The 576716-nt window shown below is 43.6% G+C and overlaps 7 protein-coding genes across 17 annotated transcripts; 3 read left to right on the top strand and 4 right to left on the bottom strand.

The window, feature by feature from the left end:
* The first annotated feature begins 213415 nt into the window (after window positions 1-213415).
* On the top strand, window positions 213416-370059 carry LCORL (ligand dependent nuclear receptor corepressor like). Of its 7 annotated transcripts, none has more exons than XM_074992541.1 (8): window positions 213416-213572; window positions 282220-282285; window positions 306831-306910; window positions 307143-307272; window positions 326523-326777; window positions 334254-334344; window positions 344784-349642; window positions 369176-369310. In XM_074992541.1, the coding sequence occupies exons 1-8, from the start codon at window positions 213416-213418 to the stop codon at window positions 369178-369180; spliced, it is 5643 nt and encodes a 1880-aa protein (XP_074848642.1). In that variant the 3' UTR covers window positions 369181-369310. The 7 variants fall into 7 exon arrangements, with proteins under 7 accessions (XP_074848642.1, XP_074848641.1, XP_074848648.1 ...); XM_074992540.1 differs by lacking the exon at window positions 369176-369310 and adding an exon at window positions 349887-350083; XM_074992542.1 differs by lacking the exons at window positions 213416-213572; window positions 369176-369310 and adding exons at window positions 247770-248809; window positions 349887-350083.
* A 5147-nt stretch (window positions 370060-375206) lies between these two features.
* NCAPG (non-SMC condensin I complex subunit G) lies at window positions 375207-417736 on the bottom strand. 3 transcript variants are annotated; one of them, XM_074991753.1, is made up of 22 exons: window positions 417553-417736; window positions 417124-417236; window positions 414449-414658; window positions 413071-413299; window positions 412155-412300; window positions 410889-410973; window positions 409133-409325; window positions 403508-403657; window positions 399517-399657; window positions 398529-398652; window positions 397036-397125; window positions 396685-396864; window positions 396065-396175; window positions 388724-388843; window positions 386890-387129; window positions 385418-385599; window positions 382917-383091; window positions 382363-382524; window positions 379229-379373; window positions 378118-378210; window positions 376427-376505; window positions 375207-375545 (listed from the first exon to the last, which is right to left on the bottom strand). In XM_074991753.1, exons 2-22 carry the CDS (start codon window positions 417232-417234, stop codon window positions 375419-375421), a joined length of 3093 nt encoding a protein of 1030 aa, XP_074847854.1. In that variant the 5' UTR covers window positions 417235-417236; window positions 417553-417736; the 3' UTR covers window positions 375207-375418. The 3 variants fall into 3 exon arrangements, with proteins under 3 accessions (XP_074847854.1, XP_074847855.1, XP_074847856.1); XM_074991754.1 differs by having other exon boundaries at window positions 414449-414655; XM_074991755.1 differs by lacking the exons at window positions 413071-413299; window positions 417124-417236; window positions 417553-417736 and having other exon boundaries at window positions 375209-375545; window positions 414449-414525.
* Window positions 417737-434092: 16356 nt separating this feature from the next.
* Window positions 434093-501583, top strand: FAM184B (family with sequence similarity 184 member B). The gene is made up of 18 exons (XM_074992538.1): window positions 434093-434227; window positions 466310-467080; window positions 468624-468759; window positions 468868-469010; window positions 470379-470585; window positions 476654-476764; window positions 478394-478531; window positions 482492-482598; window positions 483174-483309; window positions 485024-485236; window positions 486447-486600; window positions 489417-489529; window positions 491657-491847; window positions 496001-496144; window positions 498536-498653; window positions 499154-499258; window positions 500107-500309; window positions 501462-501583. Exons 1-18 carry the CDS (start codon window positions 434093-434095, stop codon window positions 501550-501552), a joined length of 3216 nt encoding a protein of 1071 aa, XP_074848639.1. The 3' UTR covers window positions 501553-501583.
* A 5342-nt stretch (window positions 501584-506925) lies between these two features.
* On the bottom strand, window positions 506926-510282 carry MED28 (mediator complex subunit 28). The gene is made up of 4 exons (XM_074992539.1): window positions 510087-510282; window positions 509821-509887; window positions 507679-507791; window positions 506926-507297 (listed from the first exon to the last, which is right to left on the bottom strand). Exons 1-4 carry the CDS (start codon window positions 510249-510251, stop codon window positions 507100-507102), a joined length of 543 nt encoding a protein of 180 aa, XP_074848640.1. The 5' UTR covers window positions 510252-510282; the 3' UTR covers window positions 506926-507099.
* Window positions 510283-510971: 689 nt separating this feature from the next.
* Window positions 510972-537271, bottom strand: LAP3 (leucine aminopeptidase 3). 3 transcript variants are annotated; one of them, XM_074991750.1, is made up of 14 exons: window positions 536997-537116; window positions 536548-536697; window positions 535172-535287; window positions 534779-534833; window positions 532878-532983; window positions 529309-529468; window positions 526478-526642; window positions 525478-525636; window positions 523950-524074; window positions 519853-519941; window positions 517361-517463; window positions 514201-514280; window positions 513442-513554; window positions 510972-512171 (listed from the first exon to the last, which is right to left on the bottom strand). In XM_074991750.1, the coding sequence occupies exons 2-14, from the start codon at window positions 536578-536580 to the stop codon at window positions 511976-511978; spliced, it is 1500 nt and encodes a 499-aa protein (XP_074847851.1). In that variant the 5' UTR covers window positions 536581-536697; window positions 536997-537116; the 3' UTR covers window positions 510972-511975. The 3 variants fall into 3 exon arrangements, with proteins under 3 accessions (XP_074847851.1, XP_074847850.1, XP_074847852.1); XM_074991749.1 differs by lacking the exon at window positions 536548-536697 and having other exon boundaries at window positions 510973-512171; window positions 536997-537271; XM_074991751.1 differs by lacking the exons at window positions 535172-535287; window positions 536548-536697 and having other exon boundaries at window positions 510973-512171; window positions 536997-537263.
* Window positions 537272-540867: 3596 nt separating this feature from the next.
* On the bottom strand, window positions 540868-550215 carry CLRN2 (clarin 2). Its single transcript, XM_074991748.1, has 3 exons — window positions 549738-550215; window positions 541811-541990; window positions 540868-541348 (listed from the first exon to the last, which is right to left on the bottom strand). The coding sequence occupies exons 1-3, from the start codon at window positions 549988-549990 to the stop codon at window positions 541083-541085; spliced, it is 699 nt and encodes a 232-aa protein (XP_074847849.1). The 5' UTR covers window positions 549991-550215; the 3' UTR covers window positions 540868-541082.
* Window positions 550216-552424: 2209 nt separating this feature from the next.
* QDPR (quinoid dihydropteridine reductase) lies at window positions 552425-567053 on the top strand. Its single transcript, XM_074991747.1, has 7 exons — window positions 552425-552601; window positions 553006-553098; window positions 554977-555073; window positions 557800-557940; window positions 560786-560894; window positions 562898-562981; window positions 566508-567053. The coding sequence occupies exons 1-7, from the start codon at window positions 552461-552463 to the stop codon at window positions 566611-566613; spliced, it is 771 nt and encodes a 256-aa protein (XP_074847848.1). The 5' UTR covers window positions 552425-552460; the 3' UTR covers window positions 566614-567053.
* The last annotated feature ends 9663 nt before the right edge of the window (window positions 567054-576716 follow it).

The raw sequence follows: 576716 nt of genomic DNA, 5'->3' as shown, positions 1-576716 counted from the left end.
AATTAAAATGCAAAAGTCTGAGCTATATTATACAGTTTTACCTATGCATAAATTACAGTTTGCTCAAAAAATACTATGGAACAGTCTATAAAAGCATATTTAAGTTTAAAGATCAAAGAAAGTCCAGGCAGATTTCCTACAGCTCAAATTTTAACACTGATCCTTGGGTATCTTTTTTCACAATTCCATTTTATTTGAATTTTCAGTGTCAGAGAACTCTGTCATCCATTCAAGTGAACACTGCAGTGAACATAGCTCAAGCTTTCTAAAATGTTTTGGGTTAATTTTTCCATATAAGTGTCAACGGATCTTTCTTTAGGCATTTTGTGAGCCCTCCTTTGTCAAATGAACTGTGAAAACATGATTACAAATTACTGCAAGTATATGCTAAAAACAATTTCTGCTAATTTTACTAATCCTAACACTTAAACAAACCTGATTATTGAAAAATATTCGTGATTCTCACTCATTGGTGTTTTCCTTTTTTGTTTCACAGTCATATTGGAATTGTATCAACAACTCCATTTTCGACAAGATCAGATAAACTACAGCCCTAAAAGCAAGTTATAATATATATTCTTAGTTATTTTATTAAACTACCAAATATTTGACTTTTCCTCCTTCATATGGATTTTTTTATATTTACCTAAACCTCTGGAATGGTACTACAAGAATATATTGTATAGTCCTTGCGGACTTGGCAGACAACGAGGCACCCCAAGACCCTCCAGGGCCTTCGAGAAACCAGCCAGAGGGCTCCCAGGAGCCACCCTGAGGCACCAAGCAGTGGCCCCCACCTGGACCAGGCACAAGATGCAGGCCCTGTTGGACCTGTGGGGTGAGGAGGAGACCCTCTTTGACCCCAAGGACAAGTGTGGCAATGTTGCCGCCTACACCTGGATGGACACCACTCTTGCAGAACAGGGCCACCCTGCCTGCATCATGGAGCTGGTCCGGGCAAAGGTTAAAGAACTTTGTCAGGGCTCAGCCCAGGCCTGGGGCGCAGCCCAACACTCTGGGGAAGGACCTGCCACCTGCCCCTACTAAAAGGAACTTGGCGACATTCTGCAGTGGGGGGACACATTAAACATTACACCGTGCTGTGTTGACACAGTGCTGGAACCCCACCCCACCCCGCCAAAGCTCTGGGAGGAGGAGGAGAAAGAGGAAGCGGAGAAGGCCTCTGTGTCCCCATCCCTGCCAGAGCTGGAGGCAAACACAGCCTCAGAGGAGAGTGGAAGCCTAGTGATCATCATGGAGTCAATCCCCACCGGCCAGGCCACCTCCTGAGCATCATTAGTGCAGGGTGAGGGTCCCTCTGGAGGGGTGGACACAGATGAGGCATGCTGTGAGCATCACCTGGCCAGCTTGGGCAGGACCTCGTGCTGCAGTTCTGACATGTGGGACCACATGCAAGGTAGCGTGAGCCACCTGGACGCAGCAGGTAGCCCCCAGTATGGGCACCAGCCTGCTGCCAGCCTCCTGGGAGGCCAGACAAGCCCCAGACCCTCAGGGGAGGGGCCCAGCCGGCACCTGCCATGGCTGAAAGTGGGCTAACCACAAGGGCACTGGTGTGACTCCAGACACACTGCGGAGTGCAGCTCCTGGCACCCAGGCATGCCTGCAGGCAAGAGACAGCTCCCACTCCTGCTCCTGGACACATGGATTGTCTGAAGCTGAATTTTGATCATTTGTTTGGAAAGGGTAAGTGATGTTGTTTGAAATTTTGAACTTATGGCACGTGTAAAGATATTATATATGCAAATTCCTTAGCCATATATTCACAGCTGGTGCTCCATCAAGCAAAACGCACTCAACCATATACACAGTTTTTTTAAACATAAAGCTGGGCCATCACTAGCAAGAGTTCCTACACAATGGCTATTTGTACATTGCCAAGAACTGTCAGCAAAAGATATGCAAATTGTGCAATGCATTTGCGCATCTTTTACTGATAGGTCTGTTGGGAGAGGCTTTTCCAACATTTGGCCCCTTACACACAGGGCCAAATGGTGGAAAAAAACCCTCTATCCGAAACATCCCTTCTCCCTCATGGAAGGAGGTAGACAGGGATGTTGACAGAATGCTCCTGACTGGCAGATCTTCTCTGACAGATCTGCAGTCTGGACATGGATTCTGTTGACAAAACTTTTACTGGTAGAAGTTTTGTTGACAGAAGCCTGCAATCTAGACATAGCCCATGTGTGGAGAGAACTGGTCTATGTTTGTCACTGTACAGATGAAGTCGTCTTTGCTACAACAAGCAGATCAAAGGAACGATGTCTCTTTTTCACAAAACAGAAATATTGCCATAACCAACTCAAATCACAGACTACAGATGTATTACTATTCGCTATTCCTTATTAGAGCCAAATGGTGCTTTTATTTACATTGGGGTAAATCAGAAATAATTCAATTGAAATCACTGTATTATTCACAGTATCCTGAGATCAGAATCAGGCACACCAGTTTTCAACATCTTTTATATGATTTTTTTTCCTCTTGCAACAATTGAAATACTATGTTGTATATCAGTAATAAGTAACTATTTAATTGAGAACTATGCCCCCTACTTGTTCTTTGCTGCTCTCATTTAATTTATGTGCTTCTTGGGTGGAAGGCAGGATCCCCATGCACATTCCCCTACTCTCAACAACTATGAATCCTGAAAATCCATTAGAGCATAATTTATGACCTACTGTTCAGTGAATATGATCAATAATACTGTGAAGACTGAATTCCTGCAAACAGCATTTGTAAACCTGAAATTCACTACAGGTTATATCACTTTGGCTAGATCCTCACTTCAGCAAGATATTTATGCACATATCTAACTTTATGCATATAAACAATCCCATTGAAGTAACAAGGATCAATGACATGTTTATTGAAATCTGAGGGAGTGTTCACATTCTTAAACTTTGGCACATTCTTAAAACTGTTCTGGAATCAAAGCCCTATTAGAGCACAAGTGGTAGTATGCAAGAAAACACATCTGTAGAAGTCATAAAATAAACACAATAGCTTCCAGCAAGAATGCGTTACAGATTTAACCCCCAGTATTGTTTGAATTGTGAAACAACATTCTCAGTTTTGACTTTTCCAATCTGTTCTATTAGAAACATGATAAAAGCTTGAAATTCTGACAGCAATCAGCAGCTTGGCTTTGCAGAGTGCTGTTTTTTGAAAGCCCATATTCCATATGTTTTTATTACGCCTCTCTCTCTCTCTTTCAATTACACTGAAATTTCAGTATGGGTGACAGAAGGGAGGATTGCTGACTTATTCTACATGTATTCTGACAGCTTTGAGTACAGACTAACTAAAAAGGATCAGTAATTAAAGAAATGCAGGAAAAATCTGGGTATGGTTTCCACTTCCTGTTATGAATCATATATTTATTGGGTCACACTATGTTTATATTTGTTGTGGTTTACAGCAATAATTGTTACTATTTTTGGTGGTCTTGTAAGATGCTTGGTACACATCACACAGTAAAACAGGCCTTGCCAGGAGATTTGTCAGATCTAAGTACAAGATACACCGTGAGCCTTATACCTTATAAAGGATGTGTTCTTTCTTCTGCTTAGCTTTTGCTTGTTTTAAATTATATCAATTCACTTTCCTACATTTCACTTTCCCTTAAATGAAAAAATCATTGTAGATGGCAATTGACTAGGGAGAGCTAGAGTTTGTGGGTCTTCCATTGGAAGAAATAATCCTACAGCAGAGGACATCTACCTGTGCTTTTACAACTATCAGAGAGATCATTCTTTGTCTCGATCTCAAACAGAGGGGATCAGCTGGTCTGGAGCAGAAGATCCTGGCTTCTATCCTGTTGATAGCTGTAAAGTACTGCACAGTAGAACTGATGATTGTGAAGCTTCATGTGGCCGTGGAATTATTAAAATTGGCATGTTATTGCTGGATATTAATGCCTTTGAACTCAGTGTTCTACAGAGCAAGTTGTGACTAACTTTGGAGAGTTATACACAACACTGCTTTCATCAGAAAGTCAGATCTGTTGAAGTGTTTATGATCATGTTCCACTCCACATCTATGCTACAGTGAGTCGTCGACAGAAGTTACTATCAGAAGAGATTTTCTGACAAAAATTCTGTCAAAGTGCATCCACACACAAAAACGGATCATAAAAGCAAACCACTGTGTCAATAGAGGGTGTCTGGACTTCCCAGAACAGCTGACCTGAAGCACAGCAGACAGGGCTGCTCAGTGACTTAAAAGCCATGTCTATCAACAGAGTGCCCACAAAAGCATCTACTCAACCCCCCTGCCCATTACCCCCATGCCCCTGGCTCCAATCCACTTTGCCAGGCTCAATTACTTCAGCACCATGACATGATAACAAACATTAAACCTCTGGTAGTCCCCTTTTTTTTTTTTTTTTTTTTGCAATTTCTGCAGTCTTCTTCTTCCATGGGACATTTGGAAAGCAATGGATAGGAAGTTATATTAAATCTTGAGATCTAAAAGCCATTCTAATGTTTCTGGGATAGCTAGTGGATCTCCCTAGCACAGCCACTGTAAGAATGAATAGGGGAGTCATCCATCAATGTCATATCATACCATTTGAACCTCACCACAGTCACAATGTGGTGACTTTTTTTCCCATTTGTGGAGGAAATATCCACATCTTCTATGTGTTGTCCAAAAGCAATTGAATGCAGTCCACTGTCTATAGTGAAGGCAGAATCCCAAACATCTTTCATTCATTAGATCTTCAAAATCAGTTCTTTGCCTGGGACACCAGAAGCATCCCACAATGCAAGCCAGTGAGTGCTGCTGTCCATTCCATTCACTTGTAGAGTTGACATGGGGACGGAGAAGGGCTTCCTGGATTTGGGTTGGGAGACTGGCAGTGGATTGAGGCCTTACTGTCTTGGCTGGTCCATGTCAAATAATCGAGGCTGCTACCCTATTTTTAAATCTATTCGGCCCTGCTCATTGTCATTTATGTGTATTGTATGCCCACTCATTCCCTCTCTTTTACCTTATTAATTCCTTATTTAATTATTTATGTGCTGGATTACTGGTTAATACTCATCAGACTGATCATGGAAATTGTTTAAATTTGTTTATAAATTGCTTTATTAATTGTTAAATCATGTACATTCATTTCCCCATTGGCTTGTATTATAACTGATTTTCAATAGTAATCAACTGCCACATCAAATTCAAAATTCAATCAGTGTACATAGTTTTCACTCAGGTCCGGTGGCAAGAAGGCTGGAGCCTACCATTTTTATGGAATTCTCCCCTGCTGAGCAGGAGGAGTGGTATAGACCTTTTACCTTATATGGTATATTTCTGGAATTTTCCACATATTCAGGAGGACTCATAAATTATGTATGAGAGGAAAGTATAAAAGACCGATGCTGGTTACATTTGGACTTACTTGTTGCTGCGGCTTCCTTGAGACCAGCCCAGGATACAAACTTACTGGACAAGACTTTTCTTTAAAAAAAGCGCACTTGAAATCACTGAAGAGGAGCTTGACAGTGATTGTCATCCTTTGCTGACAAGAACCTGCAGCTGGCTGCTGCGGCGTTTGTGCTGCTGCAGAAAGCGGCGCCTCCTCGCAGTGCTGACAGCACTGTTGTTTGCTGGCGCCGTTCACTTACCTGCTGCACCTGACACGGCGTTTTGCGCCTGAGCAACTACTACATACCTGATAAATAAAGGCAAAAGCTCTGTTCTTGTGGCCCCTTCAGGCCGAAGAATATATCCTTTAAAATTGATTAGGCCCTTATGGCAAATTGTTTGTATTATTAGGCACTTAAGGCATTATTGTTTTTCTTTGTTATGGTATAGTTAGAATTTAGATAGGGACTAGCTAGTTCAGTAAGTTAAGATAGGTTAAGATAGGAGTAATTAATTAAAAGGCCAATGTAATATATAATTTCTATTGTATTTGCTAAACCTAACTAGCGAAACGGCTATCAACCTGACACAGGGTCAGCAACCCTGTGATCAGAAGACAAAAAGACAAACGGTATACAGGGTTAGCATCCTGAATATCCTCTGGGTAATACCAGATCCAAGGCCTTTGTGCCTTATTTAGAAGCCCTTGGGCCAAATTTAAAGGCAAAAGCCTACATAAAATTCTCTCCATTTTAGTTTTTTATTTAAAAACAGGGAAAAATAATTTAGAAATAATTTAAAGGTTAAGCAATACAGATATTCACAAGAACAGAATAAGAAAGTGAAATGGCCTATGCCCAACAAATTGTAAGTTTAATAAATTAATTGTAAGCATTTATATTTAAATAGGAGATTTATTATAGCTTTCTTTACTCGTATTTGTTGTATTTTCTGTTATTGCTTATGTAGTTTTTGTTAATTAATAAACCGTAGATTCGTTTACACAATTGGTTGTTTTTGTTGTGCTTCTCATTCACTTTTAACCCTGAGCCCCCGCTGAACGGGTGAGCAGAGTGCAGAGAAGTTTTTGAGGAGGGACGTGCTCCATGGTGCATCTGGCTTTCTATTAAGCCACAACACTCAGAGGATCCCCTTTTCAATAAGGTTACTGGAGGTTTTCCCCCAACAGTCCAGAGCATCCAGGATATTGTAGTACTCCTGGATCATAGAATCATAGGATCATAGACTACTAGGACTGGAAGGGACCTCGAGAGGCCATCGAGTCCAGCCCCCTGCCCCAATGGCAGGAGCAAGTACTGTCTAAACCATCCCTAACAGACATCTATCTAACCTGTTCTTAAATATCTCCAGCGATGGAGATTCCACAACCTCCCTTGGCAATTTAGTCCACAGTTTGACCACCCTGACAGTTAGGAACTTTTTCCTAACGTCCAACCTAAACCTCCCTGTAGTAAGTCAGTATGGCCTCCTGCTGACTCAGAGGCAGAGGAGGCTGCGCAGAGGCCCTGGTGGCTGGGCCCGGAGCCAGAACACCAGGGCTAGAAGGGCCAAGGGCAAGGCTCAGGACCCATTAAAGCCTGGGCCTCCAGGCAGGGAGGAGGCGCCTGCACGAGCTCCCCAGCGCCAGGGGCACAGGGCCTGTCGCCTCCCGTCCAGGCCGGAGGAGCAAGCCCCCAGCGGCCCCGAGCAACCACGGATCCAGATGCCCCAGGGGGACTATCTGGACTTCCCAGACCTGCCAGGACCCTCACACTGGCGGAGACCCCTCGCCTTGAAGGAAGCCCCGGACGCGGCCAGACTGGCGAGGGTGAGCGACCACAAGGCCCCCGGAGTGGCCTGCCCCAGAGTCCCGGCGGACCCCTGCATCCCTCAGGCCCAGGATCACCTCGGGCCCACCGTGCTACCGCCGCCCAACTATCCCAATGTTATCGACATGAGCGACTGGCCAGAGCCCCTGAAGGTGGACGATTTGGAGGAGACCGACCCCGCAGGACCCCCTGTCCAGATGGACTGGGACCTTCCCCCAGGGGAGGTAGAGGTAGGAAGTGGCCCGGGGAACGACGCTCCCGAACCGATGGCAGTGTGTTGCGGCCTGGATCCCCACTGCCGTGGTCACGTGTGAGCAACCCCCAGGGCCCCAGGCCGGGTCGCAGTGGAGTGGGAGGGCCTGCAACCCCCTACCCCCCTCCTTGACAGGGCCAGCCCATGCTGTGCCTGTACTCAAACCCTTGTGCTGTTGCCCCGCCCCAAACTGAGGGCTGGGCCTGTACTGTGTTACCATTGTGAACTGCTGCCCCTCCCTAGGATGAGGGCTGGGCCGGGATTGTTATACAATTGTGGACTGCTGCCCGTCCTGAACTGAGGGCTGGGCCTGTGTTGTATTACCGGTGAATTGCTGCCCCGCCCCGAACTGAGGGCTGGGCCGGTGTTATAACCCTTTTTTGGTTGCCGCCCCGCCCTAGGCCAAGGGCTGGGCGTCCCAGGAATCCTACACTCCCTTGCTGCAGTTTAAGCCCATTGCCTCTTGTTCTATCATCAGAGGCCAAGAAGAACAAGTTTTCTCCCTCCTCCTTATGAGACCCTTTTAGATACCTGAAAACCGCTATCATGTCTCACCTCAGTCTTCTCTTTTCCAAACTGAACAAGCCCAGTTCTTTCAGCCTTTCTTCATAGGTCACATTCTCTCGACCTTTAATCATTCTTGTCACTTTTTTCTGGACCCTCTCTAATTTCTCCGTATCTTTCTTGAACTGCAGTGACCCTATCCTCCAAAGCAGTTGCAACCCCTCCCAGCTTGGTATCATCTGCAAACTTAATAAGCTTACTTTCTATGCCAATATCTAAATTGTTGATGAAGATATTGAACAGAACCGGTCCTAACACAGACCATTGCAGAACTCCACTTGTTATACTTTTCCAGCAGGATTGAGAACCATTAAGGACTACTCTCTGGGTACGGTTATCCAGCCAGTTATGCACCCACCTTATAGCAGCCTCATCTAAATAGTATTTGCCTAGTTTTTTTATAAGAATATCATGCGAGACCATATCACATCTTATCTGGTTGCATCTTATCTGGTTGCCGTCATATCAGCATTGGTTTGAAAAAGGCACTAACAATCCTGCCTCGTGCATTGAGTTCAGTGTCAAGGAGATCAGCGTGGGAGCTGTTGCACCAAACTGGTGCGCAATACACTACTGTTGGCAAGACCAATGTTCAAATCATGATTGAATTACATCTCCAGGGTGTAGCAGTGAATGTCTGGGTGATGTGTACTTGTAGTAACCTTCTTTTTGATATTGCCAAGGTGTTGGCAATAGCAAAGCATCTGATCAAAGGTAGCCTGCAGTTAACCTGAACTGTGATGAAGGCAGACCACAAAAGTCCATTTTCAGCTGTCCTTTGACCTCCTGGTTAGTCAAATGGAATGGAGAGGCGAGCAATTTTGGAGTGCTGGTTTTCAGCTACAAAAGCTTTGACATACATCTCAAGTGTCTGGAGTTCACTGTTCATGACTTTTTCTGCAGCCTTCAGATAGGGTGCTTGTGTTACTAGTGCAATGTCATCTGCATAGATGAATTTACAGCATGATGTGCCTGGAATGTTGCTGGAACGGAGACTGAATAGTGCAGGAGCTAAAACAGATCCTTATGAGACAAGCCGACACCCATGCATACAGGGCAGGGAGAACAGAGGGGACAAAGTGAGGGCACCTAACTTCAGCAATTAAAATATAGGGGAGCACATGATCCCACAGGCTTCTTCCTCCCCTGTCCCTTGTGTTTGGGAGGCTGTTGTTTGATCTCCACGATTTGCTGGCAGACACACCCAAGTATACAGTGGATCTTTGGTTGCTTAGTGTGTTAGTGATGACTCTGACAGTTGATGGGAAAACTACACCATACAATATATTCAGAAAAAAGGTCAATGCATTCTGCGATTTCTTTTAATATTCACTGGTAACTGGATTTTATACTGTTGGTGGAGTCCAGCACTTGGTAATACCAGTTCCAACTGGTTCTAAATCTGACCTGTTCTTAAGGGACAAATTACTCCATTATTGGCTATAACCTTTGAAAGAGGAACTGCTCCAAAAAATGAATAGCAGTGGCTTAGAAGGGAGACTCAGTGGTAACTTTTGGGGCCTGTGGCCTCTTTTCTGGTCTTCAAAATGGCTAAGATTTTGGCTAACTTCCACTGTTGGTATTATGCCAGAAGAGTGGGTGTTTCTGAAGAAGTCTACCAGGTACATTTTTACCTTCAGATCATGGTTATTAGGAATTCTGGATTTATTCCATCCATTCCTGATACTTTCCCAGACTTAGTGTTATAGACTCCCTTGCCCACTGCATGCACTCAGTTGATGCATTTTGAGTGTCCTTTGTTCTCCTTATTTCAGGGTAGTTTTTTTTCCCTTGAATGGTCCCTGGAATCTCTGGAGGTTCTTGTCTCCGTTGGTGGATGAGGCAGATAGTATGCAGGATGGGCCCTTGAATTCCCCCTCCCAGATTATATTCCGTAATGGCCAGCTGCTAATGGATCTTTCTTGCTATGCTTTGTTCATCAGCTGCTATTGATGCTCTACTCTAGGTGCTGTTCTAGGCTTCATAGCTCTATGACACTAACACAACCCAGTCTTATCACACAATAACAGTAGATAGAGAGCTCTAGAGAGAGACTCACTCAGTAGTGACCAATCAGCAGGCAAAAAATATGTATCAGCGGGAGGCTAGAGCTTAGTCTCTACAATGCTAAAGAGCCTTTCCTTTGGGTTTCTCACCAAAATACATGGGATGAAGGATAGTGGCTGGACTTTGAGGAAGAATATGCATCTGCAAGGTTGAGGGAGGAGTCTGATATTTTTGCATGTAGATGTTTTGGTGGTTTCAGGGCCCAGTTTATCGACCTGCAGCACTAGCTAACTCATCCTCACAAAGGATTCTCTCCGACTAACCTGCCTTTCAAACCCCTTCTTCCTTCTGCCTGATCAAATATTCTTTCTGAATATCCTAACATCATCCAGCTCAAGTATCAGAGAAGTAGCCCTGTTAGTCTGTAGCTTGCATCTGATGAAGCGGGTCTTTGCTCACAAAAGCTTATGCTCCAAAATATCTGTTAGTCTATAAGGTTCCACAAGTCTTCTTGTTATCATCCAGATCAGTTAGTATTCTGGCTGTAGGAGGCAGAACTTCCTCGTAGCTTTCACCACTGAAATTTACCCTTCTGCATTTCTACTCAGTCCTTAAACTCTGCAAAGCCACTAGCATCACGGAGCTGGGAAGCAAAACCTCTTCAGTATTATCACACTACATTTTATACTCCTCCTGAGCAGGACTGTAGCTCCAATGTGGGAACGTTTTGATGTTTCCAGTGAAAGCATGGCAGCAGCCTTGCATTTCTCACCTATCTGCCACTTTCAAAGTTGGTGGCAACTACCTAATTAATATAATTTGATCAAAGGTATCAAGCCATTCATATCTGTATTTTCTAACATGACTTATAGGGGAAATCTGGAGGCCTGCAATAGTGTGCTTGGAACCATCTGATTTTTATTTCTTTATAATTTTGATGGATAACAGCAATATTTAGTTTGATTTTTTATTTGTATTCATTTAAATTTTCACAGTTTCAGGAAATTATGGGGGAGTCAGACAAAGGGGGTATCAGGCAATAATTAGTTAATGACTAGACTAGACAAGTTAAGATTCAAAAAGTTAAAGTTTTAAAACTGATGAAACATAAACCGTCAATATCAGACATCAAAATGTATATAGTAAGTGGCCTTCAATCAAACTGTAGTAGGTCCTGATGTAGAATTATTTCTACTTTACCTATCAGTAAACTTCAGTTATTACTCACGGAAATATTTTTGTTGGGTTGTGTGTGTGTGTGTGTGTGTAAAAATGTACAGCCTCTACAAAATTCATGGTCAATTTTTGTCAACTTCATAGGGGTTTAAAAATAATAAATGTTATGATTTAAGTTATTTAAATCTGAAATTTCACAGTGTTATAACTGTAGCAGTCCTGACCCAAAAAAGGAGTTGGGGGGAGGTCACAAGGTTATTGTAGTGGACATTGTGGTCTTCTGCCCTAATTTCAGAGCTGCTGCAGGTAACTGTGCTGCCTTCAAAGCTGGGCAGCTAGAGAGGGGGCTGCTGGACAAGAATTCCAGCTCTTAAGGCAGAGCCGCTACTAGCAACAGCACAGAAGTAAGGATGATATGGTATAATATTGCCAACCTTATTTCTACACTACTGCCTGAAGAGCTGGTCCCTCAGTCAGCAGCTACCACTCTTCAGCTGCCCAAAGCAATTCCACTTTGGGTCGGGACCCCCAGTATGGGTAATGCTGGTCTCACCCATGACATTTGTATGATATAAAGTAAAAAGACACAAAAAGCACAGACTGCACAATGGGAGGCAAAATTTTGTGATCTGTAATGCATTTTTCTTTGCCATGAATTTGATAGGGCAGGGCTGTACTAATGATTAGTGTTGATAGCATCTTAGTATTAAGTTGTTGTCTTGCTACATTATCAATCTGACCTGATAGGTTAATCAGAAGTTCAGTACTTTGTGCTGGTGTTGGCACTTGCAAAGTCCCAAGAAATCTCTTTCACCTTATATCCAAGTATTACACCATGTAGTTGGTTCTCTGGCTACAGGTCCACCCCAGAAGATTCCTGCAATAATTTGCCATGGGACAAGAACTACACCTGTTTCCCACTAGCTCTGAAGAGGAGGTTTGTGGATTCAGAAGCATTAAAATACTAATGAAAATCAGACATTGTCAGTGTACGGAACAGTCCATTAGTCCAAATAATGCATTGTGAATTAGTCATTTTGGAGGTACCATTATTTCCTGCCATTTGTGCATACTAAATAACAGTCACTGATTCATATTGTTTTATTCACTGGGTACTTCTGACTTCTGTGGTACGATGGCTGTGATTATAGGACAGAGAAAAAGAGGTCAAACTCATGTGAGACTTTGTGATTAAAATTCAGTAACTGAATAAATGTATGCAGGCCTGCTGACGGTGGGGGGAAGGGGCAGGAAGAGGAATAAAGGGGGCAGCTGTCCCAGGGCCCAGGGATTCAAAGGGGGCCAGAGCTCCTGACCACAGCTGCTGCTTCTACGGCAGTGGTAGTGGCCAGAGTTCCTGACCATTTAAATCTATATTGGAGTGCCAAGCAGCCCACTCCATGCAGCTCTGTGGGATGTGGATATGTTCTAGGCAGTGCAGATGGGTAGCTGCCCCTGGTCTTGGCTTTTCTGCCTGAGGCTCCACCCTTTCCAGAAGCACAGGGCTAGCCCCCCCATATCTTGCCCAGGGGCCCCCACAGACTGTCAGTTCCTCTCAGCAAATTTATGGATGACGCTAAACAAGAGGGAGAGGTTGATACGCTGGAGAATAGGGATAAGGTTCAGAGAGACATAAACAAATTGGAAGATTGTGACAAAAGAAGTTCAACAAGGACGCCTGCAGAGTCCTGCACCTAAGATGGAGAACTGCCTCTATTATAATATGAAAGCTTAGATTCCAGAGTATGTTTCTGCAGCAGTTGCTAATTTATACTGTTAATTTAAAAATAAATGGACTAAGATGAATGAGCAATGTTCATATAGTGTCAACACTAACACAATCCAGAGTCTTATCTCACACTAGCATAAAACAGTAATAACTCTCTAGAAGTTAATGGGACAAACTGATATAAAACTGACATAAGACCCAAGAATAAGTGGTAGGCAAAATAAAACTGTTGGAAGGAAGTTTCAGCATTACACATGAAGTATAAGAGATGTCCATGCTAACATCACCAAACACAGTACCATTAACAAAAACCTTGTAGTATTATTCTATTTTTAGCCAGGACCAGAAGATTGACATATATGAGCTAAGAGAGTCCAAACAGAAGTTATTGAACTCTAGGAATAAATTGTCAATGAGTCTAGTGGGAGACTTTAAACAAACATTGATGATTATTTTCTGTATTGTAAGATTCACTAAAACTGATATTCATGCACAAGATCTACCAAAAGTGATGCTGGTGCCCAAGTGATCTACAGATGAACAGGATGTCTGAAAGCAAATGATCCCCTTTTATGCTGTTCATTTTGATCAGCGAGGCTCTGATTGAACGGTCACTGAAGTCAACAGAAACACTAGCTGGCTTCAGTGGCCTTTGGACCAAGCCTGAAGTCAGTAAAAAATAATATTAGAAAAATATACCACATGGTGATCTTAAACCAGACAATACCCAGTCACTGTGTGTACTGCTATGCAAGTCTATGAGGCTAACGATGACACAATGAGAAAATTCCCCCCATGCATACAGATAAATGTCTGAGAACAAAAAGAAGTGCTCCAACAAGGATTTACTGATAGCTGCAGTATACACATTAAATTAGTTCTCACTAATCTTATTAACACAGTTGCAAGTTTATGGCACTTCTAAGTTATATGTTGTTCATTTTGATTTGCTATAACACTGTGTTCAGATTTACAGCCATCTAATATCATGCTAAACACTCTTCAAATGTATAGTCATTTGTGTGCATTGTATGCTTTGCTCTTGATTATGCAGCTGCTTTAATAGCAGATTTTTACAGTGCTAACTGAGGTTACCAATTTATGAAGATAATAATTGCATATTAATGTTAAGGTGTAGTAACATTCTAGTATAGTGAAAGCGTGAGTCATGTTTGCCCTCTTGATCCTATTGTATTTAACTAGTGTTAATAGGTTATTATGAGAGGGTGGGCAATTCAATAAAAGGCTTTCCTCTGCCATGTTCCTGCATGATGACATGATCATATTATGGTGAATAGGAATTATATGGGTTACATTCTACTTTATTTATAATGGTGAAAATCCAGGATACATCAGTTTGCTACAATGATGGTAAAGGTTGAACCTGTCTAGTCTGGCTCCCTGGGGACCTGATCAGTGCGGAACATGAGACTTTGCCAGATCAGGGGAGGTCACTATTGTCTAGCAGCATTACCTTCACTTTCCCCACTTACCAGGCAATGGGCAGGGTGAAATTTCATAAGGGGTGATGCAGCATGATTGGCTGCTGGGTCTCCGGCTCACCCATCTCATTCAAAAAATGTTGAAATGCATTAGGTTTTATGTATGTGTATTCCCATTAATATGCCAATTAACACAGATTTTACATTCTGCGTATTTTTCTTACACCTGCAGAAAGAAGGTTTGTTTGCGTATGAACATAACCAAAATTTCTGTCACTTTAGATTACATTAGATGGGTTGGCGGTCCTTGCTAATTCCACGGACAAAAAGTGAGGCCTGACGTAAAAAGTTTGCTCATCCCTGCCCTAGAGCACAAAGTTAGCAGCAAAAGCAATTATTCTGTTTCTGTTAATTTGTAGTTCTGCTCTCAAGACACTTGTGTAAATCCAGACAAACCCCAATTGTAGTTAGCTGGTGGCATCTGGTCTTTAGAACATGCAGAGTTTGGTAGTACAGCATGTAATGAGCACTGCCACCTGTGGCATGTTATGATCAGACTCAAGTCTGATATGTGTTAAAAGATATGAGCTGCGTCTACACGTGCCGGCTACTTTGAAGCAGCCATGCCAACTTCGAAATAGAACCCGCCACGTCTACACGTGGTGAGCGCTATTTCGAAGTTGAAATCGACGTAAGGCGGCGAGACGTCGAAGTCTCTATGCCCATCAGGAGATGGGAATAGCGCCCTACTTCGACATTGAACATCGAAGTAGGGCACGTGTAGCCAATCCACATCCCACAACATCGCAAGAGCAGGGTCTGCCATGGTGGCCATCAGCTGAGGGGTTGAGAGATGCTCTCTCCAGCCCCTGAGCTCTATGGTCGCCGCGTGCAGCAGCCCCTTAAAGCTCCCCGCCCCCTGCGTTCCTGTGCAGGAAGCTGAGAGTGCATGCAGGCGGCAGCACAGCCAAGCGGCCGGCCTGCACGTCTCTGCAGCCCCAACCCACCACCCCCGCAGTGATGGCCACTCAGCAGCCCCCCAAGCGCCCCCAGGGCACCCCCCGCCAAGGGGAGCCAGGGCTCCCAGCCAGCCAGCCAGCCGGGGAAGAGGCAGTGGGGCCCCTCCCGGAGGGAGGCCGAGATCCGGGACCTGCTGGGGCTCTGGGGCAAGGAGGAGGTGTTCCAGGTAATGGGGAGCAAGAGGCAGAACGCGGATGCGTTTGCTCAGCTGGCTGAGGGCCTGGCTGCCCAGGGTCACCCTGCCCACTGTCCTGACCACGTCAGGAGTAAGGTCAAGGAGCTGCGGCAGGGTTACGCCCGGGCCTGGGATGTGGCCAGCCTATCTGGGGCCGCCCCCGCCACTTGCCCCTTTTACAGGCAGCTCAGGTCCATCCTGGGCCCCCAGTACACCTCCTCCCCCCCCAGCCACTCTTGACACCTCGGCCAATGAGCCCCAGCAGGCCCCGGAGATGGAGTCCACCCTGGAGGCAAGCCCTGTATCGCAGGGCCCCCCCCAGCAGCCCACCCCTGGGATGCCAGAGGAGGAGGAGGGGGAATCCTCCTCCAGCGATGGGGGGCTGCGGATCGCTATCCCATCCCACAGCTCCAGCAGGGCATCCTCCCAGAGGGTGTCCCCTGACCGTGGGAGCGGACCGTCAGGTATGTACCCTGCCCGGTGCACACCCCCGGGGTTAAGGGGCAGGGACAAGAGACAAGACCAGGGCCCTCCACATGCCCAGATGACCATGGCCCCAAGGACAGCAGAGGCATGTCCCTCAGAAGAGTGCATCAGCCCCTGTCCCCCAGCAGGACAGCGCCATGCCCCATCCCTGGGGATGGGGGGAGTGGAACCTAGGGTCCCCCGGGGGGTGGTGAGACACCCATCAGCAGCAGCAGCACCTCCTGGGGACGGGGATGGGGAACCAGCAGCAGAGGGGTGGGGGGACAAGGGCCACGGGTCGGGGCCCACTCTAACGGCTGTCTCCACTCTTCTTCCCCCCGTGTTCTGCAGCTGCACCATCGGAGGGCCCGGAGAGCACCGGCGAGGTGTCTGTGGTCCCAGAGAGCCCACTGGGGCCATCCCAGCAGGCCAGCCCCTCAGCAGAGCACCGACCAGCCCCAGGATGGGGCCGACGGCGGAGCCACCACCAGAGGACAGCCATGGACTCCCAGCTGCTTGCGACCCTCTGGCATCAGCTGGAGGTGTCGGAGTGGCACCTGCAGGTTGACGAGCGGCGGCTGGAGCTCCAGAAGCGAGCGCTGGCCTGGCGCCAGGAGGCATGGGGGGCCTTCATGCACACATTCGAGTGCATAGCGGAATACCTGGCCCCCCCATGCCACACCGCCCCCCGCTCTGCCCGCTATCCCACCGCTGTCCGCCACCCTGGGGCCTGCCGCCGACGGGGACCTGGGGCCTGCAGACACCCGCCGGCCGTATCTGCTGGTTCACCTGACCCCCACCCAGCCTCGGCCAGGGCTCCGGCCGAGGCAAGGGTCGCGTCCTCCAACCCCGGGCGCTGGACAGTAGGGGATGCAGGGCCGAGGACATACCGCCCCCCCTTTGTACATATCCCCCATTATTTGTATGTAGTTTGTGTTGGACCCCTGTTCTCTTATGGTACCTGCCCCCCCATGTAAATAGTTCCCCCCTTTTGTTCTATATATATATATATTGTTGTATTGAATAAGACATTTCACTGTTTGCTTTCAAAAAACAGGTCCATTTATTTGCAAGAAAAGTAGGGGGGTGGTGTGCTCTTGAGTGCTCTGTGGTGTGGGCGTGGGGGCAGGGAGTGTTGTGGAGGATGGGGGGGTGCAGTGGGTGGCCTGTCAGCATTCACCCTGCGGCCTGGTTGAAATGGGCCCACAGGGCCTCCTGGACCTGGATCCCCTCGGGATCCACCTGGTGACTGGGGGCAGTGGGTGGTTGCACATCAGCCCTGCCAGCCTCTACAGCCCAGCCCTGGAAGCATGCCTCTCCCTTGCTCTCCACCAGGTTGTGGAGTGTGCTGCACGCACCCACAACCTGGGGGATGTTGGTGGGGCCTGCATCCAGGCGGGTGAGGAGACACCTCCAGCGCCCTTTGAGGCAGCCAAAAGTGCGCTTAACCACCTGGTGCTCATGGTTCAAGTGCTTGTTGAACCATTCCTGTCTGGCTGTGACATGGCCCATGTAAGGGTGCATGAGCCAGGGCCGGAGTGGGTACGCCGCGTCTGCAACGACGCAGAGGGGCATGGTGGTGTCCCCCACAGGGATCTCCCACTGGGGGATGTAGGTCCCCGCCTCCAGCCAGCGGCACAGGCCTGAATTTCTGAATACCCGGGCGTCGTGGGTGCTGCCAGGCCAGCCAACATAAATGTCCAGGAAGCGGCCCTGGCTGTCCACCAAGGCCTGGAGGACCACCGAATGGTAGCCCTTCCTGTTGAGGAAGCGTCCTCCACTGTGCTCCGGGGCACGGATGGGGATATGGGTCCCATCCAGAGCCCCAAAGCAATTTTGGGAAGCCCAGGCTGGCAAACCCCGCGATGGCAGCATCCAGGTCCCCAAGCCGCACAAGCCTGTGGAGGAGGAGGGCATTGATTGCGTGGACAACCTGCAGGGGAAGGACATGAGAGAGCACCAGTGAGGGGTGTGCAGGGTGTGTCTGGCCCTCCACCGCAGGGCTCCCCCCTCCCAGGTCTCCCCCTCCCAGGGCTTCCCCCCACTGGGTCCTCTTACCTCCATGAGGACAGCCCCGACAGTGGCCTTGCCCACACCAAACTGCTGCCCTACTGATCAGTAGCTGTCTGGAGTGGCCAGCTTCCAGACAGCGATGCCGACCCGTTTCTCGACAATGAGGGCACATAGCATGGAGGTGTCCTGGTGCCATAAGGCAGGGGTGAGCCACTGGCAGAGCTCCAGGAATGTCTGCCTGCTCATGCAGAAATTCTGGAGCCAGTGGTCGTCGTCCCACTCTCCAAGCACCAGCCACTCCCACCAGTTGGTGCTCGTGGGGTAGCTCCACAGCCGGCAGCATGTGTAGCGGGTGGGGGTCGGAGGGCAGCAAGGTCTGGAGCTGCTTCCTCCTCCTCTGGGGGAAGCTCCTCTTCCGCGAATAAAAGGTGGTCAGCTGCCTCCTGCATAGCATTGAGCAGGGCAAGCACTGCTCCTGCAGGGGCAGGTGTTTGGACCTCTGGCTGCTGCTGCTGCTGCTGCTGCTGCTGCTGCTGCTGCTGGGGGTCCATACTGCTTCAACGAGGTGTGCATGCCTGTGGCTCTGCAGACCGTGTGCTGTGCAGGCTGAGTGTGTCTGGGACGGGCCCTTTAAGGGAGCGGCTTGCTGTTGCCCTGGAAGTGCTAGTCCGCCCTGTGACCCTGTCTGCAGCTGTTCCTGACACCCTTATTTCAATGTGGGCCGCTCTGGCGTGTAGACGCTCCCCTGCAGCGCCTACTTCGATGTAGTGCTGCCCATCGTCGACATTGAACATCAACAGCACCAGCCCTGGAGGACGTGTGGATGCTATTCATCGAAATAGCTTATTTCGATTTCACTACATAGGGTTTCGCTACATTTCCCTATTTCGATGTAGCATCCCCATGTAGACATAGCTATGGGGTGCAACTACAGTAGCCCCTTGTTTTGAAATTAATTTTGAAAGGGGGCCCAATTTCAGAAGAGGCTGGGGAGCATCTACACGCCCAACAGCCTCTTTTGAAATTGTTTTTGGTGAATAGGTGCACAAATTTTGAAACCGCTCTTCCTATCTGGGAAATTTCGAAATAGGGCATGTATAGATGCTCCAGTCCCGCAATTTCGAAATTATTGGTCCGCCATGGCAGCGGCTTCAGGGAGCATGGAGATGCACTAGCAAGCCCTGGCGGGGCTCTGTGGTCCCTGGGCCAACCCCTTAACGCCACCCAGCCCCATAAACCCTGTGCAGGAAGCTGACAGTGTGCCCAGGGCCAGAGGAGTATGAGCTCTGCCTGGCAAACAGTCCAATAGCCCAGACAGACACACCACACAGCCCACCATCTGGATGACGAGTCCCCCCACACTCCAGGGACCCCCAGGAGGCCCCCACCTCCCAGCCCAAGGGGTCACCTGAAGAGAGCCAGGTCCAGAAGAGGAGGGACCCCTCCTGGACAGAGGCCAAGGTAAAAGACCTCCTTGGCCTCTGGGCAGAGGAGGAGGTGCTGCTCCATAGCACCGGGCAACCCTGCAACACAGCTGCCTTCAAGTGGCTGTCACTGGGGCTGCAGAGGCAGGGACACCCCCAGTGCACAGTTGTTCAGGTCTGATCAAAGGTCAAGGAGCTGAGGCCGTCCTATAGCCAGGCCAGGGACACCCACAGGTGATCGGGGGCAGGGGCCGGCCAGAAGTACATGCATTACCAGATATTGGAACAGCTCCTTGGCCTGAGGGATGTCCCCGAGCCGTCGGTGGTGGTCAACACAGGTGGGCCTGAGGCCAGCTGGGAGATGGACCCGCACGACCAGCCGGGACCATCAAGCCAGACCATACCAGTGGAGCCAGGGAGAGACTCAGAGGCAGGGGTGCTGCTCGTGATCTCTGTCAGCTCCGGTACCTTCAGCCAGGACCCCTCAAGGCCGGTGTCCCTGGACCTGTTCTCCAGAGCCCCAGATAGGCAATGGGTGGATCAGGTGGCCCGGGGAGTGGTGGGCCTATCCCACAGTCCCTTGCCCCGTCCCAGACCCAGGCACGGTGCCATCCAGCACCCACACCCATAGGCAGCACCCCAGCCCTCCCTACCGGGAAGGGATGCAAAGGCCAGGCCGCAGCCAGCGGTCACCCCACAGATGCAGTCCCAACAGGCACATGGGAGCCCCAGTGGGGGGAGGCACGCCTTGGAGGATGGTCCAGGGATGGGGGGGTTCGAGCCCCCAGGCCTGGGTAACAGCACTGAAGGGTGGCCTCTCTCCCCCTTGTGTCTCTACAGCATCATCCTCTGGGGGCTGGACCACACCCGCACCACCATCCAATGGCGCTGGAGAACCTTCCTCCCCATCGCCCAGGCTGCCACCTGCCCAGCCCCAGAGGGCCCGACGGCACCACTGTTATGACCCTCAGGAGGTGGCGGAGGACCACACTCCAGCCATCCAGGAGCAGACCACCGTGCTCCAGAAGTGGCTGCAGATGGAACAGGAGAACAGGACCTGGTGGAGGGAGGTCTGGGATGAGGCAGCTGCAGCCCTCAGATGGCTAGGCCCCCTGCCAGCCCCCCACCACCACCCTCGAACCCACTCCTGCCACCCCCGAACCCACTCCTGCTGTCCCCGAACTCACCACCCTTATCCAACGCACCCTCACCCCGTCTGCCTGGCTCGCCCTGGGCCACTGGCTGATTGTCAGTACAAGCCAGGGGGATGCTCTTCTCCCCTGACCCTCCCAGCACCCTGTCCCCCTGCCTCACCCAGCCCACCTGTCCCCTAGCCCCTGGCTGATCCTACCTCCCCGTCCTGCCAGCCCCCTCCCAGCCCCAACAGGGCCTCCGCACCGGGGCAACATGGGCCCCTGTACCCACCAGAGCTGCGTCTACATGTGCACGCTACTTCGAAGTAGCGGCACTAACTTCGAAATAGCGCCCGTCACGTCTACACGCGTCGGGCGCTATTTCGAAGTTGAAATCGACGTTAGGCGGCGAGACGTCGAAGTCGCTAACCCCATGAGGGGATGGGAATAGCGCCCTACTTCGACGTTCAACATCGAAGTAGGGACGTGTAGACGATCCGCGTCCCGCAACATCGAAATAGCGGGGTCCTCCATGGCGGCCATCAGCTGGGGGGTTGAGAGATACTCTCTCTCCAGCCCTTGCGGGGCTCTGTGGTCACCGTGGGCAGCAGCCCTTAGCCCAGGGCTTCTGGCTGCTGCTGCTGCAGCTGGGGGTCCGTGCTGCATATACAGGGTCTGCAACTAGTTGTTGGCTCTGTGTATCTTGCACTGTTTAATGAAAGTGTGTCTGGGAGGGGCCCTTTAAGGGAGCGACTTGCTGTTGAGTCCGCCCCGTGACCCTGTCTGCAGCTGTGCCTGGCTCCCTTATTTCGATGTGTGCTACTTTGGCGTGTAGACGTTCCCTCGCTGTGCCTATTTCGATGTTGGGCTGAGCAACGTCGAAGTTGAACATCGACGTTGCCAGCCCTGGAGGACGTGTAGACGTTATTCATCGAAATAGCCTATTTCGATGTCGCAACATCGAAATAAGCTATTTCGAAGTTGGGTGCACGTGTAGACGTAGCCCAGGTGTCTCGCCCCCCACCCTCATGGGGGATGAGGCCTGCCCGTTCCTGTAGCCCGGGCCATGGCAGCGTGCCCCCCCCCCGCATTGTATATAGTCCTCCCCTGTTCTCTCCCATATTTAGCTCCCAGTTAGGAAGACCCCACATCATATTTACCAGGGCTGTTTATTTACATGTATATAGTTGGGTCCCAGTTATTAAACCCTTTTTTGTGCACCCCAGTGTCCCCTGTGTGTGGGGGGAGCCATGCTGCAGGATGGGTGTGAGCTGGAATGCCAGATGGAGGTCAGTGTGGCTCCCACTCGAAGGCCTCCCAGAAGGCTTCCCAGACCCTAACCCCGTCGCAATGTGCTTGATGGCACAGGGCCATGGGCGGCTGCTCATAGCCAGAGCCATGGTCTGCAGCCCACCCTGGCATGTAGCACTCATGCTTGCCCTCCACTATGCTGTGCAGAGCACAACAGGCCACAACCACCCTGGGGACATTGGGCAGGCTGACGTCCAGCCATGCATTCAGGCATCAGACACGCCCCTTGAGGCATCCGACGGCCCACTCTACAGTGTTGCGGGCATGGTTCAGGAGGTTGTTAAAAGTATTCTGGCTGGCAGTGGTGTGCCTAGTGTAGGGGCACATCAGCCACAGCTGCAAAGGGTACGCCCCATTGGCCACTATACATGGTGGCATCATTGTGTTTCCCACAGGGAGTTCCTGGGCAGGGATGTAGGTGCCCTCCTCCATGTGTCGCCCCAGCCAGGAGTTGTGTAGTACCTGGGCATTGTGGGCTCATCCAGACCAGCCCACACAGAAGTCACAGAACCGGAGCCGGGCATCAACAAGCTCTTAGAGCACCACCGAGTGGTACCCCTTGCGGTTTATGTAATATCCCACTCTGTGGTCCAGGGTGTGGATAGCTGTGTGTGTGCCATCAAGTGCACCAAAGCAGTTTGGGAAACCAAGGGCTGCAAATCCCACCATAGCATCATCCAATGAGGCAGATGGCCCTGCACATGATGATGCGATTGATGGCCTAAACTACCTGTGGAAGGGGAGCACCGACATGTGGGGCCTGCACATCGGGGGCCCCCTGTTCCCTCCCCCTTCCCCTGCAGGCCTCCCACCCAGGAGCCCTCTGCTCCCCCTTCCCGGGGTGGGTGTGAGGCCCTGGTCTGACTTACCTCCAGGAAGACAGCTCCGATGGTGGCCTTGCCCACCCCAAATTGGTGCCCCACTGAACGGTGGCTGTCCGGGGTGATAAGCTTCCAGAGGACAATCCCCACACACTTCTCGACTGGGAGCGAGGGCTGCATGAAGGTGTCCACATGCTACAGGGTGGGTGTGAGCCATTGACACAGCTCCATGAGTGTCTGCTTTGTCATCCTAAAGTTCTCGAGCCACCTTTCATTGTCCCACTGGCCAAGAACCAGCCTCTCACACCAGTCCCCGTTGCTGGGGTGGCTCCAGAGGCACCATGGGGGATGGGAGATGGGGAGTGGCAGTTGCCCCATCGCCAGGGCCTGCAGGACCCCAGTGGGGGGTAGGTGGGTCCCAGGGCATCCCCCACACCCAGGATGGCAATCACCACCTGGGTCCCTTTTTGGGTGTAGGCATCGGCCTTCATCAGCTGCTGTTGCTCCATTCTCCTCCTATTCTTGGAGCACGGTCCATGCAGTGCTGTGTACTGCTCTGCAGTGCTCTGTGTGTGCAGGGTGGGTGTGTTTGGGAGGGGCCCTTTAAGGTGGCTCCTGGCTGTGGGACCTGGAAGGGCTTGTTGGCCATGTTACCCCATGCATGGTGTTTCCTAGCTGCTCATTTCGAAAGAGCCCGCGTTCCTGTGTGGACGCTCCCTTTAGAAGCTTGGGATGGGGTAGTTCTTTCGAAACAGCGGATCCATACAGCGGTCCATTTTGTGTGTGTAGCCACGCTATTTCAAAATGCCTTATTTCAATTTTGATTTTTGATGTTCCCCCTTTCGAAATTTCTTTGTAGTATAGACACAGGCCAGGAGACTCAATTCTCCATTGAAGACTCTGCATGCATGAGGTATTCAGGAAAAGGTCCCTTGGCCATCTGTCATAACTAGACACAATCCACCTGTGGGGAATGGTTGCAGAGAGCTTAATGTTACACCGCCCACTCCTATTATGCTACTCATTCCAGTCTGTAGCACCTAGAATCAACTGTGGCAAAGCTGCTGGGAAATCTAATAGCATGAGCCCTGATGATTTCTCCCTCTCTCTCTCTCTTTCTCTCTCTATCTCTCTCCTTGGCTCCAAGGTCAATTTATCAAAGGTCTCAAGCCATCTACATTTCAAGACGTCAAGTGCCAAGTTTTAAACCTGAGTAGGAAAGATGTGAAATGCCAGCAGAGGATGGCCAAACACAGATTACTATCTTCTCAGCAATTATGCCGAGATAAAGTATGTTCCACACTGGAGAGTAACTGATGATAAGACAGTTGGCAGCAAATGCCGGTTAGAGAAAGATGCCGTTTTTCTGTGTGGTCAGTTGATTGTTTCCTGTGAAAAAAGCTCTGTTGATCTCTATCACTAGTGGGCCCAACATCTACTTTATTGGCTCCCACCATCCATAAGAAGATCTGTTTCCCCATGTGAGCTCTAATAGCTTGGCAGGAAGACCCAACTCACAGTCTTATTGCTAAAGCTAATAAGTCCCTGGTAGAAGGACTTGTAATATTTTTAACTATAGGATATTGCTCTTTTACTCCCACCCCCCAAAAAATTACATCCACCTAACGTAGGCATTCATTATGATTTAGTTCAAAATCCAAGTCTCATAAATACATACACACGTGCATATGTGGAGCGTTTATCACAAACAGTAACTTAAGTAGCCCACATAAATCTTTTCCGAGTAATAATAGTGGCATTAACAGCAGTGTGGTAAATAAAAAATTAAGATTTTCATTCCACCAGTCTCTTATTTGTCTTTAAGGTGGCATGAAATACAATTTAAGTTGTTCACAATAACATATCTTAATTGATAGACCTCTTCCTTGTGTTTTGTTCCAGAAAATTAATGTTTGTATTTAATATCATGCTGTCATTATCTCGTTTCCTCTGCAAAGAAAGAAGCTGTCAGCCTTGTGCAGGTGCAGAGGACCAGCTGGATACACAATTCCCCTCCTTTATATCCCCCTCCTCCTTCATACTGAGCACTAGTTATTACGCAAAATTACATGGTGACATATATAAGACTTTCTTAGACTGCACAACTGCTTTTTAACAAAATTTGGGATTTGCATCTCAATTAAATTAAACTCTTAGAGGTATTTTATGTATATTATGGAAAAAACAGCCTTCTCTTTCTTGGAATTAAATATCTGTTTTCAGTGCAGGTTAACTTATCTGATGTAGAATAGGAAAACATAATTAATTAAGTGCAAGAAAAACATATTGTTGCTTGTACTTTTCTGTTTGTAATCAACTGGGAAGCTGGTAACCTAGAAACTAGATGAATTTGGATGTTAGTTACCTGAAGACTATGGGGATGGGTTTGTTGCTCAGAGGGCATTTTAACACAATGCACGCTGAAAACAGGCATTTTTAACACAATACACAGCTGAAAAAAGGTGTACCACAGGTAACACTGCTAGCTGTGAACAGAAACCAAACATCTTACAAAGCGCATATGGCACTATTTCTCAATGAAGTCACAGGGCACAAAAACACTGGTATATTCAGTCTAAAGCTCAAATTATGGAGAACTGCTCCACTATTTTCAAAGGCTAACAAGACATGCAACATCATATTTAGGGTAATATTCAGTCATGGTGATCCAATGACACAAGACTGGACACCTAGGTTCTGTTGGTAGCAGAGCTACTGTACATGCACTGACATGGACCCCTTTAATCTCGAGAGATGGTGGTTAGCAGTGGTGGTGAGGATCTATGGGCAGTGTTTGAGTCTGCAGCTTATCTCGTGACTTATCCATCCAATATTGGATTTGCATGGTTGATTGCAATAGCCACATGTTAGTCTATTTCCAAATTCTTGAATCTGAGAGTTTTTCCTTCTAAGATAAATTTCTTTTGTGTGGCTTGCACATATACTATCGAAGGATGATGTGCCCTGTCACAGCAATCATCACCAGGTACTTCAATCTGATGATGTAGATTACCAGGATTTTGGATCGATGTTGAATTTTTTCCTGGTATTTTTGCACGCATCCTTGAATCTTAGCTTTGGTCTTCCTCTTGTTCTCAACCAACATGACAGTTCACCAAAGAGGATTTCTTTGGGAAGACATTCGTCACTCATTCTTCTCACATGACTAAGCCATCATAGTCTTCTGCTGCTGAGGATCACTATGAGGCTGGGTATGCCGGATCTTGACAGGACATCTGCATTTGAAACTTTATCTTGCCAGATGATATTCATAATTCTGAGGAGGCAGAGAAAATGGAAGCTGTTCAATTTTTTTGTCCTGCTTCGAGTAGGTGGTCCATACCTCCGAACCATATAGCAGGATACTCTGTACACGTGCCCTGTACAGTAGTATCTTTGTTTTCACTGTCGGTTTAGGATTGTTCCATGCTCGTTTTGTAAGTCTGGCAAAAATAGTAGCTGCCTTCCCGATTCTGATGTTCAGTTCTTTGTCCATGGATAGGTTTGTGGTGACAGTAGATCCAAGGTAACAGAACCGTTGAACCACATCTAATGGGCTGTTATCCAGAATGACATTGGGTTGCTGCAGTATACCTCGAGTGAATACAACAGTTTTCTTCATGCTTATATCAAGAGAAAATAACTTGCAGGCTCTGGATAGAGAATCCATCAGCAACTGTAGTGTGTCTTCTTTATGAGCGATGACAGCTGCATCATCTGCAAAGAGGCATTCCCTAATGAGGACTTTTTTGACCTTAGTTTTGGCCTTGAGTCTTGCCAGGTTGTAGAGAGTCATTGGATCTTGTATGGAGAAATACATCACTGTGTGGGTTTTGAAATGTGCAATTACACCTACACTGCAATAAAACACCATGGCACTGAGCCTCAAAATGTGGGTCTATTGACTCAAACTCCTGGGGTTTGGGCTGCATGTCCATAAATAGTATAGGTATTTAGGCCTGGGCTGGAGCCGAGGCTCTGAAACCCCGTAAGAGAACAGAGTCTCAGAGCCCATGAAGGAATGTCTTCACTGCTGTTTTTAGCACCCCCAGTTCATGTGCTCGTAGATTAAGGTCAGAAATAACAAATGCAATCATTTAGTTTGATTCTCTGCCCATAGCAGGCCACAGACCCTTGGCTACCCACTTCTGGCTCAGTTACAGACATCCTCAAATCATAGTTTGAAGACTTCAAGTTATAGGGAATCCACCATTTACACTAGTTTAAACCCACAAATGACCCATGCCCCATGCTACAGATGACGCAACCCCCACCTACCCCCCCACACATGGGTCTCTGCCAATCTGACCAAAGGTAAAATTCCTTCTTGACCCCAAATATGGCTATATGTTAGGCCCTGAACATACAGGCAAGACACCTGGGAAAGAATTCACTGTAGTAACTAGTCCTTCCCCTCCAGTGTCCCACACCCAGCTATTGGGAATTTTTGCTACTGACAGTTGCAGACAAGCTATATGCCATTGCAACAAGCCTCATCACACCTTCCCCTCCATAAACTTATTAAGCTCAGACTTAAACCCAGGTAGGTTTTGTTGCCCCCACTGGTTCCCTTGGAAGGCTGTTCCAGAACTTTCTCCATGTGATGGTTAGAAACCTTTGCCTAACTTCAACCCTAAATTTGTTCATGGTGAGTTTATAGCCAATGTTTCTTGTCTCTACATTGGTGCTTAATTTAAATAACTCCTCTCGCATCCTCGGTATTTATCCCTCTGATGGATTTATAGACAGCTCTCTTATCTCCCCTCAGTTTTCTTTTGGTTAGGCTAAACAAGCCAAGCTCTTTGACACTGCTCTCACAACATAGGTTTTCCATTCTTTGGATCATCCTAGCAGCCCTGTGAACCCAAGTCAATCAATTTAGGCTTTTTAGACAGTACTAGGTGTTTTCATTACTGTGTAGATATACACACACTCATTTAATAACTCTATGCCTCAGTTTCCCTATTGACTTAATTGAGTTAATGCAGTTAATGCTAACCATTTCCTGAACTCCAAAATATCAGAATTAAGGAGTGTAGTAAAGAAACTCAAACTTCTGAAACTATGGACATGCACAGCTAAAGCATCTGCGGCCTGATAGCATTTCATGGAAATTCAAGACCTCTGACAGGCATTTATCTATCTTTTTAATCATCCCAAAAGTTTGTTATGCAGAGTTAAGGCTGCCAAGTGGTGGCCTGTTCTCTGTCAATCATGATGAATGCAAGAATATTTCCCTTAGTGGTACTGTGACCATGCCAGTGCTGGTCTTCTTCACTGCCATACTCAGGCCACCCAACACAGGCATATTTTACCGATTCCTGATTAGCAAGATAGCATGCTTACTTATGGTCATTATTCCCCTCGCTTCATCAAGGACACAACTCAAAGTTTTTTGAAATTGCTAGAGAATCTGTTCCCACTTCCTGTCAGACCTTAAAATGTTGGGAGAGTGTATATTGTAGTCTTCTGCGTGGAGCTTTTGCAGTGGATCTAGAAGTGTGTTGAGGAGGAAGAGCGAGGCCAGCAGTAGTGATAGAGCCAGCCTGGAGCCCATCACAATAATCTTGGCTCCCTGGAAGCTGGGCAGGTGAGCTAAATACAGCCTCCCAAAAAAGTCTCCCACTCATGCAACCAGAAGTCTTGGAGCTCCATCTGAGATGCTGGGTGTTTCTACCATCACTAATGGTGCAGAGGTGGCATTTCTTCCTACTCCACATGGCAGAGTCTGAATTCGTCACTTCTCTTCCTTCAATTGCTGCTGGAGTTTCTGAGGACAAAGTAAGTAAAGAAGAAAGGGCTGGGAGGATTTCACAGAGCGGATAAAGACTTCCTGGTTTACATTTTATTTCTGTGTTGAATGATACCCAATCATCTTTGTTAAAGGAGAAATACTGAACAAATATGGAATTAACTCAGGATTTATGTTATTACATCATTATCATTATTACATCAGTTTAAAAATAAAATTAAATGTTGGTAATGGCCAAATACCATTCATATCAACATCTTCTTAACTGGGTATAGGAAGCCATATAACAAAAGCCACCTGCACATTTGTCACTACTTCAGTATCCTTGCTGGTACCAGTAATGTCCATCAAACAGACCAGTAACTGAACTGGCCACTGAGTGGAATTCCATTCACATTAAGAAGTGAAAGAAAATTGTTTCAGAGAATTTAGCAGCCAGCAGGGATGCAAGACTAGGATCTATAAAATAATGGTAGTTGTGGGCGTATTACAAGAGAATCTAGAGCCCTGAGATTGGAGTCCAACTGCCTGCTTTGCTGTCCATGCACATAGGCCTGGTCTAGTCCTAACCTTGAAGCTGACATAACTATGTCACTAAGTTCACAACTTTGAATACTGTAGCTATGCCTACCTAACCACCGTTGTAGCCATGGTTGGACTAAGAGGAAAATCCTTCTGTTGACTTAGCTACTGCCACTTGGGGTGAGGTGAGGATCCACAACAATGGAAAATCCACTTAGATGGTACCGCTATAGCATCATAACTATGCCACTGGAGTAGTGCCCAAGGCTACATCTACACTAGCCCCAAACTTCGAAATGGCCACACAAATGGCCATTTCGAAGTTTACTAATGAAGCGCTGAAATGCATATTCAGCGCTTCATTAGCATGCGGGCGGCCGCGGCACTTTGAAATTGACACGCCTTGCCGCGGCACGGCTCGTCCCGATGGGGCTCCTTTTCGAAAGGACCCCGCCTACTTCAAAGTCCCCTTATTCCCATCAGCTCATGGGAATAAGGGGACTTCGAAGTAGGTGGGGTCCTTTCGAAAAGGAGCTCCGTCGGGACGAGCCGCACGGCAGCGAGGCGCATCAATTTCGAAGTGCCGCGGCCGCCCGCATGCTAATGAAGCGCTGAATATGCATTTCAGAGCTTCATTAGTAAACTTCGAAATGGTCATTTGCGTGGCTATTTCGAAGTTTGGGGCTAGTGTAGACACGGCCCAAAAGTGTAGACAAACCATGTGAGACAAGTAACAGAGAGGAAGCCATGCTAGTCTATACACTATCAAAACAAAACAACTCTTCTGGTCTGGCTATGGTCTGAAGAAGTGGGTCTGTCCCACGAAAGCTCACCTAATAAACTATTTTGCTAGTCTTTAAAGTGCTACTTGACTGCTTTTTGTTTTCATATGAGACAAGTCCCACTTCAAAGTTTGCCGACAGAATAGAAAAGGCAGATAAAGTGAGAGAGAGGGAATTTGTTTTTCCTCTTTTTTTTTTTTCATATAAAGAACAATGACATTAAGTGACTTGCCTAGTATCAGACAGGAAGTATGTCACAGACAAGAACTGAGCCCTAAATGCCTGAGGTCTAGTGCTATGCTTTTAGCCATGATGACATCCTTCCTCTCAACTATTGTAGTTTTTTAAATGTACTGTTCATATAGCACCCAAAATTGTGCAAGTCATTAGACAGGTCAAAATCACAGGTAGCAAGAAAGACTGCATCCTTAAAAAGGAGAGAGAGGTATAAAGTTTAGGAAACATTTGACTCTAGGTAATTGGGAGAAAAAGAACTGTGCGGCGTTTAGCAATCATTGAGTGAGGGGAGTTTCATAGCAGTATCTCAGTGGCATACAGTGCATTGAGCCCAATACTTGATTGGTTATAAAAATCACTAACCAACAAGGCTGTGCTGCTCAAGGACATGGCATTCATCAAGGTAACCCTTAGTTATTAAGGAAGAAAGAAGTGGTTCACTTTGGAATAAGCATTTGGTTTAGACAAAGCAATTCTCCTTTGATTTACAAGGTTAGCATCTTTCTGAGAAGTTAATTGACAACACTTTCATGATACAGAGCTGGAACATAATTAGAAGTGTGTGGGAGGGGTCAATAGGCTTTTCCAGACTCTGAACAGTCAACGATGCCATCTTTCTGAAAACTAACTGCCTACTCTCTGGGTGATCAAGGGATGAAGCCTGTGTTAGAGGTCAGGGGATTAACAGGTGCTTAAGGGAGGGAGTATAGCTAAATTGAAGTGGCAGCTGCCATGGCAACAAGGAAAGATACAAAAAGTACATTATTAAGTAATATAATATGGCTCTAACTCACAGTCATTCCCAGTCTAGGGACTCAGGGACATACAATTTGTCCAAGCAAATCAGACCAGCAGTAGCCAGATTTCCCAGTGCTGCAGATGAAGTAGGGAAATAAACATATTGAATCTACGTGCAATGCTGTCATTGTCTCATAAATATTAGTGGATGTCAGGCAAGGTTCCTTGGAGAAATAGTGATTTTGGTGCACACAGTCACCACCATCGTTTGCTCTTGTTCCCAGTCTAGAGTGGTTCTCACACTTTTGTATTGGTAACCCATTTCAAACAACAAGCCCAAGAGTGTGCCCCCTCCACTCTTATAAAAATTGAAAACACACTTTTTTTATATTTAACACTATTATAAATGCTGGAGACAAAGTGAGGCTTTGAGATGGGGACTGATGGCTCATGATCCCCCACATAGTAAGCTCGTGACACTCTGAGAGGTTGTGGCCACTGTTTGAGAACCCCAGCTGTAGTATCTTTCTTTTGTATGTGGACTGTCAGTTTAAAAATGATGACCCAAGTCTCTTCAACTTTCTCTCAATCAAACTCTCTTTTTATTCGCTCTGCTTATTCATTTTCTCCCACTATCTTCCCTAAATTCAGTCGAATTGTCACAAGCCAACTTGTCTCCTTTCTTATACCCACTTCATTTGCCTCATTTTCTCTCACACATCATTTGTCCCCTAAGTCTCACCTCAGTGTTCACTCCTTCATTGCCTTCCACCTTTTCTCTCTTTTGTTACTCTTCTGAGGCTCCCACTTCCCTCTTCTTTCTTACCTCTCGCTTCAGTTTCTCTCTCTCCCCCTCCCTCTCTCCACTGCCATACACGTGCTCTTCTCTTTTCCCCAAATTAAAATGCTACGTTGTTTTCTCCAGGTTCACCAGTTTCACTGGTGTCTGCTTGAAAAAAGTGGTCCACTTCTTTCCAGGATTAAAGGCGTGACAGGACTGTAACTTTCCCAGGCCTGAGGAAGATCTTCAGTAGTCCTATCCCTGATGGAAAACAATAGCCCATGTACATCTGAAGTCATTATTTAATGATCAATATCACAGAAGGTTCAACTGTTTCTTTAGCAATAAGTGATGCAGCCAGAAGAGAAAGCTGTAGGAAGAACTTTGCTGAGCACACAATAAGGCCACAATTATGCGTGGAGAGACCTACGTTTATTTCAAAGCAGCCTGATCTCTGCTTGTATTGCAGAGCCTCTGATATTCCATTGAACTGGGCCCTCCTGAAACCTGAATCTCTTTCCAGTCATCTTGCTATATCAAACAGGTGGGAGTGCCATTGTGGGAGGGATAATACAAACATACAGTAAATAACAGCCCTATCCCCAAAATTTGCTTTGCTCAAAGAAATATATAGTGATAAAAGACCCCACATTTAAGCTTTTAGTGACATTTTCCTTAGCTGCAGTGCACATAAAACTATGAAATTCACACTAAATTAATGAACTTTGGACCAGATGACAATCTCAGACAATATGAGTATAAATCCTGGGCAACTGCAAGAAATCAGTGACAATACTCTGAATTTACACCCAAGAATGTGGCCCCATTATGGGTAAAAACAAGGTGTTTGTTTCTGTTAATCTTTCAAATACAGATAATGCTGTTACAATTTTATTACATGTTTTAATAACAACACTGATACTTACTTTGGTATTATTTTGTCGCTACATGATGCAAATTGTGGATCTGAAATTAGTCCCTGAAAGCAAAGTTTTGCTATTTCAATGGGATAATTTCTTGTAGCATTCTCCTACATAATACACTGAATAATAGTATATGTGTGTAGTAGCAACTAAGACTATGTTTTGTAAATTTTCATGTTTTTCAAATGTAACTAATGCTAATAACCTGGGGGAGGTTCTCTGGTATTATAAAGCATCAGGATAACTGCACCCATATTTCTCCTTAGGGCTAAGCAAAGGCACCTGCTCCAGCCATTTTATTTCCGGGTGGAGAGACCCATCTCACTTCTGTGGAGCCAGGGTTTTCTCCAAGCTGCACAATTCCCTGCCTTAACTTTGCTAGTCCCACCACAGACAGTTTGCCCAAGCACATGTGTGAGCTTTCTCTGTGATGATGGTTAGCAGGTGTAGTTGCTGTAGTTATCAATACTACATATTTCTTTTGATCCAAGTCTAATTTTATTGTTAAGGTAAAAGTGAAAAAAAACATTAAAATGATAAAAGAACCTATATGAATGCTAAAAAGCTCACCAGAACTAACAGCAACTCTAACATGGATTCTGCCAGACACAGTCTTTCAAATCCTACCCTAAGGATTGGCACCAGCTGGGGACCAGCGGCCTTATCCATTTGCTGTTCAGTAAGGCTCTGAGTGAATTTAAAATCAGACTCTTTATCTATTAACTTTAGTTTTCTCTGCTGGTCTTAAGAAAATGCCATCGGAACCAATACCATATGCACCTCTTTGAAAGGGTGACATTTCTGGGTGTGTTACAACTTGAGTGAACTTGCCTAATCACCCTCTGCAGTTCTCCTATTTAATCTTCCCATGGAAATATATACAATTCCTCAATAACATACACAATCCCATTTTTCATACAGTGGATCCAAAAAGCATTAACCCTTTGTCAATTAAGTTTAATTTAATCCAATAATACCACTCTCTATCAAAAACCTACTGACCACTACACTTACCTGCATGCTTCTAGCTTCCTTACTGCACACACCACATAATCCATCACTTACAGTCAAGCCCTGAAATACGATTGCATTTGCTCTGATCCTACTGACAGAGACCGAAAACTACAAGATCTCTACCAAACATCATAAACCTTACTTACACACTGGGAGAAGTAAAAAAACAAATTGACAGGGCCAGACGAATGCCCCGAAACCAACTACTCCAAGATAGGCCCAAAAAAAACCAATAACAGAACACCACACATTATTACCTATAGCCCCCAACTCAAACCACTACAATGCATTGTTAAAGACCTACGACCTATCCTAAATCATGATGCCACATGATGAGTAGAAGGCTCTAGGTGACAGGCCTGTTCTCTCCTAGGCTGTGTCTACACGGACACAAATCTTCAAAATAGCCATATTTCGAAGATTACTAATGAGGCGCTGAATTGAATGGTCAGCACCTCATTAACATTAGGACACTTCTGGCCGCAGCGCAGCTACACGAGCTCCTTTACAAAAGGACCCTGCACCTTTCGAAATCCCCTTATTCCAATCAGTGATCAGGATAAGGGGATTTCAAAAGGTGCAGGGTCCTTTTGAAAAGGAACCCTGTGTAGCCACGCTGAGCCGGGTGCTTTCGAAAGCAGTGCTTTCAAAGTGCCACAGCCGGAAGCATCCTAATGCTAATGAGGCGCTGAATATTCAATTCAGTGCCTCATTAGTAATCTTAGAAATGGCCATTAGCATGGTTATTTCGAAGATTTGTGCCCATGTAGACACACCCCTATAGAAAAACCTCCTAACCTTATGAGGATTCTCACCAGCAACCGCAGGGTATACCACACTAATACTAATCCTGGAACTTTTCTTTGCAACAAGCCCCATTGCCAACTTTGTCCACATATCTATTCTGGAGATGCCATCACTGGACCAAACCATGTTAATTGCAGAATCATTGACACATTCTCCTGTTCCTCATCTATCATATATGCCATCTTGTGCCAACAATATCAACATACTTTGTATATAGGACAGACTGCAAACACTCTCCATCAAAGAATGAATGGACATAGAGCAGACATCAAACATCTGCAAATACACAAACCTGTCAGCCAGCACTTTAATGGAGTGGGCCATTCTGGTAAAGACCTGAGAGTTTGGGTTCTACAGAAAAGAGACTTTAACAGCCATCTACAGGGTGAATGTTCAGAACTAGCATTCATATTCAAATTCAACACATTAACATGTGGTTTGAACAGAGACAACAATTACCTGACCCGTTACAAGGACTCTTTTACATACTTTGATGTTTGAGCTAACACTTACTTCTCCATCCCTCACCCCACCCTCTTGCTCTTCTATCTGATTTTCCAACAACAACAATTTTTCTGATTTGTCAACCTTGATAACTATTTTTGTAACTCTGTGCTTTATAAATTGAGTCTGTTCTGGTAAGGCTATAGATCTGAAGAAGTGGGTCTGTCCCATGATAGCGCATCACCTAATATATTATTTTGTTAGTCTTTAAAGTGCTACATGACTGCTACTTTGTTTTAATTCAGTGAAGTGCACTGAGTATGTTCCAGAGAATTGTAAGTCTTTCACAAAAAAGTAGGTTGGCCATAAACACTTAGGCCATGTTTACACTTGGGAAAAACTTCGAAATGGTCATGCTAATGGCCAAATGGAAGAATACTAATAAGGTGTTGAAATGAATATTCAGTGCCTCATTAGCATGTTGCCAGCTGTGGCACTTCGAAAGTACAGTGTTTCACTCGTGCGCAACTCATCTACTTGGAGGTCCTTTCAAAAGGACCTTGAAAACTTTGAAATCCCCTTATTTCTATCAGTGTCATGAGTAGCACTGTGACTTTTCCATGCTGAGAAATGTCAGAGCAGCATGGTAATCTGTTCCCCTCTCTCTACATCAGCTGATAGGAATAAGGGGATTTCAATGTTTGCAGGGTCCTTTCAAAAAGGACCTCTGTGTAGATGAGACGCACACGAGCGAAACGCAGCACTTTTGAAGTGCCGCGACCAACAGCATGCTAATGAGACGCTGAATATTCATTTCAGTGCCTTATTAGTATTCTTCGATTTGGCTATTAGCACGGCCATTTCAAAGTTTTTCCTAAGTGTAGACGTAGCCTTAGTTGTGGATATCTCCAATGTTGAGGAGTCCCCAGCTGACACAGAATTGACAGAGCTGATTTCTCCATGTTCCTGCCTGCAGCTCTCGATACAGGGAGTGAAGTTACTGGAGCACAATAAAGTCTTACAGCCCCTAGTTGGAAAGCAAATCTTTTTAGAACCATTACCAGTTGGTAAACATCGGAGTAGTGCAGCCCGCGTACTGGGACCGAGCAACAACACACAGACCATTATTATTGGGCCTAATGAAACCAAGAGCTGGATGTGAACATGTGATTAAGAAGTTAAAAGTTTTGCAATAGTAAGGCCTTCACCATCCACTCACCACTAAAACCATTTTCTGAGGCTATATTTGCATTGTCAATTACATTGGTATAACTTTAGGCACTCAGCAGTGTGAATAAAACGTTCTCTCCTTTCCTTCCCACTCCATTAAATGACATAAATTACAGCAAGTTAAGCCCCCATGTACAGAGTATTATGTCAACAGAAGCGCTTGTCTCACTGCCATAGCTACCGCCATGCATTGGGGGTATGTTAATTAAGTCAACAGGAGAATTTTCTCCCACAGACTTAGAGTGGCAACACCATCAGAACTTGTAAGCTCTCTAGTGAGCCATAACTTGAGTTTGTGTCCATGTGAGCATTTCTCTTAACTGCTCATTTACCGATACTTCAGTATTATGTCTAACAGACCAACCAAGCCATTTCAAGTATTTAGCACCTCTTCTAATGTCTTTACCAAAGTATATGTCTACACTACCAAGTTTTCTCCACCAAACTTCTGTCAAAACCCACAAGTCAATAAAATAAAAATTGCCAGAGGATGGTCACACTTGCTCCCTCTGTCAACAGATCATGTCCACACTGGAGGCACCATCATCAACAGTGTGAGCAATGCACTGTATGTACCTCACAGGCTGCGTCTACACGTGCACGCTACTTCGAAGTAGCGGCAGTAACTTCGAAATAGCGCCCGTCACGTCTACACGTGTCGGGCGCTATTTCGAAGTTGAAATCAATGTTAGGCGGCGAGACGTCGAAGTCGCTAACCCCATGAGGGGATGGGAATAGCGCCCTACTTCGACGTTCAACATCGAAGTAGGGACGTGTAGACGATCCGCGTCCCGCAACATCGAAATAGCGGGGTCCTCCATGGCGGCCATCAGCTGGGGGGTTGAGAGATACTCTCTCTCCAGCCCTTGCGGGGCTCTGTGGTCACCGTGGGCAGCAGCCCTTAGCCCAGGGCTTCTGGCTGCTGCTGCTGCAGCTGGGGGTCCGTGCTGCATATACAGGGTCTGCAACTAGTTGTTGGCTCTGTGTATCTTGCACTGTTTAATGAAAGTGTGTCTGGGAGGGGCCCTTTAAGGGAGCGACTTGCTGTTGAGTCCGCCCCGTGACCCTGTCTGCAGCTGTGCCTGGCTCCCTTATTTCGATGTGTGCTACTTTGGCGTGTAGACGTTCCCTCGCTGTGCCTATTTCGATGTTGGGCTGAGCAACGTCGAAGTTGAACATCGACGTTGCCAGCCCTGGAGGACGTGTAGACGTTATTCATCGAAATAGACTATTTCGATGTCGCAACATCGAAATAAGCTATTTCGAAGTTGGGTGCACGTGTAGACGTAGCCACAGTGCAGTGCTGTAGGAAGGCAGAGCTGGTCTCTGAGCATTTTGGGCTTCCTGACAGGTTTTCCACAGTCACCTCAACTGCCGGGCGTGGCGTCATGAGTAGCACTGTCACCTTTCCATGCTGCAGAATATCAGAGCAGTATGGTAATCTGTTCCCCTCTCTCTGCAGCAGCAGTCCACCTGCTGCTCTGTTCCTAGTGCAGGGCAGAACAGGAACAGACCGATAATTTGCTCTTTGTTCCCCAGAGGGAGCAGTGCACTCAGCTGCCAGTTACTTCCATATCTGCTGGGCAACAAAGATCAAAACATTGAGCAGAGCCATCAGGGCAGGCATTATGACATACTGGTGGAAGCCAGTTCTGTCAACAAAACAAACAGCAGAGTCTACACTGGCTCTTTGTAAATGATCATGGGAGGGGAAAAGAAAAAAGTCTCGCAGAGAAGTGGAAGATTTTTGTCACTGTAACTGGGCTTTTTGTACACTGCACTACAAAAGGGAGCCAGGGGGTGAGGGAGTCTAATACCACAGTCCCTATGGTGCTGAGTGTTGAATGCCCTAGGACCTGCCCCTTCTGCCGTTGGCTCTGCCCTTTCTGGGGCATGAAGATGGGTCCCCCTCCCACCTCGTTACAGGGCACTCAGCATCTCTTGGCGGAGCTGAGCATGCAGTATTAATGCCTACAATATCTTCAAATCGAAACATTTTGTAAAATGTATGTGATCCTCCATTGTGTTGTATGGCCATATTTTCTATAGATCTATTTTCACAAATCCCATATTATATTTCCTTTAGTGCTGGAAAGTCCCTATTAAAGTAATTGATTTGGGGATGTGGCTGGTTTGTTTTTGTTTGCAGGGGATGTTAAATGTTCAGGCTTAAAACTACTACTGCTGTATTATTATTTGAAAACAGAGGATTCTGTCCTTGACCTCAGCCCAAAGGCTGAAGCATCCATATGTTTTCATTATTGATGGAAGACAGGTTAGTCCCTGACCTAATACTCTCTTCCTGACTAACCAGAAATCATGGGCAGCCCAACAAAGAGCTTTGAATTGGAGATATGGTTCAGTGGCTGTCTAACTTATTTCATGGGTTAATATGGGCAGCCAAACAATAACTATCCCTTGCTTTAGGAAGTTGAACATTCTAGAAGCCTCTACAGCTTACCTTCAGCACCCTTATCTTTACTTCCCTTCCCAGGTATCTGAAGTCATTTCATTTACATAGAATTTTTATTGTATTGAATTGCTTTCCCCTTTATAATCAGTAGGAATTCCCCTTCATGCTTTGACCACTATGAGTATCCTTATTGTGAAGTCAATTTTCTTGGCACACAAGGGCTGCGTCTACACGTGCACGCTACTTCGAAGTAGCGGCAGTAACTTCGAAATAGCGCCCGTCACGTCTACACGTGTTGGGCGCTATTTCGAAGTTGAAATCGACGTTAGGCAGCGAGACGTCGAAGTCGCTAACCCCATGAGCGGATGGGAATAGTGCCCTACTTCGACGTTCAACATCGAAGTAGGGACGTGTAGACGATCCGCGTCCCGCAACATCGAAATAGCGGGGTCCTCCATGGCGGCCATCAGCTGGGGGGTTGAGAGATACTCTCTCTCCAGCCCTTGCGGGGCTCTGTGGTCACCGTGGGCAGCAGCCCTTAGCCCAGGGCTTCTGGCTGCTGCTGCTGCAGCTGGGGGTCCGTGCTGCATATACAGGGTCTGCAACTAGTTGTTGGCTCTGTGTATCTTGCACTGTTTAATGAAAGTGTGTCTGGGAGGGGCCCTTTAAGGGAGCGACTTGCTGTTGAGTCCGCCCCGTGACCCTGTCTGCAGCTGTGCCTGGCTCCCTTATTTCGATGTGTGCTACTTTGACGTGTAGACGTTCCCTCGCGGCGCCTATTTCGATGTCGGGCTGCGCAACGTCGAAGTTGAACATCGACGTTGCCAGCCCTGGAGGACGTGTAGACGTTATTCATCGAAATAGCCTATTTCGATGTCGCAACATCGAAATAAGCTATTTCGATGTTGGGTGCACGTGTAGACGTAGCCAAGATGTAATATAAATCCTAATTTCGTTATCTGTGCCATCAATGTCTTGGCCCATGTTCCTCATGTGAGATGATTTCCTTCTGATCATTTCTTTTCATTGCTCAATGCATGGGCATTTGTTGGGCCACTAAAGTCTAGTATGTTCTTCCCATCATCACCTCCTTACTCCTCTTGAGAGCAACACACAGGCTAGATGACTAAATGTCTATACTGCAGTCCCCACAAAGCATTCTCAACAGATCAGCTTTTTATAGCATATTGAACAAGACAAAATCAAGGACACTGCCAGAGAGAACAATGTAGAATAAAACATATATGGGGCAGTCACTAAAAGCTGATCTGAAAGTGAATTTAAAAAAAATCCTTTAAGAATATGTGCATTTAAAGTTACTGTACTGTATTAAAAGTTTAATTCAAAGCAAATTATTTTTAAAATCTACTGGCGTGCATTTGAAGACAAATATAATCTCTAGTGTGTTCAACACTTCCTTGTATATGTATTTTCCCTTTCTATTCACTCCTACCCTTCCATCCCCCATCTCTCTCTCTCTCTCTCTCTCTCTCTCTCTCTCTTTGTTCTCTTTCATTCCCCAAGTCTTGGAGTAGATTATACACACAATAGTTAGGATAAAATTACTTCATAAAGCGATTGCAAACTGACACGTTAAAAATAGGAACACTGCCAACTTATTCACAATTAATACAACCTACAGTTAACCAAATGTTTTCTTCAAGTTAACAAAGAAATCTATTACATTCAAGGTTTTTATCAGTAAATATTTTTGTAGCTGAGTTTCACACTGCAAGCTTCATATAGTGTCAAAGGGGTAGCCATGTTAGTCTGTAACTTCACAAATAACAAGCAGTACCATAGCATCTTAGAGACTAACAAATTCATTAGGTCATGAGCTTTTGTAGTTAACACCCACTTCTTCATATGATTGGAGCAGAAAAACTGAATCCAGAGTTTATATAGCAGGATGGAAGCAGTGGGGGGAAGGGGAAAGGAAGGGGATAAAAAAGTTTACCTGTCACTAGTAGGCCCAGTTAATGAAGCAAATTAAGTAGGATATGACCTATTCCTGCAAATATCAAAAGTGGAGAAATTGACCTTGTAATGCATAAGATAGTTGAGAGCTCTATGCAGGCCTAGGTTAAATGTGTCAAATTTCCAAATGAATTTCAATTGTGATGTCTCCCTCTGTAATCTTGCAATACAATCTTTTGTAGAAGAAAGGCTATTTTTAAATCCATTATTCAGTGTTCAAGGAGGTTAACGTGTTCCTCTATAGATTTATGAATATTCCAGTTCCTGATGTCAGATTTATGTTCATTCATCCTTTGATGCAGAGATGGTCAGGTTTGTCTAATGTTTGTCCAATATGCATGACAGAGACGCATTGCTGGATGTGCAGGCGTACGAGCCCAGTAGTGTCACTGTTGCGTTTAGGTCCTCTGATGGTGTCGCTTGTGTAGGTATGTGGACAGAGTTGGCAACAGTGCTTATTGAAGGGATAGGTTCCTGGCTTAGTGCTGCTGGTGAGTTTTTCTTGAGGTTGGGTGACTGTCTGTAGGAGAGGACTGGCCTGTCACCAATAGGGTGACATATTTGCATCCTACTTAATTTTCTTCAGCAAGTGGTCCTACTAGTGACAGCTGCAGAGTTGTAGCTGTGTTAGTCTGTATCTTCACAAAAACAAAACAGTAGTCATGTAGCACTTCAGACTAACAAAATAATTTATTAGGTGATGAGCTGTTGTGGGACAGACCCACTTCTTCAGATCTGGATATTACTACTAGTGACAGGTAACCACTCTCTCCCTGCTGTATAATAAATTTGTTAGTCTCTGAGGTGCCACAGGACCGCTACTTATTTGCTGAGAAAATGTACAATAACAGCCCAAGATTGGTGGTCCTCCACTTATAAGGTACATCAAACCTGCCAAAAAGACAACTTCTGTTTTACCACACTGGCTAACAAGAAGTTAGAAAAGCAAATAACTTCACATACGCCAGTTCCTTTGTACCACCACTTGAACGACTGCTTATAGGGATGAGTGGCTATCAAAGCCAGTGTCTCCAATTAAAGATTCTTCTGCTCCCAGAGGGACTAGCCACACATCCAGGTCAATATATGACTCATATCTTACCCAGAAATCACACTGTTACCAGGTTTATTTATAAAAAGAAAGACAGAAAATTGGTCAAAGGAATCAAACACATACAACTGCTAAGTTCTTGGTTCAGGCTTGAAGAACTGATGAAGTAAATTGCTGGCTTATGTCAAATCTCTGGTTACTTCCAAATCATTTGAAATACTTTTGCCCCTTTATTAACATCCTCCATTAGTATAAGTTTATAGAGAGGAGGCTTGAGCTGTAGAGAAGTTGAAGCAGGAAAGGGGCACTGAGATGGTCTCAGGTCTTTTTATATCTTCTGCCACGTGGAGGGAATCCCATTGTCTTTACGATGGAAAAGTACTGTAACATCATGGAGTTTGGAGTCACATGGGTAACGCACATGTCTACAAATAGTTTTCCTAGTCAAAGCAGAAACCATTACACACATTCTAGGAAAGTCCATTCAGTATAGATGAGCATCTTCTATGCTCTATTGTGAGTTAAGCAGCCTTTTGATGGGCCACTTGACTTGAATAATTCCTTCCCCCCATATGCTGGCCAACTGCTTCACTGTTGCTACTCAGAATCAAACACATTAAAGTACATTACACTGAAATACAAGTGAAAAAATAATCAGAACTCGTCACTTCAAATACACCAATGACATATGCATAAACTCACAATGCTTAGCATGGATGAATGTTGGTAGCATCATATATTGGCATGTAGAAACCTAAAGAGTAATAAGAAAATATTTTAAAAATACTTTAGAAGCAAGAGAAAGAACAAGGAAAGGGTAGGCCCATTGCTCAATGAAGATGGAAAAAACAATAACAGAAAATGTGGAAATGACAGAGATGCTTAATAACTTCTTTGTTTTGGTTATCACCAAGAATGTGGATGGTGATTGGATGCCTCCAATGCTGGAGAAAAGCAGGTAGGTTCAGAATTTAAATTAGGAAAAGAATGAGTAAAAATTAGAAAAGTTAGCTGTTTTCAGATCAGGGCCTGATGAAATGCCTCCAAGAATATTCAAGGAACTGATGAGGAGGTCTCTGCACCACTAGCTAGCATCCTTGAAAAAGCGATGGAAGATAGAAGAGATTCTAGAGGACTAGAAAAGGGCAAATACAGTGCTCATCTATAAAAAGGGAAATAATGACAACCCAGGAAACTAGACCAGTCAGCTTAATTTCTGCGCCACCAAAGATAACGGAACAAAATAATTAAGGAATCCATCTGCAAATATCTGAAAGACAATAAGGTGGTAAGTGTCAGCATGGAGTTGTAAAGGACAAATCATGTCAAACAACCTGATAGCTTTCTTTGATAACAAACCTTGTAGCTAAGAGATAAGTGGTAGATGTGATATACCTAGACTTTAGAAAACCATTTGATGCAGTTTCGTATGACCTGTGATGGGGTGTACTGAGGATGATGTACTTGAGCCCTCTGCTGGAAGCTTGAGGCATGGCCCCATCCTGAGACCATAGAAAAGTCCTCCAAAGATGCTAGAGTGGCAGTCAGCAGAATCAGGAGCCAGGAAGACCTATCAAAAGGAGCTGCAATAGCATAGCCAGCTCAGGGTGGCTGGGGACTTTGCCAGGAAAAACCTACCTTGGAGAGCTCCATGTGGGAAGCTGACCAGCACTGTGGACTGCCAGTAGGGCCCTGAGAAAGTCAAGGACTCTCTTGAGGGCCATAGATCCCCAAGGAAATGGCAAGAACCCAGCAGGCCCACAGGGAAGTGGTCCACGGAAGTAGTAGCTGTAAATCTGGAAATGACCTATAACTGCTACCTAGAGGGTCCTTGGGCTAGGGTCTGGAACTCAGAGTGGGACTAGGCCCCCAAAACTCATCCCAAACTTCACTCCTTTCTCTTCCCACAAGATTCTGCAGAAGGGAGAGGATGGGGTCTGGGTGTGACAGACGGGATGGGGCTCAGACCATGCCTTGCTGGGAAAGAGCAAACAGAGGTGGCATTTCCTCAGGAGAATCAGTTACATAGCTTCCCTTTGCTTCTAGGAGGTTGCCTCAACAAACTAGGAGGTTGCCTCAACATTGGTGTCCTGGGACATGGGGAGGGAGAGGAAGTAGAGGCTGGAGACTCAACCAGAGGGCTGGAACTATAAGGGCCATGCAGCAATGACCCAAACACTGTATCTGGGAGGGAGAGCCGTGGAGACAACACTTGGTAGGACACCTTTCCATGCCAGGTCCAGGTTTCTGGCCATATTTAGTTACCATAGGATCCTTATTATTCTGTGTAACCCAGACAAGACTGATACCACAAATGGAAACCTGGAAGAAGCAGGGGAAGCTATGTAACTGATTCCCCTGAGGGAATCCCACCTCTGTTTGCTCTTTCCCAGCAAGGCATGGTCTGAGCCCCATACCGTCTGTCACACCCAGACCCCATCCTCTCCCTTCTGCAGGATCTTGTGGGAAGAGAATGTAGCACTCTCCTGGCAAATGAGGGGGGCAGGGGTGTCAAACACATGATGACAATGAGAGCCCCAGCCCTGCCCTGCCCTGCTCTGCTCTGCTCTGACCAGAAGCCATGCTGCCATGCCCACCCCCTACCCCCATTTTTGCAAATGCAGAAGCTTGCACTGCTGCAGGAGCTACTATTTGCAGCCACTGTCTCTAACATGGTTTCAAAGCAGAAGTAAAAAAGCAAGCCCCAATTTGTTCCTTACCATGTCAGTGAGCAAACCATATCAAGCTGCTCCCTTAAGATCTTTGTGCTGTACCTGCTGCATCATGGTTGCTGAAAAGTGTAACTTTTGCCTTGGACATATCACTTCCCTACTGTGTTGGACAGACACTCTCTCATGAGATTACCCTGTGTGGTTTACAATGTATGTTCTCTAATGTTTGACCTTCAGTTTTTTGTTTCAGTGGGTGCAACAATCAGCTCTTTGTCCACTCCACCAGCTCCTATGGATGTTTGGCTAGAATAGATCTGAAAGTGAATATGGACTCAGGATAACATGTTCCTTGAGCAAATGCAATCCACCCTCATTGACAGGGTGCAACTAAATTCACGGAGGAGAATGGCACTGCAGAAGAGTAGGATGAGTGTGAGGAGAAGTGAATGGAACATGAGAAGAGGAGAGAGTTCAGGGACTGCAAAGCCAAGACTTAGGAGGAGATATTGAAGCTTGAGGGCAGCAACTAGAGCTGCTGAGGTGCCTGGCAGGGGCACAGGAGAGGCAAATGGAGCACAGCGCCCTCCTCCAGCCCATGTGAACCATATGCCCACCTCACCATGTTCCATAGACTCCTGTTCCTAGTGCCCTAGAATGGGAGTGGAGGGTGTCAATCCCCAGGGATGTTACCTAAAAAAGAAAGCTGACGTACCCACTCCTGTGACTGCTGAACAGGAGGAATTGAAAAATGTTGCTTGCCCTTGATCACCCCCTCCCCTGCCCTGAAGCTCATGCCCTAAACTCCTTTACTATCGTCTTTCCTGTGTTCCCTAAATAAAAAAATTCCACCTTACTCTCAGATATTATGCAGCACACAGTCAGCTGCCACAATGATGGGAATGTTGTTTTCACTGAGGTCTAACCAGATTAATAAACTCTGAAACCTTCTCTTTAGATGGTCAAAAGCACATTTCTGCCAACATACTGCACGTGCTCAGCCTGTACAGTAGAACCCCAACTTACAAGGAGGTTGCATTCTCACAATCTCCCATGCAAATCAAATTTCAGGCAACTTAGGGGAGCAAGGAAACTGACCAGAGCACCAGCCCTGGCCACTTTCCTGGCTCCAGCAAGTGGATGGGGAGTCAGGAAGCAGGTGACAGTCTGGCTCTCAGCTCCCCTCCACTTGCAGAGGTGGGAAACTGACCAGGGCAGCTGGAGCTACTGCCCTGGTCAGTTTCCCTGCTCCTGTCAGTGGCAGCAGCTGAGAGCCTGACTCTTGGATGCTGCCGGTGCCAGGAGCAGCTGCCACCCTGGCAGGAGTAGGGAAATGGTTCCTGTCAGGGGTGGGGTGAGTCAGGCTGCCATCTCTGACGAGTGCAGTTTCTCCCGGGGAAACCTCTCCTGCCAGTGGCAGCAGCCAAGTCAGCTGCTGCCCTTACAGGAGCTGGGAAAATGACCAGAGCAGCAACACTGGTCAGTTTCCCCACTCCTCTGAGTGGCAGGAAGTTGGTGCCAGGTGCCAGCTCCCCACCACTCAGAGCCATTTTAACCTGAGATATGTGCAACTCGAGTGTGCATATCTCAGGGGTCTACTGTAGTCTCCTAGTGTAACTATTAGCATCTCAATGTCTCCAATGGTAACTTTCTGGTGGAGGAAGAACATTCCGTCCTTCAGCTTTCTGAAGAGAATGGAGTTCCTAAAGATGCATCATTGCAGTGAAACAGACTTTGTGATCCCCTAGTGCCTGAAACACCATCAAGAAGTAACCTTTTGGCTTATGTGTTCAGTGGCAAGCTGGTCAGGTGCCAAGACAGGGACATGTATTCCATATGTTGCACCTCCACAGTTAGGGAACCCTATTGTGGCAAAGCCATCCACTATGTCCAGCATATTTCCCACAGTCATTGTCCTTCCTCGAAGAAGAGTATTGATTGCCTTGTCTACTTGAATCACAGAAGCCCCCTCTGTAGATTTACCTATTTTACCAATTTACCATATTCAATCTGACCTAAACACGTAGTGTAGACATACCCTAAGGGACAGACTGATGAGCAAGTTTTTATTCATCCAGGTCAAGTAATTAGAAAACCAGTATGATTCAGGAACATTTACTACACTGATATGTACTGAACTTCAAAGATAGCATGATAGTGTAAATTCTGTTAATGATGGGACTAGAAAACCTACAGAAGGAGCTGTGGTGGAAAGCAAAACTCTATTCCAATGTCAAACTATTAGGTGAGGGCATATGTAGTTTACCTTACCTGCTCAACTACAGGTTGAATCTCTCTAATCCAGAACTCTCTCATCTGGCAACCTCCGTAATCCAGCATGATTTTAGTTAGCCAGGTGAACACTTTACATGGGTGTGGCCAAGTTTCCCGTGGTACCCTAAAGTTTGTTTATACCTATCAGTCCTGGCTCACTGTGTTCTGTGCTGTTATTTAGCTGCAATTTACTCCTAAATATCTTCTAAGAGGCCAGTAAGTAGTGCAAGTGTTAGTAACGCTGCTAGAAAATATTCATCTCCCACCATCTGGAAAATTCTCTCGTTTGGTACCCTTGGGTGTTGGACAAGAGAGGATCAACCTGTAATAGCCAAACTGGCAATATTTTAAAGATCTTAATGAGAACGCTTCTCTTCTACCTTGTTCCATGGTAGAATCTTTTCAGCCACCCCATATCCGGTTCAGAAATTTGACTTACTGGAAGAAGCTCTGCAACTGACTATGTATAGAGACTACATGACACTTTCTAAGAAGGCATAATGACACCGAAAGTTTTAATCCCCAAAATGCCTGCCAATAATTTCAGCTGTTGTGTATAACTCCCACTTCAAAAGACAGATATCTGGATCTCTTTTGTTTTCCCAATCTCTGTAATTCTGTCCAACTCTCTTTTTTTCATAGCTTTCAACTCTCTCCATCTCTTGCTATTAAAACTGAGTAATTATAATACATATGACGATCACTTCAGCCTTTTTTATTTGCTCATAGAAGCAGATTCTAATTCATCTGTTATTTGAAACTAAACAATTTCCTTCCAATTTTCTGTATACTGTAGAAATAGAACAGAGAGTTCTCAGATACTTGATATCTGAAATTCCAACTGTGTTGGTTAGTTGCACTTGGCATCAGAAACTAGGATATTGTTTCTGATCTTGAATTATAAGAGTATAACACTTAAGAGGGCTTTAAGAGGCCTCTGGATCTTTCAAACTCTTGAGGAAAAGAAGATGGTAGAGAAAGGTAGCAAAAAAGTGGTATTTAAGTAACTTCAGAAAAAAAATAAACTTTTATCATTCTTCATCTCAGAGACCTCATCCTGGGCATGCTTTCTAGAAAAGCTTTGAATGGACTTCCCTGTTCCATAGAAGTTACAAGAGAATGTGGTAGAGGATGACTATCTGTCTTTTTTGCTCATGAAGTCAATGCATACTGTCGGTATCCATTTACAATGAAATATAAAACTTGCCGTTTGTCACATGTTAGTAAACATGACCTTACTTTTTACAAAGTTTCAAGGAATATACTGCAAATAGTAGAATTAGCTATGCTTGTCATATCATCCTTGTCTTTCTCGGTGCCTAATTCAATATCTATGTTGCACCATGATAACTTCTGTAGTATTTGCCCATTATGACCACTATTAAAATCTAGTTATAAACTTCTTCCCATAGTGGGGACTGTTTTATGAGTAACTGATCAACCATATGAGAACAGGGGTCACAGTCTGTTCCAGAGAAAATAAGTTTCCTTTCTCATGCTTCTAGAACTGAAGCTGGGTAAATAATGCTGTCCACAAGCAGGGTTGCAGTTAATATTCCCCCACCCCCAATAGCATGATCCTGTTCAGCTGATTGAGATGTATTCACTCCAAGGTTCAGCAAAGAAACACACAGAAAGTTCTTTTTTGCTGTTTAAACTCAGTACCCAGCCCAAGCTAGGGCAGCTAATGATCCAAATTCGGTGATTAATTCTGGTTATATATTAACTGAGGTACATTGGGCATATGCTAAGAAGATGTTATAATTGCCTAGAGCTGTGTCTACACGTGCACGCTACTTCGAAGTAGCGGCACCAACTTCGAAATAGCGCCCGTCGCATCTACACGCATCGGGCGCTATTTCAAAGTTAACTTCGACGTTAGGCGGCGAGACGTCGAAGTCGCTAACCTCATGAGGAGATAGGAATAGCGCCCTACTTCGACGTTGAACGTCGAAGTAGGGACCGTGTAGACGATCCGCGTCCCGCAACGTCGAAATTGCTGGGTCCTCCATGGCGGCCATCAGCTGGGGGGTTGAGAGATGCTCTCTCTCCAGCCCCTGCGGGGCTCTATGGTCACCGTGAGCAGCAGCCCTTAGCCCAGGGCTTCTGGCTGCTTCTGCGGCAGCTGGGGATCTATGCTGCAGGCACAGGGTCTGCAACCAGTTGTCAGCTCTGTGTATCTTGTGTTGTTTAGTGCAACTGTGTCTGGGAGGGGCCCTTTAAGGGAGCGGCTTGCTGTTGAGTCCGCCCTGTGACCCTGTCTGCAGCTGTGCCTGGCATCCCTATTTCGATGTGTGCTACTTTGACGTGTAGACGTACCCTCTCAGCGCCTATTTCGATGTTGGGCTGAGCAACGTCGAAGTTGAACATCGACGTTGCCGGCCCTGGAGGACGTGTAGACGTTATTCATCGAAATAGACTATTTTGATGTCGCAACATCGAAATAAGCTATTTCGATGTTGGCTGCACGTGTAGACGTAGCCTAGATGTCTTTGTTTTTTTTTCCTGAGCAGCATGGAGAAATGCAAGGAGTAGAGAGAAGAGCCCATATGAAAGGCAAATCTCAGGATTTTCAATTCCTTATTGAATGAGAAATGGCTTATAGGTTTATGTTACATGCACTGAATTTACCAGGATATAACTAGTGGACAAAGCAAATAAAATTCAGCCATATCAACTAAATACACAATTGGCATAAGTACAGATTAATGAGAAAGGCTATACCATGGTACAGTTTATTATATTTTCTAGAACAGTGACCCTAACTAATTTCCATCTGAAAATGATCTTTACCACAGCAACATAAATGTGTAGCAGATGTCAATGTTTTGCTCTCATATGTGTTTTACTTTTCTGGCATCCAATTCCTGTACTCAGATGGCACCCTTTCAACTCCATTCATGTGTTTCAGTAGGTCATATTTTGTGAAACCTCTAACAACTAATTAAAGTTTTATTTCAGACCTTTAATAGCACAATCAATAATTTAGGGAGCAAAGAAAACATGTTCTGGGAAAGCATTAGCACAAGCTTCACAGAAGCTATCTCACTCCTTCTAACCATACTTAATTTCAGCACAGTGGTTGGAGAGGAAACAGAACATGACTATATACTGTACTACTCATGTTGTAGTGTCAGTGTGGTATTTTCCTTGAATACCTCTAAATAGCTTCCTTACTAGAGCAATAAGCAATTACTACGAAAACAAATCTGTAGCAAAGAAAAATGGAACAGGATCAAAATCATGCGCTGAAAATGTTATTTCATTCCATCACATCTCGAAGCACCACTTTAAATGAAAAGCTAACCTTAGAGAAATGGTAAAACACCTCAGAATTCCTGTTAAAATTAAGAAGGGTTAGTAATCTTTAAAATGTAATTTCCATGCATCATTTCTATGACTCAGGGGCCAGTTCATATTTGGGAGTTGCTGAAATATTTGTACTACCCTCTGACTGCCAGGTAAACAATGTGGAAGGAATTTTACACAAGGCGAAAACTACAGGAGCATTTATATGTGCTTTTGTGGCTGGAAAATGCAAACTGCCAGAGGGCATTCTTTAAACAGTCCCTATGACAAAGACAATTAATTGGATCAAGAGAAAAGAGGGGCAGAAATGTAGTCATTGGAATGGGGATGGGGTAGACTACATCACGCAAAATAGCCCATTCCTGCCTGAAATGGCCTTGTCTTTTAAGAAAAAAAGCAATCAAAAAAATAAAAAAGACCCTCCTAATAGGGATAAGTAAACTGCCACAACACTAAAAAGCAAAATGTATGTTTTACTCAGGACTAGACTGTGACAACTTGCCTGAGCATGAGAGAACCAGACTCCTTCCTGGATTCAAAAGGGCTTCTCCAGTGTTAGGTTCAGATGCATAAGAATAACCAGAGCTACTTACCTGCTTGCTCCCTTTCTGGAGTAGGTAGAAAAAGCAGCACAGGGGAAGGAGAAGTAAATTACTGTTGACTTACACTAGCAGCAAACTACTTACTACCTGTAGGAAGCAGCAAGGAGCTGTAATTTAGAGATGTCTCTCTGAATCCCACTATCTTTCAGGGTAATTCCTGGTCTGGTGCAATTTACACAAGCGATCCATCCCTTGTTACTGCTGTGTCCAGGCCCACCAATGCAGCAGGGGAGGAGGATACAAGGGGACAGGTGGGACAGGACCCAGAACTTCAAAAGGGCCTGTGGTTCCTGGCTGTCGCTACTGCAGAAGCAGCAGCATTCAGAGTGCCGTGTCTTTTAAATTGCTGCTGGAACACCATGCAGTGCGCTCTGAGCCATTTTGAAGGCTAGGTGGGCCGACACGGCACACTCTAGGTGGTGCTTAGGGCTAGCTGCCTCATCCCTGACCTTTTATACAAGGCCAGGCCCCTTCTGGAAGCACAGTGCCACCTCCCCGGCACACACTTTGCCCAGTGGCCCAACATATCTGTGGTTCCCCCAACAGAGTCTCAATCTAAAGTCACAATCGAGCTAAGAATTAACTTTCAGAAAAACTTTCATTTACAGAGTGGTTCAAGAGAAGTTTGTCACGTGGCTGGGGACCCACTGGAATCCGTGATTTGGATTCTAATCCCAAACCTGAGGACATAATGGCCATCATGGCCTTAGCAGCCAAATTGTTCCTTTAGCTACCCCTTCCTAGCAATGAAATCAGATTTCTTCCCCAGTCAAACAGCATATAAGGTGATTTGACCCTCGGGAGTGAAACTGGGAGCCTCACTGAGCATGAAGGTCCTAATACTGAGGTATTATCTTCTGATACATGATCATCAGTCACCTCAGGAACAATTTACCTGAGGTCAAGGCCTGAGTCTCTTCACATTAGCTTCACTTCAGCCTCACTCCTTCTGTACAACTTTTCTTACTCCTTTTTCTTTGTAATCTATCTCTCTCCCTTCAATGTCCTCTCCTTTTTCTTGGTTTCTCAGTTTAGATAGTGCCCTCCCAACAAAAATCCACCCTGCTTTTTTTTTAAAGGAACTCGTGATGTTTGCTGGCCATCACAGAGTGCACTCTGTGTGTTACATCCCTTCCCCTCTAGCACTTTGCCTGTCTTGCCTGTTTGGATTGTAAGTCGTTCAGGGTAGAGACTGCTACTCTGTACAATGCCTAATACAATGGGCCCCAGGTCTCAGGAGAAACCAGAATACAAATAATCTGATTTGAATTCCAGAGCTCAGTCAAGAGAAAGGGAAAAGTGCAATGGATTGGATGACAGGATGGTTTGGCACTAACAGCAATTGTGCTTGCAAGATAAGTTTCCTAGATCCAATACACTTGACCATAACTGGGGATGAAGAAGTCCTACTCTGTCTTTATCCCACTGTTCGAGGAGAGAGAAAGGAGGAATTCCTTCATCCTGAAAGTTAAAATAAGGCAACTTTACCATCAGCCAGACTGGCAACCATCTTTTTCCCCATCCATGTTTGTGCAAGAGAATTACTCCGGCTTGTCATTGAGCTGCTATGTGACACGGGATTTGGACAGTCTGAAAAACTGGAAGTCACATAATAGAGATCATCTGCATGAAATGTAATGAAAGGAGATATGCCAGCCATCACCACTTGCAATACAAACTGAAAGCTTTCTAGGTAAGGCCTCTGTTTTTACTTACCTTACAAGGTTCACATACTCAAGGGCAGATAAGTGTTATGCCTGTGAATGTTATCTAATGTATGTTTTGGTACACAGAGATGGAATAAGTTTATAATGTACCCTGAGCTGTGTAAACAATTGCACATTTTAAAGCATAACCGCTGTTCCAAAGTCCTACTAAATTGCCACCTTCTAATATTTGTTCTTGTTCTATCGTTTTCTCTTTTTCTAGACACAGGAGTTTAGTAATTTTCTAGACTCGTCATGTAAGCTTGCATAGAAGACACCCTGCATAGTACCACGTAAGACTTTAATAAACCAATTATTCTTAAACTTATATCTTGGAAACCCTTTAGTTATTCATGCATAGTCCTGTTGCTGAAGCAAGAGGGGTGATCAGCAGATCTGAAGCATTAAGCGGACACTGCTAGTGCTGGATGCTTATGAGAGCTGCTACATAAAGGGGTGATCAAGAAAAGGATAAAAAATGAAGGGGCCCTGACAGATAATCAGAAATGGTGATAGTCTGGTTATGCTTGTTCTTTCTTTTTCTTCCTCTTAAACATCATTCTTTATCAATCTAATTCCTTTTTCAGCCCACAGGTGATTTTTATCTTTTTCAAGTTGGAGAAAATTCACAGTGAATATATGTATAAAAATATTCCCTGCTTTACAGAAGTTTTACACTTGCACAGCTTGGTGTCTGAAGTGAGAAATGTGAGTCCTGACTATTTGGTAGAATTCACTGAAATCTAATGAATAAGAAAAAGCCTTGTTTGATGTAACATTTAGTCTTTTAGCACTTCTTCCTCTCCTGATGAACTTTGTCATTTCCAGCACACTCTATTTCAGGGATGAGCAGGGATTACTGAAGAAGCAACGATGTAGTTACTTAGCAGAACATTCAGAAAAGCCAAGCTCTTAATGAGTATTACTATTATAGTTATTGTTTGTATTATCGGAGCACCAATGGGCTCTCGTCATGATCCAGGAGTACATTATGCTCGGTGCCACACCACATAAATCTGAATGTTCACATAGAGCTAAATTATGATGACTAGTCACAGCTCTGTATTTGGGGCATATGTAGCCACACTAATACAGTGGGAGGAAGTGGAAGGCAATCCTCCTAAAGATGCCTCCTGGCTCCCTGGCTGTGCCAGGGTGGGAAGTAGTAGTCACCATCCTTTGAAGGCATAGTATATTACCCACCCCTTAAAGCTGGCCAGGGCTACGTCTACACGTGCACGCTACATCGAAATAGCTAATTTCGAAGTAGCGACATCGAAATAGCCTATTTCGATGAATAACGTCTACACGTCCTCCAGGGCTGGCAACGTCGATGTTCAACTTCGACGTTGCTCAGCCCAACATCGAAATAGGCGCAGCAAGGGAACGTCTACACGCCAAAGTAGCACACATCGAAATAAGGGAGCCAGGCACAGCTGCAGACAGGGTCACGGGGCGGACTCAACAGCAAGTCGCTCCCTTAAAGGGCCCCTCCCAGACACACTTTCATTAAACAGTGCAAGATACACAGAGCCAACAACTAGTTGCAGACCCTGTATATGCAGCACGGACCCCCAGCTGCAGCAGCAGCAGCCAGAAGCCCTGGGCTAAGGGCTGCTGCCCACGGTGACCACAGAGCCCCGCAAGGGCTGGAGAGAGAGTATCTCTCAACCCCCCAGCTGATGGCCGCCATGGAGGACCCCGCTATTTCGATGTTGCGGGACGTGGATCGTCTACACGTCCCTACTTCGATGTTGAACGTCGAAGTAGGGCGCTATTCCCATCCCCTCATGGGGTTAGCGACTTCGACGTCTCGCCGCCTAACGTCGATTTCAACTTCGAAATAGCGCCCAACATGTGTAGCCGCGACGGGCACTATTTCGAAGTTACTGCCGCTACTTCGAAGTAGCGTGCACGTGTAGACGCAGCCCAGCTGTGCTAGGCAAACCCATGCTAACATCGACTACCCCATCCCCCTTCAATAAGTTGCTCCCAAGAGGAGTCACTTAACAGAAATTACTGCTTTCCTGCAGTTGCATGGGGGTTGAAACACGGAGGTATACACATCTTGTAGAAGTGGAAGGGAACTTGAGAGGTCAATGAGTCTAGTCCCCTGCACTCACAACAGGACCTATCACCATCCCCAACATTTAAAAAAAAAGTTATTTTTAAGTCTAAGCCCTACCCCAGACCCTTGAGAGGCCCCCTCAAGGGCCGGACTCATAACACCAGGTGTACAAGGCCAATGCTCAAACCACTGAGCCATCCCCTCTCATAACTGATTGGACCCCAGTTCTTTTTTTATCATGCTACATAAAGTGCAGAAGCAGGTATAATAGGAGAGTATAATAGGCCAAGGAAGGCACTGCCTTCCCTGTCATCGCCACTGACCCACCACTGGACAACTGACTTGCAGTGTCCCCAATTCCATGAGAACCCCACTACTGTCTCCACTCCCTAAAGTCCCCGCCACTCATCATGTTGCTCCTCCTAAGCACAGGGGACTGAGGAGTGGCTTGGAGAGCCAGCAGACTGCTGCTGGAGTTGGTAGCTCAGCAGCAAGAGAAGCAGGGCCTTCAGGGCAGGAGACGCTGGCACTTGGGGAGACTTCCAGGTCTTCTTGGCACAGGGATGAGCTCAGTTTGAGGGAAGGCTGTCAGCTCAACCAGGCATGGAGCTGGCCTGATGCTAAGAGACTAGGGGAGAAGCTCAGTCTGGTCCTGGGAGAGTGGGGAGCGGGGGTAGCAGCTCAGCTGAGTGTGGTATGTGGGTGGGAAGGCCAGGGCTCCTCTGGTGTGGGAGTCCTGAGAGTTTTTCCTTTTATGGAGGGAAGGGGGCTTGGTATTCAGGGACCAAGTCCATAGGTGGAAGGGGCAGGGACAGCAGCCTTGCTTCTCCGAAGCATTCATGAGATCCTCCATTTTGGTTTCCTTGCACTTCAAGAAATGCAGTCAAATGTGGCTGTTAATTTAAGTGCAAAGGTGACGTCTTTGCTATCATCAGGATCATTAACAAACCACTGAGAATTCAGTGTGTTATTTTATCTATTTGCTCACTGATAGCTGGCTGAGCTAGTAGTACTAGAACAGCAGAGCCAGCAGCCTCTGTGGGCCCCTGGGCAAGGTGAAGGTGGCAGCTCTGCACTCCCAGAAGGGGCAGAGCCGAGGCTGGAAGGGATGCAGCCTAAGGCAGACAGCCCTCAGCACTGCCCACTGCACAGTCTGCCCCCATCACCCCCGCCCAGCCCTTAGCACTGCTGGAAGGCACAATGCTCCAGCTGGGATTTAAAGGTCCTAGGGCTCTGGCTGCGGCCATTACTACTGCAGTAGCAGGGGCGGCTAGAGCCCTGGACCATTTGAGTCACCAGGCTCCAGGCAAATTGCCCTTTTTGCTCCCTTTTTGCTCTTCCCTCTGCCCCCCACCCCAGTCAGTGGGTCTGTATGAGAATGTACAACATTCTATAGATTACATTCTATAACTCATGAATAGGACAGACTACCAAAAGGAGGCTGCCAGGCAACTCTCCAATACTACATTCTACAAGCCTCTGTCCCAGGATCCCACTGAGGAATACACAAAGAAACTACAGCCTCTGCTTAAGACCCTCCCTATAAAAACACAGGAACAAATCTACACAGACACACCCTTTGAACTCACACCAGGTTTATTCTATCTTCTACGCAAGATACATAAACCTGGTAATCCCGGACATTCCATCATCTCAGGTATTGGCACCCTCACCACAGGATTGTCTGGATATGTGGATTCTCTACTTAGACCCTATGCTACCAGCACTCCCAGCTTTCTTCAAGATACCACTGACTTCCTCAGGAAACTACAGTCCATTGATGACCTTCCTGAAAACACCATCCTGGTCACCATGGATGTAGAGGCCCTTTGCACCAATATCCCACATGAAGATGGACTCCAAGCTGTTAGGAACATTATCCCTGATGAGACCGAGGCACAAATAGTGGTGAAGTTTTGTGACTTTGTCTCACCCACAACTATTTCAAATTTGAGGACAAATTATACCTTCAAATCAGTGGCACTGTTATGGGCACCTGCATGGCTCCACAGTCTACCAATATTTTTATGGCTGACCTGGAACAACGCTTTCTCAGTTCTCGTCCCCTAGCACCCCTCCTCCACCTGCACCACATTGCTGACATCGTCATCATCTGGACCCATAGGAAGGAGGCTCTTGAAGAGTTCCACTGTGATTTCAACAGTTTCCACCCCACCATCAACCTTAGCCTGGACCAGTCCACACTACTGTGCAGATAAGTGATGGTTACATAAATACTACCCTATACCAAAAACCCATGGACCGCTATGCTTATCTACACGTCTACAGCTTCCATCCAGGGCACACTACATGATCCATTGTATACAGCCAGGCACTAAGGTACAACTGTATTTGCTGTGATCCATCAGACAGAGACAAACATCTATAAGACCTTTACCAAGCCTTCCTCAAACTACAATACCCACCTAAGGAAGTGAAGAAACAGATTGACAGAGCCAGATGGGTACCCAGAGGCCACCTGCTACAAGACAGGCTTCACAAGGAAAACAAGAGAACACCACTGGCCATCACATAGAACCTAAGGCCTCTCCAATGCATCATCCGTCATCTGCAACCCATCCTGGACAATGATCCTTCATTCTCACAGACCTTGGGAGGCAGGCCTGTCCTCACCTACAGACAGCCTGCCAACCTTCAACAAATTCTCAGTAGCAACTATATATCACAACACAGGAGCTCTAAACCTGGAACCAATTCCTGCAACAAACCTCACTGCCAACTCTGCTCACATATTTACACCAGTGATATCATCACAGGACCTACCATCAGAGGTTCCTTTATCTGCACATCTACTAATATAATATGCCATCATGTGCCAGCAATGGCCCACTACAATCTACATTGGCCAAACTGGACAGTCTGTACATAAAAGACTAAATGGACATAAATCAGACATCAGGAACGGTAATGTACAGAAGTCTGTGGGAGAGCACTTCAAGCTCCCTGGACACTCAGTAACAGATTTAAAAGTAGCAGTCCTAAAACAAAGAAATTTCAAAAATCAGATGGAGACAGAAATCTCTGAACTGCAATTTATTTACAAATTTGACTCCATCAACCAAGGATTAAACAGAGACTGGGAGTGGCTCGCACCTTACAAAAGCAGCTTCTCAGACCTGGATGTTAATATCTCCCCATTAGACTCTGACAATGTGCCTGTCTGATCTCACTTATTTTTAACTTTTTTGACACATACTACTGATAATGGGCCATTTCCACCTTGCTGAATAGACCTTGTCAGCTCTGGCCCTCCCTTTTACTGGGACCCCACTCTTTACATACCCCTCTGAAAACACCCCCCACTCACGCATCTGATGAAGCGGGTCTTTGCCCACAAAAGCTTATGCTCCAAAATATCTGTTAGTCTCTAAGTTGCCACAGGACTTCTTGTTGTTCTCAAAGATACTTACTAACACAGTTATCTCTCTGATTCTATGACTAGTTGTTTTGCCTTTAGGGTTTTACCATTAACTAGAATATATTAAATTAAGATATATTCAGCATTCAATCTGCTTGTTTTAGATTAGGTCAGAAGTAAGGGATAATGTACTTAGTACTATCAAAACAAAAAAGCAGTCAAGTAGCACTTTAAAGAGTCTTTAAAGTGCTACTTGACTGCTTTTTCGTTTTGATAGTATATAGACTAGCACAGCTCCCTCTCTGGTACTTAGTAGTGTTTGCTTTAATAGCAGTTTGTTGGTAGAGAGATATATTTTGAGGTGTAGCGGTAAGTAGAATTAAATGGATACAGTTGCTTCTTGGCCTGAGCAATTAATCAATATATAGGGACTTGCCTGGTTGTTATAGCTAGGAAGAGAAATTCTCTCTTTAGTGCAATCTTATTTATTCACAAAGAATGTCCTCAGAGGCCTACTTCCCCAGCAACAGTAGGGACAACTCAGAGTAAGTTTCATTTCCAAGCATGCCACAGCCTTTCCAGTCAGTCCTGTGCCCAGAGACATTCTGTCCTACTCCCTCTCAAGCCATGATTTCCATTCCTTCTTTCACTGTCTGCTCTGTTGGTCCTTTTCTTGGCTTTCTAATGCTTTTCACTTTCTGATAATACACAGACACAGAGCCGTAACCATGCAGTGCCCTAATCCCTGTACTGGTAATCAGTCATCTGGGAAACACCTCAGGCCAGAGAGCTTATCTTCTCCTCCTGCCTTACTGTTTTAGCCTGTGTTTTGTATGGTGGCTTCTATTCTTTCAATTATCACAAAACTAAGAGGCATTTCATTTGTCCCTGACATAGCCTGAGTGAAGGGTACTTCGCACACCCATAGGTTTTTACCAGCTATGTGGTTGATGTGCATCATCAGTCAGACCCACTGACTGGAATTTAGGTCCCCAGGGCAGAAATTAATGTGCTCCCAGTGTTCCCCTCCCTCTGGCAGGGCCACAAGATGCTACCCCAACCCGGAGAATGCCACACAATCTCTATTGCCAGAGGAGCCCAGTGCTGGCCTAGCCCCAGTCCCCCACTTTCCCTGTATCCAACCTACCTGCTCTGTCTAAGGAAAGCAAAAACCGTGTCTCTTGATTGTGGGTGTGGAGTGCCTTTTTACCACGAGCAGGGTCTGGTGTGTAGCAGGAGGATTGAACACTCCCAGAGCCCAGAGCAAACCTGCACTTGTGGCTCAGGGTTAGGTCAGTTTAAGTGCATCATTCTGGACTGTGGATATTTTTCCCATGCAAGTGACGCAGTTATTCCAATCTAATTTCCTCGTGCAGACCTGGCCTGTGGCACTCTGCCCCTTGTATTCTGGCAAAACTCCCCCTGAATTGAATGAGACAGGACTAGATGCTATTTGTCTGCAACAACAAAATAACCTGCGTGAAAATCTTTCTGTTAATGCACTGTTTGGATTTTCATTTTTCTCATCAGAAATAGTTGTAACTTATGTGTTAGAAATCAACTTTAGTTTCTAATATTTTATAAAGCCCATATTTCCATACACAAAATAGTTACAGTGTTTCACTACAACAATCCCATGATGTCACTGGTTGCAGAAGGAGATACATATTGGAGAGGTTTTTTTTCGATTACTGCAGGCAGACTCCAGGGACATAATACGCAATAGGGAGCATACTTGGGTGCTCGCTCAAGAAAACTCTTCAGTTATGGGCTGCTGGCAAGGATCAAAAGGCAAGTTAGCTATCCTTAGTGGTTGGAGGTTTACATCAACTCAAATTCAGAAAAGGTAATACACTGCAAACAAAGTAAAATGAAGGAAATGCAACAATGCCAGAGTTGGTCTTTGCTATTGAAAGGAGACAAGCTCTTTTGTTAAGAAACCAGTCTTGAGCCCCCTTGCACCCACGTAGATAGGGTGGTACATCTGAATATTTAGCAACCTTTTCTTTTTTAACAAATATTTTAGCAAGGCTAATATCATATGCTTGATGTGCCATTAACCATACATTTCAAGGAAAAGTACCTGATCTTTAACTCATGCTGTCTAATTCCTCTCTTCCTTGTTACCCATGTTTTTTCCAAATACTTAATCTGCATGATCTACACAAAGTCAGGGGAAGATCTTTATCTGCTTCCTCATACTCAAACAATTCTTTACGCTGTTATTGCTCTAACTAAATTGGGTAGCTGCTGTAACTGATGGTCTCAATTTAACTGTCATGGTGACGCTATAAAAAACATTTATTAGAAAATGAAAGTTAAGGAAAAACCCTGGGGACTATCATTTAAAACAAGTTAAATGTTTCTCCTGATTTCCCCAAACACTCAATCTGTTTCATTGACACTACATGCTGAGAACAAAGATAATCAACAATAGGCCTGTCTCCCATTGAATAAAACTGATGCACCACTAGCCACACAGGACAGATTCTATTGCCACCCAGACAATTAGCGGAGTGCCCACAGTGCAATAACAGCGTAAAGCTGGCAGCATGTGCACATCCTCACATGCCTCAGTGCACGTAGGCGGAGGGAAAAAATTAGAAGGAACATTGCTCACTATCTTATTTACAGCAAAAGCTAAAACTGAGGTCAAAAATTTTGACTCTTGGTCAGTGAAAAATTTTGCATTTTATAGCCAATATTTTCAAAAATGTGCTCAAAATGTGCATTTGTTTTTACTAACTACAATAAAAAGAAGAAATTTTTCCCCCTTCAGATTACAAGCAGTGTTGTCAAGTCTCGTGATGTTCCCGTGAGACTCATGATAATTATTCCTTAAAGCCCCACCTCCAAGAGGTAAGTGTGATGGGAATGATATTAGTTTTCATTCATAAAGAGAAGTAGTTTATGTTTCTAGCTCTGGAGAAAGCTTCCAAATGTGACCCCAGAGCACCCTAAATGCTCAAAAAGCAGAAAGCAAATAACAGCACCAAGTCTATTACTTTGTATAATTTTAAACCCATGATTTTAAAGCCAGTCTCATTATTTTCTTGGTGCCTGACTCATGTTTTTTGAACATTTTGGATTGGCAATACTGGGCAAATGCCTTTTGGCAAAGGAGACAATGGATTACAGGATGCTTCAGCTGCCTGACAAAATCAGCTTTTTCACATTACTCTGCTGCTCAGCCATCATTGATCACCACTGCACGTTCTTCAGTATTGTTTTGCACATGATAAGGAAACACGTTTCCTTTCCTCCTGGGAAAAAATTTGGGACAATTGATTACCAGGAACATGGCAGTGACTAATCAATGCAAGGATTCTGTGATTCAGTTCACAATCAGCACCTTCCGCTCCCACTGAAAGAAAAAGCCAATGAATTTTTATTTTAACTAACAATATGGGTTGTTAGCTTGGCTTTTGTTTTTAATTTTGTTTTGGATTTAATTTGTTACTCCATATTTCTTCTATTGCTAATGTAGAATTGTATCTGAACTAATATTTGATTCTTTCTAATAGTCATGTAAGATTTTGTTTGCAGTTGCCATCTTGGTTCCCAGGATATTAAAGAGACAAAGAGGGTGAGGTAATAAAATTTGAGCAAATTTACCTTTAACAGACCCAAAGAATAACTCCCTGTCAGATTGAAAGCTTATCTCCTTCACAAGCAGAAGATGGTCCAATAAAACATTAATTCACCCAGTTGGCCTCTCATTGAAGATTTTGATATTTATCTGGTCTAACACTGCAACGCAATTTCTCTGTAGTGAGCTTCTGATATTTTACTTTAGTTAAAAACAGATTTTCTGATTTTTTTTCTTATCAGCAGTGGGGCCAATAAAGGAAGGGCCTCTGGCTGAATGGGCTGTGGCAGCCAGCCCTCAACTCTCACCGGACTATGGCGTGCCCCCATACTCTCCAGCCCTCAATGCTTCCTGGAGTTCAGTGCTCCAGCAGCGATTTAAAGGAGTAGTTGCCCCCTTTGCTCCTCCCCCTTCGGCAGGCCTGCTTATCAGCCAAAAAGACAAAATTCAGTGAATTCTCAGCTTCACTGGAGATATTTATTATTTTTTCTCTAAAGGACAGAGGAAGCATCCCTGTATACATAGTCATGAACTTTGTATATTAGTGGATAGGATGATCAGAAATGTGATTAGTATAAAATATACACTTCTTAATTGTTCAGGTTTTCCTTTTCTATAAGCAGTTGAATAAATTGTTCCATTATGTATGAAACCATCTCTCATACAGAATGGAACAACTCCTCTTTGCAGTGGTTTGCACTGTCCATCAATACGCCTTTAAGATGTAGGATGACCTGAATAGTAAGGGTTCCACACCTCAACTTGCTCAGCACTTCCTAAATGTCACTCTACTCTTACTATGTCTTATGAAGACAATGACAGCCTCAAGAACCTCCCAGTACTTTACAAGAATTGCTCCCTACATTCCTGGGGGTCTGACTGCTCATGGTATATCCTGTAGCATCTTAATATAGCAAGTATTCTTCCTGGATTACACAGACATCTACAATGATAAGAACTGCAACAGGGGGCTGCAGAATTAAGCATCTAATCTTGTAAGTCTTCCCTGTTCTCTGATATTAGAGACTGTTGCTATCTGGGACTCTACTGAACAGCTAGGAGAACCCTATCAGGTGGAATAGCATTTTGTGAATCAACCATCTGCATTTCAGTCAGATACCTGCCAGAGGAGAGAATTTTTTTCTGGGTATTCTCATACACACCTATAGGTCCCCCTGCAATGTCAATTTCTTCCAGTTCAGCTCTTCCCACTCATCTGCCCAAGCACCACGCAGGCTGCCAGCTCCTCAAAAACAGGATGGTACTACACTACCACCAGATACTGTTTACATATGTTGTGGTTTAGTGTGTGACTTGATGCCTTTCACTTTCATTCCTTCAGCAAACTTTCAGCAGCTGGAAATCAGACTAAGGGTGGTAATAAGAGAGGAATGCCAAGTGACAGTCTGAACCCTTTTGTTCAATCCTTTAATGAGACTATGTTAAATTTTGTACCAAGCATACTGTGCAAGGTATCATAGAACTGGAAAGGACATTGAGAGAACAACTATTCCAGTCCCCTGCACTCATGGCAGGACTACATACTGAATCTAGATTACCTCTGACAGGTGTTTCTCAAACCTTCTCTTAAAAATTTCCAGTGACAAAGATTCCACAACTTCTATGGGCAATTTATCCCATTTATCATTTGAAAACTCCTAGTTGTTAATCATTCTTGTCCTGGACAAATGTGCAGCAACATTGTAGGTAAAGCCATTAGAGTCCATTGTATGATATTATTAGGAAATGTTCCACTAGGTTCTGGAGGATAGTCATAAACATGTTCCCCAGAGACAAAAAGTGAGCCAATGTCTCAGCCAGGCGCCAACAGGATCTAAGTGACCTCCACCTGATTAAGAGGTCACTCTTCATAAGAGGAGAGAGAGGGAGTTACATTTTGACAAAGAAGCAGTTTATGGTTCCTGGCCATGCCCATTTTATCTCCTGAAGTTCAGCTGAAGATGCTTGCTGTATAAGAGAAAAAATTTTAAGGAGGAGGGGGCACGTGTATGCTGTCTATGCATAGTATTATCAACATCTGAGGAACAAAGAAAGCAGCCTTGGATTAGATGGAGCTGCTGACTGAAATAGGTTCAGCCAGTGAGACTGCTGGAACATGTGGTGAGAATGACCTTTGTTTGGTATTTACATAGCTCTTTAAATTAGGTATTTGTTGTCTTTTACATTTTTATGTCTTTGTAACCAATTCTGACTTTTATGCCTCATTACTTGTAGTCACTTAAAATCTATTTTGCTGTAGTTACTAATTTGTGTTGTTGTTTTATCTAAACCAATGTAGTTGGGTTGATGTGTTTGGGAAATGCTATCTGGGCTAAGATTTGTACATATAATTTTCTAGTAATAAAATGATGGGCTGTATATGAGATTGTATTGTCCAGGAGGATGCTGGGCAGTCCAGGATGCACATTTCTGAAGGAAAGTCTGGGACTCAGAGTTTGCTGGTGCTGCCTTGTAATGTGTCTATGGTGCTCATACAGTCTACCTAATAGTGATTTATATACAGGAGGCTGTTTGGGAGCAAACCAAAAGTGATTGCTTTCAAAGTGAAGCAGGGTAAAAGATGTCACATGCTGGGAAATTGAGGGGACACAGATGTCCATTAGTCCGGACTGTACCAGAGATAACGTCCTCTCTAGGAAATTGCAACTAGTTCAGTGATATCTGGAGGTCTCACAAGGGTATCACCTTCATCATAATTGCAAGGTTAAAGCAAACATTGTCTCAGTGGCAAAATATTATTCATTGTAGTCTCAATCCCACTGTGGCAAACACTTTTTATTGGTGATCAATTTTCTTACAAGAGTTGGAAGGAGAAAATTCTTGTCTTAGTTCATAAAAATTAACCTTTGTGACTGGGTGTATGATTGCTACTTAATCCTTTATGACCTGATACAAAGCCCAGTTCAGCCAATGGAAGTCCTTCCATTGACTTCAATGGGCATTGAATCAGGCCCCTTGTTTAATTGTATGGTAGGAAACTGCTCTGAGTTGGCAAAACCATACTTCACAAATTGGATTTTGTTTTGTTTGTTTTTGCAGATGATGCATGTATTTAGATTAATCAAAATAAAAAACTAATGGGAAATTTCAGAGGTAACTAATAAAGCTAGTTAAATATAGAGCTGCCAATGGTTGGGTAAAATGAATGAACTGCCTTATTCATACACTTTCCTGCATTTTAAATTTGCTGGAACCACTCATATGAAGACTTGAATTGTTGTCAGTTGCTAAGTGGAAACCTCTGCCTATCTCAGAGACTGGAAGAATGGAGCCAAGCTCTCACAAAGAACGTAAGCAGTGTCCTTCTGCATTTAGAAGTTCTCCAAACACTGATATTGAACTCCAGTTCAGCTCTGGTTCAGCTCCAGAGCTGATGCTCTTACCAGCATGACACAGTTAGGCCAGAGGGCTGTAGTAAGAGTGGGAAAAGGCAGCCCTGGAAAGGGAAAAGGCACACTCCCATATTAACTAGGGAATCAATTTATTGCAGATCAATCAGGATCAGCTAAAAATGATTATCCAAGACAGAATATGACCAGATGAGACAGGGATACCTTGGACCAACTAGGTTTAGCGGATTCCATATCAGGACTGCCTGAGACCTTTTTCAAACCCTCCCCTTCTTGGAAGAAAGGGGAGGAGGAGAAAGAGAGAGAGAGACCCACCCAAGCAGCTACTAAGCTGGAGCCAGCAGGGGAATGAATAGCTTCAGAAGCAGAAACTGAGCTCCCTGTTCCCAAGGAAGGCAATGAGCCTGAACATCTACTAATGGGAAGACTGCCTGGACATGGCACATAGTGGGTGCTTTAGCCAAGGCGCAGCTCACAAGTGAGGGGAGAAGTTCCCAGGCTGGCAAGGGGAAGAAGGGCCCTTGCCACAGATGGTGCCAGGGATGGGGTAACTGCTATGAGGCTTCTTAGTGAACCATCCCAAGGCAGGTTTAAATTACCCTCTTTTTAAAGCAAAAAGAGAAAAAAAAGAAGACGTATTAAAGACACTGGTACAAGCCACCATGGTGCAACAGGAGGCTACCGGGTACAGGTGGCTGACCAGCAGGAGTTGGTATTGCTACAAAGAGAAACAAACCAACTTCTGATAAGCCAGGCAGCCCAGGATCAAGCCACCCTGCAAGAGGTAATGAACCAGGTGAAGGCCCTGTCCTCTCAGACACATGACCCAGACAGGATGTGGCCTCTCTGGACCAGTAGTCACTTGCAAAATAAGACAGTGGAGGACAATGTAGAGATGTAGTTTCTTGCCTTCAAAAGGATGGCCCTATGAGAGGCCTGGCCCCGAGCCCAGTGGGCCAGCATTCTTGTTCCTTTCCTACATGGGAAACCCAGCAGGTCTGTTTTGACATGCCAGAGGAAGTGGCTACCTCAGCTTCAGGCTGTGATCCTGGTGAGATCTGGGGTGATGGCAGCTGTGAGGACCCAAAGGTTTCATGTGTGGAAATACTGGATCAGTAAAACACCAAGGTCCCAGCTGTTTGACCTGATCCCTTTGGCCTGGAAGTGGCTGCACCCTGAGACCCATAGCCCAGAGAAGATATTTGAAATCATTATCCTTGACAGGTATATAAAAGGGCCACTATCAGACAAGCAAGGATGGGTTAGCAAGAATGACCCCTCTTCCTACAATGAGTTAGTTGCCTTTGTAGAGAGACACTTAATGGCCAAGGAACTTTCTCAGAGCATTGGGGAAGAGATGTATCAGAACAAGAGGCCAGCCGTTGCTCTAAGCGTCTGACTTCCCAAAACATTGGAAAGAACTAAATCAGGGAGGAAGGAGATTGAAGAGCAGCCTAAGGATGTGAAGGAGGTTGGAGACGGAAGGAGAGAGAGTCATGGAATAAGGCTCAACATCCTGAAGAATATGGTGATGCCCCAGACAAGATATAAGTGTTAAACATGTGGGGAAATAGGGCATATAGTGGCACAATACCTAATACAGAACAGCCCATGCAATGTGACCTTGAGGTCATGAGAGATCCCTGTGACCTGATAAACTGATAGGCATTGTGACAGTCTCCAATGAGTATACCAGTGCAGTTAAAATTAATGGTGTAGAGACCACCGCATTAGTAGACTCTGGGAGTGCAGTCATGCTGATCTCAGGGAAACAAGAGAGGCAGGACCAGCTGTCCCAAGTCATGTGCACAGGAATATCCTGTGTACACAAGGATGTTGCCTATTTCCCAGCCATCCCCATAAGGATAGAAGTCCAAGGGAATATCACAAAGATGATGGCATGGATGGGCCTAAAGCTCCCATATGTGGTTGTCATAGGATGAGACTTCCTAAGGCTTAGTGGCCTACTTCTCACAGACAGGGAAGAAGAAGGTAGCTCCCTTCCAATCTTTCATGAATTTGCCCACAACTTGCTCTCTATGCGTGGGAAGCCATGAAAGACTAGGCAGGAAAGGAGGGCAAACAAGAGGCTGGGCATGAGAATCTTGACCCAGAACTTAAAACATGTGCTTGAAGGGATGGAAGCAAGACCAGCTGTTAGGAGGGCAACACAGGTGGTAGGTGAGCCAGAGGCAGGACTCAGGTTCTCAAGGCTCCCCAAGAGGAAAGCAGAAATAAGTCCCCTTGAACTCACCTGGTGCTCACTCAAGAATTTTGGGCAAGATCAAGCTAATGATCTGATATATAATATCTGAAGGTAAGTAATTGAGGTAAATTGGGTCCCAGTGGAAGGAAGGACCAAGGGCCCTAGGCCATATTACGTAATTAAGAGGGATCTGCTATATAGAGTATTTTGCCTACAGGAGCAAGTAGTACAACTCTTGGTGCCCTGAAAACATCAAAGAGCAATATTGCATTTCGTTCACAGCCATTTTGTTTGAGGGACATTTAGGGGTAGATGAAACTCTTGACCAGATTCTATGGATATGCTTTTGGCTGAGAATCTCTAAGGAGGTTCGACGATATTGTGCATCCTGCCCCCACTGTCAACTTGCTTGCTTGGATAGTGCTGACAATCGACAGATCTTATCTTCTGTGATGCCACTGGTGTGCAACTAAAGCAATCTTTGGTCAGCAGAGTTGATTGCAGATATCACATAAAAACTTGTCAACTGCAGGAATTGTATGTTCTCTTGGAATCCTGTTTTTCCTGTAGTGTCTAGATGTGCTGTCTCAAACCTGTGCTCTCTCTCTCTCTAGTGTACGTGTCTCAGTTCTTGTTGAGCATGTACTTCGGATGCAAGAGAGGATAGCCCAAGTCCTCCCCCACCCCCTCCCCCCATAGCACAGGAACGCTTGGAGAAGGCGCAAGAGGCCAAACAGAAGCATTACAATCTGGAAATTCCACATGGGAGATCGGGTAATGGTGTTAGTAATAATGACAGAGAACAAGCTCCTGTCTAGGTGGCCCTTATGAAATAACTGAAGCCACTGTAGAGGTTGACTGTAAGGTTCAACAACGTGATCACTGGAAGATCAGACCTATCATATCAATTTGTGGAAACCCTAGCAAGACAGGGAAATGGAGTTGGTCACCTTGGGGATGCCAAGCCAAGAAGAAAACTATCAGAGACAGTTACTATCTCCTGAGTTGACCCATGACCAATGAGCAGAATGTAGCTCCCAGAGTCTACTAATGTCACTCAGAGTGAAGAATCTTCTTCAAAAAAGGCGTGTTTCTAGTGGGGCCCTACAGGGATTGTTTTTTGACCTTACATTATTTAATATTTTTATCAGTGACCCTGAAGCAAATATAGTAGTAGTAGTAGTAGCATCCTTCAGTCTACGTAGACTATGGATCGCACCCTTTGTAGTTCCGTTTGGCATCCTCATTTGCAGCGTCGGCTGTGACTGTGAAGACCCACACGAGAGTGACAGTCCTTGCTACATCTGTTGCATATGTAATGGGTGTCTGGCAGGTCCTTGCTGTGCTTTCTGTGGGCTCACTTCTCCTTTGCTAGCTGTGTGATCGTCAACTCACCCTTCTGAATGCCCTTGTATGTTGTATGTTCCTGCCTCCATCTGCTGCGATCATCTGCCAGCTCCTCCCAGCTGTCTGGCTTGATGTCTACTTCCCTGAGGTCTCTCTTGCAAACATCTTTGTAGTGCAGCTGGGGGCGTCTGGGAGGTCTTTTGCCAGAGGCCAGCTTGCCATACAGGATGTCTTTTGGGATCCTTCCATCATTCATCTTGTGGACGTGGCCAAACCAGCGGAGCCGCTGCTGCCTGAGGAGGGTGTGCATAGTTGGGATTCCAGCTTGCTCGAGGACGGTAGTGTTGGACACTTTGTCCTTCCATGATATTCCAAGGATGCGCCTGAGGCAGCATAAGTGGAAGACGTTCATCCTCTTTTCCTGGCAGGCATACAGGGTCCAAGTCTCGCTGCCATAAAGGAGGGTGCTGAGGATGCAGGCTCTGTAGATTTGCATTTTGGTGTGAGTGTACAGCTTGTTGTTTTTCCACACTCTCTCATTGAGTCTGGACAGAATTGTGGCTGCTTTACCGATCTTCCTATTTAGCTCAGTCTCCAAGGACAGGGTGTCAGTGATGGTGGAACCAAGGTAAACGAACTCGTGGACAACCTCTAATGTATAGTTGTCAATGCTGATTGATGGAGAAACAGCAACATCCTGAGCAAGTACATTTGTCTTCTTTAGGCTGATGGAGAGCCCAAAGTCCTTGCATGCTTTGGAGAACCGATCCAGCAGCTTCTGAAGCTGGTCTTCTGTGTGTGACACATCAGCAGCGTCATCTGCGACCAGCATATCTCTGATGAGGACTTCCCGCACCTTAGATTTAGCTTTCAGCCTTGCAAGATTAAACAGTTTCCCATCAGATCTTGTGTGCAAAAAGATGCCCTCTGTTGAAGATCCAAAGGCGTGTTTAAGGAGGAGTGCAAAGAAGATCCCAAACAGTGTCGGAGCAAGCATGCATCCTTGTTTGACGCCACTCCTGATGCAGAAAGTATCCAATAATGTGCCATTGTATTGGACGGTTCCTCTCATGTCTTCGTGGAAAGACTGGATCATCTTGAGTAACCGTGGCGGACATCCTGTTTTGTGGAGCAGTTTGAACAGTCCATCCCTGCTGACCAAGTCGAAGGCCTTGGTTAGGTCGATGAAGGCAATATAGAGTGGCTTCCTCTGCTCCCTGCACTTCTCCTGCAGCTGCCTCAAAGAGAAGACCATGTCAACGGTAGATCTCTCTGCACGGAATCCGCACTGTGATTCAGGATACACCCTCTCAGCAATCTTCTGGAGTCTGCTGAGGATGATGCGAGCGAACAGTTTACCAGTGATGCTTAGGAGGGAGATTCCACGGTAATTGTTGCAGTCACTTCTGTCTCCTTTGTTCTTATACAAAGTTATGATGTTAGCGTCGCACATGTCCTGTGGAACCTCTCCCTGTCTCCAGCACAGGCACAGTAGCTCATGTAGGGGTTCCAGGAGAGTGTCCGTGGCACACTTGATTACCTCTGGTGGTATACCATCCTGGCCCAGAGCCTTTCCTACTGCAATGTTGTCGGTGGCTTTCTTCAGTTCATCCACAGCTGGTTGCTGGTCCAGTTCGTCCATTACTGGTAAGAGTTCGACGGCATCGAGGGCTGAGTCGACCACAATGTTCTTGCGTGAGTACAGCTCGGAGTAGTGCTCGACCCAGCGCTCAGTCTGTTTGGCTTTGTCAGTGATCACTTCACCAAATTTGGATTTCAGAGGTGCCATCTTGTTCTGGGTGGGTCCTAATGCCTTCTTGATGCTCTCGTACATTCCCCTGAGGGAAGCAAATATAATCTAAAAACTATCAGTAATGACACAAAAATAGGGGGACTGGTAAATAATGAAGATGATAGGTCACTGATTCAGTGCAGTCTGGATTTCATGGTAAATGGGGTGCAAGCACATAGTATTACAGTTAACCATGCTAAAATGCAATGTATACATTTATGAAGGAAGAATGTAGGTCATAACTAGAGGATGAGGCACTCTATCCTGGGAAGCAGTGAAACTGAAAAAGATTTCAGAACTGTGGTGAATAATCAGCTGAACAGAAGCTCCCAGAGTTGGTGTTGTGGCTGAAATAGCCAATGTAATCCTGAGATGCATGAGCAGAGGAGTCTTAAGTAGGAGTAGAGGTTACTTTACTGTGGTAAGTGGCACTCTTGTGACCACTGGTGAAATACTGCAGGCAACTTTAGTGATCACAATTCAAGAAGGATTTTGATAAATTGGAGAAGATTCAGAGAAGAGCCAGGAAAATCATCATCACTATAAGAGATGTTTTCTAATCTTAGAGACGCAAGAGTTCAATCTATTCATCTTAGCAATGAGTCTGTGACTTGATTACAAGCTGTAAGTATGTACATAAGAACTGAACATTTAAATAATGGGCTCTTCAGTATAACAGAGAAGGTATAACATGGTCCAATGGCGAGAAATATAAGCTATATGAATTCCGAATGGAAATACAGCATACGTTTTTGATAGTGAAAGTAATTAACTGTTGGAACAATTTACCAAGGGTCACAGTTGATACTCTATCACTGAGAATTTTTAAACCAAAATTGAATAACCTTTCTAAAAGATCTGCTCTGGGAATTATTTTGGGGAAGTTCTATGGTTTATGTTACACAGGCAGTTAGACTAGATGATTGCAAGGGTTCCTTCCGGCCTTGGAATCTATGACTGAGAAGGCTTTGAGAAGAACAAAGTTTAGGAGATAGACAGTGTCGCTGTGGGGGTGCAAAGAGACAAAGTGTCATTCCTGGAAAGAGATAGTCTTGAATGATGATACTGGAAGGCTCTATTCTGTTGGAATGGCATGTAGTGAAGGAGTCTGTCTGATGTGAAGGGAGGTTGGCCTGGTTCCCAGCTGTGCCACCCTCACTCTATGTTCCCCAAATTGTCAAAGCATTGACTGAGGTTTCTGAACACACTGAACCAAGGATTAGTGGGAGAATCTGAGATCATGAGAATTGTTTACATAGCTCTAATGGGTAATAGTTACCGGATCCCATGCAGGTCACTGCCTATTCAAATTATTTCTAAGACTTTTGCATTTCTTTATGTTAATATGAAACATACTGTAATTTTAACAATTGCTAACAATTGTTAACAAAGCCAAGCTGCTTGCTAATACCATGCACAACATCATCTATGGATAACACATTGCTGAATACCAAGGCTTTAATGTGTTAGACCAGAGGCCAAAGAACTATCTCCATGGCAACTTCATAAGAAGTTTCTCCACTACCACAGTTGGGTATACTGTTGAATCAGAACGCATTTCAGCAGAAGTTTTTCTAAGATTCTCAAATACTTCAGTTTACCAACATTTTTATCTTAGCTATAGAATGAAGAAAATGTGTCAAAGATAGAAGTCTGAATGAAAAGACTGACTTTATAAAGTTTAAGTATTCACATATCTTTTGAACTTATCCAAGTGTTACTCTGAGTGGATATAGGCTGATTCATAGTTTTGCCTCAGAGTCATGCCATTTGCTGTAAACATTGATTTAATTTGTTATTTGTGTTTTATTTGCACCTATAGATTTCACTCAGCAACTGGTGCCCTAGTGGAGGGCTCAGCAACCTTTATCACCTCATGGCACGTGTCCATACTCATTCTAATTTCACAGCACACCCTATATGTATAACCCAATCCCCTCCCCTTGTCCTCCAGAGACAAGCATCCCCTGCCCCTGTAGAACTCAATGCCTGTGCCCTGGAAAGGGTGGAGCCAAGGGCAGAAGGAACATGGCTTAGGGTGGTCAGCCCAAGCCCCGCCCCCACCAACATGATCTCTCAGAGCTGCATGCAGAGTGGCAGCACAATGCTGTGCAGCATTTCAAAGGGTCCAGACCTCCTTCTGCCACTGATGTTAAAGTAGCAATGGTGGTGGCCAGAGCTCTGGGGGTCCCTTTGAAATAACAGGACCGGGGCAACTACCCCCTTTGCCCGTCCTTGTCGAGGGGCCTGGTTCTGGCAACAGCTAATTATTTTAATATGCAACAGCAATACTGCCTGGAAATCAAGTCAAGCATCAAATAATATTAAACTCCAACTGGAACCTTACTACTTCCTATCACTGATCATAGTGATCATTATATTTATTTCCTTTTCCTCCCATGATCTCTTGAGGTTCAACTGTCAAATGAGGACAATGTCATTAAAAACATGAGGCACCAATGACTGACTACAAGTAAAATCTCTTGTGTCAATGAGGTTTCCATTTAGTTTAAAAGCAGGAAGATTGAATGTAACATTACCGAAGCTTTTAATCATTCCTCTTGAGATTTTCATCTGCAGGGATCCTGTAGTGAGGCTGCTGATTTTGAAAAGGATTGAACTATTTCTTACCTGGATTGAACAGCAGAATCCTCACAGCAAGAAGTCAGAATTAGACACTTTAAATAAAATAAACAAAAGTCTTTAATCTTTTTTCATTCGCAGTAACTGCAGCAGGGCCAAATTGCAGACCCGGTGAATTCAGAGGTAACACAAATGGCATACCTGGGTTCAGTATTGGGCCACAAATATCATCCAACCAAACAAGTATCAGTTCAACCTTTTAGATCATAATCCTCACCTCAGATGACCGACTTTCTCATTACTCATGTTCCTTGCTCCTGTTTTCTAAAAAGAATTAGTATAAATTGTAATAATTTATGATTGTTTCTGAACTTGCTCTACTTAAATTTCTAATAAGGGATTTAGTTAAGCAAAAGTTCCTTCTCCTTCTACTTTCCTACCTAATCTAAAACACATCAATCAAGCATTGCCAGCTCTGAATCCAAGATGAAAGTTTTTTTGCTGAAAGAAGAAACTACTTAATCTAAGAGATTACAGAAGAACCCATCACCTCCTCCTCAACACTGTCTACCAATGCCTAATCTTCTCCATGAGCACTCATTTTTCTTCACTTGCACATGGCACTGGAAAGATTTTTGATAAGATCAGTTCTACTGTTGTCACTTGCAGTTCCCTTTTAAGGTCTCTGAAATAATTTATCCTATCAAACCAGGCCATCATTCAATTTTAGAAGAACTATAATCTATGAAGATTCTTCCACATGCCTTAGAATAATTCGGTACCCTTATTGCTGTGTTGCTACCCAAGTATCCATACACCATGTTTTTCCTCTATATGGACAATAATAGTGACCCCTTTTCCTTCCTGTCCCTACTACCAGCTACATTAACTTTTTTTTTTACCTTAGTTACTTTGTTCTTTTAACTGCCTGAATAGGACTGGGATTTTCAAAAGTATAAAGCATAAGGAACCTTTCACTGATTTTCACTGAGCAATAAACACTTCCCCTAGGTTCTTCTGAAAATCCCAGCCCAGAACTGTGTTCTGGCAGCTCAGTGTTCTAATTTTTAACTCTTTGCAATGTTGTTGTAGCTGGGAAACATAATACACAATATATACATACATATAATACATAATACATAATAATATATTTTAATGGACCAAATTCTGTTTGTGGGAGATGCAAGCTTTTGAAGAGAAGACCACCTCTTTTTTACTTAAAAGCTTGTCTCTTTCACCAGCAGAAATTGCTACAATAAAAGATATTTATTTTGCCCTACTTATCTGCAGTTTTAATGCCAGTAAAATAAGTTATATGTGTCTAAAATGTTGGTTCTCTGTGCTGTCAAAGCACAATTTCTTATGCACTTAGTATATAGCCTCCTCACTTGTTGTCTCCTACTATGAAGTCCCCTCTACCATCATTCCTTCCATTGGACTGTTCTTGAGGTTATTTCCATTTCTGTACACCTGATGTGAACAAAGTACATAAATTTGCACTGTTCATTTCTGACAGCAGAACCGTTTCACTCCAATGCATTTTCAACATAAGCATTCATCTTCCTTTTCATCCAGGAGATCTGTATGAGTCTTTGGCAGAATCACATCTCAAAGGTGTCAATGTCCTTCATGTCAGCTGCATAAATCCCAGTGTTTCTGCTCAATTTTATACATTCATGATGATAACTACCCTTTATATAATGAACCTTTGGTCCTCCATAAACAAGCTGATGAGGTGAAAGAGCACTGTGATATAAGCTGTAGTGTTTAGTGTTTCTTAAGCAAGCAACTGAAGTACCTATTCAAAACTTTTAAGAGAATCACCACTAGGTGACAAATGCTTCATTTCCACATAATTTTAGAAATTTTAGTTATGCATTGGTCGTTGAGGAAGATAGACTGAGTAGTTTATGCCACAAGATGATCAGCGCACAAATAAATTGAAAAAGTTTTTTCCCTTTGTGATCAGACTAGTGAGTAGATTGGCCTTAGCACATGCTTAGATTTTTTTACTAAGCTTAATCAATTTTTTTCAGAAATGTATCTACCACTTTACATAGTTGCTACGACAACATTTTGCTGCAAGCTTGAAAACAATACACAAATTACTATGAAGTGGATTAAGACAGATCAAAAAAATTAAAAAATACAATTCAAATAGTGATCCATATTATGATTAAAACATCGAGAAAGTGCTTAGACTTGGAGCTGTTTCATTTCTGCTTTAATCTCTCTCGTTGCTCAGTAAAGCCTTCAGTAATTCCGAAATGCACTTCATCATTTGAATGATTGTAAATCACACACCAAATACGGTAAAAAGAGCATTTCCAAGTGCCCTTGTAATTCTTAAATCATATGCTTAACATTCTCAGCTTCTGTGTTTGGTGAGTAGTGTTCAATGTACAAATTTGTTAAAAATATCTTGGCAATGTTTTTGAAAAGCCACAAAATAATTAATAAAATATAGGATCACATTTTATCTAATAAATGCTATTATACATACTGAAAACAGTACCTCGTTGTGAAATAGCAAAGAGTGAACACTTCAGTTCTTATTGAACATTAAAGAACTCAGGGATAGACAATCATCAGCTACAAAAGAATTCCCGCTGTAGGTATTGTGAGGTATTTGTTGCTTATTTGTATTTTGATCTTTATAATCTTTCCCAAGGGTATGTAATTTTTCAGTATTGACCTATAACATTTTTCAGAATGCTGTTGTATTCATACTTCTCTTTAAATATTGTACAAAATATATGAGTAATAAGGAAGATAGCATCTACTTTAATACACTTCTGGTGCCTGGAGTGACCCTGAAGATTTGATTCATCATTTTACCTGACAGATCTGTATTTCTGAATCGCTGTGATTTTTAGCTGTTCTTGACTCCCACCTCCTACTTTGTGCTTGTGTGTTCTTTAGCTTGAATTGGATCATGAATAGTTCTCTTAGTAATCAGAAATTTGTAAAAGTAAAATCTGTGCTCCAACATAAGGAACCAGAGATAAAATAGCAAAAAGTCCAGTTGTTGGTTGCTTTGTATAAGTGAGTCTGCTCATCCTGACAGAAGCAAGATATCTTGGTCCACTTGTGGGGTAGCTGAGTGATGCCTTCAGTTATAAAAGTCCCCTATGAAGTGGCAGTTTGTTGTCAAAGAGGGCTATTTCTTAGGTGATTTCTCTATAGGCTCATATGGAGCATGTTGTTTTGGGAGTATAGCCACAGCCCAGGGAGGCAAGATTAGGCAATCTGATAAGGAATGAGGGAGTTTGTTTAAAGCTCCTGAAAACTGCTGGGAATTGTTTTTAAAAGGTGCCTCCATTTTCCAAGGGACTGTCACTGAATTAAATGTGCATGAGGGAACAGCTGTTTATCAGAAGCAATAGTGCCGGATTATATTAAAGCTGTATTCTACTTTTCATATGTATGTCTTCATGAGGTAACTGTCTACAATACAGATATATGCTAAGATGACTGATGCCCGATAGCAAATAGGTTAGATAGCACAACATTAATCTCCAACTTCGGAAAAACAAGTTTGCCATGGAGTGTAAGGAGTTGAGGCTTGATTCACAAAGGCACTGAAGCAGCCATGGCAAACGTAAACACCACTGACATTCTAAGACAGAACCACTGCTCAGTTGCTGCCTAATGCTGTAGAAACATAAAAAGCCCCCCATGATTCTGCTGGTAGGCATGAGAAAAGATGTCTCAATATCGATGTCCCCCTCCACAAAAATTTTCATAGAACTCTAGTGCAAGCCAAAACCTCAACAGGCTTCTCAAACTAGGTGTGCTCCCATCTATCTGGCCTCAAGTACTCAATACAGTCAGGGTCATACCTGGAAATTTTGGTGCCCTATGCAATGTCCTACAAGGGGTGGCAGCCCCTCTGTGGAGGTGTGTGGGGGAGGTCCCCCCATTGTGGGGGTTGGGCTGTGCTCAGGGCCATGGGGATAGGAGCTGGGGTCGGGGCAGGCAGGCAGCAGGGATAAGGCCTGTGCCCACATTCACCAGAACAACCTGGCCCCATCTCACTCCACTCCCCCAGCTCCCAGCTGTGTCTCTCAGGGGAGGATGTTTAAATGAAGGGGTGGGTTTGCCCCCTGCACTCAACAGCTGTGAGAAGTGGATCCACTGCAAGTGAGTGCAGGAGGGCCAACCCCTATTACCAGTACCACCTACCCCCACCACCAGCCCTGGACAACGCTAGTCCCCTGAGCTTCATCATTTGTGGAAAAGGGTGAAATGGGATGAGGTGCAGATGAACTGCAAGGTGTCCCAGATTCTGTATCCCTCTGCAGCCAGTCTTGGGTGACTTTCAAAATAAAAGGCATCATTTCTGCACTATGGAGGCTTGCACAAGAGAACAACACTTCAAAAAGAAAGTAAACTAAAGGCATTATTTTATGATGTGATGAATATGCTTATTTCCAGTTGAAGTCAGTAGGAGTTGATGGCACTCACTTCAAGAGCTCAACTTTGAAATGAACTATCTCAAAGGAAACTATATCCAGGCAAAACTAAAGTTCATATGCCTCATCCTTTTTTTTGCTTTTTGCTGGTGATACATAATACCAAAAGAACAATGAGACAGAAATACATTTACTAACATTCAAATGCAAGAGTTTAGCCAGTGAGAAATAATGCAATATTTTAGTTGTTTTACATCCCTGCAGCTAACACACATTCTTGAAAGATGATTTATCTGTCATGACAGAGGTGAGCAAACTTTTTATGTCAGGCCCCACTTTTCATCCCTGTAATTAGCAAGCCCCCCGCCCCCACCTGTATAATGTAATCCAAACTAACAAAATTTTGGAAGTAGGCCCCACAGTCGGAGGTCGCCCCCTCTGCCAGCCTCCTCTCCCTAGTTTTGTAAATGGCCATTTTGGCCACAGCCAGGAGGAGACTCACGAGGAGGTCCCGCGACTTCATGGGGCCACAGATAGGGTGTGAGAGGATAAGGAGATGTGGGGAAAAGTGCAGCCAGAACCTCAGGAGGAGGTTCTGGAGGAGCCAGCAGAGGGGCTGCAGCCTGGCGCACTCGACGTAAATGTGCGCCAGGGTCTCCCTCTTGCCGCAAAAGGTACACGTGTCCAGGGTAGGGTTGAACCGCGCCAGGTACACGCCTGTGCTCACCGCTCCATGAAGGATTCTCCAGCTGATGTCCCCGGCGGGCCGCGGAACCAAGGTGGAATAGAGGCTGGCCCACCGGGGCTCCCCACCCTCTGAAGATGTTAGGAGGTCCCACCATTTGTGGTCGGGGTGGGACACGAGGGTGGGGTGGGGCCAGGAGAGGGGAGGCAGAAGTAAAAACAGAGCTGAGACAGGCTGACAATCAAAGTGGGAGCAGCTGAGGAGCAGGCTATCTTAAATCAATTAGGGCCAGCTGATCCTACCTGGAGTGACCTTTATAAGCCCTCTTCCACGGCGGGCAAGGGGAGGGTGGTTATGTAGAGTTTAGGAGGTGAGTGAGGAGAAGGAAGGAGACTTAGAGGAACACCCAAGACCACAAAAGAGGAGAGGAGCCTCGGTAACCTGGGGGCCGGACTGCCCCAATCCAGGGGGGCCTGGAGCTCCCCCAGATACTTTGAGGAACTGGTCAGCTGGAGGAGCCAAACAAAGGAGGGGACTTGCTGCCACAGCTACCACTAGAGGAAGGAGGTACCAGGAGGAATTGTCTGGGGGAAGGGGCCCAGGGAGAGGAGCTGCATGGGCAAGGGTGAAGGGAGTCAGCCCTCGCAGGTAGCGGCCATCCAGGGCCAGAACCTGGAATGAGTGGGTGGGGACTGGGTTCCCCCCCCCCACAAGCTGCATCCTGTCCCGACAAGGGTAATGGGGTTCGTATGGTGGGGCCAGCAGACTAAACAGAGGACCTGGGGTCCAGGAATGAGACTGACTCTGCCACAATACACACACATAAAAAAATAACATTTTTAATGAGATGGATGAGAGTGAGACCCAACAGTCAATCATGCTGTGCCCCACCTTTATGAAATTTCATGGGCCCCTGGGGGAGCTGCCCCCCCAAAGGGGTCCACCCCCCACTTTGCTCACCCCTGTGTTATGGAATGTTTAAAAACAGCACTTCTCAATGTCATGAGGGCAATAAAGCTGTTAATACTAATTTTGTTCATGTACCCGTAAAAATGTAACATTGTAAGAAAGTTAAAGGTTTGATGTATGCAAGAAGAAACACAACTGTTTGGACCTCATCTTTCCATTAAAAACCCCACACTTTACTAATGCTTGGAAGTAAATATGAACTAATAATGCTGCCTAATTACAATTATTTTCTTTAACATACATACAGATATTTTCTTTAACACTTATCATAAAAGTAACAGAGATATAGCTGTGTTAGTCTGTGTTCTATTGAAATGAAAAAACAGTCATGTAGCATGGAGTCCCTAAAGTGCTCCATGACTGCTTCTTTTGTTTTGATATATCACAAAAGAAAGACCATCAGGGTTTAATTTTTGCTTTGCTAAGACTCATGTTGAATTAATTGTGGAGTTTTAGAGAGTGCAGACATACAGGTCTGATCTGATAGGCCCTAAGGGCACCACTTGAAAAGAAAAAAGACAAACTTTCCTCTTCCTTCCCCAACTAGGAACACAATCAACAGCAGACTTACAGGATGGACAGGTTAGACTGTATTGTCTAGATACAGTCCTTAACATCTCTGTGAATACATAGCTCCCATTAGGAGCAATTACAGGTCTGATGAACTCTAAAGACTAGGCCTCTAAGGCCTTGCCTACATTTTGAGCGCCAACTGAAATAAGTTGAGAAACCATTTTAATAACATCTATGCTACCCTCTATCATAAACACTCTCACTTGGTATTAACAATGCCATATTTCAGAGATTCAGTGATTCCAACACCAGACAGGACCATTGTGATTTTGTCTGACCTCTTACAAAAGACAGACCACAGAACTTCCTCTGAAGCAATTTCTAGAGCAATTTTGTTTAAACTAATAAAATATAATTTTTGCAAAAAATAAAATATTTACCTTGGATTAATAGTATTCTATTTCCAAGCTAGAGGAATTTAATTGATCAGTTTCTAAATCAACTTAACTAGATCCCTGCTGAAAAGGTGTTTAGACCAGCCCTAAGACTTGCTGGTTCTTTGCATCCAGGTATCTCTTTAAGGGTAGTCTACCTGAGAGGGTTTTATGGCAAAATTGGGCTTTTTTTTGCAGAACACATGGCGCATCTACATGCAAACTGTGCTTTGACAGCCTGCTGACAAAACTTGGCACATCCGCCACCAGCATTATACCTGTCTGCATTCAGATATAATGCCTGTTTGGACAATTTTCTGTTGACAAAACAGCTGGGTAGATGCTCTGGGGCCCGTTTGTTGACAGACAGGGTCTCCAGTTCACCAGGCAGCCCTGTTTGCAGAGCTTTGGTCAGCTGTTCTGTCAAGAGAGGGCCAGGCAGTCTGACTGCTCATTGTTGACAGAGCAGATTGCTCTTCTGATCTGCTTTTATGTATAGACGCAATCTGTCAGCAGAAGTTTTGCCGGAAAGTCCCTTCCAACACTCACTTCCAACGAAGGCTATGTCTACACTAGAGAGTTTTGCTGACCAAAATGGCATTTTGTCGACAAACCCTGGGGAGCATCCAGATTCCCAAGGCATTCTGTCAACAGTAAATTGACAGAATGTTGCACTTTTATCAACAGCTGTATCACGCTCCTGATGAGGCATGCTGCCTCTGTCGACAGAAAGCCGGTCTGGACACACCGAGAGGCCCTCTGTCAATAGAAAGGGCTTCCAGGACACTGAGAAGCCCTGTCTGCTGTGCTTCCAGTCGGCCATCTTGCCAGTAGAGCAGCCAGGCAATCTGGCCACTCTGGCTACAAAGCAGATCGCTTTTTCAATCTGCTTGGCAGTTTAGCTCCAATCTGTTGACAGAAGTTTGGGTGGAAGATACCGTCTGACAAAAACTTCTGTTGATGAATCACTGTAATCTAGACATAGCCTCTGTGAACACTGTGAATGGTGACCATATTTCCTAAAGTTAAAACAAGACACAACTGCTGCACTGCCTTCCCCAGCACAGCCAGGAAGGTCTGTTGAGTTGTCGGGCCCCTGAGCGAGGTGCAGGGGGCAGCCCCGTGCTCCTGGAATGGGCAGGGCTTCAGGAAGAAGGGGCAGAGTTGGGGCTAGCTTCCTCCCATAGCCCTTCAGAACAGCCCGGAGCTCCGGCTCAATTTAAAGGGCCTGGGGCTGCAGCCATCCTTTAGAATTGTCAGCCGTCAGGTCAGTTGTCCTCTCTTCCCTTCCCTGTCAGCAGGCCTATGTATGGCTTGCGCCCCACTCCCACTGCCTAGGGCTGGGGCTGACCCCATCATGAGCACCATATGCCATGCCACTTGTAGCTGGGGGTGAGACTTGGGATGAGCAGCCAACCCCAGCCCCCTGCAGCTGGGACTGACCCTACCTCAATCACTACACTGCTCATGGCTGGTGCTGAACCACCCAGAGATCCATGCCAGCTGGGGCTGTCACTGAGCCCTGCTGCTCAGCACCTTTTGCTGCTGCTCCCTCCCAATGGTCCTTTCCACCCCCATCATAGCAGGGCTGTCCACAGGGTTTATGGGGCCTATGCAGGAGTATTAAATGGTGCCCCCTGACCCTAGTGTATCACAGGGGTACAGCACCTAGATAAAATCTGCTTGGGGAAAAGTTGCTCCATCCCACCCCACCTGCTCACCCACTCCACAGGGAGGGCCCCTTGGCTGCTGGCCAGAGCCAGACCCTGCAGCCTGTGCAGGGAGAGAGTGAGGCCAGTAAGTGGAGTGAACCCACTGTGACACATAGCCACACTTCTGTAGGATGACCAAAACAGAACTTAACAACAGGCCTTTCTCAGCCAAAATAGCATATATGGTGTCAATGACCTTGTAACTTACCACAATTTGCCCTAACTGCAAGTTCGTTTCTTTTTCCCTTACTGCTAGTGCGTCTATTTCCCCATGGGCTTATAGCTTGAGTAATCATTTCCATGAGTGCAAAGTGGCTGTAAAATGGTCCCAACCTGACTGGGCAGTGATTCACACCCATTTTGCTCTGAAGTAAATGATCACACAAAATTTCGTGTCGTGGTGAATCACCTCCAGGGACTTCGAAATAACAGATATTTTTTAAAATGAGAGTAACTCTTTGGGATCTGTGGTTAACCCCATCCTGGAGTGAACATGTAATGTGAAATTTTATCCCACGGAAGCTGAAAGGAGATTTCACCCACAGAAACTAATTTTATTCTTTGTCATGCAACAAACCTGTTTTCACTAGGTCTGCACTCTTTCTGTTAATCAGTCTTCCACTCATACCCGTAGAAATTCTACCCATGGAACAAATGAAAGCAGTGTATGCAACACAGAGCACCACCATGCTAGGAAGAGATTTTTACCCTAGTCAGGAAGTATTGCAAATGATCACGTTACTATAGTTTAGAGTCATTTTCATTAGCTTTTTGTACCAGATAAGATAATGGCTGATAGGAAAAATATCATAAAAATAGAACGAATGAAGTTTCCTATATGCTGCAACCCCACATGCTAGCTTCATATTGATAACATTCAGGAAAGTCAATGGATACAAAAAAGGTGTGTTTTTTTTAAAATCTGGGCACCTTGTATTTTAAATTCAATGTCATGAAAATATGTGTAAGCTGAGGTCTCTGACCTTTATTTTACTAAGAATAGCAAATCAAATGCAAAAACTGTAATGCCTGATTGCTTTGGCCTTGTCAAACAGTGCATAAGCTCTGAAATTCAGTATGTGTACATATGCATCAATTCCAGGAAATGTTATCTTTGAATACCATCTGAATGATAAGTTACGCAGATTGTTCACAAATGGGATTTTCTATTTTTTTTGTTTTTAAACAAGTGAAATTTCTGAACCATTGTAATCTTAACTTAGCTTCAGTCTCGTTTCTTTGACTGGCAGCTGTAAAAATGTCATGGCGACCTTGAAAACAACTGGTATATGAACAGAGGAGAAGAGCAAAGACCCTGAAATACCGTAATAGCTGCGTCTACACGCGCACGCTACTTCGAACTAGCGGCACCAACTTCGAAATAGCGCCCGTCGCGTCTACACACGTCGGGCGCTATTTCGAAGTTAACTTCGACGTTAGGCGGCGAGACGTCGAAGTCGCTAACCTCATGAGGAGATAGGAATAGCGCCCTACTTCGACGTTGAACGTCGAAGTAGGGACCGTGTAGACGATCCGCGTCCCGCAATGTCGAAATTGCTGGGTCCTCCATGGCGGCCATCAGCTGGGGGGTTGAGAGATGCTCTCTCTCCAGCCCCTGCGGGGCTCTATGGTCACCGTGGGCAGCAGCCCTTAGCCCAGGGCTTCTGGCTGCTTCTGCGGCAGCTGGGGATCTATGCTGCAGGCACAGGGTCTGCAACCAGTTGTCAGCTCTGTGTATCTTGTGTTGTTTAGTGCAACTGTGTCTGGGAGGGGCCCTTTAAGGGAGCGGCTGGCTGTTGAGTCCGCCCTGTGACCCTGTCTGCAGCTGTGCCTGGCATCCCTATTTCAATGTGTGCTACTTTGACGTGTAGACGTTCCCTTGCTGCGCCTATTTCGATGTTGGGCTGAGCAACGTCGAAGTTGAACATTGACGTTGCTGGCCCTGGAGGACGTGTAGACGTTATTCATCGAAATAGACTATTTCAATGTCGCAACATCGAAATAAGCTATTTCGATGTTGGCTGCACGTGTAGACGTAGCCAATAAGTTCTACTTGGAATTTGGTCCCTTTAATGGTGTCTATTTACCTTTTTTGCTCTAAGTGCCACAGGCAGAGAGTTAGATTTCCTTTTAACCCTCTCTCAACCTGATAGCCTAAAGACGTAGCAGGAGAGTCAAGTGTTGCAAGGACAAATGAAGGAAGTGTTGAACAAGGTTAATGTCAGGAGGGCCATTCGGGTGCAGTAAAGAATAGGTATCAGGCCAGAGGTAGTGTAGTGAATGTCAAAGTGTTTCAGGTATGTAAGTACTATTTTGCTATCATCCTAGCACGCTGTATGACGTACAGAATCAATCTCCTTCTCCCACTTCAGATGCCTCTTCAAAATCTGCTTGTCCCCCAACAAATCCCTAGCAATTACCTTCATTTTCATATTAACCAAGTAAGATAACTTTTAAAAGGTACCAAAGTAATGCAATACCATCTTTTCATGTTATGTGAAGAACTACCTTTGTGGGCATCCTCTTTCTCACCATCATGCACACATTATAGCTAACCTAGGTTGTTAACTCCTTGAGGCTGGGAATATACAGGTTGATCCTCTCTAATCTGTCATCTTTGGGACCTGACCAGTGCCAGATGAGACAATTTGCTGGACCACAGGAGGAGGGCAGGAGATCAGTGTGAGGACATGGATGTTTGCAGGGAGAGGATGGGAGAGGGGATTCCAGTGAAAGGGCAGGGGTGTTAATGGAGAGGGGTATCCCAGCACAAGGACAAGCGGGTGTCAGGGTGAGGACTCAGTTTCATGTCAGTTCACTCAGTTTACAGGATCCTGGTCTCTGTCTGGGTTCCTGGACATGGCGGGATGGCTACATCTACTCTACAGAGTTCTTTCCAAAGAACTACTTTTGAAAGAGTGTGTTCACACATGAAAAAGTGGGTCAAAAGAGTGATCCACTCTTTCAAAAGAGAGCATCCACGCAGCCTCAGAAGAATGGCCCAGGGATCAAAAATTCAGGCACCATGAGAATTGTTATTCCAAAAAAGAGCCTGCAGAGTGTCTACACACATTTTCTTTCGAAAAAATCTTTCGAAAGAAGGCACTCTTCCTGAAACAGGAAAAGACGAGCAATTCCGAAAGGAGTGTCACATTCTTTTGATTTACGTTTGAAAGACCATTTTTTGCGTGTAGATGCTCCATGGGATCTTTCAAAATAGCCCCCTTCTTTTGAAAAATCTTTCAGGAAACTTGCTGGTGTAGACATGGCCGGAGAGGCACTATGAACTTGCCCACTCTAAGGCTGTGGCTACACTAGGAAGTAATTTCAAAAGCATTTTCGAAAGAAGGGGCAATTTCAAAACGAGAAGCTGAATGACTACAAACAAAATACTCATTTCAAAATCAACTTCAAAATAAAAAGGCAGTCATTTCGAAAGCATTGTTACCCTGCCAACTCGGGAACAATGTCTCAATTTGATGTCGATTTCAAAATGAAAAGTGTGTAGCCACTCCCCGGCCACCATGTCGAAATCACAAGTCCTCCATGGCATCGGCCCCTCTGGAGCACAGACACCCTGGCCAGCACTAAGGGCTCTATGGCTGTCTGCTCCAGCTGCCTTAAAGCTGCAGGGTCACAGAAACCCTGTTAGGAAGCTGAGAGTGTGCTGGCGGCCATGGGAGCACGTGCTCACAGCTGCACACTCTCTAGCCCCACCCTGAATACCAGAAAATCAGACAGCCAGAGCCGTGGCCAGCAGGCAAGACCCCCGGGAGCCCCAGGGATCCAAAGGAACCAGGAGGCAGGGCTTCCCAGGACCCCGGGCAGCTGCCAAAGAGGAGGGTGTCCTGTGGCTGGAGGCCAAGGCCTGGGACCTGCTGGCCATCTGGAGGGGATGAGGACATCCTGCTCAGGATGGAGGGATGGAAGCGGAATGCAGCCACTTTCACCCGGCTGGTCAACACCCTGGCTGCAAGGGGCCACCTCCCACCCCCAGACCTCCAACCAGGTGTGGTCTAAAGTGAAAGAGCTGCACCAGAGGTATGTGAGGGCTAGAGACTCAGCCAGGCAGTTGGGGGCAGTGCCTGCCACCTGCCCCTAAGTTGAGGAATTGCACCAGCTCCTCAGCCCCAGGGAGGCTGGACCACTGGAACAGACCCTGGACACAGCCAAGCCAGAGAGGGAGGGCAAGGAGCCAGAGCCAAGATCCTCTGCAGCACTGCTGACCCCACACCTGGAGCTGCTGGCCAGTGACTGGGACAATGACAGTGAGGGCAAGAACAAGGGAACCCTATATATCATCATGCCATTGGAGGGCATGAGCTAGGCCACCTCCGCACAGGCCTCCCCGAGGGACCCTCAGGTAGGACCGCGTGTGGGGCACCCTGGGCATGCGGCGGGGGGGACGTCCCCACTGCTGCTGACACAGACCCAGGCCCATGGCCAGCAGGCATGGGCCAGGGGCCCTGGGATGTCTGTGGTTGCCATCAGGGAGGGGCCCATGTGTGGGTGTCCCTACTCAGGGCCATGGACAGCCATGCGGGGCACATAGCTGGGGATGGCAGTGCGGACTGAACCAGCCCCACAAATGGCCCAGCATGGACAGACCCCCACAGCAGCTGGGAAGCCCCAGGGGCTTCCCCCCGCCAACAGGCGGGGAGGGACAGTGATAGGGTTGTGGCCACCAGTCAATGGTACCTGGTCACATGATTGACAAGGTGCTGCTCTCTTCCCTTATGTCTTTGCAGCCTCGACATCCGTGGGCCACCCCAGCCCTCTTGACGTGCCAGGGGGCCTTGCAGTGGCCAGTGAAGGGGAAGAAGCAACTCCCCCCCCCAGGACCAGGAGCCATGCTGGGTGGGACCACCACCTCAGCCAGGCCAACGACCTAGCAGCAGCCCACACAGCCATGCGATGGGAGTGAAAGTGCCTGCTGATCTCTCTCTCCTGAAATCTCTGAGCTGCAATTTATTTGCAAATTTGACTCCATTAACGAAGGATTAAAAAGAGACTGGCAGTGGCTCCCACTTACAAAAGCAGCTTCTCTCCCCTGGGTGTTAACATCTCCCCATTAGACTCTGACAATGGGTCATATCCCCCTGTCTGATCTGCTTGTTTTTTACTCTTTTGATAGTACTATTGATAATGGGCTTCTTCCACCTTGCTGAATAGACTTTGTCAGCTCTGGCCCTCCCTTTTACTGGGACCCCACTCTTTAAATACCCCTCTGAAACCACCCCCCCACTTACACACTGATGCATCTGATGAAGCAGGTCTTTGCCCACGAAAGCTTATGCTCCAAAATATGTTCATCTATAAGGTGCCACAGGACTTCTTGTTGTTCTCAGTGCTACAGACTAACATGGCTACCTCTCTGATAATTGCTGCAGCTATGGCTCTCCATGGAGCAGGTAGCCTGGGACTGGGTCTAATCCAGGGTCTAGTCAACCCTAGTCCAGGCTGTCACCACCCGTCTGACCCAACCGCCCCCTCCATGGATGGAATTTCCTGTGCTTCAGCCCCTGCCACCCCAGCTCTTGCCCCTCGCAATGCCCCTCCCACCCTTGCTGTCCTGCTCCCACCCTGCATGACTGCAGCTGAAAGGAAGGAGCACGTGAGGTGGCTGCAGGAGGGTGCACCCAGCCTGGCCCTGGTTCCACCACCTCCCTCCCCACCAGTCTGAGGCCATGGCACCCCTACCTAGTGGTGCTTCCAGCTCTGTCCCAGCCTCATGGGGGACCCCAGACCCAGGGCAGTCATGGCTCCCATCCCCCTACCCATATGAACAAGTGAGGCCACACTGCCCCCCGCTTGTAAATAGTTTGCTCCCCCCACCCCCTTTTGTAAATAGTTGGAGGCTTGTTTGGGTTTGAACATTTAAGGGTTAACTTTATTGGACAGTGTCAGTGTTGTGCATTGGGTGGGGATGGTAAGGGATGTGTGTGCGTGTGGGGGTGCTGGTGGAGCAGAGGTGAGGATGGGGGGGTAGGCTGGGGCTGAGTCACAGGGGGCCTTGACAAAGGCCCCCTGGAGGGCCACCCCCACATGCACCCCATCCCAGTGCACCTAGTCGCATGGGACTGCATCCAGCTGCTCATAGTGCAGCACAGCCTCACGCACCATGAAGACCATGGGCTTGCTGTCCATGAGACTCTGGAGAGCACAGAGTGTGCCCACAACCGCAGGCACACTGCGGAGGCCCACATCCAGGCACATCAGAATGCCCACTCCACTGTGTTCCTGGCCTGGTTGAGCCAGGCATTGTAGCAGTCCTGGCTCTCATCGGTGTGGCCCATGGAGGGGCGCATTAGCCAGACCTGCAAGGGGCAGGCCATGTCGGTGACTATGCACGAGGGCATAGTCATGTCCCTCACTGGGAGCCCCTGTGGGGAGACATAGGTGCCCTCAGCCATCCGATCCGAGCCATGAGTTATGCAGGATGTGGGCATTGTGGGTCCTACCCAGCCAGCCCACGCAAATGTCTGTAAAATATCGTCTGGCATCCATAAGGGCCTGGAGGATGACTGAATGCTAGCCCTTCCGATTTATGTACCATCCATGGCTATGTGGTAGGGCCCAGACAGCAACGTGGGTACTGTCCAATGCGCCAAAACAGTTGGGAAATCCCAGCTGCTGGAACCCGACCATGGTGGTGTCCACATCTACCAAGCAGAAGAGCTGGTGCAGGAGGATCCGTTTGATGGCGTCAATGACCTGCACAGGGTGGAGGGCACAGGCACCCACGAGCGTGCGGTGGCATGCGGGGGGACTGCCTTGCTGGGACACCCTCTCCGGGACCCATTGTGGGTGCATGATCCCAGCTGCATTACTTCTAGAAGGACACACCCGATGGTGTCCTTCCCCATCCTAAATTGGTGGCCGACCGAGCGGTTGCTGTCCAGGCTGGCCAGCTTCCGCATGGCAATGCCCACCCTTTTCTCCAGGGGGAGCGCAGGCCACATGCAGATGTCCTGGTTGTGAAGTGCTGGTGCCAGCCACTGGCACAGCCCCATGAAGGTGGCCTGTGTCATCCTAAATTGCGGAGCCACTGCTTATCATTCCAGGCCTCCAGGATTATGATGTCCTATCATTCCACACTGGTGGGGTACCACTAAAGGTGACAGTGGATGTGAGGAAGGGGGTGCTCCAGATGCATCATGGGGGGGGGTGCCTGCAGGTAGCATGGAGCCTGAAGTGGCATGCTTCCAGGACAGCCATCAGGCTGGACATGCTGTCCAGGGTGTCTTTGTCTGGGAGGTGCTGCAGGTCCATACTGGGCTGCGGTGTTTGGGCTTAGTAAGGCTCTGCTGGTGCTGAGCTGGAGGTTGCATGCTGCAAGCAGCAAGCAGCCTGAGCCCTCAGCATGTGCATGGTGGGGGTTGCGTTTGGGAGGGCTTCCAGGAAGAGCTTGTCAGCCATTTGACCCTTCCTGTGCCTTTTCCTGCACTATAAGGCTCTGTGCTGCATAGCCACTCCTTTTCGAGAGGACAGGGGGGTCTCTTTGATGTTTTGTGTGTAGTTACTTCATATCGAAATGACTCTGTTCGGGATTACTCCTTTCGATGTGCTTGCTAGTGTAGCCACAGCTTAAGTGTTCAAAACTCAAACATCAGCCCTTCAAAAAGAGTTTGGCTTCTTGAAATCACAGATAAAAAGACACTTGGTGATCTTTTTATTTGGTGTCTGGTGCTTGAGGCCTTTGGCTGAACTAGGAGCATATTTTGTAGTTTTTCCCTACAAACTGCAAGACTTAAACTCTTCCTTTAAACAAAAGGAAAAGAAAAAGACTGGGCTTCTTTTCTAATACCATGCACCAACAAACAAGAATATCTACTAAGCCAGAACAATCACATTAGCAGCATATGAGGCATCAGGTAGTGGAGTTCCTATATCCGGTTTAATTCTGACAACATTGCTGGGGCTTTTCAATTATCAGGAGACCTGTGATCAAACCAGGAAAGATGGCATCGCTGACATCTCAACAGTTTCACAAAATGAATGAATAGTTTCACAGCTGACACCTATGAAAGGGACAGCTCTGTACACACCTACTCAGGAGCCACCTGGACATAACAGCAGTGGCATAGAGTTATCAGAAAGAAGCCACTCTAGCCCCTTGGTGCAGCTGGTTGTGGAGGTAGAGGGGCCACAGCAGATTTTAAATCTGGGGGCAGCAAGCAGGTCCAGGGGATGCATATGGGGGGGACAGTGTAGGGGCCAGTAGGAGGGTCTGGGAGATGGACAAACTGCCTCAACCCCCTATAATAGCCCACTAGGAGGATTTTGGATTTGCATTGGGCCTAAGGTAAGTTGAATGTTCACGTAGCCTGAGGAAGACTTTGGCTTCACAGATCATGACAGACAGAGGCTACGGAGTTTGTGATTTTTTGGCGTGTGACTAGTCAGATCCTCAGTTTGGCGCTGACAGCCCCAGTCAATCTGTCATCGTTTAAATAACCCTTTACAGGGAACTTCTGTGTATTCAATTACAGTAATTCTAAATGTCACTATCAATATTTATTATGTAGTTGTAGCTCTTAGAACTACAATTTCCCCATCTTTTCTTCATTACGGCAAAGTGAATTTCACGAGACATAAATGATTCACTTAGTGGACAGCATTTGCCCAGACTGTCACTCAGCAAAATAACTGAAACAAAGTATATTGCTGTTAAAACTGACCATGAGAGAATTTCCCCAGTTTTCCAGACAGCTGGTTCCCTCAGCTGAGAGGTTCCCTCATACGTGCTGTCTGTTCTACATTTAGAAATGCTCTGACTTACACTTACTACTGCCTCTGCTATCCCATATGACCCCCACTCTGTCAGATTAGCCTAGCTGTAATTACTAGGGCTGTCTGTACTGCCACCTTACTGCACTGCAACTTACTGGCTCAGAGGCATGAAAAAATACACACACACATACACACCCCACAAACACAGCAAGTGACAGCACTAAAAAGTGCCAGTGAATTCAGGCTCCCAGCATTGTTAGCTACTCCCCTCATGGAGGTCGTTTACCTAGAACACCAGGAGAGCACTTTAAATTGCTGCCTTGGCTGTGCTTTAATTTTAGAAGTGTAGACAAAGCGTAGCAAAAAACTACACCTCCGGGCCAGGCAAATATATCTAAGCACAGCAGCTGCAAAGCAAAAGACCTGTAAACTCATTAAAAAGTTTTCTGCCAGTGCAAGAAAAGAGAAGAAAGGAACAAAGGAGAAGGCCAGGATGGGAGACAGATGAGCCAGGGATAGAGCTGGGACAAAGAGACCAAGAAGGCAACATGAAAGACAGAAAAAGGAGGTGTGAGGTAGAAGAAAAGAGGATAAAAGGATACTTGGAAAGAAAGGAAGATAAAGAGCCTGGGAGGTTAGATGAGAAAGAATTCATAATTTGATAGAAGAGAGGAAAAGAGTTTTTTCCTGTTTTCTGAGTTTCCATCTTTGACATCTTATCTCCTCCTGCCTTTCTTCAGTCCCCTCTTGTTTTGGGGGGAAATCAAGCCATTAGCAAATCTATGTAAAGAAGTGCATGAAAAGTCCAGGCTTTTCTTTTTCTTTTTTTTTTTTTTTCAGAACAATCCAGACATTTTATTTTATTAGCAAATTCATCAATTTTGCAGTTTTTGCATCAAAAACTAGAGACAGTCACAAATTAACCTTTGCTCAGACAGTGGGCCAGTTTGCCCAAAACAAGGTTGCTTCTGTAAACCTACAGATATCTGGTAACATTTTCAGCAAAAATTAGGCCATTTTCTAGCTTGTAATGACATACTCAAAACACTGATTTCTTGAAATTCATAGCTAATAGAAATCTTACATTTATGCATTTCTTATAATCAATTCTTCATACATAGCATCTCTACACACTGAAGTTCCATAAAGCTTCTGGGGGTTTAAGAAGTCACTGCATTTCCTGCCTTCTGAAAGGTCTTCATAACTTCCATGTTAGTAAGCTGAGCTCTTGTCTTGCTTTCCCCTCAGCTGCGATTGGCAAAGTCTCTGTGGACGTCTATGACTTAATTAAGGCTGTTTTATTTTATTTTTCCAAAAAAAGTTACTGATTTAGAAGCCCATGTCCTATTCTGTTCTAAATCAATTCTGCTTATGCTCCTAAATTACTTGTGCTTTTGATTTTCTCTATTGTGGCATAGTAATTGTCATTCTGGATCAGATCAGTGCTACAATTGTGTAGTATCCATCTTTTGATATTGGTCATTGCTGATGCTTCAAAGGAATATGCATCCCTCATCCCTCATAACAAACAATTACATAACAAGGTGCTCAGACAGGAATTTTCCTCCTAACTCCACTTAGTGGCCGATATATGGTTTGAAACATAAGGATAATATAGCCTATAAACATGCTTAGCTACCATATTTTCTATGTATTCTTTTTATTCATAAAAATACTTAATCCTATGAAACTATTTGCCTCAGTACAATCATGTGGCAGTGAGTTAATGTGCATAAATTAATGTGCTGTGTAAACAAGTATTTTTTATCATGTTTAGTTTTGTTGCCTTTTTACTTTCATTCAGCAACAACCCCTTGGTTTGTTTGTTTACTATAAGAACACTATTTTCTGTCATATTAGTTCATATGCAGTACCTTTGGTCATCTAACTTCATACTTATATAGCTGGCATTACTGTAGCATCTGATCACATCACCATCTTAAACAGTAACAGAGAGGGAGCCGTGCTAGTCTATATACTATCAAGACAAAAAAACAGTCAAGTGGCACTTTAAAGACTAACAAAACAATTTATTAGGTGAGCTTTCGTGGGACAGACCCACTTCTTCAGACCATAGCCATACCAGAACAGACTCAATATTTAAGGCACAGAGAACCAAAAACAGTAATCAAGGTTGACAAATCAGAAAAAAATGATCAAGGTGAGCAAATCAGAGAGTGGAGGGATAGAAGTAGGGGAAAGTCAAGAATTAGATTAAGCCCAGTATGCAAATGAGCCCCTATAGTGACTCAGAAAATTCTCATCCCAGTTCAAACCACATGTTAATGCGCTGAATTTGAATATAAAAGACAGCTCAGCTGTCTCCCTTTGAATAGTGGTGCAAAATTTTTTCTTCAGTAACACACAAACTCTTAAGTCATTTACAGAATGGCCCACTCCATTAAAATGTTGACTAACCGGTTTGTGGATCTGGAGTGTTTTTATGTCTGTTTTGTGCCCATTAACTCTTTGCCTAAGGGAGTTAGAAGTCTTCATATTTGGCACATTAATACGTGGTTTAAACTGGGATCGGAATTTTCTGAGTCACTATAGGGGCTCGTTTGCATACTGGGCTTAATCTAATTCTTGACCTTCCCCCCCTTCTACACCTCTACTCTCTGATTTGCTCACCTTGATAATTTTTTTCTGATCTGTCAACCTTGATTACTGTTTTTGGTTCTCTGTGCCTTAAATATTGAGTCTGTTCTGGTCTGGCTGTGGTCTGAAGAAGTGGGTCTGTCCCACGAAAGCTCACCTAATAAATTATTTTGTTAGTCTTTAAAGTGCTACTTGACTGCTTTCTTGTTTTGACACCATCTTAAATGTATTCATCTACATCCTTTGAGCTAGAAAATACTATTATTCCTATTTTGTAGGTGGAGAGCAAAGCACAAACACTAAAGCCTTATTCTCTCTAAAAACAGTGAATCCTCAACATGAGTTTGTGAGTGAATGGGGAGTTTTGCATGGGGTTCTCCAAGTGAAGGAGGAGTGATTATGGGACACTTGGGGTAAGTGGTTGTCTGTAGCATGTCTGTTTGCGGTGTCCTTGCTGCTTGCCTGAAGCATACTGGGTGCGTCTACACTAGCCAGCTACTTCAAAGTAGCTGGCATAACATCAAACTAGTATGCGTCGCATCTACACGTGCCGTGAGCTATTTCAAGTTGAAATCAATGTTAGGCAGCGAGACGTCAAAATCGCTATTCCTATCCGAAGATGGGAATAGCGCCCTACTTCAACATTCAATGTTGAAATAGGGTGTGTGTAGACAATCCGAGTCACACTACATCGAAATAGCGGCATCCTCCATGGCGGCCTTCAGCTGAGGGGTTGCGAGACACTCTGTCCAGCCCCTGCAGGGCTCTATGGTCGCCACGTGCAGCAGCCCTTAGCCCAGGGCTTCTGGCTGCTGCTGCTGCTGCTGCAGCTGGGGGTCCATGCTGTGTGCACGGGGTCTGCAACTGGTTGTCAGCTCTGTGGATCTTGTGCTGTGCAGGGCGAGTGTGTCTGGGAGGGGCCCTTTAAGGGAGCAGCTTGGGGCTTTGCTGGCCCCTTATTTCGACGGGGAGCGCTTGTGTGTGTGGACACTCCGCATTTCCTTCCGGGGCAGCTCCTTTTGATGTTCTTCATCACTACTTCGACGTTGAACGTCGATGGCACCAGCCCTGGAGGACGTGTAGATGATACGCATCGAAGTAGCCTATTTCGATGTTCTTACGTCGAAATAGGCTGCTTTGACATAGTGTGCTAGTGTAGACGTAGCCACTGTGTGCTGAGATGGTGTTTGTCTGGAGGCCCATGTGCTGAGCCGGTTGTTGGACGGACCGTGTGCTGAGCCTAGTTGTTGGAAGCTGTGAGCTGATTAACAGAGGCTTTGAAACCTAACCTTTTGTTCATTCATCAAGCATTGGCTAGGGGCTGGGCCTATCAGGAAGGCCAGGACTATATAAAGCCTGCAAGTAAGTGACCAGGAAGCTCAGTGAACAGGAGGAGCTAACAGGGAGTTTTGGGGGAATTTAGAGGGGGAGTTTGGAAGGGCCTAAATATGTTTGGCATTCTTTAAAACTTCTGTGAAACTGAATTAAAACCCAAACCACCTTATTTAACTAAAAGCCCTATAACAAATCTAATTAAGCTAATTATCCTTAGGAGAGAATACAGGTAGAAGCATTCTGTATTATTCTGTTTATTGCACCCAAGGTAGCATGTATCATTACCTGCCCTACGGACAGGTGGCAGTTGTGTGCATTCAATGCAAGGAGCTCCTGGCCCTCAGAGACTGCATGCAGACTTCAGACCCAGGGTGGCTGAATTGGAAGAGTCAAGGGAGGCAGAGAGGTACAAAGATGAGGCTTTCTGGGACACCACAGAACAGTCCCACCTCCAATCAGACAGCCCCTGTGCTACTGAGGTGGGTAAAAGGCTCAGGGAAGGAAAACACTCAATTGGAGCAGAGGGAAATGATCCCAGAGTTGGGACCCTCTTTCTGGATGATGTTGTGGGATCCTCTCACTCTGAGATTACCTCTCAGTGGGAGGGAACACCAGTCATTAGGAAAAGACAGGTGTTAGTAATGGTGGCTGAAATCACTGGAAACATCGACATCTGAGTCTGTGATGACTGGGAGAGCCATATAGTGACTTGCCTGCCTGGTGTGACGGTTGCGGATCTTTTGCAATATTTAGATAGACGTATGTATTCTGCTGGGGAGGAGCCAGTGATTGTGGTACATGTAAGTACCAGTGACATAGAGAAGGATAGGAGAGGCCCCAGAGTCCAAATTTAGGATTCTAGGAAAGAGATTGAAATCCAGGACCTCAATGGTAGCATTCTCTGAAAAACATTCAGTTCCATTCATAGGCACAGGTAGACAGGCAGAATTGCAGAGTCTCAATGTGTGGATAAGATGATGATGTATGGAGGAGGGGGGTAGTTTTATTAGGAAATGGGGAAACTTTTGGGGAAGGGGGAGCTTATACAGAAAGGATAGGCTTCACCTAAACAAAGCAGAATATGAAGAGCTTCTAAAAGATATCACAAAACTAAGTGATTGAACAACAAAATGGCAAACGAAATTTAATATTGCTAAGTGCAAAGTCATGCACATTGGAAAAATAATCCCAAGTATACATGCAAAATGATGGGGACTAAATTAGCCATAACCACTCAAGAGTAAGATCTTGGCATAATTGTAAATAGTTTTCTGAAAACATCCATTCAATGTGCTGCAGAAATCAAAAAGTAAACAGAATGTTAGGAATCATTAAAAAAGGCATAAAGAACAAGACAAAGAGTATCTTATTCTATATTAATATCTATATAAATCCATGGTATGCCCACATCTTGAATGCTGCACACAGTTGTGGTCACCTCATCACGTAAAAGTTATATTAGCATTGGAAACGAGTCAGAAAAGGGCAACAAAAATGACTAGGCAAATGCCAAAAATGGATGATAGAAGAGGGATCATTCAATGATGACCTGTTTTGTTCATTCCCTCTGGGGCATCTGGCTCTGGACACTGTTGGAAGACAGGCTACTGGGCTAGATGGACTTTTGGTCTGACCCAGTATGGACATGTCTATGTTCTTACGTGAACTTAAGTTAACCAGTAAGGCAAAATCTACATGAAGAGGAGGTAGTTTGCACACAAGTTAAATGTTAGGATCCACCAGTCTTTAATTCCATCTCATGTTAAACATACAAGTTTTCTTGTCTTCAGTCAGATTTTGCCTTACAAAGCAAAACATTGTTTTGGGTAGTAAAGACAATGCCTCAGCGTTTTGGGCCTCCTACTTTCCAGGCTAGCCTCCGAACATCTTCTCATGTCAGCCTCTCTTCTCATGTCAGCATGGCTACATCTACACTAGGGGAAAACTTTGAAATGGCCGTGCTAAAGGCCAAATCAGAAACTACTAATGAGGCTGATAAGAATAAGGGGATTTCAACGTTTGCAAGGTCCTTTCGAAAAGGACCCCTGTGTAGATGAGCTGCACACAAGCGAAACATGGCGCTTTCAAGGTGCCACAGCTGGCTGCATGCTGACAAGGTGCTCAATATTCATTTCAGCACCTCATTAGTATTCTCTGATTTGGCCTTAGCATGGCCATTTTGAAGTTTTCCCCTAGTGTAGATGTAGCCCATTTGTTTATTGTTTTTATCTATATAAATGGTCATAATTTATTTTGTCACAGTTCCTAGCAAATTCTTTCCATGTCTGCAATCAATGCATTTTGATATATTTTAAAAGGCAGACAAGCCAGAATACCCATTATTATTACAGGAGTAAAATATTATTCTCAAAATCTAAATAAAATATTTCTCATCCATACTCTGACAGATAAGACAGAAGACCCAGCACAAATGGAACCAGTGGAAAAGACAATAAATGAGATGTACTGAAGGCCAGACAAAAGCCCACAGAGTGATGGCGCACCAAAGAAGGATGTAAGGGGGGATTCCTCTTCATAAGAATGTGTCTGGATTAGAAAAAGTGACCTACATTAACTCTTGTTAGCAAACCCCAAAGCAGTTTACATCACATTTCCTACCCTAGACAAGAGTTGGAAGAAGAGCAGTTACCCGCTTCTGTTTTGTTGTACACGTACCGCACACCCATAAAGAGTTATAAAGAATGAAGCTCTCTTCTGGTTTTTAATTAAGGAAAGTGAAATAAAATACCTTTATCCTGGGGCTTTTCTCAAAGTCCAACATGTCCAGTGTAGCATGTGCATCAGCAAGCCTGGAAGCAAACTACGCTGCTATTTGGTGATGTGTATTATGCACTTGAACTATTAAACATTTATTGAATCACTTATTGATAAAACCATCCCTTAATGATCAGATTATTCATTTACCAGTCTTTGTGCATCCACACAACTTAGGCCCTGACTCTGCCATCCTTACTCACATTAGGTAGTTCTCGGGCAACTATTCAAAATACCTCTAGCAAAGTTGGGTAGTACTTATGAATAAGGGTGCTAGAACTGGATTGTTATTGTTCATTGTACAGATTTAAACACATGAAGTGAAGCTAAACAGATATACAAGGAGTATTTTTATTGTCTGAAGAGTCATATAATGTACTACAAGTTGAGCCTCTTGAATCTAGAACTCTCTCGTCTGGCAAACTCCGTAATCTGGCATAATTTTAGTAAGCCAGACGACCTCTTATCATGCGTGTGACCAAGTTTCCCGTGGTCCCATTAAGTTTGTTTACAGCCACCAGTCCTGGCTCTCAGTGTTCTGTGCCGTTCCTTAGTTGTAGTTTACCCCCAAAATGTCTTCCAAGAGCCCAGGAAGCAGTGGATGTGTTGGTAATGTGCTAGAAAATATTGACCGTCTGTCCTCCAGCAAATTCTCTCATCTGGACCTGGTCCGGTTCCTAGGGTGCCGGAAGCTAGAGTGCCACTGTACATAGCAGTTTCATTTTGGGGTGAAGTATCTGTTGATGGGTCTACTGAGATTTCAGGGCATAGTGGGCAGTCAAGAGCTCTCGCATAGAGTTGCTCAATATTTCGTGCAAATTCTGAACCTGAGTTTTGAAGAAAAAAGGAATTCACAGTGTTCTGGGAGAAGAATACTTTGATCTCACCTTCATTGCTCCCTCTGTAATTAATAAAAATGCAGACCAAACTGCACAGGATTTTTCAGACAGAAGGACAGCATTTTTGTTATATGAACAAGAGCTGAACATCATATGGCCCTCTTGTTTAAATTGCAGCAAACCAGAAGAACATGACATGATGTGAGAACAGAGAACTGATATGGTGATCATGTTTTCCTGTGCCAAATATGGGACACCTGGTAAAACTGCTTGGACTTCAGTGACTTCAGTGGAAATCAACCAGACCTATGCAATACAAACATTCAAAATAGCATTGTTAACTGAGCACCCATTAAAAAGACAACTACATTTTTATAACTAATAGATTTAAAAGTTTTAAAAAAATTGTAAATGAACTGAAGTTAGCCAGAAGTTTATAATGGAAAATGCTATGTGCTCATGGTTCTAATACAAAAGTTTTCTTCTTGTCTTGCACTAAGGTGTATATGACATTACAAAGTCAACATTTACCAGCTGTAACCATGTACGTGCCACAGGGAGCTGGGAACAGGGCTGCAGCCCTGCAGGGCCCCAAGCTGTGGGCAGCTGGGAACGGAGCTATAGCCCCATGGGCATAGCTCTGAGCTGCCCCTTGCCACAGGGAGCAGGGAAAAGGGTTGTAGTCTTGGCTGGGCTAGGGGCTCCCTGGCTGCAGAAGGCAGCTGCCCCACAAGTGGTTCCCTAACTACAAGGATGCCTGCCCTGCACCACAGCAGGGATGGGGCTACCTCTCCGCAGGAGTGCCCCTAGCTGAAAGGGCAACTGCCGCAAATAGGGGTACCAGGTCCCCTTAAAATCTTAAACAAGAAGTGAGTGGGGGACACATGCTAACCCCCACCCCCGCCCCAACATGCCCTGTGTTACTATATGGCAGGGGCTCAAGCTCCCTCTCCTGCTGCTGCCTGCACACCTGGCTGGTCAGTACATGCTACATGTGCTCTCTGACCAGCACCCAGTATCTGCAACTGCTGCTTTGCTGAACTGGGGGAAGGGCAGCTCAGCAGGGGGTGTGAATATGGGACAATTAGCCCTTTTGTTAAAATAAGTCAGGATGCCGTCCTGATTCCTGAAATATGGATTGGTCCCAGAGAAAACGGGATGGATGGTCATGCTAGATCTACATGCATCTTAACAAATTTTAAGGAAATTGTCAGTGAGCCATTCAAAAAGAAAATTTAATTTGTCACCTTAGCCTTATGCAGATCAGTTTGTCTTTGAAGTTGTGGTGAATTGCGGGGGGGGGAGGTAACTCCATTTTCTGGACATTCAAGCCATTCATTTAGCTAAAGTCTTTTCTCAGTGGTTGTTAATTCTTTAGATCTAACCCTAAGTGCCTTGCCTGTAAGAAGGTCTGCTGATGCGGGGGGCGGGGACAAAGGGGGCAGTTGCTGACAGGCCCCTTTAAATGCCGTGCTCTGTCACTCTGTGTGGTTGTACACCCAGGTGTGGGACTAAGTGCTGACTGTCCTAAACCTCACCCCTTCTGCTGTTGGGCATACCCCTTCTGGGAGTGCAGAGGTGGGCCCCCCTCCCTCTTCGCAGCAAGGCCCACAATGGCTATGAGCCCCGCAGCCTGCAAGGGTTAGAACAGACAGTGGGGTGCTAGAGAATCCACAGGAGTGCCAAGGAAGCAGGAAATGAGTTGGCAGGAGGCCAAGAGAACCAATGAAAACAGAATAGCTGTGTCTACACGTGCACGCTACTTCGAAGTAGCGGCACTAACTTCGAAATAGCGCCCGTCGCGGCTACACGTGTTGGGCGCTATTTCGAAGTTAACTTCGACGTTAGGCGGCGAGACGTCGAAGTCGCTAACCTCATGAGGGGATCGGAATAGCGCCCTACTTCGACGTTCAACGTCGAAGTAGGGACCGTGTAGACGATCCGCGTCCCGCAACGTCGAAATTGCCGGGTCCTCCATGGCGGCCATCAGCTGAGGGGTTGAGAGACGCTCTCTCTCCAGCCCCTGCGGGGCTCTATGGTCACCGTGGGCAGCAGCCCTTAGCCCACGGCTTCTGGCTGCTGCTGCGGCAGCTGGGGATCTATGCTGCAGGCACAGGGTCTGCAACCAGTTGTCGGCTCTGTGGATCTTGTGTTGTTTAGTGCAAGTGTGTCTGGGAGGGGCCCTTTAAGGGAGTGGCTGGCTGTTGAGTCCGCCCTGTGACCCTGTCTGCAGCTGTGCCTGGCACCCTTATTTCGATGTGTGCTACTTTGGCGTGTAGACGTTCCCCCGCAGCGCCTATTTCGATGTGGTGCTGCGCAACGTCGAAGTTGAACATCGACGTTGCCAGCCGTGGAGGACGTGTAGACGTTATTCATCGAAATAGCCTATTTCGATGTTGCTACATCGAAAGAAGCTATTTCGATGTTGGCTTCACGTGTAGACGTAGCCAATATGTGCTTTTGATTTGGAAGTAGCAGCCTTCCTGTTCTAATTCTGTGGCTGGTACAGAGACCCTGAAAGGACTGGTGAGGAGCCAAGCATGGAGAATCCAGAAATAACCATGCTGAGGGAAGGACTAAACCTTGAAACTACCACTAAGTGTTTAGAACAAGGAATGTTTACTCAGATGCAATCCGGTTTTTGTGTTTAGTTAGGGTTTGTTGGACCTCTCTGTGCTGAGCACACATAACAGACTGTAATGGACTAGCACTCACCAGATCCACATTGCAAACAGTGTGTAAATCTAAACTTTAATTTCAACCCATTAAACAGATGAGATTAACTATGTAATTCAGATTCCAGTTCAGTTTCTGATCCTCTTCCACTCCCCTCAACTTACAAAGTGTTTTGTGTTTCTGAATTAGGAAGATGTGTTAGGAATATCACTGTTTCTCATTTTTTCAGAAATTCCTTATGAAATAATATAACATCTTTATAGTTCAGAAGATTATTGTTACTTTGTTTATTTGCTTTTGAGGTTGTCTCACTCATATCCCTTCTTCTAAATCATTGACATTATCAGTCAGAAATGCAAACACAAGTGTGTTAAATATGGTCAACCAATTCTTTACATATCTGAATGGAATGGATTAGAATTTAAAATATTTAAATATATTTTGAAACTTGCTTTGGAAATTATTAATCTTGCAAAACCAGAGGAGCAGTTCATTGGTTCTGAGCCAGTTGGGCCAATTTAGGTCGACTTTTTAAATAGTATTCCATGTGTTAGAAATGTGGCTAAAAATAATGCTGAAATATTTCAAGTCCTGGTCACTTTACAAGTCAGTTGCAGCCCACCAGGATTGTTCTGGAGTATCCCAAAAATAAAGATTAGTCTTTAATTAAGGATTATGGCATGAAATGAATCCTCCAAGATTACATCCAACCAAAATTGGCAATAGTTGGATTGTTCCTCCAAAAATTCCCCCATTTGGAGGGAGGATATTTTTAAAAACCTCCAAACTTATACATTGCCATTTTTGGCTAAATCTTGTGCTCTTCACTCTCATGAGCTGAGCATGAAAAAGGGGACTGCAAAGTCAAGCCTTTTATTTTTGGCTGTTGAGTTATTGGGTTAAAGCTAAGGGGGATTTAAGCTGCTTCTTACTACAGCAGCACATTTCTGTTACACATCATTCTGTCTTTAGCTTAACATCTGATGACAACTGGCAATAAGACAATTAAGGAGATGTTGTAGCTGATTTGAACTATAAATACTCTATTAAATGGAAAAAACTTGGTGTTAACTATTCAACTGTAATGTTGCATTAAGCACTCAAAATCAGGAAATGGCAAAGTTAAAGCTAAATCTCATCCTTTCTCCTGTCCTGTGGTATATGTGCACTGCAATAAAACCTTTAATTACATGATTTATCTTTGTAATATCATCCTTTTTTCTGGACTCTTAGATACATGCATGGGGCACCTTGTAATATTTTTTCATTTTATATTTTCTTAAATGGTCATAAAGTTGTGGGACACTATCCAAAAATATTATACAATCAACATCACAGTGTGGAAGGAAAATGGTTCTTTCACCCACTGATGAAACTTTTGAACCAGCACCTTATCCCACGCTTCCCCTCATGGTTGGTACCTGCTCATCAGAAATATCTACAAAGATATCTCATTATTCATCTATCATTTCATTGTTTCCTTGGTCTTTCTGCATCATCTGTCTTGTGCTATATGCGCGTTGTGAGCTATTTAGAGCAGAGGCTGTCTTTTTGTTCTGTTTTTGTACAGAACCTGGCATCCTGGTATCCCTGTCCATGGCCAGGGCTTCTAAGCACTGTGGTAATACAAATAAATGTTCCTAATTACCAGTTAGATACACTAATCAACTTCTTTCAATACAAGTGCATTTTCCATGCTTTATATTTTACATGGAGCTTATTAATTTTTAACAGTCATGCTTAAGGGCAGGGCAAGAGCTGGTTTCTCCAAATCAGTAGGAAAGAGACATTGACTTCCAAAGGGATGAGTTTGCCTCTGTATGAACATTTCAACACAATTTAGGTATTTTAGGTACTAGAGACAGCTGGTGAGGGTGCCTTTGGGGGAGATACTGTCCACTTGCCCCTCTGCAGCCTCCCTTTGCTCCAAGTCCCCCTTGTTCCACCCCACCTGCTGCTTCTGGTGAGTGCAGGAGGTGGTCCCATCCCTCCCCTGGAGCGGTGCACCCTGATGGTAAGTGCACATGATCCCTTGTGCACCTCCATGCACCACCCTTGTTAGATACCTATATACGGCCACACTGCCATGACGCATAACCACCTGATAGTCTTTATGTGCTGCTACTTACAGCACCCTAGTGAGGAAGGGACATGCTCTGGTCTCCATTTTACTCAGGGGAGCTAAAGCACAGAAAATGTACGCAACTTACCCTGTAAGCCTGTGGCTGAGCAAGGAGTGGAATTGGGGACCACCACGTAACCGTTCTTCCCCTCCAGTAGTTCACTGAATTGAAACAATCAAAGTTATTAAAAGCAAAACAGGTTCCCAAAGAAATACCAGCCCACAATCCCCATCACTGTGGCATTATTTATTTCTATGCACCTTCCAAGGGGAAAAAATGGTGCGGCAGTCCATCCACAGTTCTCTGAATCCAGACTACTCTGCTTTAATGGTAAGTTATGGCCCTGTGTCAAGAATGCAAGACTATCAAGTAGATGAGGCTACATAAATCTTAACCCATTAGAGATGCTCAGCACTCATTAAACTGCCACATGTGTGCCATAATATTCAGTGGCTTCTACACCATTCCAAAGTTAGCATCATTAGCTGTCCTGTGCTGAATGGTTCTTTTGTCTTTGTTAGGTCTAGCAGAAATTCTAAAGTGAGACTCGAGGAAAATTGTCATTAGGCAAATGCAAATTTAAATAGCTGTTTTTAAATTTTGTAAATGAAACACATGATAACTATAGGGGACATTCTCCCTCCCCAAAATTCTGTTTGGTTCTCCTGGAAGTTTGGATAGCATTTAAACAGACTAATGAAGAGAATAAGTTGATTCAAAGACATGGTGTCTTTGAACCAAGGGTAGACGCCTCAGAAGGGATGGACAATGAGAGACAATTTTATACTCATTCAGTTTTGCAGTCGTGAAGGTGACTGTCCCTGGTTATTCTTTAATCAGGCCTTATGCTCTGATACCCAACATTCTCTTGGGAGTTGCTGTACATTAAGGGCTTAATATAATATTTTAAGATTGGTGATCTTGCATCTGTGGTTAACATATTTTATTCTCTGTTGAAAATGAGCTAGAATGTAATATTGCTACTAGTTTTTAGCAGTAATGTCTCCACATTTTATACTTGTGTGTGGTGTTTGTCCCTCTCTGTTGCTGACAATTGTAATCACAGTGGGTGACTCTAGCTCCCAATTTGAAGGGGTTAAAATATGGCACATACAAGTATCTTTCAACAATGGATAAAGAAAATGCCAAGTGCCATGAAAGCAACAAAGTTTTATTCAAAACTGTGGAAACAGAAAAAGACTTTTTAAAAGGCAAACTATCATTCTAGACTCCTGCTTGGTTATATTTTCAAAATGTCTTGCAGGATCGTTTTTCTTTCATGCGCCTTCTAAATATGTCTCCCATCACCAGCTTCCATCCTCTTCCACAGATAGTTCAGGCTCCTCCCGCTCCTTCACAAAGCTCTTCACAAGCTATCCTATACCTCCACCTCCACTGTCTTCACTCTGACTACACTGTATCTCAGCTTGTCTTCCAACTACTTCCATTTTCTTCTCTAAGCTTTGCATCTTCTTTCATCCCCCCAATACACTTGGACCTGCTTCACAATTAATGCACACTCTTACAGTATGTTGATGGGTTTCAGGATAAAGCCCTAACATGAATTCCAAGAATGGATCCCATAATATATAAGGTCTTTATTGATAAGTACCTTGTTTATCAAACATTAATTTTCTGAAAACTGTACAAGCCACATGAGTCTGTTTGGATGGTTACCAGCTACAATGTTTCTTTGGTGTGTCTTGTAAGTAATGTTGGTGCTGGCATACTACTACTGCTACTTAACGCTTGAACTCTGAGTGGAGCATCGGTCGAGTCTCCTCAACTCCACTGTCTCGGGACAAAACTTCTAGCTGACTCCAGGAGTACACCAGTTGTTGTCTTTGATGGACTATGCTGGATGATGGCATAGCTGGAGATAAATGGATACTGTAAAAGGGTGTGATGATTCAGGCATGGACTCAGCATCCTGCCACTCAAATCACCACCAGTGCATATTAAATGGGACCTGGCAAAAAAAAAAAGGAAGTGACGTTTGGGTAGGGGAGGGATCGAATTATGGTTTAGTGCTCTAACAATTTAATTACAGTTATGTCTGATCTCTGAAGGTTTTCACTATGCAAACAATGATCTTAACATGACATTTCCCATCATCTCTACCTGTTTCTTACAGGCGCCTGATCAGTTAATGAACTGATACAAGTGTATTTCACTTAACAGGAAATAACGTGTCCAACATGTGCTGTCATATTACATCAGGAATTGTAAGAGGCAGTGATTTCTTAGTATTTGGTTGGTAATTTACTCCTGACTTCCAGCAACAGTGTATTGTTCATATACATTTAAAGAACACAAAATACACTTGATTTACTCTCTACGCTGGGGGGAGGTCAGTTGTTCCTATTGGAAGTCAATAGGCATCTTTCCATTTTCTTCAGGAAAGAAGCTTTACCCTACAATGAAATTTATCTTTAAATTCAAATAAACCAAAGCCTGTTGTTGTGATATTGACCCATTGTCTAAAAGAGTGGTGATTTCTACTGAAAAGCACAGAAGAGATTATATGGGACTTTCCTGAACAGTATAAGAAATCTTCTGACTATACAAACATCATAATAAATATGATTCTCTGTGAAAAGAGTAAATTAACCTGAATCAGGTTTCCTAGCGGCACAATTTAGAACAATAAAGACATCTGGCTCAGTAAATAGTGAGTTGTTTAATTTAACTGAAAGGTGCATGAGATCAGGGTAACAGTTTTATCTAAGTAAAACAAGAGGGATCTGTTTCTACCACAAAGATTAAAAAGTACCATATGCTTAAAATGTTCAGGTTTTCTCTTTTAAAATATTTTTTTATGAAATTCTCACATGCAACAGTAAAAGGCCTGAGATACGAGAACTGAAGGTCTGCATTCTCAATGCACTTTCTATTACAGAACTTCAAAGTACGCAGAAATAAAAAAAAGATTTTAGAGAAATTTCCCCAAAACTGAAGTTTTTCAGCCCCATGTCCTGTTCTCCTCCCTGCCCCATGATAAAAATTACAAATAACAGTTTCAAATAAAAATGTGAGTTTGAGACTCCATAAGTTTAGGTCCAAACACGGATCTTCAAAATGAAATTTTGAAATGTTTTCTCACAAATGATAGTACTGTTAAGTAAAACCTTGTGAAAAATCAGAATTTTTACAGTCTGAGACTATGTTTCAGAAGATGCCCAAAAATCAGGTTTCTAATTTCCTGACCATAGGAACTACTAGAGACAGAGTCAGATGTTCAGGCAAGGATCAAATTCCAGGGTGTCTAAAGTTTCTCATTAAAGAAATGCTGTGCCCCAGTATTCAGCAGGCTTTAGTTATTTATTGCGGAGTTGCAGTTTGGTGTGGGAAATAAAGAGAAGCAGTGCAAATGTCAGGCACAGCAAACAAAATATAAACAATATCAAGTGAAAACCCCAGTTGTCAGCATTAAATTGTGCTTTATACTTTTTTAGCACATAGAATAATAATCAAGTTGTAGAAGAAGTAGCCTTTCCACAGCGTCCCACTGGTTTAACACAAGCAATTTTAGTTCCTCAATAGAGCAACTTTGAATATTCTCAGAACATATCAACATGGATGCAGTTCTTAAAAAAGAAAAGTTTCCAGTATGCCTAAAGTTCTTAGCACACCTGTGGGCCTGTGATTTTTTTTAGAGCCTTTCTAAAGTTTTAGGGGTGGTAGTTTGTTATCCACCGGTTTTAAATCTGTTATATTCTCCTTCAGGTAAATAAGCATGTTAATTAGTGTCAGAAAGTAACATGTTTCAGTGCCATTCCCAGGCCAGTAGACACCTCTGATTTTCAATGCTATTGCTCTGCCCTTCCAGTGTGATGAGAGGTAACAATAGCTCCTCAGCAGAGCAGCTGGCTCAGCTCAGGCAGCCCTAATAACATTGTTGCACCAACTTAAGTGACACCGCTCTCCATATCAGCAAGTGTAAGGCAGGTAGTCCCCAGCAATAGTCAAGATTCATGGATGGGCAAGAGGTGAGAGGTCAATTAGTATTAAAAAGCAGTGTGGTCCAATGGTCACAGTTCTCACAGGACTCAGGGGATTTGCTGTGGGTCAAGAGGCCTCTAGCATGAAGGCTGTTAGTCAGGGGGTGGTTATTCAGTGCACTGATATGCAGCCATTCAGGACCTGTGAATCTGGGCCGTATTCCAGAGTTCTGCGAGCAAGTTAATCTGGGGTCTATCGGAGAGCAGCATTAAAACACAAGCAGATTTTAAAAACAAAACTTTGGTTATTTGATATTTCAAGTATAATGGCCACAAAAAAAAAAAAAGTTGGCAAAATTTCCTACCCTCAGCACTCCAACCCTTCAGGCACTCAGGGGTTGGGGGGAGATGCTAACAGGGGTCAGCGGCCACAGCTCCAGAAAAGGCTGGGCCCTTGTGTGGAAAAGGCGGGACTGGGAGGGCGAGCATCCCCAAGCCTCTTAGGGGTACGTAAACACACCCTTGGGACAGTTAGCCCCTGGCCCCTCTTCCTCTGTGGAAAGCGCCAACATTTCTCTCCTCCCTTCCCCGCTGGAGCTCAGAGCTTCCAGCCTGGCCTCCCCCTCTTCCCCCCGCACTGAGCTGGTGGCATGGCTGGAGCACGCCCAGCCCCAATCCTGGACAAGTTGTCAGGTGGTGGACACAGAACACCAAGTGGGTAGTGGAACCCAATACCAGGAAGAGGGGTGGTGTGGCACACCCCTGGGGACACACTGCAGCCCCCACTCAGCCCACCCGCTGCCCCCCTGCCTCACTGGCATAAAGAGAACAGCAGAGAGCAGGGGTCTGGAGAGAGAGCATGAGCAAGGCTGTTTGGGAAACTGAGATTTTGAATAAACAATATCATCCAAAACACAGGAGTTGGTGGCAATGAGGGACTTCAACTGCATAAGCAGCTGCCGAGAGAACGCAGATTATCCAACGCGTTCTTAGAATATATCAGAGACAACTTATGACTATAAAAGTTGGAGAAAGTGAACAGGGAAAAAGGCTACTCTGGGTTGACACTGGCACACAGGGAGGAACTGGTTGAGAAGCTGAAGGTAGAAAGCAGCTTGGGTGAAAGCAATCATGAAGTGGAAGAAGGAAAATCAGCAGAAAAGACAGTAAACTTCAGAAGGCAGATTTTAGCAAACTCGGAGAATAGGTAGGTAAAATCCCATGGGAAGCAAGTCTAAGGTAAAAAAGAGTTGAGGCCATTTGGCAGTTTTCCTAAGGAAACTTTATTAAGGGTATAAGAGCAAACTATACCAATGGCCGTCCAGGAGACTGACCAGCGGCAGGGCCATACGTCAAGAAAGATGTAGCAAAATTGGATGAAGTTCAGAGGACAGCAACAAAAATGATTAAATGTTTAGAAAACATGATGTGTCAGGAAAGACTGAAATAATTGGGTTTGGGTAGTCTGGAGTAGAGAAGACAGAGAAGACATAAATCTTCATATACTTGAAAGGTTGTAAAGAGAATGACATTGAGAACAGGATGGCTAGTAATGGGCTTAAACTGCAGAGTGTTTGGAAAAGCAGAGCCTTCCTGTGGCTATGATACCCAGTGCCCATGGCAAGAGGCCTACTAACTGCTAGTTGGGTGGGTGCCACTGAGGATCTGACCTCTTCTCCTTCGAACCCTGTGATCAGTCTTTCCCTGTGTGTAACATGAGCTAACATGAGAAGGAAGTGCTTAAAAACCAGATGTTGAGCAACCAATGAGAGTCAGTGAACACCCCCTGCCATGGCCCCGGCTGCTGATCCCACTGCCACTGGAGCTCTCTAGCCTGGGAACATCGGTGGTCCTGCTGGACCTCGGATGTTGCCAGACCAGAGAGTCCATGTTTAGGGAGGTGCAGCCTGCATACCTGTGCAACCACAGTGAAAGTCATAATTTTCATAGTAAGTCAATATTGCTAAGTCCTCAACACTATTCTCTTTGCTTTCAAACATGCCTGAGAAGAGCAGTGTTCAAAATGTTCCCAGAGTACCACAGGTGGAACTTTCAGGGAGGTGAGCAGCCACTCACAGTGGACTGGGTTGATCTTCAGAGCATGATTCTTCTTTTCATTCCTTAAGTGCTTTAATGAACAGGGGCTGGGAAGGCTACCAAGTTTTCACATATTTCAGAGCTGCTGAGCACGTAGCAGCATATGTTGTGTACTAATTAAGATGAGATATATTCCAATATAGCATGAATCTGTGCAAAAAAAAATTTTTAATGTATTTGTTGTAAAATGTAATATTTAATACATCACCAGAACAGATCTTATGAAGGGGAAAGAACAGTTCACTATGGTGACTAGCATAGTTAGTGTGGGGCATTGTGGGACAGCTGTTGGAGGACAGATAGGTCTGGCATAAGTAATGCAATGTCTACACATGCAGTGTGTTGATTTAAGTACATAAACCATGGCACTTTGTTTTGCTCTGCTGCCCTACAACTCCTGCTGCCGTGGGGAGTGGAAGGGACACCAATCGCTACTGCTGCCCCACACAAGCCCTCCCCTTGGTAATCCCCGAGGCCACATCCCTCATGGGATGGGCTGACATGATGAGTCAAGGGCAGGGCAATGGCAGGAAGAGGCAGACCCTCCTCCCCTAACCTGTGGGTACTCCCTGGGCCGGGTGGCAAAACTGCTCCAGCCAGGGATAGACCACAGGCCATGAGTTTGATATTCCTGCTCTAGACCAGGCATGTTAAACCCACTGAGGTCCACAAAGAAAATGTACTTCGATTGACAAGTTGCAATTATTCAATATACATTATGTTTTAGGTATATTTTATAATATTTTTCTGGTCTTGTTTGAATACAATACAATAATTTTAATTGAGAATTTCATAATATGAATTTTATTATTTTGTAATTTGATTAATAGTTCATAAAATGTGTTGTGTAAAATTATTTGCTCATATATAATATTCTTTCATTTAAATATAAATTTAAGGTACTCCATACCCCAGCTGGCTCCCAGATCCAGGGTTACTGAGGTTCCCCAGCTCGGATGACCCCCTGGACTGGAGCTGCTGGCGGGGCTCCCAGCCTCATAACTGCTCCGTTTCCCCTGGCCCTGGCTAGGTCCCTGGGGCTAGAGCTGCCAGCAGGGATCCATGCCCCAGCTGGCTCCCAGGCCTGGGACAACAAAAAATAGCAGTGGGGCTGCATGTTTGACATGCTTGCTCTAGACCATGCTCAGACAGTTCAGTGGCGAAGTTTTAACGGAGGTCAAATTATGCGGCTGTAGTTGTGTTGAATTCTGAATGCAGACTTGTGACTGTTCAATAGTCAGATGAGCTTTGCGAATGGATAATGCATCCCCAGTTCAAAATACAGCAGCCTGTCTGCTCAGCAACAAGGCAGATAGGGAGATGGATGAGGCTTTCACTGCAGATCAATACAACAGAAATTACACTGATACTTCAGACCTAGACTGTGACCCTTACAGTTAGTGCTCATGCTCAGAGGCCACAGTTTGATTTTCTGCTACTGGGCAGCAGTGTTCCTGTAACCTGTGGGGTTCGGCAGTCACCCACGACTGATTCAAATGTACACAGATGATTAGCAGAGCACCCACAGCTGTGAACTTGTGTTTCCACTGGTGATGCACATCCACACATGCCTCAGTACACATAACATTTATTCTGCACATGGATGGAAAAAAATTGAGGGAAAATTGCTGGGCAGCTGTTAACCTCTCAATAAATTAGAATGCTGCTTTGGTACCTTGTGGGAATGGTGAGCTAGATCTCTGACCTCTGTGCAGCCTATATACACAGCTCTGCCAGCTCTCAAGGGCCACAAAATCTGCTTAACTGACAGTTCTCCTGGAGTGAAGCTGCTCTAAGGCATGCCGGGGTCTGAACTGATCCCCAACTGGCCCAGGACCAGGGTGGACAGGCAGTGAAGGTTGTAAATCTGCCTATTTTCCTCTCTAGGGTCTCACGCTGACTGTAGTTCAGCCAGACTTCACTTAGACATATTATGTTTCCTGAAGGAAAGAGCTCTCTTGTCCCCTCCTCAGGCTGTACACCAAAATAACTATTGGCTTCAGATGAGCTGCTTCAGATTTACATCAGGGTAAATTCGAGGTGAATCAGGCCACTTACCCCCAAAATGGGTAAACTTAATGGGCCCAGTTTATGGGTCTATCAAACTGCCCCCCTCCACAAGAATAGTGTTCTGGGGGTACAGAGTATCTTGGGACCCAGATACTCATTCCAGAGCACCACCTGGTACACCTGGGGGGCAGGGGATGGGAATAGCAAAGATAATTAAGGTCTGGTTTACACTACGATATCATGCCAAAGCAAGACAGCATACAACTTAGATGTGCATGTGTCTAAAATTGGTCTCCCACCTCTGTAAACAGCTGTTATGACACAGTCACACAACCTCCCAGTGACAGGGAAGCTGTCCTGCACTGGTAGAAAAAGGGTTAAAAAAGCCATTAGAGAGTGTTGTCCTGGGAACCAATTGGGAGGTAAAGATTGTGGCAACCAATCAGAACCTAGGAGGGCTGTATAAAGGAGATGGCTGCCCATGGAGGGAGAGGGACTTAGTTGCTTGCTAGAGTTGGGTACCATGGACAGAGAAGGGCTGGGGAATGGCAGGGTGAACCCTGGGAGCTCTGGTTAGGCAAGCCCCAGGCTGCAGAGCTTGAGACAAGGCTCGAGTGTAGTAGGGTAACAAACAAACAGGCAGCCAAGTCAGTGGAAGGCAGAATATCCAACCCCTTGCCAATGATGAGCAGCCATTTCAGACTCCAGTTGGCCGCTCAGGTAAAGAGCTAGATTAAGCCCTTAAGTGGATCACTGGGGCAAGGTGGGTATAGTGGGACTTGGGGTTTCCTGAGCACGGAAGACCCCAGAGTGAGGCATCAGCAGGTGCAACGCAAACCAGAAGAGGGCACTCTGCAGGCTGGACAAGCTAATTCCCATGTGAGCAGCAGGAGATGCTGTGGCGGTAAGTTGCCCTGTCACACTCCCTCAGCGGTGTAGTGCCACAGTTCCTGTACTTACACTTAACATAAGCAATTCAGTGGTTACACATGTAGTGTGTTGGCCTAACTGTCCTCCAGCAGCTATCCCACAATGCCGCACACTAACTTTGCCAGTCATCATTGTGAACTGTTCTTTTCCCTTCCCAAATCTGTCCTATTAATGTATTAGAAATTAAATTTTTAATATTTTAAATGTATTGGGTTGTGCACTGATTTGCGTTATATTTGGAATATAACTCATCTTCATTAGTTCACGATATATGCTCAGCAGTTCTGAAAGCAATTGCCAATGACTGCACTGCTTCAGGATCCACTCATCAATAGGACACCTCCTCCTGGTTGCTCTGTAGAGTCCCCCCTCACAGGTCCAATGCTCTCTTCTGTTGGTTCTTCTCCCTGTGGTCTCTTTCTCTGGGACTTGGGTGCTTCTTTGTAACTCAGCCCTCCAGCCATGAAGGCGCCCGCTCTTCCTCTTCCAGGATATCAGAGGATCACCGTACAAAATGGCAGCTTTGGCTCCACTAAGATTGCCAGTAGTCTAATCACACAAACCCAAACACCCTTGCCCCATCCTCACTAAGGCTATGCCACTGCCCCACCCCTTATCCAAAGCTAAGACTTTGCTCATTCCATCCTCCATCCATTCTCCCCCACCCTCACTCACTTATACTATGATAGGGCCAGGGGTTGAAGTTCAGGCTCTGAGCTTGGATTGAGAGGTTCAGAGTGTGGAAATAGGCTCAGAGCTGGAGTGTGAGATACAGGATGCGGGTTCAAGGCTGGGGAGGGGAGTTGGAATGCAGAAAGGGGTTTGGGGTGCTGGCTGCAGGACAGACATGGAGCAGGAGGTTGAGGTGTGGCAGGAAGTTTGGATAGAGGAGATTGAGGTGTAGGAGGGAGTGAGGGGTGCAGGCTCCAGCTGGATGGTACTTTGGATGTCTTCTGATCAATGATGTAGTGAGGGTAATGCACTCCCATGGGTGCTACAGAATCATTCCTTTGGCCATGGATAGTGCATCAAGATCCCTGCACCCACTCCAGGGGATGCAGGGACATGCCAACCACTTTCAGGAGCCGCACTAGGCCAGGGCATGCAGGTCCTCTGCCTTATCCTAGCTGTACTGTCAGACTTTTAGCAGTTTTAAATCTCCCAGACTGGATTCAGTAGACTCCAGGAGAGTAAGCCTGAGCCGAGAAAATTCATGGCAAAGCCAGGAAGGATGGAACCCTTGTCTTCACTGCCCTGAGAATACCTCCAGGGGCTAGTAGAAGGAAACAAGATTTGCCCTCTACTTCAGCTTCCAGTCCTGGGATACATCTCTAGCACTGCTGGCCTGCTCACTCCCAGGCCATGTTACTCTTCCCCTGTTCTGCTTCCTACCTTTTTTTACTTCTCAGCTCTACCTTCTGACTCCATTCTCCCACATTTCCCAGACTGAATGGTCCAAACTCCCTCCTTCCAGGTAGTAACTACAGGCTGCATGACTCCATAGTCCCAAACCACCTTCCACCTCGCAGGGACTGGCTGCAAGCTATTTGCCCTGATGCCTTTTTCTGCTCTTACCTTCCTATCTTTATACCAGCCCCAAACATTCCTTCTCAGCTGGGCTCCATCTCCAGTCAGCCCTTCCATCCATGGCTCCGTCTGGTGCAGACTTGCAAGTTAATTACTCCCCTTGTCAGCCTCATTAACCCTATGAAGTCTGTGTGAATGCCCTATGGCATGCACAGTGTCACAAAACTCACAGGATCAATCACAAATGAGATGAGTAGGGGTGTTGACAGTGTTATATTTCAACATGTAGCACAATCACCATACAATTCCTATCAGGTCACAAAAGAGCAAGGTGAAGCATGATCTTTCATAGCTTTCCTGGGCTGTACAGCTGCATGTGGAGCTCTTCTAATAGCCCTGGAAGTTCCAGATGGCTGGTGCATCTCTACCCTAGTGGAAATCTTTCTGTTTTTGCTTCACAGATATTATACAGGACACAGCAAGTGATGGGATATTTTTCTCACTGCCCTCCAGTCGTGTGAGTAACCAATGCCAGAGAGTCTTCAAACAACCAAAAGCACATTTGACAGTCATTCTGCACCAGCTGAACTGGGAGTTAGCCATTGTAGGGTATGCCCAATGGTAATGGTCTAAAGAGTCCTGTGATTTTTAAGATGACAGAGTATGCACCTTCCCCAGCCAGTCAATGTTAATGTTAGTGAAATGCCCCTGGCAATCTACGAGTGCTTGCAATACCATAGAAAAGTAGCTCGCTCTTTTGTTTGGTGTACCCAGTGGCAAGGTGATGGGGTGCCAAATTAGTGATATGCATGCCACCTATAGCTCCACTGCCGTCAGGGCCCCCTAACTGCAGAGCCATTCACTGTGTCCTTCACATTGTCAAGAGTCACAGTCCTGCATAACAGGAGGTAATTAATGGCTATGCATGCTTGCATGACAACAACTCCAAATTGATTCCTGACTGATAGCAATCTGACTTTCCAAGTTTCCACAGAGTGACTGCCACTCGCTTCTCTCCCATGCAGCTTTCCTTTTGGTGTCCCGGCAGCCGAAGGCTGCAATGAGCTCAGTACACAGATCAGGAATGTGGCCTTATGCATCAGAAAATTCTGCATCCATTTCTCACAATCCCAAACCTGATCCTACCAGTTAGTGCTTCTTTTGCAGGCCCAGAAGTGACAAACCTCCATCTGCAGCTGCCCTGAGAGTACCACAAACGGCTTTGGACTGGTTCTTGCCATGTCCCACTGCAAACTGTCCTCTGAGTAATTGTCATGTTCCCCACTTGTGCCGTTCTTTTTGTGGCTCTGCAAATACTCCAGGATCAGGTATCTTGTGCTTGCAATGCTCCTGGAAATAATACAGAGCTATGCAGGCTCCATGCTTCTGTCAGAGATGGCAGAAAGCAAAGACAGCCATATTGGTTTGTGGGATTTTCAAGTGTGTAAGTTATTGGATGCAGATAATAGTATGGGATGGAAACACTTGCAAACTGGTATGTTGACCCTAGGTTCCAAGTCAACATTCATCACTCATTTAGTCCCCTTTATGCATCGCCAAAATTTCCCAGAGGACAATGTGCTGGACCAGGGGTGGGTAAAATACAGCCTGTAGGCTGGATCTGGCCTGCCCAGACCATTCAGCTGATTAACAAAGCAGCCAGCAGCAAGTGTTCACCTGCACTTCCCCTTACCTTGCTTTCTCCTGCAGCCTAGCTGCTCCCAAGACATTCCTTGCATCTGTACAGACGGGAAGGGAGGGGAGAGCTGATGGTCGGATGTTCCCCTGCACCCCATCTCTGCAGAGCAGGGATCAAGGAGAGGGACATACACACATCACAGCTGCTCCAGTCTGAGATAAGTGCTTGTCTTAAGAGGCAGCGAGCTGTTCCGAAGATTTCTCCAGCAGGCCTTTCCCTCTCTCACACACACCCACACAGAGAGTCTACCACACCTCCATATACCCCGTCGCTGCAAAGCAAGGGAGGAGGAAGACAACAGAGCAGGACATATTTCTCTGTCTTAGAGACAGCACGTAGCATCATTCAAAAACTTACCCAGCAGTATCCAGCACACACATTCCCTGTGTCAGACACCCACCCACACATTCTGTCTAATACCTAGTTTGTGCCACACACATAGTCTGGGCCACACCCACTCCCTGTGCCACATACACAAAATCTGTGTCACAAAGTCTCTCTCTCAGTCTCTCGGATGGAGACAGACACACACACACACACACTCTCTATCTCTGTCCTCCACTCCTGTCCCTTCTGCCTGAGGTCCTGCCCCTTCTGAGGCCCTGGAGCCAGCCCCTGATGACTTACTAAAATTTGCAGAGTGGCCACAGCTCCAGGGGGATGCAGATGGTGGGGTGAGGCTGGGGCCACAGCTGGGGATAGGTCTGGAGACAGGAGAGGGGCCGAGCCTGGCAAAGGGATGGCAACATAACCGCATCTGGGCTGCAGTGGGGCTGGCAAGCAAACAGGCCCGTAGCTGGTGTGGCTCTGATCTCAGCTTCAGCACCAAGAATAGAGCAGTGGCCGAGGATGGGAGCTGGCACCTGGCAAGTTGCAGAGCCATAGAAAAACTGGGGATAGGTGCAGAGTTGCGAGTCATGCAGGGCTGATGCTGACGTGTAGCTGGGGGTTGGGACTGTAGCAGAGCTGGGCACAGGGAGGCGGTACTCCATCCCCACCCCCACAGGGGCTGACCTAGGCTTGACAGCACCACCCATCCAGTGTTCCTCCACAACTGCCTACGGAGGCATGTCCCACTGTTTAGGGGCCTCTGGGGTAGGCTCATCGGACAAAATGTGGAGCATTTTTTTGCAAATCCCCTTCTCGCACACCAATGTGCTGCTGTTATTTGTGCCTTCCCCACTTAGAAGCTGCTGTGCATATATTGTAGTACAGTGAATCCCAGCCATAAGCTAGACATACCTTGAACCTCCAGATAAAAGAGACCAAGCTAACTCTGCTGAAGTCAGTGATGAGTGCTGACTGCAATGGAGCTACCACAGGGATGAATTTACAATCCTGAGACAGCTTCAATGCACCTTAAATTTATGGCTATTGATTAAACTTTACCTATGACAAAACAACACTTAGCTTTGAGTTAAGATGCCCAGGTAAATGAAGTGTTAATATGAGTATAAAGGAAACAAGCTATGAATGCAGTTCTCTTTGTTATAACACCTGGGAATTCTACCTTAATAATCATTAGCATTAGCCAGGGTGTTTATCAGATACCTCATGTGTACTCAATCCTTGTCTCCCTCAAAAAGATTTCCTGGTGCTAATTAAGATATAAAAGCCAGTAGGGATTAACATCAGAAAATCCCAGCCTCCTAATGCCAAGAGATTTGAGACCTTGTAGATTCTCTCTACGCACTAGCTGAGGCTGCCAGTTTCATGTTCCAATGACAGTTGCCTCTTGCCCCTTTTTGGCTTGGATCTCAATGACAAAAACACACCGAGAGGGGATGTGTTAAAACTGGATGGTGCAGAATTTGATTCATATCTGTGAAGTTTCCTGTCCTTCCCACATATACAGCTCATATACAGAGGGGTCCTTTTTGAAAGGACCCCACAAACATAGAAATTCCTTTATTCCTATCAGCTGATAGAAATAAGGGGATTTCAATGTTGGCGGCGTCCTTTTGAAGAGACCCCCATGTAAACAAGCAGCGCGTGAGCAAAATGCAGCCCTTTCGAAGTGCCATGGCTGGTGGCACGCTAGTGAGGCACTGAATATTCATTTTAGCACCTCATTAGTATTCTTCGATTTGGCCATTAGTATGGCCATTTCGAAGTTTTTTCCAAGTGTAGACATGGCCATACTGTTCACATACAAATATCAGGTAGTACAGGCATCGAGGAAACTGCTCTGGGATTTCCCTTATTGTTGCAGGACACAATCGGTATTGCTTGGTCCTATGAATTTGTCAGCACTGTGATGCTATCCTGTTTCTTAGAAATTCATACATTTCTTATCAAGGTGGAAGAGAAGGTTCTGTTCAAGGCCTCAAGGTGGGGAAAAGGAGAGGAAGGAGCTAAGAGTGAGGACAGTACTGTGTTAACAGCCATGATACTGATATAAAAACCTAATTAGATGGAACAGGGTGGTAGAGACCCTGGCTTAGATGGAGAAAGGACAGAAGGAGAAGCTGCCCTTCTGTAGTAAGGCAAAGTTGCCTCCCTCAGAGCCTGAGAGGGAGGGACCATTACAGAACCCACCCGGAGGGCAGAGCAAAACCAGCCCTCCTCCCCCTCCCCACCCCAGTGTCCCAGACCAGGAGGGAGGGGAATGGGACCATAGCCCTCCCACCTTTCACCAGGGCAGATACTATCCCATCTTCCTCCTCTTCCCTGGGAGGCACCATCTCCTGGCCAAGACAATGGGGAGCCCAGCCAGGGTGCCCAGGAACTTGTGGGAGCTGTGCAGATGCTCCCTCTGCCCATGGTGAGAGGAGGGTGAGAGCAGCCGCCCTACTCCCCCATGCAACCCAGGGCAGATGGAGGTGGAAGGGCCAAGACTCTGCACCAGTTCACCTCAGCTGCCAATTTGGCTCTACCCCCAACCCATCTCCAGCCAGGGGTGTGGACCTCGGAGCTGCAGCCCAGCCATGGTGAAAGTCACACAGACAGCTGTGGAGAGCCACCACAGAGCAGTGAAGGGTATGCCACTGTGGCTCTCCACCACTGTCCACGTGGCTCTCCTTGTGGCTGGGCTAGTCTGGGATTTCCCAACCTAGAGTGGCACAGGCAGCTGTGTGGAGATGGTCCAGAGCCTCCAAGTGCCTTGGGCAAGAACGTGGGGATGTTGAGCAAGTGCTGCTGTTTGCTCCACTCCACCCAGAGAGATGGCCTCTGGAGGAAGAAGATGGGTGCAGGGAAGGCCCTTGAGGGGAAAGTGAAGGGGCCTCAGAGAGAAGAAGAATGGCAGGACCTTGAGGAGGTGAGGGACCCAGTCACCCCTTTTGGGAAGGTTCTGGACATCCTGCACTCAACCTCCATGCCAGAAGCACAGGGGAAGAATAGGAAGTATAAAAAGGGCCGTTTACTGAGTGGGTGCTGGGCTAGGAAGGACATAAATGTCTTCAGCCTTCTGCGCAATCAAATGCTGAGCCATACAGTGCCCTGCCACAGAAGACTTCAAGAGTGGTGAGGAATTGCCAGAGCTGCTGCCACCCAGCTACACAGCAGCAGCTGAGAGCTCACTGGTGATGGAGCCCTGTTGATGGCGTGTGGTAGGAAGTAGCCCAAGGGAACCAAACATTGGCTAGGTTGTGCTGCCAGGAAGCAAGGCAGTAAATTTTGGTTGTTTCCCTGGTGACACAGGGTTGGGACTACCCATCACATTATGACTTGGGGGGAGTAAGGTGGGACTGCTCCCTCTACCCTCTGTTGCCAAACTCCTACTGTTTAGGGCAGTAACCAACTTATCTGAAGCCCAAAGGCAGGCTTATAGACAGTTTATATACTATCTGCCTCAAGAAGCTGTGGCCCCAGGTCGTTTACTGCTCTGCCTTGCTCAGAGGGTCTGAGTCCAGACAGTTGTTTGCTGTCTGCCTTAGCCAAAAGTCTCTAAGCTAGAGGGTGATGACTTTTCTTGTTACCCAAAAGGCCAGAAACCATAGAGCTGCTGTCAGCTGTGAAGAGACAGTGACCTCCCTTGGAGCTAGAGAGGAAGAGGCCATTATACACTCTGAGAAGATAGAGATCAAAAGGAAGACATAAATTGTCACTACTGTCCGGACAAGTTGTAAACAATAATCATTGCTATGTTAATTGTTTCTAATTTAATAAAAACATATGCTGATCTTTCTTAAAGACGCAAATCTGGAGATGAGAGGTGATAATGAAGAAAAGGAATATCGTTGGTCTTTTTCCGTTGTAGGCAGGTGTTCAGAGCTCTGAGTCCATGCATTTCCATCTAACATTGCTCAAGTGGTAGAAAGGGAAAGATGAAGCCCCTGAGTGACCTATGCAAATCATATAGGCATTAGAGGTTTACGAAATATTTTAAAAGAATAACACCAAAAAAAGAATGGTCCAGGGTATTTCCAAGAAGCACCCCTCATCTGTAAACCTTTTGGTAGTCAGTTTTTACATGTTCTCTTTGTTTTGGATTTTTAAACATATTACAATGACTTGATTCAGTAGTATCATTTTTTTCATTCTCCAGATTAGAAAGTAAATGTTAATGCAGTAATAAATTGTCATATCCATTTGTAAGGGTTTCCCATTACTGCACACAATTTCTGCTGTAATTTGCAGTTTCACATATGCCAATATCCTGATTTATAGGTCACTATAAAGCAAGTGCCCCCCCCAAAGCATTGTTTTTAATCAGCTGTTGCTGGGGAGAGATTGACAGATAAGTTACAGATGCTGCTTGAAGAAGATGAGGGTGCAAATCATTTGAACCTCGGTGCCATTTTCCTGCAATCTTCCTCAGCAGGATGCAAAAGATTCCATTCAAGAGACATGTGTTGTCCAATGTAATATGGCATGAAGTATGATTTGAGCAATATGTTTGATGACTAATTGCACCTAGATATTATGGTAATATGCACACATGTCAAATAGATCAAATTTGGCACAATAATCTTGCATCAAAATGACATGTCAAAATAAACTAATATGCAAACCTGATGCTGGCTGCATTATTTTAAATAAATATGTATATCAAGACTTAAGGGACAACTACAAGGGCGATCATTAGTTGCTTTTGGAGCCTAATTTTTCCAGGCTTACAGTAGTGTAGCTCTACTGAAATCAGTTGGAGTAACAGTTGAGAGGCAAGACTATTGGTTCCCTAGTGGAGTGTTTTGTGTGTGTGTGTGTGTGTAGTTCTTCCTTATCATTATATAAAAACCTCTTGTACGTACATATAATAGTTTAGAAAACAAATAGGACTCTGGCATACTGATTTACAAAAGAACTACAGTTCTGAAGCAGATTTACTCATTGCTTTAATCAAATAAGTACAATAGGAAATAGCTCAGACATGGGGAATCTCTGATTTCTTCAGAACATACTGTACAAGTACAATTTCCAGATGGTTAGGGCAGCAAACGTGAGGGTGCAGAGAAACACCAATTATGCATTATTTCAGTTAAAATAATTCAGATGGTACAGCAACAGTTAAGATGATGGACTAAACCCGGTATTAAATATTACTCCCAAACTAGAAAATATATAGCAGTTAAAAATCTATTTCTTTAAGATTTATAATAGACCTGAAAGGTGAAAGGACATGGTAAAGGATAGAACTGAGCACCCTGTATACTGTATGGGTTTCTGTTTTCAGCAGCAATTAAACAAAGAGTATAATCAGCAGAAAGCATGGATAAAGATCAACTGCTGACAGAAGGCAGCCCTTAGGAACATCCTGGAAGAGTAAAATAATAACTCTAGGGAACAGAGCATAGCTTAATTATATTGAAAGATAAATTAAGTCAACAAGACTCTGTTTGATATGACTGAAAAGTGAAGTAACTTGGACATTTAAATTCTAGATTATGGAGTAAAGAAATTCTGAAACAGGTCCTCAAATATTTATCTGCATCAGTCCATTGAAATCAGTGGGGCTACATTGATTTACGCAATCTGAGAATCCAGACTTCTAGATGTTTAATTGAGAGCAGGTCAGGCCCAGTTTTACCATTCTTTCTCACACTGAGCACAAATTATTTTTCATGTAACTCCATTAATTCCAATCAGTTTGCAGAGTAAGGTACTCCTCAGAATGAGTAAGAATTTCAAAGCTGGGCTCTTAAAGTTTGGGAGAAATTTAGAAGAGATGAAAAAAAAGAGCTTGAAAAGCTTCAGGTGCTGTGTGTCTGAATACAACCTACCTCTCTTTCTGTTGTCAGTCACTCAAGAATATAAGTGAAGAAGAATGGACTCAACACTAGAGCACTACCTCACAGCTAGGCATGGCATAACAGGGTCTCCACCCTGGCATCTCTGGCTGATGGTCACTCCTGTGCCGCGGTGGTCTCTTTTCTCATTTGATACAGCCCTCCAGACAGCAGATCTCATCTTTTTCAGGCTAACAAATTACAAAAAAGTTACAAAAAAGGCCTACCATACTCACAAAAAGACCTAGGGCATGAACTCTGGACCACATAGTCCCTACACCTTTCTTTCAGTGCTCTCCATTGTCCTTGTTCCCTTCTCCAGTGTCATGTCACCTCAACAGTGGCTTGAGATTGAATCTGAAAAACGACCGCTGCTGCTGGATGTACATCCCAGATGCAATTTCGTGCTAGCATACTTGCTACTAGTTCATCTGACATGAGAGCCATAAAATTAGATTTTATTCTCAGTGTCATAATTCCAAATCTTGCTACGCAGTATGCTATCCCTGTCCTTCCTATTTGTTCTATTTTGGATGCATGTATATATACTTAACAAGACTGACTGCGCTTTTCAATTATATTCTGGTATACTTCATTATTAATTCTTAACATAAGATGATATCACATGCCACTTCCCTATCCTTACACTCCCTACACCTGCAGGCACCAGTCACAATGATAACTACTGCCTTTTTTATTTACCCTTAAGTTTATAAAATAAATCTAAATCCATGTCTGAATGTGCGACTTGCTATTCATAACGAATTTTCCCATGACTAAAAGTTTTGCAGTCATATAACTTTTCCTGGTCTTTCAAATCCTACATTCATGTATTCACTCAAACAGCACATGGAAATTTAGCATTGTGTGCAATAATTTACCTATCAAATTCACAATAATCCTCATATATTTATCTGATGCTTTCATCATTAAAATTCTCATTAACTTTGACCCAGTAATTTAGGTCCAGCAGTTTTACTCGTAGTGCAACTGGTGTTTCACTAGAAGCTATCTATAGCATGCATACAGATGTTATAAAAATAAACTGCATGCAATTCATAGTGCCTGGCTTTGTATTAAGTTTTTTAAGTTCTGATTTTGATGCTGACCCAAGAGCTTGGCAGTCATACTCAATATCCAATCTCATTAAGGCTCTATATACCATCAACAATGTTTTTTTACCTGCCTCAGTTAGTCCCAATAAAAAATTTAAGCAAGTTAATCCTTCCTGTACACTTATCTATTGCATACTCTGTATGATCTTTGCACAATAATTTAGCATCATATGCCACATCTAGGAAGTTAAACCCTTTAACGGTATCTACTGGTGTACCTGACAGATACAGTTTACATTTGTCTGTTACTTTTCTTTGTGTAACGATCAGGCTTTGGGTTTTGGCAGTAGAGAATTTGAAATCCCATGCACTTCCCCAGTCAGAGGTCTCTTGTAATGCTTTATCTGCCTCAGTAGTCCTGCTTTTAATCCACAGAGCACCCGCAGCTGTGAATAGAAGGACACATACCCCAGCACTTAGTCATGTCAGAAGATCATTAATCATCATATTAAATGAAGTCAGGCTGATAACGCTTCCCTATGGTGTACTATTTTAATATTTATATTTGACAGAATTGTCTAACCTGTAACCAGCATGGTCCTGTTACTCAAAAAGTCTCTAATCTACTTGTATATTCTTACCCTTATCACTCCTTCCACTTCCATCTCTCTCTCTCTCTTTCGGCAAATCACCCTGCTCCTCTCCCTGCAGGGACTTTGCTTCCTTAAAATGCACCCAAATAGATTAACTGGTGTCTTAGGTTCATCTGATCTCCTTTAGCTGGGAAGAAGTTGATGGTAGAGTCTACACGCTGTACAGACAGGCACCTGGCTGCTAGTACCGCCTTGCCCATAACTTGTCCTCTGCAGGTGGAATCAGTGCCATAGGATGGCCTGGGTGAAATACAGAGGGAGCTAAGAAAGATCATTGAGAAGAAGGGGTTGGAAGGTGTCCAGGGCAATTGGAGAACATGGATATAGAGAACAGTGGCCCCCTGCTGTGATTTGGAGCAAGAGATTATAATGAAGATCCTGAAGTGCCTGAGGGTCTGGGGAATCTCTAGGCCCTTGCAGAATATTCAGCTGTGTGAGAGATATCTGAGGAGTGAAGGAGAGCAAATGTGAGCAAAGAAAGGAATTGGGGCATGCCAAACTAAGGCTTTAGCAAGGGAAGAGGGGATTGGAAGTGTACCTGGGTAGGACCAATGGTGGGATTGAGCTGCTCAAGAGAGCTTTAGTAAAGAGAACTTTCTTGTTAGAAGAATAAGTAGAACTGGGAGCAGCTGTGGCAGCTCTAAGGGGCTGCAAGTCTGCAGGCAACCCCAAGGAAATGTGGACTGGTGACTTTAGGTAACCCAGATGGGAGATTACCAAGCGAACAATCTACTGCTGAGGAGCCTGAAATATCATTTCAGGGGAGCTGCACAAAGCATTTCTGGATGTGGCTCAGGAAGGAATGTGGCTGGCAATGAAGGAACTTCTATCTAGTCATGTTTGGTGGTCAGAGCTGCGCTCAAAAATGAGTGTTGCACAAAGACATAGTCAGTCTGCCCAATGATAGAACTACTATTTCTCTGGCCTTTCTGAAACTGGCAGTCCCAGACTGATCATAGGAGAGAATTGCAGTGTGTATTACACACTGTTATATTCCTCACATCACCCCTTTCCACTCATAATTTCACAACATGTCTCACAGAAACTCACTTTTGCATAAACATTTTATTCACCATGTTTCCTAACCAGAGAGACTTGTTTCAGATCATAGACTCACTTTGTACCAAGAGAGCTGGAAGGCATTCTGAGGGGTATTGATACTGAACACTTTAAATCTTTAAATCTTCTGTGTACCATCCCCAAGGAAACAGGACAGTGGAGAAACTGAATGTGACTCTGAAGAAGCATGTACTTCACATATAGGAGGAATGTTGGGATATACTTTTACCTATCATGTCTGTTTATGATATTTAGAGTACACCTCTTGAAAGTCTTGGAGAGATCCCATCCTTTAAACACTTCAGAGGACCTATGAGATATAAGTTGTCTGTGATGACAGAAGTGCATCCCACCTCTTTGCCAACTGATGTGAAATATATGAGTTTCAACAAGCATAAGTATCCAAGACTCCAGGTGTTCTAGCCTGGAAAACAGTGTCTGTTAGGTAAGGTTCAAGAAGTGTTCTCAGTACTCATGCCATGACCTTGTGGGATGCAGGGTACAGAGCATGGTGAGTAACATTGTTAATCAGCAAGATATATTGCCTACTTAAAGGGGAAGAAATAGGGAACAGAATGCTCTTTCTGCATACGATTACATCATATGGCCAACTGGGGAAGTTGTGCCTCATTAGAAGCATCTACCCCTTGAGATGAATTAAAGATATAACCTACACCCTTGGGATTAGATTTTACGTCAAGTAAGAGACCAGTGAACTTTTAGGGAGAAGGGAAGGAAATGTGATGACTGGTGTGTGTTGCCTTCCTGCTGCCTGCTCATGTTTTGCTTTTGGGTTCCTGCTCCATGAATTCAATATTCTTGTCCAAGGCCCTGTGTGTACATAACACTGGGTGTGTGCACATATCTGCTGTTCAGACTCTTATAAGACTGTTGCTAACCTAATATATTCATAGTTATCACATGCTTTGATTGACTGTCTACCTGTGTGTCTTGCCTGTTTTTGTGTGGAGTTTGGATTACTATTTTGGGGTGAGTAGGATGTATCACACACTATCTATGGCCATTTTTAGCTCAGTCGTATGGAGCCACGTCACCAAGGAGGGGAAATATCAGAAACACCCTGGTTTTCCCCCTTAGAGGGTGGACACAACCACCAACTCTTGCACTGCACATGCCATGGAGGGGTAGTGCAGGAGCAATTCATGTAATCACAGTGTGTGACTGTGCCTAGTCCATTTTCAGACTGTGTATGGCAGACTTCTTAAGGACCCATGTACAACTCCACAGCACATTCCTATCTAGTATTGTTATGAGTTATTCTGAATTTTGAGTAGACTGTTCTACCATAATATAGACATTACATGTTTGGGTTCAACTGCAAGCAGAGGCTCCACGGGGATGAAAGCAACAGTAACTCCTCTGCACTGAGCAGAATTGCCTTGAGCTCCTTGCATGCCATTCTCTTAGGGCTAGATACTGTAAATGACCCTCCTCTGGTAAGAAGGAAAGGCTTAGCAGTATAAATTGTTATTAGGTTTAGGGAACTAGTCCCCTGTTTACTAATGCATTGGTTTGAGTCTATACAGGGCAACTTCCTTTGGTCAGTATTGAAAAATTTGAATAACTTTATCCATAAAGATATTTATGTGAGAAATTGTTTACCCGAGCAGACTCTACAAGACAAACATTTGAACTACTTAAAGCTTTTTCCTCTCTTAAACGCTACTTATGTGTTTGATTTTCATTTCAAAGCACGTACATTATGAAAGAAAATATATCTCAGCAGGTTTCTTACACAATATGTTGATTACAATTTTACAGTTTTAATTTTAGACCAAGAGAAATGTCCCTGGCTTAATGCCAGAGCCTTCCACAACTGTCAGCTATTAGTACAGAATCTGCATATCTATGCGGGTTAAAAAGGCTAAACTTCGGGCACATTAACTTGCTTTCTTAATTATGGAAAAGACGACAATTGGTCTCTAGAGGCTGATAACTTTCTTAATGTAGTGGTCAATTGCGGAAGAACTTTGTACATGAAAGCTTATGGGTGATGAGGCACGCACCCGCCCCCCGCATGTCTAATGAGCCAGGAACAAGCCTCAGGGAAGAGCTATCAAACAAAATAAGCAGTGGAATTGTAGCAGAACAATTTGTGGACAGAGATAAGAGGAAGGGCACGAACATGCAACAATCTTGTATGATGAGATGTGGTAGACACATAAGCAGGGTTAAAGAACAAGAAGTAACAAAACCAATAACAGATCAATAACTGACAGGTAAGGAAATAGCGTAAATGGTAATGAGTGACCCAATGGAACTGTATAATGAGGCAGAAAAACTGTATATAACCAACACAGAAACCAATGCAATTTAGACCTCACTGATGGGCCCTGGCACCGGTGCCTCGGAAGACTAAAGAACTCCCACTTGTCCACAGCTAACTGTGGTCCTCAGCTTGCAGAGGGGATGTAAGATGCCGCTGTCCTATCATGCTTTTGCTTTTTGGTTAAAGTTTATTGCTAAAGATGGTGAGTGCAATAAACTGCTTGTGGTTAACAGATATCTTGTCAGCGTGTTTTGTACTCAGAGAAGCCAGTGTCAAACCTGAGATAACTTTTGACTGCAATACCTAACATTACTACAGGCCTTTGTCCTGCAAGATGCTGAGGGACCTCAACTCCCTATTGAAATAACTGCTTATAAATAAGGTTTCTTTTTTCACATATGTTCAAACTTTTAATTAATCTTAATTAAAGCAGGTAATTAGAACACCAGTATGAAATGGCAGTATAGGAACGGTTGATTACAATCAGTAATAATTAAACATTACATCAGAAATGCATTAAAAAGGTTGTGTTCATATTATATTTATAAGTAGCAATACTATGAAATATACAGCAGAATAGAAAGAACTAAGAAAGGTTCTCTGCCTGAGAGCTGATGATTCTCCCCACATGAAATTATTCACATTAAAAACACATAAATAAACTAGTCCAGATTTCTAATCTGCGCCTCTTGCAGTTTATGATCAGTCTGTTACTGACTTTGCTTTCAATACTTTCTTGTTCTTGGGTTTTATTTTGTTTTAGTTTTTCCTGATTAAGAACTGTGGCTGGTAACTGAAATAATTTTTTCTCTTATATTATGATTTTCAGCTTCTTTTCCATTGAGAAGATGATAATTTTATAGTCTGTGGGTGGTTAATTTGATACTGCACTTCTCTATTGTTATGTCTTTTCAGAATGATTTCTTGACATAGAGAGACTTCTGGAGACCAATCAAAAATATCTGATTTTGAACATCTGTTTTACATATAATGTTGTTTTTGATGTTGCACCGTTTTCATTTTCTGATCTCAAGTCCCAGCTCTCCACCCTTACACCCATTAGTAATTCTTTCTTCAGCGTGTAGTCCCATCAGAGTCAGTGGCTATGTCTACACTACAGAGTTCTGTTGACAGAAGTCACTGTTGACAGATATTTCCCAACAGAACCTCTGCCTACAGAGCATGTCCACACCTCCTAGGGACTGCCCCTGCAGATGCCCTCTGTCGACAGAGCAGCCAGACTGCCCAGCCCTCTGTCAACAAAATAGCCAACAGAAGCTCTGCAAACAGGGCTGCCTGTTGAGCCGGAAGCCCTCTCTGTCAACAGAGGAACCCCCTCAGAGTATCTACACTATTTTTCTGTTTACAGAATCTGTCTAATGAGGTGCCTCAAACTTTCAAGACATAACTGTGCCAGGAAAAAGATTGTGTTCTGTTGACAGATTCTAGACAGAACACATTTCTAGTGTGGATGTTCCCTGGTTTTGTCAAAAGAAGGCCTCTTCTTTGTAGTATAGATGCAGCTACTAAGAATTACTCATGTGAGTAAAGATTGTAGGATTGGCTCCTATTTTCGTTTAATATTTAGAAGCTAATTCCTGAGGTTTGCCTGAATAAGGATGCAACAAATAGAATATGAACTTGAAATGTATTGAAAAGTTGCAAGATAATTTCAGGGCCTGCTTTTAAGAAATGCTGAGCATCACCAGCTATAGCAGAAATGGATATTATGGGTGCTCAACTCCTTGGGAAACAAGACCCTTTGAGATGCACAATTCACTGAATATGTGTTTTATTAAGTTAAATCTGTAAATATGATAAAAACTCAGGGAAAAAGTGAATGCTATAAATCCAGCCGATCATGTGAGATGCTCAGAACCTCTCTCCACAAGCTGCTGTGCATCCTGGACTCATATTAAAATCAATGTTAATCAAGGGCACTCAGCACTGCAGAATCAGGCCATTTAGTAGGATTCAAATGAGATCACACGTAATAATTGTTTTGTATCAGGAATGAAATGAATGATTGTGTGTATGCATCCATGCGTAGAGAGGTGCATACATTCACCTACACAAAAGCAAATCTCATTATCTTTGTTAGAAAAGGCAGCATCTGTCCAAACACCTTCTCTGCTGAAGCATCACAGTCCTTGTCTCCTTTTATGTGAAGGTGAAGGGCACAAAGGCATTCCTAATGCTGACAGGGAAAAAAAAACTGCTCATGAAAATAAGCTGAGCTAAAGGATCTAGAAGAAGGATACTTCAACATTAAAATGGTACATATTTGCTTCTCATGCATTTTAGCAGCAAGTGAATGAAACACAAGCACCAGCCACCGGAGTGTAGAGAAGGAACAGATCAAGAGCTTTTCGTGTGGAAAGATTTCATTAAGCCGAGGGAACACTATTTTCCAAATTCTGCTGAGCCACAGAATGTGGAGGAAATACAATTTAAGCGAAAGAGTAGGTATATATTACCCACTGAACTACTGCCACGGCTTTCATTACTCAAGGTTTTCTTAAGGGGAAAAAAAAAGCACTAGTTTGTTGAAGGACAAAAGAAGCACTCTGATATAGAAGAAAACATGACATATCTCTCTCATACTAAAATATGGCTTAGATTTATAAAGAATCCTTAATGCAAAGCCATTGGCACATTGGTTTAGAATTGCTAACACTATTAACCTCCTTTCCCTCGGTGCAAATAATAAGAAAACAAGACAAAGGCCAAGGTTTTAGTAAAAATGTTTCAAATAAAAGTTTTATGTACAAGTTTCTATTTTACAAGGCATATTCTGTGATCGAAAATAACGGCTTTTCTTTGTCATCATTTATTCTCATTGGCATTTCTAAGGATCCTTACACCATAGTTCTCCTTGTGTCCCCAGACACAATCTAGACATCACCCATCCTGTAAGAGAAACAACGGGGGCCTAGTCATCTCCCCAGCACAGTTCCACTCTGCCCTTGTCATGAGACACAATGAATAGCCCTCCAGATGGGTAGGATTCACAGAAAAAGGAGGGGAAATGGCAGTGTAAGGGGATGAATTGTCTCTCCCACCCCACACTAAATCCTATGGCTATTGATGTCAAAAAGTAGTATTGTATGCCTTCCATAGAGCCCCTCCACTCAAGGGAGCTCACTTTAAGAGGAGGTTTCCTGCAGCCAAAAGAAGAGCTGTGCTCCCATGGAATGAGTAGGAGCTACAGGAGCTGAGCTAAAGAAATGACAGAGAGTGAGAATTAAGAAGGATTTGCTAGGTTTGAGATCAGAACTGATGCAACACCTCAGTAAGAATTGGGGAAAGGTTTGTGATAGTACCCTCACAGAGCTGTCTTCCCCAGGCAGACTCCCATGGGTAGTTCTACAAAAGGAGAGTGCTGAAGCTCTGGAATGGGTTACAAGGGAGGTGGTCGAATCTCCTTCCCTTGAGGTTTTTAAGTCCCAGCTTGATGAAGCCCTGGCTGAGATGATTTAGTTGGGATAGGTACTGTTTTGAGCAGGGGATTGAACTTGATGACCTTGTGAGGTCTCTTCTGATCCTATGATTCTATGATCCTAAGTGATAATGGAATAGATTTCTATTTTTTGGATTACTTTAATTGTGTTTCATTTTAAGAGCCCTATCACTAGTTCATATTGTCAAGATTTTGAGGGGAATGATGGGAATAGAAACACTGAGGCAACCAAAGGGTACTAACCTGGAAACCTTTGAAATCAATGGGACAACTTGCAAGAGTAAATATCAAACCTCATGGAAAGGAAGATTTGCTGCTTAATAAGTAAACTATACTAGCATTTGTGTCACTTCAAAACAAAAGTCTGGTACTGAACCACATTTGTCTTCCCTAAGACATATCTATTTGTTTTTTGTACCCTCAAATCATCCTATAATGACTCTTTTGAGATGCTCTCCTTTCAGCACCATCTGCTGCTAGCAAAAGCAAGCACACACAATATACCTTCTACAAGCTTCCCTATATATCTGATCCTTTTTCATGGTAAAAGGACAAATTATGTAGTGCATAAACAATATCAATCAACTTCAAATGGGGAAAAATTCACAGTCTTCTGAATTTAATCTCACAGATTCCTGAATGTTAACTGAAGAGGATACGAATTACCTAGGGTAGCAATGTGTATTACAGGTATGGAAATCAGCTGTATGTTTTTCTCAAAAAAAAATCCAAGATACTGTCCTCATTTTACTTCTCTTAATATCCATTGGAAAATATCTGGCACAATTAATAATCCCCCCTATAGACTCATAGCAAGATTTCATTTCTCCCATCCTTACTCATGTTAAATGACATCTTACTATTTAAATAGTGTCAATGATATGAAAGGGGTAATTTATGAAGAAAGGTATTCAGCAAGAGTAAGGGTGGCAAAAGATGACCCATTTAATGCACTTATTTAGCAAGTAACCTGCTCTCAATGAAATCTATGGCAAAATGATTCCAATGGGAGCACAGCCTGGCTTTGTTTGTTTACTTCAAACTTGTGGACCTGGCTTAGAAAAGTAGTCACTTTATTCTGCATACTTTGGTCACAGTTTAGCTGTTTGTCTCTAATATGTCATATCTGCTTCACATAGCAGTGAAGCTGCAGAGATCGTCCACTGAAAAGACATGCAAGAATAAAAGCTGCTTTGAAATTGGTTGCTATTGATACAAAAGAAAACCCCAATACTCTCTAGATAGTTCATATTTAGCTGTATACTAGCTTAAAATTAGTTTTTCTCTGGGGACTAAATTTTCCCCTCAGATAATTATGCACTGCCCCAAATTACTATAACCAGGAATATATGTGTCTGAGAGCAGAATTTGGAAATGGGTATATTGGGTCAAGTAATACCATGGGGGTACTAGCCAGTGTGTCATGATCTGTGAAACTGGACTCAATGGGCCTATGTTTCCTGGAGGAGCTATTATTGACGGGATACCAGGAAAACAGGGGATATGAGGAATTAGGCTGGAACAGGTTTTAATAAAGTTCTACTTGTTCAGCTTAACCTGCATTCAGTTTCATTCTTTGCTAATGAAACATGGTGGCTGCATCCAAGTTGAGTGTTATTTGCAGTGCAGTAGCTGGCAGCGTGAGCCGTGGAATATGGGGTGAAATCCCTGGAGCCCTGGATTTTGCAGCACCCCAGGGTGGATTTTTTCAACATCTTCATTAATGATCTGGATGATGGTTTGAGTTGCTCCCTCAGCAAGTTTACAGGTGACACTAAGCTGAGAGGATTGATAGATAGGATGCAGGGTAGAGAAATGGTCCAGAGTGACTTAGATGAGGTGGAGGATTGGGTCAAAAAAAATGATGAGGTTCAAAAAGAACAAGTGCGGAGTCCTGCATTTAGGATGGAAGAGCCCCATTCTCTTCTACAGGCTGGGGACTGAGAAAGTTCTGCAGAGAAGGACCTGGGGATTACAATAGACAAGAAGCTGTATAGGATTCAACAGTTTGCCCTTGTTCCCAATAAAGCTATAGCCATATTGGCCTGTATTAGTAGGAGCATTACCAGCAGATCAAGGGAAGTGATTATTTCCCTCAATTCAACAATAGTGAGGTCACATCATGAGTATCTTGTCCAGTTTTGGGGATCTTACTACAGAAAGACTGAGGACAATTTGGGGAAAGTCCAGCATAAGGCAATGAATATGTTTAGAGGGACGGGACACATGATATGAAAAGAGGCTAAGGGAACTAGTCTTACTTACTCTGAAGAAAAGGAGAGTGAGGGGGCATGTGATAGCAGCCTTCCAATACCTGAAGGTGGAGGGAGGAGTTCCAGAGGGCATGGAGCTAGGTTGTTCTCAGTAGTGACAAATGACAGAAGAAGGATCAATGGTCTCAAGTTGCAGTGGGGACATTTAGGTTGGGATATTAGGAAAAACTATTTCAATAGGAGGGTGCTTAAGTACTGGAATGAGATGTCTAGGGAAAAAGTAGAATCTCCATCCTTAAAGGTTTTTAAAGCCAGGCTTGACAAATCTCTGTCTGGGATGATATAGTTGGCTATGTTCCTGCTTTGAGCAGGGAGTTGAACTAGATGACCACCTGAGATCTTTTCCAACCCTAATTTATGACTCTATGAACTGAAATTTGTGATGGTGGATGCTTAGCACCTCTTGAGGAATATAGCCATACAAACCATAGAGACCACAGATCTTATCAAGATGCTACAATAGAATTGTATCATTGAAATACAAGAAGCAAAAAGGAGAAATCCCATGGAAAATTGAGACAATTTTAAAACCATATGGGGATGTTTTCAAAAGTGATGGTTGCCTCTAAGGACAGAATCACATTATGAGGACAAAGAGCTACTGTCCCTGACTCATTGAGTAAGGATATCATGCAAAAAATATGTGCCTCACATCTAGGCACTAACAGACATTTTAGAAAGGCTCAAGAGTGCCTTACTGGCCAGGGAGTGAATATACAACTCCTCTCCTTGATAAAAGGGACATGTGATAGCTGTCAACAGAAAGAGGATGTGTTACCACAAGCTGCCCACCTGATCATGAGAAAAGCTGGGAGCATATATATTTCCCTTCAGTGAAAAGCTGTACTTGATGAGAGTGAACTACTATTCGAACTTCTGCTGCTCTGCCCGATACAAAAGCAAGCCAGTGACAGGCGAAATGAAGGTCCACTTTGCAAAATATGGCATTCCATACACTTCATTCACCAATAATATGCCCCAGTTTGCCTCAGACGAATTCAAACAATTTTCATATAGATGGAAGTTTGACCACTACAATTCTTCCTTGGCATATTCACAGAATAAAGGTAAACAGGAGTTAGCTGTGAGAACATCTCCTTAGTAGCATTAAACCCATTATTAGCATTTCTGGCACACCAAATACACCATCCCAAGGATGCCAAAACAATCCAGTGCACGCACGGAATAGACAAAGAAACAAAACCCTGTTACCGGAGCAGAGGGAAGCTGAGGGACAGCTTGCTGCAGCAGGAAGAAAAGAGAGATGGCTGAAAAGTGATGGCCAACCATGAGTGAAAAAAAGGCAGCAAAGGAGATAGGCACTCCTGAGGCTCCAACCACTAGAGTTACCAGAAGGAGTGGACTAAAGAAGATGCGAGGAATGCAGTGACACCAGGACCATACGAGGTGATTATGCATGAGGGAGAAGTGAAGTGAAGGAACAGAGGACCCAGAGATCCCTACTGAACTGAGACAGAGCACTATACATAGGCCAGCCCCTCAGGGAGACTGCCTAGAGAAACAGTTTGTGAAACTCTGAGGCAGGTGATAGGGGCACAGAGATGCGCTCAGTATACTAGCCTGTTGAGGAAACACAGCTATCTCAAAGACTGTGTAACTAGTGGAGTCTGCGGTAAAGATGAGCCACTAACTCAGCTACGTGCTAGCAACCTCTAGCCAAAGATACTCACCGTGGTTCTGGACACCAGTTATTTATTTTTAAAGTTTAAAGTGTTTGTAGAACAGGAAAGAAGTATCGTGCACACTCAGAAGCCGCATCTTCCAAGCAGGGACTATGATTGACAGGACACCAGGAAAACAGGGAATAGGCTGGAAGCAGTGCAGCCACATGGACAGAGCAGTACACAGGACTAAATAAAGTTCCATTTGTTCAGTTAACTTGGCTTCAGTTTCACTCTTTGCTACTGAAACAGCCTAACAAGAGGATGATGGGAAGATGATGGGATATGCCTGTACCTCTGATAAAGCTCGGGATAGAATTGTGCCTCTTCTTTCTGAGCATCTTAGCATGCAAACAAACTGCACACATCTCTACTCCCTTTCATGCAGCCCCTTACCACCTCTCTGCAGGAAGACAACTCCTTGAGTGGGATAGATCAAATACATGGCTTTTGTCTTTTCCTGACTTCTTTGAGGTGACTTGCAATCTCAGAGTGATGGGAGGGAACAAATGCAGATACTGCTTACTGTGTCTGGACCTGGTGGGGTGAGGGTCATAAACCAGGAATGAGCTCCTTGCCACCTCCTCTTGTTGCCTATGACTGGGTGTCTACCTGACAAGTGAAACCAACCAATTAACCTACAGCATGCACCTGGTGGAGAGCAAACAACTGGCCTAATGGCTGATGAAGCCCAGTGTCAGGAGAATAGGTTTATAAGAGAAGAGGTTGAAAGCAGAAGAAAGATTGCATGAGTTCTGTAGTCATACCCTAAAGACCAGGGGTAGTTGGCTAAGTACATGGAGGAATTCTAGGGGGATGGTAAGCCTAGATCCTGTGTTGGACTATAGACTCTGGCAAGATGCTGAGAGAGGGAAGTAGCCACCAGGAGTGCAGAGGGCTCCAGTGGTAACCCTGACATGGGCTAGAAGATAGGGAAACTAGGTAGGAAAGGGTCCAGGGAAACAGCCACAAGGTTAAAGCTTGATCAGATTGTGTTTGCTGAGCGTAGGGTCTCTGGGCTGGAGCCTGGACAAGTGGGCTGGCCTGGGTTCCTCTACCAGCCATCAAAAAGTTGGCTCAGACTAAGTAGTGGATGACGTGATGTCCTGAGATAGTTTTTTTCAGTGGAACTTTGATACTTCATAAGGGGAGAACTATAGTGACCTAGCTGGAGGACCAAGTCAGGAAGATGGGTCACTCTAGCTACGTCTACACGTGAAGCCTACATCGAAGTAGCTTATTTCGATGTGGCGACATCGAAATAGGCTATTTTGATTAATAACATCTACACGTCCTCCAGGGATGGCAACGTCGACTTTCAACATCGACGTTGCGCAGCACCACATCGAAATAGGCGCTGCGAGGGAACGTCTACACGCCAAAGTAGCACACATCGAAATAAGGGTGCCAGGCACAGCTACAGACAGGGTCACAGGGCGAACTCAACAGCAAGCCGCTCCCTTAAAGGGCCCCTCCCAGACACAGTTGCACTAAACAACACAAGATCCACAGAGCCGACAACTGGTTGCAGACCCTGTGCATGCAGCATGGATCCCCAGCTGCAGCAGCAGCATCCAGAAGCTCTGGGCTAAGGGCTGCTGCCCACGGTGACCATAGAGCCCCGCAGGGGCTGGAGAGAGAGAGCGTCTCTCAACCCCTCAGCTGATGGCCACCATGGCGGACCCAGCTATTTCGATGTTGCGGGACGCAGATCGTCTACACGTGCCCTACTTCGACGTTCAACTTCGAAGTAGAGCGCTATTCCCATCCCCTCATGGGGTTAGCGGCTTCGACGTCTCGCCGCCTAACGTTGATGTTAACATCGAAATAACGCCCAACACGTGTAGCCGTGACGGGCGCTATTTCGAAGTTAGTGCCGCTACTTCGAAGTAGCGTGCACGTGTAGACGCGGCTCCTGAGTCCAGAAAGAGAGATATCACAGAACAAGCAACTGAAGAAATGGGCTCCAGACTAGTCGAGCATTAGTCCCCAAGTGAGCCAAAAGCAGTTGCGCCAGCTGTGAATAGTAAACCTATGACACTGCCAAAGCACCTGCACACAAGCCACAGACAATCTGGCCCTTTATTGTTAGTGGGACTTCTGTGTACATTTTTTTTTTGCTCCTCTAATTATTCACTGTTTTTCACTATCTTGTTTTATATCCTCTGATTCTCTTCTCCTTACCAGTTAAAACTGCCAAAATAAAAGACACTAGGAAACATTTCACACAAAGTTATGCATTTACAGTAAATTATACATTTACTGTACAGTACAGTTTTTAGCATAGGTGGAAATGATGTACTTTATAGTTACAGTCAAGAACATCAACAGATTGTAATACAATCTGTCAAGCATTCTCAGGAGGGGAAAATTGGCAATTTAGTGCGTTGACAAACTGTACTCAAGCATCTGGAATATTACAGTACAAGTGGATTTTATATGATCTGACTAGTTGAAGCAATTTATTATAATGACTTTTATAATGAGCTTGCCTGTATAACAAACTTATGTTCATATTGACTCCATAGTACTTAGTACATGCATCTCTCTCGTTAATAGCATCCCTCATCTATTTTACAAATATTACACTATTACGTATTATCACTAATCCTTACACCTATGATACAGCCAGACAAAGATAAGACAGGACAACATCTGATCAAGCTAAACAGCAGCATCACTATACTTCATACATGTCTAGTGCTGGTACGATGCTATAAGAATGGTCCCTAAGCAAAACATTTTGTGTCATTTTCTGCCCCATTGGCAAATCAAACGGAACAGTTGTTTTTCTCTCTGAAGAGGAAGAATGACATATTGAACAATCTGACAAAAATAAAAAGGCTGTCAAGAGCATAACGTAAAGGAAAAAGGAATGTCTTCTTCTCTCCATCACTCTGAGCCTGGACCATTAAGACAAACTAACCCAATAAGGAGAAATCATAGAAACCACATATGTGCTATTTAATTGTTGAAAGCACCAGCTACTTATGCTCAACCTGAAGTGAAGATTTTCAATATAGTATTCTAAAACAATGCGCATCTCTTGCAAAAGACATTACTAAGCTGCTCCTAAGATTATTTTTCAGTCAGCAGTTACTCAAAAAAAAAGAATGCTGTGGTTTTTTCAAATGATATCAATATTAATGGAAGGCAATTCACAGAGCTTACATTTGATGAAAAAAAAGTCCCAAAGTAGGACTCCCTTCAGAGATTAGAAAATATGGAAATGTACAGTTAAAGTCATGCAATCAACTTCAAATCTTCACTGATCACTGAGCCCTGTAAACCCATTGCACCTTCTGTTTAAGACGGAGACTGGAGACATATGTTGGAGGTTTCAAGAAGGACTTCAAGAAATGTGCAATATGTGGTTGTGAAGACCTTCAATACACATTTCATGTGGGTAGTTTGATAAGCAATGCAGCCCCTCACTGGATGTGAGCTGGGATCTCTGGAGCCATAGATTCAAGGTTTTGAATGGCAGGACTTTGGACCAACAGCATTTGGATCCATTAATATGTGATCATCCTCACAGCTTATAGATGCAGTCAGCCATGGGACTGGGGAGCAGGTAAAAGCACTGGTAAAAGAAGGAGCCAGCTACTCAGCTACTTGCCAATCCAATGTCACAGCACCTTGCCCAGTCATGCCAGCTGCTTTCACTTGGCCAACAGCAGCTGAGTCATGAAACTGAGAACTAGCTTCAGGCTGCAGGCACACTGAGAAAGAATAGATACATTTCTTCTCCCCCTCAGTCATGGGCAATAAAAAAAAATCATGCAATCATGCAAAAGTCCATGACTTTTACTAAAAATGTACATGACAAAATGAGGTACTCAGCAGAGGCTGCTGTGTCTGGACAGCTGCGGGTGCCCACTCTGGGAACTGGGGACCCATAGCACCTACAGGGGCTTGAGTTCCAGCATCCCCCACTACCTGCAGTGGCCCAAAGCTCTGGGAGGTGGCCAACACTTGATAAGACTGAAGACTTTGATCAGGCCACACTTTGGCAGGGCCCAAGGCACAGCCTCAGTCATCCTATGGATGGGTCCCAAGGCAGCCCAGGGAATTAACTGAAGGGAAGGGCCTGGCATGGGGTGCAGGCAAAGGTTTGGACAAGGTAGTGGGAGCTGGAGTGATTTGGCAACTTGCTCCTCTCTGTTCTCACTTTTCTCTCTCAGCCCATTGCGCTTCGCTTCACTGCAGCAGCAGGAAGCAAAGTGCCCCAGCCTCAGGGCAATACACTTCCCACCAACACAGGGAAGCAGAGTGCAGCAGGCTGAGAGAGGGCAGCAGGGCAAAGCAGAGCAAGCTGCCAGGCCGTTCCAATCACATCGCCACAGTGAATATGACAGAGGGGGCTGACCCCTGCTGCTGCCCCGTGCCAGGCCTCCCAGTAATCCTCCAGCTCACATTGCTCGGGGGTGAGAGCTTCAGCAAGGGGGCAGGGCAGAGGCAGAAAGGGGCAAGTGGAGCAGGGGCAGGGCTTGGGAGAAGGGGTGGATTGGGGGCAGGGCAGGGCTGGAACAGAGGCAGGACAGGGACAGGGCTTGTGGTGGGAAGTTTCCCTGAGTTCAACGCCTGGAGCACCTGGGTCTTTGCTTCAGGCCCCCACTCTCCTAGGGGTGGCCTTGCCTCTGGTAATCAAAGGGAGACAGAGATATATCGTCTGTCAGTCTGCACAGCCTAGCTGGAACTGGCAGGGCCATGTCCATGACAGTACATGAAGGGGAGGTTTTATCTGATTGCTATTCTCTACAGCCCTGCAGCACTCTTTGCCTACACTCACCACACACACACCCCACACTCTCTTGTGTTGGTCTAAACTACACAATTTCCACTACGCAGAGTGCAGCTAAAGTTGACATATTTGCCATGTTGTCTTCTGCTCTGTAAGGTCAATGTGGGCTGCTCTTCCATTGGCTCTGGCTACTCTTCTCACCCTGGTGGAGTCAAGAGAAGAAAGTGCAGGGGTTGATTTATTGCATCTAATCAAATGTGGTAAATCGACGGCTGGTGGATCGACAGCTGCCGTGTAAATCCACCATGCAGTGGAGACAAACCCTGAGACATCTCAGCTAACCTTTCATCCACAATCTTCCCACAAAAGCACCACCTTCCAGAATTGCAAAATAAATAAAAAGTCTAGATGAGGACCAAGGATGGAGATGGAGGTCTTCATGTCTTGGAGAAAAAAGGAAGAGGACTAGAATGAAGGACCCTCAGGGATCTGAGACCAGAAGAATTGGGAGAAGAATGATCCTCAGGCTTCTGGAAACAGGAGGGTTATCTTGGTGAAGTGGGCCAAAGAGAGGAGAAAAAGACTTTCAGGGTTTGAAAAATGAGTGTGGAGGAGGGAGAAAATGGCTCGAAGAAGTGAGATGGCTCGGAAAGCTGTTTTCTGCTCAGTTCTTCTTAAAATCTCATAACTGAAGCATGTCTCACATATAGATCTATAGATACACATACACACGCTTCCAGCTGGACAGACTAAAAGACCGACACAATCTGTTATGTTCAATTATGCTCTTGCACAAAAGAGTACAGAACATTCCAGTTCTCCCTTGCACTCATTGTTCTCCTTTCTTCATATGTAGTTCTTCACTTTCTTGGTTGAAAAGACTGATTTATAAAAGCATTCATAAAGAAGGACATTTTTATGTTTTGAGTACTCTCCAGTCAATAGAGATTAGAATAATGTTTTCCTTTTAACACAGAAGCCAAGCAAGTGCTCCAGCCTTGCTGCCTCATGTCCCTGGCCATAACTATTCAGTTAGCTTTTTCCTGAAAGAACAGAATCATTTCTAACATACAGAATGCTGTGAGCGGCTTGCAGGTATTTAACCACTACATTATGTACCTTAGCTATTGTACCACTCACGTTATCAAAGAATCTGAGTACTCAGAATCTTTAATATAGTTATTCTCACCACATGCCATGTGACACAGTGAAGTACTGATAGTCCCACTTGACAAATGAGAAACTGAGGTGAAGAAAAGATGAGGGCTGGATTTACAAAAAGTATTTAAGTTCCTAAAACTGCAAACCAGCACCTAGTGAGATAAGCAAAGTAGGCTCCTAAATCTGATTCAATTTCAGCACCTAATAACTCGGTAAAGTTTTTCCTATATGATTTGTCAGTTCACATAGGGACCCATAGGTTCCAAGGCCAAAAGGCAACATCATAATAATCTAGTCTGATTTCCCACATGTCAGGCTATAGAGATTTCCAGCATAATTCTGGAGTGTCTTTCAGAAAAAACTTCCAGTCTTGATTTAAAAATTCTCAGTGACAGGGACTCCACCACGATCCCTGATGAGTTGTTCCAATGGTTGATTATTTTAATTGTTATAAGTTTTCTACTCGTTTCCAATTAAAGTTCTCTATCTTCACTTCCACCTCTGATGCTGACAAGCCAAATGCCACCTCAGGTTAGAGCTAAAAGACAGTTAATTTGAGTGTGCATGCCAAAGAAGTGGTAAGTGCTAGAATGCATTCAGACTAGCTCACTGACGTGCTAATGGGGATCAAAAGAGGTGCTAATAATCTGAAGAAGTGGGTCTGTCCCATGAAAGTTCATCACCTAATAAATTATTTTGTTAATCTTTAAAGTGCTACCTGACCACTTGTTTGTTTTAGCTGGAACTAGTTGTCTGTTATTAAATCACATTTGCATTGCATATACACCTGTAATTACATTTACAATAGCTACACTCTGGTAATTAAATAACCCTAGATCACTGGTTCTCAAGCAGCAGTCTTTTACAGGTGGGTGGTGAAGCTTGGGGCTGCCCCCATCCCACAGCAGAAAGCATGTGCTGGCACTCTAGCCCCTCAGTACCCCCTTACTCACACTCAAGGGTGGTCTGGGAGCACAAGCTTACCACTAAGGGCAGGGGGGCAGTCCTGAGCCCCAGGGCCAGACCAATTTGCAGGAGAAATAAAAGTGGCTCTGTGTGCTGCCGCTCCCCCACCCCTGCTAGGGGGCATGCAGCACAGGCAACTGCTCATGGGAGGGTTTCCCTGCTGCTCCAATAGGAGCAGTGGAGGTCACTTCCTGAGAGTGGCATGGACTGCAAGCCAAGTAAGCGCCACCCCCCGCTGCCCTCATGGACAGCCCCTGACCCCAGGGCCTTCACATGCAGCCTTTCTGCTCAGCTCCCCCAGCCCTTGCCAGATCTTGCACCCCTTCCAACCCAGCTTTCTCAACACAGTTGGCTCCTGCCCCCCCCCTTGCTCAGACCCCTGCACCCTCAGCTCCCTCCTGTCCAGGCATCCACCCTTAGCCCCCTCCTGCCCAGACCCCTGCACTCCCAGCCTCTGCCTGCCCCGACTGCCACCCCAACCCCTCTTGTCCAGACCCCTGTACCCGAGCCCCTGCCAGCCCAGGCCCCCACCCCAATCACTCTCCTGGCCAGACCTCTGCATCCCCAGCCCCTTCCTACCCAGACTCCCACACCACCAAACTTACCCTGCCCAGATGCCACCCCAAGCCCTCTGCTCCATCCTCCCTCCTGCCCTAACCCTGCACCTCCATCCTATCCGATTCCCCAGCAGCTCCCTCCCACATACTGAACTCATTTTGTCCCCACCACAGTGCCTGGAGGGGGGGCAAAAAACCTAGTAACCCCAGAAGAGTTAATCTGACATGTACGGTGCCCTGAACCATGGTTCTCCCTCACCTGCGCAAGGGGAATGTTGTGTCTTGGTCAGGGGTCACATCAGTGAGGGTTGGGGTTCTTTTATTGGTTTTTTGCTTCTAACATTTCAGTGAACCTCAAATGATTTTCCTCTGGGTCAGTGACCCTCAACCCAAAAAAGATTTCCCACCCCGCCATAAAAAGACAACGTTGAAACCTTTTGTTTTGGACATAAATGAATACTGTGCTAACATGGTAAAGTTAAAGTTCAAGTTTAATGACTGACTTACGCTCCAGTAGCCTAATATGAATAATTTAGTATTTAAGATATTTAGAGACAAGCAGATGCATTTTATCATTGAGGGTAGTTGGCTGGTGGGCTACGGAAAGGTTAGTGTTTATTAGGGTGGGCCTCAGGCCAAAAAGTTAGAGAACCACTGACTTAGTCAAAGGTGTGTTAGTGAAAGATTGCAGCCAAGTGTTATCTCAAGAAAACTAAGGAAGGATTGTTTGCTGTTCTATTACTTTTTACTTAGTGCATCTCCCTGTGACTTAACTCACCAAATGTGAATCAAACTTTGGAAAGTCTCACGAAGGACTTAATGGCCGTAACAGGAAATGCTAATTTCAAAGGGGGCGTGGAAGAGTTAAGCTTACCATATGACTTTCACTTTGTAAAAGCTACATGTATGGGTTCATAGAATGATCCTTCACCTCTGAACTGCTTGGACAATCACAGGGGAGCAAGGAGATGGAAGACAAATTTGCAGAGCCATTGTGGATGAACCTGAGAGCAAGGGCAGTATGTTTGTAGAAACATTGGTGTTGCCCAAAACCAGGGATGTCCTCAGGAGGGTGCGGGGCCTGGAGCAATCCCCCTTCCCCACTGCCCTAGGTGTGGGGGGCTGGGGCATCCCCCCACCACTGGCCCGGCCCCTGCTCCAACCCTTCTTCAAGCCCTGCCGTGCTCTGCCCCGTTGCCCTTTCCCCAAGCAATGCAAGCAGAGGGAATATGGGGGCCTTGTGCAGTGGCAGCTGGGGTTGCCACACTACTCCATACTTGCCCCATGGGTGGCAGGAATTGGAGTGGCCCGGAACCCTGCTCTACTCTGCCCAGCCCTGCCATGTTGCATTCCTGGGCCACTGCCATGGAGAAGTGGGGCACCATTGTCTTAGAGAGTGGCTTCATGAGGTGGGATATAGCAGATTCACGGCCCACATGGTGAGTGCAGAGGGGTGACACCAGCTGATGCCTCACCAAGCCCCCTTCATGCCCCAGAAACCACAAGATGTGCTTTGGCACCTTATAAAGTAACAGATATTGTGGAGCCTAAGTTTTCATGGGCAAAGACCTGCGTCATCAGATGCATGAGTAGGAGTCAGGGATTAGAGGTGCTCCTCTGAACCCCCCACCCCACTCAAGCATTTGATGAAGCGGGTCTTTGTCCAAGAAAGATTATGCTCCGAAATATCTGCTAGTCTATAAGGTGCCACAGGACTTCTTGTTGTTTTTGGAGATACAGGCTAACACAGCTACCTCCTTTATACTTTATACCCCAGGTCACTCCCATCCATAGGATAGATGGGATGGCTGCCATAGGACCCCCAAAAGCATGGGACCTGGAGCAGCTGCCCTGATTTGTCCTATGGATAGGATGGCTCTGCCCAGAACTCCCAGAGCCCACATCCTTTCCCCACTCAAACTCCCTCCCCAATCCTACAGCCCCTTGGTGGATCGAGTTCTTTGTAGGGATAACATGGTAAGATGCTCAGTTTATTTGGTATGTAGTTGGCCAGCTGTTCTGTGCAATTGGAAGAATGCCAAGGATGTTAGGGTGAAGAGGCACTTTCTATAAGTCTAGGAAAAAGATGGCAAATCAAGTTGAGCATTAGAGATAGAATATGGTAGGCCAGTGCCCCATTTCCCCTCAGTCTACGCCTGTATATTTGCAGCCATGGGTGGTGGGTGAAGCTGCTGACTGGGGAGGCAATCTCCCCAGCCTATGGCCCTGCCCATATTGCACCCTTGCTCTGCCCATATCCTGCTCCCCTGCCCCACTATCTTCCCATTGTCTTCCTCTTCCCTGTGCTCACACATTCCAGACAAATCCCCAAACCCAAACATAGCAAGTGATATTTGGGAAAAAAAAACTCTTCTAAAATTTCTTTCTAAAGAAGATGGAGAATGTTTTCCACTGCATGCCAGATTGTGAAGACTGGCCAAGGCAAAAGGTACTTAATTAAAAGCACTACATTTGGGAATAAAAACGTTAGTCACCCTTTTTTTTTATATACCTGGAAGTTCGTCAGAGATTTATGTGCAAAGACTCTGTAGAAAGGGCAAATCAGTTGTCCATCTGAATACAATATTAAATACTGTGGAATACATGATGTAGCCCTTCTCTGATTTAGACTTTCTTTCACAATATTTCTAAGCTGATTTTATATTTTAAATATATTCAAATTCTTCATAAAAATTAATTCCAGCTTACTGCATATTTAAACTAATTAAAACAAAGACATTGTTTAAAATAAATTAAACAGTCAGAGCAGTTTAGGTGTTGATAATGAAGTTCAACACTTTTTGAAAAGGGGAACACTATTTAATTTTGTGCGATTTTTTTGTAACAAAATGTGTTATAAAATTTCACTATATGTTAAAATATGTTTCCAAAGATTTTAGGCACATCAAAGGATTTTATATCTCAGTAAGGCACTGATTTTGTGGAGGGGTCTCTGAAAACTAGTTCATCAAATAGTCAGAAGTAAAAGGGGAAACTCATTTGTCCAGCTAGCTGGAAAAAAAGTAATGTTGTCCATGTAAGGGCTGTCTTCAACAGGGAGGGTGAAGGAAGGGTAAGGAAGGATAGAAGTGACAGGGAGGCTTTGGAAGCAAATTTTTGTACTATCATAATTGAAATAAAAAAAAATACTTTAAATCAGGATGGTCTTTCAATGAATTTGTTTTTAAAAAATGTGTCTGCAAATCCAAGCGTGTAAGACTAAAGATGAATACTCAGATTGTACATATAAATATCTATGCAAGGACTTTTTAGAGATGTGATTTTATTAAACTTCAGCCACAAACTAATGAAATATGTAAAGCACATTTTAAACTAAGGTTCTGGACACTTAGTAATATACAACTGTTTTTGTCAGTAAATGCAGGGTTGGTACCTGTCTGTTACATGACTTAATTACCCAATTAATGCCTCTTTTACAGGTTCTGTGTTATGTTAGTAGGTCTGACAAGCCAGAAGCCTTTTTCACTTTTAAGTTAACACATCCACTTTTGGGAAAGTCTAGGTTTGTCTCCTTAGACCTACATAATCTACACTGTATATTTTTAAAATGTTTCTAGTCCTTCTACCTTCAAGTGTAAATCACTTCGGTAATTTCTGTAGATTTACTGAGAATAAAGCATATTCTTGTCAACCTCTGTAGCAAGTAGGCATTTTATCATGTGTATAAAATGAATACATGCATCATATATATACACAGTCTGTGAAGTTTTATTGTGTAATTCTGGGCAAAACAGCTAAACCGTTATGAAATTCTATAATAATTTTGCAGTTTTGAAGTGTTTTACTCAGCTGCTTGTACGCTGCACCCCTCAAGCACTAGAAGGCATGGGGGGAATCAGGAATTAACACTTCTCTGGGCAGAGTAACTAGATGAAGATTTCTGAGGAGAAGTCTGAGGAGTCTGCAGGGAAGCATGCGGCTTGCTCATCAGCAGCCTCAAGTAGATGCTTACTTCACACACAGAGAACACGTTTACAGATCAGTGAAGTGGAAGAGCCTTCTATGAATCCCAGCAGAGGAACAGGGATAACACATCACTGTCACCTCCCTCTCCCCTTTTTGGCCACTATAAGCCATACTTATGTGAACTTCACACGGTGTTCCCTGTCAACTGAGCACTTGGGCAGCTCTCCAGGAGAGATTCAAATGCCATTCAGATGATTAACAGAGGCCCAACAGCAGTGCCAGCCATCAGCATGTGTTTCTAGTGGTAGTGCACATCTGCACATGCCACAGGGCACAAAACAAAATTTATTCTGCACTTGAATGGAAAATAATAGTGGGAACATTGCCTGTTTGCTATTGTACTGCCTTCCGTGGCTTCTGTGGATTGAAGCATGGAGGATCTCTTAAAGTAGTGCTTGTACACATAAAAAAAGATATGTGCTTGATGTTTAGAGGACATCTTTGTTTCTTGCAACATGAACCACTTGGTTTATTTCCTTAAGATTTGTATCATCATATCAAGGTTTTACAGTAGTTATATTATTGCCTCCTTCAATGTCTGAATAAAGGAGCTTGTTAGCAGCTGTGAAATTCTTGTAAATCTAATCCTAAATTTTTTGTACAATGCTCAAGAGAATTGCTTTAAATTGAAATATGCAGACTTTGTAACCACAAACCCCATTGTCTACTCAATTATAAAACCTGACATCCAAGAAAAAAAATGTGTGTAAGCATTTGTCACAAAAATTAAAATGCTTTTGGAAGGAAAGATCCTTTGCATAAATCCATATAACCCAGGAGAATAAAGCAATCCATATTTTGTAAGCTGTGTGACAGCACCAGCTATATTCTTCCTGAAGTTTTTTATTATTATTTTTAAATAAAGCTTTTGTTTGAGGGGAAAAAGGTAACATGGCAGTATAAAGTATTTTGTAACATTTATTAAATGCTCTAGAAAAGTGAGATTATTTAAAGATAATATAATAAAAAATATTTATTTACTTCTTTAAAAATATGGGCCGGATCATTAATGTGAAAAAGTCAGTGCAGCTCTTTTGAGGTAATAATCTCAAAATCTTTACATTTTTGATAAATTGGTTTTATAAATTTGATAAATTTTTGATAAATTGGCTGTCATGAAACATATGGAACACATTTTCAAATGATTCTGCAACAGTCACATTCTAGCTAAAGTGTATGCAAAGTCTCTCATTTTTATATGGAAACAATAGCATAATGTATTAAACAGGTATCAGAGATGTGGAAAAGACTCACTTTCTTGTAACACTGAACAAAGAGTGTTATTAGACTATTAAGAAGGGAAAACAGTCTTATATGTAAAATTATACACTCTTTAGATGTCTACTTTGCTGTGGAGCTTCTATACAAAACCTTCCTTAGTTCCCATCCTATTGTTTTCTTGATACATTTTAAAGAAATGACACGTCCTCACACCTTCACCCAACCATCTTCCATGCAAAAATTTCTGACAATAATTACTATTAATTCTACTATTATAAAGTCAGACAAGTCAGCAGCTTTGCTAATCATCAAGATCTGGGAATATTCTGGTTTTCAGTAGGATTTTGCCATCTGATTTACTCAAATTATCAAAGCCCAAAATGCAGACTACTCTTCATTAGGTTTTAAGCTCCTTTCAACATGATCCAACTCCTTTCTTCCCTGTGCTTGTGGTAGTCTGAGTACTATTGCAGCTTGAGTCAGATGATAATTCAACTGTCTTCAGGATATTCTTTTGCAATGTCTACTGGATAATATTCTGGATATAAAAGATTCTTTGAGCCGTCTCTTTCTGATCATTCTGCATGTCTCTCACCATTCTACCTTCCACATTAGGTCCTGCTTTTTGCTGGGCCACCAAATATGGTTCATTTTCAGTATTTTTTACATCCTGGCAGGATTGTGGAACTACAGTATGATTGCCCTACATTCAGTTTCTGTGAATTCCCTGCTTATTGAGTAGAAGGTGCATGGTAAATGGGGGATCCCTAAAATAAAGTGGCCAACCACAACTAAAAGACACGCATACAATTGCAGCTGGGCATCAGTATTAATGTCTATTTTCATTACTGCTAATGTTGAAGGCAGAGGTGGCAGACTTCTGAAGACAGCACCCACAGATGCATTTATATCACTGTGAGGCTCTGAAGAAGCTTGGTATTCAATGGTAGGGGTTTAAGATAAGATATCACCCACAACTGTAAACGCCCCGATGCATATTTTGCAATCTGTTTAAATCTCCCCAAACCTGTGAGCAATCCTACATTTTCAGGTCACTAATCTAAGGCCTTTATTAATAATGCCCGGAAGCCAGTCACAACTTGAAATTATCAGTATGTTGCAAATTTGTTAAGAATTTCTTATATGCCCCTATATGCACCAAACTGTCTTGCTCTAGTTGGGTATATCTGGCTTTGGAGTCTGAAAGCTGTCTCAAACACTGCAACAGGCTTCTTCGTTGCTGTGTTAAGTGCAGTAGCACCCCATTGAGATCACAGTTGCTGGCATCTGCTGAAACAGCTGTAGAGTAGGAAACATCACAAAATGCCAGTACTGCGGATGTGGTCAATTAAAATTGCATTCCTGAGCTTAATATAGATCTACACAGTTTGTGTACAGCACTTCATAAAGCACTTGGCCTTTTGAGGACAGGTTAGATACGCATTTTCACTAAACTTTTATTGAGGAACTGCATCAGTTCTGATACAATCTAAGGTTGTGGCATTTCAGCTATGCCTTTACTTTTATCTACCTTCACATACACTTCCTTTAGAAATTATACATTGCAGGAGCCAAGATTTGTTATAGAATATATTTTTCCCTGTTTAGCTATACACCAGATCACTCAGATGTCTTCAGCCTCATTTTGGATTTGCATTCTGTTCTTCCTCAAACACCACATACATTAAAATGTCATACATGTCAGTTTGCACTCTTATCAAAACTTGCAGAATCTAGCTAATTTCCCTTTGAAATATGTGTGAGGTACTAGTAATGTTGAATGGCAGGCCATGAAAATACTATCTTCTCAATGATGGTGCTGGTCAGTGTTAGAGTCACGACACATATACTGGATGGATCATGACCTTTTTCCAGTAGACCAATTTTTCTGTTTCTAGAGTCCTACTACTGTGTTGTAAAAGCTGTTAGCTTGACACTGTCAAGATGGAGTGGAACTTACCAGAATCCCCACATTGTACCTGCTGGGGAGAATACTATTGCATCCTAGATCCACACACTTTAAGCACGGACATGATCATCTGCCCATCTATTCTGACCTTTTGTATACAACAGGGTAAGCCATTTATCCATGTATTAAGCTCAATAATATGTGTTTGACTAAAGCATAAACTTGTGTTAGGCTAATGCATACCTCCCCGAAGGACATCAAGACCTGAGCTGAAGACATCAAGAGCTGGCAAATCCACAACTTCCCTGGTAACTCCTATCTATGGTTAATCATCCTCACTGTTAAAAAATTGTTCTTTATTTCTAATTTGAATGTGTCTATTTTTGGCCTTTAGTCATTGATTCTTGTTATGTCTTTCTCCAATAGACTAAAAAGCCCATTAGCACTTGATATTTTGTCCTAATGGAGGTATTTATACACTATAATCAATTCACCTCTTAATTTTTTTTGATAAACTAAGCGAATTGAGCTCTTTTGTCCTCCTATTATAAGACATTTTCTTCAGTCCTTGAATCATTTTTGTGGCTCTTTTCTGCACTTTCTCCAATTTTTCAACATCCTTTCTAAAACAATGGATACCAGAGTGGTACACAGTACAAGTTGAACCTCTCTAGTCTGGAAACATCAGTAATCCAGCATGATTTTAGTTAGCTGGATGACCACTTATCATGGGTTTGGCCAAGTTTCCCATGATCCCGTGAAGTTTGTTTACAGACACCAGTCCTGGCTCTCAGTGTTCTGTGCTGTTATTTAGCTGTAATTACCCCTAAATGTTTTCTAAGAGCCCAGTACGCAGTGCAAGTATTGATTATGCTTATAGTTACATGGTTGTAACTGTCAGCTGCCCATATTAAATGTATTTGTGCAATGGTCATTGGTCCCTAGAAAACCACCAATTTTCAATCTAGTGATTAATTTATATTTATCAGTCATAATGAGGTCCAAAATAGAATTACTTCCTGTGGGGTGCAAAACCAATCTATCATCTATGAGCTTTAGAAGTGCTAATGATGGTTTGCTACTAGCTAGATGAGACTTCCAAGATATATCTTCTTCATAACAAGGCAGGTTTTCTCTCCACACAATATATTCTGGTGCTTAAGGAATAACATCTCATTCACCTAATAATCAGGTCACTTATATTACGGGGGCTCAGCAGCTGGGAACTGCAGTGGCCCAGCACCTCTGAAAATCAGAGAACTTTTATTGAGATGCCTACATATGGGTATTCAAGGCAGTAGTTATTAGATTGCTCATTTTGAGTCTCTGAAGTTCTGCAAGATAAGCACCATCCCATTCTACAAAGGAAAACTGTATGCTTGCCAGTCACTCTTAAATTCATTGTGTTATGTCCATTTCTCAGAAGGAGAGTCTGTTGATAGATTTTTATTTCAGTAACACTACTATAAATCTGGAGTTAATCAACTGCCTTCAGTGAAATTATTCCAGGATTACAGTAAAGCAACTGAGATCAAAATGTGGTCCTTTTTCTGTATACGTGCTAAGAATTATATATGACAAGTGGATTTTTCAAACGTGACTTGAAAAACTCCAGTAAATATACTCAAGAAGAGTCATGTTTTGATGAGAAGGCATCTTCTTTCCCAGCTAACTGCGAAAGAACTTTAAAAGAAGTGTTATACAAAGTCTTGCAGTTGTACAGCTTGTACTTTCCCCTAGTGAGTGAATCTATTGAGTACAAAAATTTCTCACATCTTCCATTGACTTGTCTAATTCCACTGGTGACAGAAAAAGAGCCTGCTTAGTCCAACATTGTTAGGGGTTTGAAAGATGAAAATGATGTGTACAGAAAAAGGTAGGGTAGATTATTAAACCATGTACATGTACATTTTACATTTAATTATTATTTAATTTACATTTAATTGATTATTAAACCAAGTGTACATTTTACATTTAAAATTTTTCTGTTTGAGAAATTAGTAAATTTATTTTAATTTGTGTGTGTGTAGCCATTCTTTGTCATTAGTTTAAATATAACCAGAGTTTAAAAGCATTCATTAATCAGTACAGAAAAAACAGACAGCAGAACTATTCTCCCTTTAGTTCAGTACATAGCAAAAGAAACCTGAGGGAAGTCAATGGAGCTACTCAATGTAAAACTGGTAATAGTGCAAAGAGAATCAGACCCTCCCATTTATAGACACATACAAAACTAGAAGTTACTAATAGGCATTCCTCACATTGTTTTATTTTGATTTCATAGTTCTGAGAACTGTTTTTAGCAGTCAGCATTGATGTAAGGGCTTGCTCATCATTTTCAGGAAAGTACAAAGAGTACTTTTTCTTTCTTCGCTGCAAACTCCCTGCCAAAATGTACAAATGAGCTGGCCAAAAAGGGTGATCTCACGCAAGATGGGAACTTTTATTTGTTTTTTAACTAAAAGTGGATACTGTGCACAGTTCTCCTCCCTGGCATATTTTATGCTGAGTATGCTTGACAAAACATATGATGGAGACCCCACATATTTGTTTTCCAGACTTCTATCTGCCTAAATATAGGTGTTAAGTTGCTCTCAGTGAAACAGCAACTCTTCGGAAACAACACAATTAAACTGCATGACCTATTTCTAAATTTTCTGCACACCCTACTTTATTTCAGTTAGCATTTAGTTTTATAAATAAAATGCACCTCTCCTCTCACCCAAGGAAAAGAGGTAAACAGAAACCAAGATTTATTATATTACAAAGATCCCCGCCCACACACACACATATTATTTTGCTTGCTCACCATCTAAATTAATTTGTACCCAAGCGTCACCATTAGGAGGACCTGATGAATTCTTGTCCTAATACCAGCTATTAATACTTCATTTTTCATCAGCTCTTTGCCATGGACTCTTGATGGTATAACTCTCCTACAGAGTGTAGTCTGTCAAAAAAGAGAAGTTTTTGCCTGGTAATAAATATAAACAAAATTGTAAACCTTTATACTTACTATTGTAAACAGATTACCTAGAATTCTCATTAGTCCAGTTGTCAGGCTGAGATAAATTGGAGGTATGGGATACTCCTGTCCAGACAATATGATACAGTTTTTATCAAGGTTTTTCAAAGCCTGTTTTAAGGATTCCTCAAACAGATATTCCCTATAAAAAAGAAGAGTCGTTAATTTGAATTTATAAGAAAGATCATGCAGGAATACATGCTCTCCTCACAACAGCCAAGTTGCTAGTATCTCATGGGTGGAAAGATGGACAGAATACAACCCCCTGACATTTATTTTATGGGAGCAGAAGCAGAGGCAACTAGTGCAGGGATTTCAGTGGGGATGCCAGCCATTTACTCCTATCCTACCCCCTTCCCACCCATTGTCCACTCCCTCCCAGCCCATGCTCCATCCATGTTCCACCACTCCCTGCCCTTGCTCCACCTATGCCCTTCCCCGATCCCTCCCCCCAGGGTAGCCTACCATAGATATTTCATTTATGGACAAAATGGGGAAAATTTACAGACAGACACATTTTGTCTGACATGATTTTTGTATTATATGAAGATGACAGAAATGGCCAAAGGAGAAATGTAATTGTTATCATTTGCACGTCACAATAATACTCTGTCACTAAATTTACAGATGGTTGGCAACCTCTGCCTCCACCCGCCTCTTGCTGAAGAAGCACTATGCCACTTTGTGGAAGTGCAGTAAGCTCACAATGCTCTTGGGCCATGCTGCCCTGGGGGAGAGATGGGACTACCCCTGCACTCCCCAAAAGCAGCCCAGTGCTGAGGGTGAGTGAAGGGGAGGGGACAAACATGGGGTTACAGGTGGCTCCCTGTGCATCTCCCACACATCATCTCCTTATGGGAGGCTAAGTCACAATAAGTGGGGGGGTTCTATGTTTTGTTTTAACAGGTAGGGACAAACGTTGAGAATTTGAAAGTGGAAGAGAGATTGGGTGAAAGTGATCATGAAATGGTAAAAGTTCATGATTCTTAAAGAATGGTGGGGAGGGGAGGGAAAAGCAAAATAAAGACAACGAAAACATTTTCAAGGCTACAAGAGCAAACTATTCCACTGCTTAGGAAAGACAGGGCATATGGTAAGAGACCACTCTGGCTTAACTAGAAGATCCTGAGTGATCTAAAAATCAAAGAGGAGTACTACGAAAAGCGAAAACTAGGTAAAAGTACAGTGGATGAATTCAAACAAATAAAAATGCATGCAGGGGCAAAATTAGAAAGGCCCAGGCACAAAACGAGCTCAAATTAGCTAGCGATATAACAGATAACTAGAAAGCATTCTAAAATGTACTAGAAGCAAGAGGAAGACCAAGGACAGGGTAGGACCAATACTCTGTGAAGAAGGAAAACTAATAACTCAACTTTTTTTAAGTGCATCAGAAGCAATAACCCTGATACATAAACTCCTTCCCAAAACCTTAAGCAGGTGGCGGGGGGTGGGCGGGGGAGGTTAGATGGAGAAGAAGCTTGGGCTCCAGTCATTCTAGGCACTATCGATATTTCTGCAAACCTGCCATCCCTGAACCAAGGAAAATACAGCCCAGTCAGTTTAACTTCTGTTCCAGGAAAGACCATGGAGCAAATTACTAAGGAATCTATTTGCAAACATTCAGAGGATAATAAGGTAATAAGGTAATAAGTAACAGGCAGCATGAATTTGTAAAGAACAAATCATGTCAAACTAACCCAACAGCTATCTTTGGTAGGATAACTAGCCTTGTGGAAAAGGGGAAAGAAATAAATACGGTATACCTTGACTAGGAAAATACAATCTAGATGGGGCTATTATAAAATAGTTAATGATGTAGAGTCATACTGACAGGGTATAATAACTGGGGTTCTGCAGAGAAGAGTTTTGGATCCAGTTTTGTTCAATATTTTCGTTAACAATTTAGAATATGACATAAAGAGTATGCTTATAAAGTTTACAGATGATACCAAGATGGGAGGGGTTGCAAGTGCTGTGGAGAACAGAATTATAATTCAAAATTACCTGAACAAAGTGGACAAACTGGAGAAATGGTGTGAAGAAAACAGGATGAAATTCTACATGGAGAAATACAAAGTACTCCACTTGGGAAGGAATAATAAGTTGCACACACACAAAATGGGAAATAATTCTTTAGGAAGGAAGACAAAAGGAAGGGCTGTCAGGGTTATAGTGGACCACAAGCTAAATTTGAGTCAACAAAGCAGACACAAATCTAATATGTAGTAACTGGAGTATTGTAAGCAAGAAGGAGAAGTAATTCTTCTGCTTTACTCTGCACCGGTTAGGCTTGAAATGGAGTACTGTGACCAGTAATGGGCACTGCTGTTCTGGAAAGATGGGGACAAATTTGAGAAGGTCTAGAGAAGAACAACAAAAATGATTAAAGGTCTAGAAAATGTGACCTTAAGGCAGATTAAAAGAAGCTGGTTATAGTCCAGAAAAGAGAAGACTGATGGGGGACATGATAACAGCTTTTGAGTACCTTAAAGATTTTTACAAGGAGGAAGGAGAAAATAATTCTCCTTATCCTCTGATGATAGCACAAAAAGCAATGGGTTTAAACTGGAGAAAGCGGGGTTTAGGTTAGATATTAGGAAAAAAAATCTGAGTATCAGGGTGATTAAGCATTGGGATATACTGCATAGGGATGTTATGGAATCCTTTAGACAAACATCTAGGTCTAGGTGGTATATGGTCCAGCCATGAATGCAGGGGAATGGACTTTATGATCTCCTGAGGTTCCTTCAGGTTCTATCATTTACATCCTATAGAAACAGCAACGAAGGGTCCTGTGGCACCTTATAGACTAACAGAAAAGTTTTGAGCATGAGCTTTCGTGAGCACAGACTCACTTCATCAGATGCTGACGGGACCCTTCGTTGCTGTTACAGATCCAGACTAACACGGCTACCCCTCCGATTCTATAGAAAGATATACACTTCACTTTTGCCACTGGTCAGCGACGATCCTACTGAAACATGCTAACTTAATCCCTAGTCCTACAAATGAATCAATGGCTAGCTGCTCTGAGCCACTTTCTACTGAGTTTTCCAGTAGCATTGACCACTCTTAGAAGTCAGGATGCTGGGCTAGACTAAACTTTGGCCTGACCCTTTGTGGCCATTCTTATTACCCACTGTCTTCTGTACAAGTGTTTTTGGTACAATTTAATTGGTGCTGCTGTCCGCCACTGTGATATGGACAAATAATCTAAGCAGTGTATGTGAAATCATCCAGTGGGGACTGGCCACCAGCTATTGCATACCTGTGAGTGCAGGATGAGGGGGAAGTAGAGAAGAAGAAGATTGACTCTCCCTTTGTGCCTCCTCCTTTGCACACCTTTTCTCCTTTGGTGGAGTTTCTTAACTCATTTGGAATGAGTGTCATCTTCTCCTACAGAGGTCCAGAGAGGGTCTTTTTTCCTGTTTCTGAAGAACTTCTCGAAGAAAAAGGTTCCCTGTTTCTTTCTCAGTTTTCTATCTTCCTTCCCTAATATCCCTTTTCCTGTAAAGATCCTCCTGAACTCCACAAGGCAGAGGCTCTTGCCTGAAGGCAGCATTCCTACAATGCTTGGAAAATGCAAATGGGTGACGAGTTGTTGAACCAGGTGTTCCGGATCAGTGCATCAGAGATTCACAGACGGGATTAGCCAGAAATCATCTTCTGACCAAAGCACAGATGAACTTTTTGTCCTGTGGCACCTTACAGACCAGCAGATATTTTGGAGCATAGGCTTCCATCATCTGATGAAGCAGGTCTTTGCCCACGAAAACTTATGCTTCAAAATATCTGTTGGTCGATAAGGTGCCACAGAACTTCCTGTTGTTTTTGAAGGTACAGGCTAACTCGGCTACCCCTCTGGCACTTGACAAACTTTTTGTCTGCCAAAAATGTTTGTGAAGGCAAAAGTCCCACATAACAATTGTGAGTGAAGGAATAAGGAAAGGATTCTTCATTCAACAAGATCAGCCTGCCTACTTAAATATTTGTTGTTAAATGAGGATCGTACAATTCCTGGAGGCCCCTTCTTCCTGAAAAATTTCAAGGGCCGCACTTCTACATGCTGTTTAGGAGTCTGGAAGAGTGTCTTCTGGACTCCAAATCATGGACACTCAAATCACTTCCAGAGAAAGTGGCATGTGTAGAAACAGCCAGTTTCTTTCCCTGCTTTATTTGGCATTGGGCCATGTATCAGAGATAGTTTAATCAGAAACAGCATATTCTTTTTGCTAACACAGGTTACAATTCTGAGTAACACTTACTAGAGAGTGGTCCTATTTCCTTCATTGGCTGTCTGTGCATGAGTGCTATTAATATGAATCATGGTTGTGGAATCAGGCCATGATCAATGATGTAAAAATGTATGCCAAGCAGCTAGAGGCAATTTGAACTTTCTAAACAAATGACTGAGCTTATACTGCAGAAGAAAGGGTTCTTGTTTTCCACAAAGCTAGAAAAGAATAAATATTACAATATTTTAAATTGTGATGGTTAAAACTAGTTTTCTTTTTATTTTGACACCTCTGGATTTTTCATACAAAATGCCAAATATTGTCACGTGTCCCAAATTCAATGGAAGATTTTCCATTGGCTTCAAGGTCAGAATTTATACAATGATACACTCTTCAGTTCCATACAGTCTTTAATGCCCTTGATCTCCAATGAAGATGTTGAATGCTCACACATTCCATCTTTTGCTTAATTTCACTCTTATGAGGAATCACATTGAAATAAAAGGGCAACTAATGTTAGTAAAGCTAAGCATTCATAAGCATTTGCAGAATAGGGGGGCCTTTGTGAAAAGCTCTCTTACAAGTATTTTCATTGTAACATCTCCTCCCTCAAAGCCAGCAGAGGAGGGCAAAATTGGATATTGTGGGCCAGATTCTAGACTCAGTGACACCAAGAGGCAAAAGGCTCTGCAGCGGCCAAAGGGAAAGGGAAAGATCAAAATCTCCAATCAGATTCCAGTGTGCTTTTGCTTGAATTTTCCTGTCCCTTTCCTTGGATAAATAAGACTGCTCTGAGTCTGGGTTGCCATAGTTTCTGGTTTCCTTAGTAACCCCACTGAGTGCATTCATGAGTTTGTTATCTGTAGGAAAGGGCGTGTGGGGTTCTAAAATAGAACACAGACCTCTCAACCTCACACACTGAACAATCTTTGATACATTAATCAACCTCCCCCCACCATAATTTCACTTGAAATCAGCAGAAACAGCTATGGCTAGGTGCAAAATAATCTATGACAACAACAACAACAAAATCAGGCATCTTCTGTCTAAGGATAATTTGGGATTTCATGGATAAAACTTGGAAGTTGCAAAGTAAAAAGCATGTTTATATTTTCTTCAGGATGTGAGTTTGGAATGGAGAACTTTGGCAAGAATGCCTCTTTTCTGAAGTTCTGGTCTGTAAACGTTGTGTGAGGATTAGAAAGAAAGTGGTTACTCCACTCGAGCGGCAAGGTCAGGCACAGTACCTCCAAGCACATTCAATGGAGTGATTGGCAGTTACAAAACCAAGTAAGCATAGGCTTTTGAAAAATCTCTTAATCTCAAGGAGGCTTAAGATTCATGTGGGGAGACACCAACACAATACCATCTGTTTGAAAGTTTTGTTTCCTGCATATAATACATGCAAAAGCTTATTTACAGCATTTGAGTACTAAAGTACAATGAGCACTTTTGAGTTGTATTTCAATAAGTGTGACAACATGAACGTAACGTAGTACTGCAATATAGAATGAATACTTTTTAGTGGTTTGTCTGCTTTACATTTTCATTTGTATATCTTTTACTGAAGAGATTAGTTTCTGAATAGCTCAGTCACCCCGTTTGTAGTATAGAGAGAAGTAAAATTGCCAAGAAATTAGTTGGGTCTAACGTCAAGAATCCAAAACCATGAGGATTTAATTTATTACCAGAAATCTACTAGCTATTGAATAAGCTTGGATATTGAACAATCAAGTTAATCCCTATTCTCAATAAAAGTCTCCAATAATTTGATTTTTTGTGACTTTTGTTTTTTCATGATTCCCATCACCGCTATAAACAGCCCCTACTGTACTACTGGTTGGTATTTCAGCCTGATTCTCTATTGCCTTGAATTTTATATAATCAACTTACTGCTCTGCACAGTGAGGCAGCATCTGCACTAGAAGTCTGTTCAGAAAATCAGGCCCTCTTCTAAAAGAACTAGCAGAGCGTCCACACACAAATGTACTCTTTCAAATTCCTTTTGAAAGAACACTGCACTTCTGCCAGAGGCCCTCTTTCTCTCCCAAATGAGGAAGCGTACTTTTTTCTGGAAGAGTCTTTTGGAAAAAAGCATGGGTAAATGCTCTGGGGGCCCTTTGTTCAAAACAGCGATCCTCAAGGTGCCAGATTTTTCAGTCCCAGGCCCGTTCTTTTGAAAGACAGGAGGCTGTGCAGACACTCTGTTTAGAAAGTATCGGAGGGGTGGCCGTGTTAGTCTGGATCTGTAACAGCAACGAAGGGTCCTGTGGCACCTTATAGACTAACAGAAACATTTTGAGCATGAGCCTTCGTGAACACAGACTCACTTCTTCAGATGCTGGGATTTCCAAGACCAGCACCTGAAGAAACGAGTCTGTGCTCACGAAGCTCATGCTCAAAACTTTTCTGTTAGTCCATAAGGTGCCACAGGACCCTTCTCTTTAGAAAGAGCAGATTGCTCTTTTGGTCTGCATTGGGTTCCCAGGCAGGTTCTGGCACTCCTGTTGGAGTACTTCAAAAGAGAGAGGCCACACAGCCTGGAGTGCTCCTTCAAAAGACTGGGGATGGAAACACCATGGACGGGTTGGCATGGCCAGCAAGCCCTTCCAGGAGCTCAGGCCAGGCGTGCCCTTAAATGGAACTTTTTTTGTGTGTGGACATTCTCCTTGACTTTGTTGGGACTTACATAGAGTCTTTACTGGTTTCAGCAGTGTTTGGGAAGAAGGCAATGCTGTGGAGATGAGAGTAAGAGATACTGTAGGAATGCAGGGAACTATAGACTGGTTAGCCTTACCTCAATCCCTGGGGAGAAAAAATGGCAGGGATCCTCAAAGAATCTATTTTGAAGCACTCTGAAGAGGGGAAAGTGATCAAAAGTAGTCAACATGGATTCACCAGGGGCAAGTCCTGCCTGACCAATATCATTCGCTTCTATGACGAGGTAACAGGCTCTGTGGACATGGGAAGTCAGTGGATGTAATATATCTTGACTTCAGCAAAGCTTTTGATACAGTCTCCCACAACATTCTTGTCCATAAGTTAAGGAAATATGGATTGGATCATTGGAGTATAAGATGGATAGAAAGCTGGCTTGATGGTTGGGCCCAAAGGGTAACGGTCAATGGCTCAATATCTGGATGGCGGTCGGTTTCAAGCAGAGTGCCGCAAGGCTCGGTTCTGGGGCCAGTGTTGTTCAACATCTTTATTATGACCTGGCTGAGGGACTGGATTGCACCCTCAGCAAGTTTGCAGTTGACACAAAACTAGGGGGAGAGGTAGACACATTGGAGGATAGAGAGAGAATCCACAGTGACCTGGATAAATTGGAGGACTGTGCCAAAAGAAATCTGATGCGGTGCAACAAGGAAAAGTGTAGAGTCCTGCACCTGGGGCAAAAGAATCCCAAGCATTTTTATAGGCTGGGGACTGACTGGCTCAGCAGCAGTATGATGGAAAGAGACCTAGTGGTTATGACGGATGAAAGGCTGGATATGAGTAAACAGTGTGCTCTTGTTGCCAAGAAAGCTAACGGCATACTAGAGTGCATTAGGAGGAGCATTTTGAGCAGATCTAGAGAAGTAGTTGTTCCCCTCTATTTGGCACTGGTGAGGCCACATCTGGAATATTGTGTCCAGTTTTGGGCCCTCCAGTGTAAAAAGGATGTGGATTTGCTGGAGCAGGTTCAGTGGAGGGCAACAAAAATGATTAAGGGGCTGGAGCACAAGACCTATGAGGATAGGCTGAGGGATTTGGGTTTGTTTAGTTTGCAGAAGAGAAGACTTATGGGTAATTTAGTAGCAGCCTTCATCTTCCTGAAGCGGAGCTCTAAAGAGGAGAGTGAGAAACTGTTCTCAGTGGTGTCAGATGGCAGAACAAGGAGTAAGGGTCCAAAGTTGGAGAGGGAGAGGTGTACGTTTGATATTAGGAAAAACTACTTCACCAGGAGGGTGGTGAAGCATTGGAATGCTTTGCCTAGAGAGGTGGTGGATTCTCCATCCCTCGAGGTTTTTAAGTCTTGGCTTGACAAGGTCCTGGCTGGGCCGACTTAGTGGGGGTTGATCCTGCTTGAAGCAGGGGGCTGGACTAGATGACCTCCTGAGGTCCCTTCCAGCCCTATGATTCTGTGATTCTGTGAATGCTTTAAAAAAACTATCTACAGTATATTATCCATATTTGGTGGCCATGAAAATTAAGTTTCGGCTTATTTGTAATAGAGACTTTCTGATAAAGATTGGTCTCTGTGGCTACGTCTACATGTGTATGCTACATCGAAATAGCTTATTTCGATGTAGCGACATCAAAATAAGCTATTTCTATGAATAACGTCTACACGTCCTCCAGGGCTGGTGCCGTCGACGTTCAACTTCGACGTTGGGCAGCACCACATTGAAGTAGGCGCTGCGGGGGAGCGTCTACACGCCAAAGTAGCACACATCGAAATAAGGGTGCCAGGAACAGCTGCAGACAGGATCACAGGGCGGACTAGCACTTCCGGGGCAACAGCTAGCCGCTCCTTTAAAGGGCCCCTCCCAGACATACACAGCCTGCACAGCACGCGGTTTGCACAGCCATAGGCACGCACACCTCGGTGACGCAGTCATGGACCCCCAGCAGCAGCAGCAGCAGCCAGAGGTCCACCCATCCGCCCCTGTAGAAGCAGTGCTCGCCCTGCTCAATGCCATGCAGGAGGCAGCTGATCATATTCTAGCCACAGAAGAGGAGCTGCCCCCAGGGGACGAGGAAGCAACCCCAGACCCTGCAGCCTCCCCCCCGCCGCTGCACACGCCGCCGGCTGTGGAGCTACCCCACAAGCACTGACTGGTGGGAGCGGCTGGTGCTCGGAGAGTGGGACGATGACCGCTGGCTCCAGAACTTTTGGATGAGCCGGCTGACATTTCTGGAGCTATGCGGTGGCTCACCCCTGCACTGAGGCACCGAGACACCGCTATGCGGCATGCCCTTAGCGTGGAGAAACGGGTCGGCATCACTGTCTGGAAGCTGGCCACTCCAGACAGCTACTGATCTGTGGGCCAGCAGTTTGGCATGAGCAAGGCCGCCGTCGGGGCTGTCCTCATGGAGGTAAGAGGACCCACGGGGAGGGGGAGGCAGCCCTGGCAGGGGAGGGGAGCCCTGGCAGGGGAGGGGAGCCCTGGCAGGCGGGGGAGGGGATTCCTGGCAAGGGAGGGCCAAACACACCCTGCACACCCCTCATTGGTGCTCTCCCATGTCCTTCCCCTCCAGGTCATCCAAGCCATCAATGCCCTGCTCCTCCACAGGCTTGTGCGGCTTGGGGACCCGGATGCCGCCATCGCGGGCTTTGCCACCCTGGGCTTCCCCAATTGCTTCGGGGCTCTGGATGGGACCCATATCCCCGTCCGTGTCCCGGAGCACAGTGGAGGACACTTCTTAAACAGGAAGGGCTACCACTCAGTGGTCCTCCAGGCCTTGGTGGACAGCCGGGGCCGTTTCTTGGACATTTATGTGGGCTGGCCTGGCAGCACCCACGACGCCCAGGTATTCCGGAACTCAGGCCTGTGCTGCCGGCTGGAGGCAGGGACCTACATCCCCCAGCGGGAGATCCCTGTGGGGGACACCACCATGCCCCTCTGCGTCATCGCAGACGCGGCATACCCCCTCCGGCCCTGGCTCATGCACCCTTACACGGGCCATCTGTCAGCCAGCCCGGAGCACTTCAACATGTGCCTGAACCACGCGCGCCAGGTGGTTGAGCGCACATTTGGCTGCCTCAAAGGGCGCTGGAGGTGTCTCCTCACCTGCCTTGATGCGGGCCCCACCAACATCCCCCAGACTGTGGGCGCGTGCAGCGCCCTCCACAACCTGGTCGAGAGCAAGGGGGAGGCATTCTTTCAGGGTTGGGCTGTGGAGGCTGGCAGGGCCAATGTGCAGCCACCTGCTGCCCCCAGTCGCCAGGTGGACCCCGAAGGGATCCGGGTCCAGGGGACCCTGCAGGCTCATTTCGACGAGGCCACGGGGTGAACTCTGGCAGGCCCCCCACTGCACCCCCCCATCCTCCACCACACTCCCTGCCCCTACGCCCACACCACAGAGCACCCAAGAGCACACTCCCCCACTTTTCTTGTAAATAAAAATAGATGTTCATGAAACCAGAAAACATTGAACTCTTATTATTATTATATATTATTTACAACCAATATAAATATTATATATATTATATGGATGATAAGGGAAAAAAAGGGTAAGACAAGGAAGGGGAGAACTATTTACATGGCGGGGGCAGGTATCACAAAATAACAGGGGTTTAATACAAACGATATACAAAACACAAGTAAAAGGGGATATGTACAAGGGGGGGGCACGTACTGGGCCCTGCACCCCCTAATGTCCAGAGCTGGGGGTGGGCGGCCACGACCCGCGCCTCAGCCTCAGCCCTGGCCAGGGCTGGCTGGGGGCTGGGCGGACCGGTAGGTATGGCCGGCGGGTGTCAGCAGGCCCCAGGTCCCCCTCGGCGGAGGGCCCCTCGGTGGCAGACGGCGGTGCGACGGTGGGTGGAGCAGCGGGTGGAGTAGCGGGTGGAGCGGCGGGTGGAGCAGGCAGGGCAGGCAGAACGGCGGCCGGCGCAGCATGGGGGGCCAGGTAGTCCGCAATGTGCTCGAAGGTGCGCATAAAGGCCCCCCATGCCTCCTGGCGCCAGGCCAGTGCCCACTCCTGCAGGTGGAGCTGCTGCTCCTCTACCCACAGGCACTGCTCCGAGACCTCCAGCTGCCGCCGGAGGATTGCCAGCAGCTGGGGGTCCGTCGCCATCCATGGGTGGTGCTGGGTTCACCGTCGTCCCCGCCCTGGGGCTGGTCAGTGCTCTGCTGAGGGGCTGGCCTGGAGTGATGGCTCCAGTGGGCTCTCTGGGACCCCTGACACCTCGCCGGTGCTCTCCGGTCCCTTCGATGGTGCAGCTGCAGAACACATGGGGGGAAGAAGAGTGGAGACAGCCATTAGTGTGGCCCCCGAGCTGTGGCCCTTGTCCCACCACCCCTCTGCTGCTGGTTCCCCATCCCCGTCCCCAGGAGATGCTGCTGCTGCTGATGGGTGTCCCACCCCCTCCCCCCAGGGGACCCTAGGTTCCGGTCCCCCCATCCCCAGGGATGGGGCATGGCACTGTAGTGCTGGGTGACAGGGAGTGATGCACTCTTCTGAGGGACATGCCACTGCTGTCCTTGAGGCCAGGGTCATCTGGGCATGTGGAGGGCCCTGGTCATGTCTGTTGCCCCCACCCCTCAACCCCGTGGGTGTGCACCAGGGGGCTACATACCTGATGGTCCGCTCCCACAGTCGGGGGACACCGGGTGGGCGGATGCCCTGCTGGAGCTCCAGGACGGGATGGCAATCCGGAGCCCCCCATCGCTGGAGGAGGATCCCCCCCCACCTCCAGTCCCCCAGGGGTGGGCTCCTGGGGGGGCCTCTGGGGTGCGGGCTTGCCTCCGGGGCCTGCTGGGGCTCATCGGCCAAGGTATCAAGAGTGGCCAGAGGGGAGGAGGTGTGCCGGGGACCCAGGATTTCCCTGAGCTCCCTGCAAAAGGGGCAAGTGACGGGGGCGGCCCCAGATCAGCTGGCCGCATCCCGGGCCCGGGCGTAACCCTGCCGCAGCTCCTTCACTTTACTCCTGATGTGGTCAGGAGTGCGGGCAGGGTGACCCCAGGCGGCCAGGCCCTTGGCCAGCCGAGCGAATGCGTCTGCATTCCGCCTCTTGCTCCCCATCACCTGGAGCACCTCCTCCTCACTCCAGAGCCCCAGCAGGTCCCGAAGCTCGGCCTCCATCCAGGAGGGGCCCCGCTGCCACTTCCCGGACTGGCTGCCAGCCTGCGAGCCCTGGCTCCCCTTGGGGGGCGTGCCCTGGGGTCGCTTGGGGGGCTGGCGGGCGGCCATCGCAGCGGGGGGGTGTCTCTTGGCTGCTGTGAGACATGCAGGCCGGCCACGTGGCTGTGCTGCCACCTGCACACTCTCTCAGCTTCCTGCACAGGAAGGCAGGGGGCGGGGACCTTTAAGGGGCCGCTGCACGCAGCGACCATCGAGCTCAGGGGCTGGAGAGAGCGTCTCTCAACCCCTCAGCTGATGGCTGACATGGCGGACCTCTCTATTTCGATGTTGCAGGATGCGCATCGGCTACACGTGCCCTACTTCGACGTTCAACGTCGAAGTAGGGCGCTATTCCCATCTCCTGATGGGGATAGTGGCTTCGACGTCTTGCCACCTTACATCGATGTCAACTTCGAAACAGCGCTCGCCACATGTAGTCGTGGCGGGCGCTATTTCGAAGTTGGCGCAGCTACTTCGAAATAGCCGGCACGTGTAGCCGTGGCTTGTGTGACCTTCCTGAGTGCAGACTCCTCTGGAGAAGTTTCCTTTTCATATATAAACAGTTCAGAATAGCCAATCTGTCTGTAATTTGCACAGCTAGTGTCTATGTACCAATATGGATTGAGAGGGAATTTGTTTTAGTGTCAAAAAAATTTGTTGGTATAGAATATACTATAGAAATATTGCAGTTGTATAGAAAAGGGTAATTGTATATTGTTGTCTTAACTTTAAAAGAAGTAAGTTTGCTTGGGATGTGAATGTTTATACTCCCGTGAACTCTTATTTAACCAAGATTGAGTTGGTGTTCCTGTTTTGAAATCCTTCATGTTTCTCATGGCCTTTTTCCAATACTAACTTTCAGGGTTCATATATAAAAAGCAGTGAATATTCTATAGTGGACAAAAATTATACACCTTAATGCTCTTCACTGGTTAATAACATGCCTTCATGATAACAAACCATAGCCTTTTCTTACCATACCTATGTATAAAAGAATATACATTAAATAGCTGCTGTGTATGTTGTGATCAAATGGATGCTACAGAACTATATGGAAATGTCAAGAAATAAGTACTCTTTTCTTAAATTGAATCTTTCACCTATGTACAATAATTACTCTGTAAACAACTCTTCTTTAAAAATGCACTTTGACATCTGAATAAATGCTGCATTGAGATGGCTCATGGGATTAGTAGAGGGATTATGATACTACAGCAACCTCTAGATCTGATACAACAATCATCTCTAGATCCTATGTTCAAGTACATCTCAAGTTGTTAACAAATGTTATTACCATCTCATAGACATTAATAACCAGTTAGAGGGTAAAGGTGGTGAGGTAATATATTTTATTGGATTTAGTTCCATTGGTGAGAGAGTCAAGCTTACAAGCCACACAGAGCTCTTCTTCAGGTCTGGGAAATTCTCTAAGCATCACAGTAAATGCAATAAGGAATATGTGGTGTAGCATAAGTAGTTAGTACACATTCGAGGAGACTCTGCAAGGTAAAGTGGATTACTGCAAAAAAAAAGTTAGGAAGTATAGCAAGAGACCAATATGGCTTAACAAGGAGATCTTGGATGTTCTAAAAATCAAAATGGAGTCCTACAAGAAGAGGAAACTTGGTCAAGTTACAAAGAATGAATATAAACAAATAACACAAGTATGTAGGAGTGAAATTGGAAAAGTAAAAGCACAAAATGAGCTTAAACTACCTAGAGACATTAAAGATAACAAGAAAACATTCCATAAATACATTAGATGTGAGATTAAAACCAAGGACAGAGTAGGCCAATTGCTCAATGAAGAAAGAAAAGAAAAGAAAGGCTGTGTCTGCAATTGCAAGCTCTGTCAAAAGATTTTTTGAAAGAAGGGGGGAATTTCAAAAGATGCCTCGGAGTGTCTGCACACAAAAAGCCTTCTTTTGAAAGTAAATCAAAAGAATGTGGCACTCCTTTCAAAAGAGCTCTTCCTCTCCCATTTCAGGAAGAGCACCTTCTTTCTAAAGAAAACGTGTAGACAATCTGAAGGCCCTTTTCTGTGAAAGAGCAGGGCCTCATGGGATTTTTCGATCCCTGGCCCATTCTTTTGAAAGAGCAGGGGCTGTGTGGATGTTCTCTTTCAAAAGAGCACAACATTCTTTTGACCTGCTTTTTTATGTGTGGACACACCTCTTTTGAAAGAAGTTCTTTCAGAAGAGATCTTCCAGAAGGGCTTCTTTTGAAAGATCTCTGTATCCTTACAGAACACGTGGAAATGGCAGAAGTGGTTAATGACTCTTTTGTTTAGGTTTTCACTAAGCAGGTTAATGGTGATTGGATGCCTATCAGTAGCCGTGTCTACACATGTCCCTCCCTTTCAGAAGGGGCATGTTAATGACACACTTCTGAACAGGTTAATAAGGCACTGGCATGCATATTCAGCACCTCATTAGCATAATGGTGGCCAGTCGCACTTCAGAAGTGCTGCTTGTGAAACGTAGAGTGGATGTATAGACGTGGGCACTTCAAAATAAGCTCTACACTTCGAAATTCCCTTATTCCCGGAACAAATTGGGAATAAGGAAATTTTGAAAAGTGGCGCTTATTTCAAAGTGCCCAGGTCTATACAGCCAGTCTGTGTTTCGAAAGCAGCACTTTCGAAGCATGACTGGCCACCATTGTGTTAATGAGGCACTGAATATGCATGGCAGTGCCTCATTAACCTGTTTCAAAGTACCTCATTAATATGCCCCTTCCAATAGGGAGGGGCATGTGCAGAAACAGCCATAGAGAATGCTGGAGAAAATGATAGAGGAGAGCTGATAGAAGAGATATCTGAGCCATTAGTTATCATATTTGAAAAGGCATGGAAGATGGGTGAGATTCCGGTAGACTGATAAAGGGCACATGTAGTGCCCACCTATAAAAAAGGAAATAAGAACAATCCGGGAAACTACAAACCAGTCAGCTTATTTTCTGTGACAGGAAAAATCATGGAGCAAATTATTAAGGAATCTATTTGCAAACATCTAGAAGATAATAAAGTGATAAGTAGTGGTCAGTATGGATTTGAACAGAACAGCCGTGTCTACACGTGCACACTGCTTCGAAGTAGCGGCACTAACTTCGAAATAGCGCCCGTCACGGCTACACGTGTTGGGCGCTATTTCAATGTTAACATCAACGTTAGGCAGCGAGACGTCGAAGCCGCTAACCCCATGAGGGGATGGGAATAGCGCCCTACTTCGAAGTTGAACATCGAAGTAGGGCACGTGTAGACAATCCGCGTCCCGCAACATCGAAATAGTGGGGTCCGCCATGGTGGCCATCAGCTGAGGGGTTGAGAGGCGCGCTCTCTCCAGCCCCTGCGGGGCTCTATGGTCACCGTGGGCAGCAGCCCTTAGCCCAGGGCTTCTGGTTGCTGCTGCGCCAGCTGGGGATCCATGCTGCATGCACAGGGTCTGCAACCAGTTGTCGGCTCTGTGGATCTTGTGTTGTTTAGTGCAACTGTGTCTGGGAGGGGCCCTTTAAGGGAGCGGCTTGCTGTTGAGTCCGCCCTGTGACCCTGTCTGCAGCTGTGCCTGGCACCCTTATTTCGATGTGTGCTACTTTGGCGTGTAGACGTTCCCTCGCAGCGCCTATTTCGATGTGGTGCTGCGCAACGTCGATGTTGAACGTAGACGTTGCCAGCCCTGGAGGACGTGTAGACGTTATTCATCGAAATAGCCTATTTCGATGTCACTACATCGAAATAAGCTACTTCGATGTAGGCTTCACATGTAGACGTAGCTAACGTGTCAAACCAGCCTGATATCTTTCTTTGCTAGAATAAACAGCCTTGTGGCTAAGGGGGAAGCAGTTGATGTGGTAGACCCCAACATTAGTAGAGCATTTGATACTGCCTCACATAACCTTCTTATAAATACACTAGGGATATACCACCTAGAGGTGCTACTATAAGATGGGCACATAACTGGTTGGATAACCATTCACAGAGAGTAGTTATCAGTGGTTCACATTCATGGCAGAAGAGCATAACAACTTGGGTTCCACAGGGATCAGTTTGGGGACTGGTTCTGTTCAATGTCTTCATCATTTAAATAAAGTTTACAGATGATACCAAGCTGGAAGGAGTTGTAAGTGCTTTGGATGAAAGATGGTAATTCAGAATGATCTGAACAAACCAGGGCAATGATCTTATGTAAAGAGGTTGAAATTCAGTGAGAACAAATACAATGTCCTCCACGTAGGAAGGAACAATCACTTTCAGACGTACAAAATGGGAAATGACTGTCTGAGAAGGAGTACTGCAGAAAGGGATCTACGGGTTACAAACAACAAACATAGAAAGACATGCAGCAGGACACATCTGCCCTTTCTGTGAGGGAAGCAGGAAAGGGAAGAGATGAGGCCACAGCATGTTTACAGATTTGTGTATGTTCAGGTATCATAGAAGCCCTGCCATGTAATGTGCTATGCTATGGGTGATGAAGTTCTGCAGGGCTAAACTGTACGGGAACAGGAGCGGAATGCATTAGGTGCCTGTGGGAGTCTGCAGGGCTGGATGGAGAAAAGGCAGGTGTGGAATTCAGCAGGTGCTGACTGGGGACAGGATGGTGGTGAAAATGTGTTGGCAGTGGATGCATGGAAAACAGTTGTTGGAATGGGTTGCAGAAGGGCCATTCACAGGGCTGCTTCATTTGCAGTGCTAGCAGCACCAGGAGCATGTCAGTTTGATCTCCATAATGTTTAAGAGCTGCTCCATGGCTTCATTCCAGCATTCAATGTTCTCCTTTGGAGTCAGAGACCATGTGAGAACTTAGTGAAATTTTAACAAGAGTCTGCTTATTCAACCCCATGTAGTTCTTTGGCAATGGGTTTGCCTTCAAATTACTCTTGTCAAAAGAAAAGAACTATTATGTTTATGAGGCAGCACTGAATAAATGCATTAACAATAACTCTAAGAAAATCCCCACTTCTGTGTAGGTAATTAAGTTTGTTACACTAATTGCAAACCATTCAAATAACAAATCTGAGCAGAGGACTGAAAAAAAAAAGACTAACCACGTCCTTAGAAAGCTATGTCCAATGGGCCTGATCCTGAGCCCACTGAAGAAAATGGACGCTGGATCAGGCACAGTCGCTAGTTATACCCAAGGGCAACGTGTGGGCATACAAGGGGCACATGCCCCCACTGCCATGGGCAGCAGCTGCAAGGGGCCGACCAGCAGCCAGCAGGGGGCAGGCAGGAGAGGAAGGGAGAAGCTAGCAATTTGGTCTGCCACCTGCAGTAGGACTCACAGCTTTCATTTCATAACAACTAAATTACTAATCTTTGTGGTTACTGAGGAACTCTGGAAAATGTTACCCAAGTGTATCTGAAAAGCTCATAACCAAATAAAAAGAACCCAAACACTTTTTTTTATATAAAATCTGATCGTTTTCAAACAAATCTCACAATTTTTGAGAGCAGATCTATCTTTCAATGCCTGGGGTTGGCAATATTCCTACTATTTTTCTCAGAAGAAAATAGGTCCCACTGCTTATTTCTCATTCCTCTTGAGCTGACAGTGACAATCAATATACAGTAAATGCTTTCATATCCAGCAGCCCTTGGACTGGGAGGTTGCTGGATATTCAAATATTCTGTATAATAGAGATGTATACCTAGCAATGCATAACACTAAAGAAAAACAAGAGTAGATGTTGAGAATCAAACAAAAATGTACACAGAGTATTTTGTTTACCAACAACAGTAGTATTGTACACTTTAAACTTATACTGTATTTTCTGTATTTATTTGTATTTACTTTCACTATACTGTACTTATGGAAAACATAACTAAAATCTATTTATGGTTAAAATGCTGGTTATTTGAGGGTTCCGGATGATAGAATGCTGGATATGAAAGAGTTTACTGTACATGGTAGTAGTCTGATCCTGAATTTTTTTATGGGATTGGCATTAGTAGACCTTTTGTCCACGTAAAGGATGCCTTGTAGAATTGGATTTACTTCTTCCCTTTTATTTCATTTGTTTGCACAATGGCAGTTGCCTACAGTCACACACTGCAACTGTGCTAATTAATTCAAAAACTATTTTTTCTCTCACTAATTTCAGCTTTTGAAAGCCTCTTCTTACAAATACAAAATTCCCAACAGGCCTTTAGGGCTTCCAAAAGATGTCATTTTTTATGCACTTCTGGTGGATCACAGTTGGGGATTGTATATTTCAGTGTTATAAAATCAGGAATCTGACAATATTTTCAGGATAGATAAGGGATTACCACAACTTGCTGTATGGTATTTCTTCCAAGAGTTCTCTCAATATACTGTTAATTATTTCTAGACTGTGAACTGACTGCTTTATAGAGAAGGTGTGAGGATTATATTTTCCCTTTGAGAAAAAAAACAATTTTTCAGTAGCACAAGAAAGTAAATGCACAAGCCTTTCACCCCTAGAAAAATATATATTTCAGGACAGTTTTGATACAGTTATCAGCAAAGAGCTATCCCCTCTCTTCTAAACAGTTGTCTGTGCACCTGTCATATAGGACTTAATATAGACTAACAGGTTCTATTCTCTGCCATCATATGCTGCCTGTTTCAGAGTACAGCAAAAGCAGTTTCTGTAACACTTTCTGTTTTAAAAGGTTGCATGCAAATTCCAGCTGTTCATAAGCAATCATTTTTACATGCAAGAAGTTGCTGCTTTATATGTATTTAAGGCCTCTTTGTACTTATTTAAAATTTGAAACACCATGAATCCAATAATTGTTAATTATATTGCTTTAGTATTCAGTTTATTTCTAAGTACTTTATTACACACTTCAACATGTAAACAGTGGACATTTAAGACAAATTTCATAAGCCATGTGGGCCAGGCTGGGTAGTCAGTTTGAGCTCTGGCCAGAGGTACAAGAGAGGAAGGAACCTGTCCATAGAGAGAGAAGTGGAGGTGCTCTGCAGAGCTCGACACTATTGCATAGTAAAATGCCAAGTACTTGCACGCAGCACCCTGAATACTTCAGCTCTCATTTTACCCCCGTAAGTCCACATTCAGGAAAGTCCATCAACTCATGCTTATTTTTAAGCGTATGCCCCAACTGCATGTTTCTGAAAGTTAAGCGTGTCCTCATGTACCGTTCCTGAAGAGGGATGTTTTCGTGAACAGGAGCTGTAAGGAATGCAGTTTATGAGGCAAACACCAGTGTGACCATCTGATAGCCCTAACTCATGTGGGCTATCAGTCCATATTATGCCTCTCTAAATAGAAATTTATATCCACTGACTAGAAATGATCATTACATAAATTTGAACACATGTTGGTGTTTTATTTGCCTGAGTTGGGGATTAACACATTAGTGACAGGTGGTGAAGTAGCAAGTTGAGTAATGCAGGTCACCCCAGACAATTTCCAATAAAACATCTACCTCTCCTCTCCCCTGCATCATTCCTATACACATGCACCATTGACTACAGTTACACTGCAGCGCTCTGTTAAGAGAAGTCACATTCAGAAGAGATTTCTTGACAAAACTTCTGTTGACAGAGTGCAGCCACACACAAAAGCCAATCGGAAGAGTGCTCCGCTCTCTCAACAGACTGGCCAGACTACCCGGCTGTTCTCTCAACAAAAAAGGCATCCAGAAGCACAGCAGACAGGGCTGCCCATTGTTCTGGATGCCCTGCCTGTCCAGAGAACACCTACCCCCGAGCTTCCCCACAGCTTTTTTATCAACGGGATCTGTCGCCAGCAGCATTATGCCTCATGGCCGAGAGGCTGAAAGCTGCCAGACAAAGTGCTGAGTTTTGTCAACAAAGTGTTCACAAAACGCATTTTGTGTGTGGATATTCCACCAGTTTTGTCGAGAAAACTGGGGATTTGTCAGAAAAACTCACTAGGGTATCCATGGCCATTGTGTTTTGTTTATGCCTCATTTTAAACAAAATAACTTTTAGAACATTATTTTCAGAGGTTGGGACCTGTTTCACCTCCTGTGCAATGAGAGTACCAAGGGAATGAAAAATGCTGCCATGGTCATTTGACTGCTTTGAAGTCAATTTGTTAACCTATGTGCGCTAATCTATCTCAAACCGGACTATTGTCAATATTCCTAATCCCTGAGTTGCTCTCCGGCAGCTGTCATTGTCTTCATTTGTAAAAAGAACCTTCTTCATTAATGTTTTCCTTTGTTCCTGATAAAAAGCAGGGATTCAAAAACGGAGCATACTGTGTGATATTCGTCTGATGAATTATCTCATTTTTGCATTATAATGTAATTATTATAATGTGCACAGCTATCTGCTAAACTACGTGTATTTCATACCGCTCCTTTACCTGGCCACACCTGTCCTGCACACTCATCCAACTCTCCTGGAACTTATGCCTAAGGTTATAGATCTGTGCTGTTTTAACCAACTGAAATATATCTTTGTCCCCCACACATATGGATCAGGTAAAAAGTACAGCTTAAAATTACTTTAATTTGTGATTGGCAATGTTTACTACTGGACCAGTTTTTAACCTTAAGGTTTCATAACTCAGCATTAACTAGAACTATCCAGTTTACTCTGTGAGACAGCTGAGATTTCAGGCTGTTCTGTGACCTGAAAAGCTGTGGTATCTGTCCCTGCTGGGTTATGAGATTCCCCCTTATAATCAAAACATGCTGATGTATAGAAAAGCTACTTCTGACACTTTTCAGGTTTCATGTTGAGGCATGAGAGAGGTCTAGTGACTTAGGCACAAGACAAGTGCCCAACAACACTGGATGCTACTCTTGGCTCTGCCACTGACGCTGTGTGACCCTGATCAAGCCCCTTCCCCTCTCTGTACCAGTTTCTTCTCCTACGAAATGGGATATTAGAGCTTTTCCTCCCTTTCAGAGAGTGTTTGTAGGTACTTTTCTTCTTTCCATCTCATAATACAAAATTAGTGAAACTGAAAGGTGGCAATTCAAAACTGATGAAAGAAAATAGTTTTTCAAACTGTCCATAATTAGCCAGTGAAACTTATTGCCACAGGACATCAAGAACTTAGCAAGATTCACAAAGGGGTCAGGATAGCCTGGTACCTGGTTTTCAATCTGAAAATCTGGACAAAAATGGGACTTGACAGTGTCCGTTCACATATATTGACTAATATACCCAAAAAACAGCTACTGCAGGTGAAGGAGTGGGGAGGTACTATGTCATCACCGGCCCTTACTCAGCCACCACTACCTCCTTCCTGAATCAGGCAGTTGCAGCTCCCAGCCCTGGCTCTGCAGGCCAGTCCCTCCTAATTTGAAGGGGGAGCAGGAGAGGGGAAAAGATGACTGACAAGGATAGAGGCTTTGGAAGAAAAGGGTGGGGAAGGGGTGGAGGGAAAATTTGGGGCAAGGGTGAGACTCCACGAGAAAGCAGTGGGTTCCCAGGCAGGTTCTGGCACTCCTGTTGGAGTTCTTTGAAAGAGCATCCACACAGCCTTGAGTGCTCTTTCGAAAGACTGGGGCTGGAAACACCACGGATGGGGTCGCATGGCCAGAAAGCCTTTCTGGGAGCTACAGCCAGCTGCTCCCTTAAAGGGCCCTGCCCAAACAGACCCTCCCTGCACATGCTGCTGAGGCCTGCCTTGCTGCACACAGCACAGCAGAGCCTGTCTGAGGTCTTGAAGCTCACAGCCAAGGACCATGAACTGACAGAAGCCCCAGACCCACATGCTCCCTGGCTGGGCTGCTGGCCACCATTGTTGTGGCCACCCTCCATCCAGCACCTCTGGAGCTACCTGAACAGCTCTGACAGCTGGGACCAGCTGGTCCTGGGTGAGCGTGACGACGTGGAGTAGCTGCAGAACAGTGGCTGCACACAGGAGAAAACAGTCCAGGAGCTCCTCAGCTGGCTTGCCCCCACTCTCCATTGCCAGGACACCCACATGTTGCTCTCCCTGACCCAGGAGAGGTGCCTGGACATAGCCATTAAGAAGCTGGCCACTCCGGACAGCTACTGCTCCATGGGGAAACAGGTTGGGGTGGGCAGGTCAACCACTGGGCCATCATCCTCAAGGTAAGGCACGCTCAGCTCACAGGCCTGGCACGGGGAGTGGGAAGGGGGCTGCTGGGCAAGGGGGACCCTTGGGATGAGGGATGGGTGTGTGAGGGGTAGGGCAGGTAGGCATAGTCCTGGGAGACCATGATGTCCCACCCTGATACAGGCTCACTACCTGAGGGGCAGCCCACCAGGGAGACGTGGGAGGTTCAGGGAGAGGTGGCGGCAGGTGGCACATGGGGGTGCCCGCATGGGTGGTATGTGAGCTGTGTGAAGCCTGGCTCTCCCCAGCCTCCCTACCCCACATGGATGCAGCTCACAGCACTGTCCACAGGAGCTGGTGCTGACCTTCACCTGTGTGCCTGCATGCCAGGGGTGCATCCCTCAGTGGTGTTTGCAGGGTTGTGCTATCACCTGGGTGCTGGCACACTCACAGCTCTGGCAGGGGTGGACAGCTTACTCCCAGCTGTGGCAGGGTGGGCACCCCACTCCCACCCTTGGGGTGTGCAATGTGCTTAGCACTTACCAGACAGTCCCTCAGTGATGTCAGGGGGCACCCGGCTGGAGGTTGCCTGACTGGAGGTCCCTGAAGGCACAGCAATGACAGGGCCCCAGCAGAGAACCCCTCATCCACCAGGGCCTCTGGATATAGCCCCAGCCATCTAGAGTGAGTTGTGGGTCTCAACTACTCCTGGGCCATCTCCTCCACCACCTCTGGCACAGGTAGGTTCTCCTGGGCTGCTGTCTCAACAGGGCTGTGGGGGAGGCAGCTGTCCTCACCTGCAAAGAGGCTGTACAGCTCTAGTAGTGGGGGCAGGTGGTCACCCCTTTCCCCAAGCACCTGGCAGCATTCCTAGACCATGCATACCCCTGCAGAAGCTCTTTCACCTTGAAGCGGACCTGGTCCAAGGTGTGGCAGGGGTGTCCATGGACTGCCAGGCCAGTGGCCAACCGGCTGTAGGCAGTGGCCTTCTGCCTCCTTCCCACTGTTGCCCACAGGCTGTCCTCATCTTTTCACAGAGTGAGGAGGTCCAGCATCTTGGCCTTGCTCCATGAAGGTGCCCTCTGCCTGGCAGCTGGGACAGGCTCTGGGGTCCCTCTGAGGGCTCTGTTGGGGAGACCGTGGGGGTCACATGGTGGCTGACCCTCAGCCATGGTGTATGCGGTGTGAGGGCATTTAGTGCTGGGCTTGTGTACTCCTTGCTAGCATGCTCTCAGCTTCCTGCCTTGAAGCTTTAAGGTGGCTGGAAGCGGGAAGCATAGAGCTCTGGGGGCACTAGCCAGGGCGTCTTCAGGCTTCAGGTGTCCAGCGCCAGGAGAACTGCCCTTTCAAAAGAGTGGCCTGTGTAGCATCAACACACATGTTCTTTCAAAAGTGTATTTCGAAGGAAGGCGCTGTTCCTGCAATGGGAGGGGAAGAGTGCTTTTGAAAGGAGTGTAACATTCTGTTGAAATTACTTTTGATATAACGTGTTTTCTGCATAGACTCTCCATGGAATGTTTTGAAAGAGTCCTTTCTTCTGAAAAATATTTCAAAAGGACTTGCTAGTTTAGGCACAGCCTAAGGGGGTATGTGATAGAGGCGTAAAAATCATGACAGGTTTGCAGAAAGTGAATAAGGACAAGTTATTTACTTGTTCCCGTAACATAAAAACTAGGGGTCACCACATGAAATGAATAGATAGCAGGTTTAAAACAAAAAAAAGGAAGCATTTCTTCACACAGTCATCTGTGGAACTCCTTGCCAGAGGATATTGTGAAGACCAGGACTTTATCTGGGTTCAAAAAAGAATTACAGAGATTCATGGTGGTTAGGTCCATCGACACTCTGATGGGTAAGAATAGTGTCCCTGCCTGGTGGTCACTCCCTCTAGGGCAGGGATCTGCAACCAAAATAGCAAGAAGAGACATTTTTTCAAATTTAGTTACACAATCAATAGTTCAAGAGCTGCAATATATGTGAATATAAAACAGTCCTTAATAAATAATATCAAACCAAACCTTTTGTAACCCGCATTTTAAGAACAGCGCGCGCACACACGCGCACACACACACACACACACACACACTAATTTTTACCAGTTAGAAAGTTTAAGTTACTTTCACCCCTGGATTGGAGAGCAAATGAGGAAAAGAAAAAGACTGAGCCTGGGGATAGGCTCTTAAGCAGGAAGGAGCAATGTTTGCATCAACCCTTCATACACACACACACACCATTCTCAGGCTCTACCCCTGTTGGTCCACAAACCTGCACCCCATCTCCAGGCTTTACCTGCCTCAGCCCCCAAACCTAACTCCCATACCCAAGCTTTACGCCATCCCCAGGATTAACCCCTCTCAGCCCCAAACCTGCCTCCCCCCATCTCCAGGCTTAACCCTTGTCAGCCTCAAACCTGCCCCCCCCATTCCCATGCTTTACCCCTCTCAATACCAAATCTGCCCCCCACCCCCAGGATTAACTAGCCACAGCCAACGAGTTCCTCCAGCTGCATGCATGCTCCTCACCCTTCTTGCAGAAGATGTTGTACAACTTGAATTGCAGGTGGCTGTTGTACTGGTGTGTGCAATCATGCTGGGCCAGCAGGAGGTGGTCTACTCAGTTAGCTCTGCACTGCCACTGCTAACCCGCCTCCCCCCCCCCGCCGCCTTCTTCTCCTCTTCCTCCTTATCAGCAGGGCTGTACGGCTCCATCGGGGCAGACGCAGCCACCCCTTTCCCCAGCTCTCCTGCAGGCTGAGCATTTCCCCTCCCTGCAGTGCTGGCAGCTCCCTGCTCTGCCGCCACTGAAATAATGGAACTAAATTTAATTGGTTTAATGGACAGATCCCTTCTGCTGCCCTGCCAGCCATTAAACCAATTAAATTTAGTTCTACTGTTTCAGCAGCAGCAGGGCAGGAGGCCACAAATGGAGTCAGTGGTGGCAGCATCCAGAGCCACAAATGACTCCTTGAAGAGCCACATGCAGCTCTGGAGCTGTAAGTTGCCAACCCCTTCTTTAGGGCATCTGGCATTGGCCACTGTTAAAAGACAGGAAATCAGGCTAGATGGACCTTTGGTCTGTCCAAGTATGGCTGGTCTTACGATCTTAACTCTAGGTTAGATATTTATTGGAGTAATAAGACCTTCTCGACTCATAACAGTTATATGCTTAAAAAGTCTTATTTCAGGTTTTAAACCAATCTGTAACTCCAAGGGCTTGTCTACACTAGCTCCCTACTTCGAAGGGAGGATGGTAAGTAGGGTGTTGGGAATTTATTAATGAAGTGCTGTGCTGCATATGCAGCACTTCATTAAGCAAATTCCCCCCACGACAACTCCAAAGTGTTAAACCTCAAAGTGCCTGCTTGTGTGCAGCTGCGGCTAACCCGCCAGTACTTTGAAGTGCCTGGGCAGCTTTGAAGTCCCCTTACTCCTCCAAATTTTGCTCCCTTCGAAGTAGGGAAATAGTGTAGACACAGCCCTAGAGTTTAGGATGACACTTTACTGTGAGACAAATGATGCCACGTCCACCTAGCTGGGTTTCTTTCACCTTTCTTTGAAGCAATTGGTGCTGGCAGCTGTTAGAGATAAGGTAGATCATGACCTGATCTGACCGTGACCTGATCCACTAGGGCATTTTCCATGTTTTGGTGTTATTAATAGCAGACGGTTGCAGAAAAAAAGGTTATTCCATAACCACACATGCAATACGTGCTGGATTTTTTCTTTATTGGTGTAAATACATTTAAATCAACACTGCTGGACATAACACTTAACACATATTTCCCACAGCAAAGAGAAGTATCTTGGTGACTTTTTCATTGTTCTAATTCAAAGCTTCTGTAGAACAACTTCTTTTTAACTCTGCTCTCAAATGACTCTTCTACCATGAACTCCTTGAAAAAAGCCATCTTTATTTTCTTACAAATAAAAAAAAGTGACTTTTCAATTGCTATAAAGGCCACCACTCAAAACTGACAACAGTGAACTCTCATCTAATAAAGATCACTTCTACACTGGTTCCCTAGGTAACCAAGACATGGGCTCAGAAATGGACTGCAAAAACTGAAAGAAAAATGGAAGGCTAGTCTACTTTTTGTGTTTTATCATTTTAAAATATGTTGTGGTCATTGGGTGGCCCAGGAAATTATTTAATGGGGATAGAAATCTGTTTATCTGTGTACCACTATTCTGAATCTAAAACAGATCAGTAGTGACTAATACCATGACTAATGACAGGCCTGTGTGGAGCACAAAGGGTGACCAGATGTCCTGATTTTGTAGGGAGAGTGCTGATATTTGGGGCTTTGTCTTATATAGGTATTTATTACCTCTCTCTTTCCTGATTTTTTCACGCTTGCTATCTGCTCATCCTAGAAACATGTAATGGTCTCAGTCCAGTCTCTTGTGATCAAGTAGCCAAATCACCGAAATTGCCATAATTATTGGAAATAACTTCCATACATGTTGGCAATCTGAGACAGGGAAAGGACAGAATGGGTGTGGAGTCTTGCTCAGACTCCTGCTCAGTTTGAGGTACATTGGCAATGTTATGCTAAGAAGCAGCACAAATAATGAACCATAACAATTTACCAGTCCTACAATTCCCTCTGCCAAAAATAAGAAAACAATAGCTTGTGCAGATGAAAAGGGCCGGGGATCGGGGGCTGTAGAAATCCCAAAGCCTGCAATGCTGAGGCCCCATCTAGAATTAGAACTAGTTTTTTGGCCCTTTGAGATAATTATGGGATTTCACTGGAAGGTGCAGGTGCCCAGTACCACTAAAAATCACACCACTTGTTTTGATGACTGATTATGGATTAGTTTCCCAGTTTTAGCTACCTGAGTTCAGGAAATCTGGCCACAGTGACTATTTTACTTAAACAGAAATGTAAGACCCAAATGGCCCTTCATGTTGCTATTTTGGCAGTGGAGTTTTACAGTGATTGTTTACTGCATCCCATCAAACTCCAAGTGTTAGGGGTTCATCTTTGTGCTGCATCCCCACATACCCATGCCATTTCCCTCAGAAGGATTAGGAATAAGATGAGAGTAATGGAAGCCTACTAGATCTGTTGAGGTGGGGAAAGGGAGGAAATATGGAATGAGAGAAGACAGAGATAAAAGACCAAAAGACTTCAGTGGCTATCTCAACTTTCCAGAATATATCCAAACTGAAGTTTCCTCTATTATCATTTGAGATGGGGATTGACAGCCAAAAAAATTAACGATAACATATTTCCATTCACTCCCAAAGACACACATGGAGTCAATTAGATTAGGTGGCAACAACACAGCCTCTTGAGATTAATGTTGTTAATACACCAAAAGGAATAATATGCATATATCTCACAGCACTGCATATTTGTAACTGAAATGATTGTTTCAATATTGAATAGGAAATGAGGAGGAAGGGAAGTAAAAGAATCAACAGATATAGTTAGGACTTTGGCATTTTTTTCTTAAAAATATCATTAACCCCAAAATTTATCTGCACGTATTTTTCACAGATAGGTATCTTCTCATCCTGGGAAATACTGAAGATCTCTACCACTGACATCTGCCCCAGTTTTTCCATAGTTGTGGATAATTTGTTCTTTTTGCCCAGCACTCTCTCTCTCTCAACAGATGAGTGGCAGAAGAATATAAATGGCAGCTTGAGTTAAGAGGCTAGTTTCTTAGAAATCAAGGTAAATAAGAGAATAAGAGAGTGGCACATTCCTAATCATGTCATTCAATCAGCAAGCAACTACTTGCATTAGGTCACAGAACATTATTATCACCATAGAAATACGTCTTTAAATTGCCTAATAAATAATTTACCAAATACGTGTAGTAATGGCACCTACACAAGTGTTCTTCAGAATTCTGTAAAGTATCTTTCTTGTGTCCTTTTCAGTATTCAACTTTTAGAAAGTTATCACTCTGGGGAAACAGGTATTCCTGAAGCATCATTCTTTTTGAACCTATTAGAATTCTTTGATGAAAACAGCCAAATAATGATCAAAGAAAATTGAATGCATTTGTGCTTTTGAAAAGTTTTTGATAAAATCCCACACAAGAAGCTGTAGATAATGATAGAAGGATCTTTTCCAGTCTTTCTAAAGGCACAGAACACAAGATGGAAGTTATTAATTTGCATCATAGTTCATTGCTTAATAGTTCTCTCCATGAGTTTTGTATCCACAAAGCTATTCCTTTTCCAAGGACAAATTTTTTTTTTAAAAAAAGGTTATTTTTATGACAGCAAAAGGGAGTTTATGTTCTCTCAAATGAATAGTCAAAAAGATCATCTTAGGGCTTTTTCACAAACTAAAATCTCAATTTTTCTATTTTTACTTTTCATGTTATTCCTGTTCTAAATATGTGTATGGACCATGCTCTTTTTGTAAACAACAGGGAACTTTTATGTTCCCTGACGTTACTTAAATGTTGAATGGTCAATGAAATAACACATATTATAACCTTTATTATACAGTTTCATTTCCTATCTTATGCACGTGATACAATATTTAGTGCAAAATTCTGTAGTTCTTCACTGAAAGGAATTATGAATTTTCAAAGGTCAGCTATTAATATCTTTTTTCTTCATACCATTGCAGCTGAGAATAGCTTCATAATGAGCACAGTAGTTGTCAGTCAAGATTTTCTTTTCATGGGTATCACAAATTGATGATTTCTTACCTGTTAATTTGGTTTCTCTAAGTCTCCCCCACAGACATGCCATACGATAAATACTCCTACCAAATAGAAAAGGAAAAAAAGGTATTGTGGCACGATTTTGTGCCTTGACTGTTCCTTAAAAATCTGTTAAGACCATGTTAAATATTTCAGAGGGGAAGAAAGGATGAGAACAGCCTCAATCAATATAACAAAACAGGGGGGAATGTCTCTGGATTGACACAGAGGAATTTAGAGTACAGGTAAGATTGCCTTTTTTCATTTTATTTTACAGCTGCAGAGCCAGTAGCCCATCTCAACACCTGAACAGACACCTATTAAGTAATGAGGGGAAAAACCTCTCTCATAGTTTTATACATGAAACTTGTAATGATATGAAAAGATAGAAAAGAATATCAAGGTGGACACCTTAGTGTTCTTAAGAGCCAACTGAAATAGTATTGAATGCATCTTTCATGGCCAGTGGGGCAGAGAGCTGCTGTGGACCCTGGGGCGAGGTGAGAGGGGGCCCTGCTCTGTGTCCCAGAAAGAGTGGGGCCAAGGATATTCAGCACTTTACATAGCCAGGACTGCAACATTACCCCTCCCCACCAAGCTCCCTCTCAGCTGCATGCAGCCAGAGCCATGTTGCCCCAGCATTTCAATGGGGCTCAGAGCTCCAGTCACCACCACTGCCAAAGTAATAGCGGTGGCCGCCAGAGCTCCAGGCCCCTTTGAAAGCCCAGGCCCAGAGGCAACAGCCCCCTTTCCCCCACCTCTGCCTAACCCCTGTCAGTGGGTCTGCTCATGAAATGAGTCTTGATGAGCCTTGATCCAGTCATTAACCCAACAAGCCACTGATGCCTGGAGCCTTTTTTAAGAATTTCTAGAAAGAATGAGTACAAGAACAGCCATACAATGGTTCAAGCCTAGTATTCTGTCTTCCAACAGTGGCCAATTCCAAATGCTTCAAAAGGAATAAAGATTAGTGGTAATCAAGTGATCCATAGCCTCTTGTCATGAATGTGATTGACTTTCTAACTTCCTTGGCCGTGGAGGAGTAGATAGAAATGTCACCTTCTTTGAATCTAAAGAGTAAAGATGATTCCCATTTTGTGGTAGCTGAGCAGAATGAAGGATGAAAGAAATATCCTGACCTTAATGCAGAGCCAGATCATGACATTCAGAGGCCTTAGACTATGTCAAGTGTAAGAGGTCCCAGACCATTAAAAATGAATTTATTACTTTCACCAAAATGACATACAATATATAAACACTAAAGCTTTGTGTTCTCAAAGAAAACAAAAAAGCATATATAATTTTTATACTACAATTAAAGAAAATTATCCTTCTCTTCACATGAATAAATGAAAAAAAATGACTAATTTTCTTGGGGAAAAGAAAAGTAAATACAGACTACATAAAAATATTTTAAAATGTTTATTCTGATTTAATTTTTGCTATCAAACACTGAATTATTGTGATTTTTCTCTTGCCATACTATAACAATATGATGAAGGTTCATGAAACTGACAGAGGGATGCTGACATAAATTTATCCTCTTCTAGATCCACTTGACTCATGTCCATAAGATGATCACTACAAACTCAATCAAGGGAAACAGAGATAGCACATGAAGAAAAAAGTGGTGTGTGCACTAAAATACAAAATTGTATGTTTGTATAAATCAAAAGAATGTCCAACCTCAACCTCCCTTGGTGCAGTTTAAGCCCATTGTTTCTTGTGCTATCATCAGAGGTTAAGGCAAATATTTTTCCCTCCTCTTTGTAACACACTTTTAGATACTCGAAAGCTGCTATTATGTCCCCTCTTTTTTCCAAACTAAACAAACCTAATTATTTTAGTCATCCCTCATAGGTCATGTTTTCTAGACCTTTAATCATTTTTGTTACTCTTCTCTGGACCTTCTCCAATTTCTCCACATCTTTTTCTGATATATGGTGCCCAGAACTGGACACAATACTCCTGTTGAGGCCTAATCAGCACAGAGTAGAGTGGAAGAATTACTTCTCGGCTGGGTCTACATGTGCCCCTTCCTTTCGAAAGGGGCATGTTAATGAGCGGGTTTGAAAGACGCTAATGAGGCACTACAATGAATATGCAGCTTCTCATTAGCATAATGGTGGCCGCAGCAATTTGAAAGTGTGGCTTTTCAAATTGCACGCCACCTGTGGAGACGGGACCTTCCAAAAGGACCCCCCACAGTTTTTGAAAGCCCTTCTTTCTATCTGGTGATCAGAAGAAGGGCTTTTGAAAACTGGGGGGGGGCTGTCCTTTCAGAAGGTCCCATCTCCACAGGCGGCGCGCGATTCAAAAAGCTGCACTTTCGAATCGCCGCTGCCACCATTATGCTAATGACGTGCTGCATATTCATTGTAGCACCTCTTTAGCATCTTTTGAACACACTCATTAAGGAAGGGACACGTGTAGACACAGAGCTTGTGTCTTGCTTACAGCACTCCTGTAAGCACAACCCAGAATGATGTTTGGTTTTCTTGAAACAGTGTCACAGCGTTGATACATATTTAGTTTGTGGTCTGCTATGACCCCTAGATCCTTTTCTGCAGTACTCCTGCCTAGACAGTCACTTCCCACTTTGTATGTGTTAAACTGATTGTTCCTCCCTCAGTGGAGTACTCTGTCCTTATTGAACTTCATCTTATTTATCTCTGATCATTTCTCCAGTTTGTCCAGATCATTCTGAACTATAACTCTATCTTCCAAAGTAGCGTGCTAATCAGCTGGTCCAGAAAGCTTGCCCAAAAGGCATGATCAGGGAAAATCATGCTACAGTCTTTGTGATGAACTGGATGATGGGTCTTACAGTTCTGTTAGGGGATATAAAGGAGAGGACAGTCTTGGACCTGACACAACTTCTAGAAATTAGGTCCTAAAGTACAGTCCCAGAAAGTTCTTGAGCCTCACTTTGGTATCTGCCTTCCCAGAGGAAGAAAAGGAACCCAACAAAGATTTTGCTAGGCCAGACTCTCATGAGTGAATGAGGGTGCAGAGCCATTTTTGAAGGTTAAAAGATACCAGAAACTGAAGAAGAAGAAGAACTTCCAACCAAACAGATTTCAGAACCTGGAGGATAAAGTCTTCCTGTGAAACAGGAAGAAGGAAGCTATCAGTGTTACCTAGATGGTCTCCTAGTCACAGCAAATTAAAAAGAATGATGGTTGCTGAACTTACCATTTCCCTGACTGGATACAGCCACACAGCCTTTCAGACCTGGAATTCAGAATACCAGGAATACTATAATGATGAACGCTATAGAAATCCTATGATAGAGATAATGGATTGCTGTCTAATGTAGCCTTGTACATTTCAAATGATGGTGTTTGCAGGGCTATCCTTACCATATGCAGAACATGCAGCTGTGTAGGGCACCTAAACATTTGGGGCACCACTGGGTCTTAATGTCCATCCATCCACTTCTTCTTACCCCTGTTCTGTGACTGCTGCAGCCTGGTGAGTCTCCCTCAAAAGAGGATCTAGTTAATTTAAAAAGGGAAGAAGCCTGCCAGACTTCTTAGCAGAATATTGAACCCATGCAAAAGCCATTTAAGTAGTAGTGAAGCCATTTTACAGATATATTCTGTCAGTATCTGTATTAACTGTGTTAATCTACAAGATCTTCATTTAAAATTTGTTTTGCCATAATTCTTTAGTATGTTGCTGAAGATTATAACATAACGTTCCTAAAAAAACTCCCCACCCCGTCACCCCACTGGCTGCTGTCAGGTACAGTGGCAGCAGTTTAATAATACCACATACGAACACATAAATCTAAGGACACTCCTGGGTGATTCCTCCACAACCTTTGGCAACTTGTTCCACTGCCTGACAACTTAACCTACCCAGTTGCAGAATAAACTCATTAAACTGGATGGAATAAGCATTATTCAATCTGGCCAGTTTAATTTTTGTAACATCCGTTTATGTTTCTGTACACAGTAGCCGTGTCTACACTTGCACGCTACTTCGAAGTAGCGGCACTAACTTCGAAATAGCGCCCGTCACGGCTACACGTGTCGGGCGCTATTTCGAAGTTAACATTGACGTTAGGCGGCGAGACGTAGAAGCCGCTAACCCCATGAGGGGATAGGAATAGCGCCGTACTTCGACGTTCAACGTCGAAGTAGGGACCGTGTAGTCATTGTGTGTCCTGCAACATTGAAATTGCGGGGTCCGCCATGGTGGCCATCAGCTGAGGGGTTGAGAGACGCTCTCTCTCCAGCCCCTGCGGGGCTCTATGGTCATCTTGTGCAGCAGCCCTTAGCCCAGGGCTTCTGGCTGCTGCTGCCGCAGCTGGGGATCCATGCTGCATGCACAGGGTCTGCAACCAGTTGTCGGCTCTGTGGATCTTGTGTTGTTTAGTGCAACTGTGTCTGGGAGGGGCCCTTTAAGGGAGCGGCTTGCTGTTGAGTCCGCCCTGTGACCCTGTCTGCAGCTGTGCCTGGCACCCTTATTTCGATGTGTGCTACTTTGGCGTGTAGACGTTCCCTCGCTGCGCCTATTTCAATGTCGTGCTGCGCAACGTCGAAGTTGAACATCGACGTTGCCAGCCCTGGAGGACGTGTAGACGTTATTCATCGAAATAGCCTATTTCGATGTCACTATATCAAAATAAGCTACTTCGAAGTAGGCTTCACGTGTAGACGTAGCCAGTATGTCTCCAATGATACCTTTTCCTAAAGCCTGAATATAGCCAGTTGATTCCCATTGTGCTTCCAGGACCAGCACCTTGGTTTAAATATGAGTGAAATCACGGCCCCACTGAAGTCAGTAACAAAACTCTTATAGACTACAATGGGGCCAGGACTTTCCCGTTTGTCTTTTTGATATAATAATTGTGCAAATGTCAAGAGAAGAGAAAAAATATATAGGGCCCTATCTTCTCTAGGCAGGAATTACCCGCATTTGTTGAATCTTCATATTTTTCCTGTGGATTCTCCATCTGTAAGGGTCAGAGTGGTTTGCAAGGCCTTTTCTCTCACCATGGAATAAGATGTGTATTCCACCCAGGCCTGCTGACAGGCACGGGGAGGATTGAGGGGGAGAGGAAAGATACACAAAGGGGGCAGTTGCCTCCAGGCCTGGTACTTCAAAGGTGTCGGGAGCTCCAGCCGCTGCAACTGCTACTTTGGCAGAAGCAGCCAGACGGGCAGGCCCCTTTGAAATGCTGCAGCATGCTGTGCCACCACTCCAAATTCAGCTCTGAAGGGTGTGAGGGCTGACTTCTCCATGGCCCAATCCCTTATGCCGTTGACCCAGGCCACCCTCTGACCTTGCCCCAGAGAGTATGTCAGCTGTTGGTGTTGCTGATTCTATCTTGCTGGAACCATGCTTCCAGGGAATTCCTAAGCTTCCTCAGAGCCATTCTTACACACAAGATTGCAGATGTGTGGAAAATCTTGCAGAAGTTCTTTCACTACTCAGGTGAGTTAGGGCTTCAGGACTGCATCTAAGGTATGATATGGTAACATACGTAAATAACTATAATATTAATAATAACAAAACATTACATTGTTTACAGTTTGCTAGAAACTAAGGTTCAAATAGCAGCTTCAGATGAAAATTGTCTTGCTTTTGTTAGTTTGTCAGGTAATTTTATTTTAATATAAATTTTACCTTAAAATTTAATTATATTATATGTTGGACTCTGCGGTTATAATTTGTATTTTCTTCTTTACGTGTCACTCACTCATTAGTTTCCTAAATAACAGGGAACACACTTAGTCAGTTGGCATTTTCCAGTGTTTTAATTGCCTGCTGTGATATAATTATTGTGACATTTTGGGATGTTTTTAACATCCTGAATTAAATATTCTGACATCCCACAGAGCACTTCATGAAAACAGTCAAACTGTATTCAAGTCATTAGGAGTCTACAGCTGTCCTTTAATATTAAGATTATTTTTGACACAAAAAACACAGATGAAAATTAAAGTATTTAACAGCTTACATGTTAGGTCCAATTTTCATCTCTAAATTACCTGGAGTTATTAGAAGAAGCTGAATATCATATTTATCTGAATTGGTCTGAATATTTTAATAGTTTGTATTTTATTATTATGTTGTTTTTTAGCAGCTACCACACAATTTTATTCAATCAATCCTACCTAAGAATACAAAAAGAACACTTCCATACTAAAACATAAGGCACGTATTTTAAGATATTTATTAAAAATAATTAATCCATATCCTTAGATGACAGTGACTCTGAAGAAGAATAAACATATATTTGTATTCTTTAAAATAGACATACTTGCTAGAGAAGATAATTTATAGCATTTAATTCAACATTCTTTGATTGAACTTTAATTTACCAATCCTGCAAACACTTAATATCTATCATAGTGTGAATTACTATGAATATGTACCATGCCAAATAGCATTTGTAGAACTGGGTCTTAAGGTACTTCCCATTGCACAAGCGGATGGTAATCACCTGTAACTTCCCATCTGGCCTACCCCTGTTGGGGGGAGTCCCAATAAGTGTAGACCCAATAGAACCAGCTCCTCCACCCCAGTCTCCACAACTCCCAGTAGAGTCGGAGGGTGTTAGTGGCAGGGAGACAGTCATGCGGAATGGCTTGAGCACAGGCCTGCCAATGGGGCAGTGGGGAGGGCAAAGGGGAGAGCTGCCCCAGTATCCAGTGATTCAAAGAGGCCTGGAGCTCCAGCCTGCCACCACTGCTACTGAAGAAGCAGCAGTGGCCGGAGCCACAGGCTCTTTAAATTGCTGCTAGTGCGCTGTGCTGCATGTGGCTCTGAAGACTGGGGACGAGGGGCCCAGTTGACTGCCCTTAGCCCCACCCCTTCTGCTGAGGCCCTGCCCCTTCTAGGGGTGCAGAGCTGGTGCCATCACACCTTGCCTCTGCTTGAGCACAATATGTTCGGACAATCGCCGAGTGATATATGATCCCTAAACTGCATTGTAGCCAGAATAAAGAACAAGGGAGCCATAACTACCAGATAGCCCCTCTTCTTACCTGAATGAGGTACAATCAGGAGGCGGCAGAGAGTCTGGGTCCAAGTCTCAGTCAATATATGTTTATTTCAAGTCACTTCAAAGTGAGCAGACGGGAATAAGAGGACTTCAAAGTAGGCGGGGTCCTTTTGAAAAGGAGCCCCGTCTGGATGAGCCACGCATCAATTTCAAACTGCCGTGGCCGCCCGCATGCTAATGAGGCACTGAATATGTATTTCAGTGCTTCATTAGTAAACTTCGAAATGGCCATTTGCATGGCCATTTCAAAGTTTTGGGCTAGCGTAGACATGGCCAGATGGTGCTAAAATACTTGACAGCTGCACTGACCATTTTTGCACAGTGTTAAATCAGACCTCAACTTTTTGACAGCAATGTTCTTGAAGAGATTCCTCAGTGGGCTAGTGATTTGGAGCTGGTCATACTACCAACTCTTGTTGGGGTACAGAAAGCTGTTAAACAGATGAAATCTAGAAAGGCACATGGCAGTGATGAATTTCCATCAGAAATTTATACAGCTGCTTGTGGCCTGCTGATGTACCACCTCACGCATTTATTTATCACCATTTGGGAGAAGGAGCTTGTCCCCCAGGACTTCAAAGACACCCTGATTGTACACGTATACAAGATAAAAGGTGACCATGCATGCTATGATGACCACAAAGGCATCTCTCTACTCCCTATAGCTGGTAATATCCTGGCCTGCATCCTTTACAAGTGGCTTTCACTACAAGTGTGTATAAATCGCATCATTCCTGAAAGCCAGTAAGGATTTTGTGCTGGTTGAGGCACTGCCAATATGATATTTACAGACAGATAGATACAAAAGAAATGTAGACAGCAACATCAGAACCACTATGTGCTTTTCATCCACTTGACAAAGGTGTTCATTCACTTGACCACTGTCAACAAAAATGTCTCTGGAGAGTAATTAGGTGAATTGGCTGTCCTGAAAAATGTATCAATAGTGTTCAGCCCTTTCATGATTTCATGCTAGGTTGCATCCTTAAGAGTGGAGAGACATCAACACCTTTTGAAATATCAAAGAGTATAAAGGAAGGATGTGTCCTTGCTCCTCTCCTGTTCAGCATCTACTTTTCAATGATGTGGTTAGTTGCTTCCAAGGACTGAGCGTTGGGCATACACATTCAGCTCTGTACAGCTAGTAGTATTTTCAACCTCTGGAGACTTCAGGCTTGCCAAGAGTGTTTACTACAACTATCCACTACCTTCTGTTTGCTGCTGACTGTGCATTGTTGGCTCACACAGTCAAGAATTTACAGGAGTTTTTTGATCACTTTGTCACTTCTGCTCACCATTTTGGACTCACAGTAAATATTGAGAAGACAGAAGTTATGCCTCAGCCTGTTTGGAAAGAGACCACCACTCCAGTGATCACTGCTGCTGATACAATCCTTAAGGCTGTTGACAAGTTCTGCTACCTCAGAATTGTACTGTCTTCTAGCTAAATGTGGATGATGATGTAACTGATTAATTAGCCAAAGCCAGAGCTGCCTTCAGAAACTTGACCAAATGCCTATGGAATGACCTTGTCATTAAACTTAATGCCAAGCTAGCAGTTTATCAGGCAGTTGTCCTGATCATCCTGCTGTATGGCTCAGAGTTATGGACAATATATTGCCACCAGGTTTTGAAACTGAGTCAGTTCCATATGCGCTGTCTGAGGAAGATTGCCCATGTGAGTTGATGGAACAAAATTCCTAACACGGAGGTACCTAAGCTGTGTGGTGACATGGGCATGGACGCAATGCTTATGAACAGTTTCAACAGATTGGTCATGTTGTGAAGATGGATGATACACAGATACTAAAGGTGGTCTGCTATGGCCAGCTTGCTCATGGAAAGTGCTCTATTGGTATAAGTATAAGCACTAAAAAGCATCTGAAAGGCCAACATGAAGTCATGCAACATATCTTCAAGTGATCTGTAAATGCTAGCTCAGGGCAGACTGGCCTGGCATCAAACCATTGTATAAACCAGGGGTCCGGAACCCCCAGCATGGGTGCCAAGAGTTGCACACAAACCAATTTTCATCGGCATGCAAGGCGGATGCTCTGCCCCAATCCTCATACCCCATGCAGCCAGGAGCTTGCTCAAAGCCATGACACCTGTGGATTAACAAAAGATCAGCTAATGCTACCAACCACCACCTAAACTGTAAAGCGCTGCATCTTAATTTATTTATTATTAAAGTTGTTGCAACTAGGACTATTAGTGAGTTTCAAAAGTAGCACCGGTATTTGGACCATACATAGAGGTCAAAAGGTCAAATTTCAGCATTTCACCTTGGAAAGGCTGCTGACCCAGGATATAGATTCTCAAGTGCTTTGACAGTCAACATATCAGGTATTTCAGGAAAAGCATAGGATCCAAGAAGAATGTACAATACCCACTGTTGGCACAGTTTCATGTGGCATCTATAACCGCTATGCTGATCAAGGATTGGTTTAGCCACTCAACAACAGCGTCATGAAAAATGAGATCCATCAATTGACAGCTCGCTTCCCACACATTTCTCAGAGACAAATTGGATCTTCCCAAACATGTACACTTCTTCACTAATGATGCCAACCTGTCAAAGCCCTGCTGGTCTTCTCTCACAGGCATTTTTATTTGTTCTTCTTTGCCACCCCTTACATGTATAATGCCCTCCCTCAAGTGGTTTGCCAAGCAACTTGACTCCACTCTTTCAAACCTTTCCTTAAGACTGGCTTCTTTGGAGCTACCTACAAGAACTAGGTCAACTAATACATGTTTATCTTATACAGAAAGTATTTTAAGTTCAGCTACTCTGCACACATCTTTCCTTAATAACTAATTTTATTGTTTTCACCTACTGTATGGTTCGCTCGTCAGTGCATCACATGCAAAATTAGATTTGAATTAGATTGTAAATCCGTCAGACTATTTACATCTACCAGGAAGCACACAGCACATCTTTGGATGAAGCAAGATAAGAAACAACAATAATTAATAGTGTGGTAGATCAAGTTATTTAAAAAAATGCAGACGTTAGAAGACTGCCCTCACCAGATTGGAGCAATCTGAAGGCAGGGCTCGAATTTGCTTTTTATACTTACACAGTGACTAAGGACCATATTTTAAAGGAATAACCCACAACAATATCTGAATGAGCTATTAACATGCAATTATTTGGCTCTACTGAAGTCAACAGGAATTCTGCAATTGGCACCACTGGGGCTAGGATTTTATTCATTGCCGCAACGGTCACATTAGCTCATCTCAGACCCTGTGCAGCAAAGCAGTTAGTGTTTAAGCACACATCAAATATTAGGCAGGTTTCCAAGACCCATTGAATGGCACTGAAGCTAAAGTTAAGTGAATGGTTAAGTGCTCTGTTTGAATATGGATGACTTGGTGCTATCAGGGTCTACTGTATTTGTTTTGCTTCTATTTGTATCTCTCTACAATCAGTCGTTGGAAGGTAATAGATAAAGTTGATCTGGAAAAGAAAAATGACCCTGAGCTACCATAACTATGCCATGAATTGTGCATAATTTTCCAATAAAATTGTGTCCAACACCATGGCAAATCTGAACACTGGAGTCATCCCACATCTAAGCCTAATTTAGGAAAATATTTCTAGCATGTGCTTAAATTCATCCTAGTGCAAGAAAACACTTAGCCAGCTGCTCAAAGTTACTCATTTGTTTAACTGCTTTCCAGAATAGGAATGGTTTCCTATTAATATTGTAACAAAGATCAGAATCTGACACTTTATTTTCATTTGAACTTCTTTTTATAATTACATCTGGGTTGAATGGGGTAATTACTTGAACACAGTTGGGCCCAAAGAAGTGGAATGGGGGCTAATACTATATGTTAATAATAGAGTGGTGGTTTTAATAATATCCTACCAGTTAGCCCTCTTTCTCTAGTTCTTCAGAGTTTAGCTCAGATTTTATTTCTCTCTACTACCACTTTAAAGTTCCGATAGTCCTTGGAATAAGAGGATTTCTTCCCTTTTGCTTTTGTATTTTATGGACATTTTCCTTTCTCCTTTCATTAATCAATTGTTCTTTTGATTTAAATTGATGAAATTGTGAGGTTTAAGATGATTCTACCAGTGACTTGTCAATAGGGTTGTTTCCTCCAACCCCATCCTCCACTTAACTTCTTTAGCCATACATTTTTATGCAAAAAATTACAGATGAAGTGGGCTCAAGTCTGCAAAAGCTTTTGCCTAAATAAATTTGTTAGTCTTTAAGGTGCCACAAGAGTCCTTGTTCTTTTTATTTGTTCAAATTTATTCTCTCTCTCCTAAGTTGTTGTATAGTGCTGTTAAATTTATAAAATGTTTTTGTGATCATTCACAAAAAGTACTGTATCCCCAATCCTGCAAATGATTAATCCATGCTTAATTTTACTAATGTTAAGTAGTTCAATTGACTTTAATGGGGCTACTCACATGAGTATAGTTAAGCATTTTAAGTGACTACAGGTTGAGGTCTTGTATTATTCATATGTGAATGTAAAAAAGGAACTTAAAATACAGGGATGTAGGCATTTTCTAAGGAGTAACCTGATTATTATTTTTAAGATGCATAGATACACACATGCCAATTGTATTTTTTAAAAAAGGTAAATCTCCATAATACTATAATGCCTAGCTGTTAAATAGGGCTTTTCAAGGGATCTCAGTACCATTGTATGCACTGTTATAAATGGGGAAATTAAAACACAAAAGGTTAAATCCAGCCTTGCAAACTGGCTCAATGGAACCTGTCTAGCTTCACTTGACTTTTATGCACGCAAGGGTCTGCCTGCAAAGATCCTTTTGTAGGATCAAGGCCTAAAACTTCTGAAGGTATAGACTCCTACAGAGAACACTCAACCAGGCGGTTAACTACTCATTCATTTTCAGCAACTCCAGGTAATACCGGATTGGACATAAGGCCCACTTTCTCTGATCAGCAGTAGGTCAAGCTTCCTTAGCGCCTTTCCTAAGAGCCTTTCTTGTGTTTTTACTCTGTCCTATTCAAGGAGACACTTTAAATTTTAGAGAAAAAGGAAGCTGCTGCTCTACTATGGCCATTTTGAAAGTGGTAACTAGCTGATGCAAATTGCACTTCTTTATTTGGTAAGTATTTGTCAATTTTCTCTCTCTTATATTATTTTTTTGGGCAGCAGGGGAGGGGTGGCATGAACGGGATGGTTCAGTGGTTCCCAACCTTTTCAGCAACACAGTACACTTCAATAAGCCAAAAAATTCAATGGCACACCCACTTTTTTCAGCTCAATCGATTGCTCATAAATATCACATTTACTTACTTTGCTACGGTTACAGTCCTACTAGAGAGCTTTGCAACACAGTAGTGCATACAACATGCTAAATTGGGATCAAACGCCTTACTGTTTGAAATCCACCACAGAACACACCATCTTTGAAAAGTCAAAAAAAAAAAGAAGGTGGGCAAGAGAACGTATGCCATTCTAAGGATGTTGAGTGATTGAGTTACTACTGAAAATTTCAGCTGTTACTCAATTGCTTACGGGAGTGGGAAGGGAAGGGGAGGCAGCTCCAAAGAGTAAGAGATCCTCTGCAAATGACCATGGCGAGGGAAAGTTGACAAAATTTCATGGCACACTTAGTTCTCAGGGCACATGAGTGTGTCACGGTACACTGGTTGAAAACCACTGAATTAGGACACTATTGAGCCTTTTTAATAGTGATTCACCAGATTCAAGAAGTCCAACAGTTATTTGTTTAAAATAATAAAGCAAAGATGATTGGAAATGGGTAGAAGCATAGCTACGGGAGAGCAGAGTTATTAGGTTAAAGTTTCCATATGTCCACATTCATGCTGGTAGGTAGCCACACATATCAAAGGCCTATGCCAGCTCATGCCACCAGTGATAGCAGTGACACGTCTATATAAATGAATGATGCACCGAGGAAAGAAAATTTCCTCTCACTGCTTTCTAGATGCTTCCTTTTCAGAAAGCCCAAAAGAATCCTTTTTGTACAGGCTGACTAAACTCCAAATCTATGAGCGTTCTAATTATCTCATTAAGTTACCCTTGTAACTAAATTCTGTAATAAGACTTCATTCTCACTTGCCTCAAGAGGCAGAACATCCTCTAATTTTACTTTACTAGGATCTTTATAACTTTTTTTTTTACCATATGCATTTGGTGAATCAACAAGAACCTCACTCAGTTGTGTCTGCAAACCTTTTACTGCAGTCTGTGGACATATGAATGAGGCAAAATAATGTTTAAACTCATGTTTTAACTCCTTTTTATATCTGTTTTCATATAAAACTCTCCTTCAACAGCACTAGTATGCTAGTTTGCACTCACATATAAGGTTTTTTTTAATGAGACAGCAAATTTATTATACATCATCTGGGTTCTGGAGTAAACTGTTCATCTGAAGCTCTTCTGGGGAAGAGGAAAATTTTTTCTGGTGTTGAGCAAATTGGAATCTTGAAGTAATATATTGGCAGAGAGACTTGATATAAATGTGATTTTCCTACCTTAAGGCAAGATTTTTGTTTGACTTTTTCACATCTGTGACTTAGAAGAAATGTCTTTTTAGAGGACCAAATGGATGAACATATCCAAAATTATTCCAAACACTTAAGCTTATTTTTTAGATAACTTATTAGGTCACCTTTTCTTATTTTCAACTGCAATCTTGAGGTTATTTCTAGACTGCAGGCTTTGTCGACAAAACTTCTGATGACAGAAGTTTTGTTGACAGAGCATGCATCCAGACTGCAGCTCTCTCAGAAGACATCCACCATTCAGGAGTGTTCTGTTAACATATCTGTATACCTCGTTCCAGGAGGAAGAAGGGATGTCTCAACAGAAGGGGGTTTTCTGACATTTTGGCCCATCCACATGGGGCCAGATGTCAGAAGAGCCTCTCCCAAAAGAAATGTTGGCAAGATATGCAAACTGCAGTGTAGAATTTGCATATCTTATGCAGATATTTCCCCCCACAGTCTAGACACAGCCTTGGAGGAAATGTTACTATAGGTTGAACCTCTCTAGTCTGGAACCCTTGGGACCTGACGGGTGCTGAATGAGAGAATTTGCCGAAACATGGGAGGTCAATATTGTCTAGCAGCGTTACCAATGCTTCCACTGCTTACTGGGCTCTTAGAAGACATTTAGGAGTAAATTACAACTAAATAACAGCACAAAACACTGAGAGACAGGTCTCATTCCTGTAGACAAAATTTATGGGATCACGGGAAACTTGGCCACACCCATGATAAGTGATCATCTAGCTAACTAAAATCATGCCTAATTATGGATGTTGCCAGACAAGAGAGTACCAAACTAGAGAGGTTCAACCTGTAGTGTATTGTGCAGAAGACTGTTAACAATAGCTACACTGTTTAAAGCAGCTATCATAAAGGGTCACTGAAGCAGATAAGAACCAAAACTTAGTTTTGATGTTAGAACACCATTACAGGATCTTTTCACAAAAGTCAGCAGTTTTAGGAACTCAAACACACTAGTATTCTATGGCCACATATAGGAAATGCTAAACAAAACTGTCTCATACATCAAGATGAATTACATAAGCAAAATAAAGAAGGTAAATAAAAAGAGTAATTGGGTTTTTTTTAATTATCTGTTTAAATTTTAACAGAAGGGCTCTAGCTCACACACTTCAATAAAATCAATAAAACACCTTCTCAGCCTGTCCCAGTCATTTGTGTTATGACCTGCAGGATTGGGCACTTTCAGATATTCATGAAACAAATAAACACTCTTTAAAATACAATGCTTAACCTTCACAGTGTAGTACTATAGATAAGCTTTGGAAGAAGAAAGTGAAATACATGATCTAGCTTCAAATAAAGCTAAATTAATCACTTCTGAAAAGATGTAATCTGTTCTGTAACAGCTCAGATTAAAGGAATTTCTACTAAATTATTCAACTGTAGAGATTCCAGCTATATAGTAAGACCACTTTGACCCTCAGGCATGAAAATTAATATAAAATTTAAATTATTGTAGAATACATTTTGTTCATTCTTCAGACCTGAAATAATTAGGCAAAATAATCTGATATGTTGACTACAAAAAAATTGACCAACCTAAGTCAGAATCCAAGATGGAAGGTGCATGATCTGTCATGGTGGAAAAGGCTGAAGAAACAGGCTAGAGATGCCACAGAGGAGGCAGACAAAGAAATAATACTTGTAAAATATCAGATTTTTTTTACAGCACTAATGAAAAGTTGGTTATTGTTACAGTATTTAGTTAGCTTCAGGTTTTCTCCATAAAAACTTAAGCCCCAGTGGAACAGTTAAAAGTAAAGAATCCTTTGGCATTATACCTTCTGAAACAGATTCTGGTGACAGCAGCTAATGGTGCCTCAGAAAGACTTAGATGTGATGCTCATACTTTGTTAAGAGTGGTGAAATTGAAGGCTGATCAAGAGTTACATGAGTTAATCTGGTTAAAATTATTCAAATAGTGAATTCAATTTAACATTATGATGTCCATTTTTATTTGATGGTATCACTAAAGCCAGAACTTGAGGTTCCCATCTATAAGCTAAATTCCAAAACTGCTTTAGTTATATTTGTACATTTTATTTACTTTGTCCTTTGTGGCAAGGTATCCCTGGGTCTTGTCAAGGGACCACATCTCTCCATTCTGCTGGAGGGGTTAGGCTGCACCCACCTCCACCAGTCTGGGCCAGGCTAGTCAGTCCTTTCACCCTTGACCACAGTCAGGGCTTCAGTCTCACTTAGAAAGGGAAGCCCAGGCATCAATCAGCAGGAGCAAGGAGGCACTTACTCACTCCCAACTCCAGTCCCCCTCTACTCTCCCCTGGCTAGGACTGCTTTTTAAGCTCTGCCAGCACTCCGTCAGTGAGATCAGCTGGTCCTCATTGATTACGTGCTGGCACTCCATATTGCCTCCACCTGGGAGCTTAACTGGATCTTTCTGTTTTGTCTCTAGCCCAGTCTGTGTCCTGAGCTGCCTTTCACTCTTCCAACTGGGATCTGCTGACCTGACCCTGTTACACCTTGTAGTAAATTATATCAATATATTGGTTGTTGGAATAATAAATAATTTGTAGAATATCATCATGTAATATACATGGGCTGTTATAAATCATTAGATTTAGCACTGCACAACATTCTGATTAAAAAATTAGCAGTATGCAGTATCAAGAAAGCATGTTTAAAATGGATTAAGAACTAGCTAGCTGACAGAGATCAAAAAGCAGTTATTAATGGGGAATTATCAATAATGGAGGTATTTCTAGCAAGGGATCAACTGAGATTAGTATTTGGCCTGATGCTGTTCTATATTTTTATTAATTATCTGACAGTGATCATAAAATTACTGCTCAAAAATTTGTAATGATAGACTGGTGGACTAGTAAAGCATGATGAGAATACCACAATTGTACAAAATGACCTGGATCATTTGGGTTGTGTCTCTATGGCAAAGTTATCTTGAAATAACAGCAGTTATTTCTAAATAACTTTGGCAGCATCCAAACGACATGCACACTATTTCGAAATGAACTCAAAATAGCGGGTGCTTTATTCTGATTCCTGTTAACCTCACTTCATGAGAAATAATGCCTAGTTTGAAGTAGGTGTTATTAAGACATGCAATAGTGCTAGTTCAAAATGAGACATAGTGGGCTCCAATGGCCCTATTTCAAAAAAGCACTATTGACCCAGAAATGCTCTTTCCAAATGCATTTTGTGTGTGGATGCGTTATGTCAAAATCTGATATTCCAAGATTCTGAAGACAGCCTGGCAGGCCTTGCATCCTGGGCCAGCATCTCAGGGGCAGGGCCAGGGCCATGGCCACATTTGGCAGCCTGGCCAGGGCATGTCCTGCAGCCCAGCTGGGTCAGAGTCAGTGCCCCCAGGGCCTGGGCCAGGGCCACATCTTACAGCCCATATGGGGCACATCCAGCAGCCCAGCCAGGCAGAAACTGGTGCCCTGAGGCTGGTGCCAATGCTTAGGCCTGGGCTAGCCCAGCAGGAGCTGGAGCCCAAGCCCCAAGTCCGGGGCCATGCCCAGCAACCGAAACAGGACATGTCTGGCAGCCCTGCCAGGGCCGGAGCTGGTGCCCCTGAGAGGGATGCTTGGGCCAAGCTAGCTGGGGCTGTAGCATGAACCCCCAGGACCAGGGCTGAAGCCACATCCAGCAGCCCAGCCAGGGCTTGAGCCAGCACCCCTGGGGCTGTGGCTTGGACCACATCTAGCAGATTGGCCATCTCCAGGGTTGGGGCCAGAGGCTGGAGCCAGCATCATCCCAGCAGGAGCCAGGCTTAACAGGTAAGCAAGCCTGGGGCTGCATGTGGATGGACCAGAGGCTGGGGAGCCAGCGGAGTGCAGAGCTTGCAACAGAGAGTGGCAGCAGGCTGGGGAGGTAAGGGACTTCCCTTTGTCCAGCAAATTCCCTTGTTCAGAACTGGTCAGGTCGCAAGGGTGCTGGATGAGGGACGTGCAACCTGTACTATAATACGTTGTTTCTACTGTGGATCTCCATGACACAGGTTTGGCAGTAGTTATACTAGACATGAGGGGTATCCAAATCACTGCAGCCCTAAATCCTCATTTTACGTCTTTTCATCACCCAATTTGTACAGTCCATTGCCTATGACTGTACAGAAGTTAGGCTATGTAGAGGCGCTTTTGAACAAGCAAGCAAAAGGCAACTATTTGGGGGCTACGCTTCCACTGTGTCTCCTACTTATGGATAATTCTTTCTCTTCCTCCCACTGACTATATGCTGAGTACAGCTTCTTAACAGCTCCTGTATCATCACTATTTAACATAATTGGATTGTTTTTTAATAATAAGTCTCCTTTCTGTTTCTTTAATCCATTTAATTTTTCCCTTTGAACCCAGCATCTCTGCCCTTTTCTGCTATGCATTCCTACCTTTTCATCTTGGATTCCTTCTTGCATTTCTGAGGTTTTTGTCAGCAATCTTTTGTTAAGCAAAGAACATCGATGTATGATTTCATTTTTGTAGAGCAAATAAAATGTGTTCTCTAGTCACTTCAATCTGCACATGCTGGCAATATTAACAGGATAAAATAGTATTTAATAGATAATAGTCCTATGTTTAGGCAACATGGATTTGTTATTGGGTCACATACAGTGAAGGGTTTTTTTATATTTTTGATTGGAGCACACTTAAACACTAAATTTAATAAACAATAAGGCCACAGATGGCAGTTAATCTAATATTTGACTAAATTAATTGTTTTGTAATTAGCTACACATGGAGCTGTTTAAACTATAAGCACAATGTAGTGCAAGGTGTCTTTAACAAGAGAAGTCTGGATGTTGGCAGCACAAGTTTGCACAGCAATTGGAAATGACAAACGAATGTATATAATAGGAGACACTCACAGCGATGAGAAGAATAAAGGTGGACAGGGCTCACGTTAGTGTATTTCTCAGGGCAGACCTGAGAATTTTAATTTGTAATTGTTCCTTCCTCCATGTTCCAAAATATAACTGACTTCTGTTCACCATCATCATGCCACTGCATATGGGTCTGTCTCGAAGATTTTTTGGAGGGGGAGGGAAGTTAGTTAAATCTTTCAAATACTCATTGAATTTAACCGATTATATTTACATAAACAGAAGAGAGAGGAGACCATTTCTAGTTCTCACCTACACACCCTCCCCACCATCTCTGCTCATGCTGGAATCTGTATGTATTTGCAGGAACACTAAAATGTTTAGTAAGAGACACCTGCTCAAATAAGATGGAGAGCTGGCAACCACTAGGATTGTCACATACAAACCGCAGCTGTTGGAGAGTTTGTATTCATGTGTGAATTTTGCACACATAGAGCGCTTAGTGATGATTTAGTAACTTTTCATCCGTAATCTGGGAGATCTGGGATAATCAGACTTAACTTATATTTCACCATCCCAGATTTCTCTTACAAATGAGAACAAGCCAGGTAAAGTCATGTGAAGATTAATTTTCATTAACTCACCAACTCCAGGTAAGCTATTTGCAGTCTATGTGCTAAGCACCCCACACTCATTGAACAGCTTGCATGGGTTTCTGGTGAGTCACCTAAGCCTGATGTAGGTCAAAAATTTCCACCTCGTATGCGACCAAAAAGGAGGTGCAAAAATTTCAAGTAATGATGTACCATTCCCATTCCCAAAGCTGCACACTCTGGATCCACTTCAGATAACAATAGCAGATTAATTCTATTTGGTAATTTAAAAAATAAACAACATTCCTCTTGAAATGTACAGGCATACTAACCCCTAAATGTATGTTCCAAATACAGTAAACTCTTTGATATCCAGCAACCCCAGGACTGGGAGGTTGCCAGATATTCAAATATTCTGATTAATGGATAGTTGTTGTGGGGATGCACAGGCAGTGGCCAGTGGCCCCCCAGTAAGAAAATTCAGCTCCCCCCCCACCAGTGCCAGGTCCTGCTCAGCTGCTGCCCCCTTTACCTTTTGGTGGGGCCAGCAGGAGCTGCTTGCGGGGCAGTGGACGCTGCCACAGACATTGCCACATGGCACGGGGAGCCACTTGCGAGGCAGCAGGCACAGCTGCACCCACGAGGAGCCCTGTAAAGAGCTGCTTGTGGGCAACACACACAGCTGCTCCTGTGACAAGCCGTTTGCGGGGTGGAGGGCACAGCCACCCCATAAGGAGCAACTTGCAGGGGGACATTGCTGCACAGATGTCATGCTAGGCGGGGAGCCGGGGGGGCAGGGGTTGGCAAACACAGAACCCCAGGACTCTCAGGAAAAAAAAAAAGCTGCATTTGTCAGCATTATGATGGCTATCTGAGAGTTCCAGTTGATCAAATAGCAGATCAACAAGAGTTTACTGTAAGAGGTACAAATATGCATAATAATTCACATTGTTTGGATATGTGGCGAACTGTATAAAGTTAGCATAACTAACATGGCCTCTGTAAGGCTAAGTGCCCATGTGATTGGCCCGCTTGCTGACTCTGCTTGCTGGCAGAGAAGCTGACCATGGTACAACCCCACTCAGGAATGAACAGCACGAACTGCAAGGAGCTGGAAGGAACTGGATCTAACTGAACTAGGAGTACTGTGTCCTGTCAAGATAGGATGTTGAAAAATTATCTTTTTGTTCACCTGTTACTGTAGCCTATATCCAATCAAATGTATCAAATGTATCTTAGTTACTGTGTTTGACCAATCAGCTGTATACAAGTTAAGACTATAAATGTTCCATTACTTTGCTATACGGGGTCCCTCTCTCTGGAGAGGTACCTTATGCGCATAATAAACACCTTGTAATTCTACCCCAGAGAAGTCTCTGTGTCTCTCAGTTAGCCGGAACACTGTAGTTCCTTTGACAGATATCTGCTTTGAAACACCTATGAACACTTTAAGACATAGCATTGCAATTAGGGAAGCTTGCCTAGCTAAACACAGGGACTATGTCCACACTAGGCCAATGTGTCGATGGATGTTTCTGTGAGAAGATACCTCCCAACAAAACTTCTGTTGTCAAATAGCGGCCAGACTGCCAAGCAGATGGAAAATGCAATCCACTGTGTTGACAGAGAGTGGCCAGACTGCCTGGCTGCTCTCTCAACAGAACAGCCCACCAGAAGTACAGCAGACAGGGTTGCCTAGCGTCCCAGATGCCCTGTCTTTCAACAGAGGGCACCCTGGAACATCCAGACAGGCTTTCTGTCAACAGTCCCATTGCTAGGAAAATCTTAAAACAGAGTGAATGAAAATGAATTGTAGGGCATAAATCATCCAAAGGGATGATCTAGGACAGTGTTTCTTAAACTATGTTCTGTAGAACACTGGTGTTCCATGAACAACTCACAGGTGTGCTGTGAGCATTTGGAAAAATACACTGATGGTATAAATTTTCTGTTATTAAAACCAGATGCAATGTTACTTCTTCATTGTTATGATACCTGATTAAATTACTACGTATTTGTTTTTAGTCTGACAACAATTTCTGAAGAAAGTTTTCATAGATGTTCCACATAAAAAATATTGTTTGGTGTTCCATGGTCTCAAAAGTTTAAGAAACACCAACCTAGGGACCATACCCAGCCTTTCATCTTTCTGTAAATCTTCTGTTTTCAAAACAGAATAGATACTGACAATGCAAGCTTTCCAATATTGCACTTAAAATGTGCCCCCACCTTTGCTTTAGCCACTTACGAGTGGGTGAAGATAAGAAGAGGAATTATGTATCAGAGGGGTAGCTGTGTTAGTCTGTATCCTCAAAAGTAACAAGAAGTCCTGTGCCACCTTATAGACTAACAGATTTTTGGAGCATAAACTTTTGTTGGCAAAGACCCACTTCATCAGATGCATGTCATAAAAAATCTGTTAGTCTATAAGCTTCCACAGGACTTCTCGTCACTGAAGAGGACTTATGTTTGTTAATAAAAAGAGCCAACAAAGTACTAGGTTCTTCACAGACATATAAGAATATAGGAGCCTTGCCCCAAAGAGCTTGTAGTAGTGTTGCCATCTCTTGCAATATTATCACATCTTGTAATATTTGGTAGCTTTCTTAAAGACTTGGCTCCTGGAACTCTGAATATGTGAGACTCTGTTTTTCTTTCATTCCTTATTTCTTTATTTTATTTTCTACCACACCCAGTCATGGAGAAAAGTTTGAAAATGAGGCTAAATGTTAAAAAAACAGAAGATAAATAAAAATCCCACATGTATTATTTTTATATACTCTATTATTTGCAAACCAATATCATGATTTTGGGAGTGCTATTTGTGATTTTTGAACAATTAGGATTACTAAAACAGTTACAATGAAAAGACCCAATCCTGCAGCCTTTTTTCTGAGAGTGCCAGGCTATGTCAATTAATGCAATTCTGATAGTTCTCTGGTAACGTGAATATCTGTGTTCATCAACTCATTTCACATTCCCTCTTGCACAGCCATCTGTAATTGCTAATCTGGAGTGAGACTTGAACTGGGGATTAAAAAGGTGAAGACTGTCTCATTACCAGACCTGAATTTTCAGGAAGAAGGAGCCTCTGGAAGAAGAACTTTCTTCTGGAAGACCTCCCCCAGGGGCCACGCTTCTACATAGTCTTTTGGAGTCTAGAAGAGCTTCTTCCGGACTCCAAATCATGTGACCTTATGCTAATAAGGTGTGAGGAATTTACATCCATGCCTCATTAGCATATTTCGGCCCGTTTATTAGCATGCCACTTTTGGAGAAAGTGGCATGTGTAGAAACGGCTTTAGTCTTAAAAGTGCTGCATGACTGCTTTTTTGTTTTGATAGAATACAGACTAACACATCTACCTCTCTGTCACTAGTAAAGATTCAGTATCACTTCCTTTTTTAAAGCTCCTTGAATGTCAGAGTTTTATTATTTTGATCTGTTGATTTAGCTAAGCACTAGCTGTTGGCTGTGTAATAATTTTTTTAAAAAATGAAAAAGACTTTCAGATGCAGACTGGCTATTACATTACTACCCTTTCATTCAGGAGTCAAGGGGACAGCTGATACCTCAGTAATATTTTGAAATATCTTGTATGAAGGAGAAAAATGAACAAGGAGAGTTTTCATGAGACTATTTACAACTACTGAGGCTGTTCTCTCATACATACACTTTAGCATATGTTATGCATTTTTCAGATATAAGTATTCTGTATCCAGGTTAATGAAACTCAGAACTTATTTAATCAGTAATGGAATGTTATACTGTCTTCTGATATTTATAGGGGCAAAAGAGCTTCAGGAGTAATTTTTATTTCTGAATGCTTAATTACTTCCATATTTTGTTACTGTTTAGTTTTATTGTACTTTTAATTATTCTACATTCAGTACTGGGGAATATCTTTCCTTCCAGCCTCCCTGGTACCCCAGTGAACCCTGTAGTCTCATTGAAAGACTGAAACACTGTTACAGTTAACACTGCAGATTTCTGTGGACCAATTGAAGAAGACAATTTTCAAGTTAATCAGAAACAGATTTACCATAATAATAACACCTGGGCTGCACAGGCTTTAAGTGCTTCTGAAGAGTACCAGAGCTATATGTATTTTCTAAGTGAATGCAGCCCTTAATTTTGACAGGACTTTGGAGATGATAAAATCTAACTATTAAATATATAGTTACCCAGTTTGAAAAAATAAAGCAGAAATCTATGGGCCATGTGGATAATAGATTTATGTGATCTAGTGGACTTTCTGAAGTGGCACTCCTGGAAGGTGCTCTGTCAAGATGAACATGCTGCTTGACAAAGGTTACTTTTAGGAGTCATAATCGTGCAAGTGATATCACAGGAAATAATTTGCTATACTGAAGCTAAGCAAAGATCCTTCTGGCCTAATATCTTGTCACTTCCAGTTTCTGTGCCAAAGGCTTCACTAGAAGTCTGTAAGCCCACATGATGCAATATTCCAGATGCAGTACTCTACCACTATATCACTAGTGCAAATTTCTTCTTTATCCTAGCTGATGATTAATTTATGACCCATAACTGGAAGATTAACAACCTTTGCTAGTGCAATAATAGCAGCTATTCATTACGGTAAACAGACTTTAATTTAGTTATTATAGAATTAGTTTGGAGTACCTGTGTATGACAGTGGATCAGTATCTCACATTTTATCCATCTCTATTAAATTGCTATTCATAATCTATTATCTGTGGGGTTAACAGCAGTGTGTTTTCAGTGGTGGAGTTACTCTGGTGATGACACACTTAAATTACTCAGTCACTTGGGACAACCTTCTAGTGAGTGAGCGATATTACACAGTTATTGGGAAACAGGAAGATGCTTTAAAACAGGTAATAAATAAACTAAAATAAGCCCTTCCTGATTAATAGCATCTATGGAGATGGCGTATTAAAATATGTATATATAGTGGTAGAATATTTCATCTGGACTGTTGCATCCTGAGGGTTTATACTGATTTATATATTAGAGGGTTTTAAGGTCTCTCTAAATTGTCAAATAATGACACGGTGAAACATGATACTCAAGTTTATAAAATATACTTAAAGAATTTTGATATATTTGAGGAAGCTGATTTACACAGCTTTATGCACTGTTTGGTAATGGGATATATTTTTGGGGAAATGTTATATGAATAATAAAATTTTAAAAAGATTATTTTGAATTTATCATCACAAAAACAACAAGCAAAATATGCTGTATAGACAAAAGTTAGGTTATAAGAAATTGTGTTTTCAACTAAAATTATAAAAGAGATTACAATAGTAACAATAATTGAGATTGTATACATGCTTCATGTAGTTTTGCACATCAATGTTAAATTTTTTCCTGTGTGTGGCATTTTTTAAACCAACACAAATGTCATTTTTTCTTTCCTAATCTCCAATTCAAAATGTTATTTCATTTTTAGAAGTGGTGCTGTGAAAACAGAATTAGGATTTTTGGGTTTACTGTCTGTCTGTGATTGTCATATTAAGTTTGTTCAACTGACAAGAATATTTTTTCTAACTCAGTCCCATAAACTTTGCTAGGTTACTACAAGATGCACTCTACTCTTATATCATCAAAACTTATCTCAGTCATTATATAATGTATTGATGTTATAATTAGGCAAATGCTTGTAATTTTGGTTAGCTCAGGACACTGGGCTATATAGACCTTTAGTCTGACCCATTATGGATGGTCTTATGGTCTTCTGTTAGTGTATGCGAGAAGCATACACATGAATACATGTCTTTATCTGCATGAAGGCCTGGGAGTCAGTTTCTACAGATTTAATTATATGGGTATCTGGAAATGTGAATTTCTGTGCTTGTACTCTATGGATTTGTATTTGAGCTTCACGAGTGGGCCTTTAATGGACCCATTGCAGTTGTGATATTGTGCGGTCCTAACGCCACACATAAAATTACATTAACGTCAGTGAACAAAATCCAGGGAGTTGGTTATGAAAAATGTGAAGGGGAAGGAAAGAATCGTGAAAACCTTTGTGAAATTTCATTTTTAAATTTTGACTATTTTGCTGCTAGCTTTAGTGTTCCATAACAAATAAAACTTGAATTTATCATAACACAGCTGTCCAAACAATAAATAAGCCTGTTCGGACCATGCAGTGAAAATGAGCATCTGAGGAAGGGTTGGGGAGAGAAAGTGATTGAAAGAGGAGGGATGAAGTGAGCAGGGTCAGTACGTCAGGAGGGGTGGGAGGAGCAAGGTTGTGGTGTGCTCTCGGGGAAAGAGCAGGAACAGGCAGAGTGGGAGTGTGGTTCAGGAAGAGACAGAGTGAGAATGGGACCCTGGGGAAAGAGTGGACTCGGGGCAGGGCTGGAACAGAGCCAGGGAGAGCACATCCTGGTACATTAAAAAGTTGGCTCCTCTACTTCTAGTCATTCCAATTTCTGCCCTGACATGAATTCACTGAAGGGCTAATTCTTCTCTGGGTGAGGTTAATGTGAAAAATTCTCATGAGTTCAATAGTGAAAGACTCATTCTGGGAAAAAGTAGATTCCTTCACTGAGGAGTAATTTTAAGAGACGGGGCAAAAATCAGAACCCCCTTTTTTAAAAATAAAAACCTCCTCTTTTGGTGGCTTAAATAAACTGTATCATAGATTTGGAACCCCACTTAGTTCTTAGTTTAAAATTCTAATGACAAGGTTTTGTCACCCTGGCCTCTACCGCATACTATTTGACAGGGCACCACAAAGTGAAAATCTAGTAATTTCAGATACTAGACCATCTCCTGAATCTCCCTGCCAACTTTTGTGTGTTGATCACATGTACATGTTTTCCTCTCCTTTGTTGTTATGTAAAAAATTTGTTCAAACAAGGGAAATGACTATGCAAACATGTTGTCAAACAAATTGGGAAAACAATGAAAAGTGTTTGCCCTCTAGTCTTTATAGTAAGGTGCTTAACCATGTGCAAAATTTTCAAATGAGAGTGATGATTTGTGTTCTTTTATTGTTGTTTAAACCTATTCTTTTGTATCCTTAAAATATTATATGTATTTAGTCATATGTGACATGTAAAATTACTGTTTTAGTAGAAAAAACAACTTTTTTATTATTAAAATTTCATTTTAGAAAATTCTCCTTCATATAGCCTGGCCCTCTAGCACTGAAGTTATTTGCAAAACTTCTGTCACTTCAGTGCGAGTAAGATCAGATCTTCTTAGTTCCAATTTGAAGGCAGTCACAGGACAATGTCCTTAAAAATTAAAGCAGAAACTTGTTCAAAAGCCTTTTAAAACTTTGCATGAAGAACAACAGAAATACAGATTAAGCACTGAACATTTGAGGCAGAGATTTGTTTTTGCTATATTTTACTTATTAAAGAGATGTTGAAATTGACCAAACTTCATCTTAGTAAAATTGATGTGCCTAAGTTCCCCAGCAAATGTCATTAAGTAGGTTTTTCCTATCTTCAAAATAGAAATGTTTCTCCCTTGTTACTGCATGAAAGACTCATGCAAACTGGGAATCATCTGTGCCCAATAGGAGGTGTGGGGTGAGGAAAGAAAGAGATGTACAATCTGCTGTGTACATACTTCTCTGAGCAGCTGCAGGAAAGTGGCTGCCATGCTGTCACCTACTCTTGTTGCCTGGCTCTGATGAAGACCAGGACAGAGCAAGAGGTCTCCTTATACCTACATTCACAGGCAACAGTGCCTCCAGTGGTGCCAAATCTGGTTATTTCTTGGGGGGAATGGGGGTGGAGCAAAGTCCAGTCTCCATCTCCAGAAGGGACCTTGTACTAGTACCAATGTCTCGCCCATGTAACACAATGCAGGGAGTGAATATATAGTCAGTGGTGACTGATGAGGGGGAATCCAGGAAGGGCACCGGCCATATGCCCACCCTCAGTTCCCCTCTGCCCCAGGGCGCACCCCCTCCCTGCCCTTGCTCCAACACGGCCACACCCCTGTCCTCACCCCTGCTCTGCTCCTGCATACCTCTTCCTATGGAAATGCCATATCACATCCAGTGAGTCTGGGGCTGGACCTGCCCTGCTCCAGGAAGTGACGTGGCACTGAGAGTGGGTGTGGGGTGGGAAGGGATGGCACTAGGGCATACATGACCACTTGTACACCCCCAGGTATCGCCCCTGCATTTATTGAATTCCTGATGACAGGTGACATCCTGCAGGCCCATCCACAGTGGAATTCCCACCCAGTGTAAGAGAAGGAGCCACTAACTGCACCATTCAAATTAAGTTGGTGGATAACAAAAAAATAAAGTAGGAATGGGCATGAATGTCAGAGGATGAAAAATAGGAGCCAGAAGGTGACACCAAACAAAGAAACCTTGTCAGCACCCACTGATCCTCAAATGAGTACAGGGAGCCAGTGGTCTCAGCCCTGACAATGACAAGTACAACCCAGAACACACAGTAGATCTCCATGGTCAATCCATCAATGCCTGGAGATTTATTAGTGGGCATCAGATGGAGGGCTTCCAAGAACTCAACCGGAATGCTAGACAGTTCCAGCCACTCCCTGTAGCTCACAATGACTATCAGAAGCCTGTCTAAAGCACTCTGCAGGCAGAAAGGGCTGGTGTAGAAGGTCCTTGCCCTTCTCTTGTCATCTGGAAGGTGGTCACACCAGCTGTTCATTGAAAGTGATGGTATACAATCTTCCTGAAGACCTCTGTGGTGGCTGGGTATCTATTGGGCACTGAGCCATTCCATTCATCTAGGGTGGTGTTGAAACACCCGCCCAGGACCAGGCACTCATGAGGACCTAAGCAGCTGAAGAAAGAGGAGGCCAACTGAAGTTGCACCTGCTGCAGGCCAAGCGTCAGGCCATAGACATTGACACGATTCAGCGTCAGCCTCTTATATAGGCCCAGAGGTGCAGCAGGTAACCTGGCAAGATCTTGCTGCTTCCCAGCATCTTGGGCTGTAGGTTGGGAGAGGACAGGGTGTCCATCAGCAGAAAAAGTGGTAATGTGGCTGAAGTACACTCCGTCCCAGCATTCCAGCTTTCAGCTGACTTCGGCTGCGGGGTCTGTCTCAGTCTCCTGAAAGAAGAATCCTCTCCTACAAGAAGGTAAGCACCTGACCTAATTGGAACTCCTGCGAGGTAGGCAGGCGCAAGCCTGCCCAATTTTAAAGGCCCCTCTCCCAGCCTTACAGGAGGGACCACTGAATCCACATTTCAAGTGATTACAAGGGAGGATGTGGGGGAGTGGGGCTAATGAAAAATAGGAGCAAGAGGTGCAGGTCATAGGTTCAAAATGAGGTATCCAGATGGCGACACTGAGCAAAGAATAGCAGACAACACACACTACTCCTCAAAGATGTCCAGAGAGCCAGCATATGGTGCTCAGAGGAACTCTGCCCCGATGTGTGAGAACATGAAAGAGCAGAAATAGGCCTCACTGTCACAGAGCACACCCTTGTCCAGTATCTCCCTGCTAGTGTTATAGGTAGTGACCTTGAAGAAGGTTGATCAGGAAGTCTTGTGACTTTGTGGGGCCACAGATAGGGTGTGTAAAAACGAATAGAGACAGGGAGAAGTACACCTAGAACCTCAACAAGTGGTTCTGCAGGAGGTGAAAAAGGGGCTGCAACCTGACACATTCAAGGTAGGCATGCACCATGTTCTCCCTCATATTGCTACAGAAGGGGATGCATCGATAGTGAAGGTGAACCGTACTAGATACATGCCTGTGCTCGCAGCTCTAAGGAGGAGCCACCAACTGATATCCCTGACAGGCTGTCGGACCATGGTAGAGTAGAGACAGGCCTATCAGGCATCCTCACCCTCCAAGGTGGTAGGTAGTCCTGACATTTGGTGTCAGGACAGGACACTAGGGTAAAGGAAATGGAATGTGTGGAGCACAAGTGTGTACAGTTGGTCCCTGGGCAAAGCTCACAAATGGTCATGCAGGTCATGCAGCCAGCTGGAATTGCAGAAGGAAGGATGCTGGGGTTGGGGAGCCTGTGAAACACAGGCCTGATAAAGAGTTTCAGAGAATTTGAAATGGGATGGAGCAGCAGACCCTCATGCAGGGCTCGATCTAGAAAAATGAGAGAAGTGAGCTGTCAAGATTGTTCCCCATTCTGGCACTCCAAGTGCAGAAGGTGGGGGTCCACAAGAAACTTTAAAAATATCTTGCCAATAAAAGCTTATGTTAAAACTTCCCAAGGTCACAGATTCCTTGGCATTGGACAGGTTATGCTGCCACCACCCAAATGCAAAATCCCTTTAAAAGCCCAGGAAGGAGGGAAATTCCTCTCTAAGAGGCATCCTCAAACTCTTTCAACCTTTTCTCTGGAGAGAGCTTGAAAACTGTAATTTCTCTTCATCGTTTGGCCTTGCAGTTTGAGGCAGGTGCATACAGAACCTGCCACCTTTTAGGACATAGGAATCAGATCGTAATCTTAAAAGATAACTTTTATTAATAAGAAGAAAAAGAAAATATACTTGGTGAAACATCACTTGGTTGCTAGGTGTTACACGGCAACTGAAAAAAAAAATTATTAAAACACAGAGAAATGCTTCCCCGGGATTTTTTTTTTGTAGAGTTACAATGTAGGGGGTAGATACATAGCTCAGCCCAGAGAAATCCAACAAACCCAAAATAAAGAAAATTGTGTGTGACTAAGCATTCCCTGTTCTACTCACATATCTGTTGTTTCAAGATTCATTCCTTCCCTAGGCATGGATGTAGTTGTATTCTCCATGCCTGGCTCCCTGGCTTGATTCATGACCTTCCACCTCTTTTCTGGTCACACAATAGGAACAGGAGGGTTACTGCTTCTATTTCAAAAGCCCACACTGTTTCCACTGGCTATTCTGGCCTCCTGCCACCTCACTGTCTACCACTTTAACCCCTACCAGCAAGACAATAAGGGTTTGGTCTAAAGAGTTCATTAACGGGAAAGATTTTAGTTAACTGAATTGCTGAAATGTCCAGAAAAAGAGTATTACCAGCATAGGGGCAATAAAGCTATGCACACATCCTGAAGTACCTGCAAGCGGTGGGGGATCCTGAAATGTGACAAGGCCCCTTCACTGACCGAGCACTTGGGGATCCACCCACTCCTCTGTTTCACAGTATCAGAAGTCTCTGACCCTAATGGTTCCTGCCAGGACCAGCCTCTGGCACACCGAAAGGCACTGTGCAGCAAGAGCTCTGTAAGAAGGGTAGGGTGGGGATGCCTCTGAAGGACTCCCTACCGAAAGCTGACTGGTTTAATGAGGGTCCAGTTGATCCTTTCTAAGCAGTCTCTGGAGGCATACTATACCTGGAGAAAGCCCACAAAGCAGCCAAACACCTGCACAGTGCCCAGGAGATACCTGTGGTCCATCTTGTGGAATGACTTTTCCCGGTCCAGGGACAGAAGGTCGAATGACAGACGATCCCTACACCTGAGTTCCAAGAGGTCTAGGACCAAATACAGATTATCACTGGAGAAGTGGTCTCATGCTAGAAGGAAACAGGACTGGTAGATTCAGTCCAATTGGGAGTGACTCAACCAGTCGTTCTCTACCTGGACATAGGTGAAAGTGGCACTATCCTCTGGGTGGTGCTCATAAAAGACATTCACAAGGGGGTGATGGTCCATGATGTCCCTGAAGATGCTCATGACAGTTCCTGAGTACCGAGCAACCCCAGTCCTCCAAGCTGGTGTTGAAGTCCCCATGCAGGACCAGGCACTCATGAGGATCCAAGGTACTGAAGAAGGCAGATGTCTGCCAACAGAATTGCACCTGGTCCAAGCCTGCCTTCAGGATGTAGATGTTGATCATACAGCAGGTGGTCTGGTATGCCCTTGGAATCCCCCCAGCACCTGGGCCACAGGTTTGGGGGAAAACAGGGGTGGTCACTGTAGCCAGCTGGGTGCTGAGGTGACTGAAGTATACTCAGTCCCCCCATTCCAGCTGCCAGCCAGCCTCAATGGATAGAGCTATCTGGGTCTCCTGAATGAAGTAAGCAGTGTTCCTGTGAGCTCCTTTTAAACAGCGTGAAGTGAATTTTCACACTGCTGCAAAACACAGGAATTGAAACTATTAATATAAAGCAGTGAAATTGACTAAATCCAAGTAGTTTCAAATGAACTAAGTAAACACATCAAAATATAAAAATGATTTTCTCTATTTTCTTGCAGTTATCATAATCTTAGTTGCTCCTTCTAACAGAGAAGTAAATTAAAAAAAATATAACTCTTAAATTGATGGTGAGCCATCAAGTACCACTTATGGTGCTATATAATCCTACTGCTAGTTTTCACTTCCTCTTTGGGGATTAGTATTGAAGCACCAGTAGTGTGTGAATTGCCATTGGGCAGAGACTGGCTCCCAGCACCTCCCATTCTTCCTAAGACTGCTGTCAGAACCCGGGGCACCCCCAGTGTGGTTTCTAGCTTCTAGCCCTGGGCCAGAAATTGTGCATATATTGGGAGGAGTTGCTTCTTCCCAACTCAGATACTTAAAATCTCCCAGACCCAGGAATGGGGAGGCAGCGCAGCCCATGTGCCGCATGGCATGGCTCCAGCCATCCTATGTCCCAGCTTCAGGACAGCCAACCCAACCCAGTGGAAGGGTGGGAACTGTAGTCAGTCAAAAGGGAGCCTGGGGGCAGCACATAGGCAGAGTCACACCAGCCTGTTTGGGGAGGCTCATCCTCCCCCGAGCCTTTGTTACTCGCTGCTCACCTATTGAAGTTATACTTTCAAATTGAGAGTAATGAATAATTTGCTGTATTTCAATGATCCCTACAATCTTATTTTAAATCATCCTTCTTTTAGTCATTTCTGCTTTTGGCCCTAGTACCTGGGCTGCATAAATATGGTAAAAGGCTGAGGCTGCCATGTGTAAAAGCTTGTTGTTGAAGGCTGATCAGTAGCCTGCAAACTTTTGACCTCCCTGCCCCTAGCTGTGTCACTAGCTAGAAGTGATGGGGTACTGCATCAGATAATACCTTTTATGGGACCAACTTCTGTTACTGAGCAAGAAATGCTTTCAAGCCAAACAGAATTCTTCCTCATGCCTACAACTTAACTGTATGCTACCTAAATATGTGATTTTGGCTAAGTCAGTGACCTTTCATGGTGCTATTGGCACTGGGGTAAGGTGATAGTTCACTTCCTCTGAGAGCTGTGACTGGTTAAGAGGGGGCTGTAGGAAAATGCTGACAGTTTTCTCACATTCTCATGGTGCAGTGGATAGTACAACAGTGATTGTGGGGTTGTCTTTCTCACCCAGGAATAGATTAAGGCATAGGTAACATTGGGTGGATGGTATGGGACTATAATTTCATGACTAAATTCTTAGCTTCTGGATTTTAATTCTGTCAAAATCTGTTTTCATTTAAAAAGGTAAGATTCTATCCCTGTGGTTGAAAGAAATCCATGGAAAGGAGAGCAGAATGTAATTAATGCTATGACATCTGCCTGAATCTGCACTGAGTGGAAAACAAGGGGTCTGGGAGATGTAAACTAGTCCAGCTATCTCAGGGAGGCATTAACAAGACCCACTGTACTGGAAGGCATCACCAGCTTGCCACCTGTGATCTTTGCATGTCTGGAGTGCAGTGGACCTGGTCTGTCCATCCAAACAGATATAACTCAGCTGTTCAGGTAAGTAGTAAAGGGTCAGTGTCTTCCACCTTCTTCTGCTGTGTCTCCCAGGATGGAAGTGGAAATGAAGCCCTTGGCTGTGTCTACACGTGCACGCTACTTCGAAGTAGTGGCACTAACTTCGAAATAGCACCCGTCGCGGCTACACGCGTCGGGCGCTATTTCGAAGTTAACTTCGACGTTAGGCGGCGAGACGTCGAAGTCGCTAACCTCATGAGGGGATCGGAATAGCGCCCTACTTCGATGTTCAACGTCGAAGTAGGGACCGTGTAGACAATCCGCGTCCCGCAACGTCGAAATTGTGGGGTCCTCCATGGCAGCCATCAGCTGGGGGGTTGAGAGACACTGTCTCTCCAGCCCGTGCGGGGCTCTATGGTCACCGTGGGCAGCAGCCTTTAGCCCAGGGCTTCTGGCTGCTGCTGCTGCAGCGGGGGATTCATGCTGCATGCACAGGGTCTGCAACTCGTTGTCGGCTCTGTGGATCTTGTGCTGTTTAGTGCAAGTGTGTCTGGGAGGGGCCCTTTAAGGGAGCGGCTGGCTGTTGAGTCCGCCCTCTGACCCTGTCTGCAGCTGTGCCTGACACCCTTATTTCGATGTGTGCTACTGTGGCGTGTAGACGTTCCCTCGCAGCGCCTATTGCGATGTGGTGCTGCGCAACGTCGATGTTGAACATCGACGTTGCCAGCCCTGGAGGACGTGTAGACGTTATTCATCGAAATAGCCTATTTCAATGTCGCCACATCGAAATAGGCTACTTTGATGTAGGCTTCACGTGTAGACGTAGCCCTTGAGTATTGTGGGTTGCAGGGGCCATATTTATACCATGTCACTCTCTTTCCCTGGGAGCCCCCTGCCTTTCAACCAGCCTCCCAAACAAATCAGAAAAGAGCTGTGGAAAGAACCTGTGTCCAGAGCCTGGGATTACTTTAATCTGACACTACTTTATCTCAGCAGTAGGTCCAGGGCCAGGAACCACGCCAGGCCAGTCCACATGCTCCTGGGGCTAGGGCAGAGCTTAACTATGTGAGAGCTGTAAGATAGTCTCAGATCCCATCAGTAACCCTCACGGTCACCTGGGTAACAGGCAACCTCACATGGCACCGGGGCTCGGTAGCACCCCACGCGATCCACCCCCACTCTTTACAGATGGACAGGAGGGGGCTGAGATACGGACTACCGCTCCCAGTGGGCAATGCGGCTGGCTCCCTGTGTTGGGCTCGGCCGAGTGTCGTGGTGCCTTCTGGGATTCGTAGTCCTCGGGCCGCCACGAACCCATTTTACATCCAGTTGCCAAAGGAGCCCAACAATTTGAACGTTTGGACACAGCTGGTCCTCCGGCCGCTTCTTCTGCTCCTCTCCCAACCAGGGAAGGGCGGGAAACGCTCTGGCTGGTAACTGGTATGACGAGGCTTCGACCTGCCTCCGGACAGAGGAGGGGACACGTGTCAATCACCCTCCCAAACCCGGCAGCCCATTCGCGCTCCCCCGCCCGGCGGCCGCTGAGGGGGAGGCGCGGACACGCGCGCTACTGGTGGCGCGCGCGCTCGTATGTAAATGAGCGGGCGTGAGGTCAGAGGCAGATGGAAAAGGAAACAGACAGAATGGCCGCTACGGCTCCCGCTCCTCCTGCCGCCGCCGCCTCCTCCCCTCAGTGCCGGAGTCCCCGCTGCACGGCGGAGCGCAGGGGAGTCCGCCGAGAACTCGACTCCTGGCGGCACCGCCTCATGCACTGTGTGGGTAAGAGAGAGGAGACTCCCCGCCGCGGGAGAGTGGGTCCGGGGAGGCGGGGACCGGAGCCCAGGTCTCTGCCCGGGCGGGGGGTAGCGCCGGCCGAGGGGTGGTTCAGGAGTCTTTCCCGGCGGGCGGAAGCGGCGCTCCAACGGCTGGGGAGGGAGAAGGTCTGCAGCTCCGGGGTTTCACCGCAAGGGGCGGGGGGTCGGGTGGCGGTACGAGCCCCTTGGCGCTGAGCTCGGCGGGATGGGAAAGCTAGGCTGGTCCTTCCTGCTTTCGGGTCCTTTTGTCTAGCGCCTTCTCGAGCGCCGGCTGCTCACCCCCCCCCCAACCCTGAGTGCCGGGGGGCGGAGGGAGGAACGGGATCCGGGTGTGTTTGCGCCTTTAAGAAGGAGCAGCTCCTGCACTGACGGTTGGGATTTGAAGTTTTCCCTCCCCCCTGGAAGTTGTCATGGCGACGGCAGTTCTACCCCTTTCACTCCCCTGTCCCCGCGAGGCTGTCCAGAGGCTCTTCTGCCGGTCCCCTGTGTCACGTGACCTCCCTGGGGGCTGGGGATGGCAGGTCTGGGTGCCTTTCAAACTTCTTTGCGCTGACATCCCTACGCTGGGAGAGAGCATTAGAGAGCCGACCTATCCCGGGGGTCCGTTGTTGTCCGGTCGCGCTGGGCTGCTGGTGGATGGATACCTGCGACTGGAGGCAGCTGCTAGGTACGAGAAAAGGATTTGTTCTGCCGCTTGGTAAATGTGCGAGGGAATAGAGAATAACCCTCCCCCTTCTCCGTCCCTTTCCTTGTTTATGATATGCGCTCTTATTGATCTGTGAATAGATTTTTTTTTTTTGTAGTTGCCTTTCTTGTTGGTGAATATTTGGGGAAGGGATGGAGAGAGGAAGCTGTTTGTGGTGTCCACGTTGAGCGATCTTGCTTGTCAGGGTGACAGGTAAAACAAGCAGTCCTCAGATGGCATAGCAGATTCTTTACTCTGTGTGCATTGATCTTCCCAATGGCTGAGCCATGAAAACACACCTAGATGGCTGAAATGACTGACTTGAATTCACTGCACATTTTTATGTGTGTCTGAGACCAAGATTGAAGTATGAATTAAATATCTGATACATGAAGACTGTCTTCTGCATTGCAAAGGAATTGTCTCGTTAAAACTGTAACGGTCCAGCATACATTGTTTTAAAAGTACGCTGCAAATCATCCTGTTCTATTGGAGTTAGGTGAAAAAGTGTTGTTTGAAGTGAGTGAAATTGTCTTGCAAATGGTGTGGGGGGGGGTAGAGGGTTTTCTTGTTTTGTTTTGTTTTTTGGTCTTGTCTCACTGCTCCCCACCCCTGCTGCTGTAGTAAACATCCTCTTTTAAAAAATAGCAGAATGTTCTTGGTATTTTTTTGGGGAGAGAGGAGCAGGGGTAGAAGATGTAGTTGAGTGAGCTGCATAAATGCGATACCGGTGGGAGAACCTGGGATTTCTGTTGTCTCTGCTCAGACTTTTCTTTTTTTAAAATTATATCAAAGTATAAGACAAGCTATTTTCACTCTTTTTATTCCATGAAATTACTGTGATGGCCTAAGTATCTTAATGACAGGATCCAGCTGAAGATGAAAGTTGGTGATAGGAAAGCCCTGCATGACTGCACACTCCTCTCCTCCCAGCCAAATGAATATAGAAACTTTGTCAAATCAAAGTGGGAGAGATTTAAAATTCAATTTGTCAAGTTTCTTTTCATTTTTACCCAACTTCATATAACGTCCATGATTTTTTTTTTTTTTTTTAATTTTATTTTATTGGAAACTTGCTGGTTTGCTTTTGGAAAAAGTTGAGCAAAATACTAAATTTTCGGTTCAGTTTGATTACACAGATACAGAATAACCAAAACTACTTTACATTGTCAACATCTTTTATCACTCCTTTTGTAGTCTTTTTTTCACCTGCTCTTGTTGCAATTTTTCATCTCTGCCGTAGGGAAATTAAAGGGTTAACCCGATAAGCATATTAACGGTAAGACTAATATTGCAGTTAGTGTTCAAAACAGATTGGTAAAATAAATTTTTGAGATTAGGTATTATAATGTGCACACTTAAAAACACTGCAATAGCAATACCTGTGGGTGGGGGCACTGGAATTCCCGATGCTCTTCCAACTCTGAGCATTGCTGCATCACGTAGACAATACTCCCAAGTGTTCCAGCAGATCCAGTTGTTCACAGGCAGACCCACCACTGAAGCCAACTGGAAAAGAAGCAGAATGGGACTAGGATCTGCCCTGGCACTGCTGCCTGGTAGCGATCCACTGAACTACCTGTGCTAGGCAGCACCTAACTGGGAGAATGAGAGGTGGGCTCAGAGCAAGGCAAGCCGTTCCCCATGCCCACTGTACTCCACCTCTGAGCAGAAACAGCCAGATGCTCCCTGCATCCTCCAGATCCTCCTTATGCTGGTGCAGCAAATTCCAGTCCTACTGTATTTAAAAAGCACTCTTTGAAAGCCCCTGTGTTTCAATGCTGTTAGTGTGCTATGATTCACTAAATACAAAACCAAAACATAACTACTGAACTCTTAAGCAGACTCCATCCATTATATTGTCACTTAATGCCCTATGTTTGCTTCTAGCATTGTCTCTAATTATGGATTTTTTTTTTTAAAGGGTAGAGGTTGACTTGTTTTCTGCAGTACAGAAGACATTGTAGATACTGAACTAAAAGTAATTGTACATATCCCTTTATAACTGCTAAAAAGGAAGTACATTGCTATAGGTTAATGTTTAGTCATGATCCCTATCTCAGTGCTCTTATTCAGGGTTGTTGAACAGTTAGTGCTTAGCTAAGAGAGAAAGCATACACAAAAATCTTAAGAAAGTGGACAAGCAGGAGAATTGAAATAGTACACTTTCAGGCTTTTGCTACTTCTTGAAACTTCATGGAATTTCAGTGAATTATCTGGGCTATTACCTGAAACCATTTATATAGTAGTTCAAATTTTCTTCAGGCAATGAAGCTTTTCTCAGAGATTAAAAGGCTCAGATGCTTGTAAGAAAGGGAGAAGAGTGAAGGAAAAGGTAACAAAATATGAAAGGTATCCCAAAAGAGGTTAAATATTTTAGTATTTTACATCAAATTATTAGATAATGTGAAGAAGGAGGCAGTCTGGGTTTTTAAATAAGTGTGAGTAGCTCATTTCTGAGAACCACTCTGTTTCTGATGTCACATAACTTATTGATGCCAAACTTGACCCTTATCGTCTTTCTCTTGGCTTTTCGAGGATCTCAAAGTGCTTTGCATGAATTACGTCTGCATTGCATTATCTTTAGTATATGATTATCCATCTTATAATTTTGTAGGACGGACATACTGAGCGAATTTAACAGACCAAACAGTCAGTTCTGCCATTCTAGGTTACATTGAATATTACCATCAATTTCATCAAATGACTACTTGAAGAAGAAGGCATCATTCGTTTTGAAGATATAAATCCTTTTATTTTTTTTCCCTATTAGTGGATAGTTGGACATAGTTTTATATTTACATTGATTTTGGCTCAGATTTAAGGTTTTGTTTGTTTGGGTTTTTTTTGAGAAACTGAAGGAATAGTGCAATTCTAAAGTAAAATATCAGAACTTTAAAATATTGAATAAATTCCTCTCTTCTTACCTCCCTTTAAAAAAAAATCTAACCTGATTTGGTAACAATTCTTAAAAGATGTAGACTCAGAAAGATGTCTTAAACCGTGAAAAATTCTGTATAGGCAGATAACAGACCATTTCTGCAAGCATTTTGATACCTTTTTGAATAAAAACTTAGTAACATTCATTCATTTCCTGATTGCATTGCATTCATTTGAGAAGACATGATAATTTTATAGCTTTGAGCATAGAGCTACAAAATTGAGTCTTCACATGATATTCCTCCCCCCTTTTTCATAGATTTAATGTGGTGGGCATCTTCTGTTTCTTCTTTGGAGTCTTCATAGTAGTAGTGTCAATGGTCGCTTTTACTAATCAATAGATTAAATCCTATTATGTAAAATTGTTGGGGACATAGGTCTGATGGGGAACAGGCACCCATAATTGGTAAATATTTTTACTTGGAATTGCAGGTACGCCTCCTCTTTTAGGATTACTCCCCAGAAGAACAAATATGGCTTGCTTAATATAAATTTTAAGGAGGTGTATAAAATGCAGTTAAGTATTTAAGATGACATTTGTAAATGACTTTTAGAACTGTACTTCAGTGTTCATTGAAGTTAAGGTTGACACTCTACATTTAGTTCCTTATGCCTTCGCAAAGTAGCCATTGAGTTTGAAATTTTTATGGTGAGTATCTGTCTCCGGGCTCACGTCTCTGGAAGTTTCACCTAAAAGGAGAGAGAGATTAAGGAATTTTGTTCTTTTCTTGTTTAAAAGAAGCAACTTTTAAAAACAAAACAAACGAACACCTTGGCTGTGCCTACACTTGCCCCCAACTTCAAAGGGGGCGTGGTAGTCAGGGCCATGGGAGATTACTAATGAAGTGCTGCGGTGAATATGCAGCCCTTCATTAGGCTAATTTTCCCCTGTGGCAACTTCAAAACGTTGGCATGCATGAGAAGGGATGTCGAAGTAGTGCAGGCACTTCAAAGTGCCCATGGCTACACTCATGCCAGCACTTCAAAGTTTGAGGCTTTGAAGTTGTTGGGGAGAATTAGCCTAATGAAATGCATATTCGCTGCAGCACTACATTAATAATATCCCATGGCCCTGATTACCATGCCCCCTTCAAAATTGGGGGCAAGTATAGACACAGCCCTTGAATTCCAATGCTTTTGTTTGGGAGTAAGACTTCTCACATTCTATTTCCTCACATTTTACATGTATTTGTACCATTGTCTTCCTGACTTTCACTCCTCTCCCTCTCTCTCTGGAGGACTGTGTATGTGTGGGACAAGGGGGGGAAGCATTATCTAAGGTTTCAAGAACAGTTCATTTTTGGGCTTTAGATGTTTCCTGTTTATTGAAAATTATCAGGAGGTTTTTGTTCATTTGTTTGTTTTTAAACTTTACAATTATAGCGTCGGGAAGCCACAAAGAAGTCCTTAAAGAGTTGCATCTGGCTCTGGAGCCACAGGTTCCAGACCCATGGTATAGTTCCATATGATGGAATTTGTTTTTGACGTTTAAAAACAACAGCAACGCCTAGGAAATCATACCAGATGTTTAGAATGTTACATGAGCCATTAATTCTGAGACTTCTCACTTTTTGAGTGCTTGACTTAAGTCTCTTTTAATGCCTAGCTCTTGTAAGGTAACTTAGTATTGGCTGTATGAAACCTAATAAGCAGAAGTCTGTGTATTTCACTAGCCAAGTATTTTTATATTTGAACATTCTCTACAGCTTAGTGAATCCACATAACTGGTGGTGGTAATACGAGAATGAAACTCCTTAGTTCAGTGGGTCTTCAATGTTTTCAAAGACTGTCTACACTACAAGGTAAAGTTGAATTTATTAAAGTTTACCTTGTAAAAGTGGGTTTTTATAAAGTCAAAGCTGAGCTTCTGAGCCTGCCCATAAAGTCGACTTAGTGCATCTCCACTAAATTGTCAAAGACAGCATGATTCCTCTTCTGCCAAAACATGAAGAGGATAAAGTTGTTTCCTTTTGAGGACAGTTAAACATGCAAGCATATTTTCCTAATATTACTTTTCCAGCTAAGTAAGTTCTGTCTGTCTCAGGGATGTTGTCTTATTGTCCGTAGTAGTAGAAGTGGTCTATCTCAATGTGAATGAGGGGAGAGATATGCCACACTTTGGCTATGCCTACGCTAGAGCGTAAAGTCAGTTTTAAGGCACTTACTGCAATTTTACAATGTGACTGTCTTCACTGCAGATACCATTAGGTCAATTTTTTAATGGGCGCTAAGGCCCGCTTTCTCGCCTCAACCCTCCAATGCGGCGTACCACCAAGCTTGAATTTAAAAGGTAGAATTAATGCTACTGCATTAAATTGATTTTACTGGCCCCTCTAGGGGTATGCAATGCCCAGAATGTGTACGTTCTGTCCACTTTAACCTCTGCTGTTCTCCAGGCATGCTGGATATAAGGCAGCTCAGCAATTTGAATTCATTTTCTTTCTGATCAGCATGGCAATTGCATCTAGCCATGAAAGGGAGCCACAGCAAGGAGCCATCAGGAGAGCCAAGATTTCATTTTGGCTGGTGGGCTACCCCTTGCCCCACCACACCATGTGGCAGCTTAGCTGTGGGGACCAGACAGCAGCCTGTCTGCGAGGAGTGAAGGCTTCTTCTTGTCACAGGATGTAGCAGGAGAGGCCGAGAAACTTCTTTTCTGCACTTCACATTTGTATGGGGCAGTTCCCCTGCCCAACAAGCACCATGTGGCTCGTGGACTAGGCCCCCCCCCCCCCCCGCACCCAATACCATTGGCTAGCCCCCACCCCACCATACCAGTTGTGTCAACTGTTCAGTGCAGACAGTACTTCCACACAGTAGCATGCCCTGGCCCATACAGGGTGAAGGCTTCTGCGCTTCACTATTTCTGGGGTCTCGCCAAGCGCCAGGGAGCTGGCCCCCCGGTGGAAATATTTTTGGGGCTGCTCCCCCCCTCGCCTAGGCACACAACTGATCAAAAAATGTCAGCAGGTTGCCTCTGAAGGGCCTTCCCCCAAGTAACATGTGGCAGGGGATGTGGGGGGGGAAGGGAGCTGGCCCCTGGCAACTGGTGGAATGGGGTCTGCCTCATTAGCGTCTTCTGAACTCCCTCATTAGCATGCCCCTTCCGAAAGGAGAGGGCTCATGTAGGCACACCTGAAGAAAGATGGCTATGACCCTTTTGCAGGATAATTGTTTGGAGTGGGCAATCCAACATCAGTGATGGGAACAAGCGTAAATAGACACTATGCAAACAGACAATATGCACCTGCTTCAAGGAACAATCAGTATACCATGCTGTACTTGCAGAGAGTGCTGTATGTGGCCTCTCCACTCTGAAAATAGTGGACTGTTGTGGATGCACTCAGGCAGTAAACTTTACTAGGACGAATTACAGTAGTTAAGTGATGCAGGGTAGATAAAATTAAAGATCATATTAATTACACTTTGGGCCTCAAAGCTGCTAACTTTGTAACGTGAACAATTCATACTTGTATGTTCCAGGTAACAAGTGCTATGTTAGCTCAAATTTATAGTAATAAAACTTCCTTGATTTTTATCTTGTCAGGACAGTATAATCATCTTATTTTTTTTTGTGGGAGAATTTTAGGTTAATTCATTAGGAAAATCTTTTTAAACTTGAAGTTTGTTGACTGGTGCTATCATGTTTTTTCAGAAGTTGAAGGATATTGAAACTGAAACTTCTGTAAACCAGCAAGTATGGAATTAAGTTTGTCTCCTGCCACCATCCTACCCCACATCCTCTACAAATCTTACTCTGCCTTTCTGGAACTAGCAATAGGCACCAAACCAAAACCTGCTCTATTCCTAACAAAAATTTACCATTTTTTGAGTTATGTTCAATATAGGTCTAAACCCTTGTTTCTCCTCATGCACTAACTGCTCCTTTCTATTGGGTGGAACTGTATTTATACAGGGATCAGTTGCAGCAAATTACTAGAGCTTGCACTGGTTTCTGAGCAGAGGTGGAGCTGCTGCTAGAAGAGCCATAAAACCCTATTGTTCTGGGCTGTATTACATGGGAGCTTTTAAATAGATGATCATGATGGCCCCTTGACATATGAAATGTAGGAATACACAAAAATGTAAGAATCACTAGCGTTTCATGCCTCTAGAAACACTGTTGCTATCAATGGCTGACATTATTCCCCTTTCTTAACATACCTGCTGGACTCTCGTGGGGTCAGTCCCACTGAAGCTCGTGGAGTCACTTTATCATGTTCTAATATCCTTTTGGAGTGTTGGAGACAAGAACTGCTCTGCATTGGTGTTTTGTACACTGCAGCACCCTCTCTGCTGTGCTGTTGTTTTTGGAAATTGTACCAGTTTACTGCATTAGTAAGGAGTAGAAAAGGTTACTTCCCCAGAAGAATGAACAGGTGCTCTGGCAAATCTTGGGGGTTTGTGTGACGTGGTCAAGTATAGGTCAGGTTTAGTTATCCTGTGTCTAGTATACCACACCTAAATTTGATTTTCATGGTCACTTGCCTGCATGAAAGAAAACTTCCTACATGCCACTCATGCTGTTAGTAGAGGTGATAGAAATATTAGAAAAATTTCTGAACTAGTATCTGATGCCATTGAATAGCTGAGTTCAGGGACTAAAATTCTGTTACTAAAATTCTGGCCCTCCATAAAAAATGCTTATTTTCCAGTAGCTCTGCACCAAAAAATAAGAATCTGGACATTTAAAAAGTAACCATATGTTTGGCTGCATCTCAGGAATACCTTCATAAACTTGAACCACAAACTCATCAGCAGTGGCTTGGGAAGAATCAGTTTTTCATGATATTCTGTCCATGTATATGCATTTTTGTTTCTTTTCTTTCTTTATTAAGAACAGCTTGAATGTTAAAACCAACTCCTTAAATGGTGTCCATATCTGAGGAACCATTTGGTCAAATGACCCCAGATGTCTTAGCCATTCCCTGGGCCCTGATGATGCACAGAAAATTAAAGCAGCCCAAGTATATATGTATATTATAGAGCACTTTAAACATCATCTTTTTAAACAAAGCTTGGCTGAACCTTGACTGTGTTGTGGTAGCAATCTTCCCCATATCAAAAACGGTTGAGACTTAAACAGGAAGGCCAGGCTTAACGTCAGGAGGAAGAAGAAAATTTGGGGGTGAGGGGAGGAAAGGGAACGTAGGTAGGTTTTTTTTTGTTTTTTTTTTTTTTTCTTGTAAACTACTTCTCAGATATGCAGTTTCTAAAAAAGACTGTAAGTTGAGGATAGCTTCCATGTCTTTTAAAAACCTCCAAAGTACATCCATTAGAGGAATTATTGCATTTACAATGGTCTTCTGTTACTATTCTTTATGCTAAATTCTTAGTGCGAACTGAGGTCTGTAAGCACATTGAAAGGCAGTGGAATCTAAACAAGAGATTAATTGATTCCTTACGTTATTTTCATCTAATGAATAAATTTCCTAATGAAGTAATATGTAATTTAGTACAATGGTAGGTTAGAGGGCAGTATAAGGAATGTGCTAAGAGTGATTCTGCTGCTATTCTTGGCTCCTGCTAAAGCTTTGAGGGTCCTATTTAAAAATAGTATGAAGAGAAAATACTCTTGTAATATAAAATTAACTAGAATATTAGTGAAAGTCCTCTTTGACATGAATGTTAGTGTATGTTAGGAAGAATTACAATGGAGAAAATACTGCTGCAAATGTTAAGATACTATGAACTTGAAGTCCAGCTAATTTTGGCCGATTATATAATTATGATTTCCTACTATTTCAAATGGGGGGAGAGATGTTCAAGAGCCTCAAGAACAACAGAATGAAATGGACTGACTATGTGGTGAAATAGTAAAACTAAACAGATGCAAAGTTTTTGTTTTCAAATTTCTCTAAATTACATTAATTAACTAGTTGTAATAGGCTAAAATCAGGAGTGTGTGTGTTATTTTTTTTAAATTGCTGGTATCTAGGGCGGTGCTTAATGTGCATTTGTGTGGGTATAATTTCTGTTCAATTTATAATCCGTATTCTCACAAAATTCTATAGGTGGCAAAGGCTGCTTTTTGACAACTACACTATTAATGCATAGCTGAAGTTTCAATGTGGTCAAATATCAAATGTGTTTTTTGTTTTCAGGTTTTTGTACTATAAGATATCGTTCAAGTCTAATTGAGGTTGACGATCTTAGTTTTTTTCCTCTTCACCTGGTCCATGCACTTGGGTTATACTTGTTCTTTCAGCAAAGTGAGAAAGTAAACTAAAACTTTTATTTTGATTCCTTTAAGAAGGCTGTAGTCTTCTTTGACTTTCAAGTATATTTTTATTCTGTGAAGAATCTTTAGAGAATTCTGTTAATGCCTCTAAACTAACACACTGTCCATCACTACCTTGATGAAATTCATAGGTAGTGGGTTTTAAACCAAAGGAAGTACTTTGCGCAACACAGTCAGCCTGTGGAACTCATTACTAAGAGATGTTGAGAAAGCCAAAAGTATTGGGTGTGAAACATCATGGAAGATGAGTCCGTCAGTGGCTCGAAGTGTCCATTAAACTGCCAGTTGCTGTGACTGGGTGGCAGAGGAACGTTCACTCAGAATTGCCCTGCTCTGCCTGTTCTTTCTGAAATATGTGGCACTGGACTAGTTTGACCATTGGCCATTTTGGCTCAGACTATTCTTTTGACCACTCTTAACCTGAAGACAAAGGGTAATTAGCTTTTGTTGGAAAGCATTTACGAACAGTGGTACGACGCTGTGGGTACTACTACATTAGTCATGTGGCAGAGATTACCTCTGTATGGATTCCTCTTGGAGCTTTCAAGTTACTGAAAGTTGAAGACAAACATGTACTAATGACTTCAGCACATTTCCAATATGGGGCTTGAAACTGGTCCTAAACATCCTCGCAACTCCCTCCTCCTGTGCCCAAAATGTTGAGGTATCGTTTGTGTTTTAGGTCTCTCTGGGGGTTGCTTTCACTGTAGTGTATGCTTAGAGAATATCTTTTTGAGTAAAGAGCCTTATTTGAACTTCATTCCCAACAAAAGTGGTAGTTCAGCTTCTCCAGAGTTTTGACCTAACGTCCAGTCTTGATTTGGAGCAGAATAAGGATGGTGTCGGTCTAATTTTTAAGGAACAGCTTTCAAATTGGTGAGATAAGAGGTGGCTAAATCCTCCTTCAGTGGGGGTTTGCTATCTTCTAGTTGGAAGGAACTATAATCCAAGACTGATCTACTGCAGAAGTGAGAGAACTAAAAATGTATGTTTGTTTTTTGTTTTTTTTTTTTCTGGTTTTCTTTTGATGGGTTGTGTGGTAGAAAAATTTGAACTCAACCTTTAAGACTTTCACACCTCAGACATTTCAAATCCTAAATTTTCAGGATGACGAAATCCCATGAACTTAAAATCTGAGCCATGGCTCACTTTGTCCCCAGCTGAAGGGCAGATATGGATATTTTCAAAGATCTTAACAATGGGGAAAGAGTATAAATTGAGATTTCTAAATCAAGCAAAACACAAACCTACTTTGAAGAACATCTCTGAAGGTGTGTGTGTGTGTGTGTGTGTGTGTGTGTGTGTGTGTAAAATAGAGTAGTAAAGATTACTTTTAAGGTATACTATTAAGCAGCGTAACTCTTTCACCTACTTTTTTTCCTGTGCTCCTCTGCTTATTTCACTGGAAAGAGCACTTAGTAGAAATGTTTGGGTTCTGGGGCAGTGTTTGTGTTAGAGAGAGAAAGCATCTGTCTTCAGTCAGTGAAGTCTACAATCGTAGGCAGTAATAGTTCAACAAACACTAACAAAATGAGAGAGGTAGTGTGTATGGTTGTTTTGTGCTAAAAACAGAGGCTAGAACTGAACATCAAGTTGACCAGAACAGTAGAGCTGTTGAGGAATGCAGATGATGATGAGTGATTTACTATTAATGACTAAACTCCTGCATGAGGTATAGCACTTCTATCAGCACCTGTTAAGTGTGTGGCAGTAACCAAGCAGACATGTTACTTTAAAATAAATTGTTTTAATCTACCAAACTATTTAGATTTAAGATGCCTGTAGAACTAAAAAGGATATTAATAAGATGGTGACAAGTTGTGAACTTCATTGTAGGTGATTCCAATGCATGCCACATGGCCGCTCCTCTTTGCAGTCTAATTTGACAAAATGAAAATTGGTCTGCTGGTTAGTTTCCAAGCTCTCAAGCTTCAGTCTAAGCACCAGTTTTTCACAGGCCAGTCAAAGCTCTGAATCGCCAATTCTCCCCCTGCCTGGTTTATTCTCTTGCTTTTGTGGACTTCCTTTATCACTTCCAGCGTACTTGAGAAGTTGTAACTGTAGACCAAGTGGGTTTTGGGGACTATGTCCACAGGGTCCTTTACTTTACTTTTTCTCTCACCTTCCAATACTCCTTTCCCATCCCTCTTCCAGGCCTCCGCTCCCAAGTACCTTCTAAAAAAAGAAACAGTCTTTCTCCTATTCTGGTGTGCTATAGAACCTATTCCAGTGCAGCACAGAGGAAAGGAGTTTTATTTCCAGTACTTTCTGGTTCTTAGAAAAAGTTGGAGGCCAGTCTTGAATTTAAGGCTGTCCAACACCTTGGTGAAGGCAGACTAATTCAAAATAGCAATACTTGCAGCCCCAAAAGCACAGGGATTCAACTACGTCTGATGATGGATTGTTTTCTTCTCTCATGCAAAGACCCACCCCTCCTAGCTTTTTGCAGTGTCTGTACAAATCTGCCACTGTGACTGCTTGAGCACCGTGCTTCCTGTGGTGATCTAAGAGTAAAAAGTCAGAAGGAACAAATAATTCCATTACAGGGCAAAAGAGATTGCTATATGGAAATATGCATGCATGTGAGGGGCTAAGAATCAATCTAACCTTTGCCTGGATGGTGATGGTTCAGTGTTGGGGTCAGTTTCTATACAGAGTGCTCCCTTTTGGCCCCAAGAGCCTTTTCAAAAGCTGTCCGTAGCAGTTGCTCACCTCTGTGGAAAAGGAATTTAGGGAATGGCATCCGAAAAGTTCTCATGTAGAAGCTATATTGACTACTTATGAGCTATAGATGGCTTCCTTAAACTGGGCCTACAATTTAACAGTGACAAATGCACCTTTTGAACCCTGAACACGTTCTGAAAGCTTACTTGGATATTATAGCAACAGAGCCTACCTCCCATTGTACAACTTTGTACTATCCAATGTAGCCAATATAGTCCAGATCAGCTCAGATATAGGTCAAGATCCACCTACAATTGCTGGAAAAAATGGGAATTAGGGCTGTCAAGCAATTTTTAAATTAATTGCGATTAATCTTACAATTACAAAAAATTAATCATGCAGTCAGTCACAGGGGTCGCATGGCTGCAGGGTTGCCCCTTGATCAGGGTCCCGTGCCCCATCTGGCTCCCAGCCACAGGATGTCCTCCAACCCCAACTAAAGTCTGCAGCCATGGGCCTGCCCCCAGGAGGGCTCTGCACCCCAGCCAGCTTCCAGCCATTGCAGGGCTGCCCCTTGTTGGGATCCCATGGCTGTGCGATGACAGAGGTTTTGTGCCTCTGGCTGGGGTCCTACGCTCCAGCCAGCTCCCCTTCCCAACAGCAGCTCCAACCTTGAGTACCTGGCAGGTCCAGGGAAACCTGGCAGCCCCCAGGCTGGGAGCTGGCAGGGTGTGGGGCCCCACTGACAACTCCCATCCCTGGGGACCTGGCTGGGAGAAACTCAGCAGCTCCAGTATCCAGAATGGGACTGGAGGAACCAGAGCATCCCCAGGGCTGGGAGCCAGCTGAGGGTGTCAGTTAATGCTTATTAGAGCTTGTGATTAACTTGAGGTGTGTGTTTTTTAAACATGTTAAGTCTGTTCTACTTTAATCACAGGTATTAACTTGTGTTAGTTGACAGTCCTAATGGAAATGGCTACTTTTTATCTTAGGCCGTGCATCCACAGTCCCGTATAGGTTTCAGGGTTCGCTGAGAACAATTTATTCCCTTAGCAGGCACAGTCTGAACAAGTTAATCTCCTTACCCTCCTCCTTTGTAAAGGATTCCCTTAATTGATGGAGACACCCTCACAAAACTTTTGTGTAGGATTGCTTTTTTTTCCCTAGCCTATTGGCAATCAGTGCCCTCTGTAAGAGGAGCACTTGAGGGACCAACCAAGACAGATTCAGGTGCTGTCCAGCTGATTATCAGAGTGCCTGCCGCTGACAGCGTACGTTTCTATTGTAGTGTGTATCTGCACATGCCTCAGTGTGCATAACACTCCTTTTTCCATCTGTGGGCAGAATACATTTTGGGGCAACACTGCTCCCAGTGATAGTTACAACAGCTTCATTCTTCTTAGATTGGAGAGTACATCTAGACAGCCATGTGGGTCAAGGTGGGTGCTCTCAAGGCCAGTCAATGTGCCATCTTAGTGTTGTTAAAGGCTGTCAGATTGCCTCTCCAATTTCTACCATGGGTTGGCACAAATATGTAACAAAATCATGGCAGATATCACCTGTTAAGGAGTTATGAAACAAGTAGGATGAGATTTCCCCCCGCCCCGCCCCCCGGCACTAAAGCAGTCGGGCTTTGGAATTTTTGCATATATAATTGTATTAACATATGTTTCTCTCCCAGTACTCAGAATGTGCTTGTGGGTGTACTCGACAGACAATTCTCTCACAAGCGTGAAATAAACTTGATCAAGCTTCACTGCATATTTTGACACTTGGCCAGTTCCATCCATCTCTGCCCCCAGCTGACCTGTTTGCCACAGCCAGGAACAATAAATGTGCACAGCTCTGCTTGTGAGGTGGGCTAGGTCACCAGTCCTTGCAAGAATGTCTTTACTTTTTTCAACTGTCCTTAGTTTTGCTGTACACACAACTCCTCTAATATACAAAGTTCTGATCAAGAAGTACCAAGTCAGGCTTATTACGACAGTCAGGATCTGGCTCAGAGAGATGTTAATTTACTTTACCTTGTCGATCTGGAGACTTGCTCACCAGTTGCCACCTCCATAACATCCCTTATCTAATCTGTCAAGAAGGCAGGCAAATGCCTCTTGCAAATCTGAGTTCATTGACTGGTCAGGCTTTGATGCAAAGATTTGCGGGATTAGAAACAACCTGTCTGGAATGGAGGTAAAGTAATATTGCACAGGAAAAAAAACAGTGTGCTTTCTTATACCCCCTCACAAAAATGGATAAGATTCAACAGGTGTTGACCTAAACATGTTCTGCCGACATCCATCTTTGCAGTCAGATGTAGTAGACTATTTTACTGGAAATTTGAAAAAAATCACAGTTGTCCTGGAATTCCATTACAGCCATTCTGGCAAGCATCATGGCCTCCTATTCCTCAATAGAGAGCTTTCTGTGATCACTGATGCATGGACAGTGTAGTTCCTCAAGGGACTTGTAAATATATTTCTACAAATCAAATGTCCTACCGCATCTTGGGATCTCAGGTTTATTTTCGTATGTCTTACAAGACCACCATTTGAGCCAGTGGCTGGCTACCTGCTCACTCCTCCCTTTATGTTGACATCGGGTGTGCTCTGGCATTTCACCTTGGCAGGACTAAAATGTTTAGGAAGTTTTCCAAATTATTTGTCTTTGACTTCTGACCCTTTAGGTCCAGCCACAAGAAAAATTCTACATCCAGGATGGCTAGCCTGTGGGTCTAGAAGCACATGTGGATTTTCAGATGCTCAGTATGTGGCACTTTGGATCGGTGCTGAGTCTGGGGCTGGAGATACTGGCACCAACTTTCTAATGTGCTGGAGTGTGCTCACTGCTTAACCCCTTGCTCTTCCCACTCTCTGTCCCCCCTACCCTGCTGTTCTCTCACTCTTCCACCTCTCTCACAGAGCCTCCTACACGGTATACAACAACTGACTTGCAGCTGGAGAGAGGAGAGGATGCTGGTAGTCAGGAGATATGTCAGCTTCCCCCTTCTCTTCCTGCAGTATTACTGTGGTCCTGTAGCAATGTACACTGGCAGATTCAGGCTCAGATTCAGGTTGGCCATCCATACTTTAGGTGGATATTGGACTGTTGTGGTTTCCAGCTTTGGTTATAAGAATCAATTCAGCAAGATCTTTCAATTTCAGGGGTCTTTCTGACAAGTGTTCCCATCTCTGAAATTTGTTTTAAAAAAAAATAAAAGAAGAGAGAGAGACTTGCAGCTCTATACATATTACTTTTGAACATTTTAAGTGGTAAGCCAAGACTGAGCTTTTGATGCTCTGTTTGGCTCTACTGTGCTTTCTTTAGTTTCAGATTTAGATTTGGAAGCCTCATCCTTGCATTTCCTTGCCCCATCCCACCTTTGCATAATTTGCCCAGTAGTTGCCTGGAGGGGAGTGCCCACAGACACACTGCTGGAAGATGAGGTGATTTATCACGTGCAGTAACTATGGTTCTTTGAGTTGTATGTCCCTGCGTATGCTCCACTACCTGCCTTCTCCTTCGAAATTGTCTGCTATGGCTGTATGTAGCTCTGTATAACAGTGGTACAGTGAACATCATATTGGATGAATGCACACTAGATAAATTTCCAACCAAAGGCACAAGTGCACTTAGTGTGGACCTCCTGTAGTAATGCACATCTCAAAGAACTAGCATTTACTGTGCAGAGTACCATTCTTTCATCTCTCTTGAAAAGAGCTAGCCTAGAACATAGGAGTGCATGGGACAGTCTCCATTGTGGTTGTACCTGGGACTGGCTACAAAAATGCCAAGGTTGCCTTTTTTTCATAGAGGAGTTTTTCCATCAGTCCCGTAAGGGCCCACAACCAGGAAGTTAGAATCTTATGACATAAGTAACCAGTAGTAATAGTACTTAGAGTTTGGTTTGTTTTTTGTTTGTTTTTTTTTTAACTGCAATTAATTGACTACATATTAGAGAGTTTAATCAAGAATGTCTCATACAAGATAAGAGCTAGGACCACCAAATTCAGTATAATTTTCTGTTCTAACAACTTCAAACCCTTATGGTGCTTTGTTATGCCAGGAACACAGGATGTGCTTGAAATGGGTTTGTGTGTGTCCTAAAACCAAATAGAGAAGGGACAGATTCACCAAAACAAGTGCAGTCCTCAAAACTGACATAACTGAGCAAGTGTTAAGACACTGAACCTGGAATAAGACTGTTCCTCAAACATCACAGAAAAGAGACAGTGGAGAAATTTGCAATAGTGTGCTGTTTTGGCACAGCTAAATCAATGCTCCAAAGCATGAAAAACAGAAGAAAATGTTAATGGAAACCAAATTAATTGTAGCCCTCTTTTTGTTTAAACTGTTATCATTTACTATACTTTTATAGCCATGGGGGAAAAAAAATACATTTGATGGAGTTCCTGTTGTAAAAAAATTGCTAATAAAACTTAAATGGATACTTTTTTTAAGAATCCATTTTTAAAGGTAGCCATGTTTAAAAATTAACTTTGCAGAAATAACTGTAGTTTGGGAGAGAAAAATACAGCCATGTAAATAAAACATGTACAGTTTCCTTTTACTTTGCAGAAAAAAGCCCCACCAACCCTTAATTAAGTTAGGGACCTGAGCAACGCTGACTAAATCTGCTAATAACTAGTAAAGCAGCTTCCTTTCTTCTTTCAAAGCCTTGCAAATTAGGGGGAAATTTCATTAAATATAAACTTTGCAGAATGCAAGGCTGTCAATTTCAGTAACCTTGTGATTAACTCAAACTAATTTTGATTAGTTTTAATTGCACTGCTAATACCAATTTGGATTTTTTTCTACATTTTAAAATATTTTTCAATTACAACAAAATACAAACTGTACAGTTCTCACTTTACAAATATTTGCACTATAAAAATATTTTTCCATTTATAGTAAACCCTCAAGTTATGTGGGGGTTCTATTCCTGCAACCCTTGTGTAACTCTCATTTTCACACAAATCGGGGCAGGGGATGGGGACGGGAACCGGGCTGCTGTCTGGCTCTCAGCTCCCCTGGGCTTACAGGAGCTGGGAGACTGTTTTCTGTCTCCTAGAGTGGCAAGGAGCTAGGAGCCAAGGGTAGCCTGGTTCCAGTCTGCCCACTACTTGCGGAACCCAGGAAACTGACCACAGCTCATGAGCTGGTCAGTTTCCTGGCTTCTGCAAGTGGCGGGGAGAGGGGAACCAGACAGGAGCCTGTCTCCCCTCTCCTTGCAGAGCTGGGAAACTGAGCAGGACAGCAGCCTTGGACAGTTTCCAGGCTCTGCAAGTGGAGGGGAGCTGGGAGCCAGGCTGCTGCTTGATTCCCACAGCTTGCAGGACCCAGGAAACTGACCAGCCCACCAGGGCTGGTCAGTTTCCTGGCTGCTTCTCCCTGCCTTCCCCCACCTGCGTGGCTGTCAGCCTGACAGCGATGCCACTGGGGGAAGGCTGGGAGAAGACTCTTCGAGTTGTGGCAGAGCAGCTTCGAGTTGTGGCAAACTCACATTAAAGCAAGTTACCAGCAACGTGAAGCTGTGTATTTCGAGGGTTTACTGTACCTCAAAGTACGGTATTGCAATCTCTTTATCTTTTGAAAGTTGAACTTACAAATGTAGAATTACATATTAAAAATAACCACTCAAAACAATGTAAAACTCAGTAGTACTGCAGGCTCTCAAATTGTACTTGTTCAGTCAATCATGGAAGACTGATAAGTTTGTTTACATTTATGGGAGATAATGTTGCTTTGTTGTTTACAGTGTTCCCTGATAGTAAGAATAGGCATTCTCATGGCACATTTTGTAATGCCTACAATAGTTTTATATGCACTAAAGATTTCGTATGCCCCTCATGCTTTGATGACCGTTCCAGAGGGGATGTGTCCATACTGATGACGGGCTCTGCTTGATGATGATCCAAAGCACTGCAAACCCAATATGGGTTAATTTTCATCATCGGCTGATGGCATTTGACTCCAAAGTTTAACCTTTTCTTTTTTGGTAGCTGAGTTGAAACTTCACGCTGCCCCCCGCCCAAGCTATTTCACACCTCATCCCTCTCACTTTTTAGAAGGCTCTTCAGATTCTTAAATCTAGATATTTTTAGGCATCTCACATTGGTACTCTCTTTGAGTTTTGTCAGATCTACAGTCAGAGTTTATTTGTTGAAACGTGTTGGGTCATCATCCAAGACTACTGTAACATAAAACATATGGCAGCATGCAAATAGAACACAGTGCAGAAGACCTATAACTGTCCCCTAAGGATTTCAGTCACACACTTAATTAATGTATTTTTAAATAAGCATTGTCAACAGGAATGGTGTCTTGAAGGGGCATCTGAATGTTTGACATATCTAGTATATAAATACTTTGTAACACTGGTACCAAAGTGCCATGCAAATGCCTGTTCTCATTTTCATGTGACATAAAGAAGCAGGCAGCATTCTCTTGCTACTGTAGACAAACTTGTTTGTCTTAACAGTTGGACCTGAGGACTGAAGTTCTACAATTTTTTATTTTTACATGCAGTTAGCTTGTCTAATTCTACATTTGTGATTCAACTTTCATGATAGCAGTCACACTGCAGTACTTTTAGTAGGTGAGTCGAAATGCAGTATGCTTATCCCTCATTAAACAAGTACTTTATTTACAAGCACTACCCTAAATGAGGGGCACACATACCTCCCCTAGTTCACTCAATGAGTGAACTCCCCGCCGCCCCCCCCCCAGCTAATACAGACTTATCCCCACCTTGCATCTCCAGCCCACTGCAGCCTGACCTCCCCGCCAGCCCAGCTGACACCAAACCGCTGAAATTTAACGCATCACCCCCACCCACTGGCCCCACGCACTGGAACCACTGAAATTTAAACCCCATGCCAGCCCCATGCACCCGAACTGCTGCAGCCTTAACCCCCCTGCTTTCCCCACAGACCCAACCTGCAGCAGCCTGAACCTGCCTCTTGGACTGAACCACCACCATGTTTTAACTCTCCCTCTCACTCATGTCCCCAAACTGCCCCCAGCCTTTAACCCCCGCCCCCCCCCAACCCCAGGTTCACTTACCTTTCAAAAGCAGCCCCATCTGCTGCCACTTCAAGCACTTGGAATCAATCAGAGGCTTTTACAAGTATTTTAGTAGCAATTTAGTGTCCCTCTTAGGAATTTTCGCCTACGAGCAAAAAGTTAGGAACCAGTTGTGCTCGTACAGTGAGGGATGAACGTCTACTCTTTGTTATCCAGAAACGTAAGGGAGTGGGGGATTCCAGTTAATCAAATTTTCTGGTTAACTGAGAGGTATGGCTATTGGTCAGAATTTTTCACACATTACATGTAGTTGGCAATTTGAACAAACCACAGAACACTACATTTTCACTTCCTGTATAAAAACAATCACTATACATGTTACATTAGAATTTAACACTTAAAATATAGCATTATATATACACATAAACAGTCAACGCATATATGTAAACTTCTACTGTAGTGCTGCCACCCCTCAGCTTTTGAAGTAGCAATGTGTTCTGACGCTGGCACAGCATCAGACTGTAGGTCAGCCTGCAGCTTCGGAGTGTCATCAATAACATTTGACGTTCAAAGGGCAGAACAAGCAGTAGAGACTTTTTGAAGCATCTTCCTAATATCTGTTTGTTTGTCTACTATGTAGCGCTCACTCTGGATTGTCACCTTGCAGGGGTCAATGGGTTTGTGTGTTCCAGTGAACCTGAGTGATGCCTTATGGAGTCTCATACTCCTAGCAGGGTCACCCATGGCAGCAAAGTCAAGGGGGAGGGTCCAGATGAAGAACGATACTAAAAGTCCTTAATGGCAGAACAAGCAGAGAATAGCAAAGGTAATGCTATGAAAACTCCACCATGAAGCCACTGAGAGCTCCAGCAGACTGATAGGGTTGTTGAAAGATATCAGTGATAATGTGGAGGCAGCGGTGAGAACGTGCGGGGAGTTGGGAAGTTGGTTTAAGACAAGTAGAGGTACGAGACAAGGAGATCCAATATTGCCAAGTATCTTCATCACACATCTGGAGAGAGTGATGGACAAGATCAAGGAAGAGGTAGAAGGGATGTCTGTGTATGGGAAAAGAATTAACAATTTGAGGTTTGCAGATGATATAGTTATAATTGAGGAAGATGAGAAGCTAGCGAAAATGGTGCAGGTGTTAAATGAAGAAGGGAAGCGGTATGGACTGATTATGAACATCAATTAAAACAAAAACAATGGCATTTGGAGATAGGAAGGAAGATCGGTGTCAATGGTATTGAACTAGAAGATGTAGAGAAGCTCACATACCCGGAGAGCAACATAATCTATGATCTAGACTGTAAGAAGGAAATAGCGACTAGAATAACAAAAGCAAGAGCGAGTCTGAAGGTGATAAGATCTGGAAAAGCAAAGCAATTAGCTGAAGAACAAAGCTGGGCGTCTTGAAAATGTGTGTGTGTTCAGCAGCATGTTGTATGAATGTGAGACATGGGTGATAACGAAAGATTTGAAAAGAAGAATATTGGTGTTCGAAAGGAGTTGTTATAGAAAGATTCTGAGAATAGGATGGATACAGAAGGTCACCAATGAGGAATTATATAGGAACATACAGCCAAAAGAGAACCTGCTGCGGAAGGTTATAAAATGGATGCTACAATTATTTGGACATATTTGCAGAATGAACGATGAATGAAAAATCGAGACCCTAGTATTTAGCATAATGGATGGCTCAAATAGAAGAGGCAGACCCCGCAGAGAATGGATAGATTGATGCAGAGCTAGTCTACAGAAACTAAGCCACTGGATAGGGAAAGATGGAAGGAAATAGTGAGAGAGGCATCAGACACCAACAGGCGCTGAGCCCACAGTTATTGATGATGATGATGAAAGCAGATGAAGGCTGCATTGGACAGGAGATTCATACCACTGGACCTGAGCCTTCTCTCCATCAAGAACCATGTGGTGCAGCAGTCCAACAGTCCCCCCAAATTAAAAAGTCATACACAGGTGTCTTCTTCTGCATACTACTCTCCTAAACTTAAGCCCTATGGCAATGGGAGCAGGATAGTGATATTTGGAAGCTTTTAGTCATGGACTAGCACATAGGCAGTGGATGTATGTATGTGTCAGTTATTGCATTTTGAGGACTGAGAGGCTAGAATGGTCCAGCCACTGCATCCATGACTGAGCAGCCCTATTTAGAATAAGTTCTGCTTATGTCCGATGGGGAGAGGGCTACAAAAAATACCCTAAACATAGTCCACCTCAACCACCATGACTGCATAACTGCATCCAGTGGCTTCATCTCTGTGCATTTGAACTCGAACAGTAAACTTTGGAACATGGAGTATTCAGACTCTAATGGGTGACCCAAAAGACACATGGCAATTATCACCTGTGATCTGCTACAATTCAGCAATAATATAGCTTCCCTGGTAGAAATGCATAGGACAGAAGGACAGCTAAGACAAGAAAGTGGAGGGGACATCTTTTTCTGGAAAGGAACCCGAGAGGAAGAAAAGCAAATTCATGGAGTAGGATTTGCCGTCAGAAGTGAACTGACAAAGATCCTATTTATGCCAACAGGGACTACAATGAGTGTCTCATGACTCTGCTCTTGAAGCTTCCCAAAAACCAAGAGGCAACTGTCATCAGTGCTTATGCACCAACTCTAGACGTCGAAGATGATGTGAAGGAGAAGTTCTGCACCCAGTTGGACAGTCTTGAGGGATTTCAGTGCCAGGCTTGGAAGAGATGTGGACCTCCGGCAGCCTACCTTTGGGGGAAAAAGAGTTGGCAACAGCAGCTCCAATGGAGTGCTCCTACTTATGAAATGTGCAGAACACAAGCTTGTCATCACAAACACCCACTTCCACCAGAAAAATAAATTTAAGACCTTGATTGAACCACTGGCACCTCGTAGACTGTTAATGTCTGCGCTCAGTATCAGCATGATGATGTCCTTGTTGCACATGCAATGACTAATGCTGATGAGTGCTGGACCAATTACCATCTTACTCAGTCTGCAGTGCCAATTAGGATGGTCACCAAAGAGAAGTCAGAGGACACAGATACGATGCAAGATCAATATACATGGCTTGAAGGACCCCATCAGACAAAGTGACTTCCAGTTAGTGCTCCAAAGGAAGCTGCTGACAGCACACCCTGAAAATGTGGGAGATCACTAGTGTCAATTGAAAAATGCCATCATTTTGGAGCTTGTGGAGAAACTATTGGCTACCAGTCTAGGAAGCATTAGGACTGTTTTGAGAATGATGTGGAAATAGAATACCTCATTGAGGCAAACAGGAAAGCCTTTAGGGCCTGGCAGAGCAGCATCCACTGCAAAATGAAGAAAAAAGTGTGTGCCAAGGCAGAAGTCCAACCTAAAACGAGGATTCTGAAAAACCAGTGGTGGACTAAGAAGGCATGAGAACTCCAGCATCTCACAGACATCAACAATATAAGAGGTTTTGTCAATACTACCAAAGCTGTTTATGGACCAAGAAACCATGGAATTAATACCCTGAGATCTAAGAATGGTACCCAACTATTGAAAGACAATGAAGCCATTGCTTCACTGAAGGGAACACTGTAACGAGCTCTTGAATCACCCCTCCACTGTGGTTCCAGTGTTCCTTGACCAAATCTCTCAGCAACCGCCCAAGGATGATCTTGCAACTCTTTCTTACCCTGAGTGAGGTCCAAGCTGCCATCAAAGAAATGAGATGCAACAAGGCAACCGGACTAGATGCAATCCCTGCCAAAGTCTTCAACGAAGGTGGGCCAGAGGTCCATATGCAACTCCACCTCCAGATTCTCAAGATCTGGGATAGGGAGAAGATGCCATGAGATTTCAGAGACACACTGATCATCAGTCTCTTCAAGAATGATGACAAGTTAGATTGTAGAAGCTATTGTGGCATTTCCCTACTTAGCTCAAATCCTTGCAAACCCACTTCTGCCACTCTCAGAAGAAATTGTCCCAGAGTGGCTTTCAACCATTCCAGGGATCAGTGGACGTGATCTTCTCCACCCTGCAACTGTAAGAAAAATGTTATGAACAAAATATAGCCTTATACATGAATGTCATCGACTTGACCAAAGCATTCAACTCAGTCGCAGGAACCTGTGGATCAGCCTCTTAAAGACTGGATGCCCCAAGAAAATTGATTACTTCTTGAGGCTGCTTCATTACAACATAACTGCCATAGTATTGAGCAACAATGGATCCCAAAGTGACCACTTTTGAGGGCCAAACAGGAGTCAAACAAGGCAGCGTCATTGCCCCACCTTCATTGATGGCAAGCTTCCACGTGGTTTGAAGATTCTGTCTACAGAATGAGCAGGACATTTTTTTTTTCAATCTCAGGAGACTGGAGATGAAAAGGAGAACCTCCACAACCTTGGTCATGGGAATCCTATGCACGGAATAGCAGCAGCCATGTTGTCATTCTCCAGTAGCCCTTCAGACCATCTTAAATGCCTTCGCTGGAGCATACAAAATCTTGGCCTCATACTGAGCATCAAAAAGACAAAGGTGTTCCACCAGCCCTTGCCAAAGGGACAATCTTATGTACCTTCTATTGAAGTCAATCAAGAACTGCTGGAAGCTGTGGAGCACTTCCCATACCTTTTAGGAAATCATCTTTCCTCCAAAGTTGACATTGATGCAGAAGTCCCAGCATCCTCTGAGCTGTGCAAGCTCTGCTTTCACCCACCTCAGACAAAGGGTCTTCAAGTAGCAGGACGTCTATCTCAAAACAAAGCTTCTTGTATACTGTGCAGTGGTTGTTCCAGCACTACTATATGCATGTGGAACCTGGACAACCTACAAGCATCATTTGAAAGCACATTGAATATCACTGCTGCCTCAGAATCCTAAATATATCTTGGAAGGATAGGCACATGAACACTAGCATCCTGGAACAGTTGAATATGAACAGTGTTTGACATTGTCATTCATCAACAGCTTTGTTGGACTGGTAACGTGGTTAGGATGTCTGATCAGCACCTCTCAAAAGGGATTCTGTTTTCTGAGATGGAGGAAGGACCGAGGAGCACTAGGGGCCAGCAGACTTAATATAAGGACATGCTGAAGGCACGCATGGGGGGGAGAAAAAGTGCAGCATCAGTGTGGACACTTGGGAGAACCTTGCTCAAGACTGTCCACCGTGCAGATTTGTAATCCTTGAGGGGGTGGTGCAATTTGAGAGGTTCCAACACAGTGCAGACAAGGAGAAGTGAAGAGTCAAAAACTTCCCCGCTCTGTTCCAACAGCTATCAACATCTGCCCCTTCTGTGATAAGACCTATGGCACCGGAATCGGACTGATCAGCCATCAATGGACTCACAAATAGGAGAGTGACATGAAGACATCCTCATTATCAAGTAACTGTCAGGTCCTAGCTAGCTGCCTTCTGAAAACTGTTGTAAGCAATATGCATTACTTCACGCACATTAAATGGTTATCACAAATGTCACAACAATGGCTACGAGAAGGTTTTGTGATGCGAAAACAAACCCATAGGATGCTTAACACTGACTACATGTGTTCCCATGCATCCTCATGTAACTTGAATTTTGCATAAGTTGCGGGGGGGGGGCTTTTTTCCTTTGCGGAATGCATGTTCCACAGCTGGGGAAGCATCAGGAGCACCTGGAGCTCCTTACAATGGTAAGTTTTGGGGGGCAGTTGGGGAGGGTTAGGTCTGGCGGTGGGTTGGAGCTGTGGGAGGGGGTGTTAAGCCTGGGCTGCGTACGGCTTCAGAGTGGGGTGGAGGCAGGGGTAGAGTTGAGCTAGAGCTGTGTACAAGGGATGGTGGAGTGAGTCGGGCCATGCGGCCGGGGTAGGGGCAGGGGCAGGGGCCTGAACTGGGACGTGGGTGTGAGGTGGAGCCATGTGTGGGTGGTTGAACTGGGGCCGGGGGAGCAGGACTTTGAGTTGTGTTTAACTCCACATTAGTGCGAGTTAAGCGCAACTCAAAATCACTCATTGAGGGTTTACTGTACATAAGAGACTATTCTGCTTTCTCTCACACACGGCATCAATCAATGAACAATCCCAGATGTACAAAGATTCCTTTATCTCCCTGCTGTACCTCTGTATGAACTGTACATGACATTCTCTCTGCTAGTTAAACGTGTCGTGTATCACCCCGTAAGCAAACTTCTGTACACTAAACACTGCAACCAGAAATGTGTTTCAGATAACTTGTGGGGTTTTTTCCAATTAGTAAAGGGGAAGAAAAGAAAATATAAAACTGCTGTTCATGAAATCTTCTGATTAACAGAGAATTCTGATTGTCATTCTGCCAGTAAAGACCTGGATAACAAACAGTATAGTGTATTACTTTTTTTTTGTGCAAATATTTTTGAAAATATAAAGTGAGCACTGGACACTTTGTATTCCATGTTGTAATTTGAAGTCAATAGTTGGTCAAATGTAGAAAACCACTAAAATATTTCAATAAGTGGTATTCTGTTGTTTAACAGTGTAGTTACTTAGTTTATTTTTTAAATCAGTTGACAGTCTTTGATTTTTTTCCTGTAATTGCTCATGATAATTTGACTATTTCTATCTAAAATGTTTTCCACTGTTTTTTCCAATAAATTACCCCAAATATGAAAAGTCTTAAACAGAATTATCTATTCTTACCTGTTTGACTGTGTTCCTCTCTACTAGGAACAACGTACAGTGGTCTATTAGTATACTCACTAAGTAATTGACAAATCTGAATTTGTTCCATCTTTCAGCCTTTACCCTTAATGATCTGAAGGTGATGGCCTGCTTAATAACCAGCTCTGAGATGAATTTAGGTGGTGAACATGGATACTATTTTTCTTTTCCACTTGTTTTTTGAAAAATCTTCAAACCACTTAAAAGCAAGAATAAATAGTACAAAATTATCTTGCTGTTCAATATAATTAGGCATGGAGGGATTAAGTTTTTTTAATTGGTAAATGTCAACTCCCCTGCGCACACAGACAAATATTTCCTTTGCTGACCCATTAGAAGTTTACAGAAATGTGCTCCTTGAGAACTTAGTTTGATTAAAAGATACTTCGTGTGTTTTGACATGTGGTTCTCATTTGTTTTGAAGAATTTCAAAGCTTTAACTTTCGGAATCTAAAATTCTGCAGTTGTCTGCTCCCAAAATTCCCCAGAACTGTAGGAAAAAAATTAATACTTTTCTGTTCAAACTAATTTAAAAAAATTAAGTCCTAAATACAGTTGAGATTTGCATGTTTTGTATCTGGGTGTAAGAGTCTGTCAAATTATATAATTTCTAAGATGTCTTCTCTATTTTCCTCACTCTCAAATCTTCCATTTAAAGAGCATCTCTCCAATGTAATATGTATTAATAAATGTTAAGCCATTTATGCACATATTTGTATGTTAAGACTCTCTATCACTGTAAATTGTGTCTGGGTTAGGGTATTGTTATGTGGATATTTACTCGTACTATACAGCGCAGGTGGGGTTGCTTACGTCCCATTGTTTGGATCCTGCCTGTGGCTTACCTAGATCTGCCCCTGAGGTTCAGGTTTCCTGTGCTAAGCATCTGGGTCGCTATGGGTTGTGGAGTTCTAAGCCTCACGGTTTGGAGTCGGGCAGACCAGGCCTGGATCAGGCCTATGGACTTGGGCGGGGATGGGGAGGGGGTGTTTAAAAGCAGCTTCATGCATCACCACTGCTGCTCCCTCTCTGGAAGAGCAGTGCTGAGACACACCACCTAGAGGCTTTTCACTTGTCGCTTTGATTGGCCAAAATTGTGACCCAATAGGAGCAGTGGGGGTTGGTGCCTAGGAGTGGCAGGGGGTACAGAGCCACATGCTGCACCAGGTAAGTGTGCCCTCCAGTCACCCAGGTCTGCCAACCCCAGTGTCCTCCTGCACCCGCTCCTACCCAACACCCCAGCCCGCTTCCTGGCAGACCCCTTCTACCATGAACCCTTCCATTTTTTAACCCCACTGTAGAGCCTGTTTCTATCACTGGCCTCCCTAGGGTCTGGTGGACAAGGTGAATTAATTGAGGGCTTTTTTCCATCTCTTCCTCATCCTACTTTTTTTTTTTTCAGTCAGAGATCGCCTTAGTGACGCTGTGGGGTCTTCCCTTCCCGCCCTTCTCACTTGTGCAGCCTCTGGCAGATTTTTCTATGCGTCAGTGGCCCCTGACCAAAAAAATGGTCCTCAGCCCTGCCGTATAGGCTTTAGGTTGGTTGTTTTGTCAGTGATCTGTGTATTGAGGGAAGAGTGTATAATTACAAGAAAATGCTAATTTTTTCAAACTCTTGATTTTTTTTTTTTTTTTTTTTTTAAACTCCTTAGTTTGCTAGTAAAGTTTTTAAGCAGAGATTTAAGATCATCGTTTATCTGAATGCTGTTGTTTCTGTGATCAAGCTAAAACCATTGTGGACCTGCCAATTTTTAGCTTGAAACTGAATAGAGGAAGGTAAGATCTAACTTAAAGTGGTTTTCATTTAATAGAAGTTTCCAAGAGACACAATTACATGTAGGAGAGTGCCAGGTTCTTTTGAGCTTGTTTATATGTTGCTAGCCCCACACTCTTCTCAGCAATGGTGTGCTAGGCTAATAACTAAATTTGTTGACAAACGATTGTTCTTCTTCGAATGGTCCCTGTGGGTGCTCCACATCAGGTGTTAGACTTGCCCTGGCACTGCAGTTCAGAGATTTTCAAGCTTCAGTTAGTTGGACTGTGCATGTGCAGGAACGCACTGGGCCCTTTTATATGCTTTTAGTCACATACGTGATCTGTAACAGCAGCGAAGGGTCCTGTGGCACCTTATAGACTGACAGAAAAGTTTTGAGCATGAGCTTTCATGAGCAAAGACTCACTTCATCAGACGCTGGTCATGGAAATTTGCAGAGCCAGGTATAAATAAGCCAGAGCAAGGCTCGGGATAACAAGGTTAGCTCAGTCAGCAAGGGTGAGGCCTACTACCAGCAGTTGATCTGGAGGTGTGAACACCAAGGGAGGGGAAGCTGCTTTTGTATTCAGCCAGCCATTCACAGTCTTTGTTTAATCCTGAGCTGAGGGTGTCGAATTTGCAGATGAATTGTAGCTCAGCAATTTCTCTTTGGAATCTGCTCTTGAAATTTCTTTGCTGTAGGATAGCTACTTTTAAGTCTGCTACTGTGTGTCCTGGGAGATTGAAGTGCTCTCCTACAGGTCTTTGTATATTGCCATTTCTGATATCTGATTTGTGTGCGTTTATTCTTTTCCATTCTTGTCCAGTTTGTCCGATGTGTATAGCAGAGGGGCATTGCTGGCACATGATGGCATAAACTATATTGGTAGATGTGCAGCTGAATGAACCCACGATGGTGTGGCTGATCTGGTTAGGTCCTGTAATGGTGTTGCTGGTGTAGATATGTGGGCAGAGCTGGCAACGAGGTTTGTTGCATGGATGGGCCCCGAGTTGGAGTGACTGTGGTGCGGTGTATAGTTGCTGGTTAGGATTTGCTTCAGGTTGGCAGGTTGTCTGTGGGCAAGGACTGGTGTGCCTCCCAAGGCCTGTGAAAGTGGGGGATCATTGTCCAGGATGGGTTGTAAATCCCTGATGATGTGCTGTAGAGGCTTTAGCTAAGGACCGTAGGTGATGGCTAGTGGTGTTCTGTTGGCTTCTCTCTTGAGCTTGTCCTGTAGTAAGAGGCTTTGTGGCACATGTCTGGCTCTGTTGTTCTGTTTTTTCACTTCCTCAGGTGGGTATTGCAGTTTCAAGAATGCTTGGTAGAGATCCTGTAGGTGTTTGCCTCTGTCGGAGGGGTTGGAGCAAATGCGGTTACATCTTAGTGCTTGGCTGTAGACAATGGACTGTGTGGTGTGTCTGGGATGAAAGCTGGAGGCATGAAGGTAGGCGTAGTGGTCAGTGGGTTTACGGTACAGGTATTCATGTGGCCATCGCGTATTAGCACCATGGTGTCCAGGAAGTGGATGTCCTGTGTAGACTGCTCCAGGCTGAGGTTGATGTTGGGGTGAAAGTTGTTTGACGTCCCGGTGGAATTCCTCCAGAGTCTCCTTCCCATGGGTCCAGATGATGAAGATGTCATCAGTGTATCATAAGTAGAGACAGGGTGTTAGTGGACGAGAGCGGAGGAAGCGCTGTTCCAGGTCAGCCATGAAAATATTGGCATATTGAGGGGCCATGTGGGTACCTATAGCTGTGCCACTGATTTGAAGGTATATATTGTCACCAAATCTGAAATAGTTGTGTGTGAGAGGATTGAACAAAGACTTTGAATGTCTGGCTAAATTCAAAAGCAGCTTCCCCTCCCTTGGTGTTCACACCTCCAGATCAACTGCTGGTAGTAGGCCTCATCCTTCCTGACTGAGCTAACCTTGTTATCCCCAGCCTTGCTCTGGCTTATTTATACCTGGCTCTGCAGATTTCCATGACCAGCATTTGATGAAGTGAGTCTTTGCTTATGAAAGCTCGTGCTCAAAACTTTTCTGTTAGTCTATAAGGTGCCACAGGACCCTTCATTGCTGTTACAGATCCAGACTAACACGGCTACCCCTCTGATACTATACACGATCTGGTTCAAGCCAGTTCCTCTTAACCTCCAGTGGCTGCAGACAGCCTTCACTTCTGCTCCAGTGTATTCCTGAAAGAAAAGAGAACTTCCATGTTAATAGATTCTTTTATCTTGCGCAAGGTGGCATCATTGGCTTCGCCAGACCACAAGAAAAGAGATCATCTCCTACTTGATCCTTGCCAGTATTACCTACACGCAGGGTGAGTGAGACTGAAAGCTGTGATCTCTCTGTATCTAAAGGGGACAAATAGCCCAAAGAGCAGAAATCAGTGGCTCCAGCCCAGGTGCACAGACATGCTTTGGAACAGAGGAGCTCACAGGTCTCTAAGCGGCTGCCAGCAGAAACTGCAGCAGCAAGACAGTCATCACTGGCACCGAGAATAACATCGGCACCGGAGGATTTGGAACATAAATCCACAGTACCAAGGGTCTCGGTGCTCATGGAACCTGCACCGGGACTTTCTGAACTGCGGCTAGCACCAACAATGCCAAGACCAACAGCACCACTGGATGCTGCACTGATGCTGATGACACTGAGTACATTACAGCTGTCTTGGCACCGGGTCAATTGACACTGTACCCCTCAGCCTCTGACAGCCACTCTTTTCACCAACCCAGGAAAGTGCAAACCCAAACACAGCACCATAGCCCTTCTCCTGATTTGGTCATCATGACATCACCATTGTCTCCTAACTGTCCCCAATTATACCAGAACAGCCTCCAATGCCTCCATTACATTTCTTAGACCTCCATCTCCCTTCCTCAGACCTCCTTGTCCTTGGCTCAGACCTCCATCGCCTTTCTTAAAACAATCACACCACCCTCATGATTACTCTTATCAAGTGTCTCCATCCTCAAGATGATCTCATTTACCTTACTCCTTCCACCATCATACTTATAGAAGGCATTCGCAGTCCTGTTCGTCTTCACCAGGATCGTGCTTTTCCTGTTAGCTGCACTCCTATCCTCACGAGACCACCATCAGGGACATTATTACTACAGATCCAGGGACAGATCTCTAGAGTCGTGTCCCTTGTACAGACTTTCTACATCCCCACCTCCAAAGAGACACTGATTTTTTTTCTTTTTCCCCCCCCTCTTCAAGAGGACATCTGGAGGCAGTGCTTACTGCTCCCCCAGAACCCACAGAGGAACAATTGGAAGAAATTGTGTAGGAACAGGTGGAGGCCTATCAGATGGATGTCTCTTCATCCTCCCTGGATGATGCGGTTGTCCCTGGTGACACATCACCTCCTGATGACGTTAGGCAATTTCAGGAACTCTTTTTAAGGAGGCTCACCCAAACACAAGACCTCCAGGTTGCAGAGGTGCAAGAAAAACAGCATAGGCTCCTAAAGAACCTGAAGCTTCCGACGTCATCTAAGAGAGCTGTTCCACTGGATGACACCATTACAGAGGCTGCAAATGACACCTGGCAGACTCCCACCTCTATTCCACCAACCAATAAGAGAGCAGATAAAAAGTACTTTGTCCCATCGAAGGGTATGGAATTCTTGTTTACCCACATTCAGCTGAACTCTCTAGTGGTGGAGTCATTGCAGCAGAGGTCGAAGACACCACAATATAAGTCTAGGGTGTCTGACAAGGAAGCAAAGAGGCTTGATTTATTTGAACGAAAGGTGTACTCATAATCCACGTTGTTGTTGTTGTTATGCATGGCTAACTATACCACACACCTTTCCAAGCACAACTTTGACAACTGTATGAAATTGATGTCTCTAATGAAATATCTCCCAGATGATGATAAGCCTATTTTGAAATCAATAGTTCAAGAAGGATATACTGCCTCATGTACGGGAGTCCACATTACACAAGATGTAACAGACCTGTTTCATCACTGCCTCAGACTAGTCTACCAACAGTGCATGACCATCACCACAGACAAACGGGGTGCTGGAGATCACTTCTGCAGGATATGCCATCCCATTCCACACCCTCCCACCAACTCCTTCCCCCCCATCCCTCTTCAGGGACCCCTCTCATGAGACTTTGCTGAAACAAGAGGTGGGTCACCTCCTATCCATAGGAGATATGGACAGGGTACTGGACAAATTCAGAGACAAAGGATTCTACTCTTGTTATTTTCTCACAGAGAAGAAAACAGTGGGGTGGAGACTGATCTTAGACTTATGAACCCTCAACTGATATTGCAAACAGATGGTGACCATTACTTCTATGATTACAGCACTGGATGGTGTGGATTGGTTCACAGTCCTCAACTTACAAGATGCATCCTTTCACATAACTATTCACCCTGTGCACAGGCACTTTCTATGGTTCACACTAGGTATGGAATGTTTTCCATGCAAAGTCCTGCCCTTCAGCCTTTCGTTGGTGCCCAGAATTTTCACAAAGACACACTTGGTGGTGTCAGCATACCTACACTGTTTAGAGGTCTTCATTTCTCCACAAGTAGATGATTGCCTGTTGAAAGGTCACTCACATGTGGATGTCCTTTGTATGATAAACATTACTGTGAAGAGGTTTCAGTTTCTGGACCTTATTATCAATTTTCAGAAATCAACCACTGAACCCCCACAGGACATAGAATTTATAGGGGCCTGCCTCGATTCTACCATGTCAAGGGTGTACCTACCTGTTCCTTGCTTTCACACCATTCAATCACTCATACAAATCTTAACACACAGGCCTACAGTACAGGTGATAACTTGTCTCCAGCTTTTGGGCCATGTGGCTGCCACTACGTTGGTAGTACAAAATGCCAGACTGTATTTTCACTGCCTCCAACATTGTCTAGCGACAGTATATAGTCCAATGAAACACACCGTTCACAAGCAGGTGTCGCCAACCACAGAGGTTCTGCAATCGTTGTGGTAGTGGATGAACCCCAAAAACTTACTTTCAGGAATTCCCTTTCACCAGCTCCAGGCTTCTGCATTTATAACGATGGACACATCCAGCATAGGCTGGGGGCATACATGCAAGACAAATCAGCACAAGCACTGTGGTCACAACAGGAAATGGCCCTACATCTAAATATGCTGGCGCTCAGAGCAGTGTTCAGTGCAGGCAAACACTTTCTACTGTACATATGGGGTACAGCAGTTGGAATCAGAACATTGTGGTAACATTGTTGGTATTATGTCAACCAACAAGGTAGAGCCAGGTCTCCCAAGTTACATGTGAAGGCCGTTTGACTATAGAACTGGTGCATTGCCAACAACATAACTCTAAGAGCCTCATGCTTAACGGGTATCAGCAATGTCACGGCAGACCTGCTGAGCAGGCAATTTGCCCCAGACCACAAGTGGGAGGTCCATTCTGATGTAATTCACTGCATCTTCCAAATTTTGAGGTGTCCATCAAAGAGACCTATTTGCAATCTGCAACAGCAGAAAAAGCCCTAGTTTCTGCTCCAGGGTAGGTCTTGATCCTGGTTTCTCAGAGATGCATTTCTCATACCATGGAAAGGACCCTTACTTTATGCCTTTTCCCCAAACAGTACTTATTCACAAGGTTCTGGAAAAGGTGAGGCTTGAGAAGGCCAACCTGATCCTTATAGCCCCTGTGTAGGACCATCGAGACTGGTTCCCAGTTTGACATCAAATGTCATTTTGCCCACCATGCCCCCTCCCTCTTGTCTTGGACCACTTTACACAGATTCGAGAAGCACTGACTCATCCTCAACCATGAACATTACACCTTATGGTGTGGCTGATTTTCTTGGTTCAGTGCCACAGAGAACCTATGCTCCGAGCAGGTCAAAGGAAGTACTGATAGTGTAGTAGACAAGCTTCCACGCGAAAGACTTATGTCCACAAATGGAAGCAGTTTACCTCTTGGTCTTCCTGCAAGTAACTACATCCTCTGGAGGTGCCCATACCTACAGTCCTAAACTAACTGCTTGCCCTTAAACAAGGAGGGCTTGCCCTACTTAAAGGTCCACCTTACACTTATATCACCTTTCAGGCATACAAAAGAAGGGTCAGTGGTTTTTGTGCATCCTATCATGACCCAGTTTTTGAAAGGCCTTGCAGACTTGTACCCTGCTCATAAATCAATTTTGTCTCTTTGGAGCTTGGACCTGGTGCTGGATATTCTCTGTGTAGACCACCTTTCGAAGCACTAGCTACTGTTTCGCTTCATTTACTTACCTTAAAGATGGGGTTTCTTCTAGCTATCACCTTGGCCTGTAGAGTCAGCAAGTTGGCTGCAGTGATGGCGATTTCCACCTTCTCTAACGACACCATGATACTGCATTTATATCCTGCGCTCCTCCCCAAGATCTCCTAGGAATTTCATATAAATGAGACAATAATATTACCATCCTTTTATCATAAGATGCATGCTTCAAATAGGGAGATAAGGCTCCATTCAGTGGATGTAAAGAGGGTCCTACCCTTTTATATAAACAAAACAAAACCTTTCTGGAAAACAGATTATTTGTATCCCTTGCCCAGAGATCGAAGGGTTGTCATCACAGAGGATCTCAAATATTAACATCTTGTATCAAGATATGCTACTCATTGTGGAAAGTCGCATTATCAGCTCTGCCCAAAGCACAGTCTGTCATGGCAATGGTGAAAGCCTCTTTTTCAAAGGAGTTTCCATGAAGGACATTTGCAAAACAGCAACATGGTTGTCCTACAACATACTTGCTAAATGCTACATCACCACATGGATGAGGACATGCACCTTCTGGCAACAGTGCTTTCTGTGGCAAGCGGCACAACTCCAGTACCCTCCTCCATGTCTTGGGGTCACTGCTGTGTAGTCACCTGATGTGGGGCACCTGCGGGGACCGCTCAAAGAAGAAAGAAGTTACTCACTTTTGTGTGGTAACAGTGGTTCTTTCGAGATGTGTCCCTGTGGGTGCTCCATGACCCACCCATTCCTCCGTGCTTCGGAGTTTCTGCTTTTGTTTTTCAGATACTTCCACTGTGGTTTTGAGGAACAGGCCTGGATGGGATCGCGCATGTGACTAAAAGTGCATGAAGGGCCCAGCGCGTTCCTGCACGTGCGTGGTCTGACTAACTACGGCTTGAAAAAAATCTCTGAACTGCGGCACTGGGGTCAGCTGGATACCTGATGTGGAGCACCCACAGGGACATCTCGAAGAACCGTTATTACCACACAAGTGAGTAACTTCTCTTATCTATGGGCATGGTAACTGTTCATAATTCTGTTTTGTGCTTTAGAAAAGACTTCTAAAAAAGTGAAAACCATCTACAGACCAAATTTAATTACCATGTTATGATTTATTTAACTTTGGCACAGTTTTGTTCAATATCTGCTAGCAGTATGAGAAAAGGGTAGTAAAGAAATTGTCATAACAGTGTGAAGTCATGTAAAAATGTGTAATATTAAGCAATTTAATCATATTGATAAACCATTTTGACACAGTGGAAATTTGTATTTTTGACATGTCATTCTCCTCCCCCAGATGTGGGCTTCAGTTTCCACTGTGTTGACTTGTTACGGGTGGTATGTGGGGGGGCATGTAGAGTGGGGAAGAGGACTTTTTTGGTCTCATGGACAGGTGAGAGATATGGATATGAATGACTAGCTGCATCTGAAATGTGTGATTGAAAATGGTGAGCCCTGGTGAGTCCTTATCTTGGTGGAGAACCTGAGAAAACAATGGCAAATGCAGACACCAGGACAAAGGCAGGTAGAATTCATCACCTGTCAGCAGAGAAGCTGATCAGAAGTCCCAGCTTGAGAACAAAGAATTAAGAAAGGGTGAAGGAGTTGGTGGGGAGATGAGCTTAGAGGCATCTTGGGACTTTGTGCCTTCAGCATTCCTGCTTCACATTGAGGAGCAGTTACCAAGGTGGTATGATAGCATGGGCTGCCATGGATGAAGAGTGAAAGCTGCTGGGGATCTGGCATACTGAAGTTTTTCCTCCTAAATTGTTCTAGTAGAGATGGTAGCAATGACACTGTGTGGTTATGTGAACAACCATCAATTATCGTTAATATATGGTTCTAGAATAAATTATCAATATCTTTAAAAAATGGTATAGTTCTCTTCATCTGAATTTGTTTTACTGAACACTGATTATATGGTGGTGTGAAAAGTTTGGAGTATAACTAGGCTTCACAAAACTTGGTTTTTATTTTTATGATTTTGGATCATACCAATGCTTATCTCTATGCCTTTTTTTAATCCAAAATCAGTGCAAAAGAATGGCTTTTAAGCATATTTTAAATAGTTTCCTGCAACAGTGACTTTAAAGCCTTACAACTGCAAAAATATCACTTGTCAAAATATTAAAATCTTTGCATAAAAGTTCTGCTTGAGAATGAGGGTTTTTTTCTTTTGTGTACCTTTAATCTTATCTGTAGTTTTAATATTTACTGACTTTTTATCAATTAGAGTTGAAAGAATCAGACTTAGTTATTTTTGTGAGTGCTGCCTTTATGGGATTGAAAATCCTCAAATGTATGTCAGCTGAACAAGATGCCTCTAACCTGTAAGGCTCTGCTCTTGCAGAGGGATAGAAGTGAGCAGACCCCTTCACTTGCAGGGTAGAGGCTTAAATGGATGTGTTTATATTGCAGGAAAAGCAGGTTATTTTTATTTTTTCCCTCCAAAATTCTCCTGTTTACAGACTGACTTTGTTCTTTCCGTCAATCATCTGGGAAGAAGGCCAAACCCACTCTTTATTAGCCTCCTGACAGGCCTTCCCACCTAGACTAAAGGAACTAATGTAGTCTTTGGATGCATTGGTAGGGGTAATGGCTTATTTAATCACAGATTCAATCGCTGAATAGTAACAGAGAGTAAGCTGTGCTAGTCTATACACTATCAAAACAAAAAGCGGTCAAGTAGCACTTTAAAGACTAGCAAAATAGTTTATTAGGTGAGCTTTCGTAAGTGGGTCTGTCCCACGAAAGCTCACCTAATAAACTATTTTGCTAGTCTTTAAAGTGCTACTTGACTGCTTTTTGTTTTGATAGATTTAATCGCTGTTTGTTTGAATCCTGCATCCAGTTCTGGTGTCAACAAATAAAAGGCGATGCTGATAATTTGGAGAGGGTTCAAAGAGGTGTGAGACTGACTGACTGTGTTTTAAAAAGTAAAGTAATATGCCTTTAGGGTAGACCACAACAAAGAAGGCTAAGGGATTACTCGATTACAGTACCAAGATGGAAAAGCAAATAACTAACTAACTCTTAAGTCTAGTGGAGAAAGAGACTCAACAGAACCCAGTGAAGTTCAAGCTAGGCAAATTCAGCTGAGAAGGAAGACCTGAATTGTCAATTGAGGGTAACCAACCACTGGAACAATTTTCCAAAGTTGCTGGGAAAGTCACAGCAAATAAGTTCCTGCAGACTCCTGAGGTCATGTAGCTTTCAAAGCAGCCTTCCCAGTTCTACACCATATAGTCTTCTAGATCAGTATCTGTCTTGATCCCTAGTCCCAGGGTAATCACAGATCTTCTGTCGACCATGAGAGGAGTGTCGCCCACGGCTCCTATTGTAGATTAGCTGAACTCAGTATAACGAGCTTCCTTTTCTCTAGGCACGTCTGCACTACAGTGATCTGTTGACAGAGGTTCCTATAGGAAGAGATCTTCCATCAAAACTTCTTCTGTTGATCTATTGCGTCTATGCACAAAAGCAGTGTTCTGCTCTGTTGGCAGACAGCAGCCCTACAGGCCTGCTGCTCTGTTTACAGAAATCAGGGCAGGATATGCTGCGGATGGGGTCACAAGGCTAGCAAGGCCTTTCGGGGCATGCATTTAAAGGGCTCCCCCCCACACAGCTGCCCCTGCACACCAGAGGCTTTGCAAGCCTCAGGAGGGACAGCACAGCCTGTTCAGGGAGCGCACACAGCCTGAGGTATATTCCCATATTGTCTTGTATTCCATGGACCCAGAGCAGCCCCCAGCCATGTCTTGGATCCCATACGAGCTGCTGCTGCTGCTGCTTTGTCCCAGTGGTCATCATTCACCTGCTGTTTTGGGGGCCCTGTCCTTGCTGCCTTAGGGGCATCCCCAGCCATCTCCACAGATCATATGGGGGTGTGCCATTACCCCACCAGCACTGACTGACTGGGGCTGCATCATCATGGGAGAATAGGATGACTAGTAGTGGGTGCAAAACTTTAGGATGAGTAGGGCAACGTTCCTCAAGCTCCGTGCCAGGCTCTACCCCACCTTCTGAAGGGAGGACATGTGGATGCACCCCGCAATGTTTGGCAATAGCCCTCTGGAAGCTTGCCACGCTGGACAGGTACCATTTAGTTGGGAATCAGTTTGGGGTGGACAGATCTGTTGTCAGGGCTGTGCTTATGCAGGTAAGGTGTTCTCTGTACTCAGGCAGCATGCGGGGGGGGTGTCATGCCCAGGGGACCCCAATATTGTAGGGGCAGTGAGGAGGGAGTCCTGTCACTGGTGAACCATATACTCTCTCCCTTACAGACCTACAGCTTGGGGGTTGGTCTGGGGGTCACAGGGGACAAGGATCACCCTGGTCACTCACATGTGCATTCAGTCTCCTCCCCTTGCAGGTTGTCAGGGCTATCAAGGACACCCTGCTCTGGACGGCCCCCCTCTTGCACCGGCTTTGGCTCACTGGAATTCCTGCGGTGCTTCATTGCAATTGGCGGCACACACATCCCTGTCTGAGCCCTGGAACACCATGCCACCCAGCATATAAACTGCAATGGGCACTAGTCTATTGTTATGCAGACCCTGGTAGACCACTGTGACCAATTTATGGACATCTATGTGGGCTGGTCTACGATGCTCAGGTTTTCAGAAACTCTCAGCTTCTGCCGCCAGGTAGAGGCGGGGGTGTTTTGTTTCCCTCCCCAAGCTAGCCAGTGAAGACACCAACATGCCCTTAGGGGTGATGCAGCTTACCCACTGCTGCCCTGGTTCATGCAGCCATACACCAGGCACCTGGACCCCACACGGGAACTGTTCAATGCCCACCTTAACTGGGCACAAACCACAGTGGAGCACCTTTGGGTGTTTGAAGACTTGCTTCTAATGTCTCCTCTCCTGCCCAGATGTGGGGGAACCAAAAGTCCCACAAGTGATGGGGATGTGTTGTGCTCTCTGTGCTATAGTGGAGAGTAAGGATGAGGCTCTCCCCCCAGGGAGGCTGGCCAATGCTGCCTGTGGATACAAGCAGCTGGGCATGTCCCCAAACTGGCAAGCTGACCATGAGGGGCTGTGCCTCAGGGAGGCCCTCCACAAGAGCTTCTCCCATGGCCCCTAATGACCCCCACCCAGGGCAGCCCTTGCAGGGTCCTCAGGCCCTCATCCCCACCCTGACACCACACACCCATCCCCTCCACTGCCCCTCTGATGACAAGGGGGTGTTAGGATAGTAGCTTTGTAGTAAGCAGCTGTAATGAAGGATAAGATGGTGAATAAACATTAACATAAAACTACATACAGTGTTAGGAAGAAACTATATATGGTTTCCCACAATATTCTTGTCAGCAAGTTAAAGGAATGTGGATTGGATAAATGGGTGGTAAGATGGATAGAAAGCTGGCTCGAAGGTTGGACCCAGCGGGTAGTGATCAACGGCTCGATGTCGGGATGGCAGCGGGATTTGTAGTGGAGTGCCCCAAGGTTCGGTTCTGGGTCCTGTTCGGTTCAACGTATTTATCAATGACCTGGATGAGGGGTTGGATTGCACCCTTAGCAAGTTTGCAGATGACGCTAAGCTAGGGGAAGAGGTAGATATGCTGGAGGGTAGGGATAGGGTCCAAAGTGACTTAGACAAATTGGAAGACTGGGCTGCAAGAAATCTGATGAGGTTCAATAAGGACAAGTGTGAGTCCTGCACTTGGGCTGGAAGAATCGCAGGCATTGTTACAGGCTGAGGTCCGACTGGCTCAGTAGTAGTTCTGCAGAAAAGGACCTGGGAGTTGTAGTGGACGAGAAGCTGGATAGGAGTCAACAGTGTGCCGTTGTAGCCAAGAGGCTAATGGCATATTAAGTTGCATCAAGAGGAGCGTTGCCAGTAGATCCAGAGAAGCGACTGTTACTCTCTATTCGGCTTTGGTGAGGCCACATCTGGAGTAGTGTGTCCAGTTCTGGGCCCCCAATTATAGGAAGGATGTGGATACACTGGGGGGGGGTCCAGCAGAGGGTGACCAAAATAATTAGGGGGCTGGAGCATATGACCTATGAAGAAAGGTTGAGGGAATTGGGACTGTTTAGTCTGCAGAAGAGAAGACTGAGGGGGGCGGTTTGATAACAGCCCTCAACTTACTGAAGGGAGGTTGCAAAGAGGCTGGAGAGTGGCTGTCCCCAGTGGTCACAGATGGCAGAACACGGAACAATAGTCTCAAGTTGTGGTTGGGAAGGTCCAGGTTGAACATTAGGAAAAACTTTTTCACTAGGGGGGTGGTGAAGCATTGGAATGATCTACCCAGGGAAGTAGTGGAGTCTCCATCCCTGGAGGTGTTTGTCTTGCCTCAACAAAGCCCTGGCTGGGCTGCTGTGATGGGTTTGGCCCTGCCTAGGGCAGGGGGCTGGACTTGATGGCTTTTTTTAGGTCTTTTCCAGCTCTATTGTTCTATGATTCTATATACAGTGGGGAAGGGTGATTTGGACAGAGAGTATTATTGCTGAGGGGGCCATGAACCATGGTGGCCATGGGATGCTCTACTGTCCTCAGGTTTTCTGTCCTTGTCAGGGCTGGGATGGGGCTGGGAGCACAGGGGTGGGGAGGGTTCAGCAGTCTCGGTCTTGGTGGGCATATCAGGGGGTCTCAGCAATGGGCTCCGCAGGCAGGACAGGAGGCTTGAAGGCAGTGGAAGCAGGGGGGGAGTTGTTGAGTGGCCGTGGCCATAATCCACCCCACTGGTCAAGGACTGCGTGGGGAAAGACAGGCAGAGCAGGGCCAGTGGAGTGGGTGGGCACCTGGGAGTGACTGAGCCACGGTGATGACAGCGGCCAGGTGACCCATCAGTTTGGCCCAGGACCACATCCACTCCTATGTGTCCCTCTCCTGCTCCAATGACCACCATGCCTCCTTGTCTCACACCTGCCACTCCAGTAGCTTGTTCAGTTGCTGCAGAGCAGCCATGTGGGCATGCAGGGGATCACCATCCACCCTGCAGCAGGCCTTGCCACCAGCACAGGGGCAGCCCCATGTTGGTATCAGCAGCCTCTCGGTGGGTGGAGTGCTCTGGCACCAGTCCTGCAGTGGGGCTTGCTGACCCTGGTGGATTAGAGTGGGAAGTGGGGGCTTGGCCCCTCCCTGTAGTCATGCGGCTGTAAGGAGAAAGGGGAACAAGGTGAGTTCCTCTTGCAACACAGTCCACTTGAGCCCACCTCCCACCCACTCTGAGATGGGGATTTCCTGGGTGCACAGGCACTTGTGGATGGCACTGCCTCATGGGACTTGGCTGACTGCTGTACCCCCATAGATCCTCTCCACCCAATGATCTGCTGGCCAAGAGGGTGCCTGAGCACCCAGGGGTCCCCATATGGATAGCAAGCAAGCCAGGCACAGGGCAGCCCTCCAAACACACATATGTGTGGCCTGCAGCGTACTGCCCATGTGGCTGGCCTATGCCCAGCCATGGCAGGTGCGCCCTCCTCCCTCCCAAGCCCTGAGGAATGTGTCCATGGGGTACGCACCTGATGGTCCCTTTAACAGGTAGGGGTTGCTGTGCATGTCACCCTCACTTGAGGGACCCTGAGTCCAGGGCAATTATAAGAGTCCCCTGTCTGGAATGGGGCTCAGAATCCGGCTTTACCGAGGCTCTGGGAATGTAGTCTGACCTGGCTCTGGCTCATTTTCCTGCTGGGCTGAGGGGGTCTCCTCTGCTATATTGGAGGGGGCTGTTCTGGGGGCACCATCCTTGCCCCCAGGAGCTAGTGTGGATCCCAATTTAATAGGCACAGGTGGCCATCCCTGCCCCAATGCCATCTTGTGTCCCAGGCGCATATATAGCCTGGGCAGAGCTCCTTGACTTTTAGCTTGCACCTGTTTGAGGGTTTGGGTGGGGTGTCTGCACTCTGCTAGAGCTACTGTGAGATGGGCATAGTCTGGGGCATTGCAACACTTGGCTTGAGAGATCCAGGAGCATAGCCTCATCTGTTCACAGGTCTGGGAGGTATTTTTTTAAATTCTGTCCTGGACCAGGAGGGTCTCCACTTTTTAGTGATCCGGAGGGAGTCCCGTGACCCTCCCCCCTTTTGCGGGGGTGTTCTTGGAGGGCCCAGGGGGGTCTTTGGTGGTCTGAGACATGGCTTCCTGCTCTGGGAGTAGCTGCTGAGGTGTGGCTGCAGACAGCATGGATTCTGTCTACTTCCACATTGGCCACTTCTTGGTATGGGGCTTCCTGAGCTCCCTAAATCTTTAAAGGTGGCTGGAGGACGAGGCATAGAGCACTGATTGCAGTGGAGAGAGCATCTCCTGGCCTCCGCTGTCCGGCGCCATGGAGGACCCCCCTCTATTAACAGAAGTGTCTACGCTGCACTTTTGTCGACAGAACTCTGTCAACAGAAGTTTATTCCTCAACGTGGAGAGCAATAAAGCTGTCCGAGAAAAGGCTGTTTTGTCAACAGACTGTCAACAAAAAGTATTGTGTGTGTGTGTGTGTGTGTGTGTGTGTAGATGCTCCCCAAGTTTTTGTTGACATAACCCCAGTTTTATTGGTAAAACTCTCTGGTGTACCCTCCAAGTCTAATTCTCAGAACAGAATATGGTTTTCCCACCCTGGGAAAGATGTCCTCCCCTTTTGTTCACAGGTATTTTTCAGATGTTCATTGCTCCTTTTGTAAGCCAAATAAGGAAGCCATTAGTTGCAGTGAGGACACTGGCAGGGTCCAAAATCCCTGGCCATTAAAACTTGGGATGATCAACAATGGTTCTCTCCTCTCCTACCTTACACTTCTTCCCATTGGTCTTACTGGATCCATACGCAGTGTAGCTCTGACAGTTTTGGGGGTCTCCAATTCAGTCTCAGAAGGAATGTAGAAGGTCTCACTACCTGGTAGTCTGTCCAGTTTCTCCACTCTGAATTAGTAGAGGAGACCGTTTTGAGGAGTAAGCAGCAAGGGTAGACCAGGAGATAATCCCCCCACCACCACTTAATCTCTCCTAAACATCTGCTGAAGCTGTAATGCCATCAGTATTACCATTAGATGATGACTAGTGACAATTCCAGGACTCAAGGAAGCAGTTCTCAGAAATGCTTCACGTTCTCCTGGAAGAACTCTAGGATTCCCATCAAAGGGTCCTGGAAATATTGCATACTTTTTCTTCACGATGGGAGATGCATCTGATTTTAATGAAGCTCTTCGTGAGCCAACTAAAACTGCCTGGCAAAACAGAATAGAAGTAGCCATACATATCAGGCATGGTTGTTTATGGAACTGGTATTCTTTTTTAATTCTCTGGTCATTGGACATAGTTTATGCAGAGTAGACAGCTTATTCAAAAAGTTATCCAGATGTAAGAAGCACCTGGACTTTCTTTTGCAACATTAGAGTTCAGGGTACAGAATTACTGTGAAAAGATCTTAAAATCTGCCAGCCTGAACTAGAAAAGTTCAGTATCATAATGAAAGCATCTGGGAGCATTGGGATTGGTTTAGTGTCATAAGAACGTAGGGTCAGCTGTTGGTGAAGTTGCCTTTGCAGGCTTCACCTGATGTAGTCAGCACTGCAACCCCATTTGCTTGGCTTCAGTTGTCTTAGTGAATCAGCCCCTTGAGGACTTATTATTTAATGGCCTTTCAGTTCTTCACAGTCTCACAGATGACTCTTTTCAGACAGTGTAGGGCTACATTTACATTTTTGGTACCATATGGTTGTGTCTACACTAGCCCAAATCTTTGAAATGGTCATGCAAATGGCCGTTTCAAAGATTACTAATGAGGCCCTGAAATGCATGCTGCTGACTGTGGCTCTTTGAAATTGCCGCTTTTTGCTGTCGCGCGGCTCGTCCAGATAGGGCTCCTTTTCGAAAGGACCCTACCAACTTCAAAATCCCCTTATTCCTATCAGCAGAATATTTCTCTTTTCTCTCTTTTTTTTTTATTTTAAGGAAGAAGGGTTCTTTCGAAGATGGGGATTACTTTTGAAACAAACTTACACTGCTTTTCTTCTTTTGAAAGAACCTCTTTCAAGAGTATGCAGTATGCCGCATGGCTTGTCCAAACGGGGGTACTTCCTATCAGCAGATAGGAATAAGGGGCTTTTGAAGTTCCCAGGGTCCTTTCGAAAAGTACCCCCGTTTGGACAAGCCATGCGGCAGTGCGAAGTGGCAATTTTGAAGAGCCGCAGCCGTTCCTCATTTCAGTGCCTTATTAGTCATCTTCGAAATGGTCATGTGCATGGCCATTTCAAAGATTTCGGCTAGTGTAGACATAGCCTATATGTCTGAAAATTAAACTGTAACACTTAGCTGGTGTAATTTGTCACAAAAATCACATTGGTTATGTCTACACTAGCGTTTCTCTTTTGAAAGAGGTATGCAAATAAAGGAAATCAAAAATGCAAATGAGGCACAGATTTACATATCTGGCATCTCATCTGCATACTCTTTTGAAAGAGGCTCTTTCAAAACAAGAAAAGCAGTGTGAGTTTGTTTCAAAAGTAATCCCCATCTTTGAAAGAGTGCTTCTTTATTTAAAAAAAAAGAGAGAGGAGAAAAAGGAGTCCTTTTGAAGATGGGGATTACTTTTGAAAGAGCTGTGTCTACACTGTTTTTCTTCTTTTGAAAAAATATGCAAATGAGGTGCCCGATATGTAAATATATGCCTCATTTGCATTTTTATTTCCTTCATTTGCATGCCTCTTTTGAAAGAGGAATATTAGTGGATACATAACCATTATGTTCCATTTTCGGTAGGCTAACTGAACTGCTGGGAACAAGGTGGAGACTTTTCTAAAAAGTGGCCAATAACTCTCTCATCTTACCTATCAGCATCTTCCAAACACCAGTTTTGTTTTAGCATCTTAAACAAACCCAAATAGTAATTTTCTTGGCTGCACTGTGCTATCCCTGTTTCTCAATTAGAACTCCATTTTTTTTAATTTTGAGAGGCATGGAAAGCTATAATGCCAAACAAATGGGTATAGGAGTCCCTTACATCTGGTTATTATAATGCAGTGTACCTCTGTCCTGTCCTCCCATTCCCTTCCCTTTCCTCTTTAGTATCTGCTCTCGATCAATTATTGACACCGGAGATATCACAAGGCACCTACATTTAGGGGGTATAGAACCATTTCCACTTGATCAAGTACGTGGTGTTGGAGGTCAAAACTAGAGCTTAGACAACTGAACAAAAATGTTAATCGTGGATGGTTTCTCTAGCAGCTATAATAATCTACCATGAGTCCAGGGATTGTTTTTCAACTCTCAACCACAAAGATGCCTATGTTCATATAGCAGTTTGTTTCTTTCACAGAAAATTACTTTGTCTCACATTCTATCACAGTTGTTACCTGTACCCAGTGATGGGATGGATCATAGGGGTCCCCTTGGGACTGTCACCTGGTATGCCAATCATAATACTGAACTTACCTACATGCCTTCTGGGGTGCCCCACTGCCCTGACCTGCTGGGCCAGTGTGCTTGTGTCCCTCAGGAAGGGCACAGATTTGGGAAGACAGCCACACAGAAGAGTAACATAGATGCTGATAATATCTCTGTGAGGCTTGAAGGATCTAGGAGCACAGCTTCGTGGACTTAACAACAGCCAGGAGCTCAGCCCTGAAAAGGGACCAAAACCCCCAGGTAGAGCCATCTTATTCTGTGTGAAGGTTTTACACAAAGAACGCTCATAGTCTTTTCTCTCTTTGTCAAGGAAAGAGAGTCATAGCTGTCAATCCTTTCTTCTCCTCCTGTCAGCCATGTAACAATTATTTATGCTGGGTTTGATAATAAAAATAACTTTTCGGTATACAAATTTAGATTTCAAGTGAAAACAGATGAAAACAAATTACTAATTTATAATAAAAACACATCTGTTACACCTAAGACATTAAGATTGTATGTCTCACCTCCATCCTTATTTCAGGTAAAATCCATCAAATGAGAGCTGATCTTTTCTCTAGCCTGAGCCTAACAGCTTCTTGTTTGTTCTCTGTAAGTGTGGAAGCAATTTTCAAGAGCCAGCTTAAGGCTCATTGATTGCTTCCCATTCTTTAAGTAGAATTTGCGCAGGTAGGAATCCTTTGCTTTATCCTACTCATCTTAATGGAAAAATACCAAATTCTAGGTGGATTCTAGCACCAGTTGGCATGATCACATGTCTCTGTAGGACCAACCACAGTTGAGGCTTACAGAAAAATCAAAACAATTTGCAGATCATTACCTTGAGCATTGGGCTATTAACTTTATCACTAATGGCTTTCACTAGAAATTATGCCTATGTTAGTAGGCAGGTTTACACTTCATATTTCTAGCTTCATATACAAGAATGATATATGCACACAAATAGAATATATGGAGAGGATGGTAAGCTCTTGACTCAGTCTCTTACTTTGCATATAGCATATCAGATTATGTATATTCATAAATATGGGGGCACAGTGTCACAATGAGGTCCTACTTCTTAGCCTTTATTCTACTCCCAAGGTTTTCTCAATCACATCAGTTTTAGCAATCAATGTCTATCATTTAGGAGTAACAGTCTTTCCATACCATGACTTGCCCCCTCAATGACTGGTCTTATAAGGATGTGCTGTTGGCAGTTCAAACAAGAACATCACTGTTCTGCAGTTCAGGTTTACAAATGAAGCTGGAGGATTTAGGTTTGACTTCTGTGTGGCAAATATTTTTATATAGAAGTATTTCTGGATGTAGTGACAGGTTGTGCTTATCTACCACTCAACAGGTTTCTCACTCTAACTTTATTCAAAGAATGCAGCTCAGTTGTCAAGCTACAGCAAGCACATGTCAGCAAATTTTGATAAATGTGGCAGCTTGCATGTTTAATAAGAATGTCAGTTTACATTTCTAAGAACAAGGATGGCTTTGGACAGTTTATACCCAACTAGCACAGTCTCCAAAATAGGTGTTTATACCTAGTTGGGTCCTACAGTTGCTCACCTAATGGAAGCCTTTCAAGATTTGGTCAGTAATCTTCATTACCCATCTGAAGAGGGTATTTTTACCCATGAAAACTCAAGACTTAATAATTTGTTTAGTTTTTAAGGTGCCACAGGACTGCTTGTTTCAGAATGCACAATGAACACCACACTTTGAATATCTGCAACTTAGATTAGGTATCCTCGATTGGTTTTCAGGGCTAAAGGCTTTAAAAACCTACTTGCCTCCACAAATATCAATGATCTTTGTAAAGGCTTTCATCTTTCCCCTTTCTAATCCTTTTTTTTTTTGCAGTCTTTTTGACTAGTTGTTGGAATTAAAAACCTAGGTAGGTAGGTCTGTCACTGTGTTCCATCAATGTTCACTTACTAACTTTAACGGTTTTTCACTCACCGGTAAGTTTCTCAGTTTCGACACCTCTTACCACAGTGAGATTTCTGTGTGGTATTACAGATCTTTTTTTCTGCCTATTTTAGAGATTCTACTCCATTTTGGCTATGTTGGGCTTTCACTATTGTTCTTAGCTGTCTGTAAACTAGACTTTTTGAGCCAATAGCATTGTGCTCAGTTAAAGCTATAAAGTCTATAAAGATGTTTTTTTTGTGGCTATCACTTCTATGCAAAGGGAGAGCTACTGTAATGTTGGGCCCTTTTACTTATTTTGCACTCCAGGGGTAATATATTGTTATGACTTAGCCAAAATTCTTACTGAATACTTTATCCAAATTTCATATTTGTCAGACTGCTCACCTTCCCATTTCCCCCTAAGCTTTGTCAGCCTAAAAAGGAAGTTACCTTCCACACACTGGTAAGAGAGCATTGGCCTTTGGTTTGAGTAGAACCAGACCATTCAGGAAGCTTTCTAGCCTTGTTTTCTGTTTACATGTCTACGGGAATTTACTATTCCAATTCAGAGACTTTTAAAAATGTGTTTCTGGATCTATACCTGTTTGACTGTTTACTGAGCCTCTTGCATGTGACTGCATCTTCAACTAGATGTGCGGTATCTGTAGCCACGCTCAAGAATGTATTAATTGCTGAGATTAGTAAAGCTGCAACATGGACTTCGGAGCATACTTTTTTCTAGCCATCATTTTTACAGTGAGTAAATAAACCATTGGAATAATTTTCCAAGAAGCATGTTCCAGCTTCTGTTGATTAGAAACCTTTGTCTAGTTTCAGAAGTAAGCATTTGATGGCCAGTTTGTGTCTATTTGTTTTTGCATCTGTATTGACACGTAACTAAAATAACTCCTTCCTCTTCTCTGTGTTTATCCTTCTGATAGAGTTTCATTTGTATACTTACTCCTGTATTTAGCCTAATGACAGGAGATAAGTCTACATAATGTTTGACGTTTCCTACCAAAGTGTGCAACTTCAGGAGATAGTCTGGCTCTTTGAGTAGACTCAAATTCAATATGTGATGCCATGTTGTCAACATAATGTGCCATAATACTTTGTCTTAAGTAACTAAGTCAAACTTCACCAGTGACTTTTTAAACCTTTTCTCATGTATTTGAACATTCTTCAGGCTACTTGGGAAAAAAAGGCACATGTAATTTCATAAATCTGATCTAAAGACAATGTCAGATGCCAAAAAAATCTTAGTCATTCTACTGTTTTAGTTTTTAAAAAAAAATGCTAACCTTTATATTTTTCCACTGCATAGTGCCATAGATATTTAAGCATTGCATAAACTCCAGTAAACATTTGGAATTCTCATCATACTGATTCTCCATCTTGTGCTTCCTCATGTCCGTTCCAAAATATATGTGTGTGTGCTTGCCATGTATACTGATGCTGGAAGTTTTTCCCCTAGCAGTACCTGCACCTGAAGTTTCCCTATCTTCTATCATCTCCTCCCTGGATCCTAAAGATTGATTTGCTGCTTTCGATTTTAAGGACATACCCTTCCACATCTCCATAGTTGAGAGCTACAGACTCTTTCTCTAATTTGTGATAGGCCAGATTCATTACTAGGTTGAGGTCCTCCCATTTAGTGTTACTATAGCACCCAGGGTTTTCAACAAGTATATGTCAGTGGTAGCAGCCTACCTCAGGTGCTGGAGGGTCCAGATGTTTTTGTACCTCAACAATTAGTTGGTCAAGGGCAGATCCAGGTCCCAAATGTTGGGCCACATCACCTTCCTGTTCATGAGTCAGGAGGCTGTAGGCCTCCTATTGAATGAGAAAAGGTCTTCATTAGTTCCAGGTTAGAAGATATTTTATATGAGCGATACTGGCTGTTGAGACTGCCAGGGCCTCCCTCCATGGCACAGATTCCGGACTCGGAGGGCTCACCTCAGAGACATTTCTCAGTTCCAGATAACAATGGTCAGAACCTGCCTGCACCTCTTGGGGAGTGCGATACCTTGTATTTATGTTGCTCAACATGCCGGGCTCCACATGTGCCCCTAGCCAATGTTGTTTGCATCAGATTTTTTTGCAAATCAAGGACCATTTGGAAAAGGTCCTCTCCAGCCTCTGTGTTGGCCTCCTTCCAATAGTTGGTGGTTTCTGAAAATGTGTTTGGGGTCCTGTTCTGCAGCTGACCTTCCCCAGTTAAACTTGTTTCAGATATATTGGCCCACAAATGGGGAGACCCAGCTGGTGAACGCTAGGGTAATGTTCTTGGGGTCTCAGTGCCCCCCAGGCAAGATGAGCCTACATGTCAATGTCAGGGAGCTCAGAACAGTACATATCACTTGCGAGGCATTCTGCCCTGGTCTTGCAGGCAGGGCAGTTAGAGTCCTTATGGACAACATGGCTTCCATGTTCTATATGAACAAGCAAGGTGGAGCCCACTCCAGAAGTCTCTGCTAGGAGAGCCTTGCACTGTGGTACTTCTGCATCATGCATGACATCAGTGTGTAAACTCATCATCTTTTGGACATATTGAACTCCTTTGCAGATCTCTTAAACTGGGACTTCTCACCATGAGTGGACTTCGCACCTGAAAGTGGTCCACCTGGTCCTCCAGAAGAGTAGGGCACATCCCCAGGGTGGACCTGTTTGCTATCAGGCAGAACTGCCATTGCCCCCTCTTCTGCTCCAAAGAGGGGTTGGGGTAAAGGCTTCATTTCAAATGCCTTTTTCCTGTCCTGGATGGAGGGCCTGCTTTGTGCATTCTCACTCCCCATTCCCACGTTCCTGCTCATCAGCAAGGTCCTCAAGAAGATAGGGCCTGATGATCTTTCTGCCAGTGTGGGCATGGCAGCATTGTTTTTTGGGACCCTGTCAAGTTTACTGGTACTCCCACATTGCTACTCCATCTGCACTGCCTGTTGCAGGACCATGGCTGTCTCCTTCACCCGACCTTATGTCCCTGCACCTCATGGTGTAGATGCTGTGTGGTTGAATCCACAGGCGCAGGCCTGCTCGGAGGCCACCTGGTGCATCCTTCTCAAGAGTAGGAAATTCTTGAGAGGGCAGAGCTACATGGCTTATGTGATCAAGGTTGGTGCACTGGGTGACAGACTCTGGCATCTCCCTAGGGGGGGCCCTAATCCAATGGATTACCTGCTTTACCTGATGGACCAGGGTTTGGTGTTCTCTTCTCTCTGTCTTCATTTGGCAGCCATTTCAGCATTGCATCCCCCAGTGCAAAGGCATGCAATAGTCTCCCAGGGTTTGAAGGCCTGATTCCTCAAAGGGTTGGCACGTCTTTTTTTTTCCTCAAGTCAGCCCTCTGGTTCCGCCATTTGCAATTTGAATCTAGTCCTATCTAGGCCCACAGACCTGCTGTATGAACCACTGGCCATGTGCTTCTTGTCACGCTTGTCCTGGAAGGCAGCCTTCCTTGTGCAATAACATCAGCTATGCATGTTTCAGAGCTTTGAGCCCTGACCGTGGAGCCACTACATATAGCCTTTCATAAGGATAAGGTCCAGTTCCTCCCCCCATCCAGCTTTCCTTTGGAAGGTGTTGACAAACCTTCCATTTGAACTAGGACATCTTTCTGCCAGTTCTCTGTCCCAATCCTCACTCCTTTAATAAGGAGAGGCTTCTTCACTGTCTGGATGTGTGGATGGCTTTAGTTTTCTATCTGGACAGGACTAAGCCATCCCAGAAATCTGTTCATCTTTGGCAATGAACTCATGGGGGCCAGCTGGTCTTTATGCAGTAGATCACTAACTGGACCACATCCTGTACCTATGCTGCTTATGATCTGGCTGGGGAACCCTGCCATTTGTGAGAACTCATTTGATGAGAGCACAAGCCTTGTCAGTGGCGTTTGTGGCTCAGGTTTTGATCTAGGACATCTCTAGGGCAACTACGTGGCCATACGCATATTTGCCGCTCACTATGCCATTGTCACCCACACTAGAGACTGTTCTGAGTTCACCAGGGCAATTCTGTGGCTTTGTTCTTGGCTACCATCCGAGGTGGGTAGGAGTCATCTGTTGTGGAATGGACATGAGCAAGTGTTCAAAGAAAAGATGTCTACCTGTTCTATAACTTATGTTCTTTGAGATGTGTTACTCATGTCCATTCCACACCAAGTCTTCCTTTCCCCACTGTTGGAGCTTCCAGGAAGAAGGAACTGAGGTTAAGAGTAGTGTAGCACCTCTTATTCTATGGCAGAGTGGTGCCAAAGAAAGGGCAACTCTGGAAGCTGCTGGCCAAAAAACTTCCCGCACTACTGCACGTGGTGAGCATGTACACCTATTGTGGAACTGACATGAGCAACACACATCTCAAAGAACAATTACATAAAACACAGAAAACAGTCAAGTAGCACTTTAAAGACTAGCAAAATAATTTATTAGGTGAGCTTTCGTGGGACAGACCCACTTCTTCAGACCATAGCCATACCAGCTGTGAGCCATTCAAATATTGAGTCTGTTCTGGTAGGGCTATGGTCTGAAGAAGTGGGTCTGTCCCATGAAAGCTCAACTAATAAATTATTTTGCTAGTCTTTAAGGTGCTATTTGACTGCTTTTTGTTTTGATAGTATATAGACTAGCACGGCTCCCTCTCTGTTACTATAAAACACAGAGTTACAGAACAGGTACCTGTCCTTTTTATTGACTCTTTCCCCCTTTTTAAAAATGGAAATCTTATGTAACGGTCACTATTGTGGAACAACCACCCTTTCTCTCCAGTGTAATAATGGAGCTTTTAGGTTATTTCGCGCATAAATTGGACAAATGACAAAAATGGACAAAATTTTGAGAAGCAATTTGTCAGCACTTTTAATGACTACTTCTTGAACAATCAGTTTTAGGGGGCACCAGAGCAAAGACTCTGCACTCTTAGTTAATTCAAGAAGTAACAATGTGTGAAACAAAGCAATGACTTACATACAAATGCAAAATTCTAGAAGGAGGGAAAGGTATCAGAAATTAATTCAATGGCATTATATTACAGATTATTTGAGATCTTTTATCATAGAGTGAATATGTTAAATATAATGTATGTTCTGCTGGGTCCTCAGGCTTGGCTCCCTCCTTAAGGGAAAGTTAACACCACCGTGGTAAGGCTGGACTTCATGTAGAATTATGGAACACGTATGCTGGGGTAGTAACAGAGAGGGAGCTGTGCTAGTCTATTTACTATCGAAACAAAAAAGTAGTCCAAGTAGCACTTTTTAAAGACTAACAAAATAATTTATTAAGTGAGCTTTCATGGGACAGACCCACTTCTTCAGACCATAGCCAGACCAGAACAGACTCGATATTTGAATGTCTCTCAGACTCATATGATGTCAGAATCTAAGCTTTCATTTTGAAAACACTTTGTTTCTAGCTTTGAGGTTTGCGAAGGAAAGCTTGAAAATATGAACACAGAATAACCAGTACAGTAACGAACGCCTTGAAAATAAAATGAAAATGTATATGCTTTGTGTAAATCATTGCTCTGGAGTGGGGCTGTGGATGAGAGGTTCAGTTTGCAGGCTACCACGGAGACAGAAGACTACCCCTGCCCTCTGTCACCACAGCAGCTTGGGGCCATGTGAGAAGTGCTTACCTATGGCTGCTGCAGCTCCAGTGGGCACAGCCAGAGGAAAGATGAATGTCCCCTGGTTGGTGTTGGTCCAGGCTTGTCTGTCCCTTGTGCTCCACAGCCAGTGTGAGGCACGCAGCAAGCTGCACTTTTGCCTCACTTCCTGACAGAGGATCAGCCAGCAACAGGTCCCTCTGAATCAGGGATGGTGGGGGAGCTTCAGCCACTTGCCCTCCCTAAAGGGCACCTGTGGGCAAGTGGGAGGTTCAGGGCTGGAGTAGCCTTGGATCGGGGAGAGAGTTCCTTCAGCTAGTCCTTTCACCTGCCTGGTAATTGTCTTTTCAGTATGGTTTCATGAGGAGTAATCCAATTCTGGGTACATCCTGTTTTCCTGGTACAACCAAACTCTCTCACCTTGCTTTGAGTTATGATAAGAGGAGGCTATATTCCAAATTTGGTGGTTCAAACTCTTACCATTTAGGAGGTGTTCTTGGATGAACTGATAGACAGATTCTCTCAAATATATAGTAGATTAAAAGGAAAGCTTTTGGTTTGTCAGTCTGGCACCTCTCATAGCCATCCCATTCCCAAAGCTATAACTATGTAAACCCAAGAAATACTGTTTGTTTAGAAGTGACAAAACTATCACCATTATTCAAACTCTTCAGAGATGTCTGAACTTGGGTTAACTTAGAATTTTCAGAATTAATTGGTCAAAAAATATTTGTGTACATAGTATGCATTAGGAACTTCAAAAGACAGCTAAGCACAAGTTGTTTCAGTATTAAAACAACAATTTCCTTATTCTTTGAGTAATGACTTCATGAAGTTTGTAAATTTTTGGTGGCCTCAGACTGTGGCTACCAGCTCTTATTGGTGGCTTCTCTAACAGATTTTTCTAAAATATTTGCTTTAGAAAAGGTACATATACATATCCAAATAATTGTAACTTATTTTTAGAAGGTTTTTTTATTGAGAAGACTCAATAAAAAAAAATTAATCTATAGTTGTATTTTTGTGCTTCTGGCCCTTGCTGCCTTCCTCAGCTCTGCCTAACCCTGAGTACCCTTCCATAGCCACTTACAGTCCTCCTTGCTCCTTGACTACAGTGCCAAGTAAGGCTAATCAAGCTGAAGTCTCAGGACCCTGGACTGAAGCCCAGAGTCAATTGAAGGTTGGGATGGGGGCTAAAGCTGAGAGCCTTCTTCCAGCACTCCAAGGCTCTGCAGGGAAGAGGGGACAGTTAAGCCTGGCCCTAGAGCCCCTCAGCACTGCAGGGAGGGGCTGCTGCCATGCACATGTGGCCAGTGTGGCTATATTTGAGAAATGCTGTGCTAGACTTTGTATTTACCTTAACTATATTAGACTCCACTTTTATCTTTAGACTACCCATTTTTCAAACTACTTTAGTTACCAAGGCCTGGTTCATACTTTAGAAACTATCTCTATTGTTTAGGAATATAAAATCATGTTCCTAACCAATATAACTATTTGAATAAAAGGCTTAATGTACATCCAGTTATTCCTAAAAATTACTGTTGTTGGTATTGATTATTTTGTTTAGAAAAGCGGTGTAAATTATGCTGGTGAAATAACTTCTGCCAATATAAGCTACTTTTCCTTAGGAGTGTTTATTGCATGTATATTTAACTGTTTTCCTGAAGAAAAGTTAATTCATCTTTCAAGTAATCTCTTGATAGTCCCACTTTGTAGGATCAAGATGTCTGCATTGTGTGCCGCTGGAACTTTCTGGAAAGCATTGTCCATTGGCATTCCTTCTTTATTTTTCCATCCTGGAGGATTCAGCGAGTGTTGGGATGCTGACTTTCTTTTCTTTATTTTATGTATGGCTACACTATGAAATTAGGTCTGCTTTTTGAGGGTCAATTTTCTTGCACCCGGCTATACAACATCAAGGGTGTATGTCCATTCTGGCACATAAATTTGATGGAAGTGTGTCCCCATTAGCATTGCCAGCGTCAACTTTGTCAGCAGTGCGCTGTGAGTACCTCTGTCACAGTTCCTACTGTCTTGTTGCATTTCAAGTTTCTGTCCCAGTGTCTGATGGGATAAAAATGTGCCATGAGTGGTTCTGGGTGTGTGTCATCAGAATCGCATAGTACACTTGTTTTCTCCCTCTCCCTTTTGAAAGCAACAGCAAAAAGTGTTGTTGTTCACTTTTTCATGTCTGTATGGCTGCCATTTCAAGGATAGCATGGAATCTCTCCAGGTTCAGCCTTGTGGGAAATATGAGCACCTCATGCACTGGAAGTTCACTTTAGAGCCAGGCATGCCTATACCCTATGCCCCATTCCCCAGGCTGTAAGCCATGTTATTGTTCAGCAGGCTGATGCTACTGACCTTCAGGAGAGCTGTTTAAACTGTGTTGGGGGGCATCCGAGAAAGAATAAGTACAGCATCTGCAGAAAAAATTTTACCCTCAAACTCAGAAACAGTGGAATATGTGCTGGAGGGCTCTTTTCATGGAGGCTGTGCTTCATCCTATCTCAGAGCCCTCTTGCTTAGACTCCACATCTGGGACTTCGGTGTCAGTGAGCAGCACACCGGAATTCACCTGGCATCGTTACCCTCCCAGATGCCTAAGAGCCTTCCTACCGCTCTTAAAAAAAGCAGACTGGGTAGTGTAATAGTAGGTAGTTTCCAAAGAAACTTTAGGCCATCTGGAAATTCCAGCATGGGAAAAGATAGCAGTCTTAGCCCTCAACCAATACCTCAGAATGATCCATGGATGAATAAGGGAAATCCTTAGTCAGCTTAAATTCAAAAAGGATGCATACAAGAAATGAAAACATGGACAGTTGACCAAGGAGGAGTATAAACATCTGGCTGGAGAATGCCAGGCAGTAATCAGGAAAGCGAAAGCACAATTGGAACTGCAGCTGTCAGAGGATGTGAAAAGTAAAAGGAAGGGTTTCTACAGGCATATTAACAATAAACGGATTATCAGAGAAGGTGTGGGGCCGTTACTGGATGAGGGTGGTAGCCTAGTGACAGATGATGTAGGAAAAGCTGAAGTACTCAATGATTTTTTTGCGTCAGTCTTCATGGACAAAGTCAACTTCTACATGAGGGTCCTAGACAATGCAGTATGGTAGGGTTGAAAGCAGCCATCTGTGGGAAAGGAGCAAGTTCTGCACTATCTAGAAAAACAAGATGTGCACAAGTCCATGGGTCTGGATTTAATGCACCTGAGGGTACTGAGGGAATTGGCAGAGGTCATTGCTGAACCTTTGGCCATTATCCTTGAAGACTCTTGGAGACTGGGGGAGATACCAGATGACTGGAAGAAGGCAAACATAGTGCCCATCTTTAAAAAAGGAAAGAAGGACAATCTAGGGAACTATAGATCCGTCAGTCTTACCTCAATCCCTGGGAAAATAATGGAGGTAATCCTCAAGGAATCCATTTTGGAGCACTTGGAAGAGGGGAAAGTGATCAAAAGTAGTCAACATGGATTCACCAGGGGCAAGTCCTGCCTGACCTGACCAATCTGATTAGCTTCTACGATGAGGTAACAAGTTCTGTGGACGTGGGGTAGTCAGTGGATGTGATATACCTTGACTTTAGCAAAGCTTTTGATACAGTCTCCCACAACATTCTTGTCCATAAGTTAAGGAAATATGGATTGGATCCTTGGACTATAAGATGGATAGAAAGCTGGCTTGATGGTTGAGCCCAATGGGTAGTGGTCAATGGCTCAATATCTGGATGACAGTCAGTTTCAAGTGGAGTGCCGCAAGGCTCAGTTCTGGGACTGGGTGTTGTTCAACATCTTTATTAATGACCTGGCTGAGGGACTGGATTGCACCCTCAGCAAGTCTGCAGTTGATACAAAACTAGGGGGAGAGGTAGATACATTGGAGGGTAGAGAGAGAATCCAGAATGACCTGGATAAATTGGAGGACTGGGCCAAAAGAAATCTGATGCAGTTCAACAAGGAAAAGTGTAGAGTCCCACACCTGGGACGGAAGAATCCCAAGCATTGTTACAGGCTGGGGACTGACCGGCTCAGCAGCAGTACGATGGAAAGGGACCTAGTGGTTATGGTGGATGAAAGGCTGGATATGAGTAAACAGTGTGTCTTTGTAGCCAAGAAGGCTAACAGCATTACTAGAGTGCATTAGGAGGAGCATTTCGAGCAAATCTAGAGTAGTAGTTATTCCCCTCTATTCGGCACTGGTGAGGCCACATCTGGAATATTGTGTCCAGGTTTAGGCCCCCCCAGTATAAAAAAGATGTGGATGAGCTGGAGCAGGTTCAGTGGAGGGCAACAAAAATGATTAAGGGGCTGGAGCACAAGACCTATGAGGATAGGCTGAAGGATTTGGGCTTGTTTAGTTTACAGGAGAGAAGACTTAAGGGTGATTTAATAGCAGCCTTCAACTTCCTGAAGGGGAGCTCTAAAAAGGAGGGTGAGAAACTGCTCTCAGTAGTATCAGGTGGCAGAACAAGAAGTAATGGTCTGAAGTTGAAGAGGGAGCGATGTAGCTTAGATATTAGGAAAAACTATTTCACCAGGAGGGTGGTGAAGCATTGGAATGCGTTGCCTAGAGAGGTGGTGGATTCTCCATCCCTTGAGGTTTTTAAGTCCTGGCTGGGCTGACTTAGTGGGGGTTGATCCTGCTTGAAGCAGGGGACTTGACTAGATGACCTCCTGAGGTCCCTTCCAGCCCTGTGATTCTGTGAATGGGGGCTTCAGTTCAGGCAAAGGGCCTGTCAGGCCATGTGCCTGCTCCAGAGCTTCTTGGGGGCTATTGCTGCAGTTGGACACCTACCCACCCTGAGTCCAGCCAGCTACCTGCCATCGACTCCTGGAATCCTGTCCTAATAAGAGCATCTGTGCCTGAAGTTGGCCCTACAGCCACAGAACAGGTAGGCTGACCAGCATTGTAGATCTCAAGCCAGGTGATTGGGTCCAGCCCTGGCTCTAACATCCACAAGCAAGCCAGTTATGGGACCATGCCCTAAAGCAATTGCTCAGCCACAGTTCACAGGCATCAGTCCACATCATGGTGACCTCAGACCCCAGCACTGCAGCCTTGGTTCTAGTTAGAAGACACAAGTGTCTGATGCAAGACGCAGGACATGTGAATCATGATGCTGTTGCCTATAACCCATGGTATTGTAAGAGCTTGCCATGACACAGATCACCATCACTTAGGCAGTTTCCCAGGCGTTCTCCTCTGCCAACCCACACCCTCCCACCTCCCGCTTCCTCTCAAGTTTGGGATCTATCATGGTCACGGCACCATTCTTCGGCTCCATGATATTGCTGTTTGGGCAGGTACCACTCCTTGCCTTCTCCTTACTGGTTACTGACATGGGTCAGTTGGCAGAGTTGGGCAATTATGACTTTACTCTGGTCATCTGAAGGGCAGTGGCCTGACCCTGAAAGGGAGTTTTAGCCCCTCCTCGTAAAAGGCAAGTCACACCCAACCCACAGGACTGGCTCAGCTCTTGTGGTTGCGGCAACAGCTTGGGGGCAGGAGCGATGGCCTGCTTAGTGTGTTTGTATACCTGTTAAGCAGGCCTACACTCCTGCAATTTTTCCCAAGCCATGTCAGATAAGCTGTCTGCCACATCTAGCTCCTAAGTCAGAGTACAACGCCAAATCTGATGCAATGGTCGCAGGATAAGTCTTGATACTTATGGTTCTGTCCCTTGACTAGCAAAGGGAAGCTGCTGCTCCTGCTGGGAGTCATCTTTGTCACTTCCAGACAAAGCAATTCCAGGCCACTTGGAAATGAGCGGTCTCCCAATGATTTCAAGGAGTACCTGGGAAGACTCTCATTCCAGGTCTGAGGCTTTGGAGATCAGAAACCTACCTGGGCAATCTTATACCTCAAGAGTTCTGGGTGAGTCACAGTTTCTCCTTACACCTTGATGTTGGGATGCTCAGAGTGGTTCACTGGGCTTGCCAAGCCTTTCCTATCTCTCTCAAAAAATCCAGTTCCTGATACAAAATATCCAGATTTTGATCCTGATGGGTAATTCAGGCAGTCTGTTCCATATCAATAAGGTAAGGTGGGACTAAGTTTTCTGCCTTGTGCTGGGAAGCTCTCAGCCTTTGGAACTTCTTTATACAACCACAGTATCCACCTAGTAGCCGCACACCTCCCAGGGCCAGGAATGCTTTGCAGATCATGTCTGCACGACCTTCTCATCTCACCATGATCAGCCCCCTCATGTGGAAGTGGTCAACTTCATTGTCTAAAAGGCCAGAATTCCCCAGGTGATCCTGTTTATGTCCAGGCAGAACATGAAATTCTACATTCTTCGAGTGAGTGATCATGTGCATTCCAATGTAGGTACGCACACCGGCTTAGTTGCCAGAAGTCTTTTTCTCTTAGCTGGTAGCTATCTGGTCAGTGTGGTGTCCCCTGGAGTGGTGCCAATATGGTGGCCAATAGAGGCACAAGCCCCCTCCCGCCACTCAGTTCCTTCCTGATGCTGTGTCGGTTGCTGGAACTGCCCTTCAGTTGCGCGAGCACTCATCTGTAGCTGGTAGCTTTAGTTCTTATATCTTGATAGTTTAATTCATTGTTCATAGTTAGTAGTTACATAGTTCAGTAATTTAATTGTTAGAGTAGTTGGTTGGACCTGAGTAGGGGGCTAGTTTCCCCTTGTCATGGTCTCAGCATCAGGGCATGCCAAAGTCCTTGAGCTTCAAGGTCTGTGAAGATTGTGGCAAGCGTGTGCCGAAAGGTGACCCTCACTCCTCCTGCTTAGAGTGTTTAGGCAAGAGTCACCAACAGGATCACTGTCCTGTTTGTAGGATGTTTAAACCCAAGACCTTAAAGGATGTGCAGTGCCTGAAGGTCCTTCTGATGGAGGCAGCTCTCCAGTCATAGAAGTCCTCATCTGCCAGGCTGAGCACAGCATATTTGGTGTGGAGCGCGCCGGCACCAAGCTTGGCCATGACACCAGCAAAGGAGAAGGGGGCCCGGCACTGCGGTGAAGGGCCAGCCCCTCACCCTTCTAGGTGACGTAAATCGCAGTCCCCAATGACTTGCAGAAAGAAGAGGCATGATGGGCCACTCCCCTGTGATGCCAAAATGCAGGGAGGAGCCTGAGGCACAATCGGCTGAGCCGTGCCATGGGCATGCCTTGGAACACCGAGTATCAATGCCAGGTGTTCAGAGCAGCATAGAGCCTGCTCCAGATCATGGCGTCCCTCTCACAGCCAAAGGGGCCGATGCCCCTGAGGCAGGTGCTGAGTTGTCTTCTGTCTCAGGGCAAGCTGGCTATGACCACCTTCTCCCCCAGCCCCAGCAGGGACCTTGGTGCTGGCGCAGACATGATCCCAATCAGTGCCGATGCCAACACCTGAGTGTCAGGTGCCACCTTTGTCTTTAATGTTGGAGGCATACGAGTCAGAGTACTGCTTGAACTGGAGAAGCAGGAGTCAGAGTAGGAGTGCTCAATCTTCCTCCTAGTGGACTCAGCATTTGGCACAGGGAGAATGGTCACTGAACTGACAGATGGCACCACAATGGCCCTTTTGGACCCCGTGGGTATTTCATGAGTCTCAGAGGCATTTTATCTGGCCATAGTCCTAGTCCCTCGTTGCTACTGGCAGCATTGGGAGCTTCCCCAGTACTGCATTTGGCACCATCGGTTTCACTAGGAGTGCTGCCATGAGATGCGTTGTTGGAGCAGCCTCTCTCCACGCAGTGGTCCTTGTTTGCACCGTCTGTCTCCTTGGCTCTGACCCCCTCAGAGCTAATGCCAGCATCTGCTCCAGTGGTGTTGTTGCCACCTCCTCCGCTGGTGCCGGCACGTAGGGGCCCTGGTGGGCTTCAGATGCCACTGGCATTGGCAGTTCCTACAGCTCCTCCTTCAGCAGTGCGCTCCTCAGCCCCATCCCCTGTGGACTCAACGATGCTGGCATTACAGCTGTTTCCACTGCACCTTAGGTGACCAGCGCTCCAGACCCATTGGGGGCCGTGGACATAGGCTGCTCGGTGCAAGTGGGGACCTTCTCTTCTCCTCCTCCTCCCCAGACAAAGTGGTTACTGATTCTTCCGCTTCCCTGGTCTTGGAGGACAGATGAGCCTTCCAGCAGCTGCTCCGCCTGGTGGCCCAGGGCTTGGGGGTTCAGGCAGAGGAAGTCAAGGATGAGGCTGACCCAATGAAATATTTTATCCTCATTGGGTCCCGCTAGAGTGGCCTTGTCTCCCATAAAGGTCATTGCCCAAACCGCTAAGACCATGTGGCAGAAGCTGGCATCAGTCCAGCCCACAGTGACCAAAAATGAGAGAAAGTACTCTGTCCCCTCCGTGGGGAATGAGCACCTGTTCACCCACCCTGCTCCCCACTTCCTGGTCATAACTGCTGCCAACCACAGGGAGAGACAAGGGTTTCAGGGGCCCTTGCCCAAAAATAGACAGAATGATTGGTTTCATGCAGGAGGAAAGTTTATTCAATTGGAGGGCTGCAGCTGCTCATAGCCAAGCCAAAAGCCTTAGTGAGCAGATACTCCTACAATACAGTGTTCTCCTTCTCAAAATTTATAGAATTTGTTCCCCAAGATGCTAAACCTGACTGTATGGCAATTGTGGAGGAGAACAAACTGATTTCATGTGTGGCCCTACTAGCTGCCCTGGATGCTGCTGATGCAGCAACCCGAGTTATGGTATTGGAGGTCGCCATGAGACAAGGGCTTGGCTTCAGGGGTCCTGCCTGTCACATGAAGTGCAGCAGACGATTAACCTTCGAGGGGTGACATAGTTTTCTAAAAGAACAGATAAAGCCTGCAAGGTCTTGAGGACTCTAGGACCACCCTAAGGTCTCTGGGGCTTCATAGTCCTGCACCCAGCGCAGACATTTTAACTCGCACTCTCCCTCTAGGCGGTTCCCTCAGCAGCCTAGGCGTGAGGTCACAGTGGTAAGAAGTGCTCCAATCAGCCAGGCCAGGGCCTATGGCAGCAGAAGTCCCCGTCAAGCTGAAATCTAATCTTTGAAGGTGCAGTTCGGAGCAACACACCATTCCCCATATTGAATCCAGCATGCCCTTTACTTTGTTCTGCCGATCGCCTTTCTACCCCGCTTGGTGATGTATAACATCGAACCGGGGGTCCTTTGCATGGTAGGAAGGGGATGTGCTACCCAGTTCACTTTGTACCTAGCTTTCTGCCCCACACTATCAGTTCACAGTCCTTCCATTCAGCCTGTCGACAGCTTCAAGGGTCTTCACCAAGTGCATGGCAGTGGTTGCAGTCTTCCTCAGGAGGCCTGGAGTCCAGTTGTTCCCGCATCTGGATGACTGGTTGGTCAAAGGGCTCAAGTTCACCAGCATATAAATTTTATCTGTCACTTTTGAAAGTCTCAGCTTTCTGGTAAACAAAGTGAAGTTGACACTTGTCCCCACTAGAAGAATAGAGTTTGTGGAGGCTCTTGGGCACAGTGCTTGTCAAGGCGTCCCTGCCAGAGAGCAGGTTCCAGGCTATGGCCAGCATCATAGACGACGCCATCGAGGTCCCCACCATGATGGCCAGGTTTTGCACTCGCAGCAGGACCCTAACCCTAACCCTAACCCTAACCACCCCGACAGATTTTTTTTTTTAATCTATTTGTGCCAAACTTCTAAGTGGCCTCCTCAAGGATTGAACTCTAAATCTCTACATCACCTTCAGTAGTGGCTTGCTTCCATTTACCACCCTGTGAGGGATGACAGAGACAAGTTAGTGACATTGCTGCAGCAGGGACTGCGGACTCTGCATTGGTGGCTGGATGCTTGGACAATGTGTGGGGAGCTACTCTACAGGCAATGTATGGGGAGCTACTCTTCAGGCCGCCCCAAGCATCTTTGTCTCTGGTAACCAATGCATCATACTTAATTTGGGGGGCACATCAGAGAGAGCACCAAACTCAGGCTGTATATGGCACGTCAGACCTCAAGGTCCACATCAATGTGAGGGAGCTCAGGGCAATCAGATTGGTGTGGAAGGTGTTCTGGGACAACCTAGAGGGGCATTGCATGTCTGTATTCACTGATAACATGACAGCAATGTATTATACCAACAGATGGGGGCAGGGGGAGGAGGGATGCATGCTCCTCTCCCCTGTGTCACGAGGCCATCAGGCTGTGGGAGTTTTGCATTCAGCACCGAATTCTCATGCAAACCAATTACTTACCTGGGGTCCACAATACTATAGTGGATCACTTCAGCAGGTCCTTCATGAACTACGAATGGTCTTTTCATTCACATGTGCTGCACTCAGTTTTCCAAGTTTGGGGCTATCCCCAGATGGACCTGTTTTGCCACGCACCTCAATATGAAATTCCAAACCTTTTTTTCCTACCAGAACAAGAATCTGGTATCCTGGGCAGATGCATTCAGTGAATCCGGGGCAAGCCTGCTGCTGTGTGTGTTCTCTCTGGTTCCCCTCGTCCACAGGGTCCTCCAAAACTTGAGCATGCAGGGCCTCTATAATCCTAGTTGCTTTGGTGTGGGCCAGGCAGCATTGATACTCAGATCTGTTGGACTTGTTGGTGTGCAATCTGATAACACTCCTGTTATGCTCGGACCTATTGATGCAGAAGGAGGGGCAGCTTCAGCACTCTAATCTCCTATCCCTACACCTCACAGTATGGAAGCTTCATGGCTGAGTGCCATGGAACTTTCCTGCTGAGATCCAGTGTGGGTTGAAAACCTTCCATGAAGGCCACTTACTTGGCAAAGTGAAAAAGACTCTTTCCATTTGGATGTCCCAGAAGGGGTTATTCCCTTTTGCAGGCCACAATCCCTTCAATTCTGGATTATTTGTGGCACCTGAGTCAGGCGGGGCTATTCCTATCCTCCATTAAAGTTCACTTGACAGACTTTCTGGTTTTCATTCTGGCCCAGGGTTTTTGTTGGTGTTCTCAGACCTGGTAGTAAGGAGATTCATGAAAGTCCTTGAGAGGGTTAAGCCACGAGTGAGAGACCCCCTTACCTCATGGGACCTTAATTTGGTATTGGCAAAGGTGATGCAGCCCCATTTTGAACCTCTTGCTCCCTGCTGTTTCTAAGTTACAAAACAGCTTTTTTGGTGGCTGTCACATTGTCCAAAAGGGTGTCTGAGGGCTCTTGCAGTGGAACCACTCTATACTGTGTTCCACAAGGACAAGGTTAGATTGAGACCCCCTCCTGCTTTCCTGCCGGAGGTGGTGGTCTCTATCCATGTAGTCAGGATATTTCATTACCTGTGTTTTATCTGAAACCTTATGTGATTCTGAGGAAGCGAGTTTACACACCTTAGATATCTGTAGAGCCTTAGCTTTTCATATAGATGGGACCAAACCTTTTTATAAAGTTAACAACAGCTCTTTGTTTTGGTGGTGGACAGGATGATGGGCCACCCAATTTCCTCCCAGAGGATTTCCTCCTGAATAGTGGCTTGCATTAGCAGGAGTGTCCTCTCCTCCAATCAGGGCTCCTTCTACAAGGGTGCAGGTGTCCTCAGCAGCATTCTTAGCCCATGTCCATATTCAGAAAATCTGTAGGGCAGCCACCTTGTCTTCCATATGTACGTTTGCAGCCCATTACGCGATCACGCAGCACAATGGGGAGGATAGTGCAGTGGGTTGGGCTGCTCTAAATGCATTTTGAGGCTCCGATCCTACCTCCTAATGTCAGCTTGTATTCACCTTGGAATGCACATGATCAATCACTCGAAGAAGAAAAGACAGTCACTTACTACCGAACTGGTGTTCTTGAAGATGTGTTGCTCCTGCCTGTTCCAAAACCCTTCCGCCTTTCCCCACTGTTGGCGTAGCTGGCAAGATGAAATGGAGTGGGAGGAAGGGGTGTGTTGGATTGTGCCTATAATGACCACCACATTGGCACCACTTCAGGGGGCACCACACCAACGTGATGGCTACTGGCTAGAGGAAAGCGACTTCCGGCAACTGGGCATGCGCATGCATGTGCACCTACGTTGGAATGGACGTGAGCAACACATCTTGAAGAACGCCAGTTACGGAAGTAACTGTCTCTTTTTCTGCCTAATTCAGGGTATTGACAGAAGCTTCCTGTCAGGCAGTTTTCTGATCCTGTGGTCAGCAACTCTGTTGTACACCTTCCCTCAAGTGCCACTGATTCATAGATTTCTCATGAAAATCAAGCAAGACAGGGCAAAGGTGATCCTTTATAGTGCTGGCTTGGCTGTACCAGCACTGGTTTGGCAAGGTGCTGAATCTCTTGGTGGCTGCTGCATTTTGACTGTTTGTCAGGCCAGACCTGCTGCCCTACAACTATGGCAATCTTCTACATCCAAACCTGATGGCATTGCACCTGATAATATGGTTGCTGCATGGTTAAATGTGGAGAAGCAGGAGTGTTTGGTTGCTGTTCAGCAACTCCTGCCAGGCAGCAGAAAGTCAAAAAGCAACCTTCCTGGCAAAAAGGAAGTGGTTTATTTGGACCTTTGGATAAAGGTACAAGTGGGCTTTGCAGCAGGTGATGCTGGGCTACCTTCTGCATTTCAGGCTCCAGGGCCTGTCCCTTTCATCTGTCAATGTCCACTTGGACTGCTATTTTTACCTTCCATCTGTCACTTAATAGGTTGGTTTTGGTCCAAGATGTGACTTCCAGGTTCCTCAAGGGCCTTGAACGCCTCTTTCCACACATCAATGACCCCATTCCATGATGGAACTCAAATTTTGTGCTGTTATGACTCTTAGTAAAGAGTCCCTAGTAAAGACTCGGGCTTTCTGTTTTTCTTCTCCTGTTCTGGAAGGTTGCATTTCTGTTTGTCATAACATCTGTCCACCAGGTCTCTGACATTTATAGTGATTTACCTTGGAACTTCCCTATAGCTGCAGCCACATCTGGCTTTCCTGCCCTGGGTGGTTTTTTTTTTCTCAGTTTCATACGGGCCAGGACATTTACCTGCCAGTCATTTCCCACCCCGCCCCTTTGCTCTCCTTCTCCCCCCCCTCAGAAAAGGCCACACAAGCAGGAGGATGAAGATAAATAGCCTTCCCTAACTGGAGGAGGGTGGTTCTAGCCTTCTGCATTGAAATGACCAAGCCATTTCACAAGTTAATGCAATTGTTTGTTGTGGTGGCCAACAGGCTAACAATTCATCCAATGTCGACTCAAAGAATCTCTTTATGTATCACTGCCTGCATTCACTCCTGCTATAATCAAGTAAGGATGCCACTTCTGGCAATCATACCTACCCATTCAACCAGGGCACAAGGATCATCCACAGCTTTTTTTGCCCAAGTGTCTGCCCAAGACATCTGGAGGGCAGCCATCTGGTCATCCATCAGCACATTCTTGTCTCATTATACACTTACCGGGCCCAGGACAATGCTGCCTTCAGTCGAGTAGTACTGCAAGTCACAAGACAGATCTCTGAGCCCACCTCGAAAGATACTTCTTGAGAGTTGCCTAGAATGGAATGCACATGAGTAAGCACTAGAATTAAAAACCATTGCCTACCTTTCATAACTCTCTTACTTTTCAAGATATGATGCCATGACTACTTCTGACTCCCCTCTGAGCCTGCACCCTGAACCTAGTCCTGCAACTCAGCCCTCTGCCCCAACATTGGCTGCCCCCCACAAGTCAGCATATCTACCCCCTCCAGCACTCCAAACTCACTTCTGTACACCAGGCATCTGCTCCAGCCCTGATCGTCCTCTCGGAGCTAGTACTCATTCTCTCTGCTGCAACCCAAGCCCTAGCCCTGAGCCCCCTTCCAGAGCCAGTACCCATACCCCCTGTACCCCAGTCCACTTCCAAACCCCATTATCCTCTGACCCAGCCCAGTAAAAGTGACTGGGGGCAGGAACGATCAAGGCAGGGCCTTGAGGAAGGGGCAGGGTAGATCTTGGATTGTCCTTAAATTCCAAAGTGACTTTGGGCATCAAAGAGATTGGGGACCACTGCTCTAGGCAGAGAGGAGTGAGTTTTTCTGTTTGAATAATTTGAGACCCTGCAGTTGGTAGTTGTGTTGGTGTCCACACAGTCACTTTGGTCATTTTAGCTTATGTCACTTGGAGGGGTGGCTTATTCACACATAGCATAGCTTAGTGTGATGTAACTTAACTCTGCTGAAGTTGTATTGTGTAAACTGTGTGACTCCCTCCTGCCACTTGAACTGTTGCAAATCCTTGCCCTGCCTACTGCCTGCAGTAGACTTGAATGGCGTATTCTGCTTCCTCTTGTGAGTTGCCTCCTGACACTTCATCTTTTCCTCAATTTTATTCTTATTGAATTGCTATTTCTGTGTGCTTAAGGTAAACGAGTAAATCTTCAAAATAATTTGGTTTCATCCTTAATTTTAAAATATCTTTGTCAGATACCAGGCAGAATTATTGGAAAATATAAAGAGAGGGAGGGGGGAACAACCATTATGTAATCTACCTTATGTTTTAGAGAGGTTTTTCTATGTCTCTTTATGTTTGTTCAAGAACTTCTCCTAAACAAGCTAGGACCACCAAATTTGGTATGCAGCTTCCTCTTACAAATTACAACAGAATAAGTGTTTTGTTGTGCCAGGATAATGGGGTGGGTGTGCATTGAATGAGATTGTTTTTCACAACATGGAAAGGAAAGGAGTTGCTAGCAAGGGCAGTCATACTGTGTAATGACCAGCAAGGGTGGGAGAGATGGGGGAAGCAACAGGCCACAGATCTTCACCAGGACAACTGTTATACCATTGGAGCAGCAGGGGACGGGGTGGGGCAGTGAGGTGCTAGCCCTGGGAAGCCACCTCCCCAGGCAGCTCTGCCCCTGCCACCCCAGTCAGCCCTGGGGAGCCACTGACATGCCAGCATGGTCCTTGCCATGTCCAGTCACAGAGAATCACCACTTGGGCTGCATGCTTCTTGCCATGACCACCCCAAGGGAACAGCTGCTTGGAAAGTGTGGTCGCCACTGGCTCCTGCCTCTTATACATACCAACCCCCTGCCCTGGGCACCTGTTCACCCCCACCACTCAACCCTGACTACAGCATTCCCCACGCTCACCAGCCCCCTGACTTGAGCCCCCTTTTAAGGACCTGTGCAACACTGGGTAAATGTGCTAGTTTTGGACATAGTTCAAAAAGCGAAAAGCTTTGTGATAGTCTAGACAAGTTCATAATTGAAACACTTGTAGAAATTCATATTCTTAGAATGCATATTCAGTAATATAATTCTGAGGCTCTAAGCTAATGTCTTTTTATTTTGAAACTCACATTTTTGTCATGGAGGAACCTACGTTCCAATGAAATGAATATACTACTTAATTTGTGGAGAAGCTATGAGGTTAATCATCTCACCTTGTAGTTATTTTTAAGTCTGATAAGGTTGTTGGGGCATGGCTTAATAGGCTGATTCAGTATGCATGGCAATTGCCTTGTCTAGGTTGATCTTCTAATTCTGTTGAACAGCACTGTAGAGAAAGGAAAAAGTATTTCTACACAGTAAATTATAACTAATTTTAGTTGCGGTATACATTTAAGAAGTATTTGCCCCGGTATGCCATCTGTGTTGCTTGATTTATTTTGCAATGTAAAGGGTTTTGTTCACCACTTTACATTTCTTTTGTTTTCAGGTTTTGAAAGTATTTTAGAAGGGCTTTATGGACCAAGGCTACGAAGAGACCTCAGTTTATTTGAAGGTAAATGACCCAGTATTTAATGCACTGGGTTTAATTTACTATCTTTTCTTTTTAATTTAAAAAAAAAATTAAGCATTTATTGAAGCCTGAGAAGAAAATCTGCATGTGTGAAACTATACTGTTTTTTTTTTTTTCTAATTTGTGTTTTTATCTTGGCTTCTTTTCCATTCTCATATTTTCTGTACATATGCAGAATTAGTAGCTGGAACTTGTTAGTAATGAAGTACCTGGATTAGCTAGGTATCACTAAGAATCTGACACAGGAAGAAATCTTTTCTGTAATATTGTATTCCTTATCAATATCTTTCTTTCCATGAGCAACATTTATAAAGGAAGGCAAATAGTTTAGTTCTCTGACACGGTTTCTATCAGAATTCAGTTTGCATAATCATCTACTCTTAGAAGGCTAACCTATTCTTTATAATAGTCATCGTCTACCATGTAACTTCATGTTTTTCAAAGTTAAGAGAGTTATGCTGGAATAGCAATAAACAGTTGGGATTTTTTAAAATTCAAGTTGATAGGAAAATGTACTCTGGCGTGAAGGTAGTAAATGTTGAAACTATGTTAATGGTTTGTCACTAAAGCAGTGCAGGGAAAGCCTGCATAAAATTTCCTGAACTTTTAAAAAGAAAGGATATTGTCAAGTCCATTTTCATTTTCAATATAGCAAAGAATCTGCTCTTTTTATAACCACTTAGCTTCTCAACATCTTTTCTCTTGCCTTACCTTTCATTGCCTCATAATTTGTTACAGGTAGTGTTAAGTGTTATTTTATAGGCAATATGTGAGGTAGATGTAATGCAGCATGGTATAAAATCTTCATTGGAATGAATTTGCTTAACGGCAGTACTTGAGTGTGGCAGCTCCATGACTAGGTTATGCAAATCATTTTACATTAGTAAAATCTTCTACAATGTTTTATCTTTTTAAATCTTTTCCATTTGCCTCATTTTTTTCAAGCAAAAATGTTTTTAAAACATTTACAAGTTTTGATAAATGTTTTTGTTTCTCCTCTACCGGTAAAGCCGGGAGTGCCATCAGTCCAAAAATTATAAAAATGGTTATGTAATTTTTACATTTTCCTAAAAACAACTTTTCCAGAATAGTAGCACAGTTTTAGGTCTGATGCAATACAGATCACTGTGTACTGTGGTAGAAACAGATATACTTCACCATTTGGAAACAGAAGAAAATACTCTCTTTCTAGACATAATTAGTGGTAGGGCACAAGATACTAGATTTTAAACCTGTTAGTGACCCAGTATTTTCATATTAGGGGGACTTACAGTTTTTAAATTTGAGGCCTGGCGGGAAGGAAAACCTTTTAATGTTCTTGTTTTGTAAGTGGATTGAAAGTAGTTCAGAAGCATAGAAAGCTAGTAGTATTGGGTTAATGGGGAGAATGCAGATGGTACAGATATACGAACATGATAATCTCTATGACAGATCTCACTGCTATGTAACTGGTGCATTTATATATATGGAATACATTAATGGGGAATGTGGTAGTGATCCCTCTGTTTAGTTTGTCTAATACTTTCCATTATAATGAATTTGTGTAATCTTTCTATTTTGAAGAGTTCTTATGTCTCCCTAGTGTGCAATAGACCTTTGATATTTAACAGCGAGAGTTTGGTATTTGACATAGAGTTTGACACTGAGACTTCAGAAGTGCCTTTTTTGATTCTAATGAAATTTTGTTCAGATTTGGCTAAGATATAGTATAAAATTGCTATTTCCCTTCTGGGTTCATACCACTGGAGCTATAGTGGCAGCACACTAAACTATGGAACTCCCAGAGCATTTTTAGAAAGCAAAGGGGAAGAGACTCAAGCTGGGATACTCTCCCACTAGGTTTTTAAAAATTTGTTTATAGGTGGAGTGGCATACAGGAGGTTTGACAAGAGTTCCATTTATCTCCAAGTTCTGCATAGTTAACATCATTAGAGATCATCCATGCTTGCTTTCGTACTCTGTACTTCTTTCATAGCTATTGCTTCAGTGGTCGGTCTTTCTGTCATTTAGCAGTGGAACTCCTGGTTACAGTTCTACATCAGCCTAGCTCTAAATGACATTCCAGGTTATCATCTTTGCCTTTTCATGTGGGGCTCAGTTCAGCAAGGTTATTAATCCTGTGCTTAAACATCTTGCTGACTGAGGTCTTAGCTCTTTGCTTTATTAGGCTACGTCTACACGTGCACGCTACATCGAAGTAGCTAATTTCGAAGTAGAGACATCGAAATAGGCTATTTTGATGAATAGCGTCTACACATCCTCCAGGGCCGGCAACGTCGATGTTCAACTTCGACGTTGCACAGCCCAACATCGAAATAGGCGCAGCGAGGGAACGTCTACACGCCAAAGTAGCACACATCAAAATAGGGATGCCCGGCACAGCTGCAGACAGGGTCACAGGGCGGACTAGCGCTTCTGGGGCAACAGCTAGCCGCTCCCTTAAAGGGCCCCTCCCAGACACACTCAGCCTGCACAGCACGCGGTCTGAGGAGCCATAGGCACACAGACCCCAGGCGCCGCAGTCATGGACCCCCAGCAGCAGCAGCAGCAGCCAGAGGTCCACCCAGCCCTCCCGGCAGAAGCAGGGCTTGCCCTGCTCCGTGCCATGCGGGAGGCAGCTGAGCACCTCCTTGGTACACCGGAGGAGGAGATGCCCCCAGGGCAGCAGGGCTCAACCCCTAACCCTGCAGCACCTCCCCCCCCCGCCTCACACGCCGGTGGCTGTGGAGCTACCCCACCAGCACCGACTGGTGGGAGCAGGTGGTTCTTGGGGAGTGGGACGACGACCGCTGGCTCAGGAACTTCAGGATGAGCCGGCAGACATTTCTGGAGCTGTGCCAGTGGCTCACCCCCGCACTCAGGCACCAGGACACTGCCATGCGGCGTGCCCTCACAGTGCAGAAACGGGTCGGCATCGCTGTCTGGAAGCTGGCCACTCCCGACAGCTACCAATCCGTGGGGTAGCAGTTTGGTGTCAGCAAGGCCATCATCGGGGCTGTCTTCATGGAGGTAAGAGAACCCACGGGGGGAGGGCAGGGCAGGGGAGGGGGGCCCGGGCAGAGGAGGGCAGGGGAGGGGAGGGGAGGCCAGGGCAGGGCCACGCACACCCTGCTCACCCCTCATTGGTGCTGTCCCATGTGCTTTCTCTGCAGGTTGTGCGTGCCATCAACACCATGCTCCTGCACAGGCTCGTGAGGCTGGGGGACCCACATGCCACCATCGCGGCCTTTGCCACCCTGGGCTTCCCCAACTGCTTCGGGGCTCTGGATGGGACTTGCATCCCCATCCGCGCCCCGCATCACAGTGGAGGACGCTACATGAATCGAAAGGGCTACCATTCTGTCGTCCTCCAGGCCTTGGTGGACAGCCGGGGACGTTTCCAGGACATTTATGTGGGCTGGCCTGGCAGCACCCACGACGCCTGGGTTTTCCGGAACTCGGGCCTGTGCCGCCGGCTGGAGGCGGGGACCTACATCCCCCAGCGGGAGATCCCTCTGGGGGACACCACCATGCCCTTCTGCGTCATTGCAGATGCGGCGTACCCCCTCCGGCCGTGGCTCATGCACCCCTACACGGGCCATCTCTCCGCTAGCCAGGAGCGCTTCAACGAGCGCCTGAACCGTGCGCGCCAGGTGGTGGAGCGCTCATTTGGCCGCCTGAAGGGACGCTGGAGATGTCTCCTGACCCGCCTGGATGCGGGCCCCAACAACATCCCCCAGATTGTGGGTGCCTGCTGCTCCCTGCACAATTTGGTGGAGAGCAAGGGGGACACCTTTTTCCAGGGCTGGGCTGCGGAGGCCGGCAGGGCAGACGTCCAGCCACCTGCTGTCCCCAGTCGGCAGGTGGACCCCGAGGGGACCCGGGTCCAGGAGGCCCTGCGGGCCCATTTTGATGAAGAGGCCGTGGGGTGAACTCTGCCCAGGCCCCCTACTGCCCGCCCCTTCCTCCACCACATTCCTGCCCCAACGCCTACACCATGGAGCACCCCTCCGCACCCCCCTCCCACTTTTCCTGGACAAATGACAGCACGCACTGGTGGCTGAACTTAAACGTCTTTTTGTTTCAGAACCTTTTTTTTTTAACTGTAAATATTTGAACCAAAAACAAACTATGTACAAACATGTTGAAAAAAACTAATATGTACAAAAATAAAACAATACAAAGAAACCAGTGTCCTCAATAATAAAAAGAAAACCAGGGAGGATAAAGGGGAGAACTATTTACAGGGGGGGGACGGGGCAAACGGGGGGCAACAAATAATAACTGTAAACTATATACAAGGGTGGGGGGCCACGTCCCAGGCCCCTCGCCCCTATAGCCTGGCACTGGGCGTTGGCGGCCGGGAGCCCCGCCGCGGTCACAGCCCTGTCTGGGGCTGGGTGGGGGCGGGCCGGACTGGAAGGTAGGATGCCCGGCGAGGCTCAGGTGGCTCCAGGGGTCCCTCGGCGCTCCGGCCCTCGGCGGTGGGTGGCGGGGCGACGGCGGACGGGACAGCGACGGGCGGAGCAGCTGGTGGTGGGGCTGGTGGAGCAGGCAGGGCGGGCGATGCGGCGGCCGGCGCGGCATGGGGGGCCAAGTAGTCCACCAAGCGGTTAAAAGTGTCCATGTAGGCCCCCCATGCCTCCTGGCGCCAGGCCAGCACCCGCTCCTGCAACTGCAGGTGCTGCTCCGCGACCTCCAGCTGCCGACGGTGGATGGCCAGCAGCTGGGGGTCCGTCGCTGTCGGCGGGTGGTAGCGCGGGGTCCACTGTCTAGCCCGCCGTGGGGCCGGTCGGTCCTCAGCCGAGGGGCTGGCCTGGAGCGATGGTCCTGGAGGGCTCTCGGGGATGACTGAGGCCTCGCAGGTGCTCTCTTCCGGTCCTTCTGACGGGGCAGGTGCGGGACACAGGAGAGAAGTGGGGGAAGAAGAATGGAGACAGGCGTTAGTGTGGGCCCCGAGCCGTGGCCTTTGTCCCCCCAGCCCTGTGCTGCAGGTTCCCCATCCCCGTCCCCGGGAGATGCTGCTGTGATGGATGGGGTTCAGGGGTCCCCCTGCCCTGCACCCCGTCCCCTGGTGGGAGCGACTCTCACTTCACCCCGCAGAGTCTGACAGCAGGAGAGGTTTCTTAGGCCACAGATGCCCAGTTTCTCCCAGGAGTGACAGCACCAGCTGTCGGAAGAGACAGTCCTTCCAACCCGTCGTAGGGAGAAGACCCCAAGGGGTGCCCCTCTGGGACGCAGCTTTCCCCCTCCTCAGGCTGGCTGCCTTCCAGCTCTCCCTTCCCCTAGCCTCTACCTGTGGCCCCCGCCCTCCCCCCCCAATTCCAAGCCAGCTCGGCTCCTCCCTCCTGTTTGTTCAGGGCAGAGGTGTCACCTGCCAGCTGTAGCCCCAGGATCCTCCTTTGCCCCTGGGAGCTATTTGGCTCTTGTTGCTCATATGTAGCCTGAGTCTCCCTTTTGCACTCCCCCCACTCCATCACATGCTGCTGCTGCTGCGGGGTGTCCCACCCCCTCCTCCCGGGGGGCCCCCGAGGTTCCGCTCCCCCCTGGCCCGGGGATGGGGCATGGCACTGTCATGCGGGGTGGGGGGGCGGGCAGGGGCTGATGCAGTGCTGTGAGGGCCATGGCCCTGGTGTCCTTGGGGCCATGGCCATGTGAGCATGTCGGGGGCCCTGGACACATATCTATTACCCCTGCCCCTCAAGCCCAGGGGTGTCTACCAGAGGGGGGTACCTACCTGTCGGTCCGCTCCCACGGTCCGGAGATCCCCGGGGGGGCGGAGGCCCTGCTGCTGCTCCGGGATGGCAGGAGGAGGATCTGCAGCCCGGATTCTGCAGAGGAGGAGCCCCCCCCCCCCCCCTCCTCCTCCTCCTCCTCCTCCTGCCGCGATGTCCCGGGGGTGGCCTCTGGGGGGGCCCCCGGGGTGCGGGGCTTGCCTCCGGGGCGGACTCCAGCTGCAGGGCCTGCTGGGGCTCGTCGGCCGAGGTGTCAAGGGTGGCCGGAGGGGAGGAGGTGTGCCGGGGGCCCAGGATGTCCCTGAGCTCCCTGTAAAAGGGGCAAGTGACCGGGGCGGCCCCAGATCGGCTGGCCGCATCCCGGGCCCGGGAGTAACCCTGCCACAGTTCCTTCACCTTACTCCTGACGTGGTCAGGAGTGCGGGCAGGGTGACCCCGGGCAGCCAGGCCGTCGGCCAGCCGAGCGAACGCATCCGCGTTCTGCCTCTTGCTCCCCATTACCTGGAGCACCTCCTCCTCACTCCAGAGCCCCAGCAGGTCCCGCAGCTCAGCCTCCGTCCAGGAGGGGCCCCGCTGCCGCTTCGCAGCCTGGCTGCCCTTCTGGCTGGGCTGTGAGCCCTGGCTCCCCTTGGGGGGCGGTCCCCTGGGGGCGCTGGGGGGGGGCTGCCGGGCAGCCATCGCAGCTGGGTGGGGGGCTGAGGTAGGTGTAGGCTGGCCGCGTGTGCAGGCTGCTGCCTGCACGATCCCTCAGCTTCCTGCACAGGAAGGGAGGGGGAGGGGACCTTTAAGGGGCCGCTCCATGCGGCCACCAGTGAGCTGAGGGGCTGGAGGGAGCGTCTCTCAACCCCCCAGCTGATGGCCGCCATGGAGGACCCGGCAATTTCGACGTTGCGGGACGCGCAACGACTACACGGTCCCTACTTCGACGTTGAACGTCGAAGTAGGGCGCTATTCCTATCCCCTCATGAGGTTAGCGACTTCAACGTCTCACCGCCTAACGTCGAAGTTAACTTTGAAATAGTGCCCGACGCGTGTAGCTGCGACGGGCGCTATTTCGAAGTTAGTGCCGCTACTTCAAAGTAGCGTGCACGTGTAGACGCGGCTTTAGAGAGACAAGGGGGTGAGGTAATACCTTTTATAGGACCAACTTAAACATCTTTTATTTTGCTGTGATGGCCCGAATAAGTTTCCCAGGCCTGAAGAAAAGCTCTGTATAAACATAAAACTTGTCTAGCTGAAGATTCTATCTGACCCACCTTGCCGCTGATATTCTGAGACCAACATGACTTCAACAACTCTTGTCAGTTTTATGTTTAGAAACAATTGCATTTTTGAATACCAGAAAGGCAGTGACTCTTGGAGGAGTTTTCTTCTTGAATCAAAACCCTTAGACTTCATGTTTCTTCACTCACCACCTACTGAGCACTTTTGTTTGTCAGTAGATCCAAAACTTCATTACTGTTTGTGATCCTAGTGGATCTTGATTAGTAAACTTTTTTTGCTTTTTCTCCTAATACATTAGGGGACCTCTTGGTACCAGACTTTAGCAGCAAAACTTTTGATAAACAAATCAGTTTGTTCACTTTCTGTATAAATTATTTGTCTTTTTTTGCTTTGCTTGGCTTTGCTTTCTTCTCTTGCAGATACTGTAGGAAAAATACTTTTTTCCTCTTCCAATTGTTTTTTAAAAAATCTTGAATGTTTTCTGGGGAAGGTGGTGATGGGTGGATATGTGTTGCTTTAGTGGGGAGGGATGGAACTTACTTTGTGTCATTCTGAAGTATTTACAAGAAAATAACACTTGAAAGCTTTGTCTTACTGGAGATATTATACCTGGGTTTCATCCACCAAAAGGAAACTTCATCTGTTCTATTTTTGGATGGCATGGCAGTGATTATGCCACCTCTTTTGGCTAACAGAGATGCATTATCATCGTCCTATTGCCTTTCCTATCACAAAATATTTTGCCTCTTCTGAAACTCACTGGCTGTACTTCAGATTCTCATAGTCTGAATACAGTTACTTTTCTGTAGTAAGTTAGCTGATGAAATGTACAGAACCTTTTCCTGGGATAATGATTGGAGACACTGGAATGTGTTTAGAATAGGTACTGTGTATATAGATCATTGAGCTATCAATTAGCACTGAGTAATTGACTGTCTCTCCTGGAAAAATGTCATTTTGAGATATGGAAAAAGGTCTTTAATGGGCTCTCTTCCTAAAGAGAGAGACTAAATTTTTAAAATAATGTAGCTTGAAGAGCCAGATCTTCTTTCATGTTAACGATACTGAATAGAGGATGATTATCTCTGGCGTCGATGCCCAGAGGTTGGTTGTATGCTTCATTCTTTCATAAAGAGTATCAGCAGAATCCTAAAGATTTGTTGTGCAGCTGAGCAGAGCCCATTTGTTGTAGCTTCACTAAGGCAAAGACACAAAAATCATCCTTTCTGTTGGCCTGTGTAGTGTAGTTGCAGTGTCAGTCCCAGGATATTAAAAAGGCAAAATGGATGAGGTAATATTTATTTTTTTTTGAGGTTGATCCCACAAAAGATATGACTTCACCCACTTTGTTTCTCTAATCCTTTCTCTTTGGTCTGTTGTGCAGTCATCCTGTATACATAAAGGGAAGAAAAGCCAAAGGAAGAAACATCCCTAACAGGGAACTTGGACTCCTTTTTATCAAAATAAGGAAGCTTTAAGCTCTCCTCTCATGAGTGTTCAGGTTTTTGTTTTTGTTTTTTGAAAGATTAAAGACAGAATACCCACCTTGTGAGAAGTTGTCTGTCACCTGAGTGAAAGAGAAGTTACTCACCTGTAGTAACGATGGTTCTTCGAGATGTGTCCCCGTGGGTGCTCCACAATAGGTGTTGGGCTCGCCCGGCGCCGCAGATCAGAAATTTTCCAGCAGTTTCTCCTGGATCGCGCATGTGCCGGTGCGCGCCGCCCCCCTGCGCGCCCCCGGCCGCATGCACAATCCGGTCCCCGCCAGTTCCTTGACCAGCCACCTCGGATGCTCCTGAAAAACAGTAGACAGAGATCCGAAGCGGGGAGGATGGGCGGGTGGTGGAGCACCCACGGGGACACATCTCGAAGAACCATCGTTACTACAGGTGAGTAACTTCTCTTTCTTCTTCAAGTGGTCCCCTTGGGTGCTCCGCAATAGGTGACTACCCAGCAGTAACCCAAGTAATGAGGTGGGTAATCGGTTTATGTGCAGCTTACCCCCGAGAGGACCGCTGTCGACAGATGGGTATCCTCTTAGAATACCCGAGGCAGGGCACAATGCTTGGCGAAGGTGTCATAGGATGACCAGGTCGCTGCTCTACAGATGTCTGTTAACGCAATGCCCTTGAAGAAGGCTGTTGACGCCGCCACTGCCCTGGTGGAGTGAGCCTTGGGCGGGGCCAGCAAAGGAGTCTTTCGAAGTTCGAAGCACGTTTTTATACAGGACACAATGTGCTTTGAGATTCTCCGGGAAGAGAGACCTTCTCCTTTTGACCCGGGAGCAAGAGAGACTAGAAGCCTGTCCGTTTTCCGGAAGGACTTAGTTCTGTCTGTGTAGAAGGCCAACGCCCTCCTCACATCTAGGAGATGCAGGCGTGCCTCCTTGCCGGAGCTGTGAGGCTTCAGGTAAAACTATTGGCTCGTTAAGATTGGACTCCGAAGAGACTTTTGGAACAAAGGCTGGGCGCAGCCTTAAGGTTACCACCTCCTTTGAGAATACTGTGTAGTGCGGAGTTGCCATCACTGCCGCGAGCTCACTCACCCTGCGGGCTGACGTAGTTGCAAGGAGGAAGGTTGTTTTTATCGTAAGGAGACGTATGGGAACTGCGGCTAATGGTTCAAAAGGTGGACCCGATAGCGTGCTGAGCACCAAGTCCAAATTCCACGGTAGTGGAAGCGGTTTCCGAGGTGGGGTACAGGTTTACCAGCCCCTTCAAGAACCTGGTAACGATAGGATGGGCGAATACCGTGGGCCCTTCCTCTGTATGCCGAAAGGCTGATATAGCGGCGAGGTGAACCTTTAGCGAGGACAGAGAAAGCCCGCCTCTCTTGAGGTGCAATAAGTATTCTAGTATTACAGGTATAGGATCGTCAAGGGGAGCTAACTGGTTGGCGGAACACCAGGCTGTGAATCGAGTCCCTTTCTGCTTGTAAGTCCTCCTGGTGGAGGTCCTTCGGCTACATTCCAGGACTTGTTGTGCTCCCTCCGTACATGTGCTCTTTAAGGAGCTGAGCCATGGATTAGCCATGCTTGTAGGTGCAGACCCTGAGGGTGCGGGTGCACTATGGACCCTTGAGCCCGCGTGAGTAAATCCGGCACCACCGGTAGAGGGAGTGGTGGGCGGTCCGACATGCGCAGAAGCAAGGGAAACAATTGCTGCCGATCCCAAGTGGGGCTATGAGTATCATGCGAGCTCTCTCCCTTCTGGCTATGTGCAAGACCTAACGGATAAGCGCTGCGGGGGAAATGCGTAAAGTAGGGAGCCCTTCCATGAAAACATGAATGCGTCCCCCAGGGACCCCCGCCCCACTCCTGCCCTGGAGCAGTACTGGGGACACTTTTTTTTTTTTTTGTACTGGGTGGCAAACAGATTGATCTGGGGAAAACCCCCATGTACGAAAAATGCACTGTAGCAGATCGGAGCGGATCTGCCATTCGTGCGTGATTGTGAAGTGCCTGCTCAGCTGATCTGCATTCACGTTGTGAGCACCCAGCAAGTACAAGGCTTTCAACGTTATGTTGTTGGCGATGCACCGATTCCACAATCGGAGTGCTTCCGCACATAGGGCACGGGATCGTGCTCCCCCTTGTCGATTGATGTAGAAACATAGTGGAGGTATTGTCGGTATTGAATCCCGACTACTTTGCCATGTAGGTAATCTCGAAAATGTTTGCAGGCGTTGAACACTGCTCTGAGCTCCAGTATGGATATGTGCAGTGTCTGTTCCTCAGGGGACCATAGCCCTTGCGTTACCTTGTCGCTGATGTGCACTCCCCATCCCATGTGGGAGGCGTCGGTAGTAAGAAAAATAGAAATTTGTGGTTGGTGAAAAGGCACCCCCACTAGCAGATTCTCAGGGTTTTCCCACCACGCCAGGGATCTGCGCACCTCTGTTGTGGGCGACACCACCCTGTGGACAGTGTGGGATGCCAGTTTGTAAATGCTTGCCAGCCAATGCTACAAGCTTGACATGTGCAACCTTGCTTTCTGTACCACAAACGTCGCTGCCGCCATGTGGCCCAGCAGCTGTAGGCATGTTAAAGACCGGCACTGTGGGGCTGTATGTAATGACTTGAACCAGCAAACTGATTGCGTGGAAGCGGGCGTCGGGTAGGTACACCCTTGCTGTGATAGAGTTTATACGTGCCCCTATGAATTCTATATGTTGTACGGGTTTGGACTTTGACTTTGCGAGGTTGATGACTAGGCCCAGCGAAGAAACGTGTCCGCTGTGACGCGTATCATGCGTGAGACCTCTGCCTTCGAGGTCCCTTTTAGCAGGCAGTCGCCCAAATGTGGGAAAAATAAACACCCCCTGTCTGTGCAGGTAGGCTGACACCACTGCCAGGGTTTTGATAAAGACTCTGGGGGCCGAAGAGAGGCCAAACGGAAGAACCCTGTGCTGGAAGCGCTCCTGGCCGACCGTGAAGCGGAGGAAGTGTCTGTGTGCCGGGTGGATTGTTATATGAAAGTAAGCATCTCGTAAGTCGAGTGCTGCAACCCAGTCTCCATCGTCCAGTGCCGTGAGTATCAAGGCAACTGTGATCATCCGAAACCGTTGCTTGCGCAAGTAACAGTTGAGGCCCCGAAGATCTAAGATGGGCCTCCAGTGTCCTGTTTTCTTCCCTGGTAGGAAGTAGCGTGAATAAAAACCTTCCCCTGGAATTATTCCAGCACTCCTTCCACCGCCCTTATGAACATAAGGTGAGTCACCTTCTGCTTTAGCCTCGCCTCGTGGCAGCGTCCCTGAGGTGAGGCCTGGTGGGAGGCTTCGTCGGTGGAAGCGACTGGGAGGGGATCGCATAACCTGTGGCTACGATCTTCAGCACCCATATGTCTGTGGTGATCTTTTGCCATTGGGAGTGGAACGGTCTGAGGCGATGATGGAACATGAGATGAGAATGGCATTGAGCGAGGGTATTGATAGTGCAGCCTCCGACATACCCATCAAACTTGTTGCCTTTGGGCCTGACCCGAGGGTGTACGGCTTTGTTGAGAACGTCACCTAGGAGTTCTGTACTGTTGCCGCTGTTGATAGCGCCCTTGGCCGTAGCCCCGTTGAGATTGAGCACGCTGTGGTTGTAAGCGTAGCGTCTTTGCTGAGGATAAAATTTTTCCCTCCTGTATGGGGGAGTATAAATGCCCGAGGTTCTAAGTGTAGCTCTCGAGTCCTGGAGTGAGGGACCGAGTCGGTTGAGTCTGCAAACAGCTTTTGTGCATCAAAGGGAAGTTCCATGATCTTCGCCTGTAGTTCCCTCAAGATACCCGACATCTGGGGCCAGGATTCTCTACGCATGACCACTGCTGTAGCCATTGAATGTGCCGCCGTGTCCGCCACGTCCAGGGCAATCTGGACTCCCGTCCGCGATGCTGCGTAGCCCTCTTGAACAATTGCCTTTAACACCGGCTTTTTATCTTCCGGAAGTGGATCCATGAGGGGACTAAGCCCGGAGTAATTACCAAAATTATGGTTTGCTAGGTGTGCCCATAATTTGCCATTCCCAATAGCAGGATAGGAGAGGAATATACCTTCCTGCCAAACAGCTCTAGCTTCTTAGCATCTTTGTCCGATCCCCTGATTTGTCCTGAGAAGGCTTTGACCTCTGCTGGGACGACCCGACCACCAAAGAATTTGGTTGTGGGTGACTGAAGAGGAACTCCATGCCCTTTGCCGGGATGAAGTATTTCTTATCCGCCCTCTTGTTCGTAGGCGGAACAGAGGCCGGAGTCTGCCATATAGTAGTGGCTGATTCCAGAATGGCTTCGTCCAACGGAATAGCAATTTTGGATGAAGCCGGGGGTCTCAAATTTTTCAGGAGTTTGTGATGTTTCTCCTGCACCTCTGCCGTTTGAATGTCTTGCGTGAAAGCCACCCTTTTAAACAGCTCCTGAAACTGTTTAAGGTCATCTGGGGGAGAGACATCCCCGTGGGCCATGGCCTCATCTGGAGAGGATGAGGAGGAGCCACTAAGGTAAATCTCCCTCGAACCCTCGGGTTCCTGCGGTCGATGATACACTTGCTCGCTGGAGGATTGTGAAGGAAAGTGTCGGGGTTCTAAAATTAACTCCCCTGGAGACAACTGTGTTTCCGTCCCCGATCGGGAGTGCCCACGGGGGTATTGAGCGGCCGGGGGGGACCTGCCCCTGGGTGTAGGCCTGTGGTTTGTCTGTGTCCAGCATGATAAGGACGACCATAGCAGCATGGGTGAAGGTGGCCCAAGCCATGGTGACATTGGTTGGAGGAACGGAGAAGGAGGTTTTTCTTTTTCTTTTTTTCCCAGATGGGCCGGTGGAGACACAGGCCTTTGGTGCGGCGTGTGTATCACAGGGGGAGGGCTTGGTGCTAACAGCAGCGCAGCCCTGTCCAGAGATGGACTGCGGTGCCGGGTTTTTGATGTTGCCTTGCCCCTCCGCTGCGGGGCCGGCACCGCCCCCTCCCGTGCCGGGGATCTCGGCACCGCTGTCAGCGCCACGCTCGGCACCGTCAGCTGCGGTGCCGCGCGGGTATCCTCCTCCGGTGCCTGCAGGCTCCGTGCCTGGCGCCCCTGCACCGCTGGTGCCACGGGGGTCTGTGCCACCTGTGGCGATGCCGCCGGTTCCGGCACTTGCCTGGCTGACGCTCTAGGCACCGTGTGTGCCGGCTGTTGTATAACTGGAGGCTCAGCCTCTGCCACGTGCGCTGCCGCTTGCCTGAGTATGCGGCTGGTGGCTGTGTGCTCCGCTCGTCCTGCTCGCTGCAAACGCATGGCAAGGATCGAGCCAGGGAGAGTTTCCTCCGTTTCTGCACTGAGGGGGTCAGAGAAAAAGTACCCTCCTCTTATGCAACCCAGAGGGCCCTTCTGGGTGAGGCTTCTCCGGCAAGTCCGGCTGGAGAGCCTTATCAACAAGAGCATTTTACGCCTCATCGCTCTGTCCTTCCTGGCCCTGACTGTGAGCTTAGCACAGTGAGAACGCGTCCGGGTAGCTGTAATTCCCCCAGGCATCGGATGCCTTCGCTATGCCCCACGGAGGCCAGCATAGCTTCACGGCATGACTCCCGCTTTGTAAAACCTGAAGAGGCCATTGCAGTGAGTCCTTTATTGTTAATAGGGTACTTAGCACTTAATCCGTGTCTTTCCACCCCAAATAGCGATCACAGACCTGCGGCAGCGGGCGGCCTAAATGGCCTTCATGTCTGCTCTTCTCTTCTCCGCTTCTCTCTTTTTCCTTTTTTTTTTGCTGATATTCTCTTTGTCTTTGCTTTCTCTCTCTCTTTTTTTTGTTTAATAACCGAAAACAACAAATTACACGTGGAAAAAAACTACTAAGTAATCTGACTCTGGCCTTAGCCTAAGTGCATTCCGTCTGCAGCTGATGGCGGTTGAGAAGGAACTGGCGGGGACCGGATCGTGCACGCGGCCCCGGGGGCGCGCAGGGGGGCGGCGCGTGCCGGTGCATGCGCGATCCAGGAGAAGCTGCTGGAAGATTTCCGATCTGCAGCGCCGGGTGAGCCTGACACCTATTGTGGAGCACCCACGGGGACCACTCGAAGAAGAATGGTAGTTCTGTTCTCCAGTTTTTTCAAGGAAGCCTTTCGGGCCCCAGCAATTGTCCTGCTTATCTGCTCCACCGCAGATGCTGGATCTGCTCAAGAAAATATAGCAGGGGCTGTAAGTGGTGGCAAACATGCCCATCCACCTCAGCCTCACTATTGGGGTCTCACAGATTGGAGACTCCCCAAAAAAACTTGTGAAGTTGCACCCATTACCAGTAAGTGCCCTCATTACCTCAACAAGCTGGCAAGGGCCAGGAAAGACTATGAAATGTGGCTGAAATTGGCTCTCTGGTAAAAGTATTTTCTTCCACCATGGGACAAACCATAAGTGATACAGGTGTCGCAAAAGCCCTCTGACAGGGCAGCTCCATCACCCCACGAGGGCTATCAAGCCAATAAGGCTTCTCCGGCGCTCTCATCGTCAGCGTTCGCAAGAGCCACGCGTTTCCCAATGCTATCAGTCTCTGGCACTGTGGAGAAAGACAGGTCAGCCTCACAGAGGACGACAGAGGCACAGACCAGAATTACCACTTTAGATGGCATTACTGAAGCATTGGCTTCAGAGAAGCTACATGTGCCTCCAACACCAGTTCCAACATACTTCCTCCCTGTTCCATAGCAACAGGCACAGCACCCACAAGAAATCTCAGGGCAGGATGAGGCACCTACAAAAATCTGTGCAGCCTGTTACAGTAGCATTGACTTGTGCACCACGCTCTAAAGAGTGTGTCACATTCACCCATGCCATTATCCCAAGGTCTGATTATGGCAGAGGGCACAGAGCAGGCTCTCGTCATGCCACACACATCTCCTTCTCCATCACATGCTTTGTGGCACTCATACAGGGCTCATTCCCTCCATCATCCCATGTGGGCCAACCAACCATGGTTGTACCCCCAACAACACTTTCCACCACAGTAGGGTCCCTGGCATGTATGGCAGGGTGACCACACTTCTCTTATAACTATCATTGCCGGCACACTATGCCTCAATGACTGCATGCCTCCAAGAACTCACCCACTATCTCTGCGCACTCCGAGCCTCCTCACCCACCTTCAGTAATTTCAAATGTGGGTTCCAATGAGCATGAGGACGTACCTCACTCAGACTCAGAGTGCTTCTCACATGAGCCTAAATCCACATAGGTTGAAGCACTATCCAAGATCTTGCCTTCTCCACTGGCAGATGATCTGAGACAACTTCAGGAGCTATTTAAATGGGTTGCCCAATCAAAAGATGTCACATTACAGGAGGTTCAAGACAAACAGTACAGATTACTCATGATACTACAACTCACAGCATCCTCGAAGATAGCATTACCCCTCAATGAGGCTATCCTTGAACCTTCAGCCACTCCCTGGCAGAACCCAGCCTCTGTCCCACCTACGAATCACAGAACACACAGAAAATATTTTGTCCCTGCAAAAGACAGGGACTTTCTCTTTGCACATCCACAGCCCAATTCACTGATTGTGGATTCAGTAAATCCACAATTTAAATCTACCCTCAATGATAAGGAACACAAACAGCTGGACAACTTTTGCAATAGAGTATACTCCTCTGCTACACTCCAGTTCCACATATCAAACTATACAGCGCTCTTTGCCAATTATGCCAAATTACAAGACTTCATACAGGATGTCCGTGATAACAAACAACCACTCCATCAGTCTGTGATCAAGAAGGGGTTATCAATAGCCAAAACAGCTCTTCAGGGTGGCTATGAATGTTGCAGACACTGCAGTTAGAGCCAGAGCCATAATAATATGCAGGTCTGCATGGCTACAGTCATCAGGGATTCCAAGAGAGCTACAAACAAAGGAGGAGGATCTCCCCTTCCACAGAAAGCAACTTTTTGCTAATCATACAGCCGAGATCCATCATTCAATAAAGGACTCTCAGACAACACTCCGTATTTTGGGGATGTATACTCCACCTAATAAGAAACCTAAATATGCTTCATATCACAGACCTTGTGAGTTTAACTACAGTCATTACAGGCAACAACACAGGCCATATGATAACAGGCCCAAGCAATGCTCTGACAGGAGGAGAACACAGCAAAACTACTTCTCTATGAGCTACTCTGACTTTCACAATCGACACTACAGTGCTAATCAAGGATGGCCTGATCAGTACCACACTGTACCGAAAACCTACTGATCGCTATACTTATCTACACCCTTCTAGCTTCCATCCTGCACACATGACTAGATCCATTGTTTACAGTCAAGCTCTCAGAAACAATCGCATTTGCTCTGATCCAACTGACAGAGACCAAAAACTACAAGATCTTTACCAAATATTCATAAACCTGAATTACCCACCAGAAGAAGTAAAAAAACAAATCGACAGCGCCAGACGAATACCCAGAGACCAGCTACTCCAAGATCGACCCAAAAAAGCCAAGAACAGAACACCACTGGTCATCACCTACAGCCCCCAACTCAGACCACTGCAACAAATTATTAAAGACCTACAACCTATCCTTAATCAGGATGCCACACTCCAGAAGGCCCTGGGTGACATGCCTATTCTCTCCTACAGACAACCTCCCAACCTTATGAGGATCCTCACTAACAGCCACAGTCTATACCCCAGAAATACCAGTCCTGGAACCTTTCCCTGCAACAAAGCCCGCTGCCAGCTTTGTCCACATATCTTCTCTGGAAATACCATCACTGGACCTAACCAGGTTACTCACAGAATCATGGGTACTTTTTCATGCTCCTCTACTAACATCATATATGCCATCATGTGCCAACAATGCCCAGAAGCTTTGTATATTGGACAGACTTCTAACTCCATTAGACAAAGGGTCAACGGGCACAAAACAGACATCAAAACACTCCAGATCCACGAACCAGTTAGTCAACATATTAATGGAATGGGGCATTCTATTAATGACTTAAAGGTATGTGTGTTTCTGAAAAAGAATTTTCACACCGTTCTTCAAGGGGAAGCAGCGGAGCTGGCTTTTATATTCAAATTCGGCACATTAACACATGGTTTAAACCGGGACGGGAACTTTCTGAGTCACTATAGGGGCTCGTCTGCATACTTGGCTTAATCTAATTCTTGACCTCGCCCCCCACCCCTCCACACTCTCTGATTTGCTCACCTTGATTATCTTTTTCTGATTTGTCCTCCTTGCTTGCTGTTTTTGGTTCTCTGTGCCTTAAATATTGAGTCTGTTCTGGTCTGGCTATGGTCTGAAGAAGTGGGTCTGTCCCATGAAAGCTCACCCAATAAACTATTTTGCTAGTCTTTAAAGTGCTACTTGACTGCTTTTTGTTTTGGTCAGGGGTATGAGCGACTACCCCATAGTTCCAATGCATTCCAAGGCTACCTTTCATCACTGCCTGAGACCCTGTTACCAACAATGGACCCAAATCAGTCCTAGAAATTACCAGATTGGATTATGCTATTTCCTTCATATCTATGCCCCCTCCCCCTCCTCCTAGTCTGTCCCTTTTCAGTGACCCCTCTCATGAACCTCTATTACAAGCGATGATACAAAAATTGCTCACTCTAGGGGCAATACAACCCATCCCCAAATAATACCAAGGCAAGGAATGCCACTCCAACTATTTCCTCACTGCCAAAAAAACCAGAGTGATGGAGACTGATTTTAAATCTTATGAAACTGAACAAGCTCATTCGCAATACCAAACTCAGAATGGTGACCTTGGCTACCATCATACTAGTAGTGAATGAGGGGGACTGGTTCTCAGCCCTCGACTTCAAAGACACATATTTCCATGTATCCATCCACCTGTCCCACAGACTTCTCGAATTCATTGTGAGCCAAGACCATTACCAGTGCAGAGTGCACCCTTTTGGCCCTTCCACGACCACTTGAGTGTTTTCAAAGACCCTGCTGCAGTCACAGCATTTCTCAGAAGACAAAATGTCGTTATTTTCCCCTACCTTAACGATTGTCTGATCAAGGGCCCTACCTACCAACAAGCTACTATCATGGCCGCTACCACCAGAGAATGTTTTGTATGACTAAGCCTCTTCGGCAACATACAAAACTCCATCATACAACCCACACAAAAGATAGAATTCATTTAGGCAGTCCTAAACTCGATCACAGAGAGAGCCTATGTACCACCTCAAAGATTCCAGACAATATGTGATCTGGTTTACCTGGTCAGGAAGGCTCCTTTCTCCACTGCTCTAACATGTCTCTAGTTATTGGAGAATATGGCTACCACGACATTCATAGTTCTGTTTTGTGAGACTACACGTGCGCTGTCTACAACATTTGGTTTGCATACAATTACATACCAACACAGCACACCTTGGAGAAGCATGCCTTGTGCTCCATCCCCCCTCGCCCCAGTGCTGCAGTCTGTCCAATGGTGAACATGCCCAGCCAATCTTCTCACCGGCATACTCTTCCAACAACCAGATCATTCAGTGACCATAACAGATACAACAAGAAAACCTGTGACACCTTATAGACAAATAGATATTTTGGAGCATAATTCTTCATGGACTTCATCAGATGCATGAGTTGGGGGGTGGGTTCAGAGAAGTATTTAAAGAGTCCATGTATGTCCATTTATTCTTTTACATATAGACTGATCAGCGAGGTTTGTTGCAGGGATTGGTTAGGGTTAACCTTGCTGCCAGCTCTGCTCACATACCTACTCCAGCAATATCATCACAGGACCTATCAACCACACCATCAGGGGCTTCTTTACCTGCACATCTACTAATATAATATATGCCATCATGTGCCAGCAATGCCCTGCTGCAATTTACATTGGCAAATCCGGACAGTCTCTATGTAGAATAATAAATGGACATAAATCAGACATCAGGAACGGCAACAGACAGAAACCCTTAGGAGAACACTTCAATCTCCCTGGACACTCAGTAAGAGATTTAAAAGTATCAGTCCTCCAACAAAAAAATTTCAAAAATAAAATGGAATGAGAAATCTCTGAGCTGCAATTCATTTGCAAATTTGACTCCATCAACCAAGGATTAAACAAAGACTGGGAGTGGCTGGCCCTTTACAAAAGCAGTCTCTGCTTTGGCAGTTCACACCTTCACTTTAGAATCTGACAATGGACCACATCCCCTTGAGTGATCTGACTTGTTTTTTCTCTTCTCCTGATATATACTACTGATAATGGGCCATTTCCACCCTGACTGAATAGACTTTGTCAGCTCTGGCTGTCCCTTTTACTGGGACCCGACTCTCTATATACTCCTCTGAACTCCCCCCTCCCCACTCACGCATCTGATGAAGCGGGTCTTTGCCCACAAAAGCTTATGCTCCAAAATATCTTTTAGTCTTTAAGGTGCCACAGGACTTCTTGTTGTTCTTGAGGATACAGGTTAACATGGCTACCTCTCTGGTACTTTTAACAGATATGTCACTCGTGGGCTGGGGTGCCAACTGTGATACAACATCAATACCAGGAACATGGGCCAAACATAAGAGACATTCACATCAGTATCCTAGAACTCAGGGCCATTCGCAGAGTCTGCACCCACTTTCTTCCCCTGATTAAGGCAGAATTATCCATGTCCTCACAGACAACATACCTTCTGTGTTTTACGTCAGTCAGAAGGCAGGGTGCCCGATCACACTGTGTGTGCCAAAGCACTCAAATTCTGGAACTGGTGCATCAAAAATCAAGTAACCCCAACAGTGGAGTACATATTGGGGCAACAGAACGTGAGGGCTGATAGACTGTGCAAATATTTCTCAGAGCAGCACAAGTGGGAGATCAGTACCAATATCCTCCTCTCAATATTCTGCAAATGGGTTTTCCCAACTATAGACCTCTTTGTAACACCTCACAACCACAAATACCGCAGATTCTGCTCCAGAGTGGGACTGGACAAGAGATTACCAGGAAGGTGCTTTCACCATTCACTGGACTGCTCTGTGCATTTCCACCTATCCCACTCATTGTGAGAGTGATCAAGAAGATACAAACTGATTAGGCCATGGTAATCCTAATAGCTCAAGCCTGGCTCAGATAGCCATGGTTCCCCTATCTACATTGTCTATCAATAGATCAGCTGATCTCTCTTCTGACAGTGCTGAATCTTCTCATGTAGGACTGGGGCAACACGTGCCACCTCAACATCAGAACCATGAAGCTCACAGCATGGCTTCTTTTTGGTTCCAGAATTGAAGAACTCACCTGCTCGGACAAGGTCAAACATGTCCTTAACAGCCATCGTCCTCCCACCAGAAGCACCTACCAAAACAAATTAACGCACTTTCAACAATGGTGCCTGACGTGCAATTTGCAACCCAATACTGTCCCTACACCTACCTTCCTTGACTACCTCATGGACCTCAGTGACATGGGCTTCTCTATCTGCTCTGTCAGTACACGTGGCAGCGTTTGTGGTCTTCCATGACTTGGTAGATGACTGCACCCTTTTCACAAATACCACATTGAAATGCTTCCTCACAGACTGGCAGAAGACTCATTCAACTCTGCACCCTCTGGTACCACAGTGGGACCTCAGTCTGGTCCTAGATGTACTCACCAGACCACCCTTTGAACCTTTAGCTACTGAACCACTGCAATATCGATCAGTGAAAGTGGTTTTCATAGTGTCAATAACATCTGCTTGAAGGGTAGGGGAAATCACAGCTGTCGCGGTGGATCACCTTTCACCATTTTTATTAAAGACAAGGTGATACTCAGGCCTCATCCAAAGTTTCTTCCAAAAGTTATAACTGATCTTCATGTGAATGTACCTATTTACTTACCTGTTTTATCACCCCAAACCTCATACTTCCTCCAAAGAGATGATACTACATACCCTTGATGCAAGGCAGGCAATCTCAGTCTACCTTAACAGGACTAAAGCAACTAGAAAATCAGACAGACTCTGGCATGGTGAGAGCCTCGCACAGGAACAGCTGTTTTGGCACAGTGGCTATCTAAGTAGAATGTAGAGTCCACATGCACTTCATACCAACTCAGAGACAGCCACCACAGACTAACCAGCTCGCTCTCTATGGCCAATGGCTGCTATGATGGCCTTCTTTAATAACATGCCATTAGTGGACATCTGTAGAGCAGCCACGTTGTCCTTATTTCATACCTTTTGCACACCACTACACTTTACAAAAAGGGCCAATACCTGCCAGCTCTAGCAGATGCAGTCCTTCCTTCTGTCACATAAGAGACTCCCAATACCCACCTCCATGAAACAGGGGCCACTCAAAGAAGAAGGGAGAGTTACTCAGCCTGTGCAGTAACAGTGGTTCTTCGAGAAGTGTCTGTGTGGGTGCTCCACTACCCTCCTGTCCTCTACTCTACTTGGAGTCTATAGGGACTTCAGTTAGAAAAAGAATGGAGGGGATTTGCTCTGTGCATGCGCTCCATGGAGCAGCCGGAGCATGAGATGCTCAGCACGCATGCTGCACAGTGCAAGGGCTACTGCTTTGGGAAGACTTTCCAATCCACCAGTGTAGGGGTGCCAGAGGACCTGAGTGGAGCACCCACAGGGACACATCTTGAAGAACCACCGTTACTGCACAGGTGAATAACTCTGCCTTCCTCTTCCCTCCCTCCTGATAACTTTTATACTATAAGTACAAAATATATAACACAATGTTAATATAAAAATGTCTTGCATTTCTGGGACAGAATAAAACAAACTGAACTAAATAAAGTAAATACAAGTAATGCTAATTGCATTAGTCATGTTGATTATTAAATGACCTATCTTCTTCATTAATTAAACAGCAGCTCCCATAGGAAATCAAACATTAAACCCATATTCCATAATTCATACTAGCTAGCACAGACTTATAGGTGAAGTTTTAGGGTGTTGGTATTTATTTGTTAAACCCTAAATAGTCTTAAAGTGACTAGCTCATGATCTGGTTTAAATAAGAGGCTACTGAGATATAGGACATACTCTTGGGGCAATCCTCTGCTCTGGAGTACATTTCTTTCCTCCTTTTTTCTTCCAGAGCCTGGCTTTGTTAATTGGAAAAAAACCCTAGTATATCTGTGAACAGTTAGCTACATGAATTTTGCGTATAGATTTCAGAAACTGTATATAATTTGTGAAATACAGAAATCCTAATTAGAAACTGTTTTATGCTGAAGGAGTTAGGTGAACCTTTTTGCTTCTCTGAAGATGGCAGAATTTGTTTGCCACATTGATGTTTGAAAGCTATGCACTTGGAATGTGGGGTGGCATCAAACCTGTTTTTGCCCTGGATATCAGGCAGTTCTCCAATATGCAAACCATTAATGATGTGTTAGAACTGCAATGTGTCATCTGAGAATTTAGAGTTTTCTGCACAATTAATCCAGCTGTTACTAGCATTCATTGTCATTAGTCAGTTTAATTGAAACAATATTGAAAACTCTTTAGTTCAAATTATAGACAAGCTAAACTGTGTTTTCAGCACCGTTTTAGCATTCAGATAAGAGATTATAATTATAGTTTTTGAAATTAGGCGAACAAGGTAGGATCCTTCTTTGTTCTAAAAGTGTAAGAGTTTCAACTACAGATCTGATTGCAACAACTAAACTGATTGCTAACAGTTATTTTCAATAACGGTTATTTTCCATAGAGTAGGCAAGGCTCTAAATCTAATATTAAACCTGGAGCTGAGTAATAAGAATAAATATGAGTCTAATCATGCAATAAAACAGTGAACTGTGTGATATTACATTATGCAGAATGTGTCAACATCATGCTGTAAGTTAAACTAATCAGGAATTAATGCAAGACAATTGCCACTGCAAAATGTTATGTTTTATTATTAAATGTTTCATGTTGATGTATTCATTAAGGTTCAGAATTGTTAACGAGCAATCATAATTTAATTTTTGCCCCCTTTTTTGTCACATGATCAACAGTGATCTTTCAGTAACAAAGTTTGTTTTACGTATTTGCACTGTGCATGTACTCCCCAGAGCAGCCGGAGCCTTTTTCAACTTCTTGGAACATATAGCTCCTTTTTCAACTTGTTTCCTGCTACTGAGCTTCATTGTGTTAGCTTTTCAAGAAAATAAATTTTGCAGGGAAGTTAGAAGTTTCAAGGACTTAGTAATTAGGTATAGATTTTGTGTGTCAAAGTTGCCAGAATAAATTCTGCCAAGGCAATGGTTGAAATTTTTTACCATCTGATAGTCAGAGGCCTGTATGAAATTTGATCTTAGTGCACTTCCCAGTGGATTGGTTTACACTTACCGAAATCACCGCTGCAGTTGACACTAAATATCACAAAAATAAAGGCGGGTATTAAATTAATTGTCCTCCACATTCCTAGATGATGATCTGATTAGGATTGAGGTGTATATATATGTTGCCCTGTTGGGAAGTTTACGCAAGTGTTGATAGTGTTGTATCTGGTCTGTTGATAAAGGAATTCTCGACTGTGTCAGTCTGGCAGTTTTCTGCAAGTATTACGTTCACATGAAGAAATCATTTAGCAGAGCATAATCAAGATGTTGGCACATGGCAGCTCAGTTTTGATTTTTGCCCCAAATGAATTACAAAATTAAGAGACTGGTTATATATTACATATGTATTATTGAAAAAGAGAGACATCTTCAAAGAATTACTGTGTTGATATTTGGCTTATTGTATTTAGGACGCTTAATATATTAATCCAGTGCTAAAGTAAATGTAGATTTGAATACAGTGCCAATACAAAATTAGTTACTGCGTAGTAGTAGTAGTAGTACACCTGCATGGCTAAATTTCAAAGTCACTATTCCCTAATGAGTAGCCTACAAGTTGCTTGAACATTGATATATTTTGTTATTGAAAGAAAGAGTCTTAACCAGCTTTGAGAATGAGCCACATATCCTGAGGTAGGCATCTGTGGTTAGAAAAGTTCTGTTTTGTATATGGAAGGCCTTCTGATCTGGTGGGTAGAATACTACCAATAGAAATGTACTAATAAATACATGGTAAACGAGAAAATTACCTGTGTAATTAATCTACTTTGTTCCTTTTTAAAAAACAAAACAAAAACTATTTGATAATTTTAAAATAAAACATTGCTTTTTTTTTTTTTTTTTTCCTTTTAAGACTGTGAGCCAGAAGAGCTGACTGACTGGTCTATGGATGAAAAGTGTTCCTTTTGTAACTTACACAAAGAAACAGTCAGTGTAAGTATGCATGAAATGTAAATTGTCGAACCTGGTCTTTTTTAAATATTGGAACTGAAAATCGAGCTTGGAGAATGAAATGTCCTATATGGATTTATATTGTTTGTTTTGGCTGGGGGACATTAAGGTGGCTCTATAACAAATCTTTATTTTATTCTGTTCATTCATGTTCTGGGTTCTAAAAGCAAGCTATAATTGTTACTGAGATCTGTTGCCATCTTATATTTTCTAGGATCATACACCAGTTTTTGGTTCTTCACAGTCAACACCTACAGAGGAACTGTCATCTCAGGGCCAGTCCAACACTGATAAGATTGAATGCCAAGCAGAAAATTACCTAAATGCACTCTTTCGAAAGAAAGGTAATAGAAGCATGTCTTTAACATTATGCAGTAATAGTTTTGTGAGGGTTTTTTTGTTTGTTTTTTGTTTTTTCAGTAATTACTCAATGTAGCAATAATTTTCACTCCCAAATCTGTGTAACTGTTTTGGGTTATGAATGCTTTTTCTTTTGTATGACTTTTATTCCACATCCAATCCCCACTTCCCCTTCTCTGCCCCAACCACTTTTTGTTGTTTTAGCAGCAGCTGACACGGTGCTGCTTACCTCTCCTCTATTGCTGTTGCCATCCCTCCAGTTTTGTTCTGTTCCTTGATTCATCCTTCTCTTAAGAGGCATTCTTCTTTCCCCCCTCCAACTGCAGCCTTCTCTCCCTGGATTCTTGAAGCATTTAAACATGTTCTATTCCTAAGCTGGTTTTGCTATTTTTACAAGAAAAAGCTTTCTTAAGGAGGAACTGTCTCTCAAGGGATTAGTAATTGGATATAGTTCTTACCACATGGTTGCTACTCTAAATCCATCCTGGTGAGTGACTGAAACCTGCTATCTCATAGCGTTCAATAATTCCACACTTTCACTTCCATGGCTGCCATCACTAATTTTGTGGGGTTTGTCTGTATGACAGGTCTGTTTGGCTCTTGATGCTAACTTGGTAATAAACTAGTCACCTACTAGATGGACTAGACAGTTTATTTTCTTCTTTTTAATTTGATGATAAATATTTGCAAGAATTCGGTTCCTGTAGGGTGGTTTTGATGTCCACTTAACACTCTTCTTGGACTTGCTAGGCTATTTAGTCAACAGACCAGGAGTCACTCAGCTCTCCACAACATGCACATGTGCATCCAGTTACACTCTTCATATCTGTTCTGTATGTTGTGTTTCAAGCGGAGCAGCAGATAACTTTGGTGCCGGAAAAATAACTGCTTCCTTCACCTGCTTAAAGAGCTGTGTGTGGATGGAGGTAGGAGTGGCACTTCATACTCCTTGCAGCTAGAAAGATACCAAAGAGAAATTAGAGGGCTCAGAGATGGGGTCACCTCACTGAATCAGAGACTTCTTTGGTCTCCTATGAATCAGTGATGCTTTGTCAGCAAAATCATTCTACCTATTCAGAGGAGACAGAACAAGCAGGGCTGTTTTCTGACTACTTTTACCTCTCCAGTGACTATCCAAGGATTTTCCAGTAATCAATAGGTCACATAGTGCCTATTTAAGATGAATGCTTTAATTGAGGGTCTAGGAATGTGGAATTATCCTGTCTCTGACCTATCAGTATGCAAGAGAATCTAATTCTGACTGGCTTCCTGAAAAAAGGGATTCATTTTTTCCTTATCACTCTGTGCTGTTCTTTGATACTTTTAGTATCTTCATAGCCTTCTTGATCAAGGCCTTGGATTTTGGAGGAAAAGAATCTAAATACAGTCATCCCTCGCTATATGAGCACGCTTGTTTCCTACTTTCTGCTCGTAGTCAAAAACTCGTAAGAGGGATACTAAATTACCATTAAATACACGTTAAAGTCTCTGATTGGTTCCTAGTGCTCCTAATTCGGCAAAGGAGTGGCAGCATGTGGCACTGCTTTTGAAAAGTAAGTGAACCTTGGGTGGGGGAGGTTGGAAAAGGTTAAAGGCTGGGGGCAGTTTGGGGCCATGAGAGGGAGGGAAGGTTAAAACCTGGTTGTGGCTCTGGTGGAGGTGGTGGTGGCTTGGTCCTCAGGCTGTAGCAGTGATACCTGTGGTGGGTGCAGCAGGCCAGTGGGTTTGGAAACTGGGCCAAGGTGGGTGTTGGGAGTGGGCTGGGCCAGGGAGTGCGTGGGGAGTTGCAGGCTGGTCTGGGGCTGCGGGTCTCTCCACCCCATGGCCAGGGACCCTGCGGCTGGCTCCACTCCAGCCACAGGGCTGTGGGTCTCCCAGCCCCCCGGTTGGAGCACAGCCGGCTGTGGGTCTCCCTGCCCCCGGCCTTGTTAAGTGAGGGACCAGTGTACTTAGCTTCGTTGGTAGGTCCGTTGTTATGAGGAAGGATTGTCATATGGTTCAGAAATTGGACTGAATCTACAACAGACTTTGCATATGACCAGTTTTGTAATGCCCAGAGGCCCCAACCAGTTGTGAGCAGCAAATTGTTCAGGCTCATTCCATGTAGTCTCTTGTGCTGAGAGCAAAGATAGAATTTTTAAGAGAGCATGAAGGTACTTCAGTAGATCTTTAACGTTGTAGGATGCCTATATGTACATCTGCGAGATATATATTATAGTATTACTTTTTCTACAGACATTCATGGTTGAAAAATTCTATTTTGTATATCATTGTTTTCCAAAAGCAATTTAAGGTTTGCCACAGGGCGTCCACCATCCACCCTGCCACATCTGCCAGGCGTACACCCCCAGATTACTAACAAGAGCTGCCCTGGAGCACTGCTGCAGGTGCCCCAGAGCACCAAGCGATCTGAAAGCACAAGTGGCGGGAGGGGCGCCATACTTCACCACATTTCAGTGCCCTGTTTGCCACATGTGGAGCATATTAGACACTGATGTACACTCATCCCTCGTTAAACAAGTATTTCATGTACGAGTGCTCACTTAAACGAGGGACACATTTCGCCTATCTTAGTTCACTCTGAGTGAACTCCCCACCCTGCTCATACGAGCCTTACCCCCCTCCCTACGGCTACAACTCCCCTAGTCTGATCCCCCTGCCAGCCCCGCAGCCCCAACCCATTGCAGCCTAACCACCTCCCTCAGCCCCAAACCGCAGCAGCGTGACTCTCCTGCTGGCCCCACAGCCAGACCCCCCACCTCTTGACATCCCCCACCCCCTCGCAGCCCTAAACCATGGCAGCCAGACCCCCTTACCAGCCCCACAGCCTGAACTCCCCCATGCTGCCTGTATCGCCGGCAGCCCCGCAGCCTGACACCCCTGCCAGCCCCACAGCCTGACCCCACTGCTGCCTTTGCCCCCTGTGGCCTCATCCCCCCCCCCATCACCTGTAACCCCTGCGGTCTGACTGCCGCCGGCCCCAAACTCTGGCAGCCTGAACCTGCCACCTGATTTTAACTCTCCCTCTCACTCAGCCCCAGACTACCCTCAGCCTTTAACCCTCCCCAACCCAAGGTTAACTCACCTCTCAAAAGCAGTGCTACCTCCTGCCACTCCTTCCCTGAGTTAGGAGCCCTAGGAACTAATCAGAGACTTTTACATGTAATTTAATAGGAATTTAGTGTCCCTCTTACAAGTTTCTGCCTACGAGCAGAAAGTTGGGAATCAATTGTGCTTGTATAGCAAGGGATGAGCAAGTATAGCAGCTCAGTCAAATATGGATGTGTGCAGTTTAAGAAATTTCAGAAAAGCCAGGAATGATATCTGTTTTCTGCTAATCAACAGATATGAAAGTTAGCCAGTTTCTGCCCAGTTCTTCCTGTCTTTCTCCCTTTCTGAGGCCTGTTTTAACTAACTTTTCTAAGCTTGGTTTTCCTTATCCCACTGGTGGGTCCCAAAGGCTATGGAACGAAGTGCTTTCTTCAGTTACATGACATTCCAAAACCCACATACCCTCTTCCTCTGGCTTAGAGAAGCTGCTGTAGGGAAGTGGTGACGTGGTTTGGCAAAAGAAATGTGAAAATTTCAAACGTGTCTTCAAAAATCTTTTTTGTCTCATCTTGACCTGCGGATGATAAAATGCATGGTCATTCAAGGATGTTTTTCAAAGGCAGAGTTAATATCTTTGGATAGTCCAAAGTTTAACTCTGAATTTCCATTTTGGAATAATTACAACATCCAAGTATGCTTTTCGTTAAAATACAGTAGGGTCTCAACATTTGCAAGGGTTCCGTGTTCAGAACCCTTGTGAATGTTGATTTTTGTGAATATGGGGGGCCTCGGAGCCATGGGGAAGTGACGGCTGCTGGCACTCCTACACTGGGGCCCCAGGGAAGCAGCAGCTGCCAGTGCTGCCTGCCTAGAGCCCCAGGCAACCACCAGCCTCTGGCTCTCCCCACCCCAGAGCCTTGGGAAAGCAGCAGCTGCTGGCTGCCCCAGGGACCTGGGGAAATGCCCCAGTCCTGGGGAAGTGGCAGCTGCTCACGCTCCCTACCCTGGGGCCCCCGGGAAGTGGTGGATCCTGGCACTCCCTGCCCCAGAGTCCTGGGAAGTGGCAGCTGCCAGCGCTCCCTGCTGGAGCCCCGGAAAGCAGATTTGTGAACCTTATGTTCACAAATGTGGGGACCTTACTGTACATCTTAATTACATCTTAACACAGTTTTTGTCTGGAGATATACAAAATGCTTAGGCAATAATTTTCAAACTTAATACAAGTATATAACTATCTAAATTCCTATTTAGTTTTCTAAATAAGCATGACGTCATTTTTTCAGAGGTACAGACCCCCCAACAACTCACATTGAAATCCATGGGACTTGAAGACATACTGCTTAGCACCTTGCAGAATTAGACCTCTCTGCTGGAGAAAATGGAAAGCCAGAGAAAAGTAGTAAAGGTTAAGTACTGAAGTCACAAGCAGAGCAGGGAGCAGTACATGGTGATTTAAATCCTCTGAGGCAGCCATAACCTAAAATGTGCCATCCATTGCCATTCTTCTTTACACCAAAATGGTCTTTCCTGCAAGCTATTCAAGTTTTCCTATGCTTCCAAACCCCTTATTCTCTAGCTTCCAAAACTATCCATATTCTGACCTTCCCTTGATTTTATTTGCATGGTGAATTTTGTTGTGTCTGGACCCCTTCCAATACTGTATATAGTTTGTTCAAAAAAGAGGAATTTGAACTGGTATAGGTACACACAAGGGTTGTGAGCCTGGTCAGGGAATAGAGAAACCTATTTTACAAGTGACAGAGAAGTAGCCATGTTAGACTGTAGTCTGACAAGACAAACAAATAGTCATGTAGCACCTTAAAGACTAACAAAATAATTTATTAGATGATGAGCTTTCCATGGGGCAGACCCACTTCTTCAGCTGTGGAGTCTGCCCCTCGAAAGCCCATCACCTAATAAATTATTTTGTTAGACTTTAAGGTCCTACATGACTGCTTGTTTGTCCTATTTTACAAGGTAAGACTTAGAGATGTTAAATTTTAACCAGTTAATTTGGATGAGGCTTACTTATGGCTAAGCGGTACAGGCAGGAGCAGGCCACCACCTGCTGTGGAAAAACACGCAAAAACTTACTCTCGTGCAACAACAGTATTAAGTCTTCACTGACAACACAGGCTGCATGTTTTATGTAAACTAACAGAGCAGAACCTGCTTGTGTCCTTTCTGCATTGAGACAATACATCTATGGCAATGATGCATATCCAACAACGTAGATGTTTCTGCAGCATACCGGTAAGGAATTCAGAACGCTCTGGTAGACCAGCTGAATAGAAACTTCTTTCAAAACCTCAAGTGGGAGATGGGTGACTTTACCCTTGTGACTATATTTACCTGGTGGGTTTTCCCAACTATAGATTTATTTATAACAGCCCACAATATTATTCCTGTGCAGGGGTTAGACACCACTCACTTGGTGATGCCCTTCACATAAAATGGGAAGCACTGCTAATGTGTGCCTTTCCCCCAATTCCTGTACTGAGCCATGTGTTACACAAAATCAGGCAGGGCAAAGCCAGGGTCATGCTCATCGCACCAGCGTGGCTCAGACAGATGCGGTTCCCATACCTATCACAGAAGTCTGTGAAACCATCTCAAACCCTTCTACAGCTTCCTCTCGACACGAGACACTGGCCATGGCACTCATCCCAAACAATTAATTTTCAGCTTCATGACATGGTTATTTCATGGCTAACGGCTGGATCAGGATTACTCAGATGAAGTGAAACATCTTTCCTCTTTAATAGCAGTAAACTGAACAAAAGGAAAATATACACTCATAAGTGGGAATCTTATGTCTCACCTTCTGAGAGACTCACTATATGTGACTGCTTCTGCTTTCGTACCCAGAGTCCTAAACTTACATACTGAGCCTTTAAAAGGCAGGACTCTCCATTAGCTACATGAAGATGAATTTTAGCAGTGATCATCTCACTCAGTGGTAAGGTAGATAGCATCATGGTTTTTGCTTATTCAACAACTAAATTATTCTGAAAGGCCATAGCCAAGACCTACATCCCCTGAAACGCCTTACTGCTATGTGGAACTGTAACTTTGTTCTACATGCCCTCTTGTGGAAGCCATTCAACCCCCCTGCCACTCTTTCATTGCTACGTATGTCAGTAAAGGTCTCCTTCCTTATTGTAATTACTATAACAAGAAGTGTAGGTGTAACCCACACACCTACGTGTGATTAACTGTCTCATGGAGTGGTACCTAAACCACTTCACAGAGAAAGAATGTGTCCTCTACAGCCTAAGCTGAGAGCCAGCTGGCCTTTAGCTCAAGCTGTAGAGATGCCTGCACTAAGCTCCAGAGATCCCAGGTTTGAATCTGCCTGTGGGCAGCCAAGTAGGTGTGCTAGGAGCCTTAATGGTACATAAAGTCACAGTTACTTGAAGAGCTCACGTTAGATGTATACCTAAACTTGCCTTCTCATTTCATTTAAGCCAACTGATTTACTTGCTGTGTTTTTACAAAATCCCATGTTGATGCCAGGGAGGCATCCCTTCAGATTCTTGGCATCTGTAGAGCTCTGACATTCTACCTAGAAGGAACAAAGATGTGTAGAAAATTGTCATGTGTCTATTAGTAACTAAGCAATTGAAGGGTAAGGCCATCTCCAAACAAATAATGTCTAAGGCTATATCTACGCTGTAGAAAGAGATCTTTTGGCAAAACTACACTCGACAGATTACTTCCACAGAGCAAAGCAGATTGCCCTGTTGATCCGCTCCGTTGACAGGGAGCAGCCACACTGCCTGAGTGCGGTCTCAACAGAACAGACCCCAGAACACCGTTACACAGGGTCGCATAGCTGCAAGCCCTTCTGGGAGCCGTAGCCACATGCACCCTTAAAGGGACACCCCAGACACCTGTTCCTTGCCCATGCTGAGGCTTGCCTACTTCACTGGGGGACAGCATAGCTAATGCAGGGCTCATACATTTTCTGTGAGAGTTTGTGCTTTCCAGATAGCCCTGATGTCAGAGTAGCCCCTGGGCTTGCACTGGACCCACTCACTGCTGCTTGAGCTGCTGCTCACCCTGGTCATGTCTGTCCTCCACCTCCTCTTGGGGCATGTACCTGACACTGGCTTCAAGGAGCACATCCTTGGTGCCCCAGGGCCCCACCCACGCTTATCCCCCTGGGTGATCAAGCGGGTCTGGAGGCACAGTACCAGTTCAGACTGGAGGTTGTGTGGCAGTAGGACAACCAGCAGTGGCTCCAGAACTTCCACAAGGGGAAGGACACCTTCTTGTAGCTCTGCGTCTGGTTATTCCCCGCCTTCGGAAGGAAGGACACCCGGATGCAGCCTGCCATCCCCCTGGAAAAGTGGTCACCTTCGTCCTCTGGAAGCTCGCCACCCCATACAGCTGTTGCTCCACTGGGAACCAGTACAGTGTGCGGAAGTCCACTGTCGGGGCTGTCCTCATGCAGGTAAAGCGCACTCAGACTGCAGGCCCTGCACGGGGGAAGAGGGAGTGTCTGGCCCAAGGGAGAGACCCTTGGGGAGTGAGGTTAGGGGTGTGGGGGATGCCCAGACCCCAGAGGACCATGCCATTCCACCCTCATACAGACCTGCTTATGTGGAAGAAGCTTCTCCAGGGAGGGCTCCTGGAGAGCTCCAAAGGCAGGGGATGGGAGGGGACAGGGGAGCGGGACAGGGCCCAGGGCCACCCCCAGTCCCTGACGTGTATTTGGTCTCCTCCCCTTGGAGGTTGTGATGGCCATGAACAGCATCCCGCTCCGGAGGATCATCCACCTCACAGACCTGGACGCAGTCCTGGTTGGCTTCGTCACCCTGAGGTTCCCCAGCTGCTTTGGGGTGATCAGTGGGACCCACATCCCCATCTGTGCCCCAGACCACAGTTCTGTCTGGTTCATCAGCCACAAGGGATACCACTCTGTTGTGCTGCTGGCTTTTGTCAACCATTGGGAACAGCTCCCCAGCGTGTATGTCGGGTGGTCAGGACGGGCACATGACGCACGGTTATTCTGCAACTCCAGCTTGGATGCAGGCGGGCACCTATGTCTCCCTATGGGAGCTGGCAGTCAGGGACATTTTAGGTGACTCCTGACCCATCTGGACATGGGGGAGTATAATTTCCCCCAGGCAGTGGCTGCATATGGTGCCCTCCACAACCTTGTGGAGGGAAAGGAGAAGGCCTTCCTCCCGGGTTGAGGGGCAGACACCGGCCACAGCTATGCACAGATGCACGTGGCTCTGTTCCACCAAACCCAGAGGGATGGTGTGCGAATCTGGGAGGCCCTAAGGGAGAGCTTCTCCCACGGCCCCCAGTGACCTTCCCCAGGGTATCCACAGCAGGGTCCTCAGGCCCACAGCTCTACTCTGTTCCCACCATGACCCCTTCTTTTGCCCCCTCACCCTTCCCAGGCCCTACCTAAGAAAGGGGGATGCAAGGGTGGTGAACAACAATCTTTTTTGCTATCACATTGATGACTGTGGTCAGAATAAATGGTGATGTCCTTGGGATCTACTCTGGCCATGGATTTGGGGACCCCATCAGGGCTGGGTTGGGGCATGGAGCACGGGGAGGTATGGAGGTTGGGGCGCGGGGGGCCTGTGGCAGGGTCCGGTTCGATGGGGGGAGGGGAGGGCTGGGGAGCAGGGGGAGCTGGCCATGACCATCACCCACTCTGTCAGCCACAGCATGCCTGGAGGCAGGGCAGCAGTGGGGAGGGGGTTAGGGATATGGGGAGCAGGAGTGGTGGGCACAACAGGTGCAGTAGCCATGAGTGTCCAGGCCAACAGGGCCTGCCAGATGGTGGTGGCAGCATCGAAGTTGGTTGTGTGTTCATCCCAGGCCCACACCCACTACTCCTGGTCCCATGGCCCTCACTTCTGGTCATCCCACAATCGCCACTCCAGGACGTGAGTGAGCCTCCAGAGGACGGCGGTGTGGGCACGAAGGACGTCCTTATCTGGCCAGCATCAGCCCCCTGGCTGTGGACCCACTCTTTGGGTGGTGGGGCCCTGGCTCTCTCCAGGCCCGGTTTCAGGCTGGCTCACTCTGATTCTGGGATGGGGCTGGCTGGCCATGGTGGGGAGGTGGATTTCACTACCTGAGCGCCGGATCAGCCCCGTGCGGCTGGCCCCCTCCCAGCCATGGCAGTGGTAGTTGGGGCCCCCCTTCGCCCAGGCCCTGGAGCTCATCTAGCTTCCCATGGTGCTGGCACCTGTGCTGGGGAGCTGGCTGCTGGGTCTGGGTAGGACATGCTCCCCTGCACATGGTTGCACGTGCTCGGACCACAGCGTGAGGTACTGCCCAAACTGACCTGGCAAGACTTGCCACATGCCTTGTCTGCGCCCACCCCCCACGGGCAGGATGTGTGATGTGCGGAGTACTTACCAGAGGGTCCCTCAGAGAGGTCCATGTCTCTCTGGATGTGGCCTGGCTGTTTGTGGGGTAGCATGTGTTAGCAGGGGAGTGGATTTGATGAACCAGGAGGTGCTTTTTGGTTTTATGTTCTTCATCTCTACTTTTTAATTGCCTATAGAGGATGGCTCTGACCCACAGAGGTATTCTTGTCTTAGAAAAATCTGATTGTGCTGTGTCTGCAATTCTTTCAGCTCCTACTTATCCACACCCCACCCCCATTTTCATGCCTTCCCCTTCCACCCTAGGCCACCCTTGTACGTAGTTCTCCCCCACTCTCCACAACAGTTTTTTTTTTTTTTATAGTTGTAAATAGGGCAGTTTTCATTAATCTATAAACCTTTATTTTTGCACCATCCCAGTGTCCTGTGCTGTTGGTAGAGTGGCCATGGGGGTTGGATGTGTATGCGGTGGGGTTGTGGTAGGGGAGGAGTGTAGGTGCAGCAGGCCTGCGTGTGCTGACTGTGGGTGGTGATCGCTGTTGCTCACATGCAGATTTCTCCCAAAAGGCCCCTTGAATGTGGACTCCGTCCCATTATGTCTGGAGGCTTGGAGCAGGGACTGGCTGTTCAAGGCCGGGGCCGTATCAGCTGCCCACCCCAGGGGGAAAGCCTCGCTCTTATTCTCCACAACATGGAGGATGCAGCAGGCATCCACCAATTGGAGGATGTTCTGTAGCCCTACCTCCAGGCATGTGAGGAGGCACCGCCACCAGCCCTTCAGATGCCCAAGGGCCTGCTCCACCACATTTTGGGCCTGGGTGAGGCAAGTGTTAAATGCCTCCTAGGAGTGGTCGGGGTTGAGGTGGCGGTGTAGGGACACATCAGGCAAGGCAGCAGGGGTTAGGTGGTGTCCATCACCATGCAGAGGGGCATGGTCACATTCCCTGTCCTGATCTCCAGTCAGGGGACATATGTCCAGGCCTCCCTGTGGCAGCAGAGTCCAGAATTATGGAAGACATGGGTATCGTTTGTCCATCCTGCCCAGGCTACATAAATGTCTGTGAAGCTGCCCTTGGTGTCCACCAGCACCTGGTAGCTTTTTCTATTGATGTACGTTCCGGGGCGTGGATGAGGATGTGCATCCCATCTAAGGCACTGAAGCAGTTTGGGAAGCCAGGCACAGCAGATCTCGCAATGGCTGTGTCCACTCGGATGATCATGTGCAGCAGCATTGCATTGATGATGCACACAACCTGCATGGGAGGGAGGGCATGCAGTCTCATGAGCATCATCCCAGTCTCCCAGCACCAGCTGCTGCCACCAGTTGCAGCTGCTGAAGTGACTCCACAGGTGTCGAGGCACTCAGGGTGGGTGCTGGCGCCATCCCAGGTCAAGTAGCTCCAGGGACCCAGAGGGGGTGATCACCCACATGAGGAATTGGAGGGCAGCAGTGAGCACCATGGTGACATCACACTCCTCACCCAGTGCACACAGCCAGTGGACCATCTGTTCCACCACTGCCTCAGACCATTCTACCAACAGTGGCAGACCATCACCGCAGACAAATGGGTGCTGGAGATCATTTCTGTGGGCTAGACCATTACATTTTGCACTCTCCTGACAACCCCCATCCCACCTAGTCCCTATTCAGGGACCCCTCTCATGAGACATTGTTGAAACGCAAGGTGGATCACCTCCTGTCCATAGGAGCTGTCGAGATGGCACCCGATGAATTCAAGGGAAAAGGATTCTACCCCTGCTTCTTCCTCACAGAGAAGCAAACAGGGAGGTGGAGACGGTTCCTAGACTTATGGGCTCTCAACCATTATTTTCGCAAACAGCGTTTGTGTGGTCACTATTACTTCTATAGTTAACGCACTGCATGGCAGGGATTGATTTGCAGCCCTCGACCTACAAGACAGCCTAATTTCATATAACTGTTCACCCTACTCACAGATGTTTTGTCTGCTTCACGCTGGGCATGGATCATTTTCAGTTTTTAAAAAAAAAAAAAGTCCTGCCCTTTGGCCTGCCTCAGCTCCCAGAATCTTCACAAATACACTCAATAGTAACAGCTTACCTACACTGCCTAGATGTTTTCATCTTTCCATACCTAGACGATTGCCTTTTAAAGGGCTGCTTATATGTGGCTGTCCTCTGTATGATAAGAGTTACCACGAAGATGTTTCAGTCACTGGGCCTTATCAATTTTCAGAAATCAACCACCAAGCCCACGCAGGACATAGAATTTTAAATTAAGGGGTCTCCTCGATTCTATCATGGCAAAAGTGTACTTACCTGCACCTTGTTTTCATGCGATGCAATTGCTAATGCAGATCCTGATGCACAGTCCTACAACACATCTGATAACTGGCCTCCAGCTTCTGGGTCACATGGCTGCCAGCACATCTGTGGTTCAAAACGCTAGGCTGCATTTTTGCTGTCTCCAACATTGGCTAGCATCAGTATATACACCAGTGAAATACTGTTCACAAGAGGGTGTTGCCAACCGCAGAAGTTCAGAAATCTTTGCAATGGTGGATGAACCCCAAAAACCTACTTTCACCAATCCCAGACTTCTGTTTTTATAACAACAGATGCTTCCAGCACAGGCTGGGTAGCACACATGGGGGACAAATTGGTTCAAGGACACAGGTCACAACAGGAGATGGCTCTACATATAAACATACTGGAGCTAAGAGTGGTGTTCAACATGAGGACTCTTCCTACTGCATATTCAGGGTGCAGTGATCAGCATCAATACCAATAACATTACCACAGTGTACAACATCAACCGACAAGGTGGGGCCAGGTCTCACACATTGTGTGCAGAGGCTGTTCGTCTAGGGAACTGGTGCACAGCAAATGGCATAATCTTGAGAGCCTCATAGTTACCGGGCATCAGCAATGTTGCGGCAGATCTGCTGAGCAGGCCATTTTCACCGCATTACAAATGGGAGATCTGTCCGGCTATACATCACCGCATCTTCCGCAACTGGGGCTTTCCTCAAATAGACCTATTTGTGACCGAGAACAACAGAAAATTCCCTCGTTTTTGTTCCAGGGTGGGTTTTGGCCCAGGCTCACTAGGGGATGCTTTTCTCATACCATGGAGAGAACCCCTACTCTCTGCCTTTCCCCACCAGTTCTTATTCACAACATCCTGGGAAAGGTGAGGCTAGAGAATGCCAATCTAATACTCATAACACCTGTGTGGGACCATCAGAACTGGTTCCTACTGCTACAATGAATGTCTTTTTTGCCTTGCATGCCCTCGTCATCCCAGACCTCCTTACACAGAATTGAGGGACTCTGACCCACCCTCCACCATGAACATTATGTCTTATGGCATGGTTGATTCTTGGTTCAGCGCCTCAGACAACCTGTGCTCCTGAGCGGGTCAAGGAAGTACTGATATGTAGCAGACGAACTTCCACACAAAAGACGGACATCTACAAGTGGAAACGGTTTATGTCCCGCTGCTCTTCCAGACAATTACACCTACTGGAGGCACTCGTAGCTACAATTCTAGGTTAAGATTATTTATCGGACCTTAAACAAGCAGGACTCACTCTACCATCTTGAAAGGTCCACCTGGCAGCCGTATCGGCTTTCAGACACACTGTAGAAGAGTCAACAGTTTTCACCCCTTCTATCTTGACCTGGTTCCTGAAAGGCCTCACCAACTTATATCATCCTTGTAAGCAATAGCACATCCATGGAGCTTGGACCTGGTGCTGGACATGCTGTCTAGACCACCTTTCAAACCTCTAGCTACCATGTCACTTTGTTTACTTACCTTAAAGATAGGATTTCTTTTCGCTATAACATCAGCCCGTAGAGTCAGCGAGTTGGCAGCAGTAATGACAATTCCACCTTATACAGCTTTCTCTAAGGATGCAGTGATATTACGTTTACATCCTGCATTCCTTCCCAAGGTCTCCTTGGAATTCCACATAAATGAACCAATATTACTATTCTTCTATCCTAAGCTGCTCTCTTCGAATAGATAAAGAAGGCTTCGCGTACTTAACGCGAGGAGGGCTATGGTCTTTATATAGACAGAAAAAAAAGTTCCGTAAAATAGACAGATTATTCATATGCCTTGCACAAAGATCGAAGGGCGAGGGGCTATCATCACAAAGGATTTTGAATATTATTACATCTTGCATTAAGATGTGCTATTCATTATGCAAAACCACCTTACCAGCTCTGCCCAAAGCTCATTGTACCAGGGCTGTGGCACGACAGCCTTTTTCAGGGGAGTCTCCCTGAAGGACATTTGCAGAGCAGCAACATGGTTATGCTATGACATATTCACTAAACATCATGTGATACCTTGTCATATGGAGGAAGACACACACCTTCTGGCAGCGGTGCTTTCTGTGGCGAACAACACATAACTCCAGTACCCACCTCTGTGCTTTGGGGGCATCACTGCTGTATAGTCACCTGCCATGGAGCACCCACGAGGGCCACTCGAAGAAGAAAGAGAAGTTACTCACTTTTGTAGTAACGATGGTTCTTCAAGATGTGTCCCTGTGTGTGCTTCACTACCCACCCATTCTTCCCCACTTCAGAGTTCTGCTTTATGTTTTTAAGTTGCTCCTGGAGCGGTTTTCGAGAAACTGGCTTGGACTGGATCACATACGTGACCAAAAGTGCGCAAAGAGCTCAGCGTGCTCCTGCACATGCGCGGTCTGGCTAACTATAGCTTGAAAATCTCCAACCTGCAGCACCAGGACGGGCCCGAAACCTGATAAGGGGTACCCATGGGGACACATCTCAAAGAACCATTGTCACTACACAAGTGAGTAACTTCTCTGTAGATTAGCCTCTGAAGTCATGTCTACGCTGTAGGGTGTTCTTGACAAAACTGGTGTTTTGGCGACACAACTCCAGACTGTCTACAGCTAAAAAAATGTTCTGTCAACATACCATTGACCTAACTTGGTACTTTCTTTGACAGACTTCTGCCTCTCCCCCACAGGGCAGAATGCCTGTCATTTCAGATTTTGTCAACAAAACTGAAGTGTGGACTCTCTAGAGGGTCCTTTTGTCGACAGATAAGTCCTCCATGGCACCAGCCAGTAGGGTGCCCTGTCCACCGCAATCAAAGCTCCATGCTGTCTGCCTCTGGCTGCTCCTAAAGCTACAGGGAGCCCAGGGAACCCCCTGGCAGGACACAGACAGAGTTGACGCAGCATAGCAGCAAGCTGCCTGCTCACATCTCCACAGGTACTCCCTGTCTTATGAGGCAAGTCACATGGTGGTGAGCCAGGCACCCCATGGCCCCCCCCATCTCCTCCAGGGAGCAAGGTGAAGACTCCTAGGACCCAGCCTCCTGGACTAAGCCCAAGATTAGGGACCTGCTAGGCCTGTAGTCTGAAGAGGCCATCCTCCCAAACCTGGCTGCCAGGTGACAGAACACCCTGGGCAACAGCCAGCTCCCCGCTGCCCTTTTGACATGTGGCCACCCTGGCCAGACTACAAAACAGGTCTGGGCCAAAATCAGGGAGATGCGGTAGCACTACGCCCAGGCCTGGGACACTGCAAGGAGGTTGGGGTAGGTCATGCAAGTGGCCTCTACTACAAGGAGCTGCACCAGCTCCTGCAGCCAAAGACAGTTCCTCTCCAGCATCACCCTGGCCACATCTGAGGAAGCTTCCCGCCCCCAGCGGAGGAGACTCAACTGGAGTAGCAGCAGCCTGATACCTGGACAGAGGCTAAAGGCAACACGGCTTCTGTGGCTAGCAATGGCATCCTGTTCGGCACCCTGGAGTAGGACCCCTCCTCCAGCCAGGATACCTCCAAGGTATCCGTGGACCTCTTCTTCAAGGGACCCTCTGGTGAGTACCTCATGGTCTCACACCCCAGGGCATGGGAGCGGGCACTGGCGGGGCATGCAGCAAGCCTTGCAGGGCCAGCTCAGGGGGGACCTCACCCTGTGGGCCCAGCACGTGCAAACGTATGCAAGGCAATGTGTCCCTCATGGTCCAACTGCACCACCTCTGGGCACAGGTGCTGACCCACTGCCAGCTCCATGGGAGACCATATGAACCCTAGGGCCCTGGGGGTGGGAAGGCCCACCTGCTCTTGACAGGGCTGGAAACGGGCCATCTGCACCGGCGACAGCCTGACCCTAGACACACCACCAGGGAGTGCAGCCCTCAGCTCATGGGCATGCCTGTGGGAAACAGGCACCAGCCACCCCCATGGACAGCGCCTCAAACAGCACATATGCAGGGGGGCCCCCATGGAGGACCAGGTTGTGCCCAGCCCACCTGCCACTCATTTGGGGACCCCAGCATGGGTGAACACGCTTCTTGGTTGATGACTCATCAGTTGGGAAGGGCACAGGGCCCATCCCCAGGGCACCACAGACTCCCCATGGACAGGGCCCGCATGTGCTCCTGTGACATCCCTGGGCCGAGGTTAAAGCTGCTGTTCATTGTGGGTTGGAGGGCAGGGCCCCAGGGGCCACATGGTGGGAAGGACTCACCGTTCCTCCTCCTTGTCTCCCTTACATCTGCACTGCCGGTGGGCTGGGCCAGCCTCACCTCTCCACCAGGGCTAGCCAGCCTCAGGGAGGAGACGGAGCTGGGAGAGCCACTGGGACAACCAGCATCAGGATGCACCACTACCCAGTGTGGTGGGGGCTGATCTGTGGCCAGAGAGCTGATCGCCAGGGTGTGGAGGACCCGGGGGCCCTCTGGAGGGTTGCTGACCTGCTGGAGCAGTGGCTGCAGGCTGATGAGGCCTGCTGGGCACAGGACTGGGAGTGGGAGGCACGTGCATGGGACCAAAATAATGTCCTGACTAGACGCATGTGCCCAGCATATGGTGGGACCAGTTGGCCGAGTCGCCTGCTCCATCTGCCCCCACTGGATATTTCCACCCCACAGGTGTCCTGGACATTGCCCGGTGGGTGATGGCTGCAGCCGCTCCCCCGTCCTTTGGGCCTCTCCTGCTCAACCTCGGTGCAGCTGCTCCCCACCCATACCTCCCTGTGCTCCCAGCCTTCTCCTGCAGCTGCCACTACTCAGGGTCGCAGCCCTGCCTCTGACTCCCTCTGTGGACTGACGCCATCCCTACCCCTGTCCCATGCCTCCTCCTTCCAAGTTCAGATCCTGCCATCCTGGCCCAAGTTCCACACCCCTCCCCCCCCCCGCATCTGGTATATAGTTTCCTATCATTTTACCTTGTACGTTGTTTGTAGCACACTGTTTATTTTGCACATTTTTCTACCTGAAAGTAAAATGTTTATTTTCCCACCACCCCCATGTCCCTCGTTACTGTGGTGGAGTCAGGGGTGGGTCATGGTGGGAAGGGCCTGCAGGCCCAAGGCCCCTGTTGGGAGTGCCCTATGGGTGTTATTGGGGTCATTGGGAAAAGCTCTCCGTCAGGGCCTCCCAGATCTGCAGCCTCTCCTGATGGCCCTGGCAGATGAGAGCTGTGCGTGGCTGCTCATAGGCATAACTGGTGTCTACCCCCTACCCTGAGAGGATGACCTCCCCCTTCCTTTCCCTTCAAAGTAGGGCACTACTCCATTCCTGGAAATGGAGTAAGGACTTCGAAGTTGGGCTCGAAGGCAACTTCAAAGTAAGGGGAAAGGTGCGGAGACTCTCTGCTGGTGACTTCAATGTAGTGCCTAACTTCGAAGTTAATTCCTAGTATACACTCACCCTATGTGATTGAAAATCCCTTACAGATCCAAGTTCACCTATTGTTTTCATCTGAATTTTTTTTGTCAGTGACTTATGGTACACTCAAGACCCACAACACTTTACCTGAATCTGTTTTGAAGGCCTTATTTCTTTTGCAAAATGCATCTGATCAGTTGCTTGCCATATGATGTTTGAAAAGAAATTCTGTTTCTCGTTCTTTTCTCTTTCGAAGAAGGGGATTACTTTAGAAGGAGCCACGTCTACATGGCTTTTCTTCTTTCAAAAGAGGTGCTTTTGAAATAAAATGCAAATGAGGTGACATATGTAAATATGTACCTCATTTGCATTTTCAATTTCCTTTATTTTCATGCCTCTTTCCAAAGAGGAATGCTAGTGTAGCTGTAGCCTGTTGGTATATATTCTCTGTTATTAAAACCAGATATAATATTACCACTTCATTGCATTGATACCTGATTAAATGACTTCATTTTGTTTTTTTCTGTATATGCTGCTGGTTTTTGTTCGCTTGTTTGTTTGACAATTTTTTTTAAAGAAAATTTTCATAGGTGTTCCGCATAAAAATAGTTTGGGTTTCTGTGGTCTTAAAAAGTTTAAGAAACACTGATCTAACACATTTAGTACCTGTAAACACAGAAAAGGGCATGAATTAGATTCCTGTGCCTGGTATGTCACTTGTGCTGTTGAAGGGGGAGGAGAGTGGAGGATGATGCCGTAGCCAGTTGTTACTGCTGATAGTGACCAAAAATGTTGGAATTTGGAGTGGTGCCTGTCTTGTACAAAAAAGCTCAAGTAAGAATTCTGACAAAATGTACCCTCAGAGAAGCAGAATTAAAAGATATGTAAATCATGCCTTATGAGGTTCCACACATTCTTTGCCGTGACATTCGGGTTGTGTCTACACTAGCCCCCTTCTTCGAAGGGGGTAGGGTAATCAGCCTGAGCAGGGAATACTAATGAAGTGTGCGCTGAATATGCAGCATCTCATTAGGCTAATTCTCCCCGCAGCAACTTTGAAATTGCAAACTTCGCCACGTTGGCATGCCGTGTAACCATGGGCACTTGGAAGCACCCGTGCAACTTCGAAGTGTCCTTAGTCCCACAGTCGGCAGCATGTCTTTCTATTAGTGGTGCACATCCACATGTGCCTGGGTGAATATAAACATTTATTCTGCCGAGGAATGGAAAATTAGAGGGAACACTGTTTGGCAGGCTTTTTATATTTTAGCAGAAGGTAGGATTTTACTTTTACTTTGATGTTCTCAAAATGTGGTCTGTGGCAAAGTTGCTAATGATGAGCTACTCATGTGATGATGTCTCTTTTCCTTTTTCCTGCCTGTAAGCTACATTAAAAGATGGCTAAAACGTATTATATGCTTTTCTTATATCACTTTCCTGTTTTGGAAGAATAAAGCAATTGGTGTTCTTTGCCACAGGGGTGTTATACAAACACAAATTAAAGGGGCTATGACCCCATAATTGACAATGGGAAAGGAGATTGTTCCCTAAGACAAGTTTCTCCATTAGAACATGGTGTACATCCCAGATGAAAGTTTTAGAAATTTAGTCTTAGTTTATTACAACACTACAACTTGTATGGGGCATTTCTAATGACACTTTCCCAGTTTGGCTTGACAATCCTTTATTGACAGCATGGACCAAGAAAATAAACTGCATTTGTACATGAAACAGCTTTTTTGTCAGACTTTTTTTTTTCCCCTGAAAATGTCCGAATGTACCAATCAATACTAAGGATTGATTCTGTAAGACTACATTTTTATATAGTATTTTGTTTGATATAGTAAAAACCATTCCGAAAGTAATATTTTAGACTACTGTAAAGTACAAACACCTTTCACATCTGAAACCACAGAATAGAAGCCTACAAGATAAATTTCAGCTCAGTATATCTTAAAAACAAAGGGCCTAGATTCTGGTACTCTTACATTAAGTAGTGCCTTGCTTCTCTGGTAACCTCACTGATTGAACTACACATGGAGTAAGATAGAAAAGGATTCAACATCTAGATCAAAATTATTAATTTTCTTGAGCAAGGATTTTACTGTTATTAAAAGAAAGATAAAGAAAACTGATCATTTATATTAATGCATATGTTCTATGTTTTTTCCCCCTTACCAGATCTTCCTCAGAACTGTGATCCTAACATTCCCTTAGTTGCTCAGGAATTAATGAAAAAGATGATCCGTCAGTTTGCAATTGAATACATTTCAAAAAGTAGCAAAATTCAAGAGAATAGAAATGGTTCATCATTTGAACCAAGTCTGATATGTAAAAATATCCAAATGAACCAAACGGAAAACTCTCTTCAGGAAGAACAGGATAGCCCTCTAGACCTCACTGTGAATAGAATTCAAGAACAGAAAACTCAGCAAGGTAAATCTTTTGTGTCTGTTTCTTTAATATGGTAATGTTTTAAAATTTGTCTTATTGTCCAAATATGAACAATCCAAAATAATTTTTAAATGTTTGTCTATCCAAAGAAGTGTATCCAAGGGTAGCATGAACTAAGGCACAAAGTCCAAACAGGAAAAGATGAAGGAAATATTAAAGGATGACATTTTGCAGAATTTTGAAAGTATGGGCCAAGTGTTTTTGAGAGAGTGTGTGTGTGTGTTTTAAGGAACTCAATAAAGGGAATCAGGTGGAGTGATACTATAATGGCAAGAGGCAGTGGAATTTTGCATAGACTGAAGGAGGTAGACGAGATTTAGGATTGATAAATTCTTTTTAGATGTTTGAGCTGGCCATGGAACGTTAAGGAATATCAGAGACATTTCAAGTTGCATAACTTTAGTCCATCATAATATAGATAAACAATTAACTACTGTATCCATACCAATCTTTTTGTCTGACTTTTTTCAATTTTTTCCTACCTAATTTACCACATCTCTTCCTGTATTTTTACCTGGTTCTATTTTTATACCTTTCTCTGCTAGTATTTTTATTTGAGGTAGGAAAAAATGTTGATATAATTTACAACTTAATAAAATAACCTTGTTTCTCAGCATTGCAGTTTTTTTGTAGTCTTTTCTGATTATCTTTTATAAAAACATTTCAAGAATAAATATAAATATCCTTTTTGCCTCTCGCTGACTGTGTACTGCTTTCCTTCTGAAATCTTAAGGTAAGAGCTGCTGTTGTAGGCTGAAGGTATCAGTAAAAAGTTAGTATTTTATTGAGAGATGGGAGGATGGAGATACAGGGGGGCTGAATTTAGTACTATTACCCAGAGATGGGTGGCACTAATCCTACTGGTTCTCTTGGGTTGCCAAGCCCGGGTTTTGTCCATCATCTCTTTTGAGGGAAAGCTGATGATTCTGCTGTGGCATTTGCAATTTTTGAGGTTAGTTGTTCTCGGTTGCCCTTATCTCTCACATGCCACATGTCTGGCTCCTCATTCATTCATAGCAGCCTTTTAAAAACAGATTATGTGAACAGGTTCATGTGTGCAGTATATACAGTCTTACATTTAAAAAAATTTTAAAAGAAATTAAAGATTGCAAAGTCAGTCACTCAGAATTTAGGAGATGCCAGAATGAAGGGTGTCTATAAAATCTTAATTTGTCTCTCCTGTAGATATGCCTTAGGATACCATCTTTAATTACCGATTCATCACAGACTATTTTTTTTTTCCAAAAATGCTTTTAAAAGGAATAGGTAAATCCTATTGAGGAAAATAGAAAAGAGCATAAACTCTGGAAAGTAAAGGCCAAACTTTTTTTTCTTTAATTTGAAGAACAGCAATCCAAAGACTCAAAAAAGATATAGCAAAAATGTAAGTACGCTAGAAGCAGGAAGTCTATTAAGCAACTTGTGGGGCCAGTGGACAATTGAGCTACTAAATCCATCAAGGACAATAGCTCCATTGCAGAGAAACTAAATAATTATTTTACATCGGTCTTCATGGCTGAAGATCTGAGGGAGATTCTTAAACTTGAGCCATTTTTTCTTCTTTCGGTGTTTTCTTCACATGCATTCAAAATTAAATGTCCATGTGCACACATTTACGTAAGCCAGAAATTTTTTCCTGTAGTGGCTAGCTGTGAGGTCAGCCTTGGTGCCTCCTGGAGTGCTCTGATATGGTGCCAAATATAGGGCCCTGCTGACCCCTCGGCATGTTTTTAGAACATAAAAACAGCCATGCTGGGTCAGACCAAAGGTCCATCAAGCCCAATATCCTATCTTTTGACACTGGCCAACGCCAGATGCCCCAGAGGGAGTGAACAGAACAGGTAATTTTTGAGTGACTCCTCTCCTGTCATCCATTTCCAGCTTCAGATAAACAAATGCTAGGGGCACCATTCCAACCCATCCTAGCTAATAAGTGTTGATAGATCTAATCTCCATGAATTTATCTAGTTCTTTCTTGAACCCTGTTAGAGAGAGAGCCGTGTTAGTCTGTATTCTAACAAAACAAAACAGCAGTCATGTAGCATTTTCTTTAAAGACTAGCAAAATGATTTCTTTTGTGGGACAGACCCTCTTCTTCAGAGCTGTAGAATTTCTAGTCCAGACCAAGATATATAGTACGGAGATCCAAAAAAATTACAATAAAAACTGACAAATGAAATACATGAACTGAAGGAAGGTGGTGAGGGGTGGGGTATGTTAAGTGTCTTGCCTGAGATCATTATGAACATCAAAGGAGGGGAAGCAGTCCTTGTAATGCGTGAAATATTGCTTTCTTTGTTCATACCAAGTGTTAATGAAGTGTCTGCCACTTCAAATTTGAATATGAAGACCTGAGAATATGCATCCTACAACAAGAGACTTTAAAAACAGATTACAGAGGGAGATTTGTGAACTGAACGGTCAGGCACCATCTAAGAGCTTTTGGCACCTCATGGGTGGCTTTCAGTGACACTTGTCACTGGCAACAATCACAAACACTGGCAGTGCAGCCTAAGAAGACAAGATCAGAAAGGAGGAGCTCTTCTGCCACCGATAGGCTGAAGATGTGACCCAAGTCAGACCACTGGCCTCCTGCATCACCTGTTGGTGCCTCTGAGAACCCCCAGACACCTCTGGCATCCTGTTCCCTGGAGTCACCCAGAGACATGCGTGTGCCTTCCACGTCTGAAGGCACAAATATATCGGAGTCAGACTCTGGAAGATCAAGGCAAAGCAGGAGTCCTGTGTTGACCTCCCTCTGGGATCAGTACTATCAGTCAGCACTGTGGCCCCTTTCATGGCAGACAACACCTCAGTGGTCCTTTTGGACCTCCAGGACCTTTCATCAGAGCCAGGATGAAAGTCAGGACCAGCATTTCATGGTGTTTTCAGTCACATCAGCTACCTGTCAGCTACATTTGTGCCACCACATCCTCAGTATCAGCACCCCCAGTTCATGACGATTTCGGTGCCAACAGCTACAGCAGTGACCATGGGAACAGACATAAATTCAGTTGTCCCAGTGATCTCCACTTCTTCATCATCTCCTTATGTGAGGCACTGACTGTCTCCATTGCTACTCCAGTTTTCATTCATTTTGTCTGTTTACATGAACAGAGTATCTCAGAACACCCTCTCCTAGAATTGCTATACCTGACTGCCTGTATGCTGACTGAATGAGCGTTGTTGATAGAGAATGCTGAAGGCAGTTGTTATGCACATCAGGAAAGTTTTGACTAGAAGGATGTGATGTGCAACTGGAAGAGATTTCCATATTGGCAACCCAAAACATAAATTGGTTGAAAACCTGACTCCAAAGATCCTAAAATAGATGCATTTGTTTGGTCTTGGAACAGTCAGGACTGGAATTTTAGCTCTCTCTGTCTACTTGACAGTATCAGCATATCATACTCCAATCACATTGTTACCTTACTCCCTGCACTGTCAAGATTCATCAAGCACCTTCTTGCCTATCCTCTAGTTAGAGACCAGTCTGCTTCCTGGGACCTCAGGGGTTCCCCTTTATCTTTGAGAACAGTGTTTCCAAAACTTAAAATATTTGCATACCCCTTGTGGGGACTTTGGCTTTATCAGTGTACCCCACTCACTCAGTGCTTTACCAGTGGTTATCTCCTGATTTTTAGAAATTTATTTTCTGCAGCATACCCCGTAAAATCCTTTTGCGTACCGCCAGTGGTACGTGTCCCACACTTTGGGAAACACTGTTTTATAGACTGTTTTCAAGCCGGTATCTGTCAAGACATTCTTTGTTCCTGTCACATTTGGCACAAATCAGTGAGACCCAAGGTTTTATGGCTGAATCACCATTCACATCATTTCACAGGAACAATATAGTACTGAGACAACACCCTGAATTAATCCTCAAGATAATCTCAAAATTCCATCTGACACAGTCAGGCTTTGTCTACACTAGAGGGTTTTGTCAACAAAACTTTCACTTTGTTGACAAAACCCAGGGAGTGTACAGATTCCCAAGGTGTTCTGTCAATTTACTGCTGACAGAATGCAGCAGTTCTGTTGGCAGTCTTATCCCACTGTCCTTGGGGAAGAACATCTCTGTCAACAGAGTTCTGTCAACAGAAAGCCACTCTGGATGTTCCGGGGGGCATCCTGTCCACAGGAAAGGCCTCCAGAGCACCATGCAGGTGCCCTGGGGGGCACCCTGTCCACAGCAATCAGTGTTCTATGGTGCTTGCCTTCGGTACTTCTTAAAGCCACAGTGAGCCTGGGAAACCCCGTGGCAAGAAGCTGAGAGTATGGAAGCAGCAGAGGAACCATCTGCAGTCTCCTGTGCCTTTGCAGCCCCTCCTTTCTTGAGAGCTGTCCCAGATGGCAGGCAGATAGCCATCCCAAGATCCCCTGGCCCCTTGAGGAAGCGGACCAAGGGGTCCCAGAAGCCACGCTGGGGCACCAAGAGGCGAGCCCTCTCCTGTACCAGGACTGAGGTGCATGCCCTCCTGGACCCATGGGGTGAGGAGGAGCTACTCCAGAACACCAAGGTGAAGTGCTGTACTGTCCCTGCCTATGCCCAGACAGCCACTGACCTGGCGAAATGGGGCACCCGCTCCCTATGGCAGCATGGAAGATGTCTGTGTGAAAGTTACATGCAGGCCCAGGACACTGGCTGACACTTTGTAGCAGGACCCACCACGTGCCCCTACTATGATGAGCTGCACCCATCCTGGGGGTGGGGGAACACATCACCCCTACACCTCAGTGTTCATATGGTGCTCAAGGCATGCCCACCACAGCCGGAGCACCCCCAGGAGAAAGAAGCTTCTGAGCCCCAACCCCCACCAGAGACGGAGGCAGACAAGGCCTCGTAAGCCAGCAGCAGCAGCCTGGTCATTACCTAGGAGCTGGTCCCCAACAGCCACACCACCTCCTGGGCTTCGCCAGTGCTGGGTGAGGGTCCCTCCGGTGAGTACCCTGCATGTCACACACTCCAGGGAGTGGGAGGCAGGCATATGGAATTATGACCAATCAGGCAGCTCCTGGGCATGGGCACCAGCCTACTACCAGCCTCTTGGGGGGCCGGATGAGCTCCAAGCCCTGGGGGGAGGGAGGGTCTGCCAGCACCTGCAACGGCTGTGAGTGGACTAGCCACAAGGGTGATTGCCTGACCCCAGACGCACAGAGCAGTGCAGTTCCAGGCATGTGGGCATGCCAGCAGGTGAGAGGCAGCACCCACTCTCATGGACAGCACCACGAGCCACAGCTATGTGTGAGGGCCCTGGAAGAGGGCCAGGCTGCCGCAGCTCACACACCACCCATGAGGGGACACCCTGTGACTGGGCACCACTGTTGGCCATTAGTCCGTTCCCAGGGGGCAGGGAGAGGTGGTGCAATGGGCATCATGGACCCAGACGCACCATGGAGTCCCTGTGCAGCAGGGCCCATTGTGCAGGCCACGTGTGACTTTGCTCCCGAGACAGTCCCGTTCCTTGGCCCAGGGGAGGAGGCGGGTGTTGGTTGCTGTTCACAGGGCCTTAGGGGCTGTGTTGCATGAGTGACTCCCTGCACCCTCTCCTTGACTCCTTTACAGCTGGACCTGCACAGTCTGAGGCCAGGCCAGCCTCACCTCACTGCCAGGGCAAGCCAACCCCACCCCAGCACCAGAACAGGCCTGCAGCCAGAGGGGCCGTTGCCACGTCCAGGAGGACCTCCAGAGGGACCACAATGCCACCTTCTGGTGGATGACTGACCTCCTTGAGAGGCAGCTGTGGGATGACAGGGAGTGGCAGTCACGGGCCTGGGATCAGCTAATGTCCTGATTTGATGTCGCCGCCGGCGTCTGGTAGGACATGATGGCACAGGTGCCCGCGGCTGCTACTGCTGCTGCCTCTGTCCCCGCTGGCCCCCCTGTGAGATTTCCAGCCATTCAGCTCTGTCTTATGGAGTTCCCGGTGGCCATTTTGTCAAGAGAACAGGCAGGCAGTCTGGACACTCTCTGTCAACAGAGTGGAGCAATACAGCCACAATCTGTCTACAGAAGTTTCGTCCGAAGATATCTTCCAACAAAAACTTCTATCGACAGATCACTCTTCTCTAGACATAGCCTCAGTTACCTGACTGGTTTTCTTTCCAAATCCTCTCTTCCGCAGAAAAAAGAAATTTCACACTGTGCTTCTAATTTACTATCCAGCTAACACTAAACCCTTGTGTCTGTCTTGCTGTTTCTTTGTGGAAGTTTCAGGCATATAGAAAGGCTCAGTGTTATCTTCACAGAAACTTTCCAAAAGGATTAGACAGTATATTTCCATCTGTTACCAGATACCCTCGGTACCTCCCTCAAACATCAGGACAAACTCTGCTGAACTATAAGATACATTATCATTACTCTGCTTTAGAAATATAGCAGTTTCAGAAATTTGCAAGACAAGGCTCTGGAGCAACCCGCTGATTTTTGTTAAACAATATGCATTTGACATGACAGGCAGTGCAGATACCAAGTTCAAAAGATTGGTACTGCAATTTATCTGTTTCATGAGCTGTAAAACCTCAATCCCGTCTCAGAAGAATATTTCTTTCCAGTCACTGTCAGTGAGACCCATACTGGCTGACAGGCAAAGAATAAAGAACTATTACTTACTCTACTGTAACTGGTTTTCCAAGATGATGTCGATGTGGCTGCTGTAACCCATCCTCCATCACCTCTATAGGAGTTCTCTGCAAACACATGCTTTGAAATACAAAGGAATTGAGGAAGGGTTGCTATCGCCCCATCCTGTTGCCTTCATTTGAGAACACCTGCAGTTCTGAAAAGCACTTCTTGCTAAAAGAATCCGGTTTTGCATGTGTCAGTCTCCCATGTATCTAGTGTGATTCATACTGATTACAGCATTTTGAAGAAACAGAGTTACTATAGGATAAGTATCTGTTCGTTCTTTGACCTCATTCTCCCTCCCCTGCCACACCCTCCCAAGACACAGGTGCGCTCTGTGACATATATCTTTCTGATGATCTTTATCATTTTGGATCTTTGTATAATAGTACATCATTGATCTGCTATTACTATGAATTTGGGCTTGAATGGTGTATGTTCAGATTTGACCCCCATTTCAAACCATTATTGCAAATGGCTTATCAGTCTGTTAGAATGGTGAGTCTAATTCTAATGATGAGTTATTCTGTGGAAGGAATAAGGGATGAAAAAGCCATATGAAGGCCTAACTTTTTTTTAAAGACTTCTGATGCCTAGGTACGATTCATAGGCTCACTTTTCACTTTGGCTTAATTTTTAAATCTTGTTCAGCTTTTACAGATTAATTATGCAAAACATTATCTCAGCTTTTCACACTGTTAATAAGGAACCAAAATATCAGAAATATTACAACATAGATCATATATTAAAAAGTTGTGCCTCATATATAAAATTTAGTAACAAGATTTTTTAAAATAAATAGTTAATCTTAACTTCCTATGATTTTATCATAGGGGATGGAGTGCTAGATCTCTCTACAAAGAAAAGCGCAAGGCTGGAAGAGTCATCATATGATCCATCATCTTCTGAAAATTCAGTGTCTGGGTAAGCAGCATATGAATTTTTTTTAGTTTATGTAAAAGGAAACACTGGAAGATAATCTCTTCCCTGTAAAGTCAGATGAGTTATGATTACATACTTGTAGTGTATGTACTGACACACAAATTCAGTTTATATTTTGCATTCCTCAAAAGTTTCACTCATAAGCGTGTGTCTGTGTATAGATCATTTGTTTCATTGTCTTTTTTTCTTTTTTTTTCTGTTTAAAGAAAAGTTATCAGAACAATCACCAAACTTTAGTTCATGTTACTAAAAATTAACCGGAATTTAATTATGCAGTATAATAGAGTGGGACAGTAGAAGAAAATGTAAATTTATTATTCAAGGTTTTATTTAGGAAACTTCTATTTTGCCCAAATATATTACATCCAGATAGTATTTTACAAATATCCCTTCAGCAGATATGGAAAGTTAAAACAACTATTATCTTTAATGAGAGAGAGCACTCCTATTCGTTATACTTACATCATGATTTTTCCTGTGGTGTGTGGTGGCAAGCTGCTAACTATGTCCATTCAGCATTTAAAAACTAAAAATGTTGTTCATGTGCTGAAAGCTACCATTACAGTAACTGAAACAAAAATAGTGAAATACATTGTTCTGTTGGATTTTGTTATAATTTTGGCATCCTCCCATCCACTAATCATAGCAGGACCCTTTTTGTCACTTGTACATATTACAAAATAATTTGTTCCAAATAATATAATTAGCTTTATTTGTTGAATTAAGTGAAATTGTAAGAGCTTAATTTGATATGAACAAGTTGTAAAACTATGATAATTTAAAAAATAGAAATAGTAATTAGATTTTTTAAAACAGAGTTGTATATTGACAAAATGGGACTTTATTGTTAATTGCAGCGCTTTACCTTATGAAAGTAGAAAAATTAGCTGTTTTAGAATCTGGGGATTTTGTGTTTTACTAATGTACCAATTGCTGCAAATTTTCTATAAGGGAGTTGACTCTTTTATTACTTGTTTAGCGGTAACGTCACGTTTCTACTAACAAAATCTCATTTAGGATTTTGGTACTTGACAAATGTTAATTGCATAACAAATTATAAGTGTTGCTCTGCAAGCATGTATCAAAGGGAATATAGAAAATGTATGAGAATATTATCAGACACTGAGTTAGGATTTAAAGTTCTTGGAAGGGCTGCTGTAGAAGCCACCGTATGATTTTGACACATTGTCCTACCAGAACTCTAACATTTTGCTATGATAATCAGTAACTACCACATCTCAAAGACTTAAAAGTATCAGAAGCAGTGATGTTACCTAAGCAAGGAGTATAATAAAGGAGTGGACCCTTCCCTTCCATAGCTGTGTGAGAGTCTCTCATACATCAGTTTACCATCGTTTCATTCCATCCATCCAGGAGACTACACAGACACAGAGAGGACTATGTGGAAAGAAGTGCTGAGTTTGCAGATGGTTTGCTCTCTAAAGCTTTGAAAGACATTCAGTCTGGAGCACTGGACATAAATAAAGCAGGCATACTTTATGGCATACCTCAAAAAACTTTACTTCTCCACTTAGAAGCCTTACCAGCAGGAAAGCCTGCACTTTTTAAAAACAAAACTCGAGATTTCAATGATAGTTATTCATTTAAAGACAGAAAAGAAACTTGTGCAGTGCTGCAAAAAGTAGCCCTGTGGGCAAGAGCTCAAGCAGAGCGCACAGAAAAAAGTAAACTCAGTCTACTTGAAACCTCAGAATTAAAATTCCCAACAGCTTCCAGTTACCTCCACCAGTTAACTCTACAGAAAATGGTCACTCAGTTTAAAGAAAAAAGTGAAAGTCTACAATATGAAACATCAAATCCTGCTGTACAATTAAAAATTCCTCAGCTAAGAATAAATTCTGCATCCAAACCACAATCCGATAATGCTGGTCTTCTGGATGTTATGTACCACGTTTCCAAAACCTCCTCAGTTTTAGAAGGATCAGCTCTTCAAAAATTGAAAAATATACTCCCTAAACAGAACAAAATTGAATGTTCTGGACCTTTATCTCACTCAAGTGTTGACACCTACTTTCTGCATGGGGACCTCTCTCCTTTGTGTCTTAACGTTAAGAATGGAACAGTCGATGGAACCTCTGAAAATACAGAAGATGGTTTGGATCGCAAAGACAATAAACAGCCAAGGAAAAAACGTGGCCGCTATCGGCAGTACGATCATGAAATAATGGAAGAAGCTATTGCTATGGTAATGAGTGGGAAAATGAGTGTTTCCAAAGCACAAGGAATTTATGGGGTACCTCACAGCACTTTAGAATACAAAGTTAAAGAAAGATCTGGAACACTGAAGACTCCACCGAAGAAGAAACTTCGATTACCAGACACTGGGTTATTTAATATGACAGATTCAGGGACTGGCAGTTGCAAAAACAGCAGCAAGCCTGTGTAGATTTGTTAGCAAATTGTTTGGTGTGTGTGAGTGTGTGAGAATGTGTGTGGGGTGTGTGTGTGTCTGTCTGTCTGTATACACACACGTATGAGGAATACATATGCTCACTCTGAAAGAAGATATGAAATGATACAGTTCAAAAACCACATACATGCCTTTTTAAAAATAGTTTTATTCAGGGTTTTCACTGTGGACAGAATTCTCAAGTTCTCCCTTGATTCTGATAGTGTGTATTTATAAAATCCTTGTATAAATAAGTGAAAAAGATTCAGGTTTTCTTTAGTAGTCAATAGCATAAAATGTTTTGGGAAAACAAGTATTTGTCATGTGAAGCATTATTTTTAAATGGTAAAGAACCACGCTAGCTATTGAGTAAACCATCTTATTATGGAAATACGTGACCCATGATTTGCAAACTTTTATACTTCACAGAATACTTAGAGTTTTTAAGTAATTCAGACTACACAAATCAAGGGATTATTTTTCTTCTGAAAAGTTAGTTCCTTAACAAGGAAATGGATGTGTGAAGTATTTGTAGGAGGAAGTACTTTTTATGGAAGAAGAAAATACTTCATAACTACATCTCCAATACAACTAGAAAAAACCAAAACATTTCATTAATGAAAATGTGTTAGCAGATATAAAACTGCATTTTTATCATTTTAAAAAGAACTTGGTTATTCATACAGACATATTGGTGTTTACAAAATACACATTTATGAAAACTGACAAATTACTGTAGCTGTAGAATTATTAAATATGAAAAAGGATGGAATACTAAGTATAAAATAATTTAAACTTAATTAACTATTTTCCTTTTTAGTCTGAAAATAAGAACTTTTAAGGTTTAAGAAGAAAGTTGGAATGCAACTTAGAGCATGTTCATAATGTGCACAGATGAGCTTGAGAATGGATATTAAACATGCTGGTTAGTTAATGTTATGACTACTTAAAATTCATTTAAGGATTGTCACGCTCCTTACCTTGAAAAACAAAAACTAACTCACTGTAACTGTAACATATTTGCTGCTGTGACATTTCAAACCTTTTCAGTTTATCAAAATGAATATCAGGTTTTCATTTTGGTGGGCCGATACACTATCATTTTGCTAATAACCAAATTTGCAGTTCAGGGTCTTGATAGAATCACAGATATTAAACAGTGAAGCTGTTTTGAAGTTTTAGTATAAATACTTTATAAATTTGGTAGTTAGAAGCTAGGCCGTTCATTTTAAATATGTGACTTTTAATAGAATCTAAGAGAGACCAGTAGTTTTCAGATTGCAGTTTTTAAATTAATTTTCAAGTATTTACATTGGATTTTATATAATATGTAATTTTGGTGGCGTAATGTCATAAAGCATATGTCTACATAAGAATGAGGGCTTGCTTTAAACATTCAAAATTCAACATCCATGCCCCTTTTCCAACTAAAATTTAGGTTTAGCTTGTTTTTTTCTAAATCAAAGCATACATACAGAAACAGCTACTTTTTACTTTTTGTAAATTTTTCTCTCATACACATATTGAGAGGTGTTTTTTGGTTAAAATTGCCTGTGTATGGGCTAGTTATCCTGTGTGTCTACAAGACTAAATTAGAAGCTTAGGGCCACATCATGTAATTGAATTTTAAAAGAAACTTGCTGTTGAATTCAGTGGAAAATTTTTCTTAAAAACCTAGTGAGGTCTAGCTCTGGGGTATTAACCTTATTACAGGCAATTGCTTACATTCTAGGATAAATTAATCCATAAGAAGTTAAGTGAAACTGCACAACCACCAACATATCAATATTTTGGTCTCTTAGATCTCTAGTGTACCCTCTTCAACTATTTAAGGTTTATTTGCATATTAGAAAGGGAATCCTTCTTTAAAAAGAATTGTACTTAGTAACAAGAAGGATACATAAAAGCAGTTGTCATGGTCATCATTGATTTTAAAGAAGTAAGCCATATTTTGTGAGGGCCAGAGAGATGAATTTGTTAATGTCCTGCTCAGTTGAAAACATAACTGATAGTATCGAAAGGTTTAAAAATCTCTCTTTATACAGAATTTTACTTGCAAAAGTTTTTGGGGCTTCAATATATTGCCTAATATTTGTACCACACTGAACTTTTTTATTCCTCAGACAATATTATAAATTCAGTCAGAAGTTTATATTAAAGGCAAGTTACAGTACACTTTTTATATAATTTAAAAGATGACCTGACCAAAAAATTGACAGGATTCATGAAATCAGGGATCATTTTACTATTGACTTAACAGTGATCAGTAGTTTTGTACGTAATATTATAATTAATTTTCAGCATTTTAGTATTTGTATTTTATTTATTTTTTGGTCAGAAATAGTATATTAAAATATTTTTTGAAAGTTTATAGATGATGCTCAACCTGTAAGTGTTTTTAAAAAGAAACAATTATTTGTTTCTAATTATTAGGCTAGCCTTTGATTAAACAACTAAGGAAAGGCAGGGAAATGTGTGGTTCCCCCTTCCCTAACTCCATTTAAATGTCATTTAAGTTGTACCTTTTGAACTGTTTTTTATAAATTCATTTACCAGTCACTACTTCATAATTGACAATTTCTGAAAATTCATGTTTCAGCAGACTTTTAAATGAAGGCGAAAGCAAGCCCTACATGCTTTCTACTTATTTGAATGTTTCTCAAGTATTTTATATTAAAAAACAGTGCCTCTGTTTTTAGAACTACTGCTCAGTAAAGTTGTTTAAACCATTTCTGGTAGCTAATGACAATTTTATATTAAATTGTATATTAACTTTAGTGAGATTGATTTTTTTTTTTTTTTTAGTTGTTTACAGTACAGATACTTGTATTTGTTTTTTAATTGCAGTATTTCCATTGTCGCAGTAATTTAGTAAAACTCTGTGGCTGCCTTGATTTTGACAGATTTTGTTAATAACTGATTTTTAGGCAATTAGTTATATTTATGCATAAATCAATTGCACTATAATTCATGAATTATTTATTACAATATTTTCTAATGAATTCCATGTATTTGTCTTGTGTTGTAAATGTACTGTAATTCTGTTTCCTCTTTGTGTTGTTATATACCTAAATCTGATTGTATGAATTTAGTTAACGTGTTTCTACGTTGTAATTTGTAGTAAAGCACTTCAATGCTTTTGCACATAAATTTACAACACTGGTGTGTGATTGATTTTGCTCATTCAGTAAAACAAAACGAAAGACTGTATACTGGCTCATTTGACTTACTCCTTAGGCACAAATTTACTATTAGCATAGTAAGTTCATGATAACCCTTGCTTTTCAAGTTATTTCTACAATGAGCATATTCATAAAACTAATTACCACAAGGAAGACTGGTTCTCAAAATTTGGTGGTCTGCTAATAAATGAGGCACATTTTAGAAAATTTAAATATTTTAAAGAACAGAAGATCCACAAATTTGCTTTTATGAGTGGTCAGCTGCAAACCTAACTAGTGGATTTATACAGTTGAATGCTTATTTTTCTACTAGTCTGTCAGAAAGCTTTATTTAGTTAATTAAACTTTCTTCAGCCTGCATGATATTTTTTTACTAAGTATAGGCATAGGAAAAAGGAGAAAATTTATACAAATGTATGGCTACGTCTACACTTGCCCCCTTCTTTGAAGGGGGTGTGGTAATCAGGGTGATGGGAGATTACTAATGAAGTTCTGCAATGAATATGCGCACTTCATTAGGCAAATTCTCCACCGTGGCCACTTTGAAGTGTCAAACTTTGAAGTATTGGCAATCTGTGTAGCATGCTGGCACTTTGAAGTATGACACTTCAAAGTGCCGGCATGCTACACAGCTTGCTATTACTTCGAAGTTTGGCACTTTGAATTTGCTGCAGGGGAGAATTTGCCTGATGAAGTGCTGCATATTACTGGAAGGGGGCAAGTGTACACGTAGCCTAAATGACGAATAATTTTTTTGTTCTCCCTTTGACTTCTTGAAAATAATTTTTGTTCCTCCCAAGTCATTTCTTCATTGAATCTGTAATCATGTCATAAAACATCCCTGGCTGAAAAAACTGAGGATGGAACATTGAGAGAATCTTTCTTCAGCAACCCTGGTGAAGCTGCTCCTTGATAATTCTCTTGGGTTGGAAGAGAAGATAGATCTTGATACTTCATGTATTAATTCTGTACAAAATAGCTCACCATACCAGTTCTCAAACTGCATAGGTGACCATGCATTGACTCTATGTCTTTGTGCCAACTTTGACCCTCACAGACAATACCCCGTCTTAGCAACTGCTGCCCCGGCACACATCAAGGGATCTTAGAAAAGTTAGTGCAGTTTGAGGTTCTTTAGCTTCCACGGAATCTGAGCATGGCTTGACGTCGGGAGACAAGATATGGTGAACCTCTTGTCTCTAACTCACCCAGTTTCTATCCCCTCTTTCTGCATGAATTCAGTACCCACAGAACCTTTTTCATGGAATTAATAGAAAGCTGAAGAGTTCTGTGAAGACAGGAATTGTATCTACCATTGCACACAGGAAGGGGGAAGGTTCATATATGGCTGCATGGAGCTAGTCACCTGGGCCTCTGTCTTTGATGCTGCCACTTTTTGCCATGGGAGTTACTAAAACGCTATAAATTCTGTACAATGACAACACAATAGGATTAAGGAAAATGGAAGGGGGGAGCATTTATTGAACCACAACCCTAATACTTTACAAAAGAGGGGATTGGAATGCTATTAAAACATGAGGATTGAATGAATTTGTTTACATATATGATTATTTCTGCAAAGGGAGTATATGTATCTCTTCAAAGTAAATGCTTTGTTTTAAACAGATTTTTAGGCCATCAATCAGTGCTGCAGCCCAGCTGTGCTCAGCACAGTTTAGTGTAGGGTTGTGCAAAGGTAACTTTTTGCATTCTCCTGACCCTAGGGTCTTCTCATCCATGGGTTAAGTTAGAGCAGCATGAGCTACATATGATCTTATAGGGCTGTTCCAGCAGCTACGGATCACTAGAGTTGAACCTCTCTAATCCAGAACTCTCTGGTTCAGCAAACTCTGTAATCCAGCATGATTTTGGTTAGCCAGACAACCACATCACAGGTGTGCCCAAGTTTCCCATGGTCCCATAAAGCTTGTTGCCAGCCACTAGACCTGGGTCTCAGTGTTCTGTGCTGTTATTTAGCTGTAATTTACCTCATATGTCTAAGAGCCCAGTAGACAATGGAAGTGTCGGTAATGTGCTAGAAAATACTGGTCTCCTGTCATCCGGTGAATTCTGTTGTCTGGCACTGGTCAGGTCCCCAGGGTGCTTGATGAGAGAGTTCAATCTGTATATACCAGCTTTACTGATTGCCAGGAAAGGGGTTGTGTAGAAGCAATAATAGTGGCTGTGCACATCTGAGAACTACTCTGCAAATCTTTCAGTGGTAAGCTGAAGGCAGCTTTGAGGGCCCTGGAAGACCTGGCCCATAACTTTGAGACATATTTAGTTACAATGAAGTTTCTTACGCTAGTGAGCATACGTTTTCTTTAGTCAAATCAAAAATACCATAACATCTATTAATTTTTTAAAAGTAATTTTACAAAGAACACTAATAGTCCTTAATTGATTAAACACACATAAAATTAGAAGACAGACTCCTATCTGAAGACTTTAATTTATGTAGGGTTTGTTAGTTCACCAATCACAGGGAACTGAGGGCTCATCAAAGTTGTAATGTGCTAGGTTTTTCTTTAAGCTATAGCATATATAATTGAATAAACTATTAAATCATTTAAAGGCTTATTATGTTCAAATATTTTTATTTCTATTTCTAAGCTGCAAAATGTTATTACATTTTAAAAGTTATGGAGAATACTTTTATTTATCCAGTCTGATTACAAAAGTCAATTTTTAATCTAATTTCTCTACTCTGCTTTCAGTCTTGGCTTGTAAATGTTTTTATTATTTTGGGTTTTTTTAATAGTTTGTTGATATTTTAATGAATCTGATAAATTATTCTTCATTTTATGATTGCCATAATTGGTGTGTCACATAAAATATACTTCAATGATTGTGTCCTAAATTCACTCATGGCCTACGTCTACACTATCCCCTTCCTTTCGGAAGGGGCATGGTAATGAGCGAATTGGGAAGGTGCTAATGAGGCATGGCTATGAATATGTAACACCTCATTATCACAATGGTGGCTGTGTGTAATTCGAAAGCGCTGCTTTCGAGTTGCGTGCCACCCATGCAGATGGAGGCCTTTTGAAAGGACCCCCCTGGACTATGAAAGCCACGGGGCTTTCAAAGTCTCAGGGGGTCCTTTCAAAAGGCCTCCATATGTACAGGCAGCATGCAATTCAAAAGCAGCGCTTTCAAATTGCACATGGCTGCCATTATGCTAAGGAGGCACTGCATATTCATGGTAGTGGCTCAGTAGCATATTTCCAGCTTTCTCATTACCATGCACCTTCCGAAAGGAAAGGGCTAGTGTAGATGCGGCCCTGGTGATATCATTATGGGCTCCACAATATAGTACTTTCATTTTGGATGACAGATGCAAATAATTTTCTTTTTCATGTCATTAACATTTAAATTGAATTTCAGTTAAAAGTTCAGCAATAACATCAGGATACAGTTAGGACTTTTCAGAAATAGTAACGTCCTCAAACTTGATATAAAATTTTCAGAGGAGAAAGAAAATCACCAGGAATTATTAAGCATAAGTTGACTACTTTTATAGCATAGAAATTAAAGCTTATCTGTGAAGTAATTTATGTATTTTTGTAATTCGGACATGATACTTATTACCTTTGTTATTAACCACTTACTTTATATAGACATGGTATATTAAAATGTAAAAAGTTTTGTTCCATGATTACCAATGTTGTAAAACCAATCAAAATGAATGTTTGCCAAAATGGAGATTTAAATATTGAAAATGATTGGTGAGGAATAGGATGAATAGTTAGTGTCATGTTCAGAGTTTGGTGATATGTTTAAACAAATACATACTTTTCTAAAACAGAATTATTTTGATATTATTTGCTACTCTTGCTATTGGTGCCAGTAAAAGTTCTGAACTCTGGAGGATAACTTTTATTGTAGCTGCTATTCAGTGTGGGTGGGGGCTGTTTTAGTTGAAGAAAAGTCTGTATTAATTTCTACAATGAAATATTTTCAGTTTTTCAATTTAAATGATTTATTAGGTAAGTAGTAACATTAGCTTTAATAATTTTATACAGAGGACACCAAGTAGAGGATAGTATTTTTGTAACTGATTTCATTTTGATAGAATAGCTGAGAATGGCTGCTTTGAAGTGTATTTAAACATAGACACTCAACTTGATATTTAAAAGGATTTAATCTCATTAGGCATGCAAGTTATTTACTTCAGAGGTTCCTTTTTGTTTCTTTGTTAGTGGGGTATTTGAGAGACAGAAGAGAGATGCAACTAAAGCCTGTGGCAGACTTTATGCTCATGTTAAAAGCTAAAAAGGGAATTTATAACTTAACATGAACAGCAGTGAAGGCATCTACACTTATTTCTGTCACCTACCAAAGTTGTTTAAAATTTTGTTTAAAAGAACAAAGTTTGTGTTCAGCATCTTAGAGGTGCTGCATAACACCCACAGAAGGGGAGGATGATCTTGTTGTTAAAGCACATTTGTTTTGAAGGTTAATTCATTAATGTGCACAAGGAAATTTGAAACACCAGAATGAAAGGTGCCATGAAATAAGTAGGAGTATAATTACTGTATTTGAGAAATGCTGGATTTCAAAGTTTTTTCTTTGTCAAGGAAAATGTTTTTTGCTGAGTATTTTCCTATGCAATATGATAGAAATATTGTACCATCTATTACATATACATCTGCTGCAGTGAAATAATTCTATAAGAAATCTGCAGATTTGATAAGGGAACGATGTAAAGGAAGTGAAGATCATTTTCCGTACCTTTCCAGGGTTTCAGTCTTCTGCATAGCAGTTAAAACTAACAAATATGTTTTACTGTAATTTATTTTTTGTTTTGATTTTGTTTTTGTTTTCAGTTCAAGTTCAACAGTTGGTGCAAACTCAGAGGAAGCAATTAAATTGGAAAAAGGAAAATCGGCACTAAACAAGGTTTTGGAGTGTCTGTGCTCTTACCACTGTCAGCAGATTTTGGCTATTTTGAAATTTTTAATTCAAGACAAAAATGTTCCTTCACTTTGCAGTTGCTTGCAACCTCATATTATCCATTCTGAAGCTCAGAAATTCCTCATTGAAGAAGATATCAATGTTCCATTTTGTAGTTGTGATGGGCATATAGTGACAAAAGAGTGCTGTTTACAAACTCATAAACCAAACACTTGTTTACCACCTCTGTCTGTCTGTATCAAAGATTTACATTGTTTGTCATGTCAGACAGTAGCTACTGGATGTATTAAGACAGCAGTGAATAAAAGAATTGCTAACAGTTGTAATCCTCATAGGTTCTATACAGGACAATTACAATATCATAACAAGTACTCTGTTGCAGCAGCATCCTTTTCTTCAACTAAAGACTGTGATCTCTCAATCGCCTTAAAAAGTTCTAGTGGATCTCGCAGCCCATCACCCCCTCCATTGTCACCTATACAAAATAATGAATTTGAAACATTGGAAGGATCGGCTGCTGATTTTTCAGCTTTAGAAAACAACAAAATTGAAATAACCATTAATCAGCCTCCATCTCTCTTGCCAGCAGAAGGAGGCAGTGGATACTATAAAGATGAAGGTAAACTATGCAAAGAAAAAGGGTTTGATTACTCAAATGAACCTTGGCTTTCAACAGGTCAGGAAAGCAGCAAATGTTTTATAACTTCTGAAAAAAGTGAAAATTCTGCTATTTTTCAAGATTTAATGGATCGTATTAATGAAAAATTAAAATCAATAGAAACTACAGATATAACAACCAGTCTTGTAAAATTGACTAACAGTGACAGAGCACCTGTAAATGATAATGTAAAATTTGGGGACTTCGTAACCTCTCTCTTGCATGATGCTAAAGCCAGTGATTACACCTTTATGGAATTACTGAGCCAACATGATAAACAAGTGGAAAATAAAATTATCCAGACAAGATTTCGCAAACGTCAGGAAACATTATTTGCAATGTATAATTCTCCTGATTCATCACTGATTAGACGACAGTCTTTGCAAATCAAGAGGGAACTTGCAAGTCTTGATGAAACTTTTTTAAGGAAAAAGTCAACACTAGAGAGAAATGCAAAGAGGTTTTCAAAAAATGATGATAAAATGTCAGTAAACAAAGGAAACTATTATAATGTGTTAGAAGACAAAGCTTTACAAAATCCTACAAATAATCTAGATATGAGATGTCAAGGTAAATCTGAGTTCTTGCCAGTGTATCAAGCAGAAACAATGGAATTACCACTGAATAATTTTGAAACCAACTCTGGTTTTGTAGCATTTTCTGAAAACAAAAATTTTACTATAGTAGACCAGACTAACTTTGCAAAAACACAAGGAGATTATGCAAGTGAAAAAGAGAATGATCAGAACCCTTTGAAGGAAAACTATAATGGAATCTTGGGTAGAACTAAACGTACCATTGTGCCTCCTGGATGGTATTCTGTATATGTAACAAATGACTTTTTATGTAGAAAATCCTCCAAAGGAAAAAAATCAGAAAATTTGGAAAGAGAAACTGTACTTACAGACATTCATGCTGAAAGGTCTATTGATGTAAATAAGATTGTAAGGAACACAAACGTACAAGTTGTTGTGGAGCGCTTGGAAGATACAATAAACTTGGCCACAAGAAGTCCATTGTTGGATACATATAAAATATCCAGAAAATTGACAGACAGTACTAATGAGTGTGATATGAATCAAAGTGCTAGGAGAGATCTAGATTTTAACATGAGTGAAAAAGGATGTTCAGAACAGAGTTTCCTCCCTCAGTCTCACTTGTCATGTAGCAACACATGCAAAATTGATTGTGTGCCAACAGGAGAATACAAAGAAGTTCTCAATGAAGCACTAGGTAACAACCTTTTGGAATCTTCATCCTATGATTCAGACAGATTGACTTCCAATCATAAAAATGTACAAACAAGATTTGAAATTGGGGAGAGTGCATCTCTCCTTTACTCTAGCCCAATAAAACTTATGTTTGTCTCAGAAGTTAATAGTAGCGAAGGAGTCAAATATACATTAACTGCTGCCCATGCATCTTCTACAGCAGACACTGGTGTTTGTTTATTTCAGGAGTATCCAGACACATCATCAGGAAAAATGTCCAAGACAAGTGATCTTGTTCATGAAGTCTGTATTGGAGACTCTGGATATAATTGTAATGAAACTGAAACTAAAGAGGAATTAAATGTTGTTAATGCTGAGACAGTTGCAGATACTTGTGCAGCAGGTGAAGCCGACTTAAGTTATTTTAAGCAAAGTGAAGAAACTGTGGAAAAATCAAGTAGTAATAGTGAATCTCTCTTTAAAAGAAGACCTGGTAGGCCTAAAAAAATAGGGCCTCAGGTTGTTAAACAGGTTAAGCGACCAATTGGACGACCTCCAAAACCTAAAACAGACACCGCTAAAAATAGTGACCATCAAAGTGAACACTCCAGTATTGGGAAAACCACCAAATCTGATGCAATAGTGATGAAAGAAGTTATTGGTAACAAGAATATTACTGTGACAGTAGTTTTTGGAAGGTCAAGAAGAATTAAAAGGCATGTTTCAGAAGGTAATAGAAGTATAATTAATACTATGCCTACACAACACAATTCCAATTTTACAAATGATTCTAGTGAAAGGACAAACACAGAAACTGAAAGTGGTTTTGCCAAAATAGTAAAAGTCCTACAGAATTCTTCTACTGAAAATGAAGTCTCTGGGTCTGGTTATGAGTATATTAGACCTATTAAAAATAATCGAATATTACTGCACTCCTACAATAATATCATACGACCAAATCAGAAGAAGCCTTTAAATGCCACTAGAAAGCCTGGTAGACCCGCCAAAGTAAAAATCTCTGGTATATCAGTGACTGTTAATAGAATTTCACCTCAGGAAAGAAAAGTAAGTGTTAGTGGCTGCCTGCCTCCATTGCAGCAACAGCATATGTTAGAAAAAAAACTATCACAGGAGAAAAATAATCAAGTGTGCAATATGATAGAGGAAAGAAAAAACATTCAAAATGACACTGCCAAGGCAGCATTAGATAATGTGATTAATACAGAATCAAGAAAACGTAAAATTCCTTTGAGACATTCTGTTAGAGACCGAAGACCATCACTGCATTTCTTACATTCATTAGCATCTTCTAGCATATTTACTTGTAGAAGTGCCTTGTTACGTAAATCATATAAACTCCATTTGAAAAAAGCTAAGGATCAAAAGGAAAAACATATGCAATCAAATCTGAAGATAGTAGCCAAGGATACCTCAGAAACTAAAAATTCAGGGAATGAAGAACAGGGTTCTGAATTAAGTGAATTCAGTTCCATTAATGAAATATCACTGGATCCCATTTTTTCATCAAATCCTTCTCTCAGGTGGTGGGCTACTTCCACATCATGTGATTCCTTGTTGGAAGAACTAAATAACAGATTTGAACAGATAACTAATACCTGGTTGCAAGTGGGTAGAAATGAACTTGAGAAGTGCTTATATGAAAAAAGGAATCACGCTGAACAAGATTGTTGCATTGAAGTGTCAAGACCTTTAGACACATGCCTTGTAGAACTTGAAGCATCACCTATAAAAATGCTTTTTCAGAAGAAGTGTACAATGAATGAACTTTGTACTTGGTTTATGCAAACAACCGAAACCCAGTCCCTCTCTCTGGTGAGAAAGGCAAATGCTCGCAATCCCTTGGAAGTAATTAGTACTAGAGAGGTTAAGATGGGAAGCAAACAACCTGATCTTAACAACAGCCCTTTCAGAAAGCACTTTAAAAAGTTTGCACTATCCTCTCCTTCAGAAACAGCTGGGAAATTACAAATATTGCATAAAATGGTCCAGACTCCAGTCTTAAATATGAAAAATAAGTTTACGCTAACCAGATTAAGAAGAACTGAAATTAAGAAATTACAACATGACAGGTGGAGACAAGTGAAAAAAATGTATAAGCATGGAACAGGCGACTGGAAGTCAGAAAGGAGAAACTTAAGATTTTTCTGCCAAAGTCAGTTTTTTAAACATACAAGTGGAAAAATCAGTGATGTGGTGCCCATGCACCAAGAAAAAAGTACAAAAGAAACCCAGCCCACTGAAACCGTAGACTCTGGAAGTATTATCTTGCCAACTGGAACGGAAATCAAAGATGCATTTCTTTTGCAGACCAGGGAAATGTCTAACTTCAGCACACATCCTGATTTAACAAAAAATTTTAAATCACATTCAGAGATAAATGGAACAATTCATAGCCAAAGAAATGTTGGAAAAGCACAGAACCAAGTAAAAATGATTGAAAGTACATGGCAACCCAAAGCCTTAAAAGACTGTAGAATATTTCTGAGAAAACTCAACCATATTGAACAGAATAAATCATTTAATGCTATCATTTACTCTCCAGACACAGTTGCAAATAGGAGTGATCAGATATACACTGAAGATGAAAGGTCCCATTCTGCTAAGCAAGATGCATTAAAGGGAAAAGAAAAGGATGTGGAGATATGTAAGAGGACTAATCTTTGCAAAATGAATGCAGTGCTGGATAACCAATTAGACAGCAAAAAATCAATCAAGTGTGTAAATTATGAGAGCCTTGCTGATACTTCTGAAGTTCTTAACAAAATAAACATAAGAAAAAGACCACAATGGGAGACCACTGATATGAACATAAGAAAAAAGCATAAGAGACAATCATGCAGTACTGGACAAATGGGGAATTATTATTCAAAATACCAACTTGGTAAGTTCCCCTCCCACCCTTGACTTTAAAATGCTAATCTTAAATTAAAGTGTAACAAAGAGTGTAGAAGCAGAATAGCTGACAACAGTAAAATGTATGCTGTGTGGGTCAAAAATATCCAGTCTTCAAAAAGTAATAAAATGAAGCAATGCATAAAAGGAAATGCATAGTGCTGAAAGTGCACTTAAAAATTTTAAAATACTTTATCATTTCATTAATGTTTTCCATCTTTTTTTTACAATAGGTATATTACACTATCCAGGCTGAAGATACGCTTAATAACGAGACAATATAGCAGTGAGCTACTTGTGGTAGCTTTTTCTGAGAGAGACATTGGGTGAAATTCTGACACCATTAAAGTCAAGATCAGTTGGAGTTCTGTTACTGACTTCACCAATATAGGGTCAGGATTTCACCCATACGCCATAGGCCTTGGCATCTCTGGAAGGTAGTAACTACCAAATACATTTGCACTGAGATAACAAGTTACAGTACAGCTGAACAAAAAAATCATTTTCTCATTTAGCATTGTTTAAATACAAATCTACTAGAACTCATAATTAAACAGTAAGAGATTATAGGTAGTACTGTGTATTTTTGGGCAATTATTTACTATAAATTCTGTGATAGCTTCTGATTGAAATCAATGACAATACTTCTGTTAGCTTTGATAGATGGTTTTTGTAGTGGGCCCTTAATGTTCAGACTCAGATGTAGAGTGATCTTAATTGAGATATACTATGATCACACTGAAATACATTTGACCTGGAATATTTTTTTGCTATTCTGAAATGCAATCTGTACATAAGAAAGAATAGTAGAAGATTTATAGGGAATTATTGCACTGGTTCGATGTCATCATGGCCATAAAATAGTTAAAATATGGGGTCCAGCTGTGAAACTCTTTTTGGTATCTGTGAACCTTCACTAACGTGTAGTGTCATCAATTTCAATAATATTGCTCAGATGAATAAGTGTTCAACCGAATAGCAAGGGGTTCCACAGTAGGATTCATAATTACAGTAAAACCATACATTTACAAACAAAACATTGTATTAGATTATTTGTCTAGGAAGCCCAGAAAAGAACTAATTTAAATTATTGAAAACAAGCAAAATCTAATCTTCCTTGCATTTTGCATTTGAGAAAACTGTCCCTGGCAAAATCTAATTTTAGCTGTAAACTGACAAGTTGAATGAAGTTTTACGTTGTTTAGAAAGTGCAATATAGGAAGCAACTGTGCTTGCTTGCAATGTAAATGAGATAAAAGAGGGAAATTATGAATTATTTGAAATTTTTATGTCATGCTCGATTCGTGTAATCCTAGTTTTGTGAGGATGAGTTTTCTATCTAAATTCATACTACCTTCCCCCTCTGTGTCTTATAAGTGCATTAATTTTGAAATACACTCAAAAGAAAAGGTACTTAAATCCTCTCTTGCCATAAATAGAGAAAGTTTGAATTTAAATTATTCTTATTTCTGTGTTAATTTTTTTCTAATTGCCAAAGTCTGTAAATAACTAGTACTCCCACTTACTGTCATGTCAGTTCTGCAATATGACTAATATTTCCTGATAACTTTCCTCTTCAGTTTGATGTTTCTCTCTATTTTAATATTGTTGCATTATTTCATTTTTGACTTTGGTTACATTCTTATTTTTTTTCTGTTATTCATAGTGTCCCATATCAGTTGGCATCCATAGAAAGGTGTCACAAAATGTTCACTTACACCTTCAACAGAAACACTAATCCCCACAAGGGAAATTTAAGACTACACCTGGTGTCTAAGACTCTGACTCTACAACTGCATCCATGCTGGTGGAATGTTGAGCTTGTGCAGAAAGAACCTTTTCCTCCATCCACCAGTGAATGCAGCTGCAAATTCAGGTTCTTGTTTTTCATGCATACTTGTTCGTTGGCGCATTTTGGACATCTGAAAGCTTCACATATATGGAAGCATTATTATGTATGTATACATTTTTTGGATTGCATGTCTGTGTAACAGTAGTTTCAAGACCTACATCACTGTGCTAAGGGTTTTCTGTACATTAAATACTTTTATATAGATAAGTACATATTCTTGTAAATGTGTTCAAGTTTTACCTCGTTTTTATTAACTTCTCTATTAGACTGAGAAACAGAAAGGGAAGTACCTTGAGTATTCATAGAGGAACTTTCTGATGTCCTCTATCTGGAAGAGCTGAGAGGAGGGGCAAGATGTTGATGTTTGAGAATCGTGGGTCAAATTTTTGTTATTACCTGAGAGTTATATAGCCAAACACAGGTAGATATTATTTCAGTCTTACAACGGAAGACGCTTTTTTCAAAAGAAAGCATTCCTATGATCGGTTCTGACTGTGGAAGATTTCTGACAATGAGTGCTCAGTCTGGCTATGGAAGAGAACTGATTGTCCTCTCCCATAACATTTTCTTTAAAACATGGCAAATAAAATCATTTTGAGCCTTGTGATGCTTCTGGCACTTTGATTTGCTTGTGAAGTGGCTGCTGCAATAGCACATTTGGCTGTGTTGAGGGCTTGGTTCCAATGTATTGTGAATCTCTGTTCCTTCTTTAAAAAAAGAACACTTTCATTTGGCAGTGTTGAACTGGACATGCTTACTAGAGTCATAGATATCCCGTAAATACATTTTTAGTAAAGGGCTTATGTTTTTTAGATGTTACCATGATTTCCCCTTTCAATATGTCATAGACCTTATCCAGAGGCTAGGAGCTAGTTAAAGTATCCATATGGAGGATTTGGAGATGGCTAAGCTTAAATAGAAAAAATGATCATGTTATAGTACATGACATAATAGTAAGAGGATAACATGTGAGGACTTTACCACATGATGATGGTCTGAAGATTTCCAGGAGGATGTGCTGAACAATGCTCCAGCTAATCTTTCCCCTCCTTGAGTGGATTTTTGCCATCCATGGGTGAAATAAATGTTATGTGCATCCAGGCATGTGCAAATGTGCACCACCAAAAAACACAAAACCTAGTTACAGGCACTCTGCTAATCAGCTAGGTGGAATGTGAATTTTTCCTGAGCCACCATGCAAGCTCACAGCTTGCAGGGAACACTGGTTCTGAAAAACCTCTCAAGAACAAGATCAACTGATTATTTGCAACATAGAGCATTTTTCTTCATCTCATTGTGAACTTTTTCATTTCTGCCTTACTCTTTGGATACTAAAACAGTAGTGCAGCTTGGAGATTTTGGAACAATTCCATTCATATTTGAAAAGGTTTTTACTAGCAATGTGTAAAAGTACAAGTAGTTTGATTTATACATTTATTTACTTATTTTCAGATTTATCAGCCCTTTTTACAAAGGTCTGTACCTTAAGGGGGTACATTCAGCTCAGCACTTTGACAAAATTTACAATCCTAAATATGGACTTAAAAATTCAATTACAGGATGTAGACAGCCTGCTTAAGGATCTCACATCTGAAAGTTAGAGCATGTTGTTCCAAGAGTCTACTTGTTTCTGTCTCTTGTTTTGCACAGACCTTGCAGTTTAAAACAATGTCTGCATTAACATACAATGACAATAGCCAAATTTTATCTCAAACTTCCCTTCTCATTACAGAAAGATTCTTGGATTTTGAAAGTTTTCTCTTTTTTTTTTTTTGGTACTTTAGTCCAGTTAACATCCAGATGCCATTGTGGTAGGCATTTTACAAACACATTGGGGCTACGTCTACACTGGCACAAAACTTCAAAATGGCCATGCAAATAGCCAAATCGAAGATTACTGATGAGGCACTGAAATGCAAATGAAGTGCCTCATTAGCATGCCGCTGGCCGCGGCTTTTCAAAATTGCCACTTTTCACTCCCACACAGCTCTTCCAGATGGAATAAGGGGATTTCGAAGTTGGCGGGGCCTTTTGAAAAGGAACCTCCCTCCCGTCTGGACGAGCCATGCAGGAGCAAAAAGCGGCAATTTCGAAGAGCTGCGGCGGGCAGCATGCTAATGAGGTGCTGAATATGCATTTCAGCACCTCATTAATAATCTTCGATTTGGCCATTTGCATGGCCATTTCGAAGTTTTGTGCCAGTGTAGACACAGCCTGGAAGACATAATCCGTGCTCCAAAGAGCTAATGACAAATAAATAAAATATTTGATAGTGCATCTATTCTTTAACATCTGGAGAGGCATATTCTATGCTCTAGGTATGGAACAAGTGAAACATATGCTTCAAGTATATGAGGTCACATTATGTGTAAAATAATATGTTGAAATGGTAATTCCATTTTTTCTTGTAAGAATTCCCTCTGGAAGCTCATCAGAGGAAAGTTAAGGAAAGTATTTGGCCTCTGGATATTTTTACCTGTTAGAGATTCAAAGCAAGCATGTGCAGCTCATTTTATAAACTATAATTACCTAAGTCACTGACAACTAACCCTTATCCGTCAAGAAACCATTTTAACATTGAACAGAATCCGAGAGACATAAAAGAAAATAACAAGTTAAAATAAAAAACTATATAACATGTATTAAAATAACTACTGCCAATTAAGTGCATATGTCTTAAAGTGAAAATATTAAGGGCAAAATTTTAACTTGCCTTCCTTTGTACGGAGCATAAACATATATTTAATAAATCGTTTCTGTGTGCATATGTACACGTTTGCTCACCGATGCGTTAAATTGTGGGGAGTTTTTTGGACTCTTGTGCATTATAGTTAAACTGTTGCTTATCCTCTCACTGGAGACACCATGTTATGTTTGGCTTATCTCTAATGCAAGGCTTCTTTAAAACAAAGTCTTAACTCTAAATGTTTCGATTTCTTTTGTCTGCAGGATGTATTCATATCTTGGTGTCTTATTTTTTTCCTTTGATATAACTTGCACTCTTGATAGTCAATGATCATTTTAAATCTTATTTTTCTTTCTGTTTTAGGATGATCTCTTCTTTTCTTGAACTGGTATACTAATATTTGATTTCCAAATGTGGTAGGGAAGTGGTACAGACTGATTATGAACTTGAATACCTTTGTTTTTGTTTTATCAGCGATAAGGTAATAGGAAGGAAGGAATAGGAATAGGTAATAGGAAGGAAGATCAGTGAAGACAGGATCAAACTAGATAACGTAGAGAAGTTCATGTATCTAGGGAGCAACATGACGCATGATCCAGACTGTAAGAAGGAAATAGTGACTAGAATAGTGAAAGCAAGAGTGAGTTTGAAGGCAGTGGATAAGATCTGGAAAAGCAATGTGATTAGCTTAGGAACAAAGCTGAGCATCTTGAAAGCATGTATGTTCAGCAGCATGTTGTATGGATGTGAGACATAGGTGATGATAAAAGATTTGAAGAGAAGGATGTTGGCATTCAAGAGGAGTTGTTATAGAAATATCCTGAGAAGAGGATGGATGCAGAAGATCACTAATGATGAATTATATAGGAAGATGCAGCCAAAAGAACCCATTGCAGAAAGTTATACAACAGAAGATACTAGTCAGGCATATCTGCAGAATGAACAACAAATGAAAAGTCAAGACCCTGGTATTATGTAGTAGATGGTACAGAGCTAGTCTACAGAAACTAAGCCACTCTGCCACTGGACAGGGAAACATGGAAGGCAATAGTGAGGGAGCATCAGACACCAATTGGTGCTGAGCCCATTAGTTGTTGATGATGGGAAAATTGGCCACAGCCATGATGAGTAGGCATCTGGCTAAGTAAAATCATGCCAGACCACAGATATTGCCAGACCAGAGAATGCCAGACTAGAGAGGTTCAACCTGTACAGACAGATTCACGCTCATCTTCTCTGCAGTTACAGTTTTTGGTGATTTGCTGTTAGGTTTTTCATGTTCCTGTAATGAATAGATACTGTTCTGCAGAAGAAATGTATTTAAAATCACCTGTGCCCCAGTTCAGCAAAGTATTTAAGTATGTGTTTAATGATAAATATGTGACGAAGTCAATTGAAGTCAACAAGATTAGATTATTCGTGGCTGTGTCTACACTACAAAAAGAACTTCAAAGTTGCTTACTTCGAAGTAAGCAACTTCAAAGTTGAGCATCTACACACACCCTACTTTGAAGTTAAACTTTGAAGAAGGGTGCTACTCCGTTCCTGGGAGTGGAGTAGTGCCCTTCTTCAAAGTTTAACTTCAAAGTAGGGTGTGTGTAGATGCTCAGCTTGGAAGGTGCTGACTTCAAAGTTATTTTTGTAGTGTAGACACAGCCCATGGGTTTAAGGGATTTGCTAAATTGGGCTTTTGGGAAAGATCCTGAATCCATTTATTGCAGACTCCTTAAATGGTGGGTATAGATCTATATAACATATTATTTTATAAGAAATTAAATGCAAGTAAGTGTTGTATCTTTTTAACCAAAATGATTTAAAATTATGTATACAGAAGTTTGACTCACACTACAATGAAATGCTAAGGAAACTATTGAAACAAGAATTTCTGCTGACATAAACCACAATGAAGGATTGAAAGAATTTTCTTGTAGTTCTGTGCAGTTTCTATTCTGTTGTGTGAACATAGCTGTGGAGGTAAGACTTAGTGAGAGACTTCCACATTTCTAGGCCCTAATTCAGGACAATATCTCTATTCAGAAGCATGTGCATAAAAGCTTTCTGAATTGTGGCATGTGTTATATAAAATATGCAAACAATAGTTCAGTTTATGCCTGTCTAAACTTTTCACTCTGTTTCCAAAGCTTTGGTATTATTCCTGTGTCTTGTCTCATGCTACATCTTTCAATCTCAGCCAGAGTTTTGTGGGCTTTTGAGACAGATAAATGACTGATGTGCAAAATGATTGACAAATTGCTAAATTAACTGAAATTCAAGAAGGTAAAAAGTTCTAACCAGGCAGATCTAAGAGGAACTTTTCAGCAGCAGGGCTAGAAACAGTAAATATACACTAGAACTTGGCTTTGTTTTGTTTTGTTTTTTTCTGCTGCTGCTTGATTGTGTACTTCCAGTTCCAAATGAGCTGTGTGTTTCACTGGTCAGTTTATAATTTTGATGATCACAACTCTGTGGTTCTACTATTTAGGTCATTTCCTCTTGTAAAGACTTGACCACCTCCAACAGCGCCTTCTCACAGCCACTCCCTTCAATCATTCACTCTCGTTTTCAACTACCATGTTTGTCTCTTTAAACCCCAACCTCTTCTCAACCCTTATATCAGCTTCCTACACTCTTATGTTCTTTGAGTGCTTGCTCATATCCATTCCAGAAGAGGTGTGCATGCTCACCACGAGCATTGGTGCCAGAAGATTTTCCCTAACAGTACCCATAGGGGAGCACCTCCACGGACCCTCCACCCCCTTGTTCCCAGTCTGCGATGGTATATGGGGCACTGTGCTCCCTCTGCCTGCAGTTACTTCTTGCCACTCTTCTTCAACCTCAGCTATTGCTTCTCCCCTTTGTTAGTCTTTCAGTAGTTACCCATAGTGTAGTTTAATTGGTCCCCTTAGGGATTTGCTCTGAATGGGACATGCCCCATTCTTCCTGGATTAACCCTTGCAAACCTACAAATATTCCATACCAGTCAGTGAGGTCCAGATTTTTCCATACCGCCAATGGAATGCTTTTCCTTCAGGCTTGGCTAGCTAGAAAGTGGCAGCTGTTGACCCAGGCAGCAGTACCAGTAGCAGTGCAGAATTAAGGGTGGCAGGGGTGGCTGTAGAGTGGCTACTGCTGGCTGAGGGGCCCATCTCTGAAGGAAGCCATGCTAAATTAAGGTTGACAGCATCATACCATGCCCTTCTGTATTGCTGCTGGTGGGTGCCTCTCTTTTCTCCAGTTGCCCAGCTCTGAAGGCAGTGGTATCACTAACAGTAGTGCAGAAGTAAGGGTGGCAATATTGTGACCTACATACAGAACCTTAAGACCACCACTCCCTTCTAAAACACTATTTTGGATCAGGCTCTCTACTATTACAATATGGTGAAATTTTTAGGTTTAAATACCTGAAATCATGAAATTTACAATTTTAAAAATCCTCCGACTGTAAAATTGGCCAAAATTGATCATGAATTTGGTAGGGCCATATTCATATTAAGAAATAATTTCACAAATATAATGGACACACCATTGTTCCCTTTTTTATATTTTTCTGTTGCATTTAGAAGGTCTGACAAAAATATTTTCATTCCAGACACAGTAGAACAATGTGTTTCATTTCCATTTAGACTGCTGTAACTCCAGTGTGTAGGCATTCTATAATCTGTCTATCTTTGAAGAAATGTTGAGTCTGGTGCAGCTATAGATTTAGAAGATTTATATTTTGTTTTCATATTTTCTAATAAAAAGATTTTTGTCCAACAAAGTAATGTATATGGTCTAAGTTTCCACAAGACAACATCCTGTATTTTTAAAATCATCCTTAAAATCTTTTAATCAAATGCTGCATGCCCTTGTATTATTGCAAAAGGAGTTACAGTAATGAATTCAAGTTGCCTCCTGAAACAAACATACCATCCGTTAGATTGTATTACTGGCAATCCAGAGGGAAGATGTTGGGGAAGGGAATGAGTTGATGCCTCCATGGATTTACAGTATTGGGGATGTTTCATTTGACAAGGTGGTTTTAATGAATTCAAATATAATTGAAGTAAAAGTGATAAATGAAATTAATTATGGTTCCAACTCAATACTCAGTGACCCAAGTCAGCACCATAAAAACATCGTTCATAATTTACTGTAGTTTAAAAAGCAGCTCTTCTCTGAATAATGGCTGAAAACTATTGCACCTTTTTATTCCGCCCATCTGGTATTCTGTATTCAGAGTAATACTTTAGACCCAAAAAGAACTATTCTGCTCATCTAGTCTGACCACTTGCATAACATCGGCCATATTATTTCGTCCGATAATTTCTGCAAACCCATAAACTCTGTCTGAAATACAGTAAACTTTTTCATCTGGTATTTAAGTAACCAGAATGCTCATATAATATAGCATAATTCACAGCTGAGTAACTCTGGGCAGTGTACACCACATGGAAATGTGGAGAAGTGGTGGCATGGATGGGGTTTGTGTATTTGAGTATGCAAGTAATGCCGTGCCACACCCCTTGGGGCCAGCCCACGCAGTGGCTGTCCTGTGTCCCTCTGTGCTAACTGTGTGTGCAGCTGGTGGGCTCCTCTGCTCTCCTGCCCAGTGTTTGCCACCTAGGCTATGTCTGCACTAGCCCCCCCCCTTTCAAAAGGGGGATGTTAATGAGACACTTTGGAGTATGCTAATGAGGCACTTCAATGAATATGCAGTGTCTCATTAGCATAATGGCAGCTGTGGCACTTGGAAAGTGCCACTTTTAATCGCATGCAGCTCATCTACACAGGTGTCTTTTTCAAAAGGACCCCGCACACTTCTAAATCCCCTTATTCCTATTTGGTTGTGGGAATGCAGCACCTCATTAGCATATCCCAAAGCATCTCATTAGCATCCCCCTTTCAAAAGGGGGGTGCTAGTGTAGACATTGCCCTAGAGTGGCTCCCTGTGCCCTCCTGTGTTGTGCAGTGAGCCCCCCGTCGCCATCTTCAAGCGGCTCTACACTGTCCCCACCAACAAGGTAGGGGCAGTAGGTTGAGCAGGAGCCAGCACTGGAGTCAGTGGGGTGGGGGTTGAGGGGGGTGAACTTTGTTATGGTGGGGGGCACTGACTCCCCCTGTGTGTCTCTTCCCAGCTGCTTTCTGTTAACCAAAGTATTTGCCAGTACTGGGGCTGCCAGATATGAAAGAGTTTACTGTAGAACATAATTTTTATTATTCTTATGCTGACTCAGTTAAGAAAATAAGAACCGCCATACTGGGTCAGACCTACGGTCCATCTAGCTTAGTATCCTGTCTCCAGACAAAGGCCAATGCCAGATGCTGCGGAGGTAGTGAACAGAGCAGGTAATCATCAAGTGATTCCTCCCATTGCCCATTCTTGTCTTTGACAGAATCTAGGGACATCATCTCTATGCACCCTAACAGCCATTCATGGACCTGTCCTTCATGAATGTACCTACTTTTTTGATCCCTGTTAAAGTCATATGCACAATGGCTCCAAAATCTCTCTCACTTTCTTTCTGTCTCTCAGTTGGGGTAACAGCTAATTTAGACCCCATGATTTTATATGTATAGTTGGGATTGTTTTCCAATGTACACTATTAACGTTGAATTTCATCTTCCATTCTGTTGCCCACTTATCCAGTTTTGTGAGATCCTCTTGAAGCTCTTTGCAGTCTGCTGTGGCCTTTACTATCTTAAGCAATTTTGTATCATCTACAAATTTTGCCACCTATCTGACAACTCTTTTCTTCAGATCATTTATAAATATGCTGAACAGGTTTGGTCCCACTACAGACTCCTAAAGGATACCACCAATTAATTACCTCTCTCCATTTTAAAAACTGACCATTTTTATTCCTACCCTTTGTTTCCTATTTTTTAATCTCTGAGAGTACCAACACTCTTATCTCATGACAGTTTAAGAGCCTTTGATGAGGGAGATTGTCAAAGGCTTTCTTAACTACACTGGATCTACCCTTATACATGTTTGTTTTTTCTCTCTCTCTCTCTCTCTCACACACACTCACACACACACACACAGAGAGAGAGAGAGAGAGAGAGAATTCTGGTAGATTGGAAAGGGAATTCATGCCACACCAAAAGCCAAGTTGACTGTTCTCCCATCAAATTACATTATCTATATTTTTTGAAAATTATGTTCTTTACTAAAGTTTCAACCACTTTTCCTGGTACCAAATTTAGGCTTCCCAGCCTGGAGGCCCCTTTTAAAAATTGGTGTCACATTAGCTATCCTCCAGTCATTTGGTACAGAAGCTGATTTAAAGGATAGGATGCAAACCACAATTAGTAGCTCTGCAATTTCACATGAGTTCCTTTGAAACTCTTGGGTGGATGCCATCTGAGCTTCTGATGCTGTCTTGCTTCTGTTTAATCAATTTAATCAGTTTATTCCAAAACATTCCCTAATGACACCTCAATCTGGGATGGTTCCTCCTAAAAACGAATGGCTCAGATTTGGGAATCTTCCTCACATCTTCATCTGTGAAAACCTCGATGGAAAGACTTCATTTAGTTGCTCTGCAAAGGGCTTATTGTCCTAGAGCACTCTTTTAAACATTTTGATCGTCCAACAGCCTTCCCACTTCTGATATACTTTGTATTTTGTACCCTGGCATTAATATGTCCCATTGATGACTCTCATCCCACCAAGCTTCTGTGGTGCCTATTATATCAATATCCTGCGCCGATATAAGGCACTCTTGTTGACCCACCTTACTATTTAAACTTTTAGTGTTTGTATATAAGCATTTTAAAATCTTCTCACGTTTTAATCTGTCTGCCAATACAAGATGTGATTGAATGGGACTCTCTCGTTTGACTGTTCCTCATCAGAGCTTAGCCTTATTTTTATCATCTTCCATTTTCTCCTCCTTACTAGGACATAAAAAATCTCCATTAATAGATACTCCCATAAGAGATCTCTTTGGCCGATCCATGTGCTCCTCTGTATCCATTGTCTTTCCCCTTTGTTTAAAAAAATGCTCTATAAACTTTTTAAGTGACAGCAATCTGTTTCCATTTTGGTTTAGGTGGGGCCCATCCTTCCTGTGTAAGCTTCCCTCTTCCAAAAAGGGAAGACGTGCGGCTGCGAGGCGCGTCAATTTCGAAGTGTCGCGGCCTCCCACATGCTAATGAAGCACTGAATATGCATTTCAGCGCTTCATTAGTAAACTTCGAAATGGCCATTTGCATGGCCATTTCGAAGTTTGGGGCTAGTGTAGACACGGCCAGTGTGTGGGACTGGAGGCATTTCAGAGAACATTACCATGGAGGTCCTGGACTTAAATCTCTTACCCTTTCCCTCTATTATGGGTAACCACAACAGTTACATTTTTCCAGTTCCTGTTGACACTGGCAGAGGGAGCTAGATTCTATCCCAACTCACCCATAATCAGTGGAATTGTTTACAAATGTCCAATTGCAGACTGTGTCAGACAAAAGGGCTAAGGGTATGCTGACTAGGCTATGTCTACGCTACAGCCCTTACTTATCTGTATGACCACAGTTCTGCTGCTAGAAAGTCATCTGTGCATCTGCTTTGTGCTGCCAGGAGAGAAGACTCCCATCGGCCTAATTAAACCATCACAAAATCAGCGATGGATATATCAGCTGGAGTTGCTCTACTGCTGAGAGCGCTCTCTGAATCAGCGCTTTTGTCAGTGAAACTTATGTCAGTTAGGGGGTATTTTTCCGCATCTCTGATTGACAAGTTGTGCCAGAAAAGTTCAAGTGTAGACAAAGCCTCATAATGAGTTTGCACAGCTGACAGTGAGGGGAAAAAAGTTACTTGTGAACTGGTCAGATTTGGAAGTCGTTGGAAAACGAATCAGGTAACTGTACAATGCCATTTTTAGTCAGTTGCACAGTATAACTTCCCTATAATGTAACTGATGGTCTTTTCATGATAAATGCCTCGGACTGTTCTACTCGAAGGGGTGAATTGCAGAGTGACATTTGACCCAACAATTCTGTGAATAACTATCCAGAAGTCCTCAGTGCTCTATTTTCCATACTGTAGGTGCCACTTCGTCTGCTTTTCCTGAGGAATGCTGTTCATAACCACTAAGAAGTAAGAACATTTGAGGGCCTTGTTTTCTGGTCCCTCTGCCTCCCAGACCTGGTCAAATTCCTTGGGCACTGCAACCACATAGTGCTTTTCTTGGGGCTTATGGTAAAACTGTGTGATTTAACCTTTTGAATTCTACTAATGTTTGTTTTGTTTGCTTTAGGTCATAAATGGCTGATTGTCATTACAGGTTTTTAATTATAGACCTTACAAGCAGAGGCAGGAGTGAGCATGATAGGGTAATTGTACTCCAAGAATATTTGAAATCTTTTTAAGTTGTTAACATGGGAATATTTTAGTTCGAGAAAATCCTATTATAATCGAGAGATCAAAAATATTAATGCCCCTACAGCTGGAGAGTAGGGATTGGTTTGGTGCAGCACAGTTTGAAAGGAGGATAACCGGCTTTTTTATTTTTAAGTCATTTCATTGTAGGTTTTTGTTGCAACACTTTGTGCATCTGTCCCACAAAAGCTTCACCACCTAATAAATTATTTTGTTAGTCGTTAAAGTGCTACCAGACTGCCTTTTTGTTTTGATGAAATATTTTAGATATTTGCAGAGTCCAGTTTTTACTTGCTTCTTTTCATAGGGGCTCTTAATCTTGTGGACTGTCTTTGCTTATAGAATTTGCAAGCAGGGCTGCTGAGTACCCCATGTCCCCAATTCTAATATCATTTAATGGAAGTACCCAAGTTTAAAAATACCCACATATTTTCAAGATGAATGCATCTATTACCTAGTCCCTAATGTGTACTACTACTGTACCTAAAACTGAGACATTGCAGTAGTACTAAACATTCTGCATCAGAACAAGAAACTTACTCTTCCTACACGCTAGTTTAAACTCAGCAAATTGCTAGTAGTTTTGCTATAAGACAAAATGTTTTATTGTGGGTAAGGAAGCAGTTATCTACTGTTTGCCTGAACTTGCTGAAGTGAACCATATCTTTCCTTAGGTGGGGTTGTCTCCACTTGTGAATAGAAAACTGAGTGTTCACTTGCAGAGCTGACTTCAAATCATCCCTCTTTGGCGACAAAGTTTGAGCAGTCCTGGACCTAGCAGGCTGCTTGGAACATGGAAATTGGTGAGCTCAGGGACTTGGTAAATGCCACAGCCATCTGTGTAGAACAGCAACTCATAAAGAGACCTCAGGAGGTCATCGAGTCCAGCCCCTGCCCAAAAGCAGAATCAACCCGAACTAAATCATCCCAGCCAGGACTTTGTCAAGCCAGGAGTTAAAAACACCTAGGGAAGGAGATTCCACCATCTCTCTAGGTAATGCATTCCAGTGCTTCACCACCTTCCCAGTGAAATAGTTTTTCCTAATATCCAACCTCAGTCTCCTCCAGTGTAACTTGAGACTATTGCTCCTTGTTCTGCCATTCATCACTACTGAGAACAACCTGTCTGTCCTCTTTAGAGCTCCGTCCTGTACTTGAGTATTGGCTCGCCTGTACTTGAGTACTCCCGCTTTCCCACCAAAGTATACAATGTTGTGGTTCTAGAAGCTGCTGCTGAGGCTTTTCTTGTGGTGACTGGTGCTTATCGCTCGTTGGGGAACGTTGGGCTTGTCAGTACGTAGTGCAGAAGAGCAAATAAATTAAAGTTGACTGGGTTCAGCAAGCAAATGATTTCTGATTTTCCATTGAGTTGGTTGGATCACCCTGGCCAAACTATATAACTGCCAGGCTTTGAATTTGGAGCACCTCGGGAGGGATTTCATTTGTGTTGGGAAAGCAAGAGCACCTCACTCTCATAAACAGACCAGTAACTGACTTCACTGGAAGTGGAGAAAACAGTCAGCCCACTCTCAGGCTGTGGCCACACTACCCTCTCCTTTTGGAGGGGACATGGTAATGAGCCACTTTGGCATATGTTAATGAGGTGCTGCTATGAATATGCAGCACCTCATTAGCATAATGGCAGTCACATGTGCTTTGAAAGTGCCTGTTTCAAAACGCACACCCCCCATGTAACCGAGAGCCTTTCAAAATGAGCTCCCTGATTTCTAAAGCCCCTTCTTCCTAAAATGAAGCATGTGCGACTGCCATTATGCTACTATTATGCTAATATTCATAGCAGTACCTTGTTAGCATCTGCCGAAGTGTCTCATTATCATACCCTCTCCAAAAGGAGGGGTTAGTGTGGCCACAGCCTTAGGGTCATGGTATAATCTTCAGCTCTGCTTTCTCCATCCAAAGTTGTTGGTGTGGAAACATAAAACACAACAGTTGTATAGATGAGACATGGAACACGAGTTTAAAACCTGAGTAGCACTGTATATACTCAGTTGTGCTTGAACAAAACATTTTGAAAAGATAGTAGCCTTAGCAGAAAGCCAGTTGGCTTTTAGCTCAAACTGCAGAGGTCCCTGCACTAAGCTCCAGAGGTCCCACATGTGAGTCCACCTGTTGGCGGTTACATAATCACAGTAATATTTAGGAAAGAATTCTACCACTGTTGTGGTCATCAAATATAATTCAAAATATTTCAAATAAATATATCAATAATTAGGTTGTTTTGGTTTTTAAAATGTGCAATGTTTCGTTGGTGCAGAAGTTCTCTGGTGCTGCATCAGTAGCTATAAGTCAGTCAATGTGAGCAGTGGAGCTAAAGGTAGATGATGAAGATACCAGTTAAAAAGCAGTGATAGTAGAGCTAGAGGAAGAAATCACTTCCCTGGAGTTATACTACATAGCAAGCTTCAGCTGCTTCTCAGCTCCTTGGTTTCTAGAAAATTTCTGTTCCTCCTGAGCAGAAGGGTACAGGACTAGACACCTAGCAAGGTTCACACTCTCTCTCTCTCATTCTGTGTGCGTGTGTGTGTGTGTGTGTGTGTGTGTGTGTGTGTTACGGAAAAACTGATTTAGTGCAGGATGAAATAGCTAGAGCAGGGGTCAGCAACCTTTTGGCGGTGGAGTGCCAAAACAGGACCTTTTGACCTCTCTGTATAGTCCAAGTGCCAGTAATACTTTGTCACTAAAGCTATGTATACACTGCAGCAATCTTTCGGCAGAAGTTACTGGACTGACTGCTCTGTTTGAAGGGGGTAGGAAGTGAGAGGACTCACCCATCCCTCTGTGCTCCCCAGCTGAATGGGGGGAGGAGGAGTGAGACTAAGCGCCCTCCATGTGCCTCTGAAAAGCAGCTTGCATGCCAATTGTTGTGCACTTGCCAAGGGTTGTTGACATCTGAGCTGGAAAGATACTCCCAGGTTGCTTTGAATCGGGCAAATCACAAGCTTTAACATGGGTCACCCACATGGCAGCTGGGTGCCGTCATAACCAGGCTTCCTACTGCTGTGGCTGTTTTTTTAACAAAACAGAAACTTTCAAAAGACCTGGTTTAGAATGAAAAAAAAATCAACACTGAACTTTCAGCAAAAAGTACCTGGAAATGTTATCTTCCAGGTACTTGAGCAAGAAATACTAATTAGCATATGCTTGACTAATCTCCATATTGTTTTCATATTATTTCATTAAAAGCCCATCTTTTTCATCAGTTTCCTCCAAAAGCTTCTTTGTTGACCCAGCAATACAACAATACAGGCAGTGCCTCTGCACTGGAGAAATAAAAATAGCTCATCTGGATATACTGCCAGGCAAATTGGTGATAAATAGCTCTTTTTTTTTTCATTTGTCAGCACACAAATATTTTTATTTTTTCATTGTTGTGGAAATTTGGCAGTTTCAGTCCCTGGTGCTACATAAGGGATGTAAGCTTTCCTCTGAATGAAAGAGTTGCCTGGGCTAGTGAGTTAAGACCAGAATTTAGTTGTAAAAACTTGATTCTGACAGCACATCCTAGTCGTTTCTGACTTTCATTTTCTATCTGTAAGGGGATAGCCTTTGATTATGTCTTAGCTGGGGCTGTTCTGAGATTACTTGATAAACGAGTACAAGTCCTTGAAACTGGAAGGGACTCAACGAGCGAAATATTGGTTGTAGAAATTTGGTTTTGAAATGTTACATTTGAGTTGAAGTACAAGCGACAGTCCTTATCTTTAGAAAAATGCGCCAGATACTTGTGTACTAGAGACTACTAAGCTGTGGCCCCACTTGGCCAAAATTTCAAAATGGCCATGCAAATGGCCATTTGGAACATTACTAATGAGGCGCTGAATTGCATATTCAGCACCTCATTAGCATTAGGACACTTCTGGCCACAGCGCTTCAAAAGCGCTGCTTTTGAACCCTTGTGGCTCGGCGCGGCTACACAGGGGGTCCTTTTCAAAAGGACCGCACACATTTCAAAATCCCCTTATTCCTCTCGGCAATCCCCTTAATAGTAATCTTCAAAATGCCCATTTCAAAGTTTTGGGCGAGTGTAGCCACAGCCTGATGTTCTCACTACAGGCATGGAATGGGTAGATTGGCTTACCACCATCATTGGGTATATCTCATTTTGGCTGCGTCTATATTAGCACCCCCCCCCCTTTCAAAAGGGGGATGCTAATGAGGCACTTTGAAAAGGACCCCGTGTAGACGAGCTGCAGGTGATTGAAAGCAGCACTTTCCAAGTGCCGTGGATGCCATTATGCTAATGAGGTGCTGCATATGATGCACTGCAATGAATTAGCATATCCCAACGTCTCTCATTAGCATCCCCCTTCCAAAAGGGGGGTGCTAGTGTAGACATAGCCTTTATGTAAAGAATATATTCTTTTAGTTAAAGCCTATTTACTACAGCAGAAATCTGCTACTGCACTGCATCTGACAAAGTGGGTCTTTGCCCACGAAAGCTTACGCTCCAAAAAATCTGTTATTTTATAAACTGCCACAGGCCTCTTGTTGTTTTTGCAGATACAGACAAACATGCCTTCTGCCACTTTATCTATGGCACCTGCCCAGTGCTAGTTCAAAGAAACAGCCATGTGTTAACCTCCAAAAGCCATAGGTTAAGGCCACTGCAAAGATGACTTTTCTAATGTTGCTTTGGGTAATTTTATATACTACTTCATATGCCCTTGACCTGTTGCCGTCAGCGAGGGGTGGGGGAGGGCATTTCAGACTCGTTTGCCCAAACTACAAGAGAACCCCTCTCATGAGAGCAGGGAATGCTGCATCACTTCCCCTGCTACCCAAATCCTCTTTCCACACCCTGTGGAAGTTTATCCCTGTGAAAGGGTTAGAGGAATTATGAGTTTCTCCCCATGCAACACCGTGCAAAGGCTTCAAGCTCTGGTAAAGAGGTTCTTGGTCACAGACTCTTGGCTCAGTTGCAGTTGTTGAAGCCTCCAATGCACTCCTCCTCCCTTCCCAAGCATTATATCATTTTTTTTAAGATGGGGGGGGGGAGGGCGGCAAGAAGACAAAGTTGGAGCAGAACAAATGAATGCAACAAAGAAGGAAAGACAAAATGTGAAAACAAAGCAATAGGGAAAGTGTTCACATATAGCCTAAAGGAACACAAGTGGGGGATTATAATGAGGTAGCTGTCACTGGGTCTAACCCAGGTTTTCCCTGCCTTTGGAAAACCTGGGTTAGAACCAGTGACAGCTACCTCATTATAATCCCCCACCTTGTCACCAGGAAAAAAAATTCAACCCTGTATTTGCAATAATTTCCTCAGGCTAACCACGCCACCAGGTAGTGTTTTATGGCCTGTTAAAGGAAAGTATAAAAACTAGTGGCATGCTGCTGTGGAGATTTAGAGCCACTTCAAAATAGACATTCATGTTAAGGCTAGACACAGCCTCTCTGATCTTAGCAGAGCATAGCATTTCACCCACTGATTCCTGTAGCGAGCCCATGACGTTTGTTGAACTATAGCACTAAAAAAAAAGCTGGTCGGTTATCTAAGATCTCAGTTGATGGTGAAATCTCCACCTGCCTAGGTAAATTTCAGTAATGAGGGTTTAATCTACAGCTTATTTCCAGTCAATTGGTTCTACCTTCAGCAGCTAGCTATTGGAATGCTGTGCCTTTGTCAACCTACACTTAGGTTGGGTCTACTAGCCGCACAGCACACTACCTTGCACTGATGAGGGTTTCTTATTGAAAGAATTGTGTACTGGTGCCTGATTTGTGTGCCTGGTAGATGGTCTCTTTCAAAGGATCAAAATAAAACGAAAAAGCCTCCCAGAGAATTGGTAGTATATCCATCCTTAGCGTCCCCATTGTAAATGCAACCTGGCAGCATGTCTAGCACCACTGCAGCACGAAACACCAATTGTGAGAGCAGCTGATGAGTTGCGCTAATTTGAATAGCCGCTAATGGACCAATGCTAAATTTAAAGTACGAGCCTGCTTGTGGTAAGGGTCTGTATGATTAGGACTTGAAATGGGGCTCATGTTTGAATTAGAACTAATTTTACTGGCTACCTCTATACTAGTGATTTTTTGTCAACAAAAGCCACAGAGCAGCTACGTTGTGTTTTCTTGACAAACTCAGCCCTTCTGCCAAAGTTCTGCCTCTCCAGGCTGAGGACTAACACCTTTGTCAACAGTTTAACAAAAAAGCCTTGTAGACACTGGACGTCCCTCTGTCGACAGACGGGGCTTCCAGTTCACCAGGCAGCCCTGTTTGGTGAGCTTCCAGCCAGCCATTCTGTTGAGAGAGCAGCTGGACAGTCTGGCCCCCGTCACTGGCACAAATTGATTTTTTCAATCCCCTTTTGTGTGTGGACGTGCTGTCAACATAAGTTTTAGTGGAAGATCTCTTCTGACAGTAACTTCTGTCAGCGGATCACTGTACCGTAGACATAGCCATTGTGAGGAAAACCCTAAGTTTTCCTACATATTTTGCAGAGGCCCAGCGGTTTGCCATTCCCAGTTGGTATTTCTAAGTGTACTTAAGCTAGCAAAAAAGAAAAAAAAAAAAAAATCCTTCCCTCTTGGCTCATGTTGAGGTGTTTGGTTTGGATGCAAAATACACTAAAGAGCTTTATCTCCTTTTCCCATCCAGCCTGATCCAAGTGAAGGCCTCAGAGAAGCAGAATTTCTTTGACATGAACACAGCAACTCAACCTTTGAAGTCAGTAAAGAAGTGCCTTAATCAGCCCACTGAGTGGAATCTGAATTTTGCAGCAGTATCTCTTGCCACCTGTAACGTTTTTAACCAAAATCTCAAAACTGCTGAGAACAAGTAGATTGCAGTTATTCTTGCACTATTATTTTGTACATTGTTTTTCTTCTGCTGAATAATAAGCATTTGTTACATTGATCTTGAAATGATCTTGTGATTCAGCTTTATATTAAAATCATTAGCATTATTCATTTTGATGTACTCTTTGTATGTTTTTTACATGAAGGTTTGCATTTTACCATTATGAAATTTTGCAGTACAAATATCAGATGTTTTCCTTTTAATAGTGTTTCATGACTGGGGGGTGGGGTTGGGGTCTTTTAAATTTAATTATATAATTGTCCCAGTTTATTTTTTGTGCACAAAAGTTAATATATTTTGTGACATTGCTCACCAACTGTGTAAAGATTTATGGCAATGACTGAAAATTCTGTAATAGATGTAGACTGGCTACCTCGAAGCAAAGCAGTAAAAAGAGAAGGCAAAATATCAAAAATCTCATTCATAAATGTTGAAAATTTACAGATTGGGTTGCACAGTATGTTTCTCTATTCCACTGGATTGAGGGTGAGGTTTATTTTCTGTTATTCTGAGAACTTGTGTCAATGTTTTAAAACTGTAGTCTAAAACAAAGGTCACCTGTGTAGGTGAAATCTCTTAAAAGATTGTCATTCAAACAACCTGTATCTGCACTTTTTTATGTTTCTGGTAAGTGGTCTATTTTGTTTCTCTCAGTTTGCCTGTCACCAATTAAAATGGATGTAAATGCACTCTGTTAATTGCTTTATTATATTTTAGAAATTTACTTCAACAGCATACCTCTTACATCTGCTTAAACGTTTCCATTACCAAGTAGACATATTTAATCAAACTTAAAACAGCCTCAGCTATGGTTATTTGACATGTCTAATGAAGTGTATTGATAGTAGTGTGCTGTTACATTAGTTATTTTGAAGAAACCTATACTGCATATTTCCAATTTATATGTACTTATTTTATGGACAGAGGAACAATTCCTTCACTGTGTTATACAGACTTGCTAAAATACAGCCAAGAGAATTAATAGCTGGAAGAAGTGTCCTTTAAGGACAGTAACCTATTTATAAGCTTCAGTCAAGTGTCCTGCTTGTCACTTGAAAATACAAAACTAGATGTATTTAAAAAGCGAAGATGAAGTTATTCCTCCCAGGGCTTAGTTGTAGCTACAATTCAATACTTGTTATGTTTTAGCCAGATTTTCTAGCAGAACTCAGCTTTATAGAAGTTCACAGAGAACTACTCAAGTCACTATGATGTTAAACAGTGACAAATAAGGAAGGCTACAGCTACATCAAGTGACCCAAGTTGCGCCACACTGGCAGGAGAGCTTCTCTGCTGGCATAGCTGCACATCTTGGCAAAATGAATTTATTATGTAACTGCACCACGGAATGTGTAGACAAGCCCCTACAACTATGAAATCTCTTCCCCCTCATCCGCCAATAGAGAGCAGTGACAACAGAGGCTCCCTGTCCAAAGAGGCTTCTATGTCTCAACCATATAATGACTCAAGACACCTGGTCTCCTTAGGCGTTAACTTCCTGGACCTTTGGTTATTGACACTGACCTTAAGGAAGGGCAATCTCCCAGTATAACAAATGGCCAGCAGCTGACATGGGCAAGCAGAGGAGCACACACAGGTCGTACATTGTACAATTTTAAAAAATCAATGAGGGGTCCTGTGGTACCTTATAGGCTAACAAATGTATGAGCATAAGCTTTCATGGGCAAAGACCCACTTCGTCAGATGCACGAAAGCTTATGCTCATACTTTTGTTAGCCTATAAGGTGCCACAGGACCCCTCGTTGCTTTTGCAGATTCAGACTAACATGGCTACCCCTCTGATACTGTACAATGTTAGTCATCCCTCAGTTTCTCACTGGGGTGACCCATAAGGCAGCATTGACTCAGCAGGGCATAGAAACAACCTTGCCATAGTCCATAGGGAAAATAGTTTGATTTACTTACAGGGCTTTTGTTTCTGTGCTTGCTTAGCTTTGGTATTTCTTGTCAGAAAGCTAAGTAGAAGAAAGCATTTTGTTTTGAACGTGGAGGGCTCTCACGACAAAGTAAGAGACCTTAAGATAGATTCTGCCGGGGTAAAGAGCAGACCCCTGTGGTGATGTACTCGCAGCAACCTGTATAGCTATGCAGAAAGATTGTGACCTTTTGCATCAATTGCGGCTTATCGAGTTCATTCCAAGACATAATTGCAGGAAATAAGGTATACAGAATTTTTCTTGTTTAAACAAAGTATCTCTTTCACCCTGAAACCATACTGTTTCAGCAATCACCAGTGTATTACGTCAAGCCACACTAAGAGGTATTAAGATACTTCAAAGCAGATAAAGCCACATCCAGCATCTGCCCTATCTTCTCTAAATGAGACTTTCAGACCTTCTAAAGTGTACATGTTTAACCTCAATGCCAAGGATTGTTTTTTAAGGGTAGTTAGCCAGGGGCTGGGTAGGAAAAAGGATCATATCACACCCTCTCCTAACAGACCTATTTTGTCCTTTGCTAAAAACAGTTAGGGCACATCTTCAAGCTTGATAAACAGGCAACAATTGATCCAGCAGGAGTCAAATTTATGTGGGCTAGGATAGACGTGACAAATCAACTGCCAAAAACTTTCCCATCAACTCTGGTACTCCACCAAGAGTACCCAATTAATGAGCATGTCAGAGTTTGATATACAGCTGTGAAAATACCATGGTAAATAGACAGAAGTACGTCGACTTCAGATAGCTGAACTTGTGTAACTTAAGCCAACCACCCACAGCAGTTTAGACAAGGCCCTAAGTTTTATAAATCACCCATGTACAGTAAACTTTCATATCCAGTATTCTATCATCTGGAATGCTCAAATAACCAGCATTGTAACCGTAAGTACATTTTAGTTTACATTTAGTTACATTTTCCTTAAGTACAGTATACTGAAAGTAAAAACAACTAAAAGCAGCAAATACAGTGTAAATTTACAGTATACAATACTACGGGTGGTGAATAAAGTACTCTGCATACATTGTTGTTTCTTAATCTCTAATTTTCTTTTTAATTTGAGTGCTAGGCATACCAGTCTATCCAGAATAGTTGACTATCCAGCAATTTCGCAGTGCCAGGGCTGCTGGATATGAAAGAGGCTACTGTATTTCTTTATCAAGTTCTGTACTGCATGGGAAAACCTACCAGTATTCCTGGGGGAGGGGGGGATTTGAAAGAATTGTGGCACAAAAAGTAGATGTTCACATAGTGATTCTGACAAATTGCCAGTATGATCTATGAGGAACTCTACTTATTATTTTATATCCAGATCACATTTCAAATGTCTAAGAAAAGGGATAAAATGTTGCATCAAAGAAAGATTTACATGTTTTCAACAAAAGTAGCACGGAACACTAACCAAGTGCCACAGAGCCAACACAAAAAAAAAGTGTCAACACTTGAAAGATACACAAAGCAGCAATGGCATCAGATCTACGTTGCTTGTGTACTGCAAGCAAATTCCATAATCCTATGTTTATTGCCTACAGTTGCAGGGAAGGTTTGTATAGCAAGTTCCTTCCCCTTCTTCTTCCCCTCTTTTTCTGAGAAGCAGAGGAAATGTGATTGGGAACATATTACAGTAAACTCCGATATCTGGCATCCATGGGACTGGGAAGTTACCGGATAATCAAAACTTCTAGGTAACAGAGTTCAGTACTCAGGCTGGGTAGGAGTGCAGAGGAACCTGCCATCTACACTCTCACGCAGCACAGAGGGATGCAGGGCTCCAAGTGGAAATCCCCCACCCTCATGAGAGGCAGGGCTATATACAAACACCAGCGCTGGCTCCATGCCCTTTTCTTCCTGGCTCTGTGCTCAGTTGTAGGACAGGCATGAACCTGGCAGAAGGAAGGTTTGCAGCTGCCATCTCTCAACCCAGGGCTCTGCAAAACCCTCCAAGGTAGAGCCCCACAGCAGAGAAGAAAGGGGGTGACACTGCAGGGGGAGCTGCAGCTGGCTCCACAGTAGGTTCCCACCCCCCAGCCCCAGCTCCCAGCTTTACCCTTTAAGCACGGATTCACAACTTATGGGTCACAAATAGATTTAAGGGTGGTCAGCAGCTCAGAGCTTCATGTGGCTCTTAAAGGAGCCATTTGCAGCTCCTTAATACTGCCACATTCAACAGCTGTATCAACAGAGATGCAATTATGCATTACAAAGCTTCCCCACCTTTGATATTCGTAGTCATCCCAGGGAAGCCACTTAAGACTCCTGCAGTAAGTAGTTTTTGCCCCTCATGGACCCCCCCTTCTGTTCTATGTTGTCAATTTGTCAGTTTTCACTTTTTGTTTGAATCTCCCTCACCCAAGTGTGACCCCCTGCTCCTAAGTGACCCCCCCAGCACACCAACCCCGCCCCCCCCAGCTTCTGAGTGTGCTGTTTAAGCTGGAGGAATGAGATGGGAGCAGTTTGGGGTTGAGGGTTTTTCCCCCACCACAACTCAGATCAACTATAATAAAAATATCTATAATGAACTGTTTTTATTAATATATTTTCCCTTTTTCTATGAAATAACTACTGTGAATATATAACATGAAAATTAACTAGTTACAGCACTGCCCCCCACCCTTACCCTCTAGCTTTTTGAATTGCTTTGGATCACTAAGTCTTACTGAATTGTCAAAAAAGGGTCCCTGTCTGGGAAAGGTTGGGAACCACTGCCTTTAAGAGCAGGCAGCTCCCTGCAGAGTCCACACCAGAAGCAGGCAGCGTCAGGTTCAGAGGAGAGAAGAGTGCCTGTTATCTATTTATATTGTTAGCTAACTACATGATTAACGGGGCTACATTAAGCATGTCTTTTTAGTTTCTTTAAGGAACAGGATGCCAATATGTGAGGTTTGTCAGTTACCCTCTAAATGTCCCTCTAGGAGAGCCACTTCCAACTAAACCACTGAGGTTTTATTGCTGCCAGCTTGTTACAATGTAGCTTGTAGCTGATGCCAGGGGACAAGGATGGAAAGAACACAGGAGTTACAACAGTTGTTTGAGAGTGCTGGTTACTCAAATACTAGTTAAACAAGAGGTTACTGTAAAATAGGTATTTGCTCAAAAAGTTATGAACATTTTCCTAATACACAGATGTATGTTCACGCATACAATCCAGTTTTCTACATAAGACCCTCTGAAAAGCTATAACTGGAGACAGGTTTGGGATCTTCTGACTAGATGGAAGTGCGGCTGTATGCAACTCTGAAGAGAATGCCATTAATCAAATTTCATAGTATTTTAATTTGGTTGACTTTTACTTCTTCCTTATTAACCCTTATTTCTACCATACTCATCTGTGTTTTAGCAGCATCTAGCATAATGCTGTCCTTGTCCATAATTAAGGCTACAAAGTGCTAAATAATACAGATAATTTGTTATTTTGATGCTTCTTTGAAACCAATATTAGATTTTATATAAAAGGGATAAAATAAGCAAAATGTTTGCTTCCATTCCCCTGAGTTAAACTACATATCTTCAATTTTAATATCAGACATCTCCTGTAGATGCAACTTGCTGTGCAGTTACTGGTCATGCTAAAGATTCCTTCTACTCTTTAAACTGGAAACTTAAAGCAACCTGCCCCCTGCCTCCTCTCACACACTTGCAATATTGACAAACCCATTATGAGAATAAGCACATTAAGATGTACTGCTTTCAAGTACATCCACAACATGACACACTAGTAACTGTAAATTAACACCAAAAACAACAGCTTCAATAGCCAAAATGTAATTCTCATTACTGCAAATAAAAAACTTAAATCTTCAGGATGTAGAGTGCTGTTTTGTTAAGGTGCTTTACGAAGAGACGACTAAAACTCACAAATAAAGTTTTAGAAATACTTTATACTTATTACACAAATAGAAAATATGCATTTAACTAGGGAGCGATTATCAAAGTAAACACTAATTTAAAATACTGCAGCATTCCTGGGAACTTTGTTTTTACAATTGTAGAAAGATTAATAAAACAGGATTGACAGTAAAAAAAGCTTTTTTTTTTTTAAGTTGTGAAAAGCTGGCTTTCATGAAGGACATCTCTCTCTCATCTTCACTCATCTGCTTCTTTATTCAGAAGCTTTGAGAGATTCATTCGAGTTTTCTCAAGTGCTGCTGTTTTTGCTTGTCTTGAAGGTCTTGAACTTGGCAATGTAACTGACTCTGGAACTTCATCACCACTAAGCAAAAGCCAAAAAAAAACAAAAAACAAAAAAAAAAACAAAGCAAATTTAATGTAAATGCACTGCCTCGATATCACTGAATAAAACTACATTTTTTTTTATTGCAGACACTGCTCTGGATATAGGTTCTAAGTTACATACATATATCAGAAAATGTGTCTACCCTAAAGGGGTTACCAAAAGTTAGTGGTTAACGTGTGGAAAGCAGGAAGATTTGGTTTCAGGGACTATCAACGTAAAACATGTTGTTTAGACAAATTAAAGGGCCTGATCATATTGCAGTTAATGGATTATGTGCTTGTCCATAAGACGATGTGGGTCCACAGTCACCGATAAAATAATACGGTGAAATGCACGGCATCCAATTATTTATAGCCAAATGCTGGTTTCTAAAATTTACCTATTTCCCAATTAAAAAACTGAAGAATAGCAACAAGATAGTAGCATTTAGCGTAGCAGAGGTAACATCGCAAACCCTTCCCTAAATCAGTTACACAATAACAAAACTGAAAGATACAATGGAAAAGATTTAATGCAGATTGGATTTCTTACCTTTGAGTCTTCACTATTAAAGAAATTGCTTTGTTTCCTTGAAAAGAAAAAACTACCTTTTCTTAACCAAGATATATGAAGGAGAAGACCAAATGTTTAGTGACAACTTTTAACGACTAATTTGTATTACCCTGGCTGAGAGATATGGGATTCACACTGCAGTATACACAGGTAACATGTAGTTTAATCTTCTTTGCTCAGAACATCCAATTTTTAAAAAGGAAAGTCATATGGATGAAAGGGTCAAAATTAAGTTTGCATGCTAGAAATAAGGAAGTAAGAGCAGCAGGAAGTATACTGTGTACTCATTATGCAGAACTGTTTACCTTTCATTGTCAGACACTAACGTTTTACGATTTCTTCTTCTGTTCACAGACCTAGTCTCTGGATTTACTTTTCTTTGCCCTAAAACACAAGGACAAAGTTCCTTTTGTTTGAACAACTTTCACCTCCCTAGTGGCTTTTCATTTCTTCAGTACTATATTCCCTGAAAAAAAAATTCCCTTGCCACACGTTGGCAATTACTTGCCCCAGTGACTCAATCTTTCCAGACTACGTACTCCTTTCAGGAGTCTGATTTGTCTTGTGTACTACGAAGGAACACTTTGTCTAAAAACTACTTGCTTATAAAAATACAAGAGTGTCTCAACACTATCATTGAAAAACTCTACTTTCTCATTTTTACCATATACATTAAATCAATTGGAATATAAATATTGTACTTAAATTTCAAGGTATACTACACAGAACAATATAAACAAGTATGAAAATTTAGTTTACACTGATTTCACTAGTGCTTTTATATAGCCAGTTGTAAAATTAGGCAAAAATATATAGAGGAGTTGATGCACTCACTGGAAGACTCTGCATATCCCTGGGGGAACATGTTCCCCTGGCTGAGAACCACAGACATAGAACACAGGACCTTGACTATTGAAGACTAATAAACCAGGAAGAAAAACACATACCCACACCCACACACTATTAAAATGCCTCTTTTGTTTACTCACAATATTTAGTGGGCTCCATCAATTAGACTATAATAAAAACAATTAGGAAGCCAGTGTCTCACTAATTGTCAGAACCAAAAATGACCGAACAGTCTTTGCCATCTCATCTCCATGCCAAATATTTAGACTGGATAAGTAGAGTGTGTCAATACCTTTTCAGACAGTACTGTCAAGTGACCTAGGGCCAGAGAATGTGGAAGTTGTGGCATTTCTCTCCTGGCTTTCTTATTTCCAAGGTCACAGCTCAGCTTTTGCATCTTACTTCAAACCACAGACTTTCTACTCTCCTTATACTGTTCTAGTGTGTCATAAAATACGTTAATCCATCCCCTTACTTCATTCAACTGGTGAAAAAGTATCTAAAACCAGCTAATATTTTCTCCTCTTCTTTCCCAACTTTTTAAATGTCTATTTAATCATTCAAAGATTTTAAGTCAGAAGTCTAATGATACAACAATTTGCAGTAACATACAATGCAATTTGTTTTTGACAATGTTATTAAAACACAGTAAGTATAAGCAGAAGTTTCCTTTCATAAACCTCAGTTCCAACTTTTTACATACAACTTGACACTGCTTCATTCTGCGTAAAAGTAACCACATAAATATTTTAGAAGAACTTTCTAGTTTGCGCAACAAAGCATTCTGAAAGCCCAAAGTGAGAGACATTTCTTATCATGAATAACTTGAAATGGAATTGAAATTTAAAAGGTTTTCATTAAAATGACAAGTCTCAAGCTGGCAGCAACCATATTATTTAAAAAAAGATTGCATTCATGACACCAGCAGTATTTTCTACTTTTGGACTACCACACTATTTGAAAATGACTTTGAAGTCAAGGTTGTTATAGCAATAAGAACTGTTTCATTTTTTAAAGTCTTTAAAAGGTTTTAACACAAATTATGCTACAAACACAGACATTTTTGTGGCAGTACCTTATATGGCTTACTTTGATTTTAAAAAATAGCTGTTACTATTAAGCCACAAAAAATTATGTCAGCTCATACCTCTGTTTGCTTTGCTTCTTGTTGATTTCGGTTTTGTAGTTGTATTATCTTTCCATTCATTAACAGGAGTTTGATCAGTTTCTTTATTCTTTTCTGTGTAACAGAACACTGTGTCAGGCCAACCACAACAAATGTGATCTTTAGACACCAATGCTGAAAAAAAAAAAAACTACACAAACCTCTGCTATCATTTTAATAACTTTTTTTCCATTTTAATTAAGAAAAAATGGGAGCAAACATTAGAAATCATTGCAAAGTGCAGTTTTCCTTATCAGTGATGCTCAAAATTTCCAGTCACACCCCCACTTAGCAGTAATCGAACATGTCTGTCCCCATAGTCCCTGTATAGACAAGGTTTCCTCAGCAGCATAGCTTGGACTGAAGGCACAGCAATGGTGGGGAAGTAGTTAGGGCTAGAGGTGGAGTTGGTCTGTGAGAGGAGAGGAGCTGCAACTAGGGTCAGAGCTGGGCTGACAGGCAAAGCTGGTCTGGGGTCATAGCACTCTTTTTTTGTACAGGCTGTCAAAAGCACCACAAACACCTAGAAGTTCTTGTGTCTCCCGCTGAGGACGTGCACTGCACAATTTGAGAAGCACTCCTTTACAGGCTGCAAGAGCTCTGCATGCAAAACAACGCACTGAAACGCAGATTCTCCATTCCTCTTTTTGAGAATTTCACATTGGAAAAATGTATTATTAGCCAGAAGCAAGCACAGGCTGCTATCCCACAGCTGAGAGAACAGGAGGCGGACAGGGAGAAAAAGCAGGCGGAGGAGAGACGTTTCACAGCCTAAACAAAGCTACCAACTCTCTCAGTAATAAATATGCAAAGATGAAAACAGCTGAAATGGTTATACGTATTTTGTGGTGCATCTCTGAATTCAATTTGTTTTAAACTATCACCTCACTGAACTACAACTGCTGGAGCTTAGAACACTTAAATGATCGAGTTCAGGCCATGAAGTAAGCCAGTAATTATGCAGCAAAAAGGAAGTCCACTTAAGATGGCTGTTTAGCTATTTAGATAAGAAACAGATCAATATCACCTCCCAACTGCACCCCTATTCGGGGACTCATTTACCCTTCTGTTAGCCATACTTTCATTACATTACCCTCCTCATTTGGATTAACATGCTCAGATGTTGTGGTGCCAGTTTCCTGTTCTACTTCAGATTGTTCTTTGTCTATATCATTTCCTTTGCTTAAATTTATCTTGAGTTTTTCAATCGCTCTTTGACACGACTTATCTTTCACCACCTGTGGTAGAAATGTTTCATATTAATATTGCTTAATTCTGCAACACCTTCATTTCAACATACTGTCTAAAATGGGCATATCCACAAAACACTGGTATTTCTGTATCTGAGAATCATGCACCTTTCACCATACTAATCCAAATAATACAAGTTGCACCTCTCTGGTCTGGTGTGGTTGGAACTGAGGAAATTTGCTAGACCAGGGAGGTCCAGGCAGCACCCCACTCCCAGGACTGCTACAGCCCCAGCCTTCAACCTCCATCTCCAGCCCCAGCTCACCCCACATTGACATTCACGGAGTGGGGTGACCTCTGGCACCAGTCCCAGATCGGTTGACAGCCACCACTGCAATCACAGACCAGTTTGCAGACCCTCAGAGGCCTCAGCCCAATACTCTCTTGTCCTGGAATATCCAGGGCCCTACTGGACCACGGATGTTGCCAGACAAGAGAGTACCAGATTTGAGAGGTGCAAATGGTACCACATTTTGCACAGAGACAAAACACTAACACAAAAGGTGAATTTTTTAGGAAACAAGGTAGATCAATTTAAAACCCAAGCAGGTTATGTAGCCATTCAGATCAAGAATAAAAACAATTCCATCACCAACATTAATCCTTTGTTCATTTGAGAATTAGTGGCCAAAAGAAAAGGAAGATTATTAATCAATAACCTGAATTCTTCAAGGTGAATCCCTGAACATTCACTTTACCAGGAGGTGTATCTGTAGTGCAGCAAGCTACCAGAACCTCTGAAAGCAATGCCAGTTAGGGTCCCTGAACATTTCTGTATACAATGTAACAGCCTGGACATCTTGAATCCTGTCACAGCTCTGTGATCATATGAGAGCTCCAATCTAAAATTCCCAATTTATTTGGCAAAATCTACAATGTATAAGATACTAAGAGTATAAAGGTTTTGTGCTATTAAGACCTAGTAAAGGTTCCAGATCTACAGATGATCTATGCGGAAGGAACTGAGACAGTTGAAAATCTATCCTCTTTTATATCCTCAGCTTTGGAACGTACGGGCTGTGGCCACACTAGCCCCTTCTTTCAGAGGGGCTATGGTAATGTGACACTTTGGAATATGCTAATGAGGCACCACCATGAATATGCAGCACCTCATTAGCATAACGGCCCCCGTGTGCGCTTCAAAATGCACGCCACCCATGTAGCCGGGGGCCTCTTGAAATGACCCCCCTGATTTTGAAAGCCCCTACTTCCCAAAACCAGGTGGGAATAAGGGGCTTTTGAAATCAGGGGCAACACATGGGTGTTGCGTGTTTCAAAACTGGCAGTTTCGAAGTGTGAGAGGCCACCATTATGCTAATGAGCTGTTGCATATTCCTGGCAGTGCCTCATTAGCATATTCCAAAGTGCCACATTACCACAGCCCCTTTGATATGAGCGGCTAACGTGGCCACAACCACAGAGTTGTTGGGGGTAGGAAGAAATGAAGGTATCTAACTGAGCAAAGAGAAGGCTCCATCACTCTGTTACACTATGATTTAAGCAAGGGGCTGACTCACCTGCCATTGGGTCAAATAAAGTGAACAGTAACAGACTATGGCAGTCCCTTTCTTTCAGGATAGGCTTATTTTTCAAAATCCAAACATTCCAACTCAAATAAAAACAGGCTCTGATGTCTAGCCCCTCCTAATCCTCTTCCTCAAAAGGTTTCTGCCACGGCCCACACAGCAGGTATCCACAGACAGATCTTCCGCCTAACTGGTGCAGAGAGCTCCTTCCCTACCATTCCATGATCATGGCCTTCTGGAGAAGATGTCCTGCTTGCTACCCTTTAAGCCCAGAGGTCACCTAGGTCCTCAGATACAACCAAACCCTTTTCCTGAAAGGTTGTTGGTTAGTAACAAGTGAGGCTAAGTCTACAAACCTTAAAAGGTCCATCTCACCCCATGACACACAGATAATAACGCAGTAGTCCTCAGGCCATTCAAAAAAGGAAAACAGTTCTCATTGCTTGGTATAAGTGCCTGAAATGAACTCTGTTGTTGCAGTAAGAGTATTTCATTTTTATGCCACAGTAAACATGAAAACAGTAATTTCTTACTATACTTGCCAAAGTATGCTTAACCTATACTTAGAATTAAAAATACCAAGACCATTACAGCTTGCCTGAAATCAACCAAGGGGAATCAGATCAGCAGCCAAAGCTCTGATGACATCAGCACATGCAAAGTTATTACCCTCCACTCTTTCACACACAGACCTCAGCAACATTCTCAAAAAGAGTCCATAGGCTCCACATTGACTTCAGGACAGAGTTCAAAATTGGCACTACTATGAAATGCGGATATGGACTTATCCTTGTGTCCCTCACAACTCTTCTACATGTATAGCACTGTACTCTTCTCTCACCAACACAATCTGACCATGGTTAATGAGAGTTTTCTCTATTTCTTTAGCCTTCTGTGGCAGCTTTCCAATACTGCTCCATCTCAGCTCACATCAGATTCTTTCCCCACAACCTAAGAGACCTAATGCTAAGCGTGCAGGTAAGCATTTAGCAGCGTAAGGAGTGAACAAACAAACCCTCCAACTCCACATTTAGGTGCAAATATTGTGATTTGACTAAAAGCAGTAGGTATTCTATAGTTCAAGATGTAAAGGATTATCTTCAATTTCTTTACATGTCATAACATAAGCTGCATACATCTACCATCAAACTTACTATGACAACATGAAAAAACTTGGCATGTTGCTTTAATTTATTTCACTGGCTGAAGTAGTTCAATGTATTTTAACACAGTTTATAATGATCTCAGCCCACAGATTAGCTCAATTTTAATTAGGTTTGTTTAAAATATAAATACCCTGATTAAAAAACAAAAATTTCTATCCTGATTAGTATTATAATTCTTTGTTAAATAACTAAAAAATAAACTATGGAATACTACTAGGATGCTGAATTTTTAGCTATTAAAGAAGGTACCAGAGCTATTTTACACTGTTTATATAACTACCTACCTCAAGAATCTTGTCAAGTAGAACCAGAAGATCTTTTGTGAAATCTTTACTGAGTTCTAAGGAGCTCAAGGCTTTTGCATAAATACGAACGTCTGGTACTGATGGGTCTACCAGGATCTCATTGCAAATTTTCATGGCTAAGCTGTCATGCACTGTCAAATCCTGGAAAAATAAGAGTAAGCTGGTTGAAAATTATTTACATGAAAAGACAGTGAAATGTGCCCGATGTAAATGTCCAGTCGGCTATGTTAAATGCCAAAAAGTTAATCAAAAAGCAGCATGTGCACAATATACGTACATGTGAACGCACTCATACAGGAAGGAGCAAACAGCTGCTGGTAAATTAGGTACAGTGATACTGCTTTAGCCACATAAGAAGACAGCATGTGCTAGAGAGATATCACATGGGACGGTCTGTCCTTCTTTTAAGGAGATACTCCCAGGGAGACAAAGAAGGAGAAATCTTCAGAATGCTAGTAATGGCTGGGTTGTTGGGTTGCTATCTCTAGCTACAAACATCAAAGTAGAATGCTTATCAGATGTAATCCACATACCTGGTAATCCTGAGACTTTTTGGCCTGAGGATTCAGTCCACTGGGTCTTGTCAGGTCCACTAATAATTCAGAAACATTAGCAATATCTACTTCGGCCAAAGGTGAAGATGCAGGAGCATTAAACAGTGTTTGCAGAGTTGGAAGAAAAGCTTGCTCAAAACACTCCTGATTAGTCCTGTTGGGCAGGGGGGGAAGGAAAGGAAAGTCGCATCAGCTCTCAACTAACCTAATGTTTTGACAGCCCTCAGGAGGCCCAGACCTTCCAACCCCAAACTAAGGATTGGGGCTCATTGTAGACCAGGAATCCAGTCCGATGGGTGAGCAAGGCGGCAATGAACCAGTTTAAGATCAGCTGATGTATCCACCTGTCCTTTCTTCGTCTACTGGTCTCAGAAGAATCTAGTTTGAAACTCTCCAAAGTGCGTGGGGGACAGAAGGGCCATGGCTACACTAGCCTCCACTTTTGAAAGGAGATGCTAATGAGCCATTTCAGCATATGCTAATGAGGCACTGCCACGAATATGCAGCTGCTCATTAGCATAATGGTGTCCACGCGCATTTCGAGAGTGCTGCTTTCTAAACACATGCCACAAGTGTAGACAGGGGCCTTTCAAAAGGACCCACTGGATTTCAAAAGCCCCTTCCTCCCATTTGGTTTTGGGAAGAAGGAGCTTTCAAAATCCAGGGGTCCTTTCGAAAGGCCCCGTCTACATCGGTGGTGTGCATTTAGAAAGCAACTTTCGAAACATGTGTGGCCACCATTATGCTAATGAGGAGCTGCATATTCATGGCAGTGCCTCATTAGCATCTGCTGAAGTGGCTCATTAGCATCTCCTTTCAAAAGGCTGGGGGGGGGCGGGGGGGTGCTAGTGTAGCCACGGCCATGATGTTTTCAAAAAGGAAGATAACCTAGAAAGCACATTAGCTTTCACTTCCTATTAGAGAATGTATATTCAATTCTCTCAACACATACACAATTCAATTTTTAATACAGTGTGGTGATTCTGGAGTGCAAACAATGTCCTTCAGATGGTGGGATATATAACAAGACTGATGTTCAAAGATGAAAATTTCAGACTCTTCTTGCCAATATAAGTGCAACCATAAAATATGTACCAGTCAGGTCAGATTACCTCCTCACATGTAGAAGAACTAATCAGAGATCAGCTCTTTATTCCAAATGAGGGGACACTGAAGACATATATCCTAGATTTCTATTGAGTCCAGTATCAACATAAGTGAAAAATCATCCTCTCAGAGTTTGATTTATTCCTACTCCAGAGTACGATGGAAATTAATTTCCACTTCCCCCTCCCCATGCCTCAATTCATTCAACTGTCCCTTTAGTTACAATTTGCAGTTCAAGACAAACATGAATTCACTTCTTGTTGTAACATGCCCCCCTGAACAGTAACTATTTAATATTTCCAATTTAGCTTTTATACTAGTTTAATAGTCAAAGAATAGCCAGCCATATTTTTGCACTGGCAGAAGGAGAGAAGGAGAGTTTAAAGTCTGCCACATACTTGCTGGCTTTTTTAAACCTCATTTTTCCATCTCTCCCACAAACCTCCTTCTGCCACCACCCCTACAAACACAACAAAAACCTGAATCTGCTCATTTAATTTAAAACAGGAGCCCAATCGTTTCTTCTACACAACTGCTGAGAACTAGGGTCAGTTTGTTTTCTTTTGACGTTCCACTCCTTGTTTTGTACCAATCACACCTCAATGTTTGGTTGCAGAGCTCAGAAGCATAAGAAAGTAAAAATAATTCTGTTTATATTAACTCTTACTTAGGGTCAAAGAAGAGTTGGATCACATTTCCCAAATCATTTTGTAGGCAGATTTATAGAAAGTTATAGATTTAGCAGAGGGCTAAGAATGGCTATAGACAGGACAAAAGGAAATTTCAAGACTTAAAGAGATGTGTTTCACTCCAATCCTCCATTTTAAAAATGGAGGTGGGTGTTTTATGCTAGATATGTCCCAGGTGCAACCAAAATAGTGGAGTGGTCCGTCAGTCTTGATAGCTATATTAAGGCAGCACAGAGGAGTAAATACAGAATGAATCTTCTTGGGCAAATAGATATAGCCTGTTAAAACAGTAATGAGAGAGAGAGAGAGAGAAGCATGCAAATGATCACTGTGCCTTTTTAGAAGGCTGTTAATTAAGTCTTCAAATCCACACAGTCGTGTACTTGTATCTGCACTGATTTCAGAGGCATTGAGATTCTACATCCCTGCGTATAGTAAATGAGAAGTACATGTGCTCAGACCCTCTGAAAAATTAGGCCATTTATATAAAAGTGTCTAATTTTAAATACTCAGGTCTGAGAATGCTGGCCTTACTGTTTTAGGCTGCTGTATCACAGTTATTTTGTATATCCCATATAAAACTTGTGAGAATCTTAAGAACAAAAACAATTAAAAGTACAACTTGGAGAAAAAGAGGAAAAACACACACATTTTCAACACATTTTTTTTAAAAAAGGGTCATACCTATTTGCATAAGCAAATAAAGGGAAGAAAACTCCCAGACAATGTCTAAGTCGAGTATCTTCTTCAGTCATTGGATTATACCATAACAAAATAAGACGGGAAAGAAGTTTGGCACTAATTAACCTCCCAGAAAACATCAACTTGGCCACACCCTCTGCAGCTTCTGTCCTGAGTTCTGAAAACTTAAGAAAGGATTTGTTTAGAGACAGAACACAGTCCTTTGAATGACACGCATCAGTTAGTTAGAAAATAAAGCCCCAATTTTATGCTGCGATATATGTGGGCACACAGGCAACCCACAGGGGTCACACATGCTACCATTAATCCTGCCACTTTTTTGCTCTCTTACAGATACAAAAGGCATGGAAAATTGACAGTTTTAGTAAGCCCAGAATGCAGTTACTCATACTTCTTTGGAAGTTGCCAAACAACCATAAACTAGTAGTTTGCATCCATTTCCCTTTATTTTGTTCAAACTCATTGGCGAGCCTTTATATTCGTCTATAACAATTTACATAAGGCAAAAAAAGTTTGAGAGTTATTTCCTGTATGAAGAAAGGGGACCACTCGGTCCAAAGTACCAGCCAGTTTGGATATATATATTGGGACTTGTCTTTCTAAAGATTACTTACAAAAAAGGCTTCCATAAAATGATTAAGATCCAAAAGTAGCTTAATGAAAATTTGATATGACAGAATAATGAGGAACAAAATCAATCAAAATGTATGTGTACACACATTTTTTTTCTTAAAAATGTCACAACTTGATATTTTCAGATACCTGAAAGTGCGAGGTGCATATAATTATAAATACCACCACTGAAAACCTGGGAGAGATACCTTAAGTTACGTGGAAGAGTAGCCGAGAACAGGAACGCAATGTTGTGACTCAAAAACAAAAAGCCTAGTGAACAAATCACAATGGCAGCTATAATTCCTTCAAGAACAAAGTAATTTCCTTCTCTTACAAAGCAAAGCAGTTTAAAAAATGGACTGAAGTAGTATTTTAAAATAAGTCTGTTCTGATATATTCACAGTGCTAGTGTAGAATCAAACATGTTCTAGCTAATATTAGTGATTTGAAAAATGGAGCTATGCCAGTTTGCGCCATAGAAGGATCTAGTCCAAACAGTGTTAAAAGGGAAAATAAAGTTTTTTGGGTATAAAGAAGTCTGACTTTTTTACCATGCTTATTATGAGGTTTTCTAAGGAAACTAAGGCAGAATATCTGACTTATTTATAAGCTTCCATAACAGTACTCAACAGCACATGTGCAATTTTTGGTGAAATTTAAATCTATAAGCAGTTCCTGAACACTCGGCTTCTGATCCAAAAATGCAAACATTATAGAAGTGTTTGGGGGGGGGGGGGGGGGGGGGAGGAATAAGCTCTTGTAAGCATAATTATATACAATTTATAAACATAAAAACAGATGTAGATAAGAAGACTAATGGCATTTCATAAACATCTTACCTCGCTGTCTAAGAAACTAGAAAGAAGTTGTAGGAGGTTGTGAGCAGTAGTACTCTCGTCTTCCAAATCTTTTATTTTAGTCTCCTCTTCCTCAATATCTCCACTTCTAATCTCTGTTTCTTCACTGTGAAAATCATTGACTTTTTTTGCTTTGAATGTTTCTATCCCAAACAACATCAGCTGGTCAAAGATTGCCTTTAAAGCACTTAGCTTTACTTTAATATCATCAATCTGTAAAACCTATGGGGAGGGGGGGAAGATGTATAATTCTACAATACATCACAATTAAAATTATTGCTAAAAAAAAAGAGCTGACACTATTTAATTCCTAAATCAATTATTGAGTTTACCCAAAGATCTCACAGCAATCCACCCAAGCTAAGTGGAAACTCCCCAAACTTTAGAGCAGTATGGAAAACCACCCAGAGCTCAAATTTAGACTAAAATCTGATGTTGAACTACTAAAGGTTATCCATTCAACTCCCGCTATGCAATGAGCTTACTTTATTAAGTCCAAAACAGCACAGCTTTATAGCTGTTTCAATCTGGGATGTTTTATGATCCTAACTGCAGGCCTTATCCCATGTATTCTTGCTGCCCTAGTATGCCTACTTTGGAAGAACATAATAAAAATTAAACTTTGGAATTTCCTAACTCCTAAAGGCCCAAATCATAACCAGAACCCTGCTGTGCTGAGTACTACTCAAAACATTTAAAATAATAATCCCTGCCCTAAAAAGAGTTCAGAGTCTAACTTGAAAGATGACCCCAAAAAGCAGTAACAAGCAATGGGATGGAAGCTCAGCAGGGAGAGAGAGAGTAATAAATTTGAATTGTTTTATAAATTAGTCTAAATTTGAAAGAACACATGTACAGCTCAGGGTAAATTTTTCAAAAAGTGATTTTGTCTTAAGCTCCAATTTCAAGAGTGACTAAGAATCACCGAAAGTCAATGAGATTGAGACGGGATTTAAGACTTGAAAATTTTATCCCGAGTTCTCTGCATCAGTGACAATATTGTTCCATATATGTTTCTCTGTACTTAATACAATGGGTCACTTATTTTGATGAGGGCCTTTGGACAGTACTAAAGTATATGTATACAAGAATGTGATACACATACATATCTCAAAGAACTGGAACAGACCTCAAAAAGGTCATAAAGTCCAGACCCATGCTGTTCCGGCAGGCCCAAGCACCTTCCCTGACAGATTTAAAAAAAAAAAAAACACACTATTTGCCCCACTAAATGGCCTCTTCAGGGACTGAGCTCACATCCCTGGGTTTACAAGGCTAATGCTCAAACCAAGAAACTCATCTGCTGTTGTTCATGTGCCTCAAGGAGGCCTTAGGTTTGATTTAAGTGCCTTTTGATCTACCTTGAACCACAATCATGAAGCATTTTCCACACTGTGGAATATGTGACTTATGTTTTCAAAAAAAGTACTGAGTAGCCCTAGAGCTGTCGGGGCCCCTTTCTTTTTCACATAATGTCCAAGATAGGACAAACAAAAGAAAGTTACAAAATATGAATTATGTTTATCAGCAATTAATAAACAATACAGCGGGACACCATTTTACCGAAGGACTCCATTTAATGGGTGAAGAAAACTGAGACAGAGATATTAGATCAATCAGCACAAGTCAAGTGTATGTGGCAGAGCTGCTATGTAAGCGACATGCATATGCTTTGCTTGTGAAAATCATCAGCCAACAGCTGCAGTCCTATATATGTACTAAATTATTTACAATTATGTTTCACGGGTACTAGGACCAATTTTACTCTCAAACTCACAGCAATAAGAAGTGGGTTAGCTAGCTAAGAATTTTCTACCTGTAACAGCAATGCAAGGTGTTGACTGGCAAAGTCTTCGCTCTGCAGGGCACAGCAGCCCAAACATAAAACTGCCATATTTCTTACAGCTGGATGGACATTAGTTACTCCAGGAAGTATCTGAAACAATAATATGCTTCTTTGTGATTAAAATATACATATTGAGACAAGTAAATACAGGCTGAACCTTTCTAATCTGGAATGGTCTCGTCTGGAAAACTCCATAATCCAACATGATTTTAGTTAGCCAGATGACCACTTATGGGTGTGGCCAAGTTTCCTGTGGTCCCATAGTTTGTTTACAGCCACCAGTACTAGCTTTCAGTGTTGTGTGCTATTATTTAGCTGTAATTTACCCCAAAATGTCTTTTAAGAGTCCAGTAAGCAGTGGAAGCATTAGTAATGTTCTAGAAAATATTGACCTCCTATCATCCAGCAAATTCTCTCATCCCCCCGTAATCTTTTTTTTTCCAAGCTAAGAAGTCCCAGTCTTATTAATATCTCCTCATATAGCAGATGTTCCATACCTTTAATCGTTTTTGTTGCCCTTTTCTGAACCTTTTCCAATTCCAATATATATATTTTTGAGATGGGGCAACCACCTTTGCACACAGTATTCCAGATATGGCCGTACCATGGATTTATATGGAGGTAATACGACATTTTCTATCTTATCTATTCCTTTCTTAATGATTCCCAACATTTTGTTAGCTTTTTTGACTGCCAATGCACACTAAGTGGATGTCTTCAGTGAACTGTCCACAACGACTCCAAGATCTCTTTTCTGAGTGGTAAGAGCTAAGTTAGACCCCATCATTGTGTATGTATAGTTGGGGTTATATTTTCCAATGCGCATTACTTGGCATTTTTTCCCAACACTGAATTTCATCTGCCATTTTGTTGCCCAATCACCCAATTTATTAAGATCCTTTTGTAGCTCTTCACAGTCTGCTTGGGACCTTTTGTAGCTCTTCACTGTCTGCTTGGGACTTAACTATTTGGAGTAGTTTTGCGTCATCTTCAAATTTTGCCACCTCACTGTTTATCCCTTTTTCCAGATCATTTATAAATATGTTGAATAGGACTGGTCTCAGTACGGACCCCTCGGGTGACACCACAATTTACTTCTCTCCATTCTTTAAACCGACCGTTTATTCCTACCCTTTGTTTCCGATCTTTCAACGAAGTTACCAATCCAACAGAGGACCTTCCCCCTTATCCCATGATAGTTAACTTTGTTTAAGAGCCTTTGGTGAGGGACCTTATCAAAAGCTTTATGAAAAATTTAAGTACACTATAGCCACATGATTCCCCCTTGTCCACATGCTTGCTGACCCTTTCAAAAAAATTCTAGTAGATTAGTGAGGCACAACTGCCCCTTACAAAAGTCATGTTGACTGTTCCCCAATAAATTATGTTCATCAATGCATCCGACAATTCTGTTCTTTACTAGAGTTTCAACTAGTTTGCCTAGTACTGAAGTCAGACTGACTGGCCTGTAGTTTGCCAGGATCACCTCTGGAGCTCTTTTTAAATATTGCCATCACATTAGCTATTCTCCAGTCATGTGGAACAGAAGCTAAATTTAAACAACAGGTTACAAACTACAGTAAGTAGTTTTGCAATTTCACATTTGAGTTCCTTCAGCACTCGACTGAATGCTGGTCCTGGTGACTTATTACTAATTAGTTTATCAACTGTTCCAAAACCTCTCCTAATGACACCTCAATTTGAGACAGTTCATCAGATTTGTTACCTGAAAAGAACTGCTCAGGTTTGGGAATCTCCCTCACATCCTCAGCCATGAAGACTAATGCAAAGGAATCATTTAGTTTCTCCACAATGGTCTTATCATTCTTGAGTGCTCCTTTACCATCTCCATCACCCAATGACCCCACTAGTTGTTTTAGCAGACTTCCTGCTTCTGATGTACTTAATTTTTTTGCTATTACTTTTTGACTCTTTGGCTAGCTGTTCTTCGAATCCTTTTTTGGCCTTTCCTAATTATATTTTTACACTTCACTTGGCAGAGTTCATGTGCCTTTCTATTTTCCTCACTAGATTTTAACTTCCATTTTTAAAGGACGACTTTCTCTCTCACTGCCTCTTTTACTTTATTGTTTAAGCACAGTGGCACTTTTTTGGTTCTCTTACTACGTTTCCTAAATTGGTCTATACATTTAGTTGAGCCTCTGTTATGGTGTCTTTAAAAAGTTTTCATTCAGCTGGCAGGGATTTCACTTTAGGTACTTTAATTGCTGTTTAACTAACTTCCTCGTTTTTGTGTAGTCCCCCTTTCTGAAATTAAATACTACAGCCTTGGGCTGCTGTAGTATTTTCTCAGCCACAGGAATGTTAATTATATTATGGTCAGTATTACCCAGAGGTCCAGACACTTTCACTTCTTGGACCAGATTCTGTGCTCTACCTAGGACTAAATTAAGAATTGCCTCTCCACTTGTGGGTTGCAGGACTAGCTGTTGCAAGAAGCAGTCATTTAAGGTGACAAGCTTTTTCTCAGCTTCCCGTCCTCAGGTGACATGTACCCACAGTCTTTAAGGGAATAGTTGAAATCTCCCGTTATTATTGTTTTTTTTTTATTTCACAGTCACTATCATCATCCTGGTCAGGTGGTCGGTAATATATTCCTACCATTATATTCTTATTATTCAAGCATGGGATTACTATCCACAGAGATTCTATGGTACAGTTTGGTTCATTTATGATTTTTACTTCTTTGATTCTATATTTTAAGGTATAGTGCCACTCCCCACCCCACCCCGCCCCACCCAGCACGACTTGTTCTGTCCTTCCAATAATTTTGTACCCTGGTGTTACTGTGTCCCATTGATTGTCCTCATTCCACCAAGTTTCTGTGATACCTATTATATCAATATGTTCATTTAATATGAGGCACTCTAGCTTACCCATCTTATTATTTAGACTTCTAGCATTTGTATATAAGCACTTGTCACACTTTAGCTGCCTACCATTACATGATGTAATTGAAAGGGATTGTTTTGACTGTTCCTGGTCTGATATTAACTGTGTTTTATCACTTTTCATCCTCTCCTCCTTACTAGGACATACAGAATCTCCAGATGGAGATCCTACCCTAAGGCATGTCACCATCCAAACCACGTTCACCTCTACACCTGTTGGCTTTCTCCCAGCCCTTAGTTTAAAAACTTCTCTACGACCTTTTTAAGTGCCAGCAATCTGGTTCCATTTTGGTTTAGGTGGAACCCATCCTCCCTCTTTCCCAAAAGTTTCCCCAGTTCCTTACAAATCTAAACCCCTCCCTCCTATACCATCGTCTCATCCACGCATTCAGACCCTGCAGTTCTGCCTGTCTAAATGGCCCAGCAGGTAGATCTTGAAGCATATTAGAGAACGCTACCATGAAGGTCCTGGACACCAATCCCCTACCTAGCAACCTACATTTGGCCTCCAAAACCTCCCTCCTATCGTTCCCTAGGTCATTGGTACCAACATGTACCATGACCACCAGCTCATCCCCAGCACTACACATAAGTCTACCTAGATGTCTCGAGAGATCCGCAACCCTCTCACCAGGCAGGCAAGTCACCAAGCGGTTCTCCTCGTTATCAAAAACCCAGGTATCTATAGTAACAGAAAGATAGCCATGCTAATCTATATACTCTCAAAACAAAAAGGCAGTCCAGTAGCACTTTAAAGGCTAACAAAATAATGTATTAGGTGATGAGCTTTTGTGGGACAGACCCACTTCTTCAGATCATAGCCATACAAGACCAGACTCAATATTTAAGGCACAGAGAACCAAAAATAGTAAATCAAGGTTGACGAATCAGAAAAATATTATCAAGATGAGCAAATCAGAGAATAAAGGGGCTGGGGGGGGGGCATCAAGAATTAGATAAAGACAAGTATGCATAAGAGCCCCTATAATGACCTAGAAAATTCCCATCCCGGTTCAAACCACATGGTAATGTGTCGAATTTGGATATAAAAGAGAGCTCAGCAGACTCTCTTTCTAAACTGTTACTGAAGAGGAATTTTTCATAAGACACAAACTCTCAGGTCATTAAACAGAATGGCTCACTCCATTAAAATGCTGACTGACAGGTTTGTGAATCAGGAGTGTTTTTATGTCTGTTTTGACTCCCCCGATGGTTGTAGTGTAAGTCTGGATTTCTATGTACAATGCTTCCACAACTGTGCTCAGGCTAACATTATATGAAAACAATACCAAATGAGACACAATCTCAACTATGCTGAACACTACACTGTCCAGTCTCAAAAATAACCCAGACATTATAATCAAGCCAGCTGACAAAGGGGGTGCTTTGTCATCATGAATAAGTCAGACTATGAACAGGAGGCAGTCAGACAACTGTCCAACAGATGTCTCTCCACTGATCCCACTTCGGAATTTCAAAAGAAATTACAAGTACTTAAGGAACTCCCTGCTGCTACTCAGGACCTTAGTCACTCAGACACACAATCTGAGCCCCAACCTGGATTATTCTATTTACTTCCCAAAAATCCACAAACCTAGAAACCCCAGACGCCCTATCATTTTGAGTATTGGCACCCTTACCACTGGGCTATCCAGTTAGGTAGACTCCCTCCTCAAACCCTATCTCACCAACACTCCCAGCTATCTCCAAGATACCACTGACTTCCTGAGGAAACTACAAAACATCAGAAAAGTTCCTGACAACACGATCCTTCCCACCATGGACGTAGAGCTCTGTACTCTAATATTCCACATGAAGATGGATTACAAGTGATCAGGAATACCATCCCTGACGTCACCACAGCCAATCTGGTGTCTGACCTCTGTAACTTTGTTCTCACCCACAATTATTTCCGATTTGGGGACAATTTATACCTCCAGATTAGTGGAACTGCTATGGGTACCCACATGGCCCCACAATATGCTAATTTATTTATGGCTGACCTGGAACAACGATTCCTCAGCTCTCATCCCTTATGATACATTGATGACATCTTTATGATTTGGACCCACGGTATAAAGACTCTAGAAGAATTCCACATAGACTTTAACAATCTGCACCCCGCCATCTACTTATGCTTCGACTACTCCACACGAGAGAGACATTTCCTGCACACTACAGTACAAACCAACGATGGCCTGATCGGACACAACCACACTCTACCAGAAACCCACTGATTGCTATACTTACCTCCACACTTCTAGCTTCCATCCTGCACACACAAATAGATCCATTGTTTACAGTCAAGCCCTTAGATACAATCGCATTTGCTCTGATCCTACTGACAGAGACCAAAAACTACAGATGTTTACCAAATATTCATAAACCTGAGTTACCCACCAGGAGAAACAAACAAATTGACAGGGCCAGACGAATACCCAGAGACCAGCTACTCCAAGGTAGGTCCAAAAAAGACAAGAACAGAACACCACTGGTCATTACCTACTGCCCCCAACTCAAAACCACTGAAACGGATTATTAAAGACCTACAACCTATCCTTAATCAGGATGCCACACTCCAGAAGGCCGTAGGTAACAGGCCTGCTATCTCCTACAGACAACCTCGTACCCTTATGAGGATTCTCACCCACAACCACAGTCCATACCGCAGGAACATCAGTCCTGGAACTTCTCCTTGCAACAAGGCCCGTTGCCAACTTTGTCCACATATCTATTCTGGAGATACCATCACTGGACCTAAACAGGTTATTCACAGAATCACAGGCAGTGTCTCATGTTCCCTGACTAACATCATATATGCCATCATATGCCAACAATGTCCAGATGCTTTGTATTTTGGACAGACTTCAAACTCTTTTAGACAAAGAATTAATGGGCACAAAAACAGACATAAAAACACTCCTGATTCACAAATCCGGCAGTCAGCATTTTAATGGAGTGGGCCATTCTATTAATGACCTGAAAGTTTGCGTCTTACTGAAGAGGAATTTTTCCACAACAGTTTGGAAAGAGAGGCCGCTGAACTCTCTTTTATATTCAAATTCGACACATTAACACATGGTTTGAACCAGGATGGGAATTTTCTGAGTCATTATAGGGGCTCTTATGTATACTTGGATTTATCTAATTCTTGATTCCCCCCCACCCGTTCTGCACCTCTGCTCTCCGATTTGCTCACCTTGATAACATTTTTCTGTTTGTCCACCTTGATTACTATTTTTGGTTCTCTGTGCCTTAAATATTGACTCTCTTCTAGTATGGCTATGATCTGAAGAAGTGGGCCTGTCACATGAAAGCTCATCACCTAATACATTATTTTGTTAGTCTTTAAAGTGCTACTGAACTGCTTTTTTGTCCACATATCTATGTTCCTAATGACTAAATCGCCCGTAACTAAAACCTGTCTCTTCCTAATAAATGGGAGTTCCCTCCCCTGGAGAGGGAGCCTCAGTGTGAGAGGATACTCTGACATCCTCTAAAAGGAGGGTCCCAGCTACAAGATCATTTCCTTCTGCTCCTGGCAGATGTTCTCCTTCCCTGAGACTTTCATGCTCCTCAACAGCACCAAGGCTGTCTGACTGGAGGTGGGTTATATTTGCATTATTTGTTGGTGACTAAACTCCTAGGGGTAGAATTGTATGTCTCCTGCTCTGCTTTATCTTTATTATGCCACATATTTCATGTTATGACAGCCTAGGATGATGACCCAGCACATGTTCTCCTTAAGAACACTTTCGCTGCAGATTTGACAATCAAGAATTTATGTACAGACATCAACATGTTAAGCAAACAAAAAAAACAGCTCAGTGTATCAATGCCAAGAAGTATTTTATAAGCAATATAAAAGCAATCAGACAAAAACACAAGTGCAGAGATAGAGGTACCAACAGAGATGAGACACCCATATCCACACAAAAAGAAATTACAGGAAAAGTGTAGTGTGAAGATACATTACAGCACTGCACTATTTTTCATGACACAGTATACCGTCTTAACTGGCATTGTATCATCCAGACTGCTCAAATAACTGGCATTTTACCCATAAGTAAATTTTAGTTATGTTTTACATAAGCACAGTATAGTGAAAGCAAATACAAATAAATACAGCAAATACAGTATACATTTACAGTATACAATACTCCTGTTGCCGGTAAATAAAATACTCTGTATACATTTTTGTTTGTTTTTCTTTAGTGTTATGCATTGCTAGGTTATACCTCTCTATTATCCTGAATATTTGAGTTCCTGGCAACCTCCCTGTCCCAGGGCTTCCAGATATGAAAGACTTTACTTAATGTTTTCATTTGCATTTAATTTTCAATTTAAGTTTTTCTATTTTCCATCTTTTATATCTGTAAAGTTATTTATTGCCACATACCAATGATTCAGTGATTCCATTCATGGTTGGGCCTATTCCTTTAGAAAGGGACATTTGCTTGAGCAGTTCATAACACATCAGTAAGCACTTCAGTAAGGTTTCAGGATCATTCTTCCGAAAGAGAAAAAGATTTTCTTGATTAGAGATGTGAAAAACAAAAAGATGGATAAACTTGTCTTTCCTATGCAAGTAAAATGTTATTTTCCCCTCTCACAAAGAATACTGTATTTACCTATGGGACTGAAAATGAAATAGAACTATGTTAGGTGAATTTGTGGTTCATTTGTTATTAATTTTCTCTTAAGGCTAAGGGCACTTATGCAGGATAAAAACCCCTTTTAAAGAGAGTTTTAAGTATATCCTCAAAGTACATAAACAGCAGAAAACAGCATTTTGATAGCTATCATACATTTACATTTGAATTTAAATACAAAGCACTAACAACTTCATGAAAAACACATTGAACTGCCTGTTAACATCCTCAAAAAATTTACACAAGATACAGGCTTTTTTCAACAGATAGCTGAAATCCTGAGTGAACCAAAACATCACTGCTATCAAAACAATCTGCACTGGGACATGCGGGGAAATGGGAAGGGAAGGATAAAAGAAAGTAGAACCTTTTCCACACGCATTTCTTTGATTTCAGACTGTTCTGCTTCTTTTATCAGCTCACTCTTGATACGTTCCAGCTCTGTTATTTTCTCTTTTAATACTAATGCATGATTAAAATCCTGCAGAGTAATACATTCCTCCAAAGCTTCTTTTGTTTCCAAAAGTTTCACTTTTATTTCAGCCAGCTAAATACACAGAAAATGAAAGTCATAACTTTATAATGGATTTTAATCAGTTTCAAAATAAATGCTAGAATATCTAAATCAGTCAGTAGCACATATACACAAAGTGCATTACCTGTAAAAGTATATAAATTTAAATAGTCCTGTCACGTAGGTTACCTAAAGTTAACTTACCTTAAGTTGTTGCTTTCTTATTGCAGCTGCATCTACATGAGTGTCAACTGTAACAATGGGCTCCCGAACCTCAGAGATAATTTCTGCAACCTAATACGAGGCAAAAGTTATTACTGTTAACACAGCTTTTCATTGATATGACTCTCAGATCCTATAGATATATGTAACTGGACTTTCCACATAAGAAAATGTTATCTTTCTGCATAAACTGTGAGCTTTCATTCAGATTCCTTTAGTAGATTAAAAACTATTACAATATATGCCCAAAAGATTTGACTTTTTGCCAGTACACTGCCCTACCATGGAAGAGGTCCAGAATTTCCTGGTAGCTAGCCGAGTCTGGAATGTAACAGAATGGACTGATACCTTCATAAAGAGGAGTAACGACAACTGCGTGCTCAAGTGGAAGGTATCAATTATCCAAGGTATTAAGACTACTGTTTCCTCAATACTAGCTGAGCCTCTGCAAACACTGAATGACAATAATGTGATTTTTTTCTTAACTGCCACCAGTTGTGCAGGTACAATTACTAGTGCAGATAATATTTAGATGCCCTAATACATTATTGTGCATACAAACACCACAAGTAACAAAACTGTAGTACATATGTCTGAAATTAATAGCACATGTGAAACTGGAAGCCACTTCTCAGTAATCAGGCCCACTAACAGTTCTCAGAAGAATGGGATGAAACACAGCTAAGCTGATTGACATCAGAATAAAAAAAATCAAACCATGACCATTCCTCCTCCTTCCCACATGCAAGTCTTGTGCCAAATGAACTCCATTTTATACTAAACATCCTCCACCTTTGACTCGCCCAAAAATCAGAGGGCTTTCCTGAAATTCTAAGGGAACAGCATGGAATACAAAGAAAATATAGCTTAAAGCACCAAATATGAAAGCCAGAGTATTTCCATCGCAAATCTATTTTCAGTCACCCATTGTTTATGAAACCTTCACCCACTGAAATCAAGGAAATTGTTTCTATCCAAAAGCTTGAGTTAAATTTTAAAAAACAAGAATGACTGTCCATTTTTCAGTAAAGAGTGTAAAAAATACATTTTCTCCATTATACAAACTATCCTTGAAAGTATTTTTGTTAAGTTCTCAGCCAAGAATAGAGGGAGAAAGAAAGCTAACATGTGGCAGGGTAATAGCTCTGCTTCAGAAGGGCTTGGAAACATTGTGGTCAAAATTGGTTGAGATCTGCCAAGTCAGGAGACATAAATATTGCAGTTTATGAAAGGGCTCCCCTTTTTAAATTAAAAAACATTCAGAAGGCACACATCCTAGGTTGAGGATGTACACATGGCACATTTAACTGCAGAGTTCACTTCTCTTAAGGTAGATGGTGAAAATGAGACTAGACTGGAAGAGAGGACCAGAACAGCAGGCTTTTCCATATATAACTATAATGGTTACAGCCATGTCTATTATAATTTGTCAAGGCTGTGTGTCACATGGCCTCGAAACATGTCGAACTACTTACAGTCTGAATTCTCCTGTCATCATCTTTGATAATGCTGAGCAATCGCTCCATGAGTGAAGATATAAGGGAAGTTGAAGTAGTAGGTAGAATAAGAATCTCTTGCAAGACAGACAGTAGATGCTTCCTGTGTTTTATTTTCAAAAAAGTGAAGTGTTATTGTTTTTTCATATTATACTCTCCTTAAAAATAATGGGAAAAACACTCAATGGCAAATATGTAATTATTTACGTTGAAAAATATTTGCTAGCAAACTATTAGACTGCTCTTTGCTTAACAGCATTTACAGAAATTTTTTTTTTAAAACAACATTATTTCCTTCTGCTTTTCCCAAAGCAGTTGATAACAAGTTTTCTATTGAGTGTGACCTATTATCTAATATAAAAGTGAGACCAGTAGGAGTACTCATTTATTACTTAGTGAAGAAAACGTCTATTAAAGTTCATTAATTAAAAACTTCTATATTTGCAAGATAAAATGTTTTGACTCCTCTGATAACTCAACAGATATTTTATTCCTTCAATGCCGCACAGTGCAGTAGACCAAAACATACTTGCAATATTAATTAAATGTGTAATTGTACTGGAAAAAGGATCAATAAATGTGGCATTGTGGGTTTTCAAGCTTATACTCTCTCAACTATTTCCATTGCAAGTTGCAGCTAAAGAGATGGTTTTAATGAATCAAAATAATAAGATCAGCTTGAAGTCTAAAATGGAATCTACATCCTTGCTTCTGACATCACAACTCAAGAGGCTGTTCACTTGGAACTTAATTAACAATTCTGGTCATCATGAAGACGTCAGAAGAGAAAATAAATGAATTCATGCTCCTGGAGTTCAGCATAAATAATACTATTGCTTGGTGTTCCATGGTCTCAAAAAGTTTTAGAAACACTGTTTTTTTAGAACAAGCAAGTGGGTTTCCATAGTTAAGGGCACGAAGTCAGTAAGACAAACCTGTACATGCATATAATTTTTACAGAGCTCACCTTCCTCCCTCTTCACTGGAATCCATGCAGCCAACAATAAGAATCAACTGCTGACCTATAAATTCTTTTGTCATCAAGTTTTCAATGCAGCAAAAATCTTCCCTTTGTTCTTCACTCAGAACCGGCATGTTCTGAAGGTAACTGAACACAAAGGACAGTCATCATTACATGCAGGATCTTTATTGCTAAGCCAAAATACAAAAGTGTTCCTTTCTACTTCTGTGTAACAAAGGTTATGTATCTTTTTAACACAATACTTTGATGGTACAACATGAAGTTCAGCATTCATGCATTTTCTTTTTGAAGATTCCTACCATCCTGGACATTTATAAGGCACGCAAATAAAATAGCTCACATGTTTGAAATCCATATAAACCTACACTGAGATTTTTATAAATGTTAAAAAGTCAGAAAATGACCAGGTTTATTTTGAATATGCCTCATACAAGTGGGAATTAAGCTTGCATAAAAATCTTTAAATACGCATGAAACATTTCTCAAATAAATGAGCAATTAAAAGATTTTGTGTAATTATAGCACTGAATAGAGCATTATCAGATATACAGATTCTAAGAAAGTAGTTTATATGAGAAGTACCCAGTAAGCCATTCTAAAGTAGCATGCACCAGACTAGACGCCATACACTAATACTGAAAGTTTGCTTAAGGACAGTCCATATGCACAAAGGAGAAATTTATGGCTGGTGATTTCCTGACTTTCTTTGGAGCCACTACCCTTTAAATTTTCATTCCTTGGCTATGCACACATGTTCTGCAGACCGTTACTTAGATTCACAAAAAAAAGATAATGTCCATGAACAGTACATGTCAAAGTGTGATTTTCAACTACAGTCACATCCAAACATATTCTCCAGAACACTCATGCATTTTTCAGTAATGTTTATTTTTATGCCAAATACTAAGTTACCCTCCCTAGTCTCATAAGTTCAGACCTAGCTCTACTAAAGAAATCAATTGTAACTTTCTTTAAAATGGGGTAGGTATCTCCCCAATATCCAGTACACCCTCCTCATACTCAAGATGTCAGAACTATTTTTCTCCACTCAAAAAAAAAAAAAAGTACAAAATGTGGAAAAAAACAAGACTAAAATATTTTTAACCTGAAGAGCAACCATTATAATAAAAATACTTCTAAAGAAATTCTGATTCAGTTAAAAGACTTTCCATCTCTTATGGAAATTAGAAAAAAGAGGAAGATGCAAACAATTTTGAAAATGTGCAACTTTGCATTTAAGTCATTCCCTAGGACTCAATTGAGTGTCATTTAGTTACAGCCCTTCACAAGTGAGTTACAGCATGGATAAGAGTAGCATAATACAAACTAAAGTTACAGTTTTAATAAAATCCATAACAGATTTCACATGCTGTAGCATGGGCAGTGGATATAATAGACTGGGGAGGGTAAGCCTCCTCTAACCAAGCTCTGGCCCTACCCATACTCTGCCCTGTCCCTCATGCCAGCAGGAGCACAGCTCTGCTGCCCTCCAGAGGCCCACTGCTGGGTGTGGTTCAGAAACCCTGGTGCCAGCCTAGGACTTGGCAGTTCACCTGGGGCTCTCCTCATCATAGGAAGCAGGCAGGAGGCTTTGGCACTTGGTGCTCCAGCAGACAGGAGGAGAAGCGAGACCTTGGGTGCAAACTGTGAGATCGTGAGGTAAGCATCCCCAAAGGGGAGGCTCACATGCCACCTATGTGATGTACTTTAAATTTTCCAAAACCCATTTTTAAGATCACTACGTAATGAAAGTGTAGGAGGACACTGTAGTAAGATGCAGGCCTCAGCCCATACAGCACAGGCCTGGTTTGCAGCCTAAGGCATAGCAACAATGGACAAAACACGGCTAAAAGCAATGCTAAGCTGTGAGCAAGTGGCAGGCCTCTGCTAACAGAAACTTGGCACAGACAGGGCTGAGTGTATAAAGTACTGGTTGGTAATTGGTGCAGGTGCAGAACAATAATTGGTACAGTTCATAAGTTGAAATCACAAGATACCACCAGCTCATTAAAAAAAGACTTTGGTACTGATGCCTCAGTTCAGGAAGGGATCTAAAATAACAACATGATGGATAAGAAATGATGTAGCTAAACCATGAGGTACAGGGTGATTGGTGGAAACTGGACAATGTCAGCAGTTAAGGTGTGCTTTGTTTTTTTTGTACCCGTGTATAACATGATATCCTGGGGGGAACTGTCTTTGTCTGACCAAAGGGGGCAATGGAATTTCCACTGGCTGTGTCAGTCCATTGCAGCAGGGTGCCTATGTAGTGTATCTATACAGTATACTACACTTGCTAACTGTTATTTGTACCTTGCTTGACAAAAAAAAAAAAAAACTGTAGCCAGGCGCCTTTGTTCCTTGGCCGGTCTGTGGTCTTTAGGGGACCATGCTGTGGTCATTGGGCTCAAACACCTTAAACCAAACAGCTGTACAAATAATAAAACAAGGGCTGCATCTACACCAGCCCCCTTCTTTCAGAAGGGGCATGGTAATGAGCAAGTTGGGAAGATGCTAATGAGGTGCTGCCTGTGTATTGGCGCATGTTTTTTTCGCTCTGTTTTTTAAAAAAATAAATAAAAGGGTACTTGAAACAAGTGTGATTATTTTGGGTTATTTTGACAAATAAAACATGTAGAATTTTAAAATAGTGTGCAAAAATTTTGATGTTTTGGCACTGATTTCCTCCAGGAATAGGTTATATTTACAGGACGAAAATGTTTTAATTCTGAGCCTGATGACCTTCAATTTGTGAACAAATGTTTCCAAAGAACAGTAAATTGTTTATCCCAATCTTTTAACATGCATATTAATTTGCCAGAGATATTATTATATATATTTGTAAACAGAATGCATTTAGTATCATAGGGAAAGAATGCCCCTCAAAAATATTAATTAGTCAAAGGGCATGTCTGCACAATTGAGTTGACCTAAGTCAATGTACAGCTACCTTAGTAATTAAAGCAGTGTTTCATATTCACACTATGCACCTTCTGTTGACAGTCAGCATCCACACCTGGAGCACTTCCACCAAATTAACTGTGTGTGATACAGTTGGACCCCAACCACCATCTTGAGGCAGGCTGACAGCTCATTATTGGCAGCAAAGTTCACAGTTGGAGACCCCCCAGAGTTCAAGCTACAGGCCCTTTCCCACAATATGGGGCTGACAGTCTGGGCCACGAGTTTTCAACTGGCACCTCTTTTAGGACTCTTTTGTGGCTCCCAATGCTGTAACTGCAAACCACACACCTCCTGATTTTTTCCGATAAATGGAGGAGGGCTGCATGGAGCTGACAGCCAAAAGGCAGAGTAGCAGTGTCTACACCAATGGTGGGCAACTAGAGACCCATGGGCCACAGGAAGCCCACTGGTGCTCCACCTGCAGCCCACAGACCCCTGGCTACCTCCCTTTCCCACATGCCTCACACACCAGGCACTGGAGCCCCACATTCCCTGTTCCTCCCACTCCCTCCCAGAAATGGACCACCACAAATTGACTGTTTGAAGGGTTCCAGCTGAGAGAGAGGCAGAGGAGCAGGGAAGGAGTGCTTATCGGGTGATTTGAAGCTTTGAAAGTGCTGGGAGGGAGAGGAGCAGGTAAGTGCAGAGCTGTGGTGCCCCAGCATGCAAAAGGCACATGGGAGAGGAAGGTGCATACAGGGGTTGTGGGTGGAATTCCAGTGGAGACATGGGCTGCTGCAGCTCACTGAGGTGAAAGAGGGCCACCCACTACTTCTGTTTTCTCATCCCTAGTCTACAGTAATAGAGTCTCCCTAAGTACATGAACTTAAGCAGAGGTGGAGTTAAGTCCATGCAGTAGACGACACCAGTGGGAGATACATTTTAGCATAGACGCAGGTCAACATAATCAGTCTTACGTTGAACTGATGCTATAGTGTAGACTAAACCCAAGAAATATTCTCAGCAGCTTTTCTTACAGCAGTGGTAACTGAACATTTTAAAATATATTTACCTTAACAGATAATCTGCATATACAGCAGGTTCAGACAAAATCTGCTCCATCAAAGCTTCACCTTCTTCCCCTTTTGATTTTAAATACTCACAAAGAGATCTCCAATATACAACACTCTCAGCAGTCAGGTCTTCCACTGGAATCAGTTTCCTAAAAATAAATAAAAATACATTTACATGCACACACACCCTGCTGAAATCAGTTAAATATATCAGAAACTTAAGAGAGACAGACAAGGTGGAAGGAGGTATTATATTTTATTGGACCAGCTTCTGTTGGTGAAAGAGACAAGCTTTTGAGCTCACACAAAGCCCTTCTTCAGGTCTGGGAAAAGTACTCAAGTGTCACACCTAAATATAAGATTGAACAGATTGCTTAGCTTAAGTCAGGGGTGATTGACCTTTTCTAATAGGGGGTGTGGGGAACCACAACCCCCAATAGACTACAATAACCTTAGGGAGAGCAAGTATGTGGGCAGTTGGATCAGTGCCTTTATGTTTTCCAGGGATTGAGGCTCATCCAGAATCAGACTGCAGCAGCAGGCTAATCCAGCACCTGGGGTTAAATCAACCATCTGCAACCAATTAAAACGTGTGGAACCCTTTAAAAGGCTTCCCTCAGCTAAGGAGGGGGCAGAAAGAAAGGGGATAGGCCAGGAAAGAGGAAAGAACTGCAGAGAAGACCGTATAAGAGGAAAGGCTCGCCAGAGCAGCCAGTAGAAGGTACTGCAGGTGGAATCCCAGTGGGATATGGGCTGCTACGGCCCACTGAAGTGAAGGAGGAACACTTCACTGGGGAAAGTGTCTGGGGAACTGGCCCAGGAAGAAAGCTGTTGCACTTTGGGTTGAGGGAGACAGCTCCTCCAGCAGCAGCTATGTAGGATCCCTGGGCTAGAACCCGGCTTGAGTGGAAGGGGACTGGGTTCCCCCCCCTGACTACCCCACACTCTCCAGGGCAGCTTGGAAGGAGTGGGAGAAGACCCAACACGCCTGGGGGAACTTCCCCGGTTCATGACTGTGCCAACGATGAGAAGGGCTCAATAAGCCGTGTCCTGCTCCTGGGAAAAATAGGAGGCAGAACAAAAAGGACACAGTGAGCCTCTGAGGCAATTCTGTAACTGCCACAAAGCATAGGACCCACAAGGAGTTGCTCAGGACTTTGCCACAGGGGCCATGTGTCAATTTTTCACATGTCCTGGAGGCCAAACACAAAAGTCCAAACTCATGCCCTCCTGTCTCCAGACTTAATCCCTTTCAGCCCCAATCCTGTCCCCCCACCCCCCAGGCTTCACCCTTCTCAGTCCCAAACCCAGTATTAACCCACCTCCGATGATGCCTGTCCCCCCCACAGCTGTCGCTCCTTCACGGCGGTCGCTGCCTTCTCAGTGTGGCTGTGCAGCTCCCTGACACCAGCTCTCCTACTCCTTTCCCCCACCTGCAGCATGGGAGGCTCCCTGACCTGCAATGCTGAAATAATGGAACTAAATTTAATTGGTTTAAACAGCCAGATCCCTCCAGATACCCTGCCAGCTGTTAAACCAATTTAGTTCCATTATTTCAGAGCAGGGAGCCGGAGGAGGAGTCAGCAGTTCCAGCGTCCAGAGCTGCAAATGGCTCCTGAAAGAGCCTTGTGCAGCTCTGAAACCACAGGTTGCTGACCATGCGCCGCACACTCACCTTTACCGGCTTGGATAAAATAGTGTCACTGCCAGCATTGCAGGCCAGATGAAAAGGCTTCACAGTCCAGATTCTTGCCCACTGGCCATGTGTTGGCCACTCCTGGCTTAAGTACTGTTGTTAGCATATATTTTCCAAGGAACCATTAAAGGTGAAGGGGCCCATTTACTCCAGACCAGTCATGGGGTGTATGAAGGGTGGTGCTGGTGGGTTATAGATTGTTGTAATAAGCCATAGATCCAGTATTTGTTCAGTCCAGGATTTTTAGAGTACTTCTACATTTAAGTTTTTCTTGCTGTCAGTGTCACCAGTGACAGAAAACAGGTTAAAAAAAAAAAAGCGCTGGTTTATGCATTTATATACTTCCACAGACCTCATAGTATTTACATTTGCAGCACTTCCATTCCCTGATCATAGCAACACCCTAAGAACAGCTATCCCACTGTGCAGCTCTCATGGGAGGTGGAGTGACCTCCCACTCCCCAAACACTAGCTCAGCACTGCTGCAAGCCAGGGATCCTGTAAGTGCAGCAGGCACTGTCATCTGGTCAGATGAGAAGGGAGTACTTGCAAACAAATTTGCAAGGGCAATTTCAAAGTTCCTAGGGCTTTACAGGGAGAAGGGTGGCTCTCTGTTTATCTGGCACCAGAGCAACAGATATGCTGGCTAGAGTGGTCATATGGGCACTCAGATATCCTGCAGAGTCTGAAAGCTTTGTGAACAGTGGGAATGTCTTCACTTGCACATGATCATGAAAACATCACCAGTACAAGAACTATTTGCCTCTCCTGGAAGGGTTTCCCCACTGCCCCCTCCCTCTCCCCCCCCCCCCACGAAACATCAGTTTTACTGCAAAAAGACAAGGGCAAGCGCAGAGGTTCCCACAGTTTTTATGCAAAAAGGGGCTTCCTCAGTTTTAAATGGCAAGTGTAGACATGCCTTTAGCATGTAGCTAAATTATGAATTGAAGATCCCATGCTTGTCTTTTTAACATGTTGGATAGTTCCTTTTGAGAACGAGGACCGAGAGGTCCAATACACAGTGATCAGTTTGTGAAAAGTGCTGACCCATGGGTGGTATTTTTTTTCCATTTAAAAACAAAAATACTCTGAGTTCATTCAAGAGCATAGTGATTGTCTGGTTTCACCAATACAAATGATACCAGGACATGCGGTGCACTGAAGGAGGTACCCAGGTATAAGTCCCATCAATCTTGAAAGATGGGTTTGAGAGTGTGTGGTTATTGTTTCAGTGGAGAGATCTCTTTCAGGATGCAGCCCTCTTTCCTGGACTCCACATTCTGGCCTTTGAATAATGACCCCCCAACTCTCCACGCTCATCAGAAGCAAGATCCCCATGGAGGAAGGACATCAACTCAAACCAGCACCAGACCATGTCAGGACAGCAGATACAAAAACCGTACACCTATCTTCACTGCTACAATGATCAAAACCCTCCCCCACCGCAACCCACCATTCAGGATCCTTCGGACCTACATTTACAACATCCCTACTCAAATCTGTAATCCCCTTTTATAGCGTCAAAGACCACAATGGCACTTTTAGCCACAGCATCACATCAGGAGATCACATTTAGCCAAATTATACAACATAAGTCTGTTTCAGTTTCACTGCCTTCCAGGACAGAGTCCCCCTCCTTCCATCCTGTAAATATGGCCTATATTCTTTATTTCTACATGCAGCCACCCAAACCAAGCAATCCAGACCCCAAACACTATCAGTGACTTGTCTTCCTCATTATTTACCATTCCCACTTTTTATATTATCTGCACATGTAGCCAGTTAGTGTTTTGTCTAATTTTTTCCCCACCCAGGTACAGAATGAATTTTGTTCTGTGAATGAATATGGAGTTGATGTGTAGCTCATCACCCCATATTGGTGCAAAACAAAATTTGTTTGAAGGGAGGTGGAGCTGTAGGGTTCAGAGTGTGACAGGTGGATCAGGGAAGAGGCAGAGGGGTCATGTTCAGGGGGTGCAGGCTGTCCCAGGACTGCAATGAGGGGAGAGGACTACCCACAGCAACCACTGAGCTGATGCCTCTCTCATGGCTGTGGCAGGTCTGTGGCTGAGGAGGAAGAGCACCTTTCCCACAGCTGCTTCAGGTCGGTGAATGGCTTGGTTGGGTCCAGCCTGTAGAAGAGGAATCTTTACTCACTGCAGCCCTGAGTGCCTGCGTGGTGCTAAATAACCTGCTGTCGTACCTCGCAGTCAGGTAACTTAGAGGAAAATTAGCCAGCGATTAACTAGTTTTCTTCCAGGTTGCTAAGAGAAATATTAAATAGCACAAGGACAAGCATCTTGCAGAAACATTATATAGCAAAAGATCCCTGCAGTAGCCCATTATAAAGACACCAGCTCTGACAATCTCAAAGTTTCCCAGACCTGAATTGGTCCAATAAAAATATTACCTCACCAAGGGTTACCACTTATGAGTCCTCCAGGACATAGCCTCTCTTTATTAAGCCTTTTTTCCTCTGTACAAGTGGAGTTTTCAAAACAACATCCATTCACCATTTCATCCTAGTTTTGAGATTTGGCATATACTAAAAATCAATTTAAAAAGTGGCTATATGTTGACTTTGTATTTTTCCAGTTTTTTCATCAAAATGCCTTGCATGAAGCCAAATGCCTTATAGAAGCTAAATATCTTAAATCAGTATTACCACCATTATCCAGACAATAGGACCTGGGAGATTATTCTGTGGGTGGGGCAATGCAGAGAGATCTCCCCTAGAGGGGTACTGTGCAGAGACACACATGCTGGCCTTAGCAACCAGTCACTTTGAACAGCATGCAGGAGCACAGCAGGCAAGGAGTGGGCCCAAGCGTCCCACTGGGCTGTTGGACATTGCAGACAGAGTATCATGATGGGCTGAATCCGAACATTTAGTGGGTCAGAGGCTTTATTTTGCTCACCTCTGCCTTAAACAGTCATACCAATTTTTCACCCAAAAGGTCCTAGTTTACTACTCATCATTCCTTTTAACATTTTCAAATATCGTCACACCATTCACTGTCTTTCTCATCCTCTAGGACTGACCTAGTCACAAGACTTATTAAAATAATATTAAAAAAAAAAATCCAGAGAACTCAGCAACCAGCTTTTTAAAAGCCCTTGGATGAAAGTTATTCAGAGCTGCCAATTTTAAAACATCTAACTTTAGTTGCTGACCTTTAATATCCTTCTAAATTACTATCATTCCAGTAGCATGTCACAATTGTCATAGAATAGGCTGTCCATTTTTCTCCACATATTCAGAACAATTTATTAAACGTCTAACTCTTCTGCGCTACTGACAACTAATTTACAGTAAGCAAGGGATAATCACCATTAACGTTCCTTTTGTTTCCAATACACTAAAAAAAAAAAAAAAAAAAAAAAAAAAAAACCACACCACACCACACCCTCCTTTAACTCTAACTGGCTATGATATTATCCTTGGGACCTCTTGCTTCCCTTATCAGTTTTCTAGTTTCTACCACACATTCATTAATATCAACTTCCCCTTTTTCCTTTTGCCGTATATATTTTTGTACTGCTGCTTCCTCGTTCCCTGTAAGCCAGGCTGTTTTACTAACCAGTGTAACCGTCTCTCTCAGCAGCTGGATTGTTGCTTTTTGAGCACCAAGTAAGGTCATCTTAGATACTAGTTATCACTTGAGATTTCTGTTTACACTCTCAGATGATTTGGCTCAAATGTCTTAAACTTTGTGAAACTAGCCCTTTGAAATAGCAATCAAAAACATTAGAAGATAATTATTCTCTTAACCATCTTTAATATCTATCAACACAATGTTCACTGAATTCAGTGCCCAGTACGCAATTTCTTCTTTGCCATTGAAAAAGACCCCAAAAAACTGACAGCCCATGCTGAAAGTTGACAAAAAATGTTGATCTTTTAGATAAACAGAGCTGATTTACGTACCTGTCATCAAGGTTTTTGCAGTTTTGAACTAAGTCATTAAGCGGAGATAATGAAAACATTGCATTAAGCACCAGGGCAGCGACTTCAGGGCAGTTTTCTACATCCAACCGATGAAGCAATTCCAAGACATTCCCCTCAGTCAACCGTAACCAGGCTTGAAGAAGTTTCTTCTGCACAACCTCCTTAACAGCATCTATTCACAAAAGAATAGAATCGATATTCTAAAGATTAAGTATATTTCCCAAATACTTCTGGTATTCTACACTTCTTAGAAACTAATGCATATATGAAGACAATAAAACAAATACTGATGTAGCGCCGCTGCAGAGGAGCAGCTATTTACATTGCTATAAGGAACGCTGGACAGGTCTACCAATGGCTATTAGTCATGATTGTGAGGGATATTACCCCAGGGCCTAGGTGTTCCAAAACATCTGACTGCCAGAAACTAGGTCTGGACAGAAGATGGCTCACAGAATGAGCTGTCCTGTTCCATTCATTCACTCTGAAGTATTTGGCACCAGCCATTGTCAGAAGGCAGGTTACTGGGCTAGATGGACGGTTGGTCTTACCCAATATGGAAATTCTTATGTTTTTATTATGAGAAGTGTGGTCCTTCTAGATGTTTTGCCTACATGGATTGGACCTACTTGTGCACACCCCCTGTGTGAGATTACAGTCTCCCAATCAGCAGTGTTCTGCTGGTCATGCTTGGGTTCTGCATGTTTCTGTGCACTTTCTCCTGCACATAAGACCATGCACAGCAGACCAGGAGTAGGGATAGAGAATGCGTGATTGCAAGTTAAGCGCAACCCTCATGGATCCGGTTCAACCCTTCCTGCAGCCCCGGTTCAACTCCCCCATGGCCCTGGCTCCAACCCACCACCCCCGCACACGGCTACAGTTCAGCTCCACTTTCTGATCTCCCTGCAGCCCTAACCCACCCCAAGCTTAACGCTTCTCAACACCTCATCCCCCCGCAAGACTTATCTTTCAAAAGGAGCACCGGGTGCTCCAGCTGCAGAACATGCGTTCTGCCGAGGAAAAAAGCCGCCCCCAACTTATGCATAACTCGAGGGACTACTGTACTCATGAGACATGAATAAAAATAGCTTGAAGGGCTTGAATAGGATGTTGGGGTGCAGGAGGTGTTGTGGCTCCAGTTGGTGCTCACATTCAGCAACTTCTAAAAGCAGAAATGTGTCCCTCTGGCTCCTAGATGCAAGGATGGCCAGGTGGTTCTTGACAATGATCCCAGATGCAAGTACCACAACCACAGCTTTCACTGGACAGAGGCAGCATGCACTGTCTCTGGGTGCCCCTGCATCCAGGAACCAGAGGGCCATGTCACCACTTCCGGGAGCAGGGAGGAGCCAGGTAGAGACCATGCCTACACCGCAACCAGTAAGCAGTGCTAACTGGAGCCACCAAGGTCCCCTTTCAAAGGATGTTCTGGTAAAAACTGGAACCCTGGCAATCTTAAACTAAACCTAGTTGGAAAAAAAAAAATACTACCCTTGCATTAAACTCTTCACAGTCTATATAATATAAAAATTAAAAAAGTGACAATGTAGGACTCCCTAAAATCCTCTATTACCTAATTGAACTCTGTTAAATTTTCTGCTTTCAAATTATTTCTATACTGTATGTCTTCCACATTTTCTTTCAGAATATTTTTTAAATACCTGAAACAAAAACGTTTAAGGAACAGATGCTCTGTATAGCAAAACACATTCAGAAATGGAAATTTTCTCACCAGATCTGTCATTAAGTCCTTGGTGCAACAGTTTTACTCTCTGAGCTATGGACAAAGCTCTCATGTGAACTTTTTCTGCCAAAACCTAGAAATAAACAAACACACACACACACAAAGCAGGAACTGGTTTTGGACTACCAAATACATTTCTACAAATTATATACAACAAATTGAAATTCAACAGCTAAAGCTCTCATTAGGGCTTTAAAGCTCAGAACGATATAAAAAATTAAGATTTTAAAATAAACAATTAGAAAGTTCATTTATTGTTTCTGTGGCAACTATAAAGCTCTCTTGCCATAATACCATACAAACTAATAAGACACTAAAAGCTATGGTCCTTAACAAGAAACAATGTGAAAACAGCCCTTCCCCTACTCCATACTTCATTTTTCTTCAAACACAGTTCCATTTGGGTCTCAGAGCAGAATTTTGGAGCTTAAGTCTTCTTTCCTTCCTGCTTAAGACGACAATTTCACAACTAAAACTGTATAGAAGTGACTTTCCCTTTAAAGCTCCTGCCAATGGTGACACAAACAAGACTGCTACATTACTTAAACCCATTTTTTTCCTTCCAAGTTCACTAATATGAGGATTCAGCCTCAAAAACAAGTCAGATCATTGAGGGTCTCTATCAGAAACTATGAGAATTAACACAGTAGTCATCATGCCAAATATTGTGCTTGTATGTGGTACAGTAGTTTCTTTTCTTTCATACTGTAAGCTCTGAGACAGGACTCACTTTTATATTTGTGCAGCACCTAGCACAGGTGGGTGCTACCACAGTAATAGTCATTCATATGATGATAGCACAAAAAAAGGACATGCCAAACAAGTACCACACGAAGATAACTACCAACACCACCCAGATTTTAGGAAACAATATCTACTTACAGCTATAAATCTTGATTCACAAACACCTGCTGATCGGTAGAGAAAGACTGTAGGTAGTAAGCATAGCAATGCTTTCTGTTCCTGAAGAGTTGGGCCCTAGACCTAACACACTTTACCATAAACTACTTTTTACAATGGAGTGCCATGAAAGTTGCATCATGAAGAAAAAACCTGACTACTTATGTTATTGGGTCAGAAAATGCTATTTAGAAAATTCCTTGAATGTATCACTCTTATGCAGTGACTTTTTCTGGTAAATGAACATATCAACCATTTTAGTTAATTTTCTCACTAGAAATGCTTTATAAGTTTTATAAAAATGTTTACTACATTGCTTAAAGTTTTGGAACTGAAATTGAGAGACCTGTTTACCTCATAGGCCAGTTTCCTGACAGCCTCTTTTACATCCATAGTGCGGCCTACAATTTTTGGCAAAGTCTTAGCTGATGGGGCAATACATGACAACACTGCACGTCTCACTTCTGAATTTGAATCATTTTCAAGCAAAGCATTGTAAACTGAAAACAAAACAAAATCAGTCATTAGTACTAAACATTTCTTCAAGTTCTAATATTCGCATCATAATAAAACCCAGATACCTGCAAATACAATGTGAGCAAAGTTCAGATCAATTAACAATTCTTCTCTGTACAACTCTTATGTTTTAGGTACTTTATAGAACACTTCAGGCCCTAACTATAACAAGTTTGACCTTTTATGTCACTTAAGGGTCCCAGCTGCCAACTTCCCTCAAAAAAACCATCAAGCAGGACTTTCAGTTCAGAGTCTGTGATTGTGGTACTCTCTCACGGACGAAGGATTGTATTGTTCACTAGCAGACTTCAGATTGCACAGAAAGCCCACTTTTTTTGTCAGGCTTACCCTGATTTTTTTTTTAAACTTTGTTTTACTTAATCTGTTAAACCCATTACTCTCAATGTTTGGGGGGGATTTAAATACCTTTTATTTGATGATGCATTACCGAGGGCTACTTGGCTTGATCTTTTAGTTGGCAGTTTATTAGGTTAACACCTTTATTTTGATTTGTGTATTACTATATGACCGTTTATGCTGCTAGACAAACTATTTTAAGTAAATGTTGAACATTAGAGATTCAAATATTTTCTATCTTATACATCTGCATTCAAAATTACTAGAATTAGTAAGAAAATTACAGCCACATTTTTGTATAGTATTCAAGGGTTAATCAATACTTAAAGAATATTTTAGATGAGATTAAGTCAACTGTGCTTATTAAAAGAAAGGACAACAGGTATACAAAACACACCATTTACCACAGGACAATTCTCATTACTGGGATCCTGAAGTCTAGCCAATGCCAGTACAGCTTGGATTCTCACATTTGGAATCTTATCCTTCAGTCTAATTAGCATGGCTTCGTTAATTTTATCAAAGAGATCATCATCAATCTGGGCATTCTCTGGCAAACTTCCCAAAAGCTTATTAAGAAGCTGGCACACTCGAAATCTAACAGCATGGCTGTTTGCACTGTGAGACTAAAAACAAAAAAGGCATCAAATTGGTCAAAGGGTTCTGATTTTGATCAGTTACAACTTCATAAACAACTCATGTACGGCTTTTCCTAATTTTCACATTACATGTAAATGTTGATTCATAACTACTTAATACTGTGGATACACCCTCCCCGGCCCCCCCGCCAAAAAACCCCACACACACATATTTTTACTCCAGAGCCATCAAATCACAACTTCAACCATATCAGAGGCGTAGCTGTGTTAGTCTGTATCTGCACAAACAACAAGAAGTCCGGTGGCACCTTTCAGACTAACGGATATTTTGGAGCATAAGCTTTTGTGGTCAAAGACCTGCTTCATCAGATGCAATATGTCCACTATATTGCATCTGTCAAAGCGAGTCTTTGCCCACAAAAGCTTATGCTCCAAAACCTCTCAGTTTATAAGGTGCCACATAACTTCAACTGTAATTCTAAAAAGACTTATACATGTTACTATTGTCAGCAGTTTTACTGAAATTATGGTAGTAAAGTTAAGCAAAGCCTTGGCAGGATTTGGGCCTTAAGATGCAAAAGAACAAGTATTTTCCCAACAATAACTGTAATATGCTTTCTCCAGCCCCACAAAGAACCAAAATTAAATATGAAGAGGCTCCCTGTTCTTTGGAAATGCAGAAAAGTCATTTTGGTTTAGTATTACCAATTTCAAAATCAAAAACTTATTTCTATTTGTAATTTCTTATTATGGGAATACTAAAGTTCTATTAAAATAATGCAATAATGAACAGCCTATTGAGGCAAGTTCTACACGAGAAGGTTTTGGTTTAACTACACTGGTATACTTGAACTACCAAACCCTCCTAGTGCAGACAGAAAATATCAGTATGGCAGTGATTGTATCAGTAGAATTTATGCCTCTTTGATAAGGCATAAAACATACTAGCATAAGCAGCTTATATAAATAAGTGCATCTCTGCAAGGTCTCTTACTGACACAGCTATATGAGGCAAAAATAATCCCTTTACCAGCTACGATGGTAAAATTTAAATTTAGGCCACGCATTAAATTTATACGGTGTACCACTTGTTACATACATTACAATGCCAAGTTTTTCCCCTTACATAGAGATTTCATTACTACATCAATAATTTGATAAATGTTACCACAGTACCTTAATCAGAAAATTAAACAAATAACTCAGAAGTGAATTTTCTTCTTCTTGCTCCTCGTTACTATCTTCTTTCTCCAGCAAATGAAATGAAGTAACAAACTTAGCTGCAAAATTTATCACTCGTTCTACTGCTGGCTCACGCTTGTAGATTATCATAGCATACTTCAGGTAATAAACAAACTCCTCCTGAAAAATCACCTTATCCTTCTGCTGAAATATATCAAACAGAACATTAACCATTTTCCCATAACAGAATATGGAAGAGAGGCGGTGCCCCAGATAGGCAACTCCCATTCAGACATTTATAGGTATAAAACAATAAGCACAAATCCTCTGCTTTCAGCAAAATGTCCTGCTTAATAACTTAGCTGTCACAATCCGTGCCACAGTTTGAACTTTAGGTCCCCCTCTAAACTGAGTTGTCAACAAGCTAAAATGCTTCATCTACACCAGTCTACAGATGTTATTCTATCACTTCATCTCTGTAGTGGCTGAGTACTTTCTAGTAATGAATTACACAATGGAAGTAATATCTGTTATGTGGTCCATTCTGTTGTCTTGCTTGGGGGAAAACTGGGGCAGTAGGGGTGGCGTTCAACAACCTCCACAAGTTCCCAGGCAAGGTGTGTGTGGAGGAGGGTGGCTCCAGGTTCAGAAAGAAGCAGGCATCAGGCAGAAGCAGCAGGACTGGGAAAGCCAGCCCTTAATGCCACCCAGAGCGTGGCATTTGCACTCAACCCCCCCTCCCCCCACCTCAAAGACACAGCATGGAACTCCAGCAGAAATTAAAGAGCCTGGGACAGCTGCCGCCGCCGCCACCACCACAGTAACAGTAACCATGAGCACTGGGCTCCTTCAAATTGCTAGTTCATATCAGAATGGAAGGGACCTTGAGAGGTTCGTATCAGGATGGAAGGGACCATCGAGTTCACTACCACTGCACTCAGGATCTATCTGCACTCAGGACAGCAGGACCTATCACAAACCCTGACAGATATACGTATTTTTTTTAAATTAATCTAACCTGCCCCAAACCCTTGAAAGGCCCCCTCAGGGACTGAGCTCACAACCCCCGGTTTACAAAGCCACTGCTCTAACCACTGAGGTACCCAAAATAACTATCTGCTTTGTTCCTCCCCACACCTGATGAGTGGGTGGACAGGCTGGCCTGTGTGTACAATGCAGTGTATTTTTTTTTAAAATAAAGCTGCTTTTTTTTTAAATGCCCATGCTGCTAACATGTTAGAGAAAGCAAGATCAAACAGTATCTAGTTCCATGGTGTCCAATATGCCTCCTGTCCACCATGTGGTGAATGGGACACCAGGGTGTGGTGAATGGAGGGCCCTCTGCTCCACGTGCACATGCCAATAGTTTGTGGGAAAAGCATGTGGTGGCAGCCACTGGTGTGGCTCCAGTTGTGGCCTGAAGCGGGTGGTGCCACTGCAGCTGCAGGGCCAGCAGTTGGGGGGGGCACATTTCCAGCTGCAGGGTCCAGCAGTTAGGGGGTGGGAGGGCAACACGCACTTCCGGCCGCAGGACCAGTATGCATGTCCAGCTACACCAGCTGGTGAGTCACCAACAGCTGGGGAGCAGGGCTAGTGCCTGACTTTGTGGGGGAGGGGCAGCAATCAAGATGAACCCTATTGGACACCACTGATCTAGTTTGTTTTTTACCTCACCACAGTTCAATGTCTATTAAAGAAGTTTGTACCACTACCACGATTTTATAGATGAGGAAACTGAAGGGCAGGGAAGTGACTTGCCCAATGACAGAGCTGGGATTAGACCTGGAGTCTAGTGCTCTATCTGCTAGGGCAGGGGTGCACAAAGTGGGGGGTGTGACATTTTGTAAGGGGCACACCATGTGATTGGCTCCCTGCCCCCCCCCCAGCTTCTTCTGCCTGCCCCACCCTGAACTTCCTCCACCATGGCCTCTGCTGCTACTGTGGACATGGAGTGCCCCACCCCCACCGCTGGGCCAATCAGAATGTTCAGAGGTCCCTGAGTCAAGTGGTGGGTCCAAGCTGGTGAGTTCCTGGCTCAGGTAAGGCAGCCACAGTGGTCCCTTCAGCCCATGTCACCCTGACCCCGGGACTCCCCAGAGATGCCACTGTGAAGTGCGTGAAGTGAAGTTCTTTCACCCAACTTTCACATCTTAGACCATTAAAAAAAAAAAACTAACTAACTACAATGTTGCAAGAGATATTTTTCAAGTCTGTAGAGATAAAAATTAATAACTCAGTTCGCACGAAATCATCTAGCATTAAAGTGCTGGAAAGGCACGGCTGCCTTCAGCCCAGTGCCAAGGCTGCTCCACGACCCAGCTGTGAGTCCCCTTGACTTGCCCCCATGACCTCCTGGGATCCTTCCCCGAGTACCCCTCCCCCTTCGGACACCCCTTGGAGCCCCCCAGCAATCCCCTCCCCGCATCCCTTCCTGTGATCTTCCCACGGGCTAGGGGGACCGGGAGCGGCTAATTGCAGGGCTGCAAAGTGGGGCCTGGCCTAAGAAGTTTGCTCACGCCTGCGCTGGGCCCCCCAAAGCAGCACTGCTTAAACGTGGAAGGGAAGGTGCAGAAGTGGGCGAGGACCCTTAGCTCAAGCGGCAGTCTAAAACCTGTGGTCGCCCCACCCCCTGTGTTCCTGGCGTTGGCAACGCGGAGGAGACGACTCACCTGACTGTAGGTGCGCTTCAAACCCGCCACTAGCTTGGCCTGGCTCTGGTGAGGTTTCTGCACCAGCTCGAACGCACCTTTGATCTGCAGCAGCTTCTTCTCCGCTCCCATTGCTGGGGAGATAGAAGCCGGTCACTTCCCCGGGGGCGGGAAACAGCCCGGGAGCACTGGGGACAGCAGAGCTGGCCGGGGGCAGAGGCGCAGGTATTTTCCTGCGCGTGCACTAACTCCACCCACCCCGCACCGTCTCTGCACCTGTGTGCGGAGTTCCCCCTCCCCACCGGTCCGGTCCCGCGCCTGCTGCAGCAGCCCGCCTCAGACCCCCCCGGCGCCGCTCCAGTGCCTAGGCCCCGAGCCCAGGCCGTGAGGCGGGCGGCACAGGGCGTTCTCTCTCTCCTGGCGGTAACGTCCCGCCCGGGCGTCTCTCACCTGCCCCGCTCAATCGCGTCCCGCAGTACCAGTCTCTCGCTGCCGTCGCCGTTAGCTTCAAATTTGTCCCGAGCGCCACGAGCGTTGTCGCGAGAATTCCGGAGAGCGAAAAGCTACAGAGAGAAGGCGGAACGAGCGAGAGGAGGCGGGGGGGAGGAGAGGAAGTGGCAGGAATGGCCGGCAGGGCGCCGAGCACTAATGGGAACAGCCGGGGGGAGGAAGTGCAGTTGTAGGGACATCCTCGAGAGGGTAGGTGCGCAGGGCAGACGGAATAGCCGGGGAGGGGGTACAATTATAGGAACAGCCGGGAGGTGGTGGGTCGGCCATGAGGGGAGGAAGCACAGGCGTAAGAACAGCCGCCTGGGCGGGAAGTGGTGCAGCCTGTGCCGGAGCGTTGGGATCCTAGTGAAAGACGCTCCAACATGTTCTCTTGGCAGCCTCGGTGCAGGGACGGGGGAGGGGTTCCCTACCTCACGGTGTAGCTTGCCAGAGGGCGGGCACCACATGAACATCTGGACAGGCCTGAGCCCTGCCTTCCCCAGCGGGGTGGGGCGCTGTTTGTTACGAGGCCGCCTCATGATTGCAAATCTCAGCTCCCTTGGGGTGAACCCCCCGCTCCCGGAGTCGCATGAAGGACAGATCAAACGCATGACTACGAACTGGCGAACAGCTCCCGAGGTGGTAGTACTGCTGAAGAGGATGGGCGGGTTCCAGTGAACTGAACGAGTCATGAATTTACTGCAGCTGCAAAAAAGGGGGGGCAATATGATTTTGGGGTGTACGTGAACAGGAGGACGCTATGTAGTGTGGGCTCCAGCCCCTGCTGCTGTGGGACAAATGGGGTCTCTGACTTTAAGCCTTGCGCTACAACATGGGGCAGCTCCTGGTCCCCACACTGCTGGGATGCTGAGCCCCGTTGGCAGTCCCAGCTGTGGGAACCCCTGCATGTGCCACCAGAAAACAAGCCCTGGTCGTATGTAAGGCACAGATTATGATGATTCCACTATACTTGGCATTCAGAGGCTGGGGTTGGAGTGTTGTGCCCAATTTTGGGTGCCACAGTTGGGGGCGAAGGAGGCCGGGAGGGATAGCTCAGTGGTTTGAGCATTGGCCTACTAAAATCAGGTTTGAGAGCTCAGTCTCTGAGGAGGCCATTTAGGGGGAGAGAGGGAAATAGATGCTATGGATGGTGCTTGGCCCTACCAAGACAGCAGGGGACTAGACTAGGCAACCTCTTGAGGTCCCTTCCAGGTCTAGGAGATGTGCATCTCCCATTACACCACAAATTACGTCAAGAACAAATTGGGAAGAGTGCAGAAAAGAGGAAGAAAATGTTAAAAAGTCTAGAAAACAAAATGGCTATGTCTACACTAGCCCAAAACTTCAAAATGGTAATTTCAAAGTTTACTAATGAAGCACTGAAATACATATTCAGCACCTCATTAGAATGCCAGCAGCCACAGCACTTCAAAATTGACATGACTTGCAGCCATGCAGCTCATCCAAACAGGGCTCCTTTTCAAAAGGACCCCAGCAACTTCAAAATCCCCTTATTCCTAACAGCAGATAGGAATAAGGGGATTTCAAACTTGGTGGGTTCCTTTCAAAAAGCAGCCCCATCTGGACAAGCCACCTCAATTTCAAAGTGCTGCAGCTGCCAGCATTCTAATAAAGTGCTGAATATGTATTTCAGCACTTCATTAGTAAACTTCAAAATGGCCATTTCAAAGTTTTGAGCTAGTGTAGACACAGCCCATATGTGGCAAAGTTGAAAAAACTGGTTTTGAGAAAAGGCAGAAATGTGACCTGGTAACAGCCTTTGATGTTAAAGGCTTTTATAAAGAGGACAGGAATTAGCTCCATGATGACCACTGAAGATAGGACAAGGCAATCTTCCAATAAGATTTTTAGGTTGGGTAGCAGACAGTTCCCCCTAACTGTAAGGGTGGTTAAAGTCTGGAATAGAGTTTCCAAGGGAGGCCATGGAGACCCCATTACTGGAAGCTTTTGAAAACAAGTTGAATAAACACCTGTCCAGGATGCTTTAGGTTTGTTTGGTTTTGCCACAAGGTGTGGGTCTGAACTTGATGACTTCTCACAATCCCTTCCAACCCTTCATTGCTATGCTGATGTGAGAATCTCAGCTTTCATTTTTAACAAGTGTCTAGTCAGGATGAAAAGCTTACAAATAAAGGCTCAAAATCAAACGGATAAGTACAGCTCCATCCTTATTTTTAAATGTGTTATGTTTGATGGAGGTTTTCATTTATGATTTCTTATCCCTTGATGCAGGTAGTACTGTGCTATGTCTGGTGTTGAGAAGACTAAGGTATGGCTACACTGCATCTAGCTTGAGCTCTGTGAGCCAGAATTAATTAGTGTAGGCCAGCCAATGACATGTTATATTGCAGTGTTGGCACACCTTTCCTAGCTGCAGTGTGGACAGTTCCACAGAGGGTGCACAGATACAGCCAATGCGAAGAATCATGGCAAGTAGGAGCTCACTGGACTTCAGAGTAAGGAAGTGAAACTCTATAGGATATACTGATAAAATAATATAAATACTCGAGTTACCTAAAAATTATGAAAAAATCGAGTTCAACAAAGTAGGAAAAGTTTGGGGTGATTTCCATGTCTCTGGTGCATTTCAGTTCATATTGACTACTGCTGAACAATTATTGCAAACATAACTTGGCCTGAGCAACTAAGCTTTGCACGAGCTCCTAGCAGTCGCCCTGATTACTACTTCCTTACATCGGCCGTTGCTTTTATATGCAGAAAAGCAGTTGTGGTGGGAAAGGTGTGTCATGGACTTACAGTGGAGTGGGGGCTCAGAGAGAAAAATGTTGAAAACCTCAGTGCTATGGCACCTTTCTCTCCCTGTTCATTGGACGTAACTAAGGCTTTATGGATAACAGCATTATGGGGATTTTCTAGGTGTATGTCTCTGTGGGGATCCATCCCAAAATCCCTCCCCTGGGAAGTGTTATATTACTTAGGGGTGGAACAAGGGACACATATCTACAGTTGTGGCTGTAACACCTATCACAGTTTATTTTGGAGAATGGGTGTAAGTGAGCAGACTCAGGCTTCCTAAGTCTGGGGCTTGAAAGCCATACCTATATCTTCTAGCCAAAGACAGCTATGGAGGGTTGGTCCCCGTTCAGAATCTTAGTCCCCAACCATACTCAACAGTTTTTGATTGTTCAGTGAAAGACTGCAGCCTTTTATGTTTCCCATATTGGAACTGTGACCAGCACCATCATAGAGAATATGGATTTGAGACATAGTGAGCTCATATTATGTGACTGGATGAACTCTTTTAATAATAATCTTTTAATAATATTATTAATAAATTAATAATAATTTTATAATCTTTAAATAAAGAGTATTATTAAAAGAATAGTATTATTATTATTAGTACTGTAGTGCCTCGATTTACTTGAGGATTCTGTTCCCACACACACTTGCGTAACTGGAATTTTGCATAAGTCAGGGTGGCTTTTCCGCTGGTGGAACTCATGTTCTGCAGCCGGGGAAGCAGCAGGAACCTAGAACTCCTTTTGAAACGTAAGTCCTGGGACTGGGCGGGGGCAGTTGGGAAGGGTTAAGTCTGGCAGTGGGTTGGAGCTGTGGGAGGGGCGAGGGGGGTTAAATCTGGGGTAGGTTAGGGCTGTGGGGGGCAAGGAGTGGAGTTGAACCAGGGCTGTGCATGGGGGGAGTGGTTGAACTGGGGCAGGGATGGTGAGCTGGAGCCAAGCATGGGGTGTTCGAACCAGAGCCACGCATGGGGGTGATGAGGTGGGGCTGTGTGCTGGGGGGTTGAGCCACAGCCGCATGCAGAGTCGTGGGTGAGCTGGAGCCATGCTCTGGTGGTGAGCTGGCAGGGGGTTTGACCCACGGCTGCATGGGGGCAGGGGAGTTGAGTCAGGGGCGGGGGAGTTGAGCCAGGGCTGGGGTGGGAGGAGGGATTTTAAGTTGCTCTTAACTCACATTAATGCAAGTCAAAATTGTGCATTTTGAGGGTTTACTGTAATTTTATAGTTATTTAATAGTCTAGAATCTAATATAGTTTCTCTCCTATTTTTCTTTTGTCATTCATTAAGAAACCAGATGTAACTAAAGCAAAAGCTTTCCTGCACAATAGAAAATACACATGGAAAAATGTCAATAACAAATTTGTTCCATGATAAAACTGAAAATAATATAGATAATGCAATACATGACATCATGACATTTGTAAAGCTTGAGCCGATCTTTAATGGTAACCTCCCCCACCATATAATTAAACAAGCAGCACTCATGAATGCATTAAATTTTGAAGAAGTGACTCACTGAATTTATTTAATTTATTTAAATCATTTTAGTAGATTATACTAATTTAAGCCTTAAAAATTATATTTTAAAAAGAAAAAATGTGTTTAATTTAAATTTAAGCAAATCCAATTTAAATTAAAACATCTGTTCTTTAATTAATTTTTAATCATCAATTTTTATTTCCCCTGCTTTCTTAATTCCTGGGATGTATTCCCTTCCCTCATCCTCAGGCTCTATTCTCCACACCTTCAGTTTATTTCTGTCCTTCCCCTGAGGTGTACACTTAGAGGTTAGAATTGTCGCATAATATTTTCTTCCATCATTTTGCACAGAATAGGTGGGAAAGGCCTGTTTATCTTCACCATTTTGCATGCAAGATCTGAGCAGGGAAGTTCCCCTTGCTGGAAGCAAGCAGGTGCTATTTTGTTCTGCTATACTGCAGGGAGAAGAATGATTTAAAACTGAGCTTAACAAATACAGCTCCAGCTGAAATGATTTCTAGTACAAACTGGCCAGCACCATGGACACAATCATATCACATATTAGGAACATGTTCCCAGCACCTACTTTTAAACAGATCTCACTGTGAACAGAAACGAAGGGTCCTGTGGCACCTTATAGACTAACAGAAAAGTTTTGAGCATGAGCTTTTGTGAGCAAAGACTCACTTCATCAGATGCTGGTCATGGAAATCTGCAGGGCCAGGTATAAATAAGCCAGAGCAAGGCTGGGGATAACAAGGTTAGCTCAGTCAGGAAGGGTGAGACTTACTACCAGCAGTTGATCTGGAGGTGTGAACACCAAGGGAGGGGAAGCTGCTTTTCTGTGAACAGAACTTGTCACAATTTTCAGACAAACATATAAAGCATTCCACCAGGGGTCACTCTTGTTTCACTTTTGGGTCAAGGTAATATTTTTGAGGCAAGATACCTGTTTTTTTAATCTGCAAAAATAATAAAATAATTTTATCTTTTCGACTGTATTCCAAGATTGCGGTGACTGTGCCCAATATGTTGGAAACTAACAAAAACAGTCCTAAAGTCGCTCAAGAAACCTGAATTTATTGGGCAGAAAAACTGGCACATTGGTTTTGTTTTTGCTTTTGGTTTTGTTTTGTTTTTTTTTGGGGGGGGCGGTTTAAACGCTGTATGACAACGTAAATGGGGTGTTGCGAGGTGTATTAAAACAGATAGCTGATTCTTTAGGTAGAGTAGCCAAAAATTCTTGTTATCTAATCTAGGGAGAAGGCAATAGCAATCCTATATTAAGACACACTGGTTATGCAATAATTGCTTCACATAATTTAAATGATGCTTTTTAAAAACATACAGGACGAAACCAATGCTGTGTTTGGGAAGCAGTCACTCTACAAAAATATCTATGATTACACAAATCCTTCCTGTGATTAGTAGTTGCTGGATCCTCATTTTCTACAAAATTGACTGGAACCACTAACATAACAGTCCTTTTAAAAGAATTAGGAATATATATTTAGTGATAGAACACCCTGAACTTTCAGGAAAGGAACAGTATAAATATTGCCCTCTTAGATATTTACCCTGAAAGAGTAAATTGTCCATCTGTTCCCAGTAAAAGGAGTGTGCAAAGAAAAAAAAAGCCAGGTTTTGGTGTTTTTTGGTCCGCTGGTAACTCGAAAGGGATACATGTTGGACCTTTCTCATTGAGCACCCTCAGGACCTGACCAGTGTCACATGAGAGTACTTGGCCAGACCACAGGAAGTCAATGTCGTCTAACGCATTACCAATGCTTACTGGGCTCTCAGAAGACATTTAAGGGTAATTACATCTAAATAACGCATAGAACACTAACAGCCAGGACTGGTGGCTGTAAACAAACTTTATGGCACCACAGGAAACTTGGCCACACCCATGATATGTGGAAATCCAGATAACTAAAATCTTGCAGGAGGACAGATGTTGTCCGACAAGAGAGTGCTGGACTAGAGAGGTTCAACCTGTATAATTGTTTTAAGTTAAACTGCAGAGATCTTTCGGAGCCAGAGTGTGGACTAGATTACTTTTGATAATGACACACTTGGCAACCTTGTATGATGGATTATATCTCTAGAAAAGTGTCCAACGGTGAGACGTGTCCCAATAAAATAATCTATAGCAGTGTTTCTTAAACTTTTGAGACCCTGGAACACCAAACAATGGCTGTGTCTACACGTGCCCCAAACTTCGAAATGGCCATGCAAATAGCCATTTCGAAGTTTACTAATGAAGCGCTGAAATGCATATTCAGCGCTTCATTAGCATGCGGGCGGCAGAGACGTTTCGAAATTGACGCGCGTTGCAGCCGCGCGGCGCGTCCAGACGGGGCTCCTTTTCGAAAGGGCCCCGCCTACTTCGAAGTCCCCTTATTCCCATGAGCTCACGGGAATAAGGGGACTTCGAAGTAGGTGGCGTGCTTTCGAAAAGGAGCCCCGTCTGGACGTGCCGCGCGGCGGCAAGGCGCGTCAATTTCGAAGCGCTGCTGCCGCCCGCATGCTGATGAAGCACTGAATATGCATTTCAGCTCTTCATTAGTAAACTTCGAAATGGCCATTTGCATGGCCATTTCGAAGTTTGGGGCACGTGTAGACACAGCCAATAGTATTTTTATGCAGAACACCTATGAACATTTTCTTCAAAAAATTGTCAGACGGGAAAAACCAAACAGCAATGTATACAGCAAAACCAGAATGAAGTAATTTAAACAGGTATCATAGCAATGAAGAAATGACATTATTTCTGGTTTTAATAACAGCAAATATACACCATCATTGTGTCAGATGCTCACAGCACACCTGCAAGCTGTTCACAGAACACCAGTATTCTGCAGAACATAGTTTAAGAAACACTGATCTATAGCCTACCTTGAGGGAAATCATGCTAGATTTTGAACCAGGATGTTGAATGGTAGGTTTAGCTCTTCCACAGAGTGATGGTAATATTTCTGCTGTGCCATATATTCCTACTAGGAAAGATAACTCTAATCTTTAATATGACAACCAGAAGCCTAATCTCTTTAGCCAACATGCCTTTCAGAATAAATATGTGCCAGGAATCCTGATATTTCATTAACAGATTTGTAACCTATTGATTTAAGGTCCCGGATGCTGTCAATCTAAGCTTTGGTCCACAGGGAGGCTACCTGCCTACTTTCACTGCAAGTTAGTTCTTTAACTTCATTAGCAGAGCTCTCTGCTGTGTATCCAAAGGTGCTAATATATCATGCTGATAACTATATTGGAAAAAAAGAGTGTACAATCATACAATCATGGAAAATAGAGCATTGCGTAGGACCTTGAAAAGCAATCATGTAAGTAAAGACTGTATCATAATGCTTAGTCACAAGGGGGCTGAATTAGCAACCTTAGATCTTGCATTCCCTGACTTTTGAGTGATTTAAGAAGAATAGGAACATTTAGATCTACCACATAGACCTCTGCCACTTGAGCTAATGGAGTAACTGACAGCAGTCACACAATGGGGCTGACAGCCACTGCAGGCCCCAGGGAAGGTTTGTTGGGTGGAAGACTGAGCTGGTTCATGATCTTTGTTCAACTTACCATTATCCCAGGTTCTTTGCAGAGCTATTTCTTGTCTCACTCCCCACGCCTTTTACAGTCCCAGTTTCTCTTCCCAGGAAACTGCCAGTTCCAATCTTTCACTCATTCCTTGTCCCACTCTACACCTTTTCTCTGCACCCCAATCAAGCTGTTATCCCCCTGGTATTTAAGACCAACATTTTCCTTGTCCACACAGCCTGGGTGCCAGTAGGTAAGTCATTAAGGCTGCATCTACACTACAGCAATCTGTCAACAGAGGTTACTGTTGGAAGAGATCTTCCAGCAAAACTTCTGTTGACAGACTGTGGCCACACAAAAAAGCAGATTGAAAAAACAATCCACTCAGTCAACAGAGAGCAGCCAAACTGCCCAGCCATCTCTTGACAGAAGGGCCAGTCGGAAGCACAAATGGGGCTGCCTGGAGAACTGGAAGTCCTGACTGTCAACAAGGCCCCCCCACCCCCACCCCATAGCATCTATGCGGCTCTTTTGTTGACAGAAACTGTCAACAAAGGTGCTCTTCCTCATCCTGGAGAGGCAGAACGCTGTTGGTGGAAGCGCCAAGTTTTGTCAACTGACTGTCGACAAAACTCTTTTTGTGTGTAGACACTCCATGAGTTTTCTCAACAAAACCCTCTCGTGTAGAGGCAGCCTAAGAGCACAGTGAAGACAGGCTTCCTGCTCTCATTTCCAGTGCCTAGCTTCACCATGGTCCAGAGTACCCCATTGCTATAATTGCTAGGAAAGCCCTGGGCTCTAACGTGCTCATTATTGAGGCATGACATATCAGTCCTGTCTCACATTCAAGCTGTGAGGGTCTAGAAGTCCACATTAGATTTCAGTGAAATATGGGTTTAAATAAAATGAGAACATTAGCATGAAGACTAGCCCAACACATGTGACCAAGAAGAATGAGATCAGGAGAAAGAGTTGTATTAATCTTGTTGTGACCCTTTGAAATACCGGTGTTACCTTATTTAAGATTTGGGGTGAATTAATAGAAATAAAACATGATTAATTGGGCACCAGGGATAGTAAATAATTGGCTGTCTCAGAAGGTGTTTCGTCTGATCTTAGCTAAGATCAATAATTGGCAATGACATAATTTGTTTAGTAAAGGATATAAAAAAGTAAATTTATAATGGATGCATCTTAGATTTTTCAGAGGCCTGACACTTGCCCAAATTTGGGCAGATTGCTACAGGAACAGCCAAGGGCACATCCCTAGCACAAGGCATGACTGGCCCTGTTTCAAGTCTCTACTCCAGAGCATGAGGGAATTAGAGCATCTCAATGAAAGACTTAGAATTTGTTTAGTGTGAAACAAAAAATGTGTTTCCCTCTAACCTTGGTCTTAGAAACCTCGGTCTTAGAAACCTCCTATCATTTTGATTTGAAACTTAAAAAAAATGTCAAGACTGAGGAAAATTCCAGCCCAAATAGCTAAAGTTTGACAGTTATAAAAAGCAGAAAACAGTTACAATGGGAAATGTCAGGCAACTATATTAATAGAACTTGTCACCAACTGTGCCTATAATGTCCTCTCTTCTATTAGCATTTACTGAAGACCTGGGTATATCAATCAGGGTGTATCTAGTGGGCAAAATTCAGAGAGGTGTGAAGTTGTTCCTATCTCATCTAACAGCTGTTTAGTGGGCTGTATATGAGATTAGTTTGGGGGTCTCAGTTCTAGCTTACAGGTGGCAGATTCAACACTGAAGCCAAGAATATTATAGACTGGAGACAGAGAACTAGCTTTGTTACCCCTAGTGAATTGGGTATATGCTGGCAGGACTGTATGGCAAGTTTGTTGTACCATTACCCTATAGATCAGCAGCTCTAGTAAATCTGTTTAACTGGCAACTTTCACTGAAACTGAATCACACACAATTTTAAGGAAAATTTATGGTTTATGGCAATATGTAAATTAGCTAATTAGATCACTTGCATGAAACTTCACATGTGGAGATTCACAAAGCTTGAAAGCTATATCAGTAGGGGGAAGCAGAGGTTAGGGCACAGGTGAAGTGAAGTCATGCTCCCCAGAGGAATGGGTTAGAGACACATGCAGCAAAGCCAGCTATTGATATTTTGGTATACCTCTCTTCAGATCCTCTTTCCCCTCAGCTATGCTGGATCTCCAGAATTTGGAGACTACAGCACCTGTCCCCTACTGCCAGGTCCAGATGTCTCCTACCAAGAGAAATGCTCCAAGTTGGTAACTTTACTTAGTTTCATAGAGCTTTCAGATCACGTTTCTCCCCGTGAAGGCCTTCCTGTAGGATGGGAATATTAGGCTCTGAATTTTTTTTTATTCTCAGAAAAGATATTTTGGAGGATTTAACTAAAGATCATATATGAAGACGACTGCTTACTTGGATTGCAGTAGAATGCTAAGATCTCAACAGGGATAGAGGAGAAGAATATGGTCCCTGATCTGAGAAGTCTGCAGTCCATTTTAATGATAATTTAATTAAGATAATGTAAAGCATTTCAAGAACAAAAGTGACTGGCCTAACTGCTCTTCAGGTTTTCCACAACATTGGACTAAAAACTGTAAAATAATATTGTCTAGGTTTTTTATCCAACTTTTCCTGCAGATACACCAGCACAAGTTCCACTCCCTTTAATGGGATTGGCACCCACAGCAACTGATGAAAGAACTTGTATTTAAAGCTGTCTTAAAAGCACTTAAAATGTTTCAAAGTATATAAATTATACAAGACCATAAACACATTAATGTAAGTGTTACTGAGAGAATGTGCTTTCTTCCTAATTGTTGAATTAGGTGTGTAAAGCATTCATGTTTTTCATAAGCAGTTTTTCTTAGAACATATAAGAGAAGATGATCCTGGTCTGTGTGTTTTTTAGAACAAAGGTGGCTTTCTGGATTTATATCTCAGTTGAGCTAATGTGACAGGTCAGGCAGGAGGGTTTGAGGCTTATGGGTCAAACCATTAGTTAAATTATATTGAGGTCTGTTTGAATAATATGAACGACTTTGAATGTGATATACATTTTTTAAAAGCCTGAATAAACATAATTTCAATCCTTCATGAAGCTTTTAGCCAGAACCACAAAAACTGGCTAGTTGAAGATGGCAGGTTTCTTAAACTAATTTAACCAATTTTTGCCAATCCAGATAGTATTGATTTAGGGCATCTTTTAAAGATGTGTTGCTGTTAACTCACTAGTTACGTACGAGTGTTTCTGACCTTGGAGTCACTCACATAAAATAAATGGGAAACATGACAAAGTGCTATTATGCTTGTCACTGCTATGTTATCATTGTACAAGAGCTCCAGATAAGAAAGGACTTGGTACTTTTACTTATTCTCCATTTTGTTCTGAGCTCTTCATTTTTCTTTTTATAGAAGGAGAAAAAAAATTAAAAACACATTTTGAAGGGAGGGACATACAGTATCTTGATGCACTCTTCCTTAAAAGTAACCAAGATTCATGGACCCAATCCAAAATTCATAAGTCAATGGAAGGACTCCTACTGATTTCAGTGAAATTTGGATCAGAGTTTACATACAAAAAACACAATATGTTCTGTTTAAGGTTGCCAGTTTTGATTGGTTGAATTCCTGAAAGTTTCATCAGATGACATGATCTGTAATTAAAGATTAATCTTTCATTCCTGGAGGCTCCAGGACAATCCTGAAGGGCTAGCAATCTTAGTTACCGTTAAAGTTATACTGTATATGTATGTAAGTGTAACAAGAACACCAGCTTTGTATTTGAACTAAATGCCTGATTACACAATATGGACTCAGGCCTACACTCCTGAAGCAAAAGGAGGATCACCTCTAACATAAGGGATGGGTTAACATTTCTCCAGTTAGAAACTTGAGCCATGATTTTCTAGGCTATAACACATTTTTCTAACATGTTGAAGGTTAGGCTGTTTGCAACAACCAACATCAGTATGCATAATTTTAAGAAACAGAATACTGTTTTTTAAGTGAATAAATGTTGAACTTTGTTTAGTTGATTGAATTTTTTTAATAAAATAAATTTGTAGAAAAAATTCATCTGCATAAGTATAACATACTAACTCAAAGTGGGGGGAGGTTTATTTGCTCACACACTATATCAAATTTAAACTCTGATCCTACAAACATTTACACGTTGTGTGTGTAACTTTACACATCCTGGTAGTACAACTAAGCTCAGTGGAGCTTCAGGGCTGTGTAAAAATACTCATGGCCTTATTCTGTTATTTAGAATTTGTTAAAAATAGATATACCGAGAACTTTCCTTATGTAAGAAATATTTCTGTATGAAAGAGATGTTTTCTGCCTAAGCTGTTTATAGGAGTCAACAACTATGTTTCAGCCCAGCTGCAGATGTATCCTAGTCTAGGAAACAGTTTTTGAACCCTGTTGTAATACTTTTAGGCCCTGTCTTTACAAACCAGATTGAGCCATGTTAGAACATATTTAAATCATGATAGTTTAAGCCCACCTTTTAATTTATTTTATGTATTTATTTTGCAATAGACATCTCTGCTTTGTCCTTTCCTGATACTTAAAATAATTCCCAGACGAATAAGAAAAAAAATGTGGGGTTCTGCTTAACAGAAGACTATTTACTTACCTCCTGTAATTTAAGTACTTTAAAAAAAGATCAAAACATCTCAGAACAAAACTGCATGTACAGCAAGAAAGTATACATAATATTTATTTGGAATCAGACCAAAAATAACCTACTAGTGACAAATTTAAGGTTTGATAAAACAATAAGGCATAAGGTCAAAAAGCCCTCGAGTCCTGGCCATTTGACCCATAACCAAAGCTGTGTAACAAATGGAGTTATTAATTGTCATCATCATCAGTTCATGGGTAACTCCACAACACAATTTTAAAAACTGAGGTTTGATCCAAAAGCAAAACTTTCTGAAACTTTCAGCAAATTGAGCGGTGAAAAAAAATGAACTTCATGGTTTTGGATTGAATGCAACATTTTTATTTCAAACTTTCACAAATTTTAATTTTTTAAATAAAATTCAAGATGGTTTTGAAATGAAAAGTTGTTCTGATTTTATTAAGTCAAAATGTATTTTGAAAAAGAAACAATGTTACTTTTGTTTCCTTTTTTAGGTTCTTTTTAATTGAAAGTATTCGGTGAATTCAGCATGAATTCATTACGGCTACATCTACACTACAACGATCTGTGAACAGACTAAAAAAGCTGCCATGTAACACATTAAAGACTAGCAAAATAATTTATGAGGTGATGAACTCTTGTTGGGCAGACCCACTTCTTCAGATCTGGCGATAATTTTGTGCTGGAAATAGTTACTGCTGGAAGAGATCTTCTGGCAAAACCTCTGTTGATAGACCATGTCCACACACAGAAGTGAATCGAAAGAATCGAAAGAGCAATCTGCTCTCTTGACAGAGAGCAGCCAGACTGGCCAGCTGCTCTCTCAATGGAAAGGCCAACCGGAAGCTCAGCAAACAGGGTTGCCTGGGGAACCAGAAGCCCTGTCTCTTGACAAAAGGGCCCCCAGAGCATCTACACAGCTTTTTTGTTGACAGGAAGCTGTCAAAAAAAAGCATTATTCCAGAATGCGGAGAGGCACAACACTGCTGGTGGATGTGCCAGGTTTTGTCAACTGTCTGTCGACAAAGCACATTTTGTGTGTAGACACTCCATGGGTTTTTCTCACAAAACCCCAGTTTCAGGGGAAAAGCCCTGTTGTGTAGACAGAGCCTAAATGTTTTAGTTGATCCAAATCTTCATTCTGTCACAAAAAGTTTCAATTCAAAGATTTTGCACAGCTCCACTTGTAAAACATATATAGATATTTTAAGCTTTGAACTATTAGCAAATATAAAATCACAGCAATTTTTTCCCTGTCAAGTATGTGGGGACAGTGAGTTCCTGTGCTCATCCCCAATCTATGAACAGGTCTCCTAACATCCGGTCCTTGTAAGCCATTAAGTCCATGATGTATGTAGCCACACAATATATAAATCAAACTCTCAATGTGTGTATATATGTAACATTTTGGCACTACACTTCCCATAAAATAGAGGGTTCCCCCCCTCCACTAGCCTCTCTTTCCATCTGTCTCTATTTTTTATACTGTCTGGCTGTGGCCACCCTAATCCCTCCTTTTGGAGGGGCTATGTTAATGTGGCACTTTGGAATATGCTAATAAGGTGCTGCCATGAATACGCAGCACCTCATAAGCATAATGGGGCCACACACACTTTGAAACTGCTGGTTTCGAAATGCATGCCGCCTGTGTAGCGGGGGGCCTTTCAAAACAGCCACCTGATTTTGAAAGCCCCTTTTCCCCAAACCAGATGGGAAGAAGGGCTTTTTGAAATCAGGAGCCGTTCTGAAAGGCCCCTGGTTATACAGGTGGTGTGCATTTTGAAACCGGCAGTTTCGACGTGTGTGTGGCTGGTATTATGCTAATGAGGGGCTCCATGTTTCTGGCAACACCTTATTAGCATATTCCAAAGTGCCACATTACTATAGCTCCTCTGAAAGGAGGGGCTACTGTGGCCACAGCCTCTGCGATTAACTTTGTTTCTTAACTTTCCTCCTTCTCTGTATCTCCCAATAAAAATAATTTTTCCAATTTTTTTTCTTCTTGTCTCCTGCTCCCACAATGAGGTCAGTTTCACTCAGCCTTCCTCTTATAGCTTTTTTCTCCTTTCAACAGCCCAGAGGCCTCCCTCACCCCCTCCATTAGGGTCCCAGCTCTTTGAGGTTTTGGCTTCCCATTCTGTCTCCAGCCTCAGGAGTTAGTGTGATTTTCCTTCACCCTGGGTTATCCTCCTTTGCTTCCAGGTGACCTCTGTCTTCTCCCTGCATTTCCACTTAACTGGGGCTGACTTTCCCCCTGCTCTTTATTCACCGTCCACCCCTTAGGTGAGGTCTCCCCTTCCCCACCGCCCACTAACTGCAGTCCCTTGTATCCTTTCCCCGGGGGGAAGCAGTTGACACTCTTACACAGGCAAGGAGCAGCACAGTGTCCCCTGCTGGCAGACACAGCCATTTGGGAGAGGATGAGTCCCTGACCATGGGCCTGCTGCCTCCACTCTTGGAATCTTTTGCACTGGCTGTGGTTGAAAGCACACTGCAAAGTCTGGAGTCTCTCCCTGTTTGCCTTTTCACCCTTCTCTCTTGCTTTTCTTCTCCCTTCCCTCTCCACACCTCCTTTAAAAAAAAACACTTCCTTTTGCATTCTTAGCATCCCCTCACCTAAGAGGACTGTATTTCCATTTGCCAAATACAGGACACCTGGTAAAATTGCTTGGATTTAAGTGAGTTCACTGGCAATCAACCAGAACTCTGCAGTACAAATGTTCATAATAACATTAAGTTGACTGAGCGCCCATTGAAAGGACAGACTGCATTATTATAAGAAAAACAGGCAAAACGTTAAAATATGTATCTTTACAATGAAGCGGTATTGCTCTTCAGAAGTCCCTGCTTGCCCTCATCTTGCTGTCCTCCACAGTCTGGGCTGATGGTGTGAGAACTGATAAGGTGAAGGGGAGCTGCAGGAGCCAGGGCAGAAGGTGTGTGTGGGAGGGCTCTGGCTGCCTGCTGTGTAAAAGAGTCCCCACACCAGATCAACATATGGGACAATCTGCCCATTTTAATAAAAGAGTTGGGATGCCCACCAAGGAGCTGAAATAAGCTACAGACCCTTAAAATGGGACAGATGGTCATCCTACCCTCATCTTCACACAGTCCTTTCCTCCTCTCCCCAGCCCCTTCTCAATCTTGTCCCCTTCCTAGCCGAGTTAACCTTTTTTGAGGCTTTGTCTTCCTTTCATAGCCCCTTTCCCCTGCCTTTTCTGGGTCTCTTGTGGACCCAGAAGCTTAAGTACGCTGCAGGGGAGGCCTGGCCGCAGTAAAAGGCACTTGGAACCTAATCACTTGTGCCTCCCCTGCAACTTTTCCTGCGTGTGGAGAGTTTCCTGCACTTGATGCACCCAAACGGATCAATTCTATGAGCAGGGGAGCCACTGCTTGAGTTTTTTCCCCCTAAACTTGCTTAACTCTCGTCCCAATGCTCCCTGGCTGCCAGGGGTTACTCCATCCCACGTGGGAGTGGAGGAGCAGACTGAAACTGACAAGATTCTTCAAGTACTTTGCCGCCGCACTAGGGCGATGAGCAATAAAGCCACAGAGCTTCCAGTAAGGCGCCAAAGGCACCCGCCCACGCCCCCTGCCAGCCGCGGGCAGCCCCAAGAAAGTGGTGCGATTTAATATGGTGCAGACCGCCGCTGTATCTCGAGCAATGTCTGTGCTGCTGGCTGCCTCAGCCTCTCCTCTGGGGAATCGGTAGCATCCAGCCAGTGGCATCTTCTCGTGGCGGAAGCTCAACCATTAGGAGAGAAAGAAAGAAGAAAAAAATCGTGAGCAGGAGGAGCACATGCTGCCTGCCTCCTCGCTGGGTGTTTGCTGAAGGATCGGGCATCTGAACAGAAACCAGAGGGGCAGCAGCTCTGGCTGTTCTGGTTAGGGGCTGAAGTTCCTCCAGTGCTACTGGGTTGTGTGTGCTTAATACACGGGGAAAGGGGGCGTCCGAATTGCAGCACTCGCAGCAAACACACACGCGCACACACACACACACACCCTGGGTTTAGCGAGATTAAAACAGTTCGCGTCTGATGGCCTCTGGCATAAACAAGATCCATCAGCCCGGAACTTGCAATGAGGCTGAAGCCGCTCACAGCTGCTCGAGGGAGGAATGCAACCAGGAACTCCACCTGCAAATGTGCAAGAAGATCGCCCAGCTCACCAAGGTAAATCCCGCTGCTCAGCGCCTTCCCAGCGAGGGGTGCTTGGAAATTTCCTCTCGCGAGGAGTCCCCAAAGGCAGAGGAAAGAGGTTTGGTTAATCTCACAAGGAAACCCCCGGGGAGGCGGGAATCTGTGGGCAGAAACTTCACTGCCGAACGCTTTCCCCAGGGGGCTCCAAAGCAGCCTCCGCAGAGTGCCTGTGCCGCCTACCCGCCAGCTGCGCTCTCAGCATGCCCTAGTGAGCTGGGACGCTCAGAAGTTGGGTAGGGTGGACGGCTTTAATCTCAAATCTAAGGAGCAGAGTTTGTTTGCCTTTTCCTGGTTTTGAAGTCACGTTGCCTACAGATCTCATAACTTTGCCGTGTGGAATGTATTACTCCTCATCACCTCTGCTGCATGTATGCAAAATAAAAAACAAACCAGCAGTCCTGTAGCAATTCATTAGGTGATGAGCTTTCGTGGGGCAGACCCATTTCTTCAGATCATAGCCTCATCGAGTCTATTCTGGTATGGCTGTGATCTGAAGAAGTGGGTCTGTCCCACGAAAGCTCGTCACCTAATAAATCTTTTTGTTATTCTCTAAAGTGCTACAGGACAGCTGGTTTGTTTTGATGGAATACAGACTAACATGACTGTCTCTCTGTCCCTATTCAATCATGTATCCCATATGTTTATGAAAGTCAAAAATAGGTTCAATTACGTTAGCAAAGGATAGGTTCTGGGCATGAGAGGGGAATCAGCTACCTCACTGGGCTCTTACCTCTTTAAGTAGAGCTTGTCAGTTCATCCTACACAAATAAATCAGTGGTCTAGCTTGGCTACTTCCTACAGCATGTAGGAAATTTTTAAAAGCCTCCCTGGCAGTAGTAATAAGTCCCTCTTGCAGCTCCTCCAGAACCTCCTGCTGAGGTTTTGGCTGCACTTCTCCCCGCACCGTCTGATCCTGGCACACCCCATCCACGGCCTCACAAAGTTGTAGGACCTCCTCATCAGCCTCCTCCTGGCCATGGCCAAGGTGGCCATCTATAAGACCAGGGAGAGGAGGCTGGCCAAGGGGAGGGGGAATGCGACTGTGGGGCCTACTTCTGTTCCACCATCCGCTCACAAATCTGAGCAGAGTTCCTCTAGGCAGCGTCCGCTGGCTGCCTCGACACTTTCAAGGAGCAGTGGGCATTGTCCAGGGCTCTCTGCTCAGTATCCCCAACCGGCTCCCTTGTTTTAGCCCTTTGACCCCAACACCCATTCCTGTTCTTTCTTTAGTTGTGCCCCGTATTCATTTGGGAACCATGCTATTTTAATAGATTCCCCCTTTTAAGGGGGACCTTTTAGTTGTGGATGGGCTGCTCCCACTGACTCCCTTGGTTATCCCAATAGGGGCAGTAGTAGTAAGTGTCCTGCAAGCTGTTTGTACACTGTACCTGGGTCAATGAAGGGGTGGGGCGGGGGAGACTTTCAGCACAGGTTCATGTGCTTTACTTCTATCTATTTGCAAACTCAACACAATCTATGGAGACATACTGCACATCCTCCATTAAGCTATCTAATAACCTCCGCTCCCTTCATTATTAATTGAGAAGTACTGGCTTCAGCTGAAATTACCCCATGTACAAATTTAGTATGAAGATAAAACAGTAGGAAATCATTAGAATATAATATTCTCTGGGCTCTTTGTGATTTCTTCTCTCATCTCTAAATAATGACAAATACTGAGGGTGTGTTGTATGTATGCTGTCCATACAGATAAACAGAAGAGTTTTGTGTTTGAGCACGTGTACAGTAATGGTTAGTTCTAACTTATTCTATAGACACACATGAATGCATGTTTTTGCACATGAATACACATTTTGATCCTGCAGTAAACTTAAACTACTCATCCACATATTTTCTTACTTGGGAGGCACTCAGACACAAACAGGATAGGGCTCATATAAGAACCTAAGCATAATCAGCATGTAAGGTTAGGTCTTGTTTAATCATGTTAATTTTTTCATGTAACCCGGACATCATTGCTCCTTAGCCCCATGACTACACGGGAACAAAAGGTGACTAAAAAGAGGTATTGAAATGGCCCCTCCTTTTCTACTTACTGGTTCAGCCACTGTCATTGGTGCACTTCACTGGTTGAAGACTGAAACTAGCAGCAACTTCTTACACCTACTCTAGTTTACTGTTCCATAGAACACCCAGCTGGGTGTGCTGAAGTAGTTGATTCTGTAAGGATATTATTGAAAGTTAATTTGTAAGTTCTGTCCTTTTTCAATTTGAAAAAACAATAGTAAGGTTATTAGTTATTAATTTTATTTTTTTAAAGTAAGAATTGATTGTTTACAGCACCAGTATTTCATAGGCTCACTAACTCAATGTTTCAGTAGTAACAGAGAGGTAGCCCTGTTAGTCTGTACTCCAAAAAAACAAAGTAGCAGAAATGTAGCACTTTAAAGACTAACAAAATGATTTGTTTGGTGATGAGCTTTCCTGGGACAGACCCACTTCTTCAGATCAATTTCATTTCCAATACAGACTGACATTTATAAGTACAGAGGACCAAAAAGAACAAAATTGCAATAAAAACTGACAATTTATTGCAATTTTTTATCTTTTTGGTCCTTTGTATTTATAAATGTCAGTCTGTATTGGAAATGAAATTGATCTGAAGAAGTGGGTCTGTCCCAGGAAAGCTCATCACCAAACAAATCATTTTGTTAGTCTTTAAAGTGCTGCATTTCTGCTGCTTTGTTTCAATGTTTCAGGTGATCCTTCCAGATCAGGCCTGAGGCATATTGTGCAGCAGAGTGGTAAAACATACTGCTGAAACTCGCTCTAGATAAATAGAGGTTTTCATTCTCTTAAGGGTTTTAGCATACTGCCTTCCACAAGCATTAAAATCCTATCAATTTAAAGCATCTCTAATTTCAAATAAGTGTTGAGAGAAAATCTTTTTTTTTCTGTTCCAAAGTACAACAATGATATTTTTGTAAAGGTTTTCTCTGGATTAGGAAAAAAAAATCTGGTGGAAGTTCTTGATTATTGTGTGTGAAAGTATGAAGCCCTCTCACCACTGAAGCCATTAGCTAGTGATATGCAAGGCCCTTCAGAGCTCCTTTGCAGTTCTGGAACTATATTCATGGGAAGGTAGGTTGGGTTGATTTCTTTGCCTTTAGGATTCATCCACTGGCTGCTGCTACCTCATCCTAAACTGAGATGATTTATCCCTTGATCACATAAAAATACTTCTGATGACTAAATGCATTCTACTATAAGGTGTAGTCCTTACGTGGTTTTTTGCTGCAATGAGATGATTGTTAAGGCTGTACCTGCACAGATATCATTGCAGGATTGGTGCTGAAGTCTCTTGCCATTTTGTTTTTTAAATTGTTAATAAAGCAATGCTAGATTAAACAAAAAAAACTCAAGCAAACCCTACCCTTCATAAAAAGGCTAACTTTTCAAAACATGGCCTCAGAATTTCAGTAGGCAATGTCTCCTATGTGATTCAGAGACCAGAGTGAGGCCTGATTAAAAATGTGGCTTCTGTTTGGAAACGGTGCCAAGTAGGTCAGATTTTGGCCTACTGACTAAAAAGGTGCTACTTTGACTGATCCTCTTCTGAACAAATTCCAATCTGGAAAATTACCTTATGGTACATTTCCCCTTCAATTTCAACTGGCAATAGTATTAATCTCCACCTCTAACCTGAAACTAATGTATAATGTTGCAATATGTGGTTAAAGAGTGGCCATCTTCTATCCCAGGGGTGTCAATGTTCAGAGATGATAGAGGGTTGCCAACTGTGACTGAAGCTATTGCAAGAGACCTTTTTTCCAACATGATGTAATGTCTTTAACTTAAAATACCTTATTAAAATCTCCAGGACTGCTTTCAGTAATCATGGAGAGATTGATGCCAATTCAGAGAGACTCCAAGCCAATTCTGCAGGGTTGGCACAGGTAACAGTAGAGATGGGGGAAAATAAAATGTTTGTGTTCTGGGGCTGAAGTCCTGATTCCAGCTCCTCCAGCACCTAGGAGATTTTGCTTGAATATTTTCTCACAACTTCTAATTCATGTGTACCCTATCCGTGGCCCCATAAAGTCACATGACCTCCTCACCAACCTTCTTGCACTGGCAAAGAAGACCATCCATCCCATGAGGAGAAGGAAGCTGTAGGGAGTGTTCCCAGTCCCTGATCCAATCACATCTCCAAACAGACTGTCCCCAGGCAGTGTTCACTGATGTCTTAGACATCTTTGGGGAACTGTGAACACAGCCGGGGGTCTCTGCTAAGTGTCCCCTTCTGGCTCCCTCATTTTTGAACTTCTGACCTAGCTCCCATTCCTGATTTCACTTTTGATGTCCCATGCACTAACTTGAGGGCTGGACCTACCAGCTGACCCCCACCCCCATTTAGATGGACCTTTTAATCTTTAAATAGGGGGCTAAACCCCAGTCTCATACTTGCAAATAGTATCACTGCTAATTCTGCTCACGAGGGAAATTATGGCATAACTTTTGTGTTTTAATGTAAGTGCATTTTATCCCATTCCACATCTTTTTGCATGGAAGGGGCTGTGATTGGCTGGCTGTACATAGCTTGTAAAGCATAGAAAAAGCCTTTGGGATGAAAGATGCAATATAAATGTCAGGTAGCATTAGCAGTGCTTATTAATAACTATCTGCAAGTGATGTAAAAGAACATCAGTTTTGCTGTGTGAAGATGACTAATTTAATTCTGAACACTGCATAATGGAGTCATATGAGTTTGATGTACCAAAATCTAGAGAGTTTGCAAGCCAGCCCAGCTTACAGCATAGACCAGGGTTGGGTAATAATTTTTGATCATGACGAAGCCACTCCATGATTTTGGTAAGTAGTCAAGGGTGCAGGGTCTGACTGGAGGTTGGGTGCAGAAGGGAGCTTGGGGTAGGGGACTGGGATGCAGGAGAGAGTAGGGAGGTCTGAGGTAGTTTGGGTGATGGAGGGGGTTGTAATCTGGGGCAGGGGCTTGGGAGGCAGAATCTGGGAGCTGGTAAGGGTTCAGGAGAGGCTTCTGGCCTGGGGAAGCAGTGGACGAGCAGAGTCTGAGAGGGAGTTGTGACCTGGGGCAGGAGGGCGCAGAGCATTTGTGGTGACCTGCGGCTGGGAGTTGGGAGAGAAGAGGCTGGAGTGCCAGAAGCAGGCTCTGGCCAGGAGGCTCTTACTAGGTGGCTCCCAGCCAGGAGCCCTCTGAGGCAGGCTGTCTGCCTGCTGCAGCCCCTGCTGCAGTAAAGTCTGCTCCATGTGGCTTCCTGCTCCAGGCTAAGGGAAGGGTAAGGCTATGTGCACAGCTTTCATCCCTCAGCAAAATCTCTGAGCTCCTATTGGCCAGAAAACAGCCAATGGGAGCTGAAATATTTTTTGCTGTGAGAGTAGGGGCAGCACCCGAAGCCTCCCTTTCTTGCTAGGTCCAGAGCAGAGAGCTACATGGAGCAGAAAGCTGCTTAAAGCAGCATGGGGCAGCCACACACTGCTTTAATGGGCTTTTTGCTGTGTACCTGAGGTCCCAGTGGGGCAGTCTGTGAGTCACCTCCAACCCGTGTTTTCAGTACATCAGTGCGCTCAAATTTTAAATAACTCATAACCCCAGCTTACTTTCTCAGTTGTTGAGACGTTAACTGGCCCTTCATCTTTCTATGCTTAATATATTCCTGGGATGTGAAAAACTCTCCCTGTTCAGTCCAACACCAACAGGGTGGCAAGCAACGGGCACTGGTAGGCTACGTTTACATTACAGCAATATTTCGAAAGAAGTTCTTCGGGAAGATCTCTTCTGAAGAAAACTTCTTGGGAAAGGTCATGTCCACACACAAAAAAGTAGATCGAAAGATCGATCTGCTCTTTTGATAGAGAGCATCCACTCATCTCCTGGTCTTTCGAAAGAACAGGCAAAGAGTTGAAAAATCTGGTGCCCTGAGGACTGCTCTTTTGAAAAAAGGGCCTGCAGAGCATCTGCACATGCTGCTTTTCAAAAGAAGCTCTTGAAAGGAGGCATTCTTCCTGATCCGGGGGCAGAAGAGGGCTTCCAGAAGGCAAGCCATGTTCTGTTGATTCTGGATTGAAAGAGCACATTTTGCGTGTAGACGCTCTGCATGTTCTTTTGAAAGAGGGATGGATTTTCCAAAAGAACTTGCTAGTGTAGATGCAGCCATGTTGTATAAAGTATGTGCCCCAGGTTTGTGTCTAAAAAAGGGGAGGGATAAACAACATTTGTTTTTGTTTCATTGCAATACACTACTGGCTTGGTAGACTTTTAGCAAATAAAATTTTCATGATGAGATCCATATTTTTCTGTGGCGCTGAAACTTGTCCCCAAGTTAGCCAAGGTCACAACCCTTGTGGCAAACTACATCCAAGCTTCAAGTGGACTTGGGGAGATCTATGGTTCGGTGAACACTAGGTAAACCTAGAACAAGGTTACATCAGCAGCTTCAGCTGGTTTTACTGCGAGTTTGAGTTCTGAAAACACAACACAGAATACATGAACTCACAAAGTTCATGTTGTAAAATGGAAACCGCCAGCTTTCATAAAGCTGTAGTAATGCTTGACTGATCCAAAGCCACATTCTGCTCTCAGATACAGTAAACTCGTGTCCAGCATTCTATCATCTGGAACTCTCAAATAATCGGCATTTTAACCATAAGTAAATTTTAGTTATGTTTTCCATAACTACAGTATAGTGAAAGTAAATACGGATACATACAGCAAATACAGCATACATTTACTACTGTTGTTGGTAAACAAAGCACTCTGCATACAGTTTTGTTTGTTTCTTGCTGTCTCTTCAGCATTATGCATTGCTAGGTATATCTATCTATTGTCCAGAAAATTTGAATATCTGGCAACCTCCTGGTTCCAGAGCTGCTAGATATAAAAGAGTGTAATGCACATATCTATGCAACCCCAATGGATTGAACTCAATAAGGATTTAAAAACAATGGACTTTCATGACTGTACGTGAGTGCAGAATTTCATCAGCTATATATTAATTATTAAACTTAACTTTCCGTATTGGATCCAGTCTAGTGAGAATAATACTAGAGCCCTAGCTTACTGTACGTATTGTGCTTGCCAATTCTTTGTATTACTTTTCTGTATTGAAATAATGTACAATTTACAATGAAATAGCAATTTTCATTTACAAATTTGGGCCCAATCCTGAGAAATGTACTCACAACTGCAGCTGTCTCCAAAATGAATTACAGGTGCTCAGCACTTCTCAAGATTGTCCCTTCATTTCAGACAACTTGAGAAATGCAAATGAACTTTCAGAGAACAACAGTGAGAGAAATGAATTAACTTTCATTTAAAAGGAGATTCTGACATGGCTGGCAAATACTAGGCATTCTGCAGAGAGCCATTGCACATAAACTTCTCCTCACAGCCATGCCAGTGGGTCTCAGTCTGTTCCAGGTTTTCGTCTCTGGAGCAGAGCCTGGCAGGCGTAAGATACCCTACTAAATAGTACGCAATGATATTTCAGGTGAGCAAAAAGCCATTTGTAAGGCGAGTCTCAGCTCGGTGCCTTAACCATAAGATGGTTCTTTCATCCTTCTGAATTTCCCAGGTGTGGAACTCCTGGAGGCTGATGGTGGGATGTTCTCAGTGGAGATTGTCTGCCACACTGGAACTTACTTCCCCCAGGAATCCATCTGACCCTAGTGATTTTTAGGCAATTGTGCAAGATGTGCTTTGGTTTTGGGTTTAGTGTTCAGTTGTGTGGATTGTGCTAGTAAAGAAAATGTTGTGCGTATTGAAGTTAGTGTGGGGGCTGGTCACACGCTTAAATGTAATAATACACTTTTCTGAATGGCGCTTTTACTTTGCATTCCCTTCATTGCCACCCTACGTCAGTTGAAAAGGAGCATTAGGGTATGCCTACAGTACAAGCATTGGTGAGACAAGTGCGGAGAATCCATGGGAAGCAGGTGGACTCCCCGCTTCAGTCACCCAACCTGACTCCTTCTGCCTGCGTCCCTGTCCCCTGCCTGGCAGAGATCCAAGTGTCCCTGTGCCACAGATGTATCCCCAAGCTCTCCCTGGCATCCTCTGCACGGACAGGGCTGCTGACAGAAATGCTAGGCCCTTGGGCAAAGTGGGGGGAGCTAGTTCTGGATCCCCAGAAAGGGCGAGCCTCAAGCACGTAGGGCAGGACTGAAGTTTAGCCTGGCCCATACCACCCAAGCTCCAGCTGCAATTTAGCGGCAGGGAGCCCTGGGCCCTTTTAAATTGCCAGGTGCTGGGGATGCTGCCCCTTTTGTCCCCCACCACACTTCTTGGCAGCCCTGCCTGCAGCTGGAGGAGGCCCCAGGTCAGTCCAAGCTATTCCCGCAGGCCCAAGACTGAGCTCCAGCTGCTGAATGGGAAACACACTGTTGCACATCTCCCCTCTCAAGACCTACACTACCCAGCTGGAAACACAGGAAGCTGAGTAGGAGATACCACCTCTTAGCCACCCCAGAACCAGCATGGCTCATAATAATAAGCAAAATCTTCCAGTGGAAGCCCACTCCCAGCCTGTGCAAACTGCAAAAACCCACAACCTGGCATCTGGTGGCAATGGCTATATCAGAGGGAAGCTAAGCCTGTCATGGCCTGTTCTACCCACAGCCTATGGAGCAATGCAGCTATGCTGCTGTGGCTCTGTACTGGAGAGGGTTCCATTTGTTGGAAGTATCGGAGGGGTAGTCGTGTTAGTCTGGATCTGTAACAGCAACGAAGGGTCATGTGGCACCTTATAGACGAACAGAAGAGTTTTCAGTATGAGTTTCTGTGACCAGCATCTGATGAAGTGAGTCTGTGCTCACAAAAGCTCATGCTCAAAACTTTTCTGTTAGTCTATAAGGTGCCACAGGACCCTTTGTTGCTATTTGTTGGAAGGTGTATTTCAGGGCTGTCAAGCGATTAAAAATTTATTCATGATTAATTTTGCTGTTAAATAATAATAGAATACCATTTATTTAAACATTATTGGATGTTTTCTGCATTTGCCAGTATATTGAGTTGAATTACAGCACAGACTACAATGTGTACAGTGCTCACTTTGTTTGATTTCAAATGTTTGCACTGTAAAAAAAAGAAGAAATAGTTATTTTAGTCACCTAATACTATACTGAAATCACCTTACATGACATTTGAACTTACAAATGTAGAATTATATAAAAGAACTGGATTCAAAAATAAATGTGTTGCAATTTTAGCACTTTCAAGACCACTCATTCCTACTTTTTATTCAGCCAAATGGTCAGACAAACAGGTCTGAGTACATTGTAACAGCTTTTTGTTTACATTGTCACCTGAAGGTAAGGACAGACACATGCGTGGTACTGTTGTAGTTGGTGTTGCGAAATATTTACTTGCCAGATGCACTAAAGATTCATATGCCCCTTCCTTCCTCAATCACAGTTCCAGAGAACAACCACCCAGGTTGATGATTGGGTCTTCTCAGTAACACTGCAAAGCAGTGCAGACTGGCACATTTTCATTTTCATCATCTATATCGAATGCCAGCAGCAGAAGATTGATTTTTCTGATGGGGCTTTTGGCTCTGTAGTTTGCACATTCCTCTTTTAAGACCACTGACAGCATGTTCTACACCTTGTCCCTCTCACCTTGCGTTGAGTACTGTAGCTATCTTCAGAAATCTCTCATTGGTACCTAGTTTGCATTTTGTCAAATCTGCACTGAAAGAGTTCTTCAAATGAACATTTGCTGGGTCATCATCCAAGACTACTATAACATGTAATATCTGGCATAATGTGGGTAAAACAGACTAGGACACATACAATTCTGCCCCAAGGAGTCACTAATTTAATTAGTCACTAGTTTAATTAGTCACTAATTAAATTAAACACACTATTTTTTTAATGAGTGTCATCAGCATAGAAGCATCTCCTCTGGAATGGTGGCCAAAGCATGAAGGAGCATATAAGCATTTTGCATGTTTGGCATGTAAATTGCAATATCAGCTACAAAAGCACCATGCAAACACCTCACTTTCAGGTGACATTGGAGATAAGAAGTTGGAAGTATGATCTCCCATAAAAGTAAACAACTTGTTTCTCTTAGCAATGGCTAAACAAGGAGAAGGACTGAGTGGACTTGGGGGCACTAAAGTGTTACATTGTTTTGTTTTTGTGTGCAGTTATGTAGTAAAAAACTACTTTGGTAAGTTGCACTTTCACGAGGAAGAGATTGCACTAGAGTACTTAAAAATAATAAGAACAATATTTTTGGCAGTTAGTGTTTGTGTCTTTAGTTACTTCGTCTTCTCATTTTTTCTTGGCCAGTCTTCCTGTACTTTTACATTTGACTTGCCAGAATTTATGTTCCTTTTCATTTTCCTCAATAGGATTTTACTACCAGTTTTTAAAATGATGCCTTTTTGCTTTTAACTTCTCCTTTCACTCCGCTGTTCATCCATCATGACATTTATTCGTTCTTGCCAACTACACTGTTTGCAGACAACTTTTAATAAATGGGATATAAATGCTGATTTACAATATAAATTTGGACCAAATTCAAGCTACTATTTCAAGTCCCCTTATTTAATGTTTTATCTGAAACGTCTTGCCTTTTGCTTGTAATGTAAGCACAGATTAAAAAGTCGAAAAGCTTAAAAATAAATGAGCCATTAAATGCATGAGAGAAATGGCAAGTATGAGCTTTAGTTTCAATAACTCTTTTCTCACTCTAACTTTTAGCTTTGGATCCCATACATAAGTACCACATTCAGTGACTTTATAAATTGTACACCTCGAACACCCATTTATTCAAGCAGTATTATAGCTGCTAGGGTTGAAGCATTACAGTCAGAACACAAAATAGGGTCTGAGTTAGGAGTTGTCACAGTACCCATTAGCCTTACTTCCTTAAGGCATTACTTTCTCATGTAATCCTTTCACTGCAGTGGACCGTACTATGTGTCCAGAACTGAGGTATAAATAAGTCACAAAATATTTCTTTTTATCTAAGAAAGCGAGGGTCTACACAATCTATGGGAAAAAGAGAGGGCCTATGCCCCCTCCAAAATAAGCAATTGAACAGATAGACTGTATGCAATATTATTGTACTATAAACATGTATTGAGTAAGGTGTCATAACTAGTGACATGCTGGTTCTGCATATGATTGAGTGGAGTAGGGACAGATAGTGCATGAAGAGTTATGTCTATGTGCTGGACATGTGTCCCTAAAATATGTTTTAGAAAGCTTCTCCCAGGACCTAGACATAGGGATGTTGGTATGCCTCTGTGCCCAATGTAAGTGAATAAGGTGATGCCAGAGATAATAGGAGTTACGTTTAGAGTTAAGTGTGAGAAGACAACAGAAAGAGACAAACAGATAGGGAAACAAACTTTGCCTGGGGATGGCCTTCATAAGAAAATACATGTCAGATTGTTACTGGACTAATGAAAAGGCCAGAGAATCCCTTAGTTATTCATCACAGAGGGGACATCACAATCTGGTTCTGTGTGTTGAATCATCCTTCTGGAAGGGCTGGAGTTGCTGGTAGCTTGATATAAATGAAAGAGCTGTATAGGCAAAAATTGTAGCTTGCTAAAAAGTTAAGTTTTGGATGCTGGCAATGCAATCTGTTTTATTAGGGGGGAAGAGAGGTTGTAACCATGTTCTGTTCATCTCACCTTAGTATCACTTTAATCTGAAATAGTATCAGAGAGGTAGCCGTGTTAGTCTGCGCTCCAACAAAACAAAGCAGCAGAATGTACTTTAATCTGGAGTTTGCTGGCAAGGCAGACATATCTGTGTAGTTGGGAATTGTCACACAGTTTAAGCTCCCACAAAGGTCTCTCTTGCTGAGGTAGAGAGCTATAATGATGTCTTATAGCTGTGGGTGCCCCAGGAGAGTATCACAACATCCATAGAGCTGGTATAGCTGGGTGTATAGTAATACTGTAAGTATATCAATAGTGGGTTAGATAATGACCTTGTGTTACCATTCTAAAGCTGTTTCTATGAAAGGAAGAAAGTATGGATTTTCACATTAGCGAGTTAACACATCCAGCTACGTCAGGATACAACTATTACCCTGGTATTGTCTTAATAGCTACGTCTACACGGGGATGCTACATCGAAATAGCTTATTTCAATGTAGTGAAATCGAAATAAGCTATTTCGATGAATAGCGTCTACACGTCCTCCAGGGCTGGTGCCATCGACGTTCAACGTCGACGTTGGGCAGCACTACATCGAAGTAGTTGCTGCAGGGGAGCGTCTACACACCAAAGCGGCCCACATCGAAATAAGGGTTCCAGGAACAGCTGCAGACAGGGTCACAGGGCGGACTAGCGCTTCCAGGGCAACAGCAAGCCGCTCCCTTAAAGGGCCCCTCCCAGACACACTTGCACTAAACAGCACAAGATCCACAGAGCTGACAACTGGTTGCAGACCCTGTGCCTGCAGCATGGATCCCCAGCTGCAGCAGCAGCAGCCAGAAGCCCTGGGCTAAGGGCTGCTGCACGCGGTGACCACAGAGCCCTGCAGGGGCTGGAGAGAGCGTCTCTCAACCCCTCAGCTGATGGCCGCCATGGTGGACCCCACTATTTCGACGTTGCAGGATGCGGATCGTCTATACTTGCCCTACTTCAACATTCAACGTCGAAGTAGGGCGCTATTCCCATCTCCTGTTCGGGATAGCGACTTCGACGTCTCGCCGCCTTACATCGATTTCAACTTCGAAATAGCGCTCACCACGTGTAGACGTGGCGGGTGCTGTTTCGAAGTTGGCATGGCTACTTCGAAGTAGCTGGCTCATGTAGACGCAGCTAATAAGATTACATCCTTCCTTAGATAACTCAATTTAGATAATTTGAGTTGAGAACACACCTTTTTTTTGGAATGAAGACAAAACCTCCTAAGGTCTGCACTTTGTCTGATTGAGCCCAAAGACCATTAAACACAGAGCTAACTTTAAGCAAGTGCATTGTTCCATTAAGTCAACCCATCTGTTCACATGCTTAAATCTAAGAATTTGCCTATGGGCTTTTCAGACTTAAGACCCAGCAGAGGACCACATGTATGATTGTATCTGTAACGAAAGTGGAATCTCCCCTGGTCACTGGAAACTTATTAACTCTGCTGTCTCCAAAGAGATAAAATGCATGGCAGCCTGACTGAGGATACACTCTTTATCACAGTGATCTCCAAACTTTTTAATTCAAGCCTCATTACCTGGTTTGTACCCTCTCCCAGAAGGGCCATGTCTACACTAGCACGTTCTTTCAAAATATTTTTCAAAAGAAGGGGCTCTTCCAAAATGTCCAGCAAAGTGCTACACAAAACATGTGTTCTTTTGAAATTAAACTGAAAAAATGCATCATTCTTTTTGAAAGCGTTCTTCCACTCCCATTTCAGGAAGAGCACCATCTTTCAAAAGAAAATGTGTGGAGATGCTCCGCGGTCCCTTTTTTATCAAAAGAGCAGTCCTCATGGCTCCTGATTTTTCTGTCCCTGGTCTGTTCTTTCGAAAGAGTGGGGGCTGTGTGGAAACTCTTTTTCAAAAGAAGTTCTTTCAGAAAAGATCTTCTAGAAGGACTTCTTTCAAAAGATCACCGTAGGGTAGATGTAGCCAAGTTGGGAAAGGAGATGTAGGGTAAGGGAAGATGTGATTTGCGGGGGAGGAGGGAGTGGGGTAGGACTGGGGAGGGCAAGCCATGCGCCAAGGGTGGGATATTGAGTGGGGCAGGACAGAAGAGGGGCAGTTCTCACAGCAAGATGGGTAAGCCCCGGCACCCCTTTCACCAGAGCTGACCTTCAGTGCTTCTCCAGTCTCCGGCTGCAGCTACTGTTCTTCCTGCTCCCTCCATGGTGGAGACTAGTAACAGCAAATGGCTGGACTTTTAGTTTCTAGGTGCCTGGGATAGGGGACAGGGTTAGAACAGAACTGTAGGAGGAGGGTAGAGGAGGGCTAAGTGGCACTCCCCATCTCCTGGGGGCTGGCTCAGGCCTGCTGTGCCCCCAGATGTTCCTTTGCACTTCCCAGGAGGTGAGTCCCACAAATTGGGGATGGCTGCTTTTCCTTAACTTAGTAAGTCCCTGGAAGAGATGCTAACACATCTGTTTGCTGATACATTTCTAGCCAGGACAATCTTTCTTTTAATCGTTCATCCTGTGCTTGCTCATGTTCATGCAAAACGAGGAGCAGTGGTCTCAAGTTATGGAGCTGGAGGTGTATTGAGGAACACTATTTAACTAAGAGGGTGGTGAAGCATTGGAATGTGTTACCTAGAAAGGTGGTGGAATCTCATTCCCTGGAGGTTTTTAAGTCCCGGCTTGACAAAGTCCTGGCTGGGATGACTTAGGGTTGATCCTGCTTTGGGCAAGGGCCTGGACTCAATGTCCTCTTGAGGTCTCTTCCAGTCCTCAGATTCTATGATTCTGCGCTATATACACCTAAATCAACTCATGTTTATTTGCAAAACAAGACAAATTGCATAAACAAGTGATTGTAGGAAGAAAGGCAACCAGGAGACTATTTGGTACCCATCTTTTATTTCAATTTTTAAAAATTGAAAAAGAGCCTTCATTTATGGCCTCAGAATTCTGTATCCCCACTGCTCATCTGCTTTTGGTTTTTCATAGATGTACTCCAGGTGAAAGTTATTTCTTCTCTTTGCCTCTTAAATTACCCCTCAGTGTCCCAGAAATAACTACAAAAGTGTAGGCTAGAGAAATTTTCCGTTTCAATTATCTTTGGAATGTGTGATGCATGTTTGGTTTGTGGCTTGTTTGGTTTTGGACAGTGAGTTAGTTACTTAATTGTGACATCTAAAAGAGACCTATAAACATTAGTTTTGTACCCAGAAAGTGTTTTGCATTTATCTGTGGTCATGAAGGGAATTACCACTCAAACTGATGAGTAGATATGATAGTAATGGTGAAAAGGGACAGCCTCCAATTTAGTTGGCAGCGTCTACTTTTTCAGCACAGCCTAGGACTGCCCCCGTGCTGCTCCACGTTGGCCATTGACCTCAGTGAGGTTTCCATGGGTGTGAGAGAGCCTGCTGAAAGATAGACTGGAGCCTGACTGGGATAGCATCTTAGGAACAGAGCCATGTCTTTCCCATTGATTTTATGATTATTTCGCACGTGTTCCCTTTATGTTAATTTCTTCTGGGCTCCAAATATGGAATAGTCCATTTATGCTGCTACCTTTGAAGTGTAGGGCATTGGCTCTGAACCAGCCAGGGTAATATATGTGTTGCTGATAATGAGTGGAAGAAAAAGACAAGATTTGAGGGTCGCCCCCAGTGTCTTCCTCTTGTGCTGAAAAGAGTCTCAGAGCAAACACTAAATCCTCTTTCAGTTGTTCTCATGGGATACTTCTAAAATGCTTTCAGACCATCTCACATAAGCTATTGATCTTTGGGAAAATTCCCACAGAAGTACTTAAAATCTCCAATATCCCTATAAATCCTCTGGCATTTATAGTATCCATTTGCCCACAAAGCTGTTTTAGCTAACATATGGGAAATGGAATTTTCTTGGATTTAGACTGTTTATTTCCATGTCCTTTCCTAATACTCCGGTTCATGTTTGGTTTTAAAGTTGTTATAAGTGAATTTTCAGCATAGAGATGTAGTCATCCATTCTTCAATAGTAATAAAGAGAAATGCAAGGCATTATTGCCATGCTGTGCATTGACATGTGAGTCATTTATAGAGAATAGGAATGTATCTTTCTAACTACTGAGTAGTGTCTATCCCAGAGGCAAGACCATTGTTATACTTCAAATATATGAGCTAATGCATCTCAGTAAGCAGTTCTCAGCATAGAAAGAGAAAGAGAATTTATCTGCCAGATTATTAATAGTGGGGAATCATTGCTATGTGTTAATATTTAGCTACAAAGAGACAGATTTTTAAAAGGTAGGTACCTAGGTAATTTGAAAATTCCACTAGATGTCTGTCTTTCACTTAAGATACCTAAATACCTTTTAAAAATCTAGCTGTAAATAAATGTAACGGAATACAGTAGTGTATTCCAGAAAAACTCAACAAACCATCAAATACCTTTTTAGGACTATATTCTTCTCATTCTCCTTTACAAAAAGAAGAATCCTAATTTTAAATACTGTTCGAATAGGATTTGGGGAATTTGATAAACAGCCTGGAGTTCTTTTATAGTTAACAGATTTAAAGGCATTGTTAATTATGAATATTTAGTCATTCTTTAGCCAAAATTTTGCCCAGCCAAGTTGGCTACTTCTTTAGGAAACAAAGGATGCTGAAAAAATATGGTATATTGGAAAGTGGTTTAAAATGATAAGCAGTCGTTTTAAATTAGGATTGTTATTCTTGTAGGATTGTTGTGAAGCCTATAGGAATTAATTAATCTTTAATTAAAGATTATTTCATGTGTGGAAGCCTCAAGGAATGAATCCAACCAAAATTGGTAACCTTTTAAATGTGAAGGATTTTCTAATCCTGCTTGCAGGTTAGAAAGCTCTCAGGGAAACAATATGATTGGTGTCATCTGCATCAGCCAACAGACAGGCAGCCTGCAAAGAGCCGTTAAAGGAAAGTGAAGTGAGTTGTACCTCACTACCTTAGGGAGCAGCCTGTTTCATCTCTCAGTATTTTTGGGTTCATGTGTGTTTTCCTTCTGAATTCTAAGAGATAAAGCAGTGTTGTGTTGCAGTCTTCCAGCAAGAAGATTCATGTTTTTATCTAAAATTTATTAGGATGTGAACATAATATAAAATAAGTAGCTTGCTGTTGCACTCACCTTTAATACAGAGATGGGGCCTCTGGCGACTATAGATCCCAGGTAGGTACGTTTCATCTTAATTTAAATGAAAGAATCTGGTTTGGTTTAGTCAGACCCTGACACTCTCATAAGTGTAGACTTTTTGGTGGAGGAATTTTTTAAAACTCAGGAAAATCCCTTAGAGATCTGTAGATCTTGCTATAGAAGAAAATAATTTTCCGGGCAAGCATATATTTCCCTGATCACTATCCCTCCAAGGTAGTAACTAGGCAACACTCTGCCGGTGTAGATCAGAACACCGCCAGAGGAGCTGACCCTCAATGTCTTGTTCTCTCTTTCTCTCATTTTCTTTGATACAGCAGGGGAGTAGTTTTTCTTTTCTTTCCCTCAGAGCTTACAGTGCATTGATGCAGAAATTGGAAGAGCTTCTCTTAAGGTCCCTGAACATTTTTAATGAGATCATCATTAGTTATGTAGGGAATTCATAAGTTAGCTGAAGTGGATCTTTAATTTTGATGAATAAAACCATCTTTGCAATGCAATATTAAAAAAAAATCTGTCCTATTGTTTCTTTGGATTAAACAGCCATTTAGAAAACCAGAATTTAGATTAAAGCTTTAATCTAAACTCCATCCCCTTGAAAATAATTCCCATTTCTTTTCAGACAGTTTACAAATCTTTCATAGATTGCTATCAGTGATATTTAAATGAGCTGGTTTTACATTAGACATGCTGTGTAAGTTGCTTGTGAATGCTGGAAGTACAGTTCATTAAAGTCAGTCTGTAATATTACAGAAATCAAAGTCCCTACAGAGTAAGATACCCCAACCAGAAAACTTCAAAACCCCCAGAAAACAGTAGAAATTAGGCATGATGCCCAACATTTCATATTAATGAAAGTTACCTTCATCTAAAATGTTCTGTTACTTTCCCAATATTTCATCTTAAAAACAAAATTCCAACGAGAAATGCATTCAGATTTGTCACACCTGGGCTATGTCTGCGCTAGCCCCAAACTTCGAAATGGCCACGCAAATGGCCATTTTGAAGTTTACTATAGTGCTGAAATGCATATTCAGCACCTCATTAGCATGTGGGCAGCCGCGGCACTTCGAAATTGACACTCCTTGCCGCCGCGTGGCTCGTCCCGACGGGGCTCCTTTTCAAAAGGACCCCGCCTACTTCGAAGTCCCCTTATTCCCATGAGCTGATGGGAATAAGGGGACTTCAAAGTAGGCGGGGTCCTTTCGAAAAGGAGCCCCGTCAGGACGAGACACACGGTGGCGAGGCGTGTCAATTTCAAAGTGCCGCGGCCGCCCGCATGCTAATGAGGCTCTGAATATGTATTTCAGCGCTTCATTAGTAAACTTCAAAATGGCCATTTGAATGGCATTTCGAAGTTTTTGGCTAGTGTAGACACAGCCCTGTATATAAATGGGGATGATAAAGAAGTGAGTAGCTTCTTATTTAGATGATAATAGCCACAAGGCCACTGTCCTTTTAGCATTCAAGATCCTTCTCAGCCACTTGTTTCTGCTGTGGTTCTAACAAGAAACTAACCCAGAAACTAACCAAGACCTGTCTCTGGAATTTCCACCATGTGCATCTGATGAAGCGGGTCTTTGCCCACAAAAACTTATGCTTATTCCTCTTTCAAAAGAGGCATGCAAATGAGGGAAATAATGCAAATCAGGCACAAATTTGCATAATTGACACCTCGTTTGCATATTCTTATTTCAAAATAGTGGGGTTTACTTTCAAAAGAGCAGTGTCTACACTGGGTTTCTTCTTTCGAAAGAAGCTATTTTGAAATAAGAATATGAAAATGAGGTGCCGGGTATGCAAATTTGCACCTCATTTGCATTTTTATTTCCCTCATTTACATAACTCTTTTGAAAGAGGAATGCAAGTGTAGACACAGCCTTGGTGTATAAGGTATCACAGGACTCCCCATTGTTTTTGCAAGTACAGACTAACACAGCTATCCCTTTGATACTTGTAACCAAGAATTAGGCTATGTCTATGCTAGACATAAAAGTCAACTGCAGATATGCTATTTTAGCTAAAAATTGACGTATCTTTGCTCAACTAACTTGTCTGTCTTAACAGGGGAAGGCTGACGGGAGAGTTTCTTCCTTTGACCTCACCTCCTGCAGGGAGCATAGGAGTTTACTTTGACCCCAGAGAGCTCAGTTTTGCGCAGGAGCAGAATCAAACCCCAGAAGATCAACCCTCAGTGGGTTGATAGTCCATGGTACTGTAGATTAGCCCTTAATTGCAATGCTGATGGGTGATTTGGGGTGATTATTATATTGTATCTGGGAAGGAAACACTATATTAGCTAAGTAAAGTGGCCTTCACTCAACTTTTCCCTGCTCTCCCTGTGTTCACTTTTTCAGGCCTCCATCATGCAGACAACTACATGTGATTAACATTGTGTGCTGTGCACACGAACTGAATTCAGTAGGATTGTTTGTGTGTAAAAATCTGACTCCCACAGATAAGCATTTGCAAGATCACATCACAGAAGCTTAGTCGTAAACCCTGGGGGCAGAGGCTCTGCTTTCGGTAGGGTTTGTTGGTCCCTGAAGAATCCTCAAAGTTCACAGCAGGATGGAGACTAAGCAGTGGGCTTTGGCATTGTAATGCTTATCTAAAGGATTGGAGGGGGTCTCCAAAGGGGATGGGTTGATTTATGAAATGTGTCTGTACAGATTTTTAGTGCAACCGCACAAGGTGGAAAAGGGGGATAGAAGTGAGTGTGGAGACAATGGAAGAATGTGAATGAAGACCATGCCAAGACTGCCATAAAGGAAAAAAACTGTAAGTAGGAAGATAGATTGACAGAGAAAGCTGAGAGTGGATGGACAGAGGTACTGTCCCATTCATAATTACTCTAAAATGACATGGAGGTGGAGAATTTAAATGAGACAATACCCTTCTTGAAAGTTTTGGTGAAGAGACAGGGAAAGAGGAATGCAGAGAAGGGAGGAAAATGGGAAGAAGAGAAAGGGGGGGATCACTTTTAAAACAAATTTAGTGTAACAAAAGTCTCACTGAGGACTAGCCATCTGCATCGATATCATACTCAAGGAGTCTCTGTTAATTTGTTTCACAGGGTGGGCTAGTTCCTTTAAAGGAGTCTGGATTCACCTGTGCCTGATTTTCCTCTCAGAGTAAGTGACTGAGGAGACACGCCTGCTGAGAGTTATAAAGGTGGAGGGATCGCACTGTGGTGAAGGGATCAGAGCTATGAGGAAGAGCTGTATAGTGAGAGGAAGTCCAGCAATGGGGCATCTGATGAAAGGAAACTGGTGGGGCTATATAGGGTTGCACCTTGCTGAGAAAATTCTTAGGTAACTTGTGAGGGTCCCCTGTGGGACTTTTAATTAAGATTCCGATTTCTTGAGGTTTAATTACTGAAATTCAGAATAAGGTTGAGAAATGGAGGGGGTCATTCATTACAGATTAACTGAAACTGGAGTAAACAATGGAAAAGGTGGACCCCTTGGAATGTCCCCAGTCACTTCTCTTACCCACCCACCCACCCACCCACCCACACACACACACACACACACACACACACACACTGTCCAAACACATTCTGTGAACCATTCACTCCAGGGCTGTGTCTACAGTTACAAAAAACTATGAAATGGCCATGCTAATGGCCAAATCGAAGAAGAATAATGAGGTGCTGAATATTCATCATACTCAATATTCAGCTGATAGGAATAAGGGGACTTTGATGTTGGCAGAGTCCTTTTGAAAAGAACCCCCATGTAGACGAGCCATGGGAAAGTGAACTGCAGCACTGGCTTGAGGCATGCTAATGAGGCGCTGAATATTCATTTCAGCGCCTCATTAGTATTCTTCGATTTGGCCATTAGGATGGCCATTTCAAAGCTTTTTGTAAGTGTAGACATAGCTCAGGAGACATGGCTACCCCAGTTGGGCTAAAAGGAGCCCATGGAGCTGAGTCTGAAAGAGGGGATGTCACAGCATTTCTAGCCTTACTTCTGTGCTGCCTTCAGCCATACCATGCCATCCTCATTTCTGTGCTGCCGCTGCTGCTGCTGGTAGCTATGCCTTTGGTGCTGGGCTCCTGGCCAGCAGCCACCATTCTCCAGCTGCCCAGCACTGCCTCCAGCGGCAATGCGGAAGTAAGAGGAGCAATATTGCAATCCCCACAACACTAATCTTGCAACCAACCCACAACAGCTTGTTCTGTCAGGACTTCTTTAATTATAACCCTGTGCAATTTCAGATTTAAATAGCTAAAATCATGAGATTTGCTGTTTTAAAAATCCTGGGACTGTGAAATTAATCAAAATGGACTGTGAATTGGGTAGGGCTCTAGCCATGGTGTGCTGCTTATGTACACATTACAGAAAATGCTTTGCTCTTACAATGAAACAAAGCAGACTCTTTCGATTTTGGTCTAATTCCAGATGATGAAAGAGTCTATTTTGTATCTATTACACCCATCAGTTCAATTAAATTATTCTGCAAAATAATTACTTTCTGACTTTGGTGACCATATTTTTACTTAGGACTTAGCTTGTTAAATATGTTGAAACTCAGTTTAATTAACCACAGTAATTACTAGAGCAAAGATGAGGAAATATATTTCATTTAATTAATAGAAGAGCTGCTTTTCCCTCTACTTTCATAATACTTTAGTTACTGCCAAATGAATTCAAATGAGTTTGGATAAGGACACCGCCACATGAATGGAAACCTGGCTCCAGAAAGTTAAACCAAAGGTAATTGTAGTGAGCCGCTGTGGCCTTCCCCCGACTCAGAGGAGGCTGCTCAGAGGCCCTGGTGGGTGGGCCCTGAGCCGGAACACTGGTGCCCCACCCCTCAGAGGGTGGGGCCTAAAGCCAGAAGGGCCAGGGGCGGGGCTTGGGGCCCATTAACTGCTGGGCCGCCGTGCTGGGAGGAGGCTCCTGGGCGCCAGGGGCAGTGAGTCCGCCACTGCCTGGCCTGTCGGCACGAGCTACCCGCCAGCTGCCCAGACCAGCCTGGGCAGCTACAGATACGGATGCCCCAGGGGACCTACCCGGATTTCCTGCATGTACCAGGTCCCTCACGCTGGTGGAGGGCCCCCTTCCCGGAGGGCCCGCCAGGCCCAGACAGCCAGCCTGGGGCTAGGCACCCAGAGGCCCTGGAAGCAGCCAACCCCAGAGTCCGGCCGGACCCCTGCAGTGCAGAGGCCCCCGATTGCCTTGGACCCACCGTGCTGCCGCCGCCAGACTACCCCAACGACGTGGGGATGTCGGACTGGCTGGAGCCCCCGAAGGCAGAAGACTTCAAGGGGACCTACCCCCCAACCAGGATGACTGGGACCCTACCCAGATGGAGGTGGAGGTAGGAAGTGGCCCAGGGGACGCTTCACTGGAACCCATGGCGGTGTGTTGCAGCCTGGATCCCCACAGCCAAGGTTGGGTGTAAGCAATCCACAGGGCCCCGGGCCAGGTCGCAGTGGAGTGGGGGGCCTGCAACCCCTTACCCCCTCTCTGGCGGGGTAGACCCTCGCCGTGCTAAAGCCAACCCCGCATAGGGGAGAGCCAACGCTGTAGCTGCTGCCCCGCCCCGAACTGAGGGCTGGGCTTTCCCCCAAACTCTGTAACTGCTGCCCCACCCTGAACTGAAGGCGGGGTTTTTCCCCAAACGCTGCAGCCTTACCTGTCACCGGGCCCTGCCACAAGGGCTGGGCCATCTGAACTACTTGCAGGCTGCATGCTGCCTTGCCTTGAGGGAAGGGCGAGGCTTCGGTGCCGCCCCGCCCAGGCCAGAGGCAGCCTCCCCAGCTGGGGCCGACCACCAGCCGGTTCCTTAAAGCAGCCTGAGCCCGGGTTCCACTAGGACTGTGGGCAAGCAAGCTGTGGTAGCCCGTGCTGCCCAGCAAGGGACGCTGTCGTAGCACAGGCTTCTACAGTAATGATAAACAGCTGCTTATAAGATGTGTAGAGGTGGATGCCATGGGGATCCTCCCTTATTTAACACCTTAATTATATGGAAATGAGAGTAAACATGTTAAAAAAAAGTCAGAGGTGCTACTAGGTCAAGTGGAAATGCAAACAGAGAAGGGAAGAGAAATAAAACAAAGGGAACTACAGAGGGGGAAATATGGACAGAAAGCAACAGAACTAGATTCATCTTGACAAATTGCCCAGTAGCACATATAAAAAACCTTGTCCAAAATGCAGCTGGAAAACAATCTGGGGGAAAGGAAGCAAAAAAACTTCTCCACAGTAGTTTGTGTGGGAATCCTGCACTGGCACAGGTATTGACAGGACAGCTAATAGGTCTCTGATGTGTGTCCAGTTCCTGTCTTGCTTTAAATGGTGGGATGGACTCCATAAACTCTACAGGCTTGTGTACACTAGCGCCTGCTTCGAAGGGAGCATGGTAAGGAGGGTGTTGGGAGATTATTAATGAAGTGCTGCGCTGCATATGCAACACTTCATTAAGCTAATTCTGCCCCCCTCCCCCCGGCAACTTCAAAGTGTTAAACTTCGAAGTGCCAGCTCTCGGGTAGCTGCGGCTCACCTGCCGGTACTTTAAAGTGCCTGGGCAACTTCAAAGTCCCTTTACTCCTCAAAATCTTGAGGAGTAAAGGGATTTAGAAGTTGCCCAGGCACTTTGAAGTACTGGCAAGTTAGCTGAGGCTACTTGTGAGCTGGCACTTCGAAGTTTAACACTTTGAAGTTGCCGGGGGGAGGGGGGGAGAATTAGCTTAATGAAGTGTTGCATATGCAGCGCAGCACTTCATTAATAATCTCCCGACACCCTCCTTACCATGCTCCCTTCGAAGTAGGCGCTAGTGTAGACAAGCCCTACAAGAAGTGGCTGCACTCTAATCAGGCTAAATCCTCAGTGCACAGAAGACCCAGGAGTGAACCATGGAGAGGAGGTGTGTAAAGTACTTGAGCTTCCTGCCCCTGAGAAAACAAAGCAGCAGTCCTGTAGCATTTTAAAGGATAACAAACTAATGTATTAGGGGATGAGCTTTTGTGGGACAGACCCACTTCTTCAGATCTGGAAATTCTGATGAAAGTAAACTATCACAATGAGGATTTAACAGAAATAAAAAAATGAAATGAAAACTGACAAATCACCTACACAGGACAGAAGGAAAGGGGGGCGAAGAGTGGGGAAAAGGGGGAAGAAAGACTCTTGCAGTACGTAATTATTAACTGACTTGCCTGAGATCACTACGAATATCAAAGATGGGGGAACTGCCCTTGTAATGTATAAGGTGATTGCTGTCTCTACTGACACAAATTTAACATTAGGAATCTGAATACACATAAACCCGTCCGTGAGCATTTCAATAGAGCAGGCCATAGCTTTAAAAACCTGAAATCTGCATCCTAAAACAAAGAGACTTTAATACCAAATTACAGAGGTAGACATCTGAATAGGAGTTTATTCTCAATTTTGACACTTTGTGTCTAGGTCTCAATAGAGATAGCAATTACCTTACTCATTACAAGGACTGTTCCCCCATCTTTGATATTTGTAGTGATCTCACGTAAGTCACTTAATAGACATTTGCAGTAAGTAATTTTCTTCCCCTTCTTCCCCACACTTTGCCCCTGCTTCTGTCCCATATAGCTGATTTGTCAGTTTTCATTCCATTTTTTTCTATCTTTCTGTTAAATCCTCATTGTGACAGTTTACTTTCATCAGAATTTCCAGATTTGGAGAAGCTGGTCCACCTCATGAAAGCTCATCACCTAATAATTTATTGTGTTAGTCTTTGACATGCTGCTGGACTGTTGTTTTGTTTTGTGAAGATACAGACTAAACCGCCTGCCTCTCTGAGAAGTCATCCATCCATCCTGATCTTTCCTGTACGTCGGGTAGTGGCCCTCAAACTTCTGTACTGGTGACCCCTTTCACATCAAGCCTCTGGGTGTGACCACCCCCACCCCTTATAAATTAAAAACACATTTTATCTACTCAGTGCCATTGTAAATGCCGGATGCGAAGCAGGGTTTGCGATGGAGGTTGACAGCTCATGACCCTTGAGGGGTTCCAAACCCCAGTGTCAGAACTTCTGTTATAGGGGCTTCCCTCGTGCTCTGTGGGGAGAGAGAAGGACCAGAGCCTTTGTTATTTAAAAAAATGCTAGTTGCACAGCCACAACTGATTGTAAGATATGAGCAAATCGCTGGAGTTTCTCTTTCTGTCTGTCTTCGTTGTGAGTTTCAGAAGGGATCTCACCTCATAGGACTCCGTTGCTGATAGTTCCATTTCAGAACTGTGAGCAAAGAATTCTTTCTTCTTTTAAGTTTTCCCAGCAAATGATCAGTCATCCATGAAAGGCCCAATCTTTGGGTGTCGGCACTGCATGTGCCCACAGTTATGGTGGGTAGGGTTTGTAACTCCACCTGTGAACATGGGGAGGACACTTAGGGTACATAAACAAGAGCACACGAAAGCTAATCCCCCCTCACATAAGGTGCCAGACTGTGGAGACACAGACTGTGGAGTGCACAGATGACTCTGCATCCAAGATAAGACCTTGTGAGTCTACAATTTATTTTTCCTTTCCTCAAATTATTGGGATAGCATACTGGTGTTGCCATTTTCCCCATCTCCCTTGTCCTTGGAAACTTAAAAGTACCATTACTGCAGTACATTTTTACAATGCAAATTCTTAAACTGCCTGAGCCGCTATTTCCAATACAGGGCAAATTTAGCACACATCTATATTTCACAAATGAGACATCCAGCTGGCCTCCCTTTTATTCATAGACCTTAATGTGATTAGCAGAATGATGGAGTGCCAAGTGCATAAACAACTTGGGTACTATGTGTCCAGTATTAATCTTAGGAGTGCAGGAACACTGCAGCTCAGATAAGCAAAAAGGGTACAGGAGGGAGAGGATTGTGTGTGCTTGTCTGGTTTCTGGGGCACTTTAGCAAGAACATTTTAATTTAATTTATAACATTTCAGCTAAAGCCAAAATACTCTTCCCTGTCACCCTCCCTTTCCAAATTCTTAACAAGAACAAGGAGGCACAATCTAGGCAACAGGCACAGCAAGTGAATAATAATCTCCAGCAAAGTATTCTGGGCTTACAATTTCTTAATGCACTTCTGCTGATATCTATTATTGATAGCAGTAAGCAACTCATGCAGGAGAAAAGGGCACATGCAGGAACTTCCAGGACATAAAGTCACATAATTTGGTGAAATGTTGCTAGAATAGTTTAATAAGGCGTTGATTGAGTGATAAAGCCCTGATATAAGATTGCTTCATTATGTGATGGTAAAAGGAAGTCAATCTGCTAAAATCAATGTTGGTTCACAGTCATGGTAATTGATGAATTAGTGAGCTGTGGTCAGAGTGTGAGCTGCTTTTTTCTTGTATGGGGAATTATAGTTTACAAAGTCTCCCTCATGGGTGTGGTAACATACTGCCAACTCTTGTGATACTAGGTCATTTTCCCTGTGCATTTCAGAGAATTAAAAATATGTTTCTGGGCTTTAAACCACGACCCAAGTTCATCCTCAAGGTTCAGAATCCAGAAGGCAAATAAAAAGTAGCCCAAATGTATTTTTAAAAAAAAATCTCATCATTTTTAAGTTAGTCTCGTGATTTGGGAATCTGACTCATAGTTTCCAAACACTTGGGATTGACAATGCTCCAAGGGCTTGATCCTGCAAGCACAAGTGTATGTCACGTTACCATCAGCTAGAATCATGAGCCTAATGCTGTTTGGGTGTGTCTACGCTGCAGTTCAGATCATGCTTTCCAGCGTGAGCAGAAACCGCCATGCCAGCTCTGATACAGCTAGCGCATTACAAATGGCAGGGTAGTGGGGGTAGCGCAGGCAGCAGTTTGGACAGGTCAGCCAAGTCCAAGCCCTCTCTGTACATAATGGGCCAGCTAGCCCCTGCCTCCTGTCTTGCTTCCACTGGAGAAGCTGCTATTTGTCCATTTCCCGTGCTGTGGAGAATTTGCATAAACTCTGTAAATGTATCTCTGGTTTAAACTGTTATTTTCCTGAGAGTTGCCTAGCATGTGTTTAACATATTTAGACCTAACAGAATTCAAAATATGTAACATAATGTTTCTTTTTAAGCATTTTTCTTCCTATTTTCATCCATTGAAATGTTCCCAGTTGTTGGGATTTGGGGGGTGGGAGGTGGGACACCATGGGGATCAGACAGCAAGTATTGAATGACAGTAGACATTGGGATTCAAAAATTTACAGATTTAATAAATTGTCAACACCCTAATGACAAAATATATTAAATTAAATCCTACTCTAATAAGTTCTCAGGCAACATTTTTCCTACTTTTGATTAGCTGTATGTTTTGATCATTAATTAATGGAAATTTTTCTCATCAGTTTGAATATGTCGACGAAATAAACACTTACTAACAAAAATCTAGTCCTTCCAAACCTAAAACATATTTTGAATGCTGATTGCCTCAATTATCATAATAAGTTATGATTCTGTTTTCCTTTGATTCTCATCTCTCTCTTAACACCTCTCTCTGACACCTTTATCTAGCTGATGAAGTGGTGGCATTCAGGTGTCTAAAAAAATATTGCTCCTGACTCCTCTCCGTAAACAGAAATAAGGTGGTTGTTTTTCTTCCCCCACATCGAGCCAGTTAATCCCATCACCATTATTTAATTGCCAGATTAAATAACAGAAAGCAAAATATTTAGATAATTCAAATAATAATGTGGGAATATTAGGAATTATCTGGTAACGCGATGGTATCTATTGTGTGCCAGTGCTTTTACTAGCATGTCAGCTAACTCTGTACAATTGCATCAAAAATAGATAAGAAATTTCCTAGTGCACACACAGCTTTGCGGAATTGCCATGATGGCAGTAGCCTGGGTATTATGCTGGTGATTCGCAGAACTATATAATCATCTCTCCAGGTCAAGGTGATTCAGTCATTGCTGTCACATTGATTGATTATTTAAGGTTGCCTTTGAAAACCATTCAAACTGCAACTAGGATGCAGCAGTGCAGTTTAACAAAGTCTTACACCAGGTTAGTGGATGATACCTTTGCTCCATTAACTGCACCTGGTTGCTTATAGTTCAGCAGTTATGCTTTAGTGTCTTTCTTCTGATATAGTGAGCTATAAATAACAGGACCAATCTGCCTGACTGCGTCCCCTACCTTCTAGGACAGCATTTTGGATTGATTGGGTTAAAGCAGCTTGCAAAGCACATGGATTTGGAACAAAATTTTTGGGAAAGCTAAAAGGTGTTTTTATTTCCTTTTTCGTTTTATCTATGTGGTTTTCCTTTCATGTTATATTTTGAGAAGTTCTAAATTTATTATTTCATTTTGAGAATGAGGACATTGTGTCAATTTTAGTTTTGTTAAGGTCTTGGATGTCTTTGGGCATTAGAATTTAATAAAAATTCATTTTTTCTTATTTAGGTGAGATTAACTGTTTGTAAGATTAATGACTTACATTTTCTAAAAGGACTAGTGATTTTGAGCTTCCAGCCTGAGGCTTGTTTTCAGAAAGTGCTGATTACCTGTCTCCTAAATGTCATTTCAGTCTGAGTCCCCAAAAACTGAGGTTCCCATAACCCTTAGTTATTTTTGAAAATGTAATGCCAGCGGTGTCCAAAAGGAATTCAAAGATCACCACACTTGTGGTTATCATCTTTCCATATTTGCAACATTATATTATATGAAATTTTATAAAGCCAGGCAATCTTGGCCCCTTAAATAAATGCCCTCTCCCTCCCCCAGAGCCAGGCACTCCCAGCCTTCCCCCCCGTTCTCATTCAATTCCAGTGACTTGCCACTGGAGCTGCTGCTGAGGCTGCCATGTGCTTCTCCCCCCAAGTGGTGGGGCACATGCTTAGAGCAGGTGGACAGCACGCCCCACATGTGGCTCTCAGCAGGAACCATATTTAAAGATTCCAACAGCCACACGTGGCTTGAGAGCCATGGGTAGTCACCCCCATATTCACCACAATACTGTGTCATATTTGCCACAGGTGGTGAGTGACGGATGTACTGGACACCCTTGTGTTATGCTATTAAACCTAATAATGTGTAAATCAATAGAAGATGGGATACCACAAATATCTAAATTGCCACCATGGGCAGATAAGCCATTGTCTCCCAGCCTTGTGGGGCATCTGAATCAACTGCACTTGGACTATTCCCATAAATGCAGAAGTGACTGCTATTCTTTTGTACCTACTCTAACTTACGATGGAATGTGGTTTCTTCTGAACCTCAATTTCACAATACCCTGTGGAGAGCAAGGAATAGCCCAAGCTCAAATGTGAGCAACAATGCAAGTGAATTGGAAACAAGCAACAGTGGTACACTAGAATTCAGCACAGGGACTTGTCAGGAAGATATGAGTGGATGTCTTGACTCTGTTAACTAAAGGGCTACCCAGACCAGTTACTTTGGTCATTGCCAAAGCACGTGGATGGAATGAATTCCTTTCCACCTATTTTTCCAGCAGACTGGAATAAATAAATATGTTCCAAAACTGACTGTGGTTGTCACTTCTGGAGGAGAAAGATTCTGTTCAGCCCTTCCAAGCATTTCTGTTCAATTGAAAACAGTTAAAAATAACGGGAGAATTAGCAAGATGTAATACAAAGATAAAATGTATGTCTAAATGGAAACAGTAGCCAAAAGCCTTTTGGTTGTTGGTTTGTTTGGCTCTTGGAATGTGGTTCCATCACTGTCCATCGTCATATATTTAGCCAGCAATGTACCCAGATACTTCTGTACTTGTGTTATTTTTATTAAGTCTCCTCTGTATACTTTAATATTAGCAAGGCATGAGTTTACGTTCTGCAGGAGATACTTCTTACATGTCCGCTTTTTTAAAAATATTGATAGCTCAAGTCCAATGTGTGAATGTCACACTATGGCCGTGTCTACACTGGCCCCAAACTTCGAAATGGCCACGCAAATGGCCATTTCGAAGTTTACTAATGAAGCGCTGAAATGCATATTCAGCGCTTCATTAGCATGCAGGCGGCCGCGGCACTTCGAAATTGACGCGCCTCGCCCCGACGGGGCTCCTTTTTGAAAGGACCCCGCCTACTTTGAAGTCCCCTTATTCCCATCTGCTCATGGGAATAAGGGGACTTCGAAGTAGGCGGGGTCCTTTCGAAAAGGAGCCCTGTTGGGACGAGCCGCGCGGCGGCGAGGCGCATCAATTTCGAAGTGCCGCGGCCGCCCGCATGCTAATGAAGCGCTGAATATGTATTTCAGCGCTTCATTAGTAAACTTCGAAATGGCCATTTGCGTGGCCATTTCGAAGTTTGGGGCTAGTGTAGACACGGCCTATGGAATATATCAAATAATAGTGAGTTTAGCATAGAAGACTCTTTACACATAACCAGTGAGACTCAAAGTTAACAATGTGTCTGGAAGAAATATGAAGCTATTCTTCAGGTGTGCCCAGATCTGCAGATCTCACTTAAAGAAAGCTCCTCTTGGTCTCTTAGGTGATGTTTTGTGTGAATAATGAACAAGGATTTCAGAAGTGGGATCATACTGTGATAAAAAAGTTGGATGTAACCTTGATTCTTGATGTATGAATTGGAGTCTATTGTTGGCTATAAAGAACAAGTCAACAGCCCATTGGGTGTCTTTCCCTTGACCTCAGAGGGCTCTCACCATCTCATAAGCTCTGTCATAACTTGTATGTAGTTCCCAGATATTTATGTAGAACTATGAGCTTTGTATCTCTGGTGTGAAAAACAAAAGCAGGAAACTCCAGGCATATCTCAATATATTAAACATTAGGCTACTTGAGTTTTGACACTATTCTGTATTTTTATGCTATGACTTTGTATGAAGATCCTTAATGAGAAAATATATCCTTTTTCACAAAGGGATCTGGAAACAGCCAGGCCAGAGTAGACCAGTGGTCCATTTATGCCAGTATCCCTGTCTCTGATAGTGCCAGAATTTATTGTTAGTCAATTCATACAGAAGAGGTAGCCACTAATAAACAAAGGAAAGGAAAAAAAATCCATGACAAAAATTATAACTAGACACATGTATCTGACTAACATAGATGTTACCTGTAGAGCTCTTAGTGAGAGGAAGTATGATCTCTTAATGATGACATCTATATTTCTGTAGTATATGTTGATAACAGCACAATTCAATACTGATCTTTTATACATTTGAAATACAATTACCCATGCGTTAGTCCTAACAAATTCCTCTTGCTCAATCTGTTCAGAAAGCCACTAAAGATAAATAACATGAGTGTGCTGATGCATAAATTTTACATACTACAGGATGACTTAGAGCATCACAAGGGATTTTGAATGTATTAAATCAGTCTCTTTGACAATTATGGGGGAGGCTGTTACTAACAATTCTAGGATACGTCAGCGCTTGAAGCAGAACATAAAGAAGAAAACATCTTGTCTTTATTTTGTTGTAGAACATTTATAACAACCAGTGGCATGCTACAAGCCTGATTCTGGGCCCAGAAGATCAATGGTGAAATTTCTTTTGACTTTGCTGGGAAGGAGATTAGGCTCAACATATCCATTTAAAGGGAATACTAAATATTTTGCAGAAGCATATAACAGCCTTGCAAGCTCATCAAAGAAATGTATCGCTGCAGAAAAAAACTTCATGAATCCACCCTTCATTCCAACTCATTGTACATTTTTAATGGATAGTTCAAAATAATAATATTTTGTTTTTTATATGAATGAATGAGGACCTGGATAAGCTTTACAAATATTGAGTGAAGCATTATCACACCTCTGTGGAAAGAGAATGATTACTCCCTATTTTATAGACTAGAGAAAGTGTAAGATCAACCATTTTAAAAGTGGCCACTTATTTCTCATCTCTTGAGCCACCCAGAACCTGATTTTCTTCAACGCTGAGCAACCAGCATTTCTATTGAGTACAAAGGGATCTGTGTGCATTCAGCACCTCTGGAAATCAGGTCTGTGTGTTGAGTTAGGAAGGGTCGATACCTGTGAAAATTTTGGCCAGTGACTTTCCAAAGTTGTCTGAGGAAATCTCTGTTAGAGTCCAGAATATACCCTGTATTTCCCAGCTCTCAGTCTCTTATCCTAACCACAGGGTCATTTTTACTCCCTTCACCTGTGTTGTTTTCTAATTTATTAGTGAGGTATGTCTGTTACTTGCACTTTCCCCCCTCTTTGTCAGTAAGAAACAACTTTAATTTAACTATAGTGATCAACACATTAGAAATGAATTGAATATTCTGATAAATAAAATCTCTGAATGTTTAAGACCATCAATTAAAAGATATTAATATCTTGTATTCCTGGTCTATAGGTGATATATGCTTTGAACACTAAAAATGATGAGCATGAGGCCAGTATTCAAGCTCTTAAAGAAGCCCATCAAGAGGAAATTCAGCACATCCTTGCTGAGACAACAGAAACCGTTCTCCAACATAAATGCAAAGTAGAAGAGGAGCAGGAGCTACGAAAACATATTCAGACCCTTGAAGATAAACTGGAGCAACACAAGAGGCTAAAGGTGGAAGGCTTAGCAGAATTTACCATGTGCAAGAAACAAGTGGAAGAAAGGACACTCAGAACAGATGCAAAACATGCTGAAAGAATCATTAGCCTTTCCAGGGAAATGCAAGATAAAATGACAGACTTTGAAAACAAGCCTCATGGTTTCAACCAGGAGTCTGAGGGCCGGGTAAATGAATGTAAGCCACTTAGGCAAGAGAAATTGGATGAAAAGGAGACAACAGATGAAAAACACAGCATGGAGTCACAAGCTCTAATGAATGAAATGGAAAACTGCAAGAGGCGGAACCAGAAAGTAACTGAAGAACATGTTCAGAAAGCCAGAAAACTGCAAGCCTCTTATAAGAAAGAAAAAGAGGCTTTGAAAAAGGCCACACAGCAATCAGTGCCTGATGCCCAGAAGCAGCGCCAGCAAAGAGCAACAGAGCAAAAGAAAATCTCCAAGGCCCAGGAAACTTCTTTGCTGGAGCAAGTGAAGAAGCTGGCGGCTGAGCTGGAGGTGAAAAGCCTGGAGATAAATGAGTTGAAGAAGCATGCTCAGACGCCGACGGAGAGGTTGCAGGTAGAATGGAAAACACTGATCCCTCTGCCTATAAAGGAGCAAATTACCAAGTCTTTAAAATTCTGTTTTTATAAAAGTGTTTTTTTTTCTTTCTATAAGTAGCTCTTTGAGCCAAGTGCTATGTAATCACTAGAGAAGTTTGACAGAGTTTAAAAGGCCAGGGAGAGAAACGTACTGGAGTAATAGAGTTTGAGAGACAATTAAGAAGTCATTGAGGAGCCTTTCTGAACAACATCCTCTCTCAAAGCTGTTGATAATATATGGGGGAAAGAGGTGATACTTGTATCTTGACGGAAAACATATCTTCCCATCAGTTGCTGGGTGACAGTGGAATAATATTGCCAAAATGTGGGCAGGGGTACGCTAGGAATGGTGAATGGCAACTTTCTATCCTCCTACCTTTTGGCCATCATCAGCCTATTCACTTCAATATGAGGTGCATTCTTGGGTCAAGAGGCCAGCTGGGAACACAGCAGGCTGGAGATCAGGGCTGCTCTGCATTGCATGTTCTCAGAGTCATGGCCCTTAATTTAGGTAACATTTTGTAAAATACGTACCTTGGAAAATTCTGATGTGATGATAATAGAGAGGTCACTTCCACAGTGGGGAAAAATTTTGTGGGAGGGGGCTCAGAAGGAGGGAATTTGGAAATCATGAGGCTCTCCTCAGAAATTCCCTCACACTGTTGCATTGGGTATGGGGCCAGGGTTTACCTCTGTGGAAACATTGCAGATTGTCAGGATCCACGGGTGGCCTGGGCCAGATACGAGGAGCTCCTTCCCTCAGTGAAGTTCTGAGGGAGCTGCATAGGCATGGACTCCTTCTTAGAACTGGATCCCTGCTGAGGAGAGGGATTCACAAAAAAAAAAAATGAGCCAGTCTCAGGCCATATCATCTGTTCTTTGTGAATTCCACAAGCCCAGAGGGGGAATGTGTCCACTGCCTCCCTCTTCCACAGCCCAGAGAAGATGGGGAAGGTGATGCCACAGAGGCAAGTAAACCCTTCTATTGCACAGGCAGGGGGATCCAGACACAAACCCTGATTCAGCAAAGTATTTAAGCATGAAGCTAATTTTAAGTGAGTGAGTAGTCCCACTGAAGTCATTGGGCCAACTTATGTACTTAATGTTAGACACATGCTGAAGTACTGTGTTGAATCAGAGGCTCAGAAGACCTCTTCAGCTCCTCAGCATGTTGCTCCAGGAGGCACAGTCCCTTCAGTGTAGCTACTTTCTTTTGCACAGGAGTTACAGGCAGGAAAGGGGTCAACGACTTTGAGGCTTCCACAGGCAGGGCAGCCAACAGGGGCAGGAGCAAAGGGAGCAATTGCCCCTGGGCCAGGCGTTTCACAGGGGTCTGGAGCTCTGGCTGCTATCACTGCTACTTTGATTTAGTGTGTCTGGAAGATTGATCATGGCAAGGTCATCTCTGGTGACTGGTGATTGGTAATTCTTTGACTGCTGCACTTGAGAATAAAATAGGCTATATGCAGAAAAGAAGGAATGAATGCTACAGAAATAAGTGATATTATGTGCTATTTTAGGATTTAGAAATACAGCTCAAGAAATCACAAGAAGAGACTCTGGAGTACAAAAGCACAGTGAAAAAACTGGAAGGAGAACTGACTCTGGCCAAACAGAGGCTTCTGCTGCAGGAGAATGAAATAATGAGTAAAGCAGGTAAGATGCTCATTAATACCATTGTTAAATATTTCCCCTTGCTAGTCTTTCATATTGTAAACTCCCACATGATGTGTGTTGTTTGAAATGCAAATCTTACAACCGCAGACGAAATGGAAACTGTACTGAATTCCCAAAGCAAAGCTGAGAAAGAAGTAGATGAGTTGAAGAATCAAATAATGCAGCTGCAGCGAATGAGCTCCACCAAACAGAGCCAACCCAGTGGTGAGGACACACAGGTGCTTATAAAGGTATCTGCTCCAAGACCTCTTAAGGCATGGTACACTACTAAAGTGCAGTGGTATCCATGGGGATCTTACTTTTGACTCCCAGGTGTTCAGATTATGTATTTAGGGCTCAGTCCTGCCCAAGCCAGCAAAGCACTTAAACACACACTTAACTGGTTCAGTTGACTTCACTTAGACTATTACATCATATGCTTAGAGTGAGGCTTATGCTTATATGCTTTACTGGATCAGGACTGAGTGCTCAACACCCGGTAGGATCAAGCCCTTAAAGAGGGAGAGGACCAATGCAGGCTTCCTAAAGCTAAGATGCTAACTAATGTGAAAAAGAAGTGATTCAGTTTAGAAGTTTAACAATAAAAATTTCCATTAGTGAACTTCCACACAAGAAGGCGTATATAGAGTCTAAGTCTATGTCTACACGAGAAGCCTTTGTTGAAAGAAGTGACTGTCAGAAGGGATTTCCTAGCAAAACTTTTGTCAACAGATCATGTCTACACATTAAAGTGGATCAAAAGAACAATCCACTCTGTTGATAGAGAGCAGCCAGACTGTCCGGCTCTCTTGACAGAATGACTGACCGGAAGCTGGGCAAACAGTGCTGCCAAGTGAACCAGAAGCCTTGTCTGTCAACAGAAGGGCCCCAGAGCATCTACTCAGCTCTTTTGTTGACAGAACACTGTTGAGAGAGGTGTTATACCTGAACAGGGGGAAGTATAATGCTGCCAGAGAATGTGCTGGGATTTGTCAACAACCTGTCAACAAATCGCATTTTGCGTGTAGACGCTCTGTGGTTTTCCCCAACAAAAGTCTAGTTTTCCCAGGAAAAGCTTCTCATGTAGACATAGCCTAATAGCTTCCTGATCACAATGCCCTAAGCTAATTAATTGTCCATACCATAAAACAAACTGTTTACCATAAAACAAAAAAACAGTCCTGTAGCACCTTGAAGACTAACAATATTATTTATTAGGTGATGAGCTCTCATGGGAAAGACCCACTTCAAATCTAATCTGTTAACTCTTCCTAGTGGATTATTGCACCTGGATATTAGAAAAATACATTTGGCATGAAAACATAGTGGGAACCAAATTAATCCACGGTTCATCTCTGTGAAAGTGCCTGGGGAGATCTGTAATTTCAGAAGTAAATCACAAGATGAAAAGATGTGAGAAGCTTGATTGGAAAAAATGTGTACTGTCCTAGAGCAATAAAATTCCACAGGAAGGGATGCCATTTCCCCCCAAGAAGCTGAGTGCAGTCCAAGGGAATTCACTTTACAGGACAGGAACTCTCCCACAGAATAAGTGGACTGCTCAAACTCCAGGACTTTACCTTGATTTTTTTATATTATAAAGCCACTGTATTTTATAGCCCATGGAAGCTGCAGCTACTGAAATAGAAGCTATGAAGCAACAGTACGAAGAAGAACTTCATAAAATTAAACAGAAGTCCGATAAGCAGCAAATATGCCTGAAGGAGCAACTTGTAAAGAGGTTGGAAGATCTTGTAAAGAAACACACACTGGAAATCAAATCTGCCCAAACCTCCATGGAAGCTGAAAGACTAACATTGCAGAAGGTGAGTATGATACTCTATTAATAGATACTCTGATTCATCTGTTTCTAATCTCATTGGTCATAGTCATTTTCATTATTCTAACTGGAGGCACTTTGAGTTACTAGATAATGAAAGGATTTTGTTGTGTTTCTCTTCTAAAAAGTAAACTGAGCTGGTGATTTTTCTTTATAAAGCTTCACAGGCCAAGTGAATTTATCCTTGATATGACTCCAGTGTTCTTGGCAGTGTGTATGCTTGGATGCCTGGCACGTGACACCAGTGTGATTAATGTAAAGTCCATTGCAAAGGATAATATAAAGGAGTTGTGTATTCCAATGTCAAATGTAATTTTATATGGATCTTTGCTATTCAAAACTCGAACAGCATTGACCTACTCAGTGCTTATACATTTTCCAAACATACAGGCCACTCTTGTAAGAGGCTGAAAACCTTCTACATAACAATTGAATTGAGGGGATTTAGCACCACACAACATTGGGTCCAGAGTGCAGCTGTGCAGGCCAGATGTTGCTGCTGACTGCAGGAACAAGTGGCTGACCAGCCAGGCATAAATGAGGATAAATACACCGATCCTGATCCTCGTACTTAATTTTAATCAGTTCAAGTAATTCTTGTCTTTCCTCAGATCCAGACAGGTTGCCGTGGTAACACCAGCATTCATGGAAATTCTGTAGGAGTCTATACTGCACTTTAATTTAAACTCTTGGCATGCACTTGGCACCCAATTGCTAAAGAGATTCATCAGAGAGATGTAATTTCTTGTGAAATAACCCTCTGTGGTAAATTCTGCCCTTGTGTCCATGGGGTCTGTTCCCTTGAATTCAATGAACTTGCACATTGCAAGGGCCTTGAAATGGCAAAACATCTAAACAAAGATGTTAAGTACATCCCAATTTAGCAAAGAACTTGAAGCAAATACATCTCAGTGGGATTTAAAATTAAGCATATACTTAAATGACCTGTTGAATCAGATTCTAAATCAGGGAAGGATTTCGTCCTCTGTCTCCTATTTAGACTCTCTTATTTCTGCTTAGAAGATAAATAAGCAAAACTTCTATTAGAACACATTCTGTGACAATCAGATCAACTGGTCTGGGCATCCTTCACATCCTTGTGGGAGAGTCAAGGGCTTCCCCACCCTATTTCATCTGCTTTTACACTTTTGCTCTCCAAGTTCCACTTCTGGTTAAGAATCACTGAGCGCACCTCCTGCTGCAGAGTATAAGGGGAGTTGCTGTTAAACCACACAAGATCCTCTGCCCTTCTTGCCAGAAGCTGAGTGCCTTGTTTTGTATGCAAGTCTGGGGAGCAAAAACCTGGAGATTGAAACAAGGCCCTCCTGTGCAGAGCAGTCTAAACCTCTATTGTACTGTGAGTCTAATTTTTAAACAGAATGGATTGACTTAAATCAGTTTGATTAAAATTAGATTTTGATAATGATTTAAATCAGCAAGCAGGAAACTTTGTTTTCAATAACTGATTTTAATAAAAATGGAGGCTATGTCTACACTAGAAGCATCTGTCAACAGAAGTTATTGTCGACAGAGAAATCTTGACAGAACCACTGTCGACAGATTGCTGGGACATACAACTTGTTCTGTCCGCAGACAACTGCCAGGCTGCACTGTCCTCTGGTGCCTGAAAGCAGAATGGAGGCCTGGAAACCAGAAGCCCTCTTTGTCGACAGACATGTCTATGCTGCACTTCTGTCGACAGTTCTCTCTCGCCAGATTGTTATGCCTCAAATTTTTGAAGGATAATACTGTCAAGGCAAATGCAGAGTTCTGTCAAGACTCTTTCAACACAATGTTTTACATGTGTGGATGCTCCCTGATTTATGTCAACAGAAGGCCCCTTCTGTCGACAAAACTATGTAGTGTAGACACAGCCATACAGTTTGGCTGTGGCCACACTTGGCCAAAACTTTGAAATGGCCGTGCTAATGGACAAATCAAAGAACACTAATGAGGTGCTGAAATGAATATTCAGCACCTCATTAGCATGCTGCCAGCCGTGGCACTTCGAAAATGCTTCTTTCGAATGCACACAGCTCGACTACATGGGGGTCCTTTTCAAAAGGACCCTACACATTTTGAAATCCCCTTTGAAATACGTCCTTTGTATTTTAGTTATTTTCATAAGAAAAGATTAATTTACTATTGAGTATAGCCTTTACAGTGTTTGTTTTGCTAACCAGGAGGACACAGTATATCTATGCACATCTATTTAAATAATTATTTAGTTTCACCTTTTACTAGACAAGGCTTTTTTCCCTCCTGCAATGTGTGTCAAGCCCTATAAGTTAAAAATGAAGGAAAAAAAGCTTGACAAATAAATAAAACTAGGTTAATGCTGATGCATTAGGAAGTTTATCAACATATTTTGCATTTAAGACTGGCTGATTTTATTAAACTAAGGAAGTATTATCTGTAGTTAGTGAACTAAACTGTGTCTCATTGCTGTGTCCTTCATAAACTAGAATATCTCATTTTCTCACATCTAATTGTTATTCAGGGGTTGGTGGAGGAAAACAAGCTTTCTTCCTGTTTCAACTCCCAGTTGGTTTCTTAACCTTGAATGAATTTGTCATTGAAGTGATCTAGTTGAATAACCTGTAATGAAGAAAATATTGTCTCTGTAGCTGCAGAAAAGGCTACTGATACCAGAAACTGGTTTAGCACTTCAAGGAGCCTGGGTTCCAGTGTTTAAGCAGCAAACCACCTGTTCAGAGGCTTAACTTTGTTTAAAACTTGGCAACAAACATGTACTGCTTAATACTTTTCTAGATATTTAAATTTATTTCTTGGATTACAATAAGTTTGTGCCTTAACATAAACAGTCAACTTCAAATTTAATTTTAAAAAACCTGCATTTAATTTAAATAAAAACCCTCCCATTTTTTTATTTAAAAAGATTACAGTTTTTCTACCCTGCTTTTTTAAGGAGCCACAGCCTGGCCTCCTTTTACGTGAGTGCAAGTTTGTGTACATAAAACTTCTGCATATGTGCTTTCATTAATATTATATCTAATACAGTAGCATTCAAAGGGTATGTCTACACAGCAGCCTTATTTTGAAATAAGCTATTCTAGAAGAGATATTCCAGAATAGCTTGTCTTGAAATAACGTTGCTACGCAGAAGATGCATTTTGAAATAGCCCTCAACTATTTTGAAGTAGAAGCATTTACACATGAGCCTGTTCTGAAATAGAGCCATTGGACACACTATGGTTTATTTCAAAATAGGCTCTATTCCTTGTCTACACATCCCATATATCAAAATAGGTGCCATTCCTCATTGAAAGAAGTTTACCTGTTCCAAAATAAGCCAAGCGCTATTTCAAAGTTATTCCTAGTGAGGAAAATAGAAAAAAGCATACACTCCAGCAAATGAAGTTTATGAATATAATGAGGCAAAGACTAACAGTAAATTTTAAACTTCAAATACCTCAGAAGCAGGAGGCCTATAAACAACCTGTGGGGCTACCAGACAGTCAAAAAGTTGAAGGAGCACACAAGAACACTAAGACCATTGCAGAGAAAGCAAATTAATTATTTGCATTGGTCTTCATGGCTGAGGGCATGAGAGAGATTCCTAAGTCTGTGTCATTCTTTTTCAGTAACAAATCTGAGGAACCGTCCAAGACTCAAGTGTCATTAAAGGACATTTTGGGAAAAATTGATAAACAGTAATACGTCATCAGAATCAAATGATATTCCCTCAAGAGTTTTGAAGGAACTCAAATGAGAAACTGAAAAACAACTAACTGTAGTCTGTAGCCTATCATTTAAATCTGCTTCTGTACCCAGTGACTGGAAAACAGAAAATGTGATACCAATTTTTAAAAAGGGTTCCAGAGTTGATCCTGGCAATTACAAGTCAGTAAGCTTGATTTCAGTACTGGGAAAACTGGTTGAAACAACAGTAAAAAACCATATTGTCAGACATCTAGGTGAACATAATATGTTAGGGAAGAGCCAATGCAGTTTTTGTAAAGGGAAATCATGCCTTATCAATCTACTATTTGGGGTGATCTTGGTTTCACCTTCAGAGGTCTCTTCTAACCCTAATCTCTTTTATGATTCTCCTAGAATTCTTTGGAGCGGGGACATCAACAAGCATAGGGACAAGTGGGATCCAGTAGATACAGCGTACTTAGATTTTCAGAAAGCCTATAACACAGTCCCTCACCAAAGGCTTGTAAGCAAATTAAGCTGAAATGAGATAAGAGAGAGGGTCCTCAACAAAGGGAAGCTAAAATGGTTAGTTTTTTAAATGGAAAGAGGTAAATAATGGTGTCTTCTAGGGGGTCTATTCTGGGACCAGTCCTTTTCAAAATATCTGGAAAAAGAAGTAAATAGTGAGGTGGCAAAATTTGCAGATGATACAAAACTATTCAAGATAGTTAAGTCCTAGGCAAAGAAGAGCTACAAAAGGCTCTCAGAACTGGGCGATTGGGCAGCAAAATGACAGATGAAAGTTGACATTGGTAGCTGCAAAGCAATCCACACTAGAAAACGTAACCCCAACTATACATATAAAATGATGGGGTCTAAATTAGCTTTAGCCACTCAAGAAAGAGACCTCTGAGTCATTGTGGAGAGTTCTCTGAAAGCATCCACTCAATGTGCAGCAGCTGTCACAAAAGCAAACAATGTTGGGAAACATTAAGAAAGGGATCAATAATGAGAGAGAAAATAACACATTGCTCTTTTATTAATCCATGGTACACCCACATCTTCAGTACTGTGTGCAAATGTGGTCACCACATCTCAAAAAGACATGGTGGAATTGGAAAGGGTTCAGAAAAGGAAAACAAAAATGATAAAGGGTGTGGAATGGTTTCTGTGTGAGGATTGATTAATAGCATGGGACTTTTCACCTTGGAAAAGAGACGACTAATGGTGGATATAACTGAGGTTTATAAATTCATGACAGAGTAGAGAAATTTGATAAGGAATTGCTGTTTACATCTTCTCATAGCACAAGAACTAGAAGTCACAATATGAAATTAATAGGCAGCAGGTTTAAAACAAACAAAAGGAAGTATTTCTTTATGTAATGCAATCAACTTGCGGAACTCTTTTTTCTGGAGAATGTTGTGAAGGCCAAGACTAGAACAGGTTTTGGAAAAAACCAAACAAACTAACTAACAAAAAAAACAAAGATCAGTTCATGGAGGGTAAGGCCAGCTATGGATATTAGCCAGGGTGGGAAGGGATGGTATCCCTAGCATCTGTTTGTGAGAAGAAACTGTGGATGAACAATATGTAATGGATCACATGATGGTTACTTGCTCTGTTTTTCCTTTTGGGGCACCTAGCACTGGCCACTGTCTGAAGACAGGATACTGAGCTAGATGGACCTTTGCTCTGACTGAGTATAGCCATTCTTATACATTGTAAACAGAACCCCTAATTAACAGAGGCAGATAGGTCTAAAATGGGGCCCCAAATACTTAACTTTCTTCATGAGAAGCTGTGATGATCCTTGGATGAAAAGGGTCATTGAAGTGCTTAAGTATTATTAGCTTTCATAGCACTATCTGGACTCCTGTGATCTGCCTCTTTTCATGTTCCTGCAACATAGAGTCCACACCTCTTCCACCCTCTTGAGATAGCCTTTACTTCCTTGTGGCTGTGTCCACACTAGCTCCCAACTTTGAAGGGAGCGTGGTCAGTAGGGTGTCGGGAGATTACTAATGAAGTGCTGCAGTGCATATGCAGCATTTCATTAACCTAATTCTCCTCCGCAACAACTTCGAAGCGGCAAACTTCCAAGTGCTGGCTTGTGTGTAGCCGCAGCTAACACACAGTACTTCGAAGTGCCCAGGCTACTTTAGTCCTCAAAATGGCATGCAAGCCGACAAGTCTGCTGCTTCAAAGTTGCCACAGGGGAGAATTAGCTTAATAGAGTGCTGCATATGCACTGCAGCGCTTCATTAGTAATCTCCCAACACCTTATTTACCATTCTCCCTTCGAAGTTTGGAGCTAGTGTAAACACAGCCTGTATGATGTATGCTCCGATCATGGTCCTGCGTGTTCATAATTGTTTTATTTACTTTTAGGTGGCTCAGGTACAGCTAGATGAATTAAAAAAGAATGCTGAGAATGAAATAAAGCAGCTGGAAAAGGAGAAAGAAACCTTAAATAGGAAACTTCAGAACTCTTCACTTGAGGTATGCTTGGTATAAATCCATCCTACTATTAAAAGGACTCTGAATTTTTCTTTTCCTTCATAACCCTTGCTCTCTGTGGTGGAAATTTGCAAGGAAATTTGCAAAGACAATAGGTAAAAATATACAAAATTATTATTTCTAAATATCAACAAAGATTTTAATTAAACAATATTAATTTTTCGCTAAGCTTAATGTAGGCTTATTCTTTTTTCTTCCCTATATCTCTCAAATGAGCAATATGACTGAATGAGGGCAGGACTGTGACCTGGACTATGTGCCCATGCAAGAGGGACTAAGAAATTTACTCACTCCCCAGATAAGATCCAGGAGTGAGGCTGCTTGCCTGCTTACTCATTCTGTGGAGCACATGGTGCAGAGGGGAAAGGAATGGATGGAGCTTTGACATTATTCTCCATGCTCAGTGCTCAGAGTAGCTGAGCTATCCTGGCCTGGATAGTAATTTAGGGTACATCTACACTTCCAGGAATATCAACCTGGTCACATTCAATCTTCTGGAGTTTGATTTTGTGCATCTGGTAGAGACATGCAAAATCAATCTGTCTGGGGTCAGCAGTCGACCCCTGTGCTCCTCGCTATCGTGAGGAGTAAGGGAGGTTGATGGGCAAAATGTTCCTGTTGACCTCCCTCAGTGAAGACAGTCAGGTAAGTCAATTTCAGATATGTTGATTCTAGCTACTCAGTTGCCATAGTTAGAATTGCATATCTGAAATCGACTTATCTGTCTAGTGTAGAGTAAGCCTTCCTGCTTGTATAAAACAGCAAATAGAAGCACCCACTCCCAGGAAAGAAAGAATGCAGGGGAGGCACAGTGACCCAGAGGTGTGTGTCTGAGTCATAGTGCCTCCTGGGGTGCTGTGGCTTACACTCTAGGCTTGCTCAGAGCTGTAAGTCACAGAGTATCTGTAGCCAGACAGTTCATTTTTAGCATAGAAATGTCTATTATAATACAGAATCCACCTGAAAAATAAGGCTGACATGTTGAAATCCTGACTATTCTACTGTAGCACTTGTTGTATAGTTTATGGGCTAATATACCTTCACCAGATGAGTACATTTGTCAAAATATTTATCCAGTGGAGTATGACTGAAGAAGCTGTGCCACTCAAAATAAAATCAGAATCCCAACAAAAGCACTTATTTACCCAAGAAAGCTGTACATCACTGAGAATGCTGACAACTGTGAATTTTGATCTGTGTAAATCTGGAATGCATTTTACCCTCACAGATTTCTCCCTTGCATCAGTCAGGTCTCTTAGGGAAATGTTACTTGTTTCAAACCTTTCCATACATGTCAATTCTTTTCCATATGCTGCAGAGAGATTTTGCTGAGAGCACTTTTTACATTTTATCTTATAGAAAAAAAGTGATCAGAGGTCAGGAAGTTCCTTGTTCTCAACAGATTACAAGTGAATTCAGTGCAAGGGTGAAATGGACTGATGTTACTCAACACCATGTTTGCTTTTGCACCTCATTACATTTGATGCCCTTCCCAGAATAACAAATCAACTGACCTGTAACTTGCTTCTTTGGGATAACATTAAAGATAAGCAGATGGGTCCTGAGGATGGGGGATTTGTCATCTATCATTGTTCTTGCCACCCATCTTAGGTTCTAAAGCTTGAAGATTTTATCAGGGAAAATCAGGATGTTCCCAAATACAAGGAATTTCTTCAATCTCACTCCAGAAACAATCATGAGAGGCAACAGGAATCAGATAGCCCATACTGTGGAACTAGTGAGGTACAGGTAAGTATTGTGATTTTATTTTTCAATTTATGTTTCCCCTCACCCTGTATTCCATTTCTCCACCTCTAAGGTGTTGCACTTGCAACCCAGATGGGAGCCAGCGAAAACACAACTTGCTGCCAATCAAAACATTCCCCTCAACTAGTGTTTACACATTCTCTCTTCTTGATTTACTACCATTCAGTGTAAAAAGACACAGAAGATATGGTCTTCCTTTGCCCTGAATGTAGCGGATTTGCACATTTCAATATCAGTTGTCTTGGGAGCCTTCTACAAATTGCCTAGCGTTATGAACCAAGAATATACCTGCAATCTGAATTCTGTCTAAGTTCTTTTTTTCCTTCAGTTTTTCTCTATTTGCTTCTTAGTGCCAGTGTCCCAGTAAAAAAGATTACCTGTGGATGATAACTTGTGACATAAATTTCAGGTAGTCATTTGTGTCTTTCAAGGTGAGTGAGTCTTCTGGAAAGCCAGAAATCACAATATTCTTTGTGTCGTTATGTCATCCTGCAAAGACACATGAATTCTTAGTACATCCCAACTTTTTTCTTCCCATGAAATAATGTCACTCTTAGATAACACCTGACTATTATAGTGATAATAAGTGTTGGTTGCTTTTGGAACTCATTAGCTGTCATAATACTACTGTGTAGGCACTTCCCGTTCAAAGATCTCAAAGAACTGTACAAGCAGCAATTATTTAAGTCTGACCTGCAAATAAATATTATTTTACACTTTTTATGGATAGGGAAACTGAGGCAGAAACATAACATTCTCAATGTCACAGAAAAAGTTTTACTGGCAGTACAGAGAATATAACTAGGTCTCCTGACATCCAGTCCTGTGATGTAGCTGTAGCATTATTGTCATCTCAAGAGACACGAAAGAACGGCTATATTGGGTCAGAACAATTGTCCATCTAGGCCAGTATCTAGGGTGACCATCTAGCCATCCCATTTTGACCGGAACGGCCCCATATTTCAAGCACCAGGAAGATATCCTGATTTATTTTAACAAAGGGGCTAATTGCCTTGTATTCAGGCCCCATGCTAAGTCGACCTTTTCCCCTAATCAGCACAGGTGCAGATGCTGGCTGAAGAGCATGTGGAGAGCACATACTTAACAGCCATGTGGCCAGAGAGGGAGCCAGCAGGGGGCCCTGACATTTCGGGTATGTTGGGGCACAGGGGTAATGTCCCTTTCTAAGATGGGTCCTGGTTTCTCAGCAGCCACCCCTCTAGCCAGGGATCCCTACCCCCAACGCAGAGCTGCCACCCCGCTCCTGGTTTCCCACAGCTCGGGAAAGCTAGCAGCCCCACCACTGGTGTGTCTGCCACCGCTTTCATGGCTTCCCGCAGCTCAGGAGCTGCACCACTGACCTGACTGCTGCCCTGTTTCTGGCTCCCCGTGGCTCTGGGAAGCCAGGAGGAACACCAGCGTGGCTGCTGCCTCCTTCCTGGCTCCCACAGCTCAAAGAAGCTGGGAGCCACACCACACTGGCTTTGCAGCCCTGGTTCTGGCTCCCCACGACATGGGGAAGAGCTGTGAGCTTCACCTGAGGAGGCAGCAGCCCCATTCTTGGTGCCCAGAGGTGTGAGGCAACCGGGGAGATCCTCTGCTGGGCGAAAGCCCCGTTCTTGGCTCCCAGCAGAGTGGGTCATCCAGTGAGCCTGCCTCCTGCCCCTTCCTCAGGCAGCCCCTGCAACTGGGAAACTCCCCCGTGAGGCAGCAGCCCAGTTCCAGCGCCCCATGACATGGGGCAGCCAGGGAGCTGAGCTTGCTTGGCAGCCAGGGAGCCTACCCCCTCAGGGTGTCCTGTAATTGGCCTAGGGAGATATGGCCTCCCTACCAATATCCTGTCTTCTGACATTAGCAAGGCCAGATTCTTCAAAGGGCATGAACAGGACAGGAAAGTTACTGAGGGATCCATCCCTTGTCCTCCACTCCCAGCCTCTGGCGGAAGAGGCTAGGGATGTCCAGAGCATGAAGTAGCATCCCTGACCATCTTGGCTGGTAACCATTGATAGACCCATTCTTTTAAAATCCAATTATAGTCTTCATCTTCGTAGAACCCCCTGGCAATGACTTCCACAGACTGACTGACTCCACATTTTGTAAAGAAGTTCCCTTCATAGCATTTTAAATTTGTCCGTTCATCTGCAAGTGCTGGCATAGAGAAAGAGATTTTCTGTGGAAGGTCACACACTCTTGATGTCACTCTGTAAACTGCTTGTCGAAAAACCGTTGTTTCTTGGCACAATTGCCCCAGGATCAGGGTCCAGTCAACTTATAATATGCCCATTTTGTATTCACTGAGTATTCAGAGACATGTGCTGTATGAACAGCACTGAATTTTGCTAAAGGCATGATTCCAAGCTGGGAACTCTGTAATGAGACAATCCTGGTCTTCTAGCTCAAAGGTTAAGGTTAAGCTGTTTTTACTCCTGCTTACAAATGAATAGGCAGACATATTCTTTGATGTGGTGCATTACATGTACATTTGATCTTAATGAGTACATATTTTATTGGGCTAAATGAAACTGAACGTATATTTCTATCAGATTTTCTTACTCAAGAAAGCTTTTATATAATTTTGCCAGTAGATGGCACTAGCTATACCATAGATTAGTGAAATGCACAGTGTGTTTATCCTGCCACAGTGTTTTTAACTGAACACACATAACTGAGCTGCAATTTATTTGCAAATTTGAGTCCATTAACCATGGATTAAACAGAGACTGGGAGTGGCTTACAGCTTACAAAGGCAGTTTCTCTGCTCTGGGTGCTAATAGCTCCGCATTAGACTCTGGCAAAGGCTCACATCCCCCTGTCTGATCTGACTTGTTTTTTCCGCTTTTGATAAGTACTATTGATACTGGGCCATATCTACCTTGCTGAATAGACCTTGTCAGCTCTGGCCCTCCCTATTACTGGGACCCCACTCTTTAAATACCCCTCTGAAACCACCCCCCCACCATGCATCTGATGAAGCAGGTCTTTGCCCATGAAAGCTTATGATCCAAAATATCTGTTAGTCTATAAGGTGCCACAAGACTTCTTGTTGTTCTTAAAGCTACAGAGTAACACGTCTACCTCTCTGATACACATAACTTGTGCTTCCTGACATGTTGGCACAAGGACACTAGATGGAACAAGTTTAGTTTCTATATACATTAAGTAACAAGTCTCAGTATAACTAATATTGTGTGATTTTTTTTTCTTTTGTAAAGTATGCATCTGGCCTTAGATACGGGACTGAGTGTACCACATGCCTTTGAATAAGCCACCCTGATGTTTCATACAGTATAAACTGTCAGCTTGTAACTTTCATGACTGATCTCAGCTTGATTGGAGCTGTCAAACTATGTGAAAAGCTCCAATATCCACATCCAATCCCTGATCCAATCTGCACCTGAATTGGTACCACACACACTCAAGAACAAACAGGACCTAGCTGGAGAGAATAGAATGTACTGGTTTGCACTTACCAGTGCTGTATCCATGAATTGTATGGACCGTCAGTCCCTCTGGTTGCTGGCCTATACAAGCTATAAAAGCATCTCTAGCTAAGGGAGAGATGTGGCTCAGATGCTAGAGACCTGTGTTGCTGGAATAGACAGTTTTGAGTTTTGTCCTGGATGTTGCACTTTCATGGCCACGACTGATTTATTACTGCATGCCTCATGTGATCATCACCTACACAGGCACAAAGACTGTCCTACTTTTATTTTACTCAAAGCCATAAACAATACCAACCTTGTCAATACCAGCCCTGACATTTTTATGCAAAGGTCCTTCTTGTCCTTCTTGAATTATTTTGCAGGGGGAATAAATTTGGGGAAAAAATGACAAACAGCAAATTAAAGTATCTTTAAGATGAAGAGGATGAAAGTGCTTGTATTTAAGCTGCAGGTGTCTCTAACAGTGAGCAGCCTACTTGCCTTTTTCTTTTAATTACAGGATCTGTTTCTGCAGCAGAAAGAGGGGAATAAACAGCAGAGAGAAAGGGACAAGGGACAAGACCCTGGAAGAGCACAGACGGGGACCAGACATGAAGCCAAGCCATGGTACAGTGTGATCAGAGGGCTCCAATTATAAAGTGACTTGGAATGTAGGTTGTACTTAGTATGTTACTGGAAATAGAGGACCCTGGGAGCTGCATCCCTTCAGAGAGTTGGAGAGGTCGTGTGCCAAACCCAGCAAGGGTAAGGGCCCACTGAGTACTTGTGGGGAAGAGCCATGTGTCACTGGGAATGGGGAGAGGTTAAGTGAATCCACAGAGAGAGTGCTCAGCCACTGGCAGAGAGGCAGGAGAAAGCACACTGAGACCCTGAAAGAAATTATGCCTGTAAGCTGTAGCATGGAGCGATAGGGTGGTCTTCCATCACTCATTAGCACCTTCCTCTGGCCATAAAAGAGGTCCATGAGTAGATTATGAGCAGCTAATAAAGCTTTACCACTTGACAAGTAATTATACTGAGCACCGAAACCCTCTCCCCTTTGAAGAGGAGAAAAATGAGCACCTGGTAGCATGGAGCCAGGCAGTAACTCAGCCAATCTGAAAATGTCATAAATTACAGGGTCAGAGCTTTGTCAGCCTGCCAGACTCTCCCTTTAACAACATGGCCTCTGTTTCTTTAAGGCCGGCAAGTGTCCGTGTCCCCAGAAGGGAGGACAGACGACAGCCTTTTCTTGCTGCTTTCCAGAAAGAGAAGACAAAAGACACAAAGGCCTTGCAGAAGGAATGGCAAAACCAAATAGCAGATTTACAAGCACAGGTAAGGTGACTAAGCCTTAGTGACATTACACCATAAATGTGCTCCTTGGCTCATGAGACATCTGCTTCAGTGAATTTTGTCATGGCAGCTTTTAGAAGTCTGTTGCTGGTTATCTAGAAAAAGTAGCAATAATAAAAAACAAAAAAAAACCCAAAAAAAGCAGGATCAAGTGTATGTTAACTGGCCGCAGTGTCCCCTAACAGGAGTGCTGTAATTCTACCTCCTCGCATGATAAATAATATTTATTCTGTATTCATTTGTAAGGAGGAGAGAGGGAAGGCACGCAACATAAATCTAGGGTGCAACGCATGGAGCTTCCATTACTGTTAATGGAATTTTGCACTAAACACTTCATCTCCCATTTTGTCAGTGGAACCTGCAATGTCACAATTCAAATGCCACAGTGACTGTGCTCTTGAACCTACTCTTGGAATTGTGTATTTGTTCCTTTCATTACTATGTGCCTGGACAATGGGATACCAACTTGAGCAGGGGATGATTTGGGTCAGATAAGAGTGCAAACTGCTAATGCTTTGGGTTTTTTTTTTTAAATTCCGTGATGGAGTCTAAGTGGATGGTTGGTGGGGAAAAAAAGGACGGCAGTGTTTCGTTGTATTCTTTCTGGGAGGGTGTTAGCATTCCTGCAGAGCTCTGGGAACTCCTTCACTTTCCATCAGCCTAATACAGGGGTCAGCAACTGTTCCCAGGGGGAGTGCTGAAATTTGACCTTTTGACGTCTATGTACAGTCCGAGTGCCAGTGATACTTTTAAAGTCACTAAGGCTGTGGCCATACTATCCGCCCCTTTTCAAGGGGTCATGCTAATGAGCCACTTTGGCAGATGCTAATGAGGTGCTTCCATGAATATGCAGTGCCTTATTAGCATAATGGCAGCCGCACGCGCTTTGAAAATGCTGTCTGTGTAGCTGGGAGCGTTTTGAAACAACCCCCTGATTCTGAAAGCCCCTTCTTCCCATTTGGTTTTGGGAACAAGAGGCTTTCAAAAGCGGGGGGTCGTTTTGAAAGGCCCCTGGCTACATGGACAGTGTGCATTTCAAAAGCAGCACTTTCGAATCATTATGCTGATGAGGCATTGCATCTTCATGGCAGCGCCTCATTAGCAGCTGTCAAAGTGGCTCATTAGCATGCCCCTCCAAAAGGAGTGGGTAGTGTGGCCACAGCCTAGTAGTTCTACTTACAACACCTTGATTAATAAAAAAAAAAAAGTAAGATGGAGAGCTTTCCGGTTTAGGTGGTGGTTGGTAGCATTAGCTGGTCTTTTGTTAATCCACAGGCAGCATGGCTTTGAGCAAGCTCCCGGCTGCATGGGGGAGGGAGGGGTTTGCTGACCCCGGTCCAATATGTCCATTCTCAAGGTGTTCTGTTGTACTCATCATTCTTCAAACTGACCATGATAGGCAGTGCTAGACAAGCCAACAGGAGCATTATTGAGAGAAATAAGAGTCTCTTCCGCTAGGAAATGAATGTCTTGTTATGTTCACAGAGCATTACACATGTTCATAAAATAGAATTAAACTGAACTCAGGTTCTTCCAATGAGTCTATTTTGATGCTGCAAAACCCCTGAGTACAGGAGCTTGTTCAGTATGTGTCACAGTGGTGCCCTGACTACGACTTACAGGAGCTATAGTAATAAAAAACTAATTGATGAAGCTAACATTTAACCATGTCCTGGTCACTGTACCATTGGTAAAGGTTACTCAGCTGAAGCAAACTTTAGACCAACAAGCAAATAACTTCAAAGAATCTCTGAAGGAGCAAAGTCTACAGTCCAGCAAAGAAAAAGAAAAGCTTTTGCAGGATCTTCAAGACGCTGTTAAACAAAGCCAGAATTTTAAGGCAGAGCTGGAGGCATCACATCAGAGAGCCCTACAAATGCTAGAGAAAAGCAAAAATCAGGAACTCAAGGTAGTTTTGCACTGACATTTGTGCTGTTTATTTTTATTTGCTTACTCTGTTCTAAGTAAAATAATCTTAGGGTAACTATAAGCTGAGAAGTGACTGCCTACATTTAGGTCATTGTTTTTTCAAGTAACAGGCTACCATGCAGATCTGATAACTCATGGCCTTGCTGCTGTGCTTTATTTCATTATGTTGGTGCTTGAATACAGATCACACTGTGAATGAACTGTTTTTATAGGATTAACTGAACCTGGCCTCAAAAATAAGAAGAAATTCCTAATGACTATATATTTTAAGTATAATGTTAATAGGGTGCTGGCTTTTTCTTGTTCATCCATAATTCATTTCTACATAGAATATTTTATTTGAAGGATGACAAAATAATTAATATGATCATATGTACAGATTAAAGAATGTGTAAAAATCAATTACACAAGTGTAAAAACCACTGCCTTTAAGAGTTTATGTAGATTCATTTCACTGACAAAGTAATAAGCCATGTTCACACTGTATATGGTCCTAAAGGGAGATTTCCATTCAAGAAAAATGTAAATTTTAAAATATTCATGGGATTGTGACATTGAGTTCAGATCCATATTGCACAAATGTGGTAAATTACCTTTTTAGTTAGAACATGGGATCAACATCTCGGAAGGACTTACCTTAGAACACTTGTTTACAAATTCAAAATCAAATTCTGCATTGGGTGCTTGGGAAACCACAGTGAAGTGAGCCAAGTGACAGATCTAATTTAGAGCAGCATTTGGCCCTTAGAGTATCCCAACACATAGGCAAGCTAGAGGCAGTCAAGATTTAATTGACAGTGGTAGGGTTCTTGTTTATTTGTTTTCATTTTCTTTTTTTTGTCTCAAGTACAGACACAGTGAGAACTGCAGATTTTGGCCAATAAGAGGCTGAAGAAGAAGAATACCTTTCTAATGACCAATATTACAAACTTTAACATTTGTGTTTCAGAATTAATACAAACACTTAGAACCTCTCAAATTCTGCTGTCGGAGATCTGGACCACTTCTTCTGTTCCTTTGTTACTTGGTTTTATTTTTTCTTGAATCTTCTTCTAATCTTGGTTATTATCTTTGGGGATGGTGAAAATTAAATATGCTGTGTGTCTGAAGGGTCTGATTCATCCTTGGATTAAAACTGGAGTAACAAAGTGGTGAATTAAGCTCTACATATATATTTGTCTTGCCTGCAGGAGACAGAAGAACACTGGAAGAAGAAATACGATGACAGTGTCAAAACCCAGCATCCATCTCATAGACTGGAAGTGCAGGCTTTGGAAGAGAAGTCAAAGAAAGAATTACAGGGTGAACTTGAAGGGTTACAAAGACAACACGCCGTATTGATAGGTATAACAAGTCACATGTCACACAGAGCTTCCTCCTATATTATGATTTGAGAAATACTCTGGGCATTCCATCGATTCTTTGCCCCAGACCCTACAAACTCAGCTGTTGTCAGCTAGCCGCTGTGTTTCCCAAAGCTTTAGCCATTTGTTCTTATTGTTAGCTTAGGTTCTAGTGGTCACTGCCTTTGCAGATACAGTAGATCAGTGTATGACAGCTGGAAATTTGTGGGATTTCCTTTATTTCTTTTATATCAGCCAGGTGTCAAGTGTATCTCACTGAATTCTCTGATGCTGCCAGTGGCAGCCTTCATCTTGCATCTGTGATCTGCAAGTATCTCAGCATAAAATGCTCAGATCTAGGTGAGTGTTGCATGCTGGGACCTGTGGTCTCTCTGCCCAACGCAAAGTTAAGAAGCTTCAGTTTGCTCCACTGTCTGCAAATCAGGCATATTCCAAAGGCTGGTGGCAAATTGCCTTTACTTGACTGAAATTTGGACACACTTTAGTCTTTTATTTTGCAATTGCTTGACTGTTTCTAGCCACTGTGATTTACATGGTACTGGACCATAAGTGAAGTGCTTTGGGTTTTTCACCTGGCGGGAAAAATGAGGCTTCTTGATGCTTGTTTTGAAATGGAAAACAATAACATTTGCAGTACTCATGGGGTGCACACTGTCTTAATTACCTTTAAGCTGCTTGTGTGAAATAATAAGAAAAATCAATACATTTATTTTATAACAACAGGATTTAGACTCATTTAGCAAAAACTAACTAGTAGTGTCAAGCCATTAAAAAAGGATACTACACAACACTGGACATACAGGTGGAAACTAGCCCTTGTGCTGAGGGCCACCACAGGCCTGCACATAGGTGTCCTACTGACCCTATGTACAGTGGTGAAGCTTACCAAGAGGTGACAGGAGAGTAGCAGAAAAGATGAAGGTTGCAGGACAACTCACTTGCACAGGCTTTGCTGAGCAAGAGCCAAAAAAAGGAGTCAAGTCCATGTGAAGTTAAAAACTACTTCTCCTTTTACAAGAATATGAAAAAATGAGGTGCTAGAAAATCAGCTTTTCACATGATGCTGGTAGTTGGCTGTACAGAAAGGAGAAACTGGGAAGTCAGAAGTATCTGTAAGATCCTTGTAAGAGATTCTACTTTGGTTCCTAAAGAAGAGTTCGAGTCATAGAAAAAAGATCCCTCTTTACTATACCCTTGGAAGAGTTCCAGATTATTCAAGCTCACTATTAAAGAGGCATTCCTGTTGAAAAAAGAATAAGGTGAATATTCTGAAAGATACCATTCCCTGAAACCACAGCTGGAAAAATAAGATCAAATATAAGTTTAAGCTTTATGTAATTTGAGGTTGAATTATTAATCTTTCATTTTCTTTCCAGGTTATACTGTCAGGGTCCCCTAAAAACTAACCACAGTAATAAATTTTGTGTAACTCCCTCCCTTATTGCTAGGTCACTGTTCATAGATTTACATGATGCTTGGCTTTGTTTTAATGTATTGCACTCCAAAATGTATCTTAGTATACCTTATAAATATAAAGTACCACAAAGAGTAGGCCAAATTCTACCCCCTGAGTCAAAACTATTGATTTGTAAGGGTTTTTCATTGATTTGAGATGGCTTGCCAAAGGACTACCTGTAGTGCAGTCCAGAATCCCTGTAGTGTTCTGCAATCCAGCACGTCCCTGCCTGCCCTGATCTGCTCCCAGGGTGCCTTCTATGCCAGAACTGGTATGTAGCCATTTACATCAGCCACCTATTGCTCCTCCTACACCAGGGGAATTCTCCCCTCACTCCTTGATGCTCCTTCACAGCCCTCCATGCACCACAAGTATTACCTAAGTGAACCCATAGATTTTTAAGGCCAGAAGAGACCACTGTGGTCAGTCTGAGCAATAACAGAGGTTATAGAACCTTGGCCACTGATTACTGCATTAAGTACTTGTTCTGGAAGCAAAATAACTAGTGGTTATTATTTAGCAGATGACTTACACCACCAGGTCAGTAGGTTCCTCTTCTATAGAGCGTGTGGGGTACTTCCCGCTCTTTCTGGGCTTCTTAAGTGGACCACATGGTGGGGCAGTTTAGGCTTTGTCTACACAACACAGTTTTTAGCAATGTGGCCATGTTGACATGGCCACGACCTGCTTGCTGAGGGGATGTGGGGAGAGGGCAAAGGGAGCATTTGCCCTCGGCCCAGCATTTCAAAGAGGCCTGGAGCTCAGTGTCCTGTGGCTGCTGAAGTAGCAGTGGCAACCAGAGCTCTGGACCCCCTTTGAAAGTTGTGAAGTGTTGTGCTACTACTATGTGCACAGTTCTGAGGAAGGGAAGGGGCTGGGCTGACTGCCCTAAGCCCCATGCCTTCTGCCCTTGGCACCACCGCTTCCAGGGTCGGGGAGCCAGACCGCACCTTCTACTTTGGTTCTGGGCCTACAGCAGCTTTTGGTGCCACTGGCTGTGTCAGGCAGTATAAATGCTGTCTGTCAGCATTTTTAGTAACAAAATGCTTCTTCCTTCTATGAGTGGAGTTTTCATTGTTGATAGGAGAGTGCACCCTCAGACAATGAGCCTTTACCCTATCATTTGCTATGGCAAAGCTTTTGTTTTGGATGGAGGAGGCAAGGGTTAAGCACCTGTGAATGACAAAGGTTTTTGTGGTTCTGCGGGCCATGGAGACAAAGCTTGAGTATCGAGGTAAAGCTCCTTCACCTCCCACTTCAAAAATGGATGTGTGTATTGCCTTCTGTCTGGCCTCTTACCCCGTAACTCCCATTAAGTCTTATATTGTTGTTGTTGCTAGAAACTCTGAGGATGGAGCTACTGGAGCAACACACATCCTGTATCAATCACAAAAAACAAATGGAAGAACTCCAGATGGAGCTGAAGAATGTGAGAGCACTGAAGAAGCAACAGGCAAGCTGCCAATTCCTACATTATCAGCAGACAGGGTTCCTCATCAAATGGTGAAAACTCTGAGGTTTTAAATGACACTTTTCCTGTTTGGAAACAGAGAGGGTCTCCTCCCTTTGGGTAGACCACACTTACCAGAAGATTAACTCATTCAGGGCCAATCTTCCAGGGTTTGTTTTAGTGCGCCTAGTGGGGACACACTAAATCTAACCATCTGTGCTCTACAGTCAGCCCTGGTACTCCCATCATCATGAGAAGTAAGCGAGGTCAACAGGAGAGTTTATCACACTAACCTCTCACTGTTAGGACAGCCAGAAAATCAATCTATGATATGTCAGTTCCAGCTATCCAATTGTTAGAGCTGGGATTGCCTATCTTAAATCACCTTTTCAGCCTTGTGTAGGCCTGGTCTTTGAGTCACAGTGAAAAGGCGTTAGCACTGTTTATCAGCATTTTCCTTTGCTGGGCAAATTTGTGTTCCATGTAGCATTTTGAGAGTACAGTCCACAACAGAAATAAACATTCAACCAAATGATCACTAATTTCAACATTCATTCTCTATGCTGATGGCAGCTAGAATCTTACTGCGGTCACATTCCACCCTGTAAATCCCCTAGCCCCTGTTGGAGTTAATCAAATATGTATGTCATCAGTCCGTGAAAAGTGCAGCAGTCTGACTAGGTGTCTGTGTAGGTTTCCTCCCCTATTCAGTGGGAAACTTGGAAAGCAGGGCTGCTATGTTCCCTCTAATCTTTTCCATTCATGTGTTGAGTTTTTCTGTCCATGTGTGGAATAAATTTTATGTGCACTGAGGCATGTGCAAATGTGCACTGCTAGTAGCAACAACAAACCTAGCTGTGGGAGCTCTGCTAATTAGCCAGGTGGCATTTGTATCTCTCCTGAGTGGCCGCACAAGCGCACAGCTTGCAGGGACTGCTGGTCTGTACCCATTCCAAGGCTTGGTATTGTACAGAGTTTCATGTATTTAAAAGTACTTGCTCCTTGTTCTCGCTTGCACATAGGCTGGGTCTACATGGGACAGCTTTCCCAGCAGATCCATGCTAATGAGCAGCCTCAAAATTGCAAATGGCTGCTCATTAGCATGGTCCCACAGCTCATTAGCATAGATGCACGAGAGCTTGGTCTCAACAGAGGAGGGTGCTGGCAATAAAGAGGCCATGTGGACGTGCCCCTCCTGGCAAAAACCCCTCTGTTGCCAGACCCTTATGCCTGAAGATTTTGCCAGCAAGTGCATGTCTACATGGCCTCTTTACTGCTGGCACTCCCTCTGCCTCTGAACTGCGCTAATGAGCAGCCATTTGCAATTTCGAGGCTGCTCATTAGCATGGATCTGCTGGGAAAGCCGCGCCATGTAGACCCAGTGACAGTGTGTCCAAAATGTTATTTCATGCCAAACAGTAGCTACCTAGTATAACTGATTTTAGGAGAGGCATGCACTCAAAAATACCATTGATTTGAATGGCTGCTGCAGGTGCTCAGTATCTCTAAAATTTTGGACAATTACTGATGTTTATTTGCAGATGTCTAACTGTATATTCAGGGACCTAACTTTCAGCATCTAGGTTTGAAAACTTAGAGCAGCGTGTGCACATGTGAGAGATTTTCTTGGTGGAGGCATATGTATGTACTTCTTAAAATGAATACATATGTACTTGAGACCCCAATCACTTGATTATATTATAACCAGTTAATGTGTCCTTATATTCAGTTACTTCTTAGACTCATTCATGCCATGCAGCTTCCTGGCACCTTTTAAAAAGTTCCTGACCACTGAAGTTTCTTCATTGAAAGTATTCCTAAGACCTGTTTGGATATTTTCTGTTGTTTGGACTTGGATCCTTAAACTTTCATTGGTTATGCTTGTGGTGGTGGCGGTTTTCTGGCAGCTTGCTAGGAACAGAGAACACAGTCTTGAATGACAAGATTTCTTGAAAGCGCCACAATAACATCTGAACTACATAAATGGTGCCATACATCATAAACTTTGTGTTTTAGTTGTTTTATTCACAGTTGAACTCCTAAGCCAGATAACAAGTTGCAATTCTGTGAGACCCTCTCAATATTTAACCAGCAAATAAAAAATAGCTAAATCTGGCTCTTTTCCCTTAGGAAGGAGGGAAGCAAAACGAGATTAAATTTCTTAGTGAGGACCTGGAGAAATGTCAGAATGAGATTGCTGAGCTCAAGAAAGAGAATTTGCTTCTAAAGGACACAATGCAGCTGCTCCATCCAGATATGGACTTACAGAAGCAAGAGTCTCCCCAGTCTCCTTGCTCTGAGGACAGTGAGAAGCAACACAGGTCTTCTTTATATTATTACTTTTCACAGTTATCTTACAGAGAGTCAGCATACTGCTAACATCAATATTCTTCCAAGTGCTGTGAGAGGTCTGAGCTTGTCTTTCCCAAAGAGAATTCTGTTTCAGACTTGGAGCTTTTCACGAGCCGTTGTCACTTTTTGCAGTTCTGAGTGGTGCAGCCAGCATCCCCCTGCCCGGCTGCACTGAAAATGCTGATGTTCAGTGCTCCATCACGTGTATGTATCTTTTATAGTGCTCAGGCCCGATCTGGGGAATGCAACTTATTTTCATATTATAATGAAATATAATTATAATGGTTGAGCAGCCCAAAACTTCCTAAATTCAGTGTAAATGTATGATTGAGGACTAGTATCAGCATTCCAAACTGAGGGCTTCTAAGAGGGCTTAAAATCAATCTGTATTCCTCAGCGGGTACCCAGCCAAGCGCTGACTGCTTTTGAATGGGGCTGGAAGTGACTCCTATATACATGGAGCTCTGTTAAAGCTGAGAGAGTCAGGCGTGTGCTGGGCAGGGGAATTGCCAGGAGTTATTGGCATTGTGCCTGTAGACAGCAGAGTAGATAATATGCTCCAAGGGCACAGGAAGGAGCACACTTAATGGAAAATATGGCAACACTGATTGCACTCCCTAAACATAGCCACAAGCTAGCGTGCAAGTGCCACAGGGCACAGGATCATGGCCCAGAGGTGTGTCACTGGATTCTGCGGCAAGGCTTTCAGTCTCATACCAGTGGTGCAGACTCTCTCCTGCTCTGGAGCATAAGGCAGTCCCTGTGCTGGTGCAGCCATCATCTGGCTCATTGTTTGTAAAGTGTTTTGCATGCTTTGGTGTCTTTGGATGAAGGAAATTACCTGAGCATCACTCAGCCTTCCTAGTGTTACAGTAAAAATGAGGAGAGACTGAGGGCTTTAGAGTCACGTTTTCAGAAAGCTCCTCCATTGGCATAGAATGCTTGTTCATAATTAGTCAATTTGTGTGGTCGCTGGGCACCAGCCACTGACAGGCTCTTTAAAAATCTCCCTAGGATCATCTAGAAAGAGAACTCAAGGGAAATTATTGAGAAATTCATTACCTTCAAGAGTGTCTGAATAACTCTGTGTTGGCTTTTACCACTTAGTAATTAATTAATGGGAATAGAGCTTCGCACCATTTTTACACCGTCTTGGAAGTTACTTGAAAGTGATCTTAAAGTCACGTATTCAAAAGAACTGGAGACTTCGAAACAAGATCAACACTAAGAAATGCAAACCACAGAGTCTAATTTCAGCGGCTCTTCCAGTTACCTTGGAGGTATTTAGAACCTGTGGTCATGATGGAAATAATTATTCACGTTCCAAGATGATTGGAAAAATGAAAAATGACCTGCGGCTAAGAAAAGGAGAAATGCGGGATAGACATTAGGGGAAAAATTTGAGAAGTAAAAGTTCTCAACAATGACTGCAGCTGGTGTTAGGGAAGTAGATCAAATGGCCTCATTACAATACGTATTCAGATTAGGGTAGATTAGACATTAGTAGAAATGGTGTAGGGAGTAGCCTTGCTGAATGCATGGAGTAAAAGTGGATGGCCCAAATGATCAGTGTTGGTCATAATACAAGTTATTTGGTTTCACCCCTTGCTAACTCATCCACTGGATCAGACAAGGAACTGCTAGCATGGTATGAGGTGTGATGCAGTGCCAGCAATCACAGGATCCCTGGATTGCTTGAAGATCACACACTGGAGGAACTTGTGCGGGAAGGGCAATAATAGTACTTTAAATTTTAAAGTGCCCTATGTGTGTGTAAGTGTTTGGCCTTTGATAGTTTTCCTTTCAGGACATTGCCTCTCCCCTCTCTTTTTCTGCAAGCTGTTTTGCAGATGGAAGTTTAGACTTATGATTGCTGTAGTTTACAGTCATGGCTCACATGAGCTGGGAAGCAGGAGTACAGACCAGGCCCACCACAGAGAGAAGAGATTTGTATAGGCTGGGTTTTCATAACTGCTGTTCTTGAAAGTTGTAATTGCCAAGCAGCAGAGCAAATTCTTCTAAAAGTGGGGTAATAAGATTTCCAGGGTACAGGTTGAACCGCTCTCCTCCAGCACCCTTGGGACCTGCCTGGTGCCAGATGAGAGAATTTGCTGGATGACAGGAGGTCAATATCTTCTAGCACACTATCAACACTTCTACTGCTTCCTGGGCTCTTAAAAGACATTTAGGGGTAAATTAAAGCTAAATAACAGCACAGAACACTGAGATCCAGGACCAGCGACTGCAAACAAACTTATGGGATCACAGGAAACTTGCCCACACCCATTGTAAGTGGTTGTCGGGCTAACTAAAATCATGCCGGCGTTCCCAATCAGAAAAGTTCAACCTGTGTCATTAAAATGATAGTATATATAAAAACATGAGATCAAATTGTTTGGTGCTTGGCTGCAGAAAAAAGTGTTAGATGTCATGGCCCACATTTGAGAAAATGCCCTGGATTTTTCCCTTCGGTTGTCCCCAGGTGAAAGAGGTCAGATAAACGTGAAATTCTGTTGCACTCGAAAGGGTCATTTATGGCCATAATGACACATGCAATATAAGCCCCGTACTCCTGATATCAAACCAAGCATAAAGTATTTTTCATGAGGTACCATGGCCAAATTAAAAACAGAATCAAAGAGTTTCAGCTTAAATTCCCAGATCCCTCAAACAACTAAACCTAAATATTGGTAACAGGGAAGCCACATAATATACTGTCACTTTGAACTTCAAGACTGACAGTTGTTGCAGTCCTTAGTGTTTCTCTGGTGCTTCAAACTAAAGAGAGGCAGAATGCTAACAACATAATGTGGGCCAGGGCACCCTTAATAAGAATGCAACTTGGCTCAAGCTTAGGCTCTGTAGCCAAAAGGCTCGCTTTCTCTTCTCAGAGCTGATTGCTTTAGATTCCACTGGAAGTTCTTGTAGTCTCATATCTAGTTATGGGTTCCTTTACCTGATTACCTAGCCCAATCTAGTCAGTTACATCTACTTTAATCTGGGAGCTCAGCCCTAAATTCAACTACAGTAGGGCTACGTCTACACTGCAAGATAAATTCAAATGTATTAAGAAATCGATTTTATTATGCCGTTTTTAAAAATTCGACATATTGCTTCCACACTGAAATCACTGAACATCGACACCAAACGTCGCATGCATTAAGAGAACCTATCCCACAGTTCCCTCATCCCCGCATTCTGAGCTGGGAGCCAGGTGCTTCAGCTCTAGTCAGTTCCCCAGCTCCTCCTAGGAGCAAGGAGCTGGGAGCCAGGTGCAGCAATGCTGTCAGTTTCCTGGGTCCCTGCAGGTTGGGGGACCTGGGAAACTGACAGAGCAGCAGCCCTGGTCAATTTCCTGGGTTTCCCAAGCTGCCCGGCCTTGGAGACTGACAGCACAGCAGCTCTGGTCAATTTCCCAGCTCCCCCAAGCTGCAGGACCTGGGAAACTTACAGAGCAGCAGCCCTGGTCAGTTTCCCAGCTCCTGCTAGTAGCAGGAGGCTGGGAGCGAGACACAGTGCGTAGTCTTGTGGGATACATAGGGGATGCTTTTGAAGGCTAATAAATTCGAATGAAAGAGATGGTGCTTCCACACTAGCCTTTATTCAACATTTTAAACTTGAGATTGATGCTATACCTGTCCGCTACTATTGACATTTTGTTATCGCTATTAGGGCAGACTAAATCGAGCTAATGACATTTACAGTAAAGACAGTGATGTTTTAATGTCAAGCTAACTCCTTCAAATTCAATTTGATTTCATAGTGTAGATGCAGCTAAGGAGAGGTTAGCTATAGAAGGAGGACCGCATGCTTCACACCCTAGATTCTACAGGTGCTGCACTTGTAATAACTGGTTGGATAATAAATGCAAACAGCAATACATGTCTTGCAATCCTGTAAAGGAGGTATCAGTACACAAGGCACAGTATTTGCACTAACCATATCATACCTTGGAAAAAAACAAGAAATATTATTCATCATCCTCATCACCTGTGGTTGTGAATCCGGCATCTCCCACATGGTACGCAGGCCGGGATACAGCTCTTATAAAGTATTATGCTGATGCACCCTGGTGTTCACACAGCACTTGAGTATTACCTAATTTTAACACCATTTTGACAGGCTACTGGAGGACCTCGAAGTCGAGCACAAAAAAGAATTGGACATCTTGAAACAGGATCATCGTAAGGAAATCCAGAGCGTGGTATCTGATTTCAGCTGTGCTCAGGCCCATCTCCAAGCAAAGATTGTCTCCCTAGAAACCGAGTAAGTGATTTTCATAAGACACATTAAGAGTGTTTCACTATATCAGTGATAAGTATTAATTATTGTTAATTGTTGTTTTCATTATAGCTGGGTGGAATATTTTAAGTGTTGGAATAACAGTGTATTGTATAACTATTTCCCAGGAACTCAAACAAGGCACAAATGTACTCTAATAAAGCACAGATATTCCTGACAGTGTAAATCTGTACAACTATAACATCAGTACCAGTTACATAAACCATGGCCTACTGTACTCACGCGCCTCATTAGTTTTCTCTCTAAAGTAATCTACCTTGTGTGATGATGCCAGAGGTCCTGATCCTACAAAGAACTTATACCTATATTTAATTGAGCTTCAGAAGAACTATCTACATCAGTAAAGTTACGCAAGTGCATAAGTATTTTTTTAGGATGGGTCCAAAGTGGGAGTGACAGAGGATAAACCATCTACTTCAGTGGTTCCCAAACTTTTTGGCATCACACCCTTACCACCTCTGTCATCCAACTCCCCTTTAACAAAAAATTCAATTTGTAATTCAAAATAAACACAAAAACTTGATGTAAAAATGTTATTTAAAATTAAAAATAAGCACAAAAAGGTTTTTTTTGGCCCCTTGCAGGTGTCTGGTACAGACCCAGCTGGCCAGCTGCCTGAGTCCCATGCCATCCGCCAGAGCTGTAGGCACCAGTTGCCCTCCTGCCTGAGACCTGTGCCGCCAGAGCCACCCATCCAAGCCACCCACCTGCCCACGCCCCGAGCCCTGCACTGCCCAGACCAGCCGCCTGCCCACCAACTACCCACCCCCAACCACGGGCCTGCCACCCAAGCCCCCCCGCTGACAGGGCCAGCCACCCGCCTGCCAGCCCAAGCCGCTTGAGTCCCATGTTGCTGGGGCCAGCTGCCTGCACGAGCTGCCCAAACACTGTGCTGCCGCGGCCAGCTGCCAGCCCAAGCCGACCGAGCCCCTCCCCTCCCACAAAGCCAGGCACCACAAGCCCACTGCTCTTACCCTATCCCCATCCCCCATCATCTGAACCAGGCACCCCCAATCTAACACCATTCTCCTTCTCCTCCTACTCCCCCCTCAAGACACATTCAACCACTTTTGCAGGAGGCAGATAGCTCCATGTGAGTCTTTGCCGGCTGCCTGCTTTTTATAGTGGCTGCGCTGGGTCATCCATGTAAAATAGTAGGGGGCTGAGAGCTTGAAACAAGGGCCATCTTTTTGTTCAGGTGGGGGGTAATGCGGGGGGGCTGGGTCATCTTGCCCCCCCACCCAAATTTCTTCACATCCCCCAGTTTGTGAAACCATGATCTAATTGCTGGCAAAAAGCTTTGCCAGCTTCAGAGAAAAAGTGCTCTGTAATTGCAAAGGGGTTATTGGATAATTATTATTTTTCATTACTAATTTTGATTTACAAATGTTAAAAAGGCACCTACCTGAAACAACAGGAACTCCTGACATAAGTTTAAAAACATTATTACAGGTTGCACATCCAAAAAAACGCTCATTATCTGGTCCGGCACCATCCCTCATCCAGCGGGACCAGGGACACTCCTGGACCAGAGGGCTAGGGCAGGAGGGCCAGCTAAGCTGACCTCCCAGCAGCCACACAGGGGACTGCAGGGTTGGGACCAGAGGCACCATCTCCAGTAGTCGTAGAGGGGAGCAGACGGCCCCACACACTGCATTTTTGCGTTGCCACTAACCATGTGCACACACCCCCCAGCCCCCAAATCATCAGCCAGACCTCCCCACACACGTTCACTGCTGGTAGGCTGGAGACTGGCAAGCAGGGATCTGGTCAGCAGCAGGTCTGATGTGTGTAGGGGACAGAAAATATGGTACAATATGCCTGTTTTAACAAAAAGTCAGGGCACCACAGGAGGGCTTAAACACTGACCATCTTTTAAAAAATGGGACATCTGGTTACCCTAGTGGGATACCCTAACCCAGCTGGTGAGGCTGGAGCGCTCATGTCTCAAAAAGTTCCAACTAAAAAGAATAAATAAAATACATTCTCTATCGTGTAAGAGCACTCCTGAATCATGTCAAAATTTATCTTGTATGGCTTAAGGGGAGTGGCTAGCACAGCCCTTGCTCTTATACAGAGTCCTACTGACAACATGTCCTGGCTACACCTTTTTTGTGTACAGAATTGCCTTCTGCTGAACTTTGTCCCCCCCGCCACGTTTAAGGAGTGCGTTTGCTCCAGCACATCCCTCTTTTTGAAAAAATAGTTTTGTCCAGGCAGACCTGATTATTTTAGCATTCAGGATGAGGGCTCATGATGGGCCAAGAAGTGAGAGAGCCTGGTCTCAACTCTTGGGCCTTGAAGAAAGTTGTTTTCTGATCTGAATGAAAGTGTTGATATTTTTACTTGACACAGACTTAAAGAATTAGAAGAGAAACCAAAAAAGCGAGAGCCTAGGCCAGAAGATATGCACCTTATAGGCTGCTTGCAAGACAAATTAAGTGAGAAAGAAGAGATCATCAAACAACTGATGGTGAGCATCCCTTCATGGATCTGCACTGTATGTGTGTGCTGGGACTGAAGTTGATGGCAAACCGTCCATGGACTGCTGTGATATAGTAGGAAGCTCTTAATTAATCCAACTGGTATTCCAGCACTATATTGATAAAACTGGGCTACCATGCCATACACTACTTTACATATACTTCTGCCCCATTCATAGCTGATTTTCACTTATTTGACTTGCCAATATTTAGACATACATTACTAGTAACAAGAGGAGAAAATACTCCATTTCACGTGATAGTGAATTTGCTTTAAAGCATTGCATTCAGCCTTTCAATCTTTTTTCATAGGGTATTTTCAAGTGCCAAAGACCAATACATAGGTCCAGTTCAGAAGTAACAATTTCAGATTATATGAAAGGTCCCGTCCACTAGTCATTTCACACTAACTCTTCAGGATCTTGCTCTGGGCCATTCTGCTCATGGTACACTTCCATACAAGGATGCAAGTGGTTTTATTTCCTTTCAGGAGGGAAGAAAATTTCAGCATTTGCTTTTACCCAGCACTCAAGCTCATCGGAATAGATCTTTTTCTTTCAACCCTAATCCTGGATGCTTAACTCCTTCCATGAAGGTAAGAAAAACAGTTCAAGTAAAATAGTAAATCATGTTGTGGTTGAATTTGAACTCATACCGGTGCTCAAATTCCCTGGAGGGGAACGTACCAAGAATAAATGAAAAGAGATTCTTCAGTACTTCCGCTAGTTCATTCCTAATACTTCAGTCACCCTAGTGATGCTTTCCAGTAGAAGTAGCATAAAATTCCATAAATGCTAACCTAGAATCAGGTTATGGCATGGGGCATGATGGTGGAGGAAAAAGGGTGGCCCAGTGGCTGAGAACACTAACCCCAAATGATGTTCAACCTAAAGGGTCTGTAGGGCAGCTACTATACTTCTAGAGCACGAGTGACAGCACACCTGTAGCAGTAGAGCCAGTACTGAAGGAATGCCCTCAGTGACTGTAGTGGAAACAAATAAATGTCAAGAAGTGGCTGTGCTTACTGCCAAAGTCACTTGGCCACGCTGAGCTAATGTCAGCAGATTTGGGGATCTCTACAAAACTCCCAGAGTCATGGCACTTGAACAAATTTAAAGTCAAGTGAGCTAACCACTTGCTTGGGGTGGACACCATCCACTTCTGATGGTTCCTGGCAGCCTCTTTATAACACCTACAGGAGAGATTTTAATTTAAATGTTACAACCAGAATTTTCAAAAGCTATAAAATTTTGGGACCCTCCATTTTTGGATACCCAAAGAGAGAGACAGAGACTATCCATGACAATAGTAGAAAAATCCAAAGACTTGGCTCAGTGATAAGTTTGGCCCAAACTGTCTTGGAATGTGCTTGTGTAGCATTAATAGTATCATCCATGTGTAAGAATGTGTGAATAATGTACATTTGTGTTCTCACAATAAAAGCCAAAGAAACTGAACGAGGTGCCAAGTCGTGTCGTCAGTGTTCCAAATTTAGCCTCCTACGCGAAGAACTTTTTGAGCTGTGACCTAAGATCAAAGAGAACTGCCCCTCCAATAACAAAATCTACAAGTTTAGACCAGAGTGCTGGCTGCACCAGGGCCGGCTGTCAATCAGTGCAGTCCTCTGACAATGGCCATGCCACAAGGTAAATGTATACTTTGTAGAAACTTGATTATGAATTAATTAATATTTAGCATTTTGCAAGTGCCCAGAGAGCGTTAGGGATCTCATTAAAAAAATGCTGCAGGTCCTCATTCTACAGAGATCTTCTCTGCCTGGAAGAATTTGCCACTGAAATTCCTTATGGCTCAAATCATACAGGTGAGGCTTGTCCCTGGACTATACCAACTCACATGGTGTCAGCTCCATCTATGCCATGTGTTTAGTAGCTCAAGTATTTTTGGTTACCTCCATAAGAATTTTAGCAACAAAGCAGTTCTTCTAAAAAATAATAAATAGGGCTGCCTATTAATCACTTAACACAAAAATTAATAATGATTAATCAGTTTTAATTGCACTGTTGAACAACAAAACATGAACTGAAATTTATTAAATATTTTGGATTTTGTCCACATTTTCAATTATATTGATTTCCTTTACAACATGATACAAGGTACACAGTGCTCATTTTATAACTATTTACACAATAAAAACAATAAAAATAATTGTATTTTTCAGTTCACCCGTCATCAGCATGGATGCATGTCCACTGTAATGGTGGTTGAAGCACAAAGGGACATCTGAACTTGTAGCACATCTGGCACATAAATACCTTCCAGTGCTGGCTACAGTTCTGCCATGGGAATGCCCATTCTCACTTTTAGGTGACATTGTGGAGAAAAAAAAAAAAAAGCCCAGCAGCATTATCTCCTGCAAATGCAAACTAATTTGTTTATCTGAGCGATTTGCTGAACAAAAAAAGAAGGATGGAGGCTCTAAAGTTTGACACTGAGAAATAAAACAATGCAGGTTTTTTGATACATAAAGAGATTGTGCTCCAGTACTTGTATTAGGTGACTTGAAAAAAAATTGGTTTTTTATGGTACAAATATTTGTAATAAAAAATGAGTGCTGTACAGTTTGTATTCTGTCATAATTGAAATCAATACATCTGAAAATGTAGAAAACATACAAAATATTTAAATAAATAGGATTCCATTATTAACAGTGAATTAATCACAGTTTTAATCATGCAATTAATCATGATTTTTAATCTCAACAGCCTTAAAAACAAATAAAATGCAGAAATCTATTTAACAAACTCTCAGGTAATGATAATATTTCTCTCTTTGCACAGGACACAAGCCAACCAAGCACCCGCAAACAAAGATGGCCAGAAACAAGACCCCCGTAATCAAGAATGGTTTACAAAATATTTTTCATTTTAAAACCAGTCATTTCCAGAGTGGCCAGAAAAATAACCCATAGATGATTTCATTCTCTTGCAAGAAATGTTAAATCAGGGTACTGATCAGAGGAAAAAAAGTTTGAATTGCACACAGCTTACTAAGAATCTGGTATCCAGATACTAAGGGATTCAAGAGTGCAACTTCAAAGTCCCTTTACTCCCCAAAATTCTGAGGAATAAAGGGACTTTGAAGTACCCTGGGCACTTTGAAGTACCAGCAGGTGAGCCGTGGCTACAGGCAAGCTGGCACTTCAAAGTTTAACACTTCGGAGTTGCCATGGGGGAGGAATTTGCTTATTGAAGTGCTGCATGTGCACTGCAGCACTTTATTAATAAACTCCCAACACCCTACTTACCATCCTCCCTTCAAAGTAGGGAGGGAGTGTAGACAAGCCCTATGAAATTATTAATAACCATTTGTAAACATGAACACAGGCTAGGTGAAAAATTATGGGCACACTGTCACCCCAATAGCCAGCTGTTGTGCAGGAAGAGTCCTTCGTATCAGTATAATGAACTGTTCTACAGTTATGCCAGTTGAGTGCTGAATTTGTTCCCCAGTGACTCCTGGCTCTTATAAAAATACCCTCATTTTATTTTGTGCGTGTTTCAGTATAAGTAGTTTCATATTTATTACATCCCATGCTTTTCTCCATCTTATTGGCTATTTAATATTCAAATAAATTAAGAATTACTTTTAGAGACTGTTTAATCTGATTGTTTCATATTTGTTGTAGAGTGTAGCATACTGACAGACAATATCACAAAGTGCTTTTAGAATTATTAATATAATTAGAACTGGATAATATCACTTTTGCAGTTGTATAAACAGCTCATTACATCACATCATTCTCATTAAACATATTTAAGGATGAATCTGGAGAATTCAGGATAAAATTCAACTGTGAATATTAATAAAATATTTGCTTACAGACCAAATTTGTTTTATACTTGTGTATTATGCAGAATTTTGAACCAGACTCTATACAATTCATGACGTTTCAAGTTTATGAAAAACGGGTATTCAGCTGTATGTCTCTTCAATATTGCTGTTGTGGCTATCTAAGAACCAGGTACACCAATCCACTGGGAGACCCAAATTATCCACATCTTTCACTTTCTTAAAAAGCATCATTCTTGACTGCTGGTGTTCAGGACATGAGTAGCTCATCATTTGAAGGGAGGTTTGCCTAAAGAAATGTGCATCTTACAGCAAATCACCTCCTTGAAACTGGCACAGGTGTATCTCACCCTCATGTCAGACAGCAAGCAGTTCCATAACTCAGAGCCTACTACTGAGACACCACTCAGGCTCCAGGACTTCTGCTCTGTCAGCCTATTTTTCTCTGAAAACAAATAGTTTAGTTCCAAAAGGGACTCAAGATACATTTGTTTCAGGACAGAGTATTTGGTAGCAAAAGAAGGAAATTACAGAACAACTGTCTACTCTGTTGTTTGTACAGCAGCTAACACCACAAGGGGCCTAGGCTGGACTGTAACACTAAAAAGCCTCAAGTTAATAAAATGGTGTGCAGGAAACATGACTGAGAAGTATTGCTGTCTCTAACTGTGCCCAATCTCACACACAATGCCTAAGAAGCACAGATGTTCCCCACACTGCCACAACTGCACCATGCAGCATGATGTCATTCCAGTGCACAGGTTACTCTACAGCATGTTATCTGGGATGTCCTATGCCCCCCTCTATTAGTTTAGTGAATGTGCACCCAGGCCAGTGAGACACTTAGCTACCAACTGCCCATAGTGCGAGCAAGCCTTGACTCTGCTTGCCATGGGTCAGCTTCCCATCTCCACTGGCCACAAGAACATAATACTCCCCAGCCAGGATATCAGACACACCCAGGGAGAGTTCACCTTTTTTAAAATGGACTTAAAGAGCAGCACTGGAAATATTTTTAAAATTTCTCCCCTTTTCACCTCCCAACATACCATCTGGTTTCAATGAAGTAGGAGGTTTTTTGCTCCCACATAGTACACTTTATACTTAACTGCCTGTAAGGTTTGCTGGAGAGGTTTGTTGCATGGATGGGTCCCTGAGATAGAGTGACTGTGGTGCGGTGTATAGTTGCTTGTTAGGGTTTGTTTTAGGTTGGCAGGTTGTCTGTGAGCAATGATAGGTCTGCCTCCCAAGGCCTGTGAAAGTGGGGGATCATTGTCCAGGATGGGTTGTAGATCCCTGATGATGCGCTGTAGAGGTTTTAGCGGAGGACTGTAGGTGATGGCTAGTGGTGTTCTGTTGGTTTCTCTCTTGGGCTTGTCCTGTAGCAGGAGGCTTCGTGGCACACGCCTGGCTCTGTTGATTTGTTTTCTCACTTCCTCAGGTGGGTATTGCAGTCTCAAGAATGCTTGGTGCAGATCCTGTAGGTGTTTGTCTCTGTCGGAGGGGTTGGAACAAATGCGGTTATATCTAAGTGCTTGGCTGTAAACGATGGATCGTGTGGTGTGTCTGGGATGGAAGCTGGAGGCATGAAGGTAGGTGTAGCGGTCCATGCCACAAACCTCGTTGCCAGCTCTGCCCACATATACACACCAGCAACATCATTACAGGACCTAACCGGATCAGCTACACCATCGTGGGTTCATTCAGCTGCACATCTACCAATGTAATTTATGCCATCATGTGCCAGCAATGCCCCTCTGCCATATACATCGGACAAACTGGACAGTCTCTACGTAAAAGAATAAATGCACACAAATCAGACATCAGAAATGGCAATATACAAAAACCCATAGGACAGCACTTCAATCTCCCAGGACACACAGTAGCAGATTTAAAAGTAGCTATCCTGCAGCAAAGAAATTTCAAGACCAGACTCCAAAGAGAAATTGCTGAGCTACAATTCATCTGCAAATTCAATACCCTCAGCTCAGGATTAAACAAAGACTGTGAATGGCTGGCTAAATACAAAAGCAGCTTCCCCTCTCTTGGAGTTCACACCTACAGAACTACTGATGACAACACAACTCAGCCTTCCTGACTGAGCTAACCTCGTTATCCCCAGCCTTGCTCTGGCCTATTTATACCTGGACTTGCAGATTTCCAGGACCAGCATCTGAAGAAGTGAGTTAACTCACGAAAGCTCATGCTCTCAACTTTTCTGTTAGTCTATAAGGTGCCACAGGACCCTTTGTTGCTGTTGACTTACTGTAGACTTTGGCTGCATCTACACTAGCAAGTTCTTATGAAATAGTTTTTGAAAGGAGGGGCACTTTTGAAATATCCAGTAGAGCACCTACAAGCAAAAAGCATTCTTTTAAAATTAAAACAAAAACACAGCACTCCTTTTGAAAGAACTCTTCCACTCCTGTTTCAGGAAAAGCACCTTCTTTTGAAAGCTTCTTTCGAAAGAAGCCGTGTGTAGAACAGTCCTCATGGCACCTGATTTTTGCAAGCCCTGGGCCATTCTTTGGAAGGAGTTGGGGCAGGAGGAGGCTGTGTGGATCCTGTCTTTCAAAAAGATAGTCTTTTTGAGGGGGGGGGGTGCGTGCGTGCGCACTTTCAAAAGTTCTTTTGCAAGATCTCTTCCAAAAGGACTTCTTTTGAAAGATAGCTATGTCTACACTACAGCATTCTTGTTTAGGAGTTGACAGGAGAGCAATGTGTGAGTGATTTAGAGGGTCTTCACAAGAGCTGCTAAATCAATCCTCTGTGGACTGATCACCACAGCGTCAATCTCCTGGTGGCAGAGACAAGCCCATAGTCTTGGCAGCATATGCTACTGTCCAGTCCCATAAGACCTTATTTTTGAGTTTTAATAAGCCAAATATTTTTGTATGTATTGGTATTATAAGTAGAGCGATGAATTTTGCAGTTAAGTGGCAACTGAGGAGGAGCATTTGGGATTGCAGAACCAATATTTTAAGATGTTTTTGCTAAACTGATCAACAGTGAGAGCACTAGTTGATAAATTGTAGTACTGCATGTGTTAAAAAGTGCAAGTCAAAATCTGGGTCCAGTGAACAACTAGAAGCCTCATGGGGAACAGCAAAACAAAAAAAAAAACACCCCTCAAAACTGCCCTTGAAAGACAGTCAGTTTCAAGTAGATGAAAATTGTTTTCCATTCAAGGTCTTCCCTTTCTTGTTCCCTGGGACAGACAAAAAAAGGACACAGTAGTTAAATGCAAAGTAGATGACCACACAGATTAGATCGTTGCTTTTTAAATGAACTCAATCAAGTAACCTGCTCCTGTACATGCAGCAAGCAATAGGCGTTTGTTACTAACTTACTTTGTGACAGCCTGCCCCGTCCTTGTGTTAAACACATAGCAGTCCCTACAGGACAATGGGAACTTCCAAGTACTGTCCAACTCAAGCAGATGGCTTCCTTGAGTCAATGGTTTGAAAAAAGAGAGAACATTTAGCTCAAGAAGTTGGAGTTTATATTACCCATGTTGCACCTTCTCTCCACTGATGGCAGAATGAAGTTAATTTAAACCTACTCTCTAAAGGGAGTTTAGTTTACATTCCCCTCCTGCAGTAATGCTCTTAGAGCACACTGGCAAGCACAGAACAGACAAACTTTCTGGCTCCCTCATTTAGGTTTCAGCTAATTAGCCACAATACACAATCACGCAGTACTTCTCCACTGGCGCTGCACTTCAGCTGCAGCAGCCTGAAACTAGTACCACTCAATTTCCAACTACTTCGGCAAAATCTGCTTTGATGAGGAAAGCCAACAACTTTCTTCCAAGCTGCCACACCCTTAAACTGAGTGGGTATAGTTTCATGAGGAAAAGAAAGTGTCATATTTGGAGGCCATTGGAAAGGTAGAAAAGGACAAGCCTTATGCTTTGATGTACATGACTAGAAAATATTAAATATATCTCCACCCCTTTCCAACAAGCTCTCCTGCAAGATTTAAAAGCATCAGATGTCAGAGCATTTTCCCATTGGCACCACACCCCATCACCTCTTTTTAGTCATATCTACACTAGGAAAAGAGATGTATTTTTGACACTTCTCTCCCAGATGAAGGCAAGTCCTTTCGCCATAGACAACAGAATCCTTGATTTGACTTAATTTACCAATCTCAGCAATAAGACTGCACTATTTTGCCAAGATTATAGGATATGAAATGATTAGAAACACTCCAAGTGACAAGTATATAATAAGGCCACACTTGACTTCAACAAAAACTCTGCAAGTACTTCTGTAGCAATAGTGCCTTAACTGAACTTTAGGACTGTTCCATCAGTTTCTCAAGTAATAGGAAGTTATTTTGGTGTATTTTATGAAAGTCTACTATAAGTATATATATTTGTCAACACATTTGTAACATGTGGAGAATTTGTTGAGTTGAATGTAAAAACAATCCATACTTTGATAAAAAGTTAAATTACAGAGTCTTCCCCGTTTATTTTATGCTTGTGTCCTACTGTCATACAGTAAAACTATTTTTATACTACAAATTACATCACATTATATACAAGAGAGAAAGATCAATAATCCATTTCACTTTAAGTTAAATACTACTCAAAGATGTAAATTCAAATGTCTTTCTTCATCACGTTTGCTTCATGGGTGCAGGGATATTAGCAGACGCCTGTTCTAGATAAGCTAGTGGTCCCTGAGGCATTTCTGCTGGTTTTTTGTGTTGCACATTGATGTCTTCTAGAGTCTGCTGCCAGTGACGCAGTTTACTCAAATGCTTCTGAATCAGTGCTTCTTTCCTCTGTAGTTCATTTTTCAATTCTGAAACATCCTGCAGTTGACAGACATCTTGAATTAATAAATGACTTATTTTAACTGTAAAAAGATCTATCATCTTCATGGAAAAAGGGTGTCTGTCTGAACTGCCCACCTATAATAAAGCCCTATATGTATTTACGTAGTTATATACATAATGTTAGGATAGTTAGGAAAATTAGCAAAAATAGGAATCATTTTAAAAATCCAGTGCGCTTGCAGAGGGCAAGAGAACTATTCTACTAAACAAAAACTAAATTTTTAACTAAATATACTATACGACTCAGATTTTCTGTACCATTATGGAACAAAATATATTCCCTTAGTCTCCACAAAGAAGAAAAAATTAAAGTTGTCACAGATAAAGTAAATAGATTAAAAAATGGTAAATTCCTACCTCTTTAATAACTAGCTCGGGTTTCTGGACAGAAAGATGTAATCTTTTTTGTAGGAAAAAACATTCAGTTTGCCTTGCAACATCCAGAAATTTCTGAATACATTGATCAACACCTAAATGAGAGAAATATAACAAGAGAAAGAAGTCAAAGACTAGATTAGTTGCCACAGGAGGAAATTAAGTCAATGTATATTTTGTCCAAGTAGCCAGATATTCAGTATTTTAAAACTACCTAATCTAAAGCTTTTTCCCAAAAGACATTTGAGAAAGCAAATCCAAAAACTTGATTGTAAACGTCTGTATTTTAGGGGCCTGTACATATAAAGTCTGAAGCTCCTATATACTGAAAGCTAAATTTACTAAATATACCTATAAACCATCACCCCAAACCTTTACTTCTGCATGTTCTAAAAGGTGCCACAAGACCTTTTGTTATTCTCGAAGCTACAGACTAACACAGCTATCCTTTTGAATAGTAACACTTACTATCAGTATTTTCTAAGATAAGAAAAAGAATTTGTTCACTTCTGGTTTCACTGCAGCAGGTTAGTTAAAACTTACCTGCTAACAATGGCATCAAAAACTAAGTAAACACATACAAAAATCACCTCTGTAGGGTTTGAGTAAAAATAAAGTAAGTGCATGGTTGTGAAGTCCTCAATTGAAACTATAAAGGGCGTGATCCATAGTCTATGCAGACTGAAGGATGCCTACTACTAAATAAAGTAAGATTTCACTACTCAAAATCGCATATTTATTAATGACTTATGAAATTTAGTTACCCACTACAAGAGTTGTTTTTTGTTTTGTTTTGTTTAATTCCAGCACAGTCCATAATCATCATCTGATATTTGAAAACGAATGAGGAGCTAGTTTTCAAAAGCTTGTGAGTTTCTATTGGAAATGAGACTTCAGCTCTTCAATCCCTCTGACTTTCAAATAAGACTTTTGCTCCTAAATCACTTCTGAAAAATGTATCAAGGGCCTTTTTCTACTTCACACATAACCACAAGCTACTATAAACAAATCAGAATTAGATACTGACTGTTAATGCTGCCATTGTATAAGCAAGATAGCAATCCATGATAAAGCATTTCTCCTAGTGACATGCCTATACACATAAATGAAAGACTTTTTCAGGACATACTGTCAAGGTAGGGAAAACACAAGTTCTCCTTTTCTCCCTTATCTTTTTGCTCAGTCACTAATTCATGCTGCTTTTCAGTTTTATAAACACTTCTTTCTCCCATTGCCAGCTACCTATAACACTTGAAAAATTCTACAGGCCTGGATCTACAATAGGGGCTTTTTAAAATTATAACAGTTAGCACCAATTCAGTGCCATTCGGGTTAACCACATCTGAATCACTGCCACAGAAAATGCATCAGTTGGTGACACCACATTAAGTACCTTGGGCAGATTTTCACAAGTGCCAACATGCCTAACTCTCAGCATTAGATGTTCCTGAAAATCCCACTAGGCACATGGGTGCCTAAATCCTCTTAATCTGGGATAGCAATTTTCTAGCTCATTATAAGGGCTCTTTTACATACTTTGCTTTATCTAATTCTTGACCCCCCCCCCCACCACACTCCTCTGCTCTCTCATTTGCTCACTGTGATGATAATTTTTCTGATTTTTCAACCTTGATTACTATTTTTGGTTCTCTGCGCCTTAAATATTGAGTCTGTTCTGGTATGGCTATGATCTGAACAAGTGGGTCTGTCCCACGAAACCTCATCACCTAATAAATTATTTTGGTAGTCTTTAAAGTGCTACTGGCCTCCTTTTTTGTTTTGATTATATATAGACTAGCACAGCTCTCTCTCTGTTACTATGCACCTAGGTCAACCACACCCATCTTAAAAGGATTAGAGGACACAGTGTTCAGAACCCTGGCAGCAGACACTGAGATCTCCCCACTACTGTTCCCAAATTAGCATAGAGCTGAATGTATTTAGTGTGGCCTTTTCTGATAGCGCCGTTAGCGTAAGTAGCCTCCTAAGCGTACAGGTTCCTGACATGATGTGCAGTTAACTAAAAGGTATGGCTGTCAAAAATTATTAGAGAGAGAACTTTTTTTAAGCACACCTGAATGCCAGCCACGCTGTAGCCAGATTAAAACGCTGGCAGGGGCTTACCAGTTCTAATTTCTTCCTGATCGGTGCCATTCACGTAATCCTGACTCACCAGCGAAGCGAAGCAAGCCTAGATGATTGGGGAAACAAAGACACCGCTTTAAAGGAACACAGGGCACCTGATGCGCGTGTCAATCATGAGCGGCTCCATCTCAACGGGTCCCGAGGGCAAAAAGCGCAGTGGCTTCGTCCCCGCCTGGAACGCCTCAGCCCTTTACACCCCGCAGCTCCTGAGCCTCCCCGCCCTCCCCCAGGCTCCCTTCCCCGACCTCAAAGGCGGCTTCGAGCTCGTCCACCAGCGTGCCGTTCAGATTGCGCGGCCCCGCGGGCGCCGGGAGGAGACCGGCCTGGCCGGGGCCGCCAGGAGGGAGCGGCGGAGGCGGCGGCGGCCCCGGAGGCTGATTTGCAAACATCCCGCTCAGACCTGCCGCCATGACAGGCCGCCTCTAGAGCGAACTGCGCCTGCGCGGGGAGGAACTTGAAGGACGCAAGAGACTTGGCGATTAGGGGCGGGGCCGACGCCCGGGCTAGGCGGAGGGGGGCGGGGCCTGCAGCGTAGCTCCCCGCGGGAAAGCCGCCGGGGCATAGCGCGTCACCGCTGCCGGATCGGGCCGGGAGCGAAGAACGAGCACTGAGCCAGTCGCAGGGGCCGCCGGTGCCCAGAGCGGGGATGGCTGCAAGCAGCGGCTCGCGGGTCTTCAGCCGCCTTAGGAACTAGGGCCACGCCCCAGGCTCGCCCACAGCTGGCACGGAGCGGTGTGTCAACGCGCAGCGGGCGGAGGGCGCGCTTTGCCCTGCTCCTTCGCTGAGCGTGGGCCGGTACCTGAAAAATGCGCACAGCCCCGCCCCGCCCCGCCCCCCCCAGCACCCAGCTTCTGCCCTCCGCTGCCTCCACCCCCTCAGAGGACGGAGCTCCTGGGGTGGCAGCTGTGCTCAGAGGCCCTTTTCTCCTTAGCTCCTAGGAGCAGCCGGAGAGGTTACGTTTGGAAAAAGGTCCCGCCCTTCCACTGCCCATCAAAACACTACACCAACAACGAAGCAGGGATTTATTTCCCAGCACCTGCTAATAGAAAGGGGCCGATTTACACATGGCATTAGCAAGAGCTGCCACCAGATGCTGCTCCTGGCCAATGACACACATGGAATGAGAAAAAAGTTTTCCTGTAACAATTCTTCCTAAACTGTACTCAGAGTGAGAGTACCATTAACCCCCTGAAAGAAAGCAAACCTAACCAAAACCAGTCACGCTAAATTTCAGCTTTACTGAAAGCACAAGAGAAAAATCAATGCAACACAATGAAAAAAGCATCAAGTACCAGGGAGACATTTATGCCGTCTTTCTTGAGAGGAATTATGAACTGTAGGAGATTGTTTAAACTTCCTAAAGTTATGCTCAAACTGGCATCCCATATAGCATTTAGCAAGATAATCCAGCTTTTTGTCAAACATAGGAAGGTTCTTTACAACTGATTTTCTGATTCTTTGTTTAGTCTAAGATACCTCTAAGCAATGGAGACTCCCGTACCTAATATAGTACTGTGCATTCGTTGATTAAACACATGGTAACCGTACTTTTAGCTTCTCCCTTATGTTGTTCTGACAAAATTCATCAATAAATCCTATCAAGAGTTATTCTTTCATGTATGGTATGTGGAAAAACACAGAAATGGGATCATGATTCCAGATTAACAGTAGGAAATTATATAAAACCACATTTAGAAAAAACTTTCCAAAGCAGCTAAAAAGGTACAGTATATTTTACGACCATTATACAGATCACTACGTATCATACATCTGAATGCAAGTCCAGATGTTTACAATGATCTTTTTTTCCAGTATTAAATGTCAATAATTCAAGCAGAACTTCTTACCTTTAATTACATAAAATACAGAGTGAACCTCACCTATGGCATATTCTTACCCAGTAAGAACTGTTGATAAAATGCCTTTGTCTTTCATCACTATGCCTTTGTCTTTCATCACTATATCTTTTCAGATTATGGGAAATATTCCTGGATTGCAGATGTACATCCACATTTGGGATTTCATTAGCGTGTACATATGCTGTAAGATATAAACTTGTTTTAAAATAAATTTTAAGATTAATTGAAGTAAATGGATTTAAGGCAACGTGGAAGCTTTGCAAATTAGTATTTTACTAGACATTTTGCTTGTCTTGACTCAATCGTGTAGCAAACTCGACTAATGTTCGTGTGGGTCGTCCTGCCATTCCTTTTCGGAGATAAGGAACCTCATCTTTGTTTGACATCACACCAGCAATATCTAAGTGAGCCCAATGAGTGGCGGTCACAAACTCTTTCAGAAAGGCAGCAGCTGTGCATGCGCCTCCAGCTCTGTTAAGGAAGGAGGGGAAGGGGGACAAAAGCAGGTTTTAAAACTTAACTCATAAGTCAACAATAAAACGCACAAAGAATAGCTCACTACAGAAACTGGTTTTTCAAGGTGTTATAATCAGCATAGAGCCACTGAAGGTGTGCATGCATCTCATGCCTGTGAAACTGGACGTTTCTACATAGCTGTGACTATCAGGCCTGGAGTTACACCCTGTGCAGCTTGATGATGCCAAATAAGACCAGAAAGGGTGGAACAGCTAGAACCCTCCCTTCCTAATTTCTCTTTCAATTAGGAGCCGAGGACTCCAAAAAGAGGGCAGGGCAGATCCACACTGAGCTCTACAACAGCTCAAAGAACCATAGTTACTATAGGGTATCAAACTATTCCTCCTCTAAATATGTGTCAACGTCAATCTCCCTGTAGGTTGGCAGCAAGCAGTATCACTTTAGAATTGTGGGAAGGAAGAGTCTTAGCTTCAGTAGTCAATAATGACAGAAGCATTGCTCTGCTTAACTTGGCATCAGACCTGGCCTACCCTGTTAAGGATACAGTGTTTAACAAAGTCAGTAAGGTAGCTCTCTGACAGGTATGCAGGAGGCCCTTGAGAGAACTGATGGAGAGTCATGACTTCCCTTCATACCCACAGACAAAGAGCATGACACACCTCAGAGTGCATGTGTGGACCCCAGTGTTTAAAAGACATGCATTTTTACACAATGGGATTCATGCTAACACACTTTAAAAACACATTAACACTCAATTTCGGAAGACACACAGAGCCCTGTGCCTGTATAAACACAATATAACTTGCTTGCTCCCAGTCATGTACAATAATACCGATGTTCTGTTACCCAGCTTCCAGATTTGCTGTCTGCATCACTTTAAAATGACAGAGCTTCTTTTCTTGGATACAGCTGTCACACTTTGGCCCCTTTTTGCAGAGAAACATGCCCTTAGGAAGTTCTCCCTGTGTGCAAAGACTGGACTGATATGTATCCTTGGGCAGGACACAGTGGGGGCAGGGAGGTTCATTGTATGCTTGTCCTCTAAACTGGTCCCCAACGGGCAAAGATCTGGCTCTACATTTTAGTAATTTTTAAAAGTAAAAATACTGAATTATCAACTCCTGTTTTAAAATCTAACTATTAATGCAGGTTTGTGCAATTTCAAAGCCATCCTATAACTTTGGAAATATGAGCTATTTCTAAAGCAGTAACATCTTGATAATCAATCTAGCCAATGATGCTGCATTTCAGTTAAATAATGTACCTGCTATATTTTCCAATGTTACTGAGGTCTGCAAGTGGACAATCGACAACTTGTTTTGTGTAATGTTCAAAGAGAGGCATTCTCCAAACACGGTCCCCTGTCAAAATACTTGCCTAGCAAAGAAACAATTGTTATACTTGGGACAAAATAGATATGCAGTCAATCTAAAACAAAAAAAACACAAGAACTACCATGTATATTGCAATCTTAACTTTGGGTGGACTGATTATATATGAAACCACCTCAGACATTACTAACAAAAAACAACTTCAGGCATCTTAAAAAAGTGCAAGAAACAAAAAAAAATTAAACAATTTTGGATGCTTTTGCCCTTTGTGGTTATGACCAAAAAGCCAATTTTTTGCAAGACTAATTTTTCTGCTGGTAATGCAGATTTTTTTTCATAAATCACTTTGTGTGGAGACTTCCCTCATGAATGAAAGTTTGTCCTTATACTAGGCATTTTTAAGAATATAATAATGACACTTAAGACCAATTCACCTTTTACACACAAGGTACTGGTAACCTGTACAGCTAGAGTTTACATTTAAGTGATAAGCCACAAGAGGGTATAAAATCTGGACACACAGGTGCATGTCACCATTATGCTGTAAGCTATCCTGGGTCAGCAATTCACACACCTTATGCTTCTACCCTCCAGTCTAAAACTTAATACAGCAGCTATTTCACTTATGTAAGAGAGACCTTCAGGATCATACACAGCTATTTTTTTTAAAGGCAGTTCATCATATGGCCTACCTCATAAAGATGAGTCCAAAGCCAAGATGAATTGGTAAAAACTCCAGTTGCAGCAGATCCTAATGCGACATCCATGGCACCTATAAAATACCACTCTGTAAGTCATCTCTCGCTTCTGGTGACAGATGAGAGTATTTCATCCTTCAAGAGTCTTGGTAATTCTGCATTTATTTGAAAAAATTTTGAAAGCCTGCTTTGTGTTAATTTGTAAGGGGCCTAACTGTGCCCATGGTCTACTCAGAGGTAGACCAATGTTATCCTTCCTGCATTGAACAGGATGGGTGGGCACCTTCACAACAGCATCCCCCTTTGCCCCGGACCCTGTTAAGGCTGTCTAGATGGAAGGGGACAGGCTGACACACACAGTTCCCTTATATTCAACTTGTGGTCCACTATGACCCCTATATGCCTTTCTGCATTTCTCCATCCTAGGGAAGCTGTTCCAATTTTGTATGTGTGACACCGACTGTTACTCCCTGAGTGAAGTACTTTGCATTTGTCCTTATGGAAGTTCATTCTGTTTTATTCAGGCCATTTCTCCAGTTTGTCAAGATCATTGTGACTTCTGACCCTGTCCTCCAAAGCAGTTGCTACCCTTCCCAGCTTTGTATCACCTGCAAACTTGATAAATATACTCTCTATGCCACTATCTAAATCACTGATGAAGATACTGGACGAAACTGGCCCCAAAAATGACACCTGTGGAACCCCACTTGTTCTCTCATAGCATGGCTACAAACTGTTACTAACTACTTTCTGTGAATGTTTATTCATCCAGTGGCAATGAACAATGACCAGTGCTTTTTTGCGTGTGTGCTATACTCAGCAGTATTGAGTACTGGCACCTCAGCAGCCACAGCCATGGGACTGGCTGGGGGCCAGGGATGCGCAGGGAGCCTGCTGAGTACCAGCTCCGTTTTTTTAAAAAAGGCACTGGCAATGACAAAAGGTAAGCTGCCCGAGATATGGTGGTAGATGACCCTAATCAGCTATACGTCCCTAAGCATATGAAATAATCTAAATCATGTTCCAATACTTCATACAAGAATCTGGGAGGAAACTTACATACTGCCTTTCCCCTTATAGCTTGTGGCCCATGGATTTTACCAGTGAGGGGGGGGGTAGGTGGCCAATAACCTTAATATGAACTTTTAATCCAGTCATTTACAGAAAGTCCTCATATTTCAGCTCTGTAGTTACTATCTGGGGCACATTAAAGGGTCACAGTCAGGTAACTAAGGCCCAAATGCAGGTTTCCTATACAATAAATATTAATAGAAATCCTTTTATAAATGTGTAACCTCTCGTGTACACACCTTCTGGTCATGTGCATCTGCTACCTTTAAAAGAGTTCTAGATCTGGGATTGGGCCAGACCCCCAGGTCCTTCTCTCTGGAGGCAATGGTTTCACCTTCTTGGCCTACTGTGGTCTCAGCTCTCTACCTGAGCCACTAAGTTCCCTTTCTAGGGGGTTTCCTCTCTGTCCAACTGTAAGCCATTTCTACAATGGCCTGTTGAAAGGGAGGGAGACACAGAACCAGGGCTGCCACTTTCTAAGGATCCCTGCTCACAGAGCCTAAGAATAGCAGGATTGTACCAGCATGTTCCCTGAGACACTTCCCTGAGGCCCCAGCCTTTGCCAAAGCTTCACTCTTACCTCAGGGCTCATCTAAGTTCAGGCCCAGCAGCCAGCCAGCAACTCTCTTTGCCCCCTTTTGTCCCTCCCAGCACTGAGTTTTCCATGGTGTTGCAGTTCCTTCTGGCCAGCACCATTTCCACTCTAACTCCAGCAAGGAACTGACTATGTCTGGTCTAGCTCTGCAGATCCTTTTATATGGTCCTCCCAGGCCCCGAATGGCTGCTCCCTGAAGCCTCTCTGATTGGTTGCTTCCCTGCAGCCACTCTAAGCTGCTTAGAGGACTCCTCTACTCCTCCCTTCCTGGGAGAGGTGTGGCAGGAACCCGAGGCCTCCAGCAGGGGAATTCTGTGCCTACTCCACTACTCCACCCCATCGTAGTATTTGGTGAAACAGATTCACTTGTTTGAAATTTGAAAATTCCCTTGCAAAGTTTGTTATGTAAGCTTTTCAGCTTAAGAACCTATAAAAACTGAAAACTTGCACCACTGTCTAAAAAGTGTGACTATAAATCAACATGCCAAACCAATTAAAGTGAAAACAGCCCTACCAAGGCATTGACCTATGTAGAGCTTACACACTAGTACATCTGCTAACAGGGCTACTTCTTGATGCTGATCCTCCTTGGGACACTGAGAATATGTCAACACTGCAGTTAGACACCTGCTACTGCCTTGTGCCACCTCACATAGGCTCAAAGGGCACAAGCTCAGGGCTGTTTAATTGAAACACAGACATTTGGGCTTGGGCTTTAGGAGCCTGTGTGATGGGAGGGTCCCAGAAGTAGCTCAACCTGCAGACTGAGCCCAAATGTCTACTCTGCAATTAAAAATCCCCACAGCCTGAACAAGCTGGCACCAGACAATTGCAGGATTCTAAATGCAGTGTGCAAGTACCCTGGGTGCCCACACAGTAACGAGGAGCCCCATTTCAGTAACAGAGCATACCAAAACTGAAAGCTCAGCAGGAGACCTGCAACAGGCCAGAAGCATGCAGAGCTCTGACTCCTCTTCATCTCCCTGGCACTGAAGTATCCCAGGCAGAATCAGCATTAGGATAGTGGTGGCCACTACCTTCTCCTCTGGGCTGTCAAGTACCTGAAGTGGAAGTTACTTTTATATAAGCCAGTAACACTGGAATCAGCTTCCTCTTTGGCTGCAGAAGCTAGCTTGTACATGAGGACATCTAGTAGCATAGATATTATTTATGGCATCATTAGACATATTGGTAAAATATTCTTTGGTTTTACATAGGATTTCTTTGGCTTAAAAATTCATATTTGTAAAACTGCAGACTTCCTTTGTTTTTAGGACAATCACTTCACTGTGATGTATGCAAACAATATTAAAGTTACACTACATTTAAATATTAAAAAAATGCTACAACATAATTCATGAGAACAAAATACAAAGGTGACAAAATTCTCATTTATTAAATGAAACTTTAAGAAATGTGTTTTAGAAGTTAGTTTTTCATTATGATAAACTATTTTACTACATGAATCAGGAAAATGAAATTGTTTACCTGTTAATGTACTTGCATTTACAATGGCCCTTGCATTAAAACCATGGGCATAACAGAGAGCATCAGCTAGTAATAACCTTCCCTCTGCATCTGTGTTATCAATCTGAAGGTATGAGAGAGGGAAAAAGGGTCAGCTACTCAACATTCCCATTTATTTACTTCTTACAAATATTTTTAAAGACACCACCTGGGATTTTGGCTATCAGGACACAATTGGCCCCTGTATTACAGCTTGTGTAGTACCTGCAAATGTGGAAATTTACCTGCTAATATAAAACAAAAACAGAAAACATTTTGACAATTATTTTCAAAGTAAGAGGACTGGAACAGGACACTAAAATCAACTGAATGTGGAGTTCTGAAGCATTCAGAAAAGCATATTTTTAACACTGAGCAAGGAACCTCAGAGCACTGTCCCCAAGCCTTCCATGTTGGGACTCTTACCTGTCATTAGCACAGAGCAGGGTAGGAGGGGTACAGTAGAAGACTAGCCGCTGTCCACTGCAAAAGCCATGGAACTCCAATAGCTATTATCAAGCAGTTGCAGGTGAAACTAGCCAGTGGAAATATAGGTTCTACTAGAATAATATTGCCAGGAGGAAAAGGGAGCTATAGAGCACTATATAGAGGAAGAAGGCATCCCTATAAAAGGCTGACATCTGTAGATTCAGAAATCTCTTTTTTTGCCTCTTTGAGGCAATGCTTTCTAATGAACTCAGCCTGGTAACCCTTGTTATACTTTCCTAAGCCTCTGGCTCATCCCAATCGGTTTCGCTATGGAACAGGGTGATGAGGCTGCACAGAAGCACAGTGGTTTAGAACTTAATAGTCATGCTTGGTGAAACCTCAAGGAACTCAAAGGTTCTAAATATCAGAGTCATGTAGTAATAACAATTACACAGAAATTCTGGAAAGAGAAATATTGATTTGTTCATCAGTTCCTGCAAGACAGAAACAGTCTATAGCGAGTGTGGGGAGCCTTTTTTCAGTGAAGGGATTACTGACCCACAGAAAAATCAGTGAGAAGCACACATAAGTGAGTAGCAAAAACACCCCTCTCTGATCTGGCCCCCAAGTGAGAACCAAAACAAAACAAAAACCAAGAACACCTCACTGACTTAGCCAAGACAATCAACTCAGTCACACTGAACTTGGGGGGCTGTGGCTTTGCTCATGCTGAAACCTGGGACAATGGGGGTGAGGGGATGGGAGAGAAGGATCAAGGCTGGTAAACTTGCCATAGGGCTGATAAGCTGCCCACCCCTGGTCTGTAGCATATAAGGCATGTGTTAAAATTTAACCAACGTGGAATTGTTTCAGATGCCATGTGTTTCAGATTCAAAACAAAATATACAGGTTAAGCTCTGATTCTGCCAGCTGCATTGCACAGCAGACCCTGTGCCTATGCAGAGCCCTGGTGTTATGATACCCCCTCTCCACAAAAGGCCCGGATAGGCAGGCCAATTAACATCCAGGTGCATGTGAAGGAGACAGGGTTCAGGTCACTAACTGGAAATGGGCTCAGCTAAATAGGAAGAGAAGAAACCTGCATAACATCCAGGAAGTAGTATACGTTCATGCAATGAATGCAAGGATGTAGTATACATTCATTTCCTGAGAGCAGAGAGCTAGGGCTGACAAACTCAGAGAGAAGGGGAGGCCAGATAAGTAGGCAGGAGCCCAGAAAATGATCAGGAAGGGGCAGGACCATATAAGACTTTGTCTACTTGTTATACGGTTCCTGGACTGGAACCGACTGTAGAAGGCACACTTGGGTTCCTCTGCAATCATCTGATATGTGGCACAGGTAATTGAAGATGCCAGCAAGAAAGTGGGTCCAGGTGTATGAATTCCGTGGGATAGGAAGACTTACGTGACTTGTCCAGAGTGCCAAGCCATGAACAAGCTGCAGCTCTGAAACTGAGAAGGGTGCAGGGTGAAAGAGATGATGGAGTGGAAACACTAAGAGAAGGAGGGCAGTGCCTGGGAAAAGCTCATCTCAAGAGCCATCATGGGAGGTGCCACATGACAGCGGACCCTGCAACACGTGGATGACACAGTGTAGGATCAATGCCTTGGTTATGTCAGCAAAAGTGTAACATTTTCAGCCTTTAGAAGGGATGTGCCCAGGGGAGAACTTTGCAAATGTAGCAGAAGCAATTACCATTTTGCTCAAAGATAGCTTTCAAACGCAGTAACTCTGGCTTGTCTCCTGCACTGATACAGCAGACACTGCAAAATGTAAGTGGCTGGGCTTTTCTGCTTGCCTTGGTAATTTATAATGTTTTTGCAAACAAAAAAAACATATCAAAGAATGCTCTGTTAGCAATTTCAGTTAAATCAATGTATTTCTCATGCTGGTGTATGTTCAGAGTTTTTAAAAATAGTCTTCTGTGCACTCACTATAGCAGAAACTGAAACGGTACAACTTAATAGGCTTGATTTTTCAGTTTGGAACAAATATGCCTAAAACCAATTTATCACACACATACCTGGATTGTTTTCCCATTCTTTGCCCTAACAACATCTCCAGGCTTGCTGGCCCTACTGCTGGGCATATTTTCACAGAGGGGTGCCAAACCTGAGAAGGAAAAGATAGAATTACTGCACAGTTTCTTGGATTTCTAAATTTAGTATTCAGCCTCCATAGAAAAACACAAATTTGAAAGAAGACATTTTATGTTAAAATCACTTGTGACAGAAGGATAGCACTATCTGGAATTTCTATATTTGCACCTGAAATTTCCTGACTGAAAAATGAAAAAAAGCCAAATTTCTCTATCAGTAAGCCTTCTTGCATTACACAATTAGATTTGTAAATTCATTTTTAACATGTTATATTGTCACCTATGACATTTTTATACCATGTATTACAGCTGATTTACATGAATGAGATCAGAATCAGGCCCATGGTCTTAAGACAAAGTGTTGTGAGCTTCTCACCTCAATGATGAGATTCCCTATCAATACATTATGCCTAAAAGATGTGACATTATATGCATATTTAAGATTCTTATAAAGGGCTCTGTTTATTTCTTCAGTTCTAAAGCTCTCTAGGGAATTTCAAGAGCTTCTCATTCCAAACAAACATTTTCTACCATCAAAAGAAAGATCCAAGGAACCATTACAGAGCACTGCCAAAAGAGGAGCTGGGGAAGATGGCAAAAGCCCCAGGTGAATGCTCTCGTTCCACCCCTGACTGTAATATAAGTGAAATGTCATACCCAAGAGAAGGACATAATCCTGTGTTCTAGACAGCGCACATGAAAAAGGATAATGCTGGTCTGACATTTTCAGAACTAAAACAATTCCCATAAAGTTGGGGTTCCTCAAGCATATTGATTGTATCAGTCTCCTCCTGGACATCCACTTCTGCCACCGTGGCCACGTCTACATGTAGTAAAAGTTCCGAAATGGCCATGCTAATGGCCAGATCGAAGAATACCAATGAGGTGCTGAAATGCATATTCAGCACCTCATTAGCATGCCAGCGGTCACGGCACTTCGAAATTGCCACATTTCGCTGCCACACGGCTCGTCTACACCAGGGTCCTTTTCAAAAGGACCCGCCAACATCGAAATCCTCTTATTCCTACGCCTGATATGAATAAGTGGATTTTGATGTTTGCAGGGTCCTTTCAAAAAGGACCCCAGTGGAGATGAGCCATGCGGCAGCGAACCGCAGCATTTTCGAAGTGCCATGGCTGCCGGCATGCTAATGAGGTGCTAAATATGCATTTCAGCACCTAATAAGTATTCTTCGATCTGGCCATTACCATGGCCACTTCCAAGTTTTTACCATGTGTAGACATAGCCTGTGTGAACCAACTCATTCACGGCTGCACAAGATCCTGTGGCAACTATACCACTGCCTATATGGGAAAATATTAACAAATAGCTATCCATGTCTCTTATTTCCTTTCTTCCCATTCCACAGCAATCATTACTAGTGGAGGCGAGTAGGCTGTCTCCTCATTTCCACCTCCTTTTGCAGATATCTTAGCAATGAAGGGTTGGAGCATTTGTAAAAGCAGTTGGAAACAACAAGAGATTTATGTGGCCTTCCAGCTCTCCACAGTCCATCTGCACAGGCTCCCTGGACCAGCTATTTATCAACATCAGCTGAACTAACAGACTCGCTCCTTTACTTCAGCAGTCTGGAACCAGAGACTGCAAGTTCTATTCCCAATACTGGATTTTTGCCTAGTTAACAGATCGCACATGCTTAGCCATACAAAACTACTTTGTACATCAGGTTACCATCCTCTCCTCTCCCTTCAGCACTGGGTACATTTGTCCTTATTAGGGCTTACACAGCTATTGATTTTCAAACTCAATACTTCTGCCCCATAATAAGCATTTTTGAGATTTACATAGTTAACTGCCAGCACCACCAGTTTTCAATAACATGTGATCTGGAGACTGTAAGCAGTTCTTCAGTTTTATTATCATACTAATATACTGTAAAGCAGTGGTGCAGCCAAAACAGGACAGCGGGGTGGGTGGGCAAGCAATCATGCACTGGGCTGACAGAGTGGAGTGATCCCTCATCCCCACTCCTAGACTGGAGCGCCTGGCAGAACAGGGTAAGTCCCTGAGCTCCCACCCTACTCCCCAGCTGCAGTGCAAAGTAGAGCAGGGTTAGCTCCTAGCTGGAGTACAGAGCAGACTGACAGAACAGGGCACAGGGCTGGGGCTTGAGGAGAGCTGTGTGAGCCTGCCCGGGTGGGTCTGGATGAAATGTGGGTGAGCCAGAGCCCACCCAGGTCCATGTGTGGCTCTCTCCCTGCTGTTAAAAGAGTCACTCTTTGATAGCACACATTTTAAGTTAGACTTTCCTGTCCTTTTGGGGATGCATCATATCAGGCTCTGATATGATGGACATTTCTACATTAAATGGTTTCTGTTATGGTAAGGGAGCCTTCTTTTTAAACAAAGAAAGTATAAACTTCTCTAAATCAACACTAGTCATCAGGGGTATCCCACGTCGGGGCCCAATCCTACAAGAAGTCAGACGCCTCATGCACATCCCAAATACTCCTGACTCCTTTGACATCAATGAGTTAAGGAGGATAAACACCTCACAGGATTGAGCCCAGTGCATCAGAACTGTCTGTTTTCATCCATGCCGTTTAAGACACTACCCACCATAAGAGAGTCCATAGTAGTTTACATGGATAGCCTATGTAATACCCTATTACATTTCTTTGTAACAATGTATCCACCACTTGCCTTTATTTCCTTGATCTGTGGGTCTCAGAGTACTCAACAAGTGGGGCTCAGACTGGGATGGTTTATTAGACATGCAGGTCCAGTTGCTCTGGTCCATGAGTCTAGCCAATGAGGCACAGACAAAAAAAAAAAGTTTCCACCCAGTTCTCTGCCTCATGCTTTCCCCTCAGAGTACTTGAAAAATTTCTTCTCACTGAGCTGAGATCAGTGTTTCTCAACCAGAGGTACATGTACCCTTGGGGGTATACCAAGGTCTTCCAGGGGGTACCTCAACTCATCTAGATATTTGTCTTGTTTTACAACAGGCTACATAAAAGCCACTGGTAAAGTCAGTGCACTCTAAGGCTACATCTACACTACAGCGAACCTTCGAAAGAAGTTCTTCTGGGAGATCTCTTCTGAAAATTTTTTGAAAGTGCACACGCACCCACACACAAAAAAGTGGACTGAATAAAATCAATCCACTCTTTTGATGGAGAGCATGCACCCAGCCCCAGCTCTTTGAAAAAAATGGGCCAGGGAACCAAAAATCTGGCGCCATGAGCACTGCTCTTTCGAAAAAAGGGCCATCTTTCAAAAAAAAAAAAAAAGGCACTCTTCCTCATTTGGAAGAGGAAGAGGGCTGCTGGAAAAAGTGCTGTGTTCTTCCAATGTAATATCTAAAGAACGCATTTTGTGTGTAGAAACTTCATGGGATTTTTCGAAAGAGCCCGGGCTTTTTTGAAAAAACTTGATAGTGTAGACATAACCTAAAAGTTCATTCAGACAATGATTTGTTTCTACTACTTCATATGCCTTATGCTGAAATGTAAGTACAATATTTCTATTCCAATTCATTTATTTGATAAGAAGATAGTAGAAAGTTTTCAGTAGTAGTCTTCTGTGATATTTTTGCATGTTTGGTAAGTAAGTAGTTTTTAAGTGAGGTGTAATTTAGTGGTCTGCAGAACAAATTGACTCCTGAAAAGGGTATAGTAATCTGGAAAGGTTGACTGGCACTTGTTTCAAGACCTCAAATTACCCCATGACCATTTTTCTCAACCAATGGTACATGTACCCTTTGGGGTATGCGAGAGAAGTCTGGGGGTACTTTTTTTTTTTTTTTTTTTTTTAAAAAAGGGGTACATTATATAAAAAGATTGAGAAACACTGGTGTAGATAATTTTTCAAGAAGTAAAATACTGGAATTTTTTTGCACTGTTATGGAAGTGAGCAGGTGATATGATTTGCATGGTTAGTATCCGTGAAAATTTTGAGTAGCCATTTCCATGACTAAAATTAAAACAGCTTTGTCCTAATGCAACATTTTTAAATCATATTTTCTGATGTTCTCTCTCCCACTCCTCCCCCAACTTACCAATTATATTAAGAGGTAGATTTAGTGTCGCTGCTGTCACAATGGCTGAACACACAGTTGCTGCTCCTCCCATATCTCCTCTCATTGCATCCATGCCCGAAGAAGGCTTAAGTGAAATGCCACCACTGGAGGTACAGAGATAAAAACAGATGCCAATGGAAAAATCTCATTCAGCACACTGAAGCCTCATACCAAATGTTTTAAAAGAACTATTTTGTCCAGCTGTATGTTTATGACAATAAGAGCAACATGTTTTTGAAGAGTATTCTACAAAGCAATATATCTAATTTTAGTGAAAGCTAACCCCTCAAACCATTTTAATCTGATGCAATAAAACATCTCCCAGATAACCTGCAACACGCTAAAATGTAACCAGGCAAACACACTGAATGACACTTAGGAAAACAAAGATAAATCCTCATAAAACAAAAGGATTTAAAATAGGGGAAGTGGTAGACCTAGTAAATCACTTTGAATAAAGCACAGTAGAACAATACATTTGTCTGTAGTTAGATCTTTCAAATAGAGAATTTTGAGAGGAAATTCGGTATGAAAAGAAAACCCTGTTTTCACTCTGCTAAAACATGCTACGGGGAAAAAAAAAAACAAAACACCAGATGCTTAACAGGTGCCTCTAAGCAATATATACATCAAGGGTAGGGAACCGGCCCCTGACTAAGACACCTCGTTCCCCTCATTGGTTCAGGGTTCAGTGTAGGAGAGGGGGCTGCTGTGGAGCAGGTGTGGGATCTGGGCAGGATGGAGGTGCAGGACCAGAATGGGAATGGATGAGGGGGTCTGGAACGGAGCAGGGTGGGGGGTGCTTTCTTCACACATGCTCCGCTGCTGCCATCCACTCCCCTAGCTGTAGGAATGGCAGTGGGGAGAAAGGTGCTTGGGAGATGCCATGCTCCTAGGCACCCTGCCTCCAGCTACTTTGGACTGGCAGTTCTGTGGTGTTGTGCATACAGTCTTTATATACGAATTACTAGCTCTGGTTTCATGAGCTTCTTCTGAAATGCTATTTTTAGCATCACTAAACAGAAGTGGACATAATGAATTATTTCCTCTGTGAATACAATAAAAAAATTGGCAAAAACTCTTCTTGGTATGTCTGAACTTCTGTTAAAGCAAGATGTTTGGACTGCAGAATGTTTTCTTCTAGTTATTTGCAAAAGAATATCTAACTGTAAATAAGTCAGGCTGTTAGTGGTTCAGGTTTCACATATTGCTAATTTTTGAATGGAAATACCAAGAGGCCCACTCATAAATTTTATCTGATAATTTCTTTCATCTGTTGGCTTATTTACTCCTAATTTCTTCCCCTATCCCATGCAATATTAGGGCCCTTTTACAAACAATACACAATAGATCAGTCAATATTAGCTAATTTGCCTGTTTCTTGGAAAACAGAGTGAATGGCACAATGGCAAATATTTTTGTAATACCCCTTTTTTATACACACCTTAATTCCTCCACACGTGGATTATAGCTTTTGTTTCAGCCATAAAGATATCAGCAAACATACCTGTCAAATGTAACTCCTTTTCCAACAAATACTAATGGAGAGTCGTTTGCATCAGCACTGCCTGAATAACGAATCTCCAAGAAGATTGGAGGCTCTCCTGAGCCCTTAGCTACACTCAAGAATGCTCCCATCTGTTGTTCTTCTATCCATGCTTTTGACCTATGATAAAGATTAAAAAAATTTTAAATAGCTCAATTACAAAATAGACTAAAAAATATGTACCAATGATACCAAACATGTGCAAGCAATTCTATTTTTCCTAAATGACAGACTGCATGGTAATATCAGTGTTTTTCTTCCATTGCTCCTTTGTTAAACAGGAAAACACTCTCTCAATGTTACTTCCTTTTCTTTTTTGAACCATTTTTCCTTGTTTTCCACATTACAAATATCATGCCCTCCTTCCTCAACTTGGCTGGAGTTATGTTTTAAGATCTTTGGAGGACCTAAATAGTACAGTAACGTGACATGACACTGCAACACCAAACAGTAGGGTATAGCTTGGTTCTACAGCATCAAAGAAACTGCTACCTTATGGGTAAATGATAGTGACTGTTAGTGAGATTCTTCTCATGATAAGCAACTGAAAATAGGAGAAATGGTTATACAGTCGCTGGAAAATGATATGAAAAAACTTTCTAAAAAAGAGAGAAGAGGTGATTAGTAATGTCAGGCTTCCTCTTCTGCCGTTTGTAGAAGGCTTATGTTACTAAAGCAGTTAACATTTTCATCTTGTTTCTTTGTTTTTGTCCCAGCAGCCTCTCTCTGCCTCCTATAATAATTGGAAGCCCGCTCTTCATATTCAGAATAGCTATTTCTGGGCACCCGCAAAGCATTTATTTGACATTTACAGATTGTTACACAAATATTTTCCATGCATTTGTCATCTTGAATGGCAAAAGGGTAAAAATCAGTGAGTATACTGCAAACTCCTGGAACCTTTTACATGGTGCATCTTAATTACAACTTACAGAGAAGATATTATTTCAGTTGAACTTGCCTTATATGGATCTTCACATTGCTACTGACACTTCTGAGTTTCTGCTCAATAATTTCAGCAAATTTGATTGGTGTTACATAATTAGCCGGAGCCTCCATCAAGTAACGAGCCAGGTTTTGGCCCTCAGCAAAGATGACACCTTTCTGCCAGGCTTCCTTTCCATCACTAAACAAATACCAGATAGTTATAATTGAACCTTGGCAAAAATAAGATTGGCAGTATACAACTGTTGACTATATTTTGAAAAGAAAACTGCCTCACTGAAGGGAGTTGACAGGTGCTGTTACTTCTAATTTTTCTATCCCTGGGCAAAATAAATTTTGTGATGTGCACCAAGGCAAGTGTGAATGTGCATCACAAATAGAAACACATGCTGCCCACTGTGGGGGTCTGTGGTGCTCTGCCAATCAGCTGGGCAGCACCTGAATCTCTTCTGGGCAGCTGCCCGAGTGCTCAGCTTACAGCGAACACTGGAGACAAGGAACCTTACATTACCTCTGTTATAGGAACGTGGGAACTGCCATACTGTGTTACACCTGAAGTCCACCTCAACTAATCCAGTGTTGGACTATGGAAATGGTCAGCCCCAGACATTTCAGAGGAAGGTGCATGAACTGTGCAGTAGAAAACATATGATACTCTCTGCCCCAGAAATCTCATAATAGTTAGGGATTGGCTTAAGCCCTGAAGCACGAGGTTTAAGATCCTGTCCAAAATGTGTAGTCCCAGTAACTACAACTCTGGACGTTCTCATTCTTCACACAGCTGTCCAATCCAGTTTTGAATCTTGCTAAAATTACGATTAGTTGACAGAGGTGGAGCTTGGATAGTGGGAGCCCCACTTCAAATTGTAGTTCTGGCCACTGTACTCTCAGCAGTCACCACAATATGTTCATAGAGAGATATCCCTAAATCCTGAGCACAGGCCCGCAAACGGGGAGGTGAAGGTGCACCTGCTCTGGGGCCGTGATTCAAAGGGGCATAGGGCTCCTGGCTGCTGCTACTGTGGCAGCAGCTGGAGTCCCAGGCCCTTTAAATTGCCACCAAAGCGCTATACAGCATGCTCTGGGCATCTCTGAGGTCAGGGGAGTGGGGGCAAGGAGGCCCAGCTGCCCTAGCCTTGTCCCTTCCAGGAGCGCAAAGCTAACCTCACCTCTGAACGCACACTACCAACTTGCCCAGGGGCCTGCAGAGGCTGTCAGCTCCCCTGCATGTTATCTAGGAACTTCCACCACTACTGTGAGCAAGGGAAGTGGTATTGCCCCATTTTGCAGGTAGGGACCTGAACACCCAGAATGCGAGTGATTGGCTCAAAGCTGAATAGGACTCTGGACTTCTATCCAACTCTTCTGATTCCCCCTCCAGTGTCTTAGTCACAAGGCCGCCCTTGTCTTGAGAAGCTGGTTGTTTCATAAAACTCAGTAATCCTGAGTAACTGTCAATGCTACTTCTACACTCTCACTCCCCCATCGCACGTGGCATGGTAAAGAGGCAATTTGAAGCAGGTTAAAGAGGTGCTAACATGCATATTCAGCACTAATGTGCATATTCAAAGCCTCATTAGCATAACATCCACATGAATATCAAAGTGCAGACTTCGAATTTCAGATTGACAGTGTAGATGGGGCAGCTTCAAAATAAGTGCCCCACTTTGACATTCCCTTACTCCCACAAAACTAGACCAGAGCAACGGAACGTCAAAGTGGGGCGCTTATTTCGAAGCTGCCTCCGTCTGCACTGTCAATCTGCAGTTCTAAGTCCGCACTTTGAAATCTGCACAGCTGCCATTATGCTAATGAAGTGCTGAATATGCACATTAGCACCTCATTAGCCTGCTTCAACTTGCCTCATTACCATGGCACCTCCAACGGGAGTGGCATGTATAGAAGCAGTCAAGGTTATCTGCTGCCTTGGGAAATGAACTAGTCTGATACCAAGGCTTATTAGGATAGGATTAGGTTAAGAGTTTACTTCTCTCCTGGAAACATCTGTCTCCTTTATAACCAGGACTCACTCCATAGGAGCAGGGAAAATGTAAAAGGCTAGTCAGGAAGGGTATATGAAAGAAGCCACTGCACTTTCTGAGAAGTGTTATGCTACTGAGATAAGTTCCCTTATTTGTCTCACCTCTCAAGAAGACGACAATATCATTCAGAATCCAAAAGGAGGGTTTGCCATTTTTCCTGTTGCATAAAGCATTGCCTATCACAATGTATTTGGTGAACTACGTAAGGCATGCTGGGGTTCAAGAGTTTCAGGACTCCCAAAAAAATCAGGCATTTCTGAACAAGATAAATAGAGGAGATACCAATCCATGCACTTCAGGGCACAAATCAACCTCTAACTGACAAAAATTAGGAAGTGTCTTGCCTCATGGATTCAGTATTATAATCGTTCATTAGGGGGTTTCCTGCAACTTCTTCTGGCATACATAGTACCGCTAAGGTATCAAGTGGAGCTCTGGTCCAGGCTGCTATAGCATTTGTCATGTCTAAGATGGGTTTGTTTAGAGACAGAAAACTCCTTCACTTCTGAGTGTTGGGGCTGGGTACCATTAAAAGCACTAGCCACATCATAAAACACACTTGTGTTTGCCCTGTCTTCTTTCTTAATCCCAGACCCTTCTCAGGTGCAGAAAAGCAATTATGAGAGGAGAAACAAACAACATGACATGCTAGCCACAGTAACCAGACATGCACAACAAATGTTGTAAAGATCTCTCTGCTGCTAAAATATTTTATGCAACACCAAGTGAAAAGGACATGGGAGTAAAGAATGGTACCACTGGAGGTATCCAATATTTCAAAATTAAAACATTATTTTGTCGTCACCTTCCATGTAGCTGAGCAGTAACTGCTGGTTTCTTTTTTTGCTTAAGTTCATTGTATTCGTATAGCCCAAGAACAGCTCCTTCTGCAGCAGACTGAGCATCTCCACAGGGGTCTACTTCAACATAAGGGACCTCCAGGTCCTGAACCTGTCTGCACCCAACTGGAAAATACAATATATCAGCAAGTGGGTACTGACTGCAGCAGCAGAATAGATTCCTGGGGTAATTAATATGACGTTTGGAGGAAAGAACTTAGTAACTCAGTTCCATTGACATCTGATAGATTCTGGGATAAGTCAGCTGAAAAATATTCAATTATATTCAATTCCATTATAGCAACAATTTCTAAAAAGCAGAATACTAGTATTCATCATGCAACTATGAACTCTGAATATAACTTATCAAGTAAGCAATTCAGCCAGAGTTGAAAATCAAAACCAAAGTTCTTAAAGCATATAACTTTAGAGTACTGCAGATGACCAAAGCCTATAGCCATCAGAAATGATGCTGTACTACAGTGTGTTGCTAATAAAGTTTAAGTAATTTTTTATTGAAAAGGCACATTTCTGAACAGCAGAAAATATGAACGCATTCCATGAACAAGAGATTGTCATATAGCAGCCCTGCCTGTGACACCCTTCTACTGCACATTATGGCACACCTGCCACAGTTTCCCTCTTTCAGCACCTGAGTAACTCCACTCAGGCTTGTGTCCATACTACCCACTCTTCGAGCTGGTTTCTTCCATCAACATAACATAGCTGCCCCCCAAAAACAAGACCCAAAACCCCAAGCCTGTTTCTCAGCTGAGTATAGTCATTAAGATCCCTAGACATACCACTTGCTGGCATCTTCATTTATGCCCAGACTGTCAGTGCTCTCTAGCCTTGTACCAGAACAGATACCCCAGTCCCTTCAAGTGAGGTGCAACCCTGCTCTTCCCAAGCAGAAACAGCCCTATCAGCCTCTCTGCTTGAGAACATCCTTGACAGGGGAGCATCCTTCACTCTTCTTGGACTTCTCATGATTCCTCTCTCTAGCCCTGGAGATGTCAACATATAAGCTCCTCCATTGCTCACCTACCTTCAGCTATCCTGGGCCTTTGGATCTCTGGGTTACAGTCAGCACACAACTGCTGCTGCTCCTGTCCCTGCCTTCAGCCCTTTCCAGCACTGACGTGGGGACGTCAGTCGGCAAGCCTTTCTGTCTTTTCTCCTGCCTTCAGCTATCGCCCAGGTCCCAACATACAATTTGTGACCAGTTGTACCTGGCTGACTCCCACATAAGCAGCCTTGATTCACCAGGTCTCTCAAACTCATTGGATCTCTTCCTGTTTGGGTCCTTTACAGTACCTGGAATGCTGCCCCACATACCTATCTGACCAATCAGGAGAGCTGTTCCCGCACATGGGTGATGACCTTATCTCATTTACTGAAGCCAGACACCCTGTGATAAGGACCAAAGTTAAATGCAGCACTGCTCCCAATTAAAATGCTAGAAAGTTAGGCTCTACCAAATAATGAAAACCGCATAAACATGCCCGATACACACAAAGCATAATTTCACTGATTGTCAGACACAGATTTCACAAATTCACAGATGAGCCCCCAACTAATGGTGGAAAAGGGCAGCTATAGTACCAATCTATAAAGAAGGAAATAAGGAAAACCCAGAGAATTACAGACGAGTAATCTTACATTAGGGATATGAAAAAAAAATTAGCAATCTGCAAACACCTAGAAATGACAAAAGTAATTAGCAGTCAGCATGCATTTGTCAAGAACGAATCATTTCATATCAAGCTGTATCCTTATTTAACAGAGGAACAAGATCTGCGGATAGGGAGAAATGAGAGATGTGATTTAGAAAGAAAGATTTAGAAAGAAACCTTGAATTTAGAAAGGTTTTTGTTACTGTCTCATATGATATTCTCATAAACTAGAGAAATACAACTTAAATGAAGCTACTATAAGTTGGATACAAAACTGGTTGGATAACTAGTCCCAGAGTGCAGCTATCACTAGTTCACAGTCCAACTGAAATGACATTTCAAGTGGGGTCCCACAGGAATCAGTTTTGGGTCTGGTTCTGTTTGATATCTCCATCAGCGATTTGGATAACGGCATAGAAAATGGTCTTACACAGTAAGTGGAGGAGACCAAGCTGGGTGAAGAATGAAGGATAGGATTCAAATTCAGAATGATCTGAAGAAATGGTCTGAAGAAAGCCAGATGAAATTCAATAAGGACAAATGCAAAGCATTCCACTTAGGAGGGAACAATCAGTTGCGCCCATACAAAAAGGGAAATTACTACCTACGAAGGAATCTGGAGAGAACTTAATGGATTACAAGCTAAATATGAGACCTCTGGTGATAGGAGGAGAAGCATTGAGCTTAAACTGCATCAAATGTGGCTTAGCTTGGACATTTGGAAAAATTGTCAGGGTAGTTAAGCACAGGAATAATTGCCTGGAAAGGCTGTGGAATCTCTGTTACAGGAGATTTTTAAAGGTAGGCTAGACAAACACCTACCAGGAACAGTCTAGATAATATTTAGTCCTGCCATGAGTATAGGGGACTGGACTAGGTGATCTCTTTGAGGTCCCTTCCAGCTCTATGATTCTATAATGAAGAAAGGCATAATTTTTCATGCTTTACCATCAAGGATATCAAAGTCTTAATTACCATCTAAGCAACAATAGAAAACATTTAAAGTTGTCATATGTGCACAGGTGATGGGCACAGTGAGCATGGTTATAGTTTTGTCAGTTTCACTAATCTTCACATGAGCCAAGTCTACAGTACAGAGTTTTTATGACAAAACCCGTCGACAAAAAACTTAGGGAGCATCCATGCTAAAAACGTGTTCTGTCGATAAAACTCGGCACTTTTTTCTTCTGCCTCTCCCCCATGAGGAAGAATGTCTTTTTTCGACAGAATCTGTTGACAAAAAAGCCATGTGGATGCCCTCTGTCGACAGACAGTGCTTCCAGGTCACCAGGCAGCCCTGTATGCTGTGTATTGGGTTGTCCGTTCTGTCAAGAGAGCAGCTGGGCAGTCTGGCTACTCTTCTATTGACAGATCGCTGTACTGTAGAGGTAAGCCATGGTGAAATGGAAGTGACAAGGGACTTTTAAATATCATGCTGGTTGGAAAATGTATGAGAAGCAGATACTGAAGTTGTGTGTCTGCAAACTTCAGAAAGGCACACTGCATCTATTTGTATGTGGAAGGTTATTGCCACAACCAGAAGACTATAGTTGGGTTGGGGCTTTTTGTGGTGGGGGGGAGGGAAATAGGAGGTTAATTTAAAAAAAGTAGAAAAACTATTTTCCGCGAAAATTAATAGACATGGCCCTTTTCTCACCAGAAAATCCTTCCAACTTGTCATTGGTAAGTGACTTTTCCAAGCCACTCATTAGATCTTATGCCTTAAAGCAAAATATGTTATGGTCTGTTCCATTTAACCTGATGCGCTTTACCAAAAATGAAACGTATCATATTACAGCAGGGTTTCAATAGATCAAATACTTGCAACAGGAACAAATATTAAATGAAAACAAATTAACCTGCAACAGCTGTCCGAATATTTTCTTTGTCCTCATTCCAGTTTTCTTGAGCATTTACTCCAGCAGCCTTCTCACCCAAGCCGACAACTACAACACTTGGAAAATCCTGTGCAAAACCAACACGCAATTTTTAATTTCTTCACTCTGAATGCCGTGGTGGAAGGTCAATATTAATTATATAAGAAAACCTTTTTTTAAAATAATGGCATACATAACATGAAAATAAAATTAAATAAAATACATTTGCATAACAGCCAATTTTTAATATTTATGTATATTGTTGTGGTGCTTAGGGGTCCCATTGTGATAGCCCCCCCGCAAAGTAACAGGACTGTTCTTGATTCTGTATTCATTATATTATGACCAGATCTGTGCACTTTTCAGCCTATACCAACCTCTTAGTCCACACAGTGTGGCAGAATGCCTCCATCCTGAGCAAGGGCATTCATCTGTGGGCTTGCTATAGAATTCAAAGGCAGCAGCCACTGGCTGATTCTCTGCACACACACCCCTACTTTTTGAACACTACAGAGAGCAAAAAGAAAAAAGATCTCAAGGGCAACACCTTACCACTGCTGAAAACTCTTTCTACTGCTGCTCTGGCAACTTAACAGACAGCAGTATTTATAAGGAAACCAGAAAACTGCAATCAGGATCGAGTTAGGAATGGAAGCAGGCAGGGGAAGGCTCATCAAGAGTTATGGGACAGGGAGAGAGAGGGAAAAAAAAAAAAAAAAAAAAAAAAAGGTGAAGAAACAGCTGAACAATTTTAAAAAAAAAAACAACAATGTGTCTTCATCCACAAAGATACAGAGGTGGAGGGAACCCCACTGCTTTTGAGCAGGATGAAGTTAAGAGAACATTCTACCTGTGGTATTGTCACAATTCTATTATAAAAACTATGTTCTTTCAGTTTACAATGAGCCTTCAAGCTGCAGCACTGTGCAACCTGTAGCTCACAAGAGACTGCAGTTAAATACAGGTTTTCTAGTGAAGCTACAGCCAACAGTGATTTGAATGGTCTTGTGTTATTTTCTCACACTCTTGGGAGAGAATGGCACAGAGTCCAGTTCTACAGCCTCCTAATGCAAGGAATGCCTGCTTAATTTTGTCATACTTCCACACACTACAGAACCTGACAATCTCTAATGAAACCTACGGGAGTCTTTCCACTGGTACTATCAGCTGAATTTGGCTCTTGTAGAGATGGCAAAAATGACTAAAAAAATTCCTTTGAAATTTTAAGAGAAACCATAGTATAGCGACACGTTAATTTAAAAACACCACAGTATTTAATGACAGAGTGGAACATCTTCATGTAATAATATCCTGCACCCAAAATGAGCATATGGAGTAAATCCTCCATTTTACAGACCCCGATTTGGCAGACTTCGGGACCAACAGATGCCTCCCCCCCGCCACCATTGTTGCCGAAGTCTGCTGGGGTCAGTAAAATCCTAAATCCCTTCACCTTCCGCCCCACAAAAAGGGACTTCTCTCTGCCATGGCCTGGAGGAGCCTCCACTTCCTCCATTGGAGCTGGTACACAGGCAGACAGCCCCTGCTGGGAGGAACGCATGGCGGCTCTGGCAGTGGCTCCTCCAGGCAGGGCTGCTCTAGCCGCATGGTGTGAGGCGCTTCCAGCCACAGAGATCCAGCAGCTCCTCCAGTGGCAGCTCTGCTAAGTCAGGTTTTGGGGGCAGGGAGCGGACAGGGGGAACTGGATATGGGGGAGCCTGGCAGTGGCAGCAAACCTTGCATATAATGGATCTTTGGGACAATGGACAACCCTCTCCCCCAACCGGTCCCTTAAATCGAGGGTTTACTGTAATAAGGAATAATGCCAAGATTCAAATTTAGGGCACAGACTAATCATTATACTCAAAATTCAAGTTTCATACCTGATGCAAGCCATGAAATAGGCGTGTTTTGCCTTTCTTCAAAGGAGGCCCAGATCTAGAATACAAAAAAGTGCCATGAATTCTTAAAAATAAATTGTGATTTCTGTGATAATAATTTCACTCTTGTCATACTATATGCCTAATATACATGGATAGTGGCTCAAAACTGATTCAAAGGAGAATATACAACCCACAGAATCACCATCACCACTTCCTGCAGCACTTTTTTTCCATTAGAGGTCCCCTTAGCTGATTATTTACTTAACCAATTCCGTTTATCCAAACGGACAATATCTGTGCATGAGTTGATATGGCTGCAAACCATAACAATGAAGATGTTTGCTCCATGTTCACAATATCTTAAAAATACAAAAAAACGATATAAGCTCTTACATAGACAATAACTCCGACAGTTTTCCAGATACAAGTCTATCAAAAGTCTCTCCAGCATTAGTAAACTCAGGAGCTGCTGCTTCATTTTCTTTTGCATAGACTCCTAAAACAAGGCCCTGCAGGAAGGGTTAAAAAAAAAAGAGAGAAAGAAATGCACCAAGGCAAGATTTCTTGTTTCCGAGTTATATTAAGATTTGATAAATGTTTCTGAATGTAACCATCCTACTATAAGTCATAATTCATGATTAGATGTATTAGGGCACAGACCAGTCCCAGACCAAAAGTAAATTGGTTAGACAAGAGAAAGACAGATATAAAATCAATAATTCCATGCTTCAGATCATTGTGCTGATTTTTAGCAGGTGTTTAGATAAGTAAGGCGACAGACCGACAGGTGCGTTACAAAATCCTATTAGGCACCTCCCTGAACCATTAGGCACCTCAATGCTTTTCAACATCTGGCCCATCATGTATAATATGAAGTTTCCAAATGTTGATTTAAAGTGCAGGCTAATCTAATTGTTAATTAACATTATTTCTGAGCAGGTGCATTTTGAAGAAAGAAAAAAAATTTGCAGTCAAGTCAAAGGCCAGGATATTATCAGGTGCTTTAAGGAGACAGAAAGGCTAAAGAAAAGTAAATCAGTTGCAGCAGGGATCTGCACTAGCAGTCAGGTGAAGATCAGGTTCCAAGCTACAGACCCCTAACAAATACGCCTAGTACCTCAGGAGCATCCCAAGTTACTGACTCTGGCCTTAGCCCCCCAGAAACAGAGGTTCAACTCAACCTGCGTCTATACTATGACATAAAATCGAATTTAAAGGGGTTAGCTCAACATTAAAACATCACTGTCTTCACTATAAATGTCATTAGCTCGATTTAGTGTGCCCTAATATCAACAACAAAATGTTGATATTAAAGGACAAGTATAACATCAATCTAGAGTTTAAAATGTCAAATAAACGCTAGTGTGGAAGCGCCATGTCTTTCATTTGAATTTATTGGCCTCCACAAGTGTCCCATATGTATCCCCCAAGCTATGTGCTGCACCTGGCTCTCAGCTCCCTGCTATTATCAGGAGCCGGGAAACTGAGGAGGGCTGCTGCCCTGTAAGTCTTCCAGGTCCTGCAGTTTGAGGGAGCTAGGAAATTGACCAGAACTGCTGCGCTATCTGCTTACCAGGTTCTGCTGCTTGGAGAAATCAGGAAATTGACCGTGGCTGCCCCGCTGTCAGTTTCCTGGGTCCTCCAAGCTGCAGGGACCCAGGAAACTGAGAGCGCTGATGCACCTGACTCCCAGGTACTCCCTACTAGCAGGAACTGGGAAACTGACAGCGCCACTGCACCTGGCTACTAGGGACAGCTGAGAAACTAACCAGCGCTGCGGCATGTGGCTCCCAGCTCAGCATGCTGAGGGAAATGTGGGATAGGTTCCCACAATGCACTGCTGCAGCGGTGGCTCTTTGGTGATTTCAGCGCGGAAGCAACGTGTGGAGTTTGCTGGGAGCCCCTGGGAAATGAAAACACTGAAAATCGAATTAAAAAACATCATTATAAAATTGATTTTTAATAAATTGGAATTTATGTCATAGTATAGCCATCAACTCAGGGACTGTCAGTCTCCCGCCGCCCTGGCGCAGACTCTTCCGCTGCGCACAGAATGAGGCGCTCACGCCGCACCCCCGGCGCAGCAGGCTCGCTAGTCCAGGGGCTGTCCCAGCGCAAGACACAGAGCCGGGCGAGCCCCGCTCCCGCCTCAGCACTGGACGCGCGCACTAACCGACTCGCAGGGAGCTCCCCGGGGCTGCCGCCCCGCGCCCTTTACCTTGCGGTGCACGCTGCTGTTGCTGCTGCCCCCGCGCCGCGGGGCATGGAGAGGCCTGGAGCAGGCGCACAAGGCGGGAGCCCTGCCAAGGCTGCGGCCTATGAGTCTCCGGAGCGGCGGGAGCATGACCGGCCCGCAGCGCACGTGTGCCGTGCTAGGCCAGGCCGCTGCCTCCCGCCCCCTGACCTCTGCGCACGCGGGGGAGAGCCAGGAGAGCTAGCGCGGCCGCTGGGGCGGGAGGGGGTTGGGCGCCGGCTCACTCGGGGAGGCAGGAGAGGCGTGTTCCTGGCGCACGGGAGCGGGGCTGCTTGCTAGTGCGCAAGGGCCGTGGGCCCTGTGTTGGCTCCCGGGGGAGGCTGAGATAGTCTGCGCGCCTCCGCGACCCGCTCCGTTTCTGACCTCCCGCCGCCCGGGGGCGGGGAGCAGCGGGATTTGGAGGGTGGGCGTTGTACGCGGGGTCGCTTGCAGAGAAAATCGCCCCTAGAAGCTACCTGGGAAGAGTGTGGGGCAGGCTGCAAAGTCAGCCCTGGCGTTACCGCGTGCCTGAAATCAGGGGAGCGTAAGGACAAGTGGATACAGCGTGGTTTAATGCCGGGGGAGGGGGGTGAACTGCCTCTGGGGCTGCCCTGCTGGGACTCTCAGGCATACAGCAGGAGGCTATATAAAAGGCTTCGGGAAAACCCCGTGCACCCCTTACTGCCCCAAATCACAACTCCCTTCCTCAGGCCAGAATCTTCTCCCCAACCCAGGCCCCTTCCCATGCCCCTGTCCCAGGTCACAGCCATTTCCTTCACCCAGATTCTCTCTCAGGTCAGGTGAGCCATGGAGGATGTGGCCTGTTATCAGCAGTTAATGTGGATTTGTTAACATCAGGAGAGGAGTAACTGGGTCTATCCAGTCACTCTGGTCCTCCTCTTGACTGGGACTTCCTCCTTTTCATAAGCCCACATATTTAAACCCTTCTCTGGACCCCCCCCCCCCCCAACTCATGCATCTGATGAAGTAGGTCTTTGCCCATGAACACTTGTGCTCCAAAATATCACATCTCAGAGCTAGAAGGGACCTCAGGAGGTCATCACATCCAATCCCCTGCCCTTTCGGCAGGACCAAGCACCAACCCTTTTTAATATATTTGACCTAGATCCTTTAATGGCCCCCTTAGGGATGAAGCTCACAACCCTGGGTTTAGCAGGCCAATGTGCAAACCACCAAGTTATTTCTCCCCTCTACTGTTAATCTATAATGTGTGACAGGACTTCTTGTTTTTGAAGATACAGACTAACTCAGCTACCTCTGAAGAAGTGGGTCTGTCCCATGAAAGCTCATCACTTAATAAATCATTTTGTTAGTCTTCAAAGTGCTACTCAACTGCTTTTTTTGTTTTGATCTGCTACCCCCTGATACATTGGACATAGTCCCCTCATTGTGAACTTTGCCCTTGCTTCAGTGGGAACAGGCTCAAGTTCTATGTTTATAGTCAACAATGCTAATCTTGCAAAGCTGCAGTATTTCATTTCAGCACCAAGGACTGATTCTGTTCATGTAGGAATCAGTGATGATGTTCCCAATCCCTATTCTCTCTGCGCTCAGCCTCTGCTCTATTTAGTGCCAAAACCCACTACAGCTAGCAGTTCCATATATAGTTGCTGCAGACTATTAGGTCTGCTGCAAAACAAAGCGACATATAGTTAGGACTACTAGTGATTGAATATATAACCTTATTAATATAAATCACTTGCAAATATTAGTGATATGTAAAGGCACCAAGAGGGCTTTAAGCTAGAAGAGTAGATTAATTCTAGTACAAAAGTATTAATCATAGTCTAGGGAGTATAAAGTTAAATGCAAATCTAGGAGCTAAAGTAAGTGTTGTTGACAGCTGAATTAATTCTTATGACAAATCATTTGAAAGTGCAAGGATAAGCAAGTGGGACTGTTGCAGTGTTTACTCATCCCAGCCTATATGGGCATGTGTAGGGGTGGGGTAGAGATGCAGGGGCACCAGTTAATCCTACAGGGCAGGCCACAAGGCCTCCCAGTCACCACAGCCAGTAGCCTACTGGCCAGAGACTATACAGTGGCCCTTCCCCTGCAGGGAAATGTGGCCTACAAGCCAGAGGCTATGCACACTATAACCAAGGGGCTGGCAACTCAAGTACCATTTCCCAACTCAGGGCCCAGACCCAAGGTCGGCAACCTGTGGCTCCAGAGCGGCATGCAGCTCTTTAAGGACTTCTTTGTGGCTCCCAATGCTATTATTGCAAAGTTTAAAAAAACAGAGAAACCCCACCTCCAGATTATTTTTGATAAACTGGACGTTTAAAAGCCCAACATGAACTCATATCTACATAGCAAATGACACCTGATCTCCAAACATTGGATAATTTCCCCTTTAATATGTGCAGTGCATTGTGGGATATGATACTGTATCTGTGTTGCTAATAAAGTGTTATTCACTTGCATTTTGGCTCTTGCATTATTGATTTTTTTTTACTGAGTTTGAAAAAAAATGGCTCTTCTTGCTCGCCAACCACTGGTCCAGACAGTGGCAGAATAATCCATCACTGTCTCAGCAGGGAATCCAAATGAAACCACTGAGCTCACCCAGGTGGGAGCCACCGTTCCATCATCCACCCTGGGTTGCTTCCCCCTATTGATGGTGTATCAGTCCAAAAAAGTCTCAAGATCTCCAGCTTCCTCAGCACAGCATGCTTCATCAAGTCCTCTAGGCCCCCACGTCCAGCTGAGAGAGTTTGTGGCTAGTTCTCAGCAGGCACTTCCACCACCTGTCTTTCCTCTCCAACTTCTCTCACAGGCTGAGTTCACCTGCTTCCTTTTGTACTGAATCAGCACTTAGAGCATGCCAGAGAGGTGGAACGTCCTCTGGGCAGTGTGGTGGTCACCACTTCCAGCTGTCACAGGGACATTACATAAGGGATATTTAAAAGCAGTAACTGTTAAATAACCCTCAACATCTGAATCAACTGAGATTATGGGTCAAACTCTGTTATTTACATCAATTTAAATCCAGAATAACTCATTTAAATCAATGGGGAGTTTGTCTATATTTGCACACCATTAACTGTAACCAGAATTTGGATTTTACAGAATATTATAGCACAGAACATTAAAATGCAAGTGTCCTTCACCCTGCCCTGTCTCATGCCTCACATGTCTCATCTCTGTTTTGTGGGGTGAGAGGTTAATTCAACCTGCAAATCAGTTCACTTCAGGTTTCTTTCTCTAATGGTGTTAGCTGTTAGTGTGGTCTGAGTTTTGTTCCTGGTAGACAAGTGCATGTATCACAAAAACTACCAACACACTTCCCAGCCATCAGGTGAAAATGATAGCTGATCGCACTACTCACAGTGCAAATAGTTCTACAGTGTTCTAGGGTGATAGCCATGAACTACCTGTAAGCTATATCATTTTGGACTAATACCGCAAACTGTTGCATCAACTTTTGTGTGACATTGGCTGAATTTGAACTGGTGACCAGGAAGTGGTTTTTAGGCCAAATCAATCATCTGAGCCATTTTCTCTACTCTGATTTACACAATGGCTCCTAATCGTACTTTTAGAGCCACTTTGATAGAAGCAGCAGGGCTGAGAACTAGTTTTCTCCAGCAAAACTTCAGTGCTGCCCAGCCTGTGCCATCCAGGGATCTGGCAGTGGTTTAAAGAGAGTGGGGCTCCAGCAGGTACTGCAGCCTTCGCAGCCGGAGCCATGAGCTCAAGGCCCATTTAAATGACCGGGTCTCAGGGAAGTCACTCCTTCCCTCTCCATCACATTGGCAGTCCTATGTGTAAAATATTTAAGATGAAAACTTTTAGAAAGTAATTTTATTACTGGTCATATTGGTTAGTTTTGCAGTCATGAGGTTTCTGCAGTTTGTTTTCCATACAGTGAATATTAATTGCTTATACTGACAATTGGCTTCTAAAACACACTGCATTTCTGCAAGAAGCAGCTTTACTGTCCATGACAGCAACAATTCCCATCCAGTTCAAAAGTTGCAGAACTAAGGAGCTGTTCTAGCCATGAGAGTTCACTTTGTAGAACTAATTTTACGTAGGTGAAGGTTGTCAGTACATGATATCTTCTGGTGTAACAGTGGCCTCTTCTGTTTTAGTCTTGAATTCAGGGAAGCGAACTCTACTTATGGCTATTAGTAACAAATTTACCACATGAGATGTAGCACTAGCCACACAAAGCCAAATAGAACTTTCATACTGTTCCTCCAAAATTACAAACTGAAAGACGTTTTCCTGGAAATTGGCAATTCGTTCTGTGAGGCGATGAAGTTTAACAGCAGCTACAAAGCTAGCGACTGCCAGTGCTGCAAAGCTCCCTTCAACAGAATGAAAATAAAACAAGTTAGACATTTTGGCCATGATACGGAAAAGCAAAATTTAAGCACATCCATGCAGTTAAACACATAATCAAGTGCTATTCTGATTAAGAATGGATTTGAGAATGTGCATAAGTGCTTTCCTGAACTGGGGCCCTTATCAGCTATGTTACCAAGCTTTGCATCAATGTTCTGTTTCTTTTACAGTTTTCTTGTATAGAATATTAAGAGTATGTATGTGAATTCCCTGTTCATATCAAACAAACAATCTACATTATGCTGAAGCCTGAAATGCCTTCCAGTGGGTTTATTCTAACACAGAAGAATTCAGTGCTAATTTTTTCACACAAGTTTATAAAACAATGAGAAATTTGCATATGGCAAAGGGGCAATGTTCTCATTTTTGTACATATTTATTTTTACCATTTTATTCAAATGAGGTTGGTAGTAAAACTATTTTACCTGCAAGTAAATTCCACAGGTATATACCTGCAGGACCTTTAATAGCTCGGTATGGAACTTTTATTGCATTGAGAATGCAGAATCCAAAACTGACCAGTGCAAAGGAAGTGGCCACACAAAGGAAGATTAAAATCATCACATGAAGGCCTGCATTCAGCTTTTTCACCAGATGAGGGAAGACTGTCAAGAAACAAATACTCAGTTATTCAGTGTACAAAAATTGCAGGATGCAGATTGTACTGATGCTAGAAACTGCTTTTCACACATACATTAACAAAACATTATTTACAGAGGAATCAACAGGGGTAGATACACGTGTGATAGTACACAAAAGGTGAATTTATGTGCTCACTACATCAGAGGAGCAGAATTCTGACTCTGGAGTCCCTGGAATTTTGAGGAAATTGAGATATAGGTATGTCTATGGTGTAAGCTGGGGATGTGATCCCCAAGTCAATGTTCCCTCTAATTTTTTCCCATCCATGGGCATAATATATTTTGTTATGTGCACCAAGACGTGCAGTTGTGCACCACAAGTTGAAGCTCACAGTGCCAGTTGTGGCCTGCTGTGGTGCTCTTCTAGCCAGCCGGGCAGCACCTGAATCTCTCCTGGGTGGTAGCCCAAACATTCAGCTTACAGGGAACACGGCCCTCAGCTCAAGTACATACATTCTCAGAAGCTGTCATTGAGTTAGTGTGCTAAACACAGTCGTGTCACTGCTGTGGCATAGAAAGGCACAGATCCAAACTTGATGCCATGAACTCATTCCTCCTGGAAAATGGTAATTCTTTCTGTGAGGCGATGAAGTTTAACAGCAACTATAAAGCTATTATATATCTGTGCTGTCCTTATACAACGGCTAAATGTGTGATTCAGTTGTGATTAAGTAATGCCTTGCTGAATCAGGTTCTGAGCTTAGGTGATTTTACTATGAATCAGGCTGTCTTTAGCAGGCTAGAGATGCTACTACAGTCACAACAGGTAGTGCTAATGAATAAGTTACTTCTGTCTTGAGACCACAAAAAGTAGTTGAAAGAACACTGATAAGGTTGCAAAGTCCAGTGTGCAAAAGTTAGAAAAAACCACAGTGAAGGTTGCTTTTTTGCCATATATGTACACATTATAATAAAGTCTTTAACTACAAGGTCATATTTTTTTTCCGTAGGACCCCTGCCTTGTTCTGTGCTCCCATGGGTACAGACTTATGCCCTTTCTCCTTAAGGATGACCCCTACTGTCCTGTCTGTCCCAGTCCAGTCCAAGGTGACCATATTCCCTATGATGAATACAGCACACCTGGTAAAATTGCTCAAGTTGAAGCAAGTTCAATGGGAATCAGTCAAAATGCTGTAGCACCCCCTGCCCAACCAGGACCAACTGGTGGGGGGAGGAGGAGGGTGGCAGATGAAGCACCATTTGACCTTGACCTAAAGCTCAAAGGGGGCCTCACATTTAGATACCTGTTAATGTTTTGGCATTTGATAGGCTAGAAGAGCATATGTTAGGTTAAAAAAATACACTTCTGTCTCAGTCTTTTTTGGAACTTTATTTTGTTTTCATGTATCTTTTATCATTATTTGTATTCTGATGGGGACCCTCAAAAGCTGGGAGTGGCCCCGGCCTCTCTGGGCCTGTGAGAGGCCCTGCTCCCAACATGATTTAAAAGCTCCAGGGCCCATCAAGGGAGAGAGGCCATGAGGGTTTGAGCTGAGGGATGATCACAGATATAGGTGTAGTGTGACTTCTGTTTTGGGGCAGGGCCCAGCAGGATCAAGCCAGTTCCATATGGCAGGACCAGGGAGGCAGCACCACCTCCACCCCATTCCTGCCAGCAGCACACCCAGCCTAGCTTAGTTTTGGGGGATGGGGGGAGGCTCAGCTAAAAAGTTTGAAAACAGCCAGAGTGCAGGGAGGGGTAGCTCAGGGTGTGGAAAGAGGAGATTGCTGTGAGATGTGTGTTGGCAGCAGCTAGTTAGGGGATGCGTGTGGGCAGCTCAGGGAAGGATAGCTAGGGGCTGTGTGTATATAGGCAGCTAGCTCAGGGTGCAGGCAGAGGGTAGCTTGGGGCTATATGCAGCGAGTGGGTAGACCAGGGTGCAGGAAGGGGATAGCTAGAAGCAGTGCGTGGACAAAGCATGGCTAATGGCACCAGGAAGGGGTAACTAGGGGCTGTGGGGACAGAGAATAGCTCATGATGCAGGCAGGTGTAGCTAGAGATTGTGTGTGGGCAGGGGATAGCTTGGGGCCTGGGACAGGGTAACTAGAGTCTGTATGCCAGGAGAGCTCCCCTGCAGCCCCTGCTCTCTCGGGGCTCTGCCAGCTACAGAGCTGAGTCGCCCCCCCACAACTTTTACGGGCTATGTGAGAAAAGCAAGCTGGGAACCGGTCAGAGGAGGTGTGGGTCTGTCCCTGGCCCTGCACTGTGGTTTTACTTAAGTTTTTTTTTTGGGGGGGTGGGGGGGGTGACAAAAGGGCTGCCAGGGCTCAGGCATTCAGTCCCACAGCTCCCAGCTTAATTGGCAGGAGAGAGGGGGGAACAGCAGGAACCAGGGCTTCAGCCAAGGGGAAGGAGTCTGTTATGGATTGCAGGTCCAGCCTGGGGGTTGGGGAGGAATGATGCACTGTGGAGTAGGTCTTCAGCCTGTGGGGACGGGCACACCAGGGATCAGGGCTTCAGCCCTCACTTCCTGCCCTCAACCCTGTGGCATTCAACCAACTTAGGCATTCAGCTCTGAAGCTTGCAGCTTCAAGGGCTGTGGGGGGGCACAGTGCCAGGGACTGGGGCTTCAGCCCAACAGCCTGAAAGGGCTGGCAGACTCCACACCGCCTATTGAGAAATACTGCTTTAGGTTGCACATGGGGGGATGACACCCCCCACACCCTAATCCTACATCACACACAGGCAGCCTCTCCTTACTGGCTTCCTGTGCGTCTGACCTGAACCCTGCCTGCTGGCGCCACCTGCTGGCCACTGGCTACCCAGCCGTTTCCTGCCAACAGACAGGAGACTGCCTCAGCAGCACTGACTGCGGCTGCCCAGCAGGGGGAGCACTGGCGCTGAAAACAGGGGTAATGGGCTATTTCAACAAAAACCTTGGGACAGTTGCCTTAAATACGGGACTGTCCTGGCCAAAACGGGACAGGTGGCCAGTCCCATCCAGTGCCTTTTATCTGCTTCCCTGACTCATCATCCTAGTCTCATTCACCTCACTTGGTCAGTCCCCTTTGAAATTTCTCATCTCATTTGCCCTGCCCCTCAAAGCTTAATCCCTTCCCAGTCCTGCTCCCCCTTCCTCTCAGACCCTTTGCCCAGATAATCCCAATTCCCTGCCACTTCCAGGTCCTTATGCTATCTTTAATCTGTGTGTAGTCACTGCCCCCCCACCCCCATGCCCAGCCACAGACCCTATCCCCGCTTGTTCCTACTTTCTCCAGGGGCCTCAATGAGGCAAAAGGAACAACCATTCTCTGGTCAGGGGCTACAAAATTAAGATGTTCACCAGAATCCATCTAGAAGGGCTCTCTAAGCATAGGCTGATAGCTCAGTGGCTTGAGCAGTCACCTACTAAATGTGGAGTGATGAGTTCAGTCCTGGAGGGGGCTATTGAGGGGTCTTGGGTATCTCCAATTACATCACAATTATTTGCCCATCTCCTAGAACTGGAAGGGACCTTGTCTGGTCCCCTACTCTCTTGGCAGGCCCAAGTACCATCACTGACATCTATCTACCCCAATCCCTCCTCAAGGAGTGAGCTCATGACCCAGGGTTTAGCAGGCTAATGCTCAAACCACTGAGCCATCCCTCCCCCCTAGATTTAAAAAAACAACCTGCTAGGGACAGTGACAGGCCCTATGGGGAGGGGACATGGACTCAGACTTCTGAAGGTCCTTCTAGGAGATAGCATATCTTTGACCATTTTAGCTTCCCCTTCAGGCCTTCAGTTTTATATGGCTGTGTCTACACTAGCCAAAAACTCCGAAATGGCCATGCAAATGGCCATTTCGAAGTTTACTAATGAAGCGCTGAAATACATATTCAGCACCTCATTAGCATGCGGCCGGCCGCAGCACTTCAAAATTGGCGTGGCTCGTCCAGACGGGGCTCCTTTTCGAAAGGATCCCAGCTACTTTGAAGTCCCCTTATTCCCATCTGCTCATAGGAATAAGGGGACTTCGAAGTAGCCCGGGTCCTTTCCAAAAGGAGCTCCGTCTAGACGAGCCACGTCAATTTCAAAGTGCAGCGGCTGCCCGCATGCTAATGAGGCACTGAATATGTATTTCAGTGCTTCATTAGTAAACTTCAAAATGGCCATTTGCATGGCCATTTCGAAGTTTTTGGCTAGTGTAGACGTAGCCTATGTGATGTAACATATGCACAATGCCTTGCAACTCTTCCATTTCTCTGAAATGCTCAGGCCTCCATATTACTAGAAGACTGGATTGCTCTGGAAAATTCAGTGCTCCTCAAGCATATCCTTATCCTCAAGTATAACTATGCTTCCATTATTCAATTTTTGTGTGGTTAACTGGGTTAAAAACTAAAAGGTAATCACCACAGTGCCAGGCTTTGCTGTAAATTGGAGCTCAAGGGCCAACGGAGGGGAAGAGAGAGAGGGCATGGTAGGAGGTTGCCTGAGCAGGGTAGAGACAAACTAGCATCTTTTGTTATTAGAGAATAATCCTGGTACAGCCTTCTGTCCGTGTGATTCTGGGAACATTAATACAAAGCAGTTTGTTAGGGGACAGGTCACAAGGACAAAACATAGAAAGCAAAATTCCAACTGAGCCTGCAGATTTGCATAGGAGAAGGGGATGCACAGAGCTCCGGTGCCTCTTTATCAAAGGGAAGATAAAGCACCCTATAGTACTCTGAGGCTGCTGGGTGAGCGGGGGGGGCACGTGAGTGAGTGCAGGTGTTTGGTACTATAGCTAAGCAACAGAAGTGAGGGCCCTTATTAAGTGTGGTTCCCAAAGGATTTCTATCTGTGTATGCTGCACACTGGCAAAATGGCTCTGGAGTCCCTGCTACCTCTCTACACCCAGCATAGACAGTCTGTGAAAGGGAGGCCAGGCCTTAGGCCACAGCATCTAACTCTAAAGACCTCATAATTCTACAATTTTTGGCAAGAGAAATTTTGATACAGTATTCATTTACAGAACTTTGCCATGTAGTTTCTCTGTTCGCGAGGGCCTGATCTTGCAGATAAGAGTCCTATTGTTTTCATCTGGAATTTTGTTTGCTAAGCATTGCAGGACCAAGCCCTTTGAGCATAAGCCTCCATGCACTCCTGTTGTCATTATGCAATTATAACACTCCCCTTCACATTGCATAACAACCAATGAGAGTGTCTGTTTATTAAAGGTTGCAAGAGGTTCCCAACCTTTTCCAGACAGGGACCCATTTTGACAATTCAGGAAAACTTGGTGACCCAATGCAATTCAAAAAATGAGGGGGAGGGGAGGGCAGAGCCATAACTAGCTAATTTCACACCTGAGGCAAGAATATAGAATTGTGATCTCTCTTGTAAATATATTCAGAACAGTTATTTCGTAGAAAAAGGGAAATATTAATAAAATAATAACACTACATTTACTATAGTTAGCCAGTCATAGTAGTGGAAAGACACATCCCCAAACTGCTCCCCCCAGTTTAAACCTCACACTCAAGGGCTAGGGGAGTCATAAGAACATAAGAACATAAGAATGGCCATACTGGGTCAGACCAAAGGTCCATCCAGCCCAGCATCCCATCTGCCGACGGTGGCCAATGCCAGGTGCCCCAGAGAAGGAGAACAGAAGACAATGATCAAGTGATTTATCTCCTGCCATCCATCTCTTGCCCTTGTTCTGAAGGCTAGGGGCACCATACTTTATCCCTGGCTAATAGCCATTTATGGACCTAACCTGCAAAAATTTATCAAGCTCTTTTTTAAACCCTAATAGAGTCCTGGCCTTCACAGCCTCCTCGGGCAAGGAGTTCCACAGGTTGACTGTGCGCTGTGTGAAGAAAAATTTCCTTTTATTAGTTTTGAACCTACTACCCATCAATTTCATTTGGTGTCCCCTAGTTCTTGTATTATGGGAAAAGGTAAATAATTTTTCTATATTCACTTCCTCCACACCATTCATGATTTTATATACCTCTATCATATCGCCCCTCAATCGCCTCTTTTCCAAACTGAAAAGTCCCAGTCTCTCTAGCCTCTCCCTATATGGGACCCGTTCCAAGCCCCTAATCATCTTAGTTGCCCTTTTCTGAACCTTTTCTAATGCCAATATATCTTTTTTGAGGTGAGGAGACCACATCTGCACGCAGTACTCAAGATGTGGGCGTACCATAGTTTTATATAGGGGAAGTATGATATCTTTTGTCTTATTATCGATCCCTGTTTTAATAATTCCTAACATCCTATTTGCCTTACTAACTGCCGCTGCACACTGCGTGGATGTCTTCAGAGAACTATCCACTATAACTCCAAGATCCCTTTCCTGATCTGTCATAGCTAAATTTGACCCCATCATGTAGTACGTGTAATTTGGGTTATTTTTTCCAACATGCATTACCTTACACTTACCCACATTAAATTTCACTCAGGTGCTGAAGGGGGCTAAAGGTGTCTCAGGGGCTAGGAGTCACTCACAGGCTGGAAGGAGCTAGGGGAGGCACAGGGACCCCTGCGGCTAGAAGCCAACTGCGGTATAGAGCTCTGGCAAGCTGTGCCAGTTGCCTGGGTGCAGAGGGAACCCCAACCCCTTCTGCTGGAAGCCAGCTAGGGCAGAGCCCCAGCCAGCAGAGCCAGGTGCAGGAAACCCAGTTAGGACCAGAGAGGAGACCCAGACCACCCATGGCTGGAAGCCTTGTGGGACAGAGCCCCTTCAGCAGCACTAGCTGCAGGAACCCATCTGGGGTAACTCCATCTCCAGCAAAGGCTGGAAGCCAGAAGACTGGTCAGCTGTGCCTACCCTCCTTCCTAACCTCAGACTCAGACTCCCACCTTACCAGAGCTGGGTACTGCTCCTCAAGTATGCAGTTCTCTATGCTGTAGCTGAAATGGTTCTCAATTTAATTGATTGGCTTAACTGACTGATGGCTGTTAATCCAATGAAAAAGTTGAGGAAACTTCAGAAGTATGAGTGTCTTCTTAATAGCCACCCAGCCAGCGACCCTTCTGAAATATAATCACGATCACTGCTTGGGTCCTGACCCATAGGCTGGGAAACCCTAGACTAGCCTCACCTGGTTGAGCAGGGGGCTCAATAGATATCCTCCATTCCCCTGAGCAATTATGCTGCACCCACCCAGATACTGAGCTCAGGCATGGGCAGGTAAATGAGCAGAGGCTGTATGCCAATACACCCTTCTTCCCATAGTTAGGCATTGTGGAAGCAGGGACAAGCAAGAAGCAAGCAGAGTCATGGATCTACTCCCTATGCTGGAGCCTTTGGAGCTGCCTGAATGCAACAGTGTGTGTAGGGTGGGGGCAGTGTTTGTTATGCCTACCTTTCAAACTTCCCTCTACCCCATGGAAAACAGAAGCCCCAAGAGATTTCTGATTGGGAGGGGTGTCTCTGTGGTACTGTTCCTTCCCAGAGCTCTTCCTGGGATGGTACAGATGCACAGGCCCTAGCACAGAATTCAGAGGAATCTCTCAGTCCCTCCCATAGTAATGGAGGAATATTTCTCATCTTGCTTCTTCAGCAATACATAGTTGTACCACAGAAAGTAAGTAAAAAATACCCTGTATTTATTTTGAAAATATCTCATTCATATATCAAAACCAAAAAAGTCACAAGTAAAATGAGCCATAGAAGTGAGTTCCACAACTATTCCTATTCTAATTGACAGGTACTACAAACAAAAAGATTTACAATGCTTTTAGAATTTATTTATATACTATTCTGTATAGTCAACCAAGACTTTACTTACTTGTGAATTTGGAACGACGCCCACCCAAACCACACTGTCGTATTTTGCCTCCTCGAAAGAGTCCGTAGTAAATATCTCCAATGAACTTGACTAGCTCTGGATCTGTGGCATTCACCAAATCAGCTCCTGTTTTACAAAGGATTTTGGCAGTCATCCACTTTTGGGTCCCCATCGCAACAACAATCAAGAGAAAAGACACAAAACTCAACGCAGAAGCCAAGGCAAACATGGTCTTTTTAAAGCAGTTGGGCATCCTAGTAGTTTCAAGAAATCATCTCCAAGGCCTCCCTGATGTAATTAGAAGAGTTTCACATTTGCTGATGCTCAGAAATCCATAGGTGATAAAATGCTTGTTATTCCAAATATACCGTTTAAAATCTTATTGTATTTTAAAACTTCAGAGGTACAGTTTAAAATCAAGCCCAAGGTGTAGATTTGCTACAACAACATCCTGAAATGGTTGTGAAGAACAAATTCATTACACGGTAATGCAGTTGTGCTTGTTTCGGCCGAATGTAATTCTATATCTAGTGTACGACTAATGTTACATCAGAGGGTTTAATTGTTTCTTGTTTTAAATACTCAGATGACACCAATTTCTTCACAATAATCAGATGGGTGAAATTTAGATATATAATTCACTTGTATGGATTATTTCAAAAAATTAAACTGTGAAAAGGACGTAGCATGACAAAAATTACTTGGCTCCTGAATGCAGCTGACACCTAAGCTGTATCAAATGACTTTCCCGTGGTGCTTGCTGTGATCCCTCTTTTTCTAAATGTCACTACTGTCACAGCTACCAGAATTGTTTGTAAACTACGAATGATAACCCTCCGTTTGCCAAGCCTGTTAATTGAAGTATATAAATAATGTTTCATTATGCCAAGACTTATTTGATTAATCCTCTATATAAAATGGGATGCAATGCAATTTGTTGTAGCTTCGAGAAGCACAAAGCCAGCCATAGGAACATTATAACAAAAGAACAGCCATAGTAGGTCAGATCAAAGGTCTATCCAGCCCTGTATGCTGTCTGTGGACAGTGGCCAAAGCCAGATGCTCCAGTGGGAATGAACTGAACAGGTAATGGTCAAGTGATCTCTCTCCTGCCATCCGTCTCCAGCCTCTGACAAACAGAGGCTAGTGATGCCATTCCTACTAATAGCTATTAATGGACGTAATCTCCATGAATTTATCTAGCTCTTTTAGAAACCCTGTTATAGTCCTAGCCTTCACAGCCTCCTCTGGCAAGGAGTTCCACAGGTTGACTAAAATAGCATTCCCTACTTGTGACAAATTGTTGGCCTCAGTAGCTGGTAACACCTATACAGTACCATAGAACAGCCCGATCACTATCCCTGACGTTTTTTTAAATTTAATTTACCCAGACCCTTGGAAGTCACCCTCAAGGGTCACACTCACAATTCCAGGTTTACTAGGCCAATACTCTAACCACTGAGCTATTTCCTTGCTGTCCTTCTAACAGCTATCACATATAACAGCAATCACATATAACAGCAACTGTGCCCATGTAAACATCTGCAGAAACAAATGCCAAGTACAAGTTAGAAGTGATATCAAATAGCACTGAAAAATAGCAATAACTTGGACTTCCATAGCCACTTTCTACTGATGACATCAAAGCCCTACAAATCCATTAATTAATTAATCTTCCTAGCATCCTTCTAAGTTAGGTAATACAATATGCCTCCGACTAAACAAGCTGTGGAGCAGCATTAGTGTTGTCAAAGGTGCAGCTGTCTTTTGGGTAAAATGTAAAACCAAAATCTGGATGATTTATGTTCTGTGAAGGTCCTATATCTGCAAAAGTCTGGTGTCCTGGACATATTCCAACTCAATGAATTACAATCTAGATGTCAACTGCAGATTCAGTTAGTTACTTAATATTCTTTGATCTATTCTATTCTACATGTGCATGTTCTTATATGCTGCTCATCACCAGAGAATAAGACCATCACTGAAGAAACATTTCCTGTTCTAAGTTATTAGGTTGTGTTCCATTTAACAGCCGCTGCCTCTCAGCTGCATTCTATTGGTAAATTACATATAGGGATATAGGTTCATCTGAAAAATGTGCTAGAAATTTAAGCAGGATGTAATGATCTGAGTTGGAGTTTGACCAAGAGGCCTTCACTTTTACCTGAAGTACAATATGGGGCCTGGCATGACCATGTGGGTGTTACATCTTAGACTAAAGACAGTACTTCCCACAGCATAGTGCTCTTAAACACGCTGCTAGGGTCCTGGCACACAGGGAAGCCTAGATCTTACTGAACTTCCAGCATTTGCACCTTGGCTTTTCCTTGTATTTGCGGTGTTGGGGCACTGACGTGTTGCTTGGAAGATCTTTTCACTTTTATCCAATATGCAGAAGTTGAAGACATGTCCTGGCACTACAGTGGCCCCTAGCAGCGTGGGCGTGCAAAGCCAATCCACCGAACAGGGGGAAAGGATCGCTGCCTCCTGGGTTATGAACGGCTTATTCTGGGGCCCCGCACGACCTCACCAGCTCCAGGGAGCGGTTACCCAGCGCGCCCACTGAAACGTGGAGCCGGGGTCGAGGTCGGTGCCGCTCGCAGTATCTCAGCCCGCCTAGATGGCGATGGTGAGTGCGGAAGCGGAAAGCGCAGGGGTAGCTCCGGGGCGGGGCGGCGCTGCTGCGCCTAGGGAGGCGGGGCGGCCTCTGGGCCCAGCCCTGGATGGCAGCGGGCGGCAAAGGCGGCGAGCCGAGCAGCGGCGGGAGCATGGCAGCGGCAGCAGAGGCGCGCAGGGTGCTGGTGTATGGAGGCAGAGGGGCGCTGGGAGCCAAATGCGTGCAGTGTTTCAGAGCCAGGCACTGGGTAAGTAGCCACGGGTCGGGCAGGGCGGGCTGGGAACAGCTGCCTGGGAGCTAGCCCTCTCCTGCCCTGCGTATCGCCGCTCTGCCTTGCTTCGCCCCTGCGGCCGAGCCCCGCAGCAAACTCCTCTCCCCTGCCAGAGGGAAGAGTCTTTGAGCCCTTCCCAAGGAGGAGGGCGTCTTCCCCCCCTCGCCAGTGTGTGAATCTCAGCAGTGCTGCCTCCCCTGCAAATAAGTGTATTGGCTTTTCACCCCAGCCGGGCTGCTGTGAGCTGGTCAAAGTACAGATCCATCCACCGCCCCCCGTAATGTAAATACTCCTCTTTTAAAAAAAAAAAAAACCACCTGTTATTTCCTGATGCATTGAAAAGCCAAACTCTGTGTGTCCTTCTTGTGTGTTGTGATCAGTGGGTTGCCAGCATTGACCTAGGAGAAAATGAAGACGCCAGTGCCAATGTTGTTGTGAAAATGACGGACTCCTTCACTGAGCAAGCCGATCAGGTGACTTTTATTCATTTTCCTTTAAATGTTGTAAGAAAGCTTGTGGTATCAATGGCTGGGGCAGGTGCGTGGTATTAGGAAGGTGCTAGGGCAGGTCTTTCAGGAGTTGAAAAAGGCACTGGGTCTTGAAATGTTTTAGGGCTGCGGTTTTAAATTCCTGTCCACAATAGAATGTGGACTTAGACTGCCTTGTTTTGTTCCTTGGAAGCTGTTTTTACAGGGCCACACAGTTTATCATCAGCCTGGTACCTGGCTTTCAGACTGACAAGGCTATTATTTTATTCATACTAAAATTGAAAGAAGACAGAGCTTGTATTCACTCGCCTTTGTTCTTTTTCTTTGGGATCATATGAACCCTATGCAGAACTACAATCAGAGAAACTAGGGATGTCCTTCTTTTATTAAAACCAGTATTTCAAAATCTCAATCTGGATAACAACAAACTGTAGATGGAATCTTAAAAGAATTTTGCAAATCTGTTTTCTTCCCCCATTGGTCACACTGGTTTATCTTTTGCACTTTGTGCGGTGAAACTAGGTTTGCCAGTTCCTAGTCAACATCACTGTTTCCTCCTTGTTTGTCAGAATTGTGTAAATTATGAAAAGAAAAATAATTCAATCAACACTCAGTCACCAATGCAGAAAGCTCCTCACATGGGTTTGCTTGTATACCCATTCAGAAGACCACTGAAGTCAGTGGGGCTTCCATGGACTCAGGGTTCTAACTGAACAGAGTATCTCAGAGCATTGGGGCCGTAGCATTTCTGTGGAGCTTTCTGACGGCACATCTGTACTTCTGGGAAGGTTGACCCAGTCAAGGTCAATCTTCTGGAGTTCAGTTTTGCGTGTCTGGTAAAGACGCACAAAATCAATCTCTCTGGGGTCAGCTGTCGACCCCTATCACAAAGAGTAAGGGAAGTCAATGGGAGAAACACTCCTGTTGACCTTTCTTACGGCAGGCAGGTAAGTCAATTTCTGATATGTCGATTCAAGCAACCAAAAGAGCAAGAAGAGCCTTTTTCTTCCCCAAATTTGATAAAAAAACTTGATAATTCAAGAGCTGCAATGCTGTGAGTATGAGACGGTCCTTACTGAATAACATCAAACCATACTTTTTGTAACCCCTATTTTAAGAACAGAACATACACATATCCCACAATACACTGCACATATTAAACGGGGAGCTATCCAGTGTCTCAAAATCACATATTGTTTGCTATTTAAATATGAGTTATTCATTGTTGGGCTTTTAGATGTTCACCAAAATAGCGAAGATAATTAAGAGGGGCTTTTTTTTTTACTTTGCAATTATAGCATTGGCAGCCACAAAGGATTACTCTTGAGCCGCAGGTTGCAGACCCCTGGACTAAACTAAAAGTATAAACTCTCACGCTTGATGCTTTTTAGTAAAGGTATAAACTGTGCTTTTAATTTTAGGGGACAAGCTTTGGGGTAAGGTGAAAACTTTGCCAATAGTGAGGCTATTCTTTTGTCAGATTTCTTCTTGCACCTTCATTCCATGTTTCTGAGCAGTACAGTACACAGGGAGGGAGGGACTGTTACTTGAAAGCAGTGCATCCCAAGAGAAACTCCAGGTGCTAGCAAATAGCAAAATAAGGGCCAGATTCTGAGACTAACTGATCCTGCAAGACTTATTCACATGTTCGCTCCATTGACGTGACCTACCACTTGGTTGGTGTTTAATCTGTTTTCAATATTCTGCATCTTTTTTGCTACCAGTGAGTAAGATAATAATAATTAAATAGCTGTTTACAATCACCATTGGGGTAACATAATTTAAAGTTAGTCTGGGTATTTATCTTTATTTCATCAGTGCAGTATTGTCAGAATGTTCTGTATTTTTTTTGTTGTATTTCAGGTGACAGCAGATGTTGAAAGACTTCTGGGTGAAGAGAAGGTGGATGCTATCCTGTGTGTAGCTGGAGGATGGGCAGGTGGCAGTGCAAAAGCTAAATGTAAGCCCTTTGTTAGTTGCATACTGGCCAGCACATTAATGCAGTGGGAGGAAAACATCATGGTAAGAAGGTGTTCTCTCAGACTAAAATCTCTCCTATATTATGGTCATACAGAACGGGAGCTAATAGCGCTACCTAATTTCTAGGGTACCAGAGCTGAACTTTCAAAAAAGAGGACACCCCTGAGAGGGAGTATATCGGTATCTACCAACTCACCTTGTATTAATGTACTATAACACAAATATACTCCCTCTCTGGGGTGTCTTCTTTTTTGAAAGTTCATCTCTGGTAACCCTACAGTTCAGTGGGAGCTGGACCACTTCTATGTGTCTTTCATAGCTTTTTCTAATTGATAGCTACATTTGATTAATATGTCTTGCAGTACTATAACATTTTTCATCAGTACCTTTCAAAGTGCTTTACAAAGGAGGATGTAATCATTAGCCCCATTTTACAGATGGGGAAACTGAGGCACGCTGAAGTGACTTGCCCAAGGTCAATGACTGCACCAGGTGTAGACCCCAGGTCTCCTGAGTGCCAGTCCACTGTTCTGTCCCCTAGGTCATGCTGCCTTTCACAGTCCTCCATGTTGGTGTATCATGGCACTGTAATGTTGCATTATGGCAGGCCCTATATAAAAACGTAATCTAAAGTTTTGAAATGGATTCAGTTCTTCATGTATAACATTCAAATGGCTTGTAACTGAGTTTCTCACATTTCATAGTAGACAGAATAGACTTTTTTCTAACATAGGTTAGGATACCCAAAATTATTAGCCTCATTTGCTATCTGGTGTATATTAAACTCTTTCATATCTGGTATTCTGTTATCAGAACTTTCAGATAACTGGCATTTTAACCATAAGTAAATTTTAGTTACGTTTTTCAAAAGTAGAGTATAGTGAAAGTAAATACAAATAAAAACAGCAAATACAGCATATGTTTATAGTATACAATACTACTGTTGGTAAATAAAGTAATCTGCATACATTTTTGCTTTGTTTCTTAACATCTAATCTTGTTTTTCTTTGGTGTTGTTCATTGCTAGTTGTACCTGTCTATTATCTAGAGTATCTGGCAACCTCTCAGTCCCGGGGCTGCTGGATGTGAAAGAGTTCACTGTACATAAAGCAGTTTGTGGACTCTTCCCTCCTCACCCCATATGAACATACAAGGCAAAGATGTTTCCTATTTTTTAAAGACAATATGGGAAGATGACATTCAGTGCTGTTTTAATACAAACATAAATGCTTATAGGTGTATCTGTTATAATCTAACACAATACAGGAGCAGCCTAACTAGTGTAAATGAGATAATAGATTGTGACAGTAACTTAAAACAAATCTATACTATCAGGATGGCAAATGAGTATCTGGGAATGTCTTGGACTGGATGGTCATCTTGTCTACTTCATGCTATTAATTTGTGGTTTTGAGCTTAAGGTAGTGTGGTTTTTTTGTTTAATGGAAATGTACACCTTAAAAGATATAGTTAAGCAAATCATAATATTGAATAATCTTGCTGCCCTCTATTTCCCAATAATATGTTGCTAACACAAACAATTGCTGAATTATTTTAAAATTCTATAATCATGTTGAATTGACTGCCTGCAGTATTACAGTTCTTTCTTTTTTTAAAAATTTGAAATCTTATGCAGGCGAGTCTTGTAGAAGTCTTGAGATTCTGAGCATGTCTAGACAGCATTAGTACATAAATAACAAGTATTCCTATGGCATCTTAGAAAATAACAAGTTTAATTAGGTCATGAAATTTTATGGGCAAAACCCACTTCCTTGGGTGAAAATTGGACAGGAAAAACAGAACCCCGGTATAGTCTTATGAACAAAATGTTTCCCACTAATTCCCTTTATGCCTTGGTGTTTTCTATCCAATGGCCTGCACAGCTTATGAGCTCTAACAAGACCAAAACCCTGGGGAAAGATAGTTGCAGTCTAGCAGTTACAGTGTTTGCTTGTTCTTTGGAATTTCATAGAAAACAAACAGTGATTGAAATAAAAACTAAGTTTTATGTAATATCACAGAGCATTATCCAAAGATCATAATTATAGTCATAAAATATTTAAGAGCAATTTTTGCAATCATAGAAAAGAAAAAGCATACGACACTAGGTTGGCTACCCATCCAAGAACTAAAGAGACATATCTTGAGTTTATATAAGACAATACAACTTTATTTTACATAGCTTCTCTCATACAAACTGTATGGTCTGATGAGTCAAATAATAGAATTACGGAGTTAAAAGAATAAAATGTGAGAGCTTAAGAATAATAGGCAAGGAGAAGAACTGTTTTCCCAGCAGAAGAAAAGGTCATTCCAGAAGGTAGCCTCTGCCAAGGAGAAGGCTTTCTCACCATTACAGCTGAGACCATTTAGAGGAACAGAGAGAACAGGCTGGTGCAAGATGAATGCAGGAGTGGGAAGAAAAGAGATCAACAAAGTCTTTGATGCTGATTAAAAAGAAGTTTCTAGGAGTTTTAGAAATAAGGGGTGTATTGAACAGGGTCTAGAAATGAAAAGCAAGCCAGTGGAATTGGCTGAAGATGGGGGATATGGTCACACCTCTAATTAAAAATCAAGTAGCACTATCGTGCATGTCATTGAGCACGGACTCGCGGAAGCCAAAGAGAATGGAGATATGATGGGCAAGGCAAGAGGTGCTGAAGGCTTTTCCATTCTGGATGACTGACCCAACTATTTTATTTTCAGCTATATACAAAAATTCTGACCTTATGTGGAAACAAAGTGTTTGGACATCAACTATTTCCAGTCACTTAGCCACGAAACATCTGAAAGAAGGAGGCTTGTTGACTCTGACAGGAGCAAAAGCTGCTTTGGCTGGAACTCCAGGTAACAAACAAAATATGGTGTTTGTTCTGTTTTAATTATTCCGATTTGAGAATCAAACATTTTACTCCCTCAACATTTCTTCCCATATTATACATATGTTAAACAGCCTTATGAGTTCCTTGAGGAAAGTTGTAACTTTGTAGTTGGCAGATCCAAACCCACAGCAAGTGCAGTGCATAAAATAAAATCTGTTGCTCAAATGCTAATTGTCTGGTTTTAGTGAAATCTTTTTTAGTTTATCAAGCTGTCCGAAGTATTTGGGAAATAATTTAAAAATAACACATTTGAAATTTTAGTTTACAACATTTTAAAACCTTGGAGAAGGTTAAATTCCATGTTTGCTTTTCTGGAAGGCGCAGGATTCTTAGGTAACTAGCCTTTTTTTTTTTTTTTTTTTTTTTTCTCTTTAAAAGTTAGTGATGACTCAGTTATTTTTGTTGAGCATGATGTTCATGCTCATGTTCTGAATCCTGTTCACCTTGTTTCAGACACAGATAAGTTTGATGACCTTCAGCCTCTGTCTCCATTAGTTGTTTATTACAAACTTTGTGAAATTATATCTTTCAGTCTTTGCTCTCATTACAGTTTTTCTTGCCCTTTGTAGAAGGGGGAAAAAGTCTGAAAGCAATTGAAATAAAACCACATGCACTATTTGGCTGTTTGGCGTGAGGGGGTGAAGACAGAGAGATTAACATCCCTTAAAGTGTGCAAGATTTATCTGAGATTCTGGTGAAGTAATGTTTCAGTATCTCTTGTGTTAGTTACTTAACAATACTCTGATGTAACATAAGAAATTTTCAAAGTTAAAATGATAGAATAGTTTGTAAAGATAAGGTGTGCCTCTTAAAAGCTTTGTCTGACAACAGGGGTAAAGGAATTAACTATAACCATGATATTTCAGAAAATAATGCTGGTTTTTTTTGTTTGTTTTTTGTTTAATTGTTTGGCCTCTATATTTACATGGTTAAAGTTGCATCCAACTTAGTGTGAAGATAAAATTGTTGTTATTGAGTGAAAAGGTTGTTTCTTTTTTGCAACAGATTGACCAAAACCATGAAAAATGCAAATAGGTGAACTCTGGACTAAGTCTGTGAAATTCGATTAGGGTAGAGAATTAACTTAATTTGCTTTCATGTTTTGAGCAGTATGGTTTCAATCACTGTGGATTTTTAGTACAAGCAATTCTGTGGGAAAACACATGCATCTTATTAAATGCGAGGAGGAACCAGGAAAGAATTGTTGCTCAACTAATGCAAATACATCTTCTGACATTTTAGTCTTGTTGTTATTCGTAATTATGGAAGTCTAGCTATTCATCCCCCTGCTACTCTTATTATATGTCGTCTTGATTTTCAGTAGACTCTGGAAACTATTTTCCAATTGAAGTCCAGTAATTTTAAATGGGAATTGCCTGCAGCTAACTGGAAAAAATAAATAGAAGAAGGGACTCATGTATGGATGGCAAAAATATTTAGAGGCACAAAAAAATTTCACTACATTAAAAGATTCAGACTATTTGATTAACAAAGGGGATGAATAAGAGTGATAAAAACAATAAATAGGAAAAAGAATGTAAATTGTCTACTTCTATTTCAGCTTTCTTTTAATACACATACAAACAAGGAACATTAAGTGAAACTGGAGGGCAATAAATTTAAAATTGATTAAAGCAAATGCTACTTTTGCACATTGTATAACTAGACTGTGGAATTCATTGTTGCAAAACATCAATGAGAGTGTCAGAGTCTCAGTAAATTTCCAGATAAAGTAACAGGCTTTTATGTGGATGGTGAAAACATTTCCACAGTTACATTAAATAGTCTAAGGCATTTCTTTTTGGAAACAGTAACTCTCATGCTTCAGAACATAATTTAGCTAGTGGCTGATAAGGGTTTGGAAGAAACCTGCCTGTAAGAGAAGTTATTTAATGACTTTCCACTGTGGGGTTTCTTGCAATTCACACTGAAACACCTGGTAAAGGTTTGTGTCAGATATATCAAGACAGAAGACTAGGTGGACCATTGAACTTACCTGTTATGACTGTAGATATTTACCCTGGATTTTGTAAACCTTTATGCACGTGTTTACTTTTATGTATGTAAATATTTCCATTAAGTCAATGGGACTAGTTGGCCTTACAGTTAAGAGTATGCATAAATGTTTGCAAGATTATGGCCTTAGATGATAGGTCAGTTTAGAACAGTGTGGGGGAAAAAATGGTGCAAAATGAAGACTTGATTATTCCAAAATTTATGTAAACTTCACTGAAGTATTCATTTAGAAAATCAAAAACCTTCTGGAAATATTGAAACATTTCATTACAACATTTCCTAAACAGAACATTCTGATTTTCTTTTGTTGCAGATAGCTTTGCTTCAGATTTTTCTCTAATTTTATTTTAGCTATTCAAACAGTATAAAATGGTCTAAATTGGTACAAAATGTTTTATTGAACCTGAAATATTTTTTCATCTTTTCTAAATTGCCAGTGAACTGAATAGTTAATCTCTCAATTCTAGATCTATCTTCTGTGTTACTTTGTGAAGACAAGTGCTCAATAACAGTGTTCTGATCTCAAGGCATGCAATTTGTGAGGCAAAAAAACCGCAATATTTTTTAAAAATATTTTTAATTCCATGTTGCTAGATAAATTGAGCTCTGTGGTAGCAACATAATTCCTTTGTCATGGGTAAACATTTTTTACAAAGTGTTAGAAACCTAATTTTGTTGATGGATTTCTGATGGTGAATAAACACTTATTTTTCAAAACCTTTCACTGTTTCCTCTTATACAGTTCTTTATCAGTGTGAATTTTTTTTCCCTTCTGTTTTGTTTCTGATTGCTAGGGATGATTGGGTATGGCATGGCAAAAGGAGCGGTACATCAGCTCTGCCAGAGTCTAGGTGGTGCGAACAGTGGCTTGCCATCTGGATCTGCTGCTGTTGCTGTTCTGCCGTAAGTGGTTGCATAGTTACCGGTGCTGTTGCATTGTTTAATTCTAAAGTGTGACTATAACTCGGTGACACACAGATGAGCTTCCTTTCGAAGGCCTCATCTCCACTACACATAAGTAACAGTTAAAACGTGCTTGTGTTTGTCAAAGCAGGGACCATCCCTCATCAATAGTCTAGAACAGGGGCCAGCAATCTTTCCAAGGTGGAGTGCTGAAATTTGATCTTTTGACCTCTGTATGGTCCAAGTGCTGGTGATACTTTTTAAAGTCACTCATAGTCCTACTTACAACAGCTTCATTAATAAATAAAGATACAGGGCTTTTAACATTTCAGTCTTCAAATCTCCTTCTGGCTGGATTTTTTAAATGTCTGAAAATGTCCGGGATTTTCCTACAGGTTGAACATCTCTTATCCTGGATCTTCTTATCTGGCAACATCTGTGGTCCCAGCTGGCCTGGCAGGCAGCCCCACAGTCTGGGAACAGAGCTGCCAGCAGCCCTGGGTGGGGAACCCCAGTAGTCAGGAGTACAAAGCTGCTGCCAGCCCTGGGCGGGGGCCAACACTGACTGAGGGAGGGGGCGGCAACAATGCTGCATGGAGATAAGTGCCCCCACTTGACCCAGCCTGCTGCTGCTCAGACCCTCCCTCCCTCATCCTGCTCCTGCCCAGCCCCCCACCCTCAGCCTGTTCCTGCCTCCTCCCTCCCAGATCTCTCATTTCTAGCCCCCTCCTGTACCCTCCCTCCTACCCAGACCCCAAACACCCATGCCCAGCTTGCTCCTGCACCATCCCTCCTGCCCAGAACCCACATATACCCACCAGCCCAAGGGGGGAAGGGGAGAAAAACCAACCTGCATCAGGGTCTGCAGGGTTCCGTGAGAAGGGCTCCGTTTTCAGCTGCATGGGGCCTGTCCAGCATGGGCCACTGTGGTAGGGTTCCAGCCCCAGCCCCATGCTGCTGTGGCAGGGGTCTCTGGCCCCAGCCCCATGCTGTATGTGTTTTATAGCTCACATGGAAAGAGCAAATAGTGGGAAGTTTTATTAACTGAAAATGCTTTTGAATGTTTGCTTTCACTCTTCCTTAATTTTGGTTGGGCAAAGTTAGGTGGTATCTATCAAACTTTACTTCTCAATGTCAAGTGGTTTTTTGGATGAGAAAAACATCTTGCCAGACTTTTAGTATATTTTCCATAGAAACAGTCTTTACTGCAGTGCATATTATCTATTTTCTTTGTGGAGTGACATGAACAGCTAAAATAACTGTCCCTTGAAGGACTTGTGAATAGAAAACCTATTCTCTTCTCCCTGCTGCAAGCCTACTAACTCTTTCTTAAAAGTTGTTTGCTTGCATTGGCAGAGGTGTGGATGAACTGGCTAGCCTAACAGACATAGAAAAGATCTAACTTCAGTGATTGTATTTGGTAACCTAAGATGTTGAGTATTTCCTTTTCAGGCCCATGTGAAATGCAGTCTTCAAAAGTTGTCTGTGCTCAGAAGTACTGAACTAATTTAATTACATCCCCCCCCCAATCCCCTATTTTTTACAAGCTCCTCCAAGTGTGTTTCTTTTTGGACAGAGAATGACAACACACAGGGTATTTGAATAATTAACACCTGCCCCTGCAGAGTACCAACACACAGATACTGAGTTCACTCTATTCTTCTGGCTAGTGGCCATTTCAAACTTGCTTAGAAACTTTTTGTTCTTGTTCACATTTTTAAGAGAGTAACACTGGTGGGATTTTGAGCAGCACATAAACACATCTGAAAATCCCACCTTACAAGTATCTTACTTAACGATACAGGTTTAAAAAAATTAAGACTGATGATTACATGCTGCAAGAGATATGCGGCTTTCAAGAAAAATCCATCAATCATTGTCTGGATTTCAGCGCCCTGTTCTGAAAATTCAGCATATGGTAGAACAAAGAGCGGAATAGCAGACAGCTCTTATCAGTAGCATGATGTACCAATGAAATACTTATCTCTCTCTCTCAATTGCAGAGTTACCTTGGATACACCAATGAACAGGAAATCAATGCCTGATGCAGATTTCAGCTCCTGGACACCTCTAGAATTCCTTGCTGAGTGAGTACAAGCACAGTGAATAAACAGTTCCTCGTTCTTCTGTCAAAACAGCTGGTTTTTGCATCTAAAAATTCATGATTTTGCCACTTGAATTTGGATGTTTGTGTGCACACCACATTTTCTCTATTGTGAATTTAGGTTAAGTTTATAGGGTCAGATTCTGGAACAGTGAAAATTGGCATAAATCTATTGACTTCAGTGGCCCTTCATTAATTTACACCATCAGAGGCTCTAGCCCTGAGTGTTTTTTAAATTCAGCAAGCCTCATAAAGCGTACGTACAATTAGGTTAAATCACAGACAGCTGTGTCAGACACTAGCAGTCTAGTTTAAAGGTGAACTGTAAAGAGAAGGGCATCTACGCCCTTTACTGCTCCTTTTATATTGTGTTAAGGTAGATGTAGTTCCCCTTACTTGTGTGTGTTTACTTTCTCCCCCCCAGATGTGGTTTTGTCTGCTTATTGTTTGAGTAATATTACTCAGTCAAGTGCATACTGTCTAGATCTGTGGAGCGTCTGACCCGAATGAAGTGGCAGTAAGATGCAACATGAGCTGCAGATCTCTTTGCACTATACTGGGGGGTAAAGGCTGAGCATCTGCTCCTTCGCTCAGCTGAGGGCTGGAAGCCCTGTAGCTCATTGGTGCTTGCTTTTTGGCATTATTCGGAACAGGCCTATCAAAGATCTTGCTAAAGGTGGCATGGCAGAGAGAGGGAACGAGACAGGGTTCGATATCTTTTAAAACGGCAACATTTTTTGTGGGAGAGAGGAGGGAAGAGTAGAAACTTGTCCAATTTCATACATCACAAAGGACATTAACATCTCTCCAGTTTTGTAGTGCTCCCTTTAAACCGTTGCGAGCCGGGGCACTGGGAAACGAGGATGAAGCTGTGCACTTCACACCATTGTTTCTACAGCCTGTTTGTATTGACTCTGGATTTCCTTGCCGTTTGGAATGCTTTAGTTGGGCATTGCATTCAGGGATGGTTGTAGGCTGGGTAGACCTAGGCAGCTGGTTGAATTGCTGTAGTTAAAGGAAACAAAAAACCGACAGCCCTGTAGCCCCTTAAAGCCTAACACATTTGTTTATTAGGTAATGAGCTCTTACGGGCAAGAGCCACTTGTTTCAATTGGAGAAGACAGTTAGAATCCAGGGTTGATATAGCAGGGGTGGGGTTGGAGGGCAGGAAGGAGGGGGAAAAGGTGGGGGCTCTGCCAGATAGACATCTAGTTATTTTGTTTAAAAATGTAAGTCCTTTCAGTTATTTACGTGCACTCTGGAGTGGTTGAGCCAGTTACTTTGGCTTTACAAACATACTCCTAATTTTAAGAGTTGTTTTCAAACTGCTCTTCCCTTGTGAGAGATCCTCACAAAGGGGGCAACTCATTCTGCGAGAGAGCGCTGATGCACAGAGTGCTGCTCTGAGTAATAAATGGGGCAAACTCTTCCGCTGAAGTAATTTTAGCAAAGTAGCTAAAACGGTTCCCCTCCCTCTTTCTCACACTTCTTTTTTGGAGAGAGATTTTAAGGTGATGGTGCTGGAATTGTCTCATGATTCAGTAATGATCACTCTCCATGAGTGACTCCTTCAAACTTTCTGGTAGAGCTGAAGACTGTCCCTGTATTGCTAACCCCACCTGTTCAAAAATCACAAGCCAGGGCCCACAAAACCAGGAGATTACCTTAAAAACGATGCTTCTTTTAATTTGCCTCCTAGTTGGTGAGCCTGTCGAGTGTTAAAGATTTACTTCCTTAATGAAAGCAGAGATTCTCATGTAATCACTTGCCTTCAGGAGCTAGAGCTTTAAGAAGAACACCAAATATTGTGAAAGCTGGTGATAGAGCCTTCCTCTTCAGAACCCCCACAGGAATTCTCACATTCTGGGATTTACTCTGCCCCAGAATGCATTGCATCAGACTTCATGACCATTCAAAATGGCTGTTGCAGAGTGAGAGCATGGGGATAGAGTATAGACCCTGAAAATTGCCTTGCATTCTCTGGATGAAATTGCACTCCTCGATTTCACCCCAGGTAGCTAACACCAGGCCTCTGCTCCTCTTCCCATCTTCATGAGGTCTTCATTTGAATATAGACAAAGTGGTGGCCCTCTGTGGAGAGGTGAATTCAAATCTCACAGGGAGGAAGTCCCATTGCTTTCCTCCCAGCCCTAAAGAGCCATTTTCACTATTGTGGAGTGATGATAGGAGAGAGTGGTTGAAAGGACTGGCTGCCCAGGGAGGGGGAAAAGCCTAAAGAAAAGCGCTAGAAAAGGGAAAGAACATGAGAAGGAAATATGGGTTAAGAAAGGAGGTGGTTGGAGGTGAAGGAAAAAGAGGAAGGAATTGGGAGAGACTCAGAGGATGATAATAAGGAAATATAATGAACAGAGAGGAAAAGAATAAAAGTAGAAAATGAGGGAGAACAAATATTGAGAAAAGGAAAAGCAAAGGCACAGCCTTGAAGTGTGTACACTATTTTAAAGACATAACCTTCAGTGAAAAGTGAATCTGAAAGAAAAACAAATTACCTTTTAATATATTGGAATGCCAACATTATTTTGTTATGGGCTCCAAAGTGCCCCATCGCCTTGATAGCAGTTTCAGAAGGGTTCTGTAAGTTTCCCTTTTGAAAACATCTTTTCCCCCTAAGAAATTGAAATGGTTTTCACAAGCTTTTGGAGCAGAATCAGGCTCCGCCACCAAAAGTTGACCTTCTACGGAAAGTTAATTTTTATTGTTTGTTATGTATTCAAGACTGCATTTTCTGAGGTGCTGCAAGCCCTCTGAAAATCATGGTGATAAAGCCTTCCAGAAGAGTAGGTTCTTTGTAGCCACACGAGAGTCTGCTTTTTGCCCTGAAGAACTTACATTTTAGGCACTGCTTATGCAGTCAGCACTCTGTGAGGGATCCCTATGCAGAGCACTATTGATTTAGGTGGGACTGTCTGTGGCTACATCTACACTACAGTGATTTTTCGAAAGAAGTTCTTCTGGATGATCTCTTCGGAAAAAAACTTCTTTAGAAAGAACATGTAAACACTTAAAAAGGCACATCAAAAATAGATCTGCTCATTTGATAGCACGAATGTACACAGTCCCCTCTGTTTCGAAAGAATGGGCTGGGGATTGAAAAATCTGGCACCATGAGGACCACTCTTTTGAAAAAAGGACCCCCAGGGCACCTACACACTTTTTTCCTCCCCCCGCCCCCCAAAAGAGTCTTGTGGGAGAGGAAGAGAGCCACCGGAAGAAGTGCTGTGTACTTTCAATTTCAGATCAAAAATGCATTTTGTGCAGAGATGCTCCATGGGTTCTTTTGGAAAAGGCCTGCTTTTTTCAAAAGAACTTCCTAGTGTAGACGCAGCCAGAGAGTCTCCTCATGGAGACAGTGGTAGGATCCACACATTAAAAAAAAAAAGCACATAACGATGCAAGTAGATATGACAGGCTGACTTTTTTTTTTAAATACCCCCTGCCTACTTAATATTTTTTTTTTTTTTTTTTTTTTTTTTTTTAAAAAAACACAGAACCTTTTATGACTGGATCACAGGGAAGAACAGGCCAAGCTCTGGCAGCCTAATCCAGGTGGTAACCACAGGAGGCAAGACGGAACTAGCGGCTGCACATCTTTAACATTAATCAGTGTGCTTGATTATGGAAACAGCAAAGGAGAAGCTATTGAAAATTGTAGCATCCTTATCAAGTTTGGGTGGTCTTCTGTATCCAGTGATTGTTAACTTGTTTGTGAAACAAGATGTTAAATGCTATTTCTCTGTTCTTAGATGTGAGCAATATTCCTTTACCAAAAGATATCACTTCTCTTCTAGATACATCAAGGCTACAGATATTGAAATCTGCAAGTATCTGTCTGTTAATCACCATTATTTGACTAAGTTTATGCATCAGAAATTCTGCTTAATTATTTACCTACATATATAACTATTACATTGTGTCTGAGTTGTCTTTTGGGCAGCTGTTTTTGTCCATGTCAGCAAGTGTTGTCTTCTGTTACTAGCCTCATGTCCTAACGCTAGTTTGTTGTTGTTGGACAGAGATTAAAAAATATCACTGATCACCAGTCTGGCTACCCCTTTACCTATGAGTATTCTGTGCAATTCAAGTTGTCCCAAACGAATCTGTAGGACTGAATAAAGATTACCTGCATTTGATGAGGTTGCAAGCTTAGAGCATTTCAATTGCCTTAATGCTTTCAAAACAGCTGTCAGCCCAACTATTATTGCAAGGTGGTTTTTGTTCCAAATAACTGTTGTACAGTATCCTAAATGTGTCTTGTGTAACTCTTGGTGGCTCTTTATTATCTAAGAAGCAAAGTACCCCAAGGCAGTGCTCCTCAACCAACGTGCTGTGAAGCACCGCTTAGTGTGCCTCAGATCCACGTGCTGGGAGTGCCGTCTGTCACTCTGTGCATGCGCCTCACGGCTTGGTGAGAGAAGCGTGTGGCAGTAGTATTGGCAGTGGGATGGTGGCAGTTCTGAGGCTGTGGCAGCTGCTCTGGTGAGTCACCAGCACTGAATGAGAGAGGGGGGTGGGGAGAATGTTGGAGGTGCCTGGCTCTGCGGGAGGGGCGGAAGATTGTGTTTTGGGTTATAGTGAGGAGCTCAGGGTGCCTGGTCCTGGAGGAGGGGAAGGGGATTGGGTTATGTATAGTGGGTATGTGGGTATGCCATGAAATTATAATGAGCACTGAAAGCATGCCATGAGGTAATAAAGGTTGGTGAGCACTGGTGTAGAAGACAGCAAAATTATTTTGAAATAACTTGTGTTATTTCAGAATAACTTTGCTGTTTAGATGTAGCCAAATACATAGGAGCAGGCTCAGACGTACTGATGGGTTCTCAAGCAGCCGGAGACAGCTGAAAGTATGATCAATGTCAGCCACTATACTTTGGGGCATTTTGCCTAGCATACACATTAAAGAAGCCAGTATTCTGCCAAACTTCTTTCTCCTAGTAGTGGCACCATGATCTCCTCATTGTTCCAGGGCACGAACCAAACTGCATGAGTTTACTAGAGTTCTTCTCAGAAAACGTGTTCTGGTGGGCAGGCCCACTGACAGCAATTCTGGTACAAGGACAGAACAGCCATGGGGCAGAACAGCCCACGCAAGCTGTGCCTGTGCGAATGTGGTCCACCTGACATTTGGCTGGTGCTGTGCCTGTGGTGACTGCTGCGCAGTGAGCTGCTGGGTGCACTCTGCAGGCATGGCCAGGGCTTTCACATACCCGGCCAGGAGTGCTGCCAACTCTCTAATCACACTTTCCCCACTCTTTCTCTGAAGCCCTGTCCCCTGCTCGCCCTATTCCACCCCTCACCACTCCCTCTCACCCACCCATTCACTTTCACCCTGCTGGGGAGTGGGGCTGTGTCTGGGATGAGGTGTGTGTTGCAGGCTCTAGGAAGGAGTTTTGGGGGCTCTAGGCTGGGGCAGGTTGTTGGGGTGCAGGAAGGGATCAGCAAGTTTGGCATTTATCTTGGGTGGCTCCCTAAAGCAACTCCCCTCTGGTAGTGTCTCTTAGGCAGGGGGCCCCTGAGGGGGTCTCTGCACTGCTGCCTGTGGGCACTCCTCACACCCATTGTTCCCATTTGACCACAGTTCCTAGCCTGGGACCTGTGGAGTCAGTGCTCAGGGCAGGGGCAATGTGCAAAGACCCCTCAGAGCTGCAGAAATAGTGCAGGTTGCTTCCAATGGTGCAGTGTGGAGGAAGGCAGGAAGTCTGCCTTAGCCCCATTATGCTGCTGCTAGTGGTGGCCTGGGGCCCAAGGACCTTTTAATTCACCCAGGTTCCTGAGTGATTGACCCCTTCTCTCCCCTTTACCCTCCACCCCACTGCCAGGCCTGCTATTGAGGTTTTATGATATTTCTGGTTCTCTTGCCATTAGAACCTGGACTGGAACAAATGTATAGTAAGATGGGGGCCCAATCTGAACCCCTGAACTTTTGAAGTTTAGATGACCTTCTGAACTTCACAGCTACGTTTGTTTCTTAAGTAAGCTAATTCAAAAGCAGATCAGAATCTCTTTCCTGCTGCTGCATGCAGATTTAAATCTGAACTACATGCTTGGCTCCAATTCATACATTTAAAAAACAAAACAAAACTGAATGTGGCCAGAAAACAGTTTTCAAAATGTGAAACGTGGACAGATCACAAGGAAGCAGAGCAACCACAAAGAAATGCAAAGGACTGGATTAGACCATATAACCCAGGAGAGCAGGACGTGATACAGCATGCAGGCGGTAATATTTCTGTGGACTAACATTTAGAAAACATGCACAAAAAGCAAACAAACAAAAAACCTGGAAGAACTCTAAATAATGAAGATAAGTGAGGCTGCAAGAAAATTTTATGCTGATGTTATAGCAATCACAACTTTCAGCATTCATTGCCACCTTGCCCCAAATTTGAGTGAATTAACCAATGAAAAATAACCATTTTAAAAAAGTGATATTTTGTACCTATAGAAAACTGATGCACTTAGTCATGGTAAATTTGATTTCTGGAGAATTTAATATAATGGACTCACTTTCAAATACAATTCTATTAATTTCTGAATCACTTGTGAATTCCAATTCTTAGTCAAGTCAAAATTATGCAGTGAGATCTTTTAAGGAGATAATCCACATATCTTTAATGGGCTCAAGAGTTTCCAGCAAAATGAAAACAGAGATGAAGAGCATATGTTTTATTGCTCCCACCTCTTTCTCTCCTTCCCTGCGTTTGCTATCTAGAGTGCAGAAAATAGCGACTTTCTGTGTGGAGAGGTGTTTTATTTTAATCTTGGAGTTGTTGGACCAGTATCTGGATCGTATTGCAGAAGTCAATAAGAAATGTCACTTTTGACTTGGCTGCCTGTCAAACACACTCATTCCTGCAGCTTGAGAAACCTAAAGATTTGCTCTATGAACAGTTATCCTGCATGCCCAGCCTTTGCATGCTGCCTGTGTCTCATGTCTTTGGTGTGTGTGTGTGAGAATAACACTCACAGCAGAATTGTGAGCAATCTTCAAGAGAGCCAGTAGAGGGCAGAGACTTGCAGTACATGGGAAAGGCCTTCCTTTTTACTCCCTGGAAGGTAGGGGTATTTAACTGCTTGAAATGCTCTTTAGGGCAGTGAGGATCCTTTAGCTATTTCAGCACAGGGTGGGTCATGCTCTTTTTAGCTCTGCTTTATTGCCCCTAGATCGTTTTCTGGGCCTTCCAGAGCACTCTGCATGACGTAAGCTCACACTATTGGCCATCCTCTCCATGAGGCTCCTGCTGAGTTTTTCCTCTGAGACTCCCAGATCTATTCCAAATGAATAGGTTACTCCAGCAAGTTTTGCTGACAAAATCCCGGTTTTGTCAACAAAACCGGTAGACCGTCCACACACATAATGCATTTTGTCGACAGTTTGTCAGACAAAACTCAGCACTTTTGCTGGCAGCGTTCTGCGCCTCAGCCATGAGGCATAATGCTGCTGTCAACAGATTCTGCTGACAAAATGTCTGTATGAATGCTCTGGGGGGCGGGGGAGGGGTGGCTTCTCTCAACAGACAGGCCATCCAGAATGATGGGCAGTCCTGTCTGCTGTGCTTCCAGGTGCTTGTTTTGTCAAGCCAGTAGCCGGGCAGTCCAGATGCTCCGTTGGCAAAGCAGAGCACTCTCCAGATCAGTGATTTCTGTCGACAGATCCATATAGTGTAACCGGTAGCTTAAGAGACTTCCACTATTATCACCCTATCCATCATCCTATTGAAACCACAATAAAACAGGGAGCCACTACTGTGGAAGAGGGCCTGCAGCAGGGTGTGCCATGACTGCAGGGAGTTGTTGACAGATTATCAGTAGCTATATTTTCAATGCCTGTTCTGTCATGCAGCTGCACTCAAGGGCCCAAATGTGGCTGGGATGGAAAGAGAAGCATTTAACTTTGCTGCTGCTTGTACGGAAGGAAAGAAGTTGCAGCGTGCATAAGCCCACGTGCGGGGAAGCAGCTTATTTGCAGACATTGAGTTAATGAGAGTGCAGAATTGAGGTAGGAGCCAGGTTTAATTGGATGATTTAAATTTGAAGGAGCTGAAAACAGGAGCTTAACTCTTAAATGTGTGGTTCCAGGTAGTAGATAATATCACAACTGTGTTACTTAGGGGTGGGAACACAAAGCAGCGAGCCATACAATTGCTAATGGTGCAACTTGAAAATCGGTCTAAAAAAATGAATTACCACAGACAATGTGGGTTCTTTTCTTTTGGCTGTACACTCTTGGACACCATTACCATTTTGTTTTCATTGTTCATTGTTCAAAAGCCCGTCAGCAGGATCAAACGCCTCTGTGAAGGCTATGCCCATAACTACAGTGTGGCCTAGTAGTTACAGTGCTAAGGAACAGTGTTCCGTGTAAGCTGAGTGCTTGGGTGGCTGCCCCAGAGAGATTCAGGGTCTGCTCAGCTGATTGGCAGAGCACTCATAGAGAGCAGCATGTGTTTGTAGTAGTGGGGCACATCCCCATATGTCTAGGTGCACATGGTAAAATTTATTTTGCCTGTGGATGGAAAAAATTAGAGGGAACTCTGCTCAGGAGAACTAGTTTCTATTGCTGCTTCTGCCACTGGGCTGCTGAGTGATTGTAAATATGTCATTTCATCGCTGTATGCCTCAATTTTTCCCTCTGCAAAATGGGGTTAAGCTTTCTCTTTTGTACAGCGCATGGAGATCTGCTGGAAAACACTATATTCAAGCTAAGTCTTGTTTTCCCACAGGTATGGTATATGTATGCACACATTTTTAGTGAATCAGCTTCTTTCTGAGAAGGGAAATGAAAATTGTGATTGCAGGCCTCAACTCACATCACTTCAATAATCTTTTTAGTGATGGGTATGTATAGAAGTTGCCATCAACAATAATGGCTTATCAACAGTTACCACACAGTGTCAATTGAGATGCCACTATTATCTTGGAGCATAAGCTTCTGTGGGCAAAGACCTGCATCTGACAAAGCAGGTCTTTGCCCATGAAAGCTTATGCTCCAAAATATCTCTTAGTCTACAGCTGCTAGGTATTAGGTCTATAACGTGCCACAGGACTTCTTGTTGTTTTTGCGGATACAGGCTAACACCTCTGATACTGATACTATTATCTTGAGGCTTGTCCACATGGCCTTATAGTTTGAACTACAGTGGTGTGAACTGCAAAGCAAACTAGAATGCTGCTCTGTAATTCTTTTCAGTAGACCCGTGGGTATGAACAAAAGATACCTACTTTGCATTACAATAGTTCTGTTTCAAAGAGGATTGTGCTAAAGAGAACAAAATGCCTTTTAGTTTGTGCTGTTAGTGTCCACGTGGTGGCTGTCCAAGTGCAGTTCACCTCCTTATAGGGATTTCCCAGGAAAAATCACTCAACACATTTTGTTCCGAAGGTTGAGTTTTATCTGGCCCGTTGTTCAATGTAGTCCTTTGAACCCATGCATCTCACATCAGTCGCATTGCCCTCTCATATGGTTATATAAAACTGGACCCACAATTGTACATAAACCATTCTGAAATACAGTGGCATTTAATTCAGTAAGGTCCAGGATACAGCAGGAATTTGCCATGTGTGTCACAACAGCCCGCCAATGTGCACTGCTACTCCCATTCCCTAGTGTGAATTGCGGGGCTGTATAGACGAAGCGTCTCTGTATGGGGTGCTGTGTAATATCCCAGGCTATATCTTCACCAGTGGGTTTTGTTGGCAAAATGGCCGTTTTGCCAACAACCGCGCGCAGCTTCCAGATTCGCCAGGCGTTCTGTTGACAGTAAGTCAACAGAATGCAGCACTTTTGGCTATAGCTGTTACCCGCTCCCCATGAGGAATAATGTCTCTCTCAACAGGTCTGTTAACAGGGAGCTGGTTTAGAAGTTCCAACAGACAGGGCTTCCGGGACACCAGACAGCCATGTCTGCTGTGTGTCCAGCTGGCCGTTTTGCTTGTAGAGCGGCAGGCAGTCAAGCCACTCTCCATTGACACTGCAGGTTGCTCTTGCAATCTGCTTGGCCGTTTGGCCATGGTCTGTTGACAGAAGTTTGTCAGAAGATGTCTTCTGACAAAAACTTGTGTTGATAAATCCCTGTAATCTAGACATAGCCTCAGTATTGACCCTTTTTCCTGTTACTACTAAGGCTTTGTAGTCTTAGAAGGAATCGCTACTTTCTGTTGGAGAAGGTTATTCCTATCCCAGCACCCTCCAGCAGCATTGCTATATTAGCAGCACGCCTGGTCAATGTTAGACCCCTGTGATTCCGACGAGCTAAAACAAGTTGCCAGGCACCTGCAACATGGGGAAAATATGCTTTCACATTTAAGAGCCACACATCCTTATGACTGGACTAGTCTTACAAACATATTAAAGATATGTGCTAGCCAGGAAGAGACCAAATGTCCTTGAATTTCTGCCACTTTGAGATTCTTAAAATGCCAGCTACTTAAATTCTGTCCCAGCACACAGGGGCTACATCTACACTAGCATTCCTCTTTCAAATGAGGGAAATTGAAAATGCAAAGGAGGTGCAGATTTACATATCTGGCGCCTCATTTGCATATTCTTTCAAAAGAAGAAAAGCAGTGTAGATGCGGCTCTTTCAAAAGTCATCCCATATTTGAAAGAACTCATCTTCCTACTCTTTTTTAGGAAGAAGGGTTCTTTCGAAGGTGGGGTTTACTTTCAAAAGAGCCACATTGACACTGCTTTTCTTTTGAAAGAATATGCAAATGCGGTGCCAGATATTTAAATCTACACCTCATTTGCATTTTCAATTTCCCTCATTTGCATGCCTCTTTCAAAAGAGGAATGCTAGTGTAGACATAGTCAGGGAGTAGTTATCAACAAAAGAAGTGCCATTTTGCTTCCAGATGGAGAAGTGTCACATTTTATAGTACCAATGAGTAGTCTATGCATATGTCCATTGCAGCTATTCAAAGGGAGTAGTCCCTAATCCAAAAAACAACCAATGACCCTTTTTTCATAATAAATTACTCATAATTCAAGATATTTTCAATATAAGTGAATAACAAGTTTTTTTACAGCTATAAAGTACTGCTTATTTGCAAGTTTAGCTCCAAATCCAAAGACTCCTTACCCCTACAAAACTTTTGTCACCTAAGCCATTGATAGTAATATAAGTAATGCCATTAATGAAATGAGGTTACTGACCAGAGTAAGGATTGTTTATATAGTGTGGGGAGTCTGGGAACAAACAAGAAAAATTGGAATTGCCCACTTATGATTCAGATTTATTGGCTGTTACTGAAACTTTGGTGGGATGATTCCCAGGATGCTAAAATCAATTGTTATAACTATATCCTATTTAGGAAGGATTCAGTGGGCAAAAAGGAAGTGGGAAAAGCACTCAGTGTCAAAACTGTTATTTCCTATTGCTGAGTCACTGATAACTTGTAAGAAAATCAACTTGAATGTTTATGGAGCAACGTTCTAACAGATAAAGCACAAGATGGGATATTTGTTGTAGCATCAGCAAACAGGATGACTGTCTCCTTCCATAATGATTAGCAATGTGTGAGGGCTAGACAAAGCTACATGATCATGGGGGACTTCTATTTGAATGACATATGCTGAAGGTCTCTTGTCATTACTAAATATCCTTGAAATTCCTAAATGTTTCAGAAGAAAATGTCCTAACTTTAAAAAGTATTGGATCCAACATTGAGCTATTCTGTATCAGACCCTATCTTGGCAAATAAAGAAAAACCGATTGCAGAACTGAAAATTAGTGGGAGCTTGCAAACAAGTGATGGTAACTTGAACCAAATCAGCTGCAAGGAAGAATTTAATCAGAAAAATGTGCATATTGCTTCTGCCAGTGCCATTTCTCAGGGCGGTAAATACATCCCTGCAGGTAGGCTCTCCAGTTGGCAGACCCACAAAATGGGCTGGCCAATGGTCCCCTAAAAGTAAATCGTTTCTAAAAGCTGGAATGAATGCGTAGTACATTCCATTGTATAAAGCAGCCATTTCACCTAATAATCCCCAGGAAGGGGGCCAAGCCTGAACAATGGCTGTATATACCGATGCAGTCTGTAGCTTTCCTGCGGAGGCTCTGAATGCAGCTAAACATATCATGATTAGGAAAATACTTAATGCTGCAGCTTCTCTCTATAAAAAAGCTATGAAAAGCTGTAGTTATGAGGTAATTTCATAGTTTGAAGCACAACAGAGAAAAAACGGGTATTGATCTCCAACAGCTCTGTTCCATTTACTCAGTGTTAGTTGTTCCCCTCTCTACCATTAAAATGTTTTTTTTCTCTATTGGTTCAATGGAAAATATTTAAAACATTTATTTGAGGTTAAATGAGCCAGGCTTGTATTCTCGAAGCCAGCTATTACAGGTTGTTCCATATTGTTTAAAATTGGACTACCACTGTTAATGAGGCGAGATACGCTCTGTTGTGTGGGATTCACACTTGAGGCTAATGAATATCCTGGTATATTCTATCAGGGACCAACTGAGAGAAGCATTGAAAGCTGATGGGGAGCATTGATCAGACTGAGGGCTGGATGAAAGTAGCTGAGGAAATCATGGCCTGAAGTAGAAAGGGCAGCTAGGGATATAAAAAGAGGGATTTATCATGAAAACCTGGAGCTGAAAATATTGAATGTTGCTCAGAGAGCTAGCTTGCGCTTCTTTGAAAACACTGATCGAACTTTCCTGAACAAATAATGCTATAAAATTCCCAGCCTTAGCAACCCAACTCCCAACGATCACATAAGATCTCTAGAACTTCATCTCTGGCTGCAAACTCATATTCTGAGCAGGGCAGAGCCAGAGTCTGGATAACGGCCTCCAGCTGCAAAACTCCATTGTTTCAGGGTGTGTCTTTGGTGATATATTTGATGCCACTGTTCCCTGAGTCTGTACAAAATGGAGGCCCCAGCCTTGTGCTAGAGGGCACTGTGTAGTTGCCTATACTGCCATTGGGATAAAATGTACAATTGATGTGCTAAAATACTTTTGGTCATTAGAGCGGGATCCCCAATGGAACTTATATGCCAAACCCACATTTAGGTCAGGTAGAGGGATTCCCAGGATTAGACGTGGGACCCCAGGTCTCAGCCAGATGTCTCTGCAAAAACACCAGCCTCTCTGTTGGGGGGCAGGAGTAACTCCTGGAACAAGCACTGCCTGCTACAATGGAATAACTCTTCTAACATCGGTAAAACTAGGCATAGCCCCAGGTCAAGATTTCTGGCAGGAGTAACCCAGTCTCCCCTCTCCCCAATACAGCAGGTAGTCTCTCCCCACACTCCCCATGCCCAGCTAGACACACAGCCCCCCGCCCGCTTGGCTCAGCCCATCCTGTCCACATGCTGTGATGCTGACATATGGTATGCGCTCAAACTGTCCTGCTGGCTCCAGGCTGTGTCTCTGCAAGAAACCCCTTTTGCAAACACTAGTGCAGTGTCTGGCTCTCCTCCAAGCAGCTTCTTCAGATTTGGTTTCATTTTTATTTTTTGCTCTCTCTGCCCCCACTCAGCACTGCTGCTGCACCTCCCGTCCACTTCCTTTGTTCTCATGCCAAATCTTCCTGGGGTTGTTCTCCATCCCCCACACCTAGGCACCAGTTTTCAGCTCTCCTGCAGCCCACAACACTCCCAACAAACCCTGTAGGCAGCTAAACTTAGTGCAAACACTTTCCGCGGGAGCAATACATGGTGGGGGCACAATGGGGTCACATGCCCC

Source organism: Carettochelys insculpta, chromosome 4 (assembly GCF_033958435.1).
Source record: "Carettochelys insculpta isolate YL-2023 chromosome 4, ASM3395843v1, whole genome shotgun sequence".
Lineage (NCBI taxonomy): Eukaryota > Metazoa > Chordata > Testudines > Carettochelyidae > Carettochelys > Carettochelys insculpta.
This window is presented reverse-complemented; position numbering and strand designations above follow the sequence as displayed.

Excerpts from the sequence above, each read along its gene's own strand:
- LCORL (XM_074992540.1), top strand. The coding sequence starts at position 213,416 with ATGGAAAAGGAAACAGACAGAATGGCCGCTACGGCTCCCGCTCCTCCT. Across the intron at positions 282,286-306,830 it reads AGACCTCAGTTTATTTGAAG|ACTGTGAGCCAGAAGAGCTG; the intron begins GTAAATGACCCA and ends TTTCCTTTTAAG. Across the intron at positions 349,643-349,886 it reads TTATTCAAAATACCAACTTG|GTATATTACACTATCCAGGC; the intron begins GTAAGTTCCCCT and ends TTTTTACAATAG.
- NCAPG (XM_074991753.1), bottom strand. The coding sequence starts at position 417,234 with ATGGGAGCGGAGAAGAAGCTGCTGCAGATCAAAGGTGCGTTCGAGCTG. Across the intron at positions 413,300-414,448 it reads TGTTTAATTTTCTGATTAAG|TCTCACAGTGCAAACAGCCA; the intron begins GTACTGTGGTAA and ends TTTTGTTTTTAG. Across the intron at positions 383,092-385,417 it reads TTATTTGCTTATGCAAATAG|GACTAATCAGGAGTGTTTTG; the intron begins GTATGACCCTTT and ends CCTGCCCAACAG.
- MED28 (XM_074992539.1), bottom strand. The coding sequence starts at position 510,251 with ATGGCGGCAGGTCTGAGCGGGATGTTTGCAAATCAGCCTCCGGGGCCG. Across the intron at positions 507,792-509,820 it reads TCAGGAAGAAATTAGAACTG|GTGTTGATCAATGTATTCAG; the intron begins GTAAGCCCCTGC and ends TCTCTCATTTAG. Across the intron at positions 507,298-507,678 it reads CCGAGCTAGTTATTAAAGAG|GATGTTTCAGAATTGAAAAA; the intron begins GTAGGAATTTAC and ends TGTCAACTGCAG.
- LAP3 (XM_074991749.1), bottom strand. The coding sequence starts at position 537,122 with ATGCTCCCGCCGCTCCGGAGACTCATAGGCCGCAGCCTTGGCAGGGCT. Across the intron at positions 519,942-523,949 it reads TCTACCTCTTAATATAATTG|GTTTGGCACCCCTCTGTGAA; the intron begins GTAAGTTGGGGG and ends TTTCCTTCTCAG. Across the intron at positions 513,555-514,200 it reads TTTGGACTCATCTTTATGAG|GCAAGTATTTTGACAGGGGA; the intron begins GTAGGCCATATG and ends TTTCTTTGCTAG.
- QDPR (XM_074991747.1), top strand. The coding sequence starts at position 552,461 with ATGGCAGCGGGCGGCAAAGGCGGCGAGCCGAGCAGCGGCGGGAGCATG. Across the intron at positions 555,074-557,799 it reads TGGCAGTGCAAAAGCTAAAT|CTATATACAAAAATTCTGAC; the intron begins GTAAGCCCTTTG and ends TTTTATTTTCAG. Across the intron at positions 562,982-566,507 it reads CCTCTAGAATTCCTTGCTGA|AACCTTTTATGACTGGATCA; the intron begins GTGAGTACAAGC and ends AAAAAAACACAG.
- CLRN2 (XM_074991748.1), bottom strand. The coding sequence starts at position 549,990 with ATGCCCAACTGCTTTAAAAAGACCATGTTTGCCTTGGCTTCTGCGTTG. Across the intron at positions 541,991-549,737 it reads GCGTCGTTCCAAATTCACAA|TCTTCCCTCATCTGGTGAAA; the intron begins GTAAGTAAAGTC and ends GTTTCTTGACAG. Across the intron at positions 541,349-541,810 it reads CCTGTGGAATTTACTTGCAG|GGAGCTTTGCAGCACTGGCA; the intron begins GTAAAATAGTTT and ends ATTCTGTTGAAG.
- FAM184B (XM_074992538.1), top strand. The coding sequence starts at position 434,093 with ATGGCCTCTGGCATAAACAAGATCCATCAGCCCGGAACTTGCAATGAG. Across the intron at positions 476,765-478,393 it reads TTCAGAACTCTTCACTTGAG|GTTCTAAAGCTTGAAGATTT; the intron begins GTATGCTTGGTA and ends CACCCATCTTAG. Across the intron at positions 496,145-498,535 it reads ATTGTCTCCCTAGAAACCGA|ACTTAAAGAATTAGAAGAGA; the intron begins GTAAGTGATTTT and ends TACTTGACACAG.